This window comes from Myotis myotis, unplaced genomic scaffold (assembly GCF_014108235.1).
Source record: "Myotis myotis isolate mMyoMyo1 unplaced genomic scaffold, mMyoMyo1.p scaffold_m19_p_3, whole genome shotgun sequence".
Lineage (NCBI taxonomy): Eukaryota > Metazoa > Chordata > Mammalia > Chiroptera > Vespertilionidae > Myotis > Myotis myotis.
This window is the reverse complement of record NW_023416335.1, coordinates 37,406,321-37,875,466: the sequence shown is the minus strand read 5'-3', so window position 1 is coordinate 37,875,466 and position 469,146 is coordinate 37,406,321. Positions and strand designations below refer to the sequence as shown.

At 43.0% G+C, this 469,146-nt stretch overlaps 3 protein-coding genes, 1 long non-coding RNA gene and 1 pseudogene across 6 annotated transcripts; 2 read left to right on the top strand and 3 right to left on the bottom strand.

The window, feature by feature from the left end:
* Positions 1 to 65,705: 65,705 nt before the first annotated feature.
* On the bottom strand, positions 65,706 to 71,076 carry LOC118652030 (G-protein coupled receptor 183-like). Its single transcript, XM_036301851.1, has 3 exons — positions 70,717 to 71,076; positions 69,695 to 69,861; positions 65,706 to 66,838 (listed from the first exon to the last, which is right to left on the bottom strand). The coding sequence occupies exon 3, from the start codon at positions 66,824 to 66,826 to the stop codon at positions 65,768 to 65,770; it is 1,059 nt and encodes a 352-aa protein (XP_036157744.1). The 5' UTR covers positions 66,827 to 66,838; positions 69,695 to 69,861; positions 70,717 to 71,076; the 3' UTR covers positions 65,706 to 65,767.
* Positions 71,077 to 124,290: 53,214 nt separating this feature from the next.
* TM9SF2 (transmembrane 9 superfamily member 2) lies at positions 124,291 to 192,390 on the top strand. Its single transcript, XM_036297784.1, has 17 exons — positions 124,291 to 124,656; positions 134,761 to 134,828; positions 136,991 to 137,084; positions 145,747 to 145,874; positions 156,824 to 156,953; positions 158,095 to 158,219; positions 159,147 to 159,258; positions 160,324 to 160,403; positions 161,157 to 161,265; positions 166,275 to 166,407; positions 171,674 to 171,793; positions 175,799 to 175,856; positions 179,018 to 179,177; positions 181,118 to 181,269; positions 183,125 to 183,236; positions 188,665 to 188,836; positions 191,699 to 192,390. Exons 1-17 carry the CDS (start codon positions 124,486 to 124,488, stop codon positions 191,764 to 191,766), a joined length of 1,992 nt encoding a protein of 663 aa, XP_036153677.1. The 5' UTR covers positions 124,291 to 124,485; the 3' UTR covers positions 191,767 to 192,390.
* Positions 192,391 to 218,225: 25,835 nt separating this feature from the next.
* CLYBL (citramalyl-CoA lyase) lies at positions 218,226 to 458,799 on the top strand. 3 transcript variants are annotated; one of them, XM_036300735.1, is made up of 9 exons: positions 218,226 to 218,290; positions 349,072 to 349,258; positions 411,817 to 412,005; positions 416,113 to 416,214; positions 417,943 to 418,036; positions 419,454 to 419,621; positions 424,036 to 424,160; positions 441,223 to 441,342; positions 458,446 to 458,799. In XM_036300735.1, exons 1-8 carry the CDS (start codon positions 218,232 to 218,234, stop codon positions 441,316 to 441,318), a joined length of 1,020 nt encoding a protein of 339 aa, XP_036156628.1. In that variant the 5' UTR covers positions 218,226 to 218,231; the 3' UTR covers positions 441,319 to 441,342; positions 458,446 to 458,799. The 3 variants fall into 3 exon arrangements, with proteins under 3 accessions (XP_036156628.1, XP_036156626.1, XP_036156627.1); XM_036300733.1 differs by lacking the exon at positions 458,446 to 458,799 and adding an exon at positions 442,331 to 442,457; XM_036300734.1 differs by lacking the exon at positions 458,446 to 458,799 and adding an exon at positions 442,311 to 442,457.
* LOC118652271 lies at positions 303,459 to 303,573 on the bottom strand (annotated as a pseudogene).
* LOC118651506 lies at positions 396,823 to 397,745 on the bottom strand. The gene is made up of 3 exons (XR_004966275.1): positions 397,640 to 397,745; positions 397,426 to 397,556; positions 396,823 to 396,927 (listed from the first exon to the last, which is right to left on the bottom strand). It is a non-coding gene; the product is annotated as an uncharacterized LOC118651506 (long non-coding RNA).
* Positions 458,800 to 469,146: the final 10,347 nt, after the last annotated feature.

Below are 469,146 nucleotides of genomic sequence, written 5' to 3'. Positions count from 1 at the left end.
TGTGGAGATAGGGCACTGAGGCTCCCTACCAGGTCGAAATTGGCTACACCTTGCGGTGGTCATATGTCTCCAGCCAGCATCCAGCCCTTGTGCTTCCCCACCCCTCCCACGCCCCACCCTCCATCCCCCGGGTTGGCAGCAGCACTGCTAAAATGTATTTCCACCCAGTTCTGGGTATATATGTATCTTGCAAAATCTTGGATCATTAAAAATAAGCATATTTTTAAAAAAATTTTCAGAAAGCCCTAACCGGTTTGGATCAGTGGATAGAGCGTCGGCCTGCAAACTAAAAGGTCCCAGGTTCGATTCCGTTCAAGGGCATGTACCTTAGTTGCAGGCACATCCCCAGTGGGGGTTGTGCAGGAGGCAGCTGCTTGATGTTCCTAACTCTCTATCCCTCTCCCTTCCTCTCTGTAAAAAATCAATAAAATATATTTTAAAAAATTTCAGAAATACTCAGTGGCCTAAGTAAACTTCTCTGTGACTGTAAGTGTGGTAGAGACTGCATTTTATTCCTGTACATTGCAGTGTAGATATTTGACAAGTTTCCAAATAGAATGTACGTCTCTGTTAGTGCCCATTCTTAGTGATTTTTTTTAAGGTGAAAGAGTAAACTACAGCCAAAAGACTGGTCAAACTGGACATTCTTGTTCCGCTTCTATTAGACAAGGACTATTTCTTAGAGAAACACCAACCTAGTTAACAAGACATGATATTTATCTGTTTTTAAAATCTTGTAAAAGCCACAGTGTCTTCCTGTTAAAATGCTTATCATGTGCTCTAGAGTGAAGAGCAAATGTAAAACTTCATGATTTTCTTTGGTTGAAATAGACTGTGAAGGTAAGAAATTTTTCAAGGGAACAACCCATGAATTAATCAAATAAATGCAGTGTTTTCTTAGCCTTGTCATCAGTCATCAGGAAATATTGAGCATTGTCTACAATAAACTGCTGTATCCAAGCAATCTGATACCATACTTTCCTTTCAAGGATTACTATACAGAGTTAGGCAAAAGTAGGTTTACAGTTGTTCGTATAGAAAATAATACAATAATTAATAAATAATAATACAAGAGTGAATGCTGTGTTTCACGTACTCACAACTGTAAACCTACTTTTACCCCACACTGTATGTCAGGCTCAGACTTCAAATCTGCTCTTTCTTTGACACTTTTATAATGCAGTATGCTGGGCTCTTTACTTCTTGTCCCCATCTTCTTTATCCTCTGGGATATGAGAGAGGATACTCTTCTCACCACCTCCGTGTCTCCTGCTTTCACTGGGTGTGAGATGTAGGTCTGCAGACCTCACAGTGGTCTGAAGAAGTGAAGTCAGATGTGACACTCCTGGTGTCCCACTGGAGATGTAGGTCTCAAGAGTTCATGTCTGGGGTAGGAAGAGGGGAGCCCCTTATCAACTGGCTGCGTCTACAGGTGAAAGAGAAGTGAAGGTTATTCCCTGCAGATGTATTTGAATTCGGTGAATCTGGAACATTACAATAAAGATACCTATGATGTAGTTAAATATGGAGCACAGTCATCTCTCTTACGTCAGAGCTGGAGGTGTAGATCATGGAGTCAACTTTGTAGAGTTGAGAGATGAAAGCAAGGTGCTGGGTGAGTTCTGTAAGAGAATTACATCCAAGGTGAACATAGGCTATAGACTAAGTCTTACATTTAGCAGGAAAAGGTAGATCCTTCAAGGAAACAGGGAAGAATGAAAAGTATGAGGACTTGGAATGATCAGTGTCTGAAAAACTGAGTAATGGTGAGTATAAATATTTTCCAGGCAGAATGAACCTAGAGCTATGAAGGAGAGAAAGAAGTACCATATGATTCTTGTTTAGTAGCATAGATTTCTTGTTTAGATAACAGGGTAGATCGGTGACAGCACCATATCACCAACATCAAAAGAGCAGTTTTACTCATCTACTGAGCCAACGCTTCTATGAACCAATACACGACTGAGCTACCTGGGGACTATCTGGGAGGAGCTCCCCCATTAGATAGCTATGGCTCCTGTGCTCATGAGCAAAGCAGGAAAGTGGTATTTCTCAGATTGGAGTCTCCAGGCAGATTTTTTTTTATGCATGAAGATTATCGAGAACACTATCAAGATCAGAGTCTCTGGGGCAGGGGTGATGAGGACAGAGGTGGACTTTGAACAACAGTTACAAAAAAGGCCCGAGATAATTTTATGGAAAGCTGTGGAGTTGGAAGAGCCCCTACAGGTTGTCTCAAATTCAGACAGAAGCTGAAACTAAACCTCCACCAACCAGTCATTGGGTGCAGATTGCAAACCTTGGGCTGACTGGCTCTCCTTGGATGCACACCATCCCCAGGGGGCATGTCCCTTGAGAACTGCGGCGTTCTAGCACCCCCAGCAGCAGGAAGATTGAGCACTTCAGTTGCGAGGGAAGTGGGGGATCTGGGCAGCAGACCACAGCATCCACCCCCTGTGCTGCTCGGATCTTCTTGGTTTACCTAAGTTCTTGGAGCAGCTCTTCCAAGAATCCAGAGGCACTCTTTCCTATAGAACACTTCAAGAGGAAGGATAGTAGGATAAACTACATCTCCTTCTGCCTCAGCAGGTCTCACAATCACACTGATCATCAACTCATTCCTCTACTGTTCATTGGAGAGTCCCCTCACTCTTGGCTGAAAGGCTTAGTTGGTTGGTGAAAGTGACACATACCCACACATACCCTGTGGGATCTGAGTCCCTGGTACCAGGCCCTTCTCAGACTGGGTCTGCTGCCCATGTCCAATTACTGTAAAACTGAGCAAGGGAGTAAGTAACAACAGATGCCTTGTTGTGTCACCGGGGTGCCACACATAGTCTTCCCTCCCCCTTTTGGTGCCCACAGCTTTTCTTGATGATCAGGGTTAATTACTCCTGTGAGGATAATGACTTCTTTTCTTAACTGCTGGTATTTGGCACAAGAGCCCAAAATAACTGGTTAACAGCTATAACTTAAAATGTAATGGTATTCTTTTTTTAAAAATTTTGTTTGATTGCTTAAAGTATTACAAAGAGTATTGCATATGTCTCCTTACCCCCACTCCCCTTGACGTTCCCCCAGCCTCCCCTCCCCCCCAGTGTCTTATGTCCATTGGTTATGCTTATATGCATGCATACAAGTCCTTCGGTTGATCTCTTACCCCCCTCCCGCCCCCCAACCCTCCCCAGCCTTCCCGCTGTAGTTTGACAGTCTGTTCGATGCTGCTCTGCCTCTGTATCTATTTTTGTTCATCAGTTTATAATGGTCTTTATTATCCATACATGAGTGAGATCATGTGGTATTTTTCTTTCATTGACTGGCTTATTTCACTTGTAATGGTATTCTTGTTTTTTCTCCTGATGGAAGGACTCCCCTCCTGTGAGCCAAGCTCTGTAAACCTATGGGATTTAGAGTTGCAGGGGTAAGAAGCCTAGATTCCCCAAACAGGGCACTGAGAGAGAGGGTACTCAGAGCCACTTCTCCTTCCAGTCCTTATTTCCAAGATCCGCATGTTCTTGCTGTTGGGGACCCAGCAGGGTTTTTAGGGTTTATACTGCATGCTAGAGCCTGGAGTGCCATTTTGTAGGGTTATCTCCAAGTTGGTATTTCACTGACACATTCAAATGGCTCTCTCTCTAGTGTGGCAAGCTGGCAGTTCCTGAGTTGTATGGTACGTGAGAGGGTTTATGTATTCCACAGTCTTGCCATGCACCCACTTTGCTGTAAGTGGGCCTTGTGGTCTGGTGTGATATGGTTTAGCACGCTGGTCAGTAGAGCAAGCATTCTGCAAACGCACAGGTAGTGGTGCTGGTTCTCTTTGAGGGATGGTGGTGTATTGGGGTTCAGGATTGGTCTCTGTTGTCAGTAGCTACCTTGTCCTTAGAGAGTAGGGCCTGTGCAGAGCCTCCACCACTGCCACCATGGTTCTCTGTTCATGTGCCAGCACTGGGGTGGCCAATGGCTGGCCAGTGTCCACCAGCTGAGTCGTTCAGTCCCCCTCTTCTGTGCTGGACGTCCATGGTAGACATTAACCACCCATACAGATGTCATGCTTCATGTCCATTCCTTTAGCCAGGTCCACATGCCTCTTCCTGAGGTCTCTTTGACCTCCTCCTTCCAGTCCCCTGAACAATCAACCAAGTCATTTACCATGTCCAGTGAATCCATATGACATTACCTCAGACTACTTCTCTTTCCACTCAAGTGGATGACCAAATAAATGCTCTGCCCATGCTCTGCCCATTGGGAGGATTTCCCTTCGTCGCTGTCTTTTAAGATCACCCCTGAGTGGAGCTGCAGTGCCGGCCACAGTCCATTTTCAACTTTCACTTGTCTACTGAGCCAACCCTTCTATGAACCAAATTTGGCCATTTTCCTCTCTGCCACTTGGTCATAAGGGCCCCACCCCCATGCAGCAGGAGGTGTGAACTGAGGAAGAGGTTTTGGTGCAACAGAGGTGATGGACATGATGGTCTGGCATACCTGCCTCTGCAGCTCACCTGTGCCACTTCCATCTGGAAATGGATTTCTTTGGGTCTGTCTGACCTTGGTAGGTCTCGTACTTCTGACCACATGCTTACTTTATGCCCAGGATGAAACACACCCTGTCCCCAGGGTCTAGCAGCAGGTTTTCAAAAGTGTATCATTCTCTTCACACTCCTGCTCCAGGATCTAGCCCATGGTTTTCCCCTTGTGGCTTGCTGCAAATTCCACAGTGTCTTTCCCCACTGCAGACCCTTTGAATACCACAGGATCTGCCAGGTTGTACAGCCCAGTAATCCATGAAATAGAGCAAATAAATCAGACCAAAATCCCTGGAAAGTACATGCGAGTCAGGCAACAATGCAGCGATGCCCTTTGGTCTGTGGCTCTGCCCTCTGCTTGGCAGGCTCCTCCACTTTCCAAGGTGGGTCTTGCTCCCACCATGTCTGGGGTTCAGAATCCCATACCTGGACTTCTGCCAGAGGTTTTACTGACATTGACTGGTCTGCTGAGAGTGAAGAGCACTCTGTTTCTTCGGTGTCCCCTCATTTATTCCCAAACATCGGCCTTGAGATATAATAGTTAGTTCCTTCGTGTCCCGGAGGCTTGGGGTGCTGGCTTGCCCAGGGACACACACCTGCCGATGGGAGTGCAGGATTGGGACTCGGTGTGTTGGACCGCAAGGCCTCTGCCCCTGATGCTTCATCAGGCTGCCTCCCAGTTAGGAGAACTCCTTGGTGATTTTCTTTCTTTTTTTGGGTTGGCTGAAAAAAAAACTCAGTGCCAAGGTTATTTTAATGTTCAATCAAATTAACTGTTTAACCCAAAGTTAGAACTTCTGCTTCCATCTTCCATATGTTTTTAAAAATATCTCTCTGTGTTTTTTTAATGTCCTTATATCTTTTATTGTAGGCAACCTCAAATTCTGTTATTGTATTTAAAATAAATCTGTTTTTTGTTTAAAAACTGTTGATTTTCAGCCCTGCCTGGTGGATCATCGTTGGTTAGAGCATCATCCTGTACACCAAAAGGTTCGGGGTTGAGTCCAGGTCAGGAGACATAATACCTAGGTTGTGGGTTCAATCCCTGGTCAGGTACATATGGGAGGCAACCAGTTGATGTTTCTTTCTCTCTCTCTTTCTTGCTCTCACTCTCACTCTTACTCTCGCTCTTCCTCTCTCTCAGTTCAATAGACATATCCTCAGGTAAGGATAAAATAATTAATAAATACTGTTGATTTTCAGATGTTTATCATAGAACCCTGAGTTTATTTGATCAGAAAGTCTTTCAGTTACTAATTTACTTACATTAGATTAATCTGCAGTTTGTAATTTTAAGCATTCTAAAGTAATGCTGAAGTGTTGTTTCAATGTATTTCTATTTCTTTTTACTGCTTTCTGTCATATTTCATCTCTCAGCCTGGAAGTTGCTTCGCACTCTCTGTCACCCACCTCCTGTGGTCCTCACTTGGCTCTGGTGTCACAGTGTCATAGTCAGTCTGTCTGTCGATACTTGAGACTCTGACCAAGACTGGTGGGTACTCTGTGGGCACAAAAGAGTGAAAAACATGTCCTTTCCTTTAAACAACCTCAGGAAGGTGGGGCAGATATACTTGAATTAAATAAGCATCTGAGAACACCGAAATATTGACCAGAGTACCCCGAGCAGGAAGATATCCAAGAAACCACGCTCAGTGTGGACCCATATCCTGAAAAGAGGTTTCTAGGACTAGAAGGATGGACAGGATTTGGGTGGGCAGAGAAAATGAAGCAAATTATCCCAGAGGAGAAGAGCAGCAAGAGTGAGGAAGGCATGGAGGTGAGAAGGTGGCCCTGGAAAGGAAAGAACTCGGGGAGACCTGTCTGACTGACGAGTGGTAGGGTACAAAGTGAGGAATGGTTTGACGGTCTGTTCGATGCTTCTGTGTCTCTGGAGGGAGTGGGGGAGGTAAGAGACCTACCAAAGGACTTGTATGCATGCATATAAGTATAACCAATGGACACGCACAGTAAGGGGGTAAGGGCATGTGCTGGAGGTGGGAACGGCTGGGGAGAGGTCAATGGGGGGAAAAGGAGACATATGTAATACTTTAAACAATAAAGAATTTAAATTTTTTAAAGTGAGAAATGAGAACCCAGCAAATGTAATAGAGGGAGATATTTTTAAGCCTCTCAACCAATTTAGGTGTTGACACTAGAAGCAGTGAAGAATGGTTTAGTTACTAATAAAGTCAGGACAGTTATCTCAGACAAATTCATCATATTGTCGTATAAGATGGATGGGAAAATGGAGAGAGAGAGCAAGAGTAAGAGACAAGTAGAAAGTGGTTTTTAAATCCAGCTGTCAGTAGTATAAAAGCCTTGGCTAGGGTAACGGCAGTCTCTCCATTTAGTTCCTCTGTTTGCTCCTCAACTGTGTTGTTTCCCAAGCTCCACTCCTTCCTCAGCCTCCTGAGCTTTCTATCCTCCATCTCCCAGCAGGTGACTCACCCCATGCATCGCTGTCAGCACTGGTAACAGGCTCATGGCTCCCAGATTTAGGTCTCTGGACTAGACCTCCCTCCCTCCTGGCTCCCGATCTTCATATCCCACTGCCTACTGGACATCTCCACTTGTGTTCCACAGGCACTTGAAATTTCCCATTTCTTTGCTAAATCTGCTTCTCCTTCTCACTCTCTACCTTGATGAGAAGCACCATTATCTACCCAAAGGCCCAACCATAAAATCTTAGACTTTTCCCTTATGCATTCATAACCCTCTTTCCCCCTCCCCCGATTAAGTACCATAGAGTCTTCCTTCTTGATGTAAATCTGCCATTTCCCTCTCTTCATCCCACTGCCTTAGTTCAGACCACCTCTCTACTTACCAGATTTCTACTAACATATTGTCACAACTGCCTCCCTACCCCTATAGTTCAGCCCGAAGAGTGATCTCATTGGAAACACAAATCTGATTGTTCACATCTACTAGAATCCTTCAGATGCCCTCTTAGCTTTCAAGGTAGTTACAGCTCATTACGCAGGCCCCTTCCTGCTTTTTAGCCACATCTCTGGCCCCATGTGCAGCCCTCAGGCTAACTGTGCCAACTATTTGCAGTTTTTCATAGCTCCTTGTCACTTCTTGCCTTCACATCTGCCCTTTTCTTTGTCTGAAACAAACTTCCTCATCCAACTTCCCCATCACACACACACACACACACACACACACACTTTTTGCTTGCCTAACTCCTGTGCACTTTTCAGTATTCACATCAAATATCACCTCTTCTGCGAAGCCTTCTCCAGTCTTCTAGTCAGATCTGTTCCTGTCTGTTCTTACAGTCCCTGGGTGTCTCTTTCATGGCACTCACTGCTCCTGCCCCTTGACCAATAGTGTGTCCTAGGGTGGGTGGAGCCTTTTTTCTTTGTACCGCCAGTATGTGAGCAATGCCTGGCACATAGTAGGAACTCATATTTGAGGAATTAATGACTAAATATGTGTACAATAAATATTTTACAGAATTACTTAATGTACTGAGGCCAGCTGAATACATGTAAACAGTCAGGGTTGGAAAGTATATAGATATCCTTTGAGAGAACAAGTATAAAGTAAACTGTTAAAGACAGCCCGAGACCCATGTTTAGAGAGTACAAAGAGGAGGAAGAAAAGGAATTCTGGGGAGGTGGGGGAGGAGAAAAGCAGGAAAGTTCAGTGGCAAGGGAAACTGGAGAGTCAAATGTTTCAGGAAGAGTGGAAGAATAAGTGTTCAATAGATTCAGGTGCCACCCCTCCCCCACAGAAAAACCAAGATGAGACAATGACTAGGAAAAGACCAGTAGTCTCAGTGAGAATTGGTTCACTCTAAAAAAATTTTTGATTGATTTTAGAAAGGGAGGAAGGGGGGGAGAAGGAGAGAGAGAGAGAGAGAGAGAGAGAGAGAGAGAGAGAGAGAGAGAGAGAGAGAGAGAGAGAGGTGAGAGAGAGGTGAGAAACATCCATTGGTTCATTGGTTGCATCCTGTATGTGCCCCAACCGGGGATCAAACCCACAACCTAGGCATGTGCCCTGACCAGGAATCGAAACCACAGCGTCTGGTACATGGGATGATGTTCCAACCAGTTGAGCCACACCAGCCAGGGCAAGAGTTGGTTCACTTTTGAAGAGGAGTTTCAGTGGGAATACAACACGTTAAGAAGTAATGGTATGGAAGTGGAGCAAGAATAAGCACAACTTCTCTTCTGATCAGCTATGTGTAGTCACTTCTACATTCTTTAAAGTCAACTATGATGTTGCACCACTGAAAAGATTTTTAATATGCTCTGTAGCATATTCCTTAGTACAGAGTGCATGGCTCTAAAGCAGCGGTTCTCAACCTGTGGGTTGCGACCCCTTTGGCGGTCGAACAACCCTTTCACAGGGGTCACCTAAGACCATCCTGGATATCAGATATTTACATTACGATTCATAACAGTAGCAACATTACAGTTTTGAAGTAGCAACGAAAATAATTTTATGGTTGGGTCACAACATGAGGAACTGTATTTAAAGGGCCAGAAGGTTGAGAACCACTGCTCTAAAGGACAGTGAACAGTGTGAGACTCCATAGATCTCGCTTCATCCAGAGCTTGAGGGCAGAGCACTGACAAGGTCAGCATGCGGGGTCCTTAAGTTCATCCTCAAGCACAGTGATGTGATCTTTCTGAACACAGTAGTTAACTACCCAGGAGCTCTTGGGTGATTGTCTCATGCACTCATGGTGACGAAATCTGAGTTTCTTACTTCTATTTCTCATCTCTGTTCACACCCCTGGTTCTCTCATTCTTCTGTAAATTCATGTACAGCAGTGTGATGGATATATTTTAACTCTGCTCTCAACAGCTTCTTGCTTTCAGAGTCAGTCCTCTTTCGCTAACTGGGTTACTGGCTGCATGGTTGGTGACATCTCAGAGTCATTTGGGTATTTTCAGCAGCTGCGGGTTATTTTTCCACTGCCGGGACCGTTACATAACTTTGCAGAGTTTGTGTTTTATTCATTCATCAAGTAATATATGACCTCTTGAAGGACAGGAGCTGTGTGTTTTATTATTTCTGTCTCTTTTAGTTCTGCTGCAGTGCACAGCCTGAGAGAGTGGCACTGCCCTGACCTTCAGGCAGTTTTCAGCCACCGGGGGAAGGTAGATGAGTCAGTACTCAGTGCTAGGTTTCTATGGTCATTCATATGCGGCAAAAAGAGAGCTCTCGCTGTCCCCGAGGGACGCGGCGAAGCCCTGTGTGGTTGAGGGGAATCCTGAAGAGGCCCACGTTGTGGTAGGCATTTCAGGCCCAGGGAACCTTGAGGGAAAAGTACAGAGGCTTCAAACACAGTGTGGGAAGGACATTTGCCTAAGCTCAGGGTTTTCTTAAGGAAGAGGCCGAGAAAGATGGGGCCGGGGAGAAAGCCGAGGTCAGGACATAGGGTTCTTATGCCACACTAAGAGATCTTTTTCCCTTTGTCCTGCATAAACTAGTGAGTCACTGAAACCTTTTATGCAAGAGAGTTAGATTTGTTTTTAAGAAAGATTACTTTGACCATAATCTTAATGATCAGTTGAAAAGATGATACTGGAGAAAGAAGACCAGTTGGAAGATAATGAGGATTCCATGTTTTCAAGACATTCATGGAGATGAGTTGGCAACTGCTTACTCACTGAGTGATAGTAAATGGCCACAGTCAAGCTTTGTAGAGCCTCTGCGCATTTGACCTCCAGAGCAGTCCTTGGAATCACCTAGAATAATGACCATCTGAACAGTGGTTGCTGCATGAGTCTCCACAGCTTTTCAGCACATGTTTGCCTCTTCTGCTAGTTACATGGTAGAAACCCATATGCTCACAGGAGAAATGTGGCAGGATATGAAAATGAAAAGGCAAGGAAATTGTAGTTAAGAGATCAACCCTGGGTTGCCAGAGAGATCTTTACACTATCTAATAGGGTTTTCATAATTACTTTATATACCAGAAAGATCTGTCAAATATTAGTTACTAGAGGCCCATTGCACGAAGATTTGTGCAATAGGCCTTCCTTCCCCTGGCTACTGGCACCGGTTTTCCTCCAGCACCCGGGACCCAGGCCTTTGCTCTGGCCAGAATCTTCGCTGCAACCAGAGCCTTCAGTCTTCTCTGAGGCCAGAGTGCCGCTCCTATAGCTCCCTCCACCCCCGCCCTCCCCCTCATATCAGGCGTCCGCCCCGCCCAGCTGCTCCGCGCCTGCATGCCTGCTGCCCAGAGGCCCGGAGCAGCTGGGGGGCAGGGCCGCCACCATCTTTGTCAGGTTAATTTGCATACATACTCCTGATTGGCTGGTGGGCATTGCAGAGGTACGGTCAGTTTGCATCTTTCACTTTTATTAGTGTAGATTATTATCCCGTTGGGCATCTGAGTTCTGGCTATCAGGGTTTGAGAGAGAGTCCTGATTTAGAAGCTAACCAGATGGTTATTGTACTTAAAAAAAGTACAACCTTTAGAACCAGGGTCAGTTGGCTGTGGCCTGTGTGCCAAACCCAAAGCTAAGAATGGTTTTTACATTTTCAGTGGTTCTTCAAGTCCTACATAATAGCTTTGATTTTGCCACTTGGTTTTCAAAATCTAAAACATTTACCATCTGACTTTATACAGAAAAACTTTGCCAACCCCCTGCTCTAGGACATTATGTAGCCAGCAGCTTTTTACCAAGAAGTCTGAATTCTCTCTTACTGTGTGATCACCGTCTTCTCTGCTGGTTGACAGTGATAATGGCATTACAGGCATACCTCATTTTATTGAGCTTTGCTTTATTGCACTTCACAGATGTAGCATTTTTTACAAATTGAAGGCATGACCCTCCACTGGCAAAAAGATAATGACTCTCTTTATTGTGATACTCGCTTTATTATACAGTGCTCTTCAACCGAACCAGCAATATCTGTGAGGTATGCCTGTATATAGCACACATAAACTTGGTGATAAAACTCCCTATAAGGTATTTCTGTAAAATATCCATTTACTTTAGAAGTATAATTAAGCTGAAACCCACTGTGAATGTATCAGGCATGGTACAAGCCAAGTGGGAATTTTGTCAAAGCCATGAAGTCAGTTGGTGCTAATTTTTGTGTTACCTCCTCACTTCCTGGGTGGCCCAGTGTTTCCTGAATGATCATCACTGAGCCATCTGTTTGACCTGCTCACCGTTATTCATACGTGTATTTCAGTTATTTTCTCTGTATTAGGTTGACCTGAGTTAGCTATATTCTCTCACCCTCTCTTAATAACATTTTGTGGCTGTGAAAATTGTTTCTCTCTTTATCCACCCCAGCAACAGTTGTTAGGTAACATTGAACATATGCATTGTTATGAGTCATATCTGCCTTGTAAATCATGAGAGTTCCTATTATTAATCAAATGTTTTAAATTAGGTATTTTTAATTTAGTAAAATATTTTTAGTGTATGAAAAGTGCTCTCAGGTACTCAATGTATTTTTTAGGTTCCTAAATAGCTTTCTTGAGATAGAAATCACATAACATGTAATTCACCTACTTAAAGTATATAATTTGGTGATTCTTAGTATAGGCACAGAGCTGTACAACCACCACTGCATTCAATTTTAGAACCTTTTTCTATCTAAAAAGAAACTGGAAAAAAATAAAATAAAATAAAAATAAAAATAAACTGTACCCATTAGCAACCACTCTCCAATACTGCCACCTCTCTAGCACTGGGCAGCCACTAATCTATTTTCTGTTATATAGATTTGCCTATTGTGGACATTTCATATAAATGGAACCATACGCTATCTGGTTCTTTATGACTGGCTTCTTTCACTTAGCATCGTACTTTTGAAGTCCATCCATGCTGCAGCATGCATGATTGTCCCTCAGTGTGTTTAAATAGCAAGGCCCACCTAGTAGACCTTTATGCTGGTAGGTGCCAACCCGACGAACCAGTTTCTGTCATTGCCACTTCATCCGGCTAGATCTCTGAATAAGTTTCTTACTTCTTGACCTCGCCAACATATAATTTCCATTAACGCCCTTTTCACAAAAGATATTTAATGTCTGGCCAGATTCTTGGGAGCACCACAATAAACAAGACAGCACGGTCCTTCCTCTCAGGGAGGAGTTACAGTAAATATTACAAGTGCTGTTCCGGAAGAAGCACCTTACCCAGCCATGAGGGTCAAGAAATTATATCTGGAGGAAGTACATTCCAAGTGGAACCTGAAAACTATGCATATACCTACATGTGTGTATGTGTGCATGTACGTGTGTGTGTGTGTGTGTGTGTGTGAGAGAGAGAGAGAGAGAGAGAGAGAGAGAGAGAGAGAGAGAGAGAGAGAGAGAAGCAAAGGAGTCCACCTTGAATCCAGAGAAACACATTCTGTCTACCCCAGCTGCTTTAAGAACAGCGTGCGAACATGTGGCACACTTCTCAGCACTTTTCCTTTTTAGCTTCGTCTGCTCTTTCACTTTTTGGTGCAATTTGATTTAAAAACAGTTCTCATCAGGTTGCTGTGCTGCCTTGTCAACAAAGCAACCTAATCAGTTAGGGCTAGCTCTTTTATGATTCTTTTCTCTTAAAAGTATGAAGTGCATAGTATCATGTGTGGAATAAGTTACTAGTGCTTGGTTGATAAAAATCTGCAAACTAAATGAAAATCAAGTGCTAGGACTCTATTTTCAAGTGAAATTAAAGGTGAGCTATATATCTCAATCGGTACCTCTTTGCAGAAGCTATGGTTACGTTTTTGGTGTTCTTGTAGTTGATCATACTGACCTTTTTGACAAAGATAGGATCAGTCTAAATTCTAATCCCTTTCCAAGACTGACTCATTAAGTGACCTCGAGAAAATCATTTCTATTTTCCATCCTACCTTGGTATCTTCATGAGAAAGAAGAGTATGGTACAATCTCATGATATTTAAGAAAGCAAGTAAGTGATGATGTGCTTGGTTTTTGGAGATGTTAGAAGGTATAAGCAATCCTAATGCCTGTTATAGTTTTTTTTCCCTTATCACTTTTTAAAACTAGGAATGAATTTAGAAATGTACCTGAAGCAGATATAATGTTAAACCAGGGTATATAAGAAAAATGGTCCTTATAATTATTTTACAAGTTTTCTGACCCCAAAAGAACCATCCCTATGGGTTTTGAAAACAATTCTAGTACAGGATAGAGCACATGGGGTACCCCTGCGTTTCTCAGGAAAATTCCTCTGATCATCTTGAGAAGCCATGAATTTTAGGGAACAACCCCAGGTGCAGACCCTGCAGCCTGAGGCTGTGGGTTATAGACGTGGATTGTGAATAAAGCAGCAGGAGCCCAGGAATTTCTGAAGTAGTGAGTCGTGATCTCCTGTCCTAGATAAGAGCACAGATTATCGGTACTGAGATTTTTAAAAATTATACATTTTAAGTGACAGTGAGTGGTGTGTTGCGCACATGTTGAAACTGGATTCCCGGGGCCAGGGAGTGGCAGGTACAGGCACAGTCTGGGGCTTTGGCCTGAGAGGCCACTGCACAGCATCTCACTTCTCCGCATAGGCCTTCCAAATTTATAAACTGCCCACCGTTGCAGTTCTCGTAGGATGGTTGCTCAGGGAGCTCCAGGCTCCTTAGAAGTCCTTAGTCAATGCAGGAACACCAGTGAGTAGTACAGAGAGTATAAGATGGAGGTAGTCCAGACCAGTGTCTGCCTACGAATCCCTCCCACAGCAGCTCTGGTGGTGGCCGCAAAGTTCCTGCTGGAACAGTAAAGATCTGTTTTTGAGAGAGAACTGCTTGGCTTCAAGAGATTCTTTAATATGTTGATTAGGAAGAGGCAGATCATCATTAGTTTAAAGATCATCTAGTCCAGCTTCCCGTTTTACAGTTTGACTGAGCTCGGGTGGGGAGGGAGAGCAATAAGGATTTGGGCTGTCCAGAAAGAAGCCAGTTACAGATGAAGAACAAGAGCTGGGCCCTGTTCAAACTGGCAAGGGGCGGATGGTCAGAAGAGATAGGAGAGCGTATTTTGGGTGACAGGCACAGTTTGAGCAGACACTGTCCACAACACATGAGGGACACAGTGAGTGGAAGGAGCAGGAAGGGGAGAGGTCAGAAACAGTTGATGATGGGGCCGGTTTGGGAGGACCTTCAAAACAGTGTAGAATAGATGTGATGCCGTACAATTTTCAGCTGAGGCACTGGCTTTGTGGAAAGGCTCATAACGAAGACTCACCTGCGGTGGTGTGCAGATTGAATTGGGGCAATATTCGTAGAAGTGATGTCATCCGAGAGGCTGTCAGCTTAATCTCAAAGTGGGACAAAGACGTACAGTGACAGACACCCTTCACAGGAAGAATCAGTGGCTCTTCAGAATTGCTGGATTTGAGGTATAAAGGAGAGAGTTGAGACCAAAAGAGTCTCCAGGCTTTCGGGCAATGCTGACCTAATACTGACAGGAAGGTCGCAGTCCGCCCCGGCACCGGCTTGTTGAAGCACAAGTAGGGGAATGAGAGGTGATCCCTGAAGACGTGAAAATGGATGACCTCTGTGGGGAAGGAGATGTAAAAAGAGCGGAAACCTTGAGTAATCTCCAATCTCATTTTTAATAACAAATTTCACCTCTTCAGTCAGACTACATACTGGAAACAAGTACCAGAACTAATTTTCATTTTTACTTTATTTAGTAATTTCTGTGCAGAGCTAAAGTCAAAGAGGAAACTGCCCTGGTCAGTGTGGCTCAATTGTTTGAAGTATTATCTGGTACAGTGAGAGGTCCCAGGTTCAATTCCTGGTCAGGGCACATACCTAAGTTGTGTGTTCAATCCCCGATCAGCATACATGTGGGAAGCAACCAATTGATGTTGCTCTCTCTGTGTCTCATTTCCTTCCTCTCTCTCTAAAATAAAATTTTTTTAAAAATCCTCAGGTGAGGAAATGAAAAATAATAAATAAAATAAAAAGGTTAAGGAGGAAAAATAAATTACCAAAAAGTTGTCAGATAAAAGAGGGGAGAAACAAAAGATGTAATACAGAAATTAATAATTCCCATACTGAAAAATGCTGTTTTATTCATATTTTCAAGGAAACCATATTGAAGTTCTTATCGTGTGCAGTCCTTACCATAACTTGTATTCAATGTTTACTATCAATTAAGAGAGTGAAAAAGCCTAAAGCAAGAGATAGGTCTCATCTTCCTATGCCTACTGTCTCCCTCATACCACCCCTCACCTCCTCCTCACAGAAAAGGTTCAATGGTCCCATTCTCTACTAAAAGACAACCCCCCACCCGCCACCCCCCAAAAAAGGTGAAGACATCTTAGATCCTGACTCTCTCTGGATGAAAGGGCCAACATTCAAAGAGTGGTTTGTCCACCAGCCTTTCCTAAACAGCAGGCATGGTGTTCACTCCATGGCTCAGCACGGCAATCTCAGTATACTTGGTCCTCACCCACCAAAGCGCAGGGAGCTGAAACAGTTACCCAGAGCCTGTCGCCAGGGTGAAGAGTGAGGCCAAATTTGAATCCTGTTGTTCTTTTTACAGGGTTTTCCCCTGCCCCACTGTGACGGCCCCAACAGAGATTCACCAGGTGCTTTGTTGAAGTAAAGGGAAAATGTCTCGAGTTTGAACATAAAGTTTAAACTAATTTAGCCTGTTGTTAGAATTGTACCGTATCTCAGGAGAAGTAAGGTCAGCTGTGGTAGGAGTCGCAGGCCTCTCGAGAGGAGTTATCACTCAGACACACAACACTCCGGACACACATCCGTTGGCTCCCACACAGGTGAAGTGTTCCTCGTGGGGGGCAGCAGTAGCCAAGCAGCTGACCTGCATCCTAGGCTATTTCAGAGCCTCCCGACAGTAGACACTCTAGATGCCTCCCCCCACCTCTCCTCGCTGCCATCTCAGTTCAGCCTGGAGACCAGCACCCTTAGACTTGGACCTCCCAACTCAAGAAGGGAATGGACAGGCAAAGCCATGGCCTTCAGAACTCTAGCCACCAGAGCAAGAAAAGGAAGAAGAGGTGGGGCAGAGAGCAGTAGTGCCAACGGAAACTTCTACCTTCCATGCCAAAGGCTCTAAAAACGGCAAAATGATGTGTTTCACCTCCTGATCTCACTACTGTGGAAACTGCTTTCTGTTCTGCTGAGAAAGTGGTATGTTATACAGTTCCCAAGCCCCCAAAACTGGTCAGCAGGGTAAACCATAAAGAAAAAGTGAAACAGAGCTATAAATCTAGCCTGAGATTTTTGTTTAAGTCCTGCTAAGACTGCTTGCTGCTGAGTAGCCCAAAAAGAGATGTAATATACTGTTTTTATAACACTGTACGAATGTAAGGGTGTGTGGCCCTTCACAAGACATGATTGGATTCAGGTTCCTCTGTGCTTCTAGTCTTCATATTTTTTTCTTTTTTATTGAATTTATTGGAGTGACATTGATTAATAAAATTATATAGGTTCTAGATGTACAAGTCTATCGTACATCATCTGTAAATTGTATTGTTTTTACCAGCCCAAGTCAAGTCTCCTTCCATCACCATTTATCCCCCCTTTTATCCTCTTCCACCTCTCCACACCCCCCTTTTCCTCTCAGAATCACTATACTGTTGTCTATGAGGTTTTGGGGGGTTTTGCTTAATCCCTTCACCTTTTTCATCCAGCCCCTCAATCCCCATCCCCTCTGACAGCTGTCAGTCGGTTTTCTCTGTCTATGAGTCTGTTTCTATTTTGTTTGTTAGTTTCTTTTGTTAATTTCATTCCACATGTAAGTGAAATCATATGGTATTTGTATTTCTCTAACTGGCTTATTTCACTTAGCATAATACTCTCCATGCTGTTGCAAAGGGTAAGATTTCCTTCTTTTACAGGTAAGTAGTAGTCCATTGTGTGTACCACACTTTTTTATCCACTCATCTGCTGATGAGCACTTGGGCTGCTTTCAAACCTTGGCTATTGTAAATAACACTGCAATGAACATGAGGGGAGGTATATATATACTTTTGAATTAGTGTTTTGTGTTTCTTCGGATATAGTCCCAGAAATGATATTGCTGAGTCATAAGGCAGTTCCATTTTTAATTTTTTGAGGGAACTCTATACTGCTTTCCATAGTGGCTGCATCTGTCTGCATTCCCACAAACAGTGCACAAGGGTTCCCTTTTCTCCACGTCCTCACCACTTGTCACTTGTTGATTTATTGATGGTAGCCATTCTGACTGTCATCTGAGGTGATAACTCATTGTGTTTTAATTTGCATTTCTCCGATGATTTCTTCATAAGGCATTACCAATGAATTATTTTCCAAATGTGTACTAGGATTTATTCTGAGCCTCATAGTTGCACCTTCCTTCTTTATCCAAATGATAAATGAACAGATTACTAGTTTGTATGTGTGGCAGTGGTAGTGAGGTTTGTTTGTTTTGTTCTTTGTGTTGTTGTTGTTTTGCCATGAAGTTTTTGGTGATGACAGCCACCTCCAGTGGTATTTCTTTCCTCTATGTTAGTAGTGCTTGTTATTAGTTCTAAGTCTAATAAGATACCTCTCGGTCCTTAAGCACATGCAGCATCCTCAGTGCTTTCATTTAGTTTTTGCTAATCTTCTCTGTATCGTTCCAGTTTTTTTAGTATATGTGATGCCAAAGCAAGCTCGTGTTTAGTTTTTAATGTACCTTTGTACTGTCAACTCAGCTAAGCTCTTTCCGGGCCGTGGGAAGTTAGTCACTTCTCTGCCTGCCACAGCCCTCTTCACCTGGCCCCAGGGTAGCGCACCGCACACAGAAGACAGATGAGTGACACTAAGCATATTTATTTTCACACTGCAAGCTGAGCTTCCCAAGAGGCTGGGAAGCAGTACAGTGGACCACAAATACCCTCTGTAGGACGAGTTACCATTTGTCGTTTCTCTGGCACCACCATGGTCCCCCAGCAGTGGTTCTTTGTAACTACTGGTTCCTGTGTTAGAGGGAGATGGTGTCTCGTGTCCTTAAAGAATGTATAAACCATGTGCTTTGTTCTCTGAGCCTCCTTGCTTTCACCCCTCCCACCCCTTCCACCCCAGCATTCATTATTAACCTACCACCTAGGTCCTCATCTCACAACTAACTATGAGGTCCTTGCTGAAGAGAATTTCATAGAACTTAACTCGGCATTATGCTTTATTGCACATTTGCCCATTATTTAGTCATTCGTTGCATATTTCTTAAGTACTTACATATTCCACGTGGCAATGAAGCCGAGTCTACAGATGAGGGCAAGATAGTTAGTCTTGGCCCTTGTGGAGCTTACAGCCTGCTGTGATATCCCAACCAGCCAACACATAATTGAGGTATATGTACTAAGTTCTCTCCTAGAGAGGTACAGACATGACAGCACAGAAAGAGGAGCATGAAGCCCCAGACTCGGGGTTAGAGAAGGCTGCCAGGAAGGGTCTGGAATGTGAGGGGGGAGTGGTGAGAAAGCCCATGAGAGTGGTAAACAGGAGGCAGCAGGCCATGGTATGAAATTCAAATTATATCTGAAATGGGGACTTGTGTAGTATCAAAGAATATCTGCAGCCCGGCTGGTGTGGCTCAGTGGTTGAGTGTCAACCCATGAACCAAGAATTCCCCAGTTCAGTTCCCTTATCAGGGCATGTGCCCAGGTTGTGAGCTCGATCCCCAGTAGGGGGCATGCAGGAGGCAGCTGATACATGTTTCTATCTCTTCCTGTCCCTTCTGCTCTCTCCCTAAAAATCAATAAAAACATATTTTTTTTAAAAAGAATATCTGCAATTATCTGAAACGGCTCTTAATGTACTCCACTTTTGTCCCCCCTAACTATATATTTGTGTGTGGCTAGATTTTTTTCTGTATTTCAGACGCCAAAATAACATCTAACAAACGAATGCAGAAGCAGATATGAGAATCCAGCTATCTTTTATTAAGGCAGACATTGAAGAGATTGTAAAAAATAGAAAACAATATTCTTCTCATACTCTTTTCTGTTTTGGAAGGCACCATTAGCAAGTAATAAGTTTGTGACCACTATTAATGAATTACTAAATATTTTAAGATAATAAAAAGGAAATGGGGAACCATTGAAGGGTTTTTAAGTAGAGGAGTGACAGGATAGGTTTTATACCTTAGGAAATTCACTCTGAAGTCCCCCACCCTTGGTGGTGGTGAGAGTGAGGGTAGAGAGAAATGGATGGAGTTCTAATTAACAGAGCCTGGCGATTATGGCTTAGGCAGTGGATGGGTGTTCATGTCATTCCCCAAGATTGGAAACACAGGGAGAGAGAGGGGATGAAGATGAGTTTTGTTTGGGACATGTTCTATTTTAGATGTCTCTAGAAAACTAAGAAGTGTCCAGGAGACAGTGGGTGTGCGGCTCTGCAGTGCAGCACCTGGATTGGAGAGAGGGTTTAGGCATCTATAGCACATACATGGAAACTAAAGCCCTGGGAATGCAGGAGCACCCAAGGACAGGAGGTGGACGTAGAAGAGGAACAATCCTAAACAGAACCTTACGAGCACCAGTATTTTAAGACAAGTAGGAGAAGGGAGCACTGAGAGGTTTTAAGAGACCAAGAAGGTGTATGTCACCACAGAAGTGCAGACAGGGGTGTCAAGGAGGGAGTGGTCAGTGGGGCCCAGTGACCCCAGAGGTCAGGCAGAGAGCTGAGGGGTCTCCATCGCATCAAGCAAAGGGTGTTATTGGTAACCTGGAAGGAGACTTAGAATACCAGACCATGAGCTTCCAGAAGGCAGGGATGTGGTCTTAATTCTCATTTTAGCTTCATTGCTTAAGGAACCACCAGGTAAATTAGTAGACACTCAATAATTCTGCCGATTTTACCTTAACTGGTGCAACTGAAACAATCTGTTTTTTTCTGCCCCTGAACTCTGTGGTATCTCATCCCTTTGTAAACTGCTCACATTGTAGGTATAGGTATTTCCTTAGGGTCTGGATAGAATTTCCCAACTACTGTCTCATGGTGACAGTTGAGCTGAGATACTGATCCTTGCAGCTGCCAGGCTGATAGCACGTAGTTTAGGTTGTCCTGTGTGTCATACAAGTGTATCTTTCTGCTTGTGCCATGATGTGAAAGACATTGCAAAACTATAATCTATAGTGGGGTTCGTAATTCCTTGTTTAGTTGTCGCCTCGCTTCCTCTGTGCCAAAGGCAGGTATTTCTAAACAGTAGTCTCACTCCATTTGTAATGAACCCAATCCCTCCCCCAGAATCTCCCCAGCCTGGTCCGCAGACAACCACAGACAGTGCAGTGGAGGTGGCCTGCCTACGTGCCTTACGCTTCAAAACCTAGCACCCTGATAAAGGCTTTCAGATAGCCAGAGACTGAAAATCAGAGATTACTTCTTTTCCAGTGACTAACTTTTTAAAAATAGGGGAAGGATGCTTTGAGAAAAAAGTGTTAATTGCTCTAAACCCTCACAACCATATGCGCACTCTGTGATTGTTCTCCACCTCACTCTTGGACAGAACAGCTCCTCGGCTGGGGAATCTGCCCAGGCCGCACTGAGCTTAGAGCTGTACCAGCCACCTGGGCAGTGCATACAAATTTTATGCCCATTGTACCCCTCCAGGATTCTGGAGTTCAGTTGGGAAGATAAGAAATAACACTGTAAGGCATAATGTAAATATTAGATGATAATAATAGCTAATATAGAATAAGCTTTTAGAAGTGTTCAAGCTCAGTTTTAAATGCTTTACTTTTTTTTAATAAATCTTTATTGTTCAGATTATTACAGTTTTTCCTCTTTTTTCTCCCCATAGCTCCCCTCCACCCAGTTCCCACCCTCTCCCCATGCCCTTACCATACCCCACTGTTCTCATCCATAGGTGTAAGATTTTTGTCCAGTCTCTTCCCATACTACCCACACCCTCTTCCCCCGAGAATTGTCAGTCCACTTCCTTTCTATGCCCCTGATTCTATTGTATTCACCAGTTTATTCTGTTCATCAGATTCTTTATTCACTTGATTTTTAGATTCACTTCTTGATTGATATGTATTTGTTGTCACTTTGTTGTTCATAATTTTTATCTTTACCTTTTTCTTCTTCTTCCTCTTCTTAAAGAATACCCTTCAGCATTTCATATAATACTGGTTTGATGGTGATGAACTCCTTTAGCTTTTTCTTATATGTGAAGCTCTTTATCTGACCTTCACTTCTAAATGATAGCTTTGCTGGGTAGAGTAATCTTGGTTGTAGGTTCTTGCTATTCATCACTTTGAATATTTCTTGCCACTCCCTTCTGGCCTGCATAGTTTCTGTTGAGAAATCAGCTGACAGTCTTTACTTTTTTATTTTATTTATTTTTCATAATATCCTTATGAGGTGAGTGTAGTTATTATCACCATCTTACAGATGAGAAAACCAAGGCTCAGAGAAGTTTTTAAAGCACTGAGGCCTAAGGACACACAGTAAGTGGCAGAGCTGGGATTTGACCCCAGGTCTTCTGGCTCTAGAGACTGTTCTCAGTCATTCTGTCTCCTCTACCACTGTGTCCCTCTGTCATTACTCTTTAACATTGCTTTGACCTTTGAAGTGGGTATTGACCCATTCTCAGTCCCCTGTCTTAACAGTTTGAGAAAAATGCCTGGTTCTCCTCTCCATTGTTGAAGTCATCCTCATCCTCTAAAATTCAGCTTAGTGCCCATCTTTTGCAGTTTTGCCCCTGTGCTTTGGCTGCAATTGGTCGATGCCCACACTCAGCCTTTTTAGCTCTTTACCTGATGCCACACAGCTTCCTTCTTCATTATATACTATCTTATCACAGACTTCTATTTCTGCGTGTATTGCCTTCTCCCTGGAAGATCAGGAGCCCCATGTGAGCAAGACTAGACCGTGCACCTTGCTCCTACCCTCTTGTGGGAGCTGCGAGCCCCCAGAAAGCCACTAGAGAGCTCTTCTGTCCCGGCTTCATGGTGCAGACACTTCTTGGTGTAGGTACTGCCTGATCCTCCCACAGGTGCCAAAGCCTTTAGTGATGGAGTTCTAGTAACTTCTGCTTGATAACGTGTTACACATGCTTCCTGCTCTGTTGGAAAACCAGGCGTTTATTTTCACACAAAGATTTCTTTCATTTGAAAATCTTTTTTACCAACTAACAGATATTTCATAAAACGGCTGTTCAAAATGCAAGCTATTTCCTTTTTCCTCTTTTAAATATGTGGTTATTGCTTTTGAAGAAGACAAAGTGAAGGAAACGTTTCCTGTTTGTAGAGGCTCACATTTAACCCTAAAGAGCAGGTTAGTGTCAAAACATCCTAGAGCTCCTGTGACTTTGTGCCTTTTCAGCACTTTTTTACTATCACAGGAGTAGAGAAATTGGGGTTTTTGTTTTGCCTATTCTTTCACTCTCACTGCCTTTGAAGAAATGAAATGTTACAGATTCAAAGGTTCCTTCCCCTTCTCACTGTCCTGTAGCAGGTGTGTCATGTCTAATGCCCACGCACCTTTGCATTTTACCACATGTGTGTGTGTGTCAGGGTTTCTCAGCCTAGACACTGTGGACATTTTGGCTCAGGCCATTCTTTGTTTTGAGGTCTATCCTGTGCTTTATAGGATGCTGAGCAGCATCCTTGGCTCTACTCACAGATACCCGCAGCATCACCATCCTGTTCCCCACCCCTACACACACACCCTCCCCCACCACCACCACACACACACACAAGAAAACCAAAAATGTCAAATATCCCCTGGGGAAGGGCAAATCATTACTAATGTATATCCATTAAGTAGTTGAAAAAGTACACTATTGTTCTAAGTATTTTTAAATTTATATAAATGTTACTGTGTATACATATTCTTGGACAACTTTCTTTGTTCAACATTGTACTTTTGAGATTTATCCATGTGCATCTAGAGTCTTGCTGTTCATATAACAGAACCACTTGTTTATTTCCCTACTTATAGACATGCCCCATTAGGCACTCATAGCTACCTGGAAATGAAAATGCTGGGTCATAATTTTACTAGATCTTGACATGTGGTTGTCCAAAATTTTGTGCCAGTGTATAGTATCATCAACAGTATGTAAAGTTCCGATTTTCTTCATCCCCATAACTTGGTATTGTTAGACTTTTTTTTTGCCAATCCTGTAGGTATGAAGTAACTTATTGCTGTTTTAATGTACATTCCTACTACTAGTGAGGTTCAACATCTTTTCTTATGTTTATTGATTCAGGGTTTCCTCTTCTAAAAAGTGTCTATGCATATACATTATCCATTTTTCTCTTAAATCACTTATTTTTTTCTCATTATTTTTAAGTGTTCTTTATATGTTGTAGATACTATTCTTTGTCAGTTATATGTTGCAAACATTTTTTCTTAATCTGTACTTTGTCTTCCAACTTTATTATTCAGTCACATAAAAGTTCTTGTAATAGTTGTTATGATTTATTTGTTATTTTTGTTATGGAAAGTCTTTCCTATCCTAGTGACATAAAGAATATTCTCTTATGTCTTCTACAATTTTTAACAATTTAGCTTTCCATACTTAAGTCTTTAATCTATAGAGTTTATTTTTAAATAAACTTATTTTTGTATGTGGCATAAAGTAAAGGTCTAACTTTATCTTTTCCCCTATCTATATCCAGTTGTCCTAGTACTATGTACTATTCATTAGGTGGTCTGTCCTTGTTCTGATGACTTATGATGCCTCCTCCGTCGTGTACCAAGTGTTGTTACTTCTGATTCCTTGACTCCTGTTTCTTTGCACTGTTTGTCTATCATATGCTAATACCATTCTACCTTAATTACTACAGTTTAACAGTATGTCCCAATAAGTGGTAGAGAAAAATCCTCCCTTATTATACTTCTTCAAAATATTCATGTCTAGTTTTGACCCTTAACTTCAAGTCAACTAGTCTACCAAAACACACACATTTGAATTTTGAATATATAGCACTTGGGACTAGGTTAGTTCCATATGACAGAAAACACAAAATAACAAGCCTTAAACATGGAGAAGTGTGCTTCTCGCACAGACATTGTACGGACATTGACAGCCCCGGGCTGGCAGGTGGCAGCATGAGGTTGCTGGGCCCCAGGTTCCTTTTCTCTGGCTGCTGCCTTATCCTCAGCCTGAAGCTCCCACCTCTGCCCAGGCTGGCTGCCTGAGCTCCAGGAAGGAGGAAGGGATGAAGAAGGGTGCACCCTTGCTTTAAGGCCTCTCCTGGGTCTCACATGCCCTACCAGACCATTGGCAGAACTGAGTCCATGGAGGGAAGCTGAGAAATGCAATAGTAATGTGTCACCCCCAAAAATTCCATTTTTAAGAAAAAGGGAAGTTAGGTATTAGGAGTCAACCAGCAGCTTCTGCTCTAGGCTGGAATTGGCAGTGTGTGGATAGAATACCATATCGGGTCTTCCCACTCATTTAGGTCTTCTCATAGCCTTCAACAAGAGTTTACTGTTTTCTCCATAGAGATCTTGTTTGGATTTAATTGCTAAGTACCTAATAATTTTTATTTCTGTTTGTAAATAGTAATTTTTTGTACTTACATTTTCTAAATGATCATAGTAGGTGAATGTTATTGATACTTTTTGTGCTGAGCCAGCTCAGCCAAGGGTTCCAGAAGCCTGAGTGAGGGCAGTAAATGGATGAAGAAATGACAGACAAAGAATAAGCTGGGTCTAGATCAGCCGTGGGCAAACTACGGCCCGTGGGCTGGATCTGGCCCGTTTGAAATGAATAAAACTAAAAAAAAAAAAGACCGTACCCTTTTATGTAATGATGTTTACTTTGAATTTATATTAGTTCACACAAACACTCCATCCATGCTTTTGTTCCGGCCCTCCGGTCCAGTTTAAGAACCCATTGTGGCCCTCAAGTCAAAAAGTTTGCCCACCCCTGGTCTAGATGGATCTTCCTGTGCCTGGCTAAGGCCACAGAGAAAGAGATCCAGACAGCAAGTTGACCCTTTATTTTACAGCCAGAGGTAAACAAGGTAGTGGTCACCATAGTTACAATGTTCTTGTGAGTTTCGCTTGTTTTGGCATCTCTTGCTGCACCTCCCTCAGCCATTAGCTTCCCAGATAAGATCTAGGGAGCATCATAAGGTCAAGCCTAATTATGCTAAGAGGACTGTGCCCTCTCTAAGCTAGGACTTGTTTGTGACTTTGCCAACAGGTCAGTCCAAGGCTTAACCCTATAGCCGCACCCTAGTCTTTTTTATATTGTACTAGAGGCCCGGTGCACAAAAATTTGTGCACTGGCGGGGGGGGGGGGGGGAGGGCCTGCACCCAGCCTGTGCCCTCTCGCAGTCTGGGACCCCTCGGGGGATTTCCACCTGCTGGCTTAGGCCCACTGCCCGGGGGAACGGGCCTAATCTGGCAGTCAGACATCCCTCTGGCAGTCCAGGAGCCCTTGGGGGATGTCCACTTGCCAGCAGGGAGCACGCCTAAGCTGCCGTCAGACATCCTTAGCACTGCTGAGGAGGCAGGAGAGGCTCCCGCCACCACCGCTGTGCTGGCAGCCATCAGCCTGGCTTGTGGCTGAGCAGAGCTCCCCCTGTGGGAGCGCACTGATCACCAGGGGGCAGCTCCTGCATTGAGTGTCTGCCCCCTGGTGGTCAGTGTGTTTCAGAGTGAACAGTCATTCCCAATTGTTCTGCTGTTAGGGGCAATTTGCATAGTACCCTTTTATTATATAGGATTCTCTTACTACCTCTCAACTTGTAGGTGGACAGTTACCATGTGTGAATAATGAGTTTTGTTTTCTCCCTTTCCCTCCTTCTGCATTTTCTTTCATGTTGGTTGGTTTAGGTCTTATTATGCTATGTCATATGTTGAATGCAAAAGGTGGTAATAGGGATTCTTGTCTCTTCTTGAATGTGTGCTAAGTTTTATCAAATTGATTTTTCTTCTTTAATCTGTTAATGTGTGAATTACTATATTTTCTAAGATTCCTGAGATAAATCCTAATATAGTACATCATACCAGATAAGATTATTTTTTAACATTGTTAGAATTTACTAACATCTTATTTAGGGTTATTGCATTTATTCATAAATGAAAAACAGATTGTTGTATAATTTTTCTTTCTGATAATGGCCTTGTCTGGTTTTGGGATAAAAAACAAACAAACATTATATTAGCCTCAAAAAATTAGGTGGACAGTTTTCCATCTTTTTCTCTTTTCTAGGACAATTTGTGTAAGATATCAACTCATTAAAGGTTTCATAGGTTTCACCTGTAGATTTTTGTTGGGTAGATTTTTAAATACTATTTTAATTACATTAATGGCTAGAAGTCTACTCAGGTTTTCTATTTCTCTTTATAACTTTTTATTGAAGTATAACATACAAAAAAGTAAGCATTATGGAAAAGTAATCATATAAATGTGTCCTTTGTGTTTTATTTATTTTATTCAACATTATATTTAAGAGATTCATCCCTATTGTTGTGTATTATTGTAGTTTGTTCATTTTAACTGCTGTACAGTATTATATTATGTGACTATACTTTAATTTATTCAGTCTACTTAATGAACATTTGAGTGGTTTTAGTCTTTTATTATGCATCTAGTGCAGCATCCAGTCCATGTCTTTGGTGAGCATGTGTTTGCAGGTCTGTTGTCCAGAAGTGGAATTGCTGAGGCAGACACACTTGTTCAGTTTTAGCAGATGCTCTGGAACAGTTTTCAAAAATGGTTACCAATTTCTGTTTCTTCTTGAGTAAGTTTTCATAAGTCATATTAGTCTAGAAAAATTCTGTTTTATCAAAGTTATTGGTATGAATAACGTATTCTTACGACTTTTTTAAAATCTACATTACAACCTTTGTATTATTCCTAGTATTATCTGTGCTCCTTTGTCTTTTCACCAGGCTTTCCAGATTTATCCATTTCATTTTACTTTTTAAACAAGTATTTGGTTTTATTGATTCTCTCTATTGTCTTTGTTTTCCACTTTATTAACATTTGCTCTCAACATTCTACTTTATTCTTTCTAATTTATTTGGATTTTTACTTTTTCTAACTTCTTAAATTGAATGTACTTTAATTTGCAGTCTTCATTTTCTCTATTTAAGCTCAATATTTTAAAATTATATCAACTATTTAATTATATCCCACAAGCTTTAATATTTAATAATCTCAATTTTATTAACTTTTAAATATTTTTTAATTTCCATTATGATTTTTCCATTTTTTATTTCCATTTGTGTGAATTTTTATTTTGTATGTTATAATTTTGATAGTGACTAATTTAATTGCATTATGGTCAGACAATATGGTCTGATATTTTATTTATTTTTCTATTGATTTCAGAGAGGAAGGGAGAGAGAGAGAGAGATAAAAAACATCAGTGATGAGGGAGAATCATTGATAGGCCGTCTCCTGCATTCCCCACACTGGAAATTGAGCCCGCAAACCAGCATATGCCCTGACTGGGAATTGAACCTTGACCTCCTGGTTCAGAGGTCAACATTCAACCATTGAGCCACGCCACCTGGCTACACAGTCACTTTTTATAAATATTTTTCATATAATAGGAAAGACTGTATAGTCTCTAAATATTGAGTGCAGGCTATATACATCTATTCAGAAAATACTTATTCTTTATTATCTATATTATTATTTTGTCTGCTTGATCTATCAAGATATGCTAAAAATTAAAAATATGTCTGGATGTTTTTTATTCTCTTGTAGTTCTCTTAATTTTTGTTTTGTATATTTTGATGCTGTTGTATTTTAAATTTTAAAAAATCAATGTATTCTATTGATTTTATCCCTAAAAATGCCTTTTTTTGTCCATGAGGTCTTACTTATTTGGCATGAATATAGCAACATCAGCTTGCTTTGGTTAGTACCTTCCTGATATTCCTTTATCCATGTCTTTACACCAACTTGCCTGTGTCTTTATATTTTAATTTGTCTGTTGTTGGGAATGGGGATAGGATAGGAGAGATTTCAAAACAGAATCTCAGTCTTTGAGTTGGTGAGTTTGGCCATGTATATTTATTGTGATCACTAATATATTTGAATTTAATTCTGCAAGTATTTCTCCAGAAATTTTTTGTATAATATATTTATTTTTAATTTCCTTATTTTCTTTCAAAAAAAAATTTATAATGAATTTTTTAAGTCTTCCTCTGTATCTTAGTCACTTTTAAACTTCTGATTTCATAGTTGTTTTAAGATTGTTCTAAATTTAGGTTCTTGGGGATCTAACCCTCTTACTTATTGTACACACTACTCTTGCTTGTGATGGGTTTGGATTCTGAATCTTTCCCCACTGGAGTTACATCTGCTAAGCACATGTCGTCCTGGGGTAGGAGGGTCTCTCTCCAGAGTCATCTTATATTTGCTTCTACTTGGCTCCTTACTTATATTCGTCTCCATCCCAGGACCAGTTTTATGGGTTCTTAGAGCATGTGTAGTGCAACTGGTGCCCCAGATTCCTCATTTCTAAAGTCTCAGGCAGGCCACGATTCCTGCTCTCTCGCTGCAGAAGGTCGGCCTTTGGTTAGTTTTTCTTGTCCTCTCATTCACTGAGGGTGCTGCCGTTTGAGGGTTGTGCCTGTAAGTAGGTAGCTCAAAATGACTAACTCTTTCAGACCCAAATAGGTGGTACAACCCAAGAGGTTCTGGGTTGGCAGGAGGTGCTCACTCTTACACCCCTGTCCTTGGTAGCTTGCTTGCCTGCTGCTGCTGCTTCCCAGAGCTTGTTTCTAGCACCTCGGGCCTCCATTGCTTCATTTTGCAGCCAGCAACACAGTGGAAATATTTTTTATTTTACTTATTCTTGTTGTAAAATTTCAGGTTGTCTCAGTCTATAATTTTTCCTAAATCTAGAAATAGATATTTAATTCAGTACATTAAAATATTGGCATTTGCCCTAACCGGTTTGGCTCAGTGGATAGAGCCTCGGCCTGCGGACTCAAGGGTTCCAGGTTCGATTCCGGCCAAGGGCATGTACCTTGGTGGTGGGCACATCCCCAGTAGGGGGTGTGCAGGAGGCATCTGCAGCTGATCAATGTTTCTCTCTCATCCATGTTTCTAACTCTCTAACCCTCTCCCTTCCTCTCTGTAAAAAATCAATAAAATATATTTTAAAAAAAATATATTGGCATTTAGCTAAAAATGTGGGTGTTTTTTTTTAAGCATCATATAATGCTTTCCTTCACATGGTGGTTTCCTTTTCATTGATAACGTAGAATAAGCAAGAAGTGACATTGCCGTCCATCTTAAATTATCCATGGAGCCACTCAGGAGGACAGCTCTGATCCTGCGTCTGAGCCTCTTGTCCCTGTGTGAGGGCTGCCTTCACATTCCCTAGCCTGTCCCTCAACCTGGGTTTTATCTCCACCTGCAGTCTCCCTCCACTGAGCATGCACATACTTTACTTGAATAAGAGGAAGAGGAGCATTTTAAAGAGCTGCTGAAGGCAGCCCAGTTTCTGGTTGCCTGCAGTGAATTCACCTGCTCTCCATGCCTTCTTTTCCATCACACCCAGAAAGCCCCTGAGCTCCTCAGAGTCAGTGGAGGTGGGACGCAGTGGGGCTGAAGTTGGGAACGTCTCTGCCTTCTGGAGCCAAATTGCACAACTAACTTTGGCGGGACTCATTACCTTCTTTTCTCTCTGTGTTCCTGCATTCTATTGATTTTACCCTATTGATTGAAGGATGGTGCAATACTTTAGGATGTAGATTGCTTGCAGACAGCAGATCAGTATGACATTTTATTTCTCAGTCTATTTATGTGACAGCATTGCAAGAGAAAGCTCTCCCAAGCATTATGACAGTTCTGCCCCTCTGTGTCTGACCATTGTGTATTGATCTCTTTTTAGGGAGGAATGATCAATTGGAATCGACTTTTCCCTCCTTTACGTCAGCGACGAAATATAAACTATCAGGAAGGTCGGCGGGCTGAACAACAAGCATCCCCTCCTCTAGAAGTTTCTGAGGAACAGGTAATCAGTAACACCTGGGACTTACCAATGCTTCAGACTTCAAGCAGTTTAAGTGAACTAAGCTTGAAAGAAATCCAGCATATAAATACAGAGATTTTTTGACAGCAGTTAACATGCCACCTGTAGCAGTGATAGATACTTTGGGCTTTTATTGGCTACTGTGGGTCTTATGAGTTTGAGGAAGGCATGATTTAAAAACAAATACATTATGATCATTTATCTTAAGATCTGTAATACTTCATATATACAAGAAACTGTTGAAGTTGGTTCCCTGCAAGGGGAGGGAGGGAGCGAAGAAGGCAGATGGATGGGGAGGGAGTGGTGCTTTTCTGAGTACCCCTTTTGTGTGGTTTTGGAGTCAGGTGAATGTATTACCTATTCAAAGAGCAAATTGATTGGGACAACAGTAGAACTAAAAAGAAACAGAAATGAATGATACAACTGTATTTTAAATGAATAACATAATCATAGGGGAGGGGGGAATTAATTTCAGTAACTTTTGAACATAGTATGCCTTCTGTCTAAAGAAAAAGAGAATTGCCCTTTTCGGTGTGGCTCAGTGGTTGGAGCGTCAGCTCGTGGACCAAAGAGTCACAGGTTCAGTTCCCTGTAAAGGGCACATGCCTGCGTTATAGATTCAGTCCTCAGCCCTGGTCAGGGTGTGTGAGGGAGGCAATTAATCGATGTGTCTCTCTCACATTGATGTTTCTCTCTCTCTCTCTCTCTCTCTCTCTCTCTCTCTCTCTCTCTCTCTCTCGCTCTCTCTCTCTCTCTCCCCACCTCCCCACCCCCCACCCACACACACACACTCTAAAGAAAAAAAATCAATGGAAAAATAGCTTTGGGTGAGGATTTTTTAAAATAATAATAATAAATAGAAAAGAAAAAAAGAACTGCAAAGAAATCTTAAAGTCTTTGTAGGTTTATTTTTTATAGTGGTACATGTACAGCAATTCTGAAATTATGTTGTATATTTGAGCAAATGACGAAATAGCTTGATCTTACTGTTGAAGAAGGAAAATAAAACTATAGTACAGGGGGAAGACAAGGAAGAACTCTGGGGGGTTGGATTGGAATTAGAGTTATCAGCATAAACGTATGATTTAATAAGCATGTGTGTATGTGCATGTATCTTAGCTCTGTCAACTGAAAGGAATCGGAAGCAGTGGCATCCCAGGAACACTGAGCACACTCACTGCCCAGATCTGGTTTCTAAATACTTTTGCTCACAAATGGGGCCCAGCCTCTTTAGAGAAATGGTGGGTCCCAGATGCAGGGAAAGGCAGTGCAAGATGACCTGGACCACCTTATGCAAAGAATAAAGGGGGTGCTCTGTAATGGAGGGGCATGCCACGGTGACACTGGAGCCAGCTTGAGGGGGTCCCCTGGCCAAACCTGAGACATCAGATTTGAGCACCAAATTAAATAAGGACAGCATGTAATAGAATCCATTCATTGGGGAGATGGGGAAAATCTATGAGTTCATAGTGATATTAACAAGATAACTACATATATATAGATATATACACATATACATATACATATATATATACATATACATATACATATACATATACATATACATATACATATACATACACATACCTACCTACAAAGGCTAGGGAAATGCTTTTCCTTTCAGTAAAACGTAAAGTAATAAATAGAAAAAATAACGGTATAGGAAAATCACAGTGTGGAATAATCAGAATTAAACTCTATTCAGGGAAGAACCCTCAGTATATGAAGAACAGGCTATTTATATCATCTCAAATCTCTCCCCACACGTTACTCATTATTTACAAAAGAAAATAGTAACTATGCAGTGGAGAAATTGGACCCTAGCTTAACCACCTTATCAGAATTAACATTACCAGTAATGGAACAAAGAGCATTGTGGGCATAGCCTGGAAAGGACACATCCGTCGTGTGTTACAAAACTACATCACCTTGCTCATAAAGGAAAAGCAGACAACCCCCGTCTAAGAGACGTTCCATTAATACCGGCCTGAGTTCTTCCGCAATGCTGATGTCACAAACTGCCCATGTTGAAAGAGACCAGGGAGGCATGGGAACTAAATGCATACGTGATCCATCCCGGAATGGACTCTGTGCTGAAAAATCGGGGGTCGGCTCATGAAATTGGACTGTGGATTAGTTAATAGTTGTCTATTAGTGTTGAGTTTCTAGGATTTGGTATCTATACTACTGTGGTCAGGAAAAATAATATCCTTGTTCTTAGAAGGTGAAATACACACTCAGGTACTAAGGGGTCGAGGGACATGATGTGTGCAACTTAGTCTCAAAGGGCTCAGAAAACTGTGACCATGTGTGTGTGTAGACAGAGAGGGCACCTGTGGCAAATAGCAGTGGCTAAGTCCGGATGAAAAGTCATCAGAGATTTTCGCTCCTATCATGGAAAAATTTCTGTGAGTTTGAAATTATTTCAAATTAGAGTTTTTAAAAATCTATAAAAATTTAAGTTTTCAGTATTACAATAATAACACTTTCACATTTCCTTCTGCATACGATGCTTTCTTATGAAAGCAAATCGAGGTCAGCATTTCATAACTGGTCACACCCCCAGGGCAACGTCTCCTCCATCCCTGCCCCAAAGTATAACACCAGTCAGACCCAAGTCACCCAGTCTCGGTGGCAAAGCTGTGTCCGGACTTTCTCTGGAGCCCAGAAGGGGCCCCTGGGCCGGGCTCCCACTGCCACCCTGGACGAGGCCACGACAAATGCTTCTGAAAGAAACCAGTTGGCTGTGCCTGATGAATTGCTCCAGCCTTCCCTTGCCCTGGCAGCTTCTCCGTTCAGACTGATACCTGTAGCAACTCTCTAAGATTGAGAGGTGGATTAATTCATCGTCCTATTTCACCGCCATTAGACAGTTTCTGGAAAGATGATATCCACATATGTTAAAAACAAGCTTTCATGTAGTTACAGCTTTTCACAGCAGAGCAAGGAAGAAGTAAATGCTGTTTTAAACGGATATTCACATGTTAACCTCAGTGTTGTCATTCTGGGGGGGATCAAGGAAAATGATTCATTAAAGAACGTTAAAGACTTCAATTCCACACAGTTTGTTATCACTTTTTGACACTTTTTTTTTTTGTCACTATCTCACCTTTAAATGCCTCATATCGTTAACGTTAACGGCTGCTCTGTGAAGAATGGGAGTTGAGGTGATCCACACATTAAGAAAATAAAACCCAATAACACAGCATTTGTAAGATATTTATGGTGACATTGAAAAGAAAGCTAAGCCCTGGCTGATGTGGCTTAGTTGGTTGAGCTTCGTCCCATGCACCGAAAGAGTGCAGGTTCGATTGCACATGCCCAGGTTGCGGGATGTGCAGGAGGCAGCTGATGGATGTTTCTCTCTCTCCCTTTCCCTCTTTCTCTAAAAATCAATAAAAACTTTAAAAAAACAACAAAAAGTAAGCTGATGCTCTCAAATTCAGGTAAAAGGAAATAGAGGTCTGCTCTAGTACTGTTTACTTCATGAACCTCAAATCCCATTCTTCACAGAGCAGCCATTAACGAGTCATTTAAAGGTGAGATAGGTCTTAGTTTTGTCACTTTGTAAAAAAAAGTGTCAAAAGGTGATAACACAAGGCTGTGAAATTGAAGTCTTTAAGGTTCTTTAATGAATCATTTTCCTTGATTCCCCCCAGAATGATAACAGTGAGGTTAACATGTTGTGAATATCCGTTTAAAACAGCATTTACTTCTTCCTTGCTCTGCTGTGAAAAGCTGTAACTACATGAAAGCTTGTTTTTAACATATGCTTCCTTATCATTTGACTTTCTAAATTGTTTGTTAGGCTAGACATTATCTAAAATAATATTTGTTGGTAACATTAAGATAGCTCGAATTAGCAAAACATTTTTATACTTAATTTTTTAATTAAATGTACTACATATTCTGTATTTAATATAACATAATTTTACTACATTAAGAAATTTGGTAATTTTCTAAACCAAGAAAAATATAAATGATTTTTTTCTGATGTAAATGAGCACTTCAGGAATTTCAAGATATGTTTTGAAAACAAAAAAAAATATTCTAAGAAAGAATGTGCATCCCTTATTAAATCTAGTAATAGCCACAAAAATTTTTTGTCATTTTTGTACTTTTGCTGTTGTTCAGTTTCTGGATTTTTAGTTCTTCACTGTCCAGTCCTACTGTTTTTCAGCAGACCCCAGCCCCTTTGCCTGCTCAGCACCCCTTGTAGATGCTATTCCAGCCCCTTTTAAGAATATGCCAAACTCAAGTGCCATGCAATAAAAAATGTTTAATAAAATGTCATATTTCTGTTATCTTGAAAATAAATATTTATGTGTATATATATATATATATGTGTGTATACACATATGTTTATTTATTCTATTTTCCCCTCTTGTTGTCTTTTTTCTTTTCAATGAGGGAATTTTATATACCCATACTCAAAATTAACAAATAATGAAATTTTGTCATACGGGCTTTACTTTTTATTTTTTAATCAAAGTGGGGGGGGGGAACTTACCAAGTTGGTCTCTCTCAACTCCTCCCCAAGCTTAGAAAGTGACCTTTTAGTTTGTGCTTAATGGGACACAGAGGTAAAACTGAACAAGGAAGTTAAACAAGATTAAACCAAAGCTGAGACTTCACAAAAGGAAGGTACATGGGCTGTTACAAATGTTGACTTCCTCTCTTCCATTCACATCTGCCCTGCCTTTTGATTAGCCAACAATTATCTGCTATCTGCTTGTCATGGGCTAACCACTGGGCTAGGTTTCTGAAATACAGAGATAAATAGCCTTTGGGTGGTACAGAGCCCAGTGCAGGGAGCCAGGCAAGGGGACAGTGCTCATCGACTGCACGGAAGTGCTCCCGTGCTGGAGGGCTGGGGGCAGAGGCATGTGTAAAGATGTGGCGTTATGAAAAGTGCATCCAATTTGGGGCAGCACAGGTGGGTGAGGGTGTAATGGAGGGTGACAAGGGGGACAGAGGAACCGCCTGGGGAGGGGGCAGGACAGGCTCCCCTGAGGCCCTAGGTGGTGTGTGACTTCTGCTTTATGCCATAGGCCTGGCAGGGTTTTAAACAGGGAATTACATCACCAAGTTTCCCTGGAGGATGAACTAGACATAGAGGAAGGGACATATTCTAAGCATAACCACGTATGTAACTTTCCCATCCCTGCCCAGGTTATAGTGCGGGTGCTTACGAGACTCTTGCCCAGAGGAGACTTGTTACCTCTGAGTAGGTTTATAATACAGGAGACCCGTCGTGTGGACACCAGTAGTGTCCTCTGTGGTATCCATTGGCCCAAGTGAGAGAGAATGACTGCAGAGCACACAAGACACTTCACATCGTAGCTGATGAGCAGCAGAACATATTTAGTGTAAGGGAATCTAACCCTCAGCAAGGTTCCCTTCCCACGGCCTCTGAAGAACCCATAAACTCCAGGAGACCTTGTAAAGCAGCCTCCTTGCTGACCTGTGTGTGTGAGGTCTGCTATGCTCCTGCTCTGAGTACTTCTAACTGCAGTCCGCTGGGTTCTGGTCTGGTGTCCGGCACATTGTGTGTTTTCCCCGATAAACAGTGAGCTCCATGAGGCCTGACGCCCTTTCTCCTGCCCCACCCAGCCCAGAGCCCGACGCAGAGACGGTGCCCGGCAGCAGGTAGAGAAGGGGTGGCCACAGAGCGGTACCGTGTCAGGCCTCTCCATCTCTAATGCTTGTAGACTAGAAGTGTTTTCTAAGAAAATACCAACGTTTAAATGTTTTAGAAGGGAACATTGGGTGGCAACCAACTTTTGGGGGTACTTTGTTCTGCTGGGCACTGTGAAAGATGTAAGCAAAGGCGCTCATCTGCCTGCAGCCAGGCCTTCTCAGTACCAAACCCTGAGCCAGGCCGGAGAGTGCAGAGGGAAAGGGCAGCTGTGGCCGGGCAGGGGCATAACCAGAAACAGTTGGCTCGGCTGATGCAATCGCAGGGGCACAGCAGTCTGAGGAGGAGAGCGGTCAGGTGATGGGGAAGAGCGCTCTGACCCACAGAGATCTGACAGTGAGCTTTCGTCAGCAGTGGGTAGGAGAGGAGGTGAGCCCTGATGGGTAACACAACAGTTAACCAAAGGGGAGGGAAGGGTGAGCTCATGTGTCCCCAATGGCCACCCAGTGTGGGGGTGGATTGGGCCACCTTCCAGGTGGGCATCACTTAGTTGCAAGAGTCAAAATTTGGGAAGGAAGAACCAAAAAAAAAAAAATACACTTGTTTTTGACACCCTTAGCTAAAGGGAAGTTAAAACCACAGTCTTGTTTGAACAAAACAGGCCGAGGAGTATCACTAAGAGGAATCGCTGTAAATCTCACTGGAATGGCTCCTCTTGCACTTGTCTCAAAGGGCAGTTGATGTGCAAGTAGAGTGCCAAAGTGCGGATTATCTTGAGAGAGTAGGGAACACATGTCCGAATCACAGAGGATGTTCTCTTTTTTATTAAAAAAAAAAAAGAATGAAAACTAATACAGACTTATCTCCATCTCTATAGGTTTCTTTTCTCACTCAGCGTGACCTCTTTGAAAAGCATATTATCTTTGGAGCACTGTCAGAGGCAGCGGCAGTGCTCTCCGTGGTGCAACTTCTGTCCAAGGGCCCATGTCTCTGCCTCAGGCGGGCCGCCTGGGGGCCGTGGCACGGGGGCCTCGGGGAGGCAGCGAATAGACCTGCAGGTCATGAGGAGGGACTGCCACAGCTGTCTCCATCCCAGTGATAAGGCGGAGCTGGAATCTCTGTACCCAGCTCTCCTTCACTATCCCTTCAGTCTGATTCCCTGGGATCCTTGCCTCCAGGAACTCACGTGCTCAGGGAGAGCAAGCAGGCATTGGAGAGGGTACATTCGGGGGAGTAAGTGAATGTGGAAGACAGGAAAAGCATTAACACGTTTTGGCTATTAACCCAACTACACCTGGTTTCTAAAGCAATTAGAGAAAAGCGTGGTTTAGGTTTTTAGACCAGAAACCAGGATGAACTCTATTCTGCTGTTCTGTCGGGAGAATGTTTAGACAGATTTTCTGGATACATCAGCAAAGGAGGAAGGTACTTGCTGTGTTTGAAACAGTAGGAATGTGGACGGAAATGCTTTTCAGAAAATTCCTATGGGGTATTTTTAAAGTTTTCTAAACAGACTTGTTCTGTGCTGGTCTCGGCTCGGCAATAATCATCAGGAAACTTTGAAAAAATAGAAGTTTATTACTTTCAAGACCTGGGATTACACAGCACACCTGGGCCCACATAGAGAGCAAGAGAGGGAGAGGTGGGGGTGGGGTTGGAGGAGAGAAGGGCTTGAGCTTGGGCCTAGGGTTCATTTTTATGGAGGTCAAGGGTGGGGGTCTGGGTCTTACAGTCTCCCTCTTTATTGGTGAATTTAAAACGTAAGAGTGGGAATTTAAAGTGTGCGGGAAGAAAACACATGGCCCAAATTGTCAATTATTGAAATCAGCCAAGATCTCTGAGTCTAAGACAAAGGGGCTTCGGTTGGGGAAAGGCAGCTGGCTCTTTATCTAGTCGTGTGGCCGGCAATGCGATTATTCCAGATAGCCATCACTGGGGTGGACGCCTGGGCACTTGAGTCAGGCCCTTGCATGATAGAAAGGAAAAAACAGCTGCCAGCTTAGCATACAAGACCTCTGCAAACCCCGCCCGTCAGGACTGATGGAGATGTGTGCTTGCCTTGCTCTTGACTCCCTTAAATCAGACAGTGTCTCTATCTTAGCATCTTCTCCAGAGTCCTCAGAGTTTTACTAGCTTTCTCATTTTGTCCCCAAGGTGTTTATTGGTCAACAACTGTCAGTTCCTTAAAGAACTTACATCGCTGAACTCACACACCGTCTCTGACCGATGCCCAAGCACCTTCTCTGTGCCACGCTCTGTTGGGTGGGAAACCAGGCACACGTGGTACCAGCCCTCACGGAGCTCACGTCTGCCAGGGAAAATAACCCACAAGTCACAAAACCCAGCCGACTGTGGTTCCTTAGGGCAGGACTTAGAGCAGTGGAGACAGTCTGTGAGTAGTCGTTGAATCAATGACGTTCCTGTACTTCCGCAACTTTATTTAAACCCATCAGGACGTATTTTTATCTTCTGGTCAAATAATGCCAAGAGATTTTACACTGAAACTCTCTCTTCCCTTGGACGTTAAATCTGATGAGGTTGGTAGCAGATGGTTCTCATGACAACAGATGAACTAAAATGACAGGAAACCGCCTGCAGAGAAAACAGATTAGGTTTTCAGTGTGAATTAACATATTTAATAATACATATGCTTTGGATGGGGAGGGTGGTAAACTGGATATCTATAAATACCATTATTTATATGATCATTCAAATGGAATATTTCCTAGACTTTATACCGATGTAAACTAAGGTGTTCCTAAGAGTCACTAACATAATCTGGGCTTTTTGTTGAGGGTGTTACGCTCACCCTTTACAGAGATTGTTCCTATCCTCTGACGTCGTCTGTTCCCGTCACATTCGGTTCTTAGGCCAATTCTTGTGTGCTATTAGCCCTAGAAATAGGTTGCAGAATTCACTTGCCTTTGTGTTTAAGCGTGGCTGCATTAGCCGAGGCTGTGGGTGCTCATGTGGCGCCCTTGGCGGTGCAGCCACGTCTACGCAGGTCCTTGTCACCTGAGGGAGCGTGGGCGCTCCCTCCATGGCAGTGACCCAAGCCCAGAAGGGGCAGCTTTCTGTTCTGAGCCTCCTCCCAGCCATCCACGCCAGCCACGCCCTCTCCAAGAACAGCCTGTGTTTGATCCTTTGTAAAGGACACGTCAGTTCTTTGACTAACAAAGGATATAAAACTAGTGAAGTGGAAGCAGTTAAAGTGAATGCTGAAAACAAAACCCAAAGGTGGTTTTGTCAGTCTCTGAACTGAGGCCTGAGAGGCTGGGAGGGCAGGCTCTTCACGCGGCCCCGTTGCTGTCCAGTAGGATAATAATTATTGGAAGAGGTCCTGCTCCCTGAGCACCTGCTACGCCAGCCACTGTTCTAGGCCTCACACACACGTGAGGAAGCTGGGAGCTGAGGTGTTGGTCCCCTAGCTGGGGTCACACTGTGAACATGAGGCCACCTGGAGCCCTGCCCCTGATCGACCACATCTCCATCTTCCAACCGCGGTGGCTGGGATGAGCCTCTTGCCCTCGGGTCAGATCCAACCAGCTGCCAGTCTACCCTGTGTTTTTATTTTAAGGAATTGTAAGCTCCTGGAATCTTGTCTGTATTTTGCCTGCCTGACCTGTACAGATCTGCAAGGGTCTTGATTTTCCTCTTTTGCTGTTTGAGCACAAAAACTCATGTAAGCATTTCAGAGACGGTAATGAATTGCACTCGGCTTGGGCAGGAAGGACCTCTCGGCGCAGATAACAGTAAGGTGCGAGCAGTAATTGTTATCATCCGGCCAGGAGAGCTGCTCTCGGTGCTGTGGGTTATGCCCCGTCCTTGTCATCTGCCCCGTGAACCACTGAACCACCACGGAGGGTGGTGCCCTGCCCTGTGTGCTGGGGCAGTCGGAAAACACTACTCATTCTTTACTTCTCCTCTGCTCTGGCTAATGAGTATCCACACACCCCAGCCCATACGTGCAGTTTCATTTTTCCATGATGTTCACAGCATTGGACACCAGGGGAAACTCACAGACACCCTTTCTTAGTGTCATTACTCAGTGTTTGAAAAGAAACACTGTGCTAACGCGGTTTCTACTTCGTAAGTTTCTTCATCTGGTCCAAGTACCAGCAATACAATTTTCTAATTGCGCTTGTCTTCTCAGCCCTAAAAGGCTCGGCAGGCCCCAAGGCCAGCTGTGGCTAATGGGGCCAGATCACCAGCTTCGAACCAGCAGCCAGGCTTCGGGCTTCTAACTGCACAGACTCTGAGAAAGTGTCTGCGAGACCTGGGAAGAGCCAGCGACCTGCACATGTGGTTGTTTGTGTGAGAGGGAGGGGGAGCTCCGGAGAAACCTCACACGCAGAGAAAGCTTTTCTCCCCACCCGCACATCACTCCCCGACCTGGGACACGCCCAGACCCGAGGCCTGCCGCAGCCCTGCCTTGGGTGACGTGGGGCCGGCCAGTCATCCACATCTGGATTAGCTGCCGATTTTAAATGATTTTAAATCGTGATTTACCAAAAAAGTAGATTTGCTCCTGCTGGCAAGGTGCAAAGAGGCAGCCTGTCAGTCCTCTAAGACGGCAAAGAGGTGAGAATGTAGTGTTTGCCACGCTGGTCGGTGGTGTCTGTAGGTAACAGAGGGAGGCCAGGTGGAGCTGCCCACCTCCTCACCGGGCTCATCGACTCCACTAAGGGCAGTTCTTAACTGGAGGAACCAGAACAAGCATCACGCAGGGTTATTTCTGTCCAGGAGCGGAAATAACTAGTCCGAGTACTTGGACCAGTGAGGTGGTTTCTCCCCGGTGACATGTGTTCAGCACAAGTCCTGATCGGGGTGGAGAAAGCAAGGTAACGCTCCATTTGAAATACCCCAAGGAAAGGGGAAAGTGTGGATTCTGGGAATTGACTGACAAAAGGGATGTTTCATGTCTGGCAGAAGTCTCAAGTAGATTATCAAGCAGATAGCCTGTGAGCGTTAAAGAGAGCAGAGCCTTGTGATCTGAAGGCACCAAACTGATCCTGTTGACACAGGATGTCACCAAGACATTTGACAGTATCTCCTCACCCTAAGAGATATGTCGGTGACCTGTGCAATGGGTAAGCATACGAAATGGGTGTGAAACATGAAAAATCTCTAACAAGATGTTGATTGGCCCCTTGACTGGAAAGGGAGGTCTCTGGTGAACTCTGGGCCCTGTCTTTGACTGACCTGCTTGGCATTTTCATCAGCGATCACTTGAGTGCCATGGCAGAGATTTGCTAATCCAATCTGGGGAAGCTCCAGCTGGAGGGGCAGACTCACATGGTAGGCACAGAATTTAAACTGGAGGTAGCTTGAGTTGGCTCCTCATTGATCAGAGGAAATTTAACAGCGTTGTATGCTCCTGAACCCGGAAGATCAAGTATAAACTCACAGGTGGGGTGTGAGAGGCCTGACTTGAGAGCATTTTATGTGAAAATACCAGAGGGTTTTTAGCAGGCCCCACCTTAACTGGCCACCACAGTATGATGTAGCTACATACAAAAGGGCATGATTACACTCAACTATACATATGTACGCATGCTACTGAAGCAAGGGCTGTGGTCACAGGAAGACAGCAGTCTAGCTGCCCTTTGCCCCGTCAGGTCATGCTGGGTCCTGTACTCAGGTTGGGTGCTGTGTTCTGAGACAGCCTAAACGGGCAGCATGCACGGGGAGGCTGGGCTGGAGGGTGCTGGACACTGAGGCACAGGTGGACAAACACAGCCAGGGCTCTTCTCAGCAGGCCTGGAGCACAGTGTGGGGAGAGGCAGTTGACCCTGTAAATACAGGGGACAGTCACAGTCATGAGAGAGGACAGGTCAGTGGGGCCATGAGACTTCTACTTGGGTTCCTCCCCATCTGGAGACATGGAAAAGGGCCAAGCACCCCGAGATCCTGTGGATGAGGAGGAGGCAACCAGGCCAGGGGCGCAGGGAGGAAACACCCTTCTAGCAGGAAACACCCCCAGTGACTGTGGGAGACGGCGCCGCGTGCCTGGGACACCCCGGGAGTGGGGTGCTGGCCTAGCGACGCCAGGGGGTTCAGGGGAGGAGGCGGGCAGCCCTCAGACTCTCAAAGTGCTTCACGCAGAAAAGGGAATAGGGTTGCTTTCTGTTCCTCCAAAGGGCAATACTGTTGCTGTCCCCACGAGTGACACTAGTGAGCGGCAGGTGCTGCCCCGTTTAGGAACTCACATCTGGCCAATGAGGGAAGAGTGTGCCTGACCCTCTGCGAAGGCGCTTCTTTCCTGGAGTGGAAATGAAGCTCGAAGATCCCGGCCATTCTGTTCCATCCGCACTGTCCATCGCCCTGGGCAGCTGAGCTGGACATGCCTGCAGGCCGACCGCTCCTTTAGAAGACAGCTGTCCAAGGCTTCTGACCACGCCCCCCGTGGGACCCGCACACGCTGCTCACCTGTGTGAATAAGGGGCTGAAGTGAAGCTATGGAAGCCCCTCACTGCGTGCAGCCTTTAACCCTAGTCCAGTGATGGCGAACCTGTGACACGCGTGTCAGAGGTGACACGGGAACTCATTTTTTTGGTTGATTTTTCTTTGTTAAATGGCATTTAAGTCTATAAAATAAATATCAAAAATACAAGTCTTTTACTATGGTTGCAAATATCAAAAAATTTCTATATGTGACACGGCACCAGAGTTAAGTTAGGGTTTTTCAAAATGCTGACACGCCGAGCTCAAAAGGTTCTCCATCACTGGCCTAGTCTTAACCGACTCACTGTTCATGACCCACTCACAAGGGCTCACAGTCTCATTTTGAAAAACACTGGCCAGACTCCCACTGAGGAGGAACTCACATCCCCTGTGTGCCCTCCCCAGGCTCCTGAGGAAGTGCACCCACTTCACCCCTACTCCCTCCCCCTCTCCCATCCTCCCCCTGCCAGCTGCCCACTGCACCCTGCACTCGGCACCTTCTCCCTCTCCTCCCATCACTCAGGCCTCCCACACCCTGCTCTCTCCCCCACCACCCAGCCCACCCCACGCTCCCACACACACTGACTCCCCTCAGCAGGGAAGGAGGGAAAGAGCAGGGTCGGAGTTCCTTTCCCCCGGGCAGTGCCCAGCACCCAGTTTTCTACAGGAAAGAGGACCACAGTGGTGACTAATCACTCGGCCACAGAAGCCTCTCTAATGAGCACATTGAAAATCTCAGCATTCGTAGGAGTATCATTTCGACTACCTATTATTGCAGATGTGGTATATGCTAATATAAGTACAAAAAAGTGGATGTTCGTGGCTCTCCAGCATCACAGACATTTTTATCATACATTTTTAAATGGGAAACTCCATTACGATAAACTTCATTATCTCTGCCAGTTTTGACATTGGAGACTGCCTGTAGGTCAAAGAACAGGAAACCCCTTTTTTCACAGATTCAGGATTTGTGGTTTAAAAAATGCAAGCCTTGTCCTCCCTACCCCTGTGGCTTTACCTACCGCCTCCGCGCGCGCACAGGGCTGCTGCCACCTGCGGAGCCCGGCCAGACGCAGCGAAACCTGTGACTAATGTGAAATGCTGGCACCGTGTGGGCATGCGCAGGACGTGCTCCACAGGGTGACCCCGAGAACGGAAAGGCATTTTCATGGTCGGTGTCCGCCAGCATCGGGAATAAGCCTCCAGCTAAACAGTTGTTCACCTGTGTAAGGACGGGCAGCTGAGCCGTCATTCCTCCCGAGTCAGATCTGACACTGAGGAGTGTGGTGAACGGCGGCTGCTTCCACAGACCTGCTCTCCAGCGCCGGGCCCAGCCGCCCTCTGCTCATGCTGGCAGGTCGCTGGGCCCGTGGGTGCGCCATCCCTCATCTCTAAAAGGAGGACTCCATGGGCGAATGCATATCTATCGGCTCTATGTACTAAGCACTTTAAAATGTGCCTGTGAGGATTTGTTGAACCTCAGATTTCACACTGAAATGAAAATTAGTTTTTTGGGTTTTTTTTTTTCCTGGGGGTGGGGGTCAGCCTGTCCTTCACGTGAAGAGCACTTGGGGCTGGTGGACCAGGGACAGTGCCGTCAGCCTCACCCGGTCTCTGGTCTTGTTTCTGTTCAGGTAGCCCGGCTCATGGAGATGGGATTTTCCAGAGGCGATGCTTTGGAAGCCCTGAGAGCTTCAAATAATGACCTTAATGTGGCCACCAACTTCCTGCTGCAGCACTGACCATCCCCGCGGACAACACTGGGACTGGCCGAGCCGCTGACCACAGCGGGCACCATCCCTGCTCTCGTGTCAGCCAGAGGCTCCTGCGTCCAGTGATGTTCTGAGTATCTTCTCCGGCGAAGGGCGGGTCCCGCTGCTCCCTCCCTAATTCAAGGTCGTTACTGTTCGGGTATGGAAAATCAGTTTCAGTACTCTAAAGTAAGTTTGCCATTAAATTAGCATGTATTTTCTGTCTTTACTTTTTTATTGGGTGTTTTCCTTAGTTTGGAGAATCATCACTCATTCCTAATGTGTTTAAAATGCATTAAAATTGCAGCTGTCTGCAAGCAGTTGAATAGCACTCCAGATGGGAAATTACTGCTATTGTAATATCCTTTTTCTTATAAGGTATCATCCTACGTTATATCTCATCATAAACGCTGTAAAAGGAGAAAGGGGAATGCTATTCAGAAAGGACATGTCAGGTTATCCCTTAGGGACTTTTTTCATCGCTGTTTTTTTCCCCTCAAATTTGTTTTCAAGCCCTAGTGGCTACTCATTGGCCACACTTCCTAGGGGTACCTGTCTGCTGCCCGCAGTATTGGCCAGGCCTAGCTGATGAGGGAGACACGGAGAACTAACTCCTACCCTGGCCCAGCCCTTTCCTGTCCATGGAATTTTTCCCCACTCCTTCTCCCCACCTCCTGATAATCAGTTGTTGACTCTAGGTTCTGGAATACTCCATGACACTGACCTGGAGTGAACTTTGCTTAGAGTATCCACAGTTATCCACCCAGGTTAGAGGGGAGTGGGTCAGAGAGGAAACAGAACGGTGGGCAGGCTGGGCCAATAGGGCAGGCGCTCCTGGCCCAGGGCAGACTGGGACCTGGGCTCCAGGCAGTCACCTGAGGGATATGTCATCGCCGTGGAGATGGTGGGAGGCCGGAGGGGGCAAGGCTGAAGAGACCTAACACAAGTGGCTCAAGGTTTAAGGAAATTGTACGATTGTGTTCTGCAAAATGAGCAGAAATGTATCAAATTGATGTAAATTTGGACATGTATGATACTTACAATAAAGTTTTTAACGTGCATTACTTTGGGGTATTTTTTATTAGACCTACCTAAATAAAACTTTGTTCTAGGCTATACTACATGCCACCTCACTCCCCTAAAAAAGTTGCCCGACTGCTCATCTTTCTTCAGAAGGTCTGGGTGCTGCTCTGCAGTGAGAAGCCCTTTGTTCCTGCCGGTAGGACTGCCCGAGAGGCCCCGTGCTTAGGCCTGTCGGGGTGTCGGCTGCTCGGATGGGGCTGAGGTGACGGAGCCCCACGCGTCCCAGGCACAGGCTGCAGGGACAGTCGGCAGGAGTGGAACTGGACGCCCTGACCAAGGACAGGAACTGGACAGCCTGAGGGTGTGCGACGTGTGCTCCTGTGGCCTGTGAGGCGTTTCCCGGGCGGAAGGTCTCAGGGAAGAACAAGCACACGCAGAAACGTGCTGCCTCTGGGTTCCTTCTCGCCTTGAGCAGCGCCCAGCACGGCACAGCCAAAACAGTGCAAAATGCTCGCTGACCGCGCGCTTCTGCTGCTCCCCCAGAGGAAGGGCGCGCGGAGAGCCCACTGCAGGGAGCACACGGTGAGCCCTGATTGAAAGGACTGCTTTCTGGGCAGGATTCCCTCCTCAGCGTGGTTACCTTTCAGAGATCCTCGTCCTGCCAAAGAGCCTTGGTGAGCCTCCGCTTCAGCCTCTGACGTAGAGAGTAGGAGCGGAGGTCAGAGGGGCGCGGCCACAGGGCATGGGGCAGGGCACCCTCAGGCGCTCCTTGGTGTCTTTCAGCCTCCTGTTCAGTTCCCTTCAGCTGCCAGACCCCACCTTCCAGTGGGGAGCCCTGCTTTCCTTCATTCTCCCCCTCATCAGTCACACCCTCTAACACAGCGGCCGCCAACCTTTCGGACCTCAGACCATCCGTGGTCTGCAGACCACCAGTTAGAACCGCTGCTCTAGAACATCCTTATTGCCCCCCCACACACTCGCCACGTGTCAGGCGTCTCACTCCCGGGCACGTTTCTTTGCCTTACTGGAGTTCCCAGCCCTGGTCCAATTTTTTTTGTTTTTATTGTTAATCCTCATCTGAGGATATTTTTCCATTGATTTTCTTTTAGAGAGAGTGGAAGGGAGGGAGGGAAGGCGGAGAGAGAGAGAGAAACATCGATGTGAGAGAGACACATCGATTGGTCGCCTCCTGCACACACCCTTACTGGGGCTGGGGATCAAATCCAAAACCCAGGTATGTGCCCTTGACTGGGAATCGAACCCACAACCCTTTAGTCTGCAGGCTAGTGCTCTAACCATTGAGCACACCAGCCAGGGCCTGATCCACTCTTGCCTCCTGCAGATTTTGAGGCACACTGCAGCCACCTACTGCAGGCGTGTGAATGCCCAAGAACACCCACACCTCTTGTCAAGACACCCAGAAACCTTTCGGGCTGACGGGACCCCTAAAGGAGGCCTTTGTATTCCACACCTAGTGACGCATGCCGGAGGGGAGCCTCGCGAGCCATTTCGTCTGGTTTCCTAAGGTCTGGAAAAGATTATTCAGGCTTTTGATTTTGTGCAAATGGTAACAGGTTGAGCCTAATTTTCAAGCGAGCAGATTCCAAATTGTGAAATAGAAAGAGGAAGAAGGAAAACATTGTCTATAGTGACACCCCGCCTCCCCAAATAAAGGAAAACCTGACTCTGAAGTCCTGAGTCATAACCTAGACCGAGTTTGGGGTTAGAAAGGAAAAAATTTTAGAGAAATGAACACAAAATTGTGAACACATTCCAGTGTCACGTAGAACGTTTTCTGAATCCCTGGGTTTATGTTCCGACAACAGTTGTTCTCAATAGAAATGGAAGTGTATAAACCCTAAACTTCAGTGTTTTCTTTTAATCGGGGAGCTTACATGATATTTAATTTGTGAGAATCAGAAGGTTATTTTCTTCAAAGTCCCCTAGTCCCGTGGTCGGCAAACTGCGGCTCACGAGCCACATGCGGCTCTTTGGCCCCTTGAGTGTGGCTCTTCCTAAGCCTTAGAAGTACCCTAATTAAGTTAATAACAATGTACCTACCTATATAGTTTAAGTTTAAAAAATTTGGCTCTCAAAAGAAATTTCAACGGTTGTACTGTTGATATTTGGCTCTGTTGATATTTGACTAATGAGTTTGCCAGCCACTGGGCTAGTCCACATAAAGGGATGGACCAAAAATGTCGAAACCAGCTTTCTGGCTCAGACTAAAACTTGAGTTCTGAAGCTGCAGTCTGTGTGTAGGAGCATTTGACAAAATCATGTGAATACATGAGCCTGCTGGATACAGTAGTATCTGATAGAGAACCCCGTGAGCTACATGCTGGGGCCTCTAATAGAGCTGGGAGTTCAGGCAAAGAGGTTTGTGTGGGGAAAGGGGGTCCCAACTCCTGGCATCACTTGGTCTCTTCTGGCCCCCCTCCCCCCTTCAGAGAAGGGGAAGCGCAGTCCAGAAGCCCAGGTGGCTGACTTTTCTGTCTTAAGATTTCCATTACATTCCTTTTCAGAGTCAGTTTTTTTTAAAGAGCTACCATTTCTTTTTTTTAATATATTTTATTGATTTTTTACCGAGAGGAAGAGAGAGGGATAGAGAGTCAGAAACATTGATGAGAGAGAAACATCGATCAGCCACCACCTGCACACCTCCTACTGGAATGTGCCCGCAACTAAAGTACATGCCCTTGACCGGAATCGAATCTGGGACCTTTCAGTCCGCAGGCCGACGCTCTATCCACTGAGCCAAACCAGTTAGGGCAGCGGTTCTCAACCTGTGGGTCGCGACCCCTTTGGCGGTCAAACGACCCTTTCACAAGGGTCGCCTAAGACCATCCTGCATATCAAATACTTACATGACGATTCATAACAGTAGCAACATTACAGTTATGAAGTAGCAACGAAAATAATTTTATGGTTGGGTCACAACACGAGGAACTGTATTAAAGGGCCAGAAGGTTGAGAACCACTAAGTTAGGGCTTCAGAGTCAGTTTTGCTCTTCTGCTGTCCTGGCTGTTTTGTGCATGGAGTTTACCTTATAAGATAACGTCATGATGTACAACAGCAGTACTGCATTGTATCTAAAAATGGCTCAGCCTAGCATATTATGCAGATGTTGTAACATTCTTATTTTAACCTGTGACTGACCCCCGCCTCTCACTTGCTCAAAGCTGCCAGGGTCACAGAGGTCTGTAAACTCGGCAGAGTCTGCACCTCGGGGAGAGCAGGTGTCCGGGGTAAGTGTGGCGGCCTCAGCTGGCAGGGCCATGTGGTAGCTAAACCTGCACAGAGACGAATGTGATGTCAGCAGCTGCTGTTGCCTGAGGGGCCTGTTTAAATGGGGGATGTGCACTCACTTTGTTTCACTAACTGAGTGAGTCAAGCACATCGTTGGAAAAGCCAGTCCCCTCCGTGAAGCAGCGGACCCTCTGCCTGAGATGTGAGCAGAATGGAGGGAAGGCCAAGTCCCACCTCCGCCCAGCCTTCTCCTTGCTGATGCCGGTGAAAGGGACCATTTCAGAATATTTATGAAATCTCTAAGTTGAGAGCTCAAACCCACTCCAAAATGATAAACACAAGTATGGGGATATGATTGCTTTGGGGCAGAAGAAGGAAGTGAATAGGTTGGGGGAGGGCATGGGCATATTGAGTGTCTGATTTACTGCTGTTTTTAATATCTTACATAGATGCCATATGTACCCTTTTGTAGTACATAAATATTCAATAAAAAGTTTTGAAACCTTTCAAAGAAATCTCACCTCCCCTCTTAAGGGCTTGCAGGCATCTTCTGGAGGTTCAGACCGGAGTGCCCTTGTGCACCCCATGTTGGGAACACCCCACGCCCCAGGCCAGCTGAACGTGACTGCAGCCCAGGGGTGCTGGAACCAGGGTAGACGTGCCTCGGGGAACTTCTCACTCCCCTAGTTCCACAGGGAAGACACTTCTGGCGGAGCCCTGCTGGGGCTGCCGGAGAGCACTGCATTGCTTAGGATGTGCCATGGATGAGGCATTTTCTCGCCCAAAGAGCAGCAGACCTGGGCCACCCCTGGACTGTGCTGTCTTGCCTGGGTTTGTGATGTGGATGGGAATTAATCCACTTTTGTTCCCGTGTCTGATGCTGCCAGCTTAGCCACGATGGGGGTCAAGAACCGCCTCAGGTGGGTACAGGGTACAGATCGGCTGGGGCTGAGGGAGAGGCTGGTCCCTGAGGCTAGGGCCTGATGGGCAGGAGGCAGCATTTCAGAACCAGCCCCAGCCCTCCAGGGACCCTCCAGAACCGAGCTGAGTGATGCTTATGGTGAACCTGACCGGGTAAGCAGCAATTCGGCCAATGCCAGTGATTCCCTGCTGGCTGCCTCTGTACACCAGGCGGAATAACCATAGGCCCATGTGGGCAAGTGTTGCACCACCAACTCCACCCCTGTTTCCCTCATGTACCAGTCCCTGCGGCTGAAGAGAGAGTGAGTGAGTGGGTGAGTGAGTGGGTGAGGGAGGGAGTGAGTGGGTGAGTGAGTAGGTAGGTGAGTGGGTAAGGGAGGGAGTGAGTGGGTGAGTGGGTGGGTGAGGGAATGTGTGAGTGGGTGGGTGGGTGAGTGAGTGAATGGGTGGGTGGGTAGGTGCAGGAGTGGGTGAGGGAGTAGGTAAGTGGGTGGGTGGGTGAATGGGTGGGTGAGTGGGTGGGTGGGTGAGGGAGGGAGTGAGTTAGTGGGTGAGTGAGTGGGTGAGTGGATGGATGAGTGGATGAGTGGGTGGGTGAGGGAATGTGTGAGTGGGTGGGTGGGTGAATGGGTGGATGAGTGGGTGGGTGGGTGAGGGAGTTAGTGGGTGAGTGGGTGAGTGATGAGTGGGTAAGTGGGTGGGTGAGGGAATGTGTGAGTGGGTGGGTGGGTGGGTGGGTGGGTGCAGGAGTGGGTGAGGGAGTAGGTAATGGGTGGGTGGGTGAATGGGTGGGTGAGGGAGTAGGTGTGGGAGTGGGTGAGTACACAATACTAACAAAATCTGATCCCTGCCTCTGGGGAATGGCCATGATCTTTGACACAAATGGCACAGGCCTGAAGCCTCTTTTTCTGAGGTTGGGGACTGGTCATTAGTCAATTCATATTAAAAACTGGATAAAGAGCAGAATATATTTAGTAAATATATTGTTAACTGTATCAACTATATTAAATATTAATATATTATTAAATATATTAAATATTTGAAGTTAAAACATGACAGTGTAATTAATTTACCAATCTGCTGGTATCACTGTAGCCAAGGTCTTTTTAAAAAATCATAGCTGTCAAAAAAAAAAATAAATAAAAAATAAAAAAATAAAAAAAATAAAAATAAAAAATGATAGCTGTCCTGATTAGAATTTTGTGTCTTTCATCATCCACACCCTTATTAAGGAGCTCCAGTTTGGATTTCTTTATTAAGGTTAGCGGAGAACGCATGCCATCCTGGATTTTTATGTTTTTCCTCAGTGTCCTGTAACCATGACACTCACGCCCATTTTAACAGCAGATTCGCTTTCGTTAGCAATTCACCTTTATTGAACTTTCCAAAGCGTTCAACCGTAGCTTTTATTAAAACAACTCTTTCTTTTCAAATTGATGCTTTACTGGTCTACATAACAAACGGTTAAATTACTTCATCTGGACAGCAACGGGCAGGGAAGCTTTGGGAACAAACACAGCTGTCTGTGGGTGAGCCCGCACTTCCTGGTGGGGACAGAAGGACAGGGCGGGCGGGGAGCCGCCAGCAGCTGCTTGCAGGCAGGCTGAGCGCTGGGGGCGACCTGGGACGCGCGGGTCCCCTGAGCTGGCTGAGCAGAGCCCCTCATTGAAGTGCTGTCATAACTACAGTCGTCAGAACCGGGGCGTCTTTCGGTGTGGGAGACTGGCCAAGGAGGTCTCCCAAGGGCAGCATGAAGAACGTGGGGGGGGGGCTCTGCCCCTGACTTCGTCCACTCCCCAGAGAGCCCCCCAAACTCCCTGGGCGGCAACAAAGGAGTAACAGTGCACCACTGGCTCTGGTCCCAGGATCTCAGGACAGTGGTTCTTGCTCAGGGACCAAGTCTCTTCTCCCAGCTCCCGGCACCCCTGCCTCACACAGTGAGTGTCCAGGCCCTGCCCTGGTGGCTCGGGATTGGAGCGCTGTGCCAGACACCAAGAAGGTTGTGGGTTCAATTCCCAGTCAGGGCACATACCTAGATTGCGGCTCCATCCGAGGTTGGAGTGCCTATGGCAGGCAACCAATCTGTTTCTCACATCCATGTTTCTCTCTCTCTGTCTCTCTCTTTCTCTCTTTCCCTTTCTCTCTTTAAAAAAAAAAAATCAATAAAACATCTTTGGCTGAGGATTTTTTAAAAAAGAAAGAACATGAATCCAGATGGACTGGACAGTTGACTGGGAGCCCCTGAGCCAGTATTCCTCATCTTGCTCTCCCCAGCTCTGACCTCCTTTCCTTCCCTTCTCTCTTATCTATCTATCTATCTATTTGTTTGTTTATTTTTAATTCTCACCTGGAGATATATTTTATATTGATTTTTAGAGAGAGTGAAAGGGAGGAGGAGAGACAGAGAGAAACATTGATGTGAGAGACACGCATCCATTGGTTACCTCCCGTATACGCTGAAGCCTGCAACCCAGGTACATTCCCTTGACTGGAATCAAACCCTTGACCCCTCAGTCCGCGGGTCCAGGCTCTAGCCACTGAGCCAAACCGGCTAGGGCCTTCCCCCCACTTTTCGGGTTTCTGCCTCCAACAGTGTGTGGCTACCCACACCTGCCACTGCTTTACTGGATGGGAGAGTGAACGCCAGCCAGAGGCAAAACAGGAGATGGAAGTTAGGCCACCCACACTGAACACGAAAAGAAAGCCAGTAGAGATACAGGGCAGATAGTGCGGAAACCCACCAACTCATGGAAAACCAGCTCCACTAACTGGCCTCACACGAAGAAATCACAGCTCTCAGAGCGGGGAGGGCGCCGGCAATCATCCTGACTAATGCTCTCCCTTCACACTCGAAGCCAGGTCTGGAACCACCAGTGACTCACCGTGGCCACTGGGTACCCCCAACCCCCTTCCCCACGCCCCCCACCCCCTCGGCCTGGAGCCCACGTGCAATGAGGCCCCCACCTGGAGGGAGTCCCCGTCACCCCATTCTGCCGTGGGGGGCTGACTTTGTAAAACTGAGGGAAGAGGCAGCGCTCCCAGCCTCCCAGGAAGGGCTTCCGGTCCTTGACCTCTCACCTCCTTCCCTGTCTTCACATTCACTCGAATTGGCTGGAATTGGCTGGATTCACAGCGCTGCCCGAGCAGGGGCCTCAGGGAGGCAATGGAAAGCACGATGCTTATCGCAATACCGTACTAGTTTGCTGGGGCCGCCATCACTCAGCCCCATAGATGGGGGGACTTACTCAACAGAAGTGTATCTCCTCCCAGTTCTGGGGGCTGGTGTCTGAGGCCAGGATGTCAGCAGGGCTGGCTTCTTGCGAGGCTTCTCCTTGGCTTGCAGGGGGTGCCTTCTCTCTGTCTCCACGTGGTCTTGCCTGTGTCCTTGTGTCCTAGAGTCCTCCTTTGACAGGGATACCAGCCCTACCCTAAGGACCTCATTTTAAAGTCCCTCTATGGTCACATTCAGACCTACTCAGGTTAGGACCAGATGAACTTTGGGGAGACACAACTCATCCCCTAACAAATCCCGTGGGGATGGAATTAAGGAACTACTGCTGACAAAGTGACACACTGCTCCACCATGGTGACGATGCTGGGGCAGAAAGGGGGCCGGTGGCTAAGGCAGCCCCTGGGGAGGCAGCGAGTGTGAGACAACCTCCGTCTCTCTTAGCCTCCCGGTTTTAGGGGCAGCAGCCCTTCACGCGTATGGATTGAGCTGGTGAGTGTTTACTCAGACTAAACTTCTGCAGCGTACCTGCCTCAGCGCGTTACACCTCAGGCGCAACCTGCCAGAGGGAACAGATGTATCAGGCATTGCCACCCCCCTGCCTGCGCCACTGCAGAGCTACTAACGGCGACAGAGCCTACGCCGGCCAGGGCTCCTTGGAATCAAAGTGTCTGAGCCCTGTTGGCGTTAGAAAAAGATTCCAACCAGGAGGAAGCAGGGCACCTGGGCATGAGAGAGCCGCGTTGCCTCCGTGCGATCTGACCCGGGCACCCCAGGCCGGGTCCCACCGAGGCCAGAGGAACTTCTCAGCCTCTGTCCCCTACACAGGCACTGAGTGAAGTGAGAAAGAAAACTGCAGAGAAAGCTGGACAGTGGTTAGCTTGTGGTGTGCGGCGATGCGGGAGAAGTGGTGATTCTCGATGGAAACGGGCTTTCTGAAGAAAGCCGAGAGCCGTAGGAACATTTGGGTATCTACGAACTTGACTTATGAAACTCTCTGTTCTTCCCCCTTCAAATGTCAAGTGATTAAGATTCTTAGAAGTCATCATGAGACCCTCCACCCAATGGCAGAATCCCCCGGATGCCTCTGTGGGTGGGGCACCCTTTGTCCACCCCCAGGGTGGGACTCAGGCCCTCAGTACAGAGTCCTGACCACAGGGCTGCCCTGGGCCCTCAGACTTCCCTCTGGACAGGACTTCCCACTGGATGGAGCCCCCACAGGGAGGGTGAGGACACCCTTTGGTGGTGTCTCCATGGTGGCATGGGGTTATTTTGATAGGATCTGAAAAACAGACCGTGACATTTAAACTTTGTTTGTTGTTTTTTTAACCAACTAGTGTTTAAAGCCGACCCCTCTCACTCCCTCTTCCAAGCCTCGCCTTCGGGGCGGGCAGGGGGCGGGGGGGGGGGGGGGGGGTTCCTGAGGCAGGGTGGGGGCTAGGGCTGGGGAGGTCAGGGATGGCCTGAGACTCCAAGAAGAGTGTCTGGAAGGAGGGGTGCTCAGAAACGGGTCGGTATTATGAGTTGAATTTTGTCCTCCCAAAATGTAGGATGAAGTCATAACCCCCAGTACCTGCACATATGCCCTGGATTGGAAATAGGGTGTTTGCGGGTATAATGAAGTTTAATGAAGTTAAGATGAGGGCATTAGGGTGGACCTATCCAAGATGGCTGGCGTCCTTGTAGAAAGACAGACACGGAGAACGCCGATGAAGATGAAGGCAGAGCCGGGTGAGGCACCCCGGAGCCAAGGAACTCCAATGATTGTCACAAAGCCCCGGACAGACGCTGGGAGAGGCCTGGGGCAGACACCCCCTCCCACCCTCCCCCTCCCAGCCTCTGAGGGAGCCAGCCATGCTCACACTTGGATATTGGACTCTCAGCCTCTGGAACTGTGAGGGAATAAGTTTTTTGTTGTTTTGAGCCACACAGTTTGTGGTATTTCATCACTGAAAGATCAGTTGGGAGCCGAAAACCAGGTATTACAGGCTTTATTAGGAAAAAGACCTCCGGGCTGTCTCGCAAGGGGAGAGCAGCAACCCGTGCAGAGGTGAGCACTCCTTTTGAGGGGAGGAATGGGAAGGAATGGGGGCTTAGGGTACTCGGCGTGCGCTGATTGGTGGCTTAATGTATGGTCCATATAAGGTACATGGTTAGACACTCAGGTACTTAGGAACAAGGGCTTAGGGTATTTGGCAGGTGCTGATTGGTGGCCTAATGTATAGTCCATATAAGGTACATGGTTAGGCACTCAGGTATTTCTGGGCTGCAGGTTACATCATGTTTACCGTTACTCCGCCCACCAGTTGGGGGAAGGGAGGATCTATTATTCCATGCTTTTGGTAATAGTAAAAAAACAATTGAGAGTCCCAGCAAGGTCAGGGGGTGAAGGTTTGTCTTCCACAGCTGCTTCCTGCTGAGAGGGGGCGTTGTCAGAGGCATCTACCCGGGGTCTCAAAGATTCTGGTGACATAGGTGTCTCTAGGTTCTGAATTCAAAGCCAGACAGATCTCTCCCACCTTCTGGTTGGCAAACGCCTGCATTCTGTTCTGCAAAAAACTAGTGAAACAGCGCATGAGACAGGGACCAAAGAGCAAAAGTAAAAGAATAGATGCCAGTGGGCCTAATAATGGGAGGAGCCATGGGGCAAGTGAGCCAAAAATGACATACCTCCCTTCTTGCTGGTTACATCATCTTTGGTCAATCCGGTCCCAGAGGGATTTAATGTGATCTTTGACAATTCCTGATCCATTAACAAAGTAGCAGCATTCTTCCCCAAGAAAGACACAACTACCCCCTTTTTCTGCTGTCAAGAGATCTAAAGTGCGCCGGTTATGTAGGGCTACCGCTGCTAAGGAGTCTACCTGCCTTTGCAGGGATTCACGGGAATTGCTAATGATGGAGATATCTTCCGAAAATTCAACAGACAATTTGTGGTAGAAATGAACGTAGGAGGAAATGCCTCCTACTCCTGTCCCTACTGCAGTGAGGACTCCCGTACCCACGAAGAGGGGAACAAGGGCCGCCCTTTTGTGGCGAGGCCGGAGAAGACCAAGAGAGGATTCGAGCTCTCCCTCTGTTCTGATAGAAAGGTTGGGGGTTAGGAAGACATAAAGGCAGAGCGAGTGTGACAGGTCCTGGGGGACACAGGTGCAGGCTGTAGTCCCACAGAGGAGAAAAATACCCAGTGGAGGGCAGGCTAAGGGAGGGGGTAAATTTATAGATTGTGCACAGTAGTAAGGTGCAGGAGTAGTTGAGGTAGTGGTTTGAGAGGTATTTGCTAAACAGGTAGTGTTTTCCATATTAAAGAGAGAGATGTTGTATAGGGTGCATTGAGGTTTGCAAATACCTCACCTATATCTCCCCTACATCGTCACAGTCCCCCTTCTGGCGGTATTTCATACATAGATATTTGTGGTGAGGACTCATCAGGTCCTGGACTGTGCCACTGAGTCTTCTTCGGGGATGGTGGGGAGACATTGGTGAGCCTGAGAGAGGTGGGTCCTGTGGGGGTAGAAGTGTAGGAAGGTAGTGTTTTGTGTAGAGGTGTGTATGGCCGAATGTGTGAGAGATGATACCAGTGGTGTATTCCTTGTACCTTTGCTGCCGTAGGGGTAGATAGTATGACTGGGAAAGTCCCTTCCCATGTGGGTGTTAAGGATGTTTTTCCCTTTTTCTTGACATAGACCAAGTCCCCAGGGAGGACTGAGAGATGAGTAGAAGTTGTAGGAAAGGGGCGGGGAGAAGATTATCAGGGTGTTGTTGTAAGAGTGGCCTCATATGGGCAAAAGCAGGGAAGTAGTCTCCCAGGGAAGGGGAATTGTCCTCCGGGGTTTTGAGGACAAAAGGCTGCCCATACATGATCTCGAAGGGGCTTAGAAGTAGTGGTTGTTGTGGCACGGCCTCCAGTCTCATTAGTGCCAGGGGGAGTAGTTCAGTCTAAAGCATATGGAGCTCTAGGGATAGCTTGGTTAGATGTGTTTTTAAGAGATGATCGGCCTTTTCTACTTTACCCGAAGACTGAGGGTGGTAGGGGGTGTGGAGGTTCCATTTGATGGTTAGCATTTGAGAGACCAGCTGTGTTATCTGAGAGACGAAAGTGGGGCCATTATCAGATTGAAGAGACATCGGAAAGCCAAAGCGGGGGATGATGTCGTGGGTGAGAGATAGACGAGAGTACCGGTTCCGGTCCAGCTGATGGGGAGACAGCTGTGTGTGTTTTCCCCACAGAGGAAGAAAAATCCCTGATCATGGAGACAGGCTGAAAGGTGTAAGGAGAAGAGGTGGACTAAAGGGTATGAGATTCCTTTTCCCAGTTCCACACTCCAAGCTGAGAGGGTAGTCACCATGGCGATACCAATAAGGGGTGACAGAGGAGTGGTTGAGACTGTATTGCAGTGAAAGTGGGAGGGAACGTTAGAATGGGCTGTTATCCAAGGGAAAAGAGAAAGGGAAGGAAAGGAGCAGTGAAAGCCAGGGACCTGGATGGTTGGATAAGAAGTAAGACACTGCACTCAGAAAATACACATTCAACGAAGTACAAGAGACCTTCTGTAATAAAAACTAAGAGCAGGCGAATTAAAACATGTCTAGCAGTCAATGTTTCAGTATTGTATGCTATTTTAAGGTATTTAGATGTTTATCATTTAACCCAGCAATGCTCCAAAGTCTTTAAGTTAATAAAGACTTTGGAAAGTTATGTATAGGCACATGAGGCTGGAGAAAAGGCAGAGGGAGGAGGGAGCAGGCCCCGCAGCCTGTTCCCAAGCCTCTAGCCACTTGGATTCGAAAATGCTGCATTTTTCCCTAGAGATAACATGCTAAGGCTGGTGAGATAATGAGCTCAGTTTCTGATAATAGCTGGACTGTTAAGTAAGCCTGTGCAGTCAAGAAAGTTGTTCTTTGGGAAGGGTTTGGGGGGGGGGGGGGGGGGGGGGGGGCCGGGGGGCGGGGGGGGGGGGGGGGGTTGAGAAGGCGTTGAGGTCAGAGCAGTTTTCAGAGCATTAAAGGGGTAAGAATATTGGCCTTGGGATCTAAAGGCACAGTGAGGAGGCCCCTTCGCCATGTCATGTCATGGAGGAGCTTTGCAAGAAAACTAAAGTTGTGAACCTGGAGGCGAGATACCCAGTGAGCCCGAGAAAGAAGAAAACCTCTTATTCAGAGGAGGGGACAGTCATGGAGGAGATAAGGAGATAAGGCATTTACAGTCCCAGGAATGGCTCGGCCTTGTGGGGTGAGAGAGTGAAACTGAGGTAGCTGACTGTGGTTTGGGACGACTGGGCTTTATGAGGGGATGCATGGTAGCCCTGGCCGGGCACCGAGGTAGAATGAGAGAAGAGGGAATGGGGGAACTTAGTAAGATGCAGTGTAGAGGTGAGGTGGTTAATGGCTGTGAGACTAATCCGTCAACCCCCATAATAGAGACTGAGGAGTGGACAAGGGTCCCAGCGAATTCAGGGAGGGCAGAATAAGTGGCCCCAGTGTCAATTAAAAAGGAGATCGGCTTACCTGCCACTACAGTCGTTACCCAAGGCTTTGTCCTGGTGATGTAAGTCTGTGGGGCCCTGTCAGGGCCTGGGCAGCTTCTTCAGTGGCCAGTCCCAGAAGGTCTGGGAGCTCCAAACCGGATCCAGAGGGCAGCCATGCTGGACTGGCTGAGGCCTGAACCGAAGGGGCAAGACTACATACAGTCTGATTTCCAGTTGCCTTCCCTTCCGCACCTTGGGCAGGGCCCAGGCAGGGGTCTCGGGTTTGAGCAGGACTTGGCTCAGTGCCTTTCCTTGCTGCATTTGAAGCATGGGGCCCTGAGGAGGCTTGGCCCCTGACTTACCTGCAATTGGAGGACCAGCACTGTGTTTGGGGTTCATGGGAGGGGTGGCTAGGAGCTGGAAGGCCTCCTTCTGGGCCTCAGCCTGGCCTGATCTCACCTTTGTTTTTGGATTTGCATCTCTATTATTAAAGACCTTGAAGATCAGGTTAACGAGGTCTTTTTGAGGGGTTTGTGGACCTGTATCTATTTCTCAAAGTTTACAGTGTATGTCGGGGGCTGATTGGAATATAAAATGGGTGTTTAGAAGAAGGGTTCCCTCTGGGGTGGTGGGGTCTAAGGTGGTAAATTTCTATAGAGGAGGACAAGGGGACATAGATGTCATGCCAAGTCAGGTCATAGGACTGGGGCAGGCTCCTTAGTAAAGGTGGTTGGGTTAGTGGAAAAAAAACCTGAGATGCTTCTCAATCTGTGTGAGGCTGGGCATAGAGAATGGGACACGGACTCAGACTCTGCCCTCAGCTCCTGCTGCCTCCCTCAGGGGTAGAATGGATGCGGGAATGGAAGAGGCTGTTGAGGAAGGCAGTCTTTGGGTGGCCTGAGAGTGAGTGTTAGATGGGAAAGGCTGTTTTGGAGCTCATGTTCTCAGGATCTGGGCTCTCAGGGACTGGGGAGAAGGTGGTTGCTGGTTAAGAGGGTCTGGGTTTTGGGAATCTACTGCAGGTGAGGGAGAAGATGTATAAAGCAGGAGGTTGGTGGGAGAGGTGGAGAGGAATGATTGACTGGGTCGAAAGTGTCAGAAGACAGAGAAAGGGGCTGAGGATCAGTCTGAGGGGGCGAAGGGGACTTTGCGAGGAGGAGCTGATCTGTGGAACATGAGGAGTAAAGCGAGGGGCAAGAGCGGAGGGAAAAGAAAGCCTGTACGTAAGGGATCTCTGAGGCCTTCCCTGTCCAGTGGCAGAAATTATCTAGGTTCCTGAGGATGTTGAAATTGAAAGTGCCATTCTCGGGCCACTTAGAGCTATTATCGAGTTTATATTGTGGCCAGGCAGTGTTACAGAAAAATGAGCTTCTTTGGTTTGATGTAGCCAGAAAGACCAAGATTTGAGAGATAGGCGAGGAGACACCCTAAGGGTGTGTTTTGAGGGGTTTGGATCGAGAGGTCCCCATGACTGGAGGGAAGGGCTATCGGAAGTTGGAGAAGGAATAGGAGCATCCTCCTGCTCCCTCACCCAACCTGTGGAGACAGCGAGCCAAGAAAAGGTTCAGAGATCGTCACCCCGAGACACTTTTCCCGTGGAGTAGAAGAGTATTCCCGGCCAGGTGCCTGGGCTTTCGTAATACGAGTAGCCGAGTAGACGGCAAATTCTGAGACCCTAATGCCCCTCCAGGTCACAGGGAGCTAGAAAAAAAAAGAGGGGGGTTAAGTTGAATCCGAAGGCCTAACAGAAGGCGGGAGGTGAAGAGATCTCCACAGGTCCTGGTTCGGCAGGATTCGAGAGGGGCCCGGGACAGGCCAATCAACCCAGAACTGCACCATGGAGCAAAGTCAGGAAGTGAGCCTAGGTCGACGAGCTTCTGCTGTGCACTGCTTCCCTGAAATGCTCAGGATATGGTCCAGGAATCGTCCCGTTCTGTTTGCCCCTTCCGGGTTTCGGCACCAGAATGAAAGATCAGTCGGGAGCTGAAAACCAGGTATTACAGGCTTTATTAGGAGAAAGACCTGCTGGGCTGACTCGGAAGGGGAGAGCAGCAACCCATGCAGAGGTGAGCACTCCTTTCAAGGGGAGGAATGGGAAGGAATGGGGGCTTAGGGTACTCGGCGTGCGCTGATTGGTGGCTTAATGTATGGTCCATATAAGGTACATGGTTAGGCACTCAGGTACTTAAGAACAAGGGCTTAGGGTATTTGGCAGGTGCTGATTGGTGGCTTAATGTATGGTCCACATAAGGTATATGGTTAGGCACTCAGGTACTTAGGAACAAGGTCTTAGGGTATTTGGCAGGTGCTGATTGGTGGCTTAATGTATGGTCCATATAAGGTACATGGTTAGGCACTCAGGTACTTAGGAACAAGGGCTTAGGATATTTGGCAGGTGCTGATTGGTGGCTTAATGTATAGTCCATATAAGGTACATGGTTAGGCACTCAGGTATTTCCGGGCTGCAGGTTACATCATGTTTACTGTTACTCTGCCCACCAGTTGGGGGAAGGGAGGATCTATCAACCACAACAACCCTCGAAAACTTATACCGTGGGCAAGAGATCAGATGCTGGCACGGGCATCCAAGGAGGGCCAGTGGTTCTCACACTGGAGCATGCGACCAGATTACCCCAAAACCTTGTCGAAACACAGCGTTGGGCCACACCCCCCCAGGCCATTGCGGCAAAAGGTCTAGAGCAGCGGTTCTCAACCTGTGGGTCGCGACCCCTTTGGCAGTCGAACGACCCTTTCACAGGGGTCGCCTAAGACCATCCTGCATATCAGATATTTACATGACGATTCATAACAGTAGCAACGTGACAGTGATGAAGTAGCAACGAAAATAATTCTATGGTTGGGTCACAACATGAGGAACTGTATTTAAAGGGCCAGAAGGTTGAGAACCACTGGTCTAGAGTGTCGCCCAGGAATGTGCATTTCTAACAAGTCCCCTGGTGGTGCCGATGGTGCTGGCCCGAGGCCCACACTTTGATAACCACGGCTTAAGGGGCACGTGTGGCCTGGGCTGGGACCTTCTGGCCCCAGGAGTAGATGTACATCCCCACTGACTCGAGTCATGCAAGCCCATTTGGAAAACTTAGTGGCCGCAAGCAGTTGTCTTTTTAAATGATCTCTTCCGTTTTAAATGATGTATACTTGTATTGGTTCATGGACTCCCACAATAACCCCATGTGGTAGATAGGATAGTCTCCATTTTTAAAAAATCAGTTTTTATTGATTTCAGAGAGAAAAAGGGAGAGGGAGAAAAATAGAAACATCCATGATGAGAAAGATCAATGATGAAAAACGTCAATTAGCTGCCTCCTGCACACACCACACAGGGGATGGAGCCAGCAACCCAGGCATGTGCCCCAACCAGGAATCCAACCATGACCTCCTGGTTCGTGGGTCAACACTCAACCACGGAGCCACACCGGCCGGGCTACAGTCCCCATTTTTATAGATGAGGAAAGTGAAGCTCAAAGTGGGGGCGGTTGGGGGGCGGGGTGACTCCTCTGCAGGGCTCTCCCTCTGGTTCTCTGAGCTCAGATTCTGTACTCAGAGCCCAGCCTGGAGAATTCCCGGCTAGCTTAATCCTCAGAACTCAGATTTCCCTGATCTTTGTAAATCGCACCCACCGTCACCTCGTCTGAAAAGAAAGCCATTCACATCCATCCACAACCAGCTGCAAACCTGTGCATATGGGCTCCGCTCTCTCTCCCACCCACTGTGGCCACTTCCTGCTGGATCTCATGACCTGGGTCCTCTTTCCACATCCTCTTGTACCCAAATGCCATCGGATATGACTTCCTTCTTCCTGCTTCCCTATGTCTTAACAAACTGGCCCCCAGCTGCTGTGGAGCTAAGAAGCCCGGCATGCAGGGTGGGCAGGTGTGAGAAACGCCTGGGAGAACAGTCGGGAAGGATTTGTAAGGTCCGGAGTTGGACAGACCTGCTTGCCTGGCCCCTCTCCCAGGAGGGGCCTCCAGGTGATGAAGCCATCTCGTTGTCACACCCCCTCACTGGGCAGGCTGGCCAGGCCCCTTCTTGCCCCTTCCATGTCCTTTGACAAGTGCTGGGTTGGTGCAAACTGGGTTGGAGTGTGAGCTTTGAACCCCAGCCAGGTGGGCACCTATGAGATTCACTCAGAGAAGCAGACATAGGGTGCAGAGGCACCTTCCAGCTGAGTTCCAAGTTCTCTGAGTCTCTCTCTGACTCTTCACCTCCCGCAGGCCGGAAGTGCCTCCACGGTGGCGCTGACCAGCGCATCCCCAGGACTGGTGTGCAATGCTGAGACCTGTCTGGCCACGGACACCAATAGTCACGTGTCTGCAGGTAAACCTGGAGCCCAGCGTCCTGCCGGCTCCCAGCCCCGTGGAGCCAGAGCTAAGGGCAGGACGGAGGAAAGGCGTGCCCAGAACTTCAACATAAGCCCCAAGGACTTTTGATGGCGTGCAATGTATCACACTGCAGCAGAGGAATTATCCTCACCCACCCACACCAGTGAGCATGGGCTGAGCACTAACCCTCAGCACAGGGCAGAGAGGAGGGCTCAGCACACACATTTCTCAGGAACTTCCAATCTGGGTGCCACCTGAGACAGGCCCCTCGAGAGAGAGCATAGTGTAAAGCTCCAGTAGGAAGAGAGTCGAGTGCCCAAAACACAGTCAGAAATGACAAGATGCAAGAGCCAGGTCTCCAGGAACAGAGAGGGTCACGCTGGGACAGAGGCTGAGGGCGACTTCACAGAGGGCCCCATCTGAAGTCTGAGGGTCGGGGATGGGAAGGAGAGCCGGGGGCTGGCCAGGGGGAAGAGTCCACTGTGAGAAGGAGCAGGGCAGGCTGGGGCCTGCGCAAGGCAGACATCTCACTGGCCCTGGTGCTCCCCGCGCTTGGGCCGAGAGGTGCATGTTCTATTTTACTACTAAATGCAGAATCGCCCAAGTCAAACCGCTCTCTGTACATTGCTTTAGACTCAGGAAGGTGCAACGGAAGCTTTGTCGTGTCTCATGTAAACATGACCTAAGCAGTGGTTCTCAACCTTCCTAATGCCGTGACCCTTTCATACAGTTCCTCATGTTGTGGTGACCCCCAACCATAAAATTATTTTCGTTGCTACTTCATAACTGTAATGTTGCTACTGTTACGAATCGTAATGTAAATATCTGATATGCAGGATGTATTTTCATTGCTCGCGACCCACAGGTTGGGAACTGCTGAAAGGGGATCGGACTTGCCGACCTGCACCAATGAAACCGAGGGCCTGTTCCTCCGACTTTCTTCCTCCCCCAACGCGGTTCCCGATTAATCACACCAGCCGTGCGGACGCTTTCCCATGGCACACGCGTCCAACTTCTCAAGCCACAGTTAAAAGAGTCCCTTCGCCCCCCGACCCCGAGGCATCCGGGCCAGTAGCTTGGTGTGTGTCCTCCCCCTGCTTTCCGAGCTTTTCAAGAAAACCTTGTCATTTTTGTAAATGTTAACTCTACGTTTTTACTAATTTTGGTTTGGAAGGAGGAGTATGTGTGCTCATTAGAACATTCTGCTTCCCTAGATTTGAAATGTCATCTAAATAATTGCTCAGCCGACAGTTCTTTTGGTGGCGCCAACTATTACTGTGAAAATGCTCTCTTCCAGGAGAAGCAGCACAGACCCCCACCACCACCCCATCCCACCCCCCGCCCCAGGCCAGGAGCTGCACTGTTATTTATCACGATGCACTGCAGGTGGACGAAGTTCAAGCTCTAGGGCAGGGGTGGGGAAACTTTTTGACTCGAGGGCCACAATGGGTTCTTAAACTGGATCGGAGGGCCGGAACAAAAGCATGGATGGAGTGTTTGTGTGAACTAATATAAATTCAAAGTAAACATCATTACATAAAAGGGTACAGTCTTTTTTTTTTTAGTTTTATTCATTTCAAAAGGGCCGGATCCAGCCCCCAGGCCGTAGTTTGCCCACGGCTGCTCTAGGGTGAAGTTCAAGCTCACTCACCACCCAAGACTCTGAATCTAGTTTTGTATTTACCATTTTGTATTTTTTTTCTTTTTTAAAATTATTAATTAACTAGAGGCCCGGTGCACAAAAATTTGTGCACTCAAGGGGGGGGGGGAGGAGGGGGTCCCTCAGCCCAGCCTGTGCCCTCTTACAGTCTGGGACCCCTCGGGAGATAACGACCTGCTGGCTTAGGCCTGCTCCCGGGTGGCAGAGGGCAGGCCCAATCCCTAGGTGCAGCCCCTGGTCGGGCTCAGAGCAGGGCCGATTGGGGAGTTGGGGCGCCACCCCCTGTCATGCACAGAGCAGGGTGGATTTGGAGGTTGCGATGCCACCCTCAGTCACGCTCAGGGTAGGGCCGATTGGGGAGTTGGGGCACCGCCCCCTGTCACACTCAAGGCAGGGTCGATGGGGAGGTTGCGGCGCCACCCCTGTTACCCACAGAGCAGGGCGGATCAGGGGGTTGGGGCGCCGCCCTCTATCACCCACAGAGCAGGGCCAATCAGGGGGTTGGGGCGCCGCCACTGTCACACTCAGGGCAGGGCCAATGGGGAGGTTATGGCTCTACTCCATCACACACAGAGCAGGGCCCGTGAGGTGGGGGGGTTGGGGCACCGCACCCTGTCACACACAGAGCCGCAGGGCGATCAGGGGGTTTGGACGGGGCCCCCTGTCACGCTGATCCCGGTGCAGGGAGGCCTCGCAGCTCCACTGATCCCGGTGCTGGGAGGCATATTACCCTTTTACTATATAGGATAGAGGCCTGGTGCATGGGTGGGGCTGACTGATTTGCCCTGAAGGGTGTCCTGGATCAGGGTGGGGGTCCCCACTGGGGTGCCTGGCCAGCCTGGGTGAGGGGCTGAGGGCTGTTTTCAGGCTGGTGGGTGACTGAAGCTCCCAACCACTCCTTTTTTTCTTTTTTTTTCTTTTTTATTCTGGGCCAGCTTTAGCTCTGAGGCTCCAGCTCTTAGGCCTCCACTGCTGAAAGAAGGTATCTGGTTTGTTTCGGTTCTATAATCAAAACTCTGTATCAACTCCAGCTCTGAGATCCCGGCTTGCTGAAAGCAGGTTTCTGGGGTTTTGTTTAGCTTCTATATTTGTAACTATGTTTCAAACTGCAGGCTCAGAGGCCTGCAGTGGCAGGCGGGGAATATTGGAGTCCTCCGTCACTGAAGCAAGCAAGCCTCATGTTCAGTTTAAGCTGCCTGGCTGCTGGCCGCCATCTTGGCTGGCAGTTAATTTGCATATCTTGCTGATTAGCCAATGGGAAGGGTAGCGGTCGTACGCCAATTACCATGTTTCTCTTTTATTAGATAGGATTATTTTTTTAATCCTCATCCAAGGATATATTTTTCCATTAATTTTTAGAGAGAGTGGAAGGGAAGGGGGGGAGACACAGAGAGAGAAACATTGATGTGAGAGAGACACATCAATTGGTTGCAACCCAAGTACATGCCCTAGACCAGAATCAAACCCAAGACCCTTCAGTCCACAGGCCAACACTCCAACCTCTGAACCAAAACAGCCAGGGCTATTTTTTTTCCTTAAAGAACCCTCCCACTCCCCCCGCCACCCCCCCCCCCCCCACACACACACACACACATTATATACACATCAGGCCCCCAACCCCGAACTGCTCCCTGGATGCAGTTTTAGAGCCATTAGACTTCATTCTCCTCTAAGGGCGGAGCCTCCAGCCTGGTGGTACTTTGTGTTTCTGAGGAAGTTCTCGTCGGGGAAGAAGAGGATGCTGACACTCTGAGTTTTAAAATGCCGAGGAGCCATTCCCTGTAACGTGTAGATGCAAAGAAGTAAATGAGGGGGTCGATGGCGCAGTTCATGTTCATGAGGGACACGGTGAGCTGCAGGGACACTTTGAAGGCACTCTGCTCGGGGCAGGATGGCAGGTAGAGCATCTGCCTCACCATGAACTGGGCGATGTTGAGGTGGTAGGGGCTGAAGCACAGCACCACAGCAACCAGCACCACCAGCGTGAGCAGGCAGGCCCGCCGGTGGTGCCCTTTCTCACTTGTCAGAGGGTTGTCCCGGGCCGTCCTGCACAGTTTCACTGTGATCTTCACGTAACAAAATAGCATGACCCCCAGTGGCCCCCAGAAGCTCACGACACAAGCCCCCAGAATGATGAGGGACAGCCTGAAGACCTTCTCAACGCTGGCATACTCCATGCAGGTGACCTTGCCTGCCACAGGCCCAGTCATGGTTATGAAGAGCAGGGGCACCGTCTGCAGGCCCGCCAGGGCCCAGACGGCCATGCAGACCAGCCTTGCTCGGTTGGCACTGCGGAGCCGGGGGCGCTGGTGGGTGCGGACCACAGCCAGGTAGCGGTCCACGCTCACGCATGTCATGAGGTAGATCCCCCCATAGGTGTTCATGTAGAATATGAACGCCGTCAGCCTGCAGAGCCCTTCCCCGAAAGGCCAGCTAAAGTCCAGCGCGTAGTAGGTGATCTTCCCAGGCAGAGCCAGTGTGAACAGAAGGTCGGACACTGCCAGGTGGACCAAGTAGACTCCGGTTGAGTTGATCTTCTTGTCCTTTTGACAGGCAAGGAAGAGGGCAAGTGTATTTCCCAGGGTGCTGAAGACCAGGAGGACTGTGTAGAACAGACAGAGTATCACACTGGCTTCCCGGGGTAGGTGATGAGGAAGGCAGAAGCTGGTATTGTGGGAGATGCTGCTTGGGGTGTCTGTGCTGGAAGCCATGTCAGAGAGGTCCTCAGGGAGACAAAAATAAGTAAACTGTGATACTGAATCTGTGGGGTGACAGCTCTATATGGCAATAATTAATAGTTTGCCAAGGCAACATGCACACAAAAAACGTGTCTTTTTAAGTAAACTTTTTCTTGAAGTGTAACGCACTGTTCCAGTTACTATTGCTGCGTAACAAATTACCCCTGAAATGTAGCTGCTTAAAACAAACTTATTATGCTCACAGCAGATTTTGATCAGGACACTGTGAGAATGGCTTTCCTCTGCTCCTCAACATTGGGAGCCTCAGCTGGGAAGAGTCAAGGGCAGAGGCTGGGGCCATCTAGAGGGGACTTCATTCAGGAGGTGGCAGGTAATGCTGGCTTTGGCCTGGAGCCTCAGCTGGGGCCGTCAACGAAGGCACCTGTGCGTGGGCTCCTGGGCCAGGCTTCCTCTCAGCATGGCAGCCAGAAAGGAATTAGATTCTCACACAGCAGCTGGAGGCTCCAAAAGAAAGCAACCCAGTGGCTGGGTAGACCCTCCATGTATTAACCACATCTTTTATTTTCTGTGTTCTGATGCAGTGACCCCGTGCTGCCTTGCTGACTCTGCAGGGACTGCCCCTCCCTGGGTTAGCCAGTTCCTTGAGTGTGTCTTTCAAATCCCGACGAACCAGTCCAGAGCCACACCTCAGCCAGCTCTTTGTTGGACTCTTACACTCTAGGCCACTATACAATCCCCCCTGCCCCGTCCTAATCACCCCAGGGCCAAGGTGCCAGGTGCCCAGGAGCAGCCTGTGTGTCCCAGAGCCTATGAAATTATTCAAACTAGCCAATCCTACACCTGCCTACCCCGCCTTGCCTGTTCCTTTCCACAGAAACCACAATAAAGGCCCTCGCCCTCACTTCCGCCCCTCTCCCTCTGCCTCCCAGCCGACCCAGAGCTTCCTGTGGGCCCCCCTGTGATGTGGTGTGCCCCTTCTTCTTGGAATCTCTAAAACAAACCCTCTTTTTCAACGGCAATTGCCTCCTGATCTGTTGGCCTTATGGAACCTCAAATTTTCCATCGGCGCACTGCGCCGCCTCCTCTAACCTAGCCCACATCATCTCTCCCACCTCCCTCTGTCGGTTACAAGGGAGTCACGAGCCCACCCTGAATCAGGAGAAGGGACAGAGCTGCGACTTCTCATAGCAGGAACGTGAAAGAATTTGCAGCCGTTTAAAATCCAACACATACACGCAAACACGTATGCAAATCGCAACAGTGCAGCTTGACGATTTTCACACAGTGAACACGCCCCGTGATTAGCACCCCGACTAGGACACTTACCTCATCAGCCCCCAGAAGCTCTCCTGCACCAGCCCCGCCCCACTCGAGGGTGACCACTCTCCTCACTTCTGAAATCACTACTCAGGGTCTGAGGCTCTTATCCTCCCCTCCTTCCCTGAACAATCCGGCCCTCAGGCCACCTGAGCTTCCAGGGCACCGTGTTGAGGTGGGGGCTGTGGGGAGGGGGAGTCTTGCAGGAGCCCGCGTCCCAGCAGGGCAAGGAGCATCGTCTCATGGGCAAATTGAGCTCAGGAGGGTCCCAGCCACAGCTCAACTCACCTTCTAGAACAGTGGTTCTCAACCTTGGCTGCACATTAGAATCACCTGGGAATCTTTCTAAAATCCTGATTTCTGGGCCCCATCCTCCGGAAATTCTGTTTCTTTGTTACTGATGTTGTGGCCCCACCCCAGAACAAGGAAACAGAATTTCCAGAGGATGGGGCCCAGAAATCAGGATTTAAAAAAGATTCCCAGGTGATTCTAATGTGCAGCCAAGGTTGAGAACCACTGCTCTAGAATCAACTTCTTCAGTCACGGAGCGGCTATGAGACCCCTGGTTAGAAGTAGTGTGTCCCTTTCCCTATTTGTCCACAAGCATGGACTGGCTCCCGAGGTGACCCTGGCCCTTGGCCATTGTCCCCGCTTCCTGACTTTCCCGGCCTCTTCCCAGGACACAGCACCGGGCAGCCTGGCTCGGCCTGGCCCTCAGCCCAAGGGTCTGGGGGCTCACCGCAGTCACTTCCTCAGCGAGGATGCCTGAGCCCTCCCTTCGCTGCCTGGCACAGCTCACAACCCCTTGGCCCTGCTAAGGGCCACCTCCTCTCTGAAGCCTCTGAAAACGTTGTGAGCCCCTCCAGGCTTGGAGGCACTTGATGGCAACTCTCAGGTGAGCCTCTCCCAGCGAACCCTCCGCAGTGAACCTCTGCGGCATCAGCACCCAGGATGCTGCGGCCGGGCCTGGGCCTCCTTTTTTGGTCTTTGGCACAAAACAAGTGCTCTGGACCTTGGGTCCTGCTGGCAGCCATGCCCCCCCTTCCCAGAGACACCCACAGAGAAGTCACCTCCACACCCCGGGGAGTGCGCAGGTGCTGTCGCACTGTCAGTCTAGTTGTGACTATTTCCTTCTGTCCTATCTCTGTGTCCTCCACGGGCTGGGATTTAGACCATAAATGTGACTATCAAGCCCCCAGAGTCAGTCTGGGCAGATCAGACCCAAACTTGGAGCTCGAGAGAGAGAGGGGCACACTCTCGGGCCCTCACACCTCTCATCTGCACTGCTTCCAGAAGGTTCTAAAGGTCACCCTGGCATCTGACCCAAGGGAGCCAGCCTGGGCCTATCAGCAGTTTTTCCTTGAGGCTGACGCTGGCCTTCGATCCCTCTGGCCTGGCCTGGCCTTCTGCCCAGACAGGAGTGGCAGGGACCCCTGGCCGGGGAGCTGGGGCCGGCAGGGATGTTCCACCCCCTGACAACAGATGCAGGAAGAGGGCCTGTGAAGAGCAGCTACAACCTGAGCCTTTCTCTCCGAGCCTGTCTCCTGCCCTGAGGACACTCACCTGTGGTCCACGAACCTGGCTCACCAAGGGCACGCGCAGTGAGCCGCAGAGCCGTGGCCGGTGGCCAGCTGCCTTCCTCGGTGATGGTGCCTGCACCCTCCGCTCTGCAGGAATGGAATCAGTTCACCACACTGGAATCCGCACTCTTGGGGCTTCACCCACCCCTGCTGAAAAAAAAAAAAAAAAAAAGGAAACAAAACAGGGTATAATCTTCCTGCCACAGGACGTGCACAATCAGCCACAAGACCTCCCAACCAGGCCTGGCCCCCGTGGCTCCCAAGAACAAGGGAGGGAGGGGAGTCGCTCTGGGAAGCCTCTTTCTGTTCTCTTTCTGTGCCCCACACACAAAGGCTGGGGTTTAGACCATAGACATGACTACCAAGCAGCCACCATTCTCCCCTCTCACCCCCCAAGCCCCGCGCCTGGAGCGAGGGCCAGGGAGCGAGAGGTGCCCTGTGGGGACTGTGATAAGCTCAGCTCCTGTAGGAAAGTGGAGGGGAGACAGCCTGGCTCAGAGTCTCCTGGATTTGGGGCCTTAATGGAGCCACATCTGCGGTTCTGGTGGACGGCAGTCCGAGGGCTGCCCTAGGCGGGGCTGGGCAGCTGGATGGTCCCAGCTCTTCTCTCCCTCTCGTTTCCCAGAGAAGGGTTTTCTCCACCACACCTGGCTAATCAATGAGGCATCGAGCCCATCCTGGGACTGGGACTGAGCCTCGCTCCTAATAGTCCCCCCGGGCTTTCTCTGATCACCTGGTGAGGCCCGCTTCCGTCAGCAGCCAGCTCTCCAGCCCGGCCTGAACCACTCCCCCCACCCCTGTGCTGCAGCATGGCATCCCACGGGCCTCAGTTTCCCCCAGGCCACCGTGTGGCTCAGCACGCTCCCCTCCTCGGCCTCCCATTGACGAAGGCCACAGGACCCAACGTTCCCCAAGTATACATCGGGTCCTGAAAGATGCCCCCCAAAGCTCCTGATCTATTGGAGAGAAGTTTTGTAAAGAAGCCCTTTCTCACCAGAAACTTACCATTCACTTCCCTCCCAGCACCCCCAGAAGGAAGAGCTAATGCAGCTTCCAGAGCTGCCTGACATGCACGCTTCCCAAACCCGAGGGGAACCTTCCTCCGTGTCCCCAGGACATGTAGGGTTCACCTAGTGAAAGGTGAGACCCAGAGGCTGCTCCTCCTGGGGTGGGTGGAGCCCCTGCGGCTGCAGCTGCTTCTGAGCTTGGTGACCACCCTGGGTGTTGCCCTGGGAGCAGCTTCGCAGGGCACTGACTTCTGACACCAGCTGTGTCTGCCAGAGAAAGCAGAGGTGACACCCTATCTCATCTCTGTGGCTTGCACGCCTGTGTTCCGGGAGCATCTTCAGCCCCGAGTGTCCGCCGTGTAGCCTGGTGCGGTTTTGTTCAGGGTACAGCCGTCCAGGGCTCTGTAAAGATAATGCATCCCCCACCCCCCCGCCTTTTTTAAAAATGAGGAAGAAAAGGATTGAGAAAGGGTACAGATGTATTTGTTTCCTTTTTCAAAAAAATTTTTGAATCATTACTAGGACTTCTGGACACTTGACTAAAACATATTTATTCGCTCACCCCTAGCAAATGTCCACATTACCCTGAACTTCCAGAAGTAGCGAGGGACACCACAGTGACAAACCCTTCCTTCTGATAAGCGGACGGGGGAGACCTCTGTGGAGAGACAGACGCGCAGGGAGAGTGGGTTCAGGGCCTTAAGGGAACACCCGGGAGGAGGCTCTTCCGAGTCCTGAGTGCGGCAGTCAGGGAGGCTTCCCAGTGATGAAGACGTAGGATGGGGAACAATTTGCCAAACAGATCCCGCCACTGACGCAAAGGGAAAGAGCGGGGAGCCGTGCCCTTGATCCTTGTGTCACTTTCACTCACATTTCATTGACCCACACAAGTCACATGGCCACGTTGAAGTTCAAGAAGACAAGGAAGTGAAATCCTGCTATGTGCTGGGGAGAAACACTGGCAAACCAAAGACACCACTAAATGCGTCGGTCTCTCCCTCCCAGGACTCATGTGTCCAGCTAGCCACTGGTGACCGCCTCGGCACACAGGATCAGGCCAATGTGTTTAACTCCTCAGACCCATTCCACCTCCTGGATAGGCCCATCTCTACAAATACTGCCCCGCCCCACCCCCCCCACCCCCCCCACCCCCCCGGCCATCCTGCAAGCCGCCCTTGCTCTCCCTCAATGTGCCATCCACCCCCAAGTCTCCTCTACAACATGCTTGAGGCAGTGGCCATAGAGTAGGCTTTGCCATCTCTCTCCAGCAAGCCAACCACAGCTTCTCGTCCCCAGTCCTGGCTCTCGACCTTAACACTCCAATCCACTCTACGTTCTCCATCCCATGGTGAGAATGAGTTTGCTAAAATATACAGTGGCCCTACATTTCTCTAGAGCACGACCCTAATTCCATGACCTGGCATTTGCTACTCTCTTTGCCTGAAACGTGTTTCCCCCCTCCCACCTGTCCCATGCCAAGTGGGTTTAAATCATCCTCAGTCAAGACAGCTCTGGCACCTCTCCTCCAGGCAGCCTACCTTGACTGCTCCCATCCCCCCCATTTCATATACATAGATGCTCATCGTCTGACCTCCCCGGTACCCTACACATCTCTATATTAGTGTCCACTATAAATGATACCATTTGTTGGATTGTGAGCCATTGCGAGACATGATGAGCTTTCGTAAATTTTAGTCTCTCTAGGGCAGCGGTTCTCAACCTGTGGGTCACAACCTCTTTGGGGGTCGAACAACCCTTTCACAGGGGTCGCCTAAGACCATCAGAAAACACATATATAATTACATATTGTTTTTGTGATTAATCACTATGCTTTAATTATGTTCAGTTTGTAACAATGAAAATACATCCTGCATATCAGATATTTACATTACGATTCATAACAGTAGCAAAATTACAGTTACAAAGTAGCAACGAAAATAATTTTATGGTTGGGGGTCACCACAACATGAGGAACTGTATTAAAGGGTCGCGGCATTAGGAAGGTTGAGAACCGCTGCTCTAGGGGCTGACACAGGCCTTGGCATGGAAGAGGTGCTTAGTAAGTGATCTTTGAACACAGGAGCAGTGGCGAGGTGCTGCTATTCTAAGCCTGCCTACCACAGCTCCTATTGCAGTGATGGCGAACCTTTTGAGCTCAGCGTGTCAGCATTTTGAAAAACTCTAACTTAACTCTGGTGCCGTGTCACATATAGACATTTTTTGATATTTGCAACCATAGTAAAACAAAGACTTATATTTTTGATATTTATTTTCTATATTTAAATGTCATTTAACAAAGAAAAATCAACCAAAAAAATGAGTTCGCGTGTCACCTCTGACACGCATGTCATAGGTTCGCCATCACTGTCCTATTGGCTCATCTCATCAGAAGCATTCCCTGTATTACCCATGGGGGAAGGGATGCAACATAGTCTAAGACAGTGGTCGGCAAACTCATTAGTCAACAGAGCCACATATCAACAGTACAATGATTGAAATTTCTTTTGAGAGCCAGATTTTTTAAACTTAAACTACATAGGTAGTTTGCTTCTTCTTTGTAGCCATGTCAAACAGGGCACCTAAAAAAAATGTTTCATTTTATAGTAATAAAGCCACCAACACAAAAGAATTACAATTCCTAAATTGATGACAAAAATACCTGTAGGATTTGCAGCTGGTTGGAAAAATACAGGTAACTTTATGCTTCGAGTAGGTACTTTTGTCACCCGCGCGCGATTTGAGGACATGACTAGCACTAACCACTGCACATGAGACTGCTGGCTGACCGGCTCGCTCAACTCATGCATGAATCGCGGGCTGTGTATCCCGCAGCCCCCCTGCGCCGCGTCTCCCCTCGCCCCACCGACCGACACCCCCCACTTCTTCTAACACCACTTCTTCAAAATAGACTCGCCCAGGCCGAATACCGACTTCTGCGCATGGGCCACGAAGTTTCAATCGCACTGTACATGCGCGCCCGCACGTGGTATTTTGTGGAAGAGCCACACTCAATGGGCCAAAGAGCCGCATGTGGCTCGAGAGCCGCGGTTTGCCGGCCCCTGGTCTAAGACATTCACAGGACATTTTTGTTTGAGTTGGGAGTTGGGATGTCTGCAGGTCACTGAGGGCCACATGACGCTGAATGTGAAGACGACAGCTAGGGTTGAAAAGCCATCCCTTCTATTTTCCATGACCTCATCGAGTCACCAAACAGAGGAGCCCAATAGAAGCTCCTGCCCAGCCTTCCCACATTGCAGACGAGGAAGCTGAGGCCCCGAGAGGTGAGTGAAGTGAGTCATCCCAAGTCATACAGGCAGCCTGAGACGGTCCCAAAGCCTGGACCAGCCTACAGCCTCCCACGCAAATGCTCTTCAAGAAAAAGAAGGTGTGGGTGCCTCCCACTCCATCTCATGAACAATGAGAACGTAAGCAAAACCTCAGTTAGCTAGAACCAACCGTATTTTCCTTTTCTATGATCTTCCTTCAAGAGGAAGTTGAAATTTGATTAAATTACTTCTTTCTCTCTTTCAGTCAATAACTCTTATTTAAGCACCTTCATGCTCAAGACACTGTGCTGGGCACAGCTGATGATCCAAGAGAAAAATACACCCTCTCTTCAGATTGTGGGAGCAGGACATATATGCCTGCACATTAACCAAGAATGCAAGGGAAATGCCAAATGGGTAGTTCAGGCATGAAGATAGTTTGCAAAAATTTCACAAGAAAATGCCCCCAGGAGAGATTTAGTCAGAAAAGCAACTCCTAGGGAGATTCCCTGGGCGCCACTCAATCCCCAACCCTGGTCAATGCCCACCTGTGACCCTACTGTGCAGTCTGACTACACTGATGAGCCTACAGCTGAAAAAGCACAGAATCAACAAAATGAGATGACTTTGTAATCAACTGTGTTCAACTTTCTCGTAGACCCAAATTCCTCCCCTGCACAGCACCTGGCTCAGTCACCATGAACCGATGTGTGTTTGGAATGAATGCGTGCATTCTTCTTTCTAAAGGTTACTTATTGCAGAGGTTGAACCCAAAACGAGTATCTCCTGAACCCTTAGTTGTTCTGTTAGTAAGCTTTTTTTTATTATTGAAATACAAGGTACTTACAGAAAAGCGACCAGATCATAAACTCAATGCATTTTCATACAGTAAACACACCCATGGAATTAGCACCCAGATCAAAAACCAGAAGCCCCTTCTGTGCCCCCCCAGAAGCCCCTTCCTGTCACCACCTCCCAAAGTTCTATCACGTAGATTACTTTTGCCTGGTTTTGAACTTTATATAAATGAAATCACATGGTATATGTCCTTTCAGCTCTGATTTCTTTTGTTCAACATTATTTTGGTGAGACTCACTAATATAGTTACAGTTACAGTTAATAGTGACAGTTCTTTCACCCTCATTGCTGTACACATTCCTTTGTGTGGATGGACCAGCCCTTATTTGTTTATTTTCCTGATGATTAACATCTGAGTTGTATCCCATCTGAGGCTATAGTGCTGCTATGAACATTGCTGAGCACATCATTTGGTGAATATACTAATATGTATTCATTTCCATTGAGAAATGAAATGCCCAGGGCAGAATTATTGGACTTCAAGGTATGTACGTGTTCAGCTTTAGTTGATACTACAATTAGTTGATATTTCAATGAGAAAAGAAGGGCAACGGAGAAAAAAAATTGTAATTATCTGAGAAAAAAATGTAATCTTAACATTTTTATCAATGAGACACTTGTCTTCAGTGATTGCAACAATTAAATTTTTAAAATAATATTGGAGTATACTAGATATTGGGTAGTCCAGTATTTTTCAACCATTGGATTGAAATTTACAGTAGTTTTTAAAATTTTGTATTATGGTGGAACATACATACATTTCAAGCATGCATAGTAGATTTTGAAAGTATTTTAGTAGGTCATGATCAGAATATTTTTTAAAAAGTGAAATAGAATAGAAAATGAAACAATAAAAAAGAAAATGCATCAGTAAGCATAAATACGATTTTGTGGAACTTTTGTTGCAGTGTATGTACTTTGAGTCAAAAAAAAAGTTTGTAAAACATCGGTCTAGTCCAACTCTTTCAATTTACAGAGTGGAAAATATACTAAAAAATGTAAAGTGATGTTTCCAGACGTAGCTTTAACTAGACCATGACATCCTAGCTTCCAATTCAGAGTATTTTCCGACTCCCATCTCATTATCTTTGCTGCCAATCTTTTCAAACTTATAGGCTAGATTCTGGGGCCATATCTTTGTGGCCCCACATTTTATCGGTGAGAAAGGATCTCAGGGTCCCTGCCCAGAAGGCTGCAGAAGGGGCCAGAACCCAATAATTGGCACCTTCTGTACCTATCAAACCCTGGGCACCCCATTTGACCCTATTTACTTTAGGGTCAACCAGGAATAGTACAAACCTAGAAATTTAAAAGAAGAGCAGGGAAAGGACCTGTGGTTTGACATTTTTCAGAATTATCTTTTCTCTTTGGTGTGTTTTAAGCACTTTTCAAGTGCAGAGATCAGGAAAGGAAGCACTATAAATAGAAGGGGACACAGTGGGGAGGGAGGGCTGGGGGAGGAGGAAGTGTGTTCTGAACACCTGCTTGCCTCTAAATCTAGGGCCTTGATGGGGCTTTTCAGATGGCCCTTCCCTACACCAACAGTGCCTCACCCCCAGCCTCTTATGTAGCCCCTCAAAACTAGGGCTAAAGTCTAGTGTCTGGCCTAGGACACCAAGATCCAGCTCCAGCCTGGCACCACCCTCCACTGAGAGTCCCTGGAAGGAGGGGATCTGCCCTGTCTTGAACCTAAGTTCAACGCAGGGCAACTGATGGACCCCCGAGGCATTAGCTTCTCACCAGCCAATGGTGTTTCACATCAATTAGGTTGTGTCTCACCCAAGTGCAAAACTCAACAATGTCTTCCCAACATCTTAGCATAAAACCCACCCACAGCCTATGAGCTAGCACTTTGACCAGGTAGACACAGCAGGAGGGAAGGGAAATGAAAATATGCATCTTGAGGCTGCACCTGCATAGCAATGTTTTTACGGTGTGTAACTTTCCTTGGAGGCTGACTTTGGTGGAAAGGGCCAAAAGGTCAGGCCATGGAGAGTATTTCGGGGGCAGACTTCCCCCTCTCTGCTTCCCCACTTCACTCGCTGACCACCTTTCAGTCCTCCCAGCTGCAGCTCTGCCACCCAGAGCCTGCTCTCTACTCCTCACCTGAAGCTTCTCTCACCCTTCAAGCCCCCACCTCAGTATCACCTGGGTTGGCGAAGTGCACTTCAAGGACCCCTCTAAATTAGAACTCCCTGTTGCATGATGGGCCCTTCAAACACCTGATGTGTTGTAAGTCAGCTTTAATTTGTGTGATCTGGTTAATATCACGCTCCCCCAACAAACTGTGAACTCTGAAGACAAGTCCATCCAGGTTGGTTTTGCTCATCCTTGAATGTCTACCTTCTGACACAGTGTCTGCACTGGAAATGGTGCCCTATTCATTATGTGGGAAAGGAGAGGTGGGAGGGGAGGAGGAAAGTGGAGAGGAGGAAGAAGAGAGAAGAGGGGGTGCAAGGGTAAAGGGAGAGGGTGAAAGGGAGAAGGAAGGGAAGCAGAAAGGGGAGGTTGAGAAAGGAAGGAGGGAGGGGAGATGGGGAAGGGAAAGGAAGGGAAGAGGAGATGCTGGGGAGAAAGGAGAGAATCTAAGGGAGGGAGAGGGGGGTGAGGGAGCCAGTTATCAGCAAGAACCAAGCAGTTCTGAAACACCCAAAGCCCCACAGGAGAGGGTCCTCTCCCAGGGGGAGGCCTCTACCAAGGTGACTGGGCACAGAGGGAGAGCTCGAACCCAGTGTAAAGAGAAGGTGGGTACGGTTGCCGTAGGGCTTTCCTTCAGCTGATTGAGGAGCTAAAGCTGAGCTGTTTGAGACCATAAACTTCACCGTCCACTCAAAGTGTTCAACCCTCACTCGTCTAACGTTCTCAAAGAACATCCATTCTAAGGAGGACTCAAGACTAGTCTGGCTGCTCTACTCCATGGAGGGGTGATTTACACTCGCTGGAATGCAACCTATCTGCGTGTGGTTCAGTGATTTTTAGAGCTGTGCAACCATCCGCACAATCCAATTCTAGAATATATCCCCATTACCCCCAAAAGACCCTGTGTTCATTGGCAGTCACCTCTCATTCCACCCAGATCCAGCGGGCCCGTAATCTGCTCCTTCTACGTAGATTTGCCTTTTCTGGGTGTTTCATAGAAATTGAATCATACAATGTGTGCCTTTGACATCAGGCTGCTTTCACTGAGCGTCATGTTTTTGAGGTTCATGTTGTAACATGCATGTTTGTCTCCTTCTATTGCTGAATGGTGTTCCTCTCTTGGTTTCTTATCCAGAGAGGAAAAAGGTATTTTCAATCATGTAGAAACCACTCCTTCCTTCAAGGACTCAGCTGAAAGGGAAGTTGGCCCAAGAGAGACTTCGTGCCTGGAAAGCGGAGAGAGCGTCCCGCCATGACAATAGTGAGCTGGAAAGTGTACACTGGGTGGGAAAGGCTCAATAAGATCGCAGTGGGATAGAGCGATGAGCAGAAACCAGTTGGGTGAAATGTCAAAAAACCTCTCCTCTGTTTCAAATATCAGGTGCATAAGTTGGTAGTGCCAGACTAGATAGCATCTTGGTTGGGGGGGGGGGCTGTAATAGAAGAATAGAAGAACCCTGAATTTGGAGAGACAGCCTTAGGGCTACATATCAACAAACCCCCTCTCCCCCCTGGACCAAATATGAGAATCCCCAGTGCAGATTAGGCACCAGGAGCTTTTCAGTCCTCCAGATAATTCCAAAGTACAGCCAAGATCGAAGTCAGGGGTGACTGCACACTAAGGTCACTGGGCACCCAAAGTAATGACCTGACTGCACAAGGATGGAGGGTTCCGTGTCTTCCTTTCCAGAAGTGGAATCCTGGTCCTCTGCCAACAGCCCCGTGCGGACCTCCTCTCCTCTCTTGAGGACAATAGCTACCAGGAGGGTGTAGCTACTGTCCTCACATCCTCCACCAGTGCCCTGATGCTGACCCCACAGAGAAGGCCTAATGGAGACACAGATAAGGCCAGCTTGTCACAGGACTGAGAAGGCCAACTTCTCCTATTTTATTAAAGAAAAAAAATTCGCCCGCCATCCAGCTCCAGAACTTTTTTCATCTTTCCAAACAGAAACCATGTCCCCATTTAGCAATAACTCCCCTTCCCCGCCTGCTCTCAGCCCCTGGCAACCAGCATTCTACTACGAGTCTTTATGAGCTTGACTACCTGAGGAACCTCATGCAATATTTGTGCTTTTGTGACTGGTTTCTTCCAGTTAGCTTAATGTCTTCCAAGTTCACCCATGTTATAGCGTGTATCAGTACTTCATTCTTTCTGCGGCAAATCATATACCAGTGTACATAGACAATGAACCTGCGCTGCTGGGATGGGCAGGACGGAGGCAGAGCTGATGAGTCTGTGGAATGAAAAGGAGGGAGAAAAGGAAGAAGAGGAAAACAGAGAGACCAGGAAGTGCTTGGGAGAAAGGAGAAAAAGAAAAGGAAGCAAACCTTGGCTTCGGGGCACCCGAGGCCAGCCACGGGGAGAGGCAGTCTTGAAGGATGTTTGCTGTCATTACAAGCTATTGATGCTTTTGTGCAACTGGAACCCACTGGCGAGCAGGCAAAGGGGCCACATCTGTCTGCAGCTGGAAGACACCATGCAGGTGCAGGGTAGGAGCTGAGGGCACCTGGCTCCAAGCCACCGCAAGGTTAAGGAGGTGGCAGAACCTTGCACCCGAGCCGGTTGGGAATTGCACGATGACAGGGCTAAGTAGTACAGCCTGGGAGACAAAAGGACTAGTCTGGTGTTTCTTAATTGAGTGTGTGTAGATCCTTCAAATAGCCTGTAAATAGAACTCTGGGGTTCATGAACTCAAATGGGAGATTTTTACATCTTTCTGTTTTCACTGGGGCAGAGGAGAGGAGTTAGGAAATGTCCCCTTGGGTATGCCCCACCAGGGAAATGTCCATTCTAATCATCCTGGGATCCTTTTTCTTGGAGAAATTTACATCTCTATTTTCACAAACCTCTAACTGAAATTGAGCATTTCCCTCTATTGGGAACACAGGCAACAACCACTTCGGTTTAGCCATATACTGAGAAAAATGACGGAAATTTTTATATCACACTTTAGTTGTTTCTAATAATAAAATAGTGTTTAAACTCATTGCTACTTTAATCCTGTGGTCACGGACCTGTGGGTATTAGAAAGAGAGTGGTAGTACAGGACCCTAGCACCAGGTGGAGGTGTGCCCCTGGGCCTTTGGCGTTGTCATTCAGTCCGGCACATCTGTAAGCCACCGGTGGCCCCCAGGGCAGAGGCAGGCAGGGCAGAGCCCTGCCCGGGGAACTTGGGGGCCTGAAAGCACACAAACAACTGCGATGCGGTGTACTGCGCTAAGAGAGCACAAAATACCGGTGGGTGTGATCAGCCTGGGTTTCTCACGGGAACTGACATTTGAGCTGTCTTTCCCAGGATATATTAAGAAGTGTGCACAAGGACATCAAACTTTCCTTTCACCAGAAAAATCCCTCACCAAGTGTGTGTGTACCTCAGCTTAGAGTTCAGAGGGGCAAAAAGGAATTTCCCCTGGCTGTGGGGCTGAAACAGGAAACCACCCAGAAGCCCTCGGCTGGAGGAGGCGGGGAGTCCCCGGTTCCCCAGGACCAAGTGGATATTTTCACAGGAAGCACCTCTGGGGGCAGCACATCTCTCCTCCCTCCTCCACATGGACATGGAGGCTCCGCGAGCTCACAGGTGTTGTCTGCTCCGTTTGCTGATGGGTCCCAGGCACCTGTACCGGCTCAGATCTGGCCCCTGCCTGTGTTTGTTGAATGGTGAGTGGATCCAGCCACATCCTTCCACAGCCGATGGGGCGGCTAGACAGGCAGTCCTGCCTCTGCCTGCCTGCCTGGCGTGTGTGTCTCCAGCTCGTCATGATGCCCTGCACTCGACTCGACCTGGGAAAACCCCCACCGAAACCCCAGCGGGTATGGGACTGCTTCACAGCACCGAGCAGGTGAAGTGCCCACACCTGGCTGCTCAGGTGTGCGCCATCCCTGCTCTCCTGCAGGGTTGCGGTGCTGCCGCAGGAGCTGGAGGGTCATAGCAGGTGTCTCAGCTGCCTGGATTAGGGATCCCTTTCCTCCGAGTGTGGTCCAAGCTGGAGGGAGGAGTCCCAGGTTAGTGGGGACAGAGGGCTGGGAGCATCCCCACTGGAACCCCCAGCTTTGGGCTCACAGTGGGTGGGAAGGCTGCCTCCTCACGGGGCCTGACCTAGGCTGGTGGCTCATGGGTAACAGAGAACACGCCATCTCTGTTCCCTCCAAGGATGCTGTGGGCTGCATTGTGTCTCCCCCTCTCCCCCACGCTCCGAGCCTGCCACACTCATCTGTTGACGCTCTAATCCCCAGAGCCACAGAATGTGACTGTATTTGGAGATGGGGGGGGGGGGGTCTTTAAAGCGGTTATTAAATTGAGGTCCTTGGTGTGGGTCCTAATCCAATCCAATTGGTGTCTTTATAAGGAGAGATTAGGACACAGACACTCACAGAGGGAAGACCATCTACCAGCCAGGAGAGTCGCCACAGAGGAAACCAACCCTGCTGATGCCTTGGTTTGGGGCTTCTAATCTCCAGAACGGTGAGGAAATAAATTGTGAGGAAATAAATCTCTACCATGTAAGCCCCCCAACCGGTGGTGCTTTGTTGTGATCGCCCCAGAAAATGATCTCACTCCATAGATTTTGCAATGGGCTTTCAGAGGCAGCACCCTCTCTTTCTGTCCCCACAAAGCAGACATCAACAGAAATGCCCTGGGGAGGCTCAGAGGCCTCCTGACCCCAGGAGGGGTTATTGGTTACTTGGTGACCTCATTGCTCGCTCAATAAGAAGAGCAAGGCCGCGGAGCTAGAATTTCCCAGAAGCACCAGCTGCTCCTTGCTGATGTCAGAGGACCCACACCTGCAGTCAGCTGAGGTCTGCTCACGTAGGAATCACGCATGAGCAGGAGAGCCACAGGCGAGTCAGGCCAAAGGGCTAACGTCTAGCAGGAGGTTAGTGGTTTCAGTGTTAAAAAAGTTATCTCATGCCATGCCTTAGTCCTTTTCCAAGTTTACTAGAAATGTGCTGACTTTTATTATTCTCAGCACAAAGAGAATAATAAAAATAAGTCCGACGGTGAAGTTTTCATACCGCATTCAGCAGCCAGTGTTTACACTTTAAACACCTTTCCCTGGTTCCCAGGAGAGGCCGCAGAGGACTCTGGGAGCACCGCCCATCCCACATCTCACCCAGCCTCTCCAGCTCCCCGAGCAGATCATGGTCTCCAGCTGGGCGCCGCTCTAACCCACTGAACCCCGCTTCCTCCTGAGAAGGCCCAGGAGATCTTGTCTGTTTCCAAAAGAAGCTTGAATGATGCCCCGCCTCCCGCCCGGGACCCTGGCGGTGTGGCCCCGCGTCCCGCCATCCGCGCGGCCCCGGGTTAGTGAACTCCTCTCCGGGCAGGCGGCTGGCAGGACCCGAGGTGCAGGCTGTGTTGTTATCTGGCCCAGTTGCCGCACTTCCTGGGCCTCGGTTTCTCCTTGTCAAGTGAGAATAAAACTAACAGTCCCCTCAGAGGGCCTTGGTGAGGATTAAGGGAGTAATATACACATGAACTTGTCTGGGATCGAGTAAATCTGTGTCTGTCCCCTTTCTGCCCTGGCCCTCCCTTGATGGCAGGACTTCGCTCTCCTCGGCACCCCCATGTCACCCAGCGTAACGCTGGACACACACTGAGGGCAGAACGACTCCCGGTCTGAGTCTCACTCCACATGTCACTCACCTGTATCCAGCTCAGCTGGGACTGCCTTGGAAGAACATGAACTTTATTCTTCTGATAAAAGAAATGCATGCTGCCCTGTGGGTGTGGCTCAGCAGTTGAGCGTCAACCCATGAACCAGGAGGTCATGGTTTGATACCCATTGAGGCACATGCCTGGGTTGCGGGCTCGATTCCCAGTAGAGGGCGTGCAGGAGGCAGCTGATCAATGATTCTCTCTCATCATTGATGTTTCTATCTCTCTCTCCCTCCCCCTTACTCTTTGAAATCTATATATATATAGTAATTCATGCTCCATGTATTCAGTTTGGACTATGTATAAAAATATAAAGAAGAAAATAAATATTATGGCAAACTCTAACATCTAGAGAGAATCATTGGTTAACATTTGAAGCAGTATTTCCTCCCAGTCTTTTTCCTATGCACATGTGTCCCCAGTCTGTTTTACTCAACTGCCTGAGCCTTCTGTGGTGTTTGCTCTAGAGCAGTGGTTCTCAACCTTCTGGCCCTTTAAATACAGTTCCTCATGTTGTGACCCAACCATAAAATTATTTTCGTTGCTACTTCATAACTGTAATTGTGCTACTGTTATGAATCATAATGTCAATATCTGATATGCAGGATGGTCTTAGGCGACCCCTGTGAAAGGGTCGTTCAGCCGCCAAAGGGGTCGTGACCCACAGGTTGAGAACCACTGCTCTAGAGCATCTCGGAGTAACTGCTCAGCTTCTAGGGTCTCCAAGAAAGGACCTACAGCAGAGCTGCGTCTGATAGCTCTTCCTCTCTCAGTAAGTGAGGTGTTTGCATTGTACACAATCCCTGTATGAGCTGACAGGTCTGCCTTGCAGAGAGTAAAATCTGCTCCCCTACCAAAAACACACCTGAGAAGGTTGCCAGGATATTTCCTGCCTCTGGGCTTGTAAGGAGTGCCTATTTAAGCTGGGTAAATAATTCAGAGGAAGAAATTTCTCTGGGTTTCTTGGCATTCTATTCTGTGCTGTTATTTAGATGAAGAAATACAGTGATGGCTTTATTCTGGTTAAGGACACACTAGCCACAGGGCCCCCAAGCTGGATCCTTTCCCCAAATCAAGGCGTCACAAAGGCCATCTGAGGGCCTGCACCCCTGCACATCTCAACTGTCTAATGCAGGGGTCCTCAAACTATGGCCCGCGGGCCACATGCAAATACAAATATTGTATTTGTTCCCGTTTTGTTTTTTTACTTCAAAATAAGATATGTGCAGTGTGCATAGGAATTTGTTCATAGTTTTTTTTTTAAACTATAGTCCGGCCCTCCAACAGTCTGAGGGACAGTGAACTGGCCCCCTGTTTAAAAAGTTTGAGGACCCCTGGTCTAATGGCTGCTCATTCCTCAACTTACCAAAGTCAACCAGTGTACCCGGTTAGGCTAAGTGGGTCTGCAAGACTGGGCAAATCCATCTGATCCAAAGCCTTTTAGGCAGTGGCAATGCAGAGATCCTTTTGCTCTGTTATAAGACAAGTATGGAGTCCAGCAGGGTTGTCGCAAGCCTCTCTTGATTTTGGGCAGTGTCCACAATTTCACACAGAAGTAACAGCAGAACCACAGCTTTGGTGAGTGATTCTCGTATCATTGCAGTTTGGCTTCATATGATGGGTGCTTTTGAGCCCTGAAATCTTCCCTTGGAATCTGTGCCACTCCACCTCTATGTGGAGGAGCCCAACAACCCTTCAGATACATTTAGAGGTGTGCAGGTGTATGTTTATATATGTGTGCAATGAGTGTGATTTTGTGTGCATGCGTGTGTGTGTGTGTGTGTGTGTGTGTGTGTGTGTGTGTGTATAAAGGGATGGAAAGGGAGAAACACTCCAAGTTCAACCTTACACAATTTCTTCTTCGCTAGGTCTAACTTTTTAAAAATATTTTTATTGATTTCAGAAAGGAAGGGAGAAGGAGAGAGAGAGAGAGAGAGAGAGAGAGAGAGAGAGAGAGAGAGAGAGAGAAACATCAATGATGAGAAAGAATCATTGATTGGCTGCTTCCTGCATGCCCACACTGGGAATGGAGCCCACAACCCAGGCATGTGCCCTGGCTGGGAATTGAACTGTGACCTCCTGGTTCATAGGTCAGGGCTCAACCACTGAGCCACACCGGCCTGGCAACTAGGTCTAACTTTTTTAACTATTTTGATCATGAAAATATCTGCTTCTCCATACAATTTTTCTTCACCCTGAAATATACTAAACAATGGGCACGAAACTATACAAATTTGTTCACCAGTGGAGTTCCTCGGTCTGGCCTGTGGGATTGGGCCAAAATTGGCTCTCTGACATCCCCCGAGGGGTTCCGGATTGCAAGAGGGTGCAGGCCAGGCCGAGAGACTCCACCGGTGCATGATTAGGGCCAGAGAGAGTCGTGGAAGGTTGGCAGCTGGGGAGGGACTGCGGGAGGGCTCCAGGGCATGTCTGGCCCATCTCACTCAGTCCGATTGGCCGGACCCCAGCAGCAAGCTAACCTACTGGTCCGAGTGTCTGCCCCCTGGTGGTCAGTGCATGTCATAATGACTGGTCCACCGGTCGATAGTCTGCCCCCTGGTGGTCAGTGCATGTCATAGCGAGGGATTGAGTGACCTTAGCATATCATTAGCACATTACACTTTGATTGGTTGAACGGCCAACCAGACAGCTGGACACTTAGCATATTAGGCCTTTATTATATAGGATTTCTATGTTTTATTTATATGTGTATGTATCTATGCGTGTCTTCACACACACACACACACACACACACACACACACCCTCACTGGTAACTTGAGGGAAAGCTCAGAGTGGCCTTTCTTATTAAATAGTTTGAGTTGACGCTTTTGCCCCCTGGTGGTTGAAAGGCAGCAAGACAGAGTGACTGGTCCGTGGTACTGAAAATGTTTTCTCTGGGTGAATGGTAGTTATTTCTATTTTTTAAGTATTATTACCATTATTGTTGTTACCACCACTTTCTAGCAGCTGCTATTATTCATGAGGACACTATTAGCCATATAGCCTCGAGCTGCACTAAGTAAGCACTTCACACACCTTATTTCAGGAAAGACTTGTAACAACCCTCTGGTGTAACTCTTGTGGGCACTGGTGTTGATGGGACAGGAAGCTACAGCTCAGAGAGGTTGCATAATTTGCTCAGAGTCACACACTCGTGGGAAATGGGTCTAGGACTTGACCCCAGACCTGACCCCTGCTCTTAACCACTGCCAATTACAGCAGCGTTTCTCACATGTGAGCTGCATAGGGGTCTCTTCCAAAGAAAATACTTTCTTATGAACCAAATAACATTGACTCTCCTTTGAGAAACTGCATTAAAAGCCAAACCCTGTAACTGCGGGTGATCCCAGAGCTTCATCACAGCCACCCATATGGCAAAGGACTCACCTGCAAGGGGCTTCCCTCGAGGGCATCCTCTGAAATGAAAGCAGAACTAAATGCAATTCCCAAGGGACATGGGGAAGGCACTGACTTCCTCCATCAATTCTGCCAACCGTTTTTAGCAGAGCCCAGTATGAGAAATATACTGTAGAATATGGGAAAAGAATAAAGTGGTTGGTGTCACATTCTCCATTTAATAGTGCATATAAGAGTTCCTCACTGGCTGGCCCTTGAGTCATATATATTTTTATTTTCCATAAGTGTTTTCTTGGACTTCATTTGAAAGTCCTGAGTCGTGGATCTGCGGAGCTGCCTTAGGCAGAGTCCCTCCCCCACCCCCCACCCCACCCTCCACCCCCGCCAGGCAGAGAGAAGACAAAGGCTACAATAAATCTGGTTGATTAGGAATTAGGAAGTGGTCCCAGGGGGCAGGATGAAGAGCAGAAGAAGAGAAGCAAGAAGGAAAACCGTAGGGGACGGGCTCTTGAGTTGCCCACCAGAACCCTCCGCAGAGTGTAGAGTGACCTCAGGGCTGCCCGCCTCCCTGAGGGAGGAGTGGGTCATCCCTCCCTTGCCGGCTCATTATCCCACTCCCCACGGTGCAGGGTCCCAGGCACGCCCCGCGGGGCTGTCTGCGGAGCACGGGCTCCCAACAAGCCCTGCGTGGTCTGCTCCTTTCCTGTAGCCCCTGTGACAAATCACCACAAACCAGGCACCTTCAAACAACAGATGTTTATTCTCCCACACTTCTGGAAGCCAGAAGTCCAACATGGGTTTCACTGGGCCGAGATCAAGGTGTCCTAGAGCCTTGCTCCCACTGTTACCAGATGGGGTCTGGGCCTGGCGTCGGTCTGCCTCAGGCCGGCGGTGGTGTGTGGGTGTTTGTCTTGCGCAGGAAGGATTTCATAATTCGGGTCCAGATAATGTTGAGAGCACGTCTATTAAAGCTGGGGGCCGGGAGACAAACAAATGGCTTCAGGTAGAAGAAGCACCTGGAGAGAGCCTAGGCAGGGCTGCTTTAGCTCACTGGGAAGTCAGAGGAAAAGGGGGCCTTGGAGACAGGTCCAGGGGGTTAGCCCAGGACAAGCTGCTATTGCCCATTGCTCCCCCGATTGCAAGTCTCATGGGGCCCCTCAGAGTTTAGGAGAAAGAGAGCAGAGATGGAAGATGTGGGCATGCTCTAGCTAGCGAGTCCTACGGGAGGTCTCAGGGGAGGGTCTTCACAGAACATGCATTAGCTCTCCAGATGTGTCCCTCAGTATGCGGATTCAGTAAAATGTGTGTAGAGAGGGGTCGGGGTTATTTTCTGGTTAGTTTTATTTTTAAAGAATGTCATCAAAGAGGGATTGAGGCCAGTCTGCCCCAGGAAGGTCTGCAATGTGTCAACCTTTTGCTCCTAAGCGTCCTTGGTTAGGGAAGACAAAACCGGTGACTCCTTGACTGGCTGTAAATTGCTCAAATTGTTTGGCCTTGTTTAATTATTTTGTCTCAGTTTCCCTTATTCCACTTGCCAAGGCATGTCCCTAGCTTCTCACTATCCTGTCTCACCTCTCGGGCTCTGGGGAGAATCCCTCGGGGTCCCTTCCAGCTTCTGGTGGCTTCCACGTTCCTGGGCTTGGGGCCCATCACCACACTGCCCTCTCCTTGGTATTCGTCACACCTGCTTCTTTCTTCATCATGGTGATGGCATTTAGGGCCCACCTGAGAAATCAGGAAAATCTGGTCTCAAGATCCGTAGTCACATCTGCAAAGAATAAGATGACATCTACACGTTCCAGGGATGGCGATGTATATATGTCACGGGGGAGCCGTTTTCAGCCTACCACCGGTGGGAAGCAGACTAGCCTTGCTCGCTGCAGGTGAGACCTGTCAGTCACCGCAGATGGAGGCTCCTTGGAGCTGGAGATCCTTCCTGGGCCTGGGAGCACCAGGACCAGAGATGCCAAAGAGGCGGGCACTGCACACCTTCTCCTGACAGACCAGCGATGTTCTGGGTCGAAGGAAACCTGTGCTTGCAATTTTGAAAAATATTGCCAAATTGATCTTGCAAAAGAAGGGATACCTATTTACACTCCCCCCAGATGTCTTAGAATGTCTATTTCCCCACATTGTTTTTACACAGTGTATTAGCAAATGTTTTTATCTGAGCCAATCTCAAAGATGAAAGTGGCATCTCAGTATCATTTTAATTTGTATTTTTCTTATTAAAGCGAAATTGAACATCTTTTTTTTAAAATCTGTGAACAGCTTGTTCTTCTTTCTTTGACCATTTTTCTTGTTCTTTTTTTCTTATTCGTTTATAAAGCTCTTTGCGTATTAGGAAAATTAAGCCTTTGCATGGGGTATGCCTGTGCTGAAATAGAAACTTCGTGTCATTGAAGCAACATTTGTCTTTAATTTTGTGAATTGTAAGAGTATAACTGATTACACAAGGCAATTTTCTTATTTACTTCTGAGAATCATATGAATATATTTGATTAAGATGGTAAGCTTTTATAATTGGTAAGCTTCCCAAACTTAATTTTTAGGTTAGTTAAATATTAAATCTCTTTGTGGAGCCTACCTTTCTATCTCGAGGTTTTATTTTAGTTCACGCTGTTTCTATCATCCGTCAAATGTCCTGATGGTTCGCATCCTGCCATCATCCTAAGCCCATCAAGTCCCACACCCTCAAAAACATGTGCCCAGCTGTTCCCATCCATAAGACCGCTCCCTTTTCTCGGTTTCTGTCGCACAGAAAGTATGACATTCGTCCCACAGTCTTCCACACAGCCCAATATTGTTTCCTGGGTGTTCCACAGATGTAAGACTTACCCTCCTAAAAAGCAAGGACATCTTTCATGGTCTTCACACACTTAAAACTCTCCCAGAAAGCAAGTCCGAACACAAAAATACTTATTACCTGAAAATAATCTTCAGAGGTTCTTAGCCTATGTTCCAAGAATAGAATTCAGGGTGTCTGAATTACAGCTGGAAGGGACGAGGAAGGAGCCCCTCCTAAGGACCTCGGAGGGGGTATGGCCCTTCCCACACCTTGATTTTGGGCTTCTGGCCTCCAGAACTGTGAGACAATAAATGGCCATTGTTTTAAGCCTCCCAGTTTGTGGTACTTCTTTATGGCAGCCTAGGAAACTAGTACACACTATCTATAACTTTGTCACCAGTAGAAGTCATATTTTCATGCAAGATTATTCTTGCTGCAGACATCTCAAAATATTGTTTAAGTTCATTTCCACTTTGAAATTACAATAATTAGCCCCAAAGATAGATTTTTTAATTTAACTAATAACAAATTTATTTTAAACTATTTGGATATTCTCATAAAATGATTTCCTTTCTTATTTTCTTTATTATATTTTATGCATTTTAAAACATTATTCTGAGGAGTCCCTAAGCTTCAACTAGAATGCCCGGTGACTCCATGGCCCTAGGGAGTTGCGCCTTAGCTGCAGTATTCAGATATATCCAGGAGAGGGCGCTAGAGCACCAATGCAAAACTTCGTATAATTAATACTGCATATTTTACTGTGTTTTCTCCCATTGCAGCAAAGAAATGTCCTTTAAATTCATATATTATTTTTAGAGTACTAATAATATAGTCAGTGTAATCAGAATATGGAAATACTTGCAGGTCTGCTATCCTATTCATTTGTTAACTTAAAATTTCCATACCATTTTTTAAAAATATATCTTTATTGATTTCAGAGAGGAAGAGAGAGGGAAAGAGAGTTAGAAACATCAATGATGGCCCTGACCAGTTTGGCTCAGTGGCTAGAGCGTCGGCCTGTGGACTGAAGAGTCCCAGGTTAAATTCCGGTCAAGGGCATGTACCTTGGTTGCAGGCACATCCCCAGTAGGGGGTGTGCAGGAGGCAGCTGATGGATGTTTCTCTCATGGATGTTTCTAACTATCCCTCTCCTTTCCTCTCTGTAGAAAATCAAAATATATTATAAAAATAAAAAAAAAGGAACATCAATGATGAAAGAGAATCATTGACTGGCTGCCTCCTGCATGTCCCCTACTGGGGATCGAGCTCACAGCCCAGGCATGTGCCCTTGGCAGGAATAGAACCTGAAAGATGTGGGAAATGTATAGCTAATGAAGGACATTACTTTGAATAAAGCACTTTTGATGTTTCTCTTGAAATTATCGTGTTCTCTTTGATTACAAAATCTGCATTTTTTAACCGGTTAATGGTTAATCCGCATTATTAACCGGTTAATAATGTGGATTGTTAACCGGTTAATAATTTGAATTAAACATTAACCAGTTAATAATGTGGATTTTGTGCATTTGGAATTCTCAAAATAAATCCACTTTTCATTGACAGTCACAATTGCATGCAAAAAAAGACTATCTTTTGTGCCATTGAAGCAACATTTTACTGATGAGTTTTCAGTTTTCCATTTGTCTTTTGTTCAGTTGATGTGGCACCCATTTTCCTTCCTTTAAAATCTTTCCCATTGCTTGTAAACGATCGGAAATTGTTTGCTGAGCAACGTTTAATCTTTCTGCAAGTTGTTTCTGAGCTTGACACGCATCTTCATCCAATAATGTTTGTAATTGTTGGTCTTCAAACTTTTTGGGTTGACCTGGATGTTCTTTGTCTTTCACATCAAAATCCTCACTTTTAAAGCATTTAAACCAGCGTTCACAAGTATATTGCGATGGAGCATGTTCACTATAAGCTTCCCGAAGTATACGATAACTTTCAGCAGCACTTTTCTTCAAAATAAAGTAACGAATTAAAACTTCCCGCAAATGCTCTTTTTTGGCATGAAATTCGACATTTTTAAGCGTAAAAATATCTATGATGTCAACACCTTCAGAAAATTTGACATAAGAAGTTTTGAAACTTGTTGTCAATACAACAAAATAGCATACATATCAAATCACATATACATCCACATGTGTGTCACTCCATCTATTAAAAGAATCCACATTAAGTGGTACACCTGGTACATTAGGCTCAATGTTTATTTAGCACATGGCAGGAGTGCCTGGATTTGAGTTTCCTCAGAATCAGACACTGAGACAAGGATTCCAGCGCAAGTACTTTATTTTGGAGAATATGAAAACACCAGAAAGGAAGAAAGGAAGTGAGACCAGGGCCCTGGCCAGTGTGGCTCAGTTGGTTGGCATGCACTGAAAGGTTGCTGGTTTAATTCCCAGTCAGGGCACATGCTCAAGTTTCCAGCCTGACCCCCCAGTTAGGAGTGTGCAAGAGGCAGCTGATCAATGTTTCTCTCTCCTTCTCCTTTCCTCTCTCTCTAAAAATCAATTTTAAAAATCTTGAAGAAGAAGGAGGAGGAGAAGGAGAAGAAGAGGAAGAAAAAGAAGAGGAAGAAGATGAAGAAGAGACCAGGAAGGCCAGGCAGTCAATGTGTGGTCAGCAGTCAAGCTAGGAGGTACTGTGGACATAGAGCTTGGTCCTTCTAGGGCAGTGATGGCGAACCTTTTGAGCTCGGCGTGTCAGCATTTTGAAAAACCCTAATTTAACTCTGGTGCCATGTCACATATAGAAATTTTTTGATATTTGCAACCATAGTAAAACAAAGACATATTTTTGACATTTATTTTCTATATTTAAATGCCATTTAACAAAGAAAAATCAACCAAAAAAAATTAGTTTGCATGTCACCTCTGACACGCGTGTCATAGGTTTGCCATCACTGTTCTAGGGGAACTGAAAGTGGGCACGGAGGTCTCAGGGAGGTGATGGAGCTGGGGTATTTATACACTAGCTCTTGTCAGCCACTGGTTGAGGCTGCTCCTGGGGGGCATTAATTCCCTGTCCCCAGCATAAAGATAACCAGAGAAAGTCCTCCAAAAAGGAAAATAAAAAAGGAGCTCCTGGCCGTTTGGCGTTATTCTGGTGTGCACTGAGGTGGTTTGAACAAGGAGATACAGGCAGGGCACTGAGAGAGTGCATACGGGGGTACAAAATGGTGCCCATCTGTTCACAAGGGGCTTAAGTCTCATCAAGGCAAGATGCGAACATGTGGCAGAAATAGAGAGCAATCAACAGGATGCACTGACATGACAAAGAGGATCTGAACTATGTGCCTTCAGAAAGACAAAACTGGCGACCACATGTTGTAAGAGTCCATTCATGTAAGATGTCCAAAAAGGCAGATCTATAGACTGTTTGAGTAAGAAACATCCGAATGTATCAATACATTGGTTCGTCAATTGTAACAAGTACATCACATTAATGCAACATGATAATTATAGGTGTGTGTGTGGGGGGGGGGTGTGCTAACTATTTTCTGAACAATATTTTTTAACCTAGAACTTCTCTAAAAAGTAGACTATTCAATTTTTAAAGCTTTTTGAGGATCTGATACCTAATGATGTAAATTAAAGGTGAAGAAATAACTTTTAAAAAAGAAAAAATATCTAAACCAGGAGAGAATTTTTATGAGTTTATTTGAGCCTAACTGATGACATTCCAAGGAAGCAAGATATCAAATGCTCCAGAGAATGACAGTTTTGCGCCTTCTTTTATCCATTTGGAATTGAGGACAGAAAGTAAGGAAGATTACATGAATGGGAGACAGACCAAGGCAAGGAAAGCTCTGTGATTGGGTTATATGATAGTTAACAGGATTGGGTGCTCTTTTGGGGGTGGTTAAGCTTCTGGGGGATCTAAAAAAGAGCCATTTCACAGGTGTGTTAACCTAGATGCACAAGAACCATGTACAGGGCTTGCTTAAGGCAAAGATAACCTGTTAGCAGGGAAGTTATAGGCCGAGGGAGTGAACACCTTCCATGACGTGCCCAGTTAGGAATTTGTGATCAGATCACCCTGTGAGATTACTTACCCTGCGATTTATTACAGGGCCCTTTTCTGTCTAACGACCAAAAGGCAGATCCATGGTTGCCTGGAGCTGGGGGTGGGACCAGGGAGTGGCTGACTGAATAGGCTGGAGGGCTCTTCTGCAGGTGATGAAAATGTTATCAACTTGGGTTGTGGTGATGTCTGCACAACTCTGTAAATGTGGTAAAACATCATTCGATCCTACACTTAAAATGAGTGAATGTAAGGTATGAGAATTATACCTCAATAAAGCTGTTCTTAGAAAACGGTGCCTGCAGGCATGGGGATTCAGGGCCAGCCTTGCTCCTCTGTCTACCTGCGTACCTGCTCACTGCGCTGCTCCTGCTCCGGACAGCTTTGCTGTTGGAAATCCATCAGATGTTGCCTGCGGTGAGCTGGATAGTTACCTGATCTCTCTAGGTTTCACTTTCTTCATCTGGACAGAGGACAGCATTGGGGGTGTTTTCTGAAGATCACAGGAGTGCCTAGAACCTCAAAATCTGATAATACCGCATTGTTACAAGGTGCCATTAGAGGTGATTTCTTGGCAGGATGAAGCACAAATTCCATAAGGGGGTAGCCAGCCAAACAAAAGTGGATTGGGAAAAGCATCCTAGCCCCAGGACACTTTATAAAATGAAGGGACTTTAACAATGAATAATGTAACGCTGCTAATAAGAGCACAGCGGAGGCCATAAGGAAAAGTGCATCAGGGAAGAAACCGGCAGTGAGTAGCTTCCTGGATGTGAGGCTTTCAATGATTTATGTGGTTGGTAGAAAATCTGGCTTCCGGAAACCTCTAACTGAGCTTGGGGAGGAATGAAAGGAATTTCCATTAGTTACTCCGGCTCTTATTCAGTCCTTCTGATAACAAAAGAAAATGGAAACCGCTGAAGCGTGCTCCATTTAACCAAGATTACTGACCTGATTTGAGCAGGTTATAAACTGAGAGGGGGCGGCGGGGGGGGGGGGGGGGGGGGGGGGCCAGGCCTCAGATGATTGGTTGAATTAGGCCACACAGTCCTCCGTTTTAGTCAGCTCATTTCTAAACGCCAGTCCAGAAGTTTCTCTCGCATTAGACACCTCTGAGTAGCTCAGTTTTCTATCCCGATTTTTCCTCGGTGTCAGTGTTTTGAGATTGAAGTTTATTAACTGCTAACAAAATCAAGTCAACCGGTTAAAGTTATTTGGAGGTGGGTTTCATGAAATATTACCTGATGGGTGTCTAATTTTCAGGATAAAGTTTATCAAAACAAGAGAATCCTGTATCTGACCAATCATTCAAATGACTTTGCTTATAGAAAATAATGATCCTACTGGTGATTTGTATTATCGTCTTTATTTTTTCTGAATTTTACAAATATTTTAAAATATACTGGTGTTGTTTTACTTTACTTTAATTGTAGGCATTTTAATTTATCTAATTATACCAAATAATGCATGAATAGTTTCTACTCATAAAAGAATCTACTCATAAAAAGTGAAGTCCAACCCCAGCTCTTTTTGCTGCAGCTGTAACTACTGTAACAGTTTAATGCGCATCCTATTCGTTCTTTATCATACTCATTTGTAGTTTCCATGGTATTATATGTTTTGATTATATGATATGTCTGGATTATCTTTAAAAATATATGTACATAATATATATTTATATGTAAAATTACAAATATCATATATAGAATTTATTTGTAATGGCTGCATAGTATCCCAATAATGTAGCTTGATTTACAGTTCTCACATTGATGACATTCAATTCACTTGGTTTTCCAGTTCACCAAGCATCCATTTTTATAGGAGAGATTCCTAGAAGTGGAATTGGTGGACCAAAGAGTATCTGCATTTTTAGTTTCAATAGATACTGCCATAGTGCTTGCTGTTCACACAACCGAAACCATATCCATTTCCACCAGCAGTTTATGAGTGACTGGTTCTTTTACAAATACTGATTATCAATTTTTTTAAATTTGCCAATCTAATTGGCAAAATATATTCCATTTCTTGAGTGATAATAATGTTGAGGTTAGGCATATTTTCATATATTGATCATAAGTGTTCCTCCTCTGTCTTTTGTCCATTTTACATGTTGCAAATATATTCTTCCAGTCTCTCTCCTAACTTTTATTTCATTCAGAGATTTTTTTTATTTTCTAGCTTTTAAATCTGTCAACTTTTTCTTTATGGCCTTTAAGTTTTGATTAATTTAGTAAGGCCTGTTCCATGACAAGATTATAAATTATTCTCTTGCATGTACTTGTAAATTTTTTTAAATATATTTTTATTAAGATATTACATCTGTGTCCTTATCCCCACATTATCCCCTACCCCTCCGCCCCCTGCTCATGCCCTCACACACCCCCCCCCCGCCCCCCAGCCCCGTTGTCCATGTCCATTGGTTAGGCCTATATGCTTGCATATAAGTCCTTTGGTTGATCTCTCCCCCTTACCCCCACCCTCCCCTACCTTCCCTCCAGGGCCCGACAGTCCAATCAATGCCTCTCCATCTCTGGATCAGTCCTTGTTCATCAGTTTATGTTGTTCATTATATTCCACAAATGAGTGAGATCATGTGGTATTTATCCCTTAAAGAATATCCTTCAGCATTTCATATAATCCTGGTTTGGTGGTGATGAACTCCTTTAGCTTTTCCTTATCTGTGAAGCTCTTTATCTGACCTTTAATTCTGAATGATAGCTTTGCTGGATAAAGTAATCTTGGTTGTAGGTTCTTGGCATTCATCACTTTGAATATTTCTTGCCACTCCCTTCTGGCCTGCATGGTTTCTGTTGAGAAATCAGCTGACAGTTGTATGGGTATTCCCTAATAGGTAACTAACTGTTTTTCTCTTGCTGCTTTTAAGATTCTCTCTTTGTCTTTTGCTCTTGGCATTTTAATTATGATGTGTCTTGGTGTGGTCCTCTTTGGATTCCTTTTGTTTGGTGTTCTCTGCGCTTCCTGGACTTGTAAGTGTATTTCTTTCACCAGGTAGGGGAAGTTTTCTGTCATTATTTCTTCAAATAGGCTTTCAGTATCTGCTCTCTCTCTTCTTCTGGCACTCGATAATTCAGATGTTGGTACGTTGGAAGTTATCCCAGAGGCTCCTTACACTATCTTCATATTTTTGGATTCTTTTTTCATTTTGCTTTTCCGGATAGGTGTTTTTTGCTTCTTCGTATTTCAGATCTTTGACTTGATTCTTGGGATCCTTTCGTCTGCTGTTGGATCTCTGTATATTATTCTTTATTTCAGTCAGTGTATGTTTAATTTCTGACTGGTCCTTTTCCATTTTTTTGGCATTCTCATTAAGATCCTTGAAGGTCTCACTAAGTTCCTCGGAGGTTTGTAGAAGATTCTTGAGTAACCTTATAACTGTGGTTCTGAACTCTATGTCCTCCATTAGTTTGCTTTCCTCCATTTCTTTCATTTGTGACATGTTTCTTTGTCTTCGCATTTTTGGCTGACTCCGAGGAGCCGCTGTCTGTGCTGGAGACACCCTTATGTGTGTGGGCCCACCCAGCAGGGGTTACAGCAATGTCAACAGATTTCTCCTCTTTGTTTGGAAGTTTTGGAAATCTGATTCACTGCAGTTAGGCTGCAAAAGCGCAGGTGCCTCCCTTGCGCCGCTGAACACAGCTTGGGAGGGGCTGTAATAGGGCGGGGTCTCAGAGAGTTCCCAGGGCGGGGCAAACAGCAATGGTGTCGTCAGCAACCCCAGGACTCTGACTCCACGATTCCCTGAGTGCCGCGCGCCCCCACAGCCCTGCGAGCAGCTGTGAGAAAGTCACCTTTGCTTTCCGACCCGCTGCAAGACAGTCCCATTTCTCCCCATAGAAGCCTGGGACTCCAGCATCTCGCCATAAATGAGTTCAGTGCGTTGGAGAGCTTGTCCCCTTGCGATTGAAAAACATCACGCACCCAGGTGCAGCAGCCTCGCGCCCTCGTACCTCTGTTCTTGGCGCCTCTCCCCTTCTACTCAGTCTCAATGCGCTTTTTTCTTTCCTTCTAGTTGTAGAACTTCCACTCAGTCAGCTTTCCCGTGGTTCTGGATGATAGCTGTTTTGTCTTATAGTTGTGGTTTTAATGTTGTTGTGGGGGGCAGCACGTAAAGGTTTGTACCTTATGCTGCCATCTTGGTTCTCCTGTACTTGTAAATTTTTAACACTTTTATAAAATTAAAACTTTATTCCATTGAGAATTTTTGTTTTATTTTGTTTGAGGTATAATGTGAGGGAGGGCTTCAACTTTATTTTTTTCCAGCTAGGTAGTCAACTGCCTCATTATGGAATGATAAATTCTTCCCCCCACTGATTTGATACTCCACTGGGAAGTTAGCAATTTCTACAAAGCAGTTAGAAAGCTCCACGCTGTGCAGACACCATTGTGTCCGGGAATTCTGTCCATGTGCCTACTGAGGCTAGACCAGCCGTGGGCAAACTATGGCCCACGGGCCGGATCCGGCCCGTTTGAAATGAATAAAACTATTGAAAAAAAAGACCGTACCCTTTTATGTAATGATGTTTACTTTGAATTTATATTAGTTCACACAAACACTCCATCCATGCTTTTGTTCCAGCCCTCCGGTCCAGTTTAAGAACCCATTGTGTTGCCAAAACCGGTTTGGCTCAGTGGATAGAGCGTCGGCCTGCGGACTGAAAGGTCCCAGGTTCGATTCCGGTCAAGGGCATGTACCTGGGTTGCGGGCACATCCCCAGTAGGAGATGTGCTGGAGGCAGCTGATCGATGTTTCTCTCTTATCGATGTTTCTGACTCTCTATCTCTCTCTCCCTTCTCTCTGTAAAAAATCAATAAAATATATTTAAAAAAAAAAAAAAAAAAAAGAACCCATTGTGGCCCTCGAGTCAAAACGTTTGCCCACCCCTGGGCTAGACCTTTAGGGAGCCTGAAGGGAGGATGCCGTGTTATGGCCTTTAGTGGAATATTACAAAAAAGAGGCAAGCTTCGAAGTAAAGGAGAGAGAGGCCTAGAAGGCTCGAAAAATGGGGACCTATTGCTCAAAGACTAAATCCATCAGGTCTATGTCAAGATTTCAGGACCAAGACTATGACTGACCACAACGACAGAATGTTAAGGACTCAATGGTCACTAAAATGCGGGCTCCTTGGGATGGGGACTTTGTCTTTTTCACTGTCAACCGTTAGAACAGTGGCAGGCACGTGGTAAGTTGAATGAATGATTAAGCATTCATTTCAAGCATTACTAGTCTAAGTATTTGATTAAATGCAAATTGGATGAAAGGAAACCCAAGTTTTTTTTGTTTGTTTTTGTTTTTTAAATATATTTTATTGATTTTTTTACAGAGAGGAAGGGAGAGGGATAGAGAGCTAGAAACATCGATGAGAGAGAAACATCGATTCAGCTGCTTCTTGCACGCCCCCTACTGGGGATGTGTCTGCAACCCAGGTACATACCCTTGACCGGAATCGAACTTGGGACCCTTCAATCCGCAGGCCCACGCTCTATCCGCTGAGCCAAACCGGTTAGGGCAGGGTACCCGAGTTTTATGGGACTTGTATAGACAGAGAAACCCAAAGCCTTTCTAACAATGTAATTTGGATGGAGTTGACCCCTCATCCTCAGCTCCAGGGTTGGGCACAGGGCCCAGTTATGGCAAGTTGAAGCTGTCTCCAGGTGCAGTGATTGTAGAAATGGAGACATGACCCACACCAAGTCCATTTCATCTCTGAATCAGCTGTGACTGCTTCTGGATCTTTTTAGATACTTGAGATGATGAATGCCCTTTCTCTGCTTTAGAGGGCGAGACTTGATTTCTACCACTCATAACTAACAGGAAACTGATTCATACACGTAGCCTACAGGTTTATTTATCCAGGAATTCAAAACAGGATGTCAAATCAAGATACAAACTTCTCAAGACTTGCCTCACTGATTTAGTTAACGTGGTGGGAGCTACGAAATTGCAGGCAAGCGTGCTCCTCTCTATCTTTAGTTCACTTGCAGTTTAACCTCTGACGTAGGCTGAGCTGCAGTGTGGATCAGTCACAGTGCCAACAGTACTTGGGAACTTGGAGAAATGAACTGTCAGGTTGCTCACGTGAACAGGGAGCAGAAAGTCTCCATGACCTTGCAGACTCCTGACCTCTAGTATTACTCTTTGCCTTTTTTTTTTTTTTTTGCTAGAGAATTTCCTAAGGTCCTGTCCTTGACCTTCAGCTCATTCTTTAAGATCATTCTCTCTTTTTTTCTCTCTCATCCACTGCCCTCTCTCCATTCCCTTCCTTTAGTTAATTAACACTCATCTTTCAGGAAGGAGGTAACTTGGCTTTAAAAGATGAGTAGGGGTTGTTTTGGCAGGTGAGGGATAAAATGGGGGGCACCATGCCAGCACATTCCAGACAGAAGTAACAGCATGTGTGAATGCAGGGAGAAATGGATATATAGAAATATCATTGTAATAGTAGAGTTTAACTCCCCTTTATTAATGTGCAACAAATCAAATGAAAGCAAATGACTGAAGAAGCAAAGGATCTAAGTAATACAGTTAACAGGGTAACTTAATCATATAGGAACTGCATGTCACAAGAAGTTACGTCCTTTTCTTCTCCCAGACTTTTATTTGGAAAATGTTTAAACTTAGAGAAGAGTGAGATGAGTGGTATTTCTCCACCGGGATGCTCCGTCTGGTGCCAGCGAGGATATAAAATCAGACACAGACGCGGCTGAACACGTGCTGTTTCCTGGATGCCAATTTTCTTTGAGGATTTTCAGGGAAGAAAAACACTATTTTTATAAGAAAGCCAACTTCAAGATTCCTGAAGCAAAATGCAAACATCTCGTTATTTCTTAAGATAATGCTCAATTCTTCAAAGGTGATTTTCAAAATCTCAGAGAAATACATTAGTTCTCCTCAGCCATTAGGAAGACTTCGGTGGAAATGTTTGAAAAGCACAAAGTCCACAATTTCTAATTTGGCCCCACCACACATCTCCAGCCTCACCATCACCACTTCACTCCACATGACCTGGGCTCCAGCCTTTTGGTCTGCCTCATCTTTTCCCCATATTCCTGCCTGAGCATCTGCTTCACCCCTGCCTCGAATCATCCTTGAAAACTCAAGTTAAGTTTTACTTTCTCTTTGAAACTTCTCTAAACAGAATGGAGTGTTAAGGGTCTATCTTTGGAGACTCTGACAAGCTGCATGAAGAATACTGTTTCCAGCCTGTCCCTCCCTTTATCAGTAAGAGTCCCTTACCAGCTCTCCTGGGACGTGCAGGGACGTAAACGTTCCCTGGCCCGAGGGTCAGAAGTGACAAATACCACAATCAAAGGGAAGTTCTCAGAGACATTGCGAGGTTCCACCACTTCTGTTTTCCTTCAGCCATAGCAAAATAGGGGCTGCTCTTTCAGAATGGACCCTGGAATGGAGAACACACATGGAGAAACGCTGTGACCAATATGCAGCTTACATGTAATGGGACTGAGAAATAAACCTTCGTTGTTGTGAGCTACTGAGATTTGCAGGTATGGGAACAACTTGGAGTCCAGTTTGTTTAAACTGAAGATCTTTGAGATTCAACAGATGAAGGGGGTGGGGGAGGAAAGTCTTCATAGAGCTTCTCTAAGCTTATTGTTTCTTCTTGTGAAGAACTAATAGGATGACCATTGCACACTGGCATTAAGTCACAGTAATGCATCTTCTTTTTCAGAAGATAAATTACACATATTGCAGTGATAAAAGAGGTGGGGATAATATTTGCTAAATCCCTGTGAGAAACCTCTCTTTCTAAAATGTATGATCCCTTACTGTTTTGATGTTTCCTTTACAGAGTAAATAAGGAAGTGTCCATTCAATGTGTTTGAAGTCCTCATTTAGAATTAGGAGTGGTTGTCACATGGCCCATGGTTGCTGCCCCAGGAGAGGTCATTAAAGGGAGGTGAGTCCCTCCCCTTCTTGAGGCTGGCACCTGGCCCTCCCTGAGAGGTTGGCTGTGGGTCACAAGCTACATGTCTGTATCTGCCACTAAGATCAAGTAATCAGAGTCTCCAAAATGCTCAGATATTTGGAAAATTCATCTAAGAGCACGGAGCTGTAAAATTTATAGATACTTGTAGATTTTGTTGAGCAAATTGATTGAGGTAGAAAATAAAAGACATGATACAACAGCCATTTAACTGGTTGTTACTTATCATTGTGCAGAAACCTCCATCTCATTGAGTGTTAAAAAGAATCACGGTTGAAACAAGAGATACCATGAGTGTGTGACTGTTGTAGCTGGGTTATGGGCACATGGAACTTTCTTCCAATTTACATATGATCTGAATTTTTCCATAATGAAGGGTTCAGAAAAAGAGAGAATCAAAGTAGGCTTATTCTGGAGAAGAGGGAAGTCACCCGACTTTAGCTAGTGTTTAAACAACTGAGGAAATTACTTAACTTCCTGAGCCTCAGTTTCTTCATCTGTGATATGGAATTAATAACACCTCTCTCAGAGAATAGTTTCTTAATAAGGGGCTTCAAGGACAGTACCCTTTTGTCAGCCAAACAAATACCTATTTGTAATGAGAACTTCTTCTCTGGTTACTAAAGGAACCCTCAAAATATTTGAAGTCTCTAGGTTGGAAGTTTGCAGCCTCATTACAATGCATTTGGATTTTGCAGCAATGCTGTTTGAAATATAAATATGCGATTGGCTTTTGGGGAAATGTTTTAAAGGGCCGGGAGGAGAATTTTGTCTGGCAGCCCCTAAAGGCTTGTCTGCGCTCTGTGGATTTGTGACTCCAGCCCAGCTGCCCTGTGGACCACTCCTCAGAAGACTCCAGGCTCCTCGGGTGACCCATAGGAGGGGGCCCCCAAGGCCATCTCAGCAGGAAGCAGGACAGCCTGAGAATCTGCATGGCTACACTGAACCTGCTGAAGTTCACGGTTGACTACAGTGTTCCTCCACTGACCAGAGGAGGTTCCCCGAGGAAGGCGGTCCCCTGAGCACCCCTCCATCTCCTCCACCAGCAGCAGGCACGGACACTTCTGCCCCTGATGGTTACAGGTTGCAATATTTAACTGCCTTCTGTGGCTAGAGATGAATTCTCCCCGTTCTTTCCCACCGAGTCTTGGGAGGATGACAGGGAATTAAGAGAGGGAAAGACCCTGCTTCTCTTTAAACCAGACATTCCTTCCTTAACTCAGACAATGCAGATAAACTACTAAAGAACTCGTCGCTGCTCTCAATCAATATTAGTCTTCTTTCTCCCTGAGTCCCCACAGGTCTGTGTTTAAGCATTTGGAATGTTCTGTTTGTTACAGCATTTAGAACATGTACTGTGTCATTTCTTTTCCCTCTTAGACAGTGAGTTCGAATATAAGGTAGATGCTCAATGAATGTTTAGTAATGGAGGGATGGATGAACGGATAGATGCATGGGTGATGGGAGGACGGGCATTTGGGTGAATTAGTGACTGTACAGGTCAATGGATAGAAGGCTCTCTGCATGCCAGAAAAGAGCCCTGACAGACCCGACTTTTCTAGTCCTATGATTATGGACTTTCCAGCCTCCAGAACTGTGAGAACTAAATGTCTGCTGTTTAAGTCACCCAGTGTAGGGCATTTTGTTAAAGCAGCCCCCCCCCCCCCACCATAAAGACAGTTTATTTCTGCTTACGAGTATATTTTTGCATTCAGCTCTAAATGCATGCGAGCTTGCTTATGTCTTTGTGCAGGTATTTAAGTGTTTCTCCTTCTGGATGTGGTTTAATTGAAAGAACCAGTAATGGCATTTCTGTAAAACAGATAATAGCATGTATCTCATAAGATTGTTATAAGTGTTGGGTATGAATATTATTTTACAGTGATCCCTATTCCTAGATTTGAAGTAAAGTTTAATTTTATCTTATGTTACATCATCATTTTTAAAGGAAGGTTTTTTTGTTTTTAATCCTCACCCAAAGAGGATTTTTTTCATTGATTTTTAGAGAGTAGAAGGGAGAGGGAAGAGGAGAGAGAGAGAGTGAGGTGAGAGAGATACATCGTTTGGTTGCCTCCCACAGGTGCCCTGACCGGGGTTGGGGACCTAATCGGCAACCCAGGTGAGTGCCCTTGACTGGGAATTGAACACTCCAGTGTGCAGGAGGGTGCTCTAACCACTGAACCACTGGCCAGGGCTGTAAAGGTGATTTTAATGGTTAAGACTGACTTTGGATCTCAGCTTTACCCACTGTCTATTCCTCCAGCCAGCCAACCACCTATCCATCCATCCCCTCAGTTTCCCCATCTGCAAAATGGACATAATAAGAGTATATTCCTAAAGGGTAGGATGAAGTAACCCATGTAAACTACTCAGTACAATGCCCAGCATAGAGTAAACACATGCTAAATGTCAACCAATAGGAAGAGCACTGTGCTCTGTTGGAAATGATGGTGGTCATAGGGAGCAAATTCACAGATTCAGGTGATGGAGGCGGCAATGCAGATGGCCCCGTGGGCGTCTTCACAGGCTCCTTCCTCTTCCTGGGAAGAAAGGGAAGATCAGCCACATCGGGGCTGTGATGAAAACACACACCCCCCCCACACACACACTCACACACCCATGGGTGAGAGAGATGAATGATCATGGCGGACAGTGTTGGCTTTCTCCACTGAGGAAGAATTCGGGCTTATCGTAGCTGGAGGATGAGCCTGTGTTGACAGTTTCCCTCTACAACTGGGTTGAACAGGAATTCTTTCTGTGTATGTGGGATGACAGACCTTTGTTGATCCTTTATTGTGCTTTTCAACTGAGTTTCTTAACACATTTTTAACACCCGTGTTTATAAAATAAGATGAACTAGACACACACAAAAAATATATTTACTCTCCCCCCCGAAAGTAACTTATCCAGGTGAGAAAGTTTCTTATTTTCTTGGAGCCTAAATTTTCTCATGTATAAAATGAGAAGGTTAGATTAGCTGTAACTCTGTGTCTGGTTTTCTGGGTGTACCTGGCACTCTCAATGGGGTTCCCTAATTCCTGGACCCTGTCCCAATTGTCTATGAAATATTTTTCTGAAATGTTGTTTGGAAGGAAAATACTGATATTAAATGGCACTCGGGGACCATCTCCCAGGTTCAAGTGCCCTGCTATCTCCATCGGCACACCAAAGACCAGAGGCTGCTGAGTAAGGCAATACCTGATTGGCAGATGCCGGGAAAGGGATCGGGGAAACTAGGTGATTATAAACCTCTACCTGCACCAAATCTTTCCCCTGCTGGGACTGTTGGCCATCCCCTACTTCCATCATTTCTCCAGGGAATGTCCAGGCTGTGTGCTCATTAATAAGAAGAAAAGTGTAAGGAGGGGTGCTACACTGTTACGGCAGCCGGCACTCACCGCGTGCCGGGCATTCTCAGTAAGACCGTTAAAGCTCATCTCATGCCCTCCCGTTCAGATTGTTCTTAATCAGGACTCCTGTCAGCTCGGGGCCCTGTTCCAGCTTTACCAGCTGATAGAATATGGAAATACTACAGTACTGGTTGGTAGCTAGGTGATGTCCAAGCCCAGGTAAGGCACCTGAGGGGCTGGCCCTGGTGTCTACCCATTAGCAACCTGCTGGGGCTGCAACAGCTCCCACCCCAATTGTTACCCCACACCCATGGGAAATTCTCAGTGCCCGCCTGGCTTTGCCAGGCTGTGTTTACCTGCTGACATCTGGCTCTCTCTGTAACTATGGTAGCTGATTGTTGGAGTGGCCTCCATGGTATATAATTCAGGTCATTCAAGATTTTGAATGCCACCCCTGCCTCTTTTTTTGGGCGGGGGGGGTGGGGGGGAGGAGATACCAACTACAACAGATTAAAACAAACCCAAATAAAAGATCTTTATAGCCTAACTGGTTTGGCTCAGTGAATAGAGCGTCAGCCTGTGGACTGAAAGGTCCCGGGTTCGATTCCAGTCAAGGGCATGTACCTTGGTTGCGGGCACATCCCCAGTGGGGGGTGTGCAGGAGGCAGCTGATTGATGTTTCTCTCTCATCGATGTTTCTAACTCTCTATTCCTCTCTGTAAAAAAATCAATAAAATATATATTTTTTTAAAAAGATCTTTATAAATCTTCCCAGAAATCAGATGGTTTTCATTTTTACCTGCTGTCTTAAAGACCATGTTTGTATACATCCATAATTATTACAGTTGTAATCATAGCAAAGTTCATTTTTGTGTCTTCCTTCTTATACTTAACATTGTCACAAGCATTTTCCCAAAGTAATTTATATCGTTTACAAATTATTATTCTAATGATTTAATAGGTGCCACTTTGATTTAAGTCAATTTTCTGTGCTCTAAAACTTACATGTGGTGGGTGTGGAAGAGAGAGAGAAAAGAAAGACAAAACAATGTTCTCTCTCCCCATTTACTGAGACCTCCCACAACTCTGTAGATTTCCCCAACAGTGTCACATAGCTAGACAAAATAGAAAGTACAAAGTTCTCCTGCTGGGCTAAAGAAGAAATTCCAGTGCAACTTCGCAAATGGCTGAAATTGCAACTTCACCAAGAAACCTAGTTCTTTGGTTCTGCATTACCTGTTTTAAGGCCATTTTCCTGGGGGAGCGCAATCCCCTTGATACTATAAAGCTTTTTGCAGAGGAATTAAGACTACAATTAAAGTAGGGCAACTAGAACAAATGATTAGTTCTTAAAACATAACCTGAACATTAAATTCTAGAGAAAGATCGCAAACTTCTCAGAAACATCACTTGATCTCAAAGTGACTAATTTGTTTATTTATGAGAACATTTTTAAAAATTGGGTCATCCTTTTCTATGCCCTATATCAATTGTCTCTATGCTTCCCCATGTCATCTTTCAAGTTCAAAAAGTAATAAAGAAAAATGAGAGAGGACTTGATAACTCTAGACATTCGGCACACTTTTCAGTTATGAAAGCTTTAGAATTATTTTCTTTGTAGAACACAGTATTATCCCCTGCTTAGCTTACTGTAAGCAATTTAGCAACAGGCTTCACCTAGCAGAGCAGTTTTCGCTTAATCTAATTTTAAGTAATCACCTCTCTTTCACGCTTGTTTCTCTAGTACTCCTATTGGTCCTGGTTTGTCACACACAACATTTACCCCAGGATCCCTGCTCCTAAGGCAATAGAAAGAACAGCTCAATTTCCTTCACTGAATATCAAGCATGAAATATAAGTAAATGGGTAAAATAAGGAATTCCACACGAGTCATAAAAAGCTACCCATAAACAGGTGGAGACTGAAAAAACAAAACCTGAACCAGAATGCCCAAGTCAGCGAAAGGCTTCATGAAACCAAGCCAACGCGAACGTTACTGACAGCTGGATCTCTCATCTGAGTCATTACCCAAATAGGACGTCCTACTCTACGTGCATCAGATACTGGGGATTTTCATTCAAAAGGCTATGCTTTCCTGGAACTGGGCTTGCTAATGCCTTAATAAAGTTAGTCCCTGGAAATAAAGAAGGAAAAAACAACACCCTTTTTACTTATAGGGCTTCAATCTTTTTGTTTGAGCACATTAAAAATGGCTTTACTTCAAATACAGGGGTACATTTCTAAATATTCATTACATGGGAGAGACCGAAAATATAATTTCTTCAGGGCCTCCTCTGCGCCAGCCTGAATTGGCGCCCCTTGGGTATTTTCTCATGGAAACTCAGCCAAACCACATGCTGAAAACTGTCCCCAGAGGCTCCATGGCCCTGGCTCTCTGAGCAGGCATGGTAATAGCTTCCCTGCCGGCACCACAAAGTTTCTGTGAGGACCAAATTAATGAGGCGGTTGGGGGCAGGGAAGACGTCAAACTTCTAAGAGCCATTATCTGTGTGGGGTAGGAGGGCTACCTTTTACATCATTAACATTATGCATTACATTTGAAGCAATCAACTTTTCCTTTACCAACAGTCTGCTAAAGATGTCTTAAAGTCTATAACATATTGTATTAAATACTAGAGGCCCAGTGCACGAATTCGTGCACAGGTGGGGTTCCTCAGCCTGGCTGGCAATCGGGGCCAATTGGGGCCATCTCACCCAGTCCTGATTGGGGCTGATGGGGGTCAGCAGCCGGAGGGATCGCAGGAGGTTAGCTGACCGCGGGAAGTTGGCTGTGGGAGCACACTCCTGCATTGAGCGGCTGCCCCCTGGTGGTCAGGGCACATCATAGCTATCGGCTGGTCATCCAGTTGTAACTGTCGCTTAGGCTTTTATATATATAGATAACAATTAGTATTATTCATTTAATATTTAACCATTCCCCTCAAACCTAATGAAAATAAAAAAATACCATCTGAAATTGTCCTTTTTTAATCAATAGACTTTATTTTTAGAGCAGTTTTAGGTTTACAGGAAAAAGAAATAAGCAGTAAATACGCTGTGTCCTCATATACCTCCCTCTTCTCCATACATCCTTTCCCTATTATTAACATGCTGCATTAGTGTAGTACTTTTGCTATAATGGATGAGCCAAAGTTGGTACATTATTAACTAAAATCCAAACTTCACATTAAGGTTCACTCTGGGTGGTATACATTCTGTGGGTTTTGACAAATGTATAATGACACATGTCCACCATGACAGTATCATACAGAATACTGAATGACCTAAAAATCTCCGGTGCTCCCCGTATTCATCCTTCCCTCCCCTGGCCCCCTGGCAGCCACTGACAATGATTCTCTTCAAACTCTAGCCAGGCTCCTTTGAGTCCTCTTCTTGACTAGGCCTTTACCTTGGTCTATACACTTGAACAAACACTAACCTAGTTTCTAACGTCTCAAGGCAGCATTCCTAGGATGACCCTAGCCCCACTTAAAGCGCCTGCCTGAGGAAAGTCAAAGCTGCCAAAAGAATCGACTGTTTGTTCCAGCTGACACCTGAAGACAGGGCCCCTGTCTCCCAGCCTCTGTGGGAGGGTAGGAGCCTAACTTTGGCAAGTGCCCATTAGCAAATCCTGACAGTTTCACATGGACCAATGCCCCCTTCCTCTTTTGTAATTTTTCTTTCCCTAACTCTCTCAAGCCTCCTCCATTCCCCCTCCCTACTCCTTCCTTCTCCCTTTAAAACATCCAGTCTTCTTTGTGTAGATCAAAGTTGAGTTCAGTTTAGGCTGGATTCTTTTCCCTGTTGCAGCTGGTTAAAATCTGTCCTTACCACTTTAACTAACAGCTTTGTTATCTTTGACACCACTCATCTCTGTGCTGTCTCCAGAGTTTTCATATCATATTTAGTATTCTCAGCTTGGCTTCTTTTTAAAAAATATATATATTTTATTGATTTTTTACAGAGAGGAAGGGAGAGGGATAGAGAGTTAGAAACATCAATGAAAGAGAAACATCGATCAGCCGCCTCCTGCACACCCCCCACTGGGGATGTGCCCGCAACCAAGGTACATGCTCTTGACCGGAATCGAACCAGGGACCCCTCAGTCCGCAGGCTGACGCTCTATCCACTGATCCAAACCGGCCAGGGCCCAGCGTCGCTTCTTTCACTTAGCAATATACATGTGAGGTTCCTCCATGTCTTTTCATGGTTTCACACTTCATTTCTTTTGTAATATTCCATTGTCTTGATTTACCACAGTTTATGTATCCATTTACCCATTGTATGATATTTTGGCTGCTTCCAAGTTTTGGCAACTCTGAATAAAGCTGCTAAAACATTTGTGTGCAGGTTTTTGTGCAGACCTAAGTTTTCCGGAAATGTAGTGCTCAGTTTGCTTTTTCTACCTGACACAAGTCACCTGAACACTTCGAGAATAAGTAAGATATAAAATGGCAAAACTTTAATGAGTCAGAGCAGCAGTCACCAACCATTCGGACCTCACAGACCCCCAGGGGTCCGCAGACCACCGGTTGGCAACCGCTGAGTCAGAGAATGTAACATGTGCAATGTGCAATTAACCAGCATATTTTCCTCTGTATTTGACTTTTTTATTTTTTTAATACGCACCTGAGGACATTGATTTGAGAAAGAGAAACATCGATGTGAGAGAGAAACATCTATCAGTTGCCAGATCTAAATTTCTAGTTCTATTGGTCTTGGTTCTCCTATTGGTCCTGGTTCTCCTACTCAAGCTGTATTCTCTGTGCCCACAGTCACATGTATCCTTCACCCACTCGCCCTATTACCAAGTCCTCTAAAAAACGTAGCCAGATAATTTTGTCACAGCCTCCTCTCTGCTTCCTTCTCACTTATTTATGGAATTTGTCATTCTGAATTACCATTCTTTTGTTTGGCTTCCTCACCAAACATTGAGTGAGCTTTTCAAGAACCGGAACCTTTTAAATCCCCCACCCCCCCCCTCCACCAGTGAAAGCCTGTTGATATCCTCTCTTTTTCACTTTCTACCCAGTAAAATGCTGCCACTGTTATGGGTTCACTCAGTGAGATAGACCACCGACTCAGAATTTAAATTTAAGAGCCTTTATTAAGCTGGCCAGCTGACTACAGTCACAGCACCCTGCTGAAGCAGAGGCTGAACTGCAGCGATGACTACAGGAGTTACATTTTAGTATTAAATTCTGTGGAGGCCCAGAGAAAAATTGTCTTTCAAATTCTGGGCCCCCAATATGGAGGAAACTCTCTTTATTTATACTTTTTCCAGTCCTTTGTCTCCCAAATTTGGAATGAGACTTCCGGGCCTTCTGAGAAAGAAGGCCTGCTTGCTGGGAAGGGGCCGTGAGACCATATCTCAAGGCCTGGCCTGATGTCAGTACCTTCCTATCTATGTGTTTTAGGAACAGACAGCACAGCATGACCCGTCTGGCCAAAGCGCCAGATATGCAGCCCAGCACACCACCTTCCTCTAGACCTGACATAGATTCAATGAGGTTCTTTCTCAAAAGGCCTCACCTCACCTCCATGGTCCTTTACTGCCTAGCCCAGTGATGGCGAACCTTTTGAGCTCGGTGTGTCAGCATTTTGAAAAACCCTAACTTAACTCTGGTGCCCTGTCACATATAGAAATTTTTTGATATTTGCAACCATAGTAAAACAAAGATTTATATTTTTGATATTTATTTTATATATTTAAATGCCATTTAACAAAGAAAAATCAACCAAAAAAATGAGTTCGTGTGTCACCTCTGGCATGCGTGTCATAGGTTCGCCATCACTGGTCTAGACACTCATATGGCTGTGGATGGTTCTTAATGTGTCTCTCCTACCCCTCATTCCCAGTTTGCTTTTCTGTCTCCATAAACTGTCCAGCATATGCTCCCTTCCAGGCCTCATTTCTCTTCTTCTGTCATGTGGTCACTCTTTCAGGATATTCTTCCACCTCACATTCACTCAGCAGTGAGAACAGAAATAATTCCATCTGAGAGCTGTTTGAGTATTCTAGACCATCAAATCCTATTGAGTAATTTCTCCAAGTTTCTTTTGCCCACTATAAAACTACCTTTCCTACCCAGTGCTATTCACATGATAATTCCTTCTTTAGGTGCTGTGTACCCTTCCACACTTCCATAATTAGGGAAGAATGGAAGACACTCATTCCTCTCACATTTATCTCTCCTAACTCCTTAAGAGCACCTGCTTTTATAAAATAACAATTTTTATAAAATGGTGAATTTATCCATCTTTCTTCTTCCCCCAAAGAAAGATCTTAAGACTTAAATCATTTTAAGTTAATTTGAACTTACACAGATAATATAAGATATAAAAGCTCCAATAGTTATAGATAGATGTAAAGTCCCCCCACTTCCAATCTTCACTATTGTCACCAGGCTGGTGTGTACCCTTCCAAAACACTTCCTATGCATGCACATATATACTTGAATAGCCATAGAAATATACAGAATGTTTGGTTTTACTTTGAGTTGCAGAACTATTAATGGGAGTCAAGACCAAAACCCTAAAACATTATAATACACCAGTCCTAGCCTTTTGTAATATCCTTGCCCTAGGTGGTATAGCTCCCAAGGCAGCCAAATGCTTGCTCTCCAACTGCCAAACTGAACCATAATGTCTGGTAATAGTTATGGATTTTTTGGAAATAACTGGGCCTATAGGATGCCTGTGGCATCACTTCCTGCTGGCAGCATGGCAGGAATAGATGCAGGGAAGCTGGGATCCCCCAAGGAGCGGCGAGAAGGATGGATTGCCATGGTCCAGGAGGGTTCTGCTTCTCGGTGCCAATTCTGCTGTCAGAAGCTCAGGCTTTGGTGGGCAAAGAGGCTTCATTGCATGACTGAAAAAATATCTTTTAGATAAAATGTTTCACTTATAAAATAATGACCACGGAGGCTAAATGCATTTGATGTAAGTTCTAGCCTCTAGATTTTTGGATAAAACCATTAAAAGATTTCATCTAGCATAAGTTTGGTTACTTACACAAAGCAAAATCAAATAAGCCAACTGCTATTGGAACTCCTGGCAGCTTCCTAATGCTTAATACTTGATGAGAATTCTGATCCATTTATACAACAAGCTAAAATGGATGAGAAATAAAAAAAATACTTAGTCTATGAGTGCATCATCACTTCTACATTTTTCCATTTCCAGGAATTCTGGCTGCATACTCCGAAGTGGAAGTTGTTGGTTAATGGATGCTAATGGGAAGCCTAATGGCGCAGCAAAAGGACAGGGCACTTCGTGCTGAAGCCCATGGCAAAGCACAGGATTTACTGAGCGATGACAGCACTGCCAGGTCTTTTATAAGTTAGAGAAACAGCTTATCCAAAAGATATTTTTTCATAATGTAGTGAAGCTTCTTTGTCCACCAAAGGCTGAACCAACATGAAATAACGGCAGGCATCACTCAAATTTTCCCACAAAATGATATCTTTACACATATATATATATATATGTATATGTGTATATATATATACACACACACACACACACACACACACACACACACACACACTAGGGGCCCGGTGCATGAAATTCGTGCACTGGGTGGGGGGGGGGCGGGTTGGGGGGAGTGTCCCTCAGCCCAGCCTGCCCCCTCTCACATACTGGGAGCCCTCAGGCGTTGACCCCCATCACCCTTCAATCACAGGATCGGCCCCTTGCCCAGGCCTGACGCCTCTGACAGAGGTGTCAGGCCTGGGCAGGGGACCCTCATTTCCCCCCATCACTGGTTCTGCCCCCAGCCCGGGCCTGATGCCTCTGGCCCAGGCGTCAGGCCTGGGCAGGGGACCCCCAGACCCCTCCGATTGCTGGCTCTGCCCCTTGCCCAGGCCTGATGCCTCGGCCAGAGGCGTAGACCCCCATCACCCTCCGATCGCCTGATTGGCCCCTTGCCCAGGCCTGACGCCTCCGCCAGAGGTGTCAGGCTTGGACAGGGGACCCCCATCTCCCCCTGATCACTGGCTCTGACCCCCGCCCAGTCCTAAGGCCTCTGGCCCAGGAATTATGCCTGGGCAGGGGACCCCCATCTCCCTCTGATTGCTTGCTCCACCCCCCGCCCAAGCCTGACGCCTCTGACCCAGGCTTCAGGCCTGGGCAAGGGGACCATCATATCCCCCCAATCCCCTGCTCCGCCCCCCGCCCAGGCCTGATGCCTCGGCCAGAGGAGTTGACCCTCATCACCCTCCGATCGCCAATCACCGGATCGGCCCCTTGACCAGACCTGAGGCCTCCGGCAGAGGTGTCAGGCCTGGGCAGGGGACCCCCAGCTCCCCGCGGTTGCAGGCTCCGCCCCTGCCCAGGCCTAACGCCTCTGGCCTAGGCGTCCGGCCCGGGCAGCGGGGACCCGCAGTGGCAGCGGCCTCGCAATCGTGGGCTCCGCTTTAGGCCCAGGCAAGGGACCCCTAGCTCCCGGGACTGCCAGCTTCAACCATGCCCAGCTCCCATCGGCTGGCTCCACCCCTACTTCCTGCTATCACTGGCCAGGGCGGCAAAGGCGCCTGATTCTCCGATCATGGCTGGGGGGCAGGGCAAAGGCGGCCTGGGGCCGCCTTTGCCCTGCCCCCCAGCTCTTAGCTCCCCCCTGGGTTTCGGATCACTGTCAGTGGCAGGGGGCTTCTTCCTGCTTTCCCTTTCGCCTCCCTGCATTGTACCTACATATGCAAATTAACCACCATCTTTGTTGGCAGTTAACTGCCATCTTAGTTGGCAGTTAATTTGCATATAGCCCTGATTAGCCAATGAAAAGGGTAGCGGTCATATGCTAATTACCATTTTTCTCTTTTATTAGTGTAGATATATATATATATATATATTTATATATATCCTATCTATATAAAATCTTATTACAAATGAAACACATGTTCACTATTTTTTAAAATGAAAATATTACATAATTGTGGAAGCTAAAAATATTATTACTTTTCCTCTCACTTTCTAAATTCTTCTAGCTGGGCTAATCAACAAATTAACAGAGACAGATTAACAGGAGAAAATCAAATTTTAATACATGCACATGAGGAATTCACATACGCATGAAAATTCCAAAGATAGGGAGGCAACATTGGGTATAAACGACATTTTGGACAAAGGAGAAAAGAAGGGGAATAGGGTATTAGATTTCAGAAGTAAGCTTGGGCGATTTACAGGCAGTTGAGGAAGAACTGAACCCACATGGGCAGGCAAATGCTTGCTAGGTGACTCAAACAATAGGACACAGGGGATATTTAGAGGCCCCTGCCTGAATATCAAATTTAATTCAAATTAGGCTAAAGCAAACATCCTAAGATTCCCTTCCTGGAGTGACCCTATCCAATCGAATCTCTTAGGCAAGAAGGGGGATAAAGGTTATGTCTGAATCTTATGTCTCCATAAAAAGCTTAAAATCAATTTCCTAAAAAGTCAGCTTCAGGGTGGCAAAATTTTGGTTCCCTTCAAAAAAGAGAGAAAAGAAAGTCAGCCTATTTTTTACTGCATACTAGTAGAAATAGCCCACTGTAAGAGTTTTCATGTGTGTCCTTCCATTCTTTATGCTGTGAGGATGAGGCAGGATAGAAAGAAGTTAGGGAGCTCCTACAAGTGGGATGAGGAAGTAAGAATGGACATCACAGGCTGATAAGCCTAGGACCTCTCATCAGCGTCCCCACCTCCTTGAAGCTGCCTTTTTGGGACAGTGACTTTAAGCTGGTTATTAAGAAACAAAAGACTCAGAAAGAACCTTTAACCATCTTCCTTTCCCTACCCAAGAGATTCAGAGAAAAGAACCTGCTTCAGAAAGGGAATTTAAGGATGTTTGCTTTAGCCTAATTTGAATTAACTACAGTATATAAAAGGGCTTCAGACAGGGAACTTTAGCTAGACACCCACTGTTTCTGAGTTGCCTAGCAAGAATTTGCCTGCCATGTGTGTTCAGTTCTTCCTCAACTACCTGTAAATCGCCCATTCTCACTTCTGAAATCTAATATCCTACTCCCCTTGTCTCCTTTGTCCAAAATGTCATATATACCCAATGTTGCCTCACTGTCTTTGAAATTTTCATGCTTCTGTGAATTCCCTATGCACATGACATTTGAATTTCTCCTGTTAACCTGTCTCTATTAGAAAAACTTAGAAAGTGGGGGGAAATGCCCAGCTGGTGTGGTTCAGTGGTTGAGCATTGACTGATGAACTAGGAGGTCATGGTTTGACTCCTGGTCAGGGCACATACCCAGGTTGTGGGCTCGATCCCCTGCAGGAGGCAGCCAATCAATGATTCTCTCTCATCACTGATGTTTCTATCTCTCTCTCCCTCTCCCTTCCTCTTTGAAATCAATAAAAATATATTTAAAAAATATATATTACACTGGTAAACATACTCAGAACTAATCTTTTTTATACATTCCAAATATTCCCTTAAGAAAGATCCCAAGAAGTGTAATTGTTCTTTCAGATTATGTAAAAGGATTTTGAACAAAGTACATAATGCCAAATCGCCCTTCAAACTTTTTAATTCTCATCATCTATAATAATAAAAGTGTAATATGCTAATTAGACCGGACAGCCAAACAACCTTCTGGACATCATTCCAGACATCTTTCCAGACAAAGCTGCTGTGGCAGGGGCTGGGCAGAGGCAGTTAGGGCCAATCAGGCAGGCAGGTAGAGTGGTTAGGGGCGATCAGGCAGGCAGGCAAGTGGTTAGGAGCCAGCGGTCCTGGATTGCAAGAGGGTGCAGGCCGGGCTGCACACCCTTTCTTCACACCCCTGTGCAGGAATTTTGTGCACCAGGCCTCTAGTCAGAGTATAAAATAACATCAAACACTATTATTGCTTTTCAACCTTGCTTCCTTGGTAGATTTATAAAAAAGTATGTCATTGTTGTTGTTTTTTTAAAAAAATGCATTCTTTCATTACAAATAAGGCTGAATATTTATATAACTGCTATTTGCCATCTGTACATCTTTTTGTGTATGCGTGAATTGTCTCTTCATGTCCTTTATGCATTTTTATATAGGATAGCTCATCTTTTTCTTACTTTTCTATAATAACTTCATTTTATTGCAAATGTTTTCCCCCCTCCCAGAGTTTTATTTTAATGAACCTTAATTGTGCAGGCACCTTTTGAGTCTTCGTTTGCATCCTTGTAAACCAAAAATCTTCCAGTGTTAAGGTTGCCAGGTTTAGCAAATAAAAATAAGTAACAAATGATGTTTAAATAATTATGCCCCAAATAGACATGGGCCATATGTATATTAGAAAAATAGTCATTGTTTCTCTGAAATGTACATGTAACTGGGTATCCTGTGTCTTACCTGGCAACCCTAGCTAAGAGTCACACCTTCAGTGGAGTGTGGCTGAATTGGGTATTAGTTTCTAAAATCAGCACATTTGGCAAAATTGTATGTGGTCAAAAGTACCATTAAAGTAGCTTTCAAAGTTGAGTATGCATGGACTTCTGCCTTCTACTCTATATGGTAAATTCTATTCTCAATGAAGTTAAGAACCTCTCAGGGGTAGAAGGAAAGTCCCTGGGCAGATGCCTGGTCATTCAAACCATTTCACTCTTGTGTGTAAAGCGTTTCTGTTTGTCTACAGGCTTTTTCTATTTTATATCAGTTTTCTAAAACGTTTAAACATGTATTTATTGGTAGTTGTGGTGGTTTAACAAAATACAGTAGCTAAATTCATTTCACATGGGTATTATGTTCTAAAGTTAGCTCTCAAGAAAAACAGAACCACGGAATTATTTTTATACAGTTAACCTTCAATCCATGCTCCTCAACTCCCTCAGTCCAAATTTTATTCTCAATAAACATTCTACCCCCAAATTACTCAAGTATTTTTCTTCTGGGGGAACTTCTATATTTTGGCTCACTCAATAGCTACTGAAGAGTGATCATGGTGGTGGACCTCATATCATTTGTTGTGCAATCGTGTCCTGTTTCGTGCACCCTTTGTCTTCGTTTCTTTTTATAAATGCTTTTCTATAAACTTTGACCAACATTTATTTTAGCGAAACAAACCTAGCAATACTCAGCAGTTCCAAATCAATCATTAGCCAGGATTACAAAGCAAAATGTATAGGATGATGTACTCTTTCTCTCAAACACAATTCGTGAATGACATCAAATCTCATTTATTTCTAGCACATTCAAAACACTCTCAGGGGGAAAAAATTATAATCTTGCTAAAGTTCATTTTAATAAGATTTGGCCTGTAGTAAAAGACAATGTCATATTGTCTGAATTTTCTCAATATATTTATATCAATAGTATACATATTCAATATATTGATATTAATACATATGTAAAAATGTTTACTCAAGTTGTTGTTTTAAATATTACATATATTTTATTGATTAATATTATCTCAATTCACTGACCTTTGCTAAGTTAATTTTCAAATCCAACATGGTAGAAAAGAAGCACATGGCTCTAGTCATGGTGCTATGTTTCTAGAAAATCTTGTTCACTTTTGAAGAGACTGGCAGATCAAGGAGAAACTCAAACACTTACAAATAATTATGTATACATATATATGCATGCATAGATACATGTACAGACACATACATACACACAAACATGTATACATATATTTCATCTTTTTATGAAAGAAAGTTACAAATGCAGAAAAGTAGAGAGAATGGTTATAATCCTCTTGTACCCAATACCCAACTTCAATAATTGACCTTTTCACAATAATGATATGTATTTTAATACAGTTTTTAAAAAGCATAACATATAGAAATGTGAACTGATCATAAGTGTACTGAATTACTCGATGAATTACTACAAAGTGACAGCAGTCACATTAACTACCACCCAGGTCAAGATTCAGAACACGGCCAGCACTGCAGCGGCCCCACTCCTGCCCTCCTCATCATTATCTCTTGATAGCTCCCCAAAGCTACTCACTAGCCTGATTTCGAACATGACAGGTTAGTGTTGCCTGTTTTTGAACTTTATTTAAATGGAAGTATACAAGTTATTTCCATTAATTATCTTTTCTTTTACTTAAGATCATGTTTGTGAGTTTAATACATGTTGTTATATTTAATAGTAATTTTTTCATTGCTGTGTAATATTCTACAGTTGGACTATACTGTATTTATCCATTCTAATATAGATAGACATTAGAGTTATATTTTGGTGAACACACCTTTCAGTGAAAACAAGTAGGCATTTCGATTTAGAAATGAAACTCCTGGGTTATAGATTATGTGTGCCAAACTATTTTCCACCTGGCAATGAATGAGCATTCTAGTTGTTGCACATCATTGTCAATACTTGGTATTGTCAGTCTTAAATTTTGGCTCTTCTGCTGTGTGTTTAGCTGTATCTTATTGAGGTTTTAATTTGCAGTTTCCTCATAATTAATGAGGTTGAACATGTGTTATGCCCAGATTTCAAGATCCCCAACAGACCATGTGAGGGAGCCAGCCGTGTCCGATGCAAAAGCAAAGAGTCCTTTATTTCAAACCCGGGCCTGGCTCCCCTACCCTCCTTACTGACACAGCAGCAGGTGGCAGGGAGAGACCTAGCCCGATGGGAAGAGGAGTTTTATAGGGGGGTGGAGTAAGGGCAGGAGAGGGGACTGTGGGCCCTGCCGATTGGCCAGGCGCAAGTCGGTGTCTCGTTACACAGGATGTGGTCATATTGATGGCGCGCACTTCCCTTGATTATCATTGGTTAGTCCAGAGAAATCCTGGGCGTGGCTAGCAGAGGCTTGGGCTTCCGGGAAGAAGCCTTGCCGAGGACATGGCTCTGCCCAAAAATGGAGGACCCAGGGTAAGATGGAGAGCGTAGTCCTCGCCCTTTCACATGTTTTCATTTTTCTTGACTATTAGCTACCTACTCTTGTAATGTATCTGTTCTATCTCTTGCCCACTTTTCTACTTAGTTGTCTTTTTAAAAATATTGATGAGAGAGAGAGAGAGAGAGAGAGAGAGAGAGAGAGAGAGAGAGAGAGAGAGATTTGTTGTTCCACTTATTTATGCATTCATTGGTTGATTCTTGTATGTGCCTGACTGGAGATCGAGCCCCATAACCCTGGTGTATTGGGACAACACTGTAACCAACTGAGCACCACGACCAGAGCTGTTAGATTTTAAAAAATGTATTCATAAGAGTTCTTGCAGCCTGGATAGGAACACTTTGGTGGTTACATGCACAGCAAATGTTGCTAAACTGCATCTAAAAGTTGCAAAGTTGTGAAAGAAAGCCTCACTTACAAAAGGAAGGGTGAATCATCGAACCATCCATAAAAATGATCACAATCTCAGTTTGGGGGTTTGAACTTACCCAGTGGCCTAATATTTTTGCTGAAGCTTCAAGAAAAGGGGAACTATATCTAGTGATAACAGAGGAATGAGTGGCTGGCTAGTTACCCACAGTGCCCACTAAGTAACATTATCTTGGTGGGGAGTTGGCCTGGGACTCATATCTAGGCCTTGTTGAATATAAACAATTTCACAGAACATGAATATCAGACAAGGCCACTCTGACCATGCCAAAACACGACCCTTCTATAATTATATCTAAACAACAGAAAAAACCTGAACATTGTCCAAAGCCCAAAATGACCAAACATTTCCCTACTCTGGCTAAGAATAGTGACTGCTCTTTTGTTTTGTTTTTACCAATTACAGCTTTAGCCTCAGTCTAGCCTACCCCCCTTCTAGATGAGACTTACATATTATGATATCCAGTCTTAAGAATTATCCCTCCTTCCTGGCAGCATCCAACCCAAAGCAAAACTCCCTTTTCTTCTTCTCCTCCTCCTTCTTCTTCTAAATCCTTACCTCAGGACATGTTTATTGATTTTAGAAAGAGAAGGGGAAGGGGGAGAGAGAGAGCAACATTGATCAGCTGCCTCTCACACATGCCAAAACTGGGGATCAAACTGGCAACCCAAGAATGAGCCCTGACCGGGAAGGGAACCCATAACCTTTTGGTGCATGGGATGATGCTCCAACCAACTGAGCCACACCGGCCAGGGCTCTTCTTTAAACACTCCCGAAATCATCAAACACAAGTTTGAATCCTCTGAGTGCCTTTCTCATACCCACTTGCTGAGATGCCCCATGGTTCTCCATGGTATGCATTCTCCCTCACTGCAACAAGTAATAAATGCAATGAGTAATAAACCCAACCACTGATGTATTCCTGGTGGTCTCTGGTTAGAGGGCATTGACATTGGGGAAACCAGGACAATCTAGCAGCCTGAGACAACTTCCTTGTCAGAACAGAGAAAATGAGATAACCTTTATCTAGGGTAAATTTACATTAGCCACAGACACGGACACTGATGGATGAATAAAATTATTAATTTATTTTTAAAAAATAAACCCCGAATTGTCAGAAAAGGCAAATTAAGAGAGACAGAAAGTATATTAGTGGTTGCCTGGAGTTGTGTATAGAAAGGGGATTAAACATTATAGATCATCATATAGAGGTGATACTCTAAACCTGTATTATGACAATGGCATTGTCACTCAGGAAACTTGATAAAAACCACTGCATTTTATACAGTGAGCAAAGTGCAAGACATATAAATGATAGCTCAATAAAGTCGTTAAAACAATAATCCTAGAGACCAGCTGCGTGAATCCAGCAAACATTCTCTCTGTGTCAGCAAACCACATGGCAAGCTATATTGTAAAAAGAAAACTGGTTGAGGGGCATAAATTCAGAGCAACCCGAATTAGCTACAGGCATAATTTGTTTTATTGCACTTAGCTTCATTGTGCGTCACAGATGTTGCATTTTTTACAAATTAAAAGCAAGACCCTTCACCAGCAACACGATTACAACTTGCTGTATTGCAATACTCCCCTTATCCTGGTGGTCTGGAACCAAACCCTCAATATCTCCAAGGTATGTTTGAATATGATTAGAATACGTCCATCTACCTCAGAGTTACACCAACCATGCTGGAGTCTTTGGGCCAGGCCATTGTCTCCTCTGAGTAACACTTTGGTATTTGCCTCTGTGGCTCTTTTTCCAGGTTCTGCTGCATGAATAAATCCCTCTTCTGGTTTTACTTTACTTATAAATTAAATCTTGTTGTCCTGGGAAACATTCTTTTATCTTAAAACTTATGAAGATCTCTCATACCTTGCCTCTAAACTACCATGACTTGCATTTAGAGCCAGTTATTATTCGGGGCCAGTTTTATTTGCAAGTTGCAGTGAGAAGGGGATTATGGACGGCTGACTCACTTTATGTCCTTTGGATTATCACAATTTTATATCAGAAATTGAAGATCAATGAGGTGATTTCTATCTTCTAGAAAATCTTGAAAGCCCCTTCATTTACAGGGCATAAAACTAACAGTATAGCTGCCCTTCTGTGCAACTTGACACAGAAGTGGGTTGCCAGGTAAAATACACGCATGGCCCATGGAGTATTTGGGACATACAGATACTAAAGAATTATTCATTGTTAACCTGAAATTAAAATTTAACTGCGCATCCTGAATTTTTTATTTGCGAATAAATACAAAGAAGCTGTGGGTAACGCAGAAAAACAGGCTGTCCAAATTACTTTGGCAAAGAGGAGTGGAAGAAACACCAAATTATTAAGAGTCTTAAATAGGCAAATGTTATCTGTAGCAGACAAAGGAAATTGGGGAGAAAAATCCTATCCCTCGAGTTTTAAAATTGAATCAGAAGCATTAGTACTTTTAGAAAGGGAGCATGTCTCAGGGAGGATGGAAGGAAAACTTCATTTACACTAGTTTGCAACCGGAATCTCTACCCAGCCCTTCTACTTGACGGCGCCCAGGCGGAAGCACCTACAAGGCAAAGGGATTGTGTTCTGAGCCCGGGAGGCGGCTCGGAGCGACCACCCCACGCCACGCCTTGGGCTACGCTCAGACGCCGGCGCCAGGTAACCCGGGGAAATACCGGAGTAGGCGTCGCCCTGGAAAGGCCGGATCCGGAAATAAGGGCTCCGCCCCGCCCCCGCAGTCCCACCCCGTCCCCCGCCCCGCCCCGCCCACCAGGCCGGCAGCACGGGTGACGTGTCTGAACTCTGGAGGCGGAAGCCAGGAAGAGGTCGCGGGAGGGACGGACCAGCCTTGCGCATGCGCGTTCGGCGCACTAATAGGCCCAGAATGTGTCCGGAAACCATGTCTGTTTAGGAAGACTCCACTTCTCCGGGTTTTTGCTAATGCCGAGCTCGGAAGATTGAGGCGGCGGTGGGGTTTGGAGGAAAGGAGGTTTGAGGACGCCTTTGGACTCCCAGGCCGCTGCCGGCTGGGCCTCCATGAACAGCCGAGGGGCTGCGAACCGTCACTTGCCTTTCCTCTGTAAAAGGAGGAGAGATTACCCTTGTCTGGAAAGCCTGTGATTCTCAATTCTGACCTGGCATTTCTGTGGCCTGGCCAGTCCCGGTCCTGTAGTGCTGTCCGGTTACTCGCTCCAGGTTCAGGGGATGCAGAGATACAGGATGGAGAGATGAGGTCCTCACTTCATGGAGCTTACATACATATGGGGCAGTGAGACCATAAACAAATAACCACACTAATTCCAGGCAGGGGTCCGGGGTGTGGGGTGCCAGGGATTAAGCAGAAGAGTGGTACTGAGGGTATTAAAAACTTTTGCCACGGAAAGCTTTGCTGGAAGAAAGGGTGCATTGAGCAATGCGCTAGCCAGATAAAGGACCAGGGCCTGGGGCATGCAGCCTAGACCCCCAGCAGCCCTGCTAGATGGAGAAAACAAATACGTCTGCTGTTCTGGGGCTGGGAAAGAAAGGTGTAAGTTGTTGTGAAGGGATTTGCATCGGTTATGGATGAAGGGTGTGGGAGGGTGAAGGGTGTGGGAGGATGTGGAGTGGGGCTGGTTCTGGGGCAGGCCATAAGAAGTGTTTGCTCTTTGGGGTTGGTTGTGGGCAACAGTCTGCAAGATGCCCTGGCACCTGGCTGTAGGCTATTTCCGTTAATTGTGGAAAAAGCCGCCTGGAAGTTCATTCAGCGTTTCAACGTACATTCAGGAATGTATCCGTCGTTTGTTGGGTTCTGCCTGTAGTTTTTAACTGATTAACCTCTCTGGTCTCTTCCACCCTGCAGACACCTGTAATTTAATTTTGGACATCTGGGAATTTTCCCTTTGCCGAGGGATTTAAAGATTGTTTTTTTAAGGTCGCTCTTGGTAAAGAGTGGAAGCCGAGGAGCTATTGCAGTAAGTAGTCCAGGTCAACTAAGATTTGGACTTGGACTGGGGTGTAGCTGGAAAGTATTTAGTTTAGTTTAGCGAATCAAGGACTATAACTCACCCACTGAGGGGCTGTATGTAGAGAGTGAGAGAACCAGAAATTTAGGATGTCTTCCAGGTTGGGGGCCTGAGAAGCAGGGAGGCAGCGGGGCCATTTTCTGAGATGGGAGAAATGGGGAGGAGCAGGCTGGGGTGAGTGAGGGCAGGGAGATAGTGAACTAATGGTACTGAATAAATCGATGATAGTGAATCAAAATGGTGGTTTTCTTCCCCTTTCTAAATGAAGAGAACACCCTCTTTCTCTTATTCTGGAAATCTTCATGGCATCAAATACAGAATATTGTAAATTCTTTCCCTTAGCCCAAGTAGATATTCAACCAATATGTTAATTTATTTGCTCAAGTGTGAGAGAGATGGGGAAGTGACAATCCCATTGCTATATTGGCTTTTGTAACAATGTTTGCTATTGCCCTAACCGGTGTGCTCAGTGGGTAGAGGGTCGGCCTGCGGACTGAGGGTCCCAGGTTCGATTCCGGTCAAGGGCATGTACCTTGGTTGCGGGTACATCTCCAGGAGGAGGTGTGCACGAGGCAGCTGATCGATGTTTCTCTCTCATCGATGTTTCTATCCCTCTCCCTCCTCTCTGTAAAAAAATCAATAAAATATATTTTTTTAAAAATGTTTGCTATTCCTTTGTGCCTAGCAATGTGCTCAGTAATTAACTCACATTTTTTTTTCCATTTAATTTTCACAAGGACTTTAAGATGGACATTTTTTTTTTCTCTCTCTGCTTCTTAGTTTTACTACTTGGGACTTGATCAATTAACTTGCTCAAGGTCATATGACTAGATACTAACGTTCCAAAGCCGGAGCTCTCAGTGCGCAAACTACCTTTACAAGCAAGAATTTTATCTTTGTTCCGGTTCTTAGCCTCTTTTGCAGGGTCGTAAATCTCTTTGAACATTTAATGAATGTTAGCAACTCTCCAGGGGTGAGGGGATGCGCCAACACCCATCACAGCTTAGAGAGAACTGCACGGGGCTCCGCACTTTTCAGATTGTGCATTTGGCAGGTTACCCCATCCGTGAATTCCGAGCTGGAGGCAGTCGGGCTGACCCCTTACTTCACAGTTGTCAAGTCGACGCGCTCTTCCGACGTATCCTATCCGATTGAACTCTAAGGCTTAACTGAATTGACTTCATGTCAGCAAAAGCACATTTATCCTTGAAAAATACTCAGAAAATGCAACACACACACACAGAGACCCGGACATCACGTCATTGTAATAGGAAGAGAGGCAGAAACTTCCACAGGGATAATCAGAGCGCATTTCCGTTTCGCGAGGACTACTTTCTACACAGCTCTGCCATGCCTTCCTTTGCAAAGTGTCCGCACCAGCTGCTTCAGTTCCCGACGCCCGGTTTTCTCCCCACTCTCAGCACTCCCTCCAAAGACAACGGGGTCTCGTCTGTTCCGTGCAGCCGCTGTCCCACACGGGAACGCGCCAACGGGTCCATGGCTCGGCGCCCGTCCGCGCCGACACCTGAGCCGCTAGCTATGGGAGCGAGGGTTTATGGCTACTTCTTCCTTATTTGTTTCCTGCTCCTGCTCCTAACCAGGTGTTCCCCGACCTCCTCCCCGCCTCCGTGAGCAAGGACTCTCATTAGCACCGACTCTGTGCTGCGGGCAGCGCGGTGAGAACATTTCAAGATGTTCTAAGGAGACAGAGCAGCAAGCCAGGGGCGCCCTGCAAGCCCGGCTGCTCCACGGGGCTCTGGGGAGCTCCAGATCGGAATTTGGAACGGGAACGTGAGCGCCGGAACTTCTCGCCCGGCAACTACCCGGCGGGCCCCGCCGAAAACCCGGAACGTGGATTTCGTCCCGGAAACTCTCCCGCGGGCTGGCGGCGGCTCTCACTGAGCATGTGCGGGCGGCGCTGCGCATGCTCCGTCGAGGTCCGGTTCGGTTTCTGTTGCGGGATCCGCGGTGTCTCCTAGCGTAACCGGAACTGTCCGTCGCGGGGCTGGCCTCCCTCTGCTCGGGCGGCTTTGGCACAGTCTCCGAGCCTCCCCGTCCCTCATTCCCTCTTCACCCCTTCGGCGCGCCTGCCCTTTTCCCGAAACAGCCGTCATGAGCGCGAGGCGGTCGGCGGCGTCTCCACCGCGGTGGCCGCGGCTGTGGCTGTTGTGGCTGCTCCTGCTGGGGGCGGCCCCCGGCCCGCGTCCGGGCGCCGCTTTCTACTTGCCTGGCCTGGCACCGGTCAACTTCTGCGAAGAAGATAAAAAGAGCGACGAGTGCAAGGTGGGTGAGGCCCGGTGGACCTCGAGGTGCCGTGTCGGCCGGGGAAGCCGCCCTCTGCCGGGGAGGCTGGGGTCCGAGGGGAAGGGGGCGTAGCCGTGGGTGGGGTCCGGCGTCTCCTGCAGCCCCGGGCGCGGTCCGCTGGGGGTTGGAGGCGCCGGCATGGCCCTGCACGGGGTTAAATGCTGGAGGACTCGGCCTCAGGCTCGCTTCCCGTCCGGCGGGCCAGGTCGCTCCGGCCACTGGCTTCAGTTTTCCTGGAATCGGACGCGTGCATGTCAGCAGCGAGCGTCCCCGAGTGAAGGTGGCCGCTCACCGCACGGTGCCACGCACTCCGAGCGAGTGCTTCATCCCTCCGGGGCTTCTCGTCACTTTTTATTTCGTTGCTTCCTGTTTCCTTCTCCTTCACTGGAACCCTTGCGTGGTCATGAGAGCTTGGTCTTCCTAGGACTTTGATAATTTAACTTCCCGATGAACAGTTGGTTCCTTAGTTATGGAATATAATACCGTGAACCGCGTAAACTGCATGCAATGAAGAGTTGCTTGTAATGGTTGGAACAGTTCATTTCTACCTTTTCAGTGTAAAAAAAAAAAAGATTAATATACATAATTCCACTATTTAGTGTCGCTGAGATTGTTTTACACACTTAAAAAGAGCAGACGGCAGGAGAAACGGGTGTTTCTTCCTAGAGCAAGTCTTGAAAACGTTGATCTTACAGCGGTTCTCAACCTGTGGGTCACGACCCCTTTGGGGGTCGGTCGAACAACCCTTTCACAGGGGTCGCCTGAGACCATCGGAAAACACATATATAATTACATATTGTTTTTGTGATTAATCACTATGCTTTAATGATGTTCGATTTGTAACAATGAAATTGGGGGTCACCACAACATGAGGAACTGTATTAAAGGGTCGCGCGGCATTAGGGAGGTTGAGAACCACTGTAAGACCTTCACACTCAAGGTTTTCAGTTTAACTGCTAGCAAAAGAGACCTAAGAAAAAGTAAACTTTTAGATTATTTGGCATAGGGCACAATGATATACATACACATTTATTTTAAGTTGGTAAAACTTAACGTTTTGGGTTTCAGGATCTCTTTGAAACCATTAATTTTAACAATTCAAATAATCGTTTGGCAAACTTTTACAATCAATAAATAGGTTTATTTACTACGTTTGATTTTTTTAATCTGGTGTTTATTTTATTACTGCAGGCTTTACAGTAGCTGTTAATATTGAGCTTATTGTAGGGCATTAAAGAAGCTATTAAATTTTTCATAGCATTTTACAGTTTCTGTTTAAAAATTTGGATCTCTGAAAATGTCTAAGGATCTTTAAGGTTTACTCAAGTCAATCTTAGCACCTGAAACTAACTCTCATACTTTGTAATGCAAGAAGCTTTCACTCTGAGTGTCCGACTGAAAGAATATAGTGCTTCCAAGTGGAAGGAAAAGCTAGTCTCACAAGCACACTGTTTTTTTCCCACTAAATATTTTAGTAACCAGCCTTTAAAAGTTAGTATGTGATATTTAAATTTAACAGCAATTGTGTACTGTATTCCTAGTGCCTCAGAGACAAAAAGTATATCTCTGTCTTCTAGGAACCTCAAAGTAAAGGGCATAAGATTATGAACAGATTATTGAAATCTGATATGTTATTGAAGGTGTATGTCCAAAGTGCCTTAAACAGAAAGGAGGAAAACATCTGTGGATTGGAGTCTTCAGGGAAAGCTACAGAGAGGAATTGACATTTGAAATGGACTTCAGAAAGTGATTATGAGTGAAATTTACAGGTGGTCTGCCAGTTAGATGATTTTTGTTTTTTCAAGAGGTCCTACTTTAAGTAGCTACTTTTTAGTTGACTTTTGGTTAATTTCAGAGACCTTTGGGATTTTTAATTTTCAAAGGTATAGGAATAAAACAGGCAAGGCATATTTTTCTGAAATGTTTGGATATCATCTTTGTTGCCAGCTGCTTTCACATATTGGTCAATGGAAACAACTCTTTGACAAAAAGAAAGATGTACTTTTAGCAGTTTTTGTTTTTTCCTACAAATTGACTGACTGGTATAGGGAGTTTGAAGTAAACTTTAATATTTCTTCTCTGCCACTCAAAGAAGAAAAGCAGTAAACAGTTTAACATTTCATTGCTTCATTAAGGGTATTAATTTTTTTTTCTCATCTATTCTATATTTGTTAAGGACAGTCTTGTGTATACTATTCAAAAAAGCTGAGGGGACTTATTTTAAATAGTAGAAATGGGAGTTGTGAAATGAGAATAATTATTTCCAGAAGATGCTATTAGAGTAGAGAATCAAGAGTTCGATAAATAGGGCAGATCATTGATAGTTTCCATCAGTTTTTCCATATGTAACGGGATAATTATAGTTGCTTAATATATACTTCCCTTGAAAGATGTGCATTTCTTAGAGGCCAAGTACAATATTTGTCATCATTGTGATATTATAAAATATTCATAAGTGTAGAGATGGAACAAGTATGGATATCTTCAGCATAAATATAACTTATGTAGTATAGTCTTTTTTAAAATTAAATTTAGAGAGAGAAATATCGATTTGTTGTTCCACTTATTTATGTATTCATTGGTTGATTTTTGTATGTGCCCTGACTGGGGATCAAACCACCGACCTTGGCCTATCGGGATGAAAATCTAACTAACTCAGTTTCTGGGCCAGGGCCTATGTAGCATCCTCCTAATATATAAAAAGCCAGGGGCCGTCACGACCGAAACAACCAGATGGACAACCCGAAACAACTGGATGGACAACCGAGCAGCAGGCTGTGTGGGGCGACCAGACCGGCAATGGGGTTAGTGAGGGACGACCAAACGACTGAACAGGAGGCTGCGTGGGGCGACCAGGCCGTCAGGGGGGTTAGTGAGGGACAACCAAACGACTGAACAGCGGGCTGTGTGGGGCGACCAGGCCAGCGGGGGGGGGGGGGGGGGGGCAGTTGGGGGCAACCAGTCTGGCAGGGGGGGCAGTAAGGGGTGACCAGGCCAGTGGGGGGGACAGTTGGGGGTATCAGGCCAGCAGAGGGGGACAGTTGGGGATGACCAGGCCAGCAGGGGGGGAAGTAAGGGGTGAGCAGACTGGCGGTGGGCCAGTTAGGGGGAACCAGGCTGGCAGAGGTGGGGGGCAGTTGGAGGCAACCAGGCCGGCAGAGGGGGGCAGTTGGGGGTGACCAGACTGGCTGTGGGGGCAGTAATGGGCGATCAGGCCAGCGGGGGGGGGGGGGGGGGGCGGCATCTCAGGGTGATCAGGCTGCAGGCAGAGGTGGTTAGGGGTGATCAGGCTGGCAGGGGCGGGCAGTTAGGGACGATCAGGCAGGCAGATGAGCAGTTAGGAGCCAGCAGTCCCAGATTGTGAGAGGGATGTCCGACTGCCAGTTTAGGCTCGATCGCTGGGATTGGGCCTAAACCAGCAGTCAGACATCCCCTGAGGGGGTCCCAGATTGGAGAGGGTGCAGGCTGGGCTGAGGGGACCCCCCACCCCCACATGAATTTCATGCACCGGGCCTCTAGTAGTCTTTATATGTACTGTAAAGTTCATACCCTGAATTTAGCTCACTGTATATAGAGAGACACTCAAAAGAATCCTGAGGATTTGGTCATTTTCTCCTTGCAAAATATTTTATGTTCAGTTTAGTGGCAGAGGAACAAAAGTTCAGTGAACATGAAATTCTACTTATATTGCTCTTTTGATTTATAATCTTTATTAGCATTCATAAATGTTGTGACTATTCTGTGGCTTACTTTGTTTAGCTTACTGTTGTTACATTTACATATATTTGAATAGTGCACATTCTTATTGGTTTTTATTAACTATTAGAGGCCCAGTGCACAAAAATTTGTGTGTGTGTGTGGGGTCCCTCAGCCCGGCCTGCGCCCATTCACAGTCCAGGACCCCTTGGGGGATGTCCACCTGTCGACTTAGGCCCGCTCCCCAGGGGAGCAGGCCTAAGCTTGCAGTCAGACATCCTTCTGGCAGCCAGGGAGCCCTTGGGGGATGTCCGACTAAAGGCTTAGGTCCCCAAGGGATCGGGTCTAAACTGTTAGTTGGACATTCTTAGTGCTGCCACGGAGGTGGGAGAGACTCCTGCCACCACCACTGCGCTGGCCAGCCATGAGCCAGCTTCTGGCTGAGTGGCACTCCCCATATGGAAGTGCACTGATCACCAGGGGGCAGCTCCTGCATTGGGCGTCTGCCCCCTGGTGGCCAGTGCACATCATAGCAGCTGGTCATTCTGCCATTCAGTCAATGTGCATATTAGCCTTTTATTATTATTATTATATAGGATATCCCTATTTCCCCCTTTTTGCCTCCTCTACCCAGCTCTTGCCCCCCACTTCTCTCTGGCCATCACCATACTGTTGTCTGTGTCCATGGGTTGTGCATATATTTTCTTTGGCTAATCCCTTCTTTAAATTCACTTCTTTAAATTTGTATTTTCAGATAAGTGCTTATAACTGCACTATTATATATTTTCTATTATTTCATTTAGAATTAAGATATTTTTTAATTGAACTCTTGTAAATTTTAGCACAATTTAATAAATTATGCTAGAAGCAATTAGGAGATTTTTCATGTAATGCATACACATTTCAATTAATATTTTATTAATTTTTAATTTTTTAATATTTTAATTTGAAATAATCTCATACATGTAAAAAAAACTATAAAATACTACAGCATATTATATGTACCATCCGCCCAATTTCTTAGGTGTTAATAATTTAAACATAACCATTATACAACTAACAAAATTTGGAATATATTTTTCTTATAATCTCTTTAATGTTACTTAATCCATTTACTTTGTTTTTGTTAAACTTCACCCAAGGATATTTTTCCATTGAATTTTAGAGAGAGTGAAGGGAAAGGGAGAGAGAGATACATTGATTGGTTGCCTCCTGCACATGCTTTGATAGGGACTGGGGATCAAGCCAGCAACTGAGGTACATGCCCTTGACTGGAATTGAACCTGGGACCCTTCAGTCCACGGGCTAATGCTCTATCCACTGAGCAAAACAGGCTGCAGCTTAATTCATTTATTTTTAATCTATAGGTGTAAGTGTATATTTTGTTTTTGATTCACCCTCATAATCTGTCTTTTAATTGGTGCATTTATGCCACTGACTTTCAGAGTGCTTACTGATAGAGTTACTGCCATATCAGGCAGCTTCTGGGGCTTCTGGGGCGGGCCTGCCTTGCCACCCGGGACCGCCGATGGGGTCCTGGGCGACTGGCCTGCCCTGGATGGCAGCGCGCTGGCGGTTCATGCTGTCCCGCCCTGCCTGCAGTATGCAAGTTAGCCGTCATCTTTGTTGGCGGTTAATTTGCATATTGTACTGATTAGCCAATGGGAGGCATAGCGAAGGTGCAGTCAGTTACCATGTTTATCTATTATTAGATAGGACTAGAGGCCTGATGCATGAAAATTCATGCAAGAGTAGGCCTTCCTTCCCCTGGCTGCTGGAACCGGCTTCCCTCCGGCACCTGGGACCCGGGCTTCCCTCCTCCAGCCACCAGCAGACACCTGGGACCTGAGCTGGCTTCCCCCGGTGGCCTGCAGGCATCCAGGACCCAGGCTGGCTTCCCCCTAGCCCCAGCTTTGTCAGGAATGACGTCAGGAATGACGTCTGGGATGACGTCCGGAAGACATCCGGTCTAATTAGCATATTACCCTTATTATAGATACTAGAGGACTGATGCATGAAATTCGTGCAAGGTTAGGCCTTCCTTCCCCCGGCTGCCAGCACTGGCTTCCCTCTAGCACCCAGGACCTGGGCTTCCCTCGCAGCCCTGGCTTTGTCTGGAAGGTTGAAGGTTGTCTGGTCTAATTAGCATATTTCACTTTTATTATTATAGATAGTATTTCATTCTATTACTATACTATGGTTTGCTTAACAATTTCTTGCTTGCAGGGCATTTAGATTTAAATAGCTTTGCTAGAGCCCTAACTGGTTTGGCTCAGTGGATAGAGCGTCGGCCTGTGGACTGAAAGGTCCCAGGTTCGATTCCAGTCAAGGGCATGTACCTTGGTTGCAGGCACATCCTCAGTAGGGGGTATGCAGGAGGCAGCTGATCAATGTTTCTCTCTCATCGATGTTTCTAACTCTACCCCTCTCCCTTCCTCTCTGTAAAAAAAAATCAATAAAATATAATAAAAAATAATAATAATAAATAACTAAATAGCTTTGCTAGAATGTATTTAGCAGGAATTACTTGCATATTCCCAAATATAAAATTACTAGTTCAAAGCTAGAAGCAATTTTATAGCTCTGTTTAATATTACCAAGGTTCTTTCAAGAGAGATGAGTTTGCTTTACCAGTGCCATTAGCTAAATGATTTCATGTCTCCACAATATTTTAAAATTTTTATTTATCAACTTAGTATCTATGTGATGGTATTTAAAACATTTAAAAAATACATCAACTGTCCTAACCAGTTTGGCTCAGCAGATAGAGCGTCGGCCTGCGGACTCAAGGGTCCCGGGTTCGATTTCCTCTCTGTAAAAAATCAATAAAATATACTAAAAAAAAAAAAATACATCAACTATTTATTGTATTGTGTGCTCACCACCCCAAGCCAAGTCTCCTTTCATAACTATTTATACTCCCTTATACCCTCTTCTCCTTCCTCCCACCCCCTTTACCCTCTGGTAATCACCATGTTGATGTCTGTGTCTATGAGTGTGTGTGTGTGTGTGTGTGTGTATGTGGTAAGTTTGATTTAAAAGAGAGACCATAGAACTCTAAATTAAACTATTTCCATTAAAAAGTTTTTATGGTTGATTATGTAATCAGTCTTTCTAAGTATTTCTTTAGAATTTACAGTCTTGATTTAGGGTTTATCTGTAACTTCCTTAAAATGTTTAATGTAACAACTTTTTATGCTTGTAATAACTCCTTTGGGGGCATTTTGAAAGCAGGAGTGAAGTAATTAAGTACCCTGTAAGGCTCTTTTAAGTTATGTCAGTAATATTTTGGAGTTGGCCCTCTCTATTTAAGGCAAATTTCCAGAAGGAGAGGCACTTAATTAACTTTTGGATGAGAAATAAAGAAGTTTAGAGAGGAAAGTGACCTTAAAATTAATCAAATATTGTCCTCTCATAGTACATTGCTATTTTAATGATAAGAAAATTAAATCCTGTAGAGATTCCATGAGTGCCCCCTAAGAACACATAAATAACTTTGTCACTTTTACTTTCTTGAGTGTATGCCTTGTTTCCCCATCTGGATTATAAATTCTTCGAAGGCAAGTAGAGGCCACGTCCCTGGGGCCAGGGGACCTGAGGCTGCACCTCCCGCCCTGTGGGACTTGACGGGGGTGGGGCCGGCCGGGACTGGGTCTTGCGTAATTTCAAGGCACGCGTGGGTGGGCAGGGACTTGACTCTGGGTCCCATGGCGCATCCCAGACTCTACAGGAGGGAGATTTTCATATACATTTTACTAATTTTCTTTCATCTCTGACACTTCTATTACAGAGAAAGGGCAAATAGCAATATTAAAATATTTTCTCTAATTAATTCCCTTTTAATGTGCACGAATTTCATGCACCGGGCCACTAGTTGCTTGATAATAAGACTAAAAGTCTGCTTTCAACTTTAAAGCCTTTTCTTTTTCCAACTCTTAATTGTGACAATTTTCAAAATTCAAAAATGTTGAAAGGATAGTATAATGACCTGAATATCCACCAAGGCCCCTAGAGTTAACAGCTGTTTATATTTTTCCCTATTTGTTTTATCTGTGTGTGCATTTATATTTTAATCCTCATTTGAGGATGTGTTTTCTTTTTTATTGATTTCTAGAGAGAGAGGAAAGTAGGGAGGGAGGAGAGAGAGACAGACATTGATGTGAGAGAGAAACATCGATTGGTTGCCTCTCGTAAATGCCCTGTCCAGGAATTGAACCTGCAGCCATGTGGTGTTTGGGAAGATGCTCCAACCAGCTGACCCACCTGGCCAAGGCTGTATTTATATTTTTTAGGGATGAATGTCATGATGTCTGTAGCATACTTTTGCCCTTCATCGAAACCACATAAACTCATTAGTGTCTCATTTGCTTTCTACTTCCTGTCAGTTTTTAACATTTGCTCTGTTGCCATATTATAAGGATCACATTCTTACTACTTTTCAAATTTTCTTGTTTCACTATAAGAATCAGTATTTAAAACAGTATTGTAGATGTAGTATATTTACAAATGTTGCAAATTGCTCTATTTTATGTTAAAGATATTATTACTTTTAATTTACATTTCTTCGCCTGTTTTAAAGGAGATGATAATCCTTAAATTTTCAGATTTTTACAATTTAAAAAAAGAATGAATGAAAATGCTATAAAAATAGTCATGATAAACTGAATATACAAGGTGTGTTTTGATTAGTTCACTGAACAACAGAAAAAGGGTCCATAATATATGTGTGTGTGTGTACGAGCATTTGGATTCTGATGTATCTTCATAGCAGTGAAAATTATAATTAGTGAACATTATTTTTTCAGAGTAAGCCATCAACTGGAATTTGGCCTTCACAACAGTTAATATATTTGTGTATTCATGCATGTTGTAATGCTTATCTTTTTAGCTAAAATGACCAATGATAAGGTCTTGACTGTTTTGTGCAGAGACACATTTTCTTTGTGTGTTTGAGATGGTGTTGCCATTGAATTGTAATTTCATTTGAGTAGAAATTTAGGAGTTGCTTATGACACTATTTTCAGTACTATATAAAGACTAATGTCTTCCATCTTACAACATGAATATTGAATGAACATTTTAGTGGATAAGCAGTGTAGTTTAGATATTCCCAATTCTGAATATCATAATTATTTTATTTATTTGTTTTGTACTTTATAAATGTTAACTCATCAATACCCCATATGAGGTAAATACTGTTATCCCCATTTTGCAAATAAGGAAACTGAAGCACCCATGAGGAAACACATTGTTAAATAACTTGACCGAAGTTGCACAAGTAGAATTTGAACCCAGGCAAAACTGGCCCCAGAGTCTGTACTCTTGCCTCTTATGTTTTGTTGCTTTTCCCATGGCAATGTATTATTTATTTGTTGTACATCAAACATCTTGTCTTGCTTTAGGATGTTAACAAGTATAGAGGATGGGCTGACAACACTAGTGAATGAGATTAAAATGAAAAATGTGGCTTTATGCCATTGCAGGGAGCTTCATGATCACGGACTCCGGAGGCAGCCATAGCGGGCTAACTATAAAAATAGCTCGTCCCAAGTAAATACTCCTTATTTAGTTGTTTTTGGTTAGCACACCAATTGCTTACTTGCTTTTTCAACTAAAGAATTCTGTCATGCATAGCAATGAATTCATGCTAAGAGAGTCGGTATGTGTTTTGGGTTCTGTGGGAAGAAGAACCTGAAATATACCTTGGAGAAATTTTGGGAGCTTTGGTAAGAAGATGTAGCTTTAAATTAGCCTATATTTCCTAGGAAACTGATACAGCTTTTCTTTCCCTCCCCCATTGTTGAACTTGATCTCATCTTGTAATTTTCTTTGCTGTTATTACCACATAGTTCAGCATTCTCAAAGTGATCGAAGCAGCCCTCCAAAGTTAGCCCATGTTGTCATTGTCCATCTTCTGTTTGTTTATGATTACACAAGTGCATGGGATTCTATTTCTGGTATAGCTGATCTAGAAATTTCTTACCAACTTGATAGCATGTCTTGATTGCAATGAGAATGTTTTAAAACAATTAAAAAATATTTTTTGTGCTGCAGAATGAAATACTGAGTTTGCAAATCAGGTTTTTAAAAAACTATATTGATGTGGTGAATGATTTAGTTAAAATATTTATTTTTAAAAAAATTTTAGAACTTAAAAGGCATTTGGAAAATATTGGCTACATTTGCACCTCTAAGAATTATTTTGGTGTAATTTAAATGTATATAAGTCCCACTTAGTGAATGGTTTTATAAGAGAATTGTTACAGTGGGTTGGATATAATGAAATTTCACATTTTATATATGTCAAATTCATTTTAAATTCTAAGCATGACTTAAGTTTTGATTTCCAGTTGTTTATATTCTAATTCTGTGTTTCCTTATTTTCAGGCTGACATAGAGCTATTCGTGAACAGGCTTGACTCGGTGGAATCTGTTCTTCCTTATGAATATACGGCGTAAGTTTTCAGCTTGGTTTTTATATAAAATTTTATGTGACCCATCAGAATTTTGTGCATTTAGAATTTTATTTTCTCCACAGATATAGGAAACACATTGTTAAATAAACAGATACAAATAAATTTACATGATTTTAAAAATGTATAGGGCCTGAAAACATTTTTAAATGGGTAGTCTTTATTATTAAAATGTAAAATGTGTTTTTTATGTCACTGCAATACAATAGAAGCAGAAACCTAAACAAGGGATTTCCTTTTTCATCTGACTGCGCAAAGAGCCATTTTGTTCTCTTTTAAGTTTTTTAATAATGCCCCCCCCTCCCATTTTTAAACAAAATCATATATGCCACATAATCAGTCCCCAGAAATACTTACTTTAATGTCTGCTCCTCCACCTTTTTTCCTCTTCATATTCTAACTTATATAACCACATTTATATATTTTAAACAAAATAGGTTCATACTATTATACCTGTTTGCACCTTGGTTTTCTCACTGAATCTTTTTGGGCATCTTTTCATGTTAATATGCAACTACCTCAGTATTTTTTAAAAAATATATTTTATTGATTTTTTTACAGAGAGGAAGGGAGAGGGATAGAGAGTTAGAAACATTGATGACAGAGAAACATCGATCAGCTGCCTCCTGCATACCCCCTACTGGGGATGTGTCCGCAACCAAGGTACATACCCTTGATCGGAATCGAACCTGGGACCCTTCAGTCTGCAGACCGACGCTCTATCCACTGAACCTTTGTGGAGATTTGTGTCCATGTATGATTTGTTTCACTAATTTTCTGTTTCTGAACATTTGGTTATTTCCATTTTTTAATATTATTAAAATGCTGCATAATACCCTTTATGCATTTGACCACTTTATACCCCATTTGGTGTAGAACATAGTTCTTAAATTTTAGTTGGCTTCTAAATTTCTCTGGTATCTAAGAGTTTTTGGAAAAAAAATGCGTTTAGGAAAAAATACACAAAAAAGTAAGAGTATCCTATAAGAATTCATGTTCTTAAATATGTATGAGAAGAGAGTACAAAATTCATGAATAGATGAACCATAATTTATAGTAAACTATTGGAAACTTGAATGCTTTTTCTATTGTTTATTATATAAACAAACATCTCTCGTTAAATCTTTGTGAATATTCTTGGGAAAACTCAATGGATCTCTTAATCTAGTAGAGGGAGAGTCTTCATTTTGGGCTTTCCCAGTCCCAGTTATTTTTATCACCTGAGATTCATTTTCCTCTTAGGAATCTAACTGATTTGTAGCCATCACTGTGCTAGTCTTAAGTACTTCCATATCATTCCAGTGTGGACACAGAATTGTCTCTTAGTTGTTTTTTTGTTGTTGTTGTTTTCTGTTTGTTTGGTTTTTTGTTAATCCTCACCTGAGGATATTTTTCCATTGATTTTTTAGAGAGAGTGGAAGGAAAGTGGAGAGACAGAGAGTAACATCAATGTAAGAGAGACGCATCAATTGGTTGCCTCCTACACACAGCCCGACGGGGGCCTGGGATGGAGCCTGCAATCGAGGTATATACCCTTGACTGGAATCGAACTGGTCAGGGCTGTCTCTTAGTTTTTTAATAGCGAAGTTGAAAGTAGGCTGTAATGTTTAAATAAAACTTTATTGAAATCTGGTTAGTAATACAAAGGAATTACAACACAGAGAGAAGTTTACAGCTGACTCCATTCCCAGAGGGTCTCTCTCCAGCCATGCTTCTCAGATTTGGAATATGTTGGCCAGTATATCAGGATGAGGCAGAAACCCAAGGAAAATTGACTCATCTTCCCGAAATGTCATTATTAAGTAAAGATTTGGATTAGAAAGTTAAAACAAAAGGAGATAAATTATGTAAAATTCACTTGAAGAATAAGGATATAAATCACTTTATCATTGGAATGAAAAAAATACAATGTGTTATAAAAATTTTATAATTTACATCTCAGTGTAAATATTTAAAAATCAAAGCATTCTAAGGTATAATTTTTAGGTGTTGGGCTTTTTTTGTTTTGGGGTGATGTGGTACATGGAACTTGGAGTATGAATATATTTCTTACTCATCTATTAGAAGTGCTATAATGATCAGCACCTAATCTTTATTTCACTGTTTCCTTTTGTATTTAAAAACTTAAATATTCTTTCCCCCAGGTTTGATTTTTGTCAAGCATCTGAAGGAAAACGCCCATCTGAAAATCTTGGTCAGGTGTTATTTGGTGAAAGAATTGAACCTTCACCATATAAGGTTTGTATTTAGTGTTATATGTTATTTAATTAAAATTTTTCCCTTACAGAAAATGTTGAGATAACTTGGCTCTCATAGCTAAAGAGGAATTAATTTCTCTTTTGCATACAGAAATAGTTTCTTGTGTTTTTTAAAAAAATATTTTTTTATTGATTTCAGAGAGGAAGGGAGAGGGAGAGAGAGAGAGATAGAAACATCAATGATGAGAAATAGTAATTGATCAGCTGTCTCCTGCATGCCCCCCACTAGAGGTTGAGCCTGCAACCCGGGCATGTGCCCTGACAGGAAATTGAACCATGACCTCCTGGTTCATAGGCTGACGCTCAACAACAACCTCTGCCAGCCGGACAGAAGTACGTAGTTTCTTAAAGTTACAGTTTAGAAGGATCCCTACCCTTCTCACGATATGTCATGGATAAGTTCATCTTAACAAACACTCATACAACCAGTATTATAATGATAAAGTGGCAGCCTGAAGCACAGTGCTCAGACCCCTGCCTCACCTTACAGAGGGACCTGGAACCCCAGCCATCAGTCATGAAAAGTAGCCCTCAGCTGTTCCATATCTCCTTCCCCTCTTTGGGCTCAGTGTCCATAGACTTACTCTATTAGCAAATATAGCAGGGCTTTGACTCCTTCATTGGGTTTTTAGGAAGCTAGCCTTTCTGTTTTGACCATTGAAAGTATATTTGGAACATCTTTGATATATTTTTAGGACATCAGTTAAAACAGTCTATGCACAATAAGATATTCTCTTCAAGATATGTACTCATCATCACCCAGAATTATTCTATCCTTTAAATCTAGTATCTTTTAAGTCTATTATCCTTCTATATTGCTCAGTCCTGTGTTCATTTTACATCTGTTCTCTTGCTGCACAAAAAATAATGGTCTCTCTTTTTTAGAAAAATTAAGCTAGTCTAATCTAATAAAAGGGTAATATGCAAATTAACTGTCACTCCAACACAATTATGGTGGCACCCATAGCAGCCTGGGCAGGACGCCAGTGTCCTGTATCCCGGCTACAGAGGGAGGGAGGGCTACGGACACAATGTGGGGCTGCTGGGCTGGGGGCGTGCTCCCTGCGGCTGCCACGCAGCTCGGGGCACGCCCCCACCCCAGCGGACACAATGCAGGGGGGCCTCTGCACATGAGCTGCAGAGGAAACACCTTTTCTGACTGCTCATTGGCTAAGCTCCCTGTATACCACCACTGGCAGTGTTCTTGGTAACTTGGGTAATAAGAATCCAAGAAGGTGATCTAGGGTTTTTCCACCACACTCCTGGAGGAAAAAACGAAGGTCTGCTGCTGGAGGGGCTAAGAAATGTCATATCCTGCCCTAGTTGGTTTGGCTCAGTGGATAGAGCCTCGGCCTGCAGACCGCAGGGTCTTGGTTTGATTCTGATCAAGGGCATGTACCTAGGTTGCAGGCTCCTCCCTGGCCAGGGCCCAGGTCAGGGCTCATGCAGGAGGCAACCGATCAAAGTGTACCTCACGTTGATGTTTCTCTCTGTCTTTCCCTCTCTCTCCCAAGCTCTCTAAGAATCAATGGAAACATATCCTCAGGTGAGGATAAAAAAAGAAAGAAATGTCATATCCTATGAAAGACACATCTTGAAAATGCCTAAATAAAGTTGTCATTTTTTTGTGGTGAAGGGACTGGAGTCCGTGTTGATGAAAACACCTTGGCGGCTGCAGCAGTGACAGGGGTGACAGGGGTGATGGGGCTGGCACCTTCCCCTCATCAGCCCGGTCACCTCCCGCAGAGGGAGGCCAGGCTGTGGCTAAGGCCCGCTCCCCATGGGGAGCGGGCGTAAGCCATCAGTAGGACATCCCCTGAGGGCTCCCAATCTGTGAGAGGGGGAAGCTGGGCTGAGGCCCACCCCCCCCCCTTCCCAGTGCACGAATTTCGTGCACCGGGCCTCTAGTTTGTAATAATAATGTATCACTGTATAAGAACAATAGTACAGAAGAATATAAAATGAAGACTAAGTCTCTTCCTTCTAGTTTCACATCAGTTTCTTGGTTAATCTTTCCTGACATTTTCCACACACTTACAAGCATATATAAATAAAGTTAGATATGTTTTAACATATTCTGCACAGTGCATTTTTCCTTTAACTCTTTATCTTGGTCTTCTGTTCACATAGAGCACTCCTTTTATTATTTTTTTTATTTAACTAGTGACCCAGTTCACGTATTCATATACATTGAAAAATTAATTAGAAGAAATATTTTAATATCGCTATTCGCCCTTTCTCTATAATAGAAGTGTCAACCAAATTCACGATCGACAATGACAGATTGAAACACATGTGTGCAATTGGCACCATGTATTGCGCATGAGTGAGTCAACTTAGCCTTTTGTAGATATAGAACAAACTTGCTTAATTATACCTGCTTTCTGATTTAGCTAAGCTTTTTTCAGCCCAATGAAGCACCCCAACTTCTGTTTAAGGTAATCGTCAGCAACACAGCAGTAAATATCAACATGAAGCAGATTATTACTGTCGATCACACAGGGAGAACAAAGGATAAAATATTTAACTGTAGCAGTGTTTGACTGTATTCTGCGCAGTGAGAAAACCTGAAGTCATTTTTTTTTAAATATATTTTATTGATTTTTTTACAGAGTGGAAGGGAGAGGGATGGAGAGTTAGAAATATCGATGAGAGAGAAACATTGATTTGCTGCCTCCTGCACATCTCCTACTGGGGATGTGCCCACAACCCAGGTACATGCCCTTGACCGGAATCAAACCCGGGACCTTTCAGTCCGCAGGCTGATGCTCTATCCACTGAGCCAAACCGGTTTTGGCCTGAAGTCATTTTTAAGTTCCACCATTTCTTCTTTTCAGTCGGGTCAAGTTTCTAAACTTTCTAAATCTTCGTTTTCTGGTTAATGAAAAGAAAATAGGATTCTACCGAGTCTCCTACCTACCTACTCCAGGATTTCTGTGAAGATCAAATGAGATGAGGCACAGGAAAACACTTCACAGACATTTGGTTACAGTGTGAAATGTTTGCACCTGGCTATAAAGCAAGCCGTGTTCCTGGGCTGAAGAAACTGCAAGGAGGCCAGTCGCTAGGGAGAGGAAGTTGGGCACTGCTACGTGACATCATTACCCGACGCCCACAGCCACCGTTTCTGGGCTGGGCTGGGCTGTGGGACGCATTTGCACCATGGGGGTCTTGGCAGTGTTGGCTGCGATTTGGTGGGCTGTCGCTCCAGGATGGTGGCGGGGCCTGTGTCCCACTTGGGGGAAGCCGAGTGCTTCTTTGTGGACTCCAGGTCCGCAGTGCTGTTTCACTGTAAATGGCCAGTGCGTGTCATGGCAGCTCCTGCATTGAGCGTCTGCCCCCTGGTGGTCAGTGCGTGTCACAGTGAAACAGGAATTTTGGGGGGTGAAAAAGACAGGTTTAGGAAATTTTAGAAATTAAGGGGACCATGGAAAAAGCACAGGGCTGCAGAGCGGCAGAAGATATATTTCCATAGAATAGGGAAGCTAAAAAGCTGCAACAGGTGCATTTCCATAGAATGAGGGAGCTGGGAAAAGCAGGTCTATATTTACAAAATAAAGGGAAGGAAGCCCCTCATCCAAAAGGAGAAGAAAGCCCAAAAGGAATAAGAAAACAATAAGGAAGGAGGGGAGGAAAACCTCACATGTCCCATGTGAAGTACACCTTTGAGCTCAGGAGTTCTATAGTAACCAGTCTAAGGGAATAGTGACCAATCAGAGGGGATATCAAGGCACAAAGATCAACAGCCTTTATAAGCTGTAGGAAAAAGGAACTCTGGAACTCTTTCCCTCTCCCCACGTGGGAGCCTGTGCTGTGAGATTCTTTCCCTTTCTCCACGTGGGAGTCTGTACTTGTTCTTCAATAAATTTCCACATTTGCTATACCACCTTCAGTCCGTGGATTCATTCTTTGACTCCATCGGACAAAGAGCCCAGGAACCAGTCTGCCCAGGGGAACACCATGTGTTCCAGTCCAAAAATTCCGTTTCATTAGCAGCTGGTCAGATGGTTCGACACTTAGCATATTAGCCTTTTATGTAGCTAGATTAAATCATATATATATATATGATTTTTAGAGAGAGGAGAAGGGAGAGGGAGATAGAAACATCAATGAGAGAGAAACTGACCAGCTGCCTCCTACATGCCCCCTGCCTGGGACCAAGCCTGCAACCCAGGCAGGTGACCTGATCAGGAATCAAACTAGTGACTGACTGGTTCATGGGTCGACACTCAACCACTGAGTCACACCCAATCAGGCTGAGCACTCATTTTAATGGCTCGACCCCAAGTTTTATTCTCCTGACAGCTCCATCTCTTGGCTTCATATTCTTCTCTTCTATGGCTTATACCCAATGGTTAGCTGCCTTCCCTACTTTCTCACTAAGCACCCTCATCTATCTCCCTTGGCACTTCATTACCTGAGCATCTCTCTGTCCAGCAAATCCCCAAGCCTTGATTAGTCCCACTAGCCCTCTCACTCCCTTTAAGCTCTCTACCTATACCTGAAGCTCTGGGAGAAAAGACACATAATTGTGCACGCTTAATTCACAAGTTTTTTATAGTTTCAACCATTAGTCTATCCTCTTAAAATAATCTAATTGGAGATTTTTCTACCCTAAAGATGCCAGTAATTTAAAAAATTTTAAAAACACAATAGATTTGAAGGCCTAATGGGATGAAGTCATTGGGAAAGGAGGAGCTCAAAGTGTGTGGACATGAGTTGTGTTGAGTAAGGCAAGCATCTTAATTGTGTAATATCTCCCCAAGGTGATATTTTAAAAGATTACTTTAGGAGTTATTACATTCCTTTTTGTAGCATAGGTAATTTTCAGGCATATTTATTAAATTGTGCAATGAGCCCTGGCAGGTTTGGCTCAGTAGATAGAGTGTCAGCCCGAGGACTTAAGTGTCTCAGGTTCAATTCTGGTCAAGGGCATGTGCCTCTGTTGCAGGCTTTATCCCCGGCCCTGGTCGAGGTATATTCAAGAGGCAGCCGCACATCAGTGCTTCTCTCTGTGTCTCTCCCCCTCCCGCTCTCTCTAAAAATCAATGAAAAAATATCCTTGGGTGTGGATTAACAAAACAAAACAAAATTGTGCAGTGAACTTAAAATACTCCTATGTACTCCTATGGTCTCTCAGACCTAGCTTTCTGTTTATCTCTTGGCCTTCAGAAATGATGGGAAGGGGAAAGAACATTAGTAACACCTTCAGTGAACTTAGGTGACAGCAAGAGTCTCTAGTAGTAAAGAGCCCTTAACAGCAGTAAACAGGGAAGAGCAGCAAAATATTCAAACCCTTGGAGAAGTTTTATCCCTTTGGGGAAGACTCTCCCTTCTCATTCCCCCCCCCCCCCCCCAGTACTTCCTTAGTAGGATTCCCCTCAGGGCATATTTATTTATGTGTAAAGACCATGCCTTGCTCATGCAAAAGATCCTTCTTTTAGGCCTAGTGCTAAGAGATCAGATTTTTTTTTAAGTGTAGTTTTTTTAAAAAATATATTTTTATTGATTTCAGAGAGGAAGGGAGAAAGAGATACAAACATCAATGATGAGATTGAATCATTGATCGGCTAGCTCCTGCATGACCCTTACTGGGGATTGAGACCTCAACCCAGGCATGTGCCCTGACCAGGAATCAAACCGGGAACCTCTTGGTTCATGGGTTAATGCTCAACCACTGAGCCACACCGGCCAGGCAAGAGATCAGTTTTTTTCAAGCCAGCCATAAATGTATTGAACTATATTTTTCAGTATTGATTTTAATATTGATTCTTTGACCTTTATTTTCCAAGAATTTAGCTTTACATTAAATCTACAGTAAAAGAAATGTTAACGAACAGCAACAAAATAAAACCCCAAATCTGTTTGCCATTTTTTACCTGTGATTTTAGTGGAGGTCAGAAAAACAGCAGTATATGACATTGTGTATGTTATGTGAAGCTGGAGCCACACTTCATAGGATCATAAACTCACAAGTCTCACCATTCATATTCACTTATTCACTAGTTAACACACCTGTTGAATGCCTTTCATGTGCCAGGCACTGTGGTAGGTGTGGGATATTGCAATGAACAAGACGAAAATCCCTGTCCTGGTGGACCTTATATTTTGATGGTGAAAAGGAGCAAACAAAATGATTACTAAAATATATAATAACATATAGAGTATAAATTGTTCATGTATAAGCTATTGAAAACAAATCCGAGAAGATAGTTCGAGAATTTGTAATTTTAAACAGGACAGGGAAAGTCTAAGAACGTGACATTTAGCAAAAGACCTGAGGCAAGTAGGGGAGTGAGCCATGTGAATATCTGACGGGAAGATGTTTTAGGTAAAGAGAGGAGCAAATGAAATGGTCCCAAGATGTGTGCTTGCCTGGTGTATTCAAGGTACAGAAAAAAGTTGGTGCAACTCAAGCAGGTGAGCAAGATAGAGAATAGGATATGACAGCAAAGAAGTAACAGGACCACATTATATAGTGACTGATAGGCCACTGTAAAGACTTTGGCTCTACATCTGAGTGAGCTGGTTAGCATTGGAGAGTTTTGAGTCAGCTTAGATTCAATGAGATCGCTAGGGTTGCTGTGCTGAGAATGGACCGTGGGAGGGGAGAGAAGAAGCTGAGAGACCCCTTAGAACTCTTGCAGTCATTAAGATATATATGACCTGATAATGGCTCAGACTATGGAGGTACAGGGAAAAGGGTTACATGGTGATCAGAATCTCAGAAACTGGCTATATTTTGAAGGTTAGGCCCTCAGAATTTGCTGAGGGATGTGATGTGGGGTATGGATGGGAATGTCTGTGGAAAGAGCAGGTTTGGGGGGAATGAGGAAGAGTTATTTTTGGACATGGTAAGTAGGGATGTTGACAGTTGAATATATGTATCTGGATTTTGGAGGAGGGGGTTCAGGCTAGTACATATATTTGAAAATCATCAGTGTATAGATGGTATTTAAAACCAGGACTTGATAAAATTTCCAAGAGAGTAGGTAGATAGTGAAGAGAAGAATCCCAATGACTGAGCTTTAGGGCACATCCTGATGGATCAGGATGATGAGGATTCAGTAAGGAGACTTCATTTTAAAATTGTTGGATTACATGAGGTAATAAGTGTTTATTATTATGATTAAATGTCATTTTCAGGTGTGCTGTTTTCTTTCACAATTGAACACACAATTGACTTGCCTAAATCCAGTGAGCATTGGATTGAGGTGTAAGATTTGCCACTTTTCATGTAACATGTCTATTTCTGCTTAATTTAAGTATGATACCTATATCTCTAATCCTGTAGTTGTTTTTAAACCGCCACCCTTTAAAAAGAAACTAAAGGTTTATATAATGTTAAAAATATTAAATAATTGCATAAATATTGCTGTACTTACAGAAATGGCAATGCCTCCAGAGCGAAATTCTTGGCTGACAGGTGGCAGCAGTGGGCCACATTTGGAACATTTATTTGTCAGCGGATGCACAGAAACTGGTTTAGGCATTTTAATAAATGATGTACAAAAGGATGGACTACTTAGAAGTGAAACATGTGCAGGTGTTTTTGAAGTCAAATTTATTAAAAGGTACACAATTAGGGGCTATATATATGTAATTTAGTAAATTACAGCCTTAGAATACCAGGAAGTATTTTTTTTTTTTAATTAAGACATAAATAATGTCTTGATAAAATAAACCTACATTTTATAATGTGTTGTGAGTGTCATTATTTTTACACACATGAAATAAATTCTAGACCCCCAAATTGGAGGAATCTTTGGTTTTTAAACTTTGGTTTAAAAAATTATCGATTTTTTCAACCTTACTATTTGTTTCAGTTTTATTATTATCCTGAAAGTTGACAATTTCAAATGTGAGTAAAAAAATCATGTTTACCCTGATTTTAGACATCCAAATGTAACTTGTAACATCACAGTCCATGTTATTCACTGCTGAATCTCCATTACATAGCTACAAGGGGGGTAACAAACATCCATTAAATGAATATAGGGACATAAACACTTGTCTGCTTGTTACTAGAAAGCCTTCAAATCCGTAATTTCCAAAACATTGTCAGGAGACATTACTCTGGAGAGACTGATGTTCATTTTCTTCTACATGTAGTTTTTTTGTTTGTTTGTTTCATTTTGTTTGTTTTTTGCCTTCTAGGACTTGTTTATATTTAAAAGGTGGATTGATTGAAGTGATCAAAAATAAAAATAAAAACTGTTACTTATCAAAATAAAGAGGAAAAGAGTGGGAGAGAGAGAGAAACATCAATGATGAGAGAATCATTGATTGGTTGCCTCCTGCACGTCCCACACTGAAGATTGAGCCTACAACTAGGCATGGGAATCGAACCATGACCTCCTGGTTCATAGGTCGACATTCAACCATTGAGCCACGCCTGCTGGGCTTATTTTTTCTAATTTTTAAAAAATGTTAATTGAATTTATTGGAGTGAAATTGGTTAGATGATAAGTTTTGGAAAAACAGTAAGAGTGACTTTAAATCTGATTGAGCTATGACAAATTTTAAAATGTTTGTTATCAATATATTAATGCACTTAACTAATGAGACTAGTACTTTATGATATAGGTATGAAGGATCTGGCTATTTTTACTTAATTTGCTTTCCATTTTATTTTAATACAGTTTACATTTAATAAGAAGGAGACCTGTAAGCTTGTTTGTACAAAAACATACCATACAGAGAAAGCTGAAGACAAACAAAAATTAGAATTCTTGAAAAAAAGCATGCTACTGAATTATCAGCATCACTGGTAAGACATGAGATTTTGGACTTTTGACTTTTTCCTTTTCAAGATGAACTTGTTTCACTGAATGTGTAAATTACTTTATTGACTCTATAAAATACAGCAAAATTAATTTATTTCCTTTTTTTGTTATTAGTATTAACATGAAGTAGTGACTTTTTCTTGCAAGAGGATTGCTGAGGTTGACAGCTTAGTGTATTACCTTTTGTGCTTAGATCACTTTTATATCTAGTACTTGTTTTGGTACATAGAGCACTTCTTTTATTCATGTACTAGAGGCCTGATGCACGAAATTCATGCAAGAGTAGGCCTTCCCCCGGCTGCAGGCACCAGCTTCCCTCTGGCACCCGGGACTTGGGCTTCCCTCCGGCACCCGGGACCCAGGCATCCCTTGCAGCCCCGGCTTCATCTGAAAGGTCATCCAGAAGGTTGTCTGGAAGGACATCTGGTCTAATTAGTACATTATGCTTTTATTATTATAGACTAGAGGCCTGGTGCATAAAAATCGTGCACGGGGTAGAGGGGACCCTCAGCCCGGCCTACACCCTCTCACAATCTGGGACCCTTGGGGGATGTCTGACTACTGGTTTAGGCTCGATCCCGCATCGGGTCTAAACCTGCAGTCGGACATCCCTCTCACAGTCCGGGAGCACTGGCTCCTAAGTGCCTGCCTGCCTGCCTGATCGTCCCTAACCACTCACCTACCTGCCTGATCGCCCCTAACTGCTCACCTGCCTGCCTGATCTCCCCTAACCCCTCTGCCTGTCTGCCTGTCTGACCGGCCCTAACCACTCTCCTGATTGCCCCTAACCACTCGCCTGCCTGCCTGATCATCTGTAACCACTCGCCTGCCTGCCCTATCGCCCCTGACCACTTGCCTGCCTGCCTGATCGCCCCTAACCCCTCTGCCTGCCTGCCTGATCGCCCCTAACCACTCTGCCTGCCCGCCTGATCGCCCCTAACCGCCTCTGCCTTAGCCCTGCTGCAGCTTCGTCCAGAATGACGTTGGAAGGTCGTTCGGTTGTCCAGTCCAATTAGCATATTGTGCTTTTATTATAATAGTTAATAGGAACATCTTTATGCTTTGGGGAAAGTACTCTGGTCAGTCTTCTAGGAAAATACTGTTATTTTATGCTTGTACAGCATGAAAAAGACCATTGAAAAACAAAATTTAACTTTTGTTTGATGTTTGATAAATAACATCTACTTCAAATAAAATACTTCTATTTTATGTAACCTGTTTTTTATTTTATAAACATTAACAAGGTTTTTACCAGTTTGTTTTGTAATAAAAAAAATTAAAAAGCTTTTCTGCTTCTAAAGTAGTATTTACTTATCAAACTATCAAAATCCAATTTTAAGTATAACTATTGTTATTCTTCTAGATCAGGATTGGGGAACCATTTTTCTGCCAAGGGCCGTTTGAATATTTATAACATCATTCTCGGCCCATACAAAATTAACAACTTAAAAATTAGCCTGCTTATATTTGGTCAAGCATTTAATTAACTCACCCCTAATGCCTTGGCAGGGCCAGACCAAATGATTTTGTAGGCCTTATATGGCCAGAGAGTCGGACATTCCACACCCCTGTTCTAGTTTGCCAACAGATGTCTATATTATTATATGTGCGTTCATGGTTTACATGTTTTGCCTCTTCTAAAAAGGATAGCCCAGCCAGCGTGGCTCAGTGGTTGAGCGTCAACCTATGAACCAGTAGGTTGCAGTTCGATTCCTGGTCAGGGCACATGCCTAGGTTGTGGGCTCAATCCCCATTGTGGGGCCTGCTGGAGGCAGCTGATCAATGATTCTCTCTCATCACTGATGTTTCTATCTCTCTCTCCCTCTCCCTTCCTCTCTGAAATCAATAAAAACATGTATTTTTTTTAAGTATAATGTAGAGGTGGTGAACACGATGACTATCTTCATGCACTTCCTCTTGAATGTTTGTCCTATCAGTATCTCAGATTGACCCATTTGTCTACACCCGTGATGGCGAACCTTTTGAGCTCGGCGTGTCAGCATTTTGAAAAACCCTAACTTAACTCTGGTGCCGTGTCACATAAAGAAATTTTTTTGATATTTGCAACCATAGTAAAACAAAGACTTATATTTTTGATATTTATTTTATATATTTAAATGCCATTTAACAAAGAAAAATCAACAAAAAAAATGAGTTCGCGTGTCACCTCTGACACACGTGTCATAGGTTCGCCATCACTGGTCTACACCCAGGGAGGTTAGGAACCATTGACCTCAGTTTGGACTTGACCAGATCCTGTGGCCCAAATAATATCGTTGGAGCCACTCATTCCCTCTTGCCCTCCCAGTTCTTTTCCATCTTCCCTTTCATATACATAGAACAAAAAGTCATAGGGAGGGGCAACCTTGGGTCACATGTCTATTCATGTACTAGTCTGTGATTAGGGGGATTCTGTTAGAAGGAAGGAAATTTGTACATTGTACTTGTGTCAGATTCATTCTCATCTGAACCTTACTGTAAACAGGAACTTGAAAGTCTCCTCTGTCTCCTCATTTCTTTGGTCTCTGGTAAGCCAAGAGCTTTTTTCCTCTAAGCTAAGGTGAGACTATTACTTAATTGCTGAATTAATGCAACTTGGAGTACATTTGTTTATTCGTTCATAAGTAATTGAAATTTCCCTAGTGTTTTCTCTTTGCTTCAAATTGTTCTTTACAACATTCAAAATCCTATTTAAGGCTCAGTTCTTAACGTTTATGTGTTAGCCCCATTCACCTCTATTTTCTCCAAAGCTGCTCATTTATTGATCAAATGAAAGAATGACTCTTAAGGTGATTTTTAGCTATCTCTTCTATCCTCTGTTCTTAGAATACTGTCTAGATAGAGTCTTGCACCTAAAGGTAATAGAAGCAGCTCTTCAGTAACTTCCTCAGTAATGTACTTAGAAATATTTTTAACTAATTTATGATGCAGTTAACATAGGTACTATTTTGATGCCAGGATGCTTAATAACAAGAAGAATAAATAACTTAAAATAGTTTACAAAGTTAGAAAACATTTGTAGTACAGTTTATTAAACAATTTGTGATAGATGTATCAGTTGCAAAGTTAAACTATTCTGCCTGGAAAAAATAACCACCGGAAAAGTGCTGATGAATAATGATTTTGTAGCTGTATCTGAAAAGTTTATGATTTCAAGTCTGAATCCATTAACAAAAAAATCTAATCCATATCACAATAATAATTTAGGCAGTGGGCTTTAGTCCTTAAATCAGTTCATTACATACTTGGAAATGTTAATTCACTTTGATGAATTTATTTGAACTATAGGTTGAGTATATTTCTGTCCTTGACTTACTTCAGAAAGTTTGTAATTTGATTTTGAGCATAGATTACAGAATTGAAAGAGTAAAAAAAGCATGAGCCTTTAAAATCTGAAAGACTTAAAAAAGTACAGTGTTCTATTACGGAATTTTATTGTGAATGCAGCGCATCTTGTTGACCTTTGCACTGAGACATTTTGGGAAGAGCATAATCATTTTCTAAATTATAAAGCTACAAATACATGTTTATAAACAGTACAGAAAAATCCTATGTAATAAAAGGCTAATATGTAAATCAACTGAAGTGGAACGACCGGTCGCTATGATGCACACTGACCACCAGGGGACAGACGCTCAACGCAGGAGCTGCCCCCTGATGGTCAGTGCGCTCCCACAGGGGGAGTGCTGCTCAGCCAGAATCCGGGCTCATGCTGGCGAGTGTAGCGGCGGTGGCGGGAGCCTCTCTCACCTCCATGGCAGCACTAAGGAACCCTTGGGGTCCCAGACTGTGAGAGGGCACAGGGGACTCTCCCCTCCCCCCATTACCCAAATGTCATGCACCATGCCTCTAGTCCTATCTAATAATAGACAAAGATGGTAATTGACCATACCTTCGCTACGCCTCCCATGGGCTAATTAGCATGATATGCAAATTAGCCACCAACAAAGATGACAGCTAATTTGCATACTACAGGCAGGACGGGGCATCGTGAGCCGCCATCCGGGCCCTGTGTGCAGCCCGCCCCCAGCCAGACCCCGTGTGCCGCCTAAGCCCCGCGTCGCCTAAGCCCCGCCCCCAGCCGGGACACCATGGTGATTAGAGAACAGGAAAGTGGCGTCCATAGGGAGCACCCAGCAGGGCCTGACCCCGGGTGCCCTGGCGATCCAGCGATCGGTGAGCAGGAAAGTGTGGCCTGTAGGCAGCACCCAGCAAGGCCTGTTCCTGGGTCGCCATGGCGATCCCAGAGCAGGAAAGCATGGCCTGCAGGAAGCACCCCACCCTGGCCACAGCTCAAGGGAGAGTACAACACGCAGTGGAGGCCAGGAGCCTGAGAGATCAACAGAGAGGGGCGCCTGCTCCAAGCCTCCACGGTGTGGCTGGGGGCAGGCCCCCAGCAGACACACACACACACACACACACACACACACACACACACAGCCTACTCTGAGCCTCCAATGTGGCTGGGGGCAGACCCCCAGCGGGGACACACACACACACACACACACACACACACACACACACACACACAGGACGCTGCTCCGAGCCTCTGCTGCCAGACTGTGGCCGTCAGTAGGACATCCACTGAGGGCTCCCGGACTGAGGGGCAGGCTGGGCTGAGGGAACCCCACCTCTAGTATTAAATAAAAAGTAAGAGTCTTTTATCACTCTCAGCTTCTTTAATTATGTTCTCCAGCAGTAGCACTATTATTTCTTATGTATGCTTCCAGGTTTTCTATACATATGCAGATATATGAAAGGGTGTGTACATCTTAAAAATAACACAACCAAAATATTGTACACATTATTTTGCAGTTTGCTCATTTCATTTAAGAAAATATGGGCATTTTTCCATGTAAAACACATCTGTGGATCTGTATCTACCTCATTCTTTTCATAGTTGTATAGCATTCCATGACATGAATGAACCATTCTTTTCTCCCACAACATTTTAACCATAGTGTCTTGTTTGTTTTTGTTAATCCTCACCTGAGGATATTTTTTCCATTGATTTTTATTTATTTATTTTTTTTATTTTTATTTTTTCTGTTCATCAGATTATTTATTCACTTGATTCTTAGATTCACTTGTTCATAGATGCATGTTTGTTGTTCATAATTTGTATCTTTGCCTTTTTCTTCCTCTTCCTCTTCTTAAAGGATACCTTTCAGCATTTCATATAATCCTGGTTTGGTGGTGATGAACTCCTTTAGCTTTTCCTTATCTGTGAAGCTCTTTATCTGACCTTCAATTCTGAATGATAGCTTTGCTGGATAAAGTAATCTTGGTTGTAGGTTCTTGGTATTCATCACTTTGAATATTTCTTGCCACTCCCTTCTGGCCTGCAAAGTTTCTGTTGAGAAATCAGCTGACAGCCGTATGGGTATTCCCTTGTAGGTAACTGAGTTTCTTTCTCTTGCTGTTTTTAAGATTCTCTCTTTATCTTTTGCTCTTGGCATTTTAATGATGATGTGTCTTGGTGTGGTCCTCTTTGGATTCCTTTTGTTTGGGGTTCTCCGCGCTTCTTGGACCTGTAAGTCCATTTCTTTCACCAGGTGGGGGAAGTTTTCTGTCATTATTTCTTCAAATAGGTTTTCAATATCTTGCTCTCTCTCATCTTCTGGCACCCCTATAATTCGGATGTTGGTACGCTTGAAGCTGTCCCAGAGGGTCCTTACACTATCCTCGCATTTTTGGATTCTTTTTTCATTTTGCTTTTCCGGTTGGGTGTTTTTTGCTTCCTCGCATTTCAAATCATTGACTTGATTCTTGCACTCCTCTGGTCTGCTGTCGGGAGTCTGTATAATATTCGTTATTTCAGTCCGTGTATGCTTAATTTCTAGTTGGTTCTCCAATATAAGATCGAGGGTCTCATTAGTTTTCTTGTAGATCTCATTAAGTTTATCGGCGGCTTCTAAACAGTTCTTGAGAGACCTTAAAAGTGTGGTTCTCAACTCTATATCTTCCATTGACAATTTTGTCCTGTTTCTTTGTCTCCGCATTTTGTTATGCTTCCTTGGTGCACCCCCTAGTGGTCTTTGTGCACAGTCTTGTAGTTAAGCCTTGATTGTTGTAGCTAATACCAGGGAGGGTTTGACCTCCAGGCCAGGTGGCTATGAGAATCAGCTGTGTCAGCAGTGAGAGAACTTCTGTCCTCTAGGGAGGTGCTAATCTAGCCTTTGCCTGAGGCTATCCGGCAAAAGCCTCTGTGCAGGGCTTGGGCGGGGCGGGTCGCACAGGATCAACAGGGTGGGCCGGAGAGAGCAGTTATGGCGGCTCTCAGTCCTGTCCCCAGGGGCTCTGCCTCTCTGAGTCCCAGCACATGCTGCAAAGCTCGGAGAGAAAGCTGCACTTGCTCTGACCGAAGCCAGACAGTCCCGCTTCTCCCGTTTGAGTCTGGGTCGCTAAAGACTCGCCCGTATCTGGAGCTCAGAGTCTGCGACTCCCTCCCGATTGAAAACGCCAACCACGCCCTCCGCCGCCAGCCCGCTCCGCGCACTCCGCACCTCAGAATCTGACTTCAGCACTGCGCCTCCTCTGAGTGTCCGTATGCGTTTCTCTTTCCTCCTAGTTGTAGGACTTCCACTCAGCCAGCGTTCCTGTGGTTCTGGGTGATGTCCCTTCCGTCTTTTAGTTTCACTTTTGAAGTAGTTGTTCAAAGCAGCAAACTCCGGCGTTAACCTATGCCGCCATCTTGGTTCTCCTCCTCCATTGATTTTTAGACAGAGTGGAAGGGAGGAGGAGAGACAGAAATAGTGTTTTGATACTAGCACAAGACACTTGAACTCCTTTCAGCTATATTCTACTTGGTTTGTAAGTATACTTCTTGCCTAAGTTTCCAACACTTTGTGACATTTATTTATAAAAGTATAATTCTTTAACTAGCTTTCAGAGTCCTTAAGTTTTCTTAGTATCATAGAACCACTGCACTGTAGCTTCTTTGACAGAAAAGAGTCTTTGAAGATTTTTAGTCTAGTGAATTTCAATCCTGGAATCCACCCAGCTAGCAAAGGAGAATGATGTGCTATTTTTACACTTTAAAAACCTAATGAGTAATGTAAATTTACTCATGTTAGAACCACATAGAATAAATTAGATGCCAACTTTCTGTGCTTTTGGTTGCAATTTTCTGAATGTATTTTAGCAACATGGGTTATTTCATTCTCAGAAATTCTGAGAATTTAATTATTTAGAAAAATGAGTTATTGATAAATGAAGTTTGATTTATAGAAGTATTTCAAATGGAATCCACGGAGGATAGAGGGAAATAATGGTAAGGAGTCCTTAATGGTAAAATAATTGGACCAATTATTCATCCTTTATCCTTTTGAGTCCTCTCCTTATTCTCTTTTTCAGTATGAGATTGAAAATATGATATTAATATTTTTTTGTTTCATAAATTTAAATAACTACTACTCCCTAACTTAGCAAGGAAGGCAGTAATTGAAAACGATACTCTTTAAATTTTTTACATTTATTTCCAAGGGTTAGTTGTGTTTTTTGTTTTTTTTTTTAATGCTTTCTATTACCAGGGAAAGGTTTATTGTGTCAGGTCATTAGATAAATGATTAAAATAGGATGTTTGCTTTTTTAAAAACCTAAAAAGCCACTTAATTTCTTTTTATGTAACTAGCACTATAATTTTTATGTAGTACTTTCTCTGATATGATAGCTTAAAGATAATATATATCCTATCTAATAAAAGAGAAACATGGTAATTAGCATACGTCCGCTACCCTTCCCATTGGCTAATCAGGGCGATATGCAAATTAACTGCCAGCCAAGATGGCAGCCGGCAGCCAGGCAGCTTGAAACTAACATGAGGCTTGCTTGCTTCAGTGATGGAGGAAACCAACGTTCCCCGCCTGCCTTGCCGGCCTCTGAGCTTGCAGTTTGAAACATAGTTACAAAAATAGAAGCTAAACAAAACCCCAGAAACCTGCTTTCAGCAAGCCGGGATCTCAGAGCTGGAGTTGATACAGTGTTTCGATTATAGAACACAAACAAACCAGATACCTGCTTTCAGCAGCACAGGCCTCAGAGCTGGAGTCAGAGCTAAAGCTGGCCCAGAATTTAAAAAAAAAGAAAAAAAGGAGCAGTTGGGAGCTTCCGTCACCCGCCAGCCTGAAAACAGCCCTCAGCCCTTCACCCAGACTGGCCAGGCACCCCAGTGGGGACCCCCACCCTGAAGGGTGTGTGACCAGCTGCAAACAGCCATCATCCCCTCACCCAGGCTGGCCAGGCACCCCAGTGGGGACCCCCACCCTGATCCAGAACACCCTTCAGGGCAAACCAGCCAGCCCCCACCCGTGCACCAGGCCTCTATCCTATATATTAAAAGGGTAATATGCCTCCCAGCACCGGGATCAGCGGAGCCACGAGGCCTCCTGGCACAGGGATCAGCATGATAGGGAGCAGCGCCCAAACCCCCTGATCGCCCTGCGGCTCTATGTGTGACAGAGGGCAGGGCCACAACCTCCCTATCGGCCCTGCTCTGTTCGTGACAGGGGAAGGCACCCCCAACCCCCTGATCAGCCCTGCTCTGTGCCTGATGGGGGGAGCTCCCCAACCCCCTGATCACCCTGCGGCTCTGTGTGTGACAGGGTGTGGTGCCCCAGCCACCTGATCGGCCCTGCTCTGTGCCTGATAGGGGGGAGCTCCCCAACCCCCTGATCGCCCTGCGGCTCTGTGTGTTACAGGGGGCGGGGCCACAACCTCCCTGTCCTCCCTGCTCTGTTTGTGATAGGGGAAGGCGCCCCAACCCCCTGATCAGCCCTGCTCTGTGCCTGATAGGGGGGAGCTCCCCAACCCCCTGATCGGCCCTGCTCTGTGTGTGACAGGGTGCGGCGCCCCTACCCCCACTCCCCCGGGCCCTGCTCTGTGTGTGACGGGGTAGAGCCATAACCTCCCTATCGGCCCTGCTCTGTGGGTGATAGAGGGTGGCGCCCCAACCCCCTGATCCGCCCTGCTCTGTGTGTGACAGGGGGCGGTGCCCCAACTCCCCCATCGGCCCTACTCTGTGAGTGATGGGGGGGAGCTCCCCAACCCCCTGATTAACCCTGCTCTGTGTGTGACAAGGTACGGAGCCCCAAACCCCCTGATGGGTCCTGCTCTGTGCGTGACAGCGGGCAGCGCTCCAACCCCGATTGGTCCTGCTCTGTGTGTGACGGGGTGGCGCCGCAACCTCCCCATTGACCCTGCCTTGAGTGTGACAGGGGGCGGTGCCCCAACCCCACAATCGGCCCTACCCTGAGCGTGACTGAGGGTGGCATCACAACCTCCCAATCCACCCTGCTCTGTGCATGACAGGGGGCGGCGCCCCAACTCCCCAATCGGCCCTGCTCTGAGCCCGACCAGGGGCTGCACCTAGGGATTGGGCCTGCCCTCTGCCACCCAGGAGCAGGCCTAAGCCAGCAGGTCGTTATCTCCTGAGAGGTCCCAACAAATAAAAGACTACGAGAGGGCACAGGCCGGGCTGAGGGACCCCCCCTCCTCCCCGAGCGCACCAATTTTTGTGCACCGGGCCTCGAGTATATAAATAAAAGCCTAAGCGACCGAATGACCGGTCTACCAGTCGCTATGATGTGCACTGACCACCAGGGGGCAGATGCTTAACACAGGAGCTGCCCCCGGTGGTCAGTGTGCTCCCCCAGCCATCCTCCCGCGGCCCCTCCCCCTGGCCAGCCAACCTCCCACAGCCCCTCCCTCCTGGCCGGCCAACTTCCCACAGCCCTTCCCCCTGGCCAACCTTCTGCCTCCCCGATTGGCCCCGATCACCGGCCAGGCCAAGGGACCCCACCCGTGCACGAATTCGTGCGCTCCGCTTCTAGTATTTAATATGTTGGTAGTATATGTTCATTGATTGAACTTCATCCTCTAAAAAATTAAGGCAATTAACTGGTTATTTAGGCCTTCAGAAAAATCTGAATTATTTATGTTATAAACATTGCTTTTATGCTTCTAATATTTTATAGTGTGGTTTTTTTTGTTTCGTTTTTTTCATGGAAACCACTAGCCTGCTGCTTATAATAATAAGCAACTTAATAGTATAGGTGATTCTAAAACTTGGTACATTGGGTACTATTAAATAGCATTTAAATGTGACCAGACATGTTTTATTAGATCATTAATGTTCACCTTGGGGGAAATATAAAATCATAATTTTACTTCCTAAGGCATACATTAATTAACAAATAAAACATGCCCTGGCGTGTTGTTTTATGACTGTAATACAGCTAGTATATTTTCAGTAATTTTTTTATTTGTATCCTGCAGTGTGCTCTGGGCATAGGGGACCACATACTCGGACTTTAATGTAGTTAGTTACACAGTGCTACAGAACTTTATTCTTTATTTTTATCCTTTTTTGTTTAAAAAGTTCTTTTTCACGATAGAACTTGAAAGATCTATTTCTGTAGCTTTATCGCAGCATTTCTTCTAGACATAAGTTGGATTTACACAGTTTTAGAAATACTATATTTATTACTTTTCCACCTGGCCCTTAAGTTAAATATTTTCCCATATCTTGCAATTATATTCTTTTCCTTTTTATTGAATTGCCTGAGTAATAAAAGATATTTGCTTCTATTCTGTTCCATAAATTTTTCCTGAGGAACTAGATATATTGCTTTGCTTCTATTTAGTAAGCTTTTAAGTGTTCTGCTAAAAGACTATTATACTTAGGTGTCTAAATAAGGATATTGTCAAATTAACAATTGCAATAAATTAATCAATTAAACTTCCTTTCCTACGTACATATATAGTTTCAGCTATAAAGTTTTTTTTCTTCACTATAGTATATCAAATATTGGCATAATGCTGTTACTTATGAAATGCCACATTTCATTAACTTTTATGAAGTGATGACATATTTGGGCAGTAATTCTTAGTTATTTTTAGTTATTACTAACTTGGCTTTTATTTCTGTGTGTAGGATTGTGGATAATATGCCTGTAACATGGTGTTATGATGTTGAAGATGGTCAGAAGTTCTGTAATCCTGGATTTCCTATTGGCTGTTACATTACAGATAAAGGCCGTGCTAAAGATGCCTGTGTTATTAGTGTAAGTTTGTGATAAACGCTATGCTTCTTTTTAAAATATGTTTTTATTAATTTCAGAGAAAGGAAGGGAGAGAGAGAGACACACACACACACACATCAGTGAGAGAGAAACATTGATGCACTGCCTCCTGCACACCCCTTACTGGGAATCGAGCCCAAAACCCAGGCATATGCCCTGACCATAAATCGAACCAGTGACCTCCTGGTGCATGGGACAAAGCTCAACCAACTGAGCCACACCAGCTGGGCTCTATACTTCTTATTAAAATATGGTTTTTGGTAGAAAGATTCATTCTTTACCCAGACATAATTGTTATACTCATCGAATGAGTGCAGCTCAGATATTCTGAATTACAACTACTTAGATATTAAACCTAAGTCAGGTTAACAGTGTACAAATTTAGCCCTGGAACAAAAATAATTCAGATTTAGTTCAACATTTACTGAGTGTTACGTGCTAAGGACTAGGACTTTGTCCGTTCTGATTCTGTTAAAAGTTAGTTTCATAAATCTTATGTATAAAAATCTATAGAGAATGTAGTGCCAAAAAGACCTCAATGTAAATCCATGAAATTTGTATTGCAAATTAAGTCCATGTGTTGTAAAAGTTTGGTTTTACACCTTTTTTTAAAAGGCATGTCTTTGAGTTCATACTTTGAGGTCATAATAGAGTGAAGACATTAATATAGAAAGTAATTAAAATTATTGGGGATGTATATTAAATTTTGTGTAATCAGGTCACCCTGATTTAGGTTATTAGTTTAGACTGAAGTTATAAACTTCCATGGAGGAAAAGTGTTAAAATGTTTAAGTTTTAGCACACTTAAAATGTAATATTTAAAAATTTATTTTGTAAGTTATATTGTGGTGAAAACCTAGAAAATATAGATGTATTCTTTATAACAAGCACTTAATAAGTTTTATGTAAGAATTAAAACATTAAAGAAATGTAATTTGTACCTCTGCCAATTAGTTTGGCTTATAAAGAGTTTAAGCTTAAAACTGAAATATTTTTATGGGGAAGGATTAAAATCCTGTCTAAGCTTAAATTTTCCTAGTTGTTGTGACTAATTTTGAAGTTTTTTATGTTTTAACTCTTGTATAGCCAGTTTCTACCTTTAACTTGAAGTTCTGTTCTGCAGTCAGACTATCATGAAAGAGATACATTTTACATCTTCAACCATGTTGACATAAAAATACACTACCACGTTGTTGAAACTGGGTCCATGGGAGCAAGATTGGTGGCTGCTAAACTTGAACCAAAAAGGTAACTATACAAATATAAAAAGTAAAAATATAAGTGAAATTTAGACCCAAAGAATAAATATTTCAGGCCTAATTAACTTTTTCCTTAATCAGTATTCTAGCATATAATCTGGCATTTCAGGATTGATTTTACTAAAACTCCCGTTGGCATGATTTGTTGCTGAGTTCCGGGGTTTTTTTTTCTGTCAGTGGTCAAGTGGTCAAGCCAAGGTGCCTTTTTGTTTTGTTTTTCAGTCAGGAAGTTTTGACAGCTTTTTCATGTCAGGTTGGAATGGAGAATGTGAGGTGTTTGGGACAGAGTTCCCTTTACGGTGGAAAAGCATTGCTTCAGATATTTGCAGGTTGACCTCTCATCAGAGGCCTAGATGAGCTGATTAGTGCTGTCATTTTGAAAGTCTCCATGCAGTGTTAGATGCCAGTATATGACAAGTCATTAAAAGGACGTCTCTTTAACTTGTCAAGCTTTAATGTTAAAGTACCTATTAGTTACTTGTGAAGTCTTTTTGATTTGAGCATTCCATTTTTTCCATGAACATCCACACCACCACCAATTGAATTAGCCATTTTCACTGCTGGTAAAGAAATGCACCCCATAATAAGATGGCAGTTAATTTAAACTCCCTCAGTGAGTGAGTGTGTGTGTGTGTGTGTGTGTGTGTGTGTGTGTGTGTGTGTTTAAGATTATTTAATGCTTTTCAAGTCTAGTGTTTTCAGAAGTTTGTTTCTAATTTTGAGTAATAATTTGTATCCATTCTTATAACTAAGCCCATTATTTGAGTGAAGTAAATGTTTTATACTATTAAATGTGACATGAATAATTTCATGCTTGATTTTCAGCATTGTGAAATATTTTCAAAATCTCTAACCTTTACCTCATTTTTTGAAACTGTACTTCATTAGCATCTTTCCAAAATGTTTCTTCCCACAGTTACAAACATACCCATATAGATAAACCAGACTGCTCTGGAGCCCCCATGGATATAAGTAACAAGGCCTCTGGGGAGATCAAAATTGCCTATACTTACTCTGTTAGCTTCGAGGTGAGTTTGTTATTATTTTTAATGTAACTCAGAAATTGATTTTAAATTCATACTACTTAAACTAATTAAAATGTTAATGATTTAGCTTGTCAGATAGATAAGCTTTCAATGAACTGATTTTTGGAATAGTTTATCAGTGCACCAGGCAGTATAATCACACTCAAAACTAAGTCTTCATTTAAATGAGAAGCATAGCAACTTGGAGAATTGAGTCCGATTAATTAAGCCATAAGAGATACATATGACAAAAGGTAGAAAATAGGCATAGAAGTTGTGAAATGGTCAAAGATATATGCCACAAGTATTTGGGAAAAATACCATTTTTAAATCTGGGTTTGAGTATGAACTTAAATAAAACATTTCCTGATGGTAGATGATTTATATAGGTTCTTAGGGAATTCAAGGGGGAGTGTTTTAATTAATGGAGAAGTTTTTTAGGAGGAAAGTAAAAGTTTATTTTATGAGGATCTTAGGCAATATTCCACCTCTATTTTTAATAAACTATTTTGGCAATCCAGTGTAGTTGTGACATTTACTATCCCCATATAGTGTGTAATTTTGTAAGCCTAGTACAATAAACAATATATATTTCTTTCTAGGTATTAAGAGCTCTGTGTGGGTGACACCTGCCAGATGTTCAGTGTGCCTAGGTTATGACTTTGGTCTAGTTAAGTGTCTTATAGGCATAGATAGATGGTGTCAAAGCAAATAAGTTATTCCACTCAATTTTCTGAAAAAAATAAATATAGCCCTAAATTTTAACATCTAAAATACACCCTTACTATTTAAAATTTAAAGCAAGATTTTGAAAAAGTACAAGTAAGTAGGTACCTGTAGGAACTCCTATTATTTTTTATTTACTATTTAATCTCATTCTGATTTTTCAGAGACTTAAGTAAATTGAAACTCCCTGAATCTCATGACTAACCCAAATTATGATAACAAGAAATTGCATTTGTTGTTTGAATGGAAGGTCAAGCTGAGAATGGAAATTTTTGGATTCTTAATATATTTTGTCAGCAAATGATTATTTAAAGAGTTTTGTTTTGTTTTTAATCCCTGTAGGAAGATCCAAAGATCAGGTGGGCATCTAGATGGGACTATATTCTGGAATCTATGCCTCATACCCACATTCAGTGGTTTAGGTAAGACTATAATTAATCTGCTTTCTGCTCTGTAATTATTCTACTCTTTGTCCCTTTAAACATCTGATTCACTCTAATTCTCCTCAGTTATTCAAAAGTGCTGACCTTTTAAATCAGAGATGGATTCAATTCTGGATTTAAGTTACTGGTTATGAGTCAGACCAGGCTATTCCATTTTTCAGAGTCCATTTCTTTATCTAGAAATATCTGCCTCATGGGACTGTTCTAAGGAGTAAAGGAAATAACGAAACAGCATTTGAGCACCTTACCTAGAAAGGAAGAGTGCTCAGTAAACAAGCTACTGCTATTGTTATGACTATTTATTCTCTCTTAAAAGAGTGACTCAAACTTTTATCTAGAAAACTATTCATGGTGCCAATTATCCTTTGACACTCATTAATTTACTGAGTAAATTTGTTCTTCACTAAAATTCTTGAGGAAACAGATCAGTCCTTTGTTGATTCTTACAGCTTGTGTTGCACTGATTTGGGCACTCTAGTTATTTAATAATGCTGACCATGAAAAGAAAATTCTAGTTCTTAGCAGACCACAAAACTATATTATAAGTGTACAAAGTTATGTATATACTGGAAAGTCACATAGCAGAACACAGTTAATTAAAATTAACCACAGTTAGGTAAAATTTTTATTGTGAAAAATACTGTCTTAATATTATTTAGTAAACAACTTAAAAAGGAGTTTCACTGTTGCAGAGATTAAGATACAGATTAATCCTGACATGTATTTCTACAGCATTATGAATTCCCTGGTCATTGTCCTCTTCTTGTCTGGAATGGTCGCTATGATTATGCTACGGACACTGCATAAAGATATTGCCAGATATAATCAGATGGATTCTACGGTGAGTGAAACATTTGAACCGTTCTTCTGTTCCAAAAAATGTCTTTATATTTTCTTTGGAAAGGTTTGATTTTTTTTAAATTTTTCAGTTACAGTTTATATTCAGTATTATTTTGTACTAGTTTCAGGTGTACAGAATAGTGGTTCAACAATTACATATTTTGCAAAATGGTTCCCCCAATATGGAAAGGTTCTAAATAATAACTTTAGACAGAATGTGCTTTTAAAACATTCTTCTCAAAAGTTATCCTGCATTCAGATTTTCAAATAAGAAAATGATCGTTAAGAATTTGGCATTCTCCAGAAAGTCAGTCACTACAGCATAGAGAATTGAACTGTTCACAGCCTCATTTGTGTCAGTATTTTGGTGCAGAATGGATGTAGGTGCACAGCTGGTTCTGTCCTCTTTTTCACTTATGTGCTGTCAGCTCTGTCAGATTCTCCATTCCCAGCATACACTCAGTGTATGAAACAGCAAAGTTGAATGGAATAACTCCCAAGAAATTTTTATTTGTGTGTATATTTAACTTTCAAAATTTTATTTTAATTGAAAAGCTTTATCATTTCTACGTTTAGGTATATTCAAAGTAACTTACTGTCCCGACCTCATTTATTCTCAAACATTTTAAGTTGCATAATGTTATACATTTTATAGCTTTTCATTTATAACAGCTGTTTAACAAAATTTCCATAAGAACCACAGTGACTTGTCATAAATACAAAAAACTCAGATTTTTATTGTTTTCTCTTCCCCAGCCTCTTAGCCTTCCCCCTTAACCTTTCTGTCCTCTTCTAATTAGAAAAGAACACGTTAATGTTTGTAAGCTTTTTAGCACCTCTATTCTATAATCCTTTTTCATAATTTTTTTATTGTTTTATTACATATGTTATTAAAATAATTTCAAGATACTCTGTTCATAATTGGCATTTCCAAATAATCACTGAGTTAGTAGCATTTTCTTAATTTAATTAGAGGTGTGCCATGGGATACAGGGTCAGGGCAACCCTCCTTCCATTCTTCCATTCTTTTCCTACCTCCAGTTTCCTGCTGTAGCAGTCAGAGCAAATCTGTTCAAACATAAATCTGATCATTTCACTCCTGATCACAACCTTCTACTGGCTTTCCATTTTACTTAGAGTGAAAGCCAAAGTCTTTACAATGATCCAGAAGGATCATTGCTTTTCTCTACCTCGAATGTTTATCCCTCAAATATTTACATGTCTGGCTCCCCTACTTCCTTCAAGTCTTTACTGAAACATCTTCCCATGTTCTCCACCCCACATAAATATCCATACTTCCTAATTTTTTTTCTATAGCACTTACACCATCTATTGTAATATATATTTTATTTACTTATTTTATTGTCTGCCTTCCCAATGAGAACACACACTCATGAAAACAGGGATTTTTCTGTTACACTCACTGTAGTATCACTGGTGTTTTGAACAGTTCTGAGCATATAATTGGTGCTGAATAAGTATTTGTTGAATAAATGAATCAAGTAGTCAATCCTTTATGTACCAGATTTGTTGGCACATTGCTGAGCTCGAGGTAGGTAAGAAACGTATCCAAGGACTACCCCCAGTGCGCTACCCCCCCTCCAGAAAAGTGAACTGAGGCCAGAGCAGGAAGCATGGGAGGTCAAAGCTCTCCTTTAAAGCAATGCTTATATAAAGTCTTTAATCAATTGGGAGACTAAATCTTAGGTCATTAGTGAGGGAGCTGAACCTCAGTCTTCTCCTACATCAAGCCTGGCTTCTTGAAGGGGAATAGGGAGGGCAAAATGATGCTAGCTTTGTAAGTGCCTTTTGATTCTTGGCAGATTCAAGTAGAAATTCTTTGAAGGAAAGTTTTCCAAATTTAGCTATAGGATTCTCACAATTTAAGATCAACAAAATATAATCTATTAGTAGAAATTCACAAAAACTTACAATAAACAACAGATTTAGACACCCCCCCCCCCCAAGATTTCAGATACTAGAACTATTAGATACAGAGTATAAAATATATTGGAAAATAATAGGTAGGAGTTTTACAGAACAGATGAAAGATTAGTATCCATAGATAAAGGAAACAATATGTCCCAAACAGACTAAATACAAATAAATCCACACCTAGATCAACTGTGACAAAAATCAGGCAGAGGAAAAGAAAGAAACTAGCAGTAGGAGCTCAGAGACAGAATATCTTTAAATTGGTGAGAGAAATTATTTACATAGCATCAAGTATCCAGAGAAGCTATCTTTCAGAAATAAAGATGAAATACAGTTGACCATAAGGACCTTTACTGCAGGAATTTCTATAAAATTACTTTAGCAGAAAACACATCATCTATAATAATAAAAGGGTAATATGCTAATTAGACCAGACGTCCTTCCAGACGACCTTCCTGACAAAGTCAGGGCTGCGAGGGAAGCCTGGGTCCAGGTTGCCAGAGGGAAGCCGGTGCCGGCAGCTGGGGCAAGAAAGGCCTACTCTTGCACGAATTTCATGCATCGGGCCTCTAGTAAATTACTAAAAACCAATGCTAAAGAGATATAGAAGGATTGGTAAACCAAAAAATTCCAAGAAAACATTTTCTGTATCTAGTAATAATGAGTCTAAAATTGGAGATTAACAAAAGTATATTTTAAAAAACAGATTGGATACATAATACTGAGTAAAGTGAGTGGCTGTCTAGGGAGATAAATAAGGTAAAGACCAACTTTATTCCTTACATTTAAAGAATTAATGATTTAAATGAAAATGTGAAACAATAAAATAGTAGTACACATGTGAAGTTATTTTTATAAGTATGACAGAGAGCCAGAAGCCATAAAATAATTGCTACAATTAAAAATCTGAATAGCAAAAAATATGTAAGTAGAAAGATAAATATTAAATGGGAAAATATTTTAACACCTGTTAAAAACACAAATTGTTTAATTCCTCAGTAAAGAAATCCTAAAATCACCAAGAAAACAATCAACCATCCAGTAAGAAACTGGGCAAGGCACATTAAAAGTCTATAGAAAAGAAATACAAATGGTTCTGAAACATACAAAAAGATACAACATCACTTATAAGAGAACTACAAATTAAAACTGCAGTGCAAGATTTTTCACCTGATACATTAGCAGACGTTAAAATGTTTGATATGATAATGTGTTGAGGATTGAGGACATGAGCACTTTGATGCATAGTTTATGAGAGTGCAAATTGGTATAAGTTATAGAAGGCAGTTTGGCAGTGTTAGATTATAATGTAATTTGATTCAACAGTTCCATTTCTAGAAACTAATCAGGATGCAAAGGATTTTACTATTGTTATTTTTTATCTTAAAACAATGAATATATGTTGTTTATAATAGTAGATTTCAATTATGAAATATTCATTCAGTGGAATATACTTTGTAAGCATTAAAAAGACCTAGGCAACGCTGTATATACAAATGTGGAACAGCACCGCCATGATATTATTAGACTAAAAAGATAAGGTATGAAATATGGTATATAATATGCTACCATTTGTGGGGGCGGGTGGGAAAGAAAGTATTCATGCATTTGTTTATACATAGGTAGAATATCTCTACAACGATAATAAAAACTAGTCACATTTGTTTACTCTAAAAAAGGGGACCTGGCTCTCTATTGAAAACTTAGCTTTCACTTACATTGTTTGAATGTTTTAGTATACTTGTTCAATAAAAAAGTAATCAGAAATGGTTCCTTGTCTAGCTAATGTATTGCATCACCTAAAAGAAGGGATGCATATAATTTCCCCCCATACTTTTAACACAGACATTCATACTGGCAAGGAGATTAGTAGACCCATCACCCTGGGCCAACAGTTACCAACTCATGTTCAGTTTTGTTTTATCTGTAGAATCCCACCTACTCGCCCTCCCTCCCCCCCAATTATTTTGAAGCCAATATCAAATATAATTTTATTTAATCCACTTAGAGCCCTTGTACTTTTTTTTTTTAGTTAAAGGTATTACAAATGTGTCCTATTCCCCCCCATTAACCCCCAACCTCCCCCCCTGCACACTCATGCTCCCATCCCCCTGTTAATAACCTTGTACTTTTTTTTTTTTTTAAATATATTTTATTGATTTTTTACAGAGAGGAAGGGAGAGAGATAGAGAGTTAGAAACATCGATGAGAGAGAAACATCGATCAGCTGCCTCCCACACATCCTCCACTGGGGAAGTGCCTGCAACCCAGGTACATGCCCTTGACCGGAATTGAACCCAGGACCTTTCAGTCCGCAGGCCGACGCTCTATCCGCTGAGCCAAACCGGCTTTGGCAATAACCTTGTACTTTTAATAAAACTTCAATTTGTACGTTCCTCATAAATGACAAGGTAAAGTCTAATTCCCAGTGTGTGTGTAAGTGTTGTGTACCAGCAAAGTAGGTATGAGATCTAGTTTATTTTGGAGATTAATGAATGTAGGTTGAAAAGGATAGAGTGTGATTAAAAATTAAGATGTTAAGTTGGATCATAAAGCTTAGACTAGAACTAGGTAGGCATCACATTATCTTTGTATTTCTTTTAAAAATTTCTCTGTAACTATAGTATTAGTAGACCGTAATACACAGCATTCCTTTAAAACAATTCAGGAAAACTATAAAGCTCCATAATTCAAGCTTTATACTTCAAAATTTTTTTTTTTTTTAAATATGTTTTATTGATTTTTTTACAGAGAGGAAGGGAGAGGGATAGAGAGTTAGAAATATCGATGGGAGAGAAACATCGATCAGCTGCCTCCTGCACACCTCCTACTGGGGATGTGCCCACAACCAAGGTACATGCCCTTGACCGGAATCGAACCTGGGACCTTTCAGTCCGCAGGCTGATGCTCTATCCACTGAGCCAAACTGGTTAGGGCGATATACTTCAAAATTAAAATAAATATTAACCTTTGTAACTTTTTAAAAAATTTTCTGTATCAGTCTATTCAACAGTGAATAAACTGTCTAGTTGTCTTGGTGATATCACATGACAAACAATTTCATTTTCTTTTTAGGAGGATGCCCAGGAAGAATTTGGCTGGAAACTAGTTCATGGTGATATATTCCGTCCTCCAAGAAAAGGGATGCTGCTATCAGTCTTTCTAGGATCGGGAACACAGATTTTAATTATGACATTTGTGACTCTATGTAAGTGTTAATTGCAAATTAAATAGAAAATACTTTTTCTAAATAACTAGAGGCCTGATCCATGAAATTCATGCAAGGGCCTTGGCCCCTGCCCGCTGCAGCTTCGCCTGGAAGGAAGGACGCCTGGTCTAATTAGCATATTATGCTTTTATTATTATAGATTGTTTGAAAACCAGTTTAGAAAAAGTGAGGTAGCTAGGCTAGCTGTCTCTAAGAGTCCTCTTGGCATTTAAATCTGTGTTTTGGCTGTACGTGACTTGGGGTGGGATTAGCTGCTCCCAAAGCTGACCATTCATATCTCTATTCAGGTGCATAGAGACCGGCCTCTGTCATAGCAGCACTGCAGCTGGAGATGACTAGGTCCTGAAACACCATCTGGGTCTGAGTCTGGGTAGCCTGGAAGCAGGGTCATGCAGGCTGACTGTCCCACCCCACTGGGAGCAGTATGATTAGATCCCAAGACATTCAGTGAGAAAGACCGAAAAAAGAAGAGTGAGTAGGGCAGGAAGGTTTTTGTATACCTTTCTCATCTTGGAAGAATTTTAGAAAAAAAGACCTCTATCTTTCCCTAGCAGTGTTCAGGAAAGATCTTCCTGCGGGGTCAGGGAGGGGTGGATCTACTCCTGTGCCACCTGAAAATCTTCAGGAATTTTACTTAATTTTTGTTGATTAGATCAATCAATTTTTAAAAATAGACTTAATTTAGAGGTATTGATTGCCCACAGGAGTGGTTCTGATACTCTTATTTCCAAGATCTTCCAGTTTTTCTAATTTTAAGAGAAAAAAGTTCAAATAAAATTTCCTAAATTTTGAATTAAATTTTTTTTTATGTTTCCTTCATTGTTGCCTGTTAATGATGAACAGTAACAAATGAATGTTACTGGAAGAATTCAGGAACCACTGACCTTTTAATAATTTTTTCAGTGAACATTTATTCTTATGTTCAGTGCATGTAAATATTTAATACTAAAGTCATTTTCTGTTAGTAAAGTTCTAAATTTTTATGATTTATTTATTCCCTGTTTTATTCTTTGATTAAATTCTGTTTTGTCTCTCATGTTTGAATGTTACAAGGCTTTTTCACCCCAGAGGGCCTTTTAAAAGGAACAAAAAGTAAATTTTAACTGCATAAGTGTTTTACAAAGAGGATTTTCACTTTGAAATGTGTGGCACATGAACATGTTTGGGAACTACTGACTTACATCTCCAGGTTCAGTTTGAAGACTAATTTGAAGATTAACTAGAATATATGTATTTATTTAGTAAAGAGATGGAGCTGCTATGGGTAGGGCTACAGTTAGTAAGTATATTACACTGAAGAGGGTAGGATGGGAGAAGTCATGAAATACCTGGAACCAGCCAAGGTAGTGTGAAAGCACTAGACTACCAGAGAACCAGGGTGGAGTTAGAGCAGAATAGATGCTTGAGGGTAAAATTCTTCTGTAAAATTTTATTTGGAGCTGCCTTTTGCCACTGTCTGGTCTTTGTGGGGGTTAGCTAGGAAGTGAACTTGTGAGGAAGGAAAGTTTCAGAGAACCTAGGATAGAAAACAATAGGGATCATTTCCCTTAAAAGCTTGAATATGAACTTTTCGGCTTCAGAACAGTCCATTTCTTAGTCCTGAGGAGGGGCAGGGCAGTGCATATAGCTGAAATTCTGATAGATCTGACCTTATCCTATTTTCCTGCTGATCATGACTTTCTCCTCTTGCCCCCTCTGTGCTGATCAGAAGGTGTGAATGGACATGTACTTGGTTATGTTCACCTCAGAGGAAATACCAGGAACTTTCCTTGTTCCTGGGATCAGAAAGCTACTTGACTTTCTGTACAAGTCATAACTTCTGAGTTCCAGCTTAAAGTTAGAAGTCTTTTATTCGTAGAGAGGGTTATATAGAGAAGAACAAATAAAACTAACCAACTGAATAAGGGTAGGAGCCAGAATTTTCCCAAGTGATTGATCAAGTCTTTTAAAAGGATAGAGTGTGATTAAAAATTAAGATGTTAAGTTGGATCATAAAGCTTAGACTAGAACTGGGTAGGCATCACATTATCTTTGTATTTCTTTTTAAAATTTCTCTGTAACTATAGTATTAGTAGACCATAATACACAGCACTATGAAATCTTTTTTCCCTATTTTATTCTCTGATTAGATTCTGTCTTGTGTCTTATGTTTGAATGTTACAAGGTTTTTTTTTTTACCCCAGAGGACCTTTAAAAACCAACAAAAAGTGAGATTATTTCATAGTGGGAATATTTTTATTGATGTTATTATTTTTGTTTTTTTATTGTTTAAAGTATTACATATATCTCCTTTTTTCCCCATCAACCCCTCCCTGGCCACTCCCACCCCCCAGTACAAGCCCCCACCACCCCAGTGTCTGTGTCTATTGGTTATGCAATATGCATGCATGCATACAAGTCTTTTGGTTGATTTCTTACACCTCCCTCCCAACCCTCCCCTGCTTCTGAGATTTGATGGTCTGTTCGATGCTTCTCTGTCTCTGGATCTATTTTTGTTCATCAGTTTATGTTGTTCATTATATTCTACAAATGAGTGAGATCATGTGATATTTATCTTTCTCCAACTGGCTTATTTCACTTAGCATATGCTCTCCAGGTCCATCCATGATTTTGCAAATGGTAAAAGGTCCTTCTTTTTTATAGCAGCATAGTATTCCATTGTGTAGATGTACCACTGTTTTTTAATCCACACATCTGCTGATGGGCACTTAGGCTGTTTCCAAATCTTAGCTATGGTGAATTGTGCTGCTATGGACATAGGGGTGCATATATCCTTTCTTATTGGTGTTTCTGATTTCTTGGGATATATTCCTAGAAGTGGGATTACTGGGTTAAGTGGGAGTTCCATTTTTAACTTTTTGAGGAAACTTTATACTGTTTTCCACAGTTACTACACCAGTCTGCATTCCCACCAGCAGTGCATGAGGGTTCCTTTTTCTCCGCATCCTTGCCAGCACTTGTTGTTTGTTGATTTGTTGATGATAGCCATTCTGACAGGTGTGAGAATGTCAGGTACTTCATTGTTTTGATTTGCATCTCAGATGATTAGTGACTTTGAGCATGTTTTCATATGTATCTTGGTCTTCTTTATGTCCTCTTTCAAAAAGTGTCTATTTAGGTCCTTTGCCCATTTTTTGATTGGATTATTTATCTTCCTTTTGTTAAGTTGTATGAGTTCCCTGTAAATTTTGGAAATTAAATCCTTATCGGAGATAACATTGGCAAATATGTTCTTCCATGCAGTGGGCTTTCTTGTTGTTTTGTTGATCATTTCTTCAAAAGCTTGCAGAAGCTTTTTATGTTCATGTAGTCCCATTTGTTTTTTTCTCTCCTTAGTTTCCATTGTCCTAGGAGCTGTATCAGTAAAGATGTTGCTACAACATATGTCTGATATTTTGCTGCCTATGGATTCTTCTAAGATTTTTGTTTTCCCATCTTATGTTTAAGTCCTTTATCCATTTTGAGTTTATTTCTGTGTAAGCTGGTGGTATAGTTTCATTTTTTTGCATGTATCTGGCCAATTTTCCCAGCACCATTTATTGAAGAGACTGTCTTGACTCCATTGTATGCTCTTGCCTCCTTTGTCAAATATTAAGCATTAATGGCTTGGGTCAATTTCTGGGTTCTCTGTTCTCTTCCATTGGTCTATATGTCTGTTCTTGTGCCAGTACCAGGCAGTTTTGAGAATAGTGGCTTTGTAATATAGCTTGATATCTGGTATTGTGATCCCTCCAACTTTGTTCTTTCTCAGGATAGCTGTGGCTATTCGGGATCTTTTTTTATTCCATATGAATTTTTGGAGAGTTTGTTCTAGGTCTGTGAAATGTGCCGTTGGTATTTTAGTAGGGGTTGCATTGAATCTATATATTGCTTTGGGTAGTATGGACAATTTAATGATGTTGATTCTACCAATCTATGAACACAGTATATTCTTCCATTTGTTTATATCTTCTTCTATCTCTTTTTTCCATGTCCTGTAGTTTTCTGAGTACAGGTCTTTTACCTCCTTGGTTAAGTTTATTCCTAGGTATCTTAATTTTTTTGGTGCAATGGTAAATGGGATTGTTTGTTTAGTTTCTCTTTCTGTGAATTCATTATTGGTGTATAAAAAAGCCATAGATTTCTGGGTGTTAATTTTGTATCCTACTACATTGCTGTATTCATTTATTAAGTCTAGTAGTTTTTTAATGGAGTTTTTAGGGTTTTCTATGTACAATATCATGTCATCTGAGAATAATGACAGTTTTACTTCTTCTTTTCCAATTTGGATGCTTTTATTTCTTCTTCTTGCCTGATCACTATGGGTAGCACTTCCAGTACTATGTCAAACAGGAGTGGTGAAAGTGGGCATCTCTGTCTTGTTCCTGTTCTTAGGGGAAATGGTTTTAGTTTTTGCTGTAGGTTTGTCATATAAGGCTTTTATTATGTTGAGGTATGATCCCTCTGTTCCCACTTTGCTGAGAGTTTTTATGAAGAAAGGTTGTTGGAAGGGCACGAGTGGGGGGTGGGGGGACACATATGTAATACCTTAATCAATAAAGAAAAATAAAATAAAAAAGAAAGGGTGTTGGATTTTATCAAAGGCTTTTTCTGCATCAATTGATATGATTGTGATTTTTGTCTCTCAATTTGTTTATGTGATGTATCACATTTATTGATTTACATATATTGTACCAGCCTTGCATCCCCAGAATAAATCCCACTTGGTCATGGTGTATGATCTTTCTAATATAATATATTTATGTTATTTTAAAAAGCTGTATTTGAATTTTAGAAGAGCTGAAAGTACTAATGAGCATTCGGTCAGCCTCCTCTGAGAACAGGAGAGATGAGGTCTTACATGTAGACCCTTCCAAAGTGGAGCTTGCCTTATGTAAGATGTATTGATGCAGTCCCTTAAATATTACTAAGATTTAGTGTTGGCTGCATGGTAAGATAGTGTGCTTTCATGAAGTTGTGTCTAGTTTATTATTTTTAAAGTGTGTTTTTCTTTTTTTAATTTGTTGATTGGTTTGAAAGAGAGAAAGAGAGACAAACATTGATTTGTTGTTCCACTTATTTATGCATTCATTGGTTGATTCATGTATGTGCCTTGATTGGGGATCAAACCTCCAACCTTGGTTTATTGGGACTATGCTCTAACCAACAGAGCTACCCAGACAGGGTCAAAAAGTGGGGCCTTATATCACTTCACAACAAAGAAAACATTACTAAATTGTGTAACTTTAAATTACTTGTTTTTTAGTTTTTGCTTGCCTGGGATTTTTGTCACCTGCCAACAGAGGAGCACTGATGACTTGTGCTGTGGTCCTATGGGTGCTGTTAGGCACTCCTGCAGGCTATGTCACTGCCAGATTCTATAAGTGTAAGTAAAAGCCATCCTGACTAGGTGTCAGATGGCAAATCTAATATGCTATATCATTGTGTGTGAGACTTGATGCCTGCTTGTTGATGCTTTAAACCAGTGGTCACCAACCTTTCAGACCTCATTGACCACCAGTGATCCGTGGACTACCGGTTGGTGACCACTGCTTTAAACAATATGTATTATAGGTGTGCATCCTTATTTAAAAGAAGCTTGTGAAGTGGATGACTCTCCCTAGATTTATTTGTTAAAAGATGCTTATACAGTGAAATAGGCAAATTTAGGTGCTGCTTATCCACCATCCCATCTTTTTTTTTCCTTTTAATTTTGACTTAACAAGTTCAGCTGAACAATTTAATTTGCTACATTTATGGAAACATATGTGGACTAATGAAGAAAGTCTACAAATAGTTATCACCAATATAATCACTAAAACAAGTAATAGATACAGGGATACCTTTTCTTACATGAGAGAAATCATACTTATAATTAATGTAATGTTTATAAAAATAAACTGTATTTAAAGTAAACTAAGATCTCACTTTTTAAAAGAGCCTTGAAGTAAGTTACTTTTGTAATATAGTTGGTTGCAATTTCTTATATTCTTGCTTCCCAAAAATAAAGTTCAGTGGATAAAAGGATTAGGGCCACAGAGTAAAGATGGGTTGGAATTAGATGGCTTAGAAAGCTCCTTCGCCAGGGGTAGTGATTGCCAGAGTTTGCCTGATTTAGGAATCCTGAAATCCACTAAGATGGTTTCATAGGTAATCTGTGAATTAAAGTGCAGGGAGATGGGACCAAGCTAGGGTTGATAACGATTTTAAGGCTTGAGCTAAAACATTAGGGTTACATAGGCTGGCCTTAATGTGTGGTGGGCTAATATTTCAACCCCAAGTAGAAATATTAGTTAGACTTTGCCAGATAGAATTTTCTCTGGAGTATGAAGTCTGTATGTATGTATGCATAAGTGTGTTTAATTTCTGTGAATTTTGTCAAGTTTTTTTCTTACATCCTTTACTAAAGGACACAAAATTAAGGTGGTCATGTGTATTTTAGTACATGTCAAATATAGTTGGACCACTGCTTACACATAAGCTCCCCACCCCCTTTTTTCTAATACATTTTTATTAATTTCAGAGAGGAAGGGAGCAGAAGAGAGATAAAAACATCAATGATGAGAGAGAATCGTTGATCAGCTGTCTCCTGTACACCCCTCACTGGGGATTGAGCCAGCATCCCGAGCATGTGCCCTGATAGGAATTGAATCAGAAACTCTGGTTCATAGGTTGATGCTCAACCACTGAGCCATGTCAGCTGGGTCCCCATTCTTACTGTTTTAGCTATGCTGACTTTCTTTCAGTTCTTCAATCATGTAGTGGACCCTTACACCTGCCTAAGGACCTTTCCACATGCTGTTTTCTCTGCTTGAAGTTCCAGTCCATACTCCCTCATCCCATACAAATCCCCCTTAACTCCTCTTCATTCTTAAGATCTCTCAGTTACAGATTAAGTAGCATATTAATCAGGCAGAACGTTCTGAGAGGTGTTGTTCCTTGGCCTCAGTCACAAAGTACTTCATTATGTAGAGTCATTTCTGATGTTTAAAAAATATCATTTGAATTTTGATTGGAATTGGATTAAACCCAAAATTAATAATTTCACAATAGTCTCTTGAGAATAGTTCTCTGACTTCAAATCATATATATAGTTGTCATTTTCATTTGGGCAAGTGGTACTTGCTTATAAATTGTGTTATCACTTTTAAACAATCAAAGTTGTTCACAGATCTCAGCCAATTTCATCCCCAACTTTTAAACTGGGAGCAGAGGAGTACTTTCCCTTTTTTTCTATGTACTTGAGTTTTTTATTTTTATTTTTTAAGTGGGGGAAAAAATTGAAGAGGGAAGGAGCAAAGGAGAGTAAAATGTTCGTAAGCAAATCTGTTCTGTCAAGTGGTCATAACCCTTCTATTCATAATCACCTGATTTGACACTGATCTCCCACCTCCACCCTCCTTCTAACAGTAACTACAGTGCTAAAGGAATCTTTACAATTCAGACTTAGTATGGAAGTTTAAATGTGTTGCATGTCAGGCTTTAGAGTTCTTGGTTTTATAACAAACTAGAGGTCCAGTGCACGGATTCGTGTACCAGTGGGGTCCCTCAGCTTGGCCTGCACCCTCTTGCAATCTGGGACCCCTGGGGGGATGTCAGGTAGCCAGTTCCAGCCTGATCCCCACAGGCCCAATCCAGACAGGAGGGAGCCTGATCCTGTGCATTAAGCATCTGTCCTCTGGTGGTCAGTGCACATCATAGCGACTGGTCGACTGGTCATTCGGTCGTTTAGGCTTTTATATATATAGACTAGAGGCCCGGTGCACAAAAATTTGTGCACTCGGGGAGGGGGGGTCCCTCAGGCCGGCCTGTGCCCTCTCGCAGTCTGGGACCCCTCGGGAGATAACGACCTGCTGGCTTAGGCCTGCTCCCGGGTGGCAGAGGGCAGGCCCAATCCCTAGGTGCAGCCCCTGGTCGGGCTCAGAGCAGGGCCGATTGGGGAGTTGGGGCGCTGCCCCGTCATGCACAGAGCAGGGCAGATTGGGAGGTTGTGATGCCACCCTCAGTCACGCTCAGGGTAGGGCCAGTTGGGGAGTTGGGGCACCGTCCCCTGTCACACTCAAGGCAGGGTCGATGGGGAGGTTGCGGCGCCACCCCCTGTCACGCACAGAGCAGGGCCAATCAGGGGGTTGGGGTGCTGCCCCCATCACACACAGAGCAGGGCCCATCAGGGGGTTGGGGCACCGTCCTCTATCACCCACAGAGCAGGGCCGAACAGGGGGTTGGGGCGCCGCCACTCTCACACTCAGGGCAGGGCCGATGGGGAGGTTATGGCTCTACCCTATCACACACAGAGCAGGGCCCGTGGGGGGGGGGGGGTTGGGGAGCTCCCCCCTATCAGGCACAGAGCAGGGCTGCTCAGGGGGTTGGGGCCCTGCCCCCTGTCACACACAGAGCCGCAGGGCGATCAGGGGGTTTGGGCACTGCCCCCTGTCATGCTGATCCCGGTGCTGGGAGGCATATTACCCTTTTACTATATAGGGTAGAGGCCTGGTGCATGGGTGGGGCCAGCTGGTTTGCCCTGAAGGGTGTCCTGGATCAGGGTGGGGGTCCCCACTGGGGTGCCTGGCCAGTCTGGGTGAGGGGCTGAGGGCTGTTTTCAGGCTGGGAGTGACTGAAGTTCCCAACCGCTTCTTTTATTCTTTTTTTTTTTTTTTTTTATTCTGGGCCAGCTTTACCTTGAGGCTTGGCTCCAACTCTTAGGCCTCTGCGCGGCTGAAAGAAGGTTTCTGGCCTTTGCTTACAATGTTGCGAATCTGCTGGCTGAAGTCCTGCGGTATTTGTTATAATGTTTCTTAAACTGCCCGCTCAGAGGCCTGCAGCCGCAGGCGGGGAATGTTGGTTTCCTCCGTCACTGAGGCAAGCAAGCCTCATGTTAGTTTCAAGCTGCCTGGCTGCCGGCCTCCATCTTGGCTGACAGTTAATTTGCATATCTCACTGATTAGCCAATGATAAGCGTAGCGGTCGTACGCCAATTACCATGTTTCTCTTTTATTAGTGTAGATTCTGAGACTGACCTCAAGATAAACAAGAACCTCTAGAGTGCCCTTTTTCTACTCAATCCCATTATTGAAACTGGCGTAGAAGATAGGTTTGTTTTATTTTGAAGTAGAAAAAAGAATGGGAAAGAAAAATTGATATGGATGACTTTCCTTTGATACTAGATTTATTTTATGCTGAATCAAAAATCATTAGAGTAGGACTTACCTAGGGCAGTCTTGTGATGTGCATCTCTGATTTGAATCACTTGGGTAAGGAATAGCAAATCATTTCTTAATGCCATTTTCTATGGAAAGGCACCCAGGACTCTGACAGTTTGTCCAATACCAGACGTGGAGTATAGCTTTGAAGAAAAGTCTTTATGTTATGCCATTTTTGTTTTCTTCGACAGCCTTTGGAGGTGAGAAGTGGAAAACAAATGTTTTATTGACAGCATTTCTTTGTCCTGGGTAAGTGAATTTTTCCATAATAATTTTCTTAACATAGTCATATTGTGGTTCTCAAATTTTTAATCTATGTAATCTTTTCTGTCTCTAAACTATGTACTTAAGATAATGAATTGAATTTTTCAAAAGGGGTAAAATGAATATTTAATAAACATTTGCAGAATGATTAAATCTTTCTCTTAGTCTGTGGAAGTTAGTATGGCATGTCATTGTGTATGCTGTGTTTTAAAGCTTTATGGCATGATCATAGAAAGGAATCCTCACCTGGTATAATTCAGGCAGGGATACATTTTCAGGTTTTTATCAAAAAAGCCTTGCTGCTTTTTAGAGTTAATTCCATTATATAGAGTAACATATACCAAAATTTTTTTGAAAAACTTTAGAAACCACCTCATATAAAAACAAAACAAAAATGTCCTTTTGGGGACAGCTTCCGATAGCAAGTATCTGATGTACATGTAACCCTAGAAATAGAACCTATTTCTTCCCAACTCCCCAAACTCTCCCCTTCGGGTGGGCAAAAACTAGCCTCTGAATAGTCAGCAGCAATAAAGCAAGCCAAAGGTTAACTCTAGAAGCCAGGACTGTTTCATTTGCAGGCCAGAAGTGAAAGAGTAACAATAGCCAGAATTTTAATAAACATTTGGGATAAATATTCTCAGGTTTTCATCTCTGTTGAAGATTCCCATGCCTTTCAGCCATTCATGTTCTGTTCAAATTTGTATGCTTCTCAAGCTGTATCTTTTGTCTGCTGTTCAACTTAGGAAGTGTCCCTCCTTACCAGGACTCAGCCATAATTTCCTTCAAAATCTTGCCTTTCAAATGTCCCCCGATCTCTAACAGCTTCTATTTCTCCTTTTCTCTATGTTCTGTTCATGTATTTCACATCTTATTCCTACAAATATGCTTAGGTGTCCCAAATCCTAAAAAGAGCTTCCATACGCACCTTCTGTCTACTATCTTATTTAATTTCCATTCCCAACAAAATACCTTGAAAAAAATAGTCTACACTTCCTTTCTCTCATTTTCTCAACATACATTTACAGAATAAAGCCATGCCATCTGTTTTTTTTTTCCTCCTGTCATTTTAGTGAACTTCTCTCTAAAGTTACCAGTGATATCATTTTCAAATCTAAAAATGTTTTTCTCTGTCTTTACCTCTCAACATTGTCTAACATTGGGATACCTTCTCTTTGAAACTCCTTCCTTTTTTGGCTTCATAGAAATTATCCCTTCCCTGTTCCTTTATGTCTCTGAAAAACCCTTCTCTGATCTTCTTCATTCCACTTTTAAAAGTAGATGTTCACCAGTAGGATGGTGAGGTAAACAGAGAGAGATAGAGACAGAGACACAGCCAAGAACCCAAGTTCCCGCCCGGAACAAGAGAAATTGGTGTTCACCTAGGAAAGGAAGCATCATTTAATAGTATTAAATTCATATAATTTTATATAAATAAACACCTGCATATAATTATTACAGTAGATACAACAAAATGTAATTTGATAATATTAAGCATTATTTCCAGATTTAAAAAGAATTTAATAGAGAAATGCTTTCTTATATTAACAAAAATCTCATCTCTAATTCAAAACCAACATTTAATGATGAAACACTAGACACATTTTTATTAAATCACTTTTGTATTTAAGTTCTATTCACAGCATGAGACAAATAATACATTTCCAGAAGTGGAGATCATATTATTATTTATTGGTGACAGTTTGTACATAAAGAACATTAACAAATTTCAGATATATAAAACTTGTAGAATTAAGAGTTTAGCAGAATGGCTAGATATCAGCTAATACTCAAAGATCATGAATACCACCAATAGCAAATTAAATATTTTAATCATAGTGGTATTTTTGTGGGAAGAGAAATCTATTTACAGGAATATTAGCAACAGAAAACATTTACAATACCTGAAGTAACTTCTGAAAATAGGCACGATCCATATGACAAGTCTACAATGCTTATTAACTAGTAAAAGATACAAATTCACCATGTTACTTGATGAGAAGACTTACGTATTCTGAAGGAGTTTGGAGATGCCCCATGGCTAGCAAGACAGAGAACACAAAAATAGACCATGTGTACATGGAATTATGCTAGATGTGGCATCAAAAACCAGAGGAACTGTAAAATGATGCTGGAACAATTGATTATATGAAGGGAGAAAAATTCTGTTTTTGCCGCACACATGAAATCAGTTCTAGGTGGATTAAAATCTAAATGTAACAGGCATAACAATTAGATGAAAATATAGAAGGTTAGGAAAAGCTTTCTTTTCTTAAACAAGTTACCCAAAGGATAAAGGGAAAAAAGTGATGACTTTGATGAATAAAAAACTCTGTGGGTTATATAGAAGTGATTGTAGTATGATTATAGTCGTGTTTTCTAAAATATACTCATAGAAAAAACACTGAAAGGAAATTAAGTACACATATTCAAATGTTTGAGTTCATCAAAAGCCATAAACTGGAGAACAAGATATTTAACAAGGAGTTCGTTGCTAGAGTGTATAAAAGCTGACATATGTTACTTTGCAAAAGCCATGCAACCCAAATGAAAAATGAGTAGTAGATGTAATCAGCAAGTCACAAAAGGTAAGGCCTCAGAAGCCAACAAACACAGGATGATCAGCTACAATTGTCAACAGGAAATGCGAATTAAACAACAAATCTGACAATCTCCAAATATAATGAAAATATGTAAAGAGGGAACTTTCAGCCCTAACCGGTTTGGCTCAGTGGATAGAGCGTCAACCTGCGGACTGAAAGGTTCCAGGTTCGATTCTGGTCAAGGGCATGTACCTTGGTTGCGGGCACATCCCCAGTTGGGGGTGTGCAGAAGGCAGCTGATCGATGTTTCTCTCACATCGATGTTTCTAACTCTCTATCCCTCTCCCCTCCTCTCTGTAAAATATATTTTTTTAAAAAAAGAGGTAACTTTCAGAAGCTGCTGATAGGAATTTAAATTAGGCACAACCAATCTAAAGAGCAATTTGACATTTTCTACGAAGTTTTAAATTCACATAGCCTATGACTTAGCAATTTTTTTTTTGTATATAACAGAAATTGTGATATTATTACATATGATAGCTACCATTTATTTCATTTTGTTTTTAACTCAAGTTTTACCTAAAAGCCTCTTTTATCTTTCAGGATTGTATTTGCTGACTTCTTTATAATGAATTTGATTCTCTGGGGAGAAGGATCTTCAGCAGCTATTCCTTTTGGAACACTGGTTGCCATATTGGCCCTTTGGTTCTGCATATCTGTGCCTCTAACGTTTATTGGTGCATACTTTGGTTTTAAGAAAAATGTAAGTTTATAGGTGTTAACTTATTCAAATGAATTTCAACTGTGGGAACTAATTTATGCCACCTTAAAAGATAGTTGTCTAAAAGATATAGACTTGTCCTGTGGGATCTGGATTTCACAGAAAATTGATGACTTCAAAGTTTGATTGCAGTCATTTAAAAAAGTCGTATATACTCAGGAGTGTGGTAGAGAGATTACAGATATAAACTTAGATTTCAAAGTTTTTTAAGTAAATGGAAACTAATACAAATTGATAGGAAATGAAAAGCTAATTTAAACTAATTAAAACTCTGAATTTTTGACATTAAAATAAATTATTTTACTTTTTTTTTAACCTAAAAAGTATGTGCATTTTGTCCTTAACAATAAGTGTTTCTAGTTTGCATTATTTAAGTAAACCAAGAGTATGGGTTAGGAAGTGAAGTAAAAAAGTGACCATAAAATAAGACTAGCAGTTTTTAAAATATGTAGCTTTGTGCCGAAACCGGTTTGGCTCAGTGGATAGAGCGTCGGCCTGCGGACTGAAGGGTCCCAGGTTCGATTCCGGTCAAGGGCATGTACCTGGGTTGCGGGCATATCCCCAGTAGGGGATGTGCAGGAGGCAGCTGATCAATGTTTCTCTCTCATCGATGTTTCTAACTATCTCTCTCCCTTCCTCGCTGTAAAAAATCAATAAAATATATTTAAAAAAATAAAATAAAATAAAATAAAATATGTAGCTTTGAAATAAATTTCATATGCTTACCTGCTAATACTTGATTTTAAGGAAGATTATAATCAGTTCAGCCCTTCCCTTCCTTCTTTGTATCTTTCTCTACCTCTTTTTATCTTCAGGCTAAGAAGAAAATTAGAATTTTTTTCTTCAGTGTCATTCTCTAACTTACTATCCTTGCTCTTCTCTGAAAATATTCAGTCCACAAGTTAAAAGAAATAATGTGTCACAGTATACTTTGTGAGGCAACCTGGAACCTTTGGAAGAAACTCTAAGTGCTTCATAGTCTCCACTGCATCTACCATGCCAGTCTACTAAAAGATTTTTCAATTTTTTGACATTTTGTTTAAGTTATGGTTTAAAATCTAAATAGCATAAATAGTAAACTGACTGTTTGAAATTTTTTAAAATTATAGATTAAGTACTGAAAATTATAAAATATAAAAATTGAAGAAAGATATGTAATGATTCTGTGCACATATATACATATATCTACATGTATAATAATCTAGTCCATGGAAGTATAATCTCAATGAGACTGACAAGTTTTAAATTTTTATGTATCATCACAAAAATTTTAGAAGTATGCTTTGAACTTTCTTGCAAGAAAATGAACTTGTACATACCTGTCCTTTTTCCCTCTCATGTAACTATGTTTAGGTACTTTCGTTTCTAGTGTTTTTATACTATCATGTAATGTGTTATCAAAGAGAAAATAATTGAGAACATCTCCCATACCATATAGTCATAAAGCTTCATATATTCATTGTCTTCTTCATGTTCTTAAGTCTTAGTAAAATTGAGCTATTTTAATAAAGATGACATCGCCCATCTCTAAATAAAAATACATTGACAGAATTTAAGAATCAGATGATTTCTTACAGGGGGTATATATATAAAAGGAGGAAAAAAACCCTTTTTTATTAACTTATTTTCTAAGTATTATATTATCTCCTGTGTATTTCATACTTTATGTAAAGCCATTAGCCAGTGGATAACTGCTGGAAACAGTGGTGGCTTGTTCCAGTAGACAGACTGTTGCACTGGATAGTATCTGGCTTGTGGCTTTTAAATAAAGATTTCTGTGGGATGACTTAGGTAGATTTGTATTGCCATTAGTGTCACCATGGAAGCTGAGAAAAAAACAGGCAAATAATCTAGTACAGAGAAGAATTTTAGAAGTATATATGTAATTATGAACCCTTTCTTTCATTCTTTCTTTACTGAAGGCCATTGAACACCCAGTTCGAACCAATCAGATTCCACGTCAGATTCCTGATCAGTCTTTCTACACAAAGCCATTGCCTGGTATTATCATGGGAGGAATTTTGCCCTTTGGGTGCATCTTTATACAGCTTTTCTTCATTCTGAATAGTATTTGGTAAGCTAAAGACTAAGTCCTCTTATTGCCATTACCATTATATGTATTACTAGCTTTCTCTTTTTGTTTATGTGGATTACTGTTTATATCTTACAAATTTAAGCTGTTCTCTCCAATAATCAGAAATCTTAAGAGCAAAAAAGTAATTTGTTTTCATGTGGGAAAAAGATAATAGTGATAGCTATGATTAATTGAGGCTTATTAATTCTTACTCTAACTTAATTCTCAGATCTCTATGAGGTATTTATTATCTACATTTTACAGAGATAAAAATGATGCTTTAGAAGTTAAGTAATTTAATTTGCCTGTGTCACATAGTTACCATGTGACAAAAAAATTAATCCAAATCTCCAAACCTATGTTCTTAAATAAGTCATCTGTACTGCTTCAGAGAAGATACTCTGAGCCTCCTGATCGAGAGGTTTCGAGCAGGCTTTGGAGGAAGGGTTGAGCTAGCTAACCTTTCAAAGTCCTTTATTATCCCAAGAGTCCTTTAGTCTCTGACTTCTTATTTTCATTGAAAAACTCATAGAGTTAATTTTGAACCACTCCATTAGGGTGTATACAGACAGTCTTTGGGATACATAGGACTCAACGTCATTTCGTGGTTACGTTGCCATCTCCCATTTATCTATTTAAAAAAAGTTCTGTCATTTTGACGTATGTACATATGTGCTTTATGTTTTTTATTATTTATTTACTACAAGTAAAGGTCAGGAATTGTTATCTTTTAAATTTTTTTTTTTACTGTTTCACTTCATTACTGCTGTGTATGTGCTCCATGTGGGTGACGTAGATGCTTAAGTAGATGGGTTCCGACTTATAGTGAAAATCGCGTCATGTTGTGCTGTAGGAACAGATCTCTGACGTAACCCAAGGACCTACTGGATTAGGATAGTTATTTGATCACATTGACATATGTTACAGAAAGTATCGAGGTTTGAGGTAGCATAAAGTGAGAACTAAATTTGAGCTTTTTAGTGATTAGAACCTCTTTCTTTCAGGTTTATTATAATATTTTCCAAATTCAACTGCTTTTATAATATATATACTAAATGTGGCCATTTCTTAGTTTGGCTATGACTTCCCATTAATTTTTTATCAAATTTGTGAGACTCACCAGTAGACAGTTAGACTAAGCATATTTGAATAAATAAGAGTTTTAGGTTCTACCTGAGCAGGAAGGCAAAGTCCATGACATTGCCATATCCTTCCTCCCCTGCCCCACTCCTACCCTATCATTGTCTAAGTCTGTAAGAATTTGTCTTCTCTGATTAGTTGGAAGAAGACAACTAATCAGGGTCTGGCAGGGTAGTTCAGTTGGTTAGAGCAGCAGCCCAAAAAGGCCAAGGTTGCAGGTTTGATCCCTGGTTAGGGCACATAACAAGAATCAACCAGTGAATGCATAAATAAGTGGAACAACAAATTGATGTTTCTCTCTCCCTCTCTTTCTCCCTTCTGCTCTCTCTCAAATCAAAATTTGAAGAAAAAAAAGGTGGTCCTGGTTGGTGTGTTTCAGTTGGTTGAGCGTTGTCCAGTGCACCAAAAGGTGCCTGGTTCAGTTCCCAGTCAGGGCACATACCCAGATTGCAGGTTGGATCCCAGCTCAGGGTGCATGCGGGAGGCAGCCAATCAATGTTACACTCTCACATCAATGTTTCTCTCTCCTCCCTCCCTCCCTCTAAAATCAGTAAAAACATATGTTAAAAAATATATTTTACCAAAAAAAAAAAAGGTGTATCTTAATTAGTTGGGAGAAACAGCAAACATTTTCAGTTCAAGAAAAATGAAAAGATTGTGTTATTTACTATGTCAAAGAGAAAATATAATTTCATTTTGACATGTTTGATTATAGGTCACACCAGATGTACTACATGTTTGGCTTCCTGTTTCTGGTGTTTATCATTTTGGTTATTACATGTTCTGAAGCAACTATACTTCTTTGCTATTTCCACCTATGTGCTGAGGTATGTATTAGCAGTATTCACTTACATTAATTTGTACACGGTATAATTTTGGCATAAGACTGAAACTATTAATTGAAATAATTTTTGCAGATATGTGTCATTAAGGTAGAAATTGACCTGTATTCCTAAGTTAAATGTAGTCCTTTTTAGGATTGAATTAAGATTGTATCCCAGTTCAGTAATAGTATTTACTTTGAGCCTAACTTTAAAATGTTAATTTCCTAAGAATAGCACATCATGCTAAATTTTTATTTTTTTAAATGTCTGACTTGATTAATATTCTTTTTGTAACAGATATTTCTAGACTGAAAATTTAGGAAACATAAACATATTTTAGTGAAAAAAATTATTAAAACATTACATTGTAATGTGATATTCATGGAAACCTGGCAAAATGATGGTACCCTATATAATAGGTTAGAGTTGATGCCTAAAGATTTAGGTTGTGTTAAATCATTTTGTTATAGTTACTTTCTTTACAGGAGATAAAATCTAACTTTGTTAAAATTGAGATGCTTTTTTAAAAAAATTAAGGTTAACAGAACAGTCATGGAGATGTAAAGTACAGCATAAGGAATATAGCCAATAATCTATACTAACAAAAGAGTAATATGCTAATTAGACCAGACTGACCAGACATCCTCTGGATGTCCAACTCCCTTCCAGACAAAGCCACAGTGGCGGGGGCCGAGGCAGAGATGGTTAGGGGTGATCAGGCTGGCAAGGGAGCAAGTAGTTAAAGGCGATCAGGTCAGCAGGGGAGCAAGCAGTTAGGGGCGAGATCAGGCTTGCACGGTGGAGCAAGCAGTTAGGGGCAAGATCAGGCCGGCGGGGGAGGGCAGTTAGGAGCAATCAGGCCAGCAGGGGAGGGCAGTTGGGGTGATCAGACCGGCAAGGGAGGGCAGTTGGGGGTGATCAGGTCAGCGGGGGAGGGCAGTTGGGGGTGATCAGGCTGGCGGGGAGGGCAGTTGGGGGCGATCAGGCCAGCGGGGGAGGGCAGTTGGGGGTGATCAGGCCGGCGGGGGAGGGCAGTTAGGGGCGATCAGGCTGGCAGGGGAGTGGTTAGGTAGTGATCAAGCTGGCAAGGGAGCGGTTAGGGGGTGATCAGGCAGGCAGGCAGGTGAGCGGTTAGAAGCCAGCAGTCCCAGATTGTGAGAGGGATGTCCGAGAGGTCCCAGATTGGAGAGGATGCAGGCTGGGCTGAGGGGCACCCTACCCCCATGCACAAATTTCGTGCACCGGGCCTCTAGTATTCTAATAACTACGTATGGTGTCAGATGAGTATGAGATTTATTGGGATGATCACTTAGTAAGTTACATAATGTCTAATCACTGGTGTACACCCAAAATTAATATAATATTGTATGTCAACTGTAATTGAAAAATTTAAAAAAAAAATAATTTCCCAGAAAAAAAAAAATCAAGGTTAAATTCATATACCATAAAATCAATAATTTTAAAGTGAACATTTCATTGGCACTTACTACATTTACAGTATTGTATAACCACCACTTCCATCTTGTTTCAAAATATTTTCATCATCCCCCCCCTAAATAAAATCCCATACCCATTAACAGTAACTTCCCATCCCCCCTCCCCAACACCAATCTGCTTTGTCTCTACAGATATTTCATATAATATGTGTAGCCTTTTGGGTCTGGCTTCTTTCACTTAGCAGACTGTTTTCAAGGTTCAGCATATTATAACGTATTAGTACTTCATTTCATTTTATAGCTGAATAATATTCCATTGTATAGATACACCCCAGTTTGTTCACCTATTGGTGGACATTAGGTTTGTTTCCACCTTTTGGCTATTATAAATAGTATTGCTATGAACTTTGATGTGTAGATATTTGAGTATCTGTTTTCTATTTTGAGAGGTATGTATATGGAAGTGGAATTGCTGAGTCATGTGGTAATTGTTTCGCTTTTTGAGGAACCACCAAATTGTTTTCTACAGTGATTGCACCATTTTACATTCCTACCAACAGTTGCACGAGGGTTCCAATTTTTCCACATTCTTGCCAACACTGTTATTTTTTTATTTTGTTTTTTTAAATAATAGCCATCGTAGTATGTGTGAAGTAGGTCTCATTGTGGTTTTTCATTTCTCCAATGACTAATGATGTTCACCGTCTTTTCTTGTGTTTGTTGACCATCTCTATATCTTATTTGCAGAAATGTCTATTCTGTTTGTTTGCTCTTTTTTAAATTGAGTTGTTTATCTTTTTGTTGAGTTGTAAGAGTTCTTTATATATTCTGAATACTAGATCTTTATTAGATCTATGATTTTCAAATATTTTTCCCATTCTGTAAGTTGTCTTTTCACTTTCTGGATAATATCCTTTATATGAAAGTTTTTAATTTTGATGAGTTTGATTTGTATCTATTTTTTCTCTTGTTGCCATATCTAAGAATTTATTCCTAAATCTAAGGTTACCTTTATGTTTTCTTCTAATGTATAATTTTAGCTCATATATTCAGGTCATTGATTCATTTTTAGTTAATTTTTGTGTATGGTATTAGTTAGGGGTCTGACTTCATTCTTTTGTTGCTTAAAGTATTACAAAGGGTATTACATATGTGTCCATTTTATCCCCCCGCCCTAGACAGTCCCCTAGCTGACTTCATTCTTTTGCATTTGAATATCCAGTTTTCCCAGCACCATTGGTTGAAGAGACTCTTCTTTCCTCATTGAATAATCTTGGCATCCTTGTTGGCCATTGGCCATAAATGTATAGGTTTATTTCTGGATTCTCAATTTTATTCCAGTGGTATATATGCTATCCTTGTGCCAGTACCACACTGTTTTGGTTAGCATAGCTTTGTAGTAAGTTTGAAATCGGGAAGGCTAAGTCCTTCAACTTTGTCCTTGTTTTTGAAGATTATTTTGGCTATTTAGGGCCCCTTGCAATTTCATATGAGTTTGAGGATCAGCTTTTCCATTTCTGGAATAAAAGGGGGGGACATTAGAATTTTGATAAGGATTGCATTGAATCTGTAGATCACATTGGAGAGAATGGCCATCTTAACAATATTAAGTCTTCTAATCCATAAACATGGCATGTCTCTCCATTTAAGTCTTCTTTAATTTCTTTTAGTTTTGTAGTTTTCAGTGTACAAATCTTTCTGCTCCTTAGTTAAATTTATTCCTAAGTATTTTATTCTTTTGGATGCTGCTGTAAATGGTTTTTGAAAATGTTTGTTTTTTGGATTGTTCATTGCTGGTGTAAAAATCACAAATGATTTTCATGTTGATTTTGTATCCTGTAACATTGCTAATTTGTTTATTAGCTTTGTTAGTTTTTGTGTGGATTTTTTTGGATTTTTTAAATGTTGGTATGCTTTTCAAATATATTTATTTTTCACATATTCAAAAGGGTAGAAGAGATAGTGAAGTATTTCTTTCAAAGATCTCCTGCTAAGATATAAGCCACTTTATTTAAAAATAAGAACTGTTTTAGCCCTGGCTCAGTTGGCTCAGTTGGTTGGAGCATTGTCCTGTACACCAAAAGGTTGCAGGTTTGATTCCCATTCAGGGCACATGTACGTATGTTGGGGCAACTGATCAGTGTTTCTCTCTGTGTCCCTTCCTCTCTCTAAAAATAATCAATAAACATATCCTCGCATGAGGAGTTAAAAAAAAAAAGTTAAATAAGTAAATGAAAGAAAGAACTGTTTTAAAAACTTACCTTGTTTAAATTATCTATATACATAAAAGCCTAAGTAACCGGCTGACCAGTAGCTTTGACGCACACTGACCACGAGGGCCAGATGCTTAACACAGGAGCTGCCAAGCTGCAGTGATTTGGCATCTGCAATTCTCGGGTGACGCACCCAGAACCAGAGAGGAAGGAGCCCAATTCTGGGGTGCGTCACCCGAGAACTATACTCTTGCAATCCAGGACCCCTCAGGGGATGTCAGAGAGCCGGTTTCTGCCTGATCTCCACAGGCCTGGCCGAGGGACCCCACCAGTGCACGAATCTGTGTACCGGGCCGCTAGCCCATTGGCTCCCCACTTTGGGTCTGGCTCCCCACCGGGCCTCTAACCCATTGCAGAGGTCGTGGGTCTGGCCCTTACAGAGACTTGTTGACTCGATGAGCTAAATGATGAGACGTGCAGTACCTACTGGCTGCAGCCCCGACGTCTGGTGCCCACGCCAGCTCATCCGCTTAACACATTGCAGACGGATCATGAGGATTCTCATTTTTTCTGTTCTAAGGCTTGTCGCCAATCACGAGAATTCTTTAAAAAGATATTAGCTTGTAAGAACATGTAATAAATAACTTCAAAATGCAATGGGTATTTAATTTTAAAGCGTGCTTTTAACATTTATTTAAAATGTTTTTTGTACTCATTCAATAGAAATTTATCTGGCCACTGGGTAAAGCTAGCAATAAAACTACTGGTCTGCAATGTGTTAATGTTGATTTCCAGTGGAGGCAGCGAATTTTCCTGCTACCACTCTCGACTGGGAAACCAGCCGGGGCTTCCCTCCTTCTGGGCAGACTAGCGCCAGCGGGCAACCTCCAGGGAGCGAAGGAGGTGGAGGAGCAGCTCAGGTGGGAGGAAGTATGGTCCCGCCACAGGACTCCGCCTGGGCAGAACAAGAGCCTGACATTGAGCAGGGTCCTGCCCTAGGCCGACTAGATTCCAGGCTAAGTAAGTCCTGTTTGCTAAATAATTGCATTTTGCAGCTAAATGCCCACAAATTGTCAGTTACCGCCAAACTTTTAGGGTACAGTGAGATGAAAGAAGCGAGACAGATACAGAGAGAAAGTGACATAATATTGGGAGAAGAGAGGAGGAAGCCCAGTTCCGGGGTGCGTCACCTGAAAACCGCCCTCTCGCAATCCAGGACCCCTCGGGGGATGTTGGAGAGCTGGTTTTGGCCCGATCCTCGCAGGCCAAGCTGAGGGACCCCACCAGTGCACGAATTCATGCACTGGGCCTCTAGTGTTAGTAATACCTGAAAATGGATTTCAACCAGGACTTAATAGACTAATCTTCTTCCTAATATAGTTGACTAGACTATAAGATAAGTGATGTTAATTTTGAACTATGTAAATGTAAATAAGCCTTGTAAGTAAATTTTCTAAGTAAAAAGTATATTGCTTTTCTTTGGGAAGCATACATTTTAAATATAGTTTAATGCTTCATTGTTCATAAACTGTTTAAGATTTTCCACATGTTTTTAGCCAGTGCTGAGTAGCTCCACCAAAGATAGGAAGTGCTTTTTAGTCTCTTTAGTGAGGAGGGAAATTGACAAAGTTCAGTAGGAGAAAAAGACTGAAACCAATATAAAACATTAGGTTTATGGGCTATTTCACTTAGCTATCTTTGATTTGTAACTTTATTCTGCTACATGTTATCTATTAATTTGAAATTAATTCTTGTTCTTTGATTTTTTTCTTTTCTACCTAGGATTATCATTGGCAGTGGCGTTCGTTCCTTACTAGTGGCTTTACTGCAGTTTATTTCTTAATATATGCCATACACTACTTCTTTTCAAAACTTCAGATCACGGGAACAGCAAGTACAATTCTGTACTTTGGTTATACCATGATAATGGTTTTGATCTTTTTTCTTTTTACAGGTGAGAATTTAAATGATTATTTTTAATTAATAAGTTTTTAGGCTAGTTATTCAAATTATTTATCAATATTTTCCCTATAAAACCCAGAAGGCTTCTACTACTCAGCACTTCAATATTTAGTCCTCAGTGCAACTAAGCATAGTCTGGTCTGCCTCTCTGTGCAGTGAATATCAGTAAACCAAGGTGAGGAAGCAGAAGCTAAGGGAAGAAGTCTAAACAGGGTCATTGTTGTGCTAAAAGTACTAGAGTACCTTGACCAGTACATCTCAATGTTTTCTCCTGTTAAGCTCTTTTTTTTTTTTATGTCCTCTTCCTTTCCCCATTGACCCCTTGTAGCCTGCTCCTGCACCCTGCCCCTGTCCCCACCACACTACCATCCCTGCCTTCCCTCTGATATTCAACAGTCTGTTCCATGCTTCTATGTCTCTGGATCTATTTTGTTCATCAGTTTATTTTGCCCATTTCAAAAAATACAGTGGGGCCTTGACTTACGAGTTTAATTCATTCCAAGACCGAGCTCGTTAAGGAGCTCCTTAACTCAAATTACTCTATCAACTCAATGCAAAAAATCTGCGAAAGACAGCTGGGACACTCGTAAGTCAAGGCCCCACTGTAGAGTAAAAATCTCTAGTTACTTAATTTTAGGAGTAAAGTAGAAATTAGAGAGGTGAAGTCAAGATGAGATTGAGAATAAATGATATCAAGAAAAGATAATCATAGGACTTCCCTTATTCTATAAGTTTTAAACTACAAGTTTAAAATTCAATAAAATAAAATATATAAATAAATAAATAAATAAAAATTAAAAAAATAAAATTCAAGTACCTAATGGTGTACAGTGTATATAATAGTGGCATTTATGTATGTATTTTTTTCTCTGCCCATTTGAGTAAGTTTCCTATATCTTAGAGCCCTATGGGTGCTTGTAAGCATGTGTGGAATTAATGAACTAAAAAAAGAAAATTGAGGGACCTTTCTTTGTCACAAAAAATGTATATCTAAAATTTTATCTAAGGTTGTGTTGCATGCTATGTGAGGACATATAGGAGCCCAAAAGAAAAATATATTTAAATTAGAAATGTTCTACTTTTTTACTCATCTGTTAACATTTAGGAGAACTAAGTAGGTTTATTAAGTGCCTCTGTTGCTATATCGGTATATGGCAAGCTTCAGGCACTTACATCAATTCTGTATTCCAGGTCATTGGTCAGACATAATGAGGTTGGTGTTTTCTAAAGTGGGGTATACCCATAGTTACTTCAGGACTCCAGACCCTTATCTTAGTCAGTCTGTTTTACAAAACAAAATAATATTCATTCATTTAAAGAAAGATGCTTTAAGTATGTATATTATATCTATTCCATATTAAGAAAAAGATAAAATACTAAAAGTATTTTGTTAAGAACAAAGTAAACATTCTTAGGGTTATCAGTATGGTGATAAAATGTTTTTTTCTCGTCTCAACATACCTTCTCTTAAACAAGGTTGTTTAAATAGATTTATGTTTTCATCATTACTTTTCTGAAATTAACTCTAACTTCATCCCTAGCTAAGCTTACTAATGATCCTTTGAATAATCAAAAGGTATATTCAGATACCTTCAGTATATCCTCCCAAACAGTGACTTGTGCATAGTAGGTACTCAGTACATGTATGTTGTGAGAATGAGTATAACAACATTTATAGCTTTACATAGTAATGCTCCACTTGACTTAGAAAATCTCCTTTAATACCTCTTCTTTATATTACATTTAAAGCAATGTTGAAAACTAGACTTACAAGGAGTATGTATGTCCCCTTTCTGTATTCTTCTGCACCCCCACCTGTTGGCTCTTTCTCAGGGGTAATCCTGGAAAAAATGGTATGCCTCTCAGTTTTTAAAAATATGTAAGGCAGTTTCATAATTTAGTATATATCCTTTTGCAAAACAGAGTCTCTAAATTTATGTTTAATAAATCTAAGCATGGTATAGTTTTTAAAAGTACTACACTTGAAGTCAGAAAAAGGGGATTTGAGTTCTGGTCCTACTTACCAGCCACGGGGCCAATAGACAATCCCTCAAAGCCTCATTTTTGTCACCTGTCTAGCATTCAGTTTTTTGGAATCTAGATTGATGAAGATACCTATAAATCAAGGCATATATTTTTTCATGAATCATCTCATGTACTCTGCCTGACAGTCTATGGAGGCAGCCAGGGCATATAAAATTATCTCTGTTTAAAACAAGATAAAGAAATGGGCTTGTAAATTCAGTGGCCTACTCCAAAGATGTTATACACAGCTCATGACAAAGCTGCTGTGTCCTCTGGTACCACACCACCTCTCATTCTCAGTGGGGGTGCATCTTTATTATTATCCTAATTATATTGCTTTTAAACAATTTGTAAAGCCTTCCTGCATTATTTTATTATAGTTCTCTGAAAACCGATAATTCCCAATAGCTATACTTAGAAATTATCCCCATTTAATTCTATGAATCTGATGCTCTGTCATATCAGACCTTGAATTAATTGTAATAGTATCTTTCCATTTTATGGTAAATCATTCTTTAAAAGGAAAGGAAAATTGTCATCCTTTTCATCTTAATTTCAGTCTTTTGCATGTAATAAGAAAAATGTATTCTAGAAAGCTCAGGTAATCTTATAGTATAAAAAGTCCTTTCTGTCAATTTCTGTAGGAAATTTGATTTCAGGTGGTTGTATATTTTTCAAAAAAGCTCATGGATCTATGTTATATTCCTGGAAGGTAACAGTTTTTAGTTTTGTGGCTTTTTTTAAGGAAACAGTCATTTTAAATCAGTATGATGTGTGAATTATTAGGCTTTCTTTGAAAAAGCATTTATTTTTCTTTTTTCTCTTATAGGAACAATTGGCTTCTTTGCATGCTTTTGGTTTGTTACCAAAATTTACAGTGTGGTGAAAGTTGACTGAAGAAGCCCAGTGTGTCCAGTTAAAACAGAAATAAATTAAATTCTTCATCAACAAACATCTGTTTTGTGACTACCTTGAGTTTTATCAGACTTATTGGCCTAGTAATCCTTCAGAAACAATATAATTCTAAATACACCTCTTCCCATACATTTTTCCCCACAAAATGTGTTTTCAACACTAAAGCATTTGTATTGTGATTTGATCAAGTATATATTCAGTTGTTCTCAATGAAGAGCAAATTTAAATATGTGCATTTGTAAATACAATAGCTATAACATTTTCAGTACTTCTAATGATAGTAATAGAGGAGGCCGTATTAAACAATACCGATGAAATACCGGACAGTTCATTGTAAATAGAATTTTCTAGGCTCAGTAGGTGGAAAGAATTATTTTTCTTTGAAGGAAATAACTTTTTATCATGGTAATTTTGAAGGATGATTCGTATGATGTGTTTATTGAGGGGATGTGGCTTTTTTAAAAAAATCCTGTATTGGTTGTAATTGTTCATACTTTCTTTTCTGTGTTGACTTCATTATTCCCATGGTATTGGCCTTTTAAACTATGTGCCTCTGAGTCTTTCACTTTATAAATTTGTTATCTTAATAAATATTGTAAAAACGTCTTCATTGCATCATTACCTGTTGTATATTCAAAGAGAATCTGTAAATAATGGTGTTTTAAAATGAGTTACATGATTTTATCAGATTTTACTGTTTTTGTTAATGTAACACTTTCTGAGTTTTGATTTAAATGAAATTCCAGTGTCCTGGGCTTTGTGACAAATCTAAATTTTTTACCACTAGGCAGTAATGGAAATTTTAATCATGCATATCTAGCCAGGTAATTGATGTAAGTCTAGTAGTTGATATGGGCCTTACTACATTGTCATTAAGGACTTTGTTTCTGACCAATTTTTTCAAAATACAGCATTTTTTTATGGGTCTGTTTTTTTTTTTAATCTTCACCTGAGGATATGCCCATTGATTTTTAGAGAGAGAGAGAGAGAGATCAATGTGAGAGAGAACATTGATTGATTGCCTTCCATCTGCGCCCCAACCGGGGATTGAACCCACAACCTAGGTATGTGCCCTAAATGGGAATCGAACCCAAAACCTTACTGTATATGGGATGATGCTCCAACAAACTGAGCCACACCAGCCAAGACTGCATTTTTTATGTTTTAAAAGTCGATTTTTATGATTAGCAATGACTGGGAAATCTTCCTCTTTATTATTACATTGTCTTAATTTGGATTCCACAGTTTTCTTAGAGTTAAATAACTATTTCTCTTTCACATACTTCTGATTAATTGCAGTTCATGTGGAATATAGAAGTTTGGGATTTCAGAAACATTAATCTGCTTTTATCTATGAGAATATTCATCTTGCATTTTAGGGGCTCAGGGCTTGCTGCTTATGAAAGCAAGTCAGATACTGTCATTAAACTTATAACTAAAATTACTTGCTTTTGTTCACATGATGTTGGTGGGTTCCTGCTCAATAATTTTATGTTGATATGCTTTTTAAAAACTGGCCTATTAGTTTTAAAGAGCGAAGGAGCTTTAGTTATTTTTAATCTCTGACATAGTAGATTTAAGATAGAAAAGTTCCTTTCAAATTTATATACCTCTTGCAGAATACTTAGGTTTTTATACATAATACTCTTAAGGTACCATTGCAATAGTCTGGTTGACTAAATAGAGGTTTTATAAAATCTTCAGATTCAGACCCTAGGCTTACTTTTGTTGGTCAAAGTTAAGTTTCTTCAATTTTATTTTTCCTTCAGGAACAATTAGCTTAGTGATTAAAATAGTCAACTTACCATTTTGATGTAACTTTTTTTCTCTTTTTCTTTACACTTTGAAGTAGCCATATTCACACTTATGCAATGAAGAGGCAATTGGAAAATAAAAGTATTAAAGGAAAAGACTTAGAGGGAGGATGAGGAAGGAGACTGAAAAGGCAAGACCAGTGGCAAGGAAGGTAGTGGAAGAAAAGGCCACTTCTCCATGGCTTTTATCATGACTTCTTAAGTCAGCTGCTGTGTTTTGTTTAGGAAGTTCTCTGGGATAAAAGCACACTGGTTAGGCATGTGAGGTGGCTGGTAGAATCTTTGGAGCCTTGTCCTTAGCTTGAGTGTACCCCAGGAAGAGAACAGTTGGGTTGCGTTGTGCTCTGAGCACAGCGACTGGGCTTCTTGGGATTGTGGAGAATGACCGCCCAAAGGATAAAGAGCTTCTGGCCAGGACCTTTATCCTGCTTCTGATAGGACCAGAATTGCTCGGATAACCAGTGAACCTCAGCTGCTTGGAAAGGTTTTTTTAAAAACCTTCATTAATAAAGACCTCTTCCTTCATAGTTTATAATGTAATTATTTATCAGATGTCTGTCTACCCTCCACTAAGATTACAAGTAAGCTCATTGGAACATGGTCTCCAGCTTATCTTGGTTGTCATGGTGCCATGAACACGAAAGGCAGTCACGTGCTTCTGGTTTATTTTTCCTCTTGTCACTTCAGAATTTGTGTTTTTTTTAAGTGTCCCAACTCTTGGCTAATTTGATAATCTTAATGTCAACACATAATTTAAAAAAAATTTTTTTAATGTATTGATTTCAGAGAGAGATGGAAGGAGAGAATGAGAAATATTGACTCATTGTTCCACTTATTAAGCATTTATTGGTTGAATCCTGCATGTGCCCTGACTGGGGGTTGAACCTGCAACCTTGGCACATCAGGTCAACACTCCAACCAACTGAGCCACCCAGCCAGGGCCAAAGTAATCTTAATGATGCTATTTAACATTTGCACTTTAAGTTTTGTGGCATATGATCAGTACTGTAATTGGAGTGACTGGAAAGTGCTATTTAGGTAATGAGACAGTTTGGGGCTAGTAGGTGAGTGTAGACCTTTCTGTGCCTATCATACCATATAGGGACACACAGCTTGTACGTAGTACAGCCCAGAAGTTGTTCTATGGTCATAAATGAGCATCTTGTTCCTTTATTCTAACTTGAAAATACCTGAAATCTGTGCTATCAATTCCTTATACTTTCATATATACTAGCTAAGATTATGTAATGCCACAAGTCACAAAACACTTTAAAAATTATAAGGCATTACAGGTCTTAAAAGATTTTTAAATCATTAACTTTAGGCTTTATCAAGGCCTGTTTTTTAATGAACAAAATAAATAACTTCTGTTAATAGAATGCATTCCTCAGCTTCTGCTAATGGATAGACATTCTGGTGTGTCATCAACATGTAAATTTGTATCATGAAGAAATATAATTCCATATCTGTATTTTTCTCCTACAGCCAGAATAGATGGTGGCTATATCGTGCCTACAATGAGATCTGTATGTAGAAAATAATACTTTGCTTTCTTGGATATATTTACTTCAATAGAACCAAACCTGTTTCCTTCTACTGATTTGTTTTCTCCTTCAATGTGACTTGAAGTTGTAACACTAAAAATCATTGTTTCTGCACATTTTCTCTAGCTTTAGAAATTCTATTGGATTTCTTCAGCCTGCTCATTTGAACTTCATCTCTTTGTTTTCCCATTTAATTATCTTCTTTCCTTTTCATTCGTTCACCTGTAGATATATTTGATGTTATCATTAATAAAGAATTACGTATTTTGTAAAGAAGGAAACACAAGCTCCAAAAGGTCCTATTATTTCCTTTGGATATTTTTAGCAAGAAAGCAGTCTGGGCCACATGAATGGTATTGACCATGATAAATAAACAGGTCATTTCTCTGAAAAGAATTACAAATATGATAGATATAAGTCAAGAATGACACTGCATTCACTTTTAAAAGCTAGATTTGATACCTTGCAATCAATGACATTGTTTACATAGAATTCAAGTTTGATTTTCTTCCTAAATATACCCTAAAGATTTTTGGTTATCATTATTAGCAAAGAAAACCATAGGTGGGTGGGTCAGAGTGAACAAGACTGCTCTGGCTAAAGCTACAGTCAGACATTCATGTTGTAGCATGTTGACTGGGACTATCTTCTGTACAGCAGTAAACTAGGGTGGTAGGGCTAGAGTTACCTTTTCAAGATACCTTTTCAATATTTTCTTTAGCTCTCAGGTTCCAGAACATGCTATTTTGAGTCCATAAAATTACGCATCTTAATGTGCATCCAGCCACATTGTCTTGTACACTTGTTCTATGTTCGCTGGCAATTGCTAAACAAATCAGCACTGGCAGAACTTGGCCAGCTCTTCTCTACACTTAGTTTGAACTGTTACCCATGGAAGCAGCTCAAACATAAAGCTACAAAGAGGCTAATTGAAATCAGAATGCTGGGTCATTTCTCATTCAAACAAAACAGATGGCCCTCCTCGCCACACTTCTGTCGGACCTGGGGGGAGGGATGATTAAATGCATGTTTAGCTCCCACACATGCTTACTGCTCCTTAAAGGAATGACACACAGCTATTGAAATGCCGGGGTGGAGGAGGTGGGCTTTTTTTAAACAGCAGAGCTTGTTTCCCTTTATTATAAAGGTTTAAGAAAAAGGCACCTTAATGGGGATATTCAGTATTTACAGTTTCAACTCAGATTCGGAATATCTATTTTAATTTTCACTTATTTTAATTCATGTTTTTCCTTTGGAATAGGTAATCCATGCACATGGTAAACAATTCAAAATGTACAAAAGGATATAGAGAAAAGCAAGTCTCCCTTCATCCTTCAGTCACTTGAGTTCTCGCCCCTGCAGACACCACTGTTAATGGTTTCCTGTGAATCGTTCCAGAAATTCCACCTTAATATTTAACTTACTTATTGAAACCTGTGTTTGGATACCTATTTAACTGGCAATGTTAATAGTATTTGGTTTCAAAATGGGTGTGAGGGTTTTATGAAAGCAACTTTGGAGGTTGTGTTTTTAGTGTACAGTGTGTTCAGCTTATTAGCACTAAGCAATACTTAAAAGTGACACCTCATTGATATTTAATATGTAAAGTGGTATAAACCACCTCTTAGGACCTATATGGGGAAGGAAATTTAAAGGAGAAACTTGCTCCAAAGCTCAACTATGCGCAGTCAGTACATGATGACAAAAACTACGCAAAGCATTGTCAGACACCAGCTAATGGTGCGTCACATGTACAGAAATGTGGCCCCGATTACTGATCTTTGAAAAATAACTTAAAAGAACTTGATGCCTGGCTAAAATGTGCACTTGGCAGTTTGGATCCTAGAACCTCCCAGTTTGCCTCAGGAGCCCAAGACATAGTCTCCCAGCTTCCTCTCCACTCCCCACCACCACCCACCAGTCTTACCAAACCTTAACTTCCCAAGAAGTCATGCTATCCTTTATGTCTACATCAAGTGTGAATTTTTTTTTTCCATCTGTAAGGGTGGTTACATTTTTTAGCTATATGAGTAACCATGGAGTGAGCTTTGTATGGGGGAGAGGGGATTAAAAATGTGTGTTAACAGATTGAGGGGGGACACGACCTTCCCAGCACCCTTGACCTTACTCCACTGGGGTCACTTAACTTCATGTCTCTGGAGGACCAATTTCCTGGGCAGAGACATAACTCTACCCCTAACCCTAACACTAACACTAACACTATCCTGGGCAGAGCCATAACCCTAAAACTAACGCTAACATTAACCTGAGCAGAGCCATAACCATAACCGTAACCCTAACCCTAACCCTAACCCTAACCCTACCACTATACTGGGCAGAGCCATAATCCTAACCCTAACCCTAACCCCTAACTCTAACCCTACACCTAAGCCTAACCCTAACACTAACCCTAACCCTAACACTATCCTGGGCAGAGCCCTAACCCTAACCGTAACCCTAACATTATCCTGGGCAGAGCCATAACCCTAACCCTAACACTAACCCTAACCCTAACCCTAACATTATCCTGGGCAGAGCCATAACCCTAACCCTAACCCTAACCCTAACCCTAACCCTAACCCTTACCCTAACCCTAACACTATCCTGGGCAGAGCCATAACCCTAACCCTAACCTTAACCCTACCCCTACCCCTGACCCTAACCCTAACCCTAACCTTAGCACTATCCTGGGCAGAGCCATTACCCTAACCCTAAGCCTAACCCTATCCCTAACCATAACCCTAACTCTAACCCTAAAACTATCCTGGGCCGAGCCATAACCCTAAATCTAATCCTAACCCTAACCATAACCCTAACCTTTACACTATCCTAGGGAGAGCCATAGCTATAACCCTCACCCTTACCCTAACCCTCACCCTAACCCTAACCCTAACCCTAGCCCTAACCCTAACCCATCCCTTACCCTAACCCTAATCCTAACCCTAACACTATCCGGGGCAGAGCCATAACCCTAACCCTAACCCTAACCCTAATTCTAACCCTAACCCTAACCACAATCATAACACTATCCTGGGTAGAGCCATAACCCTAACACTAACCCTAACCCTAACACTATCCTGGGCAGAGCCATAAAGTTCTTACATGTGAACGATTTTATTTAACTCATAAATTAATGAAAGAACCCATAAGATGTTCAAACCAGGTCAAATGAAATTTAGACTTAGCATTATATTCTCTACCAGACTAAATTCTTTTGCATTGCTATGAACAGGACTCATTGATGTTGCTAGAGACAGAAAATGTTTGTATGACTGTCCATTTTCTACAATTCACTTCTTTCTTTACTTCTATGTAAACTAGTCCAATCAAACACAATCAAAGGTGCACGCACCCTTACAGGATCTTATACTCCAGACATACAACTTTGCAGGCCAGGGATGAATGGGAAGGAACCTGTCACTAATCCATAACTGTACCTGAACTCAAACCCCTGTGGGTCTGGTCCGGTCTGTCTTTCCTGGGCTGAGCTGAAGGCATCTTATTAGCTGGCCTCCTCCCAAGGCCATGTGGGCCGCACTTGATCCACATCTACATCCCTCGGACCCTTTATTATTTGGTGCCTTTACCAATAGTCCAGCATTTTGCCACTTGGTCTTATTTAATCTACTGTGGCCAAAACTCTGAACATAGTCCCAGCTTCACCACCCACAGCTGTCCCTTAAGGTCTGCATCTACTTTCTCGATTCCAAGTTGGGAAGCCAAAAATCTCCTCTTTTAGTACAGTCCTTCCTCAACCCTCCTTATTTTAGCGATCATTCTATGGAATAGGCAGATTACAGCTCACAATGAGGCAGAAAAAGGAGTTAGCAAAATAAACATTTTTAACAATATTTCAAACATTTATTCAATTTGAGTCCTGATTATATGTTATGCTTTATGGTAAGAGCTAAGGTAGATTTTTTTTTAAAGGCCAGCCTTCACAATCTAATGGGAATAATAGCCAGGAAAGCAGATAATTACCAAACTAATGATCTGTGGAGTGTCATTACTATACATGGCTTTCTGATGTCCCCATCTTTTTCTTTTTTAATCCTCACTCAAGGATATGTTTTGCTATTGATTTGAGAGAGAGAGAGAGAGAGAGAGAGAGAGAGAGAGAGAGAGAGAGAGAGACATCAATTGGTTGTCTCCTTTACGTGTCCCAACCAAGGATTGAACCCACAGCCTAGGTATGTGTACCGGATGACACTCCAATCAACCCGGCCAGGGTTGATGTCCCCATCTGTTAACGGCTTCATGCTTTGCCTGGATTCCCCATAGCTCTGGAAGAGCATATCCTTTAAGTTACCCCAAGTACCTCTTGTGCACAGAAGATGACTTATTGGGACAAGCCATGGCCACATAGGCAGGTTTTCCAAATCTCAGGTTGGATATTTTTTCCCATAGATGTATTAGTTAATATGCTTTTGGCTCTTCCCTTCTTCAGCCAGTGTAGAAGTGCCAGTGGTCAAAGTAAAGTTCAATCTCTTTGTGACTTCTGACCGGAGCAAGAACCATAAAAAGCATTTCACGCATTCGCAGGAAGCGTATGTCTTCTCCTTTTTCCAAAGAGTTGAGACAGAGTAGTGTTCGACCCATGCCCATTCGACAGGGTGATGATGTTCAGGTTGTGAAGGACATTGCAGAGGGCATCAAACTGGCAATGTTAATCCAGCTTTACAGGAAGACATAGGTCATCTCCACTGAACAAGTACAATAGGAGAAGGCTAATGGTGCAACTGTTTATGTGGGCATTCACCCTAGCAAGGTGGTTATCACTAGACTAGAGGGAGACAAAGACCGCAAAAAGTTCCTTGGATATAAAGCCAAATCTCACCAAGTAGGAAAGAAAATAGGTAAATACAAGGAAGTAACAATTGCGAAGAAGCAGGAATAAAGTAATCTTATATACAACTTTCATTAAAAACTTGAAAAAATAAATATGCTTTTGGAAAAATCTGGGTTTGGTTAGGAAAGAGAAAGGGATAAAGAGTCCTGAGTAGATGTCACGGGTTAATTGTGTGCTCCCCACAAAAGGTACATTGAAGTCCTAACCCCCAGCACCTCTAGGATGTGACCTTATTTGAAAACTAGAGGCCTGGTGCATGAAATTTGTGCACGGGGGTTGCGGGGTGTCCTGCAGCCCAGCCTGCACCCTCCCCAATCTGGGACCCCTCGAGGGATGTCTGACTGCCCATTTAGTCAGACATCCCTCTCATAATCTGGGAATGCTGCCTCCCAAATGCTCGCTTGCCTGCCTGCCTGACTGCCCCTAACTGCTTCTGCCTGACAGCCTGATCACCCCCTAACCACTCCCCTGCAGCCTGATCGACGCCTAACTGCTCCCCTGCTGGCCCGATTGCCCCTAACTGCCCTCCCCTGCCAGCCTGGTCACCCCAACTGCCCTGCCCTGATGACCCAATCACCCCTAACTTCCCTCCCTTGCCAGTCTGATTGCTCACAACTGCCCTCCCCTGCCAGCCATCTTGTGCCCACATGGGGGCGGCCATCTTGTGTGTTGGAGTGATGGTCAGTCTGCATATTACCTCTTTATTATATTGGATAGCATTGTTACAGATGTAATGAGTTAAGATGAGTGTAGAGTGGCCCCTAATTCAATGGCTGGTGTTTTATAAGAAGAGATGAACAGCATATGAAGATGGAGACAGGCATGTGATGAATAAAGCAGAGATTTGAGTGGTGCAGCTGTAAGCCAGGAATGCCAAGGATGGGCAGAAAACCATGAGAAGCTAGGAGAGGCAAGGAAGGACCTCCCCTACAGGTTTCAGAGGGAGCAGGGCCCCTGGACCCTTGATTTTAGACATCTAGCCTCCAAAACTATGAGAGAACAAATTTCTATTGTTTTAAGCCACCTGACTTGTGGTAGTTTGTTATGGCAGCCCCAGGAACCGCACAGCAGGCAACCAATAATGGCCCATATTCAGTAAATAGTGGACACAGAATTGAAATAAAAATATCCACCTAAGGGAGCTCTGGAGCCTTCACTTCCTCAGCCCTAATAGCCTCTAAACTAGATGATGGACAAATATAGCTGTTTTAAGGAGGTGACTCTCTTAACCACCTTTCAAAGTGACTTCGATTATGTTTGGTTTCCGTTCTACTGAAATGTGGATTCAGACCACGAATGCCCTTATTGTACTGAATGCCTTTGAACTGAGATGGGTTTTGGCTGAAAGTGCAGGATTCTGAGGGAGACAGGTGTCAACTGTCCTAGTCGGGGCTGGGCGCTGGGCAGTGCGATGGCAGCTGTAATGAGGGGAACTCACCCACGCTACATGCAACTTTGACAATGGGGTATTCCCAGGGGACAGGAATAATTTTCTTTTTCCTTTATTATTATTTTTTTTTTCTGGTAATTGTTCAAGGGATAAGAAGCAGCAAAATCTGCTATTCTCTGGAAATTGCTCTCTGGGTTGACAACATAGACAATTTCTCAATCTGTTCACTACTTTGTGCCAAGCCTCTGAGGTATTTGATTTTCTTAGCCACCAACTCCTTTTTGAAAATCTGGTGGTGCTCAGTGTGGTTCCCAGACCAGCAGTGCCAGCATCACCTGAGAACATATTTAAAATGAAGATCCTTAATCCCCACCCCCCCTCTGCCCCCACAGACCTACTGGGTCAGAAACTCCTCGGTGGGCCCAGCTACCTGCCTTCTAACAAGCCAGCTAAGGTGATTCTGATGCCCACAGATGTTTGAGAAGCAAAGTTTGAATGTATTGCCATCTGTGGCCATGCACTGTCTTACAGCACTTACTTGCCTTTCCAGGCGCTGCTTCTCTGTGTCCCATCCTGGCTCATTGCTCCTCATTTCCCTGCTCTGTGTGTGTGTGTATGTATGCATTCAGCAGACATCCAGAAAGGGTAGCCTATAGTCAGTTTGGTAGATGGATCTAGATGGGTCTGCAGCTCTGATGAGATGTTGGTTAAGCTCCTTCAGTTGTAGGAGCAAAGACCATTTCAGATTTCTTCAGGTAACAGCAGTTGTTTTAAAGAAACAATGAGGGCAAGCATCTCTTACTGCAATCGGGACGAAACAGTATAAACGAGTATGTGGCAGAGAAGGTGGTCTGTGTGTGTGTGGGGGGGGGGGGGGCGGAGAAAGGAGAGGAGAGGAGAGCGGGGAGGGGAGGGGAGGGAAGGGAGAGAACAGAGCAAGGAGGAGGAGGAGGAGGAGAGCAGAGAAGAGTGAAAGAAATAATGAGAATGAGAGAAGAGAGGTAATGAGAAGTAAGAAGGAAAGGAAGTCATCTCAACATCCAGGCTCCATGGAGTCTTGGAACATCCTTCACAACAAGCAGTAACCCCAGCCACTCCAGCAGCCCAACCTTGGTGTCCTTCGCTATGGGCTCTAGGAACTCCTCTCACCTGTGACAGAGCTTTGCTGCATCTCTGCTTCTTCTATCACTATTTCTGCTTCTCCTCAATGCCACTGCTTACCCCTGGGTCTGATTGCCTGGAGGGATCTGCATATTGGCTTCCCTTGTCGTTTTATTTCAGTAATGGTTGCCAATATCAAGTTCCTCTTTGTCTCACATTGAAAAGAGCCCACAGAGGTCCGATTGTGTCTCCATTGGACTGTGTCAGTACGGAGCTCCCCCTATGGGTGGAGCCTTGCCATGGCCAGTCCCTGGTTGGTCAGCTCTGTGGTAAACACCTGCAGAATTAGGGCTCTTGGATTCCTGAGCCAAAAACCCAACTCAAGCTACAATGGATGGCTCTGTTTGCTCTAGAGCAGTGGTTCTCAACCTTCTTAATGCCGTGACCCTTTAATACAGTTCCTCATGTTGTGGTGACCCCCAATTTCATTGTTACAAATTGAACATAATTAAAGCATAGTGATTAATCACAAAAACAATATGTAATTATATATGTGTTTTCCAATGGTCTTAGGTGACCCCTGTGAAAGGGTCGTTCGACACCCAAAGGGATCGCGACCCACAGGTTGAGAACCGCTGCTCTGGGGGGTCAAAACATCATTAGGATTCTCTCTTCCTTTCTCTTTCTACATCTCTCATCTCTGCTTCTCTGTTACCTGTATCCTCAGGCTATCTCTCTCCCCAAAGCTGCCTATCAGGTTTATAGTGTGCTTAATGCTTTTGACATAAGATGAGACCCTTTGTCACCAGTCATATTGATCCCCCCCAAATGGACTCTTATTGTCGGATTGGCTCACAGGCCTTGCCTAGATCAATCATGTGGCAGAGAAGGTGGTCATATGACTGACAGCTCCACCAACTCCCAGAAGGGCATTTCCCCCAGGAAAATTGCTGGGCAGACCAAATACCCACATGTCCACCACACCTGCCATATGTTACCACAATCCTCACAACCCTGAGAGCTGGTGCAGGAGAGGACACTAAGGCTCAGAGAGTTTAAATCACTTGGAAACGCCCCATGATCTGCAATAGCCACGTCAGGATTAGCAACCGGATCTGTCTGTGTGAGAGCCGGAGCTCTCTCCACTCTGCCACACACGCGGCGCCACCAGACTGCCATTTGATTATACTGCTGCATCTTCAAACCCGCCATCGTGCAAAGGAAGCTCATCATTTTTCCTAAAATCATGTCTAAGGTCCGAAGTCTCTAAACGTTATTGCCATTTCTTGGGTTTCCCTGGTGGGAAAGCTTGCATCCTCTTCCATTGATTCGGCATTTTCTTTCATCCTCATGGTCAAGCCTTTGTCAATCTCTTCCCTCTTCTTCCTGTTCCTTTTGTACCTACTATCTGCTCACCTGTTGAACACCTGACATCTGGACTACTATACTATCTGTTCCCACCTTAGTCTACCCTGTACTCATCCACACATTAAACTCCTTAAAGTACAGGATTCCTTTTTTAAAATATTAAATTTATAGGGTAACATTGGTTAATAACATTATATAAATTTCAGGTGTACAACTTAAAATACAACATCTGTATATTCCATTGTGTGCTCACCACCCAAAGTCCAGTCTCCTTTTGTCACCATATATTTGACCCCCTTTACTCTCTTCATCCTCCCCTCACCTTTTCCCCTCTGATAGCCATTCTGTTGTCTCTATCTATGAGTTTGTTGGTTACATTTTTTTTTATACAGGATTTCTTTTTCTTTTTTTAGTCATGATCCTTTCTGCTTAAATGTGTGTATCAATTTGTATTACCACATAATGCAGCATAGCAAAGCACTCCAAAATTCAGGGGCTTAAAACATGGCTATTTATTATTGGCCAATGTGTGTGGACCTGCTTGGGTTCAGCTGATCTGGGCTGGCTAGGGCAGTTTTGTTTCTCACTGCAGGTCTGCAGGGCAGCTCTGCTTCACAGGTCTCTCCTCCTCCTCACTGAGGTGGGCTTTGCTTGTCTCATGGTGATGACAGAAACACATGAGGCCTCTTAAGGCCTAGAGCTGGAACTGACACATAGTCATTGGCCAAGCTCCAAATCTAGGGACAAGGAAATGTACTCTATCACACTTAGCCTATGGAAGGGTGAGACTAAAGAGAAAGGGAAAGAACTGGAGTCATCAACATAATCTACCACAAATCATCAAGTCTATCTTCACTGCCTGGAATTCAAAGTCTTCCATGATCTGGTCTCCATTCATCCAACCCAAGCCCCTACTTTGGGCTATTCACCTGGGATATAGTTCATGAACCTTGGGAACCTTATAGAAACTGGACAAGACTGGGTCATTTTAGACAGTTCTCTACAGTCTAACTGCAGACCACACTCAGCCTGTCTCCTGCTTTCCCACCACACAAAAGAAGAGAAAAAATGTTTATGGCCCCGCTTGTTATTGGTAGTTTTTACAAAATAAACAAATGTTAAACAAAATTTCCTCTAGAAAATACACTAACCCAGAGACGACCTTATGATTTTTTTGAAAACAGTTTATTGGGGGGGGGGGGATCTTAAGAAATTATTTTCTCAGTAAACAATGGCAACAGTTTATTTTTGTTGGATGGACTTGAATCCTCTCCCACTCTCTTTTTGTAGATTGAGAGGTTGACTACAGAAATAAGAAGAGATCGTTCTTTTATTCTTTCTGTGTGTGTGGCTGGAAAATAAAAGCTCTGCATTTTTTTCTGTATTCAGTGCACTTCAAAGTTATAAAAATTTAGATAAAGTACATCAGGTTGTTCTAGATTTCAGTCTATTTATAACTTCCTCATATTTCACATTTGTTTGACCTCAGGTTAAAGGAATGCTTTTGAAAAATATAATGATTTGATCCTAGCAGTGGATGTAGCAAAAATACTTGGGTCAATAAGTTAAATTAAAAGGCTTCAAAAAAGAAGAAGAAAAAGAAGCAGCAAAAACTAGATTTTGCAAACTTTCAGCTTAGGACTGCATGACAATAGCAGAATTTTCCAGCTGTATTTTTATAAAAAGTTTGTGTGAAAAAGACATTTCAAAGTTTACCAGAGTGAAAATGTCTGAATTAGAAGTAACTAATTTCCTAATACTCTGAACTCATTTTCACAGCTTACATCGGAAACCTCCTTGGATTTGTCTTTACTATTTTTACATATGTATTTTGTTTCTTTTCCTGTCCACCAAAGTCCGAATATATCCATGTGTATTGTAGTTTTATAATACAATATTATGTAAAATAAATGTGTCAATGATTTACTTGAAAAGAAAAAGCAAGTGGCAAAACTGTATGTATATGTGATATTATTTTTATTGAAATACACACACACACACACACACACACACACTAGAGGCCCGGTGCATGAAATTTGTGCACTGGGGGTGGCTCCCTCAGCCCAGCCTGCCCCCTCTCACAGACTGGGAGCCCTCAGGGGATGTCCTACTGACAGCTTAGGCCCGCTCCCTGAGCGGGCCTAAGTCACAGTCTGGCCTCCCTCTGCGGGAGGTGACTGGCTGATCAGGGGAAGGCGCCAGCCCCATCACCCCACTGCTGCTACCACTGCTGCAGCTGCCAAGGTGTTTTCATCAACACGGACTCCAGTCCCTTCACCACAAAAAAACGACAACTTTCTTTAGGCATTTTCAGGATGTGTCTTTCATAGGATATGGCATTTCTTTCTTTCTTCTTTTTTTTAATCCTCACCTGAGGATATTTTTCCATTGATTTTTAGAGAGCTTGGAAGAGAGAGGGAAATACAGAGAGAAACATCAATGTGAGAGGGACACTGTGATTGGTTGCCTCCTGCATGAGCCCTGACCTGGGCCCCAGCCAAGGAGGAGCCTGCAACCTAGGTACATGCCCTTGATCAGAATCGAATCCAGACCCTGCAGTCCACAGGCTGAGGCTCTATCCATCGAGCCAAACCAGCTAGGGCAGGATATGGCATTTCTTAGTTCCTCCAGCAGCGGACCGTAGTTTTTTCCTCCAGGAGTGTGGTAGAAAAATCCTAAATCACCTTCTTGGATTCTTATTACCCAAGTTACCAAGAACACTGCGAGTGGCGGCGTACAGGGAGCTTAGCCAATGAGCAGTCAGAAAAGATGTTTCCTCTGCAGCTCATGCGCAGAGGCCCCCCTGCGTTGTGTCCGCTGGGGTGGGGGTGTGCTCCAAACCCTGTGGCGGCCTCCAAGAGCACGCCCCCAGCCCTGCATTGTGTCCACTAGGCTGGGGCCGTGCTGCCTGCCCAGACGCCCTCCCTCCCTCCTCAGCTGGGGCGCGGGATGCTATGGGCACCGCCATCTTTGTGATGGAGTGATGGTTAATTTGCATATTACCCTTTTATTGGATTAGATGACTGTGTGATATATATATATATATATATATATATATATATATATATATATATATATATATCAGGAGAGAGAGAGAGAGAGAGAGAGAGAGAGAGAGAGAGATACATACGCATGCCAGAAAAATAGATACCTATACACCAGAAAAAAAGCATAAGAAGATATCTATAAGGAAGATATCAGAATATTAACAATTACCTTTGAGTGTTAACTCTCCCCCATGCTTCTATTGATTATTCATATACTTTAATTTGTCTGTAATGAACACATATTGTTACCTATATAATACTAAATGGGATTTTAAAAAAGAGGTAGAGAGATTTAACAGTTTGGCCTTTGTATATGAGGAATTCTAAAACTCCTCTAATTTTCAGGGAACTAACAACAAAACCTTCAGTAGGGGCCTTTTTAAACACTCAAAATTACATGGCTAGTTGCATTGTTTCACTAGGCAGAAAATTTGAAAGGAGAGAATTAGAGTTGGGAAGGGATGAGTTTGGACTCCAGAGATTGCCTTCTTCCCCTGGCTGGTCCCAAGTGATCCCTCCAGTAGCACCCAGTGCAGAGGTGCCCAGAGTTCCCTCTGAGTCTGGGCTTGTGTATCAGAATTCCATCTGCAACTTACAGAGGGAAGTGGTCAGAAGACCCAGGGTGAGGCAGATCTTGCTAAGGAAGATACTAGCTTACGCTTAGAAATTTTTTCTTGTGCAGTGATACTGAAAAAAATAATCATATTCATTACAATATTATGGGTAAGATTCAATACTAACAATATGCATAGTTTTGGAAGTTGGCAGATTGCATTTTGATTCTTATAAATAAAAAGGAATGATAGATCTAATGTAAATTAATCTTTGTGCTTCCAAATGTAGTCTACTAAAATTTAGATATCTGAGAGCATTTTACCAGAGAAATTATGATAGTTTATGAACAAGGCAATCCCACAACTGGTTTAAGAATTTACTGTATATTAGCTACTAAACCTGTGGCTGGGAATACAAAGATGAATGAAAAAATGGAGTTTGCATTCAGGGAGTTAGGCTTAGCACAGCAACAAATTCAAGATGTGCTCTGCCCTTTTATTTCAACAATTCTTAGAGCAACAAATAAAAAGGAGGAAAAGTAACTAGAGAATCTCAGCCACATAAATCATTATGAGGTCCTTTTGTAGATGGACCGTTTTGGCATCCTGGATCAAGGCTGTGACGCCATTATGGGCAGGGGTGCAAAGGTTTAACAAACAAGGATTAAGTAACAGCTCAGAGCAATCAGATCACATAGTCCCAAAGGCCTACTTTATCAGGATGGATCCACGTTTGGCTCCTGTTGCTAAAGAAAAAATAAAAAGCGATGCACATGTTACGTACAAGCAAACCTGAGGGCATGCCATCTATTATCAGTCATAAACAGATTTGATTCTTTTGTAAATGAGATTGTCAGGGCCCAGGGGATTTGTCAGTGCCTGGATAATCCTCAAATCATGTCTGTCCTACCATGGTAACAGGAAATTGTCAGCAATAAGGCTGGTTAACAATTTTCTTGTCTGGTGCATTAGAGATTATTCCACAAAACCCAGAGGGTCTTAACCAACCAGCCTCATTATATGGTTCAACATCACATATCTTATCAAGTCTCATGTCCATAGAGGCTGTGAAGACTGTCAACTGTGCAAGTCACTGGGACTTTAGGAGATTTTAATCCAATATGGGATATGGCACAGGTACAGAGCTCAGCAGCCACAAAGATGCCAACATGCATATGGTATCCCACTCCCCACACATAAAGATGGTGCAGGGGTGTTCTGGGTCAGACTGAGTTCAGGACCCACAGCTTTATGAAGGTGAAATGTGGTTTCTCTTTTCTTCGCCTTACTGTTCGTATGATTTTTCTTTCTTTCTTTTTGTTCTTTCTGTTTTTTTTTTCTTGTTCCTATAATTTAAATTTAGTTTTGAATAAGTAATACATATACGTAGTTCAAAAAATTTTAAATTGCAAAAGGGATACAGTAAACATTTTTCCCATCCCTTTCTCCACTTGCTGGGTTCCTGCCTCCCCAGCAGGTACCCCCTGTCATCAGCAGTATTATTTTATCCTTCCAGGGTTTTTAAATATTTGAGTACTGGGATATATAAAACACATATTTTTATTTGATTCTTTTTTACACAAAATATAGAATATAATACAACTTTTTGTGCCTTGCTTTTTCCCTGCCAAAGTGTCTTCTATTATACATAACAGATAGCTTCTACAGGGTGTCCCCCCAAAACGTATACACACTTTGACCGCTGACAGCTCAATTTTGAAAATGAAATATATTTTAATAAACTGCCTTTATAATTATTCAAAGTGTATGTATATATCCTGGGGAGGCACCTATATATTTGTCCATGGAAATTGTCTTTATTCTTCTGACAGTTGTATACTTTTCTGTTGTTTCATGTTTTATACTTTAAAAATTGCTCCTCGTCGATGGACATTTAGATTTTTTTCCAATGTTTTGCAATAACAAACACTGATGCAGTGCATAACCTTGCACATTAGTTCTTTCACGTGTCATTACTATTGGCTTTTCATTGGCTACCTGGTGGTGGCCAGGACAGGGCCTCTCACCTGCCTCTGTAAGTTAATAACCAAAATTCCTAATAGGTTATTACAGTAGGCAAACATCCTCTTTCATTTTCCCAATACGTGAGTAGCCAAGGGATCATCTCTGAAGCCCGGCTATCCCTCCTGTGCCTCCTCCACACTCACCCTTATCCTTACATGTCACCTTACTTTCCTACTATCACAACTAACATCCTGGGGCTGCTTGCCTTTTTTTTTTTTTTTTTTTTTTTTAATATCATCATTTGAAACTGCAGTTGGATTGCTATAATGTATTCCTTCTGAGACACTTCAAATATTTATTAGCATTTGCTCTGTCTCCAGCATCATTTTAGGCATTGATAATATAGTAGCAAACAAAGTACGTTTAGTTCTCACCCTCATGGGGCTTACATTCAAATGGAAAGTAACATATTGTAAATGAATAAAATGACCGTAATGGCAAGCAATAAACAAATCAATGCTTAATATAATGTCAGGACTGGTCAGTGCTCTGTGTCTCTATTTAATTGGTTCAGAGGTGAAGAGTCCTTTTCAAATGAAATAAAGAGAAAGGGATCCCATTCTCTCTTGAAAAATTACGGAAGCTGCTCTCTTTAGAGCAGCTTCATATTGAAGGAGGCCCTGACCAGAGCAAAAGCTTGTCAGTTCTCTCTGACATTGACAGAGACGTCTATGGTCATTTGAACCAGGCAGTGTCACTTTGGACTGACCAATGGCTTTAAAGGAACTCTTAAGAAGTGGTTTGTACGTGGAGGTGCTCTGGGGAAAGTTTCTTATCGCCACTACAATAAATTACTACAACCTTGGTGGCTTAAAACCGCACAGCTTTATTATCTTACAGTTCTGGAGGCCAGAAATTTGAAATCGCTTTCCTGAGGATAAAATCAAGGTGTCTGCAGGGCTGCGTTCATTCTGGAGGTCGGAGGGGAAAAGCTGTTTCTTCTCCTTTTCCAGCTTCTAGAGGCTGCCCGTATTCCTTGGCTCTTGGCCCCTCCTCACTCTAGCCTCCATTCCATCACTCTCGCCTCTATTCGAATTCTTCTGACTCTCACCCTTCTGTTTCCCTCACCTAAGAACCCCGTGTCTGCATTGGGCCCACCCCAATAATCCAGGATAATCTCCTATCTCAAGATTTAATCAGACCTGCGAGTACCATAGTCACAAATTCCGGGATTAGCATGTGGACATCTTGGGGACTGTTACATAAGTGGTTAAGAAGCAGCAGCCAGGGAGCAAGGTAATTATTAACACACAAGTGGATTAAAATAACAGGGGAAATTATGTAAAGAATAATTTTGGCAAAGAACCCTTCAAGATTCAACACTTTTGAATTTAACAAATATGTTTTGAGCATCTTTGCTGTGCTAGGTGCTCTTACAGGTGTTTGGGACACATCAGTGAGCAAAACAGGCAAAAATCCCTACTCTCATGGGGCTTATATTCAACAAAGACATCACAAATAACAGCGTTATCTAGTAATTTAGAAGGGGGGACCTGATATGGGCCTGGCTGTGGTGGCTCAGTGGTTGAGCATTTACCTATGAAACAGGAGGTCACTGATCGATTCCCAGTCAGGGCACATTCCCCGGGTTACAGACTTGGTCCCCAGTTGGGGGCGTGCAGGAGGCAACCAATCAATGATTCTCTCTCATCATTGATGTTTCTATCTCTCCCTCTCCCTTCCTCTCTCTGAAATCAACAAAAGTATATTTTTTTTAAAAAAGAGATGCATGTGCATTCTGTATTCTGATCATTAAAAACAACATCCACTTTTATAAAAAAAAAATAGGAAGAGTGGATCAGGGGAAGGGTCTGAAGAGCAGCGAGGGGGTGTGAGGGAACCCTCCACCTGCTGACACTAGGGGGAGCTGAAGCGCAGTTTTTGCGGTAAAGGTTAAAGAAAAATTCAATCTGATAAAAGAGTAATATGCAAATTAACCATCACTCTGTCACAAAGATGTCAATGCCCATAGCCACAAGATGGCAGCACCCAGTCCCCTCAGCCCCACCAGAGTCCCCCAGTCCTGGGGGCATGGCCGCTGAGAATGGGCAGCATGAGCAGCCTGGCTGAATGCTTGCTTCGTCTCCGTGGCAATGACGCAAGCGTCCCACCACAGCTGCGGAGGGCCTCTGGGCAGCCCACATAGCAGGAACAGCCAAGGCAGGATGCTTGCATTGTTGCCACGGCGATGAGGCAAGCATCCTGCCCCAGCTGCGGAAGCCTCTGGGCCATGGAGAGCCTCTGGGCAGTGGGTGCAGAGCAGCCAGGCCCTGCAGAGAGCAGAGAACCATGGGGAGTGGGCCTAAGCCGTCAGGGGTCCCAGATTGGAGAGGGTGCAGGTTGGGCTGAGGGACCTCCCCCCCCCCTGCATAAATTTCGTGCACCAGGCCTCTAGTCCTATATAATAAAAGCCTAATATGCAAATTGTTTGACCACTCGCAATGATGTTTGCTGACTACCAGGGGGTGGCACGGAACATGGGGGACGTCGGCAATGCAGTGCTGGCAGTGGGCAGCAGTGGAGGCACTGCCAGCCCCAGTGGGCCCCAATGAGAGTGGGACTGCAGAGGGATGGTGGAGCAGGTGAGTGGGCAGCGCCAGGCCACGGCAGAGTGCCAGGAGGGGCTGCAGGGCTGCGAGGCTGGGGGGGTGAGCTGGGACCCGATCCCCGCAGGCCACCCTGAAGGACCCCATCTGTGCACAAATTCATGCACCGGGCCTCTAGTCTTAGTTATAAAATCAGTATTTGGAAGCCTGAAGGAATTTTCACGTCAGCTGGTCTAACTTCTTCAGAGAAATGCTAAGGCTAAGGTCCATAACGTGGCTGCTAGTTATTCTGCATTTGGCCTAAATTTGAGAGACAGTCTCCTCCTCTCCCCCCAAGAAGGCCAGACATAGTCCTCACGTTATCAAAGCCAGCTCCTGCCAGGAGGTGAGGCTGGGAGGGTTTTGTATGGGAGCAGCAGGAGGGATGGATGATTTCAGAGTGTAGTTCTATCTGTGCCACTGTTGAAAAATCATTCCATAGAACTTCTAATATGCCTCTTTCTCAGTGGAACATTCTGAAGTCTTAAATCTGTGACTCTGGCCCGTCAGCCTTTGAGACTCAACTTTTGGTGAAAATAACCTACATCAGCCAGACACCAAAAGGAAGGAAAAAATAGATTATGATAAAGAGCCTTTGGTGTTCATAACAAAAGAATAATGCAGCTTTATTTTCCTCATCGTTGCTGCTTTAAATGGTTATTTAAGTTATTTAAGCTGTAAATTATCTAAGTTATTTAAGCTTTAAAAGGTTATAGTAAACCATGCGTGATTAGATATTTTTATCCAATATTTCCTTGGGTGTGGCTCTTTCCCAAAAGTGTAGCTGAGCCAATACAGAAATGCAATACTGTATTTCTAAGATGAACAGTGAGAGTGATAACAACATAACACGTTTCTGTTCAGACCTGTATTTTTTAGGGTAACCATGGTTGAGACCTTGAGCACTCCGGTGGTTGTCAGTCTGGGCCCAGGTAGTCCCTTCAGCTGCTGTGTTCTGTCTGCTTGCCCCTAACCCATTCAGACTCACTCTCCATCTCCTGGTGTCTGTCCCCTTCTCTGTCCCTGGTTCCTCTGCCCCTCTCCCACAGGCGGGATGGGAGGCAGCATCCTTTCTGCTTCCATATCCCCTTGCCCCATGTCACCAGTAGATCTCAGAACCCACCCATTTTTCCTATTAACCTATCTGCCTCTTTCACTAGACTGATGGCTTCTGTTTAAAATCCTTTTTCTTATGTGATAAAATATATATGACATCAAATTTACTATTTTAACCATGTGAAGTGTGTAGTTCAATTGCATGAAGTATATTCACATTGTTGTGCAACCATCACAGCATCCATCTCCAGAACTTCTTCTTGGAACTGAAACTCTGCACCCATTAAACAATAACTCCCTATTTCAGGCCCTGCCTACCCCCATTCTCCTCCTCAGGCCCTGGCTACCCCCATTTTCCTCCTGTCTCTATGAATTTGACTACTCCAGGAAACTCAAATAAGTGGAATCATATAATATTTGTGTGTGTGTGTGTGTGTGTGTGTGTGTGTGTGTGTGTGTGCCTGGCTTATTTAACTTAGCATAATGTCTTCAAGGTTGTTCATCCATGTTGTAGCATGTGTCAGACTTTGATTTAGATCGCTTCTTGAGGTCAGGAATCATGTCAATAAGTGTGTAAGTCTGTTTGAATTTTTTAAAAAATCGAGTAGATATGGATGTAAAGTAACAAGATCTGCAAAACAATCTCAAACGAAAGCTAACGCTGACTGCCCCTTGCCAGTAGGGTGAGCCCACAGATCAAGAGGCATACATGTGCAACGGGCTGCAGTGCCTGGTTCCCCATGACCTGCTGCTTCCCCTCCACCTTTCTGATTGTATGCAAATGTCTCTTGTGAACAACTCCAATCTGGGCCCAAAGAGGCAAGGAAATTCTGGAAGAAGTGGTTCTCCAATGTGAAAGCCACCACAATGCTATTAGAGCAGTGGTTCTCAACCTTGGCTGCACATTAGAATCACCTGGGAATCTTTTTAAAATCCTGATTTCTGGGCCTCATCCTCCGGAAATTCTGTTTCTTTGTTACTAATGTTGTAGCCTCACCCCATAACAAAGAAACAGAATTTCCGGAGGATGAGGCCCAGAAATCAGGATTTTAAAAAGATTCCCAGGTGATTCTAATGTGCAGCCAAGGTTGAGAACCACTGTATTAGAGTGTATTCCAGATAGGGGAGAGCTTCTATGTTGATCAGACCTAGACAAGAATGAAACTATGTTTGCAACTTTACATATGAGGTGACTAGAAGACTTTTCCACAGATGGTCTCAGGCTCCATGCATTTCAAACTTTGCTTCTCTTCTACTACCCACATACTTCTGGTGCTAGGGGCTCTAAGGGCACATTGTTACTGGACTATGACCTCTGACCTTGAATACCTTTCCGCAGGTGAGTCAGCACAGTGGGTAGCTGTATTCCTGGAAGCCATTTCTCAACCAGGACTGCTAATAATAACTGCAAATCACATAAGCATATTCTACTAAACCGAAATCAACTCTATCCCAGTTTAATGTCTTCTTACTGGACTCCCAAAATACTGCAGCCACCCCAGTGCCATCCAACACAAAAGAAATCTGAGAGGGTAGTCGGAGTAGGCAGAGGAAGTATCTTAACCATTGGTGGTTAAAATATCTTACTTTGTACAGTTTACGAAAACAAATGACCCTGTGAACACATTGGTGGGCACTTGGAAGGGGCCAGTGCAAGTCAGGGGCCCGAGGCTCAACCGCCATTGGCTCTGGGAAAATTTGCCTGGGGCTCTTTCTATGCAGAGCATTAGTTGAATCGATTTTTGTTTTCAACTTTTTTATTAAGAATATTTTCCAACATTCACAAAATTGAGGAACTGCCCCTCATAATAAACCCCACTCCACCTCATGCACTCATCACCCAGCTTCAACAACGATCAGGGTTGGTTGATTTTTCTAGTGCCCACCATCATCATCCCAAACCCATTATGCAATAGAGGTGTGATATTTCTGGCTCCTATTCTTTTTTCTCAGCTCTCTTCCAGGTCCTTACCCCACCAGATTGCTGAACTCAACAGGGTAATGGGATTCATCGAATTATTCACCCTGATACATTTCATATGTTTTCTTTTAATGCCCTTGGGGCAAACATACTTTATTTTCCTTTCAGTTTTGGGGACTGTGAGTAAAGACAGATTTGACTAGCCTCAAAGGAGAAGCTCTGAATCCTTTTCTCTATTAGATCTGGAAATACATCCTCCAGAATTCCACACTCATGTAGATAAAGTGTTATGAAGCATTATTTAAAATATACCAGCATTAGAAAACAGTTCTTAAAACCTACCAGTTGGTAATTTCATGAAGAACCTCAATAAAACCACAACATCCCTGGTGAGACTGGGCATAGCTATACTTTTTTCAAGCAGAATCTGAAAGAAATTGAATCAGCAAATTAGCCTTAAGGTTCAGGACATTCTTTTTATTTTTTATTGATTTTAGAGAGACAGGACGGGGCGGGGGGAGAGAAACATTGATTTGTTGTCCCACTTATTTGTGCACTGACTGGTTGATTCTTGTATGTGTTCTGACAGGGGATCAAACCCAAAACCTAGGCATATCAGGACGATGCTCTAACCAACTGAGCTATCCAGCCATGGCTGGGCCAGGGCATTCTTAATAAGGATAACTAATATGGCAGTTGTCAGAATTATAATGAGGCTAGTGGAACATTTTCATTTTATATTTATTAAATACCTATCACTGAGCCAGGAGCATATAGCAATAACAAGATATGCCAGGTCCCTGTTCTCAAAGAGTTAACTGTCTATTCCTATGGATGGAGCAGTAGCAGCCTTTTTAAGTGGGACTGCCCACACAGACCTAGCCCTGCCTCCTAAATGATAAGAATGCACCCCAAAAGCCCACCTGATTACAGTCCCCTTCCATGTTGAAAACTACCATTTCTCCCACTGTAGGGAAAGCAACAATAAGAAAGTAAATTCACTCCCAGTCGGCATGGCTCAGTGGTTGAGCGTCAACCCAGGAACGAAGAGGTCGTGGGTTCGATTCTGGATCAGGGCACATGCCAAGTTGTGGGCTCAATCCCCAGTGTGGGGTGTGGAGGAAACAGCCTATGAATGATGTTTCTCTTTCATAGATGTTTCTATTTCTCAATCCCTCTCCCTTCCTCTCGCTCTAAAAATCAATTTTAAAAAAAGAAAAACAAAGTAATAAAAATCAATAAAAACATATTTAAAAAAAAGAAAGTGAATTCACAAATACTCAAATAAACATTGTGATGGGGTCTGTGATGGAAATGATCAGGTTACTGTGAAATGAAATCAATTTATTTCTCTAGTTTGGGTCATCTGCACAGGTCTTTTTGCACAGGTGGCAGGTCGGGCAAGTGTCCTGGAAGATGATAATTTGTAGCCATGAGCGTTCTGGAGATAGGGATCCACAAGTTCCAAGGCCCTGAAGTGGGAGGGGGGTTAGTGAACTTAATGAAGACGGGGAGAGCGAGACAAGACTGGAAAGACAGGCAGGTGTCAGATCAGGGTTGCAGTGAAGAATTTAGGTTTTACTCTAAATGCTTCCCATTGGAAGCCACTAAAAGTTTTAAGAAGGGAATTGATGTGATGACAATAATGAGAGGTAACTGACACTATTGATCACTTGTTCTGGGCCAAGCAAGGTTTTAAGCTTATTAATTAACTCAATATACGTATACTTATAACAACCCTAAGAGGTGAGTACTATTTATAGTCCCATCTTTTAGAAGAGGAAACTAAAGCACTGAAAGCTTAAGTAACTTTCCCAGTCACACAACTAGGAAACTCTGTTTTAGTGCCTTAGCAGTTTCCCGACTATGAAGCCGAGGAGCTGTATTTGCGGAAAGACTGGCCAGAGTTGCAGGGGAAGGTTATGTTTCTGGCTCAGACAGCTGCCTATTATAGGCATACTAGAGGCCCGGTGCACGAAATTCATGCTGGGGTGGGGGGGTTCTCTCAGCCTGGCCTGCACCCTCTCCAATCTGGGACCCCTCAGGGGATGTTTGACTCCTGACAGTTGGACATCCCTCTCACAATCCGGGACCGTTGGCTCCTAACTGCTCACCTGCCTGCAGGGCCTGATTGCCCCTAACTGCCCTCTCCTGCTGGCCTGGTCACCCCTAACCACCGCTGCCTCTGCCCCCACCACCGTGGCTTTGTGCAGAAGGACATCTGGATGGATGTCCGGAAGATGTCTGGTCTAATTAGCATATTACCCTTTATTAGTATTCAGTAGTTCTCAACCTTCTGGCCCTTTAAATACAGTTCCTCATGTTGTGACCCAACCATAAAATTATTTTCGTTGCTACTTCATAACTGTAATGTTGCTACTGTTATGAATCGTAATGTAAATATCTGATATGCAGGATGGTCTTAGGCAACCCCTGTGAAAGGGTTGTTCGACCGCCAAAGGGGGCGCGACCCACAGGTTGAGAACCGCTGGAGTTACTTCCCATAATGGATTGTTAGCCAAGGCATGCATATGGTGACGCTCACAAACTTTTTAAGGCAATATTTTTTAACAACAAAAACAACACCTTCCGCCCTAACAGGTTTGGCTCAGTGGATAAAGAGTTAGCCTGCGGACTAAAAGGTCCCAGGTTCGATTCCGGCCAAGGGCATGTACCTGGGTTGCGGGCACATCCCCAGTAGGAGGTGTGCAGGAGGCAGCTGATCGATGTTTCTAACTCTCTATCCCTCTCTCTTCCTCTGATTTTTATTGTAAAAAATCAATAAAATATATTTAGCACAAACAAAAAACAACACCACCTTCCTAGAAAACGTGTCCTGTTCTGGCTAGAAAATGCAAGGTGTGTCAACAGCCGCCTTGAAAACCCCACAAGCACGGGGAGAGTTGGATTCAGTCAGCAGAAAACCTGCTCCAGAAGGAGCCACCCGCAGCTCTGCCCGGAAGGTCTGATCAGGGCAGGTGCGGAGAGCAGGTGCGCAGCCGGGAGGGCGCGGCTGGCAGGGCTGGGCGGGGCGTGCGGAGAAGCCGGAGAGGCAGGGAGGTCGGGGGCAGCCTGAGCCCGGCGAGGGAGGTGGTGCTGAGGGGCGTGGCCACGCCGGGGAGGGTAAGGGGCGTGGCCTCGGGGCGGGGCGCCGGGGGACGGACAGGCGGGGCGCGGCGCGCGCGCGGGGAAGATGGCGCTACGTCTGCTGCGGAGGGCGGCGCGCGGAGCGGCGGCGGCGCTGCCGAGGCTGTGAGTGCAGGTTCCCTTTTCCCGCCGCTCTGCCGGGCTCAGCCCGCGGCCCGACGGGTTTTCCCGAGCCCTGGTGGGCGCCCCGGCGGGGCTGGAGCGCTGGGCGCCGCCGTGCGCCGGCCGACCTCTGTCTGCCAAGGTCGCCCCTGCTCGCCCTGCCTGTGGGACGTGGGTGCAGACCCGGAACGTGGGTGCAGACCCGGAACGTGGGTGCAGACGTTCGGTCTGTCAGCCCGGGAAAACTAACCAGCCTCCCCACTAATGCGGGCGGTGAACGCGCGGAGGTTCCGTAAAGGGTCCCGGCGTCACCCCAGCTGCTCACCTAGGGAACTGGAGCACCTTCCCTGGTGTGCGCCGCAGGCGGTTCCCAAACTGCTCGGTCTAAGGACCCCTCTACACGTGAAAAATTATTGAGGACCCTTAAGAGCTTTTGCTCGTATCTTGATTTTTAGTATGTGAGGAATTAAAACACTTTAAAAGTATCTATTTAAAAATAACAAACCCATTAGTATTAACGTATAAATAACTGTAACTATAACTACACACACACACACACACACACACACACGCACGCACACACATCTTTAAAGTAAGAAGAGTGGCATGGTTTTATATTTTTGAAAACCTCTTTGGTTTAATAAAGGACAATTCTCATATCAGCTGTTCTGGGGGAAATTTGCAAGGAAATTCCAATCTCACATAAATGCAGATACTTGTTGGAAAAGGGAAGCCCTCCTAGACCCTTTCAGAGGGTAGGGTCTCGGGGACCCCTCAGGTGTCCTCGGACCACACTTTGGGAACCGTTGGTCTACCACGTGCCTGAATACACCTTATCTCATTTGCTTCCTTGGCCACCATGTGAAGTCCAGTGACGTGTTTATAAAGATGGGGAAACTGAGGCTCAGAGTTTGGTGCTTGCATTTGCTTGCTCCCTGCTTCCTGACTCAGCAGGGTCCCATGCCAAGACCGACCAGGTGAATGCATCCCCCCTTCCCATTTCCTACACCCAGGCCTGGGACATGGCCCCGGGCTCAGGATCCCGCCCAGGAACCAGAGGAGTCATTGAGGTGTATATGCAGACCCTTCCAGGAAGTCTCTTTTCTGGCCTCTGAAGGGGCCTGTTCAACAGTGGGTCCAGTGGCCACACACAGCCACCCACTTCTAAGGTGCTGGGTGCTAGCAAACAGTGCTCTTCACCTCCATGAGCACCGGCTCCTTCTCAGCAGACCTGCACACCCCACCACGGCCCTGGCCGCAGGCCTCCACGCAGGCTGCTTTCCAGAGGCTACCCCCTGAGCTAAACCCTCCCGTCCTGGTGTCTTCAGAACACATGGGGATGGGAGAAGTGAAGGCGCGAAACGTCAACTTAGGAAAGCCTGCTTAGAGAAGTCTTCATTTCTACCCAAGTTCGGTCGCATGAGCCAGTGCTCATGGAGGTGAAGAGCACTGTATGCTTCTGCTGGCTTTTCCCTCCGGTTCTTAGAGCATCAGCACCATTGCTGACGGGCCGGGACCATTCCTGACTCCTCTTCCCAACCCTCCAACATTGTCCCTGTGGCAGTGCTGTCTGATGCTTCCCTGCCCAGCCTGTCTCCAGCCCTGCTGCTCTCTGTGGCCACTGCTCAATTTATGTACTCTGCCCTCAAGTTGGGGAAGCATAGCTTTTCACTCCTAGGTGTGCTATTATTAGGGTACCTTTTCCATCAACCCCCCTTACCGGATAGAGGGGGTTAATGACATGTGTGTGAGTAGCAGCCCATGCAGATTCACGCATCTACAAATATTTCTATATGTAACCATCTGTATCTACATTAGGCTAAGCATGAATTCATATATAGGCTGCCCCCCCCAAATATATATATATACACACACACACTTTGAATAATTATAAAGGCAGTGTTTATTAAAATGCATTTCATTTTCAAAATTGAGCTATCAGGTGTTAAAGTGTGTAGACATTTTATTTGGACACCCTGTAGCCTCCAGTTCTAATCCGTTACTACTTGGCTCATTCTAGCCTTCTCCCTTGCTTATTTGTAAAATTTCACTCCAAACAGTGAGAAACCTGGATCCCGCCATAGCCATCTAGTTACTTAATTGTTTAATTTCAGCATACAGTGGGGCCTTGACTTACGAGTTTAATTCGTTCTGAGACCGAGCTTGTTAAGGAGCTCGTTAACTCAAATTACTCTATCAACTCAATGCAAAAAATCAGCAGAGAGACAGCTGGTATCTCAAAAAACTCGTTAGTTGGGACACTCATAAGTTAAGGCCCCACTGTGCTCTCATAGCCATATCTGAATTGTTAGACCATACTTCATCGGGGCGGGGGGACTTTACCAACTAGATTACAGTGCTTACGTGCGGTTCCTTTCCCTTTAGTCTTACAGACTCTACTCATTTCCAAAGTCAGTTAGGTTAGCACCTTTTTCTCCCATTCCCTTCAATGAGGTCGTTCCATATATTTGTACTACAGTTAGATTCTCTTGTCACGGTCTGCATTCTTTCCTGGGATCCCCCTACCTCCCAAATGATTTTTTTAATTGCATGCATTAAGGCTCACTCTTTTTGCTATAAAGTTCTTTGGGTTATGGCAAATGCATAATTTCATGTATCTACCATAACAGTATCATACAGAATAGTTTTACTTCCCTAAAAATTCACCTGTGCTTCACTTATTCATCCACCCCCCCCTCTCAAACTCCTGGCAAGCACTGATCATTTTACTGTTTCTATACAGGGGTTGGCAAAAGTAGGTACAGTTTGTGAGTATACAAAACACAGTTTATTCTTGTATTATTTATTGTTTATTGTATTACTTACTTGTATTACGACTGTACACCTACTTTTGCCCACCCTGTAGTTTTGCCTTTTTAGATTGCATTCCTTCACTTAGCTATATGTATTAAGGAGTCTCCATGTCTCTTTTTGTGGCATGATAACTCATTTTCTTTTATTGCTGAACTAGAGGACCGGTGCACGAATTCGTGCATGGGTGGGGACCCTCAGCCTGGCCGGCTGGGGGGAGGGACCGTGGGAGGTTGGCTGGTCAAGGGAGGTTGGCTGGGGGAGTGCACTGACCACCAGGGGGCAGTTCCTGCATTGAGCACCTGCCCCCTGGTGATCAGTGTGTCATCATAGTGAACAGTTGACCGGTTGTTTGGTCAGCCGGTCGCTTAGGCTTTTAGATATATAGATAATATTCCATGGTATAGATGTACCTATTAAAGGACATTTTGGTTACCTCTAGTTTTTATTGATTATGAATAAAGCTGCTATAAACATTCATGTGCAGGTTTTGGATATAAGTTTCAAATCAATTGCCTAAATACCTAGAAGTATGATTGTATGATAAGACTATATGTAGCTTTGTAGGAAAGTAGCAAGCTGTCTTCCAAAGTGGCTATTCCATTTTGCATTCCAACTATGATGGCCATGTTTCTGTTACTCCGTATCCTTGTCAGCAATTAGTGTTGTCAGTTAAAAATTTTTTTAGCCATTCTAATAGATATGTTACTGTTTTAATATGTTAATTTGTTTTAACTTGAAATTGCCTGATGTTGAGCATCATCTGTGTATCTTTGGTGAGGTATCTATTCAGCTCTTCCTATTTCTTAATTGGGTTCTTTTCTTATTGTTGAGTTTTAAGCATTGTTTTCATGTTGTAGATATGAGTCCTTTATCAGATATATATTTGCAAATATTTTCTTCCAGTCTGTAGTTTATCTTTTCATTCTCTTAATGGTGCTTTTCATAGAGCAGAAGTTTTTCTTTTTTTAACCATCAGGCATATCAGTTTTTTTCTTTCATGGATCATGCTTTTGGTGTTATATTTAAAAACTCATTTCCAATCCAAGGTTACATAGATTTTTTCCTACATCCCCTTTTAGAAGTCTTACAGTATCGTGTTTTATACTTAGGTCTGTGGTCCATTTAGAGTTAATTTTTATAATAGGTGTAAGGTTCATCTAATTCACTTTTTTGCATATTGATCCAATTGTTCCAGCCCATTTGTTGAAAAAACTATCCTTTCTCCACTAAATTGCCTTTGCCCCTTTGTCAAAGATCAGTTGACTATATTTGTGTGGGTCTATTTCTGGCCTCTGTATTCGGTTATATTGACCTATATGCCTATTGCCAATATCATGCTGTTTTTATGACTAGCTTTATATTAAGTCTTGACGTTCGGTGGTGTCAGACTGCCAACTTAAGTCCTCTTTTGTATTGCATTGGCTATTCTGAATCTTTTTACTTTCTACATAAACTTTATAATCAGTTTGTTGACATCCACAAAATAGCCTGCTGAGATGTGTTTGGGATTGCATTGAATCCAGAGATTAAGTTGGGAATAATTGCTAACCTAACAGACTGAGTCTTCCAATCCTTGAACATGGACTGTCTCTCCATTTATTGAAATGTTAATTTCTTTCATCAGAGTTGGATAGCTCTCTGCACATACATTTTGTATATGTTTTGTTAGGTTTATGCCTAAGTATTTCATATTTGAGGGTGCTATAGTAAATTATATTGTGTGTTAAATTTCAAATTTCAATTGTTCGTTGCTGGTATATAGGAAAGCAATAGACTTTTTAAATATTAATTTTGTGTCCTGCAAGTTTGCCATAATCAGTTATTAATTTCATGAATTATTTTTTGTTAATTCTACATTGATAGTCATGTCATTTGCAAACAAAGACAGGTGTTTTTTTTCTTCCCAATGTGTATACCTTGTATTTCTTTTCTTATTGCACTAGACTAGTAGCCCGATGCACGGATTCATGCACATTGAAAGGAAATTAATTAGAAGGTGGCTGGCGGGGTGGGACTGGGCGAGACAGGCTGGACACACCCTGGAGCCAACCTTCCGTGGTCCTTCCCCGGCTGGTTGCACCTGGGATGACAGTGCCTCGGCTCGAAGGGCATCTGCAGAGTGAGGGAGGGGGGGTGGTGTCCCTCTGACAGCTGGGGTCCCTTGGCCTGGCCTGCGGGGATTGGGTTGAAACTGGCTCTCTGACATCCCCCAAGGGGTCCCAGAGTGCAAGAGGGCACTCTGCAAAGTTGGTGTCGTACAGGGTGTGGAATGCAAACACAAGTGTGCAGTAAACCAGATTTGGGGCCCGACAATGTCCCAGCAACAACATAAACCACGGCAGAAGGTGGAATCACACGGCCCTGTGAAGAATTGGGCTCCCTCCTGTCTGGTTCCCGGGTGCATCACCCGAGAACTGCCACTGCCAAGTCACCGCAGCTTGGCATCTCCTGCATTGAGCATCTGCCCCCTGGTGGTCACTGCACGTTATACCTCCTGGACAGTCGAACGGTTGCTTATCCTTTTATATATATAGATAGTGGTTCCAGTATGATGCTAAATACAAGTGATGAGAGGGGACATTACTCCCTCGTTCCCAATCTTAGGGAAAGCATCCTGTTTCCCACCAATAAGTCTGACTTAGCTGTGATGTAGATTTTTTTAATCTACAGTTTGCTGACAGTTGTTTGTTTTGTGTGTGTGTGTGTGTGTGTGTGTGTGTGTTTTGTCATAAAGGGTGTTGGATTTTGTTAAGTTCCTTTTCTGCATCAATTGATATGATATGATCATATAATTTTTGCTTTTTAGCTTGTTGATGTGGCAGATTACACTAATGACTTTTGAATGTTGAACCAGCCTTGTATACTTGGAATAAATCCCCTTGGTCATGTGTATAACTCTTTTTATTTTTTAAATTTTTTTAGTCATTTCAGAGAGGAGGGGGGGGGGGGAGAGAGAGAGAGAGAGAGAGAGAGAGAGAGAGAGAGAGATAAAACATCAATGATGAGAGAGAATCATTGATTGGCTGCCTCCTGCACACCCCTCACTGGGGATTGAGCCCGCAACCCAGGCATATGCCCTTGACCAGAATCGAACCCATGACCCTTCAGTCTGCAGGCTGACGCTCTATCCACCGAGCCAAGCCAGCTGGGGCTATAACTGTTTTTATACATTGCTGGATTTTATTTGCTAATATTTTTATTGAGAGTTTTATATCTATGTTCATGGCAGATATTGGTCTGTAGTTTTCCTTTTTTGTAATGTGTTTATTTGGTATTGGTTTCTCATACATGTATAGAGGGTGGGGCAAAAGTAGGTTTACAGTTGTGAGTATGCAAAACACAGTTTATTCTTGTATTGTTATTTATTAATTATTGTATCATTTTCCATACAAACAATGTAAACCTACTTTTGCCCCACCCTGTACATATGTCTCATGTCCTTTTTGTTTCTTTATTCCCTCTTTGCTGCTTTCTTTTGTTTTAAGTTAATATTTTCTAATGTAATATTTTCAATTTTTTTTAATGATATTTTAACTGTTTTTAAAGTTTGGTGAGGTTTTTTTTTAGTGGTTACCATATACATTTTTGGGGGGCTTACCATATACATTTTTTAAAATTGTGGTAAAATAGACATAGCCTTGCCATTTTAAACATTTTCAGTGTACCACTTAGTGGCATTATTAAATTCATACTCTTGTGTAACGATCACCACCCTCTATTTCCAATTTTTTTTTTGTCACTCCAAACAGAAATTCTATACCCATGAAGCAATAACTCCTCCTTCTTCAGTACCTGGTAATCTCTAATCTATTTCCATCTCTCTGACTTTGTCTTTTCTAGATATTTCATTTAAGTGGAATTATATAATATTTGTCCTTTCATTTCTGGCTTAGTTTACTTAGCATAGTGTTTTCAAGATTCATCCATGTTGTAGCATGTATCAGAACTTAAGCACTTTTTATGACTGGATAATATTTCATTGCTTGTACGTTACCATATATATCTTAGTTTATTGGAACCTACTTTTGATTTATACTTACTTCTAGAAGATAGAGAAATGTTACTTCTATATAGTTTTGTCCCCCTTTCTTTTTTTGTGGCATTATTGCTATACACATTATATTTATATATGTTTGTAAACTTGGTAATATATTGTTGTAGTTATTATATAATTTTATCTCTTTTAAAGAAACATAGGAAAGGAGATGGAAGTACACATACACACATACTATATATAAACATATATATATAAACATACATATATATATATATATATACTAGAGGCCCGGTGCACAAAAATTTGTGCACTCGGGGGGGGGGAAGCGGGGGTCCCTCAGCCCGGCCTGTGCCCTCTCGCAGTCTGGGACCCCAGGGGAGATAACGACCTGCTGGATTAGGCCTGCTCCCGGGTGGCAGAGGGCAGGCCCAATCCCTAGGTGCAGCCCCTGGTCGGGCTCAGAGCAGGGCCGATTGGGGAGTTGGGGCGCCACTCCCTGTCATGCACAGAGCAGGGCGGATCGGGAGGTTGAGATGCCACCCTCAGTCACGCTCAGGGTAGGGCCGATTGGGGGGTTGGGGCGCTGCCCCCTGTCACACACAGAGCAGGGCCAATCAGGGGGTTGGGGCACTGCTCCCTTTCACCCACAGAGCAGGGCCGATCAGGGGGTTGGGGCGCTGCGCCCTGTCACACACAGAGCTGCAGGTCGATCAGGGGGTTGGGGAGCTCCCCCCTATCAGGCACAGAGCAGGGCTGATCAGGGGGTTGGAGCGCCTTCCCCTGTCACGAACAGAGCAGGGTGGATAGGGAGGTTGTGGCCCCGCCCCCTGTCACACACAGAGCCGCAGGGCGATCAGGGGGTTTGGGCGCTGCCCCCTGTCACGCTGATCCCGGTTCTGGGAGGCATATTACCCTTTTACTATATAGGATAGAGGCCTGGTGCACGTGTGGGGGCCGGCTGGTTTGCCCTGAAGGGTGTCCTGGATCAGGGTGGGGGTCCCCACTGGGGTGCCTGGCCAGCCTGGGTGAGGGGATGATGGCTGTTTGCAGCTGGTCACACACCCTTCAGGGTGGGGGTCCCCAATGGGGTTCCTGGCCAGTCTGGGTAAGGGGCTGAGGGCTGTTTTCAGGCTGTCGGGTGACGGAAGCTCCCAACTGCTCCTTTTTTTAAAATTTTTTTTTTATTTTTTATTCTGGGCCAGCTTTAGCTCTGGCTCCAGCTCTGAGGCCTGTGCTGCTGAAAGCAGGTATCTGGTTTGTTTGTGTTCTATAATCGAAACACTGTATCAACTCCAGCTCTGAGATCCTGGCTCGCTGAAAGCAGGTTTCTGGGGTTTTGTTTAGCTTCTATATTTGTAACAGTGTTTCAAACTGCAAGCTCAGAGGCCGGCAAGGCAGGCGGAGAATGTTGGTTTCCTCTGTCACTGAAGCAAGCAAGCCTCATGTTCGCTTCAAGCTGCCTGGCTACTGGCCGCCATCTTGGCTGGCAGTTAATTTGCATATCTCGCTGATTAGCCAATGGGAAGGGTAGCGGACGTACGCTAATTACCATGTTTCTCTTTTATTAGATAGAATACTTTATAGTATATTTGTTATAATAATCTATTTCTGATTCTCTTCATTTGTTCTTGTGGATTTGAGTTGCCATCTGGTGCCATTTCTGTAGCCCAGGACATCTTTGCTCCCACCCACCTCTTTTGTGTTATTATTGGGAAATATATTACATTTCTGTATGTTAAAGGCCTAATACAGTTTATACAGTATTCTTTTATACCTTTGTTTTTTAAATTAGGTAAGAGAAGAAAGCAAAAATATGCATTTATACTGTGTCTTATAATTACATATTGCTGTGTGTGTGTGTGTGTGAATTTGAATTTGAATTATGGGATCACTTATTTTCAGCCTGAAGAACTTTCCTTAGTATTTCTTTTAAAGTGAATCTGCTAGCAGCAGCCCTATAATTGTGCATGTCATTTTAGATTTACTATGGATATCTCATTCTCCAGATTTTCCTACTAAGCTTTTTGGTTAGTCTGTTTTTGCACCAATTGTTAACCACCATCTCAGGTAGCTGTGATGTTAGATAATTGCTTCTGATTGTTTTCAATAAACGCCCTCAGAGAAAATGCTGTTTTCACTTTTTGAGCTCCAACTCAGGTCAATTTTGCAAGTGGGGTCTTCCAGGGAACCACCAGACAGCTCAAATAGTGACAGTTCTCTGGGAATGGGGCTTCGAAAGAGCTCTAATCCTGCCCTGCCTCCTCCAGTGGCTGCCAGGCTGCCGGTTTTCAGGTGATTGTGGCTGTTGATTTTCAAGGCTACCATCAAATTGGGGAGAGGAGGCGTAGGGTAAGTTAAAAAAACTCACATAGTTTGCTGTTCATCCATGTTCAGTAAATGCTTCCAGATTGCTGTAAGACTGGTTAATTTCTAGAGTTCTGAAAAAAGTTGATTCTGACAATGCTGGTAAATATTTTATTATTTTTATGGAGGGTAGGATTTTTGAAAGTCCTTTCTCTGCAATTTTGCTGAAGTCATCTCAGCTTAGAGTTTTGATCAAGAATGGGTTTGAAGGTGAAGGGATTAAGCAACACACACACACACACACACACACACACACACACACAAACATGGACAACAGTGTGGTGTTAGCCAGAGGAAAAGGGGGTGGGGAGTAGGTGGAGGTGGGCAAAGGTGGGAGGGGGCAGGGAATGGGGCAGGAAAGAGACTTTGCTTTGGGCGCATGTTGCAGTGTGCAGATGATGTTTTATTGAGTTGTACACTTGAACACTGTATGGTTTTGCAAACCAATGTCACCCCAGTAAATTCAATTTAAAAACAAAGAATGGGTTTGAGTTTATAAAATGATTTTTTGGTATTGTGATTTTTTAATATATATATTTTTTACTGATTTCAGAGAGGAGGGGATGGAGAGAGAGATAGAAACATCAATGATGAGTGAGAATCATTGATCGGCTGCCTCCTGCATGCCCCACACTGGGGATCGAGCCCAAAACCCGGGCAGAGAATTGAACTGTGACCTCCTGGTTCGTAGGTTGATTGACGCTCTACCACTGAGCCATGCTGGCTGGGCAGTTGCTTGGCTTTTATGTTTTGGTTAAAGTTTAGAATGTTAACTTGGATCACTGATGTTCACTATTATTCCACAACTCTCATACTTACTTGTATTTGTTTGTGTATAACCACAGTTGTTCATTTGGTCTATTTCCTATTTTTTCTTAGAAGTACAGAGATAAGTGTCCCTATACCCAAATTTGGCTACCCTTACTTGTGTCCTTGGAGGTAAATTTCTGCATGTGAACTTGCTGGATCAGTGGGTATAGACATTTGAAGCCTTTAGATGCTTGTTGTCAAATCACCCTCCAGAAATTCAGGAGATAAGATACCTGGATTCCAGTATGTTTTGTGGAGGCTTATTTGCCCATTTTCCTTGGCATCAGCAGGCCTACTCACAGTACAGGAAGCAGACTGTCTTGTTGGTTACACAGCAGGCAGCTCCAGGCCTGGAAAGAACCCCTCCCCCGGCTGTCAGCCCCTGGTGGCTTTTCCCTCTGAGGCCTCTGCTGTCACACTGACTAGCTACAAGGTGTTTCTGTAAACAGCCATGAAGTTTTACCTTTCCTGCAAGTTCTCTTCAGAGCTACACCACATGTAGCATCTTCCTCTTAGCTAGGCTTTTGTATTAACAAAGGCGCCAGATTTCAAAACAAAGGAACAAAGCCAATTTCCGTGAGCAGCAAGGATTCTATTTCACCAGGACGCTTGGTATGGGCAAGACTGTCTAACAGTTTCTCTGCACTATATTCTGACTGAGAAGGTAGTCACTCTAGTGCTGTGTAAGTGCAAGTGCAGGATATTTAAAATTTTAAAAGACAGCACCTTTTTTTTTTTTTTAACTTTATTATTCTACTTGCCACCCCCAGTAAAATTAGGGTCACAGTTTAGTGGTAGATGGTGTTTGCTGTTTAACTGAAAGTTCTACAATGCTGAAAAGTTGTATATTATTAAAATAAGGGCCTCTCTTTGAACCTTTTTAAAGTTGATATGGTCATTTGAAAACATCATTGCGCATATATACATTGTATCACTTTACAAGTAGTGCAGGCTTATTTTAAAGCACTCACACTTGAATTGTATCCTTAATTAGTCTCAGTATTTTTTGTGAGAGGGAGGATATGCCCTCTTTATTTTTTGGCCAAATACAAAAAAAAAATTAAGGGGGGAAAAAAAATTCAAGCCAAGTGCTATTTTCATACAGAGACACTAGAGGGCGCTCTAGCAATGGAAGATGTAAATTAGTAGCAATGGGAGATGTAAATTGTCTCCTTACAAACATGCCTATTAGCGTAAGGTATAGGAGTTGGTTTTCCTGATCATTTTTACCACAAATGAAAGACACATAGATGGTAGAGGAAATACTTCTGTACTAACCGACTGTCCTTTGAAAAGTTTATGAGAAACAAGAAGTGGCTCTGTGTTCCAGGCCTCCTATCACCTGCTCCATCCCATTACCCCTTCCTTTACAGAGCTGGGTCCCCTGCCTGCAGCACTCTGCCCCTTCAAGTCTTTGCTCAGATGTTACTCATGGGAGGATTCTTTCCCAGCCACCCTGTAATCACAGCACCCCTCTCCCCATCAGCCTCTGCACTCTCTTCTCCCTCACTCTGCCAAATGATTTTTCCATTGCACTCACTTCCACCTGACATTGTACATTTATCTGTTAGTCTGTCTGCATCCTACCCCCACCGCCCAAAATGTTCACGAGAGCAGGGACTTGGCCAGTTTATCCCAACCTTTATTCCTTTATACCATACTGTCTGGCACATAGTAAGTGTCAAGTGTAGATTTGCTGAATGAAAAAAACAACAACAAAAAACACCCAACAAATGTAGGAAATGAAGTATTTAAGATAGTTTTTTGGAGGATTGGTACCCTTTTTATTGTAGTAAAATATATATAACATACTTTCATCAGTTTAACCATTTTTAAGTCTACAGTTCAGTGGCATTAAGTTGTTTTAATTGTTGTACAACCATCACCACCATCCACCTCCAGAACTTTTTCATCATCGTAAACAAACTCTGTACCCATTGAACAATAGCTCCCCATTGTCTCCTCCCCTCAGCCCCAGTAACTACTGTTCTCCTTTCTGTCTCTATGAATTCGACTATTCTGTATTCTCATATAACTGGAATCATGCAATATTTGTCTTTTATTTCACTTAGCATAATGTCCTCAAGGTTTATTCATGTTGTTGTATGTATCCGAATTTCCTTACTCTTAAAGGCTGAATAATATTTTATTCTGTGTATGTACTTCATTCCCCCTCCTTCCCCCCCCCCCTTTCATCCATCAGTGGACATTTGGATTGTTTCCACCCTATGGCTCAGAAACCTGATGCTAAGGTTTAGAATCGAAAATGGATGTTTTTGAAATGGTGATAACATCTTTATACCAATGAGTATGATTTCTGTCTTCAGGAAAATGCTTTTAGTACAGATTTAAGTAGAAATTTATTCAAGATCCTAAAAATCAGAATTGGTTTAATATCCCTATTGGCGCTATTCAGGTTTTTCTTACAAATTTCAAAAGGAGTAACCATTCACAGAATCAAGTTACTAATTCTCTGGCATAAGCAGGAAGATCCGGGGTAAATACTGTGCGGTGCTAGTCCAGTGCTGATCCTGCATTTGGTCCTTGACCTTGTTCAAGGGCCTCGTCTAAATTGAGCTTTATTTTTCTCACAGTTAAAACAAGGAGGCTGGACTAGATGCCTCCTTCCAGTTTGCATTCCATAATCTGAAAGGAATTTGGAGAATTCAGAAACACCAAACATGGCTTTTTGAGCTTTGAATTATTTTGGTCCCTTTCAGCTCTGTTTGACCAGAGAGTGAAGATAATAGCTCTGCCTCCCCCAAACTTAAGGGTGCAGTTTGCACTCAGGTAATTTGAACTCCTCCTGCCGCCGTGGAAGGTGTTTTTGTCTGTGCGTTATTCTTCCTCATCCTTTAGGTCCTCCAGGTCAGAGGTGCCTCCGTCACTGCTCTCCCTGCATCAGGGGCTGCTGCCAGGTGCTCTGTTCAAGCTCCCAGTTCAGGTGGCAGCCTGTGTTTCTCCTGCCCTCCTAGTGGCCTCATGCTGACCCACAGATGCCCCAGTGCTTGGAGCACAGTGCTCTGAGGGCCCGTGGTCAGCAGTCCACCTAGTGAGCCAGTGAATGTGAGGAACCCAGCATGTGCTAATGTCATGTGTATACCCACTCAAATATAGTACGTTTTAACGAATGCTTTCTGTACATGCCTTACCTGCAGAGGAGTCGGGCCAGTAAAGAGAATTTATCCTCTACCAGGGAAGCAACTGTGGACATAGAGCGGGTCGTGGTGTTCCTCCACCCCCAACCTCTGGGCAAAGGCCCAGGCTGTGAATGTGGAGCATCAGTGTCTTCCTGGTGCTGTAGAGCAGTCAGGGTTTACCAGGTGACCTGGTGACATGCCTGAGACTGGAGAGAAGTATTACCTTAGAACAGTCGTGGGCAAACTACGGCCTGCGGGCCGGGCTGTTCTATCCGGCCCGCGGAGCCGAAAGAGCGGAGGGTTCTCTTGCTCTCCCCTCCGCTCCTTCACCAGCAGCAGTGTTAACATGGCAACGTCGGGAAACACGGCCGCAGCTCCTTCTTCTGAGTCCAGTTTAAGAACCCATTGTGGCCCTGGAGTCAAAAAGTTTGCCCACCCCTGCCTTAGAACCTACCCCCACCCCACTGCCACCCACACACTCCTTCTTACTGACTCTAAGCTTGCTAAAGTGGACTCCAATCGTGTTATCAGACCCTTACCCAGTGCAAATTCCCTGCTGTCCTCCAGCTGTCTGCTGCATGAAGTCTTGATCCCTCAGGGTATTATGCACAGGCCTTCTCACCCATCGCCCACCTTTTCAACATCTCTCCCAGTGCTGTTCACCTTGCGCCATTCAACCAGAACGCTCACTGTTCCTTGTACCCTCTCAGCCCTCTCCCCCTCTAATTTGCTCACACGCTTTCTCCCACCTTATCCTTCAGGTTCTGCCCATTCATCCGGGCTCCTTGCAAATGCCACTTCCTCCTGGAAGCCATCCTTCCCCGGTCCTCGCAAACAGCAGCCCTGTCTCTCTTTTCCTCTGAAGCCCCAAGCCTCCTAATGGCTCTTGCCACCTTTTCTTCATTAAGGTGATCTAGGATCAGAAGTCCGCGTTGACTTTGATGCCTTCATCTCCTTCCCACCCACACCCCATCTGTTGCCAGGTCTGTTGAGTTTCCCCTTCAGTTGTCAACGCTTCCCTATGGTATTAGTTTTCTCTTGCTGCTGTAACAGATTGCCACAAACGAGAGGCTTAAAACAACACCAATTTATTATCTGACACTTCTGGAAGTCAGGAGTCTGAAGCAGGTCTCAACGGGCTGTGTTCCTTTTTGGAGGCTCCACAGGAGAATCCATTTCCTTGCCTTTTCCGGCTCTGGAGGCTGTCCACATTCTTGGCTCGTGGCCTTTTCTCTGCCTCCAAAGCCAGCAAAGCCAGTTGAATTCTTTTCTTGCTGCCATCTTTGTGGTTCTCTGTCTTCTGCCTCCCTCTCTCACTTCTAAGAACATTTGTGTTTATATTGAGCCTACCTAAATCATCCAGGCTGATCTCCCATCCCAAGGGCAGCTGATTAGCAATCCTAATTTGATCTGCAAGTCTAATTCCACTTTGCCATGTAACCTAACGTATTCACAGGCTCTGGGAGTTAGGGCATGGACCTCTCTGGGGAGCCATTATTCTGCTTACCACACCCACTCTCCTAGATTCAGGTTTGAGCTTTTGGAGTACCTGTCCAATTGGCTGCCTCCTGTCTGCCTCACCTTCCTCATCGCCTCCCATGTTACATGCGGCCTGCATAAATATCCTATTTAATAAAACCCTAATTTGCAAATCGACCGAATGGCGGAACGGCCGGTTGCTATGACACGCACTGACCTGCCTCTGGTGGTCAGTGCGCTCCTATAGGGGGAGCGTCGCTCAGCCAGAAGCCAGGCTCACGGCAGCGCTAAGGACCCCTTGGAGGATGTCCACCTGCTGTCTTAGGCCCGCTCCTCAGCAGGCGGACATCCCCGAGGGGTCCTGCACTACGAGAGAGTGCAGGCTGGGCTGAGGGACCCCCCAATGTATGAATTGTCATGCACCGGGCCTCTAATTACCATATATATTCTGTTTTCAAGATTTGTTGAGTCTGCCTCCAAATATCCCTCCTGGATCTGCCCCTTTCACTTGGTCTCCACTGCCACCACCCTAATGGTCACCTCTCATCTGGACCATTGTGGAAAAGGTTCTTTTATATCTACTGTACCCCTCCTAAGTCATTTTTTAAAAATTGAGGTAAAATGCACATAACTTAACCATTTTAAAGTGTACAATTTAGTACATTTACAATGTTGTACAACTATAATCCTTATCTAGTTCCAAGACATTTTCCTCACTCCAAAGGAAAATCCTGTACCTGTTAGCAGTCACTCCCCATTCCCTCCTCCCCCCCACCCCTGGCAACCACTAGTCAGTCTGCTTTGTGTCTCTATGCATGTACCTATTCTGGATATTTCATCTAATGGAATCATACAGTATGTGGCCTTTTGTGACTGGCTTCTTTTACTTAGCATAATGTTTTCAAGGCTCATCCATGTTGTAGAATCTATTAGTATTTCATTCCCTTTTATGGCTGAATAGTATTCCATTGTAGATATAGAATATATTCTCTTTATCTATTCGTCATTTGATGAACATTTGGGTTGTTTCCACCTTGTGACAGTTGTGAATGGTCCCATTATGAACATTCAAGTGTTTGAGTACCTGTTTCCAGTTTTTTTGGGTGTATACCTAGGAATGGAATTGTTGGGTCATATGGCAATTTTATGTTTAACTTTCTGAGCAACCAACAAACTGTTTTCCACAGTGGCTTCACCAATTTACATTTCATTGACAATGCACAAGCGTTCTAATTTCTCTGCTCCTTGCCAAAATTAGTTATTTTCCATTAGTTTTGACTATAGACATCCTAGAGGGCGTGAAGTGGTATCTCATTGTGTTTTCCTCCAAACTATTTTTAAATACAGTGGGGCCTTGACTTACGAGTTTAATTCGTTCCGTGACAGAGTTCGTAACTCAAATTACTCGTATGTCAAATCAACAGTGAACGAGTGAGACACGTGATGCTGGGCTGATGTTGTGGCGTTCACTGTGACGTTCGCTGCGCCAACTAGCGGTGGGGTATCTGATGCTGGCTCGTAACCCGAATTTTAGCTCGCAACTCAAAGCAAAAATTCGGCCGAGAGACGGCTCATATCTTGAAAAACTCGTTAGTCAGGACACTCGTAAGTCAAGGCCCCACTGTATACAAATTGTTTCATTTCCGTCCTCAGCTTAGCATCTTTAAAGTACCTTCCCAGGAATGTCTGGTCTTGCCCCTTCTACTCAGCATCTTGTTTCCTCAAGCAAAGAAAGCAATGTTGAGGCAATTCCCCAGGGTCACACAGACCTGAGCCAGAGCCCTGGCCATGCCATTTACTAGCCAGCTCCTTTTACTTTGCTTTCTGTAAAAGGGGCTCATGATACTTACCACAGAGAGTGGTTAGAATTGAGATGATGTACTGAATGCTGGACATGGTGCTTGGCTCATAAGAACATCAATAAACAGTGCATGTCAAAAGGGAAATATAGGCCGAAACCGGTTTGGCTCAGTGGATAGAGCGTCGGCCTGCGGACTAAAAGGTCCCAGGTTCGATTCCGGTCGGGGGCATATACCTGGGTTGCGGGCACATCCCCACTGGGAGATGTGCAGGAGGCGGCTGATTGATGTTTCTCTCTCATCGATGTTTCTGACTCTCTATCTCTCTCCCTTCCTCTCTGTGAAAAATCAATAAAATATATTTTAAAAAAAAAAAAAAAAAAAGGGAAATATAGTAGTTCCCCATTATCCATGGGGGATATGTTCCAAGACACCCCCATAGATGCCCTGAAACCACAGATAGTACCAAACCATATATATATATATATATATATATATATATATATATATATATATATTTATTTATTATTAGTTAAGGTATTACAAATGTGTCCTCATCCCCCCCATTAACCCCCAACCTCCCCCCCCACACACAAACTCATGCTCCCATCCCCCTGTTGTCCATGTCCATTGGTTTGGCTTGTATACATGTATACAAGTCCTTCGGTTGATCTCTTCCCCTTACCCCCGCCCTCCCCTACTTTCCTTCTGGGGATTGATAGCCTGATTGCTGTTTCTCAGTCTTTGAGTCTGTCCCTTTTCATCAGTCTATGTTGTTCTCTATAATCCACAAATGAGTGAGATCATGTGGTATTTATCTTTCTCTGACTGGCTTATTTCACTTAGCATAATGCTCTCCAGTTCCATCCATGCTGTTGCAAAAGGCAAGAGTTCCCTTTTTTTTTTACCGCAGTATAGTATTCCATTGTGTATATGTACCACAGTTTTCTAATCCACTCATCTGCTGATGGGCACTTAGGCTGTTTCCAAATCTTAGCTATGGTGAATTGTGCTGCTATGAACATAGGGGTGCATATATCCTTTCTGATTGGCGTTTCTGGTTTCTTGGGATATATTCCTAGTAGTCAAACCCTATATATATTATGTTTTTTTCCTACACATACATACTTGTGATAAAGTTTAATTTATAAATTAGGCATAGTAAGAGATTAACAACAGTAGATAATCAGAACAATTATAGCAATATACTATAGTAAAAATTATGTGAATGTGGTCTCTCTCAAAATATCTTTAGTACCGCACTCGCCCTTCTTGTGATGATGGGTGAGGATGCAGTACCTATGTAATGGGATGATGGAGGTGAATGGTGTAGACATTGGGACGTAGCATTAGGCCACTATAAGGGTGACTTGAACACAAGCACCAGGGTACCACAGCAGTCGATCCTATAACCAAGATGGCTATTAAGTGGCTAATGGGTGGGCAGCCAGCCTATACAGCCTGGATACCCTGGACGAAGGGGTGATTCCTGTCCTGGGTGGGATGGAGTGGGATGATGGCAGATTTCATCATGCTGCTCAGAACAGTTTAAAACTTATGAATTGTTTATTTCTGGAATTTTCTTTCCATTTTATATTTTTGGACCACAGTTGACCATGGGTAACTGAAACCATGGAAACAAAATAAGGATAAGGGGGGACTACTGTAAAACACATAAAAGCCACCTCCTCAGGGAGGGAGCATGTCCTCCCTCCCAGGCTCGTTGTCCTCCCTCAGCGCAACCTGTTCTTCATCACACTTAGTTTCACGATGCAACATGAATGGGTGTGTTGCCCCCTTTTGTTTGACCCCACCCCCTAGCCTGGGAACTCCATGCTCACCATGCTAACTTGGCATGGTGTCTGACACATAGTAGGCACTTATTAAAAATTCTTGAAGGAAAATATCATCATATAGGCACAAGACACAGAATTCATTTCCAGTTATTCACTTGACATGCGAGGATGGGAAGGCAAACTTTTCATGTGTGAGTGTGGGCGTATGTATGTTTTCTTAGATTATAGATTTGTCTAAACATTCCTGCTAATTTACGATGTCAAATATGAAGGTCCTTTTTTGGCTTGAGTTTTTGAACATAGTCCAGGGCTGTTTTCATATTCTTTATTATTCTCCTTTTTGTGAGAATTTTCAAAAGCACAAAGCAATGCCTTCTGTACATCTTTGTATTCATTTCTGTAAACGAGTCGTGGGCAGAGGGGACATCTGAATGGCCGAACATGGTGTCACCGGAGAGCCTAACTGGTCTGAGTCCATGGGGCCAACAGTCCGTCTCCCCCCCCCCCCTCCCCCGCCAGCCCAGCTAGTGTTTCTGTCCCAGGGACATTCTGTTTCTTTTGGAATTTCTCACCTGTGGAACACACTTCCTTCCCTCAACTCAGGATTGACTTAGCATCTGGAAGGTGTGTTCAAAAAAGGGTAACTGTCTTTCAGTTCAGTGGAGGAATCTTAGCAGGATCTGAGACAATATCCACTTTCATTCTGAAATTTTCTGTTTTTGTTTTCTCCCCACCCTTCTTTACCCAAGGCGCCCTGGTTATTACTAGAATGAGGCGTCATGGAAGGCGTGGACTCTGCCTTTGACTGTGAGCTCCTGTGGCCAAATGGGATCCTGAGCTGCCGTTGGAGAAGATCCGGTGCCCTCTACTGCCTGCCTTCTCCCTCAGCATTAGTCATGAACCCTCACACCAGTTTGGGGCAGAGTTCCGCTGTTGGTCTCATGCCCGCTGGGCGCTCCTTCCTGGACGACAAGGCCCATTGTTTCCGCATTCCTGTCTGTGCAGGGCCCGGGTGGAGCTGCTAGCCAGCGGGCTTCTGAAACCAGCTGGAAGGCTCCACACATTCTGTTACATGTGGGGACCTCAAGGCATTAGCAACTAACCAGTGACCAGCAGCCACGAGCAGTTTTTAGGCTCCAAAAACATTTAATGTGCTAAATGAGGACCCCAGGCATCAGCTGAAGAAACAGCTTTTAAAGATAGAAACAGGACTGTTGACACAGGTGCATTTTATTAATTAGTATAAGGTTTTTGAGGAATTAGTAAAAATGGCAATATTTCCAGGATTATTGTTAATGAGGGATAAGAAACTTATCTACATAACCATATGGTTTACTGCTTGTTATAGTTTCTCTCTCTCTCTTTTTAAATGCTTTTTTTTTTTTAAATGCTTTTAAATTTGTGGGTTTTTTTTTAAATTTTAGTAAGAAGAAAACCTTTTTCTTGCAGGACTCATTATTGAATTTATTATGAAGTAAATGGGAAAAGTATTTCATATAATATTTTTTTACAACAAAAAATTCTAGAACATATCAATGGCATTCTTTTTAAGAGTACCTACAACACGTTTCTTTTTATTATTCAGTCATTCATTTATACATTCTCCTGGAAAGAATGAGAATTATGCCCCTACTAAGTCCTTGGCAGCTCCTACGAAGTGGGAAGGTGAAAAAGTTTCCCGAGGGCCTTTTCTGTGTGTCTCATGTGAGATTAGTGTGCAGTTTAGGGTAGCTGGAGAAGAGAGCCTGAAAGGAGTAATCCTACCACTATTGTTTCTTATTCTTGAGTGGTCACCATAGTGCAGCGGTTCTCAACCTGTGGCAGGTCGAATGACCCTTTCACAGGGGTCGCCTAAGACCCCTTTGGCGGTCGAATGACCCTTTCACAGGGGTCGCCTAAGACCATCCTGCATATCAGATATTTACATGACGATTCATAACAGTAGCAACATTACAGTTATGAAGTAGCAACGAAAATAATTTTATGGTTGGGTCACAACATGAGGAACTGTATTTAAAGGGCCAGAAGGTTGAGAACCACTGCCATAGTGCCTTGGCCCATGGTAGGTTCTTAGGAAATGCTGATTAAATGGAATTATCATGGAAAGCGGTAAAGCAGCGGCCAGAGTGCCTTTCCAAAAACATGGACTACTCATAGGGAAGTGTATCTCTGAGCAGATTTGAAAAGATGATCCGAGAGGGAAAGGCATTCCTGGCCAAGGGAACTGCAGGTGCAAAGGATGGCAAGGGAGTTATGAGTGGGCCATTGCAGAGTGTGGGGTGCCTAGAGGCAGTGGGGATGGACATGAAGCTGAACTGGTGGGTTGGCACCAGGCTGTGAAGGGCCTCCAAGGCCAGGCCACATTCTGAATTTATAGTCTACTAGAGGCCCGGTGCATGAATTCGTGCACCAGTGGGATCCCTTGGCCTTGCTTGTGGGATCGGGCCAAAAACCGGCTCTCCGACATCCCCCGAGGGGTCCTGGATTGCGAGAGCGCCCAGGCCAGGCCAAGGGACCCCACCGGTGCACGATCGGGGCTGGGGAGGGATGTGGGAGGTTGGCCATTTGGGGAGGGACCAAGGGAGGGCTCCAGGGCGTGTCTGGCCCGTCTTGTTCAGTCCCAATCAACCAGACCCCAGCAGCAAGCTAACCTACAAGTCGAGCGTTTGCCCCCAGGTGGTCAGTGCACGTCATAGCGACTGGTCAACCAGTTGACTCTCTGCCTCCTGGTGGTCAGTGCACGTCATAGCGAGTGGTTGAGTGGCCTAAGCCTATCATTAGCATATTACGCTTTGATTGGTTGAACGGCTGACCAGACGACCAGACACTTAGAATATTAGGCTTTTATTATATAGGATTGGCAACAGGGAAGCAGTGGATATGTTTAATCTCCCTCAGCCTCCATCAGGTTGGTTCTCCACTCTATACTCTGGTCTAAGTGGTAGGCCCATGTCATTTCAACCTCTTGCCTTTCTCTTTTCTTTTAATTGCCTTCAAAATGTGCTGGGAAACCTAATTGGAATAGAGAAAAAGTGATGAAATTGAAGCCTCTGGGGCAGGCTAGTTCATCCTTTCCTTCTAATGCACTCACTACATTTAAATACTTCTAGTTATTTGGAGCCTTCAGGTGACTTCATTTCTCTGAGTACTATACACTTAGTTTCCTACATCTGCAGTTAATTTCTTAAGAGACCTTAATGAGAAACTTCAAACAGTTTAAATGTCAATTACCAAAAAAGTGAGGTTTTCAAGTTCCAGTAATCTGCCCATATTGGTCATTGGAGCATAATCCCAGGTGGATGTAATTTAAGACAGATGACATTCCAGAGCTTCAGTTACAAAGAATTTATACTGTATTTTTTTTCAGGACTAACAAACCAGGCCCTGTTGGTGCTATACTTGCAGGATTGTCTACATTTTTGGCTTATCTAGCAGGGCTCAAAGCTTCAGTTTACTACATTCACGTGGGCTCTGTGTTTTGGCTGGCACTTTTGAATCGGAAAAGATCCAAAAGATACTATGTACATAAAAATATGTTGAACATATAGTAAATATAATAATTCCAATTTTAATCCTACACTTTTGAGAGGAAAAAAGTATTTGTGATGTATTTTGTCATAGATTTATTCTTAATGAATGGGTTACTTTTTAATTTCTAACCAAGAAATCCTGACTTGTTTGTTTCTTGTCACTCCCACTGGTTTTTACCCCTGTGTTCCTTCCTTTGCCTCTATTTTTTATTAAGATAAAATGCATGAAGTAAGAGTCGAATATGGTGATGAGTATTATTTTAACAGAGAGCAAAACCGAAAACATGCAGAATAAATTAACCTTGCATTTTCTCTGCAGGCCACTTAGTGGGTGTTACATCCTTAGTCGTTTGTGCTACAAAGTAAATAATTTTTGGCAGCTGGTTTAGTTTTCACCACTTCTAAGCCTATGACAAATGATCTTAGGATATCCTTGGTCTTAAAAGGAAAACTTTTATGTGTGAGTTTTAAGTTCAGTTTTGTTGTTTTTGAAGGCTTTTTTTTTTATGTAAGCCATTTATGTGGACTTTTGTTTTATTTGAATTTGAAATTAAAAAAAAATCTTTTTAAAGTAGAGTCTGCCATATTGAACTGTTTTTCATGTTTGACATTTAGAAGTTAATTTGCCTGTTTTAAAAGACACTGAGAAACATCCCCCCACTAAGCATTCATTATTTAGTAGTCAACTGCTTTTGAAAATTGAGAAATTATTTTTAGTTTGTATGGTTCTAGGTTATCCCTCCCAACTCCCAGGAGAAAGAATGTTACTAAATACACTTAGACCCACTGTCTGTCCATTTATCTCTTTGGTCTGCCGAAGTCACTTTCAAGATAAGAAAATAGTCATACCAAGTAGTCATACCAAGTTAGATATATCTATAGAATGTGTGGATTTTATGTACTTTCTGGTAATCGGTCCTCCTTTAAAGGTTTCTAGGAGTTCTTGCAAGAGCAGTTCATTGGTGCTGTATTTGGTGTGTTGTGTGTTACTAAAACTTCATATAAATGTTACTAAAACTTCACATAAGCCCTAGCTAGTTTTGCTCAGTGGATAGAGTGTCGGCCTGCGGACTGGAGAGTTCCCCATTCGATTCCAGTCAAGGGCACGTGCTTGGGGTTGTGGGCTCAATCCCCAGTGGGGGGCTTGCAGGTGGCAGCCAATCGATGATTCTCTCTCATCATCGATGTTTCTATCTCTCTCTGTCCCTCTCACTTCCTCTCTGAAATCAATAAAAATATATATTTTTTAAAAACTTCATATAAATTCATTCAGATGTACTGAATGAATTGGGCAGTTTTCAGAACCTATCAGGACACTTTCAGTTGCATGTGATCATGATCACTTTTCCAAGTTTGGTAATCTTTGTGTTGTGAGATACATGTGTCATATCTCATGCATACAAAAATCATGTCTGGCTTATCTGATTGGAATGTGAAATTTAACATTTTCCTGTAGTTACTTCTCAGCATGCAAATCGACTGATACCCACTAAATGTATACATCACTCAAACTGTAAAGGATCAGTTGCTTAATCAGCTTCACAGGTGTAAAGTTAGGATGCGATTTCATGTCCCTTCTCTCTCCAGAGAGATAAACTTGATGACTTACTCCTGCTTTCCCTGAGTACCATGGTAGAGCCCATCTGGCTTAATCAGCAGCCTTGGGAGTTGGAGCAATCATTTGAAATATTGAATGGAAAAGTCCCTTGTACTTGGAAAAGTCAAGAGGCCAGGAGTGAGAGACATATCCTCATCCTTTCCCTGGTGGCCCCTCACCTGCAAATTCGCACCAGGGTGGTAATAAAATTGTAGGAGCTCATTTTATGTGAACCATTAGCAGCCCGAGAATTTGGGGCTAGCTACCTCTCCTACTTTAAGACACTGGAAGGCGTCATTTATAAGCATGGAGGGCCTGCAGGGAGGCAAAACAGGCTTGTAAACCATAGCTTTAGGCTCTGGACGGTAATCAGTTTGTAATATAGTTTAAAGTATTCAGTTATCAGCATCACAAATGTGCTGTTATGTGTTGTGGGCAAATCCCATGAAACATCTGACTGTAAAAGGCGGAAACAATGGCCGCTCACTTCCTCCTCTTTATTGTGATATTATTTTTTATTCTGCCTTCGTAAATGAGGGTGGAGGGGAAGGGGACCATGCTGCAAGCGGAATAAGTACAGCGGAATATTTTTGTTAGTTAAAAAAACAATGTGGCCATGACGATGGCTGAAAGTATCACAGCCACCCCTCTTCTTTGGGCTTATGTGTGCCACTGAGTCTGTCCCACATCCGGGCAGCCCTGTGAATGCGTGATGTCCACATTGTCCTGTCCTCAGCAGCCGTGCTCAGCTCCTGGAGACTAGCACCTGCGGCTTCTTTTATGGCGTCAATCCTTGTCATATTTGGTCTTCCTCTTTTCCTGCTGCCTTTGATTTCCCCCCAGCAGTATTGTCTTTTCTAAAGAACGCTGCCTTCTGCCCGGCCGGCGTGGCTCAGTGGCTGAGCATCAACCTATGAACCAGGAGATCTGTGTGATTCCCGGGCAGGGCACACGCCGGGGTTGTGGGCTCAGTCGCCATCTGGTCAGAGCTGTCCTTGTCGCTCAGTGGTCCTCCTGCTGCAGGGTTCTGTAGTGGTGTGGGACACGTGTTTGCACCCCCCTCACTTGTCTCTCTGGCCACTAGGAAACATCCTTTTTGATTTCACAGGCAAACTCAAAGGGGCTCCAGGCTATTGTAGACATTCGGTGATATTTCCATCCTTCATACCAAGCCATTTCTTTCCAGAGGATACAGATGGGCTGGAGAGAGGAGGCTTCACACCAAGAAATCAGTATTATCTGGGAGAAACCATTGCTCCTTCTGGGCCCCAGGTTCCTGTCTTAAGCCCAGTTCCTTTTAAAGATTTCTTCCTTTTCCAAGGAGAAGCCATGCTGATCCTCTCTTTAAAAAAAAAATATTTTTATTGATTTCAGAGAGGGAGAAAGAGCTAGAAACATCAGTGATAATAGAGAATCATTGATTGGCTGCCTCCTTCGTGCCCCACACTGGGATTGAGCTCACAATCTGGGCATGTGCCCCGTCCGGGATTGAACCATAACCTCCTGGTTCATAGGTCTATGCTCAACCACTGAGTCATGCAAAGCCATCCTGTTATTTTATGCCTCTTCCCTTCTTTACTCCGGCGTCCCCTGTAGTACAAGCATTAATGTGTTGGTGAGGATGGTCTTTCTGGGATTGAGGGAAGCTTTAGGAGGACTGCTGGTTAGTACATTCCTGAAAAAGTTCCTGCTTATAACTCGGGCCCCAGGCTGGTAGGAGCTCAGAAGGCTCAGGGAAGTGCTCAAACTCAAGGGCTATGCGCAGGGGCTTTGCCTGTTTCTTGTGTTGACCAAAGTAGTTCTGAACAAGAAGAGCGTTTGATGGAATCTTGCCTCATACAAAGACAATATTTTTGGCCTCTCTTTTTTCTTCTCTCCTCTTTTCTTTCACCTTTTCCTTGTGACCTTCCATTTCAGCCCAGCTCTCTTGTCCCCAGTTGCCCTACACTATTCATCTTAACCCAGCTCTGCCTTCTCCTGGGTCCTGTTCTTATTCTTGGGGAGGAGTACACTCTGTTGAGCTCTTTCTGTGTATCAAGAACTGTGCTTTATATACATCATATATATATTATCACGAGGAAAGTGTTCTTTTGCCTATTTTACAGATGAAATAAGTGAGATTCAGGGAAGTTAGGTGAGTTACCCAAATTTTCATACCCACAAAGGACTGGAGCAGGAGCTAAACACCATTTCTGGAGCCTATTTGCTGAACACATCATTTTAGCCAACCAGACTGGACACCTTTGGAAATGAAGATTCTTTTACTATTACCAGATGAGATACTAATATAAAGTGTCCATTAATTTAAGATTTTAAAAATAAGTTATGGCCCATTGTCTCAGTGGATAGAGTGTCGGCCTGCATACTGAAGGGTCCCGGTTTGATTCTTGTCAAGGGCACATGCCAGGGTTGCAAGCTCGATCCCCAGTGGGGGACGTGCAGAAGGCTGCCAATCAATGATTCTCATCATTGACATTTCTATTTCTCTCTCCCTCTCCCTTCCTCTCTGAAATCAATAAAAATATATTTTTAATATACTATAGTCATACCATAGTAATGATGTAGCTATTGAAAAGTATAAGGTAGTCTCCTTGTGAATGGTGAAGTAGTGTGATTGCACCAATCGCCCTGTAGGTAATATTTATAAAATCCTTTTTAGCCCTGGCTGGTGTGGCTCAATTGGTTGGAATGTCATCCCATACACCAAAAGGCCATGGATTCGATTACTGGTCAGGGCACATACCCAGGTTGCTGGTTTGATCCCTGGATGGGGTGCATACATGAGGCAACTTGATCGATCTTTCTCTCTCTTTCTCTCTCTCTCTCTCTCTTCTCTCTTCTCTCTTCTCTCTCTCTTTCTCTCTAAAGTCCATGAAATAAAATAACCAAAAACCCATATTCTCAGGTGAGGATTTTTAAACATCTTTTTTAAAACCAACTATTTTAAGGCACTGGAGAGCAAGCAGAATCAGGCAGAATCTGGAGCAGACTGTACCTTTGAAAGACAAACTAAAATGGGTAAATTTGCAAGTTTGTGCCGTTTTACCTACAGACACTCTCAAATCCACCTAACCTAAGTGGCAAGCCATAGCCTTACTGTATTGAGGTGTTAGAAGGCATAGGTGGTGACTGGCAGAGCAGCAAGGAAGTTAGGAGGGAAATCCCAGAGGAGAGGGAGCTACAGAGGGGATAAACCCTGCAGTTTCTATACAAAGTGGCAGAAATCCTTGGCTAGCCACTAAACTACTAGTATATGCATGTAGGGAAGATCCTACGAGGACTGGTGAAAAGCATCTGCTGGAAGCTGAAAGAACTGAGCAGAGATCTTAGCTGCTGCCCACCACAGGGGAAACAGAGGTGTTAGTGTTCTGCTCAGCTGAATTAACTGTCTACTAGAACAAAGATCACTATACACAATTCAGAGTCTCTGTAACATGTTCATCATAATGCTCAATGTCCTAACAAAAATCACTGTGTAACATATGCCAAATCTTCGTGTGCATACCTTTAACTAATACAATGTTATACATCAAATATATCAATAAAACAGAAAAAGTCACTATACAGATGAAGAAACAGGGGCAAAAAAGCAGTTAATTGAAACCAAACTCAAGATGATCCAGATGTTGCAATTAACAAAGATTTGAAAGTATCATATGTTCCAGAACTTAATGGAAAATATATGCACAATGAATGAAAGAGAGATTGAGAGCTTAGAGTATGGAAAGGGAGATAGAGTTTTGTTTTGAATATATTTTCATGCATGCATATAACATATGTATTTTTTAAATAAAAATTTAAATGTCATGAAATAGCTGTGAAAAATAGAGGTATTTGGTATGAAGTGGGAAAATATTCTGTCTCTACCTTATAAGGAATTTGACAGAAAGGAAGAAAATGTGAACTGGGAGTCGGGGTTCTGGGTTTCTTTTCTGTTCCATCAATAAGACACTGTATCATTTTAAAAGAAAAGTTTTAATATGTCTTTATTGATTTTTGTGAGAGAAGAAGGGAGAGGGAGAGAGAGACAGCGAAATATCATGTGAGAGAGAAACATCAATTTGTTGACTCCCATATGCACCATAACAGGGGACCAAACCCACAACCTGGGCAGATGCCCTGACTGGGAATCAAATCAGCAACCTTTTGGTGCATTGGACAATGCTCCACCGACTGAGCCACACTGGCCAGGGCAAGACGGTGTATCATTAGCCTGGCCGGCGTGGTTCAGTGGTTGAGCATCAATCTATGAACCAGGAGGTCATGGTTGGATTCCCAGGTGCTGGGACTTTAGGAATCAGCCAGGACCGTCCAGGCAAGCGAGAGCTTGTGGTTACTCTATACACACAGCATTTTACTTACTGCCTACACATTTGTATAGTTATATAAATTTTACTAAATACACAAAAATAATTCTATGCTTTAATTTTACATTGTTTCGTTAATATTGGTACCCATAGCAATCCTTGGTCAAATCCAGTTCTAGAACATAAGCATTTGTAGTCATTTTTTTTTGTAGTCATTCTTAAAGGAGTGCTTCAGTGGTTTAGTAGTCATTATATATAACAAAATGAAAGCCAAAATTTTTTTAAAAATATGTAAAACCCACCTTATTTGCCTATACAAGGTGATGCCACAAATTGGTATACACAGTCTGAGCACATGATTTGAGTTCACTTATGGAAGTGGATAATGAGAAAAATATTTGAAAATGAAATTATCTTGGAAAATTCCAGGCATATGATTACTATATATGGAGTTGAAAATTATATTCTCCATGAGTTTAATTAAACAGAATGATCTGATTTTAGTCTGACTTTTGATATTATAAAAGTAAGTTTTGAATTTATTTTTTCTTTATTTTGGGTGTTTTTTTAAAAACATACGCTCAAAGCACCTATTAACATAAAGCAATTATTTTATTTATCTTTCACACATGGAAATTTAATAGACTGGACAATTGCATATTTACCTTTTTGATATTTTTGCTCATCTTGTTATGGGTTTTAAAAGTCATTTAGTTTGGATCCAAATATATTTCCCTTTGATTTTTATATGTTAATAGACATGAAATGTCATCTTTAATATTTCACTAGCTTCACCATGTTAGACTTAAGGTATTTTTTGTTGTATCAAATACCCTTTTATATTTTATTTAAATCCATATCTACTTGTTTTAAATAGTTTGAATTATTGCTAATGCTAGTGAAAAATATTTTAAGTGTGAAAATGTGTTTTTTTATACAGTGTTTTTTTGCATAATTGTTAGATGAACATTTAGCAGGGTTCCTCCCTTTCTACCCTCTATTAAGCTGTGCTTCTGAAGACATCTTCATAGCAGAACATGCTGCAGTATGTCAGAAACACTGCTGTATTACACACGCAGGATTGTCTAAAAGGAAAAAGTGAGTGTGGGTTTGAAGTTGACAGGTGCTGAAAGTGGCCCTGAAGTCATCAATTAGAAAGTGAGGGCCTGGGACTGATAACTTAGTGGGCAGTGCCCCCCTACTACTTTGTCTGAAGGACTTAACAACAAGGAAAAAAACAGTGCCTGGTTTTACTTTGTTTCACATTTATTGTTTTTCTAACGTGGAATTTTCATCAGTTGGTTTTATGACCTGCATTGCCAGGTAGCAAATGTGAAAAATATGTAATTTTTGTCTGTGGGGTTTTCTCTGAAAGTTCTTGCTTTCAGTCCTGCTGGGAGTCTTTTCTCAGATCACCGATGCAGGCCTGAGGCCACCGGTGTGCCTTGTTTGCAGCTGATGCAATCCCAATGGACATAGCATACATTTTGCTGATTTTAAAGGATCAGTAATTAATCTTTTGTAACCTGTTGATTAAAGTGAAATTGTAAGAGGATAAAGGTAGGAACCCTTTATGCATCTTTCCATTCTTTATTATACAAAATAATATTTCTTTAAAATGGTCCTATAACAGAAGAAGGAAAGAGGAAGTACAGAAATAAATAGTTCAAGATGAACTGAATTGGAGTGAGATATTTCTGAGATTGGTGCATTAATTTTTTTGAAATGTCGTCAGATTAAACCTTTTAAAATTGAAATTGAAAATAATGCTCCCCAGTCCTTTGAATGGAATTTTAAAATAAAATGTGACAGAATGCAAAAATTGTATACCTATGATAATGAAAACCCAAAGGACACATCTCAAGGCGGACCCCTCCGCCCCTGAGAGGAAAGCCCATAGGGTTCCAAGTTCTCAGACACATGCAAGAGGATTCTGAGCGATTGTAAGGAAGATTCTCTTTATGATCTCCAACTGTGGGTAGGTTTGGCTGGGAGTATTCAGTCACTGTCAGACAAAGCCAGGTGTGGGAGGGCGGGAGGCAGTCCTGACAGGTTGCTTGAATCCACCACCAGGTGAAATCTACACTATTGTTCCTTTCTAATTTGAACTCAGATGCTCGCTTGGCATGGCCTTCATGAAGGCTTTGCCCTGGGCTCATGGGTTCTTCCTCTCTGGAACTTATTTGTATCTGGAGTCACCAGAGTCATCGCTTTACCCTGAATCTTGAACTTCACTCTGGAGAGAAAACTCAGTGAGTCTGGATGAGGGGCTAGAACTAGGCTTGGGATACTGTGCTTCTGTCTGCTTCCCGAGACCACCCCTAGTGGAGAGGAATGACTGGTTCCGACTCCCAGCCGCAGTTTGCATGTTGCTCTGGTGGTAAAAGCCCAAACACTGATTGCATTATACCCATGTATTCTGAGTAACCAAAAAGACTTAAGTTTACGGATCTTCAGGCTTTTCATCAGCATGATTTGTAGTTTCTGTCTTTGTTATCTAGAAGCTATAATTATCTGAATCCTCAGGTTTTCTGCCAACACTTGCATCTTTAAAAAGAGAAAAGGAGGAGAAAGGAATTGCTTAAACAGGTGGGAGCCTGAACCAAGGGATAGGTGGATTTCTGACACATTTGCAGAAAATTATCTTGTTTATCTTTTTTTCTCCATAATGACATTAAAATTTAGGAAGTTGAGGGAATGCACATCAGCAGCCACCTTTCTCTATCCTTTGCTCCTCAGTTTGGGTCATTCAGGGCAGCGGTGTTTTACACTGGGGCTCCAAACCCATTAGTGAGCTGAAAATTAATTTATTGAGTCAGTTTGAGTGTTTACAAATGAACTATAATAGCCCTGGCTGGTGTGACTCAGCAGATAGAGCGTCGGCTCACAGACCAAAGAGTTGGGAGTTGGATTCCTGATCAAGGGCAAGCACCTGGGTTGCAGGTCCGATCCCTGGCCCCATTCAGGGTGCAGGAGGTAACCAATTGATCTCTCTCTGATGCTGATGTTTCTCTCTCTCTTTCTCTCTCTCTGCCTCTCCTTTCCATTTTCTCTGAAAATGAATGGAAAATATCCTTGGGTGAGGATTAATAAAACAAAAAAGAACTATGATAGAATAGAAACTATTCAGAGAATTATTCTATTCAGAGCACATCACATATTATTCGTTTTATGAAACGTTATTTCTTTTAATTTATGGGGTATCTGTATATGTGTGTGCTTATGGGCTCTGAATATAAATTATGTTTCTTCCTGTGGATTGCAGTAAAAAAAAAAATTAGAAAAATGATGCCTTGGAGGAATTTCTGCTCTCAATAGCTGGCTTTCTTTAGGAAGGTTTGGGGCATTTATAAGCTCCTGGGCTATGAGCCCCCTAGTTTAAACGCAGGATTCTCTTCCCGAGAATATGCTGTTATAGGGCGGCTGGGTGTAGTCCAACTAGCAATCTGGGACATTATGGGGTTAAATGGCCTTTCGTGAGCTCTCCTGAGGCCCTAATCGTCATTTGTAACATCCTTTCCACTGGGGAAAATTCATTTGCAAAGAAGCAACTTCTTGGTGAATTTTTTTGAGCAGAACCCTTTTATACCTTAAGCGCTGCTTTTATGCATTTTTGGCATTATCTAATAGGAACATCTATTTGTGCCTTTAGTTGTCTGTCACGCTCCGTTACCCTTTTCCCATTTCTGATGAAGAGTGATGTGTCCTAGGAGCTCAGGGTGGCCTGGGTTAAGGGGTGGTGCTGACAGACAGTGCTTCTAACGAGGGAGCCTGGCAAGTGCAAAGGTCAGACGTGTGTGTCTGCGCCCCTAACAAATCTCAGGAGGGTGTCTTCTTGCACTTGCAGTGATTTATAATTACCTAATCAGGTTCCTTTTACCATTGAAGCCAAGGGGTCTTACAGTGTGGCGCGCTCTGTATAACAGCCGTGCACACAGAGCCTGCTCATTGTTCTTTAGGAGGCGTCTACCAGCACCCTTTCTGTGCAAGGCCCTGGGTGGGGACCCGGGCAGGGGCCTCCCCAGGAGCTTCTGTGCCAGTGAGCCTGCTCTTGGGCCATCTCAGACTCTGGCCGTTTGGTCCATTCGTCTTGTTGGGACTGCTCTGTGCAATAGATTTACCTTCTAAAGGGACGGCTGGGCTCAAGCAAGGACCACCCTCTCCCTGTCTAGATGGAGCGAGGTGTTGAGCATGTGAAAGGCCTGTAAGAGAAAAGTTATTTTCTCCTTGGGAAATGCTACAGATTCTTTTAAAAAAATATGTTTTTATTGATATTAGAGAGGAAGGGAGAGGGAGAGAGAGAAACATCAATGAGAGAGAAACATCATTGATTGGCTGCCTCCTGCACGCCCCCACTGGGGATGGAGCCCACAACCCAGCATGTGCCCTGACCAGGAATCAAACTGGCAACCTCTTGGTCCCTGCGTCAATGTGCAACTACTGAGCAACACTGGCCAGGCTGCAGATTCTTTTAATAATTAAAACCTTAGTAAGACTTTGAGAGCCAGCTCAACAAAACCATAGTTGAGGCACAGACTTGTTCATAGACAGCAGTCAGAGAGGACAACGTGCATCAGATCAAGATTTATTGCTCCAGTCTCTGAAAAACAATCTAGGGAAGCACCCCATTCTCACCTATCACTCCCCAATTCCATAGTCTCTAAACCCTTGTGGATCTGTCCAAGCTCAACACCATATTAGGAAGAACTTATTTCACTGCCTATTTTTCCCCCGAGGTTAAAACGAAATGTGTGCGGGGAATATATGTTGATTCTCTCGGGACTAATTAAACAAACAGATTCAGGGAAAGAAAGAAGATTTAGGATAGTTAAGATGTAAAAAACGTAATTTGGGGATAACAGCCGTCAGTTTTTCCACTCCAGTGTTTTTCCGAAGGGCAGAGGGCAAGAAGCATCTTACATCCTCTCAAAGCGGAGACATATTTCAACATGGAGATATTAGAAGCAAATTTGGTGCCCAAGACAGGTGCCAGATTTTAATTGCAGTTGGCATTTCTGAGTATGCTTTTGGCAGAGGTGGCCATCTTGTTGGAAAAGCCATAGATTTTGACACTAGCAGTATGGGCGCCCCGTCGAAAATGATTGAAGATAATTTCCCTCCTATTTTCATCATGTTGGTTATGAGAGAAAACTTCAGTGGTTAATATTTAAACAAGATAATCCCTGTTCAGAGAAACCAGTTGCTCATTGGTGGTTTGGTGTGTTAGCTCTGGGGGTAATAATATCTATCGTAGAGCCTTTGAAAACCCCCAGTTAAGACAATAAAATAGGATGTTTCATTACCAGAAATGAAGTTGGCATCCACCAGGTTTTCCATTAAGTTCCAGGTCACCGACAAATAAAGAAAGTATGTTAGGGGGAAAAAAATCCTTTTTAAAAATAATTAGGGAGCTGTCTGTTTTGTTCACCAGATGGAAAATCCGTCGTTGTGGGTGGTCTGTGTTGGAGAGGGCATCTCACAATTGGCAGGACCGCGTCTTTAACTTTTCAAGTCCTAGGACAAAAATCTGAAGGCCGTCGACTGTTCAGAAGTCCCCGAATATATGCGGCCCTTCTCGCTCTGCTTCCTGAATTTTGAGTTTTCTAAAAGAGTGTGTAGGTAAAATGATCGTGCCACGCCAAAATAAGAAGTCCGTTGTTCTCTGAATTCTGAAACAGTGTTCCCGTCAGTCCTTGTTTGCTGTGACTTCTCTCGAAGCCCATGCATTATGATGATAATCTGATTAGAGCGACTGCCTGGGCTACTATTTGGAAGCCCCTTTTTATTACGCTAATGTATTCCAGCGCCAACAGGGTGCCCAGGGTGACTGGCTTCAGAGACCGTCCCAAGGTGGTTATTTGTGGAAGAAGGATATTGCACTGTCCTCGGGGGTGAGGGTTGTTTATAGACTTGCTTTGATATTCTGATAAAATTAATTTGGTTAAAAGGTAAGCTTTTCTTACCAGTACTGCTTTCTTCGATGGATAATAAAAAGTTAGTTCTCTAGCTTCACTAGTAGTGTTTTAAAAACAGTAGTTTTTTTTTTTACATGCATCAAAGTATCATTTATCTCCAGCCCAGTCTTATGGTTTTACACTTTGAGATGTGTGTGTTTTATATTTGAACATAAGGATGTATATATGTTTATATTAATACTTTGTTCATATCTTTAACCCCCAAATGAAAAAAAAACTGTTAATGATTACAGGAGAGTTAAATTAATAAAATCATTTCAGATGCCTAAATGCATAAAATTTCAAATGGAGTGAAAAAAAAAAAAAAAAGCCCTGGAACGTAAATCATTTTTCTCGGACAGCAAATGTTTGGCTTTGGCTGTACGATGATATTCTGCCTGTGCGTAGTAAAAATGGCAATGATTTACTAGTTCTGTATCCCCCCAGCACAGATGCTGCACAGTCTGTCCCTTTTTGGGCACTAAACAGTGGGTTTTAAAAAAACATTATTTCACTCAAGTTTCCCGCTTGCATTCTGTGTTGTACTATTAATAGCAACCCTTTGTTATTCATGCCAGCTCACTCCTAGCATAGACAATGGTATGCGGGAACCGGTTTTAACTAACGTACTTCTAATAGGCACCCATTTTTCAGAGGCTAGTCCAGAAGAATATGAACACCCTTAAACATTGTGTCATGAAGATGCAGAAGCTAAACCAGTGTAGCAGTTAATAGCCATTAGTGAGAGGCTATTGCAACATCCTGATGCCCTTGGCAAACCTTACTTATCTGCTATTCAAGGTTGAGGAGGGGTGGGCGGAATTTGAAATAGTGATGAAGGACTTAATGTGTTAAGTATTCTGTGGTTCTTCGTGAAAAGAATTCTTTTCCAAGAGGGGAAAGGAGAAACCTCAGGTGTGTGTCCAATTTTGCCCTCACTGCCCCGGAGACAGAGCTATATCTCTGAATTGACATTCACAGTGGGATTGACTCTTGACGTGGCTGAAGGTAAGTGTGCTCTCATAAGGAGCGGCCTCTGAGTTAGGTGTGTTGTTCTGGTCAGCACACCACGCCAGGCCATGGCTCTGAAACTTCACGTCTTGTGGCTGAAATCTTGGCTCCATCCAGTCCCTCTGCCTCTGCACATCTGCATCATGGCTCCCGCCTCCCTGCCTCACTGCTGTCCTGGCCCATCGCTGTCTCCTCTTGCTGGCCTCTCATTGCCGAGCCCTCTAAAAGTTTCCATAGCTCCCAACCCTGAAGAATGAAGACATTGCACGGCATTGCATGTCCTTACTACCAGGCCTCAGGTCGCCTTCCCAGGTCATCTTCCCACTCCTGGCACCTGACCTCCAGTCTCATGGAAATTCTTAATGTGATGAGACACCCCCGCACCCACTCCCTGGCCCCCACTCTTCCCATCTCTTCACTGTTGCTCATGCTGTTCCTTCTGCCTGGAGTGCCCTCCCCATTTTCCACCAGGTGAAACCCTGCTAACCAGATAGCACCTTCCTCTTATAACCTCTTACCAATCACCCCCACTCACCCTGGCTAGCAGACCTTCCTGTGCACCCCTATAGCTCTGCTTGTGTGTGACTGCTGTGCTTTGCATCCTGTTCTTTCTCGTATGTCAGACTAAACCTCCTGGAGGGTAGCACTAGTCCTGTGCCTGTTTGCGGGCCAAGCACCTGTCTTGGTGCCAAGTGCATGACAAGAATTTAATACATTGTCTTTGTTTTTTTTTTGTTGTTGTTTTTTCTATTATAATCACCAGTTTATTCTGTTCATTAGATTATTTATTCACTTGATTTTTAGATTCACTTGTTGATAAATGTGTATTTGTTGTTCATAATTTGTATCTTTACCTTCTTCTTCCTCTTCCTCTTCTTAAAGGATACCTTTCAGCATTTCATATAATCCTGGTTTGGTGGTGATGAACTCCTTTAGCTTTTCCTTATCTGTGAAGCTCTTTATCTGACCTTCAATTCTGAATGATAGCTTTGCTGGATAAAGTAATCTTGGTTGTAGGTTCTTGGCATTCATCACTTTGAATATTTCTTGCCACTCCCTTCTGGCCTGCAAAGTTTGTTGAGAAATCAGCTGACAGTCGTATGGGTATTCCCTTGTAGGTAACTGACTGTCTTTCTCTTGCTGTTTTTAAGATTCTCTTTTTGTCTTTTGCTCTTGGCATTTTAATTATGATGTGTCTTGGTGTGGTCCTCTTTGGATTCCTTTTGTTTGGGGTTCTCTGCGCTTCCTGGACTTGTAAGTTTATTTCTTTCACCAGGTAGGGGAAGTTTTCTGTCATTATTTCTTCAAATAGGTTTTCAATATCTTGCTCTCTCTCTTCTTCTGGCACCCCTATAATTTGGATGTTGGTGTGCTTGAAGCTGTCCCAGAGGCTCCTTACACTATCTTCATATTTTGGATTTTGCTTTTCCGGTTGGGTGTTTTTTGTTTCTTCGTATTTCAAATCTTTGATTTGATTCTTGTGATCCTCTAGTCTGCTGCTGGAACTCTGCATAATATTTTTTATTTCAGTCAGTGTATGCTTAATTTCTAGTTGGTCCTTTTTCATAACCTCGAGGGTCTCACTAGATTTCTTGAGGGTCTCACTACATTTATCGGTGGTCTCACTACACTTTTTGAGAGTCTTACTAAATTTATCAGCGGTTTCTAGAAAGTTCTTGAAAAACCTTAAAAGTGTGGTTTTGAACTCTGTATCCAGTCGTTTGCTTTCCTCCATTTCTGTGATTTGTGACCTGTTTTTTTGTCTCCGCATTTTTTATGCTTCCCTGTGTTGGTAGAGTGGCTTTGTGTGCTAGGTGTCCTATAGGGCCCAGTGGCTCAGCCTCCCTAATTACCTGAGGTGGACACTCTTGGTGCACCCCTTTGTGGGCTTTGTGCACAGTCTTGTTGTAGTTAAGCCTTGACTGTTGTAGGTATCACTGGGAGGAATTGACCTCCAGGCCAATTGGCAGTGAGAATCAGCTGTGTCTACGGTGGGAGAACTTCTGTGCTGAAGACACCCTTATGAGGCAAGACTTGCTTCAGTGGGGCTTTGGTGCTCACTGAGTCTGCCCCCTGAGTGTGTCCCTTATGGATCTGAGGAGTTGTAATTGGATGGTCCCACTCTGACCACCGGCTCTTGGATCTAAGGAGGTGCTAATTTAGCCTCTGCCTGAGGCTACCCAGCAGGAGCTACGAAGAGATCTTCAGATTCCCCTTCCTTTTTTGGGGTTTGGAGGTGCCCAAATGAGGCCCAGCTGTGAAGCAATGCAAGCTGCTATGGGGCCTTGGGCCTTCTCTTGGAAGTTCTGGGTCTGTTTGGCCCAGCTGCAGTTTGTTAGGTAATTTTCAGATTGCAAAGGGCCAGGGCATTCATATGCAAAAGCCTCTGCTGCAGCTTGGGTGGGGCGGGGTCTCAGGGAATCAACAGGGTGGAGCAAGCAGCTATGGCTGATCCTCAGCCCTGCCCTAAGGGGCTGCACGTCTCAGTGTCCCTGTAATCGCTGCAAGCACCTCTGAGAGAAAGCCACCCTCGAGTTCCGAGTTCTGCCTGCTGCCAGACAGTCTAGTTTCTCCCCGTATGAGTCTAGGTCCCCAGAGACTTGCCCGGAACTGGAGTTCAGAGCAGTCGGGGGCTTGTGACTCCCTCCTGATTCAAAAAGACAGCCGCGTCCTCAGTTGCCAGCCCTTGCCGTGTGCGCCTCCGTACCTCTGCACTTCCGCTTCTCCTCTGAGTCTCAGTGTGCTCTTCTCTTTCCTTCTAGTTGTAGAATTTCCACTCAGCCAGCCTTCCTGTGGTTCTGGATGATCTCCGTTTTGTCTTTTAATTGTATTTTTGAATTTGTTGTGGGAGGCATCAATTTCTGGTGTTTACCTATGCCGCCCTCTTGGTTTCTCCCCAATATATTGTCTTTGAATGAAATGGAATTCTGGTCTGTGGCCTTCTATCAGTTAAGATTCTTGGTTGTCAGCAACTGAGACTGAATCTGGCTTTTTTTTAGGCAAAAAGGGGATTTATTGGAAAGATACAGGCACACTCACAAAATCCCTGAGAAGGCAGCTCTAGGCATCTTGGCATCAGCCCTGCTCCTCCATCTAGTCCCAGCTCAGCTGCCAGCATGCTCAGCCTCTAACTCTAACTCAGCCTCTAACTGAGCATGTTCAGATGCCAACTCCAGGAATGGTCAAAATGGGCCCGCCCTTTGGCTCTGGGAGAGCTGGGCACCTTGGTGATAGTTCCAGCAGCAGACTGAGCTATGGGTCGGATGAGGCCATTCCTCAAGAGGTGGAGTGGCCCTTGTGGCGTGAATAACCAAGAAGAGTGCGCAGGGACCGAGCCTTCCGTTTTTAGTAGGTGGGCATCCGACTGGCCTGTCTAGGGGTTCTGAGTGAGACTTTCTACTCCAAAGGGAAGGAAGTTCTCCTTGAAAACGCAGTTATCTCTGGAAGGGGTGATAGCAGCCCCTGCTAGTCAGCATCAATTTGCCCAAAGTAGAACCTGTGGGTGCAGGGTGCAGAGTAGGCATGAGAGCAGCAGTGAATGTGCCCGCAGTACCACGCACACCACTCAATGGTGCCACAGCCTCCTTCACCTCCGTACTCATGGGCAGAGCCGCTCAGAGCCAGCCACCATCGGAGAACAGTCAGGTTCTGGGCTGGCCCCTGGAGGCGAGGATGCCCCCTGAAGCTTGTTTCTCCTTAGACATCCATCACATCACAACAATGGATCCCGCTGTAGCAAGTGGAAAGGGCTTTGCCAGCTACCTGGAGTGGCTGATACAGAGGTGGGAGGAGTTGCAGTCACGAGCTGGAAGAGACACAGTCTAAAAGATGACGATGAATAACAGGTGGCAATGAATAACATGACCGTGATGAGTAAGCTTTGATCACGGCGGTAGAAGGGGGATGACGCTGGGAGGTGGAATTAGGCGAGCAAAATCACTGGGGGCAGGAAGGGCTGCAGTGTGCTGGGATAAGACAGATAAGCCAGTGAAGGCAAAGGTTTGTGTGGGGACTGGTGGGAAATGAGGCTGGAAGGTCACGCTTGGGTCAGGTGGGGAGAGCCTGGACCCCTGGGCTAAGGATTTTAGACGTCATTTTGTAGGCAACTGGGACCCTGTGGGTTCCAGAAAGGGAGTGTCGTGATGCATGTGCAGTTTTTGAAAGGGCAGGATTAAGTAGCGGGCCACTGAGGAGTCTCTGCCAGGAGGCCGATGACCTGGGAACAACGATGGCTAAGACAGTGAAATCCTCTATGGGAGGGAGCAGCTGGACTTAAAGCTGCCACCAACTCCTGGGCAGTGTCTGTGCCCGAGTTCACGCACCGGAAAGGTCATGGTGCTTATTCACTGGTATTGTTATGATCAAATGAAATAATGGCGTTTCACTTAAAAATGTCTACTTAGTCACCTACATCTATTGGGAAAATTTTAAATACCACTGGAGAAGCTGCTATGATTATTTTCTCCTTTCCTTGGCTTTCCATTTGTCCTCCAGTTTTTTTCTTTTCTATTTCCCCCTCCTTGCTAGTTTTTAGTAAACTTCCTTTATACCTCGGAATCCCCCAAAGGTCCAGATGTCCTAGCAGACCAACAGTACAGCTTTGGTTTATTTGTTTCTCCTGCTCAAAATTAGATGGATTCGGGTGATCATACAAGTAGGCAGAGGGCAAGGGCCCACTTCATTCAAACACAGCCAGTAACTAGTATGTAAGTCAGGATACAGGTGTAGGGGTTGCAATCAGTAAGACCCCCAAATACAGTGCCTTTATTGGTGACTAGCGGCCTGGTGCATGGGATTCATGCACCGGTGAGGGGCGTGGCCTGTGGGGATTAGCCGCTGTGGGAGCAGCCACTCATCCTGGTCAGCTGAGCGGTCCTCCCACTGTGGGAGCGCACTGACCACCAGGGGGCAGCTCTTGCATTGAGTGTCTGCCTCCTAGTGGTCAGTGTGCATCATAGCAACTGGTTGACCAGTTGTTCTGCTGTTTGGCCGCTGGGCTTTTATTATATAGGACAGTGATGGCGAATCTTTTGAGCTCAGCGTGTCAGCATTTTGAAAAACCCTAACTTAACTCTGGTGCCGTGTCACATATAGAAATTTTTTGATATTTGCAACCATAGTAAAACAAAGATTTATATTTTTGATATTTATTTTATATATTTAAATGCCATTTAACAAAGAAAAATCAACCAAAAAAATGAGTTCACGTGTCACCTCTGACACGCGTGTCATAGGTTCGCCATCACTGATATAGGATTATTTCTCTCTCACTTTAACTAAAGGTAGATTATGGAGGGCTGATATCATGGCTCAGTGAGGACCCAGGCTCCTTTTACCTGTGGCTCTTTCATCTGCAGCATCTTACCTAAGAAGGCTACTTAGACCTGGGCCAGAACACAGGGAATGGAGACTTCCTTATCTGTGCTCACCCTGACCACATCCCACCAACCAGAACTTTGTCCCATGAATGCACCCAAATGCAGGAAAGGCTAAGAAATGTCCTCGTTAGCTGGGCATCCACGAGCCTCTCCCTGTGTCCATCCGAGTGGGCAGACAGTGCCAGTGGCAGCATTTGCACCCCAGAACAGGGGTAGCTGAGAGTGGGTGAGCTGGGGAGTGAGGCCCAGAGCTTGGATGAGCAGGCTGGCCTGTCCATACATGTGCAGGACTGAGCCAGGGGAGGGGCTGGCTGGGACTCCGAGGATCCTCTGTACCTCGGAGTGGCTGGTACTCCCTGTGGCAAGGTGGGTCTGTCCCACCCAAATCTTCTGGTCTCTAGCCTTCTCTTTCCCATGGTATTATGCTCTTTTCATGTCACTATGGTCTTGCTCACCATCAAGGTGTCCAAAGCAGTCCCGTCAGAGCAATGAGTGAAAGTAGAAGTGGGCAGAGCACGGAGCCTCCAGCCTCAAAGCCACCTGGAGACAAGTTACAATTTTAGAACTCAGTGGTATTTTTAAAATATATTTTTATTGATTTCAGAGAGGGAGAGAGAGATAGAGACATCAATGATGGGAGAGAATCATTGATTGGCTGCCTCCTCCATGCCCCCTACTGGGGACTGAGCCCGCAACCTGGGCATGTGTCCTTGACGGGAATCGAACTCGGGACCCTTCAGTCCACAGGCAGACGCTCTATCCACTGAAAATTTAGTAGTATTTTAACAAAATGAAAAGGTCCAAGAGTCCTTACTGCCAGCACACAAAGGCAAAAGTGGAATGCAGGAAGCTTGTCTTATTAATGATAAGGAGAAACAACAGTGCTGATATTAATCTTACAGGGTCCAACCCAGTGGTTCATATGTCAAATCTCATGCTTCCACACGTGCTCTAGACTGTATTCAGCATGTCCTACTTCTGTGCCTCAGCCAGTCCTGTAGGCTTGGTCCTTTTATCCTCCCCCTTTTATTCATTAGCTAACACATTCACTGCAGTTAAAAGACTTGGCAAGGCTACTGAGGGGGTAGGTAGAGAAGCTGGACCTGCGTACCTGGGTCTGCCTGACTTTGGAACCTATGTTCTCAAGCATTAAGCCAGCGGTTCTCAACCTGTGGGTCGCGACCCCTTTGGGGGTCGAACGACCCTTTCACAGGGGTCGCCTAAGACCATCGGAAAACACGTATATAATTACATATTGTTTTTGTGATTAATCACTATGCTTTAATTATGTTCAATTTGTAACAATGAAAATCCTGCATATCAGATATTTACATTATGATTCATAACCATAGCAAAATTACAGTTACAAAGTAGCAACGAAAATAATTTTATGGTTGGGGGGGTCACCGCAACATGAGGAACTGTATTAAAGGGCCGCGGCATTAGGAAGGTTGAGAACCACTGCATTAAGCTATGCTCACCTGGCCCGTTTAGCATGGGCAACGAGATGCGGGGAATGCTATTATGCTATAGTCCTCATGGTGTCATTCCCATGGCAGTGCATACCACCATCATCCCTTGGTGATCCCCTCCCTCCTGTCAGTCAATGAATATGCATTTAGCCCATTCCTCTGTTGGTTCTGAGCTTCCTGAGTACATCATCTCATTTACCTCTGGTGCCAGCCCTATAGGACAGGGGTTGTGATCTTGTTTCATATTGGATGAGCATGAGACCTGGAGAATTAAGGGGCTTGCCAGGATCCCATGCTGATGTGGCAGAACCAGGATTCTGGCCAAACCCATTCCAAAGCCCATTCTTTCTGTACAATCACCGATCTGTCTCAAGAACCACCCCCTCTCCCAAGACAAGTTGATAGATCATAAATGTTCTCACCACACACACAAAAATGGTAATTATGTGAGGTGATGGATGTGTTACTAACACTATTGTGGTAATCATTTTTCAATATATGTGTACAGGTACACTCCCAAGATATTGAGGGTTTGGTTCCAGACCACCACAGCAAAGCAAATATCACAATAAAGTGAGTCACACTGATTCTTTTGTTTTCTAGTGCATGTAAAAGTTATATATGCACTTTATTGTAGTCTATTAAGTATGCAATAGCACCATATCTAAAATATGCAATGTACATTCCTTAATCAAGAATATTTTATTGCTGAACATATTTTATTGATGAAAACCATCATCCGAACCTCCAGCAAGTCAATCTTTTTTGCTGGTGGAAAGCCTTACTTTCAATTTGTAAAAAAAAAAAAAAAAAATCTGCAATGTCTGTGAAGCGCACTAAAACGAGATATGCCTGTGTATTGTATCATTACGTTGTACACTTTAAACTTACACAACATTATATGTAAGTTATATCTCAAAAAAAAAACAGTGGGGTAAAGAACCCATAGGAGTGTGGTGAGTGCTACAATATTGCATTTTGTGAGTGTCAGTGTGTCTGCCCGCAGAGTATGACTCACAGAATGAAGCCAGGACAGCGGCCTCTAGTGGCCAGGACAGGTGTTGGAGCCAGTCAGCCCCGAACCCCTCCTCTCCCTCCCGGGGCCGCAGTGCACATAAGGGAAGGTTCCCAAGGTACCCACTGAACGCTGCAACCCCAGGTGGCCCAAGGGGTGCTGTGAGGAGTCGTGCTTGAGATGTTAACTACTGTGTTTTTCCCAGTAGGATTAATATCACCACTATTATTTCTCATTATTATTCATTAAACCAGCTTCCTAATTCCAGTTTTGCCTGTTGGGCCCTAGCATGACTGGGGTGACATCCCCTCTCATTCCAGAAAACAGCACATTGCAGGTTGATCCTCCATGTAACTTACAATGTAAGAAAATATCTGAAGTATGGAGACTGCTGGCCCTGCTTGCTCTGCTGGATGTCACAGCTGATGGCCTCACACAATAGTAAAAACGAATACCACTTCCCATATTCAGCAACCGTCTCTGAGCTGTTCGGGCAGAGATCACATGCCCATTCTATAGATGGACAAGCTGATGCTCTGACATTGCATGGCTTGGCCAAAGCCACATGGCCAGGGACTGCTCGCTACATGGCAGCCCGCGCCCTGCAGGCCTGAGGGCCGGCCTGTTAGTCCCTAAGCACCTCTTAACTCTCAGGTGCTGTAGATGTCCACGTTTGTGCACAGAGGGAAGGATGCACCTGCGTAGGCAGCACCGGCTGGAGCGAGACCCAGCGCTCACTCCCAGCACTGCCGCAGGCCGGTTCCAGCTGGCACCACAGCACCTCTAGTCCAGCCTCCTCATCTGTAACCCGGAAAGGATAGAAATAGTGCCTACTCCAGAGAGTTTTTGTGAGGATTCAGTGAGATAAGATTGGAAGAGCTTAGAAGGCAGGTAAAGTAACTGTTTACTATTATTATTAAAGTGGAAAAGGCGGGGAGAAGGGGTGAGTTGGTAACTAAGGAAAGTCAGTTTAAGTTTACCTCCTCCAAAGGCCCCGGTGTGCCTGAGCTGGTTGAGCTAAGCCCTGGGAGTCCCATGTACCCTGGCGGGGGTTCATGCCAGCACTCTGCACAGGTGCCCACTCTTACCTGAGCCACTGTCCACCCTTCTCTCAGCCACCCCTTCTCGGAGCAGGAGGGGATGCTGAGAAGAGGACTTGCTCCTCTGAGTCACCTGGGGAGGCCTTCACCTTTCTGAGTCCCTGGGGCTGGAAAGCAAGAGTTGGGATAGGTACTGTCCAGCTGTAGCAGACTGCCTCGCTTTCTCCACCCTCAGGACCTATGGAGCAATGTTGATGCCCAGTCACAGAGCTAATGACTTCCCCCCAGAAAGACTGACAACAGAGAGTGGGCAGGTACAGACAGTGGGGTTCCCCACTTATGTAGTCTGGTCCTTCAGGTCTGGTCACGATGATTCTCTATGTAGAAACATCCCCTTTCAGCTTCCCCACTGGCTCGAGCAGTCTTCAGGGGGGACACCTGTGACACCACACGGCCTCTGGCAGGCCCACCCCAACCTTTGGGAGCATCCTTCTTATTGTTTTGTTTTCTGAAGCTTTTTGTTTTCTCGGTTTATTTTGTAATTAGGACAGGAAAACGACCATTATTGGGCAGGAGGGTTGGGAGGACTGGAATGAGCTAAAATGAAGTGGGGGAAATAGGGGCAGAGAGCTGCAGATCCCAGGGTTTCTGGTTTCAGGTAGAGTGCAGTTCTAGGAAGACCACTAGATGGCAATCACACACTAGTGTTATGGCTGGCCCATGGTTCCTTTTCACTTTGGGCTTTGGTAAAATCTCTCTAGGGACTAGCCAAAGCATTGTATCTGCCACCCCCATCCATCTATCCGTCCACCCGTCCGCCCATCCGTCCCTCATCCTTCTAACCTCTGTTGATCTTCTACAGATAGGTAGATGTGCCTCTCCCTCCCTTCCACACCCCCCTCTCTCTCTTCTTCTCCGTAGTGACCTTAAAAACCTGCCAAAAATACCCTCAACGCCTCCCACCTTTTAACTGCAGTGCTGTATTTTTACTATTCTCCTAAGCAAATGTTTGTGGGAGTGCATCCATTTTTAGAGTAGGTAACAGGTAAACTTGTTTCTCTCTCCAGTTATTCTGAGAGAATGTTCAATAAAAGGGATGAGAAAGGAGTTATTTATAAAGGTAATAGATAACAGCAATGTTTAAAAATAGTTTCATTCAAAATGATGGACTAGTAACTTGTAATGAAGTAAAAAAAATCACTTAAGATGAATGAGTCATTTTATCAAACAATTGTCCATTGTCAGAGAATTTTCCATAAGCCGAGATTCAAATGCAGAACATCTTGTTGCAAACTGCTGGGGGTGGGAGGGAGAAAGGGTAGCAGGCAATCACAGTTGACATCATCATCTTTATTAGAGTGCAGGTTGTGGAAAAGCAAAACTCCTCTGATATTTTAATGATCTGTTTCTGATATTTCCAAGAAAGTAAAAATAACAAAAAACAATTTCTATGTACCATCTAAAATGGTCTCGGCTCTCGCCTCGTTCATTTCTCTCGGCCGCGTGGACATCTTGGGGAGTTGTTTGGAGCGTCCACGCAGACCTGCTTCATCTGTGCGCCTTCTTAGCTGCGTTCCGGTGCCCTGAGCCCCACTGCTAAGGTTAACCTGTGCGCTCAGAAGGACAACAGATGGAAATTCGGGTTTGCAGCCACTGCAGAAAAATAAAAACATGTTCCAAAGGGAAAAGGATCTTGTATTTCTGCGTTTGAACCTTTGATCTGCGTTCACATCTGAAGGGAAGGCTAGACCTTTTGGTGGAGACACATGGCTTTGCATCTGTGAAAACACAGCTGTATAGAGCCAAACAAAACCAGTGGAAAATACAATGGTTTTGCTGTGTCAGGCTAGCTGCTAATGCTCAACTTCTACACAAATATTGTCTTTCGATAGCCCTCACAAAATCCTTCTTGACTTTCCGCGTAATTGTTTAGGGATGTTTTCTTCTTTCAAATTCGGATTTTGAGCTTTTCAGTAGTGAAGGCACATGGATCTCTTTCGTGTCTTTTCTTTTTAAAAGGCAGTCAAATAAATGGCTTGTAGTTACATCATAATGACATTAAGTTCCAACCTAATTGGGAGTGATGGGGGGGGGGGGATCAAACCTTAAAAAAAAAAAAAGGTACAGTGCTATCTTGGTCCTGAAAATCTTCTATTTTTAAAGATGATATTGCCTGGGCTTTGTGCTGGGAGGTACTCTCTGAAAGGCCTCTCCAGCATGCTGGAGACTTAGCGGCTCTGTTTTGAGCAATTAGGGTGCATTATGGAGTGAATTAGCGGCTCGGCTTTCCTTCATCTTTAAAGAGTCGTCCCCAGCTCGTTTCTTTATCAGCGTTTCCCTGGAACGTAAGCCAAGTCTGTTTCATTAGGAGGCCTTTGCCTTGAACCTCCATGTTTCCTCTCGGTCCCAGACACAGAGCCCAGGCCTGTGCGCCTGCCCCATCCTGCCCGGTGCGGTGGGTTTCCTACTATTGAATCGGCCACCTTTCCCGTCCCTCCCCTTTCCGTCGGAGCGCTGGCCCCTCGCGGCCTCCCCACTCCCTGCCGCAGGAGTGGGGTGCCCGAGGTGATGGACAAAAGATGAGGCTGAGTTTGCTGTGCGAGCAGGAAGCCCCTGGTGCCCCCCTCTGCAGGGGTGACCCTGGCATTTCTCTGGAAGGGGCCAAGCGAAGGGAAGCGATTGTGCCGCGCTCCTCCCCACCCTCTCTGGCACCCACAGCTTCCTCAGCGATTCGGAAGATGGACCGTGGGTTTCTTTACGAGGGATCATTTCAGTTGTATCGATGACAATAACAACCTTTACTATTAGCCACGCGGCCGGGGAGAGCCCGAGCTTGGTAACAAGTCCTTCCCGGCACCGAGAAAGTTTCCCCTTTGAAGTGCCGGGTCCCTCCTCACCCTTCCAGGAGGGAAGCGGGGAAAGAAAACAAGTGTGAAGATCTGAAGCGGCTGAGGAATGCCGAATTGATGTCTTTCCTCGGCGTCCCTGCCCCTCTCACGGTCCTCCCCTCCTTTCAACTCCCTGCCTTTGAAACGGCGGGGCTGGGGTGGCCAGCCTTCCAGCCAGGCCAGGCCGAGGGGCGGCGAAGACAAGGAAGGAGAGGGAGAAGGAGCAGGAGGAAGGTGGCCGCGCATCGTGCAGGTCCTCTGCAGGCTTATGGCTGAAGGCTTTATCCATCGTGATGACAGAAAAACCAACAAACAAAGCCCCCCAAAACAAACAAAAAGCCCTCCCCCAACCCAAACCCTCCTTCCCAGCTGCATTTTGTCCCCGGGACTGATGGTGTCACTAGAGCCTCTGGTTTTGCTCTTCTAGAAGCTACTTGTCGAGCCTATTAATTTTTCAGGCCGAGCAGCTCCTGCCTGCTTTTCACAAGGCTGCGTCCCTATTTAGTATTCAAAGGTAAAGAATCCCACCTTTCCCTCGCGCTTTGCATAATTAAAGAAGGTTGTCTCTCCTCCCCCAGTGGCAAAGAACTAGTCACGTATTTTTTGAAGTAAAAGGTCTAAGTTTTTTATATAACATCTGTTCTCATGCTCTTTCCTAAATATACCAATATTTACTTTTTGCTGGTACTTAGTTGTATGCCATTCGCCCTGCATTTTAATTTCCAACAGATGGACGTAAAAACAGTGGTTCCCCCCCCCCCACACACACACCCATACACACCCCCTGCAGCTCATTCCCTTAAGTTTCAATATGTATATGTAAGAAACCTCTCCCAATCGTTGCTTAGTTTTATTTTACACTAGAGCATTCTCAAGTTCACTCATGTGGACTTTCACTCTTTCCCTCTGCTGAGTTTCATAACAAATTGTGACCCTCGCAACCACTTCAGGGCCTTTTGTGTTCTTATCTGTGCATTTCAATACCTTCTGGGGAAGTGCCTTTGGTTTCACTACATATGCAAAGAGCCCGGCTGGAATTTTAACACCCCCTCTCCATTTGTTGGTGGAGTCCTGTTTTCTATTGTCTGTCTGGTTGTTGATGTTGGCAAAAGTCATTTGTTTAAGGATGCCTGCCTGAGATACTGTGCCTCATTCTTTATTGGAACGAAATACGAAAATATCCTGAAGAGTTTTAAAAATTAATGCGTGCTGTAGAAACTGTTACATATGTGCATAGTTTTATTTTCCCATCATAAGGTAGATAATGTTTTGAAGGTATTAGGTAATAATAGTCACCAGAAGCCAATTAAAACTGCCAGGAAAATATATATATACATACACACATACACACACACACACACAGACACACACACACAGTTTGACGGTGTAAATAATTGATATCTGGAAATGAAGCCGCCGCTCTGTGCAGGGCCCTGTGGTACGCGGCCGGCAGCATCGGCCATCCCTGTACTTCCACAGACCAGGGACGATTCCCGGGCATCATGTCGCCTAGTTTTCAAACTTGATAATAAGGCCACATGCAAACAGAGTAAAACACACACACACACACACACACACACACACACACACACACACACATCTCCTTTGTCTGTAGATAAGAGGAATAGTTGACATTATTTTCAGGTGTTTGAATTCTTAGAGAAAAGGAACAAATATCCAGCCTCCTCATGAGGTAGGTGTGAGCAGAATAAATTGAGGCACTGTCCTGACCCATCCAGCTTTTTAAAAATGATGTGATTAAAAGAGGACATCTGAGAACAAATTTATGAAGTTGTTATGGCAACTGAAACACTTGGATTGAAATGTGTGTATCTGAAACATGAAAGGTTGTAGAAAGCCTAGAAATAAGCGCGGCATTGTATTTGGGAGAGGCGATTGAACAGTGGTTGCCAAATATTATTCCTCTGTCGGTCATCATTCAGGGTTACTGCCTTGATTTCCACTTTTTAAAACGTGTGGTGATTGATGCTTCCCCAGACTGTGGCGCCCAAAGTCGCCGGGCCTTGTACCAGCATTTGCTCATTGGTCGTTTGACCTGTTGAGAATACACTCTCCGTCGTATTGTGTTCAACGTGGAGATTGCGTTTAGAGTTGCCTCAGCATTTGCCCATAAGTTTACACTTCTGTGTTCTTATCATTATGTCCTTGTTTGTGAATAATCTCTGTGGTTTTTTCATTCACTATCACCCCCAACCCAAGCCCACCAACACACAGCTGCACTCAAACGAGTCAAAATATTTAAATATTCCCTAGACTTCACTCTCTTTTAAAAACTGTTTAGCCCGTCTATGTAACTTGTTTTTCTCTTAATTTCTCATGCTTTTTTATTTTCCTCTCCAGTACCGGCAAGGATTTAAAAAATTAACACCTACAAATTTGTATTACAGTGTTTTGGGAAATCAGAACTTTAAGCCACATCTAGAATGCTTCAGATTTTTCAGGCATTGGATTTCAGATTTATACAGTGTCCAGAATATTGTTTTTAAACAGCTTCCTTGCAATATATTTGGATTTTTTTCTTTAAATAAAAAGATAGCTAAATGTCAATTATAATAATTTTAGTAGACTTTCCCCACAAGAAATATGTTATTTTAATTAAAAAAAAAGCTTGGCACTGAAAAATACATTTACATTGAAAAACTCAAATGAAATTTCTTCTTTACAAACATTGATGGTTAAGCATTGATTACTAGTTATTTGGTCTCCTTGATTTTTGACATAATATGTTTTACTTTGATTAATCTTAATTCCTAAAATTAAGCTAATTGAAGCAAAAGAGAAAAAAGTAAAATAATTTTAGAAAAGTTATTTTCCGTAAGTCATGAAGTGGAACTTTTTACTCTTACTGAAATTACTCAACAATTTTCAGTTGGATAAAAACTGCCCTTATGTAATTGGAGTGTTTTCCTAATCTTTAAAGGCTGAGATCAAAACATTTTTCTATTCGATTGCAAAATTAACTGCTGTTAATCTGTCAGACTAATTGTTCATTTTAAATATTTGTTTAACCTGTGCATTTGTGTATTAAAATCCTTTTTTGCATATGCACATGAAAGTGATTCTGTTTTGACATACTTCCTTGTTTGAAAATCCATAGATCAAAAATGGTATCAAAATTTAAAAAAAAATTTCAAGAGGATTAAACAGGAATTTGGAGTCTGCACATATTTTACAGTAATAAATTTTCTTTTTTTCTTTAGTCTCCATTTTAAGTTTGTTTGTTTTTTAATATGATTTTGGTGCTTCCAAGGTGGATACTATTTTATTTCAGGTGGGTCATTTAATAGTTTGTTGATGTTTTCGAGGTCTCTAAACAAAGTCTGATGTGTTAACAGTCTTATTAACGATGTTAAAATAGAATTAACAGCTTGTGGATGCCTCCAGAGCACAATAGCCTGTCAACCTCTCCTGCCCCCTTATAAATTGTACCCCTGCTGTCTTCCCTTTGTTTCATGCCCAATCAGCAAACTAAACTTTTGTGGAGGGAGAAGGCAGTTCAAGTGTTTCTGCGGCAACTGGAGGGAGGAGCTAATGTGGAATTTACTGGGAGACCAATCAGTGTGGAGGGAAGAATGGCCCCAAATTGGGAAGAAGGACTGTGTTGACCTGCGTGGCTTGCTGACCTTTCCTTGCTATTCTGTCGCTATAAAGAGGTTCACTCTGGTTGCCCCGCATTTTATGATGCTTTTATTAAAGCCAAAGAAGTTTTAGAAGTTTGGGATTATTTAAGATCCATCTCAGCACAGATTTAATTGTGCTTTGTGATCTTCAGTCATTTGACTAGATGCTGGCACTCACACTCATTTTTTAAAAATTTGACACAGCAAGTAATAGTGGTGTGTTTTTTTAAAAGTGGAATACAATTTCACCAATTATCTTGAGCCAAAATTGATTCTAAATCTTTTGTAGTGTCTCTTCCCTGTAGCTACTGTCATGGAGAGAGAATAAGATAACCTACTGATGTTAAACAACTGGTCTTATTTTGTTGAATTTATGCTTTGAAAAAATAGATTTATATCTTCTAAGTCTTTAAAACATTGCCTTTGTCAGGCAATGGTTATAATGAGTTGAAAATAAAGATTATTAGGAGGTCTATTTTTCATTGGTTTTGCTAATTTGACAAATTGTCTTACTTAAAACTACAGATTTATGGGCTAACCTGACAAATCAGTTAAACTGTCTTCTTTTTTGCCACCATCTGATTTAATAGCTTAAAAAGTATATCACATTTATAAAGTATTTCCCAATTCTTATTGAGTGTTACTCCAGTTTTGGTAAGAGATGAGACATTATTGAGACTTAAGTAGTTTTAGATTGCACAACCACTTTCCTTGTCATTTATTGGCATTGTTTTCTCTTGTAATGTGTTTTTTTTATTTATATTTACTTTTCAACAGGCCACTGTTCAGTGGCTCAACATAGAGTACTGAGATGCGAGATGGTCACAGTCAGTATAAAGAAAAATATCTCACCTTGGATGCAGGTTTTCTTTAAACCGAGTACAAGTGAAATGATTCAAATGCATCCAGACACAGGGAATGAGATACAGTTAAATGAACTATGGTTACAAAATACTATTATTTTGTCAAGGAATATGCTAGAATGAAGACGGGGCAGTGCCGGCTGATCACTTGTCGTAGCTCGTGTTGTGCTACTAGGTGAGCCCCAAAGGGGATAGTTTCTTGTACTTGATCAGCTCTACAGATGTGCATCTATTGATTGAGCAGTGTATGAAACTGGAGCACACAGGGTCTGGTCTGATGTTAGCCACATGCACCCGGGTAAGCAATAACATGTTCGGGCTGGATTTTTGAATGTGTGCTGCTTAATTTGGGTCATTTTACCTGGCCGAGGAAGAATATCTCTGCTGTTTTCCCACGACTATAACTGCTGGTCATTTTTACCCAAAGCCGTCCTTGCTGACCACCCCTGTCCCATGGGCAGCAAAATCATCTTGCTACCCGGTGTAGCTGACATCATTTTTGCATGCTTGCTCAATGAGCACTCCAGGCCGTTGGTGTTGGGGATATGCCTGGGGGTGTGGGCACTACTCTATCATGGAGACCAAACATCTATACCGTGGCCGCCTGATGGAATGTCCAGTATATGGCTACGTAACTAGGGGATGCCAAGAAAGCCAAAGGGATTAACGACAAACAAAGAAAGCTTGTCACCTTTGTGCAGAAGCCAGCTGGCATCTCCCAGGGACAACCTGAGCTGCTCCATTGTCACCTAAGCTGGGTTCCTATGGATCCTGCTTGCTTCTGTTATTCCAGGAGCATCTGCAGGCTTGGCCATGGTAAGGGAGGGAGCCCAAAGCTGTGACCCACTTCTTTGTTGATGATGCAGGGAGGGATAAACTCAAAATTAATGAAATTTTAATCTGTACCATTTTCTCCTTAAAGACTTTGTGAATACCATTTATTCTTCAAAAGTTCTCTCTTTCTCACTCTGTGATTGATTTTATGGACTTGAAGGATAAAGAGGAAGAGTCAGTGGTCCCAGCATTTGCCTTGGTCGGTGACCTAAGTGGATTATGACACTTGACCACTGACATTTACCAAGATAATCAGGGTCAGAGACACAGAGCTGATCCGGCTCTGTGGCCAGTCCCCTCCGACAAGTTTTCCTGTGCTCTCAGAATTCCGAATTGGTCACAGCAACATTTAGGAAAGTAAAGGATGAAAATAAAGTTTCTGACAATTTAACTGTTTACTTCGGCATTTTAAGTGTAGAAATAATCTTTCTCTGAAACTTTTTAATATCCTGAATGGATACTTTAAAGCCAATTGTGAAATGCTGCCTTAGAAATGTGCTTCTTTATTTAATCATAGGGGAGATTTGGAGAAAGGATGTTTTATTTTCAGTAGTGTTTTTTTCCATAAGAATATGAAATTATTGTTATAATAATTACTAATGAGACCTTATATTTGCACAGCACTTCATAATTTTAATGTACTTTTACAAACATTATTAAATATAATCCTTAAAAGAGTTCTATAGGGTAATATTATTATCCTAGTTTTATGGATGAAGAAACAATAAATGCCACATAGTGCCAGCTTGTATTTCCAGAGAATCCTTTATTTTAAGAAATATATTTGGAGTAAAAATGGCTGGAAAAACACAAATCTAAGACTGAAGTTATTTTGATTCTTCATATAGCTATAAAAGATGACCAAAAACAGAAATGAAACTGTGGTAATATTCAATCCCCCTTATAATGCACAACTGCATGAATTTTGGCTTTTTTATTGCTACGTTTTCCTGTGTTTCATGTGTAAAATACCATGATATGCTACATAATTACAGCATAGTAAAATAAAAAATTTCCCTCATATTTGTAAAGATATAAATTATAATCATAAGATCATAGCACAAGAATGTTTTCCAGTGAAAGGATAGTCTGGTTTGTAGTTTAAAATATGATTATTTTTCTTATGAAATCACAGAATGGATAAAATATATTACTCTTAAAAATGATATTTTTTCTTCTGCTTGTTAAAGGCTAGGTAGCCAGCGTATTTGTTTTGGAGCAACTTAACTGCTATGGTTCAGAAACAGAACTATATTACTGAGTGCAGAGAAATGTGATTAGTGTTTCTAAGAATTATTATAGCACAGCAAGACAGGGAAGCAGTCCAAGTGCTAAAGGTTAGAATCAATTTCTAAAAACTAGGAAAAAGCTTTACTAGTTAAGGAAAAAAAAAGATACATGTTTCTTAAGGGTAATTAAAATTGTCTAAGAAATATTTTGGACTACACTTAATTATAATACTTCCATATTATTTTCATTTAAAAAATCTTGGTTTTGGTTGAGGGGAGTAGAGGAGGGAGAACTGAAATGAGAAAAAGGACAAAAAAATGTTTACTATTTTACAAGTTCAAATTCTTACCAATATAGTTTTCAGTAAAAAAATTATTAAAGTAAACTTTCATATGATAACCCTAAGAAAAGTCTCCACATATGGTCCCAAAGATTTTTTTAAAATAAGTAAAACTCTGGGGCAGTAATCACTTATGAAAAAAAAAGTCTATTTAGAATTTCACCAGGGCTGCTTTTAGAATCAAATCAAGCTTCATTTTCATCTTTAATTGTGATGATCAAGCATACATTATACATTCTAGAAGTTTAGAGAAGGAAAAAACTATTGTTATTATATGTCCGGGATTTCTTTAAACAACTCTAACATCAAAATGGCCAAACTGTTGGACTGCTTCGTGTTAGATAAAACAGATGGGATTCCCAGATCGTGCACCGTTCAGCCGTTTGATGGAATTCGCGCCACCCTGACCATCGAGCCCAGATGGCGCTTAAATCTGTCACTCTTTAACGACCCTACTGTTTTTTTAAAAATATTTTTATATTTGAGCCCATTCAGTTGATCTGAGAGATTAATCATTTCCAAGGTATGTCTGGGGAGGGATTTACTGTGGGTTTCCTTTGGAGGAGCTGAGGATGAGAAGAATGAAGAGCCCTCCTAAATACAGGTCTACCTGCAGGGAACCTGGGGCAGCAGACCTGGTGGGTCTCGGCTTTGGAACATTTTCTAGGCAACAAGGCCAAGAGGCCGCATGGAGAGTAGTAGCAACGGGGGGTAAGGGAAGAGAAGATGGACATTTGGGATGGGTCGGGGGTGGGTGGAGGTGAATAGATTTCTCCCAGAGAAACTATTGCATAGCCAGCCTTAGCCCCCAGCACTGGGCTGAGTGCTGATCGACCACACCAGGGGGCTTTGAGCAGTCTGACCCTCCCCGCATCGGGATGACTCCGGTGGTTGTGCCACCAGGAGCAGACCCCAGAGATCGGGTCCAACATGATAAGACTCTGAGATGGTTCTAGAAAGAATCTGTCCTGCATCAGGTCTTTCACACATCTCACAGGGTTTTTCCCTGAAGGTGTTTTTTTTTCTTCTTCTTTCTTAAATGATTATTTTGAGTCAGTCTACTGAAATGCTTCAGTGATTTGGGGCATGAGATACTGGCCAGCTCCTCCTTCCAAAAATCTCTAACCTTGGGTACATTTTCAGAATGTCTGTTTTGGAATTGCTTTCTATTCCTGCTGTGACAGGAAAGGGAAAAATGAATGGTTTTTCATTATGCAGATTTTTTTGATTTTTTTTGTGTGCCTTTGAATCAGATGTAGCAGGTGTCAAAATATGGTGCAAAATTTATACCATTAATTCGAAAATTTCCACTGACCCACGAAGCCACCAGGGACAGGCAAACCCACCTACATTAACAAAAGTTTAAATGCCTTGCTGATGTTAAGGATGTTCTTTGGTATTGGGACTGCTCAGGGGTAGCTTTCCTATTTGTCAGTGACGCTGCCTGTACTTGAGGGCCCTCGGAAGGCTCGCTGATGCGTCTCACCCTTACGTGTGGCTGAGCACACGGGGATGTCGTCCCAAGGCCCCACCTGAGTGCCTGCACACTAAAGACATGAGAATTCTGCTTCAGAGGGTTTCCAACCTAAATTAAAAGACCTTCATGTAGACTCGAAAGTGAGGAGAGAAGCAAGTTATTTTGGGAGGTTCTTTTGGAAGCTTGAGAGTTCTGGGACCCGGATCTATCAGAAGTCACTGCTCTACCAGAATGCGGTGGGAGCTGACGCTTGTAGATAACGCCCCATGTGTAACCATCCCATAAGGGATAAAGCTAGGTAAAGTCTGAACAGAGTGGAATAACGGTGAAAACATAATATGTTTTCATTGTAACTCTACTGTAAACATGTAACTCTCACTATTTCTCTCCCCCCCCCCCCCTTCTCTCTTTTACACATAGAGCCAGATTATGGAAAGGATTGCAGTGTAATCCTGATTAAAGGAAATGGCTTTTTATGGACATTAAATGGCCACTGGAAGTGTGGAGGGGCCACCTTGCGTCTAATTCTGTAGCAGGTTCAGGGGTTGATAGTAATCAGCAAGACACAATTTTCTGTGTATGCATGTTGTGTCTTGGCCTCAATTTCCTAAGTAGTCTTGGGTGTTTACTTAGTAAAACTGAACATTTTAGTGGAAGCAACTAACGTTCACTTTAAAAATTATTTTATGAAGCCATATAATATAATTGGTATTATCTAAGAAGCTAATTTCTTACCTTTCTGATGAGAGTAGTTATTTCTAATAGTAAAATTAAACATTCTCTCTTAAATTTTACCAATTAACTCACTCCATGCTCACCTGATTGTCTCTAAAGACTAAAATCTCCCCGAGATCCCAGTTGGCAAAAAACAGTCTGTTTTTGAATAAAAGGTACATGTATGGCTGCCAAAGAAACAAGGCCTGCCCACCATTTTCCATTAATGCTTGGCAAATAAGTATGAGAAGATGAAGGGCAAAAAAATAAAACTTCACCGTTCATGAACTATTGGCTGTTTGGACTAGATAAATGTGTTTTGGTAGAGAGGTGAAAGAGGAACACTCACACTGTCTGTTGCCTGTGTCTCAACTGCCCCGCTGGGCATGTTGCTGTCCCCGCGACCCTGGCAGGGCCTTGGGTTTCTGGCTTCCGGAGCTGAGGATTTTCCTGGCCAGGTTCAAGGTGCTGGGCCCAATCCAGGAGATAGGATTAAGGGATAAAGCCAGAGCCAAACCCAAAGGCCATGGTACAGTCGGTGGAATCAAGATACTAATCTAGATGAAGAATTGGAGAGACCAGAGCCAAGTTCAAAGCAACCGAGGAGCTGGACAAGCTGTTTCACGGCAGAAGGCAGGAGATAGAGCCCCAAGACCAGTCCTCAGCTGTGAGAACCCCCAAAGCTTTTATAGGGTCTGAGCTTTGAACAGGGAGTGAGGCATTAAGGACCCTGAGATACTTGATGAACATGTGGGTTGTCCTCTTTTCTTTTGAGAGCCTGCTCTAGCCATTTGCAAAAATCCCACAGTATCCTTTAAGAGTCAGGGTGAAAGTCAGAAGCCTTAAAAATGTTGGGTATCCCCAGGAACCCCAGTTTTCCAAATAAGAAATGTAAAGTTGGGTGGGGATTTCAAATTAATTGTTTCATTTTCTTCACCTCCAAAGGATTTCCCAGTTCACTGAGAACCTGCCTTCAACTGCATGGATATTATAAAGTTTCTTTTCATTCCCCATAAAGATCCCTATTTTTAGCTTTTAAGAGCTGTTACAATTGCGATAGGAATGAAATTCTACACAGCACACAGTGCACACCTCAGGATTAGAGATAGAGTTCCAGGAACTGCAAGACAAATTTGGTGTTAGTCAATCTGTTAGGTTTCCTTGTAGGCACATTTTCTCATTCTGTTATTTAATTTTCGTGAAAGGTCTGCTAGAAATTTCCATGTGTATAAATGATGCTTAAAAAGATCTCACTATCCAAATTATTTTATGTGGGATTTACCAAGGTAGTCCTTCATTTCCTGAATCATAACTTGTTTGCAATTTCTAAACACATGATCTATAAACAGGCAGCCATGAACCCCATCCTTAATAGGACGCAACCTGCACCTTCTTTCAACTATTCAAATTAAACATAAGGGGGTTTGAACATTTAACGTATGTGAAAATATCCTCTATTACTGACTTTCTGGAATTGTATGGTTTGTTTATGTTTTGTTTTGTTTTTGGCCGAAACAACAGCAACAAAAAACAAATTTTGTTCATTGCAAAATTAACACATTCTCATCTAGACTGTGGTCCCTTTCTAGCATTCAGCCCTACAGTCCACCCCTTCCCTCACCGGGGAAGTCTCAATACTTTCAGTGTTTTTCACCTTGATCTTGTTTCAGCATTCGTGGAAGGATGGATTGAGGGGTCTGTTCTTTAAACAGCAAGCCAGAGAATCAGATCTCTGCTTCTGCTCTTCCCTGTTGAACTTAGAATGAAATGCACAATCTTCACCATGGTGCAAGGCCCTGCATTTCCGGCCCCTGCCGGCCTCTCCAACTTCATCTTATACCACCTCTCCCTCGCTCACTCTTTTTAAGCCACACTGCTCTCCTTTGGCCACCTCTAATATTTGGCAAGCTATTTCCTACCTCAGCACTAGCTGGTTCCTCCCCCTGCATCTGTCTCCTTTTCATTCTGAGGTCCTGAAAGCCCTCCCTACCATCCTTTTCTAACGTTCTTCCTCCCTCCACCCTACGGATGAGTCTCTATCACAGCATCCTGCTTTTTTCCTTCATAGCATTTATTACGAACTGTAAAAGTGCTGTGTGTGTGTGTGTGTGTGTGTGTTTTAAGTCCTCGCCAGAGGATATGTTTTTCATTGATTCTAGAGAGAGGGAGAGAGAGAAACATCAATTGGTTGCCTTCCGTACGTGCCTTAACTAGGGATCGAACCCACAACCTGGATATGCGCCCTGACTGGAAATCGAATCCAAGACCCTTCGGTGCACTGGATGGCGCTCCAGCCAACTGAGCCACATGGACCAGGGCAAAATGTTTTTATTGATTCATTTGTTTTCTCGTATAATGTTTGTCTTCCCACTGCAACATAAACTCTTGGAGGCCAGGGATTATGTCTGTTTTGTTCTTTCTGAGTATCCCTGGAGTTAGTAGAGTACCCAGCACATCGTAGGTGCTCAGTAAATAGTTAGAACTGAATGAATAAATGAAACGGCTCACAGTGTTCTTTGCTGCCTCATGTATTAATCCCTGTGCTCTATAGTGCCCACCTCGACCTGGGCAACTGGGAACCATATGGGGGAGTGATTCTCAGAGCTCATCTTGTTCCACTGTTGCTGGAACTCAAGATGGCACTTGGTGGTCCAAGAACAAAGATCTTTTTACATATGTGTTTAATGTTCATTAGAGAAAAGTGTAATTAGTGCTTCAAGTCCAGAATTTCTTGCAGAATATTGCTAAAGCAAGGCTAAAGAATACATGTCTATTTTTAAAAGTGAATTAATTGAGCCTGACCAGGTAGCTCAGTTGGTTATAGCATCATCCTGATATGCCAAGGTTGCGGGTTCGATCCCGGGCCAGGACACATACAAGAATCAACCATTAAGTGACTAAGAAAGTGGAACAATAAATCGACGTTTCTCTCTCTTCTCTCAAATCAATAAATGGAAAAAAATTTAAAGTGAGTTGCTTGAAAAAAATGAAATAATAGCACAAGTGGTACAGTGGGGCCTTGACTTACGAGTGTCCAGACTAACGAGTTTTTTGAGATACAAGCCGTCTCTCGGCCGATTTTTTGCTTTGAGTTGTGAGCTAAAATTCGGGTTACGAGCCAGCTTCAGATACCCCACCGCTAGTTGGTGCAGCGAACGTCACAGTGAACGCCACAACATCAGCCCAGCATCACGAGTCTCGTTAACTTTTTGATTTGGCATACGAGTAATTTGAGTTACGAGCTCCTTCACGGAACAAATTAAACTCGTAAGTCAAGGCCCCACTGTATATGGATATGGTAGATGTTGCCAAGTTTGCCAAACCCTGATGGGTAGAGGAAGTGTGGAAGACAGGTAGGAGCCAGGTTCTGGAAGACTTTGGCCTTCCAGGCTGCGGAGTTGGATCTGAGTCTCGGGGAGCCTCTGAAAGTTTTCAGTTGGGAAGGGACATGATTGCATTTAAGGAAGATAAATACATAGCAGTGGCAAGATGAATTTAAGGTCTTGGTGGAGGCCAGGGGAAGACTGGAAGTAAAAAAGCTAAAATTAGGAAATTATGGTGGAAGTCCTATTAGGAGGTGATAGGGACCCAAACTGTTAGGAGGAAGCAATGTGTGAGAGACTCCCTTCTTGCCTGGATTCATTGTCTCTATTTGCACTCTTCCCTCCCTCCCCCCACTGTGGACCCCACCACCAAGCACACGCTCCTAACCTCCCCTTCTCTCCACCTTTAGCTCATGTGCTTCCTTTGGGAGGCTCCCCACAGAGCTGCAGCATCAACGCCAAGGACTGTGACTTACTATATTATTATTTTTAGTCTCTAGTAGACTAGATGGCACATAGTCGGTGCTCAACAAATACTTCTGAATAAGAAAATCAAACCTGAAAACAACTTACTATGCAAACTTTCAGTAATTTATATTATGACTTTGGAGCAGTTAGTGCACATTCCTTCACTTCCTGGTTTTAATTTGGTGGCAGGAGAGCCACCAAATGGTTAAGAGTACAGGCCCCCAAGTTTAGAATCCTGTCTCCATGTTTGTTGTCCTGTGACCCAAGCCAGTTAATTCGGTTTCTCTAAGTCTCACTTCTATCATTTGAGAAATGAGGATATCATTACAATGATCAAATGACATGAGACCAAGTATCTAAACTTATAAGATCATTGCCTAGCACAATGCTAGAGCTTTGGATATAACGTTTACTGATAGTAAGAGATACATTGGGACTTGAGATGATAAGCATTATTGTTTTATTCAATCCTTCATAATCTATGGGACTACTCATCTTTTAAAATATTTGAGTATAAAGTGAAACCTCTGGATAACCATTAAAGTTTGCCCAAGAGTGTATTACGAAGATCGTTTCGAATATATTTAGAGCTTTATAATGAGGTAGTACACAACTCAGGAATATCCGTGTGCGCGCCAGTTTTACCCAGCACAAATTACAGTGGTTCCTGCATAGTGTGGGCCAGCTCCAGCTCTCCTGACCTAGTACTGGGACATGACATGGACTTTTTATAATTAAAAAAAGATGCTCAGATGCAAGCCAGGCTGAAGGTCCAGGGGTATAGATCGTAATCAGTCTCTAACATTTTTATTTTCAATTTTAACTCCAAGCACCACCTGTGTGAGCTACCGTTGTGAACACGGGGATGCTTCTTATTGGAACTGCCACCTCTGAAGCAGATGTCCATGGCTTCCTGGGTGCTGCTTGAGCGTTGCCTCTGTCTCATGTCTTTTAGGAGACAATATAACCCTTTCTCTAGTAAAACCAAATGCACTGTTACTACTTTAGATCTTTTTCATTGGGAACTTCTTTAGTCTTAATCAGAAAACACCATACAGTAAAGTTTTTTAATAATAAAATTTTGACTGAGTATATGGCAGTCCTTCCACCGACTCATAGGAAAATTTCATATACCATCTCTAAAGTGGCATTGTGAGTAGGATCCATGTCTTCTCATTTCTAAACTCAGCAATGCACTGTGCTCACAAGAAGACCCATCTTATTCACAACCCACTAACTTTTCTCCTTTTGTAGCACGGACTATTTCCTCTCCTGTTTAAAGACCATTTGCACATGTCAGTGCAGAGAGGAGCAGCACCACAGAGCCCTGAGCATCTCGAACATCCCTTGAGTCTGACAGACCCCTCTCTACTCTTCTATTTCCTTTCTGCTCCAAATGTTGGGACTTAACCTCTTGGGAAATCTAGAGCACATTCTCTTCCTTTCCCTGCAAATGTTCACTTGCTAGAAGAGTGTAAATATCTCAATACCCACAATTTTATCGTGAGACTCATGGAGTGGAGAGAACCTCCTCTGTGTCACCTAGCATGTTTCAGGACTATCATAATATTAAACAGCAGCCATAACTCTTTACCTCAAGTTTCCCCGCTGTTCATTTTGTTTAAAAATCTGTGTAGCAAAATTTTATGCCCTTACCTCATAAAGTCGCCGTTAAACAAATGTTGGCAGGTAATGGGTCCGGTGGGATTTCAGCAGTCACTCATTCATCCAACAACTCTGTATTCAGGAACTACCATGTTTCTAGACAATTGAGATTCTTCTGTGAAGAGAACAAAGATCCACCGGCTGAGACCTTACATTTTAGCAGCCTGACAGTAAACCTGACAGCAGAGAGAATAAATAAGTAGGGCATGCATAATTTTAGAACATGATGAAAGAAAAGGTACAGCAAGGCAAAGGAAATGGGCGAGGGCCAGGACTCAGGCTACAATTTGAAATAGGGTGCTAAAGATTAAGTCCTATTGAGAAGGTAACATTTGAGCAAAGGCTTAAAGGAGGGGAGGGACTTATGTATGTTATATATATGCACATATCGTACACATGCCTATGTCTCGGAGAAGAGCGCTGTAGATAGAGGGCCCAGCCCTGGTGTCCAGGGACATCAAGGAGGCTGTGGGCTGGTGTGGAGGGAGAGAGGGTACAAAACAGTAGGAGATGAGGTGAGATAAGAGCCAACGGGAGAAGGGGGCCAAATCGCTGTAAGAATTTTGATCTTTACTACAAGTGAAGTAGAGAAACATTGCAGGGTTTTGAGTAAAGGAGAAAGACTGATCCCTCTGGAACCTGTGTTAAGAATAGATTGCAGGGGGCAAGGATAGAAGCAGGGAGGCCCGTCAGGAGGGGGTTGCCTTGAGCCAGGTGAGAGCAGACAGCGGCTCAAATCAGAGTGGGAATTGGTGAGATGTATTTTAGATATATTCTGAAGCAGAGCCCACACACTTTCCAGGTGGATTGAATGTTTTGCAGTTGGAAATGGGAAAGAAGTGAAGGATGACTGTCAAGGAATTTGGTTTGAATCGCTGGGAGGAGAGAGATGGCCTCAAATGATATATGAGAGGCTATAGCTGGAACATGGTTTTCTTGGATAGTGGGGGAGGGGAGGGCAGGGAGAGGAGGAGGGGAAAGGATCCAGAGTTAAACTTGGACTTGCTGAAGTGGAGATTGTCAACTAGAAACCTAAGTGGAGATGCCAAGTCAGCAGTTGGACATTGAAGGCTGGACTTTGAGAGGTCTGGACTGGAGAGCCACCTGTGGAAATTGCTGGCATCGAGATGGTGTTCAAAGCAGTGAGTCTGGTGTTTAAAGCGGTGAGAAAGTGTGTGTAGGTTACGGACATGATCTGGCTGTGGTCTACCCCCACATTAAGGGGCAGGGTGATGGTGGGTTGGGGAGAGCTAGCCAAAGAGATGGAGAATAGGGGACAGAAAGATAGGACGATAACCAAGGAGTATGTGTCCTGGAAATCAAGTGATAATGTGATGGGTGGTGATGGGTGGTGATGGTGTCAGATGCTGCTGCTGGATCAAGTAATTTGGGAACTGAGAATTGGCTACTGGATTTGGCAACGGGGAGGGGATGGGTCACTGGTTGTCTCAACAAGAGGTGGTATGGGTTTTCCCTAATTTTCTTCCTCTTCAGGGGAGGTCAAAATTTAAATAAAACTATATTTGGAGCACTCATTAATCTTTATGATTGTTCCAGCAGCTTACACTGGAATACACATTAAAGGAACTAAACATGTAAGTGAAATATATATAATATATATATGTATATAACAGTTTTATTAAAATATAATTTACATATCATATAATCTACCCACTTAAAGTGTATGCAATCCAGTGATTTTTAGTCTATTCATAAGTTATATAACAAACAATCAATTTTAAAACATGTCATCACCCAAAAGAAACCTCATGCCCATTAGCAGTCATTGCCCGCCAAACTCTATAGCCCTAGGCGTCTGTTAACCTCCTTTTTGTTTCTATAGATTTGCCTATTCTGGGTATTTCATATAAATGGAATCATATAATATGGTCTTTTGTGCCTGGCTTCTTTCTCTTAGTGCAGTGTTTCATCCATGTTCCAGAATATATCAGTACTTTATTTTTTATTTTATTTTTTACAGCTGAATAATGTTCCACTGTATGGGGATACCACATTTTATTTATCTGTTGGTCAGGTGTTGGGTTGATGGATATTTGGGTTGTTTCTGTTTTTTAGCTATTATGAGTAATACTGCTATGAACATTTGTACATAGTTGTGTGGACATATATCTTCTCGGGTATATGCTTACTTAGGAGTGGAATTGGATATCTCCTTTTTTGCTTATATTATCAAATAGCCTATATCAGTATTGCCAAAATTTCAGGGCAAGAAATACAAAATGAGACAAAGTTGAAGGGTAGAACCTGGAGCACACAGTATCTTCTGTTTTACCCCAGCTCTCTCGGTTCCTAGAGCTATTTCAACCATAGTTACTGTTGCGTTCCTGCAGTGCTAAATGAATGGGTATTTTCTTTGTTCAGTTTTGAAGCACAGTGCCAGAGCAAGCTGCATCAGAGAGGCCAGAGAGTGCGGGAGAGAACCCACCTGCATTGGCGTATGGAAAAATAAGGTTATTTAAAAATGCAAGTCATTGTTTACCTTTAGCTGCATAAAAATTAAGTAGATTTTCTTACAGCATCTCCACAATAGCCAGGAAAGGCAGTTAAATACATTGCCTTCAAAAGAAAAAAGACTGGTAATTGCTTATCAGTCCTTGGATTCACTTCTGGGGAGCACCAATTTAAAATCTCAAATGTGGCTCCCCCCCCCAGTGGAATTAGATTAATACAAAAGAGATTTATCAAATATGATCACATGTGTGCATGTACATGTGTGCGTGTGTGTCTGTGTGTGTGGTTTTAAACATTTCCATAATGAGTTCCCAAGTGCTTTTTTGGCCGCGGTTATTAAAGCTTGTGTGTTTGCGATTTATTTGGCAAAATGCCTTTGGTGAAGAAAGAATATAGTGTTCTCTTGGTCTTTTGCCCAAAGTAATTTTGGAGAAGTCTGTGACTGTGTTTAGTTCATGTCATTCATTGGAGACAAGTCATTGTAATTACATTTGATCGCAATCAGTTTACAGTTGTTTTATCATGTTTTCATGCTGAATATCTACTCAGACATCATAGCAAAACTTAATGGCTACTGTTTTATTTGTATATAAAATGTTTTATAGCCTTTTTTTGCAGTACACATCAGGTTTCAATCATCACTACTACATAGTGAGAGGAAAGTGATGGATAAAAAACTATCAAAAATCCTTAACTACATAAAATTTTATTTCAGGTCACCTTGCCATAAAAGATATTGAATATATTTTGTGGCTACCCCCCCTGACACGTTAACCATTGTGGAAGGCTTACAATATATGAAAGAAACCAAATGAAATGTGGAACTTATTCACCTAAGATGGTTTACATTTGTGTTCATTTTCCATTGGAAATGGGTCTACCAGTATTTTGAATGGCTCCTAGGTAATAGAGTCAAAGGCAACCTATTGTTATTTTAGGGATTTAAAAGCGGGTTATCTTCTTAACTGTAAAGCTAAACAGTTTGTCGTTGTTTCCAAAAGTCTGTGGCTAACATCTGTACTGTGAGGCAGAGCTACATTTCGGGGTGTTATTCACAGCTACCAAATGCTGGGGCTCTCAAGGGTCAGCCAGCCTTGCTTCACCAGTGAATTTGGGTAAATTCACTCGTTATCTTCCAAGTGTCAGTTCTCACCATTCCGTATTTCCCCCAAAAGGTCCAGCCCTTCTGAAAACTGCTGTTGGTCTGTCTGTCTGAGTCTGTGTGGCTGGAGAGGCTCCTGTAAGAAAAGTGTAATTAATGGGAAACTTTGGCATCCAGCTGAGAAAATTAGTTTGCATCAAAAAAGGCAAGATAGAGGATTAAAGAAATTTTAGTCCTAATCTAATTAACACCAATTAAAAGATGCAGATGAATTTGCACCAACAAATTGTTAATTATGCACCAATTTGCCTTTTCTATAACCAAACTAAAATTAGGGAAGTATTATTATCTTTTTTGTTTTAGCGGGCTTTGGAGTGGATTTGTTACAATCATCTTTTGTATAATTAAAGAAAAGGTAGGAGGCAAGAGTTAGTGTGAAGTATTTCACTCTCCTAATGCTTTCATGTAGGGCTAGCTCTTTAAAAACAGATAGTACAGGATAATTCTTCTAGCATTCATTCACTTACCAGACATTTAATGAGGACCTACTGTGTGCTGCATTGCTGCTCCACGCAGTGAAAAACTGAGCATGGATGCAGTGGTTGGTTTTTCTCTGATTCAGAATATTTTAACTTTAAAGAAAAAATTAAAAAATTTTTTAGAAATTGCATTTGACATTCAATATTATATTAGTTTCAGGTGTATAGCATAGTGGTTAGATATTTATATAACTTACAAAGTGATCCCCCAACAAATCTTGTACCTACCTGATACCATTATAGTTATTACAGTATTATTGACTAGCTGCGTTTCCTATGCTGTACTTTACATACCTGTGACTATTTTATAACTATCAATTTGTAAAAAAAATTTTTTCTAACAGTTTGTATTATTGATATACTGTTCCTTGTGAACTTGTGAACTAAATTGCACAGCTAATTAAACTCAGCCCTGGATACATATTATAAAGGGAGAATTGAACTTCTAGGCCTCAAGAAATCCTCTTTAATGTCCCAGAACTCCCATTAAACCACACGGCCTTTTGGGGTATTATGCTTGTCTTCCTCACTTGGCAGATCTGTGTTTCTGTTTACCAGAGTGTTACTCAGATGTCCACTGTGCTGGGACTGTCTTTTTACCTTTTGAATCACTCTTATAGCTCCTCAGATGGTGATCTGAGTAATTGTGTAGGGGGTGGTAAAGCACAGACCTGTTATATCTGCAAATGACACATCTGTCCAAGTGTCATGTAATGAGTAACCACAACCCCCTTTATAGAAACCATATTTCTTCTGTTTCTAAAACGGAGAGGGAGGGGAGGATGTCTGCTGGAAATGGGAAGAAAAGCATATCTATGGATTCCTCTAGCCATTAATTATATACAGAATTCAACAGTTGCCCTCAGATTTCCAGGTACCTATTGTTAAATTTCATTTAAAGAAAATGTTGGCCAACTATGTCCTGGTGTCAGAAACAGCATTTTAAATGTCTGTGTACTATATTACTGTCTAGTGCATATACTTAGAATTTAGATAACAATACCTAAATGCCCATGTTTTATTTTTGGGGCAATAGTTAATATAAACATTTAGGACGCTTGGTTTGCATTTTTTTATCCTCACCTGAGGATATGTTTATTGATTTTGAGCAAGAGAGAGAGAAACATCAATGTGAGAGAGAAACATTGATCGGCTTCCTCCTTTACCTGCCCTGACGGGATCGGACCAGCAACCGACGTATGTGCCCTGAACGTATGTTGGAGCAACGTATGTGCTCCAACCAACTAGGCCACCCGGCCAGGGCTTGGCTTGCTTTATAAATATTTGTATTGGAAACTTTTGCATTCATGACTTTGACTGAAAGCAACCTGCCATAAAGCAGCTTTTACTGGCTGGTGTTTTCATGGGTAATGGTATGAGAAAGTTGGCCACTAATGGGAGAATTTCAAAATGGCCATGCCTGGGACTACAAGTGCAAGGCATTCTTTAAAAACAATGATTTCCTCCACACATTTCACAACAAAATATCTGATACCGTCCTTGACTTCTGGAGCACTTACTATCCTTCTCTGCACTCATGCCTCCAGGCCTCCAGGAGCAGAGTGCACCCTTCCATAGAAAACATATTCCCATGTCATAGATTCCACATGAAACATTTTGTGGATCAAGTTAGGAGGTGAGTAACATGGCCTGATGAAATGGCATTAGTAGGGTTAGGATGGCAGTTGCCTGACTCATGTTCCTGTTGTGTTAAAATGAAAGAATGATACCTAAATTGACCAAGTCTTATAAAAGACACATTATGTATGAGGCCTCCAAAAATAATTGGCAAGGGCTGGTCAGCTATAGATCAAAATTCTCACCCCCCAACCCAAAGCCTAGAGTTTGTCACTATTAGTAGGAAAGCTTGTTTTTACCTAAGAAGATCTTGAGTTTCCCCATGTGCTTGCATCATTGAGTGGTGATTGTTTTTGGAATTCTCCATTGCTGCTACTGCGTGCACATGCAATGCCTGTGCTCCACACGCAGCACCACTTAGGCCAGCAGCACAGATGTGGGAGCCACTGGGATTAAGGGTCCAGTCTCTGACCTCTGTGTTGGTCTCACTAGTCATTGCATCAGGCTTGAACCAAATAGACAGCCTAGTTATGAAACTGCATCACATTTCTCATGATGTTTTACTGTGGCCTATTCTACATACTCTTTCTTATCCCATTAAAGGAAGAAAAAATAATTACATTTTTTCCTATACACTTTAATGTTCCCCATGTGATTATTTTAAACCAGAGCCATAACATCAGAAGATTATGAGGGATCATTTGTGAACAGTCTTTTAGAAGGATGTTTGCAATTTAGAGTCTAAAGAGGCATGCAAACTAAATGCAATGAGTGATTCCGGATTGGATCATGGACCAGAAAAAAAAAAACACACAACATAAATCACATTATTTGGGACAGTTGATGAAATTTGAATAAGGTCTATAGAATAGATAATGGCATTGTATCCGTGTTATAGTTCCCGAATTTGATCTTGTAGTATGGTTATAGAGGACAGTGTCCTTCGTCTAGGGAAGCATTTTTAGGGGTTAAGGGGTGCAACTCGCGAATGGTTCAGGAGAAAAAAAATAAACATGTACATAATATAGGAACATCAATCAGTCAATCAATAGAGGACAGCAATGATAGAGGAAATGTGATAAAATGTTAACAGTTGGTGAATTTGCAAAAGGATATTTAGGAGGGTTGTATGTGTGTGTGTATGTGTGTGTGTGTGTGTGCGCGCGCGCGCGTGCACTTTCCTTGCAGATATTCTGTTAGTTTCAAATTATTTTTTTAATTTAAAAATTCAAGTAGAAATACTGTGTTCTTCCCCCACATCAATAAACTGTCCTGTGCATGATTCTAGAAAGTCAGAGGCTTTACTACAACAGGGGTTCTCAGACAACCGCTGCCACTGCGTCCCACACAGAGGATCAGTCGTACCAACTCAGCCAGTTAAAACGGATTCTTAGGATGAACGTTTACCAGGGCGATTGATTATTTTCAATGGTTTAATGTATTTCTTCAAAATATACCAGCCTGATGGAACAGCGAACTAAACGATCCCCTTCGAGTGTACAAATAAGAGGAAATGTTCCCAAGTCCATTTATTCCTCACTCTCACCTCCCCTGTAAGATGGAGCCATGGATTAAGTGAACATAAGGACTGAAGTTCCTTATGGATTGTATGTTCCCTTTCAGACAGGACTTCACAAAGACCTTTAATAAAGAGAACAACCAGCCAATAAAATGGTATTAGAGCCCTAGCCGGTTTGGCTCAGTGTATAGAGCGTTAGCCTGCAGACTCAAGGGTCCCAGGTTCAATTCTGGGTTGCGGGCTTGGTCCCACTGGGCATGCAGGAGGCAGCCAATCAATGATTCCCTTTCATCATTGATGTTTCTATCTCTCTTCCTCTCCCTCTCTGAAATCAATAAAAATTTTTTTAAAAAAATGGTATTAGAGTACATTATATATGTGACCAATCATTTTTATAAAATCTGATGTAAGCCTTCGGGCATAATTGAAGTTCTTAGCAAAAATACTTTGGTTTTTAATATTTCTATGACCCTCTAAGGGGGACTTAGCAATTACTCTTAAATTTTCAAAATGGTACATGGAGTTTTAGCTGTGTGATTTCCATTAAAGCCTGTAGGAGTCTTGTTGCTAAAACATCACACAACTCATGAAAATGTGCTCCTTCTTATGAAATTGTTAGAAGTAATGGGTATGGAGGTGTAGCCCGGTATTCCTGGTACATTTACAAGCTTTCTGCACTTGTTTCACATTTTATCCTTTTGTAAAAACTCAATAGTTCTATAGGAATTGGAGAAAAAAAAGCCTATTATGAGTATTCCATAAGTGAAGGGTAGAAAAATATAGTAGAAATGATAAAAAAAAAAGTTCTAAAATAATTCAAGAAAATCTAAATGTTTAAAAATATTTATCTTTTTATTTCAAAATTAATATATCAAATTCCAGATTTTTAAAGTATGCCTCAAAGTAACAACAATTTAAAAATGACACTTAATGACAAACTTTCAGTAAAATCATGTACTAGGTTTTGGGTTTTCAACCGCCTCTTCTATGAAAGCCTTCATAGTTTAAGCGTCAGCTGAGCAAAACTTCACTCCTTCAGTTGGGAGGTCTTCCCAGGGGATAAGCCTTAAGGTTTGGTGAGTCTCTGCCAGGAACCTCACAACCTCACACACATCTCAGCTCAGCAGCCTGGCCCAGCATCAGCCTGGCTGGTGGCTCAGCTGAGGACTCTAAGCAGCGGGGGGCGGGGGGAGGGCGGGCACCCCCTTCCCTCTGGAGTTCCTTTCCTCGGCCCTTTGGGGGACACGGGAGACCAGGACCTGGCCTCAGACATAGATGTATTTGTTTCAGTACATTCAGAGAGAAAGAGAAGAGGGGTGTGAGAGAGGAAGAGAGGGAAGTCAATGATTACTTCTTGAGTTAATTGCTGTTGGCTCTGTTTCAGTGGTTCTGTTTTGCTGTAGATTTTTTTTTCACTAAGCAGTATTGAATTATCATTTTTATTCTTTATTGAATCTCAGGAAGATCCCATAGGCATTGTTTTCTCCTGAAATCTCTAGTAATGTCTGGATAGTCCATTTTAGGATAGGTTTAAAAAATAGAGGACCAATTTTTTTTTTAACATAGCATTGAATGAAAAGCACCAGGCGTGAGCTACAACCGCGGATTTGAAGTGTCCCAGCTGGGGTCAGAATTAGAGACCATCTCAATAAGGGAATTTCAGAAAGGCAGGGGAGAATATCAAGGTACAGATGGGAGGAAATAAGCCATTGTTCCTTTAAAAAGCATGGTAACCTCGATAATGAGAGGCTATGAAATCATTCTTTTTATAACAGTGACTTCTTAACTTCACAGCCCTAGGAGCTCCTAGGGTCACTAGTGGAGAGCCCCAGGGCTACACCTGCCTTGCCTGGATTAGGGCCTGCTGCAGCTGTCTTCATTTGCAAGACTGAGGTGTAGCCCGATGGGGTGGTGGGCCTCAGCAGGGTGCGCTCCTTTCGATCTCCATGGGGCTGGCATTTCAGATTAAGATGGCCATTGCAAGCCAGGCCCAGAAATTGCAAGATGAGGCAGGTAGCCGTTTCCTGAGTTTTATGTATTAGGCCTTATGAGGTAGGAAGCAGGCACCCTTATAGTCCGCTGCCCGAATTCACCACGCCTTTCCCAATCAGCTCTGCCTATAGTATCTGGCATAGCCATGGGCCGAGCTTGCCTTTGGCACACAAACATGTTTGTAAAGAGTGTGTGAATGTATAGAATGACCTATTGATGAGGACTGGAAGGAATGCTCCTTGGAACCTCTACCGGTTTGCACCGGTCTGTGGATTGGATTCGCTTTCTCTGTAATGTGTGTTCGTTTCACAGAAAATACAATTAGGATAATTCTTGTGTGTTCTCTACAGGAAGGAAGTAGTATACTGCTTGTGAATGGTAGGCTAAATGAGGGAATCATTAAAGGGTTTTTAATAGACTTTTGAACCAAAAGACACAAAGGACTAGAGTTATGTTGCCTTAGTTGAGAAATATTTTGCAGTATGAGAAGACTTAATCAGATTTCCATTACATACCTGGGCAGGGACTAAGCTGAATGTTTCTTTAAGCGACTTGATAAAATGCACAGGGAAGACTTATTAGTTATGTGAGAATCTGTATGAAGTGCTTATCATCATCTCTCCTATGGGTGCCTGAGTTGCACATACTTGGTTTACTGTGCTGGGTTGAATGCTTCTGTTCTAATTTCTAATGAACTTTACCACCGGACTACTTGATCATGACTAAACCCAGGAACAATGCAAATGGAATTGCCCCCTGATGGGGAGGAATGGGCCCAGATGGCCCTTAAAAGGTGATAATTAGGAAATATAGCATATCTGAGTAGCTAGAAAGAGAAAAACTTGTTAAAGACAGTCAATCTGTTTGAAGCAATGGTCTTTCTCTTAATTATATGCATTTTTACTTAGAGTTGCTTTAATGTAAAAATTTCCCAGGGAAAAAAATTTATTAGTACCTAAAACCTAGAAACTACAACCTTTTTTTTCTCACTACTTTGTTTGAGGTTATTTTGAAAATTCCTTTTTTCGTACATTTTTGTGTTTGTTTTGTAGATCCGTATGACAGACTTGCTGTGTGTGTTTTAGGGGGGTGGTTCAGGTTATTTTAGCTCTTATGCTAAAACAGTGGGGGAGTGATTAAAAGTGAGAAAAATATTGGTATATATTTGTAAACTGAGCTTTTAAAATTAAAATAGTTGCAGGATCTTACAGTCTGTGATTTCATATACTTTGTAAGATCGCCTTAAATGTATTTGCCTTCTTGGCAGCATAATCTCCAGATTCTTCTTGAATATGTCATTAAAGTAATTTTACATATGACAAGTTGGATTTTTAAGCATTACATTTTATCTTAATTAGCATATTTGCATTTGCTAATGATATTCCTTTGGCTTTCTTTAGTCAGAGTTTTTTTTAGTGTACAAACTTGGCATTACAAGAAGAATAACAAGTGAACTGAGAATGAGAAAGTGGTGACATAGAGAGAATGTGCTCAGTTTATCTGTCCCAGCTTCTACATGGAATGGAGGGTGGAGAAATGAGCTGCTCCTGGGAATTGAAGCACAGAGCAAAAGCTGTACTGGCCAGAAGGCAACTTTTTCCTTATTTGTAAAGTCAGAAAGTAAAATTACATTGAAATGCTAAATTACATTATTCCAAATATCTTGGCAGTCATGTTCTGGCAGATGAGTTGCTTTCCTGAAATTACTCAACACCATCCTTCATTCTGACAAAAGCCAGTGGTACAGATGCCCCTTTGGGACTGTGGCCAAAGTAAGACCAGCATCAGGTCTGCCCACTCAGGTTTCAAAGAACTCTCCGTAAAATAAGCCTCACCCTCCAAGGGTTGCCTTTCCCATCCTGAGCTAGTACACTCTGGATGAAGTGGAGGGGTTTCAAGAGCTAGCCCTTGGGGCTTCATACAAATTCAGAAAGTATCTTCTTCCAGTCAAAAACCTCTTGTAGAGTCTTTGACATTTTAAGCCAAGTTATTGAAAAAGGGATACAGTTCATTCTCAAGTTCAAGATTGCAGAAACACTTGTACCAAGACGGGATGAAGGAGCATCATGCTTTCCTTCACAAGCTTCAGGGTTAGGGATGAGCCATAAATATGTTTTGAAATGTATCCTTACAGTCATTGACAGGTTGTCCCAAAAGAAATAATCTGTCTCAAACTTCTTGTTATCAATGAAAACCAAAAATTATTTCGTGCAGGGATGCTTAAGGGAAGAAAAAGTCAAGAGGAAAATTGGAGATGAAAAGCAACGCTATCTCTCCCCCTGGCTGGGTAGCTCAGTAGGTGTACATCCCATGTCCTCAACTATATCTGTAAATGAGAGATATAGTTACTTTCTAGCTACTGTCTAAATTGAAACCTGTGTAGTTGTTGAAATGTTTACCACCACAGAACAGGCTCTGAGGAGAAAAGCAGCTTCAATTTTTCAAATGTTTTTTTGAAAGAGACTTAAATTTGATGAACACCCAATTTGCCTTTTCTTAACTAAAACATGATTGCTATAACAATATTTGGAATTTTGCTCAACAGCAAGTATAAAGAACCAAGCTGAAATAGCTCAGGAGATGGGTTGCAATGAACTCTGCATTCTTTTTCAGACTGTTTTATTAATTAGCTCTTTAGACTGAAATCGGTTTTATCCTCTAAGCAGTAAATTGCATTCCCTTTGTAAGCTCTGTGGATGAGATTTGCATGTAGCCTAAATGCCATCTACATTGTTGTGTTAAGTAGCATTTTCTCTCTCTGGACCCTCTCCCCACCCCAGTGGAAAGTTTTATCCATTTTTCCTGCAGAAAGAGAAGGTCCCAGGTAGCTTGGCGCCATCTTCTTTTTTTATTGTTAAATCCACTAAAGCCGGTCATGCCTGGCGGTACCTACCACGCAAGCTCTTTCCGGTGTTCTGGTCTGCTAAGCCTTCCGAGCTCTTTGCTGTTTATTTACATGGAATGCTTTCAGCTTCTGTCTTTGCTTTAAGAGCTGATTAAAAGGAACCTTTAAAAAAATTAAAAGAAAGTAGTTGTTGGTGTAGGCTTTTTCTTTCTGGAATCTTCCCTTGTCTTCCTGGCCACCCCTCCATCACTTCCTTCGCCCTACCCCCCAAAGCATGTAATTTTTTAAATGTTAAAAGTAGTTTTAGGAAGCTCATTACTATTGCACAGCGTGGAGGGTAGGAGACCTGGATTACTCCCCCTGCCCAAGTTGTTCCGGTCCTACTTGCGATGATGTGAGAATGTTCCTGAACAGCCCCTTCAGAGGATGTTGGTACTAAGACAAACCCTCCTGTCATTGATCTGACTCCCAAGCACGACTCTTTTAAGAGAATAAATATCAAACTTACTTATGTAGGAGAATCTACCATTTAATGTGCGGATTGCTTTTCAATACCTACTTTTCAGTTCATTGGAGGGGGGGGGGGCCCTATTCTAACTTAAAAAAATAATTAATCACATACTTCTGACATTTTCCCTTTGTATTTCCTCAGGGGCAAAGCTATTTGAATAACAAACAAATAAACAAAAAACCCCTCATCACAAATAGCTGTCAACCTCCTACTTTCAACAAAAGCTTTGTGTCTTCCTGAGACCTCCAGTGTCCTGTTTGGTTGGAGGCGGAAGGGTGGTGTGGACACGATGCAGAAAGGCATGGGCTGATAGCACTTTCTGGATTTGGTGTCTCTGCGAATTAACTCTTGAATTGCTGCTTTGACTTCCTAGCCCACCATCACTGCCTCATGCAGAATATCCAACATGGTAACCTCTTATGTAGATGCCTCTCCCTAGCTGCCCTGAGGGTAAGCAGCATGAAAATTTGTAAGCACTCTGGTTTCCAAATGAACTGAAAGCAAAAGGCTTAAGCAGTACTTCTTGTTTCCTTGACTTAAGGACCATTTTCTTAATGAATGTATAAGTGGAGTTACAGCTGTAAATAAGCTGTACCAATGAATTTTAAGACACACATCTTTAGGTCTTTAGTTTGAGCCAATTCTTATGTAAAAACTCTGATTCCTGTTTTGCAGGAGGTAGTCATGGATCAGAGGCCCCCCCTTGCCTCTCAATTGATATTCCCTGAAGGAGCTTTCAAAGCCCCAAGTTTAAGGCACATTTTGTGTAATGAAATAGGACTGTTTCTATCAAAGTAATAATAGTTTCAGGAAGTGGAAACTTAGTGTCTATTCCTCATGCCAGGAGGTATCAAAGTGAGCAATGAATCCAGTGACTTATCCGTTTTTTCATTCATTCATTCATTCATTCATCATTTGAGGAAAGTACTTAGGATCCTTACTATGTTCTTTTTTAAAAATATATATTTTTATTGATTTTAGAGAGGAAGGGAGAGGGGGAGAGAGAGAGAGAAACATCAATGATGAGAATTAATCATCGATCAGCTGCCTCCTATACTCCCCCGACTAGGGATCAAGCACATAACCCAGGCATGTACCCTTGACCAGAATCGAACCTGGGACCCTTCAGTTCGCAGGCTGATGCTCTATCCACTGAGCCAAACCAGCTAGGGCCTTACTGTGTTCTTAATACAAACAGCCCTATTCATTAGTCACAATTACTCCCAACTCTAAGCTTCCATAACATTTAAAAATAATAGTTTTGTTGAGATATCATTAAATACTATGAAATTCACCCTCTTAAAGTATACAATTCAGTGTTTTTTGTCTCTTCACCCAGTTGTGCCATAATCTCTACTATCTAATTTCAGAACATTTTCTTCACCCCCAAGTGCAACCCTGCCGCCACTGACAGTCCCTCTCATGTTCCACTCTTTCCTTCCCCTAATGCCTTTTAACCTATAGATTTACCCATTTGGGCATTTCATATACGTGTAATTGTATAATTGTGCCCTTTTGTGTCTGGTTTCTTTCACTTAGTATAATGTTTTCAAGGTTCATTCCTGTTTCAGCAGGGATCAGTGTTTCATTCCTTTTTGTGACCAAAATGATGTTCCATTGTAAAATATACCACATTTTATTTATCTATCCATACATTACAGACATTTGGGTTGTTTCCAGTTTGGGGCTATTATAAATAACTAGAGGCCCGGTGCACGAATTTGTGCATGGGTGGGACCCCTAGGCTTGGCCAATCAGGGCCGGGCCTATAAGGGTCTGCCAGCCAGGGGGAGAGATAGGGGGAGGGACCATGGGCCCAATTGGGGCCTGCCAGCTGGAGGGAGGGACAGGGGCAGGAGGTTGGCTGCCAGCCCCAAGGAGGGAGCCAGCCTTTGGCCCCCCCTGGGAAAGGGATCTGCCACCATCCACCCCCAGTTCCCCGTCCCAGCCCAAGGCCGAAGGTGATGGTCACTGGCCAGGCGCGGAAAGAACAGACACTGGCCGCCAATGCTGCCAGCCGGCCATGGGAGGTTGGCTGTGGAAGTTCACTGACCACCAGGGGCAGTTCCTGTGTTGAGCATCTGTCCCCTGATGGTCAGTGTGCATCATAGTGAACTGGTCGACCAGTCGTTCTAGTCATTCGGTCCTAACGGTTGCTTAGGCATATATATATATATATATATATATATATATATATATATATATATATATATTGCTGCTATGAACATTACATTAGTGTACATTGTGGACATATGTTTCCAGTTCTCTTGGGTATACCTCGGAGTAGAATTGCTGGGTCATATGATAACTGTGTTTCAATTTTTGTTGTTGTTTGTTAATCCTCACCCAAGGATATTTTTCCATTGATTTTTTAGAGAGAGTGGAAGGGAGGAGGAGACATAGAGAGAGAAACATCAATGTAAGAGAGACACATTGATTGGTTGTCTCCTGCATGCACCTGACCTGGACTGGGTTGGAGCCTGCAGCCCAGGTACATGCCCTTGACTGGAATCAAACCTGGGACCCTTCAGTCCGCCGGCCGGCGCTCTATCCACTAAGCCAGACCGGCTAGGGCTCTGTGTTTCACATTTTGAGGAACTGAGATGCATCATGTTTTGTGCCTATGTTATGAAACTAATTATGAAGCAACTGTAGTCAGTTATCATTAGGCTTGTCTCTTCCACTAGGTGTTAAGTTTCTTGAGACAGGGATCATTCTTGTTCATCTCTGAACCCTCCTCCCCAGTCCAGCACCCACCAAGTGACTCACAGGTTCTCAGAAAGCTGTTGAGGATGGAGCTGAGCAGTGCAGTGCCCATTGCCTATGACATCACCAACACTCCTGGTTCTCAGATCTGAGCCCCCCTGCCCTGTAACAAGTGACAGCTTGTCAGGAATACAAGCTCTGTGTTGCCCAAGGAGCTTTCCAACTGGTCGCTGACCCTCCTTATCTGCTGTGGGGCCTTCATTTGAATCTCGGGATTTCTCCAGGCTGCTCATGCTCACAGCAGCATCAGAACCCATTCCAGTTCGTGCAGATGCTTTAAGAGAGATTATTTTAAGCACCACGGAAACCCCGCAGAGGCAGGACTGGTGGAAACCCGGCATTTGCGTGCATAACTCCTGTTTGACATGGTTCACACATCTGCTTTGGGGGGATTTGGACAAGGAGGCCCTAAAATGCCTCTCCAGGCTTTGACTTGGAGCGTCATGTCAGAGGTTTAAGAAATATTCTTTTAAGACTTTCTCAGAAGACTAGAGCAGCATCTTTATGATTTATTCTCTACCTTTTACTTAGAGCCTGTGATTTGTAATAACATCTATTTCAGGTTGGATTTAAGAGACAGAGCCAGCCTCTACTGAATCAGCCACCTTTGATGTTACAGTTCCAAGGAGGGGAGGGACAGATGGAACAAAAGTCGTAATTGCCCAAATTTACAATAGCTTTCCAGCAGCAACCGGCACAAAAGAAATGTTAATGCAATAAACTGTAAATGGAAGGAAGCTAAGCGGGATTTATGGCTGGTGCAAACCTGCACCCAATCACTGGACCTTCCTCCATCGGGCAGGCATTTCAATAGTCATCAGAGAACTGAGCTCATTTGAAAGTCAGTGACCACTCTGCATCCCTCCTTCTGTATATGTCTATGTCTCTCGCCCCTTCAACAAACAGATTCCTGCCGAAACTTGGGAAATCTGATAGAACAGTTTGGGGGGAAAGATCAGTCACCGGCGGCTGAAACCTGAAATCCTGGCTGTGCCACGGAGCACACATCAGCTGTGAGCATATGCATTGCAGCTGCAACCAAAGGCGTTCTCCTCTTCCCCTCCCCCACCCCTCCCTTCCTCCTCCCCTCCCCCTCCCCTCCCCCTCCCCCCTCCTCTTCCTCCCTTCCTTCCCTCCTCCTCCCCTTCCCCTCCCCCTCCTCCCTCTCTCCCCCTCCTCCGCCCCTCCCCCTCCCCCTCCTCCCTCTCTCCCCCTCCTCCCTCTCTCCCCCTCCTCCTCCTCTCCCCCTCCCCCCTCCCTCCTCCTCCTCCTAGGTGGGGGTTTCTACAGATACAACAGATGGCTGGAGTGTTTCCGTGTACCAGCCACGAAGTGAGAGGGCAGCCTGTCACTCGCCAGTCAGGCACTTACCCATCCGTCAGGGCCACTGCTGTAAGTGGCTGTTTGTCACCTTTGGGTTCCTGCAGTTTCTGTTCCCGTTTAGGCTCACACATACCTTTACCTGGGTTGTAACGTGTGGCTTTTCGTTGTCTCCTTGTCCAGACTGCTGTCCTGTTTTTTGTTTTTTGTTTTTTTAATTAGCCAAGATGCACAGTCTAGATGGGAAATTGCTTTCTGAGATCACTGTTCTCTGATTCCATGCTGGGAGGGGCTCCCTGTAATTAAACACGTTTTAAGAGTCGCTCTCTTGCGAATGTGCTTCGGATGTCAGTGCTTTCCCACTTGCTGCAGAGTTCTGTTTCGGGCCTGAGACTTAAATATTAATATTGATACTAGGTGTAATTAGAAAGAAAACCGGTATATCAATCAATTAAATATGGGGGATTTCTCCTCTTTTGGTATTTGGTGGAAAGCAATGTTTATCCCTCTGAGGACTAGGAAAATGACTAAGCATCGTGAGGCACTGAAAGGAAGCTGGATAGGAGGTCAGCAGATCAGGAGCACAGATGTCAGCAAATTTGAAAAGTCTTTAGTCTTAGGTTGCTGGTCCCCACAGTGAGGAGAACAAGTCCCCTTGCAGATCTAGAATTCTGACTTTCAAAATACAGCATCCATATTTCAGATTCCTGCTACAGTTTCAAATGCTGCACAAGCAGCTCCACAAGCTTGCACACAGAGTGACACATCATCAGGGCCCCTTCCTAGTGGGGAATCAGAAGGATGAAGGAAGCCTTTATGAAGTTTCGGTTTAGAGGTTCAAAATAAAAATTTAGAGCCATAGTCTGTAAGGCAGCCGTTAGAAAAAGCCTGACACTCTATGTTGAATGGCAAGCTCTCCTCTGCAAATCTCTCCTGAAAAAGACTTTGCAGGCATTTCTAATAAACACATGGACAAAGTTATGGGGCATATGGAAGTCTATCACCAAAACCAGGGTGCCACACTCACAGCTCAGGGGTTCCTCAAATCCTGATCAGAATCCCATGTGTTTTCTACTGTCACGTTCCTTGAACATCAACTAAGACTCAAAAATAAGAAAGCAGCTTTTAATTCCAAGTTATTCAGGTCCCAATATATGACACAGGCACCTGGTAAAAACCAATTTGATCGCTTCCTAGAAGGCCCAGATTTGGGCAAGAAAGAAAAAGAAAAAGGATGAAAAGAAAGAAGAGAGTATACACATACTCAGCCTCTATTTTTCCCACAAAGGTGCACATCTATACGTCATGACCCATGTCGCCTTCTGGCCCTGTCTTCTCTGTGCGTTGTGCAGAGCCCACGTTTTCCTGTGGATTTCTGCTGCTGGTGTCTTCCCAGACCCGCGCCCAGTGAACTCCAGTGTCCGGCTAACCCGCTGGGTCAGGCTCTTTGAGCTGCTTTCTTATTTTTGAGTCTTCGTTGATGTTTAAGGCACGTGACAGTAGAGAACCTGGGATTCTGATAAGGATTTGGGGAACCCCTGAGTTGTGCGTGTGGCACTCTGGTTTCCTTATCTGTAAAAGGAGTCCAGTCAGAGTCCTGGAAGGCTGGTCGCACAGCAGTGTGCCGACCGACCGACAGTGGTGTTGTTATCTTCCTATCTCATTTCATTTACAGATGTCACAAGCTTGTGATTTTTAGTCTCACTTGGGTCCTCTTTTGTGCCAATGGTGCCCCTGCTTTACCGCTTTACCCCACAGCTTTTTTTTTCTTCTAAAAAAAAAAAAAAGAGGAACTCGCCCAAATCTCTTTTTAATGTTTTTATTAATTTGAGATAGAGAGAGAGAGGAAGGGAGAGGGAACAAGAGAAAGAAACATCCATGAGAGAGGACCATCAATTGGCTGCCTCCTGCACAGCCGCTACTGGGGATCAAGCCTGCAACCAGGCATGTGCCCTGACTGGGAATCAAACTGTTAGGATGCTCAACCAACTGAGCCACACAGGCCAGGGCTACCCCACAGCTTTTTAAATCTCAGGGTTAGTGGGCCACTGGGTCTGCAGGTGTATTTGGCAACATGCATTTGGTTTAATATTAATAGGAAAGAGATTAATTAAGGATATTAATGTAGTTTAACATGAAATTTTATGTAGCCTCACCGGACACATGAAACACCAATCCATACAGCATTTACATATTCATATGCTTCTAAACATTTTGAAGACTATTTGCCTGGCTATATTTTTTTCAGTTGTAGGTATCAGATGGGCTCGGGATGGTCACGCTTTGATGGAGTTTCCAGTAGAGGGATTAGTGTCATTTCTGGACCCCCACCAGAATTCTGTTCAGGCTATACGTAGTCATGCGAAGTCATAGGTTAAATGATTTGGGAATAAAATGTCATTTGACGTGACAGAAATGAACCCTCAGAGGCCCACAGCTCCTCTGGGATTTGCTCTCACAGTTCTCGTGTTAAGTAATTTTATTAACCGAGGCAAGGGGGGGCATGCGGTGACAAGAGAAATATTTTTTTGCTAACATTTTAATCCTTATCACAAAATTTATTGTGTGTGGCTTTCTATGCATTTGTAGCTATAAAGGCCTGGAAGACGATGAAAGTAGAAATTAGAATGCGTTGTTTTTCTTCCCAGGTGTTATTTCCAGCATTGTATGAATTGTCAAAAAGATTAATTGTTGTTGCTTGCAGCTAAACAGATGATAAATTTTAAAATTATATTATTACTGTGTGTCAGCATAAAAGCTCTGTGTCCCCAGTGCGTCACCTTCCTCTGTTGCTGTTGACAAGGTTCACATTTTATAGCACAGCGCCAGAAGGTGTTGACATTTATTCAGATCACTGATTAAATGTTTTAAAAACGTGCCACTCACAAACTAACCCCGATGTTCTATGAAAGAGTCATTTTTTAGGAGTAATGTTTTTTTCCTTCGTCTTTGACACACAAGAGGTTTTAAACATTGCCATTTTTTTTTTCGGGAAAAACCTAAAGTGATTACATTTTCTTATTTCAAATTGTGGCAAGGAAGAGAAAATGTTTTTCAGCCTTCTTGTTTCTTCTCCTTCCCAGGAAAGGCAACAACACAGTGTAAAAATATCTCAAGGAAGGTGCTAAATGGCTACTTGTAAACCCCCCTTGGTGGGCACAGGACCCAGGATGTGGGAGCGCGAGGATGGTTCTGAGGTTGTGTCGGTGCGGGACAGTCTGGTATTGCGACTCCTTCACAGTTCAATGCTCTGACAGCCCTTGTGCTACAAAGTCTAGCAACAGACAACTTCCACACACAGCTGGGCTGTGTGGAGCCTTCGTATTCCTTTCCACACTGCGACTCTTGAATATGTTGCTGGTCATGGGTTTTTGTATTTTGTGGATGAAATAATCCACTTACACCTCCTCCTTTGGTTGTAATTTATAAAACAAGGTGAAAAAAAACTGCCGTTATCCAGAGCATTTTTTCAATACGTTGAAATTCTGCTTTCTGGAAATTGTCGACAGTTTGACTCAAATAAACTCACAAAAATTCTTAAAAAAAAAGGAAGGAAGGGAGGAAGGAAGGAAGGAAGGAAGGAAGGAAGGAAGGAAGGAAGGAAGGGAGCGAGCCTGGCCTTTACCCCAAGGCCTCACTAAAGCCAGGTGTGTATTTGCTGCAGTGATAAACATAAAGCCTCAAAAATCAACATTTGAATGCTTTTCTTTTCTATGTATTTGTGGGGCACAGTCAGTATATTCTCTTGTTCCTCTGAGCACAGCATGAAAGAACTTTAAAGCAAATAATTTCGTATTCATGATGGAAAAGTTGGATTTTCCCCTCCCTGATTATCAGGATTGCTTTGTGGGTGTCAGTCTGGGCTGTGGATTCCCCCTCTCTGTACAGAGGAAGTTGACATGACCTCAGTGATGTTGCCGAGGATGATGTCAAACAGCCGTGAGCCCGTGTCGATTGTCACTTCACCCCAGCATGGGGCAAACGTAGAGATGTTTCTGTGACAGCCTGTGTGCCCTCGGGGACCAAGTCTCCAAATGATCTCTGTGACCAAAAGTCTGTGGAGGTTACGGATCGCTCATGGCAGCAGTAATGACAGCTGTCAGTTACACCGCACGTGACGCGTGTCAGGACCTCTGCTCACGTCACACACACTGTCTCATGGAGTCCCAGCAACGTAGCAGCAGCAATGTGCGGGGGTGTGTTTCCCCACTTTTACCCCATGAGTGAAGCAGGACTCAGGCGCCCCCATAAGTGGCAGCCAACATGTGAACCCAGGTATGTCAGATTTTAGAGCCACATCCCATTTGTTCAACAACTCCTTATTATGTGTTAGGCACTGCTTTTCATCACGTGTCTTTTAAAAATTTAGTTTACTTATTATTTATTATTATTTTTAGATATATTTTTATTAATCTCAGAGAGGAATGGAGATGGGGAGAGAGACAGAAACATCAATGATGAAAGAGGGTCATTGATCAGCTGCCTTTTTCATGCCCCACACACTGGGGATGAAGCCTGCAACCCTGGCATGTGCCCCCACCCAGAATCTAACCATGACTTCCTGGTTCATAGGCCGACGCTCAACTACTGAGCCACACTGGCTGGGCTATTTGGGGCTTTTTAAAAATATATATTTTATTGATTTTTTGCAGAGAGGGAGAGGGATAGAGAGTTAGAAACATCGATGAGAGAGAAACATCGATCAGCTGCCTCCTGCACATCTCCTACTGGGGATGTGCCCGCAACCAAGGTACATGCCCTTGACCGGAATCAAACCTGGGACCTTTCAGTCCGTAGGCCGATGCTCTATCCACTGAGCCAAACCGGTTAGGGCTAGTTGGGGCTTTTAAAGAATTGGCTCAGGGGGGCGGGGGTGGGCTAGAAGGGGTCAATGAGGCGGGGAAGGGGACATATGTGATACTTTCAGCAATAAAGATTTAATTACAAAAAAAAAAGAATTGGCTCAGCATTGAAAAAGGAAGCCGCATGTAGAATTCCCTGCAAGTTCAGGATTAAACACTGGAAGCCTTGAGGTTTCCTGCCTTAGAGCAGGTGTGCAGGGAAAGGTTAAGATGCTCCCTGGAAAATGCCCCCTCATGGCTCCAGGTCATATACTTGGACATCGGGAGGTGCCTTTAGAGCGTCTGAACTTCTGTCTAAGTATTTAGCTCAGTTACACAAGGAGCTGGTACCATCAGTGGGCTTCACGGAGGTGAACTGGGGACAGGGCGGTGAGGTGAGTGAGAGGAGTACTGTTCACTAGGAACTCTGGTAGCTTTCTGGAACCATGTGCATATACCTTTTCAACAGAAAATGATACTTTCTCATAAAAGTGTAATCTAGTGGAAATGGGAATTTCCCTGGATCCAGGCTATCATACCAGTGTCAGTAGTTCTAAGCTTATCTTTATTTTGTAGGTTGCTCTGCCACCCAGTTTGTGTTTCCGTTCGCCCCTTCACCCTTTATTTCCTGGGCCACCAACTCCACAGTGCTTCCTCTATTTGACTGACCATAGCCTCTTATATGAAGTCAGGTGATTTTTTTTTAAATTTCTTCCTGCCTTGCAACTCTTGTTTTTTTAATGTGTAGATCTCTTTGAATGGCATTTGTTTCATAAATATATTCTTTTCTCTATAGGAAATTTATTCAGAAAAATCTTCATATAAATTTTTGTTGTTGTTAATCCTCACCTGAGGATACTTTTTCCATTGATTTTTAGAGAGTGGAAGGGAGGGTGGGGGAGAGAGAGAAAGAAAGAAACATTGATGTGAGAGAGACACATCGATTGGTTGCCTCCCATACGTGCCCCAACAAGGGCCAGGTGTAGAACTGCAACCCAGGTATGTGCCCTTGACCTGGATTCGAACCCAAGACCCTTTGGTGCAGGGGCTGACACTCTACTACTGAGCAACACTGGCCAGGGCTAAAAATTTGCTTTCATAAAAAGAATTTGTTTTTTTCCTCAAAAACTCATCTTCTGTGTTTAGAGTAGAATAGAAAATTTGACTTTAGTCTTCTCCTATTCACTGATTGGGAAATTTTCTTTAATATGTCAGTAGGCATGAAAAAACTTGTACATCTATAAAAATAAAAGCGTAATATGCTAATTAGACCAGACAGCCAAACGACAACTTTCCGACGTCATTCTGGATGTCCTTCCAGATGAAGCCACGGTGGCAGGGGTCAAGGCAGAGGCAATTAGGGGTGATCAGGAAGGCAGGCAAGCAGTTAGGGGTGATTAGGCATGCAGGCAGAGTGGTTAGGGGCACTCAGGCAGGCAGGTGAGTGGTTAGGGGCGATGAGGCAGGCAGGCCAGTGGTTAGGAGCCAGCGGTCCCAGATTGTGAGAGGGATGTCCGACTGCCGGTTTAGGTCCCCCTGCAGGATCGGGCCTAAACCGGCAGTCGGACATCCCCCAATGGGTCCCAGATTGCAAGAGGGTACAGGCTGGGCTGAGGGATCCTCTCACCCCCATGCACAAATTTCATGCATACTGTACCAGTATAATAATGTGTAGCATTCATAAACACATGTAGAACGCCTATATGTTCCATAAATTTTATATTTATAAAACAAAACCAAAGCTTATGTGAAGAGAAATACTTCTGTGTCTGCAGTGGTCACTGACTTCTGGAGAAGCCAGTGCTGTGCAGGAGGGAAGCCCCGATGGCCGTACCCAGCCCTGAGGAAGCGCTAAGCCATCTTCACGCATCAATGATGTGCAGATCTTCCCTCTCCTCCCCTGTGGGCGCGCCATTCATTTCCCCCAGTCCTTTAGGTGTCTTTTTTCTTTTTCTGACACATTATAGCCAAGAGTAAAGCAGAGATTTATTCAGATTACTTTGATGGTGTCATTCTCTTTTGGGGAGTTCAGTGGTTTAGTTATAGAGATGTCTTGAACCATTTAAAGCCCAGGTCTGAATTTTAAAATAGCCCAGTGGGAATAGGTTGATTTCCTCTAAATCTAAATTACGATTATAAACTAATTTGGATGCTAATTAGGACTTAAATACTGATCATGTCATTAAATTGTTTGTCTAATGCACGAGCAGGAAACATCCGGCCCGCGGGTCATATAAGGCCCGAGAAATCATTTGGTCTGGCCCTGCCAAGGCATTAGGGGGAGTTAATTAAATGTTTGACCAAATATAGCAGGCTAATTTTTAAGCTGATAATTTTGTGTGGCCCATCAATGATGTCATAAATATCCAAATGGCCCCTGGTAGAAAAAAGGCTCCCTGGTCTAATGCAATGCATTTCTTTCTTTGATAGGCTCTGTGTTCACATTATGACCTGTGAACAGGGAAACCAACCAATGTGTTGAATACTTTCTGTGCACCAGGGACCCAGCAATGTACAGACAATCCCAAAAAAGATAGATCCACAGCCCAAGATTGGAGGCTGTTGGACAGTCAGCACTCAATAAATATGAAATTAATCCAGTAGACCATTTGATTGTTCCAGATTTTTTTTGTTTTTGAAGGAGGAGTTAGGGCTGGGGCTTGAGGATGGGAGGGCCCTTGATTGAGTAAGGTACTTCCTTATCCAGCCTCAGTTTCCCCACCCACGGATATTAGAAAAGCAAAATGTGGAATGCTTCATGAATTTGCATGTCAGCCTTGGTTTTCAGCCTAGGGGCCATGCTAATCTTCTCTGTATCATTCCAATTTTAGTACATGTGCTGACAAAGTGAGCACTGTTCCAGATCATTAAGAACTTGGTTAACAGGCCGAAACTGGTTTGGCTCAGTGGATAGAGCATTGGCCTGCGGACTGAAAGGTCCCAGGTTCGATTCCGGTCAAGGGCATGTACCTGGGTTGCGGGCATATCCCCAGTGGGAGATGTGCAGGAGGCAGCTGATCGATGTTTCTCTCTCATCGATGTTTCTAACTCTCTATCTCTCTCCCTTTCTCTCTGTAAAAAAATCAATAAAATATATTTAAAAAAAAAAAAAAAGAACTTGGTTAACAGACTGACTTCCTTCATCTGCACAGGTCATCCCTAGCTCTTAGCTTTTTATCTCACTTAGCATTGTGCACACAAACAAATTTTGAAAACGTTGAGGTGACTCTCAGTTATCTAAAGCAGTGGTCGCCAACCGTTTGGACCTCACGGATCACCAGTGGTCCATGGACCACCTGTTGGTGACCGCTGATCTAAAGCATTTAGAAACCTCAGCTGCCTTCACCCAACCAAACAGATTGCAAGGATGCATCTGTTTACAACATTTACAATGTTTACAACATTACATGTAAGCAAAATACAATGAAGGCATTAAATATGGAATTACCACATGATCAGCTATTCCACTTCTGGGTATAAACACCCAAAAGAATGGAAAGAAGGAGTCTTAACAGACACCTACACACCCATATTCATAGCAGCATTAGTCACAGTAGCCAAAAGGTAGAAGCAACTCAGGTGTCAATTGATGGATGAATGGATAAACAAACTGTGGTATATCCATACAATGGACTATTATTCAGCCTTAAAAAGGAAGGAAATTCTGGCAAAAGCTACAACACTGGTGAATATTGACAGTATTATGCTAAATCAGCGGTTCTCAACCTGTGGGTCGAGACCCCTTTGGGGGTCGAACGACCCTTTCACAGGGGTCGCCTAAGACCATCGGAAAACACATATATAATTACATATTGTTTTTGTGATTAATCACTATGCTTTAATTATGTTCAATTTGTAACAATGAAATTGGGGGTCACCACAACATGAGGAACTGTATTAAAGGGTCGCGGCATTAGGAAGGTTGAGAACCACTGTGCTAAATGAGATAAATCAGATGGAAAAGGACAAATACAGTATGATTTTACTTACTTGAGGTACCAAGAGTAGTCAAACACATAGAAATAGAACATACAATAATGGTTAGCAGGGGCTGGAGGATGGGAAGTTAGTTTTGAACAAGTATAGAGTTTCAGTTTGGGATGGTGATGAAAGTTCTGGAGATGGATAATAGTGATGGCTGCACAGTAATGTGAATGTATGCAGTGCCACAGAACAGTATCCTTAGAAACGGTTAAAATGGTAAATTTTGTATTATATATATTTTACTGCAATTGAACAAACACACAAGATGGCAAAGCTACTGGAAAAGGTACAATGTAAACCTAAACGAAATATACCCAGAAAAGCAAAAATATAAAAAATGTTTCAAAACTTGGTGTAAATTGTCTACCACCTTCTAGATCTCTTGCCTGGTCTGCAGCCCGAGGGGCCCCGTGTTGAATGGTTGTGGTTATGGTTTTCTTGTCAGGGAAGCACAGGGCCTGGCTTTTGGATTCTTGGTAATTTTGGATTATCTGCGCCATATATTTCTGAGACAAAAACTTATCAATAGAGGATCATATGTGGAAGGTGATATGGAGTAACTGCATCTTTCTTGGGCGTTTGGCATAAAGACAGTTGGTAAAGGGAAAGTCGCGTCTGGTCAAGCTCAAATCTGTCCTGATGTTCTGTTAGACCAGCATGTCACTAACTGGGTCACAGAGTTGTTTTCCTGGAGCAGATCTCCATTTCTTCTGCTAGGTGTCAGAAGGAGAAGTCTGAAATTAAGGCAGGGCTGGTTAATATGCACAGTAGTATGCATTTAGAGTCAGAGATGCATATTTTAATATTTTATTTTAAACTCAGGCATCACATTTAGTCCCCAAGACAGGATGGGAGACTCAGAGGATTTGGGAGACTTTCACAGACTGACTTACATCTTTTCTTTCTTCTTAGTGAGTTAAGTGGCAGAGCCAGGCATACTGTTCAAAGTATTTCCTCTTTCTCTTTCCATGCGCCCCCCCCCCCCCCCCCCCCCGCCCAAAGCACATTTAGTTTAATTTGAGTACTTTAAGTGCTATATGACATGATTTTTTTTTTTAGGGTGAGGGTTGGCCTTGAGTTTCAGATTAATGATTTTGAACGATCATTTACAATGGTATGTTTTATAACAAAAACACATTTTAGAGTTTAAAACACTAGTTACTGAAAAAAGTTCTCTTTGCAATGGCAGTTAATCGTATTGCTGCTGAAATGACAGCTGTCCTTGTGTTAGGCAGTTGATAAAGCCTGGTGGTTTGTATAGTTGCCCAAAATGTGTGTTTTTCCAGGCTAGCTTCCCAAATATCATCATTTCAGAATTGTTTCATTAGAGTTGGGGCACACACAAATCATTAATGCTGTGTCTCCTGCCACCAAACATTCTGTTGGACTTTCGAGGCTCTGCTAGATGCCCTTAGCATTCACCCTGGACTTGAGGATTCTACTGGTAACCTGCTGGGTGCTTTGGACAATGTCCGTACCTCACTGTACAGAAATTCTGAACCACCCATCAAGTTTGCTCCTTCTGCATTCAGGTACTTCACTCATTCATTCACTTGGGCATTCATTTATTGATTCTATTACAAAGATATCTGAATGGGTGGAATACTGTCTTATTACATAAAGAGCAGAGGGTAGAGGTTAGCACTTTAGACCCATAGGGACCAGGTTCTGAAATCTTAGCTCCATTAATTACCAGCTGTTTGATCTTGGGCAAATGATTTAACCTCTCTGTGCCTCATCTTTCTCATTCACAGAGTAGGGATAATAGGTTAAGAGGATTATATGGAACGTGCATTGCACAGTGTCTGGCACCCAGTAAGAGCCAACGAATATTAGCTGTTGTTATGGAATGAATTGTGTCTCTCCCCGAAACTCATATGTTGAAATCCTGACTCCCGGTATGCAGAATGTGCTTATTTGGAAATAGAGTTGTTGCAGATGTAAATAATAAGACGATGTCATTAGGGTGGGACCTCATCCAATATGGCTGGTGTCCTTCAACAAAAGGTAAATTTGGCCACAGAGATAGACCTGCTTAGAGGGAAGACTGTGTGAAGAGACACGGGGGGAAGAGGCCATCTACAAGCCAAGGAGAGAGGCCCAGAACATATCCTGCCCTCCGCCCTCAGAAGGAACCAGCCCTGCCTTGATTTCAGACTTCTAGCCCCAGAACTGCAAGATAACGCATTTCTGTTGCTTAGACCACTCGGTTTGTAGTACTTGCTACAGCTGACATTGTCATCCTCCGTATTCTGTGTTTCTCGTTGACCTGAGAACCTTGCTCTGCCTATTTCCTGGCCAATGGGAAGTATATCTGCTCCTTTTCAGCTTGTACCCCTTGGCATAAAGACAGTTGGTAAACTGTCCTCCCTCCCTTCCTCCCTCCCTCCCTCCCTCCTTCCTTCCTTCCTTCCTTCCTTCCTTCCTTCCTTCCTTCCTTCCTTCCTTCTTTCCTCATGAAATAGCATGCAAAAAAATGTTCCTAGCAAGAACAGGTGTTCAAAATAATCCCCATGCTCTTTCTTTCCTGTGTCTTCCTATAAAGCTGTAGTTGAACGTTCGTTTTCTCTCTTACCAAATTTTTCTCGCCTTCTCAGTTTGACTTCTCTTTCTTTGAAAGATTATAACCTTTTATAAATATTTAACTCCCAGAGATTTCCCACCTTCTCCCAAATTCTTGAGGAGAGGTGGGAATTTGTTTTATAGACTTTGATGTGTGAATTCTTTCAGTAAAAAGAAATGCCGGTGAGCAGCTGTATGAAATGAAGTGATAGGAAAGATGTGGTCGAGAGGAGAGGAGAGCCCTCCTCCTGCATTTCAGTGGGTGGTGCCGCTCCTACCTATCTTTAAATTGGTGGTTTGGGTTTTTCTTTGTTTGTGTTGAAAGAAACTTGAGATTGGACAGCGTTTCTCCTTCCCCTCCGGAGGCCCAGAGCAATGTGCCGGTTGCATTCTGGACTGAACAGCACTAACATTTGTTCTTTCCGAGGACCGTCTGCTACTTTTCTCCGCCCCAGTGAAGCTGGGGGAATAATAAAGCTGTTATTATTTATACTGCACAGCATTTTTGTCAGTGGTCTTTGTCATTGAGACTTCTGAGGTCAATGTAGGACCCTAGGAAATGTGTGAGTTTTTATCTAGCAGGGAGAGGCAAAGGGGGGGTTATTTTTCCAGGGATGTTGCTTTTCCAAACCCCATCAGTTTTCTCAGTCCTTTTCTTTGCCCTTTCCCTTTGCTATTCTTTCACCAGCTTCATAGTGACCACTGACCTCACCACCCTTGTCCAGCCTTTGTCTCCTTGCTGCTACCATCACCCTACTGATCTGCCTCTTCTCATCTGCACTATTCCCATAGCTCCCAACCAGTTTCCTGCCACTGGGGAATGTATAAGATCAGCCTCCTTAATCATCAAGTTTCTCTATGGTTGTCTCTAAGTTCCCTCTCATTTAAATATCCTTTTCTTCAAGGCAAAAGGAGTAATCCTTGGTCTCCGAAAGGGCAGGCGTAGGCTCATTCTCCTACCCCTCCACTCTGAAAGCAACCTGCTTCCTGCCTCCTAGTTTCCTCAGGGAGAAGAGCCATTCTTCCTCTCCAGTGTTACCCCCTCCTCACTTCCTCCTTCTCCTTGGGGAATCTTGTGGCCAATTTAGCCCCTCTTTCTTTTTTTTAAAAAAAAAATTTTTTATTGATTTCAGAGAGAGAGAGAGAGAGAGAGAGAGAGAGAGAGAGAGAGAAATATCAATGATGAGAGAGAATCGTTGATCAGCTGCATGCCCCCTACTGGGGATCAAGCCCACAACGCATGCATATGCGCTGACCTGGAATCGAACCCTGACCTACTGGTTCATAGGTTGACACTCAACCACTGTGCCACGCTGGCTGGGCTCTCTTCTGGTTTTTTACTCCTTGCCCCTCTGTGGAAATCTTCTCCACAGCCTACAAGATATTCTACACACATGCCTGTCAAAAATGAAATAAAACATAAACTTTCCTAAGCTGTTCCAACTTCTCTTGATACCTAACTTCTAGTACAGTAGTCTACATCCACCTTCCCTATCTTCCATCCAAGTCCCATTGAATTCTTAGCCCCTTAGGGCTGTGTTCATCCCTCTTACTCTGAAACTGACCCCTAAGGTCTCAGATGCCTTCAGTATTGCCAAATCCAAGCCTCTGGTTTTTTTGTTTATTTGTTTTTTAAATATGTTTTTATTGATTTTTAGAGAGAGAGGAAAGGAGAAGAATACAGAGATAGAAACATCCAATGAGAGACCAGCATCATTGATCGGCTGCCTCCTGCACACACCCCCACTGGGGATTGAGTCTGCAATCCAGGCATGTGCCTTGACTAGGAATCAAACCAGTAACCTCTTGGTTCCTGGGTCAAGGCCCAACCACTGAGCCACACCAGCTGGGCTCCAAGCCCCTGTTTTTCATCCTCATGCTAGTTGACTCTTTCCAGCTCTGTGGTGCTGTATATCATGTTCTATTTCTCAAAACTCTCTTCCCTCTCCCCCAGTATCAATGACCCTAATCTCCCTGGATTTCATCCTTCTGCAGGAACATCCTTTTCTGTTTCCCTAAAAGGGGTTTTCATCCTTCAGTGGACCCTAAAATCCCGACGCCGCCCAGGGTGCCTTTTCCTCCAAGTCTTTTCCCTCGAAGATAATATCTTTTTTATTTATGATGGTCTCAGGATCTTATTTTATCATGGATATTTGTATGGCTGCCCAAACTTTGTGTATACCAAACTGAGTTTATTAGATTTCTCAAAAAACATTTTCCTAAATAATGACTCAGTGTTAGCACTTACAATGTTGTGTTGCAATTTATCTCTTTGCCTATTTTCAGTGCAACTAAAATCTTAAAGCCACAAAGGCAAGACTTGTGTCCTTCTTACAAAATCTGTGCTTGATTGTTGCTGGTATATGGAAATGCTGCTTGATTTAAAAAAAAAAAAAAGGGATATTTAAATTTTTATGAACTAATACAAGATACAGAGTTTTAAAAGTCAGATAATTCTGGCCCTAGCCAGTGTGGCTCAGTGGATGGAGCGTCAGCCTGCGGGCTGAAGGGTCCCGGGTTCGATTCCGGTCAAGGGCGTATGCCTGGGTTGCGGGCTCAATCCCCAGTAGGGGGTATGCAGGAGGCAGTTGATCAATGATTCTCTCTCATGATTGATGTTTCTCTCTTCTCCTTCCTTCCTCTCTGAAATTAATATAAATAAATAAATAAATAAATAAATAAATAAAGTATGGAAGCCCTCCTCCCCTCCTTTCCCCCTCCCCCCCTCCCCCCCGCCCCAGACCCCATGTCTGACTCCTAGCTTCCCAAGCAACTACTTTGAATTCTTTTGGTGTTTCACCTCCATGCTTTTATATATTTATTTTATTTTATTTTTTTAATATATTTTTTTATTGATTAAGATATTACATATGTGTCCTTGTCCCCACGTTACCCTCTACCCCCCACTCCCCCCACCCCCGCTCATGCCCTCACCCCCCCCGTTGTCCATGTCCATTGATTAGGCCTATATGCTTGCATATAAGTCCTTTGGTTGATCTTTCCCCCTTACCCCCACCCTCCCCTACCTTCCCTCCAAGTCCCGACAGTCCAATCAATGCCTCTCCGTCTCTGGATCAGTCCTTGTTCATCAGCTTATGTTGTTCATTATATTCCACAAATGAGTGAGATCCTGTGGTATTTATCCGCTCTCAAGTTCCATCCCTGCTGTGGCAAATGGTAAGAGTTCCTTTTTCTTCTTCCTCTTCTTAAAGAATACCTTTCAGCATTTCATATAATGCTGGTTTGGTGGTGATGAACTCCTTTAGCTTTTTCTTATCCGTGAAGCTCTTTATCTGACCTTCTATTCTGAATGATAGCTTTGCTGGATAAAGTAATCTTGGTTGCAGGTTCTTGCTATTCATCACTTTGAATATTTCTTGCCAGTCTCTTCTGGCCTGCATGGTTTCTGTTGAGAAATCAGCTGACAGTCGTATGGGTACTCCCTTGTAGGTAACTGACTGTCTTTCTCTTGCTGCTTTTAAGATTCTCTCTTTATCTTTTGCTCTTGGCATTTTAATTATGATGTGTCTTGGTGTGGTCCTCCTTGGATTCCTTTTGTTTGGGGTTCTCTGCGCTTCCTGGACTTGTAAGTCCATTTCTTTCACCAGGTAGGGGAAGTTTTCTGTCATTATTTCTTCAAAAAGGTTTTCAATATCTTGCCCTCTCTCTCCTTCTGGTACCCCTATAATTCTGATGTTGGTACGCTTGAAGTTGTCCCAGAGGTTCCTTACACTATCTTCATATTTTTGGAATCTCTTTTCTTTTTTCTTTTTCGGTTGGGTATTTTTTGTTTCTTTGTATTTCACATCTTTGACTTGATTCTTGGGATCCTCTTTTCTGCTTCTGGATCTCTGTAAATTATTCTTTATTTCAGTCAGTGTATGCTTAATTTCTAGTTGGTCCTTTTTCATGTCCTCCATGGTCTCCCTATACTTATTGAGGGATTCATTAAATTTATCGGCGGTTTCCATAAAATTCTTGAAAAACCTTATAACCGTGGCCTTAAACTCTATATCCAATCGTTTGCTTTCCTCCATTTCTGCCATTTGTGACCTGTTTCTTTGTCTCCGCATTTTGGCAGCTTCCCTGTGTTGATAGAGTGGCCCTGTGCGCCAGGTGTCCTGTAGGGCCCAGTAGCTCAGCCTCCCCAGTTACCTGGGGTGGACACTCTTGGTGCACTCTTGGTGCCTTGGTTGTTGTAGACTCACTGGGAGGAATTGACCTCCAGGCCAATTGGCTGTGAGAATCAGCTGTGTCTAAAGTGGGAGAACTTCTGTGCTGAAGACACCCTTCTGGGGCAAGACTTGCTTCAGTGGGGCTTTGGTGCTCACTGAGTCTGCTCCCTGAGTGCGTCCCTTATGGATCTGAGGAGTTGCAGTCTGGATGGACCCCCTCTGACCACTGGGTACAGTGGCTCCTGGATCTAAGGAGGTGCTAATTCAGCCTCTGCCTGAGGCCACACAGCAGGAGCCACGAAGAGGCTCAGCTGTGAAGCAATGCAAGCCGCTGCGGGGCCTTGGGCCTTCTCTTGGAAGTTCCAGGTCTGCCTGGTTCGGCTGCAGTTAGGTACATTCACATGCAAAAGCCTCTGCCGCAGCCTGGGTGGGGCGGGGTCTCAGGGAGTCAGAGGGCGGAGAAAGCAGCCATGGCCGATTCTCCGCCCGGAGTCGCGCGTCTCAGTGTTCCGGTAACGGCTGCAAGCACCTCTGAGGGAAAGCCGCCCTCAAGTTCGCTCGCTGCCGGACAGACCAGCCTCTCCCCGTATGAGTCCTGGGTCCCCAGAGACTTCCCGGAACCGGAGTTCAGAGCAGTCAGGAGCTTGTGACTCAAAAAGTCAGCCGCGTCCTCAGGTGCTACCCCCTTTTCTCGCGCGCGCGCGCGCGCGCGCCGCCATACCTCTGCACTTTACCTCCGCAGCGCCTCTGGCTCTCAGCGTGCTTTTCTTTCCATCTAGTTGTGGAATTTACACTCAGCCAGCCTTCCTGTTGTTCTGGATGATGTTTGCTCAGTCCTTTGCGGTAATTTTCAATTGTTGTGTGAGGCGATAATTTCCCGGTGTTTACCTATGCTGCCATCTTAGTTGCTCCTTCCCACCTCCATGCTTTTAAATAATATACTGTCACTCTTGATTTTTACTTCAATTTTAGATATTATCCCTTGACTTCTTCCTATAAAAATAAGATAGTACATCTGAAAAACAAGATGTACTATCATCTCCTTTGTCATACCATACCCCTGTATAAACACACTACACACTTTTGTGTTTATCCTATGCCAATGAAAATACTGTTCACAGCTGAGCCACATACTACACTATCCTTGTTTCTATTCTTTTTTTAAAAAAAATATATTTTTGTTGACTTTTTACAGAGAGGAAGGGAGAGGGATAGAGAGTGAGAAACATTGATCAGATGCCTTCTGCTCGCCCCCTACTGGGGATCGAGCCTGCAGCCAAAGTACATGCCCTCTACTGGAATCGAACCCGGGACCTTTCAGTCCACGGCCCAACGCTCTATCCACTGAGCCCAACCGGTCAGGGCTGTTTCTATTCTTGTACAACTTCTTCCTTTCTCATACAGCTTTTGTTCCCCTAGAGTTCATCACTGATTCTGTTTTTTATTGACTTTATTTTTTACTTAGTTAAAACTAATTTTTCTCCAAACTCTCTGATAAAATCCATATTTAAAGCAATGTATCTTTTCCTTTTTTAAAAACTGTTTAAGAATCCTTTCTGTAGCCTTCTATCCTGAACTTGTTACTTTCTAGGCCAGCTGCATTTTTATGTTTCTAGGACTTTTCTTATCTATAATCCTGATTTTTGTGACTGACTCTCCAAACCAAGTCTTCTTTCTTAGCTTATTTCTTCATTTGGGGTTGCATATCCTCTAGTAGTTATGTGAAAAAGGATATTTGACAGGAAAAACTTTTTGTGTGACTTTATACATCTGAAAATATCTTCAGTGTTCTGTAGACTTCATTGAGAAATGAAAAATTTTTCTCAGAGAATGTTTAAAGGCATTCATCCCGTGTCTTCTCCATCCCTTTTTATATGAAATTTTTCTCCCCTCTTGAATATTCTAAGATCTTTATCCCTGGTCTTCTCAAACTTTGCAATGATATACTTTAGTGGGAGTCATTTTTAATAATTATGTAGGTTTCAATAGGCCTGTCAGCCTGGAAACTTGACTTTCAGTTCTGGGAGCTTTCCTTGTATTTCTCTTATAAATTTATTTTCCCCACTTTTTTCTAGCTCCTCTTTCTCAAACTCTCATTGCTTGAATGTTGGACCTGTTTTATTCTCTCATTTTTTATCTTTTCTATTTTCCAGTTTTAGTTCAACTTTTTGGAAGCTTTCAACTTTATCTTCCACTACTTTCAAAGAAAAAGTATTTTGCTTTCATACTTTTATTTCTGATAGCTTTTCCACATTCTCTAATGTTTTTTTAAGTAATATTTTTGTTCTTCAGATGTACTATCTTATTTCTTTTAAAATATTAATAGTAAGTGTTTTGTTCGTTTTCCTCTGCTCTCTGCACTGTCTGTTTCTCTTGAATGCTCTGTCTGGTTGTTGTGGTCTATCTTTCCCATTAGTGCCTTCCATCGGCTGTCTGGTTTGTACCTATCAGTCTGTGTTTGAGAATGAGGAACTTAAAAACCAATAGAGAGTTCTTTGTGTGTGCTCATTGATGGGCCTCACTGTAGGCCAGTGGTCGGCAAACTGTGGCTCGCGAGCCACATGCGGCTCTTTGGCCCCTTGAGTGTGGCTCTTCCACAAAATACCGACTTCTGCGCATGGGCCACGAAGTTTCAATCGCACTGTACGCGTGCCCGCACGTGGTATTTTGTGGAAGAGCCACACACAAGGGGCCCAAAAGCCGCATGTGGCTCGTGAGCTGCAGTTTGCCGACCACGGCCTTAGGCCCTTCATTGTTACTCAGAGCAGAATCTTCCACCCTTCTGGCTTCTGGGGATAAAACCAGGCTGGCAGCATTCTGGAAGCCAAGGGGAAGGGGCCTGGGGAATCCCCAGCTTTCCAAATGCAGACTTTCACTTCCTCCTAATTTTCACCTCCTTGACTAACTCCTCCCCATTGCTTGGCATCCACAAATTGGAAGCTGTTTTGGTTCAGTTTCTTCTGTTACTTCTTTTGCTCTACTGGAATGGAGAAGTTAATAGGGGGAGGGTCCACGTGCTCTTTATACAGATTTTCAAACAATCCTTTTGTTTAAACCCACAACCTTGCCTTCAGAGGTACCTGGACCCTCCGTTCTTAAGCTTCCCCAGAATTCTCTTATGGAAACAAGCTTGATTCCTTTTGGCCGGTCACACACACCTCTTTATCCCCAATGCTGCTGGCAGTTAGTACTTAGCGTTTCCTCTGTTGATTCACTTTCCTTTTTCCAAATTTGTGGACATCTGTTATAAGGGGTTTCTTCCTCCATTATATCTGCTCCTATGGGTTTATACTCCTCTCCCCATTAATGTGGGTTTTTGAAAGGAAGTGGAGAGAAACACTTGGTGATCAGCCATGTTTCTGCTTTTGATTTTAGTATTTTGATCTAATATTCAGCCAACCTTATGAACTTTTATAAGTATTTTATATTATGACTAGAGGCCCAGCACATGATTAAATTGTGAGTGTGTAGGGTCCCCTAGACCTAGCCTGCCATCAGGGGCATGTCCGCTGCCCCTCCCCCCCCAATGCCTCGCATGCTCCTGGATGCTGCTGGTGTCCCGGTAGGGCCTGAGAGGTGCTCCATGGAGCTCTTGGTGACCGGTTGTTTGGCCGTTACAGCATTACAGCCACTGGCCTTTTATAATATAGATTATTGACTTTATTTTTTAAATTTTGTTTTATTGAGGTAAAATACACATAACAAAATGTATCACTTTAACAACTTTTAAGTGTACAATTTGTTGTCATCTAAGTACATTTACATTGTTACAACCATAATTATCATCCATCTCTGGAACTTTATTTTATCAAACGCCATACCCATTACATAACAATTCCCCACTCCGTCCTCCTCTCAGCCCGGAGGACAACCACGCTACTGTCTGTCTCCATGACTGACTACTCTAAGTACCTCATGCAGGTAAGTGGAACCATACAGTATTTGTTTTTTTGTGACTGGCTTATTCACTTAGCCTAATGTCCTGAAGGTCATCCACGTTGTGTGTGTGTCAGAGTTTCCTTCCTCTTTAAATCTGAATAACCTTCCATTGCATGTACACTACATTTTGCTTATCCGTTCCTCTGGGATGAACACTTGGGTTGCTTTCACATTTTAGCTGTTGTGGAATGCTGCTTACAGACACATGTACTGATCTCTCTTGAAGACCCCACTTTCAGTGCTTTCCATTATATCCAGAAGTGGTTTGGCTGACTCATACAATGGGCTTTATTTATTTTCTCAGAGCCCAAGCCAGACCTCAAGCTGCCTTGCTGTTTCGTTAGTGGACATCATTCTTCTCGTTCCATATTCGTGGACTAGATAACTCTTTAAGGGGTCCGTGGTCCAGTTCCCTCACCTTGCACAGGCCCACCGGTGTGGAACTCCACCTCCAGTCTTGGTCCAGGGCTGATACCCCTCTGCACACAGCATCGCAGCCCTGAGTCCCTGCTTTGTTTCAGCACTTGAAGAGTTCATTTCCTGTTTGTTTCAAGCTCAGCCATATATTAAACCCTTTTTAAAAGAATTTTTTTTGCCTCAGATTATCCAATATTTCTATGTATTTTAAGCAGGAGTGGGGTCTATATGAACTCAGTCTGCTATGAACCTTATTCGTCTTTGTACTGCTCAGCCCAGAAACTGATGACTGACTGACTGACTGACTGCAGGAACGGAAATGGATGAATGTTTCACTTGCACAAGCAGATGGAAGCCGTGTTCCAGTGAGGGACGCCTCTTATCTGTTCAGGGACACTGGGGCAAGCAGGATTTGCTTTCCCAGGAGGACGTAAGTGAAGAAAGTTCCCAGTAAACAAAATGAAGAGAGACTAGCACTTCTTACGTGCTTTTTCTTTAAGTCCCGGGACAACGGGAACGTTTACTGGCTCGTACTGCTTGCTGTCCAAAGGTGGACTGACAGTGGACCGAGGAGTGCGTTCCTAGACCGTTTGCTGGTAGCTCCTCGCAGCATCCTGCCCAAAAGGAAAGATTAAAGCGTCGCAGAGAACAGGGCGCTAGGCCTGTTTATTTCCCTCCTCTCCCGTTTTAAGAAAAGCGTGCCTTTGATGAGATATAGCCGCAAGCTCTTGTTTTACATTTTCCGTCAGCCACCTTTGTTAGAAGCTGGTTACTGATGCCCTGCCCTGTTTTAATTCACACTTCTCGGCTAATCAATTACAGCGTTTATCCATTAATCAGGCGTTCTGACAGGGTCAGTCACTGCTTTTGGGGGTTTTTGTGAGGGGCTGCACGTTATCAAGCAAGGAAGAATGCCCAGGAGCTCACTTTAAAACAGTGTGACTTTCCCAGGCTGGTGGACTTCCGGAGCAATAAACATCTAGTGGGGATTTCATATGGTGACTTTTTTTTAATATATTCGGTTGATGGGATTTTCTCACTGAACACTTCATTAGCAGGGCACAACATTAGTAAAGTGTGGACAGGTGTGCCTCTGTTTAAGCAAAACAGAAACATCAAAAGGTAATTATTCCCATCACATACAAATGACTGCATTTACCTAACAAAGTAGCATTGAATCATGAGCTCCCTTCCTTCATATTAAGTGTTTACAAACAATCTCTTCTTGGCAGTGGAGTTCGAGAGCAAGGAAACTTAAAGCCAAAATGTTTCGAGCTGCTACTCAATGAAAACCAATCCAAAATGTCAGGCCGCTATCTCCGTAATTATAACGTGAGTCAAGCAGAAAATATTTTATAAACAAAAGCCGAGTTTATACACAAATTTCTAAAGCCCACCTTTTACACAGAGTGTTGTAAACCTTTGTATCCACATCCCCACACATGTGTACACACACATTTTTCAGGACTCCTCACGCCTTTACAATTTTTTACAACATAAGCAGATGTAAAGTGTCAGAAATAAAAACGAGTCATTTCAGCAAGGGTAAGAAACAGAGGCGGCAGCATTCAATTGCAGAGTTACAGTTTGGGCGTATAAGTTTATCATACATAATGATGCTAACAGGTTTCAGCTCCCCCCCCTTTTTTTTTTATGACAGATGTACCAACATTTAATTGTTTTTTATCAAGGGTGGAAAGAAAAGACACTTCTGTAGATTTTTCAATTCTCCTACATGTCACTTAGCTGTCCTCACCATTGTCTGAGCTCCTTTCTCTCATCCTTTCTGCTGCAATGAGTTGTGTCATTCCCTCATGATCAGCACTTTTGTTGTCTTTGTTTTTTGCTGTACCTCAGAAGTCCATCTTTTCTTTCATCTCCTTCCCATTCATGCATGAGGGAACAGTTGTGCCCTGTTGTGGGGATGTTCCGCTGGGTTTCAAACAGTAGGGTTTCTTTTTATTCTCTTCTAAATAGTACAATGGGGCTGAATGTCTGTTGCAGAATGCACACACTAATATGCTAGGTTATTTGGTTTCTAAGAAGTCAATAAAAATACTGCGTTTAGGCCCTAGTCCTTGGCTTGCTTCTTCCCCTGTTTGCCTTTCAAGTCTTCTGTTATAAATCTGTTTGTTTCTCATCGTAAAATACAATCTTCCATATTAAATCGAAGCGTGGCATCAACAAACACTTAGGGAAAAACGTTCCTGGCGGCGGAGTACTTTCACACTAGCAGATTTGGCAGTCTGCAGCCTCCCTCGACAAGAGCTGGAAACGCCCGCCAGAGCTAATTAATGGCAGCTACAGCTCGGAGAGGACGCGAGAAAGAATGGATCCCAAGTTGGTCTCGGCAAAACTTTGCCGTGCAGGGAACTAGCCCGTCTCCGCATTGAGAGGTGTGCAGCTCTGACCTTGCCTGGTTCTCGTTTTGGGGGCAGGTGAGTGTGAGCACGAATGTACCTCGTCACAAGCACAGACCCTAAAGGCCATCGCAGCAGTAAAAGGCTAAAGACATAAGAAGCTAGAGATGTCTTAAGACACTTTGTTCTCATATTCAGGGACAATATTCAAAATCCTCCTTAATGAGGTCATAAGAGAAAAAAATGGAACAAGTGTGCCTTGTGTATCTCACCAGGGCACACCATCAGGGTCACTCACCACCAGGATCCTATTTAAAAAGGGATTGGGGTGGTTCAATCAAGCATTGCATTAAGAGAGAGACTTTGATTAATTCCTTCTCTTCTCTTTTGTGCCACAGATAATTCCAGTAAATTTGTGATACTTTCTGCTTAGCCAGGGCTGAGGCTTAGAGTTCTTGATGCATCATGCTGAGTATTAGCATTTACTGGGCCTACTTGGCTATGAGGAAGGAGAGCGTAGGCTGCAGACAGCTCTCTAATCTTTGACGAGCAGGGCCAGTCTCAAACCTGACCGTTATCTGAGAGCTTGGCTCCGGGAAGACCCACTTTCAGGTTGGTGGCAGAAGGGAATCTGGTGTAAAAGAAGGAAAGACCTAACAGTAAGTAAGATGGTGATTTATGATTTTATTAGCCGGTGACACCCTAATAAATTCAATTTTTTAAAAAAGGTATTGATTTGCCATGATTAACTTTTTTTAAAGGTACTGGATCTGTCTCTTATTCAGAAACTCGAAGCTTGGGGAAGTTTCAGGAATGGCTCTCAAAGGAAACAAAAGCGAGAAAGGGACAAGTGAGGGCTACCAATTTGTGCTATCACTGAGACTGTGGGGGAGAGTTGAGGATTCATTGGCCCCAGGATGGTTAGGGACAGATTGGAAACTGGATTCTGTTGTCTTTTTTTTTTTTTTCTAACCAACTTCATTGAGAAACCATCAGAGACATGGAGAAATATTTTAGTACTATGCTATAGAAACCCCGTGGCAAATGTTAATTCTTTTGGTTGTTTTGATCTCTAAACAGGTTAGGATGTGTTTTAAACTGTTTAAAAAAACACACCACAAATTCAGTCACATATCTATTGTATTTTATGAGCTGATTTTGGAAAGGTACATAATGTTTACTTTATTGCAAATGCAAGGTCTATTAGGTATCCATACATTTAGGTATTATTGAAAAGTTGGATTTGGGTTCTGATGGACCAGGACAGTTTGAAAAGGCCGTTGTGGTGGTGTGTGTTTACTGCCCTCTTGCTTGTGGTTTACTCACTATGTCCATGGGGTAGATGTTTAGGGCTGCTGTTTTCTGCCCTGGTAACTCAGCCCCTGCACATGGGTATGAAGGCAACAGGCTAGTAGTCCTGACGTGAGGAAGATCGTTTTCGGTATGGATAGATAGAATCCCATCTTTTCAGTGGAAGGTCTTGTTTTTCTGTTGAAAGAGAGGTAGTTGGGCTTATTTTAATGAAATTATGCATCAGATATATTTATGTAAACAAGTTGAGGCAAAATGTCAGAATTAATTTTAGAGTATATTTCATGATTATTACTACTATCCTGCTAAAGTCTTAATAGCCAATCATAAGGGTTTATAAAGTTATTTAAAAATGAATAAGATGTGAGGCTTCTTATTAATTTTTTTTTGTACTGTTCCCAAGTTAAGGAAACACCCACTTTCTGCCAGGCTCCGGGTATTATAACACCATTGTTATAATTCTCAATGTGACTGGTTTTTAATTCATATTTGCAGTGATTGTTGTAAGTTATGGAAACCCCTAAGTATCCTCGTTTTTTTTAAAACATAGTTTTATTGATTTCAGAGAGGAAAGGAGAAGGAGAGAGAGACAGAAACATCAATGATGAGAAGAAATCATTGATTGACTCCTACCAGGGATGGAGCCCGCAACTTGAGCATGTGCCCTAACTGGGAATCGAACTGTGACCTCCTGGTTCATAGGTCAACGCTCAACCATTGAGCCACGCCAGTCGGGAAGTATCCTAGTTTTGATCATCAGCTTTGACTGTGGGGTGATGATATTGTCTCTGAAGCACATCTGTGAATAGATTACTCAGGCCTGGCCCTAGTTCTGGAAATGCTAACTGAAGTGGTGTGAGTGATAGGGTTTTCAGACTTGAAACTGGAGAGAGTCATCGTGGCAGAGTGGTGCCATGGGAAGGACACAGCTACTTGTCCTCACCTGAAAGGGAAGAGCTACTGCTCAGGTCGTGGTGTGAGAATCAAACCAGCATGGGGCTTGGTCCACGTGATGCCTCCTCCCCCACCCCTTCATTCCTAAGACATAGGTATCTACAGGACATCATCGAGTGTTTACATTCTGATTCCCATCATGCACGCGGAGCGCGCCAGGGAAGTTCCCTGGTCATTACTTCGTGCCACCAAAAAGGGTGCAAGAAAGTATATTCAGAACCTCTTTTCCTCATTTGAGGAAAATACCTCAAAGACTTTTTATGTCTGGGGAATACCTGCCTCACTTGCTTATTTGAAGCATAATTACAGATATTTAAAGTATTTCCTACAGTGGGAATCTTCCAAATTTTGCTTTTTCACAATCAGCATGGTGATTGCTGAGAAGAAAGAGGCCACAGCCTGAACTTCCTCAATAAAATCAAGACTGTCTGCATTTCTTCCACGGTTGCAAGTCCTTTTTCAGATCCGGGCTTCAGAGGGAGGCAGGGCAGAAGGCCTTCTCATAAAACAGGAGTGTAGTCCTCATCTGAAACCAAGTGGAAAAAGTGGATGAACAGAAGCACATCACCCTCCCCCAAACCTCCTCAGGTCAGATCTAGGATCCAGAAAGTAGCAAAAGTAGGCCACCTAGCAAACGAGCCAGTTCCTTTGAAGCAGGCAGGTAAGAGATCTGGACTTAAAAATACATCTAGCACTCTCTCCCACAGCCAACATGTAATAAATGCAAGCTAAAGAAATTGTCCTTTTAAATCTTACAATAGACCTCACAGGAACTTTTGGCCTTCCTTTACAGAGAAGATTAGTATTAATATTGACAGATCTCAGTGCTGCTTTTAATGTGTTTTGTGATGACTATTTCTCAAAACCCATTCAGTATAAACTGGGTCCATCTCAATACTTAAAACACAGCAGTTTTTTTAAACATCCAAGATAGCTGTTCTGCTTTAGAATGCTGAAAACTTCTTTCTGCCCAGTTATGTTCTAGAGGTTCTACAGGGCCTTGCTCTTTGCACCAGAGAAAGCAGAACGCAAGGACCATCCAGTTGTCTTCGTCCTGTAGATCAGGTTGAAGAACCGCATTAAAAGTTCTTTCTCATCGTCTGACCGGCGTGGCTCAGTGGTTAAGTACCAACCTATGAACTAGGAGGTCACGGTTTGATTCCCAGTCGGGGCACATGCCTAGATTATAGGCTCCATCCCTAGTAGGGCATGCAGAAGGCAGCCGATCAATGATTTTTCTCTCATCATTAATGTTTCTATTTCTCTCTCCCTATCCTTTTGTCTCTGAAATTGATAAAAAAAATTATTTAAAAAGGGTAATTTCTCATTTTAAGCTCGAAACAACCAGCACTGAAAAGAATGATCTGGACTGACTTCTCTCATCTTTAAGAAATGTGAGACCTAAAGCTGGGAGAGAGTGTCTTCTCAGGCTGTGATGTGCCTTACACATTATTGGTGACCAGCAAAGGTACTCAGCCATTTATATAGAGACGATGCACATGTGATCTTAGCCCAGAGACCCTCCACCTAGAGGTCATTTACTCAGCCTTTCTTCCTGGCCTGTTAGGTGGGACTCCTTTGTCAGCCATCTGCTTGAGTATCAGTTGTGTTTAAGGAAAGGACACAGGCAGTGGTGGTCAGTGGCATGTGCCCTAAATGTTTCTCTGAGGCATAGTATCCTCTGTGTGCTTTAGATACATGGGTCTGCTTGGGGCTGAATATCTTCCAAGTTTGATGGGCTTTGGAAATGTACATAAATGGGAGGAGGGGAAAGATGAGCCGTAAGATACATCCTCACTCTTCTCCTCCCCTCCAGTGGGGGCCAAAGAAAGTGCAGATGGGCATTGGCCCATTGGTGAGTCATTGGCCCATTGGTGAATCTTTTTCTTTCTCTGTCAGTTAGCATAGCATGATGTTCATCTGTTAATAAATGTTACGGAGAAGGGAGAAAGGGGGGCACTGCATCCTGGCCCACTTTCAGCCTGTACTTGAGTGTCTTGTAGGTATGACTGCCCTGAGTCCAAGTGACACCGTCACTCCAACCCACCTCCCATCAGTGCTGTGTTAATATTGTTAGTGTTGTTGCCAGACCAGGCGCTGGCTAGAGGATGGCAGGCTTTCCAAGGCCTTGTCACCATAGCTGTGGATCTCAAGATGTACCTGTGGGCACTCAGGAAACTGGTCGCTAGGTTGGTAGTTAAGGCCTCAGGTTGCTGGGTTGACATCCATTCAATAAATGGACTAGCAGGTGTGTAGAACCAGCACCACTACGGTCTGCAGGTGTGTGGACAGTGTGGCGGCCTGGTGGCAGGTGGGAGTGAATGGCCTTCCTGGGCAGCCGTGGTAGTGGCCATGCTGCGCAGAAAACATTCGGCTGCACTGCTGACCTCTTTGTTAGTGAGAACCTGGGACTTGAAGCACTTTCCCTTCATCTTTCTCAGGACGGGCCATACTAGGCCCAAGAGGAGGGGCAAGATGGCTCCTTCTGTGCGTGGGTAGGACTGGGGGACAGGGCGCCTCTGAGCAGGAGACCCAGAGGCCTGGGGGCAGCAATGCAGCCCATGCAGCCCGAGATGCTTCTTCAGGGAAGCCAGGGGCAGGTGCCACTGCCTGGAGCCTCAGTGGGAGGACCAGGAAACCACAACCGGGAGGATGGGAGTGCAGCACCCACCTGCAAGAGACCTGGAGCCCCAGAGTGAGCGTCCCCCAGAAGGGTTTGGGGAGGAGGGTGTGATTGCAGCCCGACATTGGCAGGTTGTATTATATAAAGAAAAGTGAACATGGACTGTGAAGTTATATGGATTGGTATAGTCAAAATAGGCTAGCACAGCGGTTCTCAACCTGTGGGTCGCGACCCCTTTGGCAATTGAATGACCCTTTCACAGGGGTCGCCTAAGACCATTCTGCATATCAGATATTTACAGTACGATTCGTAACAGTAGCAACATTACAGTTATGAAGTAGCAACGAAAATAATTTTATGGTTGGCTCACAACATGAGGAACTGTACTTAAAGGGCCAGAAGGTTGAGAACCACTGGGCTAGCAAATCCTTGCTCAAAAGCTGAAGATGACTTTAGTTTCTTCACTTAAATAAAGAGCCTAGCCACAGAATAAATGACTCTCTAGCTTGCTTTGAAGAAGAAAAGAAGATTTATCTCAGAACATTGAGATAAATCTTACTACGGTTCCATGGAAAGACCAGAAACATTTGCAATTGGTTAGGCTGCAATAGGAGATGAGGCCCATTCACTTGCTCTTCTAATTTTAAAAATGCTTTACAATAATTATTGTCAATATCATGTAAGTAAGAAGGGAAATTTATTTAAAGCTAAGTTAATGTATTTGGCTTTTGCATTCATTTATTTATTCATGTCTATATTTAATTAGCATCTGTTATATGCCAGGTATAATGCCGGAGTCAGCAAAAAAGAACATGAAAATCGCCCAACTGGTGTGGCTCAGTGGTTGAGCATCAACCCATGAACCAAGGTTGCTGGTTCAATTCCTGGTCAGGGCACATGCGCTGGTTGTAGGCCTGATCCCCAGTAGGGGACTTGAAGGAGGCAGCCAATTGGTGATATTTCTCTCACTGATGTTTCTATCTCTCTAGCATTCTTCCCTCCTCTCTCTAAAATCAATAAAAACATATTTAATTTTTTTAAAGTACACAAAAATTATGACTCCCTGAAATCATGCCTCTTAAAACCCTTTGTCTCTATCCGCCCCAACTATATTACCTCATGTTCTGCCTTATCGTGATTAGAGAGTTAGATTAATTTTTAAAATCTTGTAATTCCAATAGTGTAATATGCAATAGGGATGGATAGAGAAGAGAAAATCTTTAAGAAATTTTAATTACTGGGCAGTTGGCTCTATCAGGGAAATTAACAGACTTGTCCGTGTAGACATGGAGGGCTGCTCAGGCTGAACTGAACCCCTGTTGTAATTTGAATGCTTGAAAATGCTTTCCATTTTATTGTCAAAATTACTGCCTTGACTTCCTCCCTCTCTTCATTTGCCCGTTTCCCTTGCTTTTTATCCTGTGCACCGCCAGTGTACAGCACAGTGTGTTTAACTACTTCCTGGAGGCCTCCGGAGCACTAGTTCGTTATGGATGCAGATACATGGGGGTTCAGCCCATCAGCTACAAGTTGGGCTAATTTGGAAAACCTGGTTCCTCTCCTCGTAAGAAACGGCTCACGCGCCTCCTATAAAACAGCTGTGTGTGTGTGCATTTCGTACTCATTCAGAACAACTAGGATTGAGGGTCCCTGCTCGATGCTAGAACCGGAATTTGCTTGGCAATGGCAAGGCCGCTTTGCCTAGCAGGTCTGCCCCGGGGAAGGCGGGGGGGGGGGGGACACGCTGGACAAGTCCCGTCTCCCTTGCCGCCTGTGGTGTGCGTGCCTTTGACTTTCCTTCTCCATGATTATCACTGAGTGGAATGCAACCCCGAACCTTTCACCAGATGTTGTCTCGCCATCTCCAAGGGAAGAAGAAAATTAAAATGGATGTTTTGAATGTGCCCCACTTTTATTTTGTTCAGGCCCCAAACTGAATGAGGCAAAGAGGTTAAAATCTTTTCTTGTTCCACCTGAGTAAGCATGAAAACCTACAATCCTTAATCTTTTAAAAGAAAAACAACCGTCCTCTGTTTGTGGGATTTCTGATTCATTTCTTCCACCCTGCTCCCCTGCTCGGCGTTTTTTTAGTCAAATACTGTCTGGACTTTTGTGAACCAATAACCTCCCTCCTCACCTCTCCCCCTTCAATTCCCCCACCCCTTCCCTGTGGTCACACAAAGCAAGGAGCCCACAAAAGACAGAGTTTTTGGGTTTGTGTTTAAAAGGAGGATGAATTGCTGGATATATGTAGGAATACAGAATGGATCTGTTAAAACTTTATCAAAAAAGTAATTATTGGTGTCAAGATAGGGGGACTAAGGAACGTGAAATTGAGATTAAAAATAAAGAAAGAAAGAAAGAAAGAAAGAAAGAAAGAAAGAAAGAAAGAAAGAAAGAACAGAGAATATAGCATTGCTTTTTGTGATTCACACCAAATTCGTGCAGCACAATCCGGTAGGTGTGGCAGCGACTTCAAACCTCCTAAGTTAACAAGTGATACTTTAAAAAGTGAGACTCCCACAGGAGGTAGGGGAATGGGAGTGGGAGCTGGAAGCTTTCTCCTTATTGATGTCCCTGAATAATAAGCAGGGCTGGGACACCACCTGCGATTAAAAGCCGAGGGCCCGAGTCCTGGCCACTTCCCGTTGCCACGATCGTGGTGAGGGCACTTCTGTGTCTGCGAAGCGCTGCGTCTCCAGGGCATATGAGTGTGTCTGCAGCTAAACCCTCAGAGAAGAGTTCTCAACCAGGGTCCCCAGGCCAGAGCCTGCCCTCCACCTGTTTTTGTTCGGCTCTGATGCTAAGAATGTTTTCTTCAGATGAATGATTTGATGATAGGGAACATTATCTTTGAACTCCAACGAAGCAAAATGTTATCCTTTCCTAAAAGAATGCCTCCCCCCCCCCTCAGGAATAATACTGTATTATCAAAAAATTGTACTCAATTTAATTTTTAATTTTGTCGATAAAAAAACTGTGTGGGAATTTGCATTCTGCCTTATATAATATGTCTGCATTTGTCTCTCAGCTTACAGCGTCTGAAATATTTCCTATCTGGCCCTTTCAGACAAAGCTTGCTGAGCCATGTCCTAAAGTTCTAAACTGTAGTACAAAGCGACAGATTCTTTGCCTGAATCTCTGGATTTTCTTTTTTTTAAGAGCAAAGCTTTTCTGGCCAATGTGGATGTGAGTTAATATGCTTCTGCTTGGGCCACACCCTGAGAAAACAGGTATCAGATGTGAAATGTGGCAAAATGTGGTCAGTAGCTATGTGTTTGAACATTTAAAGTTACAGAATAAAATAAACTGTGTTTCCCTGTATAAAATAGCAGGCAATAATAGTAGGTGTTCCATAGGATTGTTGAAAGGGTTTGGTGAGATAGTGCAAATAAAGGGCTCGATGGATGTTAGAAAAAAAGAACAAAGTCTACCACTGAGACTTCAGTTTATTCACCCTCGTGTGGCTCCTGGTACCTTTTATTTTAACATTTTGTGTCTGTGTGTATAGACACACTGTTCCTTGTACACTGGGTACAGGGTTCAGGTAATGGAAAATATACTCTGGTTGTGTCTCTATTCAGTATGATTCTGATGTTAAAGGAAGACCCTATCTGTTTAAAATAGAGTTATTGCTTAAGTCCTATCCATTTCTACGGTGATTTTTAAAGCATAAATAAATCTTAACAAAGAGCAAAAAGGGGAGCTTTTGGTTCAGAAAATTTTAGGATGTTGGGTGTCACTGTTTTAGTCACCGATTAGACTTATAGGATCAGAAAAAGGACACTGTCTTGGTATTTCAAATAGCTAGCTAACTGCGAGTTTCCCCCATCCACTTAGAGGGGGCCATGGCATTTGCAAGGAAAGCAAACTTGCTAATGGTAACGGAGGAGAGGAGATTGGTGAGCTGCCTGTGCTCTTCCTCATTCTGCTCCCTCACAATGAACTTTCTGCCTCTGGAGTGTGTCCCCCCCCCTCCAAGGCTCTATCGGTGTCACCACTTCCAAGAGGCCTTCTTCGAATCCCCCTCTCACCCCTGAGTTCTGGGCCACTGTTTTCCAACCAGTGTTAGCATTTGCCCTCTTGCCCTAAGACAGAGCTCAACCCCCACAAGGCTGATTCCTCCTTATTTGCAAATCCTCCCCCACCCTCATACTCCCACCCCTGCCAGCTTTAGGTGTCTAATATCTGTTTGTTGAATCAATGAAATACTGAATAAAAATTTGTCTAACATTAAAATAAAATGAGTGGCAAAATCCTTTTGATTTTCCTCTTTTCAGATGTAGATTAATGTACATAGTAATCATGAAACATTATTGTACAGCTGATTACAATTTCACTGATAGTCAGAATTTATATATATATAGCTTACCAAGCTATTAAGTTCTGAAGACCTGGGACCATCAGAGAGGAGATAGAAATCTGACTTCTTTATTTTCTGCAGTGCTGACCCGTAGCATGGAGGCAGGCTCCCCGGTCCCCTTGGTAGGTGTGCTCCCTAGGTGTGGCAGAGTGCCTGCCACCGTGTGTGTGTGTGTGTGTGTGTGTGTGTGTGTGTGTGTGTGTGTGTGTGAGAGAGAGAGAGAGAGAGAGAGAACAGCATGCCTGAGTAGAGTCCTGGGTGACGCACTGCTCCAGACCCAGGTGTCTAGCTCACGGAGGTCAGGAAAGTGGAGCGAAAGTGTCTCCTTCATAGCAGCTGTTATTTATTGGACTTCCTGTGTGTGAGGCACTTTATTGGGTGTATGTGCACCACAATCCAACTCATCACCTGAGATCTAGAGAGGTTGACCTCATGGGGTCATCAGGTCTGCTGGATTCCAGAGCTCATGCCCGTAACTGCTGCTCTTTCCTCACCGGTCACCTCCTTTCCAGGGAAGTGGAAGGGTCTCCTGAGCTAGCTAGTTTGGGACTTGGTCATTGTTTTCTCCTCAAAACATGGACTAGAGCAAGTATATTATTAATCGCTGTCTTTCCTCCTCTCTGAGTTCAAGAATAACTGATCTCAGAGTCAGGAATTGTGTCCTGGTCACCAGGTCCCCTGCTCCCCTCCTGACTCAGGGGAGTCATCACACATCTGCAGACACGTGAGGCTGCAAGTCAAAGGTGACAGGTGTGGCAAACGGCAACACACGTTAGAGCTCCAACCCTTAGGGAGGGCTAGCTCCTGTATACTTCAGTTTCTTCTAACCTTTTTTGGTGGATTATATGGAATCACATGCAAGTTAAATCCTTGAGCACCACGTGTTGGAAATTCCAGGCGATGAGAAATGAGCTTCCCGGTAATTGAGAATGAAACTAAGGAAGAAAATTTTATTGTTAATCAAAGGCTTAATTGCCTCTGGGACATTTTAAATAAATGCCACACCGTAGTTAAGGAGCAATGTTCTGTAAGTGAAATGCAAAAATTCTTTAATTAAACCATCTTGGGTATTCCCTGATTGAAATATCGGCTTTTATTTTCATAGTTAAACCTTCATGATTCATGTAACAACTCAATCAGGGATTGAGTAAATTAAAGGCTCCTTGAAAGAACAAATCAATTGTATAAAATTGATTGAAATTATTTCGGGGACAATCTTCATTATACTTATTTGAATTGATCAAAGCATATTTTTGGTACATTTTCTCTTTAGTGGTCTTGTAGACTTAAGCTGTTTTTCAGCCTGCAGGGCCAGATTGTGACTCTGGTATAGTATAGAGCTGACAGTTCTTAGAATTTGTCTTAGAAACGGAACAAAAGTATGGGTTTCTTGCCATTGAGAAACGCAGTGATGATGACTTGGATGGTTCCTACATTTAAGCAGGAAAGAAGTGGGTAAGCAAATTGGTCAATAAGCATAAGGGTGACCACATACCAGGCCTGTGCTAGATGCTGATAAACTCGTATCAGTGTCCATGAGCCCAAAGGCCCAGTTCTTATTGCCAACTAAACAGACCCAGAGGCTCAGATTCAGAAATAGACTAGGAGACTTGCTGGCTCTCTCATCATACTTGGACAAAAAACAAAACCAAAAAATGAAAACTTAGATACTCAAAAGTTTTGACTTAATAGATTGTTCGCTTTGAGTGGCAAAGGAGCCTGACATGGGAATCAGTGAATTTTTTAAAAGCAGGAATGGCTTATTTTGCCCAGCTAATGCTGTGATTTCATTTAATTCTTCAAAAAAGAAAAATTACTATCTGAAGTTACCAAACCTTAAAACATACAATCACAAATTTTTAAAAATTTATTTAGAGTGAGTCATCAGCAAATAAAGAAGTCATCAAATAATGGTGTTTTATAGAATGAGTTTATACTGAAACTTTTACCTTCTATCTTCAGGGTTCTTGACTTAAAACAACTGAGCCCTGTACCAGTAAAAGTGGTTGCATAGTCAAATAAACACACTTACAGACACACCTTGTGAATTGAGTACTTGGAAAAAGGAAATGGAGGAAAGAAAAATATTTGAAGTCATATTATTATAAAGACTCTGGTCTTCAACACATGTTGACCGATTCAGGCCAGGCTCAGAATGACAGGTCAGGTTTTGCCTACTGTCTCAGAACCACACTCACCCGTGTGCCCTCTAAAAAGTCTCCCGTCCTCCAAAGCCCGTGTATGGGCACAGAGAAGGCCCAGGTGGTGCCCACCAGCTGCAGAAGGATCCCTGTGATGAGTGAGATGTGAAATCACACTCCTCAATTCTAGGGCAGTGTCTGGAAGCCTGGCATTGTGATGTCACAGTGAGAATAGAAATTCCTTTAGAATTCTGCATGATGATTCAGAGCAATTACTTCTGTTCTAATTCCCTGGCCCCAGGACTTGGACAGTGACAAGCACATCTTCACAGTCCGTGAAAAAAGGAAAATGCACCGTGCACTCCAGAGCAAAACTAGCCGCCTTGCTCCTTAACCGGTTTCCAAATGATTCAGACTTGTTGAAAGAGATATTTCTGAGCCCATGAAAATGAAACATCTTAGTGTTCCCTCACATCAATATTTTTTTAATTCTTTGTTGTCACGTGAGATATGTATGGCGTCCCTTTTGCTGACTCCAGTGCAGTGGTTCTCAACCTTCTGGCCCTTTAAATACAGTTCCTCATGTTGTGACCCAACCATAAAATGATTTTCGTTGCTACTTCATAGCTGTAATGTTGCTACTGTTATGAATCGTAATGTAAATATCTGATATGCAGGATGGTCTTAGGCGACCCCTGTGAGGGTCGTTCGACCGCCAAAGGGGTCGCGACCCACAGGTTGAGAACCGCTGCTCTAGTGCATCTGCCTTTCCAGAGCTCAGTGGTCAGTACACAACTCACATGGATACTAGGAGGTTCGAGGTTCTCAGAACAAATTCGTCCCTGCTCTTTGCAGAGCAGTAATGCCTATGAGTATGTCTCAAGTGCCCACTTGCTCCCTGGTTTGGGTTCCGAGGTCACCTCAGGTCACCTCAAGAAAATCGCCCTCTGGGCATCACGTTGCAGGGCCTTGGTGTTTGCAATTGTTGTGGCTACTTGGGTTCTGTTTGAACCTCTTTTCTCTCTGTCTGACTGGTACATCCTGTGTGCTGGGCTTATGCTAGTTCCATGTTTCGGGAGAAGGTATCACATTGACGCCCATATTACGACTTAACGAGTTGGAAAGTCCGCGTGTATAGATTCTGCATCTCTCAAACTGCGATTTTTGATTCAGAGACAGGTTGCCTGGAGACACTTTCCGGAGGCCTTGGCTGCTTGAGACACAGATTGTAATCACAGTCATTAGGCTGCATTTTCAAGTCCTGCTCTCAGCTTATCTGGCAGTGTTTAGCCAGTGTGCACACCGCTGGATCAAGGGCAGGGATCGAAGGGCCGGTTGTGGGGCTGCTCCTGGCAGCCGGCAGTGGGCTCCATCCCTGGGGAGTTCCAGGGGAGCTGCAGGGACTAGGGCGCAGTGTGAGGCCTGGGGCGAGAGAGGAAAGAAATCTGATATTGATAAAACACCTGTTCGTGGGAATTGTTACAGAAGACAGATTGTAGTCCAGACTTTTGCCAGAAATTCATTATCAATTAATTCATTTTCTCTTGTTTAGTCCATTTTTGAGTATTCCTAAAATGTCCCCTGTTAAAAGAAAGTACCTGCCTATCTTGATCCAAGCTAGTGAAAAATATTGTAAGAGATGAAACAGATATTTTGATGGATCAAAAATGCAGGTTTGGATGTGGTTTTTTTTAGTGCCCTACTTTCAACTAGCTTAACTTGAGCAGCACAGTTGTGGCAAAGAAGCACTGATGCCCGATCATGAAATCAATTGGGAATTTGGTGGTGATGGTGCAGAGACAGGGAATCAAGCTCAGGGGTGCTTTTGTCATCCACTTGCTCTTCTCAGTCCCACAGAGTAAGTCACTTCACCAGGGCAGCTGGAAGGCCAGGGTGACAAGAATATGGTGATGGGGTTATCAGCCCCACAACCCCTACTAATTGAGGGCTATTGATTTTGAATGACTACTTGAAAACAAACTGAACACCGAATAATAATAAATAGGATTTTTGTTGTTGTTAATCCTCACTGGAGGATTTTTCCCCATTGATTTTAGAGAGAGTGGGAAGGAGGGAGGAAGGGGAGAAAGGAGAGAGAGAGAACATCAATGTGAGAGAGCCACATCAATTGGTTGTCTCCCCCTTGTTCCCCAATCAGGGTGGGGAACCTGCAACCCAGCTACATGTCCTTGACTGGAATCGAACCTGTGACCCTTCGGTTCGAGGGCTGATGCTCTAACCACTGAGTCATGCCGGCCAGGGCAATAGGTTTGAACTTATATAAAACACTTAATTTCACAACATAAAACCATTTGAGCATCTATGGTATTTCTAACACTAGCATCAATATAGTTGAAAAGCATGGACAGCAGATTTTTTAAAAAATAAGGTTTTTTTTAAGTTTGATTTTACTAGAGACAGAAACACAATTTGTGCTATTTTGCATCGGTAGTTCATATAAGACAGTGGTTCTCAACCTATGGGTCGCAACCCCTTTGGCGGTCAAACGACCCTTTCACAGGGGTCGCCTCAGACCATCCTGCATATCAGATATTTACATGACGATTCATAACAGTAGCAACATTACAGTTATGAAGTAGCAACGAAAATAATTTTATGGTTGGGTCACAACATGAGGAACTGTATTTAAAGGGCCAGAAGGTTGAGAACCACTGATAGAAGGTTACTCCTTTTTTTAAAAAATTGATTTGAGAGAGAGAAGAAGGAGAGGTGGGGAGAGAGGTGAGAGAGAGAAATACTACTTCGTTGTTTTGTTGTTCCACTTATTTATTCATTGTTGCTTCACCCACAACCTTGGTGTATCCGGATGACACTCTAACCAACTGAGCTACCCATCCAGGACTAAGGTTAAACTTTTGCATTTTCAGGTGTAGGTTTTTGCACTCACTTAAATTGCTAGAATATTTGTGTGGGAAATGAACTGTTCTGTGTTTAAATGAACTGTTGTTGGCTATCTCACTTGACAATTATTTTATGATTTGAATGACATGTCATATGACCCTCACATACTCACATATAGTAGTTTTCAGGCCACAATTACATTTGCCACTAATTTGCATCTTAGAAAGTACTTATAGGTGCAGCTGTGTTCTAGTGACAAGGAGTCAGCTGCTTCCAGAATGCACCGTATCCTGGGAGTAACCTGGCGTCTTTCCTGAAAAGCTCCTTAACATCCAGTAGGCCATTCAGGCACGCGCTTAGCATTTTTTCCTGAAATTCTTTCGTAAATTAACAGGAAGCCTTCCTTCCCGTTTTTATTATAAAGGGGGAAATGATGGTAAAACTTAAACACACATTGTTATTTTAACATTTAGTTTTACATCTGTTGGGGAGTTGTGTTTTTACTTAAAAATACTTTAGCCAAGAATCAAAACCAGAGAATTACCCCTGTTCCCAACCTTCTGTCATTGACGGCTCTTTGTTAAATGCAAACAGCAGAAAACACCGTGTTAAACTCATGTTGGCTCAGAAAGCCAAGTCTGAATGAAGCTTAACCGTCTCAGCACCCAGTTTCTTTTTAGTGATTTAAGTAAATTGCTTTAGAAATCGTGGCCAAACTTTTAAAGAGTACTTCTCACACCTTGCCTTTATAAGTAACTGCGGAATTCGACACACCACACATTCATTTTGTATTTTTCTTAATGAGTTTAAATGTTCAGATAGCCTCTACTTTCATGTTATAGATCGTACAAGGCTGTTTCATTTCATGTTGAAGAGAACCAACCAACCCCCTCCCCCACTTAAGTGCAAAGGTTGGATTAGGACAGGAACTGGTGAATTTGGAAAGCATCCGTTTTCTTTTTCCTTCTTCCTTTCCTTCTATGTTTATTTCACTTTGTAGCAGAGAACTGTGGGTTGTTGGTTTTTTGTTTTTTTTTCACTTCAGACTTTCCTTCTTCTTTCTTTTGCTTGACAGTTCACACTAGGAGAGGGTGGTAAGCTTTTCGTTGTTGTTTGGTGGCGGTTTTTTCATATGTATTCTTTTCCTCCAGATAGTGTTGCTGACCAAATTTAAAACAGTACAGTGCTTAGGATCCCTGCAGGGCCATTTTAAGGATGTGGACCCGTAAAGGGCCCCAAGCAGTAACTACCTGAATTGCGTTTAATTACACTAGGTAGCAGCATCATTTTACTTTAGGTTCTTTCTGATAGATGCTGCAAGGCAATTGGAACCGCGGATGATGGGATTAAGTGCCTCTTGAAGTGACTTTAGCTTCTTGTGGGAACAAAGGGAAAGAGGAGAACACTTGGTCCCTTTTTGCCTGAGCTGCCTTTTTCTTCACTTGGTATAAGGAAATACAATTAACAAACATTATCCCCAGAGGTAAATTGAAATGTACATGCGGGCAAGCACCGCTCTTGACTGCAATTAGACATATATGATCCGAGGTATTCTGACCATTCATTAGTGCTAATTGTTTGAGAAACAAGCCCAGAACAAATGATTAAAATGTAGGCGACATAACTGGGATTATTAGCATGTGTGATAAAATGTGCGCTCTGCAGCTGCACCAATAAAACACTTTGGAAAGTGGCTCTGATTAGACAAATGCTTGGTTTGGCTCTGTGGTGTTTGCTTAAGACCTGGTGGTGTTTATAACAAACAACTTATATCTTTCTTTCTTAATTAGTGGGAATTACTATGCAAATGTTGCTGTTTTGTAATTTAATATCCTATCAGTTTCCCTGCCTTTGGATTGTTATTGCAGTCTACTGGTCTTGCTGGGATGGGATAAACTGAGTTCTTGGGTTTTGTTTCTTTGTTCTGCTTTCCTTAAAATGCTATGGAGGCCCTAACTGGTTTGGCTCAGTGGATAGGGCGTTGGCCTTTGGACTAAAGGGTCCTGGGTTGGTTCTGGTCAAGGGCACATGCCCATGTTGTGGGTTCAATCCCCAGTTGTGGGCGTGCAGGAGGCAGCCGATCAATGATTATCTCTTATCACTGATGTTTCTCTCTCTCTCTCCCTCCTGAAATCAATAAAAATGTATTTTAAAATAAATAAATAAAATGCCATGGAGAATTATGTGAAGTTTTGTGGGGGTTTTTTGTTGTTTTTTGTGTGAATAGTCATCACATCTAGATGTGATGAGTTCTGCTAGATCCTCTTGTATTTGGAACTGTTAAGGTCACAGAGATCCGGCAAGAGTAACCTAGTGAAACATTTACTGGGAGCTAGTTGGCCCATATAGGTAGTCAACATTCTGCTAAGTCCTCCAGCCCAACCCAAGCAAGTGAGTGGACCCATGGGGAAGGCAGAAGAGACCAGAGTAATAAGGACCAATTCAGAGAGTTGGAGAGCAATTGGATTCCCCTTGGAAATGTATCCAAGAGTTTGGGGTTTAGCAAAGAAATGTGAGCTCAGCTAAATGTGGAATCAGCAAGAGATTTTGGAGGTACAATTGGGAATGGAAAGTAGATATGAGACGGAAGAATGGAACCAGGGTGCCAAAGAGGACTTGGGAAATGTGCCAGGCAGACAGGAGCTGAAATCCGAGGTCAGTGTGTCTAAGAACAAATGTTTGGGGCCTCCTACCTTATAGCTCAGTGCTCCTTTGTCCCCTGCTTGCATTTCTGAAACCAGAGGCAGAGGAAGAACCATTTGGAGGTTGTCTGTTGGATGCCATGAAAACCTGCAACAACTTTTCAATCTCAAGTGGTCTGTCCTTTGTCACCCAACAGATTTCTGAGCCACCTACCTCTTAGCATATCATTAGCACTTTCCAAAGGAAGACAAATATCAGTGTTAGTCTACATAAAATATAAGATTAAATTAGTTTTAAAATTAGTTAATGCATTCCACAAATACAAAAAAAACGTCTGATTATTTTGGTCTCTGGATAACTTGTTTCCTCTCTCTTACCATCATCATAGAAATTATGACTCAAGTCATAAATAAACCATAACATAGGTTATTATGGACATTTTGCTTGGGGAAGGTTTCATCTCTCAATTTTTAATTTTATTCTCTTTGAATTTATAATAAAAGTATTACTCTCTGAGTTTTATCAGTTCATTCCACACTACATATTCAGTAGGAGGAGATTTTGAGGGGAACTAAAAGTAAAGGGAAAAGGTGCTATTTTGCATTTTGAACTAGTGCATTGCTAAGTGTAGCGCTGAATTAAGAAAAAACATTCAGCTCCCCTAAAATTAGAGCAAGTTCTAGGAAGTCCTGCCTTCAATAGATATTTAAAGGAATTAGTGCCTGTAGCACATTAACCATACTTTAAAAAAAAAAAAACTATTAGAAAAACCCTTTCTAATCATATCCATATGTTTAGTTTTAATTTTCATCACACTTAGCGCTGAATAATTAAGGAAGAAAAAAACAATCTTAATCTTATTGTGGACCCCACACAATCAAAGGCACAGGCACGTGATTTGTGATCGCAGCTTGTATTCACAGCTTTCATGTATGTAGAATGGGTCTGGCAATTAGGCTCAGACTGGGTGTTTTTTCTAAAAATTATTCAGCGTTAGAGAGCAGTCAATATTAAATCCTCCCCAAATCTGCAGATCAGGATAATCAAGGGACGGTGGTTAATAAAACATCAGAATTCTAAGCTATGTAACATTTGGGCCTCATTTGATTGAGATTGACACTTGAAAGGTATTTTTGAGAGAATCTAGGAAGAAGAAGAAAATGGAGATTCCATTAATCTGATTATTTTCATGACAGTTACAAAGAATAGTGAAGATGCAGAGAGACCTATTTTCTCAAGATTGCAGAACCACTTTGTGGAAGGCAAAAAAATGGCCCCTCCATGATTAGTTTCATATCAAAGAACCTGGTCATGGGCAGATGCATTAATCTGACACTTTAGCAGCCTTTGAGCTGCTGGAGAACTCTGTGAAAGAATCCATGGTTACCTCTGTCAGGTGGACAGTCTTCCATCATGACCTTTAAAAAAAAGTTAAGGAAGAATTCGATCTTTCTAGTTCACATTTGCTCAGTTACCTCCTGTGCCTGAGCCAGGAAATAATCATCTCGGCTTTAAATTTATTATTTTTTTGAGATAGAATAACCCAGCACTCACGGAATCTGTAAATGAAGAAACTGTGTGAATGGCCTTCTTTGTGAAACTCTCTGGCAGTGCTGTGGTAATCATGTTTCCGACACCCTCCACTGGCTATTTCAATACATCAACTACTAAATACTATCTTTTCTGCGACTGGTTTTAGAATCAACCTTCTCAGGCGGGAATGCCAACAGTGAGCAATCTAAACAGAAGACTGTGCTCTCAATGTTAACCCTTGGCCAGGACTGGAACAAGTATGCTCTATTCCTGACACTCAGCATTTCACGATCAAAAATGCCAAATCAGGATGTGAGGGCGATCTGGCTGCGACATCTGTCACCTCACTGATCGCCAGGGTTGATTCGGCTGATCTGGCTGGCTAGGCGGGTGTCCCCCTCCTCCCTCACTGATCCATGTGTGTCCCTCCCGAAGCTGCGCGCTCGGTCGAAGAGGACGAACTCCCCCCCCCCCCCCCCCCAGGCCTAGACGATTTGGCTCAATCGATAGAGTATCTGTCTGTGGACCAGAGAGTCATGGGTTTGATTCCGGTCAAGGGCACATAACTTGGGTGCAGGCTCCTCCCGGCTTGGGCCCTGGTCGGGACTCGTGCAGGAGACAACCAATCTAGGTGTTTCTCTCACATCAATGTTTCTCTCTGTCCTTCCCTCTCTTCCATTCTCCCTAAAAAAATCAATGGAAAAATATCATTGGGTGAGGATTAAAAAACAAACAAACAAAACAAAACAACAACAAAAACACCCAGATCCTCTCTACAGAGGCAAAGGGAAGTCGGAGGGCATGTTCTTTAGGTTTTAGTTACAGTGTGTGAAAGCGCCACACTCTGTGCTTGACAGGTGCTCTCTCTCGAAGTCCCCGACACTGGGATTGCAGTTGGAAATCCATCTATCAAATCTCTCTGGGTAGAGGGTCTTGCGTGTCATTCCTGGACCAATTTCTCAGCGGCTTCAACAGTTAACTATTAATGAACAACATCCCTGGACTCCTTTGTGTTTCCAGAGGGCCAGGGTTGCAGCAGCCCGGAAACAGAAGAGATGCTAATCGCATTGTGTGCTTCCCCATGTTCAGTGACGGAGGGCCGCTTTCCCTCTTGACCTCAGTGTCACGCCAAGGGGAAACCCCTCCAGTGTTCTGTTTAGATAAACCCTCTGCTCCTCCTTCTCTCACCAAAAGTGGAGTGAGAAAGTGGGATTACGGCGAATACCCACCAACAGGCACATGCCCCATTGTTATCCTCTCTTCAACACTAAACAGGGGGCTTTCTTTTTAGCTCTTCGGAAAAACAAAGCTCCTCTCCCCCTCCCTTCCTTTTCTCCCTTCTTTGCCCTCGCCTCCATCTTCCTCTCTTCCCTCCCACTTTCTTATCCACCCCAACTTTACCTCCAGGACCCTCCCTTTCCCCTCCCTCCTTTCCTTTTCCTCATTCTCTCTCTCTCCCTCACCTCCTCTCAGATGTCCCCTTCCCACCCTCTCCTTATTATCTGCTGGGCTGACGTAGTCTTAGCTCGTGGAGAACTCTTCCCTTCCCTTCATCTTCCTTTCAGAGAAGGAAGTGTTTGCTGTCAGAGAAGCTACCAGACACCCAGGTGCCAAAGGGTGGAGTGACCCTGATTGGTGACACCGCCACATTTATTAATAAAGTCTAGCTCTGGCTGGTGTGGCTCAGTGACATCCTGTGCACCACAAAGTTGCCAGTTTGATTCATGGTTGGAGCACTTGCCCAGGGTGTGGGCTCTGTCCCCCATGGGGGGGGGGGCATGCAGGAGGTGGCCAATCACATTGATGTTTGTTCTCTCTCTCTCTCTCTCTCTCTCTCTCTCTCTCTCTCTCTCTCTTCCTTTCTCTTTAAAAATCAATAAACTGTTCTTTAAAAAATGTCTAAATGTGGACTTCTATTTTCATGGAAAACTTGCCTTCTTTTCTGGGATCCATTAATGGTCACACAGTTGTATGAGGGTTTCCCTGTTCCTGGGATATACCCCACTCACACGCTGTGTGCCTACCTGGAGAACTAGACTTCTGTGGCCATACCAAGTGGACTGAATCCTGGGTGGCAGTGAGGGTCTGGTGGTCGCATAGCTTTCTGTCCATGTTTACACACCCATGGCCCTTACCGAGCAAGGGTCAGCTTGTGGTAAATTCAGTATTAATTGGCTGCTGATTGATACTGAATTTGATCAATACCCAGCATGGATATGACAAGGGAAAGTGATTTCATAATTTTAATTTTTTTCATTGTAGTAAAATATACATGATACACAATTTACCATTGTAACTGTGTTGTTTTATTGTTGTTGTTAATCCTCACCGTTGATTTTTAGAGAGAGTGGAAGGGAGGGGGAGAGACAGAAAGAGGGGAACATTGGTGTGGGAGACACATGGACTGGGTGCCTCCCGCCTACAACTGAGGTATGTGCCCTTGACCAGAATCGAACCCAAGACCTCAGGCCAATGCTCCATCCACTGAGCCAAACAGGCGGGGGCCCATTTTAACTGTTTTAAAGTGTACCGTTCAGTGGCATTAAGTACATTCTCATTGTTGTGCAACTTTTACCACCATCTCGAGAACTTTCATCTTCCCAAACGGAAACTGTCCCCATTAAATAATACCTCCCTATTCCCCCACCCTGTTCTCTTGAATTTCTTGTCTTTTGAAATTGACTGCTCTAGGTACCTCCTATAGGTGGAATCATACAGTATTTGTCCTTTGTGCCTGGCTTATTTCACTGAGCATAATGAGTGACTTTAAATTTTGACAAGATGTGTGTTTGCTTTCTTTCACATTCTGTGTGAAGGAAGACCTCTCTTCACTGGGGTCACTGGCTTTGTCCCTGGTGTTCTGAATGTCTGAGGAGGCAGAGATCTGCACTGAAACAGTGAGAAACAAACTTTACCAAACTGCTTTTTTCTCTACTCCTGCCAAATCTGTCCCTTAGATGACACCCACCCTTTTTCCTGGAATTCCCTCGCCAATGCACCTCCATGTACCTGGCACCCCACAGTGGCCAAAAGGCTGGCCACGGTTGTGGGTTACCCCATCCTGTGCCTGGGTCCTTCCATTGCAGCAAACCCACAGTGGACCACAACTGCTATTCTGTGTGTGTCCACTCTAGACACTAAAGACGATTTCTTCATTTCAGTACAAACGAGAGCACTTGGTTAAGGTGTGATGTAATTGCTTCCTGAGAGAGTTTGCCCTGAGAAGATCTTTTCGGCTTTCCTGAAGTGGGATGCACGCTTATTTGCATTTGTGCCACATGTTAATCTCCGGAGGGCCCTGTTCTGCCAATGAGAGGACAAGTTGCCGTTGTTTTGCCCTCATGCTGAAGGAAAGCCCCCCATTTCTCTGTGCACTGTTGCCATAGTAACAGAAACAGTTTTTTTGAAACAGGGAAGGAATCTCTCTGGGCACTTGGGAACTTAGTAAAGTGAGAACATAAGTAAGCCTCAATTATTCTAGATGCTGGCATGAATACTGAGTTATTAATAGTCATAGCATGGTTGAAATTTGTAGGTGAAGTTTACTGTCTCGAGGCGGAGTGGGGGGAGGTGGGGAGGGAGAGGGCAGGACCAGTGAATGGGCTCTATTCTTCACTCCAGTTGCACAGGGTCTTCCATAAACATCAGATTGTCCTGCGAGCTCAGAACTCAGTTTCCCCCACTATATAACCTTAGAAGAGGCTACGCTCCTCCAACCCCCTCAAAGGATTGAAAAGACAGACCCAGTAGAGGAGCCTGCCAGGAATCTGTCACACAGCTGTGGATCTGTGCAAAATTTTTTGTAAAAAAGTTTTACTTTCAACCTTTATCCAATCTTAGAGTCAATCTTAAAATAATTTAAAGGGCCATATCATTTCTGTATGGTATCTTAAATGGAAATGTATTGATGTATTATTTTAAAATGATGCTCTATATGTTTTCTTATGTTTGTAGACAAATGAGAATTTATCAAAATTTATTAGAATTTGTGGAGGCAATTTCTAAAGGTCAAGGTCACATAAGAAATTACTCTTTTTTCTGGTCCCAAAACATCAATTTCGTCATAACTGAACTTGAATGCAGCATAATGTGTTTTATAATAATACACTTTGGGTAGAAATGTAAAATGATCTGGCCACTGTGGAAAGCAGTATGATGGCTCTTCAAAAATTTAATATAGAGTTACCATATAATCAATCAAATAGAATTACCAATTCCACTTCTGGGGATATATCTAAGGCATTGAAAGAAGAGACTCAAAAAGATATTTGTACATCAGTGTTCATGACAGCATTATTCCTACAAGTTTGACTATTCAAATGACTGTTTCTTCTGGTTTAGAGTTTCTTTCTTTAAAAGAAAAATTTTTTTATTGGTTTCAGAGAGGAAGGGAAAGGGAGAGAGAGATAGAAACATCAGTGATGAGAGAGAATCATTGATTGGCTGTCTCCTGCACTCCCCACACTGGGAACTGAACCCTTAACCCGGGCATGTGCCCTGACTGGTAATCGAACCCTGAACTCCTGGTTCATAGGTCAACGCTCAACCACTGAACCCCGACAGCCGGGCTAGAGTTTCTTTCTCATAAACACGGTCAATATTCAGTTTCAGGACTTCTTTCTGGGTGGCAGGGGGTCCAGGGGAGCCTGTGTAATGCCTTCTGGCAGCCTTCTCTTCCTACTCTGATGAAGAGTAAGTCACCTCTCATGGCCCTTGGCCTCTGTTCTCTGGTGCAATTCTAATGGTTGTTGGACTCATGTGGTCTGTCCCTGGGTGTCCCCTGAGTGTAGCTGATGCACAAGGTTTGTCTTCAGGCTTTGCTGGAGGCCCTACTCTCACAGGTGCTGCTTAGGATGGAGACTCTCAGTGCCCCCGTCCTGGCTGTCCACCTACATCCTCTGATATGGCGTCTCACTCCTGCAGCACAGGCAAAGGGTCAGCAGAAACTTCCGGATTTCTCACACATCCTGGGGGAGTAGGAACCTCCTGCTCTAGCCCTTTGTGTTGCTGTGTCTACTCTCCTCTACTGCCCCATGACGTTTCCTTCCCACGTTTGAAATGGGAAGTTGGCACAGTTGGTTTTTTTGCTTTCAGCTCTGCCCTCAGCTTACCTTGGGTTTTTGTCACCTCTCTAGCCACCTTTGCTACCTGCAGGTTCCTGGGATGGGAATGGGCCTGACAGAATCCTCCCCCAGTCTCATCATACCCACGGTCCCCCTCAGAGCTTCTCTCAACTTCCAAAGGGCCTGGGTCCTGACCATGGCAGAGACTTCCTTTACTTCTAGTCCCCCACCTTGCTCACTTTGCTCCTGGGAGCTCTAGGTTAAGGCCATCAAACTGTTGGAAATGAGACTTCCTTCTCTGTTAAAAAGGCACGTTTATGATCTCACTGTGGAATTGATATAAAAATCTAGTTTGAGATTCTAAGCTCAGCATGGACTTCTTGGTGTTTACTACCCAAAATCTTTGCAGTGATGGCTACTGATTCAATGGGTGAGGGAAACAGAACACCATGATTTCCAAGTGAGGAAACTACTGCTCCTCTTAAAATATCTTTCCCCAGTCGCTGATTAGCACCCAACTCCCCTGCTTAAATCTGGTAGGATTACATTCAGCAACTGTTAATGACACCCCCCCCCCCCAAGTCCTGTCTAGGATTAATAAAACACTGTACTTGCAGACCCTGATCGAAGCTTCTCATCCCTGGAGCTTTAGAGAAACACCAAGGCCTGGGATCACCACAAGGCTCAGGTTTAATTGGTTTGGGTGTGGCCTGGGTTGTTTTTCTTTTCTCAGTTCCCCCAGTGATTGTAATGTGCAGCCAAAGTAGAGACCCCTGTACTACCTCTCAGCTAAGTAAATAAACCGCTAACTTGAGTGTAGAAGTCACATCTAAGTTGTAGATGCTCAAATGGACACTAGCGTAGGTGCTTATTACTGCTATTTCTAATATTGTTAGTAGTTTGAGTGTTAATTTTTTTCATCAGAAAGACTTTTCTTTCTACATGGATATTTTTCAGGTTTGCTGCATTTTTCAGTTATGATCTTACTACTGTCACAGCCTTCTGTGTGTATAATATGGGTAGCACATGACTCACTTCAGAGTCTTTTTGTGGGAGCAGACTTTCCTGCATTAGGGCAGTGGCTCCACACTGGAATCATCTAAGGTCCTCCAACTTGGCTACGCATCAGAATCAGCAGGGGGATTTTAGAAGTCCGGGAGCCTAGGCCTCGCCCCTGACTAATGCCATCACACTTCCTTTCGGGCCAGCATATTAGAAAACTCCCCAAGTGATTGCAGTTTGCCCCCAAATTAGAGTTTCTCAAACTTTCATGTGTTAAGCATCCCCTGGGGAGTTGTTAATGTGCAGATTCTGATTCAGTGGGGCTGGGGCGGGGCCTCAGATTCTGCATTTCTGACAGGCACTCACGGGAGAGGAACTGCTCCTGTGAGAGATGGGGGATGCTCACAGGAGAACGGATAAGAGACCAGTGATGCTACTGGTCTGCAGCGGCACCTCTCTTGAGTGGCAAGGACCTAGAGAGCTTCAAAACAAACAAAACATAAGCACAGAGCCTGGGCCCTCTTACCAGTGGATGGAATTTGATTGCAGTGGACGGGGTCCAGAATTGAACCCCAGTTTTTAAAAGCTCCCCAGGTGATGGTTATGTAGATTCCCAGGTAGGGAGCCCCTGCACCACTGCGGACGAGCTCTGCCTCTAGTTACATAAATGCTTAATAAGTGGCATCAGAGAGAGGAAGAAGGGGCCCGCCCCTCCAGCCAGAAGAACCTCCTGGGCCTGCTGAGGGATGTCTTGTCTAAAAAAGGCCCCCTCTATGGAGAGAACTCACCATAAGGTGACCAGATTTTTTTCAACTCATCTTAAGCTCCTGTTTTGCATATTGTTTGAATACATTTACATGTTGACTCAAAATATGTAAGATAACAAAAAATAAGTTAGATCTTGTCGCCTACTGCCTTGTGTTCATACAAAGTAGTCAGTGCTGAGCACACTCAAGTAGGGAACAGATTTTAATGCAGCCAGGCGTGGGGGAAGGAGAAGGCTCACCAGCAGCACATGGAGGAGGGGTTACCCAGTGACAGCCCCTCCTGGACCTCAGAGTCTGCAACAGAACCTGAAGCCTGACCCTCTCTACACCTTTCTTCTTGTTATTATTCCAGTTTTGCCGCCTTTGGTCTCTTTTCCCCTCACGCTTCATCGTGTATGGTCTTTAGCCTTCCTGACCTGGCTTGCAGGCCATCCTTTGCATGTTCCTCCCTGGACCTTCTGGGCATGTCCTGTTTCTTTTGTGCTGCTTCCCCACGGTGCTCAGCACAGTGTGGGTCAGGGCCACTGTGTACAATTGTGTGGGGTGTGCCCTGATTGGGGCACCTACAAAGGGACATGAGTAGGGGCTGAGTTTCAGCTCACCTCCACTCACCAAAGCATGCTGCCTCAAGAACAGCATGCTACCTGCTGGAAGGCACAAGGGGGCACTTTTTCCTAATTTGTACAAAGGAACCTGCCACATGTGCTAGTGCAGGTCGCTCAGTGGATGCTTACTGAGTAAGTGCTCACTGAATGAATGGATGACTGAATGACTGACTGAATGAATGGATGAATGAATGAACATATGTAATAACAAAGTGGAGGCAGCGAGGATAAAAAAGAGGCTTCCGTAGTCATCTAGGTAAAGGTTAGTGAGATCCTAAATGGGATGTGAACTGTAGGCAAGGAGGGGATAAATATAGGAGAAGAAGCAACAGGCCATGGGGTTGGGTTAAAGGTTCCATGATGGCAAAGGAGAGAGGGAATAAAGATTGCCTTCTACCTGTAATCACCATTAAAATTTGACTGTTGCACAAGAAGAATAAGGACAGTGTGGTTGCGGATCAGCCGTATGCACCCACTTCTGGGGAGAGCTGGTTTTGGTTAGGTAGCAAGGTGACAGGAATTGTATGCCTCTCATATGCGGAACCCTGTGCTGAGCCGTGTCGGGAAGATGTAAGACCGCCCTTCCCGCAGAGAGCTTAGGATCTTGTTAAGGTGCTGGAGACAGGATTCCTGATGCAGGGCTATTCTGACTAGCACTGGGCATGGGTGGCAGGTGGCAGATAATCATAGCAACTGCGTGTGCATGCTGCTTTACTGCTGTGCTGAGCTCTCCCTGTATGAGGTCGCTGTTTTGTTGCTTCTCCCTGAAGAGGACATTGACACTGAGAGTGGCTCGCTTCTCCTCCCCTCTTCTGACTGCCAATCACAATATTGGGTTGAACTATATAAAGTTACCATTTTTTGCAGGTCAAAAAGTGTTAGACATCAGCAGGGTCATATAACTCATCCAAATACTTTCCACTACATTATGCTGCCATTTGAGAACTTTTTGCTATGTCCTCCCATGGTGTAAGGGGTGAGGAAACAATCTGTGGTCTCCTCTAGAAGGGCCCTAATCCCACTTATGAGGGCTTCACCCTCATGACTTAATCACCTCCCAAAGGCCCCATATCCTAATACCATCCCATTGGGGATTAGGTTTCAATATATGAATTGGGGGCGGGGGGGTACAAACATTCAGTCTATAGCAATTCACAAAAGAAATTATGTCAAATTATTTGAAATTACTGTGTCAAGGAGCGGAACGTTTTAAAATCTCTTTCTCTTTTTTAAAGTCTCTTCATTGGTGTCATTAGTTGGCTCTCCAGAAAGCTTGTGCTACCTTGATTAACTTCAGTCTTGATAGCAGAACCAGTCCTTTGCTGGTTCTGCTTTGGTTATGACAAGTGAGTTTAAAGATAAGAGAGTTTAAAGATGAATGGTCAGGAAAGGCTTAGGGATCATGGGGACCTTGAACTGAGCTTAAAGGATCCATAAGGTTCAAATAAACTGAGAGGGAAAACTTTTCCATCAGAAGCAAAGGTACAGTGGAAACAATGAACATGTCATATTGTGGAGACATCACAACCTTATTTTCCTTGGGTGGATAGTTACTTCATGGGAATAGTGGGATATAAACTGAGGAAAGGAATATCAACTGAGACTGAACTTAATTGGGTAGGTAATGGGGAGTTGTTGACAGGTTTTGAGCAGGGGAAGAAATGAGCAAAACATTTTTATGATTTCAGAAGACTTTGGGAAACCAGAAACATTTTGTTGTTGTTGTTGTATTTTTGTTGTTGTTATTAATTTTTTAAAATATATTTTTATTGACTTCAGAGAGGAAAGGGGAAGGAGAGAGATACAGAAACATCGATGATGAGAGAATCACTGATCGGCTGCCTCCTGCACGCCCCCTACCAAGGACTGAGCCCACAACCCAGGCATATGCCCTTGATGGGAATCAAACCCAGGACCCTTCAGTCCACAGGCCAATGCTCCATCCACTGAGCCAAACTAGCTAGGGCTGTTCTTAAACCAGAAACATTTTTAACAGTGGCAGAATATTTGTTTTAATGGTCATCTGTTTTTAAAATTTTACATTATATAAATGTCCTAGGAATGATTTGCTCTAGTGCTTAGCATGCGACAGTGGTCTGACTTGTCATACCAGAGATGACCTGTCAGCCATGTCTGGGTGCCCAGGATCTGAGATTCAGTGAGTTTGGAGATCATAGTGGCTGGATCCAAAATGGTGCTGAGCAGCTATTTCACACGGAGGAAATCTCAGTGCCCTCGAAGTGAAGGTCAGTTACAGCTGGGACAGAGATGTCTGGGCATTCAAGCTGTCCGACATGTGGAAAGGAAAGGTGAAGAAGGACCCTCTTTAGACTACAGCTGCTCTGATCCTCACTTTGGTTGTTTGCTGGAGCTGACCAGCAGCCCCTGAACAACTGATGAACTGATTACTCCGACGCAGTTTCACTGTGAAAGAGAGGGCTAAGGGGTTGCCTGGCTCAAGGGACCAAGCAGCCTCGATTGCCTGCCTCGTTAGCCTTTTATTGTAACAGCAGTTTGAGATACCAGTAAAGTTTATCTTTTAGATACAATCAGTAGGGTAAGTAATATTGGGAGGACACATGTGTTTGTAATGTGCTTTAAGCCAGGACACCCAGAAGATTAAGCATAAGGATTCCAGTAAACACCCGGGGGTCTACACATGCACAGACTTGTTTGGAAAGGTCAGAGAATAATTAGGGGTGCCGCCTTCGACACTCCCCTTTCTCCCCTAAGTCGGAATTCTGAAGAACAGGGCAGGTGGCCTTCCACACCCTTCCCTTTTCTCAGAATGTTCTCCTTACAAACTTTCCAGCCAAGTCTCGTGTGCTCCCCAGCAGTTGTTACACATGTGGTTACCACAGATCCTGATGAGAAGTGACTTTGCACCAAGCATTTCCTGGAAATAAAACTTTCATTTCTTTTAATAGCATTTTTGCTATTTTTAAGGAAATGTATATTGAAAATTCTGCTTTCCAGTGTGAATGATAAGTGAAATGTGATTGTTGCTGCTAAATCATTCTATTTCCTCCCTTTTTAAAAAGATAAACCAGATATTTTCAACCAGTGCAAAATGATGACAGATATTTCAGGCATTCTTCAATTAGCAGACCAGTATTTTATATTAATTAAAATGTCTTCTAAAACATGTACACTTTAAAAATCCATCTATATCTCACTGAACCTCTTATAACACAATGCTTATTTGTGAAAAAAGAAGACACAGACTTGAATTTCAGAGTTTATGAGGCTTGGCAGCAAGGAGAAATGAGGGGCCTACACAGAATCGGTAGGCCTTAGAGGGATAGGGTTTTTCTTGAGACACATCATCAGAAGGCACACTAATCATGGCAAAATGTTACAACCAGTCAAAGTAGTTGATGGCATTAACTTATGGTAACTCCAAATAGAGCTTTGGTGAATAGTCAAGCTGACCTGGTTTTGGATAGGATGGGGTTGGTTACCCAAGAGAGTAAACAGGGCATTACCAGTTCGCTGGGGCTTTACCCTCTCCCTACCTTGAGTCTTCATGGCATCAGCTCTGTCTGTGTGGGCAAGGCCGGCTTCCTGTGTGTGACTGGGCTTAGAAGAGTCCGGTGCTTAGTTTGATGTTCTTCTATCACCATCTTGAAATTCCTAATAGATTTTGAACAAGGGGCTCCACATTTTGATTTTACACTGGGCACTTCAAATTATGTAACTGGTCCTATCCTGATTCTGAAAGCTGATTTCACCTTCCTTTATCATATACTAGAGGCCTGGTGTACAAAATTTGTGTACTGGGGGGTGGGAGGGTGTCCCTCAGCTCGGCCTGCGCCCTCTCACAGTCCGGGACCCTTGCTCCTTACCTCCCACCTGCTCACTGCTCCTTACCACTCGGCTTGCTGCTCCTTAGTGCTGCCACTGCCATGGAGGCAAGAGAGGCTCCCACCACCACCGCTATGCTTTCCAGCTGTGAACTTGGCTTCTGGCTGAGCAATGCTCCCCCTGTGGGAGTGCACTGACCACCAGGGGGCAGCTCCTGTATTGAGCGTCTGCCCCCTGGTGGTCAGCGCACATTATAGCGACCGGTCATTCCACTGGTTGTTCCACCAGTTGTTCCGCCGGTCAGTCAATTTGCATATTAGACTTTTATTATATAATATTATGGCCTAAAAACTTGGTTTTCCCAGGATCAAGCTATGGACCAGGGGAGTGTGAGGGGTAAGGGCTACGGTGAGCCATCGGAGCTTCTGGCCAACTCCTCTTATTTCCTCAGGAGGCCAGACTGAGCACAGTAGGAAAAGGAAGGAGAGCGCAGTGTCTAGGAGCAGGCGGGGGCTACTGACAGCTCGAGTTTCTCCATTAAGAACACAGCAGCTGCTACTACTCTTACTACGCCCACCACACATCAAGGAGCTAATATCTGCCAGGCTCTCGCTAAGTGCTTCATGTGCATTAGTTCCTCTTTCTTAATCCTCTTCACATCCTGCAAAATGAGTATTTTTATAAAGGAAGACTCTGAAGTTTCCAGTAATTAAATTGCCCGCAATTACAGAGCTAGTAATGGTCTTTTCTCATTAACTGTCCTTTCTACTCAAGAAGTGGCCAACTATCCTTTGTTGTTAAAATTGAACTTGAATCATTTATTTGTCTATTGGAAAAGACTCAGGCTTATATAGTTTATATTCTATTTTTTTATTTTTATATAATTGTAGATAGTGTTGTTATTTAGGAACTTTTGGATATAAATATGTCTTTCCTTTTTCTCCACGGATATCTGGACAGCATACTAATACTGGAAGTGTTTTCCCAAGAAGAAATAAGTACACTCTCCTTTTCTCAGAAAATTGTGCCACTAAACGATGTTATATAAACCTCAGCCCAAATGACATTTTGTGTCTTGGTTATTTCTGTTATTATTGTTTTCCTACTTGTTATGTGTGATTGTGTCCTGCCATAATTAAAACAGGGTATCCATGTTTTCTATTTTAATTTTGAGTTAAAGTGAGGTTTTTCAAAAATTTGTAAATAAACTCTATTCTGGACTAATCCCAATCATGTCTCCGGCAGGAAAGCTCCTCTGGCGGCCGATGTGCCCAGGCTTGGCTATAGTTCCTCATCCAATCACAAATACATTCCCCGGAGGGCAGTGCTCTATGTACCTGGAAATGATGAAAAGAAAATAAAGAAGATTCCGTCCCTGAATGTAGATTGTGCGGTGCTCGACTGTGAGGATGGCGTGGCCATGAACAAAAAGGTAATGGCGTAATTTTTTTTGCTAAGGATGGGAAAAACAAATGGATTGAAATGTGGTGCTTTCCTGGGATCATTGGCTCGCTTATTTGGAAAGATTCGACTGCTCTCCCCTTTTGCTGATGACTAATCTATCCTTGACTCAGCCTAGTATGGGTTCTGAATGTGTGTGTGTCTCTTTTCTCCAGCAGAAAGGAAGAATCATGTCCCTCAGGACATGCAGCTATGTGTGTGTAGAAAGAAATAGTCACAATCCTTTTTGCCCCTGATATTTGCTAGTTTGGATAAGTGACTTGTTCTTAGAAATGTAGCATAAATTTTTCAGACCAGTAAGAAGCAATTGGGAATTTATTTATTTTACTTATTTATTTTTTTACTGCCAGGTATATTAAGTAGTGATCTTATCTCTTATGGGAAAAGTGCCAAGAAAATAAAAGAGAGTTTCTACAGATAAGTCACCATTTTCTCTACTTAATTAAAGGGAAACTGTGCATAGAACTTAGGGTTGCAGCTTTTGGCTGATTTTCACATGGCCTGACCAGAGAAATGAGCCTTAGAAAACATCCAATTGTAAACAGGTACAAAAGATTCTTGCTGGATGGTGGCATTGTGGGGGCTTTTGACTCATTTTGGTTTGCTTAACTTCATTTTCCAGGTTTTTATAATGAACATGGATTTTTTTCAATAATTAGATGAGATATGTAAATCATTAGAACAATAACTAATGTTTGCATTGGACTTTCTTTGTTAAAAGCATGCTTTCACTTGACTTTTATCTAATCCCTAGACCAGTGATGGCAAACCTTTTGAGCTCGGCGTGTCAGCATTTTGAAAACCCCTAACTTAACTCTGGTGCCGTGTCACATATAGAAATTTTTTGATATTTGCAACCATAGTAAAACAAAGATTTATATTTTTGATATTTATTTTAGATATTTAAATGCCATTTAACAAAGAAAAATCAACCAAAAAAATGAGTTCACGTGTCACCTCTGACATGCGTGTCATAGGTTCGCCATCACTGCCCTAGACAGTGAGGTTGGGCTGGGAATGGGTTGTGGGCCCGGGGACAGAGGAGCTGACCATCTCAATATGTGCCTATTGGGATCGTTTCTTGCCTTAGGTGAATAGCATGGCTGTACTATACAACTTTCTTGATTGATTGCTTTTCTTAGAGATTCTAGCAAACAAATATTTGCTTTAATTTTTTAAGAAAGTTAATTTCTAGCATCTTCCTAATGGTCAATCCAAGGCTTTCCAAGTATTTGGGAAAGGCTTAGAATAAGCATGTGGAATTTACTAGTGAAATGTCTACTCAAGGTCTCTGACATGCACTAAGGAAAATACAATTAATCTTCTTTCTGCCAGAGATTAAGGTAAATCAGCCTATTCTCGAAGGACATAATGTGACTCCAGCATGCTCCCTTCCAAAACTCATGTGTGCACACTAAGATGAGATACTAAACTGTAATTCCAGTTCTTTGTGGCCCAGGGCAATTCACTTTACTTCTTTGCCTCAATTTCTTATCTATACTGTGGGATAACAAAATCTTCTTTGTCAGGGACAGGGATTATTAGGAGGAAAAAAATGTGATAAAATGCCTCTGAGTAGCTTGATTTCCTATAGGAAATAGATTAGATAAATCCTGCAGTAATCATGATTAGAGGGGAATTTATTTGGCATACAGCACAGTGAGGCATTCAGTGCCCTCAAAAACTTCTAATGACATTTCTTCACATGTCTTGAGGCCATCTTCTCATACCCACCTGAGGATGTGTCCTGCCATCCAGATGAGTTGGAAATAGGATTTGTTATTGCCTCTCATTTCTTTTCTGTCCATCTGTGTTCCTAAGCTCATTCTTATACCCAGAGCTCATTCTTTTTTTTATACATATATATTTTTTATTGATTTTAGAGAGGAAGGGAGAGAGAGAGAAACATCAATGATGAGAGAGAATCATTGACTGGCTGCCTCCTGCATGGCCCACACTGGGGATTGAGCCTTCAACCCGGGTATGTGCCCTTGACCGGAATCGAACCTGGGACCCTTCAGTCCGCAAGCCGACACTCTATCCACTGAGCCAAACCAGCTAGGGCCAGAGCTCATTCTTGTACCTGGAACCTAGGAGAGGAAGGGGACAAAAGAGTTTATGATAGACAAGCTGTGCCTGCCATCTTGGCATCTGTGTCTTCATCAGGACACTCCGGTTCTCCTAATACACTTAAACTTCACATTAATTAATAGACACACTGTTTTATGCACGCTGAGCTTTTTTTTATAGAAGTTCTTTTTTTAAAAAATATATTTTTATTGATTTCAGAGAGGAAGGGAGAGGGAGAGATAGGAAAATCAATGATGCACGCCCCACACTGGGGATCGAGCCTGCAACCCGGGTATGTGCCCTTGACCAGAATTGAACCTGGGACCCTTCATTCCACAAGCCGACGCTCTATCCACTGCGCTAAACCGGCTAGGGCTGCACGCTGAGCTTTTAATCAACTAAATTTCCCTTTCTTATCCCCAGAAAATTCTGCCAAGCCAGACTAATACTTGTAAAAAAAAATTTTTTTTTTCTTAAAAATCTCTATCCAGGATTTAATTTTATCTCATGTATTTCATTTCATAGCCCTAGCCTGAAATATAGTTAAGTTCTTTGTGGATTTTTATTTCATCATCCAACGTTTATATTATGTGAGTATTTGACCAGTATACTGTATGAAATTTTAGCAGCTTTCTGATGAAAACGTCAAAGAGGTTGGAGCCAGGTCCTGCACAAACATGCCACTAGGAAATTCTGTCCCAGTTTATTTACCAAGCATCTACATAGTGCTGACTAAATGCCCGGCACTGTTCTAAGGGCTTTTTGCATAACAACCCAGTGAGGTCGTAGTATATTCCTTCTACAGATAAGGAAACTGAGGCATGGAGAGGTCAACACAACTCTCCTAAAATTCAGTCTTTTCACAAGGATATTATAAGAGATTTTTATCTAGTGTCATTTCAAAATGAAGACCTTCCCTACACACCTTTTAGGAATACTTTCTCCCCACACACCTTTGTGTCGCCAGAAAAATGAGGTTAGCTAAATGAGACTCGACCTTGAAAAACCCACGTCAGTACCTAGTTGTTGCCACCTTCTTTTTGAAATGTAGAGACACAAAACTGGTAATAGGTACCATTTACTGAGTGTTTTCTGTGTATATTAAATGCTTTATATTTTATTTCATTGAATCTTTACAGAAAAGTTTTGAAATATGCCCAAGGTCGTAGTGCCAGTAAGTGGCAGAATTGTATCTCCTAGAATTTTTACCAATAATCAGCCTCGAGTTTATCTGTCGGCATATTCCATAAATAACCTTTTCCCCCTTTCTTGGAAAGGTCTTTCTTTTTTGTCATCTTTGGGTGTTCCTTGGTTTTTCAAAGATTATGACAGGAATTCCGTGTTCATATTTGCAAAGTCTTTCAGCGTCCTGGGACTATAATTCATTTAGACCTGGGATTTCAATTTATTTGAAATGTCTAGATAAGTCTGACACTTCTCACATATCTCACATTATTTTTTTTCTGTCTTGAAGTCACCTCTTAATCATCTTTCTTGTTTAAATATTATTTTTTAAAATATTTTTTTGATCGGTTGCCTCCAGCACGCACTCCAACTAGGGACCAAACCCGAAATGCCGGGCGTGTGCCCTGACCAATAATGGAACTGGCGACTTTTCAGTGCACCAGGCAACACTCAACCAACTGAGCCACACTGGCCAGATGGAGGAGATAGAATATAAACCACTTTCAGTGTTCTTATTTCTTATGAAACACATGTTAAACCTGTCATTTCAGATGATCTAGTTATACATATAGTTTTGCTAAACTGAACTATTATTGCCTAGTTCAACTTTCTTGGTATTATTAAAACATAGTCACTTCATTTGATATCTCATTTTATTTTTTTAATTTTATTTATTGATTTTTAGAGAGAGAGAGCAAGGGAGAGAGAAACATCAGGATGTTGCTCCACTTATTTTTGCACTCATTGGTTGCTTCTTGTATGTGCCCTGACCGGGGGTCAAACCCACAACCTTGCTTTATCAGGGATCGAACACACAACCTTGGCACATTGAGACAATGCTCTAACCGAGCTCCTAGGCCAGGGCTGTATCTCATTTTATTAATAGACTAACCCAGTATTTCATTTGACTGACTGTGGAGTGTGGGCTTGTAATGGAAACAATAGGAGTTTTCAGAGCAGTTTCTAAGTATATAATACCTTCCAGCGGGCTCTAATCCTGGTCTGCTAATCCAATTTGTGTTTAAGCAGCTCCTTCATGTCCAGGAAGGCACTACCACTCACCTTCCCAAGCATGGGTGATGAGAAGGCTGTCCCCACATCCCACTTATCTCCTCCTCCTCGTTGTTAAATGCATGAGGAGATGAGGCCTGTCTAAGCCCTTGCTTGCTGGGACACAGTGAAAATAAGCCAAGTAATCACGGATTCCTGGTGAATCTCCATGACACTTGGGGGAGGCCAACACGGCAGAAATGGAGTAACTAGAAGCAGGATTCCAGGGCTGCTATTTTTATTTATTTACTTAAGAATTCAATATTTAAGTTTAAATATGTAAATGTAAACACTCAATATTTAAATAAGTATCGAGTACTTACTCAGCCAGGCATCATGGCAAGCAGAAGGGTAACAAAGATGGCTGCATGGCCCCTAGCCTGGAGGGGTCAAAGGCAGGTGGTGAGACAGGAAAAATAGTAAACAATTGTAAACTCACAAGATAGGTCTATAAAGATGCATACTTTTTATTATCATTTGATTCTAAGTATTTTTAAATTTCCATTTTGATCTCTTGGTTGAGCCATGAGATGCATAAGCATGCTTCACAAACTCTCTGTGGTGAAGAACTAGTTTGGTTATTTTTATTTGTTGTTGTTACTTTGCTTTATTTTTAAAGCATTTCCAGTCTATTGTCGAATTACACTTTTGCAAACCACCCCCCCCCCAAAAACAAAAGAATTGCTAGAGAATTAAATGCTGCTTGAGTGTCATAGCAATGCCACTTGCTATGGCAGTTTCTAAATTCACATTCCCATTTCATTCTGACCCTGCAGTGGTGTGGTCATGTCAGAGTTTGTGGGCCAAGAGTGGTCCCAGACCAGTGGTTGGCAAACTCATTAGTCAACAGAGCCAAATATCAACAGTACAACAATTGAAATTTCTTTTGAGAGCCAAATTTTTTAAACTTAAACTGTATAGGTAGGTACATGGTTATTAACTTAATTAGGGTACTCCTAAGCCGGCCTTTGCTAAAAACGTCCTCAATCTGATTGAGGTACATTCGCTGAGGTCAACCCCTTCCAACTCTCCCATCCACATTCGTCTTGTATACTTGTTTCGTCTATCTCCTTTCCGAAAACCAACTTCTGCGCATGGGCCACGAAGTTTCAATCGCACTGTATGTGCGCGCCCGCACGTGGTATTTTGTGGAAGAGCCACACTCAGGGGGCCAAAGAGCTGCATGTGGCTCGCGAGCCGCGGTTTGCCGACCACTGCCCCAGACTATAGTTTGAGCAGGAGGGACTTAGAATTTCAAAATTTCCAAGTATATGGCTGATATTTTAATTAATTATTTTGTTTCTGACCGCTAGTTAGTGCATGATGGTTACCGAATGTGATCTGAATGATGCGGTTTTTGGAAATATCCTGCTGTATGGCCTATCACATGAGCCATTTTTGTAAATGTTTCATGAGTGCTTAAGGAGAATGTGTATTTTCTGTTTACTAAAAGCAGAGTTCTCTATGTTTTCCAGTAGACCAAGCTTGATAATTATGTTGTTAAAATATCCAAATCTCTACTGATTTTCATCTGCTTGATATATATCAATTATTGGGGCTAGTTGAAATTTACTCTCCAATGGAAAATGCCAATTTGGCTCTGTTGTTCTATCAGTTTTTGTTGCTTATAGTTTGAGCCTATATTGTTAGGTGTATACAAATTTGGAATTATTATATCTTCCTGGTATATTGAATCATTTATTATTATGCGCTGACACTCTTTACCCCCCAACATGCTTTTTGTTTTAAAGTTTGTCTATGTGGTCTGATATGAATACACCAGCTTTCTTTCGGTTAGTGTTTGCCTAGTACATTGTTTTCAGCCTTTTGCTTTTAACTTTTCTATATATTTGTTTTAAATATGCCTCCTATTGTTTTTAAATTTTTTATATCCATGTGGACAATCTCTATTTTCTAACTGAAACAGTAATCCACTTAGTTTAATGTAATTACTGATAAATTTAAATATACGATTATATTTTTGTCCTGTTTTCCTCACCTGTTCTGCTTCTTTTTCTCATATTTTTTGCCTTTTAAGATTATTTGACTTTTTTGGTTTATTTTCATCGGTCCATTTTTCCTCTCTTTAGAGTTAGAAGTTATGACTATATTTCTAACTTTTATAGATTACCCTTGAAATTTTACCAAATATACTTAACAAAGCCTAAAATTAACCTGTATTTTCTTCCCGGATAACACAAGAATTACAGAAAATTTTAAATCCAATAATCTTCCTTGTAGTTTATGTTATTTTTGCCCAGTATTGTAGTTATCTCTTTTAAACCTATGAATTTTGAATTATTAATATCAATATTTTATAAATATAGTAATTATTTATATTAGCCTCCATATTCTACCACTTTCTCTGCTTATTATTCCTTCCTGCATTTTCAGGTAATCTTTCTCTCTCCTGATGTGCATCTTTCAGAATTTCCTTGTAGCTAAGGTTTATTGATAGAAACCTCTCACAGTTTTTGTTTATTTGAAAACATCTTTACTGTCTGCATACACAACTCTAGTTTGACAATTATTTTCTCTCAGAACTTGGAAGATATTATTTCATTATCTTCTGGTTAGTATTACTGCTATTGAGAACTTTGTGTCATCTGAAAACTAGGTTACTTGTCTTTTCTTCCTTGGCTGGTTTTTAAGACCTTTGTCTTTGGTGTACTGAAGGTTTACTAAAATATTGACTACAGTTAATTTACTCCTTCTTCTCTCCCTTCTCTTTTTCCTTCTTTCACATAGTATAAGTTACTTTTCCTATATTTGTGGGTTTGTGTCTTTTATCAGTTCTTTAAATTTCCACCCTTAGTACTTTACATGCTGCTTCTAGTCCATCCTTTCTATATTTTCCTTCAGAGATGCCAAATAGACATATCTAGGAACTTTTTAGTCTATCTTCTTTGTCTTTTAATATATTTTCATATTTTCTGTCTCCTTTTATCTCTGTGCTATATTCTGTATTAATTCTTCATATCTAAGCAACACTTTTCTAATTCTTTTTTCAGTTGTGTCTAATCTGTTTAACCCATCCTCTGGTTATATTTTTCATATATGGAAGTTCTGTTTTATTATTTTTCATATCTGTTGAATGTGGAAATTTCAAGATTTTTGCATCTAAATTGCTTTGTTGTTCACTGATTCATACTCATTGTATGAACCCATATTGATTGGAATTAATTCTTGGGAATTATAAGGGTCTAGAATGTGCAGGTTTTCCTCCAAAGAGAATATGTGTCTGCCTGGAGTCAGGGATAGTACTAATCTAAAGTTGCAGTTTATTTTCCCTACCTTCCAGTTGTTGCAGGCTTAGAACCTTATACCAGGTCTGATAGAGGCTTTGGTTCCTAACTTTTTAATTTTTTGACCTCTCGTAAATCAGAATTCAACTTATTTGTTGTCATCATTTTACATTGGCCTCTGGAAAATGACCTTACCTTCTTATGATTCCAGCAATACATTAAAAAGTGCTTTTGTTGAAATTTATCCATTTCACAGTAGGATGGCCCTTCAGAGAATATGGTCTGTCTGCCACATTGCCAAAAGTAAAGTACCCATTCTTTTAAAAATATTTATTGTAAACTTGAACAAAATTAGTCTAAAGTTTATTCTTATACATAAAGAGTCAAATAGTTATGAAATAAAGCAGGCCCCTAACTATTATTTCATTTTCCCTCTCCAGAGAGAATCCCTTTTACCTCTTCTAGCTTATTCTTACGGAATTCACTCCATATCTCTAAATAATATACTTCTTGATTTTCCCCCCAGTTTTAGGCATGATATTGACTCCCTGCTATGGGATTTGTCTCTGTCCCCATTATCACTTTATCCCCACTATGCGTGAGCCATCCCTCAGTTGTCTCAGTACAACTATATGTAACTTTGATGAGATTAGTATTCAGTGTATAAACTGTTTAGAGTTGAACTATGTTGTAATAAACTAATTACCTTTCCTTTTCTACCAACCTATTTTTTTTTCTGGCTTAGTTTTCTATTCAGTTGCCACTAATTTAACACCCACCTCTTCACTAGTTGTCTAAATCTCTTCATAATATGTTCCGCAGAAGCACCCAGTATTTTATCATTTTCATCTCCTTGAAGAAATCTCTCTGAATCTTCTGATCCCCTCAAGTCTGGACTTCGACTCCTTCCCCTCTCTCTTGTATTAAGATACCCTGTTTTCGCCGAAACCGGTTTGGCTCAGTGGATGGAGCGTCAGCCTGCGGACTGAGAGGTCCCAGGTTCGATTCCGGTCAAGGGCATGTGCCTGGGTTGCGGGCACATCCCCAGTGGGGGATGTGCAGGAGGCAGCTGATCGATGTTTCTCTCTCATCGATGTTTCTAACTCTCTATCTCTCTCCCTTCCTCTCTGTAAAAAATCAATAAAAATATATATTTAAAAAAAAAAAAAAAAAAAAGATACCCTGTTTTCTGTGTCCCATGGCTTTGTGTATCTGGCATGCTTTCTTGTTTGGGTGAGCACAGTCTCTAATAATTCCTGAGAAAACATTTCCCTCTGAAGCACAGAAGCAACTTATATAAACATAAACTCATATTTTTTCTAATTTGATTTGTAAAGAGCGGGGATAGGTCAGGAGTTTATGGTCATAAGGGGTCTTATACTGACCATTTAAGAAGTCAAAGGAGGAACTCTGAATTGTGATTCAAGAAAGGCTTTTCTGTAGGAACCTAAGCTAATGAAATCTGGGATGTCATTTATGGGCAACTTACTTTGATACAAACAGCCTGGTTCAGTGAAAAGGGTAGGATGCTTGGCAAGTGACAACCCGTTTGAATTTCCCTATTTTAACCCTTTCTGGCTAGGGAACTTGAGGCCTGTCATCTCCTGAGCCTCTCTTTCCTTATCTGTCCTCATGAGATGGGTGACAATGAAACCTGCCCTGCCAGCCACAGGACCAGCTGTGAGACTCAAATAGAAAATCACTTTGTAAACTCCTACGTGCTAAATAATATTGCTTTTTAAAAAGCTACAGTGTCATTTCCAAAGGAATAAAGCTTAGAAATTTTAGGAAAATGGATGGTGAGCACATTCTCTTTCACATAGAGGAACATAGTTGATGGCCAGGAACACAGACTTTGGAGCTGAACTGTGTCTGGATTCTGTTAACATCTCATCCTAAACAGTGTGGCATTGGGCAAATTACTCCAGCTCTCTGTGCCTCAGTTTCCTCTTCGGTAAAAGAAGGGTAATCATAGTAAAAATAGTATTTACTCCACAAAATTATATTAAATTGGCTATTTAAAAAATATATTTTTATTGATTTCAGAGAGGAAGGGAGAAAAAGAGAGAGATAGAAACATCAATGATGAGAGGGAATCATTGATTGGCTGCCTTCTGCACATTGGACCCAGCCTGCAACCCAGGCATGTGCCCTTGACTGGAATCGAACCTGGGACCCTTCAGTTAGCAGGCCAACACTCTATCCACTGAGCCAAAACAGTGATGGCTAAATGGGCTATTTTCTAAGTATTTAGAGCAGTGCCTGGCACATAATAAGTGCTATATGTGTGTTTGATAAATACCTAAATAGCAGTTGTACTCCTGGGCACAGATCTGATGTATAATTCAAGTCTCTGATGATTGCTTAGAATGCCCAGGTATGCTGGTATTGATTCATACCTTAGATTCCTGCCTGTCATAGGGTAATATATTGGCACAGATAGGAGTCTGCCAAGTTTGCTGTTGTTTTAACCTTTGCCCTAAACTATTATAGACAAACAAGAAACTCTAGAGACAGCAAATCTGCCTGCGAGGGCCTGGGCCCCGTGAGAACAGTTCAGAGCAAGAGAGAGCTGGGCTGAGGCCTGGGTCCTGAGCAAGACCCATTCACAGTGACTTTATCTGTATGGGCGACAGGCAGCAGGACTGCCATGGGGTGGGGGATGGCCTCTCTGAGGAGAGCTGCCTTAGCAGTGTCCAGGGAAGCCCCTGGCCCATAGGGGTAAGAGCAGGGACTCCCTTCCCCGCTACCTGCTCTGCCTGGCACAGGGCGATAGCTGCCAGGAGGCCATCTTGTCCAAGCTGCCCTCCACTATGAAAAGCAAGAGGAAGCCATTTGCCCTCTGGCACCAGTCAGTTTTTCAGAAGTTCCATAGCATCACACACACCCCTCCCTGGGCAGTATTCTTTGAATGTTCCTGCCCCCTCCATCCGTCTTGGATATCAGGACACACGTGAGACCTTAAGGAAGGTCAGTGGTTGTATAGGCCAGGGGAGTGTGATGGTGTCCCCCACAGTAAGCCACTCTCAAGGTGCCTCTTCCTGAACAAATAATTCATACAAGGACTCCTGTCAGACTCTCAGTCATTGCATTTGCGAATGAGTTGCTTATTAAGAAACACCAACTATCAATGAAGGTTATTGGCTCGTTATTAATCTTTGAGTAATATGAATGATTTCCTCACATTCCTTGTTTTAAACCAGTTAACTCTTGAATTACTCTCTACTACCTTTATGTGCCATCCACATGGAAGATCCTTTTCTACCCTGTGAACATATGTATTCTCTTTAATTTGTGCTCTCTTGTTTGATTTCATTTTGAGCATGTGCACACACACACACACACACACACACACACACACATACATGGACACTAACGTGCCATTTGTACTTACCATATGCACACACAAATCCATTTGGCTAAATGTTAAATAACTCAGTGCTGTCACTTTGAAATAAATTAGTAGACTAGCGAGGTGTACTCTCCCCACAGGGAGAAAGCTAACTGACGGGCAATGAATGATTAAATGTATACAGGGGCGTGAGGAGCTAACTCTTCTTCAATAGGGGTGTGAAATTAGGATGGGAGGGCTCCTCTCCCAGGGGCCTTGCCTTTATTAAAAGACTTGAGAGCTTGGGAGATTTCTTCAATAGGAATTGGGGTAGCTGTGAGTCTTTTTGGAACAGTATGGAAAGCTGAACTGTGCTTAGCAACTCTGCAAGGTCTTTTTGATCCTTAAAGGTTTGGATATAAAAACCTATCCAGGTTCTCATAAAAGTAGTAAAGTATTTTCAGTCTTTTGTCAATCTCTTCATATCCTTAAATAACCTGTCCTCTTTTGTGGAGTAATTGTTTTTAAAACCCAGAAAACAAAATAAAACAAAATACCCTCCACCTACCCTAATTGTTTTATTCCTTAAAACAAGCATCTTCTTAATGCAAGAATTAAAATATCTCTATTAGGGTCACAATAGTCAGCAATTTCCCTTTAATGAGCTCAACAAAATCTCTTTACAAAGAGATGCAGGCTTCAACTTGTCAGTTATTTCTTTTCCTGCAATTCCTAGGAATCCAATTAAGTAAGACTGAGTATGATCTCAAATATGAAATACCTGACTATGGAACGCCCAGGCATAGGCAATGACAATGAAACAGATCTTTGAGCTCCATCCAGCTCAAAATTAGGATTGAAAGAAAGGAACCCAGCTTAAATGAACTGCAACTTTATAAAAGTGGAAACTGCAGCCATTTCCTCTGAAATGAAGTAAGAAATAGGTTGGAGACTATAGTGAAAATCATTCAACTTACTTATTCCAAGTTTAGCTACCAATTAAAACCTCTTTTTTTTTTTTTTTTTTTTTTAACCAGGAGACTACAGATGATTTTCACAAAATGAGCCCAAGAGGTTGCAGTTTGCTAAATCTCTGTGACCAAAGAACTTATTCTTATTCCACCAAAATAAAGAGATAACAGCAGGAAATCTTGCAGAGTAACATACTTGAAACCAAAAAATAGTGTTTTATTTCAAGTTTTTTTATTTTAGAGGCCACACTTCAAAATAAAGAATTAAATACCACCATGTTTTCAATAATAAATAGACGGAAATATTTTAAGGCACAATTCAACATTTTTATTTAGAGAGATAACCAAAAAATAATAATATTACACTTTTACCATGTATTTTAACTGTACCAGAGCTTCTCAGGTTGGTGATGGAGGTGGTGGTATTGGTTTAATTTCTCCTATAGATATGCTGTCTATTTCAAATATACTTTTACAATTTTTCCCATGTGGTGCAATTGTGCTAACCATTGGTTAGAAATTAACCTCCAAAATTTAGCAGTTGGGCCCTGCTGACGTAGTCTAAGAAGCAGTGTGTTCTTTGGCAAAGTATTGATTAGCTCCAGATAACTCGACCAAAAATACCTTCCCAGACATCTGTCTGAGAGCAAAAGCTTAGTGAGAAAGAGGACCCAGTGAGCTGGCCTGAGGTGAAAGTGGGTTTCCCACAGACTTCCCAAGTTTTTTCAAGTGAGAGTTGGGCCCCAAAGGGCTATTTCCCTAAGCCTATCATCCATATTGTCTAATCTCCCTTCCCTAGTAGCAGGAGAAGGTTGATGGTATGGCTCAACTGGTGCAGGTTTGCAGGGCACAGGGAGTGTCAAGAGCTTCTCTTTCCTGAAGCTGTGATGGATAGATGCATGTGGGAAGGCAAAGTAGACAGAGCCAATAAATGGGAAAAGCTGTTCCAAATAGGCTTTCAGAGCAGAGGGAGCCTGAAGTCGGTATGTAAAACCCAACTTTGGAGTCAAGCCATGAGAGAGTCAGAGGAAACCAGATCAAGCACTCCCACTGATCGGGGCAGTCATGGCTCTCTGGGCTGGGAGACTTTGAGGGTCAGAGTGGGGACATGCGTTATCACACTTCCCTCCCGGGTTGTCTGGAGGATGACAGCCTCCTTGAATTTTGGCTCATTTCTGGGCTGAAGGCAGTTTTCCACAATCATTTTTTCCACCGGCTGCACTTCCTACCAGGACAGGGACTTAGAGCTGACCATGGTGCTGAAAGGTGCAAGACTTAGAGACCATTTAGTGAGTACTTTGGGTGTGGCAGCACTACCTGCAGTTTAGCTTTCTGCAATTTCATTTACCTGGGATCAACCACAGTCCAAAACTATTAAGTGGAAAATTCCAGAAATTAATAATTCACAAGATAATTGTTAAATGACTGGTCCACTTACTCCATCATGACAGGATCACACCTTAATGTAATGACTTGTTCCACATCTGCTTCCCTGTTAGACTGTTAGCTTTGTGAAAAGGGTACACTGTATCTCCCATACCTTACTATAGTGCACGCTACGTACCATAGTGCACGCTAGGTACTTAGCAAACATTTGATGAATAAATGAGTTACACGTGATCAATATAGCTTATGTTACATGTATTATTTTAATATTAATAGAAGCACCATAAATCAGGTAAAATCGGGGGGAAATAGAAGCATGTGTTGTGGAAATTATAGTTCTTTAGTATTTCATATTTGTAATGCCCCATCTCAGGATTTATATGAAGTTCAGAGTGCACCTTAATCTTTCACAGATGCATCTGTACAGACAAAATGGAACAACGAACTAAGGTCATAATTTGGACAATATGAATGCCTAAACATGTGTATGAGTGAATTATTGTTAACATATGAGGTTTTAAATCTTGTCCTGTATTTTAGATTCGGGTCTTATGTCAGGAAGGTAGTTCCATTGACATGAAAACAACTCTGAGCATCTCTTTTAGAGGGTGTACAGCATTCTGTGGTCATAGAGCTTGTCATGGTAATTATTACACATTCCAATCAAACTTCCCATTTTGGAGATGAGATTTCTGCCTATTTGTTGTTTGATTTTAGTCAAGCCCTGTTTTTGTAATGTTCTGTTGACATGTAGAAGATTTCCATAGCTGCCATGTTAATTCTTCCAGCGTGTATGTGTTTTGAAACAACACTCCCCAGCTGAGATCTTGGAGGACCGGCCTATTTTGACAGGTCCCCTTAGTCCATGTATCACCAAGCTCGTTCCCTGCCAATATGTTTCACATGATTCTGTGGACATGTGTAGCGCGCCTGTGCAACTTGCAAACACCCATACATTATTACAATAATAATTGGGTTTTGATGCAACTGGAACTCAGTACTACCAAGCTGCCAGCATTTCCTTTTGGCTACCAGTCCTAGGCAGGAAAATTATAGGCTAACTGTCTTCCTGTTTATTGATAAACAAAATGGCCAGCCCAGCAATGGAGCCTGATTAGCAGTTTGCACCCTTGGTGAAAGGATAAACAGAACCCTACTGTTTTCTGTGTTTGACTGCAATTTGCATCTTTAAAGAAGTTGGACTGCCCCGAGATTCATGTTCAACTTCCTAGTGCTTGGAGATTCTTTGATATGTTACATGTCAGCCTCCTTGTTTTCCCCTCCTTCATCTTGAAACAGTACTTGCCAGCATATCTCTGCTCCCATCTGGACTACCATAAGCTTCCCGATAGTCACCTGTCTGAAGGAGGAAGGGTGGGAGGGGCGGGAGAAGAAATATGTCTGTTTCACGGTGCTCGAATTTTACATTCCCAGAAGGCCCTTTAATGCCGATTCAACTCCATTTTTGAAAAAAGCGTGCTGCAGGAATGAGGAGCCAGAGACAAAACGGAATCAGCTTACCACTCTCCTGGCTCATGGGATCTTTTTGGGCTCCTTCCCTTATCTTTACCCACCTTCCAAAAAATGCCCTCCCCCTTGCAAAGTGAAATATGATATCAGCCTCCTACCTTGAGTTTGGCATAGTGTTTGTTCTATTCTGAAATGTATTCTAACCTAATTAGGTTCTTAAACTAAATGGTAACAGACCAAGTAGTTGACTCCCCCTATAATTATTTTCAAATGACAGAAATGAAGATCATTTTTAACTTGAATTTGCATGATGGAAAAGGGAACATCAATACATGTAAACATGAATTAATCTGTTTAAATAAACTTTTCCCATAATCCTTCCCGTATGTAAACAACATTTGTTCTGCCTTAGAGATATTGTATGATTGGACCCATGAGACTCTGGTTATCCCACTGAACAGTTTCCTTTTATAACTTCAAAAGAAATGTTATGTATTTATTGGAGGTTGTAGGGTGTTAAGTGTAGTTAGACGTAAATTGTACCTCAGCTATTTTGTTAATGCCAATAGGGATTAAATTAGATTTTATAGCTGTTGTGGAAGTCTATTTGCTAGCTAACAAGTGGGGTTTTGAAATCCTGGAAAACATAATCCTATTATAAAACAGGCAGCTGAATTAACATTACCCAGGAAGGTTTTCTTCATGGATTAGCATTTTTTGACAATAACAAAGAAAATAATCAAATTCTATGGGGGGATATTACATGCTTTTCTCAAAAGTCAGAACAGTGAATTGGGGGAAAGGAGCAAGATAAGTGACTAAACATTCTATTACTTAGACTGTTTCTTTTTAAGAAGAGCATGGAGGCCAGGAAGTGAAGCGGAGTGTGGCCTTGTCTGTAATACGGCACGTGCTCTGGAGTTGGAAATGTGGCCCTGCTGGTGCACATGTCAGCACCCCACCTTCGGTTGTACGTAGTTATTTGCATCAGTAATTCCCTTCTCCTGGTTTTTTAATATATTCCCAGTGGGCCAAAAATAGTCACTAGAAACCAAAGTCTATGAACTGAAACAAAAACTGATGCTACTTTTTGTGACATCATAAAAACATTTTCCTAGTTATTGTTAGACCCTAGAATCTGAGAATTTTAGAGCTGGAAGGAGCCTTGACATTTCTCCTCACTCTTATATTCCAATTCCAAATTTTACTTTAAATGCTACAAAAAGATGGATTTCTCTCTCACACACACTCACACTTATACACACATGTATAGATATCGATTTACACTTAACAACTTATGAGTGGCCTTTGTATTTTTAAAGAAGAAACTTCCTTACGGCTTAACTGTTGGTTTTGGCTTGCTGGTGAGGGTTATTATTAGAGCTTGCAGGACTTGCCAGTTTTCATTTGCATGGGTATCATCTTAGCAGATAATCACATGGTTATCAATCACTGGCATATCATTGTGCTAGATAATTGCACGGGCATCTATCACATGTGTATCTGGAGCAAGTCACCACGTGAGTGTCAATTCTGTCTACATGGAGGAAGGTAAACGCATTAGAATCAGGGAAGGTCATGTCTTCATGGCAGATAATCACATGGGTATCAATCAGGTTAGGTATGGAGGTAGATAATCCTGTGCATATCCATCCCATGTACTAATAGGGATAATTATGTGGATATCAGTCACATCAACACCCTGGTTTTCTGGTAGAGGCTTACATGTGAAGCGATCATGCCATGTCATGTCATATCATGTGTTTGCTTATGTTGGAGAAGAGCTGCGTGTCTCCGTGCACACACCAGGTCTGGCGGCGGCTGGATGCCTTAAGGGCTGAGGGAGCAGTGCCTTCCTGAGCAGAGCACTGGGATCTCCATGATCCAAGAGCCATTTGAGACTTTTTAAAAAAATCTTTGTCTCCTGAAAGAGTGAAAATACTCCTGGGAACAATGTGAATGGGTCTAGAAGACATTTGTGGTTTGCCACCAAGCATGCATTTTTCCTTCCTCAGTGGTCAGTTGGTGATTTCCATTCCTGTCCATGTGGTCTGAGTGTGGCTTCAGCCCCCAGGGAGTCTGGGGTTCAGGGCTAACCCATAAGTGAATTGCACTCAATTGGCCACAGTAACTGGCTCAGTCCAATCAGAGTGAACCTCAGTCCTGTTGTGGGACGAAAGGATATGTGTTTTTTTTCTCAAAGGATCTCACCTGAGAGGAGGTGAGCCTGGGGCTGCTGCAGCCATGGTGCCTGTGGAGCCAGGTATGTCCAGGGTTCACCACATGAAGCCGAAAATGAAGCCTTCCCAGAGAAGATGGGAATGAGGGATAGAGAGGAACCATGCCCTGAGAATGTTGGCTGGGGCTGATTCTAGCAGAACCTACAGTGAAAACACCCCTGACCTGAAAACACTCACCTGAGCCCCTGAAGCCACTTTGGGCGTAAGCCAATTGGAGGTGCTTTTCTGTCCCTGCTTTAGAAAGAACCTTAACAGATATAATCACTTTTTCAGATCCTTTCCTGAGAACAAGCTTTCGTGGGAGCAGGCCCTGTGGGAGCAGACCCTGTTTCAGGGAGGAAGTGAGGGCAGAGGGGAGGCTGGGCTTCGTTAAAGAATAATCACCTTGGACCTCAGCCTGGCCCTGAGCTGCACTTGGCCCTCTGGGAGTGCCCCGGCCTCCTGGCCTCACCACATCTGAGCTCAAGCTGTGAGTGAGGAACATTTATTAAAGACCTTTAAATGCAGCCCGAATGTTTTCCCCTTTCCCCTGCCTGTTCTTATTACTTGATATTTATCAATATTTATCAAGTACTTACAATGTGTGAGTTATACATCCAAGTGCAATTTCAACCACCAAAATAAATGAAAAAATAGAGACATCCTCATGGCAAGAATGGTACTGTTGTAAGGCATTCTTTTATTGACATTTCAGAGGACAGATTTCTTTTTTAAAAACAGACTGAATGCAACATCTGATGATTTTTTGATTGGTTTGGAAAAAGCCTAACGCTTTATTTTTTTATTTTTTTTTAAATACATTTTATTGATTTTTTACAGAGAGGAAGGGAGAGGGATAGAGAGTTAGAAACATCGATGAGAGAGAAACATCGATCAGCCACCTCCTGCACACCTCCTACTGGGGATGTGCCTGCAACCAAGGTACATGCCCTTGACCAGAATCGAACCTGGGATCTTTCAGTCCGCAGGCTGATGCTCTATCCACTGAGCCAAGCCAGTCAGGGAAGCCTAACGTTTTAGAAAATAAGAAATAGAAAGAAATAATTCTCTATGAAGTAGAATATGCTGCTACCTTAAATAGAATGTTTCTCAGAAAAGCTAAGGAAAATTTATATGCTTTGTTTACCGAATTCTGTGTGAGTCAAGCAGCTTGTTCCTTTCCCCCTTCAGTTTGTATTTTTATTGAAACTGTCACTTTCTGCATATGCTAAAGTTTGAAATCCAAAGCTAATGGGCCTATCCATAGAAACTCCCAATAAAGGAACACAAGTTATTGAAATCTACACTAATAAAAGAGAAACATGCAAATTGGTGTCACTCCGCTACGCGCACCAGCCAATCAGGATGAGTATGCAAATCAACCCAACAAAGATGTCGGTTGATTTGCATATGCAGGCATGGAGCAAAGACTGAAGACGACTGAAGACTGAAAAGGCTTGGCTTCTCCGCTGCAGCCGGAGCGGAGAAGCCAAGCCTCGCTGCTGCAGCCGGACCAAAGGCCTGGGTCCCGGGTGCTGGAGGAAAACTGGTGCCGGCAGCCAGGGGAAGGAAGGCCTATTGCGCGAATCTTCGTGCAACAGTCCTCTAGTTTACTTATAATTTTAAAACCTCATTTTAACTTAGTAATTCCAAATTCTCTTCCTTGCAAACTGAACTCAAACTTTAGAGATAGCAAAATTTACCACTTGTGGTTTGAAACTCAGCACTTTGGTGTGGGAGGAGGGCAGAATCCTGTGGAAGTTCAAATAAACAATAGAATAAAAGTGAGAAAGAGGGGAAAAGGATAAGGCTTGGCTCATTCACAGACTAATCATCAGTTATCATCTGTTAAGTAAGTTCCTCTTGCCAGGGATGTACATGAGTTCTCACCTGCTGCAAGGAGATATTTGTGAAATGAATGCAAGCATGTATGAGTGACTGAGCAAGTGATTTGTCTTTGGCTGGGAGGTATCCCAAGGGATTTAAGGTCAAGGGTGAGAGTTGTGCTCTTCCCTCTGCCATCCTCCTTCCAGTCTCACCAGGAGCACCATCCCTAGGCGGCCTCCCAGAACCACTGAGATTCAGTGATCTCCCCAGTTCTGTGTTCTGCGTGTGCTACATGTACTTTCCCTTCTGTAACATGCATCGTACCTGTCAGACTTAGGCAGCGTTTGGCTTTCATATGACCTGGAAGCCCCATGAGGACAGGGGTTGGGTCTGTATCCCTGTACTCAGCATTCTGCCTGCCTGTGCTGCTTTGCTGCTCTCAGTAGAGGTTGGGTGGCACAGCTGTGGTAGACTCCCCTTTCCCCAACATTGAGCAATGGATATTAAGTTCAGGGAACCTATCCTGATTCAAAGGCTAAGTCTGACTCAGCCAGAGGAGGGTGTTTTAATCCTCCTTACCAGCAATCACTTTTTATAGCCACTGGGTTATCTGGAGTAGCTTGCAGAAGGTTTCTACTAAAGTGGTTTTTCCTCTTAAAAGAGAACCATGGCGACTCAGTCTTTCTTTCCTGCTAGCAGTGACAAAGAGGCATATCACCACAGTTACTGCTAACGACAACCTGCCTTAGAACAAAGACAACATTATGGGTGGCAAAGTGGGTACAGAAGCAATAGACATGACATTGTTGAACTGCTGGCTTTGCCAACCCAGAAGCTCCCCCCCTCCCCCCACTGGATACTGTCACATAACTATCCCTAGTGTTCAATTGAGTCTGAATTGGATTTTACATTCTCTGCATCCTAACGTATCCAAACTGAAATATAGAAAGCAAATGGGCTTTGATGTCAGATATGTTCAGTTTGATTCTTATTGGTGTGGACTTGGGCCTGACTTTCTTTTATTTATACATTCACTTAAAAAAAATACTCGAGGATATATTTTTATTGATTTTTAGAGAGATATGAATGGGGGGGGGAGAGGGAGAGAGAAATATTGATGTGTGTGAGAGAGAGAAACATTGATCAGTTACCTCCCATACGTGCCCTGACCAGGATCAAACCTGAAACCTAGGTATGTGCCCTGACCAGAATCAAACCAGCAACCTTTGGGTGCATGGGATGATGCTCAACCAACTGAGCCACTCTGGCCAGGGCCTGACTTTCTTAATATATAGAGTGAAGGAAGTAGTACTTCTACATAGGTTGATGTATGGGTTAAATTATATATTAAAACATCTACCAGCCCTGACTGGTTTGGCTCAGTGGATAGAGGATCGGCCTGCGGACTGAAGGGTCCCAAGTTCGATTCCTGTCAAGGGCATGTGCCTTGGTTGCAGGCACATCCCCAGTGGGGGTGTGCAGGAGGCAGCTGATCAATGTTTCTCATTGATGTTTCTGACTCTCTGTCTCTCTCTCTTTCTCTCTGTAAGAAATCAATAAAATATATTTTTAAAAATAAATAAATAAAAAATAAAACATCTACCCGAATGCCTAAAACAGATTAGGTACTGGACCATTGTTTTTCTTTTTCATTTAGGAGATGTTTTCTGTATTGATCTTGGGGATCTAATAGGTTGAATTAATGAACAAGGAAATGGTTAAATCCCTACATCTTTTGCAAATGAACTGTCAGTTGGTTTACAGTCCAGCCTGGGAGTCAGACAGTCGTAGTAACAATTACAGTGGGTTTCACAGCAGCCCCAATTGGAGAACAAATCTGCTAAAGGAAGGTAGGAGGATGGTCAGGTCACATCTAAAGGCCAGAGTTCAGGTCGACCTTTGAAGCCATAGACAATAGGACAAGGAGTAATTGGAAGTGCTGCTGATGTTAATTCTGAAGAAAAGAAGAGTTGAAACCAGAAAAGATTTCAAATAGAAGAGGGAGTGGAATTATTCTATGCTGCTTCAGAGGGCCGAATGGGGACAGAATCCATCAGGGAATGCTGCCCAAGTCTGACGGGTACGATGCATGTTACAGAAGGGAAAGTAGGATATAGATTTGCACTCAACAGGAGAAAGAACTGTTGAAGAATGAGCAGTGCATGAATGGGAGAGAGCCCATCACCCAAGCAGAGCAGCCTGAGTGCCCTGTCATCTGGCTCCCAAGGGCTCTTGCAAAGATCTGGATTTGATGTTGAACTGTGCAACTAGACACTTGTTTGGACTGTGACAGGTGGATTCAGAGGGCTTCTCTGTTGGTTTTGCTATCGCTGTTGTTTTTCTGAGTTCCTCCTCTGTTGTCACCATGACCACCACCACCACCCCATTCCCCAATTGACCTCTCACCTCTGACTGTTTTTCCACACTCCTTTGATGACCAGAGTGATCTTAAACAGGCAGATAGAGTAACGGCATTTGTGCAGCTGCAGTGCCCTATAGTTTTCTGTCTCACCTGCCACAAAAACTAGAATTTTCCCATTTTCTCCTCTTTCACCTAGGCATGGCCTCTAGAAAGTACTTGGTGAGATACCAATATAATGCTTAGTAAGCTGTTAATGCCCAGGTAAGTTGTTACTGTGATGGATGCTAATACCATATACTTTTTTTGAATTGTGATAACATTTACCATTTTAACCATTTTTAAGTGTACCTTCAGGGACATTATGTACGTTCATGTTGTTACGTAACATCACCATCATCCATCTCCAGAATGCTGTCATCATCCCAAACTGAGACTCTATACCAGTGGTTCTCAACCTTCCTAATGCCGCGACCCTTTAATACAGTTCCTCATGTTGTGGTGACCCCCAATTTCATTGTTACAAATTGAACATAATTAAAGCATAGTGATTAATCACAAAAACAGTATGTAATTATATAGGTGTTTTCCGATGGTCTTAGGTGAACCCTGTGAAAGGGTCGTTCAACCCCCAGAGGGGTTGTGACCCACAGGTTGAGAACTGCTGCTCTATACCCAGCCTATATAATAAAGAGGTAATGTGCAAATTAAACCTCACACCCTCACAGGATGGCTGCCTACAACCAGGCCAGCAGGGGGTTGGTGAGGGACGACCAAACGACTGAACAAGCAGGCTGTGTGGGGCGACCAGGCCGGCAGGGAGGTTAGTGAGGGACAACCAAACGACTGAACAGCAGGCTGTGTGGGGTGACCAGACCGGTGGGGGGGGTGGCCATAAGGGGCAACCAGGCCAGCGGGGGGGGGGAAGTTGGGGGTGACCAAGTCAGCGGGGGGGGGGGGCAGTGAGGGGCGACCAGGCCAGTGGGGGGGGAGCAGTTGGGGGTGACCAGGCTGGCGGGGGAGGCAGTAGGGGGCGACCAAGGTGGCCGGGGGGGCAGACAGTTAGGGGCAACCAGGCAGGCAGGCGGATGAGGGATTAGGAGCCAGTGGTCCAGGATTGTGAGAGGGATGTCCGATTGCCGGTTTAGGCCTGATCCCCTAAACTGGCAGTCAGACATCCCCCAAGGGGTCCTGGATCGGAGAGGGTGCAGGCTGGGCTGAGGGGACACCCCCCATCTGTGCACGAATTTCATGCACCGGGCATCTAGTTAAATAATAACTCCCTATTCTCCTCTCCCCCAGCCCTTCAGCCCTTGTTATCTACTAGCCTCCTTTCTGTGTTTGTGAATTTGGCTGCTTTAGGAACTTCATGTAAGTGGAATCATGTAGTATCTGTCCTTTTGTGACTGGCTATCTCACTTAGCATAATGTCCTCAAGTTCATACATGTTGTAACTATCATAATTTCCTTTCTTTTTAAGAGTGAATTAATATTCCAGTATATGTACATAACACATTTTGTTTATTGATTCATCTGTTGGTGGACATCTGTGCTGTTTCCACCTTTTGGCTATTGTGAATAATGCTGCTATGAGCGTTGGTGCACAAGTATCGGTTCGAATCCCTGCTTTCACCTCTTTGGGATATATTCCCAGAAGTATAATTGCTAGATCATAGTAACCCTATGTTTAGTTTGGGGAAACTGTCATGCTGTTAATACTTTATGCTTTTTAAAAACTATATATTAACCAAGGAGAAACGAACAAATTCATTTTGATGAGAGTCAGAAAGTATGTGTCTAGATCCTATTTAACTCTAGAAGTCATAGATTAAAAAAAAAAAAAAGTGAAAGCAACACTCGCTGAGAAAGAGAGAGGTGCAGAAGTACAGTGTGATCAGTGTTGTTCCTGCAGCCTCAGGCCAGTGGAGCTGGAAGGAAGGAAAGGTGAGGGGCACAGGGTGACCCTGATGGGTGCTTGTAGGAACTATTTCTAGGTGTTTTTGCATCCATTAACTTATTTAACCACCAAAATAGCCCAGCAGGTGCCCTTATTTTTATGGACAAGTCTTGTCAGCCACTTTCAAATTTTTATTTTTATTGCTTTAAACTGCAGCAATAAGGAATATTTTTACAATAGAAGAAATCATTCTTAATCTACAGCCCCACAATATGTCATTTCAATACTTCCCTGTTCTTTTCCAGTCTTTGTGCCTTTGCAGCCAAAATCTTAATCTGATTACAGTTTGATAAATTTATATTCTGCTTTTTTATTGCTACAAAATATTTTATTTTCATAGATATAAATATGTATCAAGTGGCTTCATTTCAATGCAGTTAACCATTCTACTGCTGAATATTTAGATGGTCTCCAGTTTTTTACTATAATTTAGTAGTTTAGCTATTATACAACTTTATTATAAAATTATTATATAACTTAAAATTGTGTAATTTTAACCATAAAGAGTTTCATGTATATAGCTTTTTCCTTTTTGGACTTATTTTGTTTATTGAGGTATAATTGATATACAGCATTATATTAGTTTCATTATGTAATGATTTGATATTTGTATATATTAAAAAATGATTACTATACTAAGTCTAGTTAATACCCATCATCTTACATAGTTCCAGAATTTTTTTCTTTTAATAAGAACTTTTAAGATCTACTCTCTTAGCAGCTTTCAAATATGCAGTACAGTATAATTAACTGTAGTCACCATGTTTATGTTACATCCCATAACTCACCTGGGCCTAATACGTGACATTTATTTTAAACTGGATGTTTGTGCCTTTTGACCTCTTCACCCATTTTGCTGACCTCCTCAACCCAGTCTGTGGCAACCAGAGCATGCACGACTCAGCCACAAATATTTGATTTGGTGCAGAATCTGGTTGGGTCGCATTAAAGTATATGTAAGAATTGGGACCCAGCATACCTAAGTTCGTAGCAGCAGTATTCACAACAGCCAAAAGGTAGAAGCAACTCAAGTGTCCATGATGGACAACTGGACAAACAAAATGAAGTATATCTGGAATATTATTCAGCCTTTAAAAGGAAGGAAATTTTGACACAAACAATAACATGTATGAATCTTAAGACATTATGCTAAGTGAAATGGACCACTCACAAAAGGACAAATATTGTATGATTCTGTTTATATGAGGTACCTAGGAAAGTCAGATTCATAGAAACAGGAAGTAGAATGATGGTTGCTGGGTACTGGGGGAAGTGTGGAATGTGGAGTTCATAGTTAATGGGTATAGAGTTTCAGTTTGGAAAGATAAAAAAGTTCTGGAGATGGGTGGTAATTGCACAACAATGTAAATGCACTTACTGCCACTAAATCGTACACTTAAAAATAGTAAATTTTATGTTAGGTAACTTTTACCAGGATAAAGTAATTTTAAAAAGGAAAAAAATTGGGACCCAACCAAGAATATGAATAATATGAAAAGAGATTAGTTGAAAAAAGTTAGCAGCAGCTTGAGTGGAAAGATTACAGCTCAAAGCAGAGCAAAGAATTAGGTTAGATTATAGTTTAGATTCAAGAAAACCAACTCTATCTGAATGGGCTTGAGGTTTTTTGTTGTTGTGGCAACAATAAGAGGGCTCACTATTCTTGAAGAAGACTCACCTGGGCCTAGTAGGTGTCCTGGGCAGAGATCTGTGGCCTATCACGAACCTCAGTCCCAGTAATTTATAGACTTGCAAACATTGGGTAAGGTTTGGCTTGTTAGGTCAAGCATTTGAACCACTTAAAAAGAAAATGAATGTATTAAGTTCATAAATACAGATTTTAAAACTTAAGGGAATTTAATAAAGTTGTAAATGGTGCCTACTGAGATGTGAACCTACTTAAATCTATTGAACTTGAATTAATCTATTTTATTTATAAACTAGTTCCCTGGTGCGCAGATTCGTGCACATTGTAACGAAATTAATTAGAAGGTGGCCGGTAGGGCAACTGGGTGAGACAGGGCTGGACACACCCTGGAGCCAACCTCCTGCCATCCCTCCCGGGCTGCTGCACCTGGGGGGGGGGGGGGTGCTTTGGCTTTTAAGGGCATCTGTGGAGTAAGCAGGATCCCTCCCACAGGTGGGGTCCCTCAGGCTGGCCTGCAGGGATCGGGCCAAAACTGGCTCTCCGACATCCCCCAAGAGGTCCCAGATTGCAAAAGGGTGGTTCTTGGGTGATGAACCCCAGAATCGGGCTCCCTCCTCTCTGGTTCCGGGGCGCGTCACCCGAGAACTGCCGCTGCCAAGTCACCACAGCTCTGCAGCTCCTGTGTTGAGCATCTGCCCCCTGGTGGTCAGTGCGCATCATACCTACCGGACGGTCAGACGGTCGCTTAGGCTTTTATACATAATAAATAATAAGATTGTAGGCTAAATGCAAAGGCCTAAAGAAGATAGATATTTTTTAGTTGGTAATTTTAAAACCAAAGTAGCCTATTTGGTCTTTTCTGTGTGCAAAAGCTGTCCTCAGATGTTAAGAAAAACCTCATGTTGGCAGTTCTAATCCTAGTACTTTCTGCCCCATGGCATAGTTGTTGATTTATTTATGGATTTCTTCCACTAGAACATAAGTTCCTTGAGGCCACAACCACATTTGTATCTTAAGCACTTACTACAACTCCAGACACGCAAAAGGCGTCAGCAGATGGTTCAGAGAAATGGCTTAAGGAGAAAAGGTATGCTGAATTTATCCAGGTGCTATGCTTGTTAATTCTGCACATACACATACCTCCCAGAGACCTGCTACAACTTCTGTTTTGATATCTATGTGAACATTTGCTAGATGAAACCATCTACTTATTTTGATGAATTATCATAATAAATAAATATAATTGAACAAAAAAATTAGGAACCTTATGCGGTAGTGTGTACAGGATGGGTGCCCAATCCTTATTTGTCCGAATACTCTCCCCAAAGCAAAATGTTAATGTCCTTCTGTGAATGGTGACGTCACACAGAAGACCATCCTCTGCCACACTGGGCCCACAGTCACGCCTCTGACATCCAGAGGCACTGCATTAGGAGAAAGGCATCAAGATTTCGAGCTTGATAGCAAACAAAGAGAGGGCATCCAGAGCATCTCTGATACAGGAGCGAGTCTTCATGCCTGGCTTCTTCTCCTGGCACCTTTTCCCCTGGTGGGGTGGGGGTGGGGTGGGGGCAGGTCTGCAGTGTAGAAAGGGACAGCTTAGGTCCTTGGCTGTCATGCTGCTGGTGATTAGCTGTTTTCAGCAATTATGCCCTTTCATCCAGGGTGTGACGGCTGGCACCTCTGGTAATGAGATGCTTTCTGGGGCTCACATGTTTAAGGCTCTGCTGGCTTCCACTTGGCCTTCGCTCACTGTTCTCCTTGGCAACTTCCAAGTTTACTGACATTATTACCAATGTGACATGTTCCTCTTGGCCAACACAAAGACTCAGGGAAGATATGCCAGTATGCCATCAGAGAGGGCCCTGGGAACTTCCAGAGAGAAACATGAAGTGGGATATAGGCCGCAGGAAGTGTAGGCACTGGCGCATTCATCCGGATTCTCAAGAATAACCCACGCCCGAGTTTTGCCAGCCAATGGAAATCTCCATTCTACACTGAAGTAACATAGGAGTTGTTTTCTTACATAGGAGTAGCCTTGTTGGTGAGGTTGTCGTACTAGCAAGATAAATGATTCACTCAGTAACTCATCAAAAGATGATTGAGGGCCTTAGCTGGTTTGGCTTAGTGAATAAAGCATCAGCCTGAGGACTGAAGGGTCCTGGGTTCGATTCTAGTCAAGGGCACATGCTCGGGTTGTGGGCTCAATCCCCAGTGGGGGGCATACAGGAGGCAGCCAATCAATGATTCTCTCTTACCATTGGTGTTTCTCTCTCTCTCTCTCTCTCTCCTCTCTCTCTCTCTCTCTCCCTTCCTCACTAAAATCAATAAAAATATTTTAAAATAAATAAATAAGATGTTTGAGGAACTGTTGTCTGGCAGCACAAGGCTAACATGGAGGTGATAATGGTGAGCAAAGAAAATGCAATCCCTCCTCTCACAGAGCTTATGGGCTGATGAGACAGTCAGACATCAGTCCAATGGTCACTAAAATAAATGTGTGGTTGTGAATTGTGGTAGGTGATGGGAAGGCAAAGTACAGGGTGCCTTGAGAGTATAAAACAGGACTCTGGGCTGGAGAGAAGGAGTCTCTATGGAAATGACATTTGAACCAGGATGTAAAAAGATAGCCAGGAGATAACTGGACTAAGGGTGGGGTGCAGGGGGCAGATGAACAGAAGAAGAGCCTTTGGGCAAGGAGGAGAAGCTTGGGCAAAGGCCAGGAGCAGCAAGAAGCCTGTGGGAAGGCCATTGAGACCAGAGTGCCCAGAACGTGGGGGTCATGCAGGATGAAGCTAGAGAGGTGGGCAGGGGCCAGGTGCTGCAGGACTAGGGACCATGGTAAGGGCTGTACATATATTCTTAGGATAATGGAAGGCCACAAGGGTTTTAAACAGCAGATGTGTGTATCTTACAAAATATCATTCTGGATGCAGCAGAACGAAGTGAATCTGGGCAAGAGTGGATGAGGCCATTCACATGCTGTCACAGTGGCCAGTGAGAGGGAATGAGGGTGATGGGGACACAGAATGATGTGGGAGACAGGACTTCCCTTCCTCTCCACACCTAGCCCACCTTGTCTGCTCCAAAAGACAGAAGTGGGTTCTTTTTCTTCGAAGACCTTTCTCTTTACAGTTTTCTAAGTAAAATCACATCCTCCTGTCTCTGTGGGGAAATATCTCAAAGGAACAGGATGAAAACTTTTAGGAAAGCCATGTTCCAGTTCTGAAGAAACGAAGGGGCTCCTCACAAACGTAGACCCTCCTGTGCCACCCCACACCCTTCATCCAAACCCATGAGAACCCCCAAAGTGATCCAATTTCCATCAATCCCAGAGCCAGCCAAGCAAGGCATGTTTATGGGACTCCCTCCCGGCAGCAGTCCAGAAAACAATAAAAACAGATGCAAGCGCCACTGTGATACCGAAGCCCGCTTTGGCAACCGGGGGGTCAAGTGCCCATTATCCAGGTAAGCAGGCTCTCCCTGGGAGACCAGAAGTGCACGATGACATGCCAAGCGGAGAGGGGCTGGAAATCACAGGGACCGCCTGGGAAAGGAGGCCTCAGCCAGGCAGTACTAATAAAACCAGACAGTGCCATGGAGCTGGCGTGGCTAAGCCAGGAGCAGGGGAGGATGGGCTGGGGGAGGACGGGCCTCCCTTCCTCCAAAATCAATGTCCCTGTTAACTTGGGCAGAAGAAAATCTGACAGCTCTGGAAACCTGCCCATCTGCTGAGAAGGAGGAAGCTGGGAAGCGGTGGGAGCCCGAGAAAGCCCAGAGATGCAGGCGTGATCAGTTGCCCATTGGGGACCTGGTGGCAAGCCCACTCTGCTCTGCTTTTACCAAAACCCAGGAGGACAGGTGCTGCTGCCAGTCCCCAACACCACCTCCCCAGCTGCCTTATAACGTGCCTGCCCGCTGGTGATCCCAGCTGGATCTGTTTTAGAAAAAATCCAAGTAACAAACAGGGCAGTCAGCGTCTGAACTCAAGCTCCCTGAGGTCTGTGCGGTTTGGAACCATTTCGTTTTGTTATCTGGGATAGAACTGAGAGGCAAGTGCAATAACTGAAATTTACAGAGAAACAGAAGTCTTGCCAAGAAAACTCTAATGAAAAGCCACCCGTTTCTTGATAAAGTGATGCAGTCTGACTGGCTCAGGATACTTATTTAAGGCCACTTGTGTAAAGACAGTAGTATGAATCCACAGTCTATGTTTTCAAAACCCAAAGAGCTCTGAAAACCAAAAGTTTTATCATAAGCTTTTAGCAGACTCATTCGGCAGCAAAGTTGGACCTAAACCAACGTGAGACAGTTTATAGACTCCTATTTCCTTAGCACAATTAGTCCTATACTTTGCCCCAAGTTTCTAGGGGGAGGTCATATAAAATAGACTATATAGGTACCGTTTTACTTTTCTAGAGTCCAAAACACTCTTCATGCCTAATAAAGGATTGTAAACTTGTATTGTTATGGATTTGAGGACTTATAGTCCAGTAGACAAATAGGAAGTTCCAGGGCAGACTGAATAGAGCCCTTGACACTATAAATATTTCATTGACACATAGATGTTTGGGGTTGATGGAATTGCAGAAGTCTGAGTCAAATTTCAGTGGAGACAGCATGTGATGAAAAAAGCATGAGTTTGGGAGTCAAAAGGTGCCTGGACAAGATTTTTTTCTCCTCCCTGGATCTCATCCATAAAATGAAAGATTTGGACGAGATGATCCCTAAGGACACCTCCTGTTTTCAGAATCGATAATCCTATGAACTGCTTACAGGAGGAATAAGGGACCGGGTACCCAGAAGCTTAGAAAAGTCCTCAATGTGGAAAAAGCAAGAACATAGCTGCATGTTTTGTCCATTAGTAGCCATGAAAATAACGCAAGCTGGTCAACTAGGATTTGGCAAATTATGCCACCATTTATGGAGCTATTCCGGGATCCTCCGCGGCTGGATGATCAATCTGCCCAGGACCCTGATGGAAACAGCCCTGGCAGTGAGCGAGGCTGAGGAGGATCCCTGTCGTGCCGAGGCTGTGACATTGCATTCTGCTGAAATCAATTTGGCTCCGTTTCATGCGTACCTAGCAGATTTACCAGATTGTGAAAATGAATGTTTTCTGTGCGCGTGGCTGATTTTTGCATGCATCTGTTCACTCATCTAAACCTTAGTTACATGCTGCTAGGAGAATGAAAGGGTATAATTTTTTCTTTTTGAAGCAGGAGTGGTAGAGGCACCATGATTTCTGCTTTACAATTCTGCACCAAAATGGTGAACCACTTTTCTTCTTATTGTCTGAGAGAAAAAAAAAGAAGAAGAAGAAGGAGCAATGCGGCCGTATTTTCTTTTGGATTTGCAAATGGCCCTGCCCTTAATGGGAGTCCAGTGCCCTAGAATATGGTTGTCAGAATATAAATATCCAGTGGAATGTGAACATGAGTATTTAACTATATCATTTTCATGTGACATTAATAAGCCCTTGCTAGCTTGTCACATTTTCATTTTAGATGACAGTGCTCCCTTCCGATGTCAGTGGTCAAGTGCAAGAACAGCAATACTAGTATTTACTTAGTACTTTGCATGTCTGGGATGCTTTTATTACCATTAATTAGTAACCCTCAAATAATTTCTGCTCCATAGCTGCAACAGTCCTCAGTGTCTGTGACACACTATGCTCTAGTGACTATTAGATGGGATGGACTTTGGAATCAGTCAAGCGCAATTTGTGCTCTGACTTACTGTGTATCTAGTCCATTCAAGCCTCTGTGTCCTCTCTGCGAAAGGCAGGGGGAGAGAGCGAGCAGGTGTGAGGATTCAATCAGAATGTGCACTTAACAACATAACCTAGTGCCTGCCATAGGGCAGGTGCTCACTCTATCTTACCTGTAAACTGACGGCCACTGCGTTCTCCAAGTCCTCCGGCCTCTGGGCATGACAGCACAGACAATAACTACTTAAAATAGAAAAATTGTCCACCACCTCTCCAAATTCCCTCTCCCCTTCTTTCTCAAACTGCTGGAACCTCTGCATTCCTGACTTTATTTTGCAGAGAAATCTGGCGTTCTTTGTCCATTTCCACCTCACCCTGAGGGCTATCTTCCCACTAGGCAAATGGCCCAACCAGTTTCTTTTTTTAATAAAACAGAAATCATTCTTTCTACCCTTAGCCTAACTACATTAAAGGTGATTAAATTTATATTTTTCAAAAGGGTTTTCTGAACAAAACAAAACAAGCAAAAAAGTCATTAGTACAGTGTTTGCCAGAGAGAAAGGGGGGTATAGGTGCAATTCTCCATACTTCCATAGTTTCTGAATTACAGTCAAGCAACATGACATAATTATGTCCATAATGATTACCTCAGTATTTACTAAGTACCTAAATGTTCAAGGCATTGCACTGGTTAGTCTTGGCAAGGGAGAGAGAGAAATATAAAATAGCAATTTTACTTTTCTCATTGTCCAATTTAAGCTCTGGCTGCATCTTAGATATTTGACATAAACAACACTCACCTCACTCCACCAAGGACCCATGAGATTTGGTGACTGATTCTGACTTGGACGGATTTGTTCACTAAATGAGAACATTTGACATAAAAAATGCCAAACGTGGGACAGATATGTTTTCCAGAATGCTGGAGCCTTCCCCAAAGTAATATCTTATATGTGTTTAAGATGTTTTTGCTTGAAAATGCCTCTCAATTACTGTGTCCTTACTTTTGTTGGTCACCACCACAGTGGAATGGACCTGAAAAGTTGGGCACGGGCCTAGTAAAACATGCCTCAAAGAATACAAATATACCAACCCTTTTTAGTACCTTCTGGCTGGGATTCATGGGCAGTGGTAGGGGGTCTTAACATGTGCTACACGTAGGATTTGATTTTCTTCTTACCCATCAATAATGGGATAATGCCTAAACAAAGATGTGCATGACACCAGAAATATAAGGGTCATGTAATGATGTCAGTATTTGCCCATTCTTTCTCAGCCAAGTCAGCTTTTAGCCAGATTCTCTTGTTTTAGAACCTTGGATTTATCCCTGGTAACTATTTTCCTCACAGAGATGATTTTCATTGAGAACATAACGTGTTTCCTAAAAGGAATAAGATTATATATTGGGAGTTCTTAGATGTAGAACAGCTGTTTTCTGTTTAGATTTCATAACATAGAGATAAAAATAAGTCCTTATCTTTAATGTATGTGTAGGTGTACATGCGTATGTGTGTGAGAGAGAATGAGAGTTGAAAATGTAAGTAAGCACTGATCTAAAAGAGGAAGGCCTGGGATTCAGTTCTTGCCCTACCTCTGATTAGATGTGAGAATTTGTGTGGAAGGAATCAGCCAGCTCTTAACCAAAACCCACTTCCACTTCTTCCTGGCACACAGCTGATATTTCCCAGCCTCCTTTGCAGTTATGTATTGCCTTGAGATTAAGTTTTGACCCACAGAATGTGGGTGGAAGTGACTCATGCTACTTCCAGACCTCACCCATAAAAACTCTTCACTCACCTCCATGTTCTCCCTCCTTGTTGATTGTTCATAGCCAGAGAGAGACCTTGGAAGTTGTGAGTTAAAGATGATAGAGCCACTGGCTGCCTGGGTCCATGAAGACTGCATGGAGTAAAAGGCACAGCCCCTGCCATTCCACCTACCACAGAATAGATCCAACACGAATAAGAAAGGAGCTGCTATTGTGTGAAGCCTCTATGATTGTGGTGTCTGTTATGGCAGCCCACATCGCTGTAGCTAAAAAGTGAAGTCCTTCCTCGGTTTCTATAACTGTGCAGTAGGATTTGCTTTTTGCAGAGCTCCACTTAAACCCCTTGAGATTGAAATGCGATGTGTGTAAAATGCTTTCCTTACCCCCATGGTTCAGTCTAGCCCTTTCCCATGCATTTTTACTTGTAGTTTAAATATAATTTTATATTTAGCTCTCTCCACTTGACACCACAAGCATTTTTTCACATTGCCACAGTCTTCATAATTATAAATGTTAATGACTGCTTAATATTCCATCAAGCTGATATACCCTAATTGTCTAAAACAAGTGTGAAGAGGCTGCTGTTACACCGTGCTTTGAGAAAAGTCAACTTATCAAGCCTGGTAAATCCAGCATAGGGGGATTTACTATTCCTGAAGTTAAAGGAATTTTTCTCATCCAAAGAATTCTCCACAAGGGACTTTTAAATACTAAGCTCGCCTTGTGTTTCTTTGGTATAATTTAAATTATAAAAATGTAATACTCCCTCAGCTACCTACTATATAAAGCAAAGCATTGTAATATATATGTATACTTTGATGTTTGCCTTCGGTGGCCACTGGCTGCAGAGAATCCCAGCTTCTCTAAAGCAGGTCTGACCCAGGTGATCTTTTCTGAGTACCTTCTCCACTTGCAATAGTCTAACCAGCAGAGGATCATGCAGAGGCAGGGTTGAAGGTATTGCGTTTACGTGTGCTCACACTTATATTTGCACCCATTGTTTTTGCACATGCCCATATTTTTAAAATTTTGTCTTAACTGCAAAATCAACACTATAACATGACAGTAGAATAATAGAAACGGAAAACATCACCCCGAAACATATCACAGTAAGAGATCTGCAGGATCATTGTCACCTTACTTTATACTCTCAGTATTAGAACAAAAGTCCCCACTATCTAAACTCTCATCATGGAGTAATCACTATAACAACTTATAGAAACTTTTAACCCAGATTTCACCATCTGGATCAAAATTCCAACATGGGTTTGCAAGTGTGTGCTGGCAAAAACATTGAGGTTTCACATAGATTGGGATTAGTGAATTGGAGGGTGTTCAATCTTCTGGGGGGATTGCAATGCGTGCCACTTAAATGTGTGTATTATTACTAATGTCCACCTCATGCTATTAAGTCTTGTAAGAAAGGTTCCTTAGCATACTGTTTCATTATTTATGGACATTACCACACATGTTTAATATGGCATAGAATGAAAACATAAGTTGTACCCACTATTATACAGTATCTTATACTACAAAAAACGCACTGTAAAAAAACACATGTACTATATAAAACACTACAGTATCATGTACTGTAAAAAAAACATATTCATGTCTTTTTGTAGCTTGATAGCTCTTCTTTTTATCTCTGAATAACATTCCATTTTATGAATGTACCAGTTAGTTTATCCACTCACCTATTGAATGTGCTTTATTTTCTATATATTGCTATTGCTCTATAATTGAGTCCCAAACTCTCTAATAGAGCTGTAAAGTGTCTTTAAATACATCAAGTAACCATAGTTTTTTCTTCTTTTTTTCTAAAGTCACCATCTACACTGTTCTAGTCTGTGCTGGCTGCCCACTAAACTGTTATCTGGTAGCTTTCCTCCCTGTTATATTGGGAAGTCCTTTGGCCTGATTTCTGAGTTGGATATTCATTTTTCTGAACCTTGTATATTTTTATTTCTTGCTTTATTCCCTTGTTTTAATGGAGTACGTCCTCTAGTAACTTCCTCAGAAAGGATACCAGGGAGATAATTTTTAAAAAGATTTAGAATGTCTGCAAGTCTTTATTGTATCCTCATAGTTCAGACTTTTCTAGACTTGAATTCCAAGAGGAAAACTAGTTGGCTTGCTGGTGGCTTAGTAAGAGAATGCTATTAAGAGATTCCTGAATGGTTAGCATTCTATTAATTCTTATATCTTTGTCTAATTTTTCTTTTCTACTAGCTTGAAAGCCTTCTGACTAACAGCCCTCCCCACCTAATCTTTTTGTAAAATAGCTTGAATTGGCCACACTTCATTAACTAAGCATTAGTAACAATCTCGGTGCAGAAATCTATATGACAGCATAAGAATGGTTGTGTTCATTTATTAATATTTCCTTCTCCACTTTTAAGTTGAAGCAAGTACAGAATAATTAGACAGGGACCATTGCTGCCAAATAAAACAGTTAATAGTTGGAAAGGTATGTTTTAATGAAGATTGTTTATAAACACACCTCTTGCTGCCAAGATCTGAAAGTCTAATTAATTAGCATCACCCCAGCTTCCCCCTTCCTCTTCTATAACCTGCTTTCATCTTCCTTCATTTATACACATCCACATGAGCATGCGCCTTACTCTCTTTTCCTCTTTAACTCAGTCTGCACAAGTTTGCACACAAAATCGGCTCCCCTTCTAGCTGTTTTGTCTCTGTACTCCATCAAAAAATATCTTCTGCATCTCTAATTTCATCAAGATATGCCTCAATGAGAATGTCAGAACCACTGAGCAGAAGTGTTTAATCCAAAGTTGGCTCTGCCAGTGAGGATCAGCTGAGAACATGACCTCAACTTTTTTCTTAATTATTTGTTAGGACGTGAGGCTTCACTTTGTGGACGAGATTCACATCCTGCTTCTCATCCCGGCCTCTTTATTGTGCACAGATGCCCACTGACTTCCAATAGTGCTCCCTGCACCAGGAAGGACAGATGGAGAGGGAAAGATACCTGGCCATAGGTGGGAACACTGCCTTCAGTGAAGGTTTTTCATAAGCAGAGAGTAATTTCATGATTTATTGAAACAGTCAGATTCTGGCCATGCTTACGTATCTCTGTAAACTAGGGGTTAAGAGTTGAACTGGTCACCAACAACAAGGCCTGGAGAAGTCTAGGCAGCTCTAGGTAGAGCTAAAGAGAGCAGGTCGCTGTCCCAGTCTCTGCTCAGCAATTGGATGGCTGTGTGATATCAGGAAAGTCTGTTAACCTCTCTGAGCCTTTGCACCATCATCTGTAAAATGAGGAGAAACCATTGACCTCCCAAGGTTTCTGCAAGGAGAAAAATAAAATAAACATATGTGAAAACACTTTATAAATGATAAAGTACCATGTAAATGTTATTTTTATCTGACCTTAGAGATAAGAACCCAAATGGTACATTTTTATTCCAAAGGTGTGGTTCCCCCCACCCCCCGCCCGTTGATGTAGAGTCTTAAAATGTAGGCTGTTTTGTCATTTAAAGTATTCTAGAACTACAAAAATTATGAAAAATTATGAAAGGAAAGACTCAGAGTATAATTAGCAGGGAAGGAAGCTTGTTTGTCTCTGGGATGATAACACCCGTGACTTGCTGGCCCAAGACAATACATTCATTATCTCATTTCGTATCTCAGTATGCCCACATGTTGAGGGCATATGCTGCTCTAAGAGCACAGTGAGTGGCTGAGAAGGATGGTGATGGAGAGCAAGTGTCAGGATCTGGTCAGGTGGGCAGCACAGGCAACTATTCACGTACTGACTGTAGTTGGAGCACCTGTGTCAGAGGCACTGGTGGAACCAGAACGAATACCATACAGCAGGTGGGTTTCCTCCCCTTCACTTCAGCCTGTTTGCCAGTCCCCTTTGCTGCTGCACCTCTGCACCGGCTCAGGGTCTGCAACCCGCTTCCAAGAAATATCTCGGAAAAGGCTATAGAGCTACCGATCACGAGTGTATCATGTCTCATCTGATGGGGTGTGGCTTCTCCCTTCCAAAAGGGAGAAGGCTGAATCTTCATGGACGGAAGACAGTTCTTACTTTTTCAGTTTGGAAAAAGGCTGCTGTGATGAACTACTTTATGGGTCAACTTGGCTAAGCTATAGTACCCAGTTATATAGTACCCAGTTAATCAAACACTAACCTAGATGTTGCTGGGAAAATATTTTGTAGCTGTGGTTAATATCTACATAAAGTTGACTTTATGTAAATTAGATTACCCTGGATAATGAAGGTGGGCCTCATCCAATCAGTTGCAGGCCTTAAGAGCAAAAACTGACATTTCCTGGAAAAGAAATTCTGCCTCAGGACTACATCGACTCCAGCCCACCAGCTTGGCTTGTAGATTTTGAATTCCTTAAAGTAAACCTATCTATCCTTCCATCCTCTCTCTCTTCCTTCCTTCCTTCCTTCCTTCCTTCCTTCCTTCCTTCCTTCCATTCTCTCTCTCTTTCTCTCTTCCTTCCTTCCTTCCCTCCCTCCTTCCTTCCTTCCTTCCTTCCTTCCTTCCTTCCTTCCTTCCTTCCTTCCTTCCTTTCTCTCTTCCTTCCTTCCTTCCTTCCTTCCTTCCTTCCTTCCTTCCTTCCTTCCTTCCTTTCTCTCTGTCTTCCTTCCTTCCTTCCTTCCTTCCTTCCTTCCTTCCTTCCTTCCTTTCTCTCTCTTCCTTCCTTCCTTCCTTCCTTCCTTCCTTCCTTCCTTCCTTCCTTCCTTCCTTTCTTTCTTTCTTTCTTTTTTCTTTCTTTCTTTTATCTATCTATCTATCTATCTATCTATCTATCCATCCATCCATCCATCCATCCATCCATCCATCCATCTACCTATCTTTTGGTCCTGTTTCTCTGGAGAGCCCTGACCAATACGGCTTTTCTCTGTTCATGGTTTACCTTTTTCTTTGACTGTATTATAACCCAATTTTCAGCAGTCCAGGCTACAATTTTTTTTTTACAAGAAAAATCAACTAATCATGTAAATTAATTCCAAATTATAATCCAATTCTGATCTTCTTAAAATCTACTAAACATTGCCCTTGCTGATGTGGCTCAGTTGATTGAACATCATCCCATACACTGAAAGGTCGCTGGTTCAACTCCTAAAAGGGCACATGCCCGAGTTGCAGGCTTGATCCCTGGTCCCAGGGTGTGCGGAAAGCAGTAGATTGATGTTTCTCTCTCGTATTTCTCTCTCTCTCTCTCTCTTTCTCTCAAAACAAAAACAAAAACACAAATAAAAACATAAAAAATCTACTAAACTTTGATATAAGTGACATACATTTTTTAAAGTCCTTGTCAACTTTACCTCATCGAAAGTTTAAAACATCTGCATTCTAATCCACCTGTCTTGGTTGTTAGAACTTCAGTCTCTAATTATCCCCCTAGATGGTCTCCTTATGTGAACACATGTCAAATAATAGGGAACCTCAGTATACCAAGAAGGCAGCAGCTGTCCCAGGGTGCTGAGGCAGAGGAACTCAAGTTATAAGTTTTATATTTAAATGAATTAATCATTCCTTTGACACTAAGCTTGAAAGGTGGTGATCTCTAATTCAAGGTTTCAGGATCACCTAGGAGTGAGAAACTCATCCCTGTTTAAGTAGCTACTTTTATTTGCAAGACGAGTCCTGGAATCCTTTACATACATTCTAGTCACTTGAACTCCCAGAATCACAAATGTTAGGAGCCTCCCCTCTGGCCATTTCTGGGGAGACTGGTCAGGGTGTGGGTTCCATGAGTCATTTATTACAGACTTCATTTTTAACCAGTGCCCAGAGGGTTATGTGTGAGCCTTTGCCGTTTGTCCGTGACTGCGTCATATATACACATATCGATCGCCCTCTCTAATTCCCAGACCTGGTGCCCTGCCCTTCTATCTGACTGGGGTGAAGCAGCATGGAGGCCCCATGCTGGCCCCTGAAGGGGGGGGGGAACCTGGCGCCATTGAGCAGATCTCGCCTAATGGTAACCCTCCAGTGAGTCAATGGCCTCCAAGAGACCATGAGTGTGGCCTTGTTGATGAGGAATGTAGTCATAGTCACACAAAAAAGTCCCCAGTCTCTGTCTTAGGACCCCATACATGGCCCATTATCCCTGCTACAGAAAAAAAAACTGGACAGGACCTCCCGTTAGGCGCCTGTCAGCCCTCATCACTAATCAGCCCAGGGGCAACTCGGAATGACTGGAGGCACTCACTTCCACCCCCCACCAGCCACACTGCCCCGCTCTCAGCCCCTGCCACCTGCGGAGCCCCACACCAGGCCAGAGCAATCAAACTTGGCTTCTGCATGGTTGTGCAGAGCTTGCCATCAGCCAAGCTCCTAAAATATTTATACAGGCAGGGCTCAGCCTCTTTTTCTACCAACAGAAGCCACAGCAGGTAAGGACCAGATGTTTTGGGGGGTTTGTTCATCCCAGATAGCAAACCTACCAGCGGTGGCTCACCTGGCAGGGATCTCACTTACCAAAAGAGCCAAAAAGCTAGCCATGGTCACAATCTGTGCATTGGAGTAAGTATACATCATAAAATCACATAGTTTCTCTCCCTTTTATTCAGAGATTGGATTCATGTGTGCACAGGGAAAGGCCAAAATGCCGGACCTGGTGGGCGCCTGTCTCGGGACTCTGTGCCAGCACGTTGCAGGGTGGGGGAGCACAGTATATATACCTATTTCCAAAGATAGTATGACATGTCACCATAGAGCTTTTGTGGATACCTATTCTGTTTGGAACTGTTAGAAAACTAGATGACAAGAAAATCGATAAAAGGGAGGGAGGTGGGAAGATCCAGTTTCAGCAAAGATGGATGGGGTACTTGAGCCTCAATTAGCAGTTGTTCCCCAATATGTTAGCAGACACACCTTAGACACAAGTTTTCTGAGAGAAGACAGTGATAAAAGCCTGAGGGTTAGGTGAATTTTTCCATGATAGTGACAGCTATCTCCACAGAAGCACCTCAATTTATCTCAAAACTGAAGGTTTCACTAGCTTGCACCTCTCATCAAGTTGGTTTTACAAGGATGGGAATTATTTTAAGTACTCTAAAATGGTATCATTTCCTATGGCAAATTATTTGGGTGTATTTTGAAGCTAATTAAAAAGGAAATGTCCTGTTTTGTAAAGAGCAGCATTTCTACATTTTAAAAATCAGATGTTCTCAGTGGGGAGCAGGGTTTTATCTTTGTCAGTGTTGGCTGTTGCTAAGTGCATCCCAGATTGAAAATCTAAATGAAATAACTACAACGAAAGGCATGGGGGAAGTTTATGTTGGAAAAGCAGGAGGGAAACACATATACATATATAATACAGAGACAATTTGTGAATTTAGAAAGCCTTTTCATGTCATGTTTTTCTTTCTATCTTGCTAGTTCCTCATTATTTCACTGTGAGCATTGCAAACATGGAGGGCTGCAGAGGTGCCAAGCTCCATGATGGTGTCCAAAAATTGGCTTTGTACATATGCTAAATTAGAGTTTGGCTGGCAGAATCAGTTCACAGATCCTGGATTGGCAAGGATTTCTCATGAAAGAAGACAGGGCTGCAAGCCCGCGGGACTCACACTCCAGCCAGCAGCAGTGCAACATGCTCCATCCAACAAGCCAAAACCCATCTTAAAATAAATTCTGAATCTGCATCAGGCATCGGGTCCAGCCCAGGTGAAATACTACCCAGAAGTCTAGTCCCCTTTCCTGTTTCATGAGGAAGGATTGTGTTGAATCTTGTGTGGGCCAGAGCTTTGAGATTGTTTTACCAAAAGATCCAGGCCATTTCATCAAAAGACCCAGGTCACTGGCATCCTGCATGGACTAGGCTGCTCTTGTGTTGAAGGAGGAAGGGAAGGGAAGAATCCTACAGACAAAAACCTTTCTGCTTTTATCTTCCTGGGAAGTAAGCAAATTGTGCGATGGTTCTGATATAAGAAGAATTAATGCAGTGAAGAAACATATTAGACAGCCAGAGCAGAGAAGTCTATGCCAAAAGGACCCGCCATATGGGTCTTTTTCACTCACTGTATCAACTAGAAAATGCCTCTCATTTACAAGTAGCTAGTTGATGGCTTTACTGTCCCTGAGAGGTATACTTTATTCTGTGGAGTTTAAGGACGAGTTTAATAATTTTAAAAAACAGCTTTGTGTGTTGTTATGGTTGGCCTCGGGTTCCTGATTCTCTAGTTAAGCACTAGGGAGAAGTAAGGGGGCTTATTTTCTAGGCCAAGAAGTGCTTTTGACTCAAATGATGACATCTGACAAGATAAGGAATACTTCTAAGTGGAGATGGTAATGCCAGTTGCTTTAGCTTTCCTCTGAGGCAGTGACTTTTACCTTTTTCATCTCATGGCACACATAAACTAGTTACTAAACATTTGCGGCACACCAAAAAATATTTTTTTGCCAGTCTGACAAAAAAAAAAGTATAATTTTGATTCATTTACATCAGACGGCTATTGTTGTGTTGACTGTTGTCATTTTTTACTTGAGAATCTAAGGGAAAAGAGGTCAGTGCTCCTGACTACATAGAGTCTTGCGTCTTTCAGATACTGTCATCATTCACCTACCTGAATGTGCAAGCTCTGTGAGAGCAGCGGCCATACTTGCCCACAGCACACTAAATAGCATGGAATATTCCATTGGGTAGTGTTTTTTTTAGTTATGGCTGCTATAACGAATACCATAGACTGGGTGGCTTAAACAGCAAACATTTATTTCTCACAGTTCTGGGGGCTGAGAAATCCACGATCGAGGTGCAGGATGATGTGGTTCCTGGTAAGAACTCATTTCTTGGATCATTGATGGCTACCTTCATGCTCTGCCCTCATATGGCAGAGAGAAAGATCATCTCTCTTGTATCTGTTCTCATAAGGGCCCTAATCCCACTCAAGGGCTCCAACCTTATGACCTGATTACCTTCTAAAGGCTTCACCCCTATATACCATCACCTTGAGGGTTAGAGCTTCAACATATGAGTTTTGGGGAGACACAAACATTCAGTCCATAGAAGGTTGGTTATCTCACTGGATGATGCCAATGAGGCCAATATCTTAAGAGTAATCCATGTAGGAGCAAGCTCTGCAACACATTCTGCATTATGTGTGATAGTGTGAAAAGTGCTTAAATAGGTGTCAGGAGACTTGAGTTCTAGTCTATTCACTATTATGTTCAGTGACCTTCAGTAATTTGGTGATCTCTCTGGGAATTTTATCTCCTTGTTTCTATAATGACTAAGTAATTGCTGAGCTTTCTTCAGCCCTAAAATTGCATGATTTTATGATTCTAAACCTTAGCCAACCATCTAAAAATGCATTCTCTGGATGATGAAAAGTATTGAGTAGGCCTACATGGAAAAGCCAGATTTCTTGGTAGAAAGAATTACTCCAGGCACACGGCCTAAAGACAATGACTCAGAAGCACCACCTTCCTCTTTTCCTTAACAGTTGCTCTTGTGATGGAGGTGAGAGGCAAAAAGGGAGAGAGTAGGCGCTGATGCATGGAATGAATGTGGAGACAGAATATAGCTCTAAACCACACTGCGGTCTATCATGTAGTATTTAGAGAGGGAAGAATGGAAAAGGGAGAACTCACCTTTATTAAAACTATATTCGATTAGTTCTTTTAAGGAACCATTCAATTCTCTAGTCATGGAATGTGCTTCCTGTATTGGATTGAATGGGGGCTTTTCAAAAGATATGACCACGTCCCAATCCCTGGAACCTGTACTAGTAAATGCAGCCTTATTTAGAAAAGGGGTCTTACAGGTGTAGCGAGGATGTCAAGATGAGATCCTCCTGGATCCTCCAGGTGGGCCCTAAGTCCAATGACAAGTGTCCTTATAAGAGATGCTCAGAGGTGAAGCCACATGGAGACAGAGTCAGAGGGTAGAGTAATGGAGCCACAGGGAATGCTGGCAGCCAGCAGAAGCTGGGGGAGGCAAGGAAAGATTCTCTAGGGAGGGAGTACAGCCCTGCAGACAACTTGATATTAAATTTCTGGTCTTCAGAGCTGTGAGAGAATAAATCACTATTGCTTTAAGCAGCCAAGTTTGTGGTAATTGGTTATGGCAGCCCTAGAAAACTAAACTTCAGTTGAGTAAATTTTAAAAGATGGACATCATTCATCAAGAACTCCAGTATCTTTTTTCCTATTAACATCACGGAACACTTGACATTGAACATTAATAATATTATTAAATAGCACTCTTAGATCTCTTCTGAAATAAACATGTTTTTGCCTGCACAATAGCTGTCTGTAAATACCATCTCCTGAATGAACCACTGTTTTCTTAAGACTGGTTTGTAGAAGGAAACACCCCACTGCCAGAGAAAGGGGCTTCATTTTTATATTTCTCCTTCCCTGACTCTGTTTTGGTAACTTTGTTTCTGTACCAGATCCACACTGTTCATTAACTTCTCCATTTTAGGGTATTTCAGCTTCATACAGCAATAGTAGCAATAATATTCTGCTGTTTTATTACACGTTTATCCATCGACTATCTGTTCCTTTGGCCAGACTTCGTTGGCCTTATCTCAGAGCTCTGTCTCAGTACATCTTTTAGTGACTGTTTTCCCACATATCAAATTAAGAATTTGTTAATCAATTCACTAGTTCACATTTGAAGGTGAACAGCTTATAATGTTTGTGACAATATTGGATTTCTTTATTTCCAAATGAGTGATTTTTATTATTTTTAATTTTTTAATTAATATACTTTTCTTGAAGCCCTGGCTGGTTTTGCTCAGTGGCTAGAGTGTCAGCCTGGAGACTGAAGAGTCCCGGGTTGGACTCCAGTCAAGGGCATGTGCGCAGGTTGTGGGCTCGATCCCCAGTAGGGGGTGTGCAGAAGGCAGTCAATCAATGATTCTCTCATCATTGATGTTTCAATCTCTCCCTCTCCCTTCTTCTCTAAAGTCAATAAAATATATATTTTTAAAATATGTATTTTAAGCATAAAACAAAATAGTTTATCATAAGCTACTGGGTAACTCACAGACCCAGATGCAATGAGGGTTTCACAGACAGAGCACCACCTTGGGCACCAACACGTGAGTTCTGCCTCACCTCAACTGCTGACTAGCTGTTCCATCTCTGGATACGTTACATATTATAACCTGCATGTTCTTCAGGCAAACATGGTGAATAAAACCTGCTGTGTCTAGCCCTAACCAGTTTGGCTCAGTGGCTAGAGTTTCGGCCTGTGGACTGAAGGGTCCTAGGTTCAATTTCGGTCAAGGGCATGTACTGTGGTTGCGGGCACATCCCCAGTAGGGAGTGTGCAGGAGGCAGCTGATCGATGTTTCTCTCTCATCGATGTTTCTAACTCTCTATCCCTCTCCCTTCCTCTCTGTAAAAAAATCAATAAAATATGTTTTAAAAAAATTGCCTTGTCTACATTTCAGAACTACTGTGAGGGCAAATGAGAGCAAGCCCTTTAAAAAGTTTAAAAAAAAACTGTATACATGTGTATCATCATTATCAAGTGATTTAGGATATTTGAGCACATATACTTCACTCCAAAGCCATATTACTCAGCTTTGGGATGCCACTAGGACCCCATCGGTCCTCTCCATTACCTAACTGTGCATCACGAACATTAAATTGCCCATGGCAATGGTCTGAACGGAAAGCCTGGTAACTCCAGCAGTTGTGTTTGCTAAGCTTGTCCTAAAACCATCTTCCATGTGACTTCAGCCTCTCTCCTGTGAGTGACCTGTCCTCTTCTCGGGGCTCACTCAGCTTGTCGACATGGTAGCTTGTTCTTATCTCTGGGGTCTACACTGCGCTGGCCTCAGAGCTTGGCTTCTTCCCCGAGAGTCTTCCCTAAGCAGCATCCCAAGGGCTGACACCTGGAGCCTTGTGTTTAGAGTCACCGTCCACCAAGGCTCCATGCATGGTTTAGGCATTGATTAGGTACATCATCAGTGAGCTTTAAAATTCAGTGAGCTTTAAATTTTCCTTATACAGTTGACCCTCCAACAACACAGATGTGAACTGTGCAGGTACACTTATTTTTTTTTTCAGTGAATACTGTAAATGTATTTTCTTTTATGATTTTCTTAGTACTTCCTTTTCTATAACTTACTTTATTGTAAGAATACATATACAAAATATGTGTTAATCAACTGTTTATGTTACCAATAAGGTTCTTAGTCAACAGTAGGCTATTAGTAAATGTTTAAGGAGTCAACAGTTATACTTGGATTTTCAACTGCATGAAGGTTGGCCCCCCTAACCCCCACATTGTTTAAGGTCAACTGTAATTCCATTTTTTGCATATATATATATATATATATATATATATATATATATATGCAATATATATATAATCTTTTCTTCTCACTGCCTACCATTAGAAGAACACAGCATTGTGATACGAGGAGGCCTTTAACGGGGTCCTGATCTCGTTAAGAAGAATTTTAATGTCCCTGGAACCAGGTGTGTGATGCCAGGTGGAGTGATTTTTCCCATTTCCAGTTTGTCCAGAGGCCTTTCCTGGCAGAACCTCTAGCCCATGAGACTTCCTCTTCGTCTTGCACGAAGGGTACAGTTTGGTTCTGACGCATGGATTCTCGAAGCCGCTGTGCGTCCCCACAATCTGTTATGCTAAATCACACCTGGTGTCTGCACAGAGAAGGCGCTGGCAAGCATCCTGGCCGCTGGGACCCAGGCCTCTGACTCTGACGCCAGAACACGGCAGTGTTGCAGAGAGCCTTCCGAGAGCCTGGCTCACCGGCACGGGAAATTAACCTGCTTGTTCTCACGTTAAATGGTTTATGAAAATTTACTGGGCGCAGAAAGAGGGAAGAAAACCCAAGTGGTTCCGCAGTGAGCCTGCCTGGCATCAGTGAAGGCATGAAGCCGCCGAGAAAGTCAACCTGAAGAGCTGGCAAGAGGAAGAGGTGTAAAATGCAATGAAAATCAAGTGTGGTGCAGCCATTGCATTGTTTTATTAGCATTTTGTTGAGGGAGACATTTAATTATAGTAGATCCGTGTTTTTGAGCTAGGCCAGATGACACTGGGCTCTGCCACCTTCTCCACGGTACCCAAATCCAGAGGAATTGTGGCTTGCTCCAATAGACCACAAAGAGAAACCTCCTTCTGTGTGGCTTGGACTCTTCCCTGTAACCAAACCATAAAAGGGCAGAATCTGCCAAATGTACATAATACTCTGATGGTCATCATCACCCTCCATTCTTTTCCACATTATATTTTTCTTCTTTTTCCTTGTTGATTTTAGAATAAAATAAAATAGGTAAAGAATACAGTGCAGAAGTTCTACTTTTTAAAATACCTGTAAATTTGCCATCTAAAATAACTTTTTTTAAGTACCACTTTCCTTAGGAAATAATTAGGAAGCAAGACAAACAACAAACCATGAAAAACAAATGATTAGCTCCTATAAAATGAGGTTGTGAATATATATATACGTATATATGTATATATATTTATATTTATATATATAAACATACATATATATATTTGAGCAACAGAAATAAAAATATGCAAAGAGAGAACCAACTGGTAATATTTTGCAGAGAATTTTTAAACTCCTTTTCGTTTTAAAGCTCACCTACCTTCAGAGTAGTTTGGGAGGCTAACAATCCAATTCAGTGTATGCAAGAAACCTTTCTTTACGGTCTCTTTCTGCCGTCACGGAGCTTACTCGGTTACCTGCTTTCTTTCTTCAGGGCTGACAGGAAGGCTGATCAGCACTGAGGAATGTAAAGAATTCTGTGTGGGGGGGGAAATAAAAATAAAAATAAATAAAAAAGAAAAAGAGTTCTGTGTGGTACCTGGCCGGTTTGGCTCAATGGATAGAGCGTCGACCTGTGGACTGAAAGGTCCCAGGTTCGACTCCGGTCAAGGGCACATGCCCGGGTTGCAGGCTTGATCCCCAGTAGGGGGCGTGCAGGAGGCAGACAGTCAGTGAGTCTCTATCATCATCCAATCAGTGATTCTCTATCATTGATGTTTCTATCTCTCTCTCCCTCTCCCTTCCTCTCTGAAATCAATATATATATATATATATATACACACATACATACATACAGGGAGGCCTTGACTTACGAGTGTCCCGACTAACGAGTTTTTTGAGATACCAGCTGTCTCTCGGCTGATTTTTTGCATTGAGTTGACAGAGTAATTTGAGTTAACGAGCTCCTTAATGAGCTCCTTAACAAGCTCAGTCTCAGAACGAATTAAACTCGCAAGTCAAGGCCCCACTGTATGTTTGTGTGTGTGTGTATGTATGTGTGTGTGTGTGTGTGTGTGTGTGTGTGTGTGTATAAATAAAAGAAATCTGTGGGCGACGCTGCCCTGCCCCCAGTATAGCCTCCTCTCCAGAATGAGAGGACAAGGCTTGGCCCTGCAGCCAGCACAAACTCCGGTTTAACTGCAAGGCTATCTGTGCCTCAGCACTAGACATTTCTACTTCTCTCTGTAAGCTTTTACAGCCTCCTACTTACGGAGACAAGATTCTTTGTGTCAGCACCTTGGAGAAGTGTTGCTGAAGCAATTGGCACGCAGACAGGAGCCCCGCGCACGCCAGCCCCTTCTGAACCTACCTGGGTGTGGCCTCGGACGGAAGGGGCCCAACTCGCCTCCAAAATTTGGTGATGGCCAGGGAGACAAATATTTTCCTCCATAGAAGTGAAGAGGCTTTGGCTTAAAAACAAAACAGACAAAAAAACACACCTGATTCTTGATATTTACATTAAGGGGACAAATTTGGATCATTGCTAGCAATGTTCTCAAGCCAGCTTGAGAATTAAAGAAAGTCACAAACTGCTCCGGCCAGGACAGGTGATGCGGATCTGGAACCATGGCAAGGCTGCCTCATTAAATTATGAGCCGATCATTCTTGATTTATTGTTTAAAAAAAGCATGAAAGGCCAGTGGACACAGCCCTGCGTGGGTAATCCGTGGCACCTGTGGCCAACAGCAGTGCTTTCACCCTCAGAAGGAAGAAAGGTAGGTTCCGAGTCCTTTGATGACACTGTTCCCTTTCGCGCTTGTTTATTTTTATTCTCCCACGCAGACTGCAACCCAGCAGGGGGCTTTTAAACCAAAACAGTTAATTACCTCCTCTAACCCAGAGAAGCTGCACAACACACTATAGCTAGTTGCGAGGGAGAGGGCAGCTTTTCTTGGGGCTGTGCTTTGCACCAGGTGAGAAGGGAGGGCAGAGGGAGACCAATTAGAAGGCCCCCGGGAGGGAGGGGGACCAGCATGTACTTGCACGTCTTTCTCATAGCACTGCACTTCGAACCCCCAGGCTCAGAGACCCCTGTGCAAACACCTGTTCCAAAGACAGAGTTGAGTAGCGTTGGGACTAGAGCCCTCTCCTGATAACAGCGCGTGCTTCGCACTCCAGGGATGCCCGTGGGCAGGGCAGTTTCAAGCAGCGAGGAGCTTCTCCACTTAGTGCTCAAGGGACTGCAAGGGACAGACCTGCCAATAAAAAAGGCACTTTCTCCAATGAACTGCAGTGTGTGGCCCACCTCTCCCGTCACCCCTGCCTTCCCCAGGTGGACAGGGCCTGAGCCCTTTGTTCCTAAATTGTGGGCTCACCCCTGCCTGCTTTAGAATCTCCCATCTTTCTGTCCATTTCCTGGCACCAGCACCTTCCCCAGCTAACCTCATATGTCCTGACCATCTGCCATTGCATTCACTCTCTCTTCCTGCCTCAGCTCGGTGCCCATTTCTGGCCCCCCGCTGGGTCCTAACCCTTCTCCTCACCTACTGAAATCTTCAACTCCCCTGCCCCCCATCTCAGCCTGAAGTGCTCCCTCCCACTTCTAACCCCGGGGCCTTATTGTCTGTTATTTATTTCACTTTCGATTCTGTGGGCCTTTCATCACCACAACTAGATGACACATTCCTCTACTGATGTATATAGCAATATAAAGTGATCTCGATATCTTTCCCCACCACTCCCAGCCCCAGCACCTGTGTAGTGATGATTCTGCACTTGATTGATTCCTCTCCTACTGGTTAACATTTTTTAAATGCACCAGACCAGGGACATCAGGCAAAATCTGGGGATGGTGGTCAGGAAATTTTCTTTTCAGAATCACAATCTTAAAGAAAAGAACAAATTCTGTCAGTTATCGAAATGTTTCCAAGTACCTGATGTTTGGTCTTAAGTACGTAAAACACCTACTGAGTGACGGCGTTGTTCGTTGATCCTCTGAATCCTGCCCAGCACCTGGACGTGCTAGTAGGCCCTCCGGGAGAGCACGTCCCAGGAACAAATCTCCTGCTCCTTGTGCCTCTGCTGCCCTGCCAGAAAACAAAAATTACAACATTGCCCCACTGAGGCTGTGAGAACAAGCAATGAGTGAGAACAAAGAAAATAGTACGAGTGGGAAGAACCATGAACTTGCAGACTCCAGAGCTCCACAGACAAATCTGAGCATGGCGGTTATTACTGGCATTGAAAAAATCCTACACAGCTGGCCAGTGTGTCTCAGTGGTTAAGCATTGACCTCTGAACCAGGAGGTCTTGGTTTGATTCCCTGTCAGGGCACATGCCTGGATTGTAGGGCACAGGGGATCATGCAGGAGGCAGCTGATCAATGATTCTCTCTCATCATTGGTGTTTCTATCTCTCCCTCTCCCTTCTTCTCTGAAATGAATAAAAACATATTTTAAAAAGAAAGAAAAAAGGAAAAGTCACCACAAGCCTTTACTTTTTTAAAAGTTGCACACAAAGTGGACCTCAAAGCCGCACTGCTACTTCACAAAGTTAACAAGAAATGTAAAAGGTATAGGCAGCTGTGCTGTGAGGAACATCTTCTCAGCCCTAGCTCAACGCTTCTCTGTGAACTTGAATTTGAGGCCCCTTAGAGGCCATGAGGATGCCTGGCAAGGTTCTCACAAAACACAAGGCCTGTCCCACGCAGCTGAGGACAATCCATCAGGACCAGGTAGGGAAAGGGCAAAAGAAACGAGATGGAGAGTGGGGGAAGGGTAATAGATAGGGCCATGGCAGCAAGAAATCCAAACGCCAGCCCCTTGCCAATCAAGGACTGGCAAACCCCAGTGAAGAGGCTGAAAGTAAGCCCCTTCTTCCCACTTGAGTTTTCTCTTCCCAGAGAATTTTCATTGTATTTTGTTGAATGGTAAAGACTGAAAACACAACATAAAAATATCATAAGCCTCCCTATCTCACAACATATTCAAAAATATATACTCAGAATATACATGGGCCTAAATGCTAGAACTAGAAATAGAGCACTTAAACAAAAACGTAGCTATCCATCTTCATGACCTTGGATTAGGCAGTGGTCTCAAAAAGTGGTTACAAAAGTGTTGGAGGCACCTCTCACTGATGTCAGAGAGGTGTTACAGACAGCTCCCTGAGTCAGTGGGAGAGGGCTGTTCTCAACCTGGAGCCTCGTCTTCTCATATAAATGAATTTATACAGGAGACCTTGACTGAGTTGTGAGAAGCCAACTTATTAAAGCAATTAAAGTGTGCACCTTTATTGAAAAAGCAAACCTATATATCCGGCTTAGGAAGCGCAGACGGGCTCTCTGCTAATCTGAAGAGTGAGTTGGGTGGGGGTCCGAGGCGTTACATACCCTCCTGTCTGTAGGCTTCAAAATTTGTTTGCTGAGTATTTTGGTGCAGATTAATTCTCCAGGTCCCTTCTTTTTACTTTCTTGTGGCCTTCCCAGAATTCATGAGAAGCACCTGGCAACTTGTCTTGCCAAGCCTTGAGACTATTGGCTTTTCTCTTTAGGGAGTAAAACTGCCTTTTTTTTTTTCTTTCTCCTTTCCCCCTCCCTTTCTGCATTCTCTCCTTAGAGAGGTGGATATTTTTTTTTTAACCATTGTCTGGGGAAGATAATGGCTTGTTAGTTACAAGCTGGCTGCACATTGCTCACACTGTTTTAAACTTTACTATCTCAGTTTCCCTATTCCTCCTGCCCTGGAATCCTATAACAAAAGCACAAGCAACAAAAGAAAAAAATAGATAAATTGGACTTAAGCAAAATTGTAACTTTAGTGCTTCATAGGCCACCATCAGGAAAGTGAAATAACAACCTACAGAATGGGAGGAAATATTTGGAAACCATATATCTGATATCCAGAATATATAAAAGGCACTCCTAACTCAACAACAACAAAAAACAACCCAATTCTTTCAAATGGGCAAAGGACTAGACTAGACATTTCTCCAAAGAAGGTGTACTGCTGGCCAATACGCAAACAAAAAGGTGCTCAGCATCATCAGTCGTTAGAGAAGGGCAAATCAAAACCACAATAACATACATGTCACACCCACGAGGATGGCTATTATCTTTGATAACAAGCAAAGAAATAAAATAGAAAATAACAAGGGTTATTAAGGATGTGAAGAAATTAGAAATGTGGTACATTGCTGATGGAAATGTAAAATAATGCAACCGAATTGTGGAAAACAATATAGCAATTCCTCAAAAAGTTGAACATAGAATTACTATATGGCCCAACAACTCTACTCCTAGATATATTTCCAAAAGAATTGAAAACAGAGATTCCAAAAGCCACTTGTATGCTGACATGCATAGCATCATTATTCACAATAACTAAAAGGTAGAAACAAGCCAAAGGTCCATTAATGGATGAATGGGTTTTAAAAATGTAATATAATATATATATATATGAATATTATTAACCATAAAAAGGAATGAAATTTGGATACATGCTACAACTTGAATGGACCTTAAAACACCTAAACACTTAAGTGAAACAAACAAACATATTGTATGATTTTACTTATATGAAATACCTGAAATAGATGCATAGATACAGAAAGTAGGTTAGAGGCTACCAGGGGTAGGGGGTAAGAAGGAATGAGGAATTTTTGTAAAAATGGCTATAGAATTTTGGTTTGGGGTGATGAAAAACTTTTGAAATTAGATAGTGGTGATGATTGCACCATGCTGTGAATGTAATTAAGACCACTAAAAGGTACACTCAAAAATGGTTACAGTGGAATATGTTATATGTATTTCATCACAATGTTTTTTACATAGAAATTTTTCCAAAGAAGATATATAAAAATGACACATGAAAAGAGACTCAACATCATTAGTCATCAGGGAAATAAAACCCATAGTGAGCACAGTGAGAGACACTTCACACCCACTAGGATGACTATAGTCAAAAAGATCGTAACACATGTCGGTGAGGCTGTAGAGCAATTGGAACCCGCATGCACTGCTGGTAGAAATGAAAATTGGCACAGCCACTTTGTTAACAGTTCCTCAAAAAATTAAAGAGTTACCATATAACCCAGCAATTCCAGTTTCTCCTAGGTATGTGTCCAAGAGAAATGAAAACAGATGTCCACACAAGAACTTGTACATGCTCGTTCATAGCAGCATTTTTCCTGATAGCCAAAAATGGAAACAAACCATATGTCCATTAACTGATAATAGACAAGCAAAAGTGGTATATCCATACAGTGGAATATTATTTCACAATAAAAAAGGGAGGAAATAACTGATACATGTTACGACATGACGAACCTTGAAACATTGTACTCAGTAAAAGAAACCAGTCACAAAAGATCACATATTGCATTTCGTGCCTATGAAATGTCCAAAATAAGCAAATCTGTAGAGACACAAAGTAGATTAGTGGCTACCCAGAGCAGAGGGAAATGGGAGTGACTGCTAAAGAGTATAGGGTTTCTATTTGGGATGACACAAATATTTTAAAATTGTATGTGGCAGTGGTTGCTCAACTCTGTGAATACACAAACAGCCATTGAATTTTACACTTTCAATAGGTGCATTATGCCATTTGAATTTTATTTCAATGAAGCTATTAGAAAAAGATCACAAGCCTAAAAATAATCTCCCCCAAAATTATTTCCCACAAATAACAAGTAAAATGAAGTTCAAATCATTAACCAATTTTTAACATTTTTTTTTTTTTACCAAATCAGAAGTTATATTTTGTTACAGATATCTCATTCAAATAATTATGATTCATACAATTTTAAAAATTTTCACCATGGTTTTTACATTTTGTAAGTGCATACATTTTAGTCAGTTTCACTGTGGAAAAGGCAATCTAAGAAATTTTTTATTATCTTTTAAGTGAGTCATCATTATTTTTGTAAATATCTTGACTAGGATTAATGCTTTAAGTTTATCTAATTTTTATATACTATGTATTTTTATATATCAAAAGGCACTACCTGATAAAAACTTGTATTGGAAATATTCAAATATATGCGAATGTAAAGAGAATAGTGTAAAGAGCCCCCATCTACTTATTACTCATCAATCAGCTCTAGAAATTATGTATCAATATTTTAGACAGATTTTTTTTAAATTTCCCGTGTTTTATTGCAAAATTTTCAAACATCAGAAGTTGAAAGATTGAACAGGGAATACCCATATACTCACCTCCTATACGCTCCATTAATGTTTGACTCTGCCTGCTTTAATATACACTGAGTGGCCAGATTATTATGACCACCTGACGTTTGTAGGCAAATTAGCTATAATTTCAAGCTGAAGTTGCTAGAGGGCCAGACCATTATAAATAGGGAAGCAAGTTGTTTAGCACGACAGTAGAAGTTATTTTTTTTCTGAAGATATGGGTAAACAACGCGATTTAACAGCCTTTGAACGTGGGGGGGGGGGGGTGGATATATATATATATATATCTCCATGTATCTGTACCTCTACTCATCCATCAATTCACTTACTTTTTTAAAAATTACAGTTGATATTCAATAGCATTTTATATTTGTTTCAAGTGTATTCATTTCCTTTTTAAGTTCATTCAAAGTAAGTTGTGAAAGAAGCAGTACATTTCCCCTTAAATACACTGTGTGCTTATCATTGACAAGAGTCCAACATTTGTTCACCATTCTCTGTCCTTTGAGGTAAAATTTATATACAATGAAATGCACAAATTTTAAGTGTGCATTCTATTAAATTTTTCAAAAGTATAGACCTAACAAGTTAAAGCCATTGTTTTAATGTCTTTTAAAAACATTTTAATTGCTCATAGACCTTCAAAATGATTTTTTATAGATTTATTATATTTTAGTGGGTTTTTTGGTAGAAATTTTTCTTTTTCATTAAATATCTGAGGGGCAGAAAAGGCAATTACATATTTGAGCCACCCATCCATATATATCCTGTGCCTTCTTAGTTTTTTTTAATGAAAACTGATTGGGCATTTTACTATAAACTTACGTATTAATGTATCTTTCATAATTAACACAATAGAAACTTTGCTCTACCAAAATCTATGTTTTTAAAGTAATCATGTAATACTACATGGAATGTAATAATTTGTGAGATGAATCAATAAGTGCATTTTTCACCTGTTTTAATTGTTGTAAAATACATATAACAAAAGTTACCATCTTAACCATTTTTAAGTACGTTGTTCAGTGGTTATTAAATACGCCCATATTGCTGTGCAACCATCACCACTATCTATCTCCATAACTCTTTTCATCTTGTAAAACTGAAACACTATACCCATCTACATATATAAAAGCCTAAGCGACTGGCCGACCAGTCGGTAGCTATGACCCTAACTGCCCACCAGGGGGCAGATGCTCAACGCAGGAGCGGAAACCACAAGCATGGAAATATGGAATAGACTGATGAATCTCAGAGGGAAGGGGGGAAGGCAGGAAGAGATTAACCAAAGATCTTATATGCATGCTAGAGCCCTAGTATTCATGCACTGGCGGGGTCCATCAGCCTGGCCTGTGGGAATTGGGCCGAAACCGACTCTCCAGCATCCCCTGAGGGGTCCCAGATTGCGAGAGGGCACAGGCCAGGCCAAGGGACCTCATCAGTGCACAAATCTGTGCACCGGGCCTCTAGTCTATCCTATATAATAAAAGGCTAATATGCAAATTGTCCCCTTGACCGGGAGTTCAACAGGGAGTTCAACCAGGGGGCAGGGGCAGCCAGCCAACTGCCCACAGCCTCTCCCTCTGGCAAGCCCCGCCCCCAACCAGCCCCCCCACCCTGATCGAGGTGGGCTGGCTGCATCCCACCCATGCACGAATTCGTGCACCGGACCTCTAGTATATATATATATAAAAGCCTAAGTGAGCGCTGACCAGCCAGTAGCTATGATGCGCACTGACCACCAGGGGGCAGACGCTCAATGCAGGAGCTGCCAAGCTGTGGTCACTTGGCAGTGGCGATTCTTGGGTCATGCACCCGGAACCAGAGAGGAGGGAGCCCGATTCCAGGGTGCGTCACCCAAGAACCACCCTTTCGCAATCCGGGACCCCTTGGGGGATGTCAGGGAGCCAGTTTCAGCCCGATCCCTGCAGGCCAGGCCAAGGGACCCCACCAGTGCACGAATTCGTGCACTGGGCCTCCAGTTAAACAATAACTCCCTATTCTTTCCCCACCCCCCAGCCCCTGGCAATCACCATTCTACTTTCTGTCTTTTTTTTTTTTTTTTTTAACGGTATTTTATTTTATTTTATTTTATTTTTTTAATTAAATCTTTATTGTTCAGATTATTACATTTGTTCCTCTTTTTTTCCCCCCCATAACTCCCCTCCTCCCAGTTCCCGCCCCACCCTCCGCCCTCACTCCCCACCCACTGTCCTCATCCATAGGTGCACGATTTTTGTCCAGTCTCTTCCCGCATCTCCCACACCCCTTTCCCCCCCAGGAATAGTCAGTCCATTCCCTTTCTATGTCCCTGGTTCTATTATAATCACCAGTTCATTCTGTACATCAGATTATTTATTCACTTGATTCTTAGATTCACTTGTTGATAGATGCATATTTGTTGTTCATAATTTGTATCTTTACCTTTTTCTTCCTCTTCCTCTTCTTAAAGGATACCTTTCAGCATTTCATATAATCCTGGTTTGGTGGTGATGAACTCCTTTAGCTTTTCCTTATCTGTGAAGCTCTTTATCTGACCTTCAATTCTGAATGATAGCTTTGCTGGATAAAGTAATCTTGGTTGTAGGTTCTTGGTATTCATCACTTTGAATATTTCTTGCCACTCCCTTCTGGCCTGCAAAGTTTCTGTTGAGAAATCAGCTGACAGTCGTATGGGTATTCCCTTGTAGGTAACTGAGTTTCTTTCTCTTGCTGTTTTTAAGATTCTCTCTTTATCTTTTGCTCTTGGCATTTTAATTATGATGTGTCTTGGTGTGGTCCTCTTTGGATTCCTTTTGTTTGGGATTCTCCGCGCTTCTTGGACCTGTAAGTCCATTTCTTTCACCAGGTGGGGGAAGTTTTCTGTCATTATTTCTTCAAATAGGTTTTCAATATCTTGCTCTCTCTCATCTTCTGGCACCCCTATAATTCTGATGTTGGTACGCTTGAAGCTGTCCCAGAGGCTCCTTACACTATCCTCGCATTTTTGGATTCTTTTTTCATTTTGCTTTTCCGGTTGGGTGTTTTTTGCTTCCTCGCATTTCAAATCATTGACTTGATTCTTGCGCTCCTCTGGTCTGCTGTCGGGAGTCTGTATAGTATTCGTTATTTCAGTCCGTGTATGCTTAATTTCTAGTTGGTTCCCCAATATAAGATCGAGGGTCTCATTTGTTTTCTTGTAGATCTCATTAAGTTTATCGGCGGCTTCTAAACAGTTCTTGAGAGACCTTAAAAGTGTGGTTCTGAACTCTATATCTTCCATTGACAATTTTGTCCTGTTTCTTTGTCTCCGCATTTTGTTATGCTTCCTTGGTGCACCCCCTAGTGGTCTTTGTTCTCAGTCTTATAGTTAAATCTTGATTGTTGTAGCTAATTCCAGGGAGGGTTTGACCTCCAGGCCAAGTGGCTATGAGAATCAGCTGTGTCAGCAGTGAGAGAACTTCTGTCCTCTAGGGAGGTGCTAATCTAGCCTTTGCCTGAGGCTATCCGGCAAATGCCTGTGTGCAGGGCTTGGGCGGGGCTGGTCGAACAGGATCAACAGGGTGGGCCGGAGAGAGCAGTTATGGCGGCTCTCAGTCCTGTCCCCAGGGGCTCTGCCTCTCTGAGTCCCAGCACCCGCTGCAAAGCTCGGAGAGAAAGCTGCACTCACTCTGACTGAAGCCAGACAGTCCCGCTTCTCCCGTTTGAGTCTGGGTCCCTAAAGACTCGCCCGGATCTGGAGCTCAGAGTCTGCGACTCCCTCCCGATTGAAAATGCCAACTGCGCCCTCCGCCGCCAGCCCGCTCCGCGCACTCCGCACCTCAGAATTTGACTTCAGCACTGCGCCTCCTCTGAGTGTCCGTATGCGTTTCTCTTTCCTCCTAGTTGTAGGACTTCCACTCAGCCAGCGTTCCTGTGGTTCTGGGTGATGTCCCTTCCGTTTTTTGGTTTCACTTTTGAAGTAGTTGTTCAAAGCAGCAAACTCCGGCGTTAACCTATGCCGCCATCTTGGTTCTTGAATAATTACTTTCTGTCTTTATGATTTCGACTAAGTACCTCATATAAGTGGAATCATATAGTATTTGTCTTTCTGTGACTGGCTTATTTCACTTAGCATAATGCCTGGAATGTTTATCCATGTTGTAGCATGTGTCAGAATTTCCTTCCTTTATAAAGCTGAATAATATTCCAATTATAAAATAAAATACATTTTGCTTATCCATTTTTCTATGAATGGATACTTTGGTTTCTTCCACATTTTAGTCGCTGTGAATAATGCTGCTATAAACATGGGTGTACAAATCCTTTTGAGACCCTGTCTTTAATTCTTTTGGTTATATATCCAAAAGTGAAACTGCTGGATGATATGGTAATTCTATTTTTAAGTTTTTGAGGAACCACCATCTTATTTTCTATAGTGGCTTGTACCATTTTACATTTCCACCAATAGAGCACAAGAGTTCCAGTTTCTCTACATCCTCACCAACCCTTGTTATTTTCTGTTTCTGTGATTGTTGTTTTTTTAATAGTAGCCATCCTGATGGGTGTGGTGGTATCTCATTGTAGTTTGGATTTTTGTCTCCCTAATGATCAGTGATATTGAGCATCTTTTCATGTGGGTACTGGCCATTTGTATATCTATCTTATTTTAAGAAATATTTACGTATTCAAGTCCTTTGCCCAATTCTTAATTATATTGGTTTTTTTATTGTTGACTTTTAGGAGTTATGTATATGTACTAGATATTAATTATTTATGAGATATATGATTTGCAAATATTTTCTCCCATTCTGTGGGTTGCCTTTTATAAATTTTTTAAATTTTTAATGTTTCATAAAGTCCAATTTATTTATTTTTTTCTTTTGTTGACTGTGCCTGCAGTGTACTAATGAATGAAATTTCAAACCAGTTAACTCATGGTATGTTCAATAGTGTTGTAGATTTTCTGTTTTCAAAAACAGGCAACCTAAGATTTGTTTTTCATGTGAAAAATTCAGTGGGATAAAACACACAGCACTGCCCTAACCGGTTTGGCTCAGTGGATAGAGCGTCAGCCTGCGGACTCAAGGGTCCTGGGTTCGGTTCCGGCCAAGGGCATGTACCTTGGTTGCGGGCACATACCCAGTAGGGAGTATGCAGGAGGCAGCTGATCGATGTTTCTCTCTCATCGATGTTTCTAACTCTATCCCTCTCCCTTCCTCTCTATAAAAAATCAATAAAATATATTTTTTAAAAAAACAAACAAAAACACAAAAACACAGCACTATCATCTTGCCTAAAGAAACACTAGCAGGTTATAATAATTAATGAGAATTTATTTGCCTTTAGTTTTCAAGGAGTCACTACAAGTCTCTGTGATTATAATAAATTTTATACATTTATAAGAAAAATACAGAAATATAAATTACTTAGTTATGACATGTTTTATGTTATAAGCACTTCTGTTTTTTAATATGAATGTATAAAAAGAAGGTATATAAAGGAGACCTTAAATGGAACGATTCACTCAGAATTTATTTCAAACATTCTCACATTTTTCAAAAAAAAATTCATATTGATTCTGATATCCAGCCCTTCTGCCAAAAATTCGTTCCACTCCATGCCTGTGACATCATTTTAGGAATTAGATAAAATGGAAATGACATGAGCTGGACCGATGCAGAAAAGATAGAATTCACTATCATTTCGGATTCACATATCATTTTGGATATGCAGCGTGGCAGCGTGCCTTTTGCAGGATGAAAATATTAATTACACATTTTTAAAAATCACAAATGTTATGCATCTCCCTGGAGTCTAGAAAGTCTTTGGTATTTCTTAATTACCAAATCTCAGTCCGGCTGCACAGCTTTCTTCCTCACTGCTCCTGTTGCATCCGGGTAGTCTTTGCGATTTCTTCGGAAAATGACTATACATTAACATGCAAGGTTTCAGTGTGTGCGTTTGTGTGTGTGTGGGGGGGGGGGGGAGATGAAGGGAAAGGTGTTAATTCAGATGTTATGAAACTGTGATAATGCTATTATTTAAGGCACTTATTTGGGTCTGTTTATACTTTGTAGTTTTATAAATAAGCCCAAGGGGCCCCTCCTGGTTGTCACAATCCTCCTTGAATCTGAATCCGGTCTGTCTCTTCCTATCCGACAGTAGAATTGATGTGGCTCTAATCCCTGGAAGTTTGGAACTAATGAACTGACTGCTGAGCTGCCGCCACGGAGCTTGGTCCCAAACTATACTGTACTTCACACTCGATTTATTCTCCAGATGGCGAGACTGTGCCACCCCGCCGCGAGGGACCACCTCTTCCACTGGAGTGTAAAAGTGGACGGATGTTGTTTTCTTTGCAGATTTGATCATTCTGAGCTAGAAACTTTCGAGGATGATTAGTTATTAGCTTTAATGGGTGCCAATTGAACCAACTGCACGCATATTTTCTCCTTTAATTTCGGAGTCTGCAGGTCTCGGTGATGGTTGATTTATCCGCTTTCTTACGTCACCGGAGCGTGTCCCTTCCCCAGGTGACAAGGACCCAGGCTCTGAAATCATAGCACGCCTTGGTTCCTGGCCCAGACACAGTCGCATAATACGGTGGCTTATGTAGAAGGACAAGTTTATTAGCCACCGGTCCACTGCACTGAGCAGCCCTTGGCACGGAATATCGATTGAATGCGGGACCTTCGCTAGCACCCCCTTTTAGACCCGGGCCCTGGGAAGACTCCGACCCGGGCCAGCTTTCTCCGTGACCTCCACGGGGCCCACCTGGAATCAGACCTGCTCCCAAGCACACGGTGCTGACTAGTCTCTGCAAAGACCTGATGTAACTGTTGCTAAAGGCCTTCGCTCCATGACTACGACCTTTCCAGGTTGTCAGTTCTTAGGGGAACAAGTTCATCCTACACGAGAAGCGCTCACCAAAGCCGCCCTGTCGTGTTAGCGCGTTTAGAATGCGGTTCCATCTAAACCTCATTTTGAACAACCCGTTTTGCTACCAGAATATGACACTCCCTTACCCCCGCCCCCAAAAAAGACCTTTTTTGAGTGGCCTCTTTTTGCTTTCGTTTTCATTTGCTTCTTTCTCCAGGGAGCACTCGGCTCCCAATAATCTCAGCAGATCACCTAGCCAGCCCTTCTGAGGAGATGTGGCTGCCGGGCTGTATTTGCTAATCCCCTAACAAGATAGAAGGATGGTCAGGGCCTAACAAGATAGAAGGATGGTCAGGGCCAAACAGGAGTGGAGAAAAGGAGAGAAATGTGAAAGGGAGTGAGGAGATGGAGATGAGAGAGAGAGGGTAGCAAGAAGTTAGAGGGGAGGAGGAGAGAGAGGGAAAGGCAGAGAATGGAGTGAACCCCATTTCTTTCTTTTCACAACTGGGTGGACTGTGGCTCTCTCTAGCTGAACACCCCGAACTAAACTTAATTGTTCTTAGAAACTGCCTTCCTCTCACCCGACAGATGGCATGGGTATGTTTGCTAGCACAGTAACATATTTCACCATTAAAATACCAAAAAGAAAAAAAAATCACCATGCTTGTTGGTTGGTGTGAATTCCGTGGTTGGATATTTTGGGATACATGGCAGAGGGATGCACACTTAGTTTATGTAAATTGCAGCAAGCAACAGCCTGTTAATAAGGGTGTTGTGTGGCAATATATCTCCAAAGCCATCTTTTTATTTTTTTTTGGAAAGGTACAGAATGATGAAGTGGAAAGAGCTCGGTTTTAATTCTGAGCCAGAAGTGGAGGGGGGGGGGATGGGGGGGGGAGAAAAAGTCTAATAAAATGCTGATTATTTGCTGCTCATTATTGTAACAGGAAAAGTACTAATCAGATTATGCCTAAAGTTGGAATTAGGTTCTTCGTTTGCAGCCAATTTCTCAAGGGCTGAATTTTACTAAGTAAACCGGAATGTGCGGAAACCATGGCAATCTGACTTGAGATAAAAATCACCAGCGGGTTTAGAACATGAGCTTTGAACAAACAGTCCCCTTTCAAATCCAAGTGAAACAGCAAAACAACTTAAAGGTTACATCTTGTTTGACACCAACATTAACAATGTAGAAAGTCGATGTTGCCAGTGATCCTGTGTCCTTGCGCACACAGGCAGATGAAAGCAGAGAAGAATCGAATAGCTCTAGTTTTAAAATGCATTTCAACCTAGATGATCTAGCGAGTTCCCTTCCATTCTCCATTCACTGTCCCAACAGACCCTTCACAAGCTCGACCTGCTACTGAAAGAAATCCTGCCAGTTGAAATGTTTACGAGCTGCAGCAATCCTGAGTTTGTGGTGGTGCAGGCTACACGGAGCACAACACATTTCAGGTTCTCCGAGGCCAGGGACCTAAGTACACGCACTGCCCAAGAGCTGGACGCATTTCTCTCGCCAGCTCTAGACAGCCTTGGAACCAGGACATTGAGTTAACGTCTGCTTTTCACCTTCGGGATTTTCCCATTTGGTGGATGTAACAAGAGGGCACGGTAAAGGAGCGGATGCGTCTTAGAGCCGTGGGATGGCCAACAGCATGGCGTGGAACCGGGCCATTGTGGCTGTGTCACCCTCCCGTTAGCTCGTATGAGCGCTCTCTTGCTTGTGCCTAAGCTTGGTCTAATTATTGGCAATCGGAGCTCTGTAAATCAGGCCTCCACGGAGCCGTCTTAAACTGTCCTACGTCCTCTGTTTCCATCTGACCTGACAACTCTAAGCTACCGTTTCCTCACACTGTTTAACTCGGACCACATTTGGACGCCTTCCCTGCTTCCATGGGGTCGTAGGCCCTCTTCCGTCTGGCTTAAATCTACTGTCCTGGCTTGTCTTGTTGTTTAGACTTAGATTCAACATCAGCTCAAATCATTCTTTTTTGTCACCGTTTCGGTTTGCTATTTTCCTAGATAAGTATTGCTGTGCAAATGGCTGCATATTGTTAAAACTTTTCTTTTTAAACCACATTCATCCGCCGTGAGAAGCTTTAAAGTTTTATTAGTATCATAAAATCTCTTCCCACATGAAACTACTTTTGATACGTGTTCATTCTGACAATGAGAATTAGTTGAGGGCTGTTGGCAAGTTGAAGGAATTTGTTTTTGAAACTGAAATAGCCAGGAAGTAATGACCTCAAAGTACTTTTCTTTCAACTCCAACCCCCACCCCCTCAATCACTCCTTTCCCGGCTCCCCTCACCTTCATCACCCCCAACTCAAAGCCAATCAATAACATGTTTGGATTCATACAGTTTTGCTGAGGACAATTCAGATACTGAGGCAGGCTTTCAACCTTTCAGTTTTCCTTAACTGGAGCAAAGACTGTCAAATCAAAGGAAAAACATGTATATTTCCTTCCACTTCATGAAGGGGTTTCTTGGTGATATTACTGCCTTCCTTCTGAATAAGTTGGAGCTTTTTTGTAGCGTGGAGTGTCAGTTTCCTATGCGTGCCTTCCTAATTAAGTGTCAAGATTCAACTCCATTGCAAAAAATATTTTTTTAAAAAAGTGAGTAAAAAGCATGAAGCATATGGAAAAAGAAAAACAAATTTTTATTTTTTTCCCCTAATGTGACTATGCTGACAGATGAGATTGCTATTACCCATATTATCTAGCTTCTCATATTTATTAAATGAGAAATAGCAGATAGAAGACGTAGAACCATGCCTTGTACCAAGTAAATGCTACCTATCAATTAATTTACTTTTGCAATTGAGAAGTAATGTTAATGAGCAAAATGATACTACTGTTTAGAAGTATGCTAGTATACATTACAGTGACTATCACCTCTGTTCCACGTCACCTTGAATGAAGTCTGGAAATCAGTTTATCAGATCGGATGACTTATTTCAAATACCATTTACTAGTATTTGGTAGACAGGAAAGTTGTAGATATAGTAATGGTGCTCGGGCTTGAATCCACGTAACAGTTTCACAGACAGTTGTATTGTTTCCTCTCAATGATAAATATACTCAGGAGATTCATTTTCTCAACACTTACAGACTGAAGCTCGATTAAGAATAGTAAAAACTCTTGAAGACTTTGATCTGGGCCCAACCGAAAAGTGTGTGAGAATCAACTCAGTGTCCAGTGGTCTGGCCGAAGAAGACCTGGAGACCCTCCTGCAGTCCCGGGTCCTTCCTTCCAGCCTGATGCTACCCAAGGTGGAAGGGCCTGAGGAAATCCAGTGGGTGAGTAGCTAATGCTCTGCTTTAATTAAAGACTCAAGACTGGCGAAGAAGGAGTAGCAGAAGGGAAGCATTTGGGTGCTGCCAGTTTTGAAAATACATACACTGAGCAGAAAGGGGATTCAGAAAAAGGAGTGAGCCCAAGAGACCATATTCTTCACCCACAGAGAACCTGGCTTTGCCCAACGTGTTCTAACGGGACAGCTCTACTCTTGAAATGATGCCTCTACTCCCTCATCAGATTTGTGGACTGGACAGCACAGGGTCCTCAGTAGCCCTCACAGAGCAGTCCTTGAAAACTAGCTTGCCTGAGATTGGATAGCTTCTTACACCCTGCCAGGCCCCAACCCTCCACCTGGGAGAGCAGTGCTGTAAGTGGGCCTTACCCAGCCAGCTTCTTTGGAAGACAGCATAGACCAGGGGTGGGCAAACTTTTTGACCCGAGGGCCACAATGGGATCTTAAACTGGACCGGAGGGCCGGAACAAAAGCATGGATGGAGTGTTTGTGTGAACTAATATAAATTCAAAGTAAACATCATTACATAAAAGGGTATGGTCATTTTTTTTTTTTTTAGTTTTATTCATTTCAAACGGGCCGGATCCGGCCCGCGGGCCGTAGTTTGCCCACGGCTGGCATAGACCCAGAAAGCACATTAGCCACAAATGAAAAAATGAACCTGGAGGAGGAGAGGTAAAGGTCACTCCTTAGGGCAAACAGAGGAATAAACAGGAAGCTTTTAACCAGTGGTTTTAATTAGCACAGATATTATTTCCTGAACAGTTCTCTAGTTCCTCCTTTTTAAATTGCTGACAGGTGTGTTTGTGTTTCATGACAGACTTTTCGGCCAATAAAAACCTGGCATGTCAAATTACTTAAGAAAACTTTGAAATGGGCCTAATTATACTATGATTGTTTTCATTGTTAAAATGGGGCAGGGGGGAGGGGGAAGGCGAGATTTTACTTAAGGGGTGCTATGATTCTGCAGATCTCTGCTGAATAAAATAACATTCCATTGTGCCACTCCAGGGCAGAGGGCCTGTGACACGTAAATGCTGGAAGCGTGGTAAGGGCATGTGGACCGTGGTGATTTTGATGCCACATCTGGGGTTACTCGAAGGCTGTGGCTGCAACTGTAGCAATACACTGAGTAGTTGTAACACCTGAGGAAACTGCTCACCTTTTTAACGCACATAGATACGTTGGGCCTGTGCTTTCCAGTGCCGTGGCTGCCTGCCACATGTGGTACCCAGCGCTTGAAATGTGGCAAGTCCAAATTGAGATGTCCTGGAAGTGTAAAATACACATGGGATTTTGAAGATTTTGTAGTCCCCCAACCTCTCACACGTTGAAATGATAATATTTAGGCTGCATTGGTTTTTAATAATGTTAATTGCTTCATTTTACTCTTTTAATGCAGCTACTAGAGAACTTAGACTTGCACAGGTAGCTGCCATTATTCTTCAGCTGGACAGCTCCGTGTTGGTACCTTCTGAGCCCGGTGTTCAAGGACTCATATTTACTCTCTACACTGGAGCGCTCCTCTCCGAGGTCAACTCTCAGAGGCCGGGAGATACTGGTTATACTAGGTTAATATCTTCAAGGGCTTCTAGCCTTGAATGTGTCTTAAATTGATTGAAATGGAATCCGAAGCCACTGTTCCCTTTTGGTTTCCTAGTTAATGTCTATTTATCACCGTTATTACCCTCATTGGAGAGGAGAAGACCCACCCCAGCCTTCAGCTCCAGCTTCTGTTCCCTGTTTTAAATCCCTGGATGTGAGGAACATACCGAAATCTAAATGGGATTTCTAGTTAACAGAAGTCTTTTGGGCTGTTTATTTTTTCCTCTCCGTTTGTATTTATGTGAAGCATAAAATCCAGAGCCTGATGCACAACTGAAAGATGGGCTTCCTTGTTTTCTTTTGTGTGAGAATCTCTTGCTGGCCTTTTGTCGCTAGTGTGGGTTCTTGTTTGACTGGCACGGCTTATTGGACTATAACAAGCGTGACTCTGCCTCCTTTGTCGTGGGACAATTCTCCCACAAATCCCGAACAGTGTGCATTCTTCCAACACACTATTGGGTGTGCACTGGAATTGAAAGAATTGCTGAGCCCTGCTACTTCATCTCCTCCCCAATCTCTTTCTGATTTTCCCCCCTTCTTTTCCTCCCCCCACCTCCCCCCAGTCCCTCCACCTCGCTGAAATGAACACTTTACCAGGCCGGAAACATTTAATCGTCTCCTTTTGAAAAAATTAATTGAAACTTCTCCACTAGTTACCTTTTGTGTGCGTACTTAATGCAATTTTTTAAGAAAGAAGGGGAGGAGGGGAAGGAGGATGGGCTGGAATATTTAATTTTTAAATGCCCCTATTGGCTTAAAAAACAAAAGGGGTTGGAGATTTTTCTCACTGAGAACAGGGAATATATTGTAGAGTGTTTACCTAGTTTTAAACTTGATGATTTTTGTAATTATAACTATTATCACAAACCATGGAGCAAGTAACATTGCACGATTTTTTTTTTTAATGAGAAAAAAGAATCCCTCCATTGGATATGTAACACCAAAACCACCAATATGTCACTACCTACTTTCTAGCTTAAATGTGACATAAATTATGTTTTATTTTCATTTACATGGAGTACTATACATTTTGTCCCATTAAATTGTAGCCCTCTCTTCTTTCTTGCTATTTCGGTTGAGTTATTCCTTCCCTTGCAAAGTTACTAAGGAGGTGATGATGATGGTGACGGAGGAAGGGAGGGGGCAGTGGGAGCAACTGGGAATAATTCTTCATTACTGAAAGCTGTGATTTATTTTAGCCTAATTGTAAAGTTACTGCAAATTGCTCAAAAGCTTTTTAAAGATCCCAGTGATTAGATTTTTTAGGGGAGGGGGTGCACAGGCAAGGAGGGGGCAGCTAAAAGGGGAAATAACACCTCTAATCCTGCTTCTGGTAAATAGGCTGCCAGCTTTTAAAATGAGTTTCCTTTCTATTAGTCAGAATATTATGCTAAGCCTTAAGCATTAGTTTTTTTATGTTGCCATAGCAGCCCTATTCCTGCAGGGTGGTGACCTGCGATGATTACAGTACAAAGCTTATAGGGTCTTGAAACCCCCTTTGAAGATGAAAAGTCTTTGATGGTTTATATTTATGCAAATCTCTTAGATATGATTTACCCAACTGAGACTGAATGGAGAGATGATTAAAATTCCCTTTTCCTTTGATATCCATTAATGGATGAATATTCCTTAAATTTAAAATGGATATATATGTTTTCATCTTTATTTACAAAAATATCTTTGTCATACCTGTGTGTTTTTTTTTAATCTTCCCACATCTGATTAGATCTAGATAGACATAATAGATTTACAATTTAGAGTGTGGTGAGGTTTTTTTTTTTCCTTTTGAAAGGGGGGGGTGGTGTCTGTGCAAGAGCTTTTGTATGTTTCCAGATGATAGATTTTGGAATTTGGGCTACCCCACTGGCAGCACAGAGCTAGCTGTGAACTGGTCTCATGGAAAAAATTGGCGAGCTTTGGTCTTCAAAGAATTAAACTTCCTTTTTAAGGTCTTCCTAGGTAAGCTAAAAAATTATGAAGAAAACCCTCTTGAACAAAGGGTAATGGTACGATAATGAATAATACGGATTCCACGTAGAAGGTTGAGCAGTTACACTGATGTCAGTGCTGGGTATGAAACAAAAACAGAAGGGCAGGTAGGGCCAGGCGGCATTGTTTTAGGGGCCCACCACTTGCATTTAAAAAGTGAGGGTGAGAGGTCTTAAATAAATATGTTTTTAAGGGAAGCATTTAAACTCGAGTATCTCTCCTTCCAGTTCTAAGTCCTAGGCCTCAAATTGCTCCTTTAGGGAAAAAAAAAAAAAGTATAATGCTTGGGGTTTTACTATTTAGTTTGGTGGGAACTTTGTTACCTTTTTTCCTTTGGTCTTTCCTCTTTTTTCTTTTCTTTTTTTAAATTCTTTTGTGTGGACCAAAGAGGCTGGGATATTACTTCCTCAGGTCAAAGACTTAAATACTGCTTCTGTGTCTACATTCCAGTGGTTGTACGTTTTCCCTCACTAATCACCTATGACAATTTCGATTTTAGTTTTCAGACAAATTTTCATTCTACTTAAAAGGCCGAAAACTTGAACAACCTATGAATTTAATCCCTTTTGTGGAAACTGCAATGGGTTTGCTCAATTTTAAGGTAAGAAAACCCTAGTGTGGCTTAGAAGTTAGTATTTTATTACCTAAAGACAACTCTTCTTTTCAATATTAACTTAAAATATTTTTCTGAAAAAATTTATAAGCAAAGTAAATCTTGATCACAATTTATTATTTGTAATTATCCAAAACCAGGTTGTGAGCATCTTAGAAAAGAAATTGGCTAAGTAGCAAGGAAAAACTTCCCAGTCCTAAATATTTAAATTGTAGATTCCTAGCAATAATTTTAATTTAATAATCTCTATGTAAGATATGTGCTTTGAATTATTACATTTATAGATTAAGTGTGCATGAAAATTTATTTTGTCACCCTTATGAATTAACTTTCAATTATTCTTTTGTAGCAATTGTCTTTTATTGGGAAACTTTCTGGTCTCTGTAGCAACATCATCCATAAAGTCCAGTTGATAACATTACTATTTGCTAGTTAGTATATGCCAATAATTTGTGGTATATTATTTCAGTTTACCACATTAGAACATAAACTATTTCTTAATATATATCAGGAAGATTATCTTACCCAAGTGTTTTCCAGCATTTCTTGTTTGCAGCAAACTGTTTGCCTTGACAAATTAATAGCTAGCTAGTAAAAAAAAAAAAATCCCTTTATCAGTTGTCATTTAAATTGTTTTCCAAAATATGCCTCACATTACACCTGACGTGTGAACATCAGTGTAGCACCCTATCCCAGAGGGCAGGAGAGAAGAAATTCCTAAAAACAAAACAAAATAAAATGATAGTTGAGCTGTACTGGAGAGGTAATACGTGAGCAAACGCTCTGAGAGGAAACTCTGAGACCCACTGGACCATGCAGGAGGGGCAGAGAGCAAATGTTTGGGGAGCTGCTTCAAGCGTGTTTACACCACTAGCCACAGATTCTTCCAAGCCCACCCTAGAATTCTAGAAATATAATCAAAGCATATCTCTTAGAGGCAGCTAGATTCATATAACGATTTAATTTTTAGCACTGTTTTGCCATTTTATTCCATAACGTACTGAGAAGCACTTATAACCCCTGAAATTAATCAGGAGGGTCCTCACGGGTTTCTCATGTCATCCCCACCCACATATATTAGCATGAACCTTTGTAGGTTCACAGTTATGTCTGCGACGAATGTCATTTATCTTTATTTCACATAGAAATATCAAAGTTGCTTATTAATACGTCTTGGGTGACTTGTTGCATTTTTATTTTCCCCTCTGGCATTGTAGATTTTTGTCTTGTGTGTCTTTAATCCCAAAACCACTTACTAAGAAATCTTGATCCTAATGCAAATAATTCAATTAGTTTGATTTAAAAATTCTTTCCTTCTTTCCTGTGGCTTTATGTGTATGGTTTGAGTCTCTTAAAGCAAAAACAAATTTTGGAAAAAAAATTGTACTATAAATTACTTATAGTACAATCAAACCGAGTTAACTCAAAGTTTTTCTAGAAATTGGATGAACTACAATTCAAACATTCTAACTATATTAATATATGTTAATGGCTATATTAATATAATCCATTAAAGCAAGCCAATGTATACAGCATACTTATCTTGAACAATGTTAAATGCCTTTGGAAAGGGGTGATTGGGGCTGCATTTTTAGGACTGCTTTCAGACAAACTGCCTTGTATTCAGAGCTGGATCTTTCTGGTGCTGAATCTATACCATGTGGCTTCTCTCTCTTCGTGTGTTTCTGTGAGATGTTCTGCTCTGCTCTTTTACAGGCAGTGTGCAAAGAAGCAGTAAAGGCTGGGCCTCCAGTGGGCCTTTTCCTAGATGCTGTCGTTTTCGGAGGAGAAGACTTTCGAGCCAGCATAGGTGTCAAAGACTCATTTTTCTCTCTCTCTTCTCTTCTCTTCTCTTCTCTTCTCTTCTCTTCTCTTCTCTTCTCTTCTCTTCTCTTCTCTTCTCTTCTCTTCTCTTCTCTTCTCTTCTCTTCTCTTCTCTTCTCTTCTCTTCTCTTCTCTCTCTCTCTCTCTCATTCTTTCTGTGTATATGTGTATACTTTTCTTCTTGGGCCCCTTCACGAACGGACATTTACATGACAATATATTTGCCAACCATGACAATGGTTTTCAGCTGAATGGACAACACTTCCTGATAATTTAGGACATCTCACCGGTGTCCTGCTTTCAGAACACAACACCATTACCTCTGTTCATTTATAAAATAACTAATAAAAAGGCCGTTGCAGCCTCAGACGTGTTCGGGGAGAGACAGCATCTACTTTGTTCATAATAAGTATTATGTGAACATCCTCTGTGTTGCTTAAATATTTTGTTTTCACGTCAGTGTAAAGGGGATTGAGGCCCCTAATACAAATTTAAAGCAGCTTCACATATATTCTACTGAATAATTTTCTATATTAAATGTAGTATGTAAATATTATTTAAAATAGATTTTAAATACCTCCTCAAATCTGTCTCAGAACCCTTATTATTAAATATTCATTGAGATCGTATGCATGCCTGTTCTCACTGCTCTTCCCCATCGCTTGGGCACATGCCCCTGGTCTGAGACGGTGCATCTGGAAAAGAAGCCAGGGTCACAGGTGTTTCAGAGCCACAGTCCCAGTGACCTGAGACGGGAGCTTTCCCTGAGCAAATGTAAACACACTCCCTCCCACCCCCAGGGTGAAAATAAAAGGAACTTATATTAATACCAATCTTTCCAGGGGACTTAGTATCACCAATAGTTTAGTGGAGACTTTCTGCCTCTCTCAAAATGAGTGCCCTTCCATTTCTCTGAGTTCTCCATCCAAACCCTGAAGTATCTGGCTAAGAACCTCAGTGATAACAGGGCAATGCAACCCCAGCATGTGAAATTCTGGGCTCAGTGAGCGAACTTAACCATTTCCTTACACAGCCACTTGGCCACCTTCTGCGGTGCTACCTTTGGACCGACAATTTCCAAGTGATGGCAAAAGGGAAAAATACATATCAGAAGTCATTCATCACCCACCTACCAAGTCATTCATGAGTCTGGCTCCTGAGAGGGGGGAGGGGCCTTTTCTTAGTGCACACAGTCATTATCCTGGAAGATGCCTTGCACGAGGGACATGAGGTTTAACTCTGCCTCCACATATCCCTCTTCGTTTATATTGAATCATCACCTCGCTGGGAGCAATTCCAGGGAGGACTTAGCCATCCTTACATACTGAGTTTCTGCAAGAGATGTATGGTTTCAGTTTCCAAAGTTAACCTCTCTCCTTTTTCTGCCAACATCCCACTTTCAGGTGCAACAAGTAGTAAAGAAACCCAAGATATTCTCTACGCCCGACAAAAGATTATTGTTGTGGCGAAGGCCTTTGGTCTACAGGCCATAGACCTGGTGTACATCGACTTTCGAGACGAAGAGGGGCTTCTCAGGCAAGCGAGAGAAGGAGCTGCGATGGGATTTACGGGTATGGTCCTCGACGGTATCGTGAACAGCAGTGTCTAGATTTGCAAACATTCCAGAAATCAGTGTTCCTTAAGGTAGCCAGGTAGTGCACATACCTACCTGTTCTACTATCTGAAACACGAAAAAGCCATCCAGGGCAAGAACCCGCCCAACAAATGGTCAGGTTTTTTGGGGGGCTCTGCCAGTCAACAAGCAAATCACTTATTTCATTTTCTCTTTAGATTAGTGACTTTTTTTTTCTGTCCTCTTAAGTATTTTGTTGCACTTTTTGCTGACACGAGGGGAGGGATGAGACTGTCGTAGAAGTATTTTGGGGTGAACTGCCTTACAAGTTTGTGTTGATGGGTTAAAGAAAAATTTCCTCCAGTAGTCCAAATATTAATGAATTTCTAGAAAAAAAAATTTGGTGATATCTTTTTTATTTTTTTCACTCATAACTCGGTTTTTATTCATCTGCCACTCCAAGCTCCTTCTTTCTCTTCCACCTCCCGATATGTGTCTATGCACCTGGCAACACCTACAGGCATTGGCTGGCACTGCGATCAGCGGGTCCCTCACAATCCGGTCCTGGAGCGCAGGCGGATATCTGTTGATTGGTGTGCCTGGTCACTCAGGCCCCGGGAGCCCAGGGAGCAACCGAAAATTGTGTTTTTGCAACAGAAATCTATTTTTTGAGAAACCACAATAGAATTCTATTGTGCAGTTGCATACACACGTGCTACCATGGATTAAAAAAACACTCTAAAATCTTTTATTCTTATTTGTCCTTCTGCTGCACGTTCTAGAAATATCATGCTCAGAATTGTATCCCAATAATAAGGAAAAAAGACAAGCATCCATGCTATCCCTTTGGTAAATATTTTTGAAATGTGGCCAGTTAGGGGTTACTTAAAGAAACATGTCTTCAGGTGACTTTAAATGCACAAGATATCTAAATGGATGATGACTTAACCCAAAGTAAAATTGAAGGCTTAAGAAACCATCTTAAGTGGTTTATTAGAATTAAATCAAGCTTTGATATTTGATTTTGTGTTTTTAACATAAAGAGTTAAAATGGGACCCCCGCAAATTTGTAAATAAATAAATGCATGCAGTCTCTTACAGGGAAATATTTTCAATCATCTGAGCTATTAACAGACCCCCCCCCCCCTGCATTTAATAGTGACTGAGAAAGAAAGAGGGCCTCTCCCTAGTCCTGGGGCTGTCCTTGTCCCTCTGGCCTGTACACCAGCCTTTTCCTAACGACTGGTTAGGACGTGGCCCAAATGGAAAAGTTGGAGAAAAACTCCATGAAATCTATCTAATAGACCCCGATGTTGTTGGTCTAAAATGCGCGGCATTGGCTGCCAAGCAACCAGATGTTGCTCTGAAATGGGCACTAATGCAATAAGAAACAGAAAACGCTGAATTTGACGCGGGCCTCTGTCACCATCACTCAGTATAACCTGGGTGTCCTCAGTCTCCTCTGGGGTAAATGTTTGCTCCGGAACTTACAAAGGAGTTTGAGGGTTTCTCCAAGATACAGGACCACATTAAACTGGTCCCTAATTCAATCGCAGAAGACAAGTTATTTCAAATCAGATTTAAATTTCTAGACTGTGCCCAACTCAGCATGAGGAGCTTATGGGCTTGGCACTATTGTTTCTCAACAACAGGGAGTATTAAATCACACAAAAAATGGGGGGGGGGGATGGGGAGGCACAGAGGGTACAGTGTCCATTATATATTCAAGCGAACAAGTCAGTAAAGTAGGGAGCTACACTTTATCGCCGTTTTGCAATTTTTAGAAAAAAGGTCTTTGTTGTCCCAATTATATTTCTACATGCCAATAAAAGGTAATTAGTCTGATAAGATAGGAGATTATTTGTAGTATTTTAAAACAATAAATGATTTAATAAGTATTTTAGGCCACTCATGATCTGTTTGTCCTAATTATTTATCATTTAATTCCATACCTTGGGCTTTGCACAAGAAGGGAGGAGAGGAAGGAAGGAAGGAAGGACGGACACACATCCTGTCTGAAGCAGGTGGTTGAAAATTTAAAATTCAGTGAAAGTATTGTGTTATCCATAACACTGAAAGAAACACGCAGTCTGTGTTATCCGGATTTTCTGTACTTTAAAAAATTACATATATTTTTAATGAGTTGTAGTTTTTTAAAGTGAACCATGCATGAAACAGTGGGTTGTAGTTTCTTTTCTGTGGTCATTGTTTCACAGAGCCACAGCCCATGTAGGCAGATTTTAAATCAATGCATTGGCTGTATAAAATAGCTGTTAACTTTAGGTATTATTTCTATGAAAATAACCCAAAAATAAACCTTAGAATAAAGCTCTAAGAGCTGACTCCAGTACTACATGCTGAGAAGAAAGATTATAAATATGAAACTCTATAGGTTTTCCTCTTTTTTGCAGTCTTTTATAGAAGACAAAAATGACAGCATCATACAGTTACCTAAAAGACTTGACAGGTATTGATTTAAAGCATGATATATCAAGTGGTACTGTAAAAAGGATTTCATGGTCATAAATTTTAATGTCTTCCAATTTTGCACCCTCTCAGTAACTTGTCAATAACAACTCTTCTGTATAAAATATTTGCTTTGCTCCCACATGGCATTAAAGTCCGATATTCAGTTGTTGGGGTATACAAAATTCAACAAAAGATAACTTCACAAATGAATGCTCATAAATTTCTAAAACCTAACACGTATCTTAAAGTTAGCCTCATTACCAACATATGGGTACTTGCATTCCATCAATAGTTTTACTGTATTTTAAATAGTTTGTGTTTTGCTCCTCAAATTATCATGTCTATACTATGAAGTTCCCATGAAATTTGGCTTTTTACACATCAGTGTAAATTATGTACATAAATTATAAAATTCAGGACCAACAATTAGTACAAAATGACTACCAGAACTGACATCCTTTATTAATAATATTGTAACAACTATTAGATTATTTAAATATAATTTCAGTACCTACTATTGAAAAAAGCTCTCATTTGTCATCATTGATGTTATTTGTTCCCAGAAATTATTCCTCAAATAATTTAAAGCAGCTTTATTTATATAATGTTTTATTAATATGCTGACAGATTAAAAATGAAATAGCAATGTGAGGATGTTTTAATTATGCCACTATAAGGAAAGATATTACTATATTTATTCATGGAGACTCTTTTTCATAAATACAAAAAATATTTTTTTACAAAATATTTTTCTATTGGATAGAATAATGGCAATAACTGGAATTGATCTTTTTTAAAACATCAGTGATATAATTTCTAATGATTAAATGTTAAAACACTATTTCAAAAGCAAAGCAAATTGATATACCAACAGATATACTTAGCAGAGTAAGTTATTAAGTGTACATTCATTTTAAAGAACCAAATATTTCCATAATTTTATTACGTAATAAAATATAACCTCAACATTATTATAACATTAAATTATGTTTCATTTTATTAATGACCTGATTAGATTTCATTCTTCCCTGATTGTTAAACTGTTTCTTTTTAATGACTGCATGATTTCCTAGAATCCTGTGACTCTTATCTTTGTATAATGTTTTTATTTAAGATCTTTAAACTTCAAAAAGAAGATATTACTACAAAGATAAGATTTCATCTGGGTGTCTAAGTATATAAAAGGGAAATATAAAATCTTCATTCTATAAGAAAAAAGGAAAAATCTGGTTATGTTTTTAGGTCGAGAAACTTTCTGTAATTTTTATTTAAACATTTTTAAATGGAGTAATTTAGGGACCACACTGTTTAAATCTGCCTTCTAGTTTACTGTACTGAATAAAATTTTCTCATTGAAATCTGAATTTCTACTAGTGGTTGGAAAAGACATATTATATCTAAGAGGATAAAATAAATTATTATTATGAGACACTATTTGATATTAATATAGTTGTAATACCTGCTTCTGTAAGCTTTATGAGAACCAACAGACAACTTCTAAAAGAAATCGTGGAAGGCAGGGTAATGGTGCCAAATAAGCCAAAGACAACTTATAAAAATTAGAAAGAGTTAACATAAAATTTCTCTTCTTTACTTCAAAATAATCACTCTCATTTGCAGACATTATCCTTTAAAGTTCCAGCCAAAGCAGTTATTCAACGAGCTGCTTAGTCAGTCCACCTGTAGCTAAAACTGAGAGATTATCTGCACCAAGGTGGCATTTCTATAGGATCGGAAACACAATTACTCCCATTGTTGTGTTTGTTCTTATGTGGTGTTCTGGAGAAGCCTGCCCAATTGCTGTTATTTTCTTTTTAAATGTGCTAAAATAATGAGTTATTTTACATGCAGTCTGTGAGGCACTCAGGAGCTTCTCGTGGTTCAGACGTTCTGTTTGAACATCTACTTGTTTTGTGTTCCCGGTGTTGTTAATCCCCTTGTAGGTAAGCAGGTGATACACCCTAACCAAATTGCAGCCGTCCAGGAGCAGTTTTCTCCGTCCCCTGAAAAAATTAAGTGGGCTGAAGAACTGATCGCCGCCTTTGAAGAGCATCAACAATTAGGAAAGGTAAATGTTTTATTAACGACTTGGATGAAACCAGTGTTTAAAGTACTGTGGGGAGGAATGAAAAAAAATCATTGTTTGGATGATTTTGGTGGAGAGAGTTTGAATCGGGACGGGGGTGGGGGGGTGGGGGGGGCAATATTCATCAGTGAGAAATTCGCCTAAGGTAAATTTGCCCTGCCATGTTCCTAAATATTTCACCAACTGGCTCTCACATCTCTCTTTTTTTTTTTCTTTTCATAAACTATGTTGGCAGCCTTTGAGAAAAGAGAGGAAGTCTGTTTAGTTTTTCTCTATAGACTCTGATACAGCTGTCATATGAAAAAAATTTTAGATCAAAGTGAGAGCAAGTTGTAATGAAATAAACAGTTTGATCAAATGGTTCTTGTGGAGAGAAATAAATGTCAAGTTACTTTAATAATGGGGCAGAAAAGTACAAAAATCTCCTCCGGTTTAGTCATACAAGAGTGGGAGGTTGTGTATGTGCTTGTACCAGTTCCTGGACCTGAGATTTGGATAGAATGGAAAGCAAATTAACACTGGAGCACGGTTGTTCCTAATTTAGTGCATCATTGAGCCTCGCGGTTCCTGCGCTGTGGGTTTCTGCTATGTAAATATTGCAGTGGTGATGCGCAATCTGTCTCCACTTTGTGCCAGTAACACTTAAATTAGGTGTCGCCTGAAGGAAGATTTTATGCTAGTTGCAGCATTGTCAGTTAATTATCTTAAAGGTTATTTGCAATAATACCGTGTGCCTCCCTTTAAGAGGGTCGGGGGGGGAAGTTGCATTTGCAAAACTGTCCTAGAGGTAATATCTAAATTCGCCCTTGTTACTTACATAAAGAGTGAGGTTTTGATACCTCCAAGGCAGAAGTACTTAGGAGAGGATGTGGAAACATTATTAAGGTTCTAAAGGTTAAATAGTCCCTGTTACAAAAAAAAAAAACAAAAAAAAACAGAAAGCAAAAACTAACTGATGACATTAGAGTGAGAAGTGTCACTTGCACTTTCCACTGGCAATAAGAACACCTGAAAAATCCCAGGACTTGTGAAAGTAAGTAACAATATTAAATGGGTCACTCCCTCCCTCTCCCTACGGACACCTGCCTTCAATTCCAACCAGGCACGCATGCTCACCCTCACCCACAAGATCATCTTTGTACAAATTTGCACAAAAGACAGAATCTGTGATATCGGAAATATCCCATCTGGACATATACCACTTTCAGGATAAATAGCATCCTCTCATTTCAAATCAGTAGTGACCATTGGAAAAACATGGCAATTCATAGAAAAATATTATTGACATTGTGTTTTATGTTCACTTCTCTATCTTGGCCCCAAAATCCATATCCTGGAACATAGATATTTATCTAGAGAGAAGAGCCATGTACTTTTTCATTCATACATGCAAATAACTCCATCCGCTCTCCTCCTCTTTCCCATGCTTGCCTGCACACACACTCCCTAAATATTCTACACCTCTGTGTGCAGCTTATGTCAGCTGAGGACATGCATGTGATGAATACCTCCAACTGAAATAATCAACTGAGGCAGGATATGGGCCCTCAAAACAGCAGACCAGGCAGAGTTCCAGTCTGGGTTTCATGTTGGATAACATCAAAGGATGCCACTTGGCATTGTAAACAGCTAGGGGATGGGAGAAGTTACCCTAAATTTCAGGTAGCCAGCAAACAACATTCCAACTAGAAACACACTCTGTTACTGGCATTTAAGTTCTTGGATGAAGAAAAACACAACACTTTTCCATTGTTATCTTGAAAGTGTTGTTCCCAGGGAAAATCGTCCCCAGGTGTCCTTGCCTTTTGATGATGGCAACTTAAATGTTACATTCTGAACTTTTTTTAAAAAAAAAAAATAAGCAATGCCCTCTTGTTGGGGCAAAAGCTTTCACAATAGTGTGGCAGCTTTTGCTAACACAGAACTGTAGAGAGTGGAGCAGAAGGGAGACTATTAGGTCATTTCTTCCGTGCCCCATTCGTGTAGGTTTGTTTCCGACAGCAAATTCTCGTGGTGCTTTGTCCAGCAAGGTTGAAGTGATTCAAGTAATGGGGCTTCCAGTGGGGACACACGGTTGTTTTATCCAGTTCCCATGTTTCCTTCACTTTGCCTACAAATTGGCTGGTCACAAAAATAGGGTCTGCAGGTAGGTGACTCCGGGTCTTGAGAGGTCTTGGGGTTTAAATCATGTGGGTTCTGTTTGTAGAGATTTAGTATAAATAGGTTGCTCAGTTGTAGGAAGGATTGCTTCCAACAAACATCTAATCTGTTGTATTTCACATGTGAATCACTGATGAAAACATACACCCTCAGTTACTTTGTCCAAAGCACAGGTGACTCTGTCAATGAGGGGAAGCTGATGGTTGGGTCCCAGTGAGACACTTAAAAATTTCTGGAAGACCTTTTTTACACCCCCCGCCCCGCCCCCTCGGATGAAAAACTTTATTCAAGAAATGTTTGTAAGTAGAAATGACCCAAGAAGGCAAAATTACATGTCTTTGCTTTTCTCCACTTCCTGCTCCCATCTTAAATTATATTCTTCCCTAAGAACAAAGGTATAGCTGAAGTTTACAGTTAATGCTGGGTAATTGTGTCTTCTATAGTAATAATAATTATTATTATTACATAGCTATCATTATTATTCAAAAATAAAAGTTCTTCCTTTTTTTCCTTTCCTCTCCCAATAACAAAATTCATGGGAATACTTAGATCATGAGTAGATAAATTATTGGGGTTCAATCTCTGGTATCACATGAATTTTCTTGTTTTATTTTAATTAGAAGTTCAAGGGAAAGCAAGTTTGAGGCCCTTAGTCTAATGTCAGGTGAAAATACTTTACATTAAAAAATAATAATCTGTCACTGTTTGGCAGGTAATGATACTTGTGACTACTTCAAGAATTTGCCTGGTACACTAGTCCCCACTAATAAGAATTAGGCTACCAATTGACTTTACGGACCAAGGTCATCTTCTTCTATTAAATCTGTTGTTAAATGTCTAAACATTCCACATACTCTATGCCCCTATTTTAATTCCCATAAGCTAAATTATTTCTAATTTAGCTGATATCAGTTGTGAGGTGTTTAGCCATAATGTTAATCAAACTTGATTCTTTCTTTCATCCTTTCAGAAAAATATATTCTGAGATACAAGCTGCATGTCATTAATTATTTTAGCTTTGAATTACTCAATAAAATATTTTAGCCAGGATAAGTCACTTCCATGTGATTTGTTTTAAATTTATAAAGGGTTTTTGAAAGTTAATTTCATTTTTATGTCATTTTTCATAATAATGTTGTTCCATAACGTTTAAAAATTATATATCAACTAAATTTAGTATTGCCTATTTAAAAATATGATTTTAACAGGGTTTTTTTTATTGACTAAGTATTGTATGTAGTATGAAAAGTAGATCATTGAAATGAAAATATCTGAAGTAAATAATTAGTTAATATTAGTTGATATCAGTGGAAACTATAATTTGTTTACAAATTAATATATGTAACATGTATTTATACTACATATACATGCATGTATGTATGATACTATGTATTATTTAATGTCTATATGATAAATTCAGTGATAATTTTTTTCTGTTTCTATATTCATCTCTTCTTGGACAAAAATGACAGCTAAAGGAAGTAGTTGCTTTTTAAAAATGATTGATAATTCCAAGAAATCTTAATATAAGAATTTATCGTTTATTTCCAAATGGAGGCTCTAACAGAAAAATGTGAAAGAATAGCAAAATGTAGACAAATTTTCAAAGGTACTTTGCTAGAGTATTCATATTTCTGCAGTATCTCCCTATAAATATGGCTCTGCTTCGTTTCCAGTTTTCCAAGCTCCCTGGTTTATTGCTATCATTGCCATAAATGCTTTATTTTATTTTGGAAGGATTTCATTTAACTTTTTCAAGATTTTTCGTTTGTTACAGCTTTGCAAACTGGCTAAAAACAAGGAAGGTTCATCTTTAAAATCTAGGTTCAACGAACGACTTAAAGGTCAAAAACAAGGTCACTACCTGACATAATGACTATAAATAACACACATAACTGAAACATTCTAATTTCACTAGAGCAAGCAATAATGCAAATTAATAAGTTTGTGTTCAGAAGCAAATCCTCTACTGGAATATAAATGAGGAACTTATATCTTAATTTAAAAAAATGGTTTTTTTCCTCATGTAAGTTCTTCACCTAGAAAATTACAAGGAATACCCTCCCACACACACACCAACACTGAAAGCAAATTATTTTCTTGGGTATCTGATTGCAGCCCGCACACCTTTCATTTGTGTTTCCAAATGCAGAGCTTTACAAAAGAAATACTGTTTGGTCCAGATGGCCTTCTAGAAGGCTCCCTGAGAGAACTCAAAAGTCTCTCTAGCCAAAAATATTGTTTCCGCTTATTCAAGTGCCAGAAATCCCACTGCCACTCTTTCACGCAGATCAAATAAACCATCTACAGATTTGGTTGTTGTCTTTGTCAACTGAAAGGGTTGATTCCACTAATAGACAACAGTGTACCCTCCCACACCCCTGCTTCCCACCACCCACAGCCTTCTCCTCTTTATTTGGAAGCAGGAATACTAAAATCCAAATGGAGTGATTTCCTGTGAAAATGAAAGGTGAAGGGACATAACTCCATCTTTGAGATTCTTACTCATGCGAGTCTCCCTTTATCTCTTATTCATTTAATAGTTTTAGAGCTGTATGCCATAATTTGGACTTGAAAAATTCAAATTCTTAGACAAGCTGAGAGCCTGCCGATGGTGACTTTAAGGTTAATTTGATTAACAACAAATTTTGCAGGTTTGTAAACATTTAAAGCAATGTGACACAATTCCAGAGCTGAGCATATCCTATTTCACATACTTTTAGTGACAAACGGCTGTTTCTGTATTAGAGGATAAGATATTTTGTGTGTAGGTTAAATCTGATAACTTTTAAAGTTGTTTGCTTCATCCTTAATTCTGAACACATTCTTAAGTACATTTTAATCAAAATAATTTTATTCTTGTTTATACTTTTCAGGATTTTTTTCCCACTCAGCTTCAATTAGAAAGTAATTTTTTTAGTTGGATAAAATCTCAGAAATTTTCTAGTCAAATCCCTTCTGTTTGCAGCTTAATACTTCAAGACCCAACAAGGGTTTGGAAGTTGCCCCAGGTCACTCACAGCCAAGATGATGGTAAGCACCCCAACCAGAATTCTGGGCTCACTTTGTAGATAAAGATATGAACATAGTTAGCATAAATGCCGTTTCACTTGGGTCACAGTGAGTCCCCATGTTAATGACCAAAACTAGATAGAACCTTAAAAATATTTGGTCACAAAAACAAAATGTGAATTCAGTTAGTTCAGATTAGCATGATTTTCTTTTTTTTTTTTTTTTTTAAATATATTTTATTGATTTTTTACAGAGAGGAAGGGAGAGAGATAGAGAGTTAGAAACATCGATGAGAGAGAAACATCGATCAGCTGCCTCCTGCACATCCCCCACTGGGGAAGTGCCTGCAACCCAGGTACATGCCCTTGACCGGAATCGAACCTGGGACCCTTCAGTCCGCAAGCCGACGCTCTATCCGCTGAGCCAAACCGGCTTTGGCAACATGATTTTCTTAGTCATGTACTTTTTGGGTGTGTGTGTTGGGGGGGGGGGGGGCGGGGGCATGAGCAGGAATTCTGATGAGACGAGAAAGAACACAGAGTGTCTGTGCCTTCCCAGCCATGATTTCCCATATTGCTCCCTCCCTCCCAATTCTGTCCTGTACTTGCCCACCTGCCGGACCCCGGAAAGATTTCTCAGCTCTGATCACTGCAAACCTCGTTCTGTTTCATTAGCCATCAGTTGTTCAGTCTCCCAAGGTAGACTGCGAGCCTCAGGCAATGAGGCCATAGCTAGTCCGGCCTTTGTTTCATCTCCCTCAAAGGGCAGGTTCCCCAAGTCAGTTCTCAGTTACACCTGTGGTTGCACAGACACACCATGGCTTTCAGTGTCTTTAATAGCAAGACCTAAATGAGGACTACAAAAGGATGGCTTTATTCCTTGGACATCTTTCTGTCTCTTTTCCTTTTGCAGTATTGCTCCCTCTTAGTATGTATGACTCTACTAGTATATGTGTATTTCTGTGTGTGTCTCCTGTTCCTCCCTTGTCTTCCTCTCCAAGAATTCTTTTTTGTTTCCTCCTTTTCTTTATATTGTTCTTTCTCACGACATCACGCTATACCCCCACCACCATCCCTTACCTCCTCTCCTTTAACTAATTTTAATAGAGGAGTTTAGAGCATTCTTTTAATTTTTGTTGCATTTATTTAAAATTTTAAAATTCTTTTTAATATTAAAAGCAGGTAAATGAAATTTTATTAAAATATATAAATCAAGATTTTCTAGAATTCTTTTTTTCCCTGTTTAGGTTAGTGGACCCCAATGAAGAAAGGGGAGAGGGGATTCTCACCACGTCCCTAAAGAGTAAAGAATTCTCTCTTCTGTATCAATTACCTTCCTGCAGCATCTTGGACAGAAATAGGTACACAGTATATATTTAGTAAATACTAGTTAGATAACTGGTTTCAAAATGTCTGACAGTGCTAAAAAGAATTATTCATTGTACTTATAGAATATATGATACTGACTTTTTGTTTCCTTCTAGAAAAACCCAAAGGAAAAAATTGTCACCATGTATTCCATCCATTATTGTTATCAGTTAGTTGTATATTAGTAAACCCTTTAAAGTGCCTTAAAGTTAATATTTGTTCATTTAGATGTGTTTTCCCAAGAAAGAATAGTCTAAGGTGTATAAAATAGAAGTTTAACATTAATGGTCTTAGCAGCAAGCTGCTATAAAATGGCCTTCATTCTCTGCTTTTCTCATAGGCAATACCAGCTTAAATTTGACATGAAATATTCTTTACATACTATTTGCTAAATAAAAATCTTTCCAGACAAAATTTCTAATTTAAAAAAAAAATCTGGGAGGGAAGTGATAGTTGTAGAACTCTAGATAATTACTAAAAATTCAACGAATTATACACACTTAACAATGGTGAATCTTATGGTATGCAAATTATACCTCAATAAACCAATTTAAAAACTGAGAAAATTAAGCACGATGTATACTTTGCTAGAAAATGTGGAAGCTCCTTTAGGTTTTGCAATATGTTTATAAATCCAATTGTTTCACTTCAGTAGGTAGCTTTCCACAGGATAAACTTGGCTTGATTTTTCCAGATTTAAAGATATTTAAAACAAAGACTTGTCTATTTCTGTCTGATCATTCTGCCTAAAAATTTTTAAAGATAAACCTTGCTGCCTACATTTTGTGAGCTCTGAAAAGAATTTTAAAAACGGAAGCACCTTTGGTCTTCCCTATCTATTTGTGAAGTAAGGATGGCTCTGGTCCACTGAGACCCTCCATCTGGGCAGTAGAGGACTCTGGACTGGTCAAATCCTATATCATAAAAGGGCAATATGCAAATTGAAACGACCAGAATGCTGCTCAACCAGTTACTATGAGGTGCACTGACCACCTCTTGGTCCCTTTCCCCAACCAGCAGGTTCCAATTGCCCAATGGTGAATGGGGACCCAGGAGTGGATGGCGGGGGACTCAGGTGGTACCAGGCCAAGGCCCCCGCCCCACCAGTTGCCCCACACACAGAAGGCAACCTGTGGCAGGGCAGGGCTGGCGAGTGGGCGGAACGGCCGACCTCTTGGTTCCTTCCCCCAGACAGCAGGCTCCAATCACCCAATGGCAAGTGGGGAACTGGGGGTGGGTGGTGGCAGGGGCCAGGCCTAGGGACTGTACCTGCGCATGAATTTCATGCATCAGGCCACTAGAATTAAGATAATTGACCCAGACATTCACCTCATCTCTCCTCCCTATGGTTCAGCCATCTCCACCTGCCCTGGCAAATTCATTTTCCAAATCTTCTACTGCTTTTTTCCTCCTCCAACTTCCTAAAGCTGTTGGTAAGGTCCCAAATCAACCTCACTAATGCACATACTGTTTCCATTTTCTATGTAGAGTTAAAGCTAAATCATTCCTTTCTAAAAAGCAAAATGTTAATGATGTCTATTCATTTTACATCTACCCACTAGCCCAGCCGTGGGCAAACTACGGCCCGCCGGCCCGTTTGAAATGAATAAAACTAAAAAAAAAAAAAAGACCGTACCCTTTTATGTAATGATGTTTACTTTGAATTTATATTAGTTCACACAAATACTCCATCCATGCTTTTGTTCCGGCCCTCCAGTCCAGTTTAAGAACCCATTGTGGCCCTCGAGTCAAAAAGTTTGCCCACCCCTGCACTAGCCACATTCCAGGAATTTCCTCCTTTTTTACAAACCCACCAGGCGGGCACTTGTCTTTGCTAGGACTTCCTTGTCCTGTTCACCCTCCACTGAAAATTCTGTCCTTCCTTCCCCGTTGTTCCACTCCCTCCTGCAGCTGATAGTCTGAGTTTTTAAATTCGACTAAGTATATTTGTTTTCAAATACTGATGCTGTGTCAAATGAAGAAACGGAGGCTCAGAGATGTAGCATTATTTGCTGTGGATCACACACAGCAAAAGAAAGAGCCTGGATTCCATTTCAGGTGTAGCTGACCCAGAAGCCCATATTCCTAACCTCTGCATCAAGGTGTCTCAAACGGGAGAACCCAGAGGAGCAATTCCCTTTCTCTCCAGGTTTCGGGGTGTCCTCCTTGTCTCAGCAGCAGTCACTGAATACCACCTCAGACTGTGCTCATCCTGCAGTTCCTATTTCTGTTTGGTGGAAAGTCACAGAAGGGCTGCTTGGCCAGGTGGCCCCTGGTGCCCCGAGGCCAGCACTGACCGGGCAGGAGGGCTGCCGGGAGCTGACTCGGCCATCCATTCAGGTCTCCATTGATGGTTTGTGAGCTTTTTTACAGCCGGAGAGGCACAGGGGAAAGGATGGGAGGGATGAAAGGGAGATTCTCCAGGCTTTTCCACCTTTCAGAACTTAGAAAATAAATTCCATAGGCTGCCCAGGATGCAGGATCCCCCGCACCTCACACCCCCTGAGGCTGCGCTCCTAGGCAGGGGCAGAAAGCACCATCCCAAGCAGTTCAACCGGCCTGAATTGCCACTGCATCTCCCAATCAGGTACGAAACTAGCCCCTTCAGATATTCCAACTGTTTTATTCTCATGAATCATTTGAAAGGCTTCCCCTTCAAAAGCCATGGAAAGTCATCTGACAGGATTGCCCTGCCAGTAGTAAAGAGAGATCAGCCCAATGTGGGTTATTGTCCATGTTGAATGGCTTCAGTAGAACTTTTAGAAATTCCATGCAGAGCTACATTAGCATCTATAAATTCTCTGACCATAGATGTAAATAGTATTGAATTTTCATTCTGAACAGTATTAAAATACCTATCAAATTATCACTAAAATTTAAAGTGTTAAAAAAAGTTCTCTATTTCCCAAGTCTTCAATAATATCCTTTTACTCTCGTCCTGGCAATTTTAAAAGATGTTTATTCCGATATTCAGAAGCATATAGAAGGATGAAATGTCACTGTCTTTAATCCTCCTCATAAATGTTTTGGGTTTCTTTTCAGGAAGATGTCATTCACATATTTATAAATTTTTCCCACTGAAAATATCCTTTGGTATTTCTCATATCAAAATAATTATAGTAAGAGCTTTCAAATAGAAACTCAGGGTGGAAGCATGTTATATTTTAGTAGTTCCCAATTCATTTATTAAAACTGTATTTTCACATATTTACTTATCTGTACCTTACCTATATATCATTATTTTTTTCAGTTGCATCATAAGTAATATCTCTGAAATAGTCATTTACATATGCTGATTATTTTTTATAAATCACATCAAAATAAAATTTTAAAATATATAGTATACTTTATATGATTATATATAAAAAATTTGTTTATAACCACAGGTACCACCATTTAAAGCTATACTTTGAGAAATATATATTAGTGGGAAGAGTTTGAGATTTTGGATGAAAAGCCTTAGATTCTAGTCCTCTCCTTCTCACACGTTCTTTTTAAAAAATTAATACTGCACCTCAGTTTTTGCATCTATTAATCAGAAACAAGCATGCCTTCCCTACTACAAGTGAGAGAATGTCTTTGAAAATATTTTGTAAAAGTGTAAAGTACAATCAGATGAACCCTCTTTTTTTGGTAATGGGTCTTCCTAAATAAGATTGCACCTGTCCCGTTTTTAGCTTGGAAAGTAATATTCTAGGGCTTACTGGGGGTATAGCTTGTAGTGTATAAACCACAGTTGCTGAATCTTGATATATCCTCCTCAAGGGAGAATAAACATCCTCCACCCACTCCCAACTCCTCTCCTGGAACCAGAGAGCCATCTGTGTTTGTGGGGTGGGCTGGGAGGGGGTGGGCGGTCAGTCCATCCATGATGGTCTCACTCAGCAGCAAGGCTGAGCTGGGCAGCGCCAGCTCTTAGCTTTCCCATTGTTGGGTACCCAGACCATCCCTGGACAGAGGGCAAGTGCCCAGAATAAAGGAAAGGAAACAGGTGGTTCAACTTCCTCTCCTTAGGGTCCAGGAAGGAGCCAGTCTGGGCCCACTGGGGGTGCAGCAGGAGCAAAGGGAACCAGGGAGTCCCCAGTCCTGCTTCATCCAGCAGAGACTGCCTTACGTGCTATGCTTTGTCATATAGTCAAGCAGCTGATGAGAAGCAAAACCAATATTTTAAAATGTTGTCTGTGTTCAGTTTGCTTTAATTTAAGCTAGTTTGGGCTCCCTTTCCTCAGGCCCTAGAGAAAACCCTTCACCCACAGACAGCCATAGAAAGGTCCTGCATCTCACACTGTGGTCCTTCATTTTGCTTGCTCTGTTGAGTCACTGGCAACCAGAAGCTCATGGGACTCTTGAGGGACACAGACAAAGCCAACCCCACTCTCAGTCTCCTCCACCCCTCTCTTGACCTTCATTTGGCATCCCTGACCCTCTACACCTGACTTTAAAAGTACCTGTTCCTCGAAGCCCTTCTCTAGCCAAACCATCCCTGTTTCGATGGCTCCTTCTCTCTGTGGCTCCTCTGTCTTTGCACCACGAATATAACATACTCACTTGCATTTTAACTTTTAAGTCATTTGCATGAGCTAACCTGACCCCACCCCAGCATCACATTTGTTGGGGTTAGACACTGTGTCTCCTGGAGACTCAGCAAATATGAGCCAACTGACGAGTGAGTATTATGAGACCAGGGAAAGATTGAGTGGTACCGAAAGGTGCCAGCAGATAAGGAAAAGAGAAACAGGATAAATTCCATCTTCCCAGGCCATGGCCCACCCAGTCACCCCACTCCGGCCCCACTAAAGAGCCAGGCTCCACTCTGAACCATGTTTTGAACACTAGGTTCTGTAAATAAAAGAAATATGAGACTGGACTCCTGCCCTCAAGAGAAAGTGAGAAAGATAACAACGTAAACAGGTAATTACAAAGGAGTGTGACAGGGGCTATACAGGGAGGCTGCCTAAGGAAAGGGAGGCAAGGGATTAGCCCTACAGGGAAGTCTAGAAATGCTTGTGATATTTCTGTGCCTTGAAGCACAAGAAATTTGCCAGATAGACATGGAAAGGGCCTTCAGAGCAGAGGACAGTGTGTGCGAGAGATACCAAGGGGTGTGTGTGTGTGTGTGTGTGTGTGTGTGTGTGTGTGTGTGTGTTGCTGGTTGCTGGACTGGCAGGAGATGAGGCCGAGAGCAGAGGCAGGGCCTGCCCTGGTCAGGGGAGCATTGCATTTGATTCTGTAAGTCCAAAGGGAGCCAAAACAAGGTTTAAGCAAATGGAGATCCGACCTGATGTTTTATAAAAATTACAGCATGATCCCAGTTAGGAAGGGGCGGCTCCCCTGTTAAGCGTCCAGCACTCTCCCAGCGAGATCTCTCACCAGCCTGGGAGCCGGGCAGCTTAGCCACTGAGCTTGGAGTAACAGGCAACCAAACTCACAGCCTTAAAAGGAGCGTCATAACGAAATTGTGAGGGGACCAGGCCATACTAGGACCTGTCCAAGGACTCTGCAAGTTGATAAGTTGCAAAAATTGGAAAGAAAGAAGAGTGAGAATGAAACAGCGGCCGCCAGCGCATCATCCCCACCCGCTGTGAGGAGCGTCACGGAGCAGGTGGCTCTGTGCGTATGGAAGCCGTATTGCAGGAGGTCGTGGCTGGGCTGAGAGGAGTTAGCAGGTAGAGACAGAACCAAGATCTTGTAGAGAAATTTGATAATGGCCGACACCGACGGATAGTTTTAGGAATTCCCTGGGACCTGTTGTGAGGTAAATGATTAATTTGCCGGGTGTAAGACAGCGTCACAGAGGAAGAGTGTCACCCCAAAAAGAGGGACTGTAACAGCTGTGCTCAAATGCTCTCAGTAAAGCCGGCAGAGAAATCCCCTCACAGTGAAGTGCAGCAACTGTCATTGGAAAGTGCCAGAGAGAACTCCCGGAATGCCCCAAAACGTTATTTGAAAGCGTTAGATCAAATTATGGTTTCTAAAAAATTATTCTTTGAGTACTCTAAGGAAAAATATCTCAGGTACTAAGTGCCAGAAATGCAAAATATGAATATTTCCCGTAGATATGTTTCCTATTGTCGTCAACACCACCATCATCAATACTTTTTGCCATCAAATTATAAGTCGGATTCTCCCTGCCATGAAAAACTTCAGGGTCTGATAATGTTGACGTGATTTTGATGCCTAAGGTGCCACCAGGCTCATTCTAAGGCAGTGGTTCTCAACCTTCTGGCCCTTTAATAACAGTTCCTCATGTTGTGACCCAACCATAAAATGATTTTCGTTGCTACTTCATAACTGTAATGTTGCTACTGTTATGAATCGTAATGTAACTATCTGATATGCAGGATGGTCTTAGGCGACCCCTGTGAAAGGGTCGTTCAACCGCCAAAGGGGTCGCGACCCCCAGGTTGAGAACCGCTGTCTAAGGCGTTACCGCCCTTCACATCCGGGAGACGGAAAGCACAGGCTTGTGTGTAGTAAAATGTGCCAAAGCAGTGGGTCAGTCATTTTTCACAAGTAACTCAATAGGTAACTGTGGAATAAAAGCCCATTGCGCAAGGAGCTCCGTGGCAACTCTGACGGGGAATGCCTGCCTGCTGTAGGTACGCGGCATCCTATCTAAGGGAACTGTGCAACCGGCGGCACGATCCTGATTGGGAAGGGCAGCCGTTTCAGTCGCTCTGGGCTCATCACATTGGCTCTTCCTCTCATTCTGTTGCATTATACTGTACCTGCTTCTTTCTCCCCTGTCTCCTCCAGCAAACTGTAAGCAACTTGAGGGCAGGGATGGAGCTGTATCCATTTCAAAGCCGGCCTAACCATTTCTACCCGGGGACCTAACACACAGAACTTCTCAAACTCAAACGTGCATTAGAATCAGCAGAGAATTCCTGCCAACCCACAGGCCTTCTGCATCAAACCAGATGGGGTCCAGCCTGAGGATCTGCATTTTAACCAGCGGCCCTCCCCCTTTGGTGATTCTGCCTCAGGTGGTCAGGGAACACTTCTCAGTCGACAAGCCCAGGGTGTAAGCCAGGGACACCTGCTTCTCATCAGAGAGGGCCAGGATTACCCCACTTCTGCATCCACTAGCTAGAGGGCAGACAGGTACAAGTTCCTTCATTCTTAGTGCCTCAGTTTCCTCAGCAATAAAATGGGGATGAATAGAAATTCAAAGAAACAGAAAGCAAATGGTGATTGCTAGCGGCTAGGGAAGGAGACCTGGGGAGTAGTTGTTTAATGGGAACTGACCAAGTGTTACTTTTGCAAGATGAAAAAGTTCTGCTGGAGAGCATTATGCTAAGTGAAATAAGCCAGTCAATGAAGGAAAAATACCACATGATCTCACTCATTCATGGATAATAGAGACCATTATAAACTTTTGAACAATAATAGATACAGAGGCAGAGCTGCCTCAAACAGATTGTCAAACTGCAGCAGGAAGGCCGGGGAGGGTTGCGGGGCAGGAGGTAGGGGGGTAAGAGATCAACTAAAGGACTGGTATGCATGCATAGAAGCATAACCAGTGGACATAAGACATTGGGGGATAGGGGAGGCTAGGGGATTGTCTAGGGCGGGGGGATAAAATGGACACATATGTAATACCCTTTGTAATAATTTAATCAATAAAAAAAAAAAAAAAAAAAAAAAAAAAAAGATGAAAAAGTTCTGGAAATCGGTTACACAGCAATGTGAATATGCTTAATACTGCTGAACTGTACACTTAAAAACGGTTGAAATGGTAAATTTTAGGTTATGTTTTTACCACAATTAAAAAGAAATAGAAAAAAATATTGTTAATGGGGATGGGTAATAGTATCTGCCTCACACTGTTGTTACGAGCATTATATGAAATAAAATATGTCCAGTGCTAGGCTAGCAACTGCTCAGAAAATTATTATTATTGTTCTAGTCATGGTTCTTAAGGTCTTTAACCATGAGTGAGTTACTATTTAAACCAAATGACAGTCTGAATCTTCATGCTGATGGAAGTCCCTTTACTTTGCAAATGGTATGTGTGCCACTTTCTCAGGAATGCACGGGGCTATGAAACTGAAATTACCTGTAACCATTTATTAAGGAATGTTTCCAACCCTCCCTACAAATCCAAGCAGCTTTTGACAAACTGTTTTTCTAAATCCTGACCAACAGCCCAGTCACATTTCTCAGGTAGATCCATATGTTAAAAAAAAAAAACCAACCCATATTTTGGTTGATATGTGAAAGCAGGGGAATATTCATGGTGGGCGTCTAATTCTTAACCCTAAAATCCTCAGCTTGCTGAGGTGAAGGAAACAAAGAACAAATAGGTTGAATTTTGTTTTCCAGCTTGAGCTTCATAAAGGAAGTTAAGCAAAATCTACCACCGTAGAAGCAAGAAATGGTGTCTTCTGTCTTAAAACACTCCATGGAATATTCTGCCTCTTTGATATGCACGCGGAACCCGGAGCAGATTCAGGGAGCGAGGCATAGACCCAACGCCGTCATTTTGATTCTCTGGGCATTGTTTTGATTTCATGTGCATCTATGCTCATGTCATCTCGCCAGCCCGTTATTTCAGCCGTGGCAGGACAGAGGTGCTGTTTTACAGGGCCGCAATCCGCTCGGGGGGCGGGTAACCAGGAGGCCTTTGGTCTTCAACATTTACTCCAAGAAGGAGACTAGACTATTGCCTTGTAAAACAGCATGAGACTCACACCCTGATTTCACGTCTCCTGCTAACGCACGGAACATCCTTGGAACTTCTACCAAATTCATAAAATTCATCATAGTCCCAGAGCTGACCAAAATTAGTTCTAGGCTGAATGAAATTAGTCACAGGCCAACCTGGGGGTATAAATGGTAAAAATAAGAGGGTAAGAGATGACGGATTTAAGTCCATCAGGTGGTCATATGAATCAGATTTATCATTTCAGGGCTGGGAAGGTTAAGCAGTACAACCATGCTGTCACTTAACTATTAGGATACCTTCTGAGAAATACGTCATTCGGCTCTTTCATTGTTGTGCGAATACCATAGCGAGCACTTAGAGGGTATAGCCTACGACACCCCAAGGCTATGAGGTAGAGCCTACAAACCTGTCCAGCATATTACTGTGCTGGATACTGTAGGCAGCTGTAATGTGTTGCACTATGGTATTACAATGGCTATGACATCACTAGGCGATAGGGATGTTTCAGCTTCATTATAATCTTAGGGCACCGCTGTCATATATGTGGTCTTGGTCATTGACTGAAACATTGTTTGTGGCTCATGACAGTCCTGGTGAACATTCTAATCCTAGTGGCTTTTAAGCCTCTCTGTTGATTGAAAGATAAATTCTGAAGTCACTGCTAAGGATTCCCTGCCAATTTTATGTTACCTCCATCCTATCTAGAACTCGGTGTAATTGTGGGACATGAGGGTTTCTAGAGAGCCCAGGAGCCCATCCAGGAAGCCCTGAATAAGGACAGCGTTGACCGTTGACAGGTAGTACTTGTGAAATCCAGAAGTAGATGGCAATATATGCAATCAATCAGCTAGGATTGATTTTCTAGTCCACTTCCAAGTCTCAAAAGATCTCTGCTTTCCACTCACACCAGCATCCTTGCCGTGAATTAGGATGAAGAGTTGTGATTGCATACATCAAAAAGAAGTGATTAAAAGAACATAAATAGCCAGACATTAACATATTCTGGGCATACTACCTTCTGCCCATTAAGTTTTTCTTTTTCTGATGCACTAAGAACTACCTTGTTAATGGGGGGGTCTGTGATGAAGGCTTGAAGTTCTGAGATCCAAGTATTAGCCCCTGCTCTAACATTTCCTAATCACCTTGACCTGTTTTGTCCTCTAGAACAGGAACTAGATCACATGATGCATTCAATAAGTATTTTCAGAAGGTTTTCAAAAATGAATCTGTAAAATGAGGATAAATCAGATCTCAGAGATTCCTTTCAAGTCTTGCCATTCAACCGACCTGTGATTCTTTGGTTACAGGCTCATGTCCCTTGTCATTGTAACCTGTCCTGCAAATGTATACCAACAGAGGAATCGCTTTTTACTCAGTACAATCCTACCTTACATTTTCTCATCCCCTGATAGTGTTACCCCTCAATTATGTTATAACAAGAAGCAAGTTAACCTGATCACACATTTATTTTTCAAATAATGATCAGTTGTCACTGCGCTTTACTGTTTTTAAAGTTCTATACAATATTTCAAAACCTATAAGGAAGTATTTACCTTTTCCTTCCACAGTTGTTTCCTGCTTGATTTCAAGAGTTAAATGAACAGTTTCCAGTACCCTGTGTCTGATGTTTTTCCACTCCATTAAAATGCTAAAAGATTTTTTTTTTCCTCTTTAGAAGGAAAAAAAAAATCTTTCCCCTGTAATTTACTTTGGCTTTCTCAAAAGTTGGGTTGGAAAGTCAGTATAATTCAGGTGGAATCTGAAATGTTCTTGTGCCTAAAGGAAGCCTATAATTTCCGAGCTTTCTTTCAGGAAGTTTGTATGCTCTGTTTTCCAGGGAGCCTTTACTTTCCGAGGGAGTATGATCGACATGCCATTACTGAAGCAGGCCCAGAACATTGTTACGCTTGCCACATCCATCAAGGAAAAATGATCTGCTAAATCAAGCTCTCATCAGGTGGGCGGAACATATACAGTAGGTTTCTTAAAGACAGACCATAATACTCAAGGCAACTTGTTAGTATGCCAGATTGGAACCTTTCTCCACTTACAGTTCATGTTAATCACAATTTCTCGTGGTTGTCGTTATCTCACTGGCCAGTTATTCCTCTAAAAATGAACCTTCTTCTTTTTGGTTCCAAGCTTATGATTTTATTGTTCATTAATGTGATATAGCTATGGACTCATTATTTCACAAGGAGATAAAATAGTAGGGAAAGGTGGGCTGGGAGGGGAAGTTAGATCTTTAATGAAACAGGTCTTGCCCAAATAGGTGTACTCCCTTCACCACTCTCATCTTAGATGTTCCCCACAGTGTTCATTTGTTCACTTGACCCCATAAGTAATTTTAAGAAGGGCCAGGCTTTTAAATAATAATAACTACAGGAAGGGGTTGTGTTCATTTCACTAGAAAGCTGATAAAAACAACAGAGATAGCATAGAAAAGCTGATTATCATCTTGGTTTATATCAATATCTCTAAAAATACATCTTCAAAACCGATGACTGTTAAGCTCCACCCCCCAAAATGAAACATCCATAATCCTTGAACCACTAAGTGATGACTAAAAAAGCCCGCATCCCAGGTCAACAGTTACCAGCAATTAAAAAATAAATGCGCAGAAACACAAGCCCATCCATCTCTCCCCTTTATCTCCCATTTAACTGTTTGCCATTGAGGCCATTTCCCCTGTAAATGTATGGCTGGGACAGGCCCCTCAGCAATAAACTTGTAGCCTCTGCGGAAGACACAATGCTCGGAGCTGGTGCACATGGTGCCCGGCGAGATTTGCATCACATTAGAGATGCGGCTGCGGGTCAGATGGGTGGTGTGGTTAACGGGCTTAGTAAAGCTGTTTTGAAGAGGTTAACCCAGCTTGTAGGAAGGGTAAATAAACATAACAACCGGCCATTCTTCCCTATTCAGCATGTGCTCTTATATTGAAGGCTAAAGGGTATTGAAGCTGCGGAGGATCAACTTGTGTTTGCCAGAGGACGCCAATGAAATTTGAAACACCAACAATCAGAGATTTTGTTTCTGCTCCTCATTAAATCATGAGCTTTTGTGCCGAGACTCTGGCGACTGTTCTTTAAGAAATTAACAGAATGGGAAGTTTTAAACTCTACACCAACCTTTTCATGACCTACACAGCAGCAAGGCTGCTACTCTTAGACAAACACCGCGGGGAAGGCTGTTCTGTTTATTTAAATTTGTAAATAGAAAACAGTTTGTTTTTTATTTTCATTTTTCACCTCCTCCTCTGTCCTTTCTGTTTATTTCCTATGTGGCCCCTACTGCGTACCCCAACCAGGGGTCTACTTTTCCTCTACCTCTTCCATTCCAACAGGAAGCCCAGAGGGGAGTAGAATTGAAGGTTATACACAAGGAAAGGCACTATGGAACCAAAGCAGAGTGGGGAGGCCCACATGTTATCCTGCAACACCCACCCACCAGGGCTCAGCAGGGAGGGACAAACAGCTTTGCCGGGGACACCAGAGGAACCTGAGCCAGCAGGACGGTTCTGTGGAAACACGTTCTTGAGAAACCAACTAATATCCCCAAGCCTAGGATCCTTGGAGGCAGCTCTTAAACTGAGGAGGTGTGTGCCCGGCAGCCCTGGCCCGCCTTGGGCAGGGCATCTCCCCTCCTTGATGCTCCCCCGCCACCTACTCATGAGAGCACTGTCACCTTCGCCTTGGTCCTCTGTGATGCTTCAGAGTTAGCAGGAAAGGAAGGTGGGAGATAGCCCTCTTCTCATGCAAGGGGGCTACAAGGAGAAAGATGGCCTCCAGCCACACTGGGCTTCAGACTGCGGACAGGAGCCGTGGGCGGCAGTTACAGGAGGAGCAGCCCCCAGCCCACCTTGTTGTTGCAATTGTGCCCACCTAGGCTGGCAGCCACATGTGCACAAGGGTAATCCAGGACTATAGGTGCCCACACAGTCAGACCTCTCCGCTCCGAGCACAGACACAGGACTGCTCAGAAGGCAAAGGCCTCCTCTCATTCTGACCTGTCGTATGTGCACACACACTCACCCCTCTCTCAGGTGCTAACTCCGTAGGCAGGTCTGGTCTTAAGCAAAAGAGGAAAATAAAAACCTTCATACTTCCCCCATAGGCAACCCTCTACTTCAACCCAACTGCCCTTCCCATCCTCTGTGCTGGTCCGGATGACCCCTCCAGGCTCTGACAGGATGAAAGCGCAAGATGTTCTAGTCTCCACTCCAGTTACACAGACAACCCCCAAACCCTACCGGGGGCCTCCTCAAGCCAGGAGCTCACTGAGAGCCAAGCCCTCCCTGTGAGGAGCCTCAGATGCGGGGGTGAAGGCATTTGGATCTTGGGAAAAGCAGTCCCCTCAGCAAGGCCTCCACACCCATCACCAACAGGCCCATGGGTTCCTAGGTCCCCAACCATGTTGGAACAGTCACCACGCCCTTAATCTCAAGCTGCACTTTGTTCAAACAAAGCCACCTTGCTGTGTAAATCTCCCCAAGTGTCAAACTTATCATCTTCCTTATAACCCCCTGGTCCTGATTATGGTAGGGTCATGAGACAGGAACCCACTAGAGCATTACGGCCCGCGGGCCGGATCCGGCCCATTTGAAATGAATAAAACTAAAAAAAAAAAAAAAAAAAAAAAGACCATACCCTTTTATGTAATGATGTTTACTTTGAATTTATATTAGTTCACACAAACACTCCATCCATGCTTTTGTTCCGGCCCTCCGGTCCAGTTTAAGAACCCATTGTGGCCCTCGAGTCAAAAAGTTTGCCCACCCCTGCACTAGAGCCAAAAAATCTGGACCAAGTGCCCACTCTGAGCAGAGACCAATGAGGGCTCTGGAAAGGTTTGGTGGACGTCACACCTGTTGTGCCTCATTCCTTGGAAAATAAAACTTCAGGACAAGGAGATGCTGGGAGATAAGGTATCTCCTCTGTTTTCTCACCTGCATCTCTTTGGGGGGTGGGGCACAGGTATCACAGGGAGTGAGGAACTGGGTGAACAGATCCCACTTAACGTGATGGCAATGGCCAACCTGGCGAATTCCTCTGTGCTGGGAATGGACCACAAAAAGAGGACTTTGCAGTAAATCTGATTAATTAAAAAACATACCTGTTTATATTTTTCTGTAGCTCATCACAACCCGCTTTGCCATATCACCCCCCTGTTATTAATTCGAGGGGCCTAAATTATGGGCAACACTATTAAAACATTATCAGAACTAATGAGAAACAATTACTTAGAAAATGAGCCAGGACAAGATTGAGTTGAGAACATCAGTGGTGATCACTGTAGATTAGTTTAATAAATCATCAGGTGCAAAGCAAGACTGACTGTATGTGTGCAAAGCCCTGTCACGGGAAAATGAAATTGAGACCTTTTTTTGCATAATTTTTTCATTAATCTCAATAGGACCCGTGTGGTGTAGATTGTTTTATTCCCCTAATACCTTGCCTGAGGGGGGTGCCCAATAATGTCTTCATTGTTTTACTGAGGTCTTAATGACACTCTGTGACAACCTCATTTTAATGTATAGAGGATTATATCAATACAATCATGTTTTATTGAAACGGTGAGGGACACTCCGGTGGAGTCAGGCACTGTCCCGAAGCACAAGTTGGGAAGTTTCTGGGCATCTGGGAGCTGGTCCCTTCAGATTTGCAAGTGTTCAACCGCTGGCTGCCCTTCTGGCTTGTCCTCCAGGACCGGCTGGGAAAAGTGTCCTCCAGAAGGAAAGACTTCCCACCTCCGATTTGAATTTCAAAGGGACTCGTTTTCTGGCGTATTTTGCTAGGCAAATGGAGAAGACCCTGTAGGGTTGTTTTCCCCTTTTCTAAAATACACGTGCAATTATTATCATGAACACCTTTGCCCCCAATAGTTTTGCCTGCCGGAAAAACTGATTTTCTTTGGGGACGTTGAATTGCTAACGATATCTTAAAAAGTGAAACAAAAGGATACACACCTTTTTTTTTTTTTTTTTTTTAACTTGAAGAACATTCTACTTGTATGGTTTCCATTTATCTTGGAAAGCTAAATGTCTTGCGTTTTTATTTTTACCTCTAGTTCTTAGAAGACAATCGATCTACGGTACAAAAGAGGCTCTGAGATTATCAGCAGCATCTCATGCACATTAAATTAATCCTGGCGAGGGTCCCCGAGCCCGTCGGTCACCGCAGAGCTTGGGCCCCAGGCTCGGGGCCCTGTCCTCCCAGCCAGAGCCCCTCCCCCCGCGAGGCTTGCACAAGCAGTTTAGGGGGGACGTAATTAGTTGACCGCAACATTTAAATGTTAAAACCTTAGTTATTCTTTCTGGGCTTTATTTTACATCGGGGTGGGCGCGGGGGAGTGTAAGAGGACGAACAAAATGGAAAGTAAATTACTTTCAAATACCTAACTTGGTGCCTGAAATACTGCGCGGCGGGATCGGGCAGCTTTTTGCTGTTCTGTGACGGGTGATTTTTGTTGTTGGAAGTTTGTTTACATTCCAGCAATTATTTGGCAGCATATTTCCTCCCGAATCAGTGAGAACTGCCAACGACATGAAGAAAGGGCGGTGATGGAAGGAACCGAAATCATCGTGAGCGCCTTTTGTGGTCGAGGTTTGCAGCCGATCAAACCCAGTTTCAGCTCAAAGGGGCTGACGTCCACAGATTTTTTTTTTTAATTTTACAAAAAAAAATTTTAATTTGTTGCTCGCGCCCTTACTCTCCTTTGTTTTAGTTTCTCTCTCTCTCTTTTTTTTCTTTTCTTATTGAAAGTTCTGTTGCTGCTTCCGACGGGAAGGGCCCGGCGAGCCCGGGCTAAGGTCCTGCGCCCGCGGGGCCGGGACCCACCGAGTCCGCGGCCACCGCCGCCTGCGCTCCGAGCCCCGAGGCCGGGGCGCACGGACACGGAGAGCAGGGGGCCCGCAGGCACCGCCCTCGGTGGTCGCTCCGGGCGCAGCGGCCGTCGAGGCGGAGAGCGGGGCGGGCCGGGGAGCCCGGTGGCCGGGACCGTGCCCAGCGCGGGCGGCCCGGAGCCTGCGAGCCTGGCGCGCAGCCCCGCGGTAATGGTGGCAGATCAAAGGCTGCCCCGTGTCCCCGCGGAGCCCGGGACAATCCCGCGCCTTTGTGCGCTGTTGCTAGGCGCCCAAGAAACTAAGAGAAAGTGTCAGGAGCATGTTAATCAGACTCGTTACAGTGTAACAATACGTCCCTCTCGGGTCTTCCAGGCCCAGCACCCCGGGCACACAGGCCGGACACCTGCGCGGGGCCCTCGCGCCTGCCCGGGGGACCGGCCGATCCTTGAGTCCCTCCGTCCCGAGGTCGGCGCCTGGGCCAGACGCAAGGACCAGGACCTACCGTCCTGCAAGCGGCAGGCGCATGTCCCGGGCCCGGCCTCTGGGACCGGAGCCCTGCGCCCTGAACCTGTCCAGCTCAGAGCGGGATCCGTGGGATCCGTGGCCCGGGGGACTCGCGGAAGATCCGGGTGCCCTTGCTTTTCAGTCACTAAGCTGAAATGCACGTTAGTCAAACACAGTATTGGGATGAACTGAAAAATGAACATTCCATTTCAGAGAGCTTTTGGTTCAGAATTTCTTCAAAAAACTCTAAAATCAACTTTGCAGAGTTTCCTTTCAAATGCACAGAGTATTTAGTAATAATCGGGGGAGGGGGGTGATGTTTTCTTTCTTAAACCACCTTGCTGAAAGTCAAGATTTCGCTGACCTTTTTCGAGAGAATCACTTCATTCGTTTATTCACTCAACAAACATCTGTTGAGCCCGTCTGGGTGCCAGGCAGCTAGCCTGGAAGTCTAGGACTGGTTCCAGATGTGCTTTTGTTTATTGTATTTATTTTATTTTCTGTCAACAATTACTTTATTTTTTTCAAGTCTATGTTTATTGTTGGCACTATTCGGATGCACTTTTAAAATTGAGATGGTCCTGTTCGGAGTCACGGGAGGAGGAAAGGCGTAAAATACCGTCAGGTGCCAACACCAAAAGAAGCGCCCCCCCCCCCCCCCGCCCCTACAGTCGTGATAATAACAAAGAGGTGCGAATTAACGATTTAAAACGTTGGGAAACTACACACCGTGGGCTTTAAACACCAGCCACTCTTTCCACCTATTTCATCTCCTTCTCTGCTCTTCTTCTGGCCCCTGGGAGCTCAGCCAGGCTGCAGTCCTGAAGCCAGCGTCCTGCCTGGGGTCTGAGGACTGGAGTCAGCCCTGGGTGTTTGTCAACAGCCTGTCAGCCTTGCTGAGGGAACACACTTTCTGGGTCCTGGCCCCTTCTCCCCTTGGCCTCACAAAGGGAGCTGCAAAGCTGTGCTCCGGCTCAGGGCAGAATGTGGCCAATTGGAGATGCTTTTCTCCGATGTGAGCTCTTGTTCAGGCACCAACCCATTCAGAAAGGTCAGAGGGAGCCACACTTTCCCGAGTATAACTGCTGAACCTTAAATCAAAGACAGAGCTTTCTATTACCATATAGAGTAGAAAATCCACTCCCCAGTCACCTGTGCCTGCCTAATGGGGAAGGGGGGGGGGGGGACGGGAATCCCGTAGCTGTATTAGACTTCTCCACTGATCAAATCAATTTCTCTCTCATACTGTGTGTGCAACGTGTAAACATATAGAAAGCTGGACCTGGTCCCAGCGATTAGTCCAAACCCTGGGAGGAACTTTAGAGATCGCCTTCATTACGTAAATGAGAGAGTTGATATATTGAAAACTCCAGCTTATGAAAAACAAGGGAGCCTAAACACCGACCATCCTAGCTGAAGGAGAGAGACTCAATGAAAAGGAACCAGATGTTTTTGTCCACATAACGCCAAAGAGCTGGTTTGTCTGGGTTTGGTTTTGTTGTGAAATAATGAATCAAATTGCCTTAGTTATTCAGACACAGCAAAAGAGCCAAGAGGAAAATGAACATTCCATCTCCGATAGCTCTGTGGGGTGGGGTTCCTTCAGAAGACTATGCACTCAAGGATCTAGCTTAACTTTATTTTTTTAACGGGCTCTTTTGAGTTCCATGGAAGGAAGAACATAAAAAACCAACATGAACTTCTGGCTTAGATTCCCTGGGAAAACTGTGTTAATACCTAAACTCCCAGATGAGGAAAGGAGCACGTCTGTTTCCTCCAGTGGGTTTCCAGGAACGGCATTTCTGCAGCAGTTTCCAGGGGAGCTCTGTGCAAACTCCTAGTCTCCTGTGAAGGCGCTCTGGCCACCAGGAGCCCACCGGCGTCTCCACACCAGCAACATGTTGCCTCTCTCAAGGGGACCGGGCCACCAAGCAGCCAGACTGTGCCTGGCTGCAGGGCCTGTCGCTCCTTCGTACAAACCGTAAGCAACCCCTCCGTCTCCAACCTGCCCAGCAAACTCCTAACCATCCTTTAAGACACAACTTGAAGGCCACTTCTGGGAGGCCTCCCCAACTCCCCAGAGACAACTTACTGGTCCTCCCCGAGTCCTCCTGTTGCATTGGATCAGATTTCTGTGGTAGCACTTTTTCTGTGTGCCCCTCCCCCACCCCCCACACCCCGACACCCCCCACCCCCACACCCCCACACCCGCGCCAAAAAGAGTGTGAGTGCCCTGAATATTGGGCACTGCCATGCATCTCTGATCCCTCCTCTCCTGCTCATCTCCACCCCCAGCAAGAGCTCGATCCAAGTGTTCATTAAAATCAGGGACCAAGGGTCTCCTCTGTCAGACACGTCGGTTTGGATCCTGGCTGTACAATTAACGGGTTGTGTTACATTCAGACAAGTGATTTATTCTCTCTGAGCATCAGTTTCTTCAACTATAAGAAGAAAATTGCCTCACAAAGAGTTGCAATGTTAAGGAGGTGGGCACAGAAATTTACCCAGTCCCCCTCCTACCTCAGGAGAGCCCCACTTTCTGGCTGGGGCCACGCATCTGCCTGGGCCACAGACAACTGCCTTGTCCAAGGTCTCGCCCTTCCCAGGGCAGCCTGCGTCTGGTGAATTTTATGTGATGTATGTTTTATCCGTTTTAAAAAGAATCTTTAAAAAAAGAATTGATGTCAAAGAAAGATAGATTAAAAACTATAAATAAATAAGTATATTGCTTTGTAAAAAGCGCCTAACAAAAAAATAAAATAAAAGGTGCCTAGCATTAATGCTTGGTGCATAGCAGGCACTCGGTGAAGGTCAAGTGACTTCCATCCAGGAGCTAAACGGTGCTGCAGTCCAGGGTGGGAATCCCACTGCCGGAAAGCTGGCTGGGAAGTGCGTTTCTGTTACGTGAACCCCCTTTTCTCATTCACTGTTATTGGCAGGTACAGGATATGTTCCCACAGGAAAACGCATTGGTGGGGCCGGTCCCTGGGCATGCTGGCTATGGCAGCTCACCCCGACAGCTGTACGTGTGCCGGGGGAGTTTTGTGGCTCTTTTGTTGTTGCTCAGAATCTCCTAGTCCCACTCCTGGTCTTTCACTATGAAGCCGTTATCATTTTGTCCAACAGCCTGCTTTTGTAAGAGGACACTGCAGCCCTGGCGGATTAGGCAGTGCCCACTGCTGACTGAAGGGGGCTCCATTCACAGAGAAAAATACAATGTAAGTGTGCCGCCTGGAGTTGTGGGACTACTGACCCTTTCAGTGGACTTGCTCAAGGTCACACAGCTGTCAAAACCAAGTCTACAGCTACAGTCTCAACACTCCAGCACTAAACCACACAGCTCCACCCCCGAGAACGCCTTACTCTTACGGTTTCACATTAAGTTCCCCACTAAGGTAGTTCTGAAAGAGGTCTTTAAAACAATAAGAAAGTAGCTGAAGTCTATTTTTCAACAACTGGCTTCCTCAGAGACAGTGCCTGACCAGGGCAAAGATATCTGAGCTCATCACAAGTCAAACAACTAGGCCTCAAACGCATTGCACGGCGCCTGGGTCCCTATTGACTCCCAGACCGAACAGTCCCTCACACGGGCTGCTCACACGCGCTGCAGGCTGTCCACTGGAGGCTGGTCTCCATGGCTGGAGGATGCCGTGGGTGGTCTAAGGAAAGGAGTCCCAGTGGAAGGACGAAGGACCTAGATCTCAAGGGCCGAGGGTACGCTCACCAAGCTGGGCCTCCTCTCAGCTCTGGCCTCACTCCTGTGGCCCCATCCTCCATGGCCTTCATCATTCTATGTGTTGTCATTCATTCGCTCTCCTCCCTCTGTCTCCTGTGGTCTGCTCCACTTCCCTTCTCCTGTTTCTTGTTATTTTACCTTCCTCTCTCTCCTCACAATTCCAAAAGCAAAATTAACAAATATAGGAAAGAAAGCAAACTTTTCTTTAAATTCTGTAGTTTTTTTCTAATTGTATATATATATTTCCCCCCCTAATTCCGTGTCCATGTTTTGGAAATAAATCTAGTGTCTCCAGCTGTTTTCAGGATGTTCTGTAGTCCATTTACTGTGAACTTGGCACGGGAAGTTTATCAGCCCATTTCACTGCCCAGAGCCCGAGTGCAGAGGGCGGCTCATGTTGTACTTTGGGGATCAAAGTAGAAATGTCAATGAGGCTGCTAATTATTCAGAAAATTAAATACTGCTGCCAAAGCTGCTATTCTTCATGTCCTGCATTTGATCATGCTGTTTTAATGTGGAGCCAGAATTCAGATTCTGTGTAAGTGATAAAGAAGTTGAGGATCTTTAAATTGGTATTGGTTCTTTATGTTTTAGTACAAATTATTTGAGTCTGCAGCCTGAAACTCACATGGGAACCTAGAATGATGCTTATAAGTACAAAGTTTAAGGATATAAAATTTTATTTCTATCCTGTTTTAATCTTATTCTTTGGGGGGTGGGGGGGATAATACCAGAAAGGTAATAATAAATGATTACTTACAAAACCAGATCTTTTCAAATTGTGACAAAGATTCCATTTCAGATTACGGAGGGTGTGATACCCCCACCCTCACCCCCACCCCCCTGCCAAAAATATTTTTCACAACCTCGCTTCATAAATAATAATAATGGTAATAACAATAAACTTTTAAAAAGACGGATAGTCTCTGTGTCATCTAAGGAATTTTAAATTGTGAAATATATTTATGAGAATATTTAAGGTAAATAATTTCAAAATAAGTAGCAAATGAGTGGGTCACGAGTTTGCGTGCACTACCTCTGAAAATGAGAACATTTAAAAAGGTTTGTTCAAATGGCGCCATTGGTCTTTTTCCTTCCTTCTCTGAGAGCATGTGTGTTAGATTAGGACTCAGAAAAGAAAGCATGTTTTCATAGCCTCCGGTGCTGCATTTATAGAAATCACGATGATTTTAGGACTGCACCTTCATTTTTTTTAATTTTCAAAACTTGTCCCCTTTTACTCTTTTATTTTCTTTCAACAAAACAAAGGCCGAGGAACCCCTTTAAGAAATTTTATACATTCCCACCGAGTCCCAGTTTGCTGACCTCCAGGCCACGGAGTAAAACCTTTCTTTTAAGTCAAGCATTCCCCATTGGGAAGCGCTCCAGCTTGTTCTTTTTATGAGGAATTTTAACTGCTGGGCTTAATTTAATTATTGTATTTTGTACATAACTCCCAGAAGCCCCAGGGCAGGAGCTTGACTTTTTCAAAACTTTCAAATGAATATCTTTAGGATTGCACATTTCTGATGATAATGTGACTTCTTTCTCTTGTATTTCTATCTAAACACCAAACATGGGTCTTTCTGTTTCCCAGTGTATTCATAGAGAAGTTAAAACCTCAGCATCTCTTTGCCACAGAGAATCTTACTGGGTAGACACAGGATATAGTCGTTTGAGTCCTTAGCGCAGACGCCTAGGTTTCATAACAACAAAATAAAAACCATCTCCAGTTTAATTACATTTTTAAAAGTGGATGGTGACACAGTCTTCAAGAAAAAGTGTTCCTAGGTAGACATGGCCTTGAAATCCGCAGCGTGCTGCCCCATGGCTGCATCTGCCACCATCTCTCCCTGTCATTTCTATGAGGTATACCCCCCACATCAGCTGCTCCTCCAGGACCCCGTAGAGGCACACACACACACACACACACACACACACACACACACAGGTCATCCCAAGTTAACAGCAGAGATTCAATATCTTCATTTCTCATCTATCTTTATCCATAAACATTTTTATTTGATTCTTTTTTATTTCCACATGGAAATCAAAAACTTTGACCACATCTTGACTCTCAAAGGTGAAAAATATTTGTTTCGGTAATTGACTTAAAACGCCTTTTAGAAATAATGAAATGTGGGGGCAAACATAAACGTGCCAAATTCGTAAGATCTGCCCAAAATACTTCATGGGGGTTGGGTCACTTATGAAGTAAGTTTCACTTTAGGACTTCTGAGATCTCTGAATTTAGGAAGATGTTTTAGAGCAAAATTATCTGAGGTGGATCTGATTTTCTTAGGTACTTTCATTTAAATTTTAAAAGAATAGAATTCACCATTTTGGTGCCCAAGAAGGACTTGAGAGGTCACCCAGGCCAAAGGCTCTGGACCTTGGCTGCATGCTAGAATTACCTGTGCGTCAAATAAATACCAATGTCTGGGCCCCACCGAGACTGGAAACATAAGGCTTTAGTCTGAACCACCGTCTTGCAGTTAAAAAGTGAAACAACCAAACAAAACTCTGAAAGACAGCGTGTGGCTTTCACATTAGCAGTCTGAGGCACGAAACTGTAACGTGACTTGGGAGCTCCTGGCCATGTAAACTTTAAGGAGCAAACTTAAACAGTAAGTTTCCATGACTATGTTTTGTGCCACATGAATTGTCAGACAGTTGACTGAGTCCTCCCAGGTGACATGCTTTCTGATTTTGTACACATTCACATCCCCGACTGACCACAGAAGAGTGGAATGGCCCTAGTCTTGAAATGTTTCACAATTAATTTTTAAAATAAGGTACATGTGCATGGATGGCAGCCTTCCTATAAATTTCACTTAAAAATTTGACCAGCATGTGTCATGACCAATATTCTACGAATTTATTTTTCCTACATATCTTTAAACTATATAGGCAGAAGGTAATATTTGCCCCAGTGTCATCTAAAGAACTCAAAAACACTTGGACCACAAAGCTTCACACTGTACAGTTTTTATTTAAAAAGGAGGCAAGGGCCCTAGCTGGTTTTGCTCAGTGGTTAGAGTGTTGGCCTGGGGACTGAAGGGTCCCAGGTTCGATTCCGGTCAAGGGCACATGCCCAGGTTTCGGGTTCAATCCCCAGTAATGGGCGTGCAGGAGGCAGCCGATTATGATTCCCTCTCATCATATCTCTCTCCCCGCTCTTCCTTCCTCTCTGAAATCAATAAAAAAATATATATATATTATTTTATTTTTAAATATATTTTATTGATTTTTTACAGAGAGGAAGGGAGAGAGATAGAGAGTTAGAAACATCGATGAGAGAAACATCAATCAGCTGCCTCCTGCACATCTCCCACTGGGGATGTGCCCGCAACCCAGGTACATGCCCTTGACCGGAATCGAACCTGGGACCTTTCAGTCCACAAGCCGACGCTCCATCCACTGAGCCAAACCGGTTTCGGCAAAAATATATATTTTTTAAAAAAGATCAAATATATGGTGATGGAAGATTTGACTTCAGTGACTTTCTATGATACCTCATCTGTATATTGGGTGACAATGATGAGGTATCATAGAATTGTACAGTTGAAACCTACAGAATCTTATTAACAATTCACCCCAATAAACTTAATTTTTAAGTAATGGAAGCAAAGGGATGTCAGTCAGATAACAACTCATCCGCGTGAGTCCCCCAGTCCCAGGAGGCAGAGTGAGCTTAGCCTCATCTCCAATGGCTTCAAGAGAGGCCACGCTGAGCAAGGGCTCCTTCGGGTGAGAAACCTCCGCTGGGGGCACAGCGGGCCTTTGAGCCATTTTTGTAAATACACCCTCAGTCTGCCTCAGCAAGGACAGCGCCTCCCGCACCTTCCCTGCTCCCCCTAATCTGCCTACTTCTCCCCTCTCCCCATTAGGGATGGCTGCTTGCAGGTCACCCCGGAAAGAGAGCTCCAGTCCTTGTGACGTGAGGACCTGGTCCTCTCGGGCCAGAACCTCCTGAGAGATCCGGGAAGCTTTGATCTCAGTGATCTGCCTTGGGCTAAAAGACCTCGGGTTGGCCACTCCTAGGGGATCCTAAGAAGGCCAGGACCTGAGATCACAGATGCAATTTTTTTTTTCTCTTTAACCAAGGGACTAAGATGCAATGATTAAAGCTGTAGTTACTATCAGATGGTAGGTTACCCCATATGTTGGACCTACATAGAATACATTCACTCATTTGCTCCTCCAGCAGATACTTATTGAGTTTCTATTAAGTGCCTGTAGTAAGTGATGTCGCTGTGAGTTTTTATCTCTTTATCCTCCCCTTCCTCTCTCTCTAAGAGGGTAACCCTGGAGGTGCCCCAAGACCCCAATTCCAGTAGCTCCAGCAAAAGTGAAAGCAGGATGGACAGTTAAGGACTTTCTTATTCTGGCTCTTCCTCTCCCCCAATTCTTTTCTAATTATTCATCATTAACTTTTACAATAAACATGCAAATTAACCAAGAATCTAGCTCCATGTCTGAGACCAAAAAAAGGAACAAAAAGGAAGAAATCTAAAAGTAGTTTAGAGCTTGATTCTCATGCAGCCATAAACGTTTACAAAAAGTTTTTAAAACATTTTAATGGCGCCCTAGCTATTTTGGCTCAGAGGATAGAGCATCAGCCTGCAGAATCAAGGGTCCCGGGTTCGATTCCAGTCAAGGGCACATGCCCGGGTTGTGGGCTCGATCCCCAGTGTGGGGTGTGCAGGGGGCAGCGGATTAATGATTCTCTCTCATCTCCCTACCTCTCTGAAATCAATAAAAATATATATTAAAAAAAATTTTAATGGCAAGGAGAACTGCTAAAACGAGTAATGCAAGCTTTTTGGCCATCAAATTTATTAATCATTTTTTGACAGCCAGTGGCAGTGTGACCAGTGCAATCTCAAAAAATATTTGACAAAGTGTATCAACAGATTTAGTGTCATTTTCTTGTACCTTTTAAAAAATATAGAGGTTTTTATTGATTTTTAGAGAGAGGGGGGAGGGAGAGGCATGGAGAAAGAGAAATGTCGATGATCTCTGCTGGTGATCGAGCCGACAGTCGCTGCTGGTGACCTCTTGGTTTCTGGGTTGACACTCAACCACTGGGCCACACCAGCCGGGCTGCTTTCCTTGTACCTTTTAAATCTAGATCTAGGCATTTATTCTAAGGAAATTCTGTGATCCTAAATATAGAAAAAGCCTCATTCGCAAACGCTACTTAATTGGCAGTTGCATCAATTAAATTAGAGAGGTAGATTTAGTAAACCATGGGAAATTTACTTGATGGAACATTAGGCAGTCATTAAAGTTGGTGTTTCTTAAGAAATTACATTTAATATAAAATTAAGTTCAAAAACAGTCAGCAAACTGCATTTGCAGAGTCTGGAGCAAGGCTGCCTTATCTGCTGAGTAACCTTGGGTGAGTTACTAGCCTCCCTGTGCCTCAGTTCTATTATCTGTGAAATGAGGTAATAAGAGTACCTATCTCATAAAATTGTTGGGAATTGAATGAGTTAATATGTATAAAGAACAGTCCCTGACACAGAGTAGGCCCCTGACAAAATGTTAGTTGCTATTATTATTATAATGTGATTACAAAGATGTTTAAAAGAATAACAGCCCGGCCAGGGTGGATCAGTAGTTGAACACCAACCCAGGAACCAAGAGGTTGCTGGTTCAGTTCCCAGTCAGGGCACATGCCCAGGTTCCAGGCTCAATCTCCAGTAGGGGGAAGCAGGAAGCAGGAAGCAGTTGATCAATGATGTTCCTCTCTCATTGATATTTCTATCTCTCCTTCTCCCTTTCTCTCTCTAAAAATCAATAAAAAATTTTTCTTTATTTTAATATATTTTATTGATTTTTTACAGAGCGGAAGGGAGAGGGATAGAGAGTCAGAAACATCGATGAGAGAGAAACATGATCAGCTGCCTCTTGCACACCTCCCACTGGGGATGTGCCTGCAACCAAGGCACATGCCCTTGACCGGAATTGAAACCGAGACCCTTGAGTCCGCAGGCTGACGCTCTATCCACTGAGCCAAACCGGTCAGGGCCTTTTATTTTTTTAAGAAATAACATCAGCCTGGCTGATGGCTCAGTTACTTAGAGCATCATCTGGTGCACTGAAGGGTCAAAGGTTCAATTCTCGGTTGGGGCACTTCCCCAGATTGCAGGTTTGATCCTGGTCAGTGCATGTACTAGAGGTAACTTATCCATGTTTCTCTCACATTGATGTCTCTCTCTCTCTCTCTCTCTCTCTCTCTCTCTCTCTCTCTCTCTCTCTCCCCCCCCCCTTCATTAGGACAAAAACAGAAGAGGGGAGGGAGAGAGGGAGAGAGGGAGGGAGGGAGAGAGGAAGGAAGGAAGGAAGGAAGGAAGGAAGGGCTCTAGCTGGCTTGGCTCAGTGGATAGAGCGTAAGCCTGCGAACTGAAGGGTCCCAGGTTCGATTCCAGCCAAGGGCACATGCCTGGGTTGCAGGCTTTATCCCCAGGGGAGGATATGCTGGTGGCAGCCAATCAATGATTCTCTCTCATCATTGATGTTTCTATCTCTCTTTTCCTCTCTGAAATCGATATATTTTTTTAAAAAAGAAAAGAAAAAGAAAGAAAGAAAGCATCAGACGAAAATATGTCAAAAAGATAGCAATCACTGTGTTTGGATGACAAGACTACAAGTGATTTTTTTTCCTTTTACATGTTTGTATTTCCAAAATTTTCATTAAATATATGTCAAATTTTAAAAAAAATCAGGATGGAGCTAATTACAAATAGAAATCTGTTAAAACTCTGCTTCTGATCATTCTATGATTAATTATACCTAGAAGACCTGACTAGAGGGGCCCCAGCAGGTAGTTTCCATATGAGCTCACACTTCCTGCTGCCAGGACTGGGCACAGGCTGCCCGGGGCTCCTTCTGACATGGGCCAGGTCACTTCTCCTCACGGGGGGCGGGGGCAGGCTCTGGCTCAGCTGTGCTGGGCAGTGGAAAACACCCAGGATGCACCAGAAAGTGACCTGAGTTCCGGTCCCACTCTGCCACCCGCTCCCTGTGGGTTGTAGGTTCTTGAAAAGAGCCGTTTCCCTCTCTGTAAGGAGGGCTCTCGGATGTTAGCAGCCTCCGGGAATCAGAAAAGCAGTCGAGGGGAATTTTGAGATACTGCCTCAGTGGTCAGGGAAAAATTCTTGAAAAATACTCCACTCCAGCTGTCCAATCTCAGAATTCCTTCTTCCAGGGCGGAGGGCCCGGCTGCTCTGTTTACACACCTGGGCCTGGTGCGAAGGGCGGCTGGGGGGAGGGTGGCTCCCTGGCCATTTGTGGAATCATTCCTGCTCTACAGGCAAGGCTTCAAAGAAATACCAGAAGCCAAGTGTACGCTCTGTCACCACTTAATAATGCTTGACGCTTTTCATATCACAAAAGAGGATGGAACCGCCCTACCTCGCATGGGGAGCCCGATGCTCTCCCATCAGCTCTGTACCGAAAGCGCTTTCTCTTAACTTTAGATAAGCGATTTGACTAATATGGGCAACCAATGCCTTTGGTAAGTAAAATAGGAATAAAATAGGTGTTTGCATCTTTATTTCATCATACAGTATAAGGAGGGAATGAATAGTCTGGTATTATTTTTGTACAATAGACATGTGAAATTTAAAGAATGTCAGCATCGTTTTTCTGTATCTATTTTTGTGAAGTTGGAATTCAACCACAGAGGCTGAGAGTTTATTTACTCTGTTCATTCCTGACATCTAGCGTGGTGCTTGCCCTTAAAAAATGTTCGTTGAATGAGTCAGTTAATGAATTAATGAACACATGAGAGATGTTCTTCTCTGTGTTGTGTTAAATGCTGGGGATTCAGGAACATGTGATTCAGCGTCCACTCCGAGAAGCTCACTCAAGTGGTGGAGCCAGACACACACCTAGAAAAATGACTCAAATACAAACGCGATTGATTCCTAAAATCGTGCCATTAACAGTCGGTATTCATGTTTCAGCTCTTCCTGTGTCAGAGCAAAGCATCATCCTTTCCTTCAGAGCTCATCGTCTGGCCTGGGAAACAAACATGAAGCATGGATAGCACCAAATCACATGAAAAGCAGCACAGAACGATGGACACGACGGAGAGGAAGCTCATGTGACTTAATCCTGTGGGTTCCAGCATCCGGCTGCTCAAGTTCACAAAGCTGTCTGGCCTTGGACAAGTTGCCTACCCTCTCTGGGTTTCACTGTTCCACTTGTAAACTAGGGTTTCTATGAAGAGCAAATGAGTCCATACCCCATAAAGCACTCAGGATAGTGCCAAACCCATACTCAGTCCCAAACACAAATCTCCGTGAAGTAAAGAAATCTTCCCTCTGCTCTCTGGATTTTAAGATCTCGTTAAGCACTCCCTGGCTTTCCCTTTGTGCACGCCTGATTCTTCTTCCCAGATAGGACTTGTGACTAAATGCAACTCCAAAGCTGTGGACTCTGGTTAATAAGGGAGAAAGAGGTTAGATTCCTATCTGTTTGTGGAACATAATGAGCAACTGGCCAGAAGAAAAAAATTCTCAAAGCCTAGAGACACCTAAACGAGGATGGCAATTCCATTCTAACAGCCACTGCTTCCCCACCTGGTTCAAGACAGACATTGCTAATCATCTTCAGTATCTTTTCTAACTGCGTCTAAATTAAGACTCAGAACGACGTTCCAAACAGGGCCAGGCAGTGACTGCTAACCAGCGCCTGTGGGTGTCTCTGGCCTAAACCTTACCTTCTGGCCCTCAGGTTTGATTTTCCCAGGCCCCTGCTGCCAGAGCTGCCTGTGACTGCCCTCCTCCCAGGACTGGAGCCCCGCTCCCCAAATGCCCTCCAGCCCCCACTCCTGGGAGAGCATGGTGGAGCGGCTTTTACTAGTACTTTGCCCTCCTGTGTGGGTCCATGGCCACTGGCTAACTCTGTGACCTCAGCTATGCAAGTCACTGAACACTCTCTGAGCCTCCAATTCCTCCTAGGTAGGCGGGGCCCCCCTCTTGGATTGTTGTGGGTTAAATGGGACATGTGACTGGACCGTGTGGAGTAGGCCCTCGATAAATGGGAGATGGCATTGTTACTAAGCCCAGCTCTGCCTTCCCCCCAGCCAGGCACAGTGCCCCCATGAATGCTCCCCCGGGGGCCTGCCATAACATACAACAGGGCTGGGTTGCTCCTGTTTACATCACTGCTGCCCCCCTCAATATTAACTGTCCATATTAATTCAAGGTCACCTGAGCTCAGACACATGGGAAGAGGTGAAGGCCAGCAGGGGTGGGAAGGTGAGGGGTGGGGAGTGAAGGGGTCCCCAGGTGCATGTGGGGGCTCCACCACAGATCCTATTGGGAAACCACGGGAAGGGACATTGGAGGGGGCGTTTTACTCCCGTAGCAGAGAGATGCCTTCGGGCATGGCCCAGGGGTGAGACCAGGTGGGCAGGACCCTCCTGTCTGCCTCCCTCAGCTCCTCTTAGCTCAGGGCAGACTTACCTCTCTTTCAGGAGCCACTCTCATTACCTCCTCCCAACTGGACCTCCGCATGCACATCTCAAATATGAGTTCCTGTCCACGCTTCAATGGAAAGTTGTTCCCTGAGGTTAGCCTTGGCCTTCTCCCTCTGCCTCAGCATGCCCCCTCCTCCCTGTCCACGCCCCCCTGACTCTACCTCTCCTCTCTGTCGCTGGCCCTGTGACTCAGTCTCCTCCCTCTGACTCGGTCTTGGCCTCCTCTTACCAAGTACAGTATGTGCATGATATCCCCTTACCATCACACAGAGGAGTAAGTCCTACTTCCCCCAACCAGAGAAAGCAGCCTTGCCCCCTCTGGACCCAGCCCATACCCAAGTACAGCCCATTAGTCAGGGGCTGGCACCTCTCAGTTATCCATGGGACGGCCTGTGACCCTCCTCTCCTCCCGGTACCCCCCACTCTTTCTGGGCCCAGTCTGCGAGTCAGTTCCTCCAAACCCAGAGTTCTTCAATGTCAACGGCGCCACTGTAGGCTTCTGTCCCAGAGTTTCCAATGAGCCCGGGCGGAAAGCTGCCTCACCAGGGAGCAGATCTGGGCGGAGAGCACGGTGCAGCCCCGCTCTCAGCATTCAAATCTCGGCCAATTTAACGTCTACATTAAAAATGGATCTGTGTGCAATGCAGCCACTTCCTTTAATTGCTCCAAATAAATATCCTGCGTAATTTTAAGCCATATTTTACCAGGAAGTGCTTAGGGGCATTGTTTGCTGAGCAAGGCGTTACAGAAATTGAAACTCCTTTTGCTTAGAGCCGAGTCCAGAAAGTTCATGCAGTGAGAAATATTTCTCACTGCGCACAACTGTGAATTGTATATAAAATTAAATTTTCTGCTTGAAATCTGCATTGTTGGACCTCCCGCTGGTTGCCACCATTTTGCTGAAATAAGATACTATTTGTGGTAATGGCAGCGAGGGAAACCTGTTATCATTGATTGTAAACTGGCTTCGCTCCTACGGCTTAAAAATCTGGAGAGCTTTATTGTGCAAACATTGCATTTTCCGTACAAATATTACCGAGCAAAGCTTCACTACTGATTCATCAGCCAGGGTGCAAGCGGGTTTATAAAGCGACCCCAACAGCCCTAAGTCTCCTGCACACCCACCACTGGGCAGCAGTTAGGGGCACCAAGAGGTGGATGGTGGCAGCAGGAGAATGAGACGAGGGCGGACACAATCGGCTGCTGTTTTTTAATTTTAAAAATCTTTTTCTTCACCAGGGCGTTATTATTTGAAAGAGAAAGGAAAAGATGAGGCCTAGGAAGGGTTCAAATTTCAGGGCCCTCCTGCCCCAGGAAGCCGGCAGCTTTGCCTTTTAAGGATTTACACCATCCCCACCCCCAGTCCCTCTCCCACACCACCGTCCTCCAAGCCCCAGCTCTGACAATCAGCCTTGTGAAAATCAGCTACAACTCGAGACAGCATTACTGATAGAGGGTTCCGACTTAATAACTTCGGTTGACAAACGCAGAATCTGAAACCCAAAAAATATGAAGATTTATTTTTTCCTAAGAAGATGCGTACTCAGAATTAGAACCCCAGGGCTGGCTTTTCATCTTTCATTTCCCCAGCTTTCAGTTTACAGGTGAACACTCTCCGAAAGTCAACATCAGCCAGGCGCACATAAATATTGTTTATTGCCTTCTAACCATTAGAATAGATTGTCCCTGTCTTTTATTTTGTAAATCATTTTGTTGCTTGGGTAATACAAAATAGCTTTGACTTACAAAGAAAGGTGGGGAGGGGAAAAGGAAGATTTAGCAAAATGATTGACCCATAGCAGTATAGCTCATGTTTTGACAAATAAAAATGAAGCCAAAATGAACCAATTTCTTAAGGAACAAGCTAGTCTGATTACAGTGAATCTCACCAAATCTTTTCTAGAAAAGAGCACTAAGGTTACAGCAAAGCCAGTGCTGGAGTAGAGTAAACTCAGCCACTTCCTCTGAGGCAGCAAACGCAGAGGAAGTGGGCTGAAGTGGATGGGCACTCAAAGACCTGAAGTTCAAAGGCAGGGACCACCTGGAAGGCACCGAGGGAAATGGGTGCGATCTCACACACCACTGGCGTTCAGAGTGTCCGTTAGCAGCTTCTTTGTTCAAAAAGCCATTCCTAGGTATTCATATGCATTCACCTAAGCTGGGCTCACCTGTGGAGAAAATACCCAGGGATACAAACAGGAAGTGCCCGGTGGGGTTCCTCACACAATCCCCAATGTATTACCTTGCCTGAAGAATAGAGTTTGGAGAAACTACTGTTTCAATTGCATAACTATTAAATGAATTAAAATCTATGAATTAGCTGTCTTGGAAAATTACTCTACTGGCTTTCCTTTCTCTCTCTTAACTTCTCTTATATTTTCTAGTCTTCCATAGTCTTCACAAATCTAACTAGTCCTAACCTGAGCTTCTACATGGTCATAGGGTGGGTGGACAAAAACAACCTGTTTTCCTGCTGTTTTTTTTCTTACTTACCATCCATCTATATGCCCTCTATTTGAAAACCAATGATAAAATCAGCTGCAATGTTTCACTCATTCATTCAATAATACCTCTTGACTTTACTAGGTGCTAAGTGCTAGTCTATTAATCCTCTTTCATTCAAGAGTTCTGCCAGCCCTTGGAATACTTCAGAAGTCTCAGCTTTGAACTAACATGTGAAGATCCCGGAAGAACCTACAAAAGGAACTTGCAACTGATGGTGCCTCCTTCTCTCAACTTCACTTTCCTCCTTTGTCTCACTTCCCGCCTCCTTCCAGGTAACCAAGCAACCCCGTTCCCCATGGGGCTCTGCTGCACAAGGGTTTCCTTCTCGTGGCTCCATTAGCTCCTCTAGTCTTGACCAAAGATGGAATGCTTGACCTTCCCATGCCTCTGCCCAAACCTTGCCCACATTCTTTTTATTTATTTACTTATTTTATTGACTTTTTAGAGAGAGAGGAAGGGAGAAGGGAGAGAGAGAAACATCGACATCTATCAGCTGCCTCAATGCCCAATCAAGTGAGCCATACCGGTCACAGCCTTTGTCCACGTTTTTGCTCTAGGCTTCCATTGATTTCTTTAAATAGGCACCAATTATTTGTTTCTATATGAAAAAATCCTCAGCAATATTTCACTCACTTACCACAGCTTGCATCAAGAAGACATGATGCCTGTCCCTGTATAGGGCACAAAAAGGCAATGACAGGAAGACACATCTAAAAATAATTCAAGATTGAATAAGCTGTCTGAACCAACCACACCCTGCTTATGAATCCTGGCAAGCACAGCCAGGGAGTGGGCAAAGTCTGACAATAGGGCAAGAGGGGAAGAGCTGGGGTAAGGAGGAGCTCCAGGGAGCAGAGGTATTGTCACCACTTACCAACACCACCAAGGCCCTCATGCCCAGGCATATACTGAAGAACTAGACAGTAAGGCCCTGCCCCTATTTGGGGGTACTGGTGGATGCCCCTAAAAGGGATGAGGATCTCAGGCTCCATCTCAAGATAGAGTTAGGAATCTGCAATGCTGATGGTTGGCCATCGCTTAGTTCTCTTCCCAATTGGTTCCCCAAAGAGAAAGGCCTACCCGCATCTCTCCATGAGCTTACTCTTCCCCATCACCAATCATAGAGGCTCCAGGTTCGTCGGGCAGATAGCCCTGGGGGTATCACTCTCCTCCTCAGCCAGATGGGGAGGTGAAATCCCACCATTTACCAATGAGAAGAGGATCCAATGGGTCAAGCATGGCAGGCCCATCTCCCTTCTTCCCTCTCCATTCCCTTCCCTCTCCATCTCCACCTTCAGGTATGGAGTGTCATCTTTCTACTTCCTTCTACTTCTTATCCCCTTCCTGAGTTCTAGCTATTTCTTTTTCTTTTTTTAAATATATATTTTATTGATTTTTTTTTTTTTTTTTTTTTTTTTTTTACAGAGAGGAAGGGAGAGGGATAGAGAGTTAGAAACTCTCATCGATGAGAGGAAACATCGATGTGCAGCTGCCTCCTGCACACCCTCTACTGGGGATGTGCCTGCAACCCAGGTACATGCCCTTCACCTAATTGAACCTGGGACCCTTCAGTCCGCAGGCTGACGCTCTATCCACTGAGCCAAACCGGTTAGGGCGAGTTCTAAGTCTTTCTTTTGGGTTGGCTGACACCAGAGGGCAACATAATCTCACCTGCCTGTCAATTCTTTCCTTTCATCAACCAGTAGAGGGAAGAGCTTGAGAGAACCTATAAGAACTAGGAGGTATGTGGAAATTGTTTTGAAATATGGAATAAGCTAGTGCAATAGAACAGCTCTCTCTAAAGCATCCCTTGCCAAGGCATTCTGTTCCCGTTGGTAAATAATCTGTTACAAAACTGTTTAAATGCGCATTAACTCACCAGAGCACGACACTGGCAAAATTTCCCTCCAGGCTGTGTTTTGCAAAGACACAACTTTCATGTGATGTGAGACCTGAGATTAAACTAACAGAAGTCAAACATTATTCAAGGTAACACTGATGCTCCATCCCTTTACTCGCCTTTTAGTCTCTTTCAGATCTGGTTTTTATTTTGTTTCAGAAGTTGTTGGTAAGGCATTTACTAGGAGCCATGAATGTGTTGTTTTTGAGCACCTGGCATCGTAGCACTCAGGTGCTTGAAGAGTACAGATGGGCTTATTTGGGCAAGTGAAGCTGAGTCTATCAGAATAAAAGACTGGGAACCAAGGAGCAGCGCCCTGGGGGGCAAAATGCCCAAGCAGCCCCGGGTCAAACTTGGAAGTCCACGTGAGGGCATCCCTCACACTCCCTTCCTATTCCTCCATGCCTACTGAGAAAATTAAAGAAGGTTCCATTTGAAAAGACTTTGAAAGAAATGGATTCAGAAATTAAAATTGTGCCACTGATCTAACTGACCATTTACCAGTTAACCACCGGCCACGTTAACATTACTACCTTTTAAAAGTAGACAACGTGGAGCTGAGCAATCTGTTCAACCTCTGCAAAGTTCTCAACTGTTCGAATCTAATTTCCTGGCCTGGGTATTTTCTGCTTAGTGTCCCCAGCTTTCAAGCCGCTTCCAAAGCCAGAACTTTATGGAAAGGTCTTTAAAACCCCAAAGAGTCCGTAATTCTATCCTTTAGATGAATTTTTTAAATCTGCTTTGCTGAATTCATCCATATGACTTTGCCTTTATTTATTCATCAATGCCTTTTCCTTGATGAATTATCTAAACTTCTAAAGCAAGACTTGAGCATTCCCATAAATCCCTTGAAATTGTGAGCAAAATCCTATGTGTATTACATAACGGCCTTTCTGGGGAGAGGGGCCCATAACTTTCATCAGATGCTAAAAGGGTTCCGGGACCTCCATCTTGTGGCTGTGTAGTCATGATGTTCACTAGACAGAGTTCCCCCGATCCCTGCGAAAGAACGGGTTATCCGTGTGCCTGAGCCACTGATCTGCTCAGCTCTTGGGTGGCTGAGCAGGGCCAAGAATGGCTACAGCTTCCAAGCTGGTCATCTCCTGCCAAGAGCTGCCCAGTTGCCATGAAAATATTATTATTTTCTCTGTGCCACAGTGGAGAAAAGGTTGGAGGCACTGCAGTAAGCTTTTCACTTTTATCCCACCCCCATCTTTGCTCTCTCCATCTCTTCCCTCACCTCCACAGCCTTCGTTCTCCAGAGAGAAGCAGGGCATTGATTTGGCCACCTACGCACTGCATGTACTTGGCCAGGAAAGAAAGTGGGGTGGTTGTCGCCCCTTCCTAAGAATGTTCCCTGGACCCACAGCCTTGGAGTTTGCCTTGGTGGCGGCAAGACTGGTAATGAGAGAGCTCATTTCCCCGCTTCCTGGGCTATTCCTTTGGCTAATCCCATACACCTGCCCCCTTCCCTCTAGTAGCTCTCCCCTTTCTGTGTGTCTAGAAGACTGTCTATGCCAGTTCCCTAAATGGCTCCCAGCTTCATTGCAAATGTTCTTCAAAAGCACTTTTATGCAAAGATTCTTCCCAACAAAGAAAGACATTAAAATCTGCCACAGAACCCACGTATAACCAAATTCAAACTCAGACATAACCAACGGGCAGGCAAATTCCATGACTCCTGGCTAACAGGAGCACCCCAGAAATAGTGTGAGCTTCCAAGTCCTTCCCAGCCTGACCCCCCAAACACAAGAAAAGTCACAAGTCCCCAAAGAAGTCTTTTAAAAACAACCTGCCGCCACCTCTAGCTCTAAAGTAAATAAGTAGTTCTTGGGCTATTTCTGACTGCAGCTTCCCTCTCTGGGTGCTCCTCGCCAGCAAGCGCCGCAGGCAGCCGCACAGAGCCTCGCGGAAGGACATTTATGCCAAGAAGAGCTACTGCCTTCTTAATGAAACTGACAGCCAGACTCAGCTCAGGATTACTATACTTGAAGGGGATAATCCCTGGAAAATCCCTTAAGAAAGCAGGCATATCACTTTTCTATGTGTTTTAGAAATAGGGGGAAATATTTGGATAAATGCCTGAAAATCACTAGCTGTCATTTTAAAACCTTTTTTTTTCCAGCCAATATCTAGAGTTCCAAAAAATTATGTCGTAGAGTCCCTAAAATAAAAAATAGAGAGAGAATATTACATTTTCTTTTTACAGTAAAATAACCTGTAGATTCATAACATGCAAACAAATTTAAATCTTGTTTTTAAAATATTTGCTGAATTGGCAGACATTGAAATGCTACACTCCCATCTGAGGCCATTCTAACAGCGGACTTCTTAGTTATTTGAATGGGGAGGTGAGTGTATTTGGGGGCTGAATACATACAGTAGAGATTTGCAGAATTATTATAAATCAATGAAACATTAAGCACCGCCCTAAACCAATCTCCTATTCAAAACACATACAGTGGAGGTCATGCTGTTTGATCTTGGTTTGAATATCCAGATCTCAGCTCTCAAGGGCCTGAAAAAAATTCTGTAATTCTAATGATTAACAATATTTCTTATTTTGTCTTATTTTGAATTTATTTATTTAATTTTTATTTATTGATTATTTTTTTTTTTTAGAGACAGGGAGACATGTTGTTTATGTTTTCTATTTATTTTAATGACCAAAGTTTGAACCATAGTGCAAGTTTCCCTCTCCTTTTGCATTTCTTGTGTACTCAGGTTTAAAGTATAATGTTTTAAAATCTTTTCACTAGCCTTCTGATCAATTGAATAGCTAAAGCTGCTTTGATATATACACTGAGTGGCCAGATTATTATGACCACCTGACGTTTGTAGGCAAATTAGCTACAATTTTGCCCTGAAGTTGCTAGAGGGCCAGACCATTATAAATAGGGAAGCAGGTTGTTTACCACGACAGTAGAAGTGATTTTTTTCTGAAGATATGGGTAAACAACGTGATTTAACAGCCTTTGAACGTGGGATGGATATATATATAGTGAGTGGCCAGATTATGACCATCTGACATTTGTAGGCAAATTAGCCGCACACTGCATCGTATGAGATATGGAAGCCGAAGGCCTGTTCGAACACCTTTGCTGTCTGCAGTTACCAAGATAAAACGTCTTCAATTCGCACAGGAACACAAGGATTGGACAATCGAGCATTGGAAAAAAGTCATGTGGTCCGATGAATCAAGTTTCCAGTTGCATCATACAGATGGCAGAGTGAGAATTTGGCAGACACAGCATGAAAGCATGCACCCCACATGCATGAGTGCAACACTTCAAGCTGGTGGGGGCAGTGTTATGGTTTGGGGCATGTTTTCCTGGCATGATTTGGGCCCTTTAATTCGTGTGGAACAATGTCTGAATAGCACAACATACCCAAGTATCGTTGCTGATCAAGTTCATCCTATCATGTTGATGGCGTATCCCAATGGAGATGGCTTCTTCCAACAAGACAATGCGCCATGCCACGGTGCTCGTATTGTGCAGCAGTGGTTTCAAGAAAATGAGGGAGACTTTACCTTGCTTAGGTGGCCCCCACAATCACCAGATCTCAATCCAATTGAGCATTTGTGGGACAAAGTTAAAAGAGCCATCAGGCAGCTGGTTCCACAACCATCAAATCTCACAGAACTGGACAGTGCTATTCATCAGGCCTGGTCTCAGATTCCTCGCATCACCTTTCAACATCTCGTGGAGTCAATGCCAAGAAGAATCGCCGCAGTATTAAAGGCAAAAGGTGGCCCAACGAAGTACTAATGGGGTGGTCATAATAATCTGGCCACTCAGTATATATATATATATATAGCCATCCCACGTTCAAAGGCTGTTAAATCTCGTTGTTTACCCATATCTTCAGAAAAAAATCACTTCTACTGTCGTGGTAAACAACCTGCTTCCCTATTTATAGTGGTCTGGCCCTCTAGCAGCTTCAGCGTGAAATTGTAGCTAATTTGCCTACAAATGTGAGGTGGTCATAATAATCTGGCCACTCAGTTTACTTCTGTTGTTTGACCATCTCTAAGTAAACAAGAAGTGCTTTTTACTTGATGCTAACCTAATATGTTTTTCACAGGGTTTTCAAAGCCTCATGAGCATCAATTTGCAAATCCCCGAACAGCCCGGTGAGGAAGAAGCCATAAACTGTGAGTAACAAACTGGGGCAGCAGAGAGGAAGCAGCAGTGAGGCAAGCCATAAAAAGTGAGTAAAGCAACTGCAATAGCACGAGATCCAGCATAATGTTCTGCCTGAACCCCAGCTGATGGCCTTTCATTTTCCAATACTGTCTCTCTCACAACATAAATGCACAATAGGAAAATGGAATAATTCCATATGTAATGGAAATTGAGTAATTCCATCTATAGAATAGCACGGTGTGTTCCTGGATTCTGGCAGGTTCCAAACGCAATTATGTCATGCTGTACCTGAGTGGAGTGAGCTTTCCTGACCCACCAAGACCCAGCTGCTCCTTCGTGCCCCCGTTGGTGCCTGCATGACCTGCATTTCAGTACCCATCACACTGAAACTGTCCACGTCATTGGCTTCCACATTTTTGTCCCAGGCCACACAACAGACTGGAGTGCTGCCTCTGCCACCTGTATCGCCATCAACTGCCATAGCCCCTCTGCTCATAAATGTGGAAAGAACAATCACTTGGATTCTCCAGAATCCTTGTTTTATTCTTTCAGTCCCACCCAGCACATTTAGCCTGCAGCTAGCTACCTTCTAGAACAGTGGTTCTCAACCTTCTGGCCCTTCAATACA

Bases quoted from the DNA above. Each gene is read 5' to 3' on its own strand.
- LOC118652030 (XM_036301851.1), bottom strand. From the start codon at position 66,826: ATGGCTTCCAGCACAGACACCCCAAGCAGCATCTCCCACAATACCAGC.
- TM9SF2 (XM_036297784.1), top strand. From the start codon at position 124,486: ATGAGCGCGAGGCGGTCGGCGGCGTCTCCACCGCGGTGGCCGCGGCTG. The intron at 181,270-183,124 runs GTAAGCTAAAGA...GTTTGATTATAG, and splicing joins TTCATTCTGAATAGTATTTG to GTCACACCAGATGTACTACA. The intron at 188,837-191,698 runs GTGAGAATTTAA...TTTCTCTTATAG, and splicing joins GATCTTTTTTCTTTTTACAG to GAACAATTGGCTTCTTTGCA.
- CLYBL (XM_036300735.1), top strand. From the start codon at position 218,232: ATGGCGCTACGTCTGCTGCGGAGGGCGGCGCGCGGAGCGGCGGCGGCG. The intron at 419,622-424,035 runs GTATGGTCCTCG...ATCCCCTTGTAG, and splicing joins AGCTGCGATGGGATTTACGG to GTAAGCAGGTGATACACCCT. The intron at 424,161-441,222 runs GTAAATGTTTTA...TCTGTTTTCCAG, and splicing joins AGCATCAACAATTAGGAAAG to GGAGCCTTTACTTTCCGAGG.